Source organism: Pan troglodytes, chromosome 1 (assembly GCF_028858775.2).
Source record: "Pan troglodytes isolate AG18354 chromosome 1, NHGRI_mPanTro3-v2.0_pri, whole genome shotgun sequence".
NCBI lineage: Eukaryota > Metazoa > Chordata > Mammalia > Primates > Hominidae > Pan > Pan troglodytes.
The window spans coordinates 209,075,308-209,642,754 of NC_072398.2; the positions used below are offsets into that span (position 1 = coordinate 209,075,308).

At 50.2% G+C, this 567,447-nt stretch overlaps 8 protein-coding genes, 1 long non-coding RNA gene, 3 other non-coding genes and 2 pseudogenes across 83 annotated transcripts; 5 read left to right on the forward strand and 9 right to left on the reverse strand.

Moving 5' to 3' along the window:
* The first annotated feature begins 6,482 nt into the window (after positions 1 to 6,482).
* On the forward strand, positions 6,483 to 121,435 carry HSPG2 (heparan sulfate proteoglycan 2). Of its 5 annotated transcripts, none has more exons than XM_016955956.4 (98): positions 6,483 to 6,621; positions 47,452 to 47,587; positions 47,796 to 47,840; positions 53,078 to 53,187; positions 53,287 to 53,345; positions 53,631 to 53,791; positions 55,057 to 55,107; positions 55,708 to 55,836; positions 56,100 to 56,354; positions 56,440 to 56,559; positions 58,322 to 58,453; positions 58,616 to 58,760; positions 58,855 to 59,006; positions 59,096 to 59,245; positions 62,267 to 62,430; positions 62,934 to 63,113; positions 63,210 to 63,406; positions 63,515 to 63,662; positions 64,648 to 64,775; positions 65,104 to 65,190; positions 65,276 to 65,334; positions 65,514 to 65,581; positions 67,113 to 67,253; positions 67,360 to 67,536; positions 67,724 to 67,903; positions 68,019 to 68,137; positions 68,765 to 68,876; positions 69,038 to 69,151; positions 69,236 to 69,363; positions 69,758 to 69,844; positions 70,345 to 70,394; positions 70,678 to 70,772; positions 71,009 to 71,149; positions 71,392 to 71,583; positions 77,924 to 78,016; positions 78,368 to 78,445; positions 78,657 to 78,887; positions 79,518 to 79,631; positions 81,628 to 81,755; positions 81,900 to 81,986; positions 83,513 to 83,571; positions 83,746 to 83,913; positions 84,072 to 84,182; positions 86,363 to 86,463; positions 86,553 to 86,733; positions 87,837 to 87,962; positions 88,074 to 88,226; positions 88,303 to 88,445; positions 88,766 to 88,901; positions 88,984 to 89,138; positions 89,406 to 89,556; positions 90,659 to 90,810; positions 90,897 to 91,029; positions 91,496 to 91,641; positions 91,803 to 91,938; positions 92,032 to 92,183; positions 93,234 to 93,369; positions 93,540 to 93,691; positions 94,709 to 94,847; positions 94,946 to 95,097; positions 95,647 to 95,782; positions 95,900 to 96,051; positions 96,248 to 96,386; positions 97,144 to 97,295; positions 97,488 to 97,635; positions 99,441 to 99,592; positions 100,302 to 100,443; positions 100,819 to 100,970; positions 101,360 to 101,501; positions 101,598 to 101,738; positions 102,067 to 102,201; positions 102,455 to 102,639; positions 103,715 to 103,910; positions 104,182 to 104,361; positions 104,647 to 104,907; positions 106,723 to 106,927; positions 108,057 to 108,154; positions 108,749 to 109,015; positions 109,769 to 109,878; positions 110,080 to 110,227; positions 110,310 to 110,426; positions 111,088 to 111,199; positions 111,894 to 112,038; positions 112,128 to 112,227; positions 112,366 to 112,475; positions 112,600 to 112,708; positions 113,600 to 113,698; positions 114,087 to 114,308; positions 114,612 to 114,856; positions 115,265 to 115,436; positions 115,543 to 115,665; positions 115,776 to 115,832; positions 118,920 to 118,995; positions 119,084 to 119,162; positions 119,323 to 119,393; positions 119,495 to 119,578; positions 119,980 to 120,083; positions 120,211 to 121,435. In XM_016955956.4, the coding sequence occupies exons 1-98, from the start codon at positions 6,559 to 6,561 to the stop codon at positions 120,381 to 120,383; spliced, it is 13,227 nt and encodes a 4,408-aa protein (XP_016811445.3). In that variant the 5' UTR covers positions 6,483 to 6,558; the 3' UTR covers positions 120,384 to 121,435. The 5 variants fall into 5 exon arrangements, with proteins under 5 accessions (XP_016811445.3, XP_016811454.3, XP_016811459.3 ...); XM_016955965.4 differs by having other exon boundaries at positions 59,099 to 59,245; XM_016955970.4 differs by lacking the exon at positions 55,057 to 55,107.
* Positions 121,436 to 122,013: 578 nt separating this feature from the next.
* LDLRAD2 (low density lipoprotein receptor class A domain containing 2) lies at positions 122,014 to 130,854 on the reverse strand. Its single transcript, XM_016948930.4, has 4 exons — positions 130,705 to 130,854; positions 128,415 to 128,840; positions 127,177 to 127,308; positions 122,014 to 122,231 (listed from the first exon to the last, which is right to left on the reverse strand). The coding sequence occupies exons 1-4, from the start codon at positions 130,787 to 130,789 to the stop codon at positions 122,014 to 122,016; spliced, it is 861 nt and encodes a 286-aa protein (XP_016804419.1). The 5' UTR covers positions 130,790 to 130,854.
* A 30,876-nt stretch (positions 130,855 to 161,730) lies between these two features.
* On the forward strand, positions 161,731 to 269,311 carry USP48 (ubiquitin specific peptidase 48). 13 transcript variants are annotated; one of them, XM_063784922.1, is made up of 28 exons: positions 161,737 to 162,563; positions 187,562 to 187,682; positions 188,379 to 188,513; positions 188,640 to 188,796; positions 192,192 to 192,319; positions 192,664 to 192,788; positions 193,691 to 193,799; positions 197,035 to 197,168; positions 198,160 to 198,242; positions 208,635 to 208,814; positions 218,013 to 218,141; positions 219,124 to 219,273; positions 223,750 to 223,947; positions 226,076 to 226,190; positions 226,674 to 226,804; positions 232,397 to 232,465; positions 240,990 to 241,114; positions 241,269 to 241,391; positions 241,671 to 241,732; positions 242,024 to 242,134; positions 243,471 to 243,601; positions 244,247 to 244,353; positions 246,261 to 246,365; positions 252,651 to 252,806; positions 257,794 to 257,919; positions 260,664 to 260,712; positions 267,063 to 267,089; positions 268,463 to 268,676. In XM_063784922.1, exons 4-28 carry the CDS (start codon positions 188,766 to 188,768, stop codon positions 268,483 to 268,485), a joined length of 2,727 nt encoding a protein of 908 aa, XP_063640992.1. In that variant the 5' UTR covers positions 161,737 to 162,563; positions 187,562 to 187,682; positions 188,379 to 188,513; positions 188,640 to 188,765; the 3' UTR covers positions 268,486 to 268,676. The 13 variants fall into 13 exon arrangements, 11 of the variants coding, with proteins under 11 accessions (XP_009448531.1, XP_001163789.1, XP_063640990.1 ...); XM_063784923.1 differs by having other exon boundaries at positions 161,770 to 162,563; positions 218,016 to 218,141; XM_009450256.5 differs by lacking the exons at positions 188,379 to 188,513; positions 268,463 to 268,676 and adding an exon at positions 268,981 to 269,311 and having other exon boundaries at positions 161,731 to 162,563.
* On the reverse strand, positions 204,073 to 204,128 carry LOC112207103 (U7 small nuclear RNA; annotated as a pseudogene).
* A 9,217-nt stretch (positions 269,312 to 278,528) lies between the features above and the next one.
* Positions 278,529 to 351,824, forward strand: RAP1GAP (RAP1 GTPase activating protein). Of its 50 annotated transcripts, none has more exons than XR_010147791.1 (27): positions 278,569 to 278,672; positions 282,612 to 282,718; positions 298,144 to 298,179; positions 321,635 to 321,728; positions 327,981 to 328,016; positions 328,959 to 329,006; positions 330,073 to 330,111; positions 330,554 to 330,739; positions 333,954 to 334,057; positions 334,337 to 334,415; positions 334,814 to 334,867; positions 335,934 to 336,017; positions 336,227 to 336,327; positions 336,462 to 336,591; positions 337,768 to 337,923; positions 338,393 to 338,464; positions 339,097 to 339,183; positions 339,682 to 339,819; positions 341,854 to 341,985; positions 344,118 to 344,372; positions 345,117 to 345,226; positions 346,234 to 346,347; positions 348,430 to 348,553; positions 349,544 to 349,646; positions 349,953 to 350,087; positions 350,320 to 350,362; positions 350,781 to 351,824. XR_010147791.1 is itself a non-coding variant. In XM_063785020.1 (27 exons), the coding sequence occupies exons 5-26, from the start codon at positions 327,999 to 328,001 to the stop codon at positions 350,326 to 350,328; spliced, it is 2,247 nt and encodes a 748-aa protein (XP_063641090.1). In that variant the 5' UTR covers positions 278,569 to 278,672; positions 282,612 to 282,718; positions 298,144 to 298,179; positions 321,635 to 321,728; positions 327,981 to 327,998; the 3' UTR covers positions 350,329 to 350,362; positions 350,781 to 351,824. The 50 variants fall into 50 exon arrangements, 40 of the variants coding, with proteins under 40 accessions (XP_054519527.1, XP_054519629.1, XP_016811354.2 ...); XR_010147796.1 differs by having other exon boundaries at positions 344,118 to 344,195; XM_063785020.1 differs by having other exon boundaries at positions 349,984 to 350,087.
* Positions 351,825 to 369,600: 17,776 nt separating this feature from the next.
* Positions 369,601 to 439,376, reverse strand: ALPL (alkaline phosphatase, biomineralization associated). Of its 6 annotated transcripts, none has more exons than XM_016955828.4 (12): positions 439,249 to 439,376; positions 394,186 to 394,350; positions 387,703 to 387,822; positions 387,237 to 387,352; positions 385,155 to 385,329; positions 384,223 to 384,398; positions 380,186 to 380,329; positions 378,093 to 378,162; positions 374,674 to 374,808; positions 372,545 to 372,736; positions 371,361 to 371,480; positions 369,601 to 370,619 (listed from the first exon to the last, which is right to left on the reverse strand). In XM_016955828.4, the coding sequence occupies exons 2-12, from the start codon at positions 394,244 to 394,246 to the stop codon at positions 370,354 to 370,356; spliced, it is 1,575 nt and encodes a 524-aa protein (XP_016811317.1). In that variant the 5' UTR covers positions 394,247 to 394,350; positions 439,249 to 439,376; the 3' UTR covers positions 369,601 to 370,353. The 6 variants fall into 6 exon arrangements, with proteins under 6 accessions (XP_016811317.1, XP_016811347.1, XP_016811306.1 ...); XM_016955858.3 differs by lacking the exon at positions 439,249 to 439,376 and adding an exon at positions 438,843 to 439,000; XM_016955817.4 differs by lacking the exon at positions 439,249 to 439,376 and adding an exon at positions 396,961 to 397,119.
* Positions 439,377 to 463,541: 24,165 nt separating this feature from the next.
* Positions 463,542 to 508,499, reverse strand: NBPF3 (NBPF member 3). Of its 2 annotated transcripts, none has more exons than XM_063785118.1 (15): positions 507,947 to 508,499; positions 503,110 to 503,381; positions 479,496 to 479,705; positions 477,657 to 477,759; positions 476,608 to 476,822; positions 475,485 to 475,557; positions 474,815 to 475,020; positions 473,449 to 473,500; positions 470,104 to 470,267; positions 469,015 to 469,066; positions 468,210 to 468,382; positions 467,453 to 467,504; positions 466,666 to 466,838; positions 465,900 to 465,951; positions 463,542 to 465,296 (listed from the first exon to the last, which is right to left on the reverse strand). In XM_063785118.1, the coding sequence occupies exons 2-15, from the start codon at positions 503,240 to 503,242 to the stop codon at positions 465,053 to 465,055; spliced, it is 1,902 nt and encodes a 633-aa protein (XP_063641188.1). In that variant the 5' UTR covers positions 503,243 to 503,381; positions 507,947 to 508,499; the 3' UTR covers positions 463,542 to 465,052. The 2 variants fall into 2 exon arrangements, with proteins under 2 accessions (XP_063641188.1, XP_063641186.1); XM_063785116.1 differs by lacking the exons at positions 503,110 to 503,381; positions 507,947 to 508,499 and adding exons at positions 479,808 to 481,395; positions 482,231 to 482,300 and having other exon boundaries at positions 470,215 to 470,267.
* A 4,913-nt stretch (positions 508,500 to 513,412) lies between these two features.
* On the reverse strand, positions 513,413 to 527,868 carry LOC112208169 (rootletin-like; annotated as a pseudogene).
* Positions 527,869 to 542,281: 14,413 nt separating this feature from the next.
* LOC112207507 (U1 spliceosomal RNA) lies at positions 542,282 to 542,445 on the reverse strand. The gene has a single exon (XR_002941946.1). It is a non-coding gene; the product is annotated as a U1 spliceosomal RNA (small nuclear RNA).
* A 1,678-nt stretch (positions 542,446 to 544,123) lies between these two features.
* LOC107975178 (uncharacterized) lies at positions 544,124 to 545,612 on the forward strand. The gene is made up of 2 exons (XR_001718486.1): positions 544,124 to 544,472; positions 545,162 to 545,612. It is a non-coding gene; the product is annotated as an uncharacterized LOC107975178 (long non-coding RNA).
* Positions 545,613 to 550,645: 5,033 nt separating this feature from the next.
* LOC134809800 (uncharacterized) lies at positions 550,646 to 552,695 on the reverse strand. The gene is made up of 3 exons (XM_063808925.1): positions 552,546 to 552,695; positions 551,590 to 552,398; positions 550,646 to 551,009 (listed from the first exon to the last, which is right to left on the reverse strand). Exons 1-3 carry the CDS (start codon positions 552,693 to 552,695, stop codon positions 550,970 to 550,972), a joined length of 999 nt encoding a protein of 332 aa, XP_063664995.1. The 3' UTR covers positions 550,646 to 550,969.
* Positions 552,080 to 552,151, reverse strand: TRNAE-UUC (transfer RNA glutamic acid (anticodon UUC)). Its single transcript has one exon. It is a non-coding gene; the product is annotated as a tRNA-Glu (tRNA).
* A 3,164-nt stretch (positions 552,696 to 555,859) lies between the features above and the next one.
* Positions 555,860 to 556,726, forward strand: LOC129136541 (FAM231A/C-like protein). The gene has a single exon (XM_054663430.2). The coding sequence runs from the start codon at positions 555,860 to 555,862 to the stop codon at positions 556,367 to 556,369; it is 510 nt and encodes a 169-aa protein (XP_054519405.1). The 3' UTR covers positions 556,370 to 556,726.
* Positions 556,727 to 562,967: 6,241 nt separating this feature from the next.
* TRNAG-CCC (transfer RNA glycine (anticodon CCC)) lies at positions 562,968 to 563,038 on the reverse strand. The gene has a single exon. It is a non-coding gene; the product is annotated as a tRNA-Gly (tRNA).
* Between the last annotated feature and the right edge of the window lie 4,409 nt (positions 563,039 to 567,447).

Here is a 567,447-nt window from a genome sequence, read left to right on the forward strand (position 1 = left end):
AAAAAAAAAAGAAAGAAAGAAATATTGTGTGTAAAGGCAATGTCTTTTTTTGTTTGTTTGTTTGTTTGTTTTGAGACCGAGTTTCGCTCTTGTTGCCCAAGCTGGAGTGCAATGGCACGATCTCGGCTCACTGCAACCCCCGCCTCCCGGATTCAAGTGATTCTCTTTTCTCAGCCTCCCGAGCAACTGGGATTACAGGCGCCTGCCACCACACCCGGCTAATTTTTTGTATTTTTAGTAGAAATGGGGTTTCACCATGTTAGCCAGGCTGGTCTCGAATGCCTGACCTCAGGTGATCCGCCTGCCTCGGACTCCCAAAGTGCTGGAATTACAGGCATGAGCCATCGCAAAGGCAATGTCAATGCTTCAAAGTAGCTGGCCCAGGAATTGTTCATGGCACCATCCGTCACAAAGAGCTTGCACCAGAATATAAATCTATGTGCTGCTTCCAATATGGGACAAGAATGGCCAGGAAAAAAAAAATTTCAACTGAGCTAAACCGTCACTAAGCTGTACTTATTGAAACAGTTGATTTACACCTGGAGCAAGCTCTTTATCTCATCTCAGACTGGTAATAAACAGTTTGGGGGCTGGCACCACAGGCTCATTTTTAAGTAGCTCTGTTCCTTCCTGACACATAGAACGTGTTTATCTAAAAAATGTTCAGTGAGAAAGGCCGGGCACGGTGACTCACGCCTGTAATCTTAGCACTTTGGGAGGCTGAGGCAGGTGGATCACGTGGTCAAGAGATCGAGACTATCCTGGCTAACACGGTGAAACCCTGTCTCTACTAAAAATACAAAAAAATTAGCCGGGCTTGTTGGCGGGTGCCTGTAGTCCCAGCTACTCGGGAGGCTGAGGCAGGAGAATGGCGAATGGCATGAACCCGGGAAGCGAAGCCTGCAGTGAGCCAAGACCACGCCACTACACTCCAGCGTGGGAGACATAGCGAGACTCCGTCTAAAAAAAAAAAGTTCGGTGAGAAAAGCAAGACATGAAATCGTACATATGCATGGAAATATACACAGTGAGATCAAATGCATAATGTCTACACTGACGAGGGAACGGAAAGGAGCATTTATGGAGCTCTAACCATGAGCCTGGCAGAGAAGTCTTCTATAGCTGAAGTAGGGGCTAGTAGGCAGGAATGTGAGCGTGTGTACGGAGCCGTAAGAATTCCAGCCTGGCTGGAGGGGAGGGGTGGGAGTGGAGAGCCATGAGTGCAAATTCAAATTATAAAGACCATCTATGGTCAGCTCAGGAGCCAGGCTCTGGGGCAGCATTCGCAAAGTGTTACGAGAAACCCCAGCCCTATAAGATTTTAAAAGGATTTTCCATAAAAACCACTGGGTTCCGTTCTCAAAGAGGTTGAGGAAGGCTGGATTAAATACAGTTGCACAGGCGACTTCACTGGAGGCCTATTCAAAAACCTTCCTGCTTTGGTGTCCCTTGAGATGGTCAAAGTGTGGGAAAGAGTGCAGGGTACCCAAACTTCTTTGGCCAAAGAACCTCTTTTTCAAAGAGCATCTCAGATTGCAGGTGACCCATGAGACACAGTGTGGGAACCCTGCCTTGGGCCTGGGACCCCAGTCCAAGAAAGCAATTGATAATGATGAAGGGTAGTGGGGAAACATCAAGTTGGGGCAGGGGGTCAAATACAAGAGCTTTCAGAAGATTCACGTTTCTGCCTGAGCTGGGAGAAGCGCGCTTGTGCCTGGCCAGAGTTAAGAACAGCCCACAGGGAGGCAGAATGGGTGTGGTTGAGAATGGGAGTTTGTAGAATCAGACTGACATGGACATGAATCCTGGTTCTACCTCTTACTGACTGCATGACCTGGGCAAGCCACTTCATCCCCTGGGCCTCAGTTTTCCCAGCTGGAAAGGGAGGGGAATAATAAAATGTACTGCCTTGCCTGCTCCCCAGGGTTTATCTTTGTTCCAAGCACAAACCAGAACAGGGACATTTACACTGTGTGCCATGTTTGAACTAATGTCTTGTTCTTTCATTTAAGTAACAATTATCCAAATGCCAACTCTGTGCCACACACTGTGCTCTTCACAGGGGATATAATTGGGACCAAGACAGAAAACAAGACCTTCATGCCCTCTGCCTTCATTATGCCTCATAATATTAAATGATCTTCCAAATAATTACAATGGTCAAAAATGCTACAAGAAAAGCATGGCGGGGGGGCGCTGTGGGAAAGTGTGGTGGGGAACACGACCTCGCTTGGGAGGTCAGAGAAGATTTCTGTGGTCATGTGATGTTTGGACTCAATCTTAAGGGAGAGTAGAGTGAAGGGGGATGGGTGTTAACTGGGAAAAGCACTTAGGAGAGGGAACAGCATCTGCAAAGACTATGGTGGGGAAGGGCTGTGGCTGGATTGATGGGCAGGACTAGATCATGCCAGGCCTTGTGGGGTCCCCGCCCTCTCCATGGGAACTTTTGCTGCCTGCTTAGACCCCCCTCCTGCCTCCTCTTCCTCCTCTTCTTCAGTACTATCTTCTTGTTTTTTCTCCTCCATCTCAATTCTCTTTCACACCAATTTCTGACTCTTCATTTTCACCCAAGGACATATCGTTACTCTATTAGCATTTGTTTTCCCACATGGGCATAGAAACTCTCGTGGGTAGTGTTTAGTTTCACTATTGAATGAATGTAGGGCCACAGCTAGCCTTACAGTGCCTTCACTCATATCAGCAAAAAGTACCCATTCTGGGCCGGGTGCAGTGGCTCACGCCTGTAATCCCAGCACTTTGGGAGGCCGAGACGGGTGGATCACTTGAGGTCAGGAGTTCGAGACCAGCCTGGCCAACATGATGAAACCCTGTCTCTACTAAAAATACAAAAATTAGCCAGGTGCGGTGGCATGTGCCTGTAATCCCAGCTACTTGGGAGGCTGAGGCAGGAGAATTGCTTGAACCCGGGAGGCAGAGGTTGCAGTGAGTTGAGATCGTGCCACTGCACTCCAACCTGGGCAACAGAGCAAGATTCTGTCTCAAAAAGAAAAAAAAAGTACCCATTCTGGGCAGATGTAGCCCCACAACAGGGCCCATTACAGTTCCTATTTACCCACTTGGCCGCACACCTTTGTTCAGTGAACAACCTGCGCAACTGTCCACTGCAGCCCTGAATGAATGAATGAATGAATGGACAAAGGAATGTGATTAAGATGAATGATAAGCTCTCAGGCAGAGAAAAGATTTGGAATGGGAGTGGAAGCCAGAAGATGAGTCCTACTGAATTTGGAGGAGTGGACAGGTAAGCCACAAACTCCAGCTGCTGGTTCCAGAACCCCCAACACCTATTCTCAGAAGTCAAGCTGTTTGACTATTTCTGCCTATCCAAGCTGTTGTAGTCTCTCCGTGCCCAGGGAACCTTGTATGAGACTTGAGTTGTTTCTCTCCTCGAGTGTGACCAGCACCCTGAACTCTGTGTACATACAGTGAGATTATGGGCGCCTCCAAGGTTTTGCCAAGCCCAGAAGGCCTTGTGCCTGCTCCTCTTCTTAGCCATATGAGGAGATAGCCAGGCTCTAGACAAAGCAACTTGAGAGCATTTGCTAAAGATATCAAGGACTGCAAACTAAAACAGACCCAGGCAAATCCCTTAGTGGGAAGGAGAGGACGCAGAATAAATAGGTGGATGACCAATCATCCGCTGCTGGAGCCGCCCTGGAAGACTTTCTCAACATGCCGTATATTCCTGCTTTCTGCGTGTCAGCCCAGCTCCTTCCAGTCCCCAGTCGGCCTTACCATCTCTTTCCTCAACCCCTTTGAGGAAGCAAGACTTATAGCTCTGGGTTAGTCTTGACCAAACATCTACAAAGGGTTGCTTGTTTCCCTTTTTTTCCCCCTTTGCTCATGAGCAAATCATCCAAGAAGCCAAAGCTCTGGTACTTAAAGGGCCCGAGATAGGGAACAGACACTGAGGCAGCTCATGAAATGCGATTTGTCACGGATGCTGACAAATCCATGGACAGGCAAGGCCTTGGAAAAATCCTGCCACTAGGGCTGGCCACCTGCCAGCTCTGAAGTCAGTGGAGTTTTGAAGCCTTTCTCATCAGACAGGGAGTTTCCAAGCGCAAACCTGGTGTACTCTCCCCTCAAATGGGAGGTCCCTGGGGTGGCTGTGGAGGCTGCTCCTCTATCAGACCTCAGCTCCTCAAGGGCCAAGTCATGTCTCTCTCTTTAGATTGGGAGCACACCAGAAATGGTAATAAGAGAAATGGCTACCACTTATTTCATGCTTACCAAGTGTCTGAAATGGCTGTGTTTTTAAAAAGAAATATATTAATTCATCTTAATTCTCATAACAACACTAAGAGAGACGTCTTAACGTTATTCTCATTTTCTACATGCAGAGACTGAGACATGGAAGTTGAATAATGTGCTCAAGATTGCACGGCTAGGTGGTGGAGGCAGGATTCTCTATCAGACTGAGAACAATACCCGGACAGGGACGATTCTTCCCCACAACTCTATCAGATTAAGAGTTTACTGAGGGCCAAGATTGGGCGTCCCTCCTCTGTCCACCCCTATCTCCCTGTGCGGATCAGAGATAGACCTTATTCAGTGCTGTGCCTGGAGCCTGGGTTGGGGCCAGGCAGTTGGCCTGACTACCGTGGATGCAATTTCTGTTCTTTACAACTCTGAGCTGGTCCCACAGAAATATGCCCCACAGGGCATATTTTGGAGATATCTTTTGGAGATAGGGGATCTATCTGGCATGGGGGTCAGGATGCCAGTGTTTTTTCAATCCCCCAGATGCCTGGATGAGAGGCCCCAATGTGCTTGGGAGCCTGCGGACCCCTATCACAGGGAACATAGCTTCCGGAGCCAGGCCTGGTGCCGCCCAGTGAGCTGCGCATTTCCTTCTGTCCACAGCTCACCTCACTCCTGGCTGCAAACCCAGCCATGAGTTTCTGGAACCTAGCAACTCTCACAGGAAACAATGGAAACTTCAGTTTTATTCTCCTCCTCTATCATTACTCAAAAGGTTTTCCTCAAAGCTACACACACATAGTTTTCCTCTCCACCCATCAGCCTCGGGCTGCCCTGGAAATTTCAGGCAGAAGAGGGGAGCTGAAGAGTAGGCAGTGGAGAGGTCCGGGGGCTTGGTGCTGTTTGCTGCCTGCGGTTGGGTCAGAGACAGATCATGGGGCTGTGATTTCACCACCCACCCGAGCATCTGTGATGGGGCTTTGGCAGGGTCTGTCTGTCTGGGCCTGAGTGTGTGAGTTGGTGTGGTTCTGGCTCTGGGGCTGTGATTTATGTGACTCAAAGTTGGTGTGTGAGTGATTTACATGAAAAATGGTGCAGGTGGGGTGGGCAGCTCAGTTCAGTACCCAGTGCCCACTATGAGGCACTGTGATTAGTGGGTGAGAACAGGTAAAAGATACAGGCTGAGGCTGGGTGCGGTGGCTCACGCCTGTAATCCCATCACAAGGTCAGGAGTTCGAGACCAGCCTGGCCAACATGGTAAAAACCCCATCTCTACTAAAAATACAAAAATTAGCCAGGCGTGGTGGCACGCCTGTAATCCCAGCTATTCAGGAGGCTGAGGCCGGAGAATTGCTTGAACCCGGAGGCGGAGGTTGCAGTGAGCCAAGATCGCACCACCGCACTCCAGCCTGGGGACAGAGCGAGACTCCTTCTCAAAAAAAACAACAACAACAAAAAAAACAAGCTGGTAAGCATGCAGGCAATGATGTGGGCCTGTGTGTGAAATGTGCGTGCCTGCGAGGAATCTATGTGAAAAGGCGTCCTCCCGCTCCGTGACTTGTTGGGATGTATGCGTGAGTCTGTGTGACATGGGAACAAGCCTGTGAGGGGCTGAGTGTGGTGTGAGGGCTGTCCCCTGTGTCCCTGGTGGAGGTGAGAGTTTGGAAGCGAGTTAAGTGTGCGTGTGAGCCGGTGAGGATTGTTGGTACTTCAGAGTTGGGTCCAGAGTGTGAAAGTGTTCCCGGGTAGCGCACAAGTGTGTTCGTGCAGTAAAGTTATGGTGTGAAGGTGTTCTTGGGTGTGGAAGTTGGCGTGCACGTGTGGCGCGGAGCGGCAGCTGCGTGCGTGTGAGCGTGGGAAGGAGATCCCGGGATCTTCAAAAGCTGCGCGAGTGGAGTCGGCCGTGCGGGGCGTGCAGGGGCGTGGAAGTCGGCGGCGCGCGCGGGGAAGCGGGGGAGCCGGGGATCGGGGAGGCGAGAGCGCCTGGCCCGGCGGCCCCATCCCATGCCGGGGCCCGGGCCCCCGGTCCCCCGCCCCGTCCCATCCCATACTCCAGGCCGGGTTTGGCGGGGAGCCGGGCCGGGCCGCGGCCCGCGCGGAGGGGGCTGGGGGCCCAGACAAAGGCCTAGTGGGCTGCGCGGCCCGGGGGCGGTCCGTGGGCGGGGCCTGGCGCTCCGGGGAGGGGCGGTTCGGGGGCGGGGCCGGCGCCGCGGGGGCGGGGCGGGCGGGGAGGAAAGGGGGCGGTGGGGAGAGGGCCGCGCTGTCCCGAGCTGGCCGGCGAGCGGGCGGCTGCGGGCGGCGCGGAGCGAGCGAGAGAGCGGCGCGGGCCGGGCCATGGGGTGGCGGGCGGCGGGCGCGCTGCTGCTGGCGCTGCTGCTGCACGGGCGGCTGCTGGCGGTGAGTGTGCGGGGCAGAGGGGCGGGGGGCGGGGGGCGGAGGGGCTAGGGGCGCCCCGGTCCCGCTCGCCGCCTCCCGCCAACTTGGCTGGGGCGCCCAAGGCTGCGCGGCGGGGACTCTGGCCCGGGACGGCGGCGCCCGCCGGGGACCCCGGGCCGGCGCCACCCTGCGGCATGGGGCTAATCCAGGGGGGCCACCAGTCAGGACCCTTCGTGGGGCCGGGGGCGGGGCTGGCCCGCGTGGAAGCCCGTGGGTCTCTCGGCCACGTTGCCGAGTGCTGGAGTCTCGCTGGGCATGGTCCGGCCTACCATTCCTGGGGACCAGGAGGGGAAACTTTGAGCAGGGTGGGAACTTGGCAGGAGGAGGGAACCCTTCTGCGCCAGCTTGGCAGAACGGCCACTCAGTGGTGATGGGGACCCTATGAGTCTCGCTGAAACTTTACCACACCGTCTATAACCTTGGGGAGCTTGGACCCAGGTAGGCACAAGCAAAACTTTTGGGACAGAACTGAAGCTTGTGTGGAACACCCACGGGCCTTGGAGTCATACAGCCGAAGAGTTGAATCAATCCCTGCCTTTCACTGAGTAACTGTGTGACCTGGGGCAAGCTAGTTAACCTCTCTGAGGCCAGCCCCACGTGGGTCAAGGGAACTCAAAATGCACGGCCTCAAAATGCATAGCTGCAGGGCGTTTCTGGACTGCGTGGAATGAGCTGCAAAGTGCGTGGTGCGGGGATGCAGTGCACCCTTGGGGGACCCGAGTTCCCCAGCTTTCCTCTTCCCAGGTCTCCAAGAGGCAGGGAGAGGCCTGCCCTTGCAGTCTAGTCCCCTACTCTGAGCTTAGGTGGAGGAAAAGGGAATTCTACGGTCAGGAATCCCGAGGCTTAGAAGGCACTTGGCCAGCAGAGGCCCTGAGGACCTGAGTGAACTTGAGGAGGACTGGGTGGGGTCGGTGGGCAGGGAGCTAGTGGCAGATGTGGGTGGGGGCACATCTGGGGAGCCGAGCCTACCGTGGGGAGCCACAGAGCCACCCCCACTCTCTTCGAGGTGCTCCTAGGCAGTCCCCATACCTGCCTCCCTGTTCTCTGAGCCAAGAGAGGGACTTTTCTAACCAGGCTGGTGTTTACCCAGGAACTGCCTGCCTGGCCTCACCTTCCTGGCTTCATCGCACCTCTGCCCTCCTGAGTCACTCGTCAAGCCCCCACCCAGACCTGGCTCCTCACTGCTCTTGCCCCACCCACCCAGCACTTCTCCTCCCCCATCCCCACTCTGGGCAGCCTCCTCTGTCGTCCTCCTGTTTCAGCCTCTCACCCCGAAATATTCAGCAGGGCCATCCAGTAGCTCCCTAGTCTTGACCTGAACTTGCACTCCTGGCACTGACTTTTACTTTTCCCAACGCACCAACCTAGCACGTGGGATGTTTTCCGAGGCCCAACAGTCTTTCCTGACCTTCCCCCAGCTCTGCCCCCGATGAGGGGCTCCTCCATGCCCGGGTGCGGTAGGATGGCGGTGGGTGGAGTTGTTTGCTGTGTGCATGAGGAATTTCCACAGACATTCCTGGACCGTGGCAGATCATCTCATTCACTTGTTCATTCAACAGATCATCACTGAGCGACATTCCATGGCAGTCACTGGGAGTACAGAGGTTCATTCTTTGGGCAGATATTTGCCATGCACCTACTGTGTGCCAGTGAACCAGTGAACCTGGTGTGGTGCTAGGGGCTGGGGTGGTGTGGACCAGCAAGGACAGGCCCTGTCTGTGCCTTCCCAGCACTCACAGGCTGGTGGGCGGTAATTTAGACAAATAAACAGGCAGCTCCAATCCTGTGGGATTAGAGAGCCTTCTCAGCAACACATGGAGGGTCGCTGTCCCACCCCAGGCTGCTGGTGGTGGGCTGGAAAGAGCTTGGCCCCTGAAGTCTCTTTATAAAATTCTTTTTAAAAAGTTTTTCAGGCCAGGCGCGGTGGCTCATGCCTGTAATCCCAGCACTTCGGGAGGCCACGGTGGGCGGATCACGAGGTCAGGAGTTTGAGACCAGCCTGGCCAACATAGTGAAACCCCATCTGTACTGAAAATACAAAAATTAGACGGGTGTGGTGGCACATGCCTGTAATCCCAACTACTCGGGAGGCTGAGGCAGGAGAATCGCTTGAACCCAGGAGGCGGAGGTTGCAGTGAGCCGAGACCACACCATTGCACTCCAGCCTGGGTGACAGAGTGAGACTCCGCCTCAAAACAAACAAACAATAAAAAGTTTTTCGGGGCCAGGCGCGGTGGCACACGCCTGTAATCCCAGCACTTTGGGAGGCCAAGGCGAGCGGATCATGAGGTCAGGAGTTCAAGATCAGCCTGGCCAGCATAGTGAAACCCTGTCTCTACTAAAAATGCAAAAAGTTAGCCAGGCGTGGTGGCACGTGCCTGTAGTCCCAGCTACTCCGGAGGCTGAAGCAGGAGAATGGCGTTAACCTGGGAGGCGGAGCTTGCAGTGAGCCGAGATCGCGCCACTGCACTCCAGCCTGGGCGACAGAGCAAGACTCTGTCTCAAAAAAAAAAAAGAGGGCATCACACTTTGTTGCCCAGGCTGGTCTCAAACTCCTGGCCTCAAGCGATCCTCTCGCCTCGGTCTCCTAAAGTGTTGGGATGACAGGCATAAGCCATCATGCCTGGCCTGTCTCTGAAGTCTTACAGACCCAAGTATGAGTCTCCGGGCTGCGGTTTCTGGCTGTGTGATCTGGGGCGAGTTCCTCTCTCTGAGCCTTAGTTTCCAAATCTGTACAATGGGGTTGAGGAGTTTGTTGCAAGTCAAAAATGAGATCAATTCCTAGCCCAGGCTCCCAGCACACCTTGGACCCTCTTTGCCTGCTGCCCTTGCTCTCATCTGCCCTTCAGTTCAGTCCGGAGCCAGTGGCGTATGGGGAAGGGTTGGGCACAGCAGCAGGGTGAGATGGGCCTTAGGGAGCTCCAGGCTTCTCCGGGACGGGGGACAGGACCGCAGGAAGCTGGTCTGTGATTAAGTGTGGGTGTAATTTCAGCTGTTGGGAGGTGAGGAGGCTTGCTGGAGGAGGGGGCTGGGCCTGGGTGACTCGGCAGGCCTTGGCCTGCTGACCCCTTTAGGGCGGCCCTGCAGGGAACAGGCGTCTTGAGGGAGCCTCGGTGGTGATTAAGGTGTTTTCCAGGGCCGAGGAGGGAAGTCGCTGAGATACCTGTTTCCTGCCTCAGCTGGGTTTCCTCACTGGGGAGGCTGCCAGCTGAACTGCAGGAGCCTCCCCTTCCTGGCGGTCCCTCAGCCCTCCTCCACGCAGCCAGCTGCTCTGTCCCCTGACACTAGCCTACTCGTTCCATACCTGCAGCCGGCACAGGATGGGGTTTTGAGTGTGCCCTGGACATTCCCGGAGGGAAGGAGGGCAGGCTGCAGGTCTGTCTGCAGGGTGGAGGCCGGAAGGGGCAGAGATGGACCACCCCCCCATCCCTTAGGCCCATTTCCCCCTGTCTGGGGAGTTGTGGCCCCTGCCTGGCTTGGCCCGGGCCTGCTCTCAGGCTGAGCGCAGACAAGTTAGGATCTGTGGGTCTGAAGCCCTGCCCGGGAGACGGTGGAAAGAAGGTGGCAGGAGGTGACTGGGTTCAGGGCCTGGAAGACGGGTGAGCAAAGTGGAGAGGAAGGAGCTCTTGGGGTGCCAGGCTGGATGATGACACAGTAATACGGGTACTTCAGACTTACCCAGTACCCACTGTCTGCTCTGAGTTTCTCAGTGAATCCTCCCATTCACCTGTGTTTCCTGCTCACCACCTCCCTGCGGTGCTCAGAATTAGGTCCCAGCCCCTGACTTAATATAGCCTACGAGGCCCTGCAAGACCCGGCCTCCTGCCACCTGCTCCTCTCAAACTCCTCCAGCTATACCAGTCTTTGTTTCTTTTTCTTTTTCTTTTTTTTTTTTTTTTTTTTTTTGAGACAGGGTCTCACACCGTCACCCAGGCTGGAGTGCAGTGGCACAATCACAGCTCACCGCTGCCTCGACCTCCCACGCTCAGGTGATCCTCCCACCTCAGCCCCCTGAGTAGCTGGGACTACAGACACCCTCCTCTACACCTGGCTAATTTTTGTATTTTTTATAGAGACAGGGTTTTGCCATATTCCCCCAGGCAGGTCTCGAACTCCTGGGCTCAAATGATCCACCCCCTTCGGCCTCCCAAAGTGCTAGGATTATAGGCGTGAGCCACTGCACCCAGCCTTTTCTTTTCTAATGAATATAAAAATTTAAAACAAATAGAGATGGGATCTCGTTGTATTGCCCAGGCTGGTCCCAAACTCTTTAACTCAAGCTGTCCTCCCACCTCAGCCTTCTGAAGTGCTAGGATTATAGGCATGGGCCACCTCGCCTGACCAAGGCTTTGTTTCTTGAGCATGTGAAACACACTCCCACCTTAGGGTCTCTGCGTCTGCTGTTCCTTCTGCCTGGGACATTTGTCCCCGTAATATCCATATGACCCTCTCCCTCTCCTTCTGGTCCTTACCACTCTTCCCATAATGGCTGTCTCCTTAAACTGCTTTATTTTTGTTCTCGCAATTGTCTGGCCTGTATTTGTCTGTATTTGTTTATGTGTTTATCTGCCTCCTCCTGCTCAGTTTAAGTTCTAGGAGAGCAGGACCTCATTTGTTTTTGTTCACTGCTGTATGCTTAGCACCTGGCAGGTAGTAAGTGCTTAGTGAATACCTTTGTCGAATGTTTTAAGCTGTAGCTACTAGCCTGATCCCCATTCTCTAAGCAGAGGACATTGAGGCACTGAGAGGTTACGTAACTTGCCCAGTGACTTACATATCCACACACTCAGAGATGCTGCAAGCCAAGTTTTGAATCCAGACGAGGCTCTCCTAATCACGCCACGTACTGCCCCATGTGCTTGTCGTGGGCAGTCAGTAGATATTGCTACAACTTGTCACAGATGTTGATTAAGAACTCTGGTCCCAAGTAGTACAGGGGCTACCTCAGGCAAGGAATATCAGGGATTGGCTCGGGGACAGAACCTCTTAGGTTGGGTATGCCTCAGTGTCCGTGGGGTCTCCTAGGGGCGCCTGTGCCTGGAGGGGAAGCCTAGGAACTAAACTCTAGGGTGGTCATTTTTAGGTTTGTTAATTCATTAATGTTCTCATCAGATATTCCCCGGGACTCTACAGGCAGTTGAATTTATCCAGGGACTTTTAGGCCTGAGTGGGCCAGGCTGGCCCTGCCCAGTGTGGGAGGTCAGGGGCCCCTGCCCCTGCCATGCTGCTAGTGGGGGAAGGAGAAGAACACCCTCCTGGTTGTCCTGTGTGGAGCCTGCGCTGTTTTTTTCTGGCTGTTCCCTGGGGGCTCAAGGTTTAGGGTGAGTCTGCAGAGCTTCAAGGGCTGCCTGGCCTTGGGGTGAGAGGCTCAGGAGGGAGGGCAGGAGGGCCTGCCCAGGCTATGGAAAGATCTGGAGCAATGATTCAGAGGCCACTTGGAGGCCAGAGGTGTGGGCTCTGCACCCTCAGACTACTTGGGGTATATGGGAAGGGTTCCCAGCCCTGGCCTGTTTCCCCCCTCCCCTCCACCCAATCCAGTCCCAGCTATGAGGGGTCAGACTGGAGGAGGAAGTGAATATGACTCGGTTCCCCGGCAGCTTCCCAAGTATCTGCTGGGCCTACCTCTCCCCGTCCCAGGGCCTACCCTGGCCTTTTTCTCCTCTCGCTCCTGCTCCTGCCAAGAAGAGGGAGGCTGCGCCGAGGGTCCCAGCCCTGCTGGAATGTTGCTTCAGCCTGGGCCTTGGCCTCTTTGGCCCTGCCACCCCCTCCTGCTCCCGGGGCCAGCTGCCCCAGCGCCCAGAACTGGCTGACTGAAACCCAGAAGTATGTGTGGAACTCACTTCGCGGGGAGCCGCCGGCCTCACTGCCCAGCCTGGTGGCGTCAGGGCTGTGTCAATAGCAGCCTTGAGAGGGGTGTGGCTCGTGGCTGCTGGGGTGGCCGGGTCGGGGGTGCTGTCATGAAAGCCCTGAGAACAAGGTGGCTCTTTGAGGCCTGGGAATGTGAGGCCTTTGAGTCTTGCTGCCCCCAGAACCACCCTCCCTTCCCTTCCATGATGCTCATCTGTGCCAGGCCTGCAGGAACCTCAGAGCATCCCTGGAGGCATCTGTGACATCCTGAGATAGCCTTAGGACCAGCTCCTAGCTCCTGACCAGAGCCCATTCCCTGAGCCATGAAGGAGGGTGTCCTGTTGCTCTGGGTTTTAGGGGAGTGTCTGGTGCGCAAAGCCTTGCAGAGTGTGTTGAATGAATGAATGAACAAATGATGTATGTGATTAAGCATTTTTTAAAATTCATTTCACAAATATCTGTGGAGCATCTTCTATGTATCTGACTGTGTTCTAGATCTTTTTTTTTTTTTTTTTTGAGATGGAGTCTTGATCTGTTACCCAGGCTAGAGTGCAGTGGTATGATCTCGCCGCACTGCAACCTCTGCCCGCCAGGTTCAAGAGATTCTCCTGCCTTAGCCTCCCAAGTAGCTGGGATTACAGGAATGCGCCACCACGTCCAGCTAATTTTTGTATTTTTAGTAGAGATGGAGTTCCACCATGTTGGCCAGGTTGGTCTTGAACTCCTGACCTCAAGTGATCCACCCATCTTGGCCTCCCAAAGCGCTGGGATTACAGGCGTGAGCCACTGCACCCGCCCTGTTCTAGATCTTGAGGTTACCGCAGAGAATAAAAATGTCAGATTCCTTCCTCTCATGTCACTTGCGTTATAGCTAGTGCAGGAAGACAGACAATAAATGAAATACATCAGGTGGTGATAAGTGCTCAGAAGAAAAAATAAAACAGGGAAGAGGGCAGTGAGTGATGAGGTGGGGTAGGTAGGGTGGGGTGGTAGGAAAAGCCTCTGATAAGATAAATTTGAACTGAAGGAGACCTGAAGTAAGTGAGCGGGTGAGCCTCGCAGATATCAATGGAAAGGGCATTCCAGGCAGAGGGCACAGCTAGTGCAGAGGCCCAGAGGTGGGAGTGTCCTTGGCATGTCTGTGGAAAAGCAAGGAGGCCCGTGGGGCTGGAGCAGCATCAGTGAGGGGGAGCATGGTGGACGCAGCAGGCAGGGGGGTGGCAGAGGGTGATCAGCAGAGCTTTGGCCATGGGAAGGACCTTGGATTTGCGTCTGAGTGAATTGAGAAGTCACTGAAGGGGCCCGGTGTTCCATAGGATTGCTTTGGCTGCTGTGTGGAGAGGAGCACGGGGAGGGTCCAGAGCAAAGGCAAGGAGGCCGTGACCCAGGACAGACGATGGGAGCTCAAGCTAGGACCACGGAGGTGGGAGATGGTTGAATCCCCAGTACATTTTGAAGATGGGTCACCAGGATTTGCTAGTGGGTTGGATGTGGGGTGGGACAGAAAGAGAAGAGTCCGGGATGCCTCCACAGTCTTTGGCTTCAGCATCCCGAAGGATGGAGCTGCCACTACCTGAGATGGGAAAGCTCCAGGAGGAGTGGGCAGGAGGTGGAGTCCAGAATTCTCAGAACAGTTAATTTATTTGTGTCTTCTCTTACGATCTCTTGTTTGGACAATAAAAATTCTTAAAAAAAAAAAAACAAAACAAAACCGGCAGGTGGGCCAGGAGTGGTGGCTCACACCTGTAATCCCCACACTTTGGGAGACCAAGGTAGGAGGATCACTTGAGCCCAGGAGGTGGAGGTTGCAGTGAACCATGATCTTGCCACTGCGCTCCAGCCTGGGTGATAGAACGCGATCCTGTCTCTTAAAAAAAAAAAAAGAAAAAAGAATGGCAAGTGATGGAGGGGACAGCATGGGTGGGGGTTGGACTGGCTCACATGCCTGGCAGTCATCCCCCTACCCATCTCCAGCCAGGAGCTCCCCCGTCCCCACCCAAGCTGGGGCCTCTGCATTGGCTTATGGTGTAGGCGGAGGGGATCTTGCTGAGTGTTCATTTGTGGAGTTGCAGACTCTGCCTTAGAACTCCACAGCCGGAGCTCATGGCTTGTAGATTTATTCTTACCCCCTCATCTAGAGTGGAAGCTGCATGAGGGCAGGGACTTGGCTTTGTTCATTGCTGTTTGCCTGGTGCTAGGCAGATAGTAGGTGAACACATTAAAACTTCAAGTGAGGCTGGGCACAGTGGCTCACAACCTGTAATCCCAGCACTTTGGGAGGCCAAGGCGGGCGGATCACCTGAGGTTGGGAGTTCGAGACCAGCCTGACCACCATGGAGAAACCTCGTCTCTACTGAAAATAATAATAATAAAAAAATCAGCTAAGCATGGTGGCACATGCCTGTAATCCCAGCTACTCAGGGAGGCTGAGGCAGGAGAATCACTTGAACCCGGGAGGCGGAGGTTGTGGTGAGCTGAGATCGCGCCATTGCACTCCAGCCTGGGCAACAAGAACAAAACTCCATCTCAAAAAAAAAAATCAAGTGAATAAAGGATGGGCGCAGTGGCTCACGCCTGTAATCCCAGCACTTTGGGAGGCTGAGGTGAGCAGATACTTGAGGTCAGGAGTTCGAGACCAGCCTGGCCAAGATGGTGAAACCCCGTCTCTACTAAAAATACAAAAAAGTTAGCCGGGTGTGGTGGTGCATGACTGTAGTCTCAGCTACTCAGGAGGCTGAGGTAGGAGAATCGCTTGAACCTGGGAAGCGGAGGTTGCAGTGAGCTGAGATCATGCCATTGCACTCAAGCCTGGGCGTCATCGCGAGACTCTGTCTCAAAACTACAAACAAACAGACAAATTCAAGTGAGCAAATTAATGGCTTTGAGGAAGCCAGCAGGCCAAGAAGGCCCAGGCTCCTTGCTGAGATTGGAAAGGGGCGTGCTCTGGCCCCTGCACTTGGGAGCTGCCTGCCCAGCCATGCTCTCTGCAGGGCCCCAGAAGATGTGGGACAAGCTGGGATGTCCACTCTGCCCTTTTTGACTTGTCTGTGTCCTCATTGGTCTCAGAGCCACTTCCCTGGGCACTGTGGTCAAGGGAAAGATGTGGGCTCAAAAGGCCCTGCCTTCAAGTCTTGGCCCAGCCCTGACTGGCTCTGTGACCTTGGGCAAGTTGCTTTACCTCTCTGAGCCTCAGTCAAATGTGAAATGGGGAGGCCTGCTTCCTGGTGGTTATGAAGTAACCAGGTGGATGCACCTTGCTCAGTGCCTGGAATGTGGCAGGTATTTGACAATCCGTGGTGATTGCACTAAGTCTTGTTCCTGCTAAAGACAAGGCCGGTGGAATATCTGAGGCAGGGTTCCCAGGGCACAGCCGGGCACGCCTTCTCTATGACCCAGGTCCTGTACTGGGCTTGTTGAATGAATGGCTGTGTAAGGGGATTGTCCATTCCCTGGGCCTCTTTCGCAGTCTCAGAGCTCCGGGTGTAACTGCCTCTGATCTGTCACTGCCCCTCCTTCCCCTACCGAGGCCGCAGCTGTAGGACAGAGTCCATCCTTCCACCCTGATTGCTCCTTCCTGGACTGGGAGAAGGAGGGGGGCACACCCCAGGGTGTGGCCTGGGAAAGGCTGGAGTCTTTGGACGCCTTGTCCCCTTCCCAGATGTGTGCAGTTGGTGGGCTCTGAGCAACAGGAGGTGTGGCCAAGGGCTCCCATGGGTGCAGAAAGGATGTTCATGCATCCTGAGGGTAGTGACAGTGGGGGGGTGGGGGATGTCCTGGGACCCCATCCTAGCCCTGTCCCCCCCTGGCCTACACTGGAGGAGGCAGGACCTTGCCTGGGGAGCTCTGGGCCAACCTGCAGTTGGTCCTTACTTGGTGGGATGTGGGGCTGCTCGACTCTAAATCTGGCTCCCGTGGCCTCAGAGAAACAGCAGGACTCAGGAGAGAGAGACACACAGGCCTGGGGATCTCACCCCACCCCACCCTATGCTTTGGGCTTGGGCTGTTGGGTAGAGATGTGTCCCCCCCCCCCCCATCAGGCGGGTCACACCTAGGTGTTTTGTAACATTTGGCCTCTTTCCACATCTTTTTCCCATCCCAGTCGGTGGGGAAGGGGAGGCCTGGCTGGGGCCTGAGCCTGGGGAGGACTTCAGAGGTGGCCTCGGGTCACTCCACAGATGCTTCTCCACGGGTGGGGCTGGGATTCCTAGCTGCCTCTGGCCCCTTCCCAGCCCACCTCCGGGTCCCTGCCACCACCTCCCCACTCCCTGCGCCTGCCCATGGCTCTCTCCCAGGAAGCCGGCTCCGGCCCCCACCTCCTGGTCCTGGCCTCCCCGTCCTAACTAACCCCAGCTGACTCAACCCTCTCCTTGTTTGGCGTTTCCAATTTTCAAATAGTTGGGAACTGGGATCATGCCTCTTCTTGGATCCCTTACTGGGCTGGATGGATTGAAATTCTGGCCTGATAAATCCCAGCCCTAGTGGCCTCTACTCTATCATTTTCTTTCTCTTTCTTTTTTTTTTTTTTTTTTTTTTTGAGACTGAGTCTCACTCTGTCTCCCAGCCTGAAGTGTAGTGGTGCGATCTCGGCTCACTGCAACCTCTGCCTCTCGGATTCAATAGCGATTCTTTTGCCTCAGCCTCCCTGGTAGCAGGGATTATGGATTACAGGCATGCACTACCACGCCTGGCTAATTTTTGTATTTTTAGTAGAGACAGGCTTTCACCATCTTGGCCAGGCTGGTCTCGAACTTCTGACCTCAGGTGATCCACATGCCTCAGCCTCCCAAAGTGCTGGGATTGCAGGTGTGAGCCACCACGCCCAGCAGCCTCTATCACTTTCACGGCTCTTCACCCTTTCCTGCCTTTTGCCTTGCTATGACCCTTAGGCCAGAGGAACAGAAACCCAGGAGTTTCCTGGGGACAGACCAGTCTCTTCCCTGTCCTGGGACCTGCAGGTTCTCCTCCCCAGTGGCCTCAGTCACATAGGTCACCAGTCAACGTTCCCCGAGTGCTGACACCTTCTCATTAAAACTGCCACCCTCTTTAGAGCCAGGCCTCCCACTGGGCTCTTGCCAGGCATTATCACATATAATACTCACAGCAGTCTTTTGAAGTTGGCATTATATCTCCATTTTGCAGGGCGGGAAACTGAGGCATCAGGAGGGGGAGTTGGGGGCCAGATTCTCACTTGTAATCCCAGCACTTTGGGAGGCCTAGGAGGGCAGATTGCTTGAGGCTAGGAGTTCGAGAGCAGCCTGGACAACATGGTAAAACCCCATCTCTACTGAAAATACAAAAATTAGCTGGGCGTGGTGGCTCATGCCTGTAGTGCCAGCTTCTTGGGAGGCTAAGGCAGGAGAATCGCTTCAACCCGGGAGGCGGAGGCTGCAGTGAGCCAAGACTGTCTCAAAAAAAAAATAAAAATAAAAAAATAGAGGGAATGGCTGGCCCTTCATCCATCCAGTACGTGCCACACCTGGGAATGGAGCCCAGGTTGTCAGACTCCCAAGTCATCATTGTTTTCCCCAGTGGGTCCTGTTTTGTCCAGACAGAGGAAGTCTGGGAGGGCTGTGTGGAGAAGGTGGGTCCAGGCTGGCCTTGGCAGAGGGTTATGGGAGGCTGCATGTCTGCCACATGGGCTTTGCCAGTTCCTGCTTCACAGACTCGGGTGTCTTTTTACCCTTTGGCTTCCATTTCAACCCAGTGATAATGTTCCCCAGAGAGATGGATGTGACCTTCCCTGTGACTGAGACCCCTGGGAACCCTGATTCTTCTCAGTCAGGTCCCAAGCTCCCTGTGGGGCCTGCAGGTTTTGCCCTGTTGGGAGTTCAGTGAGTTTTGCTGAGCGGGGCCTGCTCTGAGCCAGCCCTATGTCCCCCTCATACTGGGGGCTTGGGTGAAATACAAGGCAGAGAAGCACATGGCTCAGCTGCGAGATGAAATCTACATCCAGGTCCCGCGTTGTGTTGTTTCAACAGCCCTGTGCGGTGGAAGCTTCAAGAATCCTTCCATCCATCCCTCTGTCCACTCATTTGTTCACATATTCAGCTAGTGCTGCCTGAGGACCTGCTGTGCGCCTGACATCGCACTCATTGTTTGATCTGTGTTATCAATCCCCCTGTACATCTGGGGATATGCCTCCATTTCCCAGATGAGAAGTAGCTCAGAGAGCAGGGAATAGTCAGGCGCAGAGGAAGGTAGAGGCTGCCTTCAGCGTCACCAGACCTCCTGGAAGAAATTGGAGGCATGGTCCCTACTCTCCGGATGCCTTGGATCTTGTTGGAGAGGCAGGACTCGTAAGCTATAAGTGCCCAACAGAACTCAAAGTCCAGACAATAGCAGAGTGTCAGGGGAAGGAAAAGACTGATTGGGCATGAGTTATCTGGAAAGACTTTCTAGAGGAAATGGGGCTTAAAGAGCAAGTCTGATTTGGCCGGTAGAGGAGGAAAGCATTGTGGCAGGGGTCCAGGAGTTGTCCCCATTGTCCCTGGACTCACATTGTCCACATTGTTGTTGCATGTGCAAGAGCAGGAAGACACTCGCTTGCTGCCAGAGTCGTTAAAGTTGGGAAAGAATAAGAGGAAGTCCCCAAGATAGCTGAGGTGACATTCATTGCTGGTCAGACCAGGGAGGCAAGAGGTTAAGGCCTGGGCCTCCACTTGGTCACCAGTCGGCTACCATCTCTCCTCCCCGGGCCTCAGTTTTCCTACTCACAAGATGGGCTCCTTTCTTGTTTGTTGGCCGCCTTCCAAGCAGAAGAAAGGGACCCTGAGTTCTTGGAGAAAACTGCTCACTACCCCCCAAAAGTTGGTGGTGTTCCATTCTCGGGGCCTGAGGGTGGTAGGCACCTCAAGGAGCCCACCACATCACCAATCCCATGTCTTCCTTCATTGACGCTATTGATTCCTTCCCCTGACACTGTTATTTTCTGGACTTTGAGTTGTGTTGGGCACTTATAGCTTACGAGTCCTGCCTCTCCAACAAGATCCAAGGCATCCGGAGAGTAGGGACCATGCCTCCAATTTCTTTCAGGATGTCTGGTGACGCTGAAGGCAGCTTCCACCTTCCTCTGCGCCGGGCTATTCCCTGCTCCATGAGCTACTTCTCATCTGGGAAATGGAGGCATAACCCCAGCTCCCAAGTGCCAGGCTCTGGGCTAGGGAAGCAGATGAAGGAGATGGCCCCTGTGCCCTAGACCTTGAAGCCTGTCCTGTCTTCTTGTGTAGCCCCAGAATCTCTCCTGCCGTGCTCTGTCCATGTCAGTTCACCTCTGCTCTTGGGTACCTGCTGCTAAGCTGACATCAGGGGCATTCATTGTAAATGTCTGTTTAGAAAGTGTGACTAGGAGTCACAAGATTCCTAAACTCTTATGTGATCCCAAGCCATTGAACTTCTTTGAGCTTAATTTTCCCCAGAAGCAAAATGGGACCGTTCATTCATTCGGCAAACATTCTCGGAGTGACAGCGGTATGCGAGGCCTTGTGTTGGATCTAAACACCAACCGTGGGCTTATGGAGCTTGTGGTCTGATAGGGGAGAGAGGCTGAGTGGTGGGCCAGTTGGTAAAGGAGTAGGGAGAAGGAGGCTACATTCAAGGAAGACACTCGAGGACTATAGCAGGATTTCAGGGCCACCAGACCTCTGGGAGATCTCTTGAGTCTTTGTGACTTGGTCTCAGCACTCATTTGTGAGTCTGTTTCCCTTGCAGCGAGCCTGTGGGAGGAGAGGACCTGGGAGCCAGCTCCCCTGGGTGAGGGCAGGGGGAGGGCCCACAGCAGCAAAGAGAAGGGCAGGCCGATTTTATCGTGAGTCTCAGATGAGCTCATGGATGTGCAAAATAGCGAGGGCTATTTATGTTGAGTCTGGTTATTTTATTTTATTTTTTTTTGAGACAGAGTCTTGCTCTGTCGCCCAGGCTGGAGTGCAATGGCATGATCTCGGCTCACTGCAACCTCCGCCTCCTGGTTCAAGCGATTCTCCTGCCTCAGCCTCCCGAGTAGCTGGGATTACAGGCGCCCGCCATTACGCCCAGCTAATTTTTGTATTTTTAGTAGAGACGGGGTTTCACCATGTTAGTCAGGCTGGTCTCGAACTTCTGACCTCAGGTGATCCGCCTCCCTTGGCCTCCCAAAGTGCTGGGATTACAGGTTTGAGCCACCGTGCCTGGCTGAGTCTGGTTATTTTCATTTAGGAGAAATGGAAGCTGCCAACAGAGCCCAGGTTTGGGGTTCCTTGGCATTGAGTGGGTTAAATGAGGGGCGCAGTCTTGGGGTGCCTGCTTTTTACTTTCCTCCCTCTTTTTTCCCTCCCCGCCTTCTGGGGTAGGGGTGGGGGCGGGATGGGGGAAACATCAGCTCAAGCCTGGATTCCACTTGAGGAAATGGGAGGAAAGGGTTAATAAAGTCAGTCTGGCTTCCCACCTCCCTGGTAGGGGTCGAGGAGGGGGGACTGGGATGGCTAGGGCAGGAATGTGTGATAAGATCAAAGCTTTCAGCCGGCCTGGGCCCCACCTCTGGTTTCACCTGAACAATTGAAGGGAATTCTCTAGCTGGGAGGACTGTGGCCTCCTAGGCAGGGGGGTTTTAGGCAGGGCCACCTTCCTCCAAGAGGCTCCACCTTACGTTGGCTTCAGGTGCTTCCTCCTTCCCCCCACACCTCCACCTCATCTCCCAGAAGACCCACCTTGTGCCCTGACAGGTACTAGAAGCCCCAAGAGCCACCTTTACTTCGTACTTCAAATGGTGGGGGGATGCACCCTCTCTAGCAACAGGACTCTCTCCTGCTCCCTCCACTGCCCTCTCATAGTTTGGGTTTCTAAGCCCAGGACACTTGGTTTTAGAAAGACCAGGAGGACCCTGGCTAAGGAGCTGAAAGGCTTCACACGGCCCAGAAAAGAGCCCAGAGCCGCCTTGCTGTGGCTGTTAGCTCCCGTCCATCAATTCCGCACCGTTTCATTCTGCAGGTTGCACTTTGGGACGATGTCATAGGCAGGAGGCATAGCCCTGAGGCCTATCCTAGCTTCATCACTGATTGCTGTGTGACCCTGGGCGGGTGAGTTCGCCTCTCTGAGCCTCCTCTGTCAGGTGGGAATGGCAATTCCTACACTGCAGGGTTTTGGTGAAGATTAGAGATCATATAAATAGCCTACAGCCGGAATGGGCAGTTGATAAATAACGGGAACTATTATTTTGTGATTTTATCTTTCCTCCTTCGAGAGAGCCCCTGGTACTTGGTCCTAGATAAACCTCTGGGTCTCAGTTCTATTGTGTCGTCCCCCTGCAACCCCACCTGCCACCTCACCCCCGCTATGGGAAGGCCCTAAGTCCCAGAGTCCATCCTCTCCTCCAACACTCTTTTCTTACGGGATCTTCATAATGTTGGGAGGGGAGCAAGGTGGGAAGGAGTGTGAGTGCAGGGGGCCGAAGGCTCTGTAAATGCTCTCAGGGACCTTCCCTAGGGATAGCAGGTTGAGCCTTCCTGGACAGCTGGTGGTCCAAGCTTTCCCTCTCCACTGCCAGAGGCCTCACCAGGCCAGCTGGGCTTACAGAAGTGGCCCCAGGACGCACTCAGTAGGGAGGAGCGGATGCTGGGGGGTGCCGCAGCCCGGGCTTCTGCCTGCTTTCCACGCTGGCTCTGCCCTGGTTAATGATTACTCTGAGTGAGCAGGAGAGCAGCAGAGGGGACCCTCCCATCCCCTTAACCACTGGTTGCACCCGAGGTATGTCAGTAGTCCGGTGTTCCCTGCTTTAATGTGGCAGCCTGCTCTGGGCTATGCGGGGCAGGGAAGCAGGGGCTTGGAGTCACATATTGACAGGTAGCTTGTGCACCTGGGGTCCCGGAGACAGTCTTAGGGCCCACAGGGTCTAGGTGCAATGTGAACTCTGGTATAGTAACAGGCCCTGTGGTTTGGTGGCAGCTGTATGAACAGATCCTGCAATAATACACAAGGCAAGGAAGCCGCTTCTAGCACAGAAAATCCTGCACTCCTCCTCTCCCAGGCTCAGACCCTGCACAGGAGTCCTGATGATTAGGGCTTTGGGGCAGCTGAGCTTGGCTTCCAACCCCCAACTCTGCCAGTTCTGGGCTGTATGACCTTGGGCAAGTCACTTTACCTTTCTGAGTGGCTGCTTTCCTATCTGAAAGAAGAGAATGCTAATTCCTACTTTGCAATGGCAGCGAGCCACTGGGAGGGAGGTATTTAGTTCACAATTAATACCTGGGGAATGGCAGCAATTGTTATATTACTGTTATAGTTTTTGTTATTAGGAGAAAGGGAAATTGAATCTTCGTCTTGGGTAACCAGGGTGACAATGGCCGTTGGGGATGAGCTGGAAGATCTGCCCGGGGGAGGAGGCATAGGCAGATCCCAGACACATGTTTGAAGAGGGCATGTAGGAAAGGGCTGGAAGGATGAAGAGAACAGGGGCTTAGCAGAGATCTCAGCCACGCTAGGCCCACCTCAGACCTCTCAGCCTGGATTCCTCCCTGGGCTGGGTCCTGCTGCTGGTGAAGTCCAGGAGTGGGGGAGGAGGGAGAACTGTTTTATTTTGATAACATTAGGGCATTTTCCCCTACTGGCAGCTGCTATTTTGAGAGCCCCGGAGAGCAGGGGCTATGGTTAAATTAGGTAATGTTGCTCCAACAGGAATGTGTGAAGCAGGCAGGCTGAGGTTGCAGAGAGAGTACGGTCAGTTCACTCCATATAACATTAAACTGCAGCCTGGAAAAGAGCAGCTTGGACCACTTTATAAGGCGATGTGGGGGGAACCACTGGAAGCTGCTGCTATTGGAGTGAAAGTGATGGCCCAGCGCCTCTTTTTAGGGAGCCTGGGCCTCTGCCCGGAGGCCTGGCTGACCCAGCAAGGAGCCGGTGACTGGCCTGAGGGGCAGAGCTGGGGTGTCTTCAGCTCCACGCCTGTGGCTGCTACTCGAGGCGGGTGGGGTTTAGGGTGGCGTGATGCATGAGAAGGATGACTTGGCAGACTTGGCCTTGAATCCTGCCTCTGCCTCTTTCTAGCCTTCTGTGCTTGGGCAAACCCCTCAACCTCAGTGGACCTCAGTATTAGCAGCAGTGGAAAAACAGTTCCAGCCATGCACAGTGGCTCACGCCTGTAATCCCAGCACTTTGGGAGGCCAAGGCTGGCGGATCACTTGAGGCCAGGAGTTCGAGACCAGCCTGGCCAACATGGTGAAACCTCATCTCTGCTAAAAATATGAAAATTAGCTGGGTGTGGTGGTGCATGCCTGTAATCCCAGCTACCTGGGAGGCTGAAGCAGTAGAATCGCTTGAACCCGGGAGGCGGCAGTTGCAATGAGCCAAGATTGTGCCACTGCACTCCAGCCTGGGCAACAGAGCGAGACTCTGTCTCAAAAAAGAAAAAACAGTTCCAGTCCCTTAGGAGAATTTCTTATAGATCAAATCACAAGAAACAAAGGCATAGCTCACTTTTACGGAGGGCCTACTGTGTGCAGTAATCCCTTTATGTTCTTATAACTCCGAGGATGGTCTAGGCACTAGCAGCCCGGGCCTCAACTGGGAGCTTGTCAGAAATGCAGAGTTTCAGGCCCCCTTGGACCTACTGACTCAGAATCCGCTTGCCGACAAGATCTCCAAGTGACTCATGTGCTCGTTAAAGCTGGAGAAGGGCTGCTTTCCGTCTGCTGTCTCATTTCATCCTGAAAACCACCCCTGGAGAGATGACTGCCATAGAAACTCCATCAATGCTCATACTCTTCCCAGATTCTTCCCTTCTTCCCTTTCTTTGGTCCAGGTGGGGGTTCAGTGAAGAATAGGGTGTCAAAGCCCCTGACAGGACTGAAGAAAGTTGAGAGTATTACTTGCTTTTGAGACTTTTTTTTTTTTTTTTTTTGAGACAGAGTCTTGCTCTGTCACCCAGGCTGGAGTGCAGTGGCACCATCTTGGCTCACTGCAACCTCTGCCTCCTGAGTTCAAGCGATTCTCCTGCCTCAGCCTCCCAAGTAGCTGGGATTACAGGTGCACACCACCACACCCAGCTAATTTTTGTATTTTTAGTAGAGACGGGGTTTCACCATGTGAAACATGAGGCCAGGCTGGTCTCAAACTCCCGACCTCAAGTGATCCGCCAGCCTTGGTTGCTCAAAGTGCTGGGATTACAGGCCTGAGCCACTGCGCCCAGCCCCTTTGAGACTTAATCAGACTCTCTTGTCTCCATTCACCTGCAGGCTCGGCACAGCTGGACAAAGGTCATTTCCCCAAAGTCATTCCATGCTGCCTGCCTTTGGGGAAAGATGGGGGCAGGAAAGCGGTTCTCTACTGACATGGCCTGTAGGGCAGGCAGCAGCAGCCACTGCCCTATAGATCAGAGGAGAAGGGGAGGAGCCCAGTGGGGAGGGGAATCAGAGAGGGGCGGCCCTGGACTTAGTTAGGGTTCTCCCACCTATCACTGGTACATCTGGGATTGAGACGGTCTCGGAGCAAATATTTGGAGAACGCTGACTATGTGCCCAGCCCTGGGGAAGTATCCTCAATTTCCCCTAATTCTGTAGACCCTTTATTATTCAGAAATAAAGCTCCACAACTGTTAATACAATTTATTTAGTACGTAGCATGTGCCACACACTATACTGAGCACTTGAGTTGCATTAGCTCTTTGATCTATTTAATTTCACCATCACTTCCCTCCTCTATAAAATGAGGGTGGTAATAATAATACCGATCTTGTGGGGCTGTTGTGAAGATAACTCAGTGTTTGTCAAGTATATGGCACATAGTATTAAATAAATATAGTAAGTACAAATAATCTCCCAATAAGGCAAGTACTATTATTGTCCCACCCCTCCTTTTTTTTTTTTTTATTCCCACAGAGTCTCACTTTGTTGCCCATGCTGGAGTGCAGTGGCGCCATCTTGGCTCACTGCAACCTCTGCCTTCCAGGTTCAAGTGATTGTCCTGCCTCAGCCTCCCAAGAAGCTGGGACTACAGATGTGTGCCACCACACCCTGCTAATTTTTGTATTTTTAGTAGAGACAGGGTTTTACTATGTTGGCCAGGCTGGTCTCGAACTCCTGACCTCAGGTGATCCGCCTGCCTCGGCCTCCCAAAGTGCTGAGATTACAGACGTGAGCAACTGCACACGGCCTGTTGTCCCATTTTACAGAGGTACAAATTGAAGTTCAGTGCAGGGAAGGGTCTGGACTCCTCTGCTGGGATCACAGGAGACTCGGGAAGAGCCATAAGAAATTGAGTCCTCAAACTTATAAGCCAATATTATAATTCAGTTCAACATAGTAAGTATTTGTTTATTATCCCCTAGCTGCTGGACATTAGGAAGTATCTAAAGGTTGAATATATACATATGTTTAAAAGATGAAAAAAAAAACTTGGTGTCTGCCCCCAAGGAGCTTTGGTTCCAGCAGGAGAGAAGAGACAGTAACTCAAGTGATGATAATTAAGACTGAATCTCTAGTGTTCTGAGGTAGAAATTAAGTCCACATATTTGTAGGGAGAAGGATGTCTTTATAGGGGTTCCAAAAAGTCTTTAGAGTGGAGGTGGTGATTGAGTGGGCCTTGAAGGATGGATGAATAGATTAGCTCGAAGGGCATGGGAACAGCATTCCAAGAAGAGGGAACCACATGACTAAAGGCCTAGAGGCAGGCAAATGTGCCCTGTGTTACCCTGAGTGGGTGTCGTCCAGTTCTTAGGAGCCTCAGGGAGCTGATGGGTGGAGAAGTCCAAGCCCAGCTTTTTTGCCATTGAAGATTCTCAGTGTTCTTAAAGACATGGCTTCTCGACCAACTGGGACTATTCTATCCCCATTCTGCCCTGTCTTTTATTTTTATTGATTGATTGATTGATTGATTTACTTTTGAGACAGGGTCTTGCTCTGTCACCCAGGCTGGAATGCAGTGGCACGATCATGGCCCACTGCAGCCTCAACCTCCTGGGCTCAAGTGATCCTCCCATCTCAGCCTCCCGAGTAGCTGGGACCACAGGCACACACCACCACACTTGGCTGATTTTTGTATTTTTCATAGAGATGGGGTCTCGCCATGTTGCTGAGTCTGGTCCCAAACTTCTTGGGCTCAAGAAATCCACCTGTCTCAGCCTCCCGAAGAGCTAGGATTACAGGCATGCGCCACCGCGCCCAGCCATTCTGCCCTTTCTTAGTGTGAAAAAATCAAAGACCTTTGTAAACAGGCGGTCAGAACTTCTGGTCAGCGTGTGATAACTGGTGTAGCTGACAGAATTCAGGCCAAAAGCAGACAGACTTGATGTCTTGATTAACGAGGCAGCCTTATCACCACACATGTTCGATTTCCGTTAGCCGTTTCCAGCCTTGACAATAACCATGGGTGGGGAGCCCTGTGGCAGGGCCAGGCCTGGTTCCGATTTTGCCTCTGCAGCCTACAGCTGTGCAGCCTTGGCAAACCTCAGTTTCCTCCTTTGTAAAATGGAGATAGCTCCATCTCCAGCCTTGGCCTAAGGATCAATGATGGTATAATCTGCACTGTCTGATATGGTAACTGCTAGTCACACGTGACTATTTAATGCAAAATTTTAAATTAAATAAAGTTTTAAATAAAAATTCAGTTTCTTTTTTTTTTTTTTGAGATGGAGTCTCGCACTGTCGCCTGGGCTGGAGTGCAATGGCGCAATCTCGGCTCACTGCAACCTCTGCCTCCCGGGTTCACGCAATTCTCCTGCCTCAGCCTCTGGAGTAGCGGGGATTACAGGCACACACCACCACACTGGCAATTTTTTGTGTGTTATTTATTTATTTATTTATATTTTTTTTAAGACAGAGTCTCGCTCTGTTGCCCAGGCCAGAGTGCAGTGACATAATCTCGGTTCACCGCGAGCTTTGCCTCCAGGATTCATGCCATTCTCCTGCCTCCTCCTCCCGAGTATCTGGCACTACAGGTGCACGCCACCACGCCTGACTAATTGTGTTTTTGTATTACTAATAGAGACGGGGTTTCACCGTGTTAGCCAGGATGGTCTCGATCTCCTGACCTCATGATCCACCCGCCTCGGTCTCCCAAAGTGCTGGGATTACAGGCGTGAGCCACCGCACCCAACCAAATTTTTTGTATTTTTAGTAGAGATGGAGTTTCACTATGTTGGCCAGACTGGTCTCCAACTCCTGACCTCATGATCTGCCCGCCTCGGCCTCCCAAAGTGCTGGGATTACAGGCGTGAGTCACCGTGCCAGGCCTTTTTTTTTTTTTTTTTCTTTTCTTTTTTGAGATGGAGTCTTGCTCTGTCACCCAGGCTGGCATGCAGTGGTGTGATCTTGGCTTACTGCAACCTCTGCCTCCCAGGTTCAAGCAATTCTCCTGCCTCAGCCTCCCGAGTAGCTGGAATTACAGGCACACACCACCACGCCCAGCTAATTTTTTTTATTTTTAGTAGAGATGTGGTTTTACCATGTTGGCCAGGCTGGTCTCGAACTCCTGACCTCAGGTGATCCGCCCACCTCGGCCTCCCAAAGTGCTGGGATTATAGGCGTGAGCCACCATGCCTGGCAAAAAATTCAGTTTCTTGATGGTACTAGCCTCATTTGAAGCGCTTAGTAGCTATCTTATTGGATGAGTGCAGGCACGCAACATTTCCATTGCACCAGAAAGTTCTGTCGGAAGCACTGTGTATGTTAAGTGCTGGGTATTGCTGGAAGGAGTTGCTGTGGTCATTATCCCTGGTTCCCTGTCCCATATTGGAACCGTTCCAGCTCTCATTGGTTCTTCTTGCTGCTCCTCTCTCTGCTGGGCCCTTCCTGCTTTCTTCTCGGCAGCCTCTCACTCTCCCTTTGCCTGACCACACCCATAATGTGAAAAACTCCATGACTTGCCTTCATCCAGCTCCTCTGCCCCTGTTATTTTCCCACGTGCTCCCTGCAGCCTGTCTGCATATCTGCCCTTTCAGCTGCTGGCATCTGGAATCTCCATGTCCAGGCTCCGAAATTCCCACTACCCATTCCCAGTGGGAGAAGGGGAGGAGGCCTCCCCTGACAGTCCCTAGTCCCCAGCTCCCAGCAGAGGTGCCGGCTGCCTGGGCCCCTTAGCGGGGTGGAGATGATGGTTTGTTGTGACGGGGGCAGTGGGCAGCCTGCCCGCTCTAACGCGCCCGTATCAGGGCGCCAAGCGTGCTGTTTGCACTTGGCTGGGCCTCACGATCTGGCCTGGTGCCCGTGAGGGCTGGCCCGCTGGCACCCTTGGTAACAAAGGCCAATCATGGACCCTCCGCCCGGTCAGGAACATAAGGAGCCGGTCCTGGGCTGGGCCCTGGGGGTGAGGGACGTCTGACACCCAGAACCAGAGTGCAGGACAGAGGCTGTGGCTGTGGCTGGGCTCTGGGTGCTGAGTGGGACAAGGCCCAGGCAGGCATAGGCAGGATGTGAGCTTTTGGGGGTCAGGCAGGTGGTTGCTCTGGGCGGTTCAGGTGGGCAGGGTCTGCACCTGGCATTCACACCTGCCCGGGGAAGAGCTTTGGCCTGAGATGCCAGAGAAGCTCAAGGTCACCTCCCAGCACCATCCTTTCTCCTCCCCTTCCTTTTGGGGAGGGGAAAATCATCTGCGAAGTGGCTGGAACAGGCATCTCTAGCCCATGAGTGACAAGGACATTGAGGCCCTGCAAGGAGCTGCAGCTGGTCTGAGATCACATGGCCAATCCCTGGAAGAATCAGAGCTTGGACTCAGACGCCTGCACTTTTCTACCTTTCTGCTCCTCCCCATGGGAGTTCTGAAGCGAGTCGTCCCTGGACACCTGGCTATGGAGGGTCAGATCCTGGCCCTGCCAGATTCTCCTCCGGGGGATAGAGACAATTACACCTAGCTCTCAGGGCAGTCATGGGGGTTAGATAACCGGCCTCCTGGCTGTTTCCAAAACATTCTGAGGCTCCTCCTGCCTCTGGGGTCTTTATAGATGCTGCTCCTGGTGCCTGGGTGCTCTTCCTCTAAGTATGCACCTGACTTGCTCTGTCAGCATCACCCTCCATACCCGGGGAAATAGCAACCCTCAACAGGCCACTCCCCGTCCCCTCACCCTGCTGTATTTCCTTTTCAGCACTCTCACCATTTGACATGTATATTTGGGGTATTAATTTATGGTCCATCAGTCTCCAAGTAGAAGGTCAGCACCAGCAAGGGCAGAGAACATTGTGTGGCTCATAGTACCTGCTCCTATAACGATTACTGTTTTTTCCCCCTTCTCTTTCTAATACTTCCCAATACCTAATAGACACTGTTTACTGGGCCCTCTCTACACACCAGATCCTGGGCTAAATGACTCACAGCTTAGCGCCACAAATTTCACAGGTTCCTGTCACAGGCTGCTGTCACTTTCGTATTAGAATTGAGGGCGGAAGGCACTGCAGTGCCTTACCCAGAGCCACCCAGCTGGCAAGCGGCAGAGCCATGCCTCTGGCTGGGTTAGTCCCACCCAGAACTCACACTGTACTGCCTCTTGTGTTGGGTTTATGAGATCAGAGCCTTCATCCAAACTGGGGACTCAGAATCCACGTATGATGGGATTGGATGGATCAGATTTGGGGGTAGCTCTCAATCTTTTGGGGGTTCCCCTTCTAGCCTTCTCCTCCTTCCCTGTGCCCAGCACACATTTCCTAGGATGGCTCCTTCCCTGGGATTGGTCAGTTAGTTACAGCCGGGCTCACTGCCCCAGAATGACAGGTACCCTTTGGCTGGGGGGACCCAGCAGCTAACCTAAGGCCTGGGGGTGGGGCAGGGAGCAGAGAGTGGGTCCAGGTTCCTGGCTGTCCCTGGGCTGTCTGAGGGCAGGTGGACAGGATGTTCCCTGGGGCAGCAGACATTCCTGGTCGAAGGTGACAGGCAGCGGGGAGATTTACCATTTCCGGTAACCCGAGTCCCTGGGATGTCGCGTTCTCTTTGCCAAGGACACGGCATCCCTCCCTTGCCAGCCCTTCCTGCCATTTCCTAGGCTGGGCCTGTCTGACTGGGGCTTGAAGACAGGCTGGAGGGACCAGCTCTGGGTGCCAGAGGTTGAGACTGAGGGCTCTGGCCCTGATTAGCACCCCCACAAAGACCTAGCCCATTGCCACCCTCCCAGAGGCCTCATCTGTGTAGCCCCTTATCCTGGCCTTTGAGAATCCTTGCCCCAAGGAGAGGAGGAGGAGGTGGCTTAGTGAAAGGTAAATGACCCTTTGTTAGGAACCAAGAGGCTGGGTCCTGGATCTGCCTCTGCCAATCGAGTTGCTAGGAGGCTCCCCTCTCTTCTCACGGCTGCCCAAAAGCACCATTCTTAACACTCTGTATACATAATCCAGCTTTTTTTTTTTTTTTTGAGCTAGAGCCTCACTCTTTCGCCCAGGCTGGAGTGCAGTGGCGCAATCTCAGCTCACTGCAACCTCCGCCTCCCGGGTTCAAGTGATTCTCCTGCCTCAGCTCCCCAGGTAGCTGAGATTATAGGCACGTGCCACCACGCTCTGCTAATTTTTATATTTTTAGTGGAGATGAGGTTTCACCGTGTTGGCCAGGCTGGTATCAAACTCCTGATCTTAAGTAATCCGCCTGCCTCGGCCTCCCAAATTGCTGGGGTTACAGACGCAAGCCACTGTGCCCAGCAATAATTATTAATCCAACATTATGGGGGTATGGGAGGCACGAAAATGAGGCTCAAAGTGATAAAGTTCCCCAGCAGCCGGAAGTGTCAGAGATGGGATTGAACGCAGGCCCTCCAAGTCTGGTTGGTTCCCCATAACATGCTCACTTCCCTTCTTTGGGATTTGGTTTCCCCATCTGATAAGTGAGGGTGTTGGGCTAGGTGATCCCTCCCAGCTTGGACAGTACAGGATCCAGGAATGCATTGGAACCTTTTGCAGGCAGGTTTCTCTTGTGTCTCATTCTCCCCGGGGGTCTTTGGAGAGCTCACTCACTTGGTGTGTGAGCTCTGGGGTGGATAGGACTGAGAGAGAAGGAAGAAGTGGTACTTACACCTCATAAGTGCCTGATACTAGCACTTAGGTTGTCCTGTTGAATTCTCACAGCAGCCTTGTGAGGGGGTCATTTTTATTCCCATTTTACAGATGAAGACACAGAGGCTCAGAGAGGTCAAGTGATTTGCCCAGGGCCACACAGCTAGGAAACTGCCAGGCTAAAGTGTCCAGTCAACAGTTAACAGTGGTATGGGGTGGCATGTGCCCAACACACATTTCCTAGGATGGCTTTGACTTATTAATAAAATATGATAGATATAGTAGTCATCCCAAAAAACTATCAACGTGTCTCAGAGATTTGAATACCTCTGCATCCAAACTTCACCTCCCAGGCTGCCTCTGACACTCAGAAGTAGCCCAGAAATCCTTTATTCAGTGGTTTCTTGATTTCTGCTTTGGAAAATATGGTCAGTTGTAATTATGGGTATGTGAGAGTTCAGAGGAGAGAGAGCTGCGTGGGCTGGAGCGGGCTGGAAAGGCTTGGCACCGAACTGGGAGTGGAGCTGGGCTGGCCGGCAGCTGAGGGGGCTGAGATGGGCTGGGGTGGGCCAAGCTCACAGCCTCCAGGGACATTTCCTGAAGGGCCTGCAGTGGGGCTGTGCACCAGGGAAATTGCAAGCCTCTTCAGGACTCCCTCCCTCCCGGCCCTGCACCTCCCCACGGGGGCCCTGGAGCAGGCCAGGCTCCAGTTAAGGCATGTTCAGCCCCAGACCTTTGCTCCGGCCTCTCCACCCAGGCTTCCCAGGGAACTGGGTAAAGGGCTGTGCTATGGGACAGCGAGGCCAGGCACCCTGAGGCTTGAGCAGTTGAGAGCATGAGGACTAAGATGACCCCAGCCAGCCCGCCCACCCCCTCCACACCCCCACTCCCTGCCTGCTCTGGGGCCCTTGGCCCTGAGGCCTCAGCAGCTGTCAGCAGGGAAGGGTGACAGAGGAGGGCCAGAGGTGACTTCCCAGCCTGCCCATTCTCCCCCTGCTTGGGCCAGGCCCAGAGCTCTCCCCAGCTGTTGTCAGCAGCTGTGGAGCTTTGTTCTGGGGCCAGCTCTGGGTAGCCCCCTCCTCCCAGTACATCTTCCCACCATCCTTCACAGCTGCTGCCCCTGGGGAGGGGCTGGGGCTAGTGTGGGAGACAGAGTCACATCCTTTGGTTCCTTTGATCCTACCAACGACCTGAAGAAGAGGAATTCATGCCCTTGTTTTTATGGAAGAGAAAACTGATTCAGAGAGGCCAAGCAACTTGCTTGAAGTCACACAGCTTAGTGGCTGACTTCAGGCTCCTGGCTCCCCACCCAGTGCTCTCCGACTGCCTTTCTTCAATGTGCATTTGGCGCAGGATGCCAGGGGCTTCAGGGCTCCTGGGCTTGACTCCCAGCTTGGCCATTTGAGACCTCAGGCGAGCTGCTTAACCACCTGGACTGGAACTCCCGTTTTCTTGCTTGTGAAATAAGATAATGGTACCGACCTCTTGGGACTGTTGAGCAAATTAAATCAGATAATTAACATCAGGTACTTAGCATAAGGCTTGATGTGTTCTTTGTGCTCAAGCTGAGAGCTGGCAACGTTACCATCGAGGGTATTAACCACCTGTGTGCCTGGCATTCTGGGTGGTTGTATGGAGGCTACAGACACATTCCATAAATATTTGTATCAGTCAGTAAATATTTATTTGGCACCTACTGTGTGCCAGGTGCTAGAAAAAGGGCAGCGACAAAACAGACCAATTCCCGTTCCTGCTTATATTCTGTTTCATAAAGTGGCTGGAGAGACACTACTCATCCTAACCATGGAAGCCTCTGGAGTGCTTTCACACACTGGGATTCACATCCACATTTTGCAGATGAGAAAACTGGGACCCAGAGAAGATCGATGGCAGAGTTGAGCCAGGACCCAGCTTTTCTGAGGGTCTCAGGCAGTGCTGCTGAGCGCAGGAGGCAGCCCTGTGGGCTTCCTGGAGGAGGCATTTTGTGCTGAATCTTACAGGGCCTCAGGGCCTGGCAGGGGAGGTGGGGAACAGTACAGGATGCAGCCACCACAGTCTGGGCAGGAACAATTTCAGGAAGGTCTTACGGAGGGCAAGGCCTTTTGTTCCCCAGGGAGGAGGCCCAGTCAGAGCTTTAAATACCCCGTGCAGCCCAGAATAGCCCCCATTGTGTTGGTCTGCAGCTGGGGGACCCAGGGAGGAACCAACATCGCCATGGAGGATCCTGAGGGGGCTGATTCTGGCAGATTCTGGAGGTGGGGCGGGGAGGTCTTCAGGCACTTCCCTATATGGTGCGGTGGCATTTCTGTGGAAGGCTTTTCTAGTCTGGCTCAGGCAGGAAGGCCTGCTTTGTGGGAAGGGTGGAGCAGCAGCTCAAATTCTGCGTGAGCAACGTGCAGCTGAGGGGGGAGCCTGGTGGGTGGGGGACTCCCAGGGACGGCTCTGTGCCTGACTGAAGGTGCCTCTTTGTGCACCAGAGGTATGTGTGCATTGGCCCACTGGGCCCTCCTGTAGGTGGGCCTAGCCCAGGCCCTTGCCAGGGCCTCTTGGCACCCTCTCCTGCTCTAGCTATTTTGGGCACTGGCTGTGTTCGGGTTTGGGGAGTGATGGGTAATCCTGCCTAGACCAAGGCTGCTGGGGTGAGGTTGGTGGGGTACTGCCTGGACTGCCATTCCAGCTCCCTGAATCTTTGATCACTGTAGCCTCTGCCCCTGGCTTCAGCTTCAAAGGGTCATGGTCAGCAGACTCTGAGGGGATGCCAGCCCCACTGATGAGGCAGAGAAGGGTGCCAGACAAGCCTGTCCCTTGGGACATTCCCTGCTCTCAGTATCAGGGATAGTTGTGCTTTTTCTAAGCAACTGTTTTGTTTTTACATTGTGAGACATGGAATCTAGGGACTGGTCAGGTTTCCTTCTTCCCATTGGCTGCTGGCAAGCTCAGGGCCACATGAGTTGTCCCTTTCCTAGATCTCTGGGATTCAGCATGTGCTCTCTGTCTGCTTGCCCCACTCCAGGCTCCATCTGCCTGCCCTGCCTGAGTTTTTCTTACATATCTTTAGTTAATATTCTCTTAGCTGTTAAGTGTGCATCTTTGTAAGCTGTCTGCAGCCTTTTTGTAACAGGGCAAGAGGGGAGGTATAAATGAATGATGAGGATGATGGTGATGATGACCCTTTGCTCAGCGGGTCTCTGCAGCCTGACTCCTTCTGGCTCTGTCCTGACGTTGTTTTTGTTTTTGTTTTTTGAGATGGAGTCTCACTCTGTCGCCCAGGCTGGAGTGCAATGGCGCCATCTTGGCTCACTGCAACCTCCACCTCCCGGGTTCAAGCGATTCTCCTGCCTCAGCCTCCCAAGTAGCTGGGATTACAGGCATGTGCCACCATGCCCGGCTAATTTTTGTATTTTTTAGTAGAGACGGGGTTTCACCATGTTGGTCAGGCTGGTCTCGAACTCCTGACCACCAGTCCCAAAGTGCTGGAATTATAGGCGTGAGCCACCGCACCCAGCCTGTCCTGACTTTGTAATCCCCTCCTTTAGCCCTGTTCCTTTTGCAGGTGGGACACAGCCTAGAATTTTAGAATCCTAATGTTTTAGAGTGTCAGTGCTCTAAAATATCAAAACCAGAGGAAGCTTTGGGATCGTTTAAGTTGATGGCTTTCAAACTCATTAAGCAGTGAGACCCTTATTTTAATCAAAATAACAAAGATAATCACAGCACTTTTTTTTTTTTAACAGCCCAGAGGTCTTTTTTTTTTTTAATACCTATTATGCCGTGAATTCATAGAGAATAGGTTCCAGCAGCTCAGGCTCCTTCCCATTGGTTCTCACAAAGTGTGCTTCGCTGGGTGGAGCAGGCTGGCGCTTTAGTTGAACCCAGGTGCCTTTCTCTTTGGCTTCTCTCTTTTTCTGATCATTCTCCTTCACGCGTTTCGGGAAGCTATCTCGGCTCTCAGAGTGCTTAATGTGCTCAATACGCACATTAATTCTCTTGGCAAGAATCTTGCCCTTAACTTGTTTGTTTACAACAATGCTAGCAGCATGCTGGATAACACTGTAGACTCTTCCAGTTTTGCCATGGTAACACTTGTGGGGCATTCCTTTTTGAACACTACCCATTCCCTTGATGTCTACAATATCACCTTTCTTATAGATTCGTATATACATGGCCAAAGGAACAACTCCATGTTTTCTAAAAGGCCTGGAGAACATCTATTGGGTGCCTCTCCTCTTTCCCTTTGTGTTCGTCATTTTGGCGAATTACTGGAAGATGGCGGTTCCGGCCGAAAGGCAGCAAACACTTATAGAACATTCACCATGTGCTGTGTTATTTGTAGCATTTTACATCTGTATTTAACCCTCACAACAGCCGTATGAGATAGATATTATTACTATGAATGATCGTGCCCATTTTACAGATGAGGAAACGGAGGCACAGAGAGGAGAAATGACTTGCTCATGGCCTCACAGCTAACCAAGGGCTGAACCGGATATTTATGTAGAAGGTGAGAACATAGAAAGGAAAGAGGTGGATTTGTAGCCGGGCACAGTGGCTCATGCCTGTAATCCCAGCACTTTAGGAGGCCGAGGCAGGAGGATCGCTTGAAACCAGGAGTTCGAGACCAGCCTGGGCAACATAGCGAGACCTCATCTCTACAAAAAATAAATTAGCCAGATGTAGTGATGTACACCTATACTCCCAGCTACTTGGAAGGCTGAGGCAGGAGGATATCTTGAGCCTAGGAGGCTCTGAGGAGGCCCACTGCACTCCAGCCTGGGCAACAGAGCAGAACCCTGTTAAAAAAAAATTGGATGTGTTTTGATGAAAGTGAGTGTTTGGGAAGGGGCCCAAACTCTAACGGTGCCCCGCTTCCACCTCACTCCTGTCCAGAGTGGCCCTGAGGCTGCTGAGGGTGGACTGGAGAGCCATGACCCAGAGCTGCTTCGTCATCGGACAGAGGGGAGTCTGGGGCCCAGAGAAGGGAAGGGATCAGCGAGCAGAGCTGGTTGGGAGCCCTGTTCTCAGTCACAGCCCTGAAGAGCACCAGCACCCCCTCGCCTGCATGGTCCCCGGCCCTGGGAGTGAGCCCCTGCCCCGGTCTCTGCACTCAGCAGCTGAACGAAGCTCTCTTTCTCTCTGGGGCACAGGTACCTCCAGACTTTCTGGAGGGTCCCAGCGGACCAGGAATGACTGGGTGCTGGGCCACCTTCTCTTTCACCTCCGACAGGAGTCACCCCCTGAGTGAGCAGATTGATGGCCAGGGAGGGAAGGCTCAGGCTGTGTCTGGATTTCTCAGGTGACAGGTGTCAATCACCCTGAGGAGAGAGAACACACCCCTCCTACTACCAGCTAGCCTGCCGCCAGCCCGCTTTTCCTTCCATGGGGCCTTGCGGCTTTTCTTATCTTCAAGAGCCTCCTTTACAGAGCCCCTGGGTACTGGGGAGCATATCTTACATCTAAAATCTTACTTAAGGCTAACTTGAGGGAAAGGCGGAATGGTTGGGGTGGTGTTCCCAAAGTGTGTTCTGTGGAACCCTAGTCTAGTGAGCCTGCATAAATAAAGGGTTCCAAGTTAAGCAACTTGGGAAACACTAAATAGTTGCACGTGACCCCCCCAACCCCCCAGTCCCATCATGTTGCTTCAGTCATTTAGGACTTAGGGAGGCAGCTCAGCTTTGTGTAACCAGCCTTTCCCAGATGTGTTTGTCTCCCCCGCGCCTATTCCCATCCGAGAGTTTCTGTGTCCAGGAAAGGACATGAAGAAAGCAGACATGGGGCGCTTCAGGACGAGGACCCCTTACTCTGATTTCCAGCTCTGCTGTCCACAGGCCTATCTCAGCCATGGGCCTGGCCCTGCCTGCCCCTTCCTCTTCTTCCATACAGCAGATGAGGAAAGCCCGGCCTGGGGGCAGGGGGAGCCGACCTCCTTGGCCACAGCTGCCGGGCCGTTCCAGCCTGTTTTTTCCTGTTGCCGATGCCCACGGGAACAAGCGCTGAGTACAGTCACTGAGGCCTGGCTGTCTGGCTGTGTTGCGCAAGGCCCTGGAGCCAGAGTTCTGGCCCCTGCTCGCCTCCGAGGCCCCCACCCACCCCTCCGGGATGCTCTTCAGTGACTATGGGCAGCCTCTTGTCACCCCAGAGATGGGCTTCCCAGCAGGAAAGTCCCAGGCATCATCGGCGGGACCAGGTGGTATGAAGTTCCTTCCAGGTGTGGAGCCAGGGGTCTTAGGTTCAAGTCTTGGTTCTTCCAACCCTGTGACTATGGGCAAGTTAGCTCTCTGAGCCTCAGGCTCCTCACTTATAAACCCCATTAATTAATTAACTAATTAATTGTTTTTAGAGACAGGGTCTCACTCTTTTATCCAGACTGGAGTACAGTGGTGCAATCATAGCTCACTGCAGCTTCGAGCTCCTGGCTCAAGCAGTCCTCCTGCCTCAGCCTCCTAAGTAGCTGGGACTACAGGTGTGCACCACCACAACGGACTGATTTTTAATTTTTTTGTAGAGACAGAGTCTCACTATGTTGTCCAGGCTGGTCTTGAACGCCTGGCCTCAAGTAATCCTCCTGTCTCAGCCTTCATTAATTAATTCAACAATTTATTTTTTTAGATGGATTTTCACTCTTATTGCCCAGGCTGGAGTGCAATGGCACAGTCTTGGCTCACTGCAACCTCTGCCTCCTGGGTTCAAGTGATTCTCCTGCCTCAGCCTCCCAAGTAGCTGGGATTACAGGCGCCTGCCACCACACCAGGCTAAGTTTTGTATTTTTAGTAGAGACGGGGTTTCACCATGTTGGCCAGGCTGGTCTCGAACTCCTGACCTCAGGTGATCCACCCGCCTCGGCCTCCCAATGTGCTGGGATTATAGGCGTGAGGCACCGACCATGCGCGGCTGAAAGGTGACATTTGAGCAAAAACTGGAAGAAGTGGAGCGAGTGATGGAATCTGTGGGGACAGTGTCCCAGGCAGGGGGCTTGGTGTGTTTGACGACTATTGAGGGGATGCATGTGGCTATTTTAGAAGGCAGGGAGTTGGGGGAGCACAGTAGCAAAAGAGGTTGGAGCGTGGTGTGTGTGTGTGTGTGTGTGTGTGGGTGTGGGTGGGTGTGTGTGTAGACAGATTACATAGAACCTGGTTGGCCATGATTGTGTGTGTGTGTGTGTGTGTGTGTAGACAGATTACATAGAACCTGGTTGGCCATGATAAGGGCTTTTCCTCTCACCCGTTGGTGAGTCAGGAGTCGTGAGAAGGCCTAACCCGACAGGTTCAGGAAGCGGCCGTCATTGTTAGTGGTGTCTCATGGCAACATAACTTTGTGGAACATTCCGCCCATCCTTCCATAGTCCTGGCACTGTGCAAGGGGCATCATTCATGAAATCTGTGGGCAGTGACCCAGGAGGGTATGGGCAGGTCCAACCAGGTTGGTGTGCCCTTGAAGCCCCACAGACCTGCCAGGGCAGCAGGGCAGCTGGGAGCCGGAGAACCTGAGAACCAAGCCAGGCTGCATGCAGGAGGCTGGCACGTGAACGCTGCAGGTGCTGCCGGCAGCCGTGGTGCCTGGCAGATGGTGTTCAACCCCCAGGGACCTTCTTGCTGGGCAGCCCAGTCCAGAAGCTGTTCCCGCTTAGGCCACCCCCACCGCCTTGGCCACACCTGGCACATGGGTGAGGCAAGGGCATTTCCCGGTGGCTTCCTGGTTCCCTGTAAGCTGGCAGGCAGCTCATTCAGCCACCAGGGGAGACCTAATCTTGGGGTGTCTGTGGGGGACGGAGGAGAGTGCAGGGACTCTGGGGGTACGGGGAGACTTGGCCTCTGTGACTAGCACCAGGTCAGCAGCACAACTGAGGGGCGGCACTTTTAAATGGAAAAGCCCACTCGTGCCGCCCTTTGACTCCTCTGCCACTCGCACGCGTGTCCTGCTGCACCAGGCTTCCTCCCACCCCGCGAACGTGCCGTGCCCTCTCCAGCCCTGGCCTCAGCGTGTGCCCTTCCCTCCACCTGGTCCGCACTCTTCCCCTTCTCTGCTTTGCTTAGGTGAAGTCATCTCTCAGGCCCAGCTGAGTTAGCATTTCTTCTGGAAATCTTCCCCAGCCTCCCAGCCACCTCCCTAAGTGAGGGGACCCTCCCCTGGGCTCTGCCGGCCCCTGTCCTTCCCCTTCAGCACTCTCTTCGCACGGTGTTGCCAGCACGTGGTTCCGTGGCCTGTGTCCCCCAGGAACATGGAGTTCTGTGTCCATTTCACATTTTGTCCCCCGGGCCCAGCACATAGTAGGTACCCAGTAAGTCGAGGTTGAAGTGACTTGAATTGAACCAAATGGGACAGATCTGATCGATTCTACTTTTTTTAAGGATGAGGAAGCTGAAGCCCCCCAGCTAGAATATGGCCAGGGTGGCCCGGACTTGGAGGTGTCTGACAGCACAGCCTGCTCTGCCCCACCGGCTGGTGGTCAAGTGTTCTCGCCAGTCCCCTGCCTGGTCAGTGCCAGACCGGGTTGGGTGCCCACCCCTAGCTATGTCATAGGAGCCTCCAAGGCAGAGACCACATGGGGCCTGCCTGGAGAAGGGCCAGGCAGATTCAGAGATTGGGACTGTGCCTCTCAAAGAGGTCACCGCCTCATTCCACATGCCTCTCCCAGTAGCCCCAGGAAGGAGGCAAAGCAGGGACCTTTTTTTGCTTCCATTTTATTTATTTTTATTTTTTTTTTATTTATTTATTTTTTGAGATGGAGTTTTGCTCTTGTTGCCCAGGCTGGAGTGCAGTGTCGCAATCTTGGCTCACTGCAACCTCTGCCTTCTGGGTTCAAGCGATTCTCCTGCCTCAGCCTCCAGGGTAGCTGGGATTACAGGCGCACGCCACCACGCCCAGATAATTTTTGTATTTTTGGTAGAGATGGGGTTTCACCATGTTGGCCAGGCTAGTCTCGAACTCCTGACCTCAGGTGATCCGCCTGCCTCTGCCTCCCAAAGTGCAGGGACTACAGGCGTGAGCCACCGTGCCCGGCCTTTTGCTCCCATTTCATAGCGGAGAGAACTAAGTCTTGGAGGGATTGTTCTGCAGGAACAGGGGTGTCTTGGAACGGATTTCAGGGCCCGTGTGACCTAGTCCCCTCTTTCCCTTGGGATGAAGTGTTATGGCCTCTGTCGTATTAATGGGAACTGAGGACTAGAGGTAATTCTGGCACTTTCAAGCTGTGTAATCTTGGGCAAGTCTCCTTCTGAAGTTAGCTTTCTTCTGTCAGGTGAGTTAATTTCCACCTCAGGGCTGTTGGGCAGGTTCACTCATTTGGTTTGTCCGTGAGTCTGCAGATTTATTAGTACCTACTGTGTGTTTTCTGTTGTGGAGTTGCAACAATGCTCAAAACAGATCAAAGTCACTGCCTTCCGCATGTTGTTCACATGGACTGAGATGGTGGGTGTGGATGCCCAGTGCATACAGTAGAGACTCACTAAAGTTAGCTAAAAGGTAAAGGAGGCAGGGGCTTGTCCAAGGCAACGTGGTGAGTGCGGGGCTAAGCTGGGACTAGAAACTCCAGACCCCAGCTTCCCGCCCTCTGGGCCTCCGCTGAAGGCCCTGACCTGCCCCAGCGCTCCCGAGAAGCCCCGGATGGAATGCAGCTTTTCCAGGTTGCAGGCCTTGATATGAGCTTACAGAGGGCAAGGGGTCAGAGGTCAGAAGCAGGGCCCTGCTGGCAACTGTGCCTCTGAGCTAGCCAAATACAGAAGCATGAACCCAGCAGAGGGGAGTCCTGGTTTCAGACTCCATTCCCATTGCCTTTGCTGTGTGACCTGGAGCAGGTAACTGTACCTCTCTGAGCCTGGTTTCCTTATCTATCAAATCAGTGTGCCTCCAGTGTCTCCCTCATGAGGTTGTGGTGGATCTGAGTGACGTAAGTCTTGTGAAGACCTTAGCTCAGCCCCTGGCACAAAGAAGCCCTGGATGCGTGTTGGACCCTCTCCTTGTTTGGGGGCGTCCGTATTCCTCCTGGCTGACTGGCTGGTGAAGTTCCTGCCACCTTGGGGGCCCCTGTGTGAGAAGCTGGCAGGCCTCCCGAGTGGCACGGGCAGCACAAGCATGCCAGAGGAGGCTGTGGCCACCTCCCTTCCGGCCCGGCGCCCCTCTCAGACTGCCAGGGGATTAAAGGCCTTTTGGCCTTTGTGTCAGGCTCTGCGCCCCTGGCAGTTTGTACAACAAAGTGCTGCCCCGACAGATTCCTTCCTGTGTGCTGTCTGTCGCCTGTGGACAGGGCACTGGGTGGTCTGGGGGTGGGGCAGGGCACCTTGATCCTGTATCTGGGGCCTGGGTTGCAGCCGAGTAGGGGAAGCACTTGTTTTGGGGTTACCTAGGAGCCTGCATCCTGGCAGAGGGGGATGGGGACCTTGTCTGGGTTCATGTCCCTCCCCAGAGATCTGGGGACCATGGGTCACATTGTCTGCTGGTTCCTTGGCAGTGGGCAGGGGAAGGGGCACTGAGGCAGAGCCTGTGGTGACCGTGGCAGGGAGGCAGGTGGGCAGGCAGGAGCTCTTTTGTCCCCCCGCCCCCGCACTGTCTCTGGATTTTGATGGGGTGAGCTCACTCCATCCCCACATGCCTGGAGCCTGGCCCTGGGCAGCTGCAGCCGCCCTGGGGACTGTGCAGTGCTCAGACCTTCCTGCCTAGCTGCGGGGGCAGTCGGGGGCTCAGTCCCAGGCTTGGGCTACAAGGAGGGTGGGGTGGACTGGCTGCTGAAGGCATGTGAACAATGTGTCTGGAGAAGCCCAAAGCCCTGGGTTGGTCCCAGAGTCAGCCTCTGAGCAGGCAGACAACTTTGAGCCATAGGACCCAATTCTATTGCCCACCCCTTGCTAGGGTCCCGCCCACTCAGTCAGGCTCCTCCCTTCATCCCAGATCTGGAGGCGACCCCAGGCCTGAGCCCACACCTCACACTCCGCATGCATCACCCCTCAACCACACCTACCCCTCACCCCTACCATGCACCCCCTGCATGGTACTAATCCTAATGCTTATTAAGCACTTACTGTATAAGTAATTCTAGTGCTTATTAAGCACTTACTGTATAAGTAAACGCCTCACTAAGTGCCTTACCTGCTTGATCCCATTTACCCAGCCGATCCTCTCTGAGCCTCAGTTTCTTCATCCAGAAAATGGAAATAATAATAACACAAGCTCACAGTTTCTTGACCGAAAGCCTCAGAGTCAGATGTGTTCTGGAATTCAGAATTTTTCAAGTTTGAGAAGGTGACATAGAGCATGTGCCCAGCCGACATGTGACATCCCCATTGGAGTCTGGGGGTCACACCCCATGATCAAACAACAGTAATATTGCTACAGTGAAACACAGGACTCTTCCCTCTGAGTGGAGTGAACACACTCTGAATAGCTTCATGTCAGTTCAGTTCGGGGCTTGGCACCCAATGCGCTTGCTATAAACTTTTTTTTTTAACAGAGTCTTGCTCTGTCACCCAGGCTGGAGTACAGTGGTGCAATCTCGGTTCACTGCAACCTCCGCCTCCTGGGTTCAAGCAATTCTCCTACCTCAGCCTCCCGAGTAGTTGGGACTATAGGCATGCACCACCACGCTGGGCTAATTTTTGTATTTTTAGTAGAGATGGGGTTTCACCCTGTTGGCCAGGCTGGTCTCGAACTTCTGGCCTCAAGTGATCTGTACCTGCTCTCCATATCTGTACCTCTCCCGCCTTCTCTCCATTCTGTGCCCCACTCCTGTGGTTTTCTCCTCCGTTCTTAGTCCTTTCCTAGGCAGCCTTGTCTGCCTCTTTATCCTCACCCAGGCCAGGAGAGGAGGATCCAGCCTGCATTCATTGTCCCTAATGACACAACTTGGACCTGGAGTTCCATGTGACCCTTGTTCTCACCAGGAGGGCCTGGACATAGCCCACCTCTGGGATTGGGTGCCTCCCAGAAGCCCTCGCCTAGTCCTGCCAGTGTTCAAGGAATGCCTGCCCACTGGGGGTCACCCTGCCTGCATCCCAGCCCCAAGCAATTGTTCTCAGCCTGTTAGAACAATTCTCTGGCCTGGGCCCGGTTGAGTCAGCTGCCTGCACACCGCCAAACCAGGAACTGCAGGGTCTGGAAAATCCCCCTCTCTGCTTAGCTCCTTCCTCTCTGGCCGAGGTCTGACCCCTAGACCCCTCCTCTCCAGCTGCCCGTCCGGCTCCAACACATGCCTAAAGTGCTGGGTTCCTCTGGGAGGAAGCCGGGCTCCCTCACCGCCGGAGACGGGCTGGAGGGCAGGAAACCTGGGTTCTATTTCTGCCTCTGACCTTGGAGCTGCTAATGGCCCTCCTTGGGACCTGAGGCACATGCTGCACAGTCCCAGGCCACTGCCAGCTCAGGCATCCCATGGGGCCATTCTGAGAGCTGGTCAGGTTGGGGACAGGTACTGGCCAACCCTGGGCTCCCTGGTGTTGCTCTCTGCTTAGGCCTCATGGCCAGCCCAGAGGTCCAGCCCTGCCTCATTTCCTGGTGAGCAGAAGGCTTGGGGTGGGATGCCAGCTCCTCACCTGTGGTCTGGGCAGACACGTCTCCCGGGGCTCACTGGGGAAGGGGAGCATTCATACCTCCTCAGCCTCCTCCAAGGGTCACTGTCAACTCAGGTGATACTAGGCTGAGGAAATGCATTGCAAAGTGGCATGCAGTGTGGCTGAGAGGCTTTGCAAGAGTGACTCCCAGTGATCTCGTATCTGCCTCATTGCACACCCCTGGTCACAGAGGTGATATAGCACAGTGGTAGCTGCTTAGGTATTGGAGCCCGACCACCAGGGTTCAAATCTCAGCCCTGCCACATGCCAGTTTCCACAGGTAACCTGACTTTCTCTGCTCTCTTTGCCCCCCTTCTCAGTGGAGCCCCATAAGACCTATAACCTGGTTTAGGAGTGCCTGGTGCATAGTAAGTGCTCAATAAATGTTAGCTGTTATTATTCTTCAAGCAGATCCTGGACTTTCCCTTTCTGGGTCCAAGGTCCTTCTATGGTCAAGTCTCAAGTTCCTTTTGGCTCTTTCTGGGAGCCTCTTTCCTGTCTGGTTCCATCTCCTCTCCCAGATGTGAAATACAGCTGCTGGAACCTTTTGATCTTCAGCTTTTTACAAATGAAGTCTCTGCTCTTGCTGACTTATTCCTTGCTATGGGCCCTTATCTGACCCTGGATCCTCAGACCCTAGGGTGGGGGCTGCTAGCAACAGCAGACTGGCAGATGGAGGGACCCGTGCTCTGGAGTCCTCTGGTGGAGTGTGGGGCACTTCTGTCCAAGTCCCGACGTGCTCTGGCCTCTCTTTCCCCTCTCCCTGCAGATGTGTGTTCCTGGCTTTCTTTCCATGTTGAATCTCACTTTGCTATTTCCTGTCTGGTCCCAAGGCCACCCCCGCCGCCACCCGCTGACCAGCTCCCTGCTCCCTGGGAAAAGCTCTGGACCTTGCTCATCATTCACCGCTAGGTTTTCCTTTCCAGACGGCTGTGTCTAGGAGATGCTGGGAGTCGCAGTGCTCCAGGCATGCCCTCCATAACCTTGGTTGCAATGAGAGGGGGATTGGCATTGACAGAGCCCCCCACCAGGTTGAGGGGACCCCTCAAATCTCCTCTAACCAGAGTCAGTGCCCCTGCACCAGCCCCAGCCTCATACCCACGTTGGGTCAGTCAGGCCTGCTCCAGCCAGTGGGAACACTGCCCTGTACCCCACCCAGGGAAGGAGGCAGAGCGCCTGGTAGGGGCTGGTCTTATGGTTCTAACCAGCGACTGTGGGAATCCCCTGGACATGCACAACTAAGACCACCCTCCTGGGATGGAAAAACCTGACTCACTGTCTCTGAGAAGGAGCCCAGGAATCTGCATTTCTCACCAGCTCCTGGACGTTCTAAAGCACACTCCTGAATGTGCATCCCACGGGCACAGCCTAGAAGTCCACAGGCCAGCACTCAGGAGGACAGGGAGAGGGCAGGGAGAGGAGAAGGAACAGGAGGCAACATTTGCCGCTGGATTGTTGGGGGTAAGGGTTTTAGGCCAAAGCAGGAATAAGATGTGGACAACTCAGACCTTCCCCAAGGTCTGAGAGCACCGCAAACACAAAGATGAACAAATGGCACCCAGCCACTCCCCCATCCAGGGAGCTCACAGCCTAGGACAGGAGATGCTTATAGATAGCACAGAGGTAGGTAGTGCCTCCCCAAAGCAAGTCATCTTCACAGAGTGACTGGAATTCATAGGTGATGACGTTTTTGTCCGTTCATTTATTCATTCATTCAAGTATTTATTGAGCACAGGGTGCAGAAAAGGTGGAGATGAATTCATCACAGCCCTTGCCTTCAAGGTGCTTCCATTCCAACGGAGGTACAGACAATAACCTTGTGAGCCCAGGAGGGCCCAGAACCAGACTGGGGTTGAGGTCACTGTGAACAGCAAGGAGTCGGGACAAAGAGAGTTTCTTTCTAGTCATCCTTATTTAGGCATAAATACACACAACAAAATATACCCATTTTCAGGGTACAGTCAGTAATGAGATATGTATGCCCAGGGAACCATCACCCCAGAAGTGTCTCTTGTGCCCCCTTCCCAGTCACCCCCAGCCTGCCCTTGGTCCCAAGTGACTACTGATCTTTCTGTCACTATGGATTAGACTTTCACCCCTAAGGGTTCATATAAATGGAATCGTATAGTTTGTAGTCTTGTGTGTCTGGCTTCTTTCAGATCCACACCTATCAATCAGTTGTTTGATCCTCCTTACTCCTGAGTAGGTGGAGGAGGTGGTATTTAAGTTGATTTTGGAGGATGCATTGGAGTTCGCCTGAGAAACAAAGAGAGGAAGGGCATTCCAGCAGAGGGCCCGGCGTGAGAGATATGGACTGTGGGAGCAGTAGGGGTGGGGAGGGAAGGGGGCCTGGCTGGCTCTTTGTTTTTTTCTCCTCCTTGGCCTTTGCTCTGGCTTGGACCTCACTACCTTGTCTAGCCCTTGTGGGTTTGGTTTTCAAAAGCGAGACCATTTCCTTCTGGCTTAAGGCCAGGGCAGGGCCTGAGGCCCTCATGCCAGGCCATTGCCAGTCTGTGCATACTTGTGCTTGTGGAATCTGGGGTCCAGCCATCGTGAATCTGCACACTTGTGGGCCACGGGGTTCCCTTGGGCTCCCCTGGGTTTGTTTTCCTCTAAGTTATTTGGTAAAACTGCTTTGGAATCATCCGGATCTTGTCTAGGGGGAAGAGGCACTCATTGCCCGGACCCACACCTGAGAAGGCAGGTGTTATGGCTGCTGGGGCCCTTCTGCTCCGGCCCACATAGTTTGCAGGCCCCAAGGTGGAGCTTATCCTGGGCTCGGCAGCAGCCTGAGGTCACGTGGAGTTGACACCATGCCTGTCCCCATTCAGCCCAGATACTGAGCTCCGCCTCTGCGCTGCTGGGCCCAGGGATGAGCCTGTCAGTGTGGCTGCATGTGCCAAAGCTAATTCTCCAACACAGTGGAATGTGTTCCCTGCAGCCTGGAGACGGGCAGGCCAGAGTGAGGCAGGAAGAGGAGCCAAATGGCCTGGGGAGGAGCTGCCTGGGGAGGCAACGGCTTTGAGCAGCTCGCCCTCGACTTCTGCCTGTGTCCCCACCCATGCTGACCCTGGCCAGCCTTCCACCTGCCTGTGCCCCCCATCTGCGCTGCCCGAGGCCACCCCTTTACCCGCCCGCATCCCCCCATCCACTCACTCATGTCCTGGGTGTCCCTTGCCTTCTCCAAAGGAAAAGGAGTCTTTACTTACCAAAGTGATTTACATTTTATTGTCTGCTTTATTTGAGGATTCATTCGGAAATAGCAGGGTTGGGCTCTGAAGCCTCCAGGGGCTAATGGGACTTGGGGAAACTGAATCAAAAGGGTTCAGCCCCAGCCTGGCTCACTGAGCCATACTAAGTCAAATTTAACCACTAAGGGGCCTGAAGGTGGGATTCTGGGTCCCCCTGGAAGTGAGGGGAAGGACCGTGGGGCTCAGTGGGAGCTGGAGAGAGTGACTCAATCAGCTCTCGTTTGCTTACAGGTGACCCATGGGCTGAGGGCATACGATGGCTTGTCTCTGCCTGAGGACATAGAGACCGTCACAGCAAGCCAAATGCGCTGGACACATTCGTACCTTTCTGATGATGAGGACATGCTGGCTGACAGCATCTCAGGAGGTGAGCCAAGGATCCAAGGCTGGGAGCAGAGGGGTGGGGGGTGAGACTGTGCTTCTTCCCACTGGCATGGGGGAGGAGGGTGACCGACCATTCCGAGCTTTCTCAACCCTGTCCCACTGTATACTAGGTGCCCAGAACAGTGCCTGACACCCAGTAGGTACTCAACAAATACTTGTTGTTGCTGATTACATCTCTTTTTTGCTTATAGACGACCTGGGCAGTGGGGACCTGGGCAGCGGGGACTTCCAGATGGGTAAGTTGCTGCAGGCCTCCTGCAGGTCTCCCTCCTGTCCCCCAGGGAAGCCCCAGAGCCAGTCTCCTGGGCTGAGGGTTCCTTGGGCCTGCCCTGGGGTACAAAGCAAGAAGAAGTGGGTGTGATCTCTTAACCTGCTGAGTGACAGTTGTGCAGACTGATTGGCAGGTCCCTGCAAGGCTGGTGTGGCCAGGTCCTGTGCTTGCCCATGCCACAGGCACAGGTATCAGGGCACTGGGCAGGTAAAGCCCAGTTCTGCTGAGGACTGACAGCCAGTCAGCTGTTTCACATTCAAAGCAAAGTTCTCACCTCCCAGGGCAGCTCAGCTGTTGAGTCCTTCCCCAGAGCCCTCCTGGGGGCACAGAGCTGGGGATCCCAGGCAAAGACAAGTGGAACAGAGGGGCTCTGTGGAATCGGGCATTCAGGCAGGCAACAGGGCACGCAGAGCACAGATCGAGCCTGACGCTAGGCTTGGGAGAGAACCCTGCCTTAAGGTGGGTCATCGGCTGGGAAGCAAGGGTTCCTAGCTTAGGGAGGCAAGGCTAGGCTCTTGGAGGGAGGAGAGTCAGCCCCCACCCTGGTCAGACTGGCCCAGCACTGGGATGGGGACTTATAGTCCCTGCTTCCTTCCACTCTGGGATACTGGGTGGAGAAGGGCCTACCCCAGGACAAGGCCCTGTGGCTCTTTATGGTTCCTACTGCCCTCTCTGGAAGGCAGCTCCTGGGACAATCTGTGACCAGGGCCAAGGATGGAGCAGGTGCTCAGGTCAGACCAACTACTGGGCCATCCCGTGGCATCCAGGGCTGCCTTCACCCTAGGCAGGCCTTGGCCAAATCTGGCCTGGGCCTACTTCAGGGGTGGAGTCACCTCCCTTTAGCTGACGTATCAGGGGCCTTCAAATGCCAGTGGGTAGCATCCTAACTGGGTCAGTGTAGACAGGAGGGTAGGTCACTGGGTAACCTGGTCCTGACTGTGACCTCCCAGAGCCTGGACTTGGGGCTCCGCCTGAAGGTTTTCCATGTGTAGGTCTCCACGAGGCTGCAGGATGCCTGGGAGCTGGGTGGGGCTTGGGAGAGGGAGTGTCAGGTGGGCCCCAGGCACACATGGCACGTCCCATCCTGGAATGGCCTATGCTAATGTGTCCCTGGAGCTGCCTCTGGCCAAGCCAGGCTTGCCTCTGAGTCCACCCTGTCCATTCATGAACCATCTCCAGCCCCTCCCCGGGGGCTGCCCACTGCAGCAGCTCTGCCCCAGCTGGGCAGTCCTGGCCAGCCCACCTGCCCTCCCTGAGAAGCAGCTGTGAGGGCAGACGAGGCCAGAGGGGGAAGAGGTGGGGAACAGGGCACAGCAGCTGTAGGGGGCCCAAGACCAGGGTAGGTGCCTTTACTCGCAAGTGGGAACAGGTGGGGCCTCAGACCCTCCAGGCCAAACCCTGGCTCCTGCCAGCTGCCCTTGGGGCAGGTCCAGGCAGCTGGGCTGAATGCCAGTCAGGGAGGCAGCCGGTGTGCCTCCCTGATCCTGGGGTCCCAGGGTGCCCACTCAGACTTGACCAAGGGCAGTCCCCCACTGCGCCCATGAGCCAGAGCCATCCTGCCTGTCATGGGGCCATGCCTAGCCTCTGGCCCAGTCCCAGACCCTGGACTCCAGCCCCTGAGATGGCTCTTCCCCTCCTCCCCCTGGGCATGGCTGTAGCCATGTAGCCAGCTACCCTGGCTCAGCTCCAGCCCCCTGTGTGTCAAGACCCGTCCTTGATAGCCTCCCCTCCCTAGGGCCCCTTCCCACCTCTCCTCCCCCAGTTTCTTTCCATCTTCTGACCTGTCTCTTTCTGTCTTCCTCCATGCCCGTGTGTCCTGCTCTGACCCTTGTCGGCATGTCTGTGTGTGTCCCCTGTCCTCCCTGCCCTGGGCCCTCTTCCCCACTCCTTGAGTGTCTGTCTCTGCGCCTCCTCCCTCTGCCTCATCCTGTTCTTCTCCCTCTCTCTGGCTCACCATCTCTGCTTCTGTCGCCCTCTGTCTTTCCCTCTCTCCCCCCTGCCTGTTCTTTTTTTTTTCTTTTTCCCTCTGCCTTTTTCTTTACCTTTGTCTTACCTTTTCTCTCTCATTCTCCCCCGCCCCACTTTCTTTATCTCTCTCTCTGTCTTTCTGTCTCTTTGTGTCTCCCTCTCTCTTGCAATGTCTCTGCCTCTCTCTCTGCTTCTCTCCATCTCATCTCCCTCGCTGTCAATGTCCCTTCTTGCCTCCTTCTCTGTCTCTACTCTGCAGGCTCAGGGCCGCCCCTGGGCCGCCCGCCCGTGGCTGGCATGATGGTCTCGGAGCCTGATGAGGAGTCCCCTCTCAGTAAGTGACCCAGGCCCTGGCCAGGTGGGAGCGCTGCTCTCCCTCTGCCTCCCTCCCCATCCTCTCTCCCCACTCTTCCTTTTCTCTCCTTTCTCCCTGTTCTCTTCCTCCCCAACCTGCACTTTGCTGCGAGTCACACAAGAGGCTCAGAGGCACCTCCCTGCAGAGTCCAGGGGCCAGACCAGCCACTGCCCCTGCCCAGGGCACAGCCAGGCCCACCCTGGGCCCACAGATCTAAACACAGTGGGCTGGAACCCTGGCGGGCGTTCTTCCCCATGGGGTGTTGACGGGCAGAGATGGGTGCAGCAGCCCTGCAAGGACCAGGCCCTGCATTCCAGAGGCCACTTGTGTCCACCCCAGCGCAGGCCAATCCTGGGCCCACCCGAGGGACCCACAGGGACCCAGGGCTGGAGTTCGGGGGCCTGGGTGTGTTGCAGAGAGTTCTGTTGAGCAGGGATGGGAATCAGGAGTTGGTGAGTAGCCTGCTCCGGGGCCAGGGCTAGTCAGGTGTGCAGCCCCCACTTCTACCCTGAGTGCAGGGCAGCTGTCTCCCTCTCCCGGCCTCTGGCTCCAAGGGAACTCACCAGATAGGGTGAGAGGAGGGAGAGGACTGGCCAGAGAGCACCCCTATTCCAAGGCAGCCTCGCCCCTGCTGGCTGCACCAGTGTCCTTGGCTCTGGAGGCTGGTTCTTTTTTCCTTTTCTTTTCTTTTTTTTTTTTTTTTTTTTTGAGATGGAGTCTCACTCTGTCACCCAGGCTGGAAGGCAGTACAGTGGCACAATCTCGGCTCACTGCAACCTCTGCCTCCCTGATTCAAGCAATCCTCCTGCCTCAGCCTCCCGAGTAGCTGGGATTACAGGCATGCACTACCACGCCTGGTTAATTTTTGTATTTTCACCATGTTGGCCAGCCTGGTCTCGAACTCCCGACCTCAAGTGATCTGCCGGCCTTGGCCTCCCAAAGTGCTGGGATTACAGGCGTGAGCCACTGCGCCCAGCCCGGGGGCTGGTTCTTGAAATAGAGGTGGCCTCACCTTCTGCCCCAATGCTCAGGCACCAGCTGCAGGGTGGGAGACGGGAGGTGTTCGCCCGGACCTGCCCTTGGTCTCGAAGAACAAAGCGGGGTGGGGTCAGGCTGAAGGGCCTGTGCCCTTCCCAGGCCCTAGTAGAAAGGGGCTTTGTGGAGCTCCAGTCCCCTTCCCCAGGAGCGGGCACATTCCTGGGCAGAGGCCCGGCCTCCTCGCCCGCGCTGGGCCGTGGGGCTGAGGCCAGGGGCTTGGGTGGGGGGACTCTCAATGGGCCTCTGTGCTGGCTCACAAGGGGCCTCTGTGGCTGAGCCATGGCCCCCACACTCCAGCCCACAGAGCCCCGCCCACCCGGCACCCAGGAGCCTAGCCCAGCGGTTCAGGGCAGGCAGCGCCAGGGCTTTCTTCACCTGAGCCACAGAGCAAGAATGTCCTGTGCACCTGCGGGCCTGATGGACAGAGTAAAGCGGGAGGAGGATGGGCCTGGCAGTAGCACAGACAGTGCCACTCCCTGCTCTGCCACCTACACACCGGATTTCAGATTTTTGGATTAGGGATGCTTGGCTTGTATATGACTCATTTGTCACTCTTATTCATTCATATCTATCACATACATGAATTCACAAATATTGTGAAACGTAATGAGCATAAAATGTCTCATATATAGTAGGTGCTTAAGAAATGATAGATGTACTTTGGGAGGCCAAAGTGAGAGGATTGCTTGAGCCCAGGAGTTTGAGACCAGCCTGGGCAACATAGCAAGACCCCATCTCTATCAAAAGTCAAAAAATTAGCTGGGCATGGTGGCATGCACCTGTAATCCCAGCTACTCAGGAGGCTGCAGTGGGAGGATAGCTTGAGCCTTAGAGTTTGAGGCTGCAGTGAGCTGTGATTTTGCTACCGCACTCCAGCGTGGGTGACAGAGCAAGACCCTGCCTAAAAAAAAAAAAAGAAACAACAGATGCATGTGTATGTTCACACCAGTCTGAGACGAATTTATTCAGCCATCACTTTCAAGGAACCCGCTGTGTACCAGGCACTCGGCAGGCACTGGGGATGCGGGCGTGAATGAAATCCCAGGTTCCCCTCCATCAAGCCTAGAGTCTGGTGGTGGAGAGAGGACCACAGCAGCTTCGATTCTTGGGCGGTTTGCTGTGTGCCAGGCGCTGCATCTGAGTACAAGGGCCTGGTGCATGTGAGCACAATGTCATGCACTCCTCGCAGCAACCCAGGTGGTGCATGCAGTCAATATCCCCATTAGGAAACAGAAACTCAGAGCCGAGGTCAGTGCCTGAGGCATGGCTGACCTTAGAACTCACAATTGTTACTGTGATGTGAAACCTGGCAGAATCTATGCAGTACACGGTGGAAGGTGCTCTGCTAGGGAAAGCAGGGCACTGTGGGAGCCCAGGGGAGCGGTCTCTACCCCAGCCAGGGCAGATCAGGAAGATCAGGAGACAATGGCTGAGCCAAGTCCTGAGAAATGAGTAGGAACTGGCCGAGGAAGGCTGGCAGAGCCTTTCCCAGTCACACGCAGGTAATCCCTGTGCCAAGCCAACTCCCTCTGGGAGCCACCCCTTCTTGTCCAGCCTTCCTCTGAACTGCGGGGGTCTCCTCTTTTGCACTAGCACTTGGTTTCTGGATCAGGCCATTTCCCCTGTTAGTTAAAGCCCCTCAGTCAAGTTGGGGCCTTGGCATTGACCCCTGAGCATGTATACCTACAGGCAGTCCTGGGTGTGGCTGTGGGCACACAGGTGTCAGCCTCGAGGGAGGCCTCCGGGGGCCATCCCCCCAACTCTGCCTGAATGGTCCAACTGCCTAAGGCCACTAGATGCCAGGTTGGGGCTCGCAAAATGATCCTCCTTCGATTTTCCAGTTTATTTCCGAGCCCTGGTGAATTTCACTCGCTCCATCGAGTACAGCCCTCAGCTGGAGGATGCAGGCTCCAGAGAGTTCCGAGAGGTGTCCGAGGCTGTGGTAGACACGGTGAGGTGAAGGGGGTTTGGGAAGCTCGCGGGTGTGGCGGGGCAGGACCGAGGATGGGGTGAAGGCCTCTGGGGCTGATGGCACTGTGTCCCTCCCCAGCTGGAGTCGGAGTACTTGAAAATTCCCGGAGACCAGGTTGTCAGTGTGGTGTTCATCAAGTGAGAAGGGGCCCCCTGGGGGCTGCTGGGGGACTTGAGCGGGTAACCTGGAGGGGGCTGATGAGGATGGGAAGGAAGCCTGGCACCGCGGAAAGGCCTATGGGATGAGTCGCTGTGGGTGGAAATTCAGGAATTGGTGGGGGGATCATTGGGACCTTTAGTTGCCCTTCTTTGAGTACAGGCTGTCCCAGAACAGGGCCTGAGCATCGGGGCGGGAGCCTCATGGAGGAGCTGAGAACACAGGCGTCTCGCTGACCCTCCTCCCCTGCCTATCTCCATCCCCAGGGAGCTGGATGGCTGGGTTTTTGTGGAGCTGGATGTGGGCTCGGAAGGGAATGCGGATGGGGCTCAGATTCAGGAGGTGCTGCTCAGGGTCATCTCCAGCGGCTCCATGGCCTCCTACATCACCTCTCCCCAGGGATTCCAGTTCCGACGCCTGGGCACAGGTGAGCCTATCCTGGTGTCTGGGATCGCCTCCTCCAGACTCGTGGGGTCCCCTTTCAGTGTCTCCGCCATAGGCTCCCAACTTGGGCTTGCACACCACTAGAAACAGGGAGCTCACTACTCCTGAGTCTGCCCCATCGATCTTTACACAATCTTGGCTTGGTAGAGCACAGACCGTTTCCTCTAGCACATACCCATTAGACCTGAGTTCTGCTCCTCCCTTCTAGACCTCTGCACATTGACAATAGGTAATCAGGCCTTTATTTATCCTGTACTTCCAAGTCCAAAACACATTAGTACTTAATAATAATGAGCAACTGTTTACTGAGCACTGACTGCCTTTATTTCCAGCCTCCGGGTCAGTCTTCACAGCAATTCCTATGAAGGAGATGTTATTCCTCCTGTTTCAGAGACGAGGGAACTGAGGCCCAGAAAGGAAAATCTAAATTTGTCCAGAATCAGATGGGCAGATAGTGAAAAGGCGAGGATTTCAAACAAACTCGGTGTCTGTGAAAGTCTTGCCAGAACCTGTGATGACAGAAGCAGGAGAAACTGAGGCACAGAGAGACTAGGAAACTGGTCCAAAGCCACACAGCTGTTAGGTGCAGAATCCTGGCCTTTGTACTCTGGGTCAGCCCAGATTTCCTTCTACTGTGCCTTTGGTCTCCTGTTTTAACCTCCTGAGTCTCTTTTTTTTCTCTAGACCGAACAGCCCTAGTTCATCCCTCACAGGTGTGGTTCTCGGCCCTGTCTCCATCTCAGTTCCCTGTCTCTGGGAAGACCCTGACTCAGTGGAACTCAGAATGGAACAAACTCCATCCCCTACTATGGTGTAGCCCAATTAGGAAAAGACAGTGAAACCATCACCTCCCTTGTTCCACACCTCAATTAAAGCCAAGCGTGGTGGTGCGCGCCTGTAGTCCTAGCTACTCAGGAGGCTGAGGCAGGAGGATCACTGGAGCCCAGGAGTTTGAGGCTGCAGTGAGCTAGGATCATGCCACTGCACCCCAGCCTGGGCGACAGAGCAAAACCCTGCCTCTAAAACAAAACAAACAAACAAAAACCCTTAATTATTGCACCCAGAGATCAAGCTTGCTCTTCTGCATCATCAGGCCCAGGTCTAAAGACTGCTGGGGGTCCAGCCCTCCTCTCTCACTTTTCAATAAGTCCTCCTGGCTAGGGATGGTGGAATGGCCTGGCCCAGCCCTGCAGCCCTCAGCTCCCGGCTCCCAGGTGGAACAGCCACTGACCACATCTTCCTTTCCAGCACAGACCCCCCCACCCCCGCCGGCCGCTGTGGCGGTCGCAGTGACACCAGGTGAGAGTGTAAGCCAGGCCGAGGCCCAGCCAGGTTCCTAGAGAAGTTAAGGTTGGAGAGGAGGCCGGGTGCGGGGGCTCACGCCTGTAACCCCAGCACTTTGGGAGGCCAAGACGGGAGGATTGCTTGAGGCAAAGAGTTCGAGACCAGCTTGGGCAACGTAGCAAGACCCTGTCTCTAAAAAAATAAAAAAGAAGAGAGAAAAAAAATTTTTAAAGGATGGAGAGGAAAGAAGGATGTGGGCAAGATGGCTGGCTGGGCACAGCCCAAGACAGCTGGGCACTCCCTTCTCCCCTCCTTCTTTGTCCTCACTGGGCCAGGCTGTGGCCTGCATGTGTGTGGTGTGGTGGTTGCATGCGTGTGGCATGTCAACTGTGTGTGGGGTCTGTGTTAGAGATGGGGGAGGCCACTGCTGCATGTCCCATGCCCCACGTGTGCTGTGGATGTGTCTAGTATGTGCTGCTTGCCCTCGTTGTGCCTGCCAGAAACCGAGCTGCCTGACACAGGGCCCTGAAGCCCACTCCAGCCACACAGCACCTACAGCTTCCCGCACTTCCCTCCTGCCGCCTCTGACTCCAGTCTGCTTCCTTCCACCTGCAGTGCCCCAGTTCCCAAGAGCCTGCACAGAGGCCGAGTTTGCCTGCCACAGCTACAATGAGTGTGTGGCCCTGGAGTATCGCTGTGACCGGCGGCCCGACTGCAGGGACATGTCTGATGAGCTCAATTGTGGTGAGGGGATGTCCGGGGCCACGAGTGGTTTAGGTGCCAGGGGAGGGCCAGGGTCCTACACCTGGGTCTTGGAGCCCATCAAGGACTATGAGGGTTTGGTGCAGGCAGAGGATGGGGGCATAGGAAGGGTGACGACAGAGCCAGGCAGGGGGTGGCAGGAAGTGGTGTTGGGGAGTACAGGGTGGGCCTGGGGAGGGTTGGGGACAAGGAGCAGGTGAGGAGCCATCTGCTTCTGCCAAATGCCAAGCGGAATCTATCCACAGAGGAGCCAGTCCTGGGCATCAGCCCCACATTCTCTCTCCTCGTGGAGACGACACCTTTACCGCCCCAGCCAGAGACAACCATCATGCGACAGCCACCAGTCACCCACGCTCCTCAGCCCCTGCTTCCCGGTTCCGTCAGGCCCCTGCCCTGTGGGCCCCAGGAGGCCGCATGCCGCAGTGGGCACTGCATCCGCAGAGACTACCTCTGCGACGGACAGGAGGACTGCGAGGACGGCAGCGATGAGCTAGACTGTGGTGCGCACCGGCAGGGGTGCAGGTGGGTGAGGGGAGCAGGAAGCTGGCCCGGGAGGATGCTGCTGACCCCTGCCCGGTCTCCTAGGCCCCCCGCCACCCTGTGAGCCCAACGAGTTCCCCTGCGGGAATGGACATTGTGCCCTCAAGCTGTGGCGCTGCGATGGTGACTTTGACTGTGAGGACCGAACTGATGAAGCCAACTGCCGTGAGTATCCGAGGGTCCAGCTGAGGCCCCCCTGCCCTGCCCAGGCCGCTTGCTCCTGCCCCGCCTTCCACTCCTGCCCCGCCCCTACCCTGCCCCTCCGCTTTCCCCCCTCCCCAGTCCCCCAAGCCTGTTTGTTTGCTCTCCCTGGCTGAGTGCGGAAGGCCCTGGAGACACACCCCAAGGTTTATCTCTAACCAGAGCCGTAAGGCCCCTTGGCCCTGAGCTGGCCTTTGGTGAAGCTGTGTGGTTAGCCTGCCTGTGGTTTGTGTCTCGTCATTTCTTTCCTTTATTTTTGTTACCATGAAGCTTCTCTTTGTTTTGTATGTGGGTCGGATGAATGGCTAGGACGGTTCTATGTGCCAAAGTCCCTTGGTGATGGGTCCTTGGTGTATGTATGCAAGTCAGAGCCTTACCCATCCATCTGTCCAACTCCCCAGCCACCCATGCACCCACCTATACACCCATTATCCATCCACCCAGCCCTTCATCCATCTATCCACCCATCCATCTGTCATCCTTCTTCCCTCCCATCCATCCTTCCAGCCTCCCACTTCCCCACCCTTGTGGTATCCATCTTTTCCAGTCGTGGACATTACGGGCATCCTGACAGTTAAATAGGAGGGGGAGGCTGGAGAGGCAGCGACCACATCAGGTGGTATCCTGTATGTCCTGTCCCGCGAGAAGCCTGATGCTTGTTAGTGCAAGATTAAGGATAATCTTCAGGCTCTTCTCTGTGGTCCTGGGTGGTGTGTCTGGGCACGTGTCCATGTTCCTGCTATGAGCTTGTCCAGCTTCTCCTTGCCTTCCTTCCCCTGCCCACTCCACAGCAAGCCCTGGGGAGAGGCTGCATCATGCCACAGACTGGCGGAGTTTGAGAACGCCTTTCTGTGGCTCTAAGCTTGCCTGATAGCACCAGCCCCTTGGGAGAGATAAAGTAATTGGGGGCTTTAGTTGGAAGGCCCTTCTCAGGGGCCTCTCCTGGGGAAGTCAAAGGAAGGACAGGTCCTTGTGGACAGCACAGAAACAGAGAACATGAAAGCTGAATGGCCTCATGGGCTCCTGAGAGTGTGGGGAACAGAAGCGCCTGAGCTGCACCCACGGCTACCTCCTGGTCTCCTCTCACACCTGCTCTGTGGATGCGCGGCTTCCGCTCCTACATGGCTGTGACTTCTCTGTCCCTGTCTGTGTCTCTCTCAAGCTCCATCTCCCTGAGGAAGAACATTGGTCACCAGCCACTAGAGTGGCCTAGCAGGGCCCAGCCCTTGTCCCGGGCCACTTCCAGCCTCTGGCCACTCCATAGAGGGCCTGTCAGTGGGAGCACAGACCGTCGAGCCCCTCAGGGGACCACACTGTGCCAGGCGTTCTGGTAGAGAAGGGTGGGCGGGGCATTGCTGGCGCCCAGAGATGTCAGCCCCACTGGTTGTGCCTTTGACATGGGTCTTGTCCATGTGAGCAAGATAGCGCTTCTGTGCCTCTGAGCGTGGCTGGGTGACGCTGTGGTTGTGACAGTGATGTGCCAGCCATAACTGGCATGGGGAATGCAGGTGGAGTGAGGGGTGGGGGCCGGGTAATGTGATGAGTGGTTCGATGACAGCTGGTGGCCACATCATGCTGGCTGTGAGTTGGACAGTGTTGTGCAGCAGGGGCTAGGCATGGCGAGGGCCACTGTGGGTTATGTGGGCAAGATGAGAGAGTGGCCCTGGGGATGCCCAGGGAGGATGGACGGGGTGGGCTATTGGGAACCACCTGGCTTTGTCCCCAGCCACCAAGCGTCCTGAGGAAGTGTGCGGGCCCACACAGTTCCGATGCGTCTCTACCAACATGTGCATCCCAGCCAGCTTCCACTGTGACGAGGAGAGTGACTGTCCTGACCGGAGTGACGAGTTTGGCTGCAGTGAGCAGGGAGCTGGGGTCGAGATGCGGGCCCTGGGCTGGGTTCTAGGGGTTCTGTCCACAGCCTCAGCCTCCACTCTTCTCCCTCCTAGCCCCTCGGAGCCCTCCTTCCGCTCCTCCTTCCTTTGCCCCCGACCCCTCACTCCTGCCCTGGTCTCCTCAGTGCCCCCCCAGGTGGTGACACCTCCCCGGGAGTCCATCCAGGCTTCCCGGGGCCAGACAGTGACCTTCACCTGCGTGGCCATTGGCGTCCCCACCCCCATCATCAATTGGAGGCTCAACTGGGGCCACATCCCCTCTCATCCCAGGTGCGGCTCTGGGCCCAGGTGGTGGGGTGGGAATGAGGGGCAGCTGGTCCAGAGCCCTAGGCCAGATCCCACCACTTGTCTTGGGGCTTACCAGGGTGACAGTGACCAGCGAGGGTGGCCGTGGCACACTGATCATCCGTGATGTGAAGGAGTCAGACCAGGGTGCCTACACCTGTGAGGCCATGAACGCCCGGGGCATGGTGTTTGGCATTCCTGACGGTGTCCTTGAGCTCGTCCCACAACGAGGTACTGCCGGAGGGCAGGTGTCACCGGGTGTGGGGGCGGAGCTGGGCTGCCCACCACAGCCGGCTGCAGCCCCCGCCCATGCCGCCCAGCAGGCCCCTGCCCTGACGGCCACTTCTACCTGGAGCACAGCGCCGCCTGCCTGCCCTGCTTCTGCTTTGGCATCACCAGCGTGTGCCAGAGCACCCGCCGCTTCCGGGACCAGATCAGGCTGCGCTTTGACCAACCCGATGACTTCAAGGGTGCGTTGGCGGGCGGGTGAGCGCTGCGGGAGGTGGGAGGTGGGTACCTCTGTACCCAGTGGGCACAGAGGATAGATGCGGACAGAGGGGGCCAGGTTTCGGGAAGGAATGTGAGTCGCTGAAGAAACACTGAGCCCTGTCAAAAAAGCATTTCGGGGGGAAAACCAAGATGTTTAGGAAGAGCCAAATCCCCCCTTGCTACCTACCTGCTTCAGGTTACGGCAAGGACGGGCCCTGGAGCCAGCTTCCTGCTTCAGATCCTGACGTGGACGCTGTCCACCTGTGTCCTGGGTCAAGTTACCCACTATCTCGTGTCTGTTTCGTCATCTGTAAAGTCGGGGGGGGGGGTGGAATAATAACTGCCTCCTAGGGGTTGGTAAGGACTTAGTGGAGTCACGTATGTAAGGCTCTCAGAATTGTGCTCAGCGCATTTTCAGCACCCAGGAGGTATTTGCTAATGTCACAGTCATTGTCCTCATTCTGAGAGACAGAGGTGCCAGTGTACCCAGATTATAGGAGCCCAGGCTTTGGCATCTCCTTGGCCTGAGGGTGGCCTCCAGCTACACCACTTACTGCCGCTGTGTCTTTGGGCAAGTCTCTTGGCTTCCCTGGTCCTATTTTCCCAAAGATAGAGGCAGGCAGCTGGACTCAGTTCTTTCTGGCACTGAGAGGCAGAATGGCAGGATGGCTGAGGGCATGAGCCCAGGCACTGCCTGGACTGGGGCTCAGGTCCCAGCTCTGTCGTTTCCCACCTGGCATCAAGCAGCCCTCACCCTGCTGAGTCTCACTTCTTCGTTGCAGAGGATTAAATGCATGTAGAGAGTTAGCTCCAAAGCACTCAACACATTTTATGCCCTTTTGTTGGTTGAGGAACCTAAAAATGACTTGTATAAAACTTAGTTACCTGGCCAGGCATGGTGGCTTATGCCTGTAATCCAAGTACTTTGGGAGGCTGGGGAGGGAGGATTGCTTGTGGCCAGGAGTTCAAGACCAGCCTGGGTAACATAGAGAGACCCCATCTCTACAAATAATTAAAAACAAAAAATCTAGCCAGGCGTGGTGGCTTGCACCTGTAGTCCCAGCTACTTGAGAGGCTGAGGCAGGAGGATCGGTTGAGCCTAGGAGGTTGAGGCTGCAGTGAGCTATGATCACACCATTGCACTCCAGCCTGGACAACAGAGTGAGACCCCATCCCTAAAAACAAAACAAAACTTAGTTACTTCCCAAAGTTGTCCCCCAGTATATTTACAATGCTAATGGCCGTGGCCACCATTTGGTGAGCAGGCAGTTGGCCCTGTGGCTTGACGTGACAGTCAACGAACTGCCAATAACCCTTGCAAGGTCAGGGCTGATTTCACAGTTTTAAGATGAGAGCCCCAGGGCTCTGAGAGGTTGTGGGGCTTCCCTGGGTTCACACAGCAGTTTAGAGGGGGAGCTGAACCCAGGGCTGTCTGATTGGAATCTGGGTGGTCCAGGGGAGGGAGTGGTGGGAATTCCAGGGTGAGCAGGTGGCCTGTGTGTGGATGGTGACCAGGAGGGAGGAGGCCTGAAGACATCCCTGGAAGGCAGGGAGGAAAGAGGATTGAGTAACCTAGACCCAGGGCTGTGCTCGGTCATTCTGCGGGTGAGGAGCTGGATTCCCCTGTGGTTGCAGGGGGTTAATTCAGGATGAGGGGGAGAAGCTATTGGCAGACAGATGTGGACTCTGTGTAAGGAAGAACGTGCTAAGAGTCAAAGTTGTCCAGAGCCGGGAGGGACGGCCTTTGGAGGTTGTACGCTCTCCATCCATGACGGCTGCACCATCCAATGTGGCAGTCACTGGCCATGTGTGGCTCTTTAAGTTGAAATACAATGATTCATTCCTGAGCAGCACTAGACATGTCTCCAGTGCTCAGTGGCCACATGTTGCTGGTACCATTACTTTTAATGGCAAAACCAAACCAGCAATTACTTTTTCACCAACCTAACAGCTACCGTAATGAAGAGTGTAGGTACAGGATATTTTCACTCCACCGAAAGTTCTCTAGGATGGAGCTGTCCTAGAGATCTGGGAGGATGCTGTCAAGGGAATTCCCATGTAGGGTGACTCTGTGTGTGTGTGTGTGTGTGTGTGTGTGTGTGTGTGTGTGTGTACATAGGAGAGGGTTGGACTGGATGACCCGTCATAACAACAGCAACAATAAGAGCTAGCCATTTTATATCAATGTGCTCATTTTAGCTTATACCTCTAGGAGGCAGGCTACTTTAAGCACCATCTTACAGATAAGGAAACTGAGGCCCTTGCCCAGGCTTACAACACACCTGGACTTGGTCTCCTGTTCCTCAGCCCTGTGTAGCTCTCCTGCCTGCAGGGTTGTTCCAGCCCTGAAAGTCTGTGGGTCTCTTAGCAAGAAAGGCCCTGAGAAGTCTGGCTGCAAAGAATCCCCTTGTCCTTTCTTTACCCTGTGGTTCCCAAATGGTTCCCAGCTATCATTCCATGGCATTGACTTTCCCAGAGCATGCTTTGAGAAATGCTGCTCCAGTATTTGGGAAGGAGGAAAAAAACTGCATTTTCTTTTTCTTTTTCTTTTTTTTTTTTTTTGAGACAGAGTCTTGCTCTGTCGCCCAGGCTGGAGTACACTGGTGTGATCTCAGCTCGCTGCAGCCTCCGCCTCCCGGGTTCAAGTGATTCTGCTGTCTCAGCCTCCTGAATAGCTGGGACTACAGGCGTGCACCACCATGCCTGTCTAATTTTTTTATTTTTAGTAGAGACGAGGTTTCACCATGTTGGGAAGGCTGGTCATGAACTCCTGGCCTCAAGCGATCTGCCCACCTCAGCCTCTCAAAGTGCTGGCATTATAGGCGTGAGCCACCACACCCGGCCAAAAACTGCATTTTCTTCACTTTGGAAGAGAGATCAAAGTTTTCTCAAAATCAAATTTCCACTAGAACTTTCCCACCTTTCTGGATTGCTGCCCCTCAAGATGGGTGTATCAGGCAGGCCCAGGCTGCAGCCCTCAGCCTCCCCCTTGCCACCCACAGGCGTGAATGTGACAATGCCTGCGCAGCCCGGCATGCCACCCCTCTCCTCCACGCAGCTGCAGATCGACCCATCCCTGCACGAGTTCCAGCTAGTCGACCTGTCCCGCCGCTTCCTCGTCCACGACTCCTTCTGGGCTCTGCCTGAACAGTTCCTGGGCAACAAGGTGAGGGGCCTGGGCTGCCACCCTGGGTGGGGAAAGAATTCCTATGGGCTCTGCTCCCTCTGCAGTTGGTGGACAACAAGGCAGACTTGGAGGGAAAGGTGTTACCATGCCCCAATGCAGCCCCCTGTGGCAGCGGCTCATCCATTCAGGGCAGGACCTCTCCCCGGCACTGTTGGCTTGGGAAGAAGAGCTGGCCTCCCCTCCTCCCAGGAGCCCTCCCTGACCGCTCCCCCACGCCTGGGCTGGGTTCTGTGCCTCCACACTGGCTTCCCTGGATACCCTGTGCACTGCATGATTCCACACCCTGCCATGGACCAAACACCCTAGAGTCAGGGCCTGAGTCTCGCCCATCTCGGTTTCCCTGTGCCTAGCTCAGTGCCTGGCACACAGTAAGTCTCAGGTAGGCAGAGTGAGGGAGGAGCTGGAAGACTATAGGCACCTCATAGGCACGAGGTGTCAAGTGTGACCACAGCTGCCCGTGCTGATCCACCCTGTTGTGCCAGGTGGACTCCTATGGCGGCTCCCTGCGTTACAACGTGCGCTACGAGTTGGCCCGTGGCATGCTGGAGCCAGTGCAGCGGCCGGACGTGGTCCTCGTGGGTGCCGGGTACCGCCTCCTCTCCCGAGGCCACACACCCACCCAACCTGGTGCTCTGAACCAGCGCCAGGTCCAGTTCTCTGAGGTGGGTGGCGCCTGAGCCCTTAGGGCTGGGAGCAAAGGGGGATTTAGGCTGGGTAGGCGCTGATGTGTGACCCCTGCCACCTTCACCCATACCCAGGAGCACTGGGTCCATGAGTCTGGCCGGCCAGTGCAGCGCGTGGAGCTGCTGCAGGTGCTGCAGAGCCTGGAGGCCGTGCTCATCCAGACCGTGTACAACACCAAGATGGCCAGTGTGGGACTTAGCGACATCGCCATGGATACCACCGTCACCCATGCCACCAGCCATGGCCGTGCCCACAGTGTGGAGGAGTGCAGGTGCCTGAGCCGGCAGGGCTGGGAACCACAGAGACCCTGGCAAGGATAGAGGAGAAACGGCAGGGCCTCACCGTCCTTGCAGCGACTCTTTTGGTCCTGTCCCCACAGATGCCCCATTGGCTATTCTGGCTTGTCCTGCGAGAGCTGTGATGCCCACTTCACTCGGGTGCCTGGTGGGCCCTACCTGGGCACCTGCTCTGGTTGCAATTGCAATGGCCATGCCAGCTCCTGTGACCCTGTGTATGGCCACTGCCTGGTGAGTAGTGCCAGCAGACACTTGAACACTAAAATAGGAGAAGGGACAAGGCGTGAGACTCCCTGTGTTCATGAGCTCAGCACAAGCCTCCAGAATGACTGTCATGACTGCCAGATGAACTATCATGACCTCTGGATGCAATAACAGAAATATAGGTCAGGCACGGTGGCTCATGCCTGTAATCCCAGCACTTTGGGAAGCCTAGATGGGTGGATCACTTGAGGTCAGGAGTTTGAGACCAGCCTGGCCAACATGGTGAAACCCCATTTCTACTAAAAATACAAAAATTAGCCAGGCGTGGTGGCATACGCCTGTAATCCCAGCTACTCAGGAGGCTGAGGCAGGAAAATCGCTTGAACCCGGGAGGTGGAGGTTACAGTAGGCCAAGACCGTGCCACTGCACTCCAGCCTGGGCAACAGAGCAAGACTCAGTCTCAGAAAAAAAAAACAACCCAGAGATATAGCATCCAGACAAGGGAGGTGTTGGCCCTCCTCTCCACCCTCATCAGACTAATCCTGGAGAGTGCCAAATGAAGAAGCATGGCCTGCAGAGGGCAACTCTAGGGGGAAGAGCCCTTGGGGTGGTACCTTATTTCTTAGGAATAGTGCCGAGAGCTGGGATTGTGGAGCTGACAGAAGAAAAGGCTCAAGCAGGGCAGCATTGTCATCTCCAAATCCCTGCAAAGGTGTCAGGTAGAAGAAACAGACTCTGGAGAGCAGAACTGGCCAGTGGGTGCAGATTGGAAGAGGGTGGCAGGTTTAGGTCAACAAAAAGCAGGCATTTGGAACCATCTATGGGACAGGCTGCCGTGTAAGATGATGAGCTCTCCATCATCTATAAGTGGTTGCAGTTGATGCTCCCCTGTCTGCAAAGCTGTGCCTCCAGCGTGATGGGGAGGCTGAGCTAGACAGCCTCCAAGGTCCCCCACAGCATCTGGCCCAGTTCTGCTCTAGAAGTTGAGCCATACCCTCCTCCTTCTTCTAGAATTGCCAGCACAACACAGAGGGGCCACAGTGCAACAAGTGCAAGGCTGGCTTCTTTGGGGACGCCATGAAGGCCACGGCCACTGCCTGCCGGCCCTGCCCTTGCCCATACATCGATGCCTCCCGCAGGTCAGCCCCAGCTCAGGGTCGGGGGGTTTGGCCGGGGACAGTGCAACAGGCCAGAGAATATTCTGGGCAGGGAGGCGGGAGACTTGGATTCAGATCTCTACCTGATCACTAAGTTATCCCATGCTCCTTGGCCTCTCTAGGCCTCTGTTTCCTTTTCTGTATAATGGGCCCCCTGACTTCCTACAGTTGCTGTGAGGCTGCCGGGCAGGGAGATGGCGTCATGCCTCATGGCACACTGTGTCTGTGTAGACAGCAGTCATTTCCCAGGGTGGGAGGAGAAAGCCTGACCCCAGCCCTGCCCCATGCCCTGTCCACTTGATACCTACAGATTCTCAGACACTTGCTTCCTGGACACGGATGGCCAAGCCACATGTGACGCCTGTGCCCCAGGCTACACTGGCCGCCGCTGTGAGAGGTGAGGGAGAGCCTTGGGGGCTGCAGGAAGGGGGCTCCTGGGTGGGGTCATGGAAGTGCTGATGGCGGCCCCCTCTCTCCCCTAGCTGTGCCCCCGGATACGAGGGCAACCCCATCCAGCCCGGCGGGAAGTGCAGGCCCGTCAGTGAGTATGGCTGCCACCATCCCCTGACACCCACCTCCCAACCCAACCTGGGCTGCACACCAGGCACCCTCCCTCCCTGCCCCAGCTCATGAACCTTGGGGAGCCACTGTTCCTCTATCTGCCTGGACCACGTATATCCCATTCCCACCTGCCCTGCCAACACTCGTTTTGTGTCCCAGACCAGGAGATTGTGCGCTGTGACGAGCGTGGCAGCATGGGGACCTCCGGGGAGGCCTGCCGCTGTAAGGTACGCATGCCATCTGCCACCCACCCAGGGGCCTTGGGCCCAGCACCACAGCTGGGAGGAGGAAGAAGGAAGCTCCGTCGTCTCCATAGATCCTTGGCCAGTGGGTGGTAACCCAGTCAGAGGCTGGTGGACCTGGCCGACCGGCCTTCCGTACCAGGACAGGTGGCCTGGCGTTGGGAAGGAGCACTGGTTAGGGAGTCAGGTGACCACAGTTCAAGTCCCAGTCATTCTTTATGCAGCCTTTGTATCTGCATTGTACCTTTGCTTTTGCCATACTTTGTCCATTGTCACATTGATACAATGATATAGATATTAGTGTCCCCAATTTGTGAATGAGGAAATGGAGGCTCAGAGAAGGGAGGTCACTTACGTTAAGAATGGGAGCATTGGCCGGGCGCAGTGGCTCACGCCTGTAATCCCAGCACTTTGGGAGGCTGAGGTGGGTGGATCACTTGAGGTCAGGAGTTCAAGACCAGCCTGGCCAACATGGTGAAACCCCATCTCTACTAAAAATACGAAAATTAGCCAGGCGTGGTGGCGGGCGCCTATAATCCCAGCTACTCAGGAGGCTGAGGCAGGAGAATCACTTGAACCTGGGAAGCAGGGTTGCAGTGAGCTGAGACCGCACCACTGTACTCCATTGTGGGCAACAAGACTGAAACTCCGTCTCAAAAAAAAAAAAAAAAAAATGTGAGTATCAAGTGTCGGTGTAAAAAAGAATGGATGGATTCTGGAGTCAGGCACTCCTGGTCTTAAATCCCAGAGTGTATGGGCAAGCTGAGTAACTTTGTGCAAGTCATTTCACATCCCTGAGCCTCTGTTTCCTCATGTGAAGGATGAAGGTATCACCTACCTCTCAAGGTCCTTAGGGGAGTTAAATGAGGTGATGTCCAATGGAAAGCAGAACAGTGCGTGAAACACTCCATAAATAGAAGCAGAAATTATTTCAATCAAGTCGCTGTATTTCAAGTCTAAATTTATTGGTGAACCCCCTGGCAGCCAAAGAGAAAAGGGAAAAATGCTTGCCTAAGTGCTTGTTAAGTGGGAATTACTATTCAGATGGCAATGACGCCTCATACATGTGCTCTTTCTTTTCTTTTCTTTTTTTTTTTTTTTTTTTTTTTTGAGATGGAGTCTCGCTCCCATCGCGTAGGCTGGAGTGCAGTGGTGCGATCTCGGCTCACTGCAACCTCCACCTCCCGGATTCAAACAATTCTCCTTCCTCAGCCTCCTGAGTAGCTGGGATTACAGCTGTGTGCCACCACGCCAGGCTAATTTTTGTATTTTTAATAGAGACGGGGTTTTGCCATGTTGGCCAGGCTCATCTTGAACTCCTGACCTGAGGTGATCCACCCGCCTTGGCCTCCCAAAGTGCTGGGATTACAGGCGTGAGCCACCGCGCCCAGCCACATGTGCTCTTTCAGTGGCTCCCCTGGGTCTTGGGTTCTTATCTGGACTGAGGGTGGATTCGGCCAGGCTCCAGGCAGCCTCTCCCGTGGGCTGTCCTTCAGCTCCAACTCTGTGCCTGCAGAACAATGTGGTGGGGCGCTTGTGCAATGAATGTGCTGACGGCTCTTTCCACCTGAGTACCCGAAACCCCGATGGCTGCCTCAAGTGCTTCTGCATGGGTGTCAGTCGCCACTGCACCAGCTCTTCATGGAGCCGTGCCCAGGTACCTCTGCAAGGTGGGCGGGCAGGACCGCCAAGCCCTGGGCCGGATGGACCAAGCGCCAGTCCCAGGCCACAGCCCCCATCCCAGCCCTTTCTCCTCCTCCCAGGTGCATGGGGCCTCTGAGGAGCCTGGTCACTTCAGCCTGACCAACGCCGCAAGCACCCACACCACCAACGAGGGCATCTTCTCCCCCACGCCCGGGGAACTGGGATTCTCCTCCTTCCACAGACTCTTATCTGGACCCTACTTCTGGAGCCTCCCTTCACGCTTCCTGGGGGACAAGGTGGGTAGTGGGTGGAAAGGCAAAGGAAACTCCAGGCAGCAGGAACAGCGCAGGCAAAGGCTTGGAGGCAGGAGGGTCGTGGTGCCTTGGGAGAATAGTGAGATACACTGCATGGAAAAGGTGGCTGGAGCAGTGACAGGGCCCGAATTCAGGCCTCCGCTAAGCTCCTGTCTAACCCTGGTCCCAGGTGACCTCCTATGGAGGAGAGCTGCGCTTCACAGTGACCCAGCGGTCCCAGCCGGGCTCCACACCCCTGCACGGGCAGCCGTTGGTGGTGCTGCAAGGTAACAACATCATCCTAGAGCACCATGTGGCCCAGGAGCCCAGCCCCGGCCAGCCCAGCACCTTCACTGTGCCTTTCCGGGAGGTGAGCAATACTGTCCCCTGGGGGTAGGGGTGCGGGCAGGCCCTTGCTCCTGCCTCTCCGGCATTCAATACTCCAGGACATCAGGGGCTGAGCACATGTGTCCTTTCCTTGGCAGCAAGCATGGCAGCGGCCCGATGGGCAGCCAGCCACACGGGAGCACCTGCTGATGGCACTGGCAGGCATCGACACCCTCCTGATCCGAGCATCCTACGCCCAGCAGCCCGCTGAGAGCAGGTGTCTGGAGCTGGGGCAGGAGGACCAGCATGGGCTTGGGGAGGGGGCTCCATCTAAGCGGTGCAGTACGGCACAGCCACTTACAGACTGTGTGACCCTTTTGTGCCTCACTTTCTCTGTCTGTAAAACGGAGAGTCTTAACAATGTCTCCCATACAGGCTGGTCTGGGGCTAGGCTCCCTAGAAAGAAGCCTGAGACGGGGATTGGGGTGCATGTGATTCACAAGGAGAGGGATGCAGGAGGGGGGAGGGGCCATGCAGGGATGTGGTTTCAGGTCAAGTCTAGCCCCAGCCTCAGCCCACAGGGAGCTCTGGAGAGTCATTCGCCGGAGAGTGATCGTTCTTTCAGGCCCGTGGGCTCTTGTAGCCTGTATCAGCCTGTCATTGGGGACCCCAGGGGAACGGGGTGGTATAACCTCTCCAGGTGAGGAAGGGTGATGATTTGGAGTAAGTTGCAGGTAACAGCTGTTTGCCACGGTCCTCGCAGCCCCTGGAGATCTGGACAGGGCCCCAGCAGCACTGTGACAGGGCTGTCGGGAGGACTAATAAGACCCTGCCAGTGGAGGACTCCAGGCGTGCCTGGCACAGAGCCAGCACTCCTATTCATGCTGGGTCTTGTCACGCCCAGGGTCTCTGGCATCAGCATGGACGTGGCTGTGCCCGAGGAAACCGGCCAGGACCCTGCGCTGGAAGTGGAACAGTGCTCCTGCCCACCCGGGTACCGTGGGCCGTCCTGCCAGGTGAGTCCTGGGCCCCACGCCAGCCCAGCCAGCCCCCTCCATGGTGCTTCCCGCTCCTTCTCCATGAGCCCTCCACACCTCCCCAGCCCTGGCCATCCAGTGCCCCTACCTGAATGGGCCGTGTTCGGAAGGCCCTCCCACTGCCATCTTTCTGCCCCCAGGACTGTGACACAGGCTACACACGCACGCCCAGTGGCCTCTACCTGGGTACCTGCGAACGCTGCAGCTGCCATGGCCACTCAGAGGCCTGCGAGCCCGAAACAGGTGCCTGCCAGGTGAGTCCCGCCCTCCTTCCGCCCACCCCTCAGCAATCTGTGGCCTCTGGAGGCCCAGCCTCAACTCACATCCTGCTCCTCCAGGACTGCCAGCATCACACAGAGGGCCCTCGGTGTGAGCAGTGCCAGCCAGGATACTACGGGGACGCCCAGCGGGGGACACCACAGGACTGCCAGCTGTGCCCCTGCTACGGAGACCCTGCTGCCGGCCAGTGCGTCCAGTCCCTGCCTGCACCTGCCCTTCCCTGAAATGTCTACCACCCCCTCCCACACCCCCTTCGTCCAGGGCCCTTCTGAGAGGCAGTGGTTAAATCCTGGCCTTACTGCCTCCTCAGTGTCACTTGGTGTGAGATACACTTCACTTTCAGGGCCTCAGCTGCCTCATCTGTGAAATGGGATAGTTCACCCTCCTCAGCCCCTTGTGTGAGAGTTGAATGAGGCTATGCATGTGGAACTCTTAGCACAGTGCCAGGCATGCAGTGGCACTCAGGACATATGAGTTCACATGCCTGTTCTTCCCCTCCCCTCTCCCCTGGTCCTGAAGGAGGATCGGGGGAGAGGAAGGAGCCACTGCGTTCCTGACTAGAAATCTGCCCCCACACTCAGGGCTGCCCACACTTGTTTTCTGGACACAGACGGCCACCCCACCTGTGATGCGTGCTCCCCAGGCCACAGTGGGCGTCACTGTGAGAGGTGAGGCAGGGGGTGGAGAGGGTGGGGGGATGCGCACAGGGGGTGTCCCTGGAATCCTCAGGCAGGGCCCAGCCCTCCCAACCCAGAGGAATCAGGGATGCCTCTCACTCTTAACCTTGCACAGGCCCCAGAAGACAGTCAGCTCCCCTCCTCGGGAGACTCAACCTCTAGCCCAGAATTCAAGACCCTCAGACACACATTCTAGCCTGCGGTTCACCTTCAGCCCCCTGGCCCCCTGCCCCAGCCAGGCCAGAGTCTTCCCACAAAACCCCTGCTTCTTTCTGAAACTCCTGGGTTCCTGACTGCCCCAATTCACTGGCTGTGTGGTCCAGGGCGCGTCCCTGCTCTTCTCTGCCCAGTTTCCCCGTAACATGGGCGAGTCAGGCTCTTCGTTTCTTCCAGTGCATGAGGCCATTGAATTCAATATGGGGCCCCCAGCCCAGCCCTGGGGTTCTGCTTCCCTTCATCCAAAATTCATCAAAGGCTTTTTCTCTCTGCAGGTGCGCCCCTGGCTACTATGGCAACCCCAGCCAGGGCCAGCCATGCCAGAGTGAGTAGGATTGGGGAGGTCATTGGTGTCGGGTTACCCAGAGTCCCTAGGGCGGAGCTAGGACAGAAGCCTTTACTCCCTTTTGGCTTTGCCTGTCCGAGCCTGTTTCTTCATCTGTAAAATGGGGATAGGAGCAGGCCCCACCACCTCCAAGGGCTGTTGTGAGAGTGTTGAGTGCTCACATCAGAAATCAGAGCTCCCGCTCAGTGGTGAGCAGAGTGGAGGGAAGAGGGGTGCTGGGTGGCGGGTTTGGGGCTCCAGCCATGGCTTTCTTCCACCTCAGGAGACAGCCAGGTGCCAGGGCCCATAGGCTGCAACTGTGACCCCCAAGGCAGCGTCAGCAGCCAGTGTGATGCTGCTGGTCAGTGCCAGTGCAAGGTCAGTCCGAATCCCCATCCCTGCGGGGCCTGCTCTGCCCCGCTGCCCAGACCCTGCGGGGAAATCAGGCAGCATCTGGTGGAAGCCAAGACCTGGGCATGGGGGGCAGGGCATGGGGGACAGGGCAGGGGCTGCCCGGGGCTGCTGGAAGTGGCCAGAGAGGCTGGCCTCAGGCTGCTGGGGGTGCAGGAGACCCACTGAGTCCCCTGCCTGCCTCCTTCCATCTGTCTACCCAGGCCCAGGTGGAAGGCCTCACTTGCAGCCACTGTCGGCCCCACCACTTCCACCTGAGTGCCAGCAACCCAGACGGCTGCCTGCCCTGCTTCTGTATGGGCATCACCCAGCAGTGCGCCAGCTCCACCTACACACGCCACCTGGTGAGAGCCTGTGCTGCCCAGCCCCAGGCGGAGTTGCCACCTGCTGTCTGTTACTGTCCATCTGAGCACTGAGCCCAGCGACCCTCATCCCCGCCTCAGTACCCTCACATGCCCCCATTATTTCTCTCGCAGCCCTGATCTCAACAGGACCCCATTCCGCACCTTAACACCCTCCTGTGCCCCATCCCCCACCAAGGCACCCCGGTGCTCAGGCTGACGCCCCCTCCTTTTTCCCCTGCCAGATCTCCACCCACTTTGCCCCTGGGGACTTCCAAGGCTTTGCCCTGGTGAACCCACAGCGAAACAGCCGCCTGACAGGAGAATTCACTGTGAAGCCCGTGCCCGAGGGTGCCCAGCTCTCTTTTGGCAACTTTGCCCAACTCGGCCATGAGTCCTTCTACTGGCAGCTGCCGGAGACATACCAGGGAGACAAGGTGGGCCCCAGCCCGGCACCAGGGTCAGCCGTGACTCAGACATGAGTTCACCTCTGCGCCGTCTCTCAGCAGGCAGGCACCTGCCACCTGCATGGCCATATCGTGGTTAGGCACGTGGCTTTTGCAGTCCCATAGACATCGGTCTGAACCCCAGCTCTGCCGCTTGCCAGCCAGACACCATTTGATAAACCTCAACTTCATGGTGGCTGAGGGGATTGGAGATCGTGCCTGGCACATAATAAGTGCTCAGCTGTTCATGACTTTTAGCTTTCATGCAGTTATTCTACAAACAGATCTGGGAGAGGCCGGGAAATATAAAGACAAGTGAGACACAGTTTCAGTGTCATTCACGTGCCCGCTCCGACTTCAGTCATCCACACTGCTGGCTGTGTGCTTGTGTTGGACACAGTAATTCTCATGATAGGTCATGTGTGTTGAGCTCTCACTATGTGCTAGGCAGCATCCTTTACAAATCACAAATCACAACTGTGTGAGCCAGGTCCTGCTACTGCCCCATTTCATAAATAAGGCAAGAGGGGCTCGGTAACTTACCCAAAGCCCCGCAGCTGGGAGGTGGGAATGCTGGGATCCAAACCCAGGTCAGAGGCTGCCCTTCAGATGCTCTGCCAAAGGCCAGAGCCCACACCTGTAATTCCAGCACTTTGGAAGGCTGAGGCAGGAGGACCACTTGAGCTCAGGAGTTTGAGACCAGCCTGGGCAATGTGACGAAACCCCGTCTCTACAAAAAGTACAAAAAATTAGCTGGGCGTGTTGGTGCATGCCTGTAGTCCCAGCTACTTAGGGAGGCTGAGGTGGGAGGATCGCTGGTACCCAGGATGGGGAGGTTGCAGTGAGCCATAATTGCACCATTGCACTCCAGCCTGGGTGACAGAGTAAGACCCTGTCTCAAAAATAAAAAATAAAAAAACAAATACTCTGCCAGTCAGAGGTGAACCTGTCTTTGCTACTCCAGAACAGGGTCTGGTGGAAAGGTGGTGATGATGGTGGTGGCGATGGTGTGATAGTGTTGTGGGGGGCAGGGGCTCAGGGGTGGGCTCTGGGACAGCCTGCCCAAATGTGTTCTTGAGCAGCACAGGCATCCGGTGGCACCCATGCTCTGGGGTTGGGGTTGCCCTATCCCTGTTCGTTGGACACAGCCAGGTACTCCAGGCTTCTCCTGGGGCTGGCTGCCTTCTGGTCCCTTCTCCCCTCTCCCTTCTGGGGTTCACTATCTCCTGGCCTCCCTGCTGCCCTGTCCTGCAATTCTCAGACCTATCTCTGTCTCCTGTCCTGGCATTTCTCTGCGCCCCACAGGGGGAGGTGTACTTTGCGCGGATGCGCCGGGCTCACCAGGTAGGCCCAGGACGTGCGCGGTGTGAAGCTGGTGTGGTGGGGCGTGGTGCCTTCTCGGGTGCTCCCAGCCCTGCGTGGGGAGATGCGCAGTGCCCAAGGCATTGGGGGTCTGCATGAACCCAGGCAGTGTCCCATGACCCCAGGGTTGGAGCCAGGAGGGTATGTGCCTCACCTTGCCTCACCTGCTGTGTGGTCTGGTCCTGGTGCCAACTGTCTGAAGTCAGAATGGCAACTGAGGTAGCAAAGAGACTAACCCGATGCTAATCCACATGACTGTATCTAGCCCCCCGGGTTCCCCTGGCCTTGCCTCTCAAGCAACCACCATTAACCCTCTGTGTGCATGTGGGCGGCCTGGAGTTAACCCTTGGGTGCCAGCCTGGAGAGGGGTGCATGCATCTTTCTTCCTAATTAGTGTGGGCCTTTCTGACTACCATGTCCGTGGGTAGAGGACCCTGCCCATGGCTCTAGCTCCAGGACTTTGGGAGGTCTTAGCTCGCCTGCTCCCTCCATTTCATTAGAACCGCACATCCCTCTCAGAGGAGCAGTTGCGGGCAGCCGTGACAGCTGGGAGGATCCCAGAGCCCCCAGAGGGCAGGGACTGGGCACAGTGGGCATCACAGGTAACTGAGGACCTGGCTAGGACAGGTTATACCTAGGGCCACAGGGAGGAGACCAGAGAGCTGAGTCCAGGCAGGCACCTGAGCGAAGACTCCAGCTTTCCTGGGCCGTTTCCCCTATGCCAGGCCAGGCCCCAGCCTGATGCCTGGTCTGCTCTGGTGTCTCCCCTGGGAAACATTCCAGAACCATGAATGGCTTGGGCTGTTGCCAGGGCACACAAAGAGAGTCAGGCCGAGGAGCAACAACCCCGTCCAGATGCCCCTGGGGCTGCCTCCAGCACTTCTGCCCCTCCCTTGCTGGGCACCCTTTGTAGGGCTTCTCCCATCAGTCACGGCCCATAGGCAGCCAAACCCATCCCGGGATATCCCCGCCTAGCTCAGGAGGAACAAGAGGGCAGTGGGTACAAGGGCCAGAGTGCCAGGTATCAGCACTTGTGAGCAGACAGTGCAGAGCGGGTGGCTGGCTGGGCCCGCGGGGATGTGAAGCCTCACGGACGTCCTTTCTGTCCCTCTCTGCTCCCTTCTGCCACTCTTCGGCTCCTGGTCCCCCAGGTGGACGAGGCTCAGAGACGGATGGATGCTGAGATCTGGCAGCTCCTGTCCAGCTTTGCTGCCCAACCCCAACCCCCTCCCCAGGGGCTCTCTCCTCATCCCCAGCCTGCAGCTGCTCTGCGGGCAGCACCTCCTTCTTCTTCCTCCTCCTCCTCCTCCTCTTCCTCAGCTTCTCTGTCTTTCTCACCAGGCTCTCAGGTATGTGCCAAGGTGCCCATCAAGGGATCCCCACCCACCATGCTTTCTAGACTTCAGTCATTTCTGAACCAACTTCACCAATTTCTGTGAACTACTTGGACTATTATTTCTTTCCAATTTTCTCTTAAATCAATCATGTACCAACTCAGGCTGGTTACTCTCTTTCAAATACACATGAAAGGAGCCACCCCACTGAAATTGTTTACTAATGTGCTGTGTAAACGTTGGTCCACAAAAGAGACCCACCAGATGGGAGGAGAAGCCGACCCAGGCCACGCCCAGAGAGAGCAGCTGGGGACCTGGGCCGGGATTGGGAAGAAAGTCGTCCAAAGAGCAAGGCCAGGACCCGCACTGTCGGGTGGGAGTGGGGGGCTCTGTCTCTCTGCCCTGCCACCAGGCCTCCCTCCCATGACGGTCCACCCCTGCCGGAACCACCTCCGCCCTCCCACCCCCACCCCCGCTCCCCTCGGCTCTCACCACCTGCCCTTCCCTCCTAGTTCTCTCTCTCCTACGAAGGCTTCTCTCTGCTTCCTGGAAGCCTCTATTACTGGCAGCTGCCCCGGGCCTTCCTGGGGGACAAGGTAACAAGTATTTGGGGGGATTATAGGGGTGTCATAGAATCCTAAAATATCAGAGGGCCCTTTGTCAAAGCCCTTTATGACACAAATGGGGAGACCGAGGCTCACGGTGGGTAGAGACTTGCCTGGGGTCTCATGTTCAGGTCAGAGCACAGCTGAGACTGAACTCAGCTCTGCCCCTGTCCTTCAGCGGGCCCTGACCCCTGACCCCTGGCCCCTGACCCCTGTCAGAGGAGCTGTCTCGCCTGGGAGGGTTTCTCTAGTGCCTTTTCTCTGGGCTTCCTTGACCTTGTGTCTAGATGCTGGCCTAGTTTTTGGTACTTCTCTCAGTCATTCAAGAAGCATTAATTATTTACTGTGTGCTGCGTCGTGTACAGGCAGAGTGGGCCCTGGCCTCCCAGAGCTCCCTGTCCATCCGATTATCATTCCTGTCACCATCAGTATCATTATTATTATCATCATGAGTGCTGGCATTGGCCTTAGATGAGTATCAATATTGCCTCTATTTTGTTCCAACAATTTCAAGTACCTCTTGAGAGTACACATAGCAGGCTGGGCGTGGTGGCTCACACCTGTAATCCCAGCACTTTGGGAGACTGGGGCAGGCGAACACCTGAGGTCAGGAGTTCGAGACCAGCCTGGCCAACATGGTGAAACCCTGTCTCTACTAAAATAACAAAAATTAGCTGGGCGTGGTGGCGGGCGCCTGTACTCTCAGCTACTTAGGAGACTGAGGCTGTAGAATTGCTTGAACCCGGGAGGCGGAGGTTGCAGTGAGCCTAGATCATGCCACTTCACTCCAGCCTGGGCAGCAGAGCAAGACTCCGTCTCAAAGAAAAAAAAAATTCAGCTTCCTGGCTGGGTGCGGTGGCTCATGCCTATAATCGCAGCACTTTGGGAGACTGGGGCAGACAGAACACCTGAGGACAGGAGTTTGAGACCAGCCTGGCCAACATGGGGAAACCCTGTCTCTACTAAAAATACAAAAACTAGCCGGGTGTGTTGGCAGGCACCTGTAATCCCACTGCTTGGGAGGCTGAAGGGGGAGAATCACTTGAACCTGGGAGGCAGAGATTACAGTGAGCTGAGATTGCACCACTGTACTCCAGCTGGGCAACAAGAGTGAAACTCCATCTCAAAAAACAAACAAAAAAAAGAATAGGCATGACATGTCACAAGGTACATTCAGAGAATTGAGGCAGGGAGGTTGAGGGGTGAGGATAAGAAGCAATCTGCTGGAGCCGAGGGTGGAGCTGGAGTACTGCAGGGTTATCGAGCATGATATGCATTCCCAAACTGTGTGGAGTACATCACCATTTGTGTCCTATATTACTTAATCCTCATGATACCCTTCAAAGTGGGTATTACTTTTACTTCCATTTCCATATGAGGAAAGTAGGGCTCAGAGAGGTGAAGCGACTTGTCCAAGGCTGTATAGCCAGTAGAGCTAGAGTTTGAACCCAGGTCATTCAGACTGTAGAGTCTGCCGTTTTAATCACTATGCTGGATCTGGGTACAATGGCTCACACCTATAATCCCAGCACTTTGGGAGACTGAGGCTGAAAAATCACTTCAGGCCAGGAGTTGAGACCAGCTTAAGCAACATAGCGAAATGCTGTCTCTAAAAAAATAAATCGGCCGGGCATGGTGGCTCATGCCTGTAATCCCAGCATTTTGGGAGGCTGAGGCAGGACGATCACTTGAGTCCAGGAGTTTGAGACCAGCCTGAGCAACATAGGGAGACCCCATCTCTATTTAAAAAAAAAAAAAAAAGTGTCTGAGCAACATAGGGTGACCCCATCTGTATTTAAAAAAAAAAAAAGGTGAAAAAAATAAATAAAAAATTTTTAAAAATCACTGTGCTGTACACACCTGCATTCAAAGCAAGCAGGAAACCAGTTATTTTATGGTTATTTGGTTACACTTCAAAATTCCTTACCATGCCTTGAGCTCATGGAGAATATCTCTGTAGCCATGTAGCCCGGGGCTGTGTGTGTAATCAGCAGGTGTTTGATAAATGCTGGTTAGCTGAGTGAACACACAAATGAACAAAGAGGTAGGCTTGATGCAGTTTGGTATTGAGATGAATGTCTGCCCTGGTGGCAGAGGAGAGAAAGCAAAGTCCTGTAGGACAGAGCTGGGGAGCCTCAGCTGTCCACGTGAAGGTCCTCTGCAGCAAAAGTAAGGACTCTCCAGTCATGAGCAACACAGTGCCCAAGTCCAGTGGGCTTGTCTGCAACAAAGAATCTATCAGCTCATGCAACTGCAGAGTCTAAGCATGTATGGTGTCAGGCATGGCCTTATCCAGGGGCTCATTAGGGCTTTATCTTGGTTCTCCAGCTTCTCATCTGAACTGCAGAAGGGACTTTCTCTGGCCTGGTAGAAAGAGCATAAGTGCACGGGTTACTTGTCTATCCCTGATGGGGTGGCAAAGGGCAGTGGTAGGTTATGCAGATTGGCCAGGCCTGGCTCATGTCTCCACTATAGAGGAGGAGGGGATCAGGGCCCTCAGACCACATGGTCTGCATGTGCGGAGAGAGTTGTTCTTTATAGAAAACCACGGTTTAGTTTCTAGAAAGCAGGAACTGGATTCTGGGCAAACAAAAACCACCTGCCTAGGAAGCAAGGCCTCTGAGGGGCTGCCCTCAGCCCCACCCCCATGGCTGAGAACTTTTGAAGCTTCCACAGCCTCCCCATGGTGGTCACTGTCATTACACTTGTCTGCTTTATGGGAAATTCCTGTGAATGAAAGCAGACCTGGAGTTTGTTCGCCGGCACCGTCAGGCAATGGGGGATAGAGAACCTTGCAGAGCAAAGAGGTTGCTCAGCATCATCACCACCATGTCTGGGGCTACAGAGGAACTGAGAAATGTCCTGTTTCCCAGGCAACCATGCACCCTGGCCTCTTGGTTTGGGCAGGGAGGGGGTGGGGGAGTGTGGCACAGGTGCAAAAAGGCCGCCAGATGCTCCATCCCTCACCTATATGGTCCAACGCTCACACCCCAAGGTCAGCCTGTGACCTCTGGGCTTGCCTCTTTGCAGGTGGCGGCCTACGGTGGGAAGTTGCGATACACCCTCTCCTACACAGCAGGCCCACAGGGCAGCCCGCTCTCTGACCCCGATGTGCAGATCACGGTGAGCATTTGGACACCACGCTGGGTGGGCAGAAGGGCAGGATGGAAGCCAGGGGCACCCTCGGCATTTGTCCTTTGTCCTTTCCATCCAGCACTCAGTTTCCTGGCACAGGCTGGGGGAGTTAGGCCCATGCCCCCACATCCCTGCCTGGTTGGACACTACCCAAGCAGAGGATCCTGCTGCTGGGAGAAGGGGGCAGTGGGCATGTGCCTGACTCCTTTGGGCGCATGAGCTTGGGAGAGCAGAGAGGTGGGAGGCTGGGGGTTACAGAGAATCTAGGACTGGTGGAGGACACCCTGGCACCCCAGGGACCCCTCGGCTCCCCTTCCAATCCTGCTGGTGTCTTTCCAGGGCAACAACATCATGCTAGTAGCCTCCCAGCCAGCGCTGCAGGGCCCCGAGAGGAGCTACGAGATCGTGTTCCGAGAGGTGAGGGGCACCTGGCCACGCTGTGTCTAACCCCTCCCCACCCTCCACCCTGACTCAGAGCCTGGCTTTGATACCCACCCTGCCTTTCGCTCCCCAACCTTCACCTGGCAGCCCTCAGTCAGCGCCTGTAAGGCAGGAGTTGGGGAGTGGTAACTGTAGGAGCAGCCCACAAAGCCCACTGCCCCCGCCCACGTTGCCACCCCCAACCCAGGAATTCTGGCGCCGGCCCGATGGGCAGCCGGCCACACGCGAGCACCTCCTGATGGCACTGGCCGACCTGGATGAGCTCCTGATCCGGGCCACGTTCTCCTCCGTGCCGCTGGCGGCCAGCATCAGCGCAGTCAGCCTGGAGGTCGCCCAGCCGGGGCCCTCAAACGGACCCCGCGCCCTTGAGGTGGAGGAGTGCCGCTGCCCGCCAGGCTACATAGGTCTGTCCTGCCAGGTGAGTGTGTGGCCAGCTCCACCACCTCTGCACAGGCACAGAGGCATCAGCAAGCAAATCAGCCGGCGTCGCCGCAGCCTTGATTACCATCATAACTATAATGACCCCTGCATCTGGCCCCTGCATGTATTCCTCCCGACAGCCCTGAGTTACATATCATTATCCCCTTTAACAGGTAAAAAAAATAGAGGTGCTGAGGGGTGAGTGTGTCCCAAGGGCACACAGCTAATGTGTGGCAGAAACTAATTTGAACCTGGGTCTGATTGACTCCAAAGCCTAGCATGTCCTAACCACTGGGCAGGGCAGCCTCAAGTTTGGGCCACACTCTCCGGGGGTTAAAACCCAGTTCATGCCCTTGAGGGGGCCCACCAGAGACAGGGAGCCAATTCAGAAACACAGATTACTCCGGCCCAAAGCACAGTATAGAGATGCCTCCCAGAGGTGAACAGTGTGGACTGGGAGAGGGCCGTGGGTGGGAGGACAGACTGAGCAGAAGTGGGGAAGGAGGGGCGCCAGCCTGTGATGTTCCAGGGTCACCCCTGGGAGGACGCTGGAGGGAGGGGTTCTGGGTCTGCTGGCTGTGGGTGGGGCACGTGGGGAACAGAGGCCAACCTTCCTCTCTGCCCCTAGGACTGTGCCCCCGGCTACACGCGCACCGGGAGTGGGCTCTACCTCGGCCACTGCGAGCTATGTGAATGCAATGGCCACTCAGACCTGTGCCACCCAGAGACTGGGGCCTGCTCGGTGAGTTGCAAGCGAGGCCAGGACAGGGGGTCAGCTCAGCTGGGCCTGGGTGGGGGACCAGGGCTGGACAAGGCAGGCATCAATCCAGGGGATCGGGGTCATGGGGCATGGCCTGTGGTTCAAAGCACCTGGGTCAGCAGGCCAGGTCACCGGGGATGGTGGGGTGGCCAGAGCTATGGAATAACATCCTTCTGTGTAAAGAAAACTTTGGTTCTTTACTATTTTTTTCTTTTTCTTAAAAAAAATTTTTTTATCTAATACAGATGGGGGTCTCACTTTGTTGCTCAGAAGGTCTTAAACTCCTGAGCTCAAGCAACCCACCCGCCTCGGCCTCCCAGAGTGCTGGGATTACAGGCGTGAGCCACCACGCCTGGCCTTTTTACTTTTTTTTTTTTTTTGAGACAGGGTCTCAGTCTCGTTCTGCCTCCTGGGTTCAAGTGAATCTCATGCCTCAGCCTCCCGAGTAGCTGGGACTACAGACATGAGCCACTGTGCCTGGGCTCATTACGTATATTTTTTATACCTTGACTTTTCAGAGTAGCATGTATATAGCCCCCCAGGGTATGCAGTGAAGGGGCAGGTGGTTGACAGCCATAACCTAAACTTGGAGCAAGGAACACCCTATTGTTGATACCACAAACGTGAATCTCTTTGGAGGAGAATCTGTAACCCACATGTTTTTATGAGGATGCACGTATTTTCTTTTTCTTTTCTTTTTCTTTTTTTTTTCGAGACAGTCTCGCTCTGTCGCCCAGGCTGGAGTGCAGTGGCGCCATCTCGGCTCACTGCAACCTCCACCTCCTGGGTTCACGCCATTCTCCTGCCTCAGCCTCCCGAGTAGCTGGGACTACAGGCGCCCGCTACCACACCCGGCTAATTTTTTTGTGTTTTTAGTAGAGGTGGGGTTTCACCTGTGTCAGCCAGGATGGTCTCGATCTCCTGACCTTGTGACCCACCCGCCTTGGCCTCCCAAAGTGCTGGGATTACAGGTGTGAGCCACCATGCCCAGCCTCTTTTTTTTTTTTTTTTTTTTTTTGAGATGGAGTCTCGCTTTTGTCACCCAGGCTGGAGTGCAATGGCACAATCTCGGCTCACTGCAAGCTCCGCCTCCTGGGTTCACGCCATTCTCCTGCCTCAGCCTCCGGAGTAGCTGGGATTACAGGCACCTGCCACCATGCCTGGCGAATTTTTGTATTTTTAGTAGAGATGGGATTTCACCATGTTGGCAGGCTGGTCTCAAACTCCTGATCTCAGGTGATCCACCCACCTCGGCCTCCCAAAGTGCTGAGATTACAGGCGTGAGCCACTGTGCCCGGCTGACAATACACATTTTTAATGCTCTGCCCCCAAATACCTGAGTGTATACCTTTCCTTTGCTATCACAGGTACTTAGGGAGAAAATAGAATTAGCATCACCCTTTTTGACAGCTATTTGGATGGATGTACTTTTTAATTTATCCAATTCCCTATTCATGGATGTTTAGGTTTGTTTCTAGCTTTTTTTGCTTTTTTTTTTTTTTTTTTTTTTGAGATGGAGTCTCGCTCTGTTGCCCAGGCTGGAGTGCAGTGGTGCAATCTCGGCTCACTCCAACCTCCACCTCCTGGATTCAAGCAACTCTCCTGCCTCAGCCTCCTGAGTAGCTGGGACTACAGACGCACACCACCATACCCAGCTAATTTTTGTATTTGTTAGTAGAGATGGGGTTTCACCGTGTCGGCCAGTTGGCCTTGAACTCCTGACCTCAGGTGATCCACCCGCCTCGGCCTCCCAGAGTGCTGGGATTACAGGCATGAGTCACTGTGCCCAGCCCATTTTGCTTTTTATAAACACCACGGAGATGACTGTCCTTGTAATGAAATCTTTGTGCCCTTCCGTGATTCTTTCTTTAAGATGAGTTCACAAACTTGGAATTTCTAGATCAAGGGATTGCAACCCTGAAAGGCTTCTGGTAAATTTGGCCTAATGGCTGGTGCCTGCCCTCCTTGTGCCCTGCAGCAATGCCAGCACAACGCCGCAGGGGAGTTCTGCGAGCTTTGTGCCCCTGGCTACTACGGAGATGCCACAGCCGGGACGCCTGAGGACTGCCAGCCTTGTGCCTGCCCACTGACCAACCCAGAGAACATGTGGGTACCCTAGCTCAAGGCCCAAGGACACACTTCCACTGGGGAATGAGTGGAAGGCGTTGCACTGGCTTTTGGGGCAGAAGTGAAGGGAGCAAGATGGAGATTGGGCTTCCCATGACCTGACCTTTGCCTCCCCGATCCCAGGTTTTCCCGCACCTGTGAGAGCCTGGGAGCCGGCGGGTACCGCTGCACGGCCTGCGAACCCGGCTACACCGGCCAGTACTGTGAGCAGTAAGTTTGTAAACAGAAGTAGGGGGAGGGTGGAGGACAAATGGTGGACTCCCAAGTGAGAGCCTTAAAGGGTGTTGCTCAGAAAAGTCTCTTCTAGGATTATGCTCCTTCCCTGCCTCAAACACTTCTAAGACACCTCATTGCTCTTGGGACAAGCCCACCCTCCTTAGGCAGCTTTACTGTAGCAGTCTCATCCCACTTCTGACACCCAACTCTGTACTTTAGCTGGGCTTAACTTTTTAAATGCTTTTTCTTTTTTTTTTTTTTTTTAAAACTGAGACAGGGTCTCACTGTGTTGCCCAGGCTGGTCTTAAACTCCTGGGCTCAAGCAGTCCTCCTGCCTCAGTGCTGGCATTACAGGCGTGAGCCACCATGCCCAGCCACTTTTTGAATTATTGATGTTCAGGCCTTGCTTATGCTGTTCCCTCTGCATGGAACAGTCTTCACCCCAAACCACCCGTTCCTGGCTAACTTCCCCTTAGCCTTCAGACCCAGCTTCATTCACTCATTCAGCAAATTTTTATCAAGCAGCTCCTGTGTACCACGCCGTGTGCTGAGGTGTTGGAGATAATGGAGTGAACAGAACAGATTCCACCCCAGCCCTTACGGAGTCTGCCACCTAATAAGAGATCAGCCCTAATGGGAGATAAGACAGGGAAAAAGTAATTGTGCAAATGTGTATTTACAAACCATGATAAGTTATCTGAAAGAAAAGTACAGCCTGCTCTGAGGTAATTCGAGAAGTCCCATCCTCTTGGAAGCCTCCCTGGCTCTCCAGGCTGGGCCAGTGCCCTCCTCTGCACCCACACAGCCCTGATATGCTTCCTGCACTCTCATTTCCATGTAGAATTTCCATGTTGGGTTCCCAACTAGTAAGTCCCACAGACCAGGGACTTCATCACATTCATTGTTGTATTTCCAACACCTATAGCACATACCTGGCATTCAGTCATTGCTTAATGGACGTTTGCTGGCCAGGCGTGGTGGCTCATGCCTATAATCCCAGCACTTTGGAAGGCTGAGGTGGGCGGATCATGAGGTCAGGAGATTGAGACCATCCTGACTAGCACATCCTGCCTCTACTAAAAATACAAAAAATTAGCTGGGTGTGGTGGCGCACACCTGCAGTCCCAGCTAATCGGGAGGCTGAGGCAGGAGAATGGTGTGAACCCCGGAGGCGGAGCTGGCAGTGAGCCGAGATCGCACCACTGCACTCGAGCCTGGGTGACAGAGCGAGAATCTGTCTCAAAAAAAAAAAAAAAAAGGACGTTTGCTGAATGAATTTCTCTGGAGAATAGAGACCTTACCTCTCTCATCACCCAACCTGCTAACACTCCCTTACACTCCCCTTTCTCAGTTCACCAGCACCCTGCGTTGGGGCCTGTCTGGTCCCCAAAGTGCTTCCAGAGCTCCGAGCCTCCTCACCTGACATTGGGCGGCCTGCTGAGCTTCTGGCTCCCCAAGTCCACCATGAGGCACTGGGGCCCTTGAGGCCTGACATTGCCGGCCCTTGTTCCCCCTTACAGGTGTGGCCCAGGTTACGTGGGTAACCCCAGTGTGCAAGGGGGCCGGTGCCTGCCAGAGAGTAAGTGGGACCATGGCCCAGGATGGGGACGATGGGCAAGGCAGGGAGCCCTGGGAATTTGGGGGATACTGGGTCTGGGGACAGGGCTGAGGGTGGGGTACCCCAGCTTTTGGGAGAGCAGAGATATTGAAGACAATGCTGAAAGGCCCCTCCTGTCCCGGCCCCCACCCCCAGCAAACCAAGCCCCACTGGTGGTTGAGGTCCATCCTGCTCGAAGCATAGTGCCCCAAGGTGGCTCCCACTCCCTGCGGTGCCAGGTCAGTGGGAGCCCACCCCACTACTTCTATTGGTCCCGTGAGGATGGGCGGCCTGTGCCCAGCGGCACCCAGCAGCGACATCAAGGTACCCATGGCCCTAGGCTCCTCAGCCCCAAGAGCCATCCCAGTGGGAGGGGAGGCAGGGGCCTGTCCCTGCCCTAGTGGGATGCTGTCCTTGCGCATGGGGCTGGATGTGAGAAAGAGTGTATCTGCACCAACAAGCTCTTGTCTCCTCCCCACCAGGCTCCGAGCTCCACTTCCCCAGCGTCCAGCCCTCGGATGCTGGGGTCTACATTTGCACCTGCCGTAATCTCCACCAATCCAATACCAGCCGGGCAGAGCTGCTGGTCACTGGTGAGTCCCTACACCCCCTGTAACCAAGACTGCCTGTCCTGGGCTGGGCTGCAGGCTGCAGATTCAGGCAGATGGTGCATTCACCTGCTGGGAGGGGGCAGTGGTTGCCCGGACAAGGTCAGCGGCCATGGAGATGAGGAGAGGTGGCAGATTCAAGACTCATTTTAGAGGTAGGATCGGCAGGACTTGACTGGTCAGTGAGGGCAAAAGAAAAGGGTGGGCCGGGCACGGTGGGTCACGCCTACAATCCCAACACTTTGGGAGGCCAAGGTGGGCAGATCATGAGGTCAGGAGTTCGAGACCAGCCTGGCCAACATGGTAAAACCCTGTCTCTAGTACAAATGAAAAAATTAGCTGGGCATGGTGATACACACCTATAATCCCAGCTACTCGGGAGAACTGAGGCAGGAGAATTGCTTGAACCCGGGAGGTGGAGGTTGCAGTGAGCCCAGATTGTGCCACTGCACTCCAGCCTGGGCAACAGAGCAAGACTCTGTCTTAAAAAAATAATAATAATAATGCACCTCAGAGTCACCCTGCCCTGGCGTCCAGGGAAAAGTGAGACAGGGATGGGAGGGCGTCCATAAAGGCTGTGTCATCAAGCAGATTGCCACCGTGAGCAGTTGTTGCTTAGTACAACCGAGGAAGCTTTTAAAGGGAGCCAGTGTAAAACACGCACCTCAAAGTCACCCTGCACTGGGGTCCAAGGAGCTGCAGTATGTCTAGGCCAGCTCCTGTCAGTCATTGACTGAGACCTATTCTGGGAGCATCAAGTCCCCTGCACATCTGTCCCACCCATGGGTGTGCACTGTGGGCTCCAGTGGCCTGAGAAAGCCCTCAATGCAAAGAAGTGCAGTGGCTGGCAGAAGTCAGGCAGGTGGGCACGGGGGGTGGGAAGCGTGGCTAGGCCACCAGCAGCACAGGCTACAAACAGATCAGAGAGAATCGCAAGTTTGTTTTGGACGTGTTAGAGTCTGAGACGTTTGGGAAGATATCTCATTGAGTCCACCAGGCAGGCATTTGGGTATGTGAGTCTGAACTCCGGTAAGAGGCCCCAGCCAGAGAAATGAGTCTGGTTGCTGTTGGCACAGGGATGGTGTTCAAAGCTATGGGACAGGATGAAGTCACCTAGGGAGAGTGTGGCCCGAGGACAGGGCCCCAGCCCAGAGTCCCGAGGAGCTCCAGTGTGAACATGTCAAATGGAAGAGGAAGGGCAGGAAGAGCCTGAGAGAGTGCAGCCATGAGGCAGGAAGAGACAGGGGGCATCATGGGAATCAGAGGGAAAAGGGCTTTCAGGGCAGCCTCCCTGCTGGGAAGTCACATAAGGGCAGAGAAATAGCCCTTGGAGGTCATGCTTTGACAAGAGCGGTTTTCAGTGGAGAGAAGGGATAGAAACCAGATTGGAAGGAGGCGACGCATGGGTGGGAAGGCAGCGAGTGTGGACAGCTCCTGCAAGAGTCTTGGCTCTGAAGGGAGGCCAGGAAGTGGGTCATTGACTGCGAGAGCATGAGGTCAAGGGGGAGTTTTCGGAAATGGGAAATCCTAGAATGCACTCTGGACTGAAGTGATTGCATGAGAAGGAGGAGACGCTGATGTCGTGAGAGCAGAAGAAGCCCCGGGGAGGGGTGGCACTCAGGCGCAGCAGTGGGATGGGGTGAGGGCAGGAGAAGGGGCCTGTCCTTCAGGGACCAGTATCTAGAGAGCTGGTAGATTTGAGAGGCTGGGAAAACTCCTGACTTGTCGTTTCTATTTTCTCCATAAGTGTGTGTCAGCGCCACTAGCTAAGAAAGTGGAAGGGTGGTTGGAGAGGCTGGAGGAGATGGGAGGAGGTGTGAAATAGTTGTTTTTGGGGGATAGAAACTCAAACCAGACGGAGAAACCCAGCTGGAGTGAGGTGTGATGTGTCAGGAGCTCATTGTGGTCTGTGATCAGGAACTGGAGCCAAGTGGACCCATGGTGTGATGTTCCCCAACCACATCCTGTGGCCACTCTGTGCTGGCAAGTAGGGTGGGGATGGTGGGGTTCAGCCAGAATGGGGGAGGGAGGTGCCAGGGGGTAGAATGAGAGCTAGGCTGGACCAGGAAGGAAGTGATGCCTAGAGGTTATGGAGAAAGACAAAGTGGCCACAGGACCGGGGCCTAGCCAGCACCGGCTCACAGGGGGGCTTCCCGTCCCTGCAGAGGCTCCAAGCAAGCCCATCACAGTGACAGTGGAGGAGCAGCGGAGCCAGAGCGTGCGCCCCGGAGCTGACGTCACCTTCATCTGCACAGCCAAAAGCAAGGTGTGCAGGTCAGGGAGTGGGGATGGAGGAAGTCTGTCTTCTGGGGTCTCTGAGCCCCACCCATGACCCCCTTTCGCCTTGCCCTGCAGTCCCCAGCCTATACCCTGGTGTGGACCCGCCTGCACAACGGGAAACTGCCCACCCGAGCCATGGATTTCAATGGCATCCTGACCATTCGCAACGTCCAGCTGAGTGATGCAGGCACCTACATGTGCACCGGCTCCAACATGTTTGCCATGGACCAGGGCACAGCCACTCTACATGTGCAGGGTACACCTCCCATCTATACCTGATTCTCCCACCCTAGCTCTCCCCCATTCCCACCAGCATTAGCACAGCATTTCTTCATTCTGCTGATCATTTCTGAGCACCTGCTGCATGCCTGGTCCTGGTCTAGGCTCTGCAGAAGCAGGGGAGAGAAGCATGTACAGTATGTCAGTCCTCCTGAAGTACACGTTCTAGGCAGGGAGACCATAAGCATGGGAATAAATGAACAAGCAAGATAACTACACATGGCGATGAGTGCCAGGCTAGGAATGACGAGAAAGCAAGAAACAAGGTGGGAGAAGGCCAGGAGCAGTGGCTCACACCTGTAAGCCCAGCACTTTGGGAGGCTGAGGCAGGTGGATCACTTGAGGTCAGGAGTTCCAGACCAGCCTGGCCAACATGGTGAAACCCTGTCTCTACTAAAAATACAAAAACTAGCTGGATGTGGTGGCAGGTGCCTATAATCCCAGCTACTCAGGAGGCTGAGGCAGGAGAATCGCTTGAACCCAGGAGGCTTAGGTTGCAGTGAGCCGAGATCGCGCCACTGCACTCCAGCCTGGGTGACAGAGCAAGAATCCATCTCAGAAAAATAAATAAAATAAAACAAGGTGGGAGAGGCAAGGGCTACTCTAGATAGGGCAGTCAGGGAGGGCCTCTCTGAGGAGGTGACACCTAAGCTGAGACCTGAAGGAAAGGTAGGCATTGAGCAAGTTAGAGAGTTGGCAGAGTGTTCTTGGCAGAGGGAGCAGCACATGGCAAGGCCCTGAGGCAGGAGCACGTTGCTATGTTTGAGGAACAGCAGAGACCACGTGGCTGGGGCTGTGGGAGGGAGGATGGGTGTGGGCAGACGGGAGAGCATGGAGTATGTGGTGGATCAGGGTAGGAATTTTGGATTTTATTCTAAAAGCAACAGGGAGTCATGGACAGGTCTCAAGGTGGGAGGTCACAAGGTCCTGTTGACATTTCCCAAGCTCCCTCTGGCTCCTGTGTGCACAGATGGCCGTGGAGGGCTAGCCTGGAAGCAGAGAGAGTAGGCAGCAGGACTGTTGTGTGAGTCAGACGACACTCCCCACCCTGAGTGCATGTTCCTTTTCCTCCCTCGTCAGCCGCAGGCACCTTTTCCGCCCCCGTGGTCTCCATCCATCCGCCACAGCTCACAGTGCAGCCCGGGCAACTGGCGGAGTTCCGCTGCAGCGCCACAGGGAGCCCCACGCCCACCCTCGAGTGGACAGGTGAGGCCCTGATGGGAATGACATTCAGGGCCTAACTCTCCTGGGTGTGGGAGGGGAGGGGCAGGACTCTGAGCAGGCTTGGTGGGTGCTGACCCCACGTCTACTCGTCAGGGGGCCCCGGCGGCCAGCTCCCTGCGAAGGCACAAATCCACGGCGGCATCCTGCGCCTGCCAGCCGTCGAGCCCACGGATCAGGCCCAGTACTTGTGCCGAGCCCACAGCAGCGCTGGGCAGCAGGTGGCCAGGGCTGTGCTCCACGTGCATGGTGAGAGGCCGGGCTCAGGGTGGGGGCCGGGAGTGTGCTCAGCCCAGGGCGTGTTCTCACAGGACTCTGTCTGCAGGGGGCGGTGGGCCCAGAGTCCAAGTGAGCCCAGAGAGGACCCAGGTCCACAAAGGCCGCACCGTCAGGCTGTACTGCAGGGCTGCAGGCGTGCCTAGCGCCACCATCACCTGGAGGAAGGAAGGGGGCAGCCTCCCACCACAGGTGAGGAGATGGGCCCACCCAGGAGGAGGAGGCCCACAGGCTCTGCAGAGAGTCCCAGCCACCTTCTCTCCCCCTTCACGCCCCACCCCACCTCCTCCTCTGTGGCTCCCTTCACCTCCAAGATGGTGGTCTCCTGCCCCTGCATCCCAGCAGGGAGCCCCTGCAGTCCTCTTGGCTGCCTGGCGTTTGTCCTCCTTCATGCCCCACTGGGCCCTAATATTGGCCCTGCACCTGCCTCTCCCTTTTATGCCCTATCTGTCCCCCTGGCCAGCTGTTGTCCAGCTGCCTCTGGGGCAGCTGACCCATCTCACCCATGGCAGGCCCGGTCAGAGCGCACAGACATCGCGACACTGCTCATCCCAGCCATCACGACTGCTGACGCCGGCTTCTACCTCTGCGTGGCCACCAGCCCCGCAGGCACTGCCCAGGCCCGGATCCAAGTGGTTGTCCTTTCAGGTGCGGACTCTCTGGGAACGGAGGGATGGGGAGGGCAAGCCAGGGCTCCCCTGGGTCCTGCTGACCCCTACTCTGGCCCCAGCCTCAGATGCCAGCCCACCGCCGGTCAAGATTGAGTCCTCATCGCCTTCTGTGACAGAAGGGCAAACACTCGACCTCAACTGTGTGGTGGCAGGGTCAGCCCATGCCCAGGTCACCTGGTACAGGCGAGGGGGTAGCCTGCCTCCCCACACCCAGGTATGTGGGCCCTGAGCCTATGGCAGGGGACCCAGGGTGCAGGGGCTGTGGCGGAGGCAGGGCCTGTACGCTGGGTGGGGGAGGCAGCACACTGCCCCACATGTTCCACCAGCAGAAGCCAGGCCTCATGTCCCTCCCTGCCAGTTTCTAGCATGGGATGGCTCAGAGCAGAGCCAGTGAGAGTTTGAATGAATTACTGAGGCTGAGGGAGTGGTGACAATAGCCCCCGTCCCTGTCCTCACGTACCTCTGGCTCCTCCTGGCCCAGGTCCACGGCTCCCGTCTGCGGCTCCCCCAGGTCTCACCAGCTGATTCTGGAGAATATGTGTGCCGTGTGGAGAATGGATCGGGCCCCAAGGAGGCCTCCATTACTGTGTCTGTCCTCCACGGCACCCATTCTGGCCCCAGCTACACCCCAGGTGAGGAGCCAGGTGTGGCTGGGCCGGGGCTGAGCCCTAGGAGCTCCCAAGGAAGATGCCTGTGGCTTCTTCAGTGGGACCAGGACAGGGGGGCATTCCAGGCAGGCTTTGACCCTTCAGTGCCTGCTCAGAGAGAGGAGGAGGTTGAGTGGACAGGAGGGAGGTTAAGGCTGGTCCAGCTTACCTGGGCTCCCTATGAGTGACTGTTTCAGAATTTGTCAGGAAGCAGCAGAGTGTCTGGGTTGAACACTAAGCTGGGAGTCGGCTGACCTGGTTCAAATCCCAGATCTGCCCCTTAGCAACCTTGAACTAGCTTTTAACTTTTGGGGCCTCAGATTCATCTATGAAATGGAGCAGTACCGCCCACCTGCTTGGTCATGGTGTGGTTTTTTTATTATTTTATTTTATTTTATTTTATTTTTTTGAGAGGGAGTCTCGCTGTGTCACCCAGGCTGGCGTGCAGTGGCGCGTGATCTCGGCTCACTGCAAGCTCCGCCTTCCGGGTTCACACCATTCTCCTGCCTCAGCCTTCTGAGTAGCTAGGACTACAGGCACACCCACCACCAGGCCGGCTAATTTTTTGTATTTTTTTTAGTAGAGATGGGGTTTCACCGTGTTAGCCAGGATGGTCTCGATCTCCTGACCTCGTGATCTGACTGTCTCGGCCTCCCAAAGTGCTGGGATTATAGGCATGAGCCACCACGCCTGGCCAGTCATGGTGTGGTTTAAATGAGACAGTGTCTATGGAAAGTACTTGTGAGCACACGGAAGACGTCCTGTAGAAGGGAGGCGTCTCACTGTCATCCGCATCCTTGGGCGCAGCCTGGGTAGTAAAGCTTGCTAGTTCCCTATGGGCCAGAGGAGCTCATCATCAAGAAGTCATGGGTGGGTCAATGGGCCTCCAGCTTGTGGTTAGAGGCTGGGGAGGGAAGAAGCCATATTCGGCTGGCCATGTGGAGGCAGAAGGGTGTGGCCCTAGTCCCAGAAAGGCCACCTGTTGGCCGTCCCCACTAGGGCCTGGTCACAGCCCAGAGCCTTCTGCCCCAGGGCTGCAGGTTACAGCCCAAGAGTTCAGGCCTCTGAGCAGCCGCTCTGTGTCCAGTGCCCGGCAGCACCCAGCCCATCCGCATCGAGCCCTCCTCCTCACACGTGGCTGAAGGGCAGACCCTGGATCTGAACTGCGTGGTGCCTGGGCAGGCCCACGCCCAGGTCACGTGGCACAAGCGTGGGGGCAGCCTCCCCGCCCGGCACCAGGTATGGCAGCCCCCCGGGACCACCTTGCTGGAGGGGCTGGATGGGACTGTTCCAACCCCCTCCCAACCCACCCCATTTGCACACAGACCCACGGCTCGCTGCTGCGGCTGCACCAGGTGACCCCGGCCGACTCAGGCGAGTATGTGTGCCGTGTGGTGGGCACCTCCGGCCCCCTAGAGGCCTCAGTCCTGGTCACCATCGAAGCCTCTGTCATCCCTGGTGAGTGACTCCCAGTGACATGGAAAGCTGGAGGAGGCAGAGAGGCCTCCAGGGTGGTGAGACCCAAGGTACCCCTGTTGCTGACGGGGCAGAAGGCCCACACTGGAGCTGGCTGCAGGGCCCTGCCCAGGCCGACTCCACCTGTCAGAGTAACCACCACCTTCCCATCACACTTCGCTTTGGCCACATGACCCCTCAGGCGTCCCCTCCCACCTCCTCTTCTTCTCTCCAATTCATCTCTGCCCTCATCTCTCTCACTTCCTCACTCCCCTCTGCAAGGCGTGGCCCATGCCCTGGTCCTCCCATCAGGGTTGCTGAGCTGAGGGCATCAAGTCCAGGCCCCCAGATGCCTGAAAAGCTGGATCTGGCCTTGAAACCCTGGGCTGAGCTAGCTGCAGGGTGGGCAACCCCTGCCCTCTCATCTCAGGAGCATCTACAACTCTCACTCCCATCCCCACTGCTGCAGGACCCGTCCCACCTGTCAGGATCGAGTCTTCATCCTCCACAGTGGCTGAGGGGCAGACCCTGGATCTGAGCTGTGTGGTGGCAGGGCAGGCCCATGCCCAGGTCACATGGTACAAGCGTGGGGGCAGCCTCCCTGCCCGTCACCAGGTACAGGGCACCAAGAATGTGGGACGGGGCCATGGACAGTGGGTTGCAGGATCCTGGCCCCTAGGCTGAGGGGCTGGCACTTCCTAGATCGGGGGGACAGGGGTGGGGCATCTGCTGGCCTCCGGTAAGCCCCCCTCACACCTCTGCCCACGGCTGCCCAGGTTCGTGGCTCCCGCCTGTACATCTTCCAGGCCTCACCTGCCGATGCGGGACAGTACGTCTGCCGGGCCAGCAACGGCATGGAGGCCTCCATCACGGTCACAGTAACTGGGACCCAGGGGGCCAACTTAGCCTACCGTGAGTGGGGCCACCAAGCTGGGCTGGGATGCAGAGAACAGGCTGGAGTGGCTTCAGAGAACAGGAGTGACCGGTGACCATCTTATCCCTCAGCTGCCGGCAGCACTCAGCCCATCCGCATTGAGCCCTCCTCCTCACAAGTGGCCGAAGGGCAGACCCTGGATCTGAACTGCGTGGTGCCCGGGCAGTCCCATGCCCAGGTCACATGGCACAAGCGTGGGGGCAGCCTCCCTGTCCGGCACCAGGTATGGGACTGGAGGACAGACAGGCCAAGAAGAGGAAGCGGGTCCCTGGGTGGCAGAGGTTATTGGGGGAGGGCTAGAGGCTCCCCTGAGATCAGGAAGCCCTGGACCCCATTGCACAGATGTATAGTGCAGTGGTTAGAAACCAGAATCTAGGACTGACTAACCTGGGTGTGAATTCTGGCTCCACCACTTAGCTTGTGACCTCGGACAAGTTACTTAACCTCTCTGTGCTATAATTTCAGGGCTTATAAAATGGTAATAATGGTACATACCAGCCGGGCGTGGTGGCTTACGCCTGTAATCCCAGCACTTTGGGAAGCCGAGGTGGGCGAATCGCCTGAGGTCGGGAGTTTGAGACCAGCCTGGCCAGTATGGTGAAACCCCATCTCTATTAAAAATATAAAAATTAGCCGGGCGTGGTGGCAGGCGCCTGTAATCCCAGCTACTCGGGAAGCTGAGGCAGGAGAATCGCTTGAACCCGGGAGGCGGAGGTTGCAGTGAGCCAAGATCACGCCATTGCACTCCAGCCTGGGCAACAGAGCGAGACTCAGTCTCAAAAAAAAAAAAAAAAAAAGTACCTTACAGAATTATCTTAAAGATTAAAATATATGCAAAATCCTCAGAGCTTAGGCTCACAGAAAGTACTGTAAGCTGTTAATATTTTACTATAATGCCATTAGCTATTGTTGTTACCATATTTTGTAGAATTTAGGATACCACTGATTGCAAGATCCGCTATGATTTTATGTACCTCTAAGAAAAATCTTCCATTTGTAAGGTTATTCATTGTAGATGCATCTTGATTTTGGAGACATTGAAATGTGTGTCTAGAATTGATGGGATGTGGTGTGAGTGTGTACCCAGCTCACTGGGGCTCCTCTGGTCTACCACCCCGCTCCTGGACAAGAGTCCTCCTTCCCCATGTGAAGGACAGGGAAACTGATCCAGAGCTGATGGCCAGGCCTTGGGGGTCAGAGTGAGGCAGGGTTGCAGGTTATAGGAACAGGGGTCTCCTGAGGGCTCCCTCTGACTCACCCCCATTCTGGCCAGACCCACGGCTCCCTGCTGAGACTCTACCAAGTGTCCCCCGCCGACTCAGGCGAGTACGTGTGCCGAGTGTTGGGCAGCTCCGTGCCTCTAGAGGCCTCTGTCCTCGTCACCATTGAGCCTGCGGGCTCGGTGCCTGGTGAGTAGCTCTCAGGGAGGGCAGGGCTGGGGACCCAGGGTGGGAGGCTCCCCACTCTTGCAACGGCAGGATCAGGAGGCCAAGCCGCAGACTGCACCTGCCTTGAGACCAGAAGCCCCATCTCATCTCACCTCCTAGCCGGCTATTGACCCTTTGCCCTCTGTCCCCAGCACTTGGGGTCACCCCCACAGTCCGGATCGAGTCATCATCTTCGCATGTGGCTGAAGGGCAGACCCTGGATCTGAACTGCCTCGTTGCTGGTCAGGCCCATGCCCAGGTTACATGGCACAAGCGTGGGGGCAGCCTCCCGGCCCGGCACCAGGTAGGAGGCAGGAGCTAAGGAAGCCTAAAGGACCCTGTAGCTGCAGTACAAGAGCATAGGCTTGACCGGGCGCGGTGGCTCACGCCTGTAATCCCAGCACTTTGGGAGGCCAAGGCGGGAAGATCACGAGGTCAGGAGTTTGAGACCAGCCTGACCAACATAATGAAACCCCATCTCTACTAAAAATCCACAAATTAGCCGGGCGTGGTGGTGCGCGCCTGTAATCCCAGCTACTCAGGAGGCTGAGGCAGGAGAATCGCTTGAACCCGGGAGGCGGAGGTTGCAGTGAGCCAAGATCGTGCCGTTGCACTCCAGCCTGGGCGACAGAGCAAGACTCCGTCTCAAAAAAAAAAAAAAAAAAAAAACCATAGGCTTTGAACTCAGGCATGTTCGAGTTCAGACACTGTTCCACTACTTGCATGCTGTGTGACTTTAGGCCAGTCACTTGTCACTTGATTCCCTGACCCTCAGTGTCCTATGATTTTATGTACCTCTAAGAAAAAGCTTCCATTTGTAGTTATTCATTGTAGATGCATCTTGATTTTGGAGACACTGAAATGTGTGTCTAGAATTGATGGGATGTGGTGTGAGTGTGTACCCAGCTCACTGGGGCTCCTCTGGTCGACCACCCCGCTCCTGGACAAGAGTCCCCCTTCCCCATGTGAAGGACAGGGACAGTGATCCAGAGCTGAGGGACAGGTCTTGGGGGTCAGAGTGAGGGGCCAAATGGGCTCATGCTGCCTACCTCATCTCCCCTGTAGCATGTCAACAAACACTGGTCCCCACTTTTCTCTGGTGCTAAGTCTCAGTCGTCCCTGGCATGGGTGAGGTGGGACGCTAGACCCAGTCCTGACACTGGGGCGGGAGATAGGAAGGGAGAAGGTGGTTTTCCCTGGAAGAGTTTCCATCGAGTTCCAGCTGGCTGGGCTGGGAGTGGCACCAGGGAAGGGAACAGGAGCTTGGCGTGAGCCGCAGTGCCCAGCTCTGAGCCTGCCTCCTCCCTCCTGACCCTCCCAGGTGCATGGCTCGAGGCTACGCCTGCTCCAGGTGACCCCAGCTGATTCAGGGGAGTACGTGTGCCGTGTGGTCGGCAGCTCAGGTACCCAGGAAGCCTCAGTCCTTGTCACCATCCAGCAGCGCCTTAGTGGCTCCCACTGTGAGTGTCTCGGGGGTCATGCAAATGGTGGAGGGCTGGGGGACCCCGACTGCACCCTCAGCAGCTCCCACACCCTGCCTTACATCTCACCCTCCCAGCCCAGGGTGTGGCGTACCCCGTCCGCATCGAGTCCTCCTCAGCCTCCCTGGCCAATGGACACACCCTGGACCTCAACTGCCTGGTTGCCAGCCAGGCTCCCCACACCATCACCTGGTATAAGCGTGGAGGCAGCTTACCCAGCCGGCACCAGGTACAGGGCCAGCAGGTGGGGAGGGCAAAAGCAGGGCACACCAGCCCCCAATGGGAAGAGGGGGGACTCTCAGCACCTCACTCTGTGCTCATTCAGTCATTCAACATACATTGAGTATCCTTGCTGGATGGGTCCTAGACCGGTGCTGAGAATACAGAAATAAGGCTCCCTGACCTCAGGGAGATCCACTTCTGCACCAAATCTCACTGAAAAGCTGCTCCGGGCCATGTCCTGTGCCTGACACTGAAGATTCCAGATGGAATGAGACAGTTGCCTGCTCTCAGGCAGCTCGCAGGCTGTGGGAGCCCCAGCAGGATACTGTGTCAACACTCCGGAGGGCCTTAACAGGCTTTCTGGAGGGGTGACAAAAGGCTAGACGTCCACCCTAGCCCAGAGACAGGCCACATGCCATGCTGGGAGCTTCATGAAGGCCACTGAGGAGGCAAGGCAGGGAGGCCCCCAGAGTCCAGGGGCAGCGGCAGCAGTGCCCAAGATGTGGAGGAGCTGCCCACACCTACTGCCACACCTCCTGCCACCTGCTTCCTGCAGATCGTGGGCTCCCGGCTGCGGATCCCTCAGGTGACTCCGGCAGACTCGGGCGAGTACGTGTGTCACGTCAGTAACGGTGCAGGCTCCCGGGAGACCTCGCTCATCGTCACCATCCAGGGCAGCGGTTCCTCCCACGGTGAGAGCAGAGAGGGCAGGGGGTCCAGACAAGTGGCGCAGAGGGTGGCAGAGAGGTCCCCGGTGCCATCACTGTTATCTCACTCTGGCTGCGTGGTCCACACCCCTCTGTCCCCAGTGCCCAGCGTCTCCCCACCAATCAGGATCGAGTCCTCTTCCCCCACGGTGGTGGAAGGGCAGACCTTGGATCTGAACTGCGTGGTCGCCAGGCAGCCCCAGGCTATCATCACATGGTACAAGCGTGGGGGCAGCCTTCCCTCCCGACACCAGGTACAGAGTGGAGCCACGGCAGCGGGGGTGGAACCTGGGTCTCCTGGGGTGAGCAGAGCAGGCTCCCTGTCTCATGGATTGGGCCCTGGGTAGACCGATAGCAGCCTCAACAGGCTGAGCAGGAAGGCCTGAGCCAGCTGGTGACCCCAGGGTCCCTCCACTCCCTCTCCCTCTCCTTCCCCATCCACACGCCCAGACCCATGGCTCCCACCTGCGGTTGCACCAAATGTCTGTGGCTGACTCGGGCGAGTATGTGTGCCGGGCCAACAACAACATCGATGCCCTGGAGGCCTCCATTGTCGTCTCCGTCTCCCCTAGCGCTGGCAGCCCCTCCGGTGAGTCTGCCTAGGAAAGGGACGAGGGATGCAGGCAACAGTGTTCCCTGGGGAGAAGGAACTTTCAGGTCAGAGTCCTCAGACCTGGTGGTACTCAGGCAAGAGCCAGCGGAAAGATGCGTGGGTTCAGTGGCTACGGCTACCCCATTTCTAACATTTCAAGTTCTCAATAGCCACATGTGGCTTGCAGCCACTGACTTGGCCTGTGCAGATAAAAAGCATTTCCATCATCACAGGAAGTTTATGAATTTTGTGAGGGTTAAGTGAGTTAGTGCATGTAATGTGCTTAGAGCGTGCCTGGCATGCCAGAAGTGCTTTATAAGTGTTAACTATTATTATCATTTTTTTTTTTTTTTTGAGAGGGAGTCTCGCTCTGTCACCCAGGCTGGAGTGCAGTGGCGCGATCTCAACTCACTGCAACTTCCGCCTTCCAGGTTCAAGCGATTCTCCTGTCTCAGCTTCCCGAGTAGCTGGGACTACAGGCACATGCCACCGTGCCCGGCTAATTTTTGTATTTTTAGTAGAGACAGGATTTCACCATATTGGTCAGGCTAGTCTCAAACTCCTGACCTCAGGTCATCCACCCACCTCGGCCTCCCAAAGTGCTGGGATTACAGGCATGAGCCACCATGCCCGGCCAAGTGTTAACTATTAGTGTTACTCTGGGGGGTGAGATTTTCTATGGCAGAGGGTCCCACCAACCCTGTTCCCAAATCTGACAACGGCTGTGCCGACTCACTGATCTCTGTTCCCCCAGCTCCTGGCAGTTCCATGCCCATCAGAATTGAGTCATCATCCTCACACGTGGCTGAAGGGCAGACCCTGGATCTGAACTGCGTGGTCCCCGGGCAGGCCCATGCCCAGGTCACTTGGCACAAGCGTGGGGGCAGCCTCCCCAGTCACCATCAGGTATGCAGCTGGCAGGAAATGGTGGGAGGGCCGCTGGATGTGGGGGCCCTGGCTAGCTTTGCCAAGAGGGAGACCTAGGAGCCCCCGTGGGGTGCAGTACCCACCTGTGTCAGAGGTTAGACCCTGGCCTCAGGCCTTCAACAGTTCCAGACTGGCACCTGACTCTGTTCCTCTGTCCTGTCCCCTATTCAGACCCACGGCTCACGGCTGCGGCTGCACCAGGTGTCCCCGGCCGACTCGGGTGAATACGTGTGCCGGGTGATGGGCAGCTCTGGCCCCCTGGAGGCCTCAGTCCTGGTCACCATCGAAGCCTCTGGCTCAAGTGCTGTCCACGTCCCCGGTGAGGGTCCCTGCAGTGGGACGGGAAGGCCGGGGGAGGGAGGAAGGGACAGAGACCAGGGGGCAGAACTGGCAGAAGGAAACACTTTCTGGCACTTGGCGAGAACTGCCGCTCTGATTCCAGACTTCACCTCCTGCCACCCGCACGGTCCCAGGACCAAGGAGCCGGCTCAAGTGGAGTGGCTCCTGTCCCTCTCTACGGCTTGCGAGCACAGGCTTTGGAGTCTGGCATCTGTGCATGAGTCCCAGCTCCTCTGGCCACACTTGGAGATGTTGCACAAGGGACCTCAGCTTTCCACGTGTCACTGTCCCTTATCTGTAAAGAAGGGGTAGTAGTGCTCTTGTACTCTACTATCTAATTATAGAGTTCCCAAAAGCCTGGGACTGCACCTCTGCGAGTACTGGAGGGTGATTTACACATCTTTATTAGAGCCGGTGTGGTAGCTCACACCTGAATCCCAGCACTTTGGGAGGCCGAGGTGGGCAGATTGCCTGAGCTCATGAGTTCGAGACCAGTCTGGGTAACATGGTGAAACCCCATCTCTACTAAAAACACAAAAAATTACCTGAGCGTGGTGGCGTGTACTGTTAGTCCTAACTACTTGAGAGGCTGAAGCACAAGAATCACTTGAACCCAGGAGGCAGAGGTTGCAGTGAGCCGAGATTGCACCACTGCACTCCAGCCTGGGCAACAAAGTGAGACTCTGTCTCCAAAAATAAATAAATAAATAAATAAACATCTTTATTAGTACTGGTGGCATATAAGGGACAAAAAAACACATCAAGCCTGTCATTTCTTGGAAATCTTTGCTTACGATGGGGCTAAGTAGTTAAGGTTTTTTTTGTTTTGTTTTGTTTTGTTTTGAGACGGAGTCTTGCTCTGTCGCCCAGGCTGGAGTGCAGTGGCATGACCTCGGCTCACTGCAATCTCCACCTCTGGGGTTCAAGCGATTCTCCTGCCTCAGCCTCCTGAGTAGCTGGGATTACAGGTGTGCTCCACCACACCCAGCTAATTTTTGTATTTTTAGTAGAGACGGGGTTTCACCATGTTGATCAGGCTGGTCTCGAACTCCTGACCTCATGATCCGCCCGGCCCGGCCTCCCAAAGTGCTGGGATTACAGGCTTGAGCCACCGCGCCCAGTGTGTAGTTAAGGCTTTTTTAAAGTGAATCAGTTGAAAGGAAAATGTCCAGTAATTAATAGCACAGGGGGCACATGCTATGCAGAAATCATGATAAGGGGACACGGATTGCTAAGTAGTAAACATGATCCAGCACTTCTTAGGTGTTGGACCCTATCATATTTACACATATTAGTTCCTTTTATCCTCACAACAGCCGTTTGAGGTAGATGGCATTGTTCTCTCCCTTTTACAGATGGGGAAACTGAGACTCAGGTGAAGTTGTTTTCCAAAGGTCATACAAGTAATCAATGGCAGAGCTGGGATTTGAACCCAGGCAGTCTGGCCCCAGAGTCTGAGTTTTTAGCCACATTCTATCTGAGTTTGCCAAACATTAGTGGTCTAGTGGTCTGTGTGGAAGTGTCTAGACCTCAGCCCTGGCCCCACTGGTGCTGGGAGTATGGGAGGAGGAGGAGATGGTGGGGCCATTGCCTGGGGGCGGGGCTGGGGGAATGAGAAGTGCCTCCACCCCCCAGGCTAGCCCAGCTGCTCCAGGCCTCAATGGAATGGGAAGAGAAAGAAGCCATCTCCCAAATGGCCTCTGGTCCTAACATCTGGGCCCCAGGGGAAGGGCTGAGGGCATCAGGGTGGCATCTCAGCTCACTGACCTCTCCCCTGTGCCCCAGCCCCAGGTGAAGCCCCACCCATCCGCATCGAGACCTCCTCCTCCCGAGTGGCCGAAGGGCAGACCCTGGATCTGAAGTGCGTGGTGCCCGGGCAGGCCCACGCCCAGGTCACGTGGCACAAGCGTGGAGGAAACCTCCCTGCCCGGCACCAGGTAAAGGAGCTGGAGAAGGATGCATGCATCCTCCACACCTGCAGCGGTCCTGCCTGAATCCAGCGTTGAAGGGAAAGTGGCCTCAGCAACTGGGGCTTGTGGGAAATGGCAGCAGGAGGTCAATGGAATCAGAAAGTTGAGAGCGGGCTAGGCACAGCAGGGCCATCACCAGCCCCACAGCACCTTGGTGCAAAATAGAAAAGGACATCTCTGGCTGGGCGCGGTGGCTCATGTCTATAATCCCAGCACTTTGGGAGGCCGAGGCAGGTGGATCACTTGAGGTCAGGAGTTCAAAGCCAGCCTGGCCAACATGGCGAAACGAAAACTACAAAAATTAGCCAGGCATGGTGGCAGATACCTGTAATCCCAGCTACTCAGGAGGCTGAGGCAGGAGAATCACTTGAACCCAGGAGGCAGAGGTTGCAGTGAGCTGAGATTGCACCACTGCACTCCAGCCTGGATGACAGAGCGAGACACTGTCTCAAAAAAGAAAGAAAAGGACACCTGTTACTCAAGGCTCTTGACTTCCTCCTGCCGGAAAAACCATCATAATAAACATGCCCTCCACAATGCAGACTGTCAAAGGGGTCGCCTCCAACAGGATGCACCTACATATCTGTGCATAGCAGTCCCAGGGTGTGGGTACCAGAGGCCTGGGCATCTGAAGGCTCCCAGCTCACCCTCCCCGCTCTCACCCCACCTTGGCCAGGTCCACGGCCCACTGCTGAGGCTGAACCAGGTGTCCCCGGCTGACTCTGGCGAGTACTCGTGCCAAGTGACCGGAAGCTCAGGCACCCTGGAGGCATCTGTCCTGGTCACAATTGAGCCCTCCAGCCCAGGACCCATTCCTGGTGAGTGATAGGGAGCAGTGGGCGATGCCGGAGCACAGGCGCGGGGCCCCTTCCCAGCTCTGCTCCTCTCCTCTCTCCCAGCTGGGCACTTATTGTTGCCTGCAGGCGGGGTTTCCTACCACGGAGGATCAAGCCAACCCAGGTGTTCCCAAGTCTGACAATGGTCCCGTCCCCTCAACGAGGGGGACCCCAGCCCTGAGTTTCAGGAGGACCCTTGAGTCCCCAGGGAAAGGAGACCCTTCTTAGGTTATATCAGCCACTCTCAAGCCACCACGCCCCCAGGACCAACTGGAGCTGGTCTTCACTGCCACCACCTTCAGCCCCTGCCTTGATCCCCGGAGCCTGGCCTCTCTCACCCACCCCCTGTGCCCACAGCTCCAGGACTGGCCCAGCCCATCTACATCGAGGCCTCCTCTTCATACGTGACTGAAGGGCAGACTCTGGATCTCAACTGTGTGGTGCCCGGGCAGGCCCATGCCCAGGTCACGTGGTACAAGCGCGGGGGCAGCCTCCCCGCCCGGCACCAGGTACAGGGGCCAGGATGGGGAGGATTCCAGGTCAGGCAAGGTTAGACCTGCAGTTGCTTTCTGTACCCAAACCTCATGCAAACACCAGCCTGCTTGGGGACCCCAGGGGATAAAATACGTTTGGGGGACGAGTTCACCAGCCTGCAAATCAGGAGACCTGGGTTTTTCTCTTGGCTCTGCAGCTGAATCCTTTCCTGGGCCTCAGTTTCCTCCACTGTAAAGTGAGTGGGTTGGACCTCTAGGATTCTGTGAATGAAGCTTCCACCAGCCCTACCAGCTGGGACCCTGAGCTTCCGAGAGAACTCTTGGGTACCGGCACAATTGGGCTTGGGGACATTCCTTGTCCTGGGGACTTTGCCCTGATAACTGTCCCCTCGCTGCTCTGACAGACCCATGGCTCCCAGCTGCGGCTCCACCACGTCTCCCCTGCCGACTCAGGCGAGTATGTGTGTCGTGCAGCCGGCGGCCCAGGCCCTGAGCAAGAAGCCTCCTTCACAGTCACCGTCCCGCCCAGTGAGGGGTCTTCCTACCGTGAGTATGGCAGATGCCATGGGCAAGGGGGGAAGGGAGGGCCCTGAAGCTAAGCCCACCCCTGCTGAGCCCAGCCCTCTGCCCCTTTGGCCCCAGGCCTTAGGAGCCCGGTCATCTCCATCGACCCGCCCAGCAGCACCGTGCAGCAGGGCCAGGATGCCAGCTTCAAGTGCCTCATCCATGATGGGGCAGCCCCCATCAGCCTCGAGTGGAAGACCCGGAACCAGGAGCTGGAGGGTGAGCCAGGCTGGTGGGCAGGTGGGCAAGCTGGGGGCAGGCATGTGGGTGCCGTCATCCCCACTGTGCAAGGGTGGGGCAGAAGTCTGGACGCCCCACATTCATGGTGTGGCCCTGAGTAAGGCCCTTCCCGTCTCTGTATGGCAAGAGCACTGGACCCAGGAGTTTCCAAGGCCTTTGTTACCTTCTGCTATCTGCGACTCCATGAGCTAGACACACCCAGGCCGGAGGGGTTGGGGAAGTGGGCCCAGGGGCACAGGCTGGCAGCACCAAGACACGAGAAGGACCAGGTCAATCCTCTCTCACCCTCCCCCATGCAACCTCACAGACAACGTCCACATCAGTCCCAATGGCTCCATCATCACCATCGTGGGCACCCGGCCCAGCAACCACGGTACCTACCGCTGCGTGGCCTCCAATGCCTACGGTGTGGCCCAGAGTGTGGTGAACCTCAGTGTGCACGGTGAGGGGACGTTGACCCTGTGGGGCTCTGCCCTGTTTCCAGCCCTGATTCTCAGCTCAGAGCCTCCAACTTTAAATCCTCCTTCCACCATTGACTCTGTCTTGGGCATTCTCCCTCTCTGAGCCTCAGTTTCCACCTCAGTGCAGTGGGGAGACAGGTGCCCACCCAGCAGTTACTAAGCTGGAGGCCATGGCAGTGTGGGTGAGCAGCAGAGCCCTGCCTGTGTGTCAGTGGTTGTCATTCCTCCGCACAGGGCCCCCTACAGTGTCCGTGCTCCCCGAGGGCCCCGTGTGGGTGAAAGTGGGAAAGGCTGTCACCCTGGAGTGTGTCAGTGCCGGGGAGCCCCGCTCCTCTGCTCGTTGGACCCGGATCAGCAGCACCCCTGCCAAGTTGGAGCAGCGGACATATGGGCTCATGGACAGCCACGCGGTGCTGCAGGTGAAGCTGGGGCTGCCTCTCTGGGTCTGAGGCCCAGTCCATGGCCCAGCCTTGAGCGGGTGCTTGGAGGAGATAGTAGTGGATGGGCAGGTGGTGATGAGTGGATGGAGAGAGGAAGGGAAGAATGGGATGGGATGGGTGGATGACGAATAGACTGGAAGATGAGAGGGAAGAGAGAAGGAAGGTAGGAGAAGGAAGAAAGAATGAGTGGGAGGGTGGGTCGAAGGCCAAGTGGATGGATGGACTAATGGGGTGTCATGAGGGTGAGCCCTCAAGCAACCAGATGGGACAGCTAAAAACCAAGGAAAGGGCCAGGCATGGTGGCACGTGCCTGTAATCCCAGCACTTTGAGAGGCTGAGGCAGGAAGATCACTTGAGCCCAAGAGTTTGAGAACAGCCTGGGAGGCCAAAGTGGGTGGATCACCTGAGGTCAGGAGTTCGAGACCACCCTGGCCAATATGGTGAAACCCCGTCTCTACTAAAAATACAAAATTAGGCTGGGTGCAGTGGCTCACACCTGTAATCCTAGCAATTTGGGAGGCTGAGGCGGGCGGATCACAAGGTCAGGAGATTGAGACCATCCTGGCTAACATGGTGAAACCCCGTCTCTACTAAAAATACAAAAAAATTAGCCAGGCGTGATGGCGGGTGCCTATAGTCCCAGCTACTCAGGAGGCTGAGGCAGGAGAATGATGTGAACCTGGGAGGTAGAGCTTTCAGTGAGCAGAGATCGTGCCACAGCACTGCAGCCTGGGTGACAGAGCGAGACCCTCAAAAAACAAACAAAATTAGCTGAGTGTGATGGCACATACCTGTAGTCCCAGCTATTCAGGAGGCTGAGGTGAGAGGATTGCTTGAGCCCAGGAGGCAGAGGTTGCAATGAGCCAGATGGTGCCACTGCACTCCAACCTGTGCAACAGAGTAAGACCCTGTCTCAAAAAATAAATATATAAATAAGTAAATAAATAAATACCAAGGCAGGGTAGAGGAAATAGGGAAGACCAAGCCAGAGCTGGGACTGACATCAGAGTCCCCACTGAGTCCCCACATAACCAGCCTCCTTGCTTTCTCCCAGATTTCATCAGCTAAACCATCAGATGCGGGCACTTATGTGTGCCTTGCTCAGAATGCACTAGGCACAGCACAGAAGCAGGTGGAGTTGATCGTGGACACGGGCGCCATGGCCCCAGGGGCCCCTCAGGTCCAAGCTGAAGAAGCTGAGCTGACTGTGGAGGCTGGACACACGGCCACCTTGCGCTGCTCAGCCACAGGTGTGGCCAAGGGCTGGCACATAGGGCTGGCAGGGCAGGGATGCCCTGGGGTCTGAAATGTAGACACATGTGATCTAGAGATGATGTCATGCCCAGGGGTGGGGAGTACGGGGAGACCGTGTTGCTAGCATCCCCAAGTGATGGCCGAGGAACCCAACTGGGGTCCCCATAGAGGGACAGGATCACCCAGGGCCCTTCCTCACCATGGCCACCCTCTGCGGGTCCCTGAGGTAGCCCAGTGACTTCTGTCATCTTCCACTCGACTCCACAGGCAGCCCCGCGCCCACCATCCACTGGTCCAAGCTGCGTTCCCCACTGCCCTGGCAGCACCGGCTGGAAGGTGACACACTCATCATACCCCGGGTAGCCCAGCAGGACTCGGGCCAGTACATCTGCAATGCCACTAGCCCTGCCGGGCACGCTGAGGCCACCATCATCCTGCACGTGGAGAGTAAGGCCTCATCCCTTCTTTGTCTGCACCAAATGGAGATCTGAGCCCCCCGACTAGGCTCCACCCCACACAGAACCCCAGGAACCCCATCCAGAGGTCTCCAGGCGCTGCAGGGTCCTGGAGCCTGCCCTGCCCGACACCCACACCCTGGCCTGGGACCTTTGCTTTCCTTATCCCCAGTCCTCTGGGCTCACCATTCAGCTTCCCTGGACACTGGATCCAACGACCTGCTGCCATTCTGACCTTTGCCCTCCCCCATCCTGACCTCTATGTCCCCCCACTCAGGCCCACCATATGCCACCACGGTCCCAGAGCACGCTTCGGTGCAGGCAGGGGAGACGGTGCAGCTCCAGTGCCTGGCTCACGGGACACCCCCACTCACCTTCCAGTGGAGCCGCGTGGGCAGCAGCCTTCCTGGGAGGGCGACCGCCAGGAACGAGCTGCTGCACTTTGAGCGTGCAGCCCCTGAGGACTCAGGCCGCTACCGCTGCCGGGTCACCAACAAGGTGGGCTCAGCCGAGGCCTTTGCCCAGCTGCTCGTCCAAGGTAAGCAGCCCCGGCTCAGCGTGGAAGGGGATCACCTTTCCTCCTGGCCCTTTGATGACCCAGCTAGGCAGACTCGGGTGGGAAGGCCTCCCTCCATAACCCCACCTGGAATGCCCTCATCTCCCCTACTCTCCAGGGCCCGAGGCAGGCTTGCCACCTCCAGGAAGCCCTCCATCATGTGTGCTCAGCTCCTCTGGCTCTCACGGCTGCTCCCCACCTTTGGCACAGCCCTGGCACTGCCAAAGGAAACCATTCTGTGTACATAAGCACCCCAGCCTGCCTCCCCTGCCAGGCAGTGAGAATGCTCAGGGCAGGGCCTGGACCCAGGCATCTCAGCAGCCCTGGGCTTAATTGAGGGCAACAAGGCCCAGGATGGGCTGGGTAAATGCCTGACAGGGACAACAGTGAATGAGTGACAGGAGCACCCACCCCAGCACGCCCAGGGCTTCAGTGGATCTTCAGAGAGCCCAGCATTTCCATGGCCTCCTGCATCAATGATACAAATGAGGGCTTTTGGGCCCCAAACTTAAAGCAGCACAGCATGTAGCCCACTGGTCAAGGGCCTGGACTGTGGACTCAGACCTGGGTTCAAAGCACAGCTTGGCCATTTGCTGGCTGTGCAACCTTGGCCAAGTCACTGAACCTTTTTGAGCCTCAGTTTCTTTCTTTTTTTTTTTTTTTTTTTTTGAGACAGAATCTCACTCTTTCACCCAGGCTGGAGTGCAGTGGCATGATCTCGGTTCACTGCAACCTCCATCTCCCGAGTTCAAGCCTTTCTCGTGCCTCAGCCTCCCGAGTAGCTGGCACTACAGGCACACGCCACCACGCTTGGCTAATTTTTGTGTTTTTAGTAGAGAAGGGGATTTGCCATGTTGGCCAGGCTGGTCTCGAACTCCTGACCTCATGTGATCCACCCACCTCAGCCTCCCAAAGTGCTGGGATTACCGGCGTGAGCCACTGCACTCGTCCTGAGCCTCAGTTTCTTTATCTGTAAAGTGGAGAGAACAATGCCAACCATGTAGGCTGAGTTGGAAAGGTACACAGAGGTAAACACAGATGTAAAACTGTGGCTTGCAGTAGGCACTTAGTAAATGGGGACAGTATGCATCAGCCCCCGCCTCCCATCTGTCCCCTGCATGTGTAGGTGTCTTTGCCATGGCCAAGTCCCTGGATTCTCTTATTTAAACTGCAGGCAGAATAGGCTTTGCTGTCCTTCCTTAAAATGTCTGAGTATGGCCGGGCGCGGTGGCTCACGCCTGTAATCCTAGCACCTTGGGAGGCCGAGGCAGGCAGATTGCCTGAGCTCAGGAGTTGGAGACCAGCCTGGGCAACATAGTGAAACCCCGTCTCTACTAAAATACAAAAAAAAAAAAAAATTAGCCAGGCATGGTGGCGCACCTGTAGTCTCAGCTACTCGGGAGGCTGAGGCAGGAGAATCGCTTGAACCCGGGAGGTGGACGTTGCAGTGAGCTGAGATCGTGCCACTGCACTCCAGCCTGGGAACAGAGCGAGACTCCGTCTCAAAAAAAGTCTTGAGTCCCTCCCACTCTTTTCGTGGCCTGCCCTCCCCACCCAGAAGCGAGGAGCTGTGGAAACAGAGCCCAGCACTCCACAGGCCCTTATCCATGTTGGTGGAATGGCAGCTGTGTGTGCAGATGAATGAATCTGCCACTGAATGGTCTTTTTTCCCTGGTCAGAGAGGCTATCAGGAGAACATTCCTTGAATGTTGGGCTGGGGGTTTCCTGGGTCCCTGGAGGGGCATCAGGGACATCACACACACATATACCTGCAGAACCTCATACATGTCCCCACAGGCCCTCCCAGCTCTCTCCCTGCCACCTCCATCCCAGCAGGGTCCACGCCCACCGTGCAGGTCACGCCTCAGCTAGAGACCAAGAGCATTGGGGCCAGCGTTGAGTTCCACTGTGCTGTGCCCAGCGACCGGGGTACCCAGCTCCGTTGGTTCAAGGAAGGGGGCCAGCTGCCTCCGGGTCACAGCGTGCAGGATGGGGTGCTCCGGTGAGTGGGGCCGGGGGCAGGACTGGACTTGGGCAGCATAGCCCAAGGCTCAACAGTGAGCAGAGTTAAAGCACCTGCCCCAGGGGGCGCAACATGAAGCACTGTCCTTGGACACATCACTTTACCTCTCTGATCCTCAGTGTTCTCAGCTGTACAGTGGGTTATATAAGACTGAATGAGGTCCAGGCACGGTGGCTCATGCCTGTAATCCCAGCACTTTGGGAGGCTGAGGCGGGCAGATCACCTGAGGTCAGGAGTTTGAGACCAGCCTGGCCAACATGGTGAAACCCTGCCTCTACTAAAAATACAAAAAATTAACTGGGTGTGGTGGTGGGCACCTGTAATCCCAACTACGCTGGCGGCTGAGGCAGGAGAATCACTTGAACCCAGGAGGCGGAAGTTGCAGTGAGCCGAGATCGCACCATTGCATTCCAGCCTGGGTGACAAGAGCAAAACTCCATCTCAGAAAGAAAAAAGACTGAAAGGAGATTGTCTGAAGCACTTGCACAGTGCTTGGTGCTTGGAAGGCCTTCAGTAAACAGTGGCCCATTCATATTTATTATTAGCGGAGGAAAGAGAACAGGCCCTGGGGCCAGAAATACACAAATGACCCTAGATCTCAGCTCTGCTACTTGATAACTGTGTAATCTTGAGCCCTAGACCATAAGGTCTTTGTCTAAAATGAGCGTGGTGCCCCCCAACCTGCCTGCCTACCTCTAGTGGTTATTGGGAAACTAGAATGCAACACTGCGTGCTGTTCTACATCAGTTTTTAATGCCCACACAATTGCAAAGCATTCTTTTTTTTTTTTTTTTTTTTTTTTGAGATGGAATCTTACTCTGTCACCCACGCTGGAGTGCAGTGGCGCAATCTCGGCTTACTGCAACCTCCGCCTCCCGGGTTCAAGCGTTTCTCGTGCCTCAGTCTCCCAAGTATCTGGGATTACAGGCGTGTGCCACCACGCCTGGCTAATTTTTGTATGTTTAGTAGAAACAGGGTTTCACCATGTTGGCCAGGCTGGTCTCAAGCTCCTGATCTCAAGTGATCCGCCTGCCTCAGCCAGCCCAATTGCCAAGCATTCTATCAGTTGTTTTCAACTCCCTGATGTCTTATTATTTTTTCTTTATAGAATCCAGAACTTGGACCAGAGCTGCCAAGGGACGTATATATGCCAGGCCCATGGACCTTGGGGGAAGGCCCAGGCCAGTGCCCAGCTGGTTGTCCAAGGTAGGAGGGTGGCTTCAGGCCTCTGCTAAGAGCAGGGAGCAGAGATGAGAAAGGCAGAGAGGCACAAGGCCCAGACCCTGTTCCCTAGGAATCCCCCCTAAATGTGTCAGAATAAAGAGAATTATTCTATTTTGCCTTGCTTATGTCTAGCATAGAGTAAAAGGGGCTTGATAAATATTTCAAGGGAGGGAAGAAGGATATGGATGGAGTGTGTGTGTGCTCAGATGAACCGATGAAGATTGAATCAGTGTGAACCGGGCATGGTGGAACGCACCTGTAGTCCCACCTACTCAGGAGGCTAAGCTGGGAGCATTGCTTGAGCACATGAATTCTAGGCTGTAGTGAGCCGTGATCACACCTGTGAATACAGCCAAGACCCTTTGTCTAAAAAAAAAAAGAAGTGGACACGTGAGTGAGTAAATGCATAAGACCTGACAAGTGAGTGTGTTTGTGAGTGAATGCATGAAAAAGTGAATGAGGAATGAATGAATGCTGGAGCTTCAGTGCTCACCTTTCCTTGGGCAGTCTATGGCCTCCCTCGGGCCAGGCCTGCAGTGACTGATCTCACTGGACCTCTGCCTCCCTCCTCCCCAGCCCTGCCCTCGGTGCTCATCAACATCCGGACCTCTGTGCAGACTGTGGTGGTTGGCCACGCGGTGGAGTTCGAATGCCTGGCACTGGGTGACCCCAAGCCTCAGGTGACATGGAGCAAAGTTGGAGGGCACCTGCGGCCAGGCATTGTGCAGAGCGGAGGTGTCGTCAGGATCGCCCACGTAGAGCTGGCTGATGCGGGACAGTATCGCTGCACTGCCACCAACGCAGCTGGCACCACACAATCCCACGTCCTGCTGCTTGTGCAAGGTGAAGGCCAGTGGGCGCTTTTGTTGGGGGACAGTGAGTGGGGCAGGGGCTTCTCCTGCTGCCATCTTCTGCCTGCCCGCTCTGCTCTTCCTTTCTGTTCACTTGGGACATTTTCCATTGTGTGTGTTTAAGGGGCAGGTTTCATAACAGGTGGCAGCAGCAGGGGATAAAAGTGAGATTCCCGCAGGGCAGCCTGGAATGTACAGGGAGAGAGCTAGGCCATAGAGCATCAAGAAGAAAAAAGAAACCTTGTCCTCATCTGCAGGGAGTGCCTGCTCTGCTGGGAGAGACCTGCAGCATAGTCTGAGGGCAGAGACATAACCCAGTCAACAAACAGACCTAATAGAGAGTAAAACAAGGACAACAGATGCAGGGCAGACACAAACACTGTGTGTTCTTTAAAGGCAATTCCTTTTTACCCCAAGCCCTGTGACTTGCCTCCAAACTTTCTTACCTATACTGCCCCTAGTGTGCACTTCTCAGGTCCCCAAAGGGCTGCACAATTTTTTGCCCAGGCATGTTGAAGAGGTCTCAGGCTGTGGAGTGAAATGGATCTGGCCCTGAATCCTGACTCTGCCCAACCAGGAGCAAACAGCCTCTTTTCCCCTCTGAGCCATAATTTCCTCATCTGTGAAATGGAATGTAGTGGCTTCCTTCAAGGGGTGGTGTGAAGATGAAATGAATCAGGGTGCAGGCTGGGCACATATCTGTGACTGTCATGTTGACGGCCTATGTCTCTTCCATGCCTCTCAGCCTTGCCCCAGATCTCAATGCCCCAAGAAGTCCGTGTGCCTGCTGGTTCTGCAGCTGTCTTCCCCTGCATAGCCTCAGGCTACCCCACTCCTGACATCAGCTGGAGCAAGGTAAGTGCTGGAGAGGGAACCAGCAGGCATGACTTGGGGGCTGGGAACAGATCTGAAGCGTCTCAGTGTCCCCAGGATGTGGCACAGGCTTGGCCAAGAGCAAACGCTCAATGTTGGAAGGTGGGCCTGAGGCACAGATGGGAGGTGGGCCCCTGGAGCCGTGGGCCAAGGCCAGGGCCCTCAGTGCTGGTGCATTTGCAGCTGGATGGCAGTCTGCCACCTGACAGCCGCCTGGAGAACAACATGCTGATGCTGCCCTCAGTCCAACCCCAGGACGCAGGTACCTACGTCTGCACCGCCACTAACCGCCAGGGCAAGGTCAAAGCCTTTGCCCACCTGCAGGTGCCAGGTAAGACACCACCCCTAAGAATTGGCAGTGCCCTGCCCACTCCCTGACTGGCAGGGTCTTCAGCTGTGCTCTCTGCTGGCAGAGCGGGTGGTGCCCTACTTCACGCAGACCCCCTACTCCTTCCTACCACTGCCCACCATCAAGGATGCCTACAGGAAGTTCGAGATCAAGATCACCTTCCGGCCCGACTCAGCCGATGGTGAGCAGGAGGGTTAATTTGCGGGGTGGGCTGGCCTGGGTTGAGGGACCTCGTGGAGTAACTGCCATCATGGCAGGAGCCCTGGCTGCCCCTCAGTCCTGCCCCAATCCCTCAGCCCTCCCTCTCCAGAAGCCCCCAGACCTCTGGGCCTCCACCCTGGTGTGCCTTCTCTTGTGCCTCCCGGCTTCTCCATCCCTGCCTCTGTGATATCTCCAGCCTCCTCGTGGCTCCTCTGCCACCGGGGCATCACCCCCAGTCCTCCTGTCCCAGCTTCCTTTCCCCATCTCTGCTCCTTCCTCCCTCCTCTGCCTCCATCTCACCCTTTCCTCCTCTCTTTCTCTCGTCTCTTACGGGTCTCTGACTTTCACTGTCCAGGCCTCCTTCTCTACTCGGGTGAGTCTCTGCCTCCCTCTCCCCCTTGAGGGAGACTCCAGTGTGTGTGAAGCAAATTCAGTTTCTTTCTAGGGGCGCTCAGTAAGGCCCTTGCGTTTGGGGCACCAGCCCTGAGATAGTGAGAAGGCCCTGGCTGTGTGAGGAGTGCCAGAGGGAGGGACAGGTCCCAAGAGTGGACAGGCTCAAGAGCTTGGGTGGTTTCTAGGGTGGGGGAGGACGGGGAGCCTGTGGCTGGAAGGGGGCCCCTTACACAGTGGTGCCCACCCAGGGATGCTGCTGTACAACGGGCAGAAGCGAGTCCCAGGGAGCCCCACCAACCTGGCCAACCGGCAGCCCGACTTCATCTCCTTCGGCCTCGTGGGGGGAAGGCCCGAGTTCCGGTGAGACCCCCAGCCTCCCCACCTACAGGGGGACTGGACACAGGGCTTTGGTCTGGCAAGTGCTACCCTGGGCTCCATTATACAAAGGAGATCTGGAGGAAGGAGAAAATGTGGCCGTTACCCTTGGTGACCACCCAATCTGCTAGAGTAGGAATAGTATGCCAGTCAGGTGGAGGAGGGTGCAACCTCAGACTTGGGACTGCTGCAGGCCAGGATTCATTCATTCATTCATTCATTCATGCATGCATCAGTTATTTGCTGACCACCCCATGTGTGCCAGGCACTGATACAGGTAAAACAAAACAGACCAAATTCTGGCTCTTGTGGGGAGAGGTGTAGTCTCACTGGGGAAGAATAAACAAGCCATAAACAGAGAAACAAGGTGATCACAGGGAGAGAGGAGTCCTCAGAGGAACAGGCAGGCCAGGTGCTAGGCTGCAGGGCGCTGAGCCTGGGGTCCCTGTGGGCTGCTCTGGGAAAGCTCCCAGCAAAAGGATGTGAGGAGAGAAGATCCAGGGGATGGGTCACGGGGAGGGACGACAAGACAGGGACAGGAACGGGAACAGCCCCAGGGCTGGGACTGCAGGAAGTGGTGACATCCCTCCTCTGGGGCCCCTCTACCCAACTGGGCCCCTAGCCCTTCTTACAAACCCCCTATCCACTCTCTCCTGCCCCGGCCTGCCCCACGGAGCAGGTTCGATGCAGGCTCAGGCATGGCCACCATCCGCCACCCCACACCACTGGCCCTGGGCCATTTCCACACCGTGACCCTGCTGCGCAGCCTCACCCAGGGCTCCCTGATTGTGGGTGACCTGGCCCCGGTCAACGGGACCTCCCAGGTGAGACCCAACCCCATACTGCTACTTCCAGCCCTCATCCCACCCTTGCCCAGCCTCTGTTGCCATTCCTGACTTCCCCACCTCCCCAGGGCAAGTTCCAGGGCCTGGACCTGAACGAGGAACTCTACCTGGGTGGCTACCCTGACTATGGTGCCATCCCCAAGGCGGGGCTGAGCAGTGGCTTCATAGGTGAGCCCCCTCCCCACCTCCAGCTGAGGCTGGGCCTTACCTGGCTGGCTGGAAGAGCCCTGGGGAGCCTGGGAGGGCACCTCAGGGTATGGGCTGGGACACCCTGCCCTGTGCTCATCCTGCCCACTCACCTCCCAGGCTGTGTGCGGGAGCTGCGCATCCAGGGCGAGGAGATCGTCTTCCATGATCTCAACCTCACGGCGCACGGCATCTCCCACTGCCCCACCTGTCGGGACCGGCCCTGCCAGGTGACCCCACACCCCACATACCACCTGGCTGCCGTGGCCTCCACCCCTAGCCATGGCTGGCCCCTGTGGGGATTATGGGGGGTACTGAATGTTCTCGGCCTTACTTCTGGGGGCTGCTTTGCAGAATGGCGGTCAGTGCCATGACTCTGAGAGCAGCAGCTACGTGTGCGTCTGCCCAGCTGGCTTCACCGGGAGCCGCTGTGAGCACTCGCAGGCCCTGCACTGCCATCCAGGTACGCACCCCGACCGCCAGTCGCTGTCGCCCCAGGGCCTGCCTCTTCCCTTTGCTGCCTCCCCATATCCACCACCATCTCAACCACTGGGGCACTTCCACACCCCCCACTCTCACCTGAGCAATCTCCACTCCTCCCACGTACCCATCCCCCATCTCTGCTACCCAAAGGCCCTCACCCCATCACTGCTGCTTCCCCTCCTCCAGCCCTGCTGACCAAATTCTTACCACTACCCCGCCACCCAGGCACTCCCCCACCCCCAGCCCCATCTTTTTTTTTTTTTTTTTTTTTTGAGACGAAGTTTCGCTCTTGTTGCCCAGGCTGGAGTGCAGGGGCACGATCTCAGCTCACTGCAACTTCCACCTCCCGGGTTCAAGCGATTCTCCTGCCTCAGCCTCCTGAGTAGCTGGGAATACAAGTGTCTGCCACCACCCCTGGCTAAATTTTTTGCATTTTTAGTAGAGGCGGGGTTTCACTACGTTGGCCATGGCTGGTCTTGAACTCCTGACCTCAGGTGATCCACCCGCCTCGGCCTCCCAAAGTGCTGGGATTACAGGCACGAGCCCCCACGCCCGGCCCCCAGTCCCATCTTATTGCCCAGGTGCCCACCCCATTACCTGCCACCAGGTGCTCCCCCTCCAACACTGTCCAGTCTCTGAAGAACCTGCAGACACACAGAGTCCCTCGACTGCTTCCCCTGCAGTCCTCCCTGTGGCCTCTTCTGGCTCCCGCCTTGCTCTGCTTAGTTCCCTCCTCCAAGGCCTCCCAGGAGGCTGGCCTGGCCCTCACTAGCCCAGCCCCCCGGGGTGTGATGGGCAGACCTCTGGCATCAGGACCCCCCTCCCTCCAGAGTCACCTCCATGTCTTTTCACTGGCCTATGTGCCCCCCAGAGGCCTGTGGGCCCGACGCCACCTGTGTGAACCGGCCTGACGGTCGAGGCTACACCTGCCGCTGCCACCTGGGCCGCTCGGGGTTGCGGTGTGAGGAAGGTGAGGGGAGCCAGGCCTGAGACCCCCAGGGTCCTAGTGTCAGCTGGGGAGGCTGGGTGGGGCACTCTGAGGCCATGATGGGCCCTACGGATGATAAAACGATTCCCAAGCCAGAGGATCTTGAAGTCACCTGGCCACATGTCTGCCCAGCCTGAGCCCCTTATTGAGTGAGGGCCCCCAAAGAGGACCCCTGTCATATTGGAGCTCCTCCCAGCCCCGTGTGCAAGGGCAGGGGGGCTCCTGTGCCACTGCAGCTGGTGCCAACTGGTCCTGAGCCTCTGGGCCTGGAAAGTGAGGCAGGCAAGGGTCCCAGAGGAAGGCAGAGTAGCTGGACCCCACCCGAGGGTCCAGGATCCCCACTGCCTCAGCTGAGCTGTGGCTGCTGCAGGTGTGACAGTGACCACCCCTTCGCTGTCGGGTGCTGGCTCCTACCTGGCACTGCCCGCCCTCACCAACACACACCACGAGCTACGCCTGGACGTGGAGTTCAAGCCACTCGCCCCTGACGGGGTCCTGCTGTTCAGCGGGGGGAAGAGCGGGCCTGTGGAGGACTTCGTGTCCCTGGCGATGGTGGGCGGCCACCTGGAGTTCCGCTATGAGTTAGGGTCAGGTAAGCACCCAGCACCAAATGCGGGGCTCTGCACACCAAGCCTTGTGCCCCCCTCGGCTCTCCAAGCCCCAGGGAGGCGTGGGAGGATAAATGCAGGGATCAGGGCAAGTCCCCTCTTCCTGTGCATTACGTCTCTGTGTCACTTGAGGCCAGTCCCTAGCCCTCTCTGAGCCATGGGCTCCTCATCTGGAATACAGAAGGCTGTAGGGCATTCCCCATCTGCTCAGGGCCCTGTTTGTGGTGGAGAGGGCAGGGAGCCCCGTGTGCCCCCATGTGCCCAACCCTGCCTGGCATCCTCCCCAGGGCTGGCCGTTCTGCGGAGCGCCGAGCCGCTGGCCCTAGGCCGCTGGCACCGCGTGTCTGCAGAGCGTCTCAACAAGGACGGCAGCCTGCGGGTGAATGGGGGACGCCCTGTGCTGCGCTCCTCGCCCGGCAAGAGCCAGGGCCTCAACCTGCACACCCTGCTCTACCTGGGGGGTGTGGAGCCTTCCGTGCCACTGTCCCCAGCCACCAACATGAGCGCTCACTTCCGCGGCTGTGTGGGCGAGGTAAGAGCAGCCTCCTCGGGACAAGCGGGAGGGGAGGGGTGCCAAGCCTTGTGTCCTCCTCGGCTCTCCAAGCACCTTGGCATTGGGCCCCTCCACCTGCAGCCACCCACGGGCCCTGGGCCAGGACACTGTACCTCTGAGCCTCAGTTTCCTCCTCTGTAAAATGGGCATGATCACACCTACTTTGAAAGGTTGGGCAGAGGATTGTCTGCACTGACGGATGAATGTTTCTAGCACACAGTAGGCACTCAACTCCTGTGCCTCCCTCCCCACACCGAGAATCCATGCTGCCACTCAGGGCCCAATGTGGGCTCCCAGCTCCCCTCTACTGCATTCTTCTCCCTGCTGGTACACCTGGGTCTCTGCCTCCCAGGCCCCTTTAGTCCCTCGGTGTCCCTGTCCCCACAGGTGTCAGTGAATGGCAAACGGCTGGACCTCACCTACAGTTTCCTAGGCAGCCAGGGCATCGGGCAATGCTATGACAGCTCCCCATGTGAGCGCCAGCCTTGCCAACATGGTGCCACGTGCATGCCCGCTGGCGAGTATGAGTTCCAGTGCCTGTGTCGAGATGGATTCAAAGGTGGGAAAGCCTGCCCAGGGCACCAGAGGGGAGGGGCACAAGTGGTCAGCGACACCTCCAGCCCATGCCCACCCACCCACCCACTCGCCTCTGCCCTGGCCCACAGGAGACCTGTGTGAGCACGAGGAGAACCCCTGCCAGCTCCGTGAACCCTGTCTGCATGGGGGCACCTGCCAGGGCACCCGCTGCCTCTGCCTCCCTGGCTTCTCTGGCCCACGCTGCCAACAAGGTACCCAGGCCTGGCTTCTCTCCACTTCATCTCTGTCTTGGGGCCCCGGAGCTCGACATAGTACCCACGGGTGTCTATGCCCACCAACTGGACCCTGCCCTTCTCCATAGGCTCTGGACATGGCATAGCAGAGTCCGACTGGCATCTTGAAGGCAGCGGGGGCAATGGTGAGTACTTGCCATGGCCTCCTCCCCAGCTTCAGCTCAGCTCACTCTTCCAGTTACCCCACACCCTCAATTCTGGCCTGCAAGCAGAACAGCTTTATATGAGGAGCTTGCTGGGCAGAGAGACAGAATGAAGACCACAGCCATGTGGAGCTAGGGCCTGCCCCACACTTACTGGCTGGGTGACCTTGGGCAGGCCTTTGAAACCACTCTGACCTCAGTTTCCTCCTCTGTATTCATGTATTCAGTCAACAAACTATTGTTGCCCATCCTTGCCCTGAGAGCAGTAAATATAAGATGCATAAAGCAAGACCCTCATTCCCAAGAATTCCACGGTCTACTGAAAAGCTAAGGAAACAGTGAAGAGTGAATGCTGATTGAATGTTTACGGACACTGTGCTAACCCCTTTACAGACACATCTCTTCTTATGTATCACTAATATAATAGGCGAGGCAGTGGTATAGTGGGTAAGAGTATAGACTTGGAGCCAGCCTGCTTGGGTTCAAATCCTAGCTCTCCCACTTACTAGCTGTGGAACTTTGGGTGAGTCGCTTAACCTCTCTGTGCCTCATATAAAATGGAGATGAGTAACATCTTTCCCTAAGGATTTGGATAAAATTTTATGTGAGAGTAAAATTACTTAGTGCATTTTTTTTTAAGGTGGAGTCTTGCTCTTTCACCCAGGCTGGAGTGCAGTGGCACAATCTCAGCTCACTGCAACCTCCGCCTCCCAGACTCAAGCGATTCTGCTGCCTCAGCTTCCTGAGTAGCTGGGATTACAGGTGCCTGCTACCACACCCCGCTAATTTTTGTATTTTTTGTAGGGATGGGGTTTCACCATGTTGGCCAGGCCTGTCTCTAACTCCTGACCTCAGGTGATCCGCCCCCCTTGGCTTCCTAAAGTGCTGGATTACAGGTGTAAGCCACCGTCCTAAAGTGCTGGATTACAGGCATAAGCCACCGCGCCCGGCCACTTAATGCATTTTAAATGCCTAGAACAATGTGTGGTACAGAGTCAGTACAGAATGTTAGCTGTTGTTAATATTATGTTCAGCTGGCCGGGCACACTGGCTCACGCCTGTAATCCCAGCGCTTTAGGAGGCTGAAGTGGGCAGATCACCTGAGGTTGGGAATTTGAGACCAGCCTGACCAACATGGAGAAACCCCATCTCTACTAAAAATACAAAATTAGCTGGGCGTGGTGGCACATGCCTATAATCCCAGCTACTCCGGAGGCTGAGGCAGGAGAATCGCTTGAACCTGGGAGGTGGAGGTTGCCATGAGCCAAGATTGCATGCACCATTGCACTCCAGCCTGGGCAACAAGAGCGAAACTCCCTCTCAAAAAAAAAAAAAAAAAATACTATATTCAGCTGGGTATGGTGACTCACCCCTATAATCCCAGCACTTTGGGAGGCTGTGGCGGGCAGATTGCTTGAGACCAGGAGTTCCAGACCAGCCTGGGCAACAAGGCGAAATCCTGTCTCTACAAAAAAATACAAAAAGTAGCTGGGCATGGTGGTGCTCATCTATGGTCCCAGCTACTCAGGAGACAGGCAGGAGGATTGCTTGAGCCCAGGAGTTCAAGATCAACCTGGGCAACACAGGGAGACCTCATCTCTACAAGAAATTTAAGAATTAGCTGGGTGTGGTGGCACATGGCTATGGTCCCAGCTGAGGCAGAAGGATCACTTGAGCCCAGGAGGTCGAGGCTGTAGTGAGCTACAATTGTGTCACTGCACTCTAGCCTGGGCAACAGACTGAGACCCTGTCTCAAAAAAATAAAAAATAAGGCTGGGTGCGGTGGCTCACACCTGTCATCCCAGCACTTTGGGAGGACAAGGTGGGTGGATCACCTGAGATCAGTTCGAGACCAGCATGGCCAACATGGCGAAACCCCATCTCTACTAAAAATACAAAAATTAGCCAGGTGTGGTGGTGCACACCTGTAGTCCCAGCTACTCGGGAGGCCAAGGCAGGAGAATTGCTTGAACCTGGGAGGCGGGGGTTGTAGTGAACCAAGATTGTGCCACTGCACTCCAGCCTGGGCCATGGAGCGAGACTCCATCTCAAAAATAAATAAATAAAATAAAAATTATCTATATATAATATTCATTCATAGGGTTGTTGTAAGGATTGAGTTAAATGCAATGGTGTCTGTAGCTGGATGGGACGGTCCCCGCACAGCCACATCATAGGTGTTAGGTAAATGTCAGCCGTTCTCCTCATCATTTGGTGGAGGGTAGCAGAGGGTCCCCTACTCTTGTCCCCTGCCAGAGCTACTGTGGCCAGTGCCGGCCTGTGGGATGGGTCATGAGCAGATAGGGCTGGGGGGGTGTGGAGCCACACACAGTATGGACATCCTGGGCCAGTCACTCGCCCAAGCCTGCCTGCTCTTCTGTAAGATGGAGAGAACACCAAGGCTCTGAACCGTTTATTGCCACAGTCCAAGGTGACCAACGGTCCCAGTAGCTCCGGACTGAGGGGTTTCTTGGGATGTGGGACTTTCAGGGCTAAAGCCAGACAGAATTTGGCAAGTAGAATGGCGGGTCACCCGACACGGATCCTGTTGACTACACAAAATAAAATAAAATAAAATACATTGATTTAAGGAAAGCAATTATGCTGAAGTAATCAAAACATGTTTTAAGTTTCCTGACTTGCTATATATGTGCTTCTTTATTAACACATCAAATAACAAGATCTGGTTATCTCAGTAGCTACCACAATTTCAAAGCAGCAATATGTGTAAATGATATTTTGAAATATTTGCAGCTACTGTCATGTGATAAGCAAATACTAGTAACAAAGTTGCAGGTCCTACCACTGCTACTTTGGTTTCTTGCCTACATCTCATTGAAAGAACTGCTCAATTTCAGTGAGAAGTGAGTGAAATTGAGGTGTAATGCTTTCCCATCCAAGGTCATAGGCTCCCTGAATTCTGTTGGCAGCCCCCGTGGGTCCCCAGGGACTGCAGGCTCGGAGCCCCCTAGTCCTGCATGTTGGCGTGGAGGTGGGGGTCAGGGGAACTGACGGGGGATTTTGATGCCTGATGCAGCAGGTATGGCACCACCCTCCTCTCTCCCACAGATGCCCCTGGGCAGTACGGAGCCTATTTCCACGATGATGGCTTCCTTGCCTTCCCTGGCCGTGTCTTCTCCAGGAGGTGAGACTGGCATTGGAAGGGCCCATGGGCCTAATGGGGAGGATGGGAATCTGGGACTTCTGTCCCTTCACCCGCTCTTCCTCCGCAGCCTGCCCGAGGTGCCCGAGACCATCGAGCTGGAGGTTCGGACCAGCACAGCCAGTGGCCTCCTGCTCTGGCAGGGTGTGGTGAGTGTGGGTATCCGGCTGGGCTCTTGGGGCTCCTGGGGCAGGAAGCTGGCTTCCTGGTGGCCGGAGTGGTGGGGGGAGGGGAAAGCAGAGCACCCTGGCCTCGGCAGCCTCTGCTCTCCAGGCGGGGGACCCCAGAGACCCTGTGCTTCCCTGGCAGGAGGTGGGAGAGGCCGGCCAAGGCAAGGACTTCATCAGCCTCGGGCTTCAAGATGGGCACCTTGTCTTCAGGTAGGTCCTGGCACCTGGCCCTTCCTCTCCCTTCCCTGGTCCCAGCACCCCACCCCCCGGTCCTGCCCCAGCTCATACTTCTTGGGCCTGGATGACTGCAGGTACCAGCTGGGTAGTGGGGAGGCCCGCCTGGTCTCTGAGGACCCCATCAATGACGGCGAGTGGCACCGGGTGACAGCACTGCGGTAAGGGACCCTGCCGGGCACTCGGGATGGGGCCCAGCGTTCTGGAGTGGGGCAGGACGCCCCCTACCATGGGCAGAGAGGCAGGTATTGAGCTCTGTGGAGACAGAACTTGAAGCCAGGGGAGGGGAGAACCCACCAGCCAGGGCTCGGGCTTCCATCTCGGACTGAACTCCGCTGGGGGCAGGCGAGTGCCCCAGGAGTGGGAGGAAACCTGGGTGCAGAAATGAGGAAGCTGTGTTTGTGGGGCCCGATCTCTCGTTCAGCGGGGGAAAGAAAGAGCTTGGGGAACAGGGACAGACTTCTGAGTCTGGAGTCTCGATACCAGAGGGAGGGGACTCTGTCGTGGGGCCGGGGAGGACCAGGGAGTTTGTGGAAAGGGGCCTGACCCAGTTCCACTGCAGGGAGGGCCGCAGAGGTTCCATCCAAGTCGACGGTGAGGAGCTGGTCAGCGGCCGGTCCCCAGGTCCCAACGTGGCAGTCAACGCCAAGGGCAGCGTCTACATCGGTAAGTCTGGGGCTCCTTCTCAGGGCAGGGGCAGGAACGGCACTCCCTTAGGGCTAGAGCTCGCCCAGCCTTCCTCGCCTCCTGGGCTGCTGGAGCCCACAGGCCCTGTCCTCTCACCTCCCGGCAGGCGGAGCCCCTGACGTGGCCACGCTGACCGGGGGCAGATTCTCCTCGGGCATCACAGGCTGTGTCAAGAACCTGGTGCTGCACTCGGCCCGACCCGGCGCCCCGCCCCCACAGCCCCTGGACCTGCAGCACCGCGCCCAGGCAGGGGCCAACACACGCCCCTGCCCCTCGTAGGCACCTGCCTGCCCCACACGGACTCCCGGGCCACGCCCCAGCCCGACAATGTCGAGTATATTATTATTAATATTATTATGAATTTTTGTAAGAAACCGAGGCGATGCCACGCTTTGCTGCTACCGCCCTGGGCTGGACTGGAGGTGGGCATGCCACCCTCACACACACAGCTGGGCAAAGCCACAAGGCTGGCCGGCAAGGCAGGTTGGATGGGAGTGGGCACCTCAGAAAGTCACCAGGACTTGGGGTCAGGAACAGTGGCTGGGTGGGCCCAGAACTGCCCCCACTGTCCCCCTACCCACCGATGGAGCCCCCAGATAGAGCTGGGTGGCCTGTTTCTGCAGCCCTTGGGCAGTTCTCACTCCTAGGAGAGCCAACCTCGGCTTGTGGGCTGGTGCCCCACAGCTACCTGAGACGGGCATCGCAGGAGTCTCTGCCACCCACTCAGGATTGGGAATTGTCTTTAGTGCCGGCTGTGGAGCAAAAGGCAGCTCACCCCTGGGCAGGCGGTCCCCATCCCCACCAGCTCGTTTTTCAGCACCCCCACCCACCTCCACCCAGCCCCTGGCACCTCCTCTGGCAGCCTCCCCCTCCTACCACGTCCTCCTGGCCTGCATTCCCACCCCCTCCTGCCAGCACACAGCCTGGGGTCCCTCCCTCAGGGGCTGTAAGGGAAGGCCCACCCCAACTCTTACCAGGAGCTGCTACAGGCAGAGCCCAGCACTGATAGGGCCCCGCCCACCCCAGGCCACATCCCCACCCATCTGGAAGTGAAGGCCCAGGGACTCCTCCAACAGACAACGGACGGATGCCGCTGGTGCTCAGGAAGAGCTAGTGCCTTAGGTGGGGGAAGGCAGGACTCACGACTGAGAGAGAGAGGAGGGGGATATGACCACCCTGCCCCATCTGCAGGAGCCTGAAGATCCAGCTCAAGTGCCATCCTGCCAGTGGCCCCCAGACTGTGGGGTTGGGACGCCTGGCCTCTGTGTCCTAGAAGGGACCCTCCTGTGGTCTTTGTCTTGATTTTTCTTAATAAACGGTGCTATCCCCGCCAGGGGCCTCCTGAGTCTTTGATGAGGGCTTCACTCAGTGGAGCCTGTGGATGGGGCAGAGCAGGGCAGGTGAGATCTGGGGGTGAAGCAAGCTGGCTTTGGATCAGCGAGGCCCCCAGGCCCCCAACCCTGTGAGGCAGGAATTGTCCTATTTTCTAGAGGGGCAGCTGAGTCTCAGAGGGTTAGGGGGCCTGTCCAACATCAGACAGAGAGCCAGGGGGTTAGAACCCAAAGAGTCTGACCCCAGAGCCTAGTGTCATTCCCGTGTGCCCAAAGCCCCTCTAGGGATGGCTTCCCTGATCCTATAAGGCTGGGCCACTCAACTGCAGCCCCCTGGGGAGACCTGGCTGGGACATGGGTAGCACGTGGTACAGGCTGTGCTGCAGTGGAGGCAGAGGCCACGGGCATCAGGTTGCCAGGCCAGCCAGCTGGGAGAGCAACAGCACCAGAGGAGGCCCACGAGGAGGCCAGCAGAGGCCAGGAGCATCGAGGTGGCCAGCGCCACCCCTCGGAGCTGGGAGCCTGTGGGAAGAGAAAGTCCACTCAGGCCTCGGCCTGGGTCCTCTGCCCCGTCTCCATCACCTAGAGAGGGACAGGTATGATTTTGGTGGGAAGAGTAGGAGCAAGGTGTAACCTTCCAAAGCTGCGTCTTGTCTCGTGGGGTCCCTGCCTGCTGGGGAACTCCTCTCAGCTGCAATCCAGAGGGATCCTGCAGACCCGAGAGCTGGGGAGGGAGTCGGGGGTCTGGAGGTATGGGCATCTGTACTTCCTGTCTGGCTGGGCACCGGAGAGGGACCTGCATGGGAAAGAACAGAACTAGCACACTGAGAACTGCCCTTTCTGGGACACTTGTGTGTTTCATTCAATCCTCACAAGACTTCCCTGAGTTTGTCACTCTGTGTTTCCATTTTACAGAGAGGTTGTCACTTGCCGAGTTCAATTAGCTGGAAGTGATAGGAGGACTTGAACTCACACGGTCTGGCTCCAGGGCCTAAGGTCTATGAGTGGAGCTACTTCCCAAGGAAGAGGGTGTACATGTACTGAGCATTGAGGCAGGGTCTCACTCTGTCGTCCAGGCTGGAGTCCAGTGGCGCAATCACCACTCACTGCAACTTCTGCCTCCCAGGCTCAAGTGATCCTCCTACCTCAGCCTCCCAAGTAGCTGGGACTACCAGCACGTGCCACCATGCCTGGCTAATTTTTCTATTTTTTGTAGAGACGGGATCTCACTATGTTGCCCAAGCTGGTCTCGACTCCTGAGCTCAAGCAATCCACCTGCCCCAGCCTCCCAAAATGCTGGGATTCCAGGCGTGAGCCACCATGCCCGGCCATGAGCATTTTCTGTGCATCAAGCACCACACTCTGTGCTGGGCCCATTACCTATGTATGCCACTCGCAGTTTACAACAACTCTGAAGGGTGAGGTTTATCCCCATTTCACAGATAAGGAAACTGAGGCATAGAGGTTCATTCTTCCATTCATTTGACTAGTATTTCTTGAGCATCTCCTATGCCCCCAGGCATGGCTCTAGCAACTGGGGGATACAACCATGAGCACATGACGAATATGTCTTCATGGCACTGGGAGTTTAGTGTGGGGAGAAACAAAACACATGAATAGAATTTATGTCTAAAGGAGATAGATGCTAGTGAGAAAAATTACGCATGTTGGTGGGGGCAGGGCTGCCGCTTTTCTTACTGTGGCAAAGCACATAACGTTTACCATTTAACCATGGTTAGGGGTACAGTTCAGTGGCATTAAATATATTCTGATAGAGTTTGGATCTGTGTTCCCACCCAAATCTCAGGTCAAATTGTAATTCCCAGTGTTGGAGGTGGGGCCTGGTAGGAAGTGATTAGATCATGGGGTGGATTTCTCATGAATAGTTTAGCACCATCCCTTTGGTGCTGTTCTCAAGATAGTGAGTTCTCTCAAGATCCGGTTGTTTAAAAGTGTGCAGTGCCTCCCCACTCACTCTCTCTTGCTCCTACTCTGGCTGTGCCTGCTCCCCTCGCCTTCTGCCAAGATTGTAAGTTTCTTGAGGCATCCCCAGAAGCTGAGCAGATGCCAGCATCATGCTTCCTGTACAGCCTGCAGAACTGTGAGACAATTAAACCTCTTTTCTTTATAAATTACCCAGTCTCAGGTGTTTTTTTATAGCAATGCGAGAATGGACTAATACGCATTCACATTGTGCAGCCATCACCGCCATCCATCTCCAGAACTTTGTATCTGCCCAAACTGAAACTCCATCAACTCCGTCAATTCCATTAACTCCATATCCTCCTTGTCCCCACCCCCCCAGCCCCTAGTGACCATGGCTCTACTTCCTGTCTCTGTGATTTTGACTATTCTAATATACATATGTATATGCTTATAAAGAAAATTTATAATTTTCTTATAAATTTATAAAGAAAGGTAATTTATAAAGGTAATTTATAAATTTATAAAGGTAATTTATAAAGAAAAGAGGTTTAATTGTCTCAGTTCTGCAGGCTGTACAGGAAGCATATCTAATATACATATTAGAATATAATATATTAAGTTACTAATAATATAATAACTTTTTTTTTTGAGACAGAGTTTCGCTCTTGTTGCTCAAGCTGGAGTGCAACGGTGCGATCTCGGCTCACCGCAACCTATGCCTCCCGGGTTCAAGTGATTCTCCTGCCTTAGCCTCCCAAGTAGCTGGGACTACAGGCATATGCCGCCACGCCCAGCTAATTTTGTATTTTTAGTACAGATGGGGTTTCTCCATGTTGGTCAGGTTGGTCTCGAACTCCCGACTACAGGTGATCCGCCCACCTTGGCCTCCCAAAGTGCTGGGATTACAGGCGTGAGCCACCGCACCTGGCCAGGGTTGCTATTTTTATATAAAGGAGTCAGGGAAGAACTTAAATAGAGACCCACCAGGAAGCAAAGGAACGAGCTTGCAATGCAGATCTCAGAAGAAAAGTCTTCTGGTAGAGGACACAGCTACTGCAAAGGCCAGAACAAAGCTGGAGTGTGGAGGGGAGGCGGGGCCAGGGAGGGGGTGGGGCAGGGAGGAGGCGGGGCCAGGGAGGGGTGGGGCGGGGAGGCGGGCCCAGGAAGGAAGAGGCGAGGCCAGGAAAGAAGGGGCAGGGCCAGATCGTGCAGGGCCTTTGAGCCCGGGGGAGGCTTTGCCTTTGCTGAATGTGATGAGGGTTTTGAGCAGGAGAGTGACATAACCTGATTTACTGTTTTAAAAGGTACCTCTGGCGGGGAAGCATAACTCCCCACTCAAGTGGGCTATACATAGTGACTTCCCAAGAATACAGTGGGGAAAGATGGGACCAAAAGTAACGGTGGAGAAACGAGGCAGACATCAGCCAGGCGGTCAAGGTCAGCGTCAACCACCGTCCAACACCAAACACCCAACACCAAAGTCATGTTTGGTGTGATGTGATGTGATGAAGATGGCATTTCACCTCTGTGAACTGTAACTCTAGTCTTTTCATGAGAAAAGTATCAAATAAATCCCAATAGTGGGGCATCCTACAAAATCCCTGAGCAGTACTCACAACTGTCAAGGTCATTAAAAACAAGGAAATCCTGAGAAACTGCCACAGCCAAGGGGAGCCTAAAGAGGCATGATGACTATTAATGAATGTAACATGAGTCTGGGTGCGGAGGCTCACGCCTGTAATCCCAGCACTTTGGGAGGCCAAGGCGGGTGGATCACTTGAGGTCAGGAGTTTGAGACCAGCCTGTCCAACATGGAGAAATCCCGTCTCTACTAAAAATACAAAAATTAGCTGAGCGTGGTGGTGTGCACCTGTAATCCCAGCTACACGGGAGGCTGAGGCAGGAGAATCGCTTGAACCAGGGAGGCAGAGGTTGCAGTGAGCCGAGATCACGCCACTGCAGTCTGTCTAGCCTAGGTGACAGAGCAAGACTCTATCTGAAAAAAAGTAATAAAATAAATAAATAAATAAATGTAACATGAGATGCTGAGTGGGATCCCGGGACAGAAAAAGGACATGAGGTAAAAACTAGGGAAAACTGAACAAACTGTGGACTTTAGTTAATAATATTACTTCATTAATTAAAACAAATGTCTCATACTAATGTAAAATGTCAGTAATAGCACCCAAACTGAGTGCTGGGTATATGAGAATTTTCTGTACTATCTTCTCAATTTTTTTGTAAATCTAAAACTGCCCTAAAAAATGAAGTTCATGCAATCCCAGCACTTTGGGAGGCCAAGGTGGGAAGATCTTGAGTCCAGGAGTTCGAGACTAGCCCTTGCAATACAGTGAGACCTCATCTCTACAGAAAACACAAAAATTAGCTGGGCATGGTGGTGCATGTGTGGTCCCAGCTACTCTGGGGGCTGAGGTGGGAGGATCACCTGAGCCCAGGAAGCAGAGGTTGCAGTGAGCCGAGATGGCGCCACTGCACTCCAGCCTGGATAACAGAATGAGAACCTATCTCAAAACAATAAATAAGTAAGTTCATTTGAAAAAAAGAAAAAGAAAAAGAAGGCTCCCCCAGGCTTCCTTCTTCCTGTGTTGTCAGAGGCAAAGGACAGAAGGAGGGAGACCAGTTCAGAAGTTATTAGAACAACCCAGACGAGAGCTGGTGGTGGCTCAGACCAGGTGATGGCAGAGCAGGTGTGAGAAGGGTCAGAGTCTGGAGAGCTTTCAAAGGAGTTGTCACTGGCTTGGTTATGGGTTATAGGCTATGGGTTAAGCGGGGAGTAAAAGATGACTCAGTGAGGCCTGGGCAGCTGGAATGTGAAGTCGCTGCTCAGCGAGAGGGAAGCAGGATGCAGGGAGGGCTGTGGACAAGGAGTCCAGTATGGGGCAAGTTAAGTTTGAGATTTCGCCTATACATCCACGCACAGATGCTGAGCAGGGAGGAGGTTATGTGGCTGAAGTTCAAAGACAAGTCCCACAGGTGATACGATATAAATGAGACCCACAAGGGAATGAGCCTGGATGGAGGACAAGGGGACATAGGACCTGGGTCTCATGGCACAAAGCATATAGCATCAGGGAAATGACCAGGAACCTGCAAAGAAGGCTGAGCGGGGGATGGGGAAGGTAAGTGTGTGGGGTTCTGGGAAACTGCATTTCACCCCTGTTCAACTGTACATGGCAGCCCTACCTCCATCCCACTCCTAATTGGGTGTGGTGGGCAGGTGGGACATCTCTAGATCCCCAGGAAGGTTATTCCTGGGTGATTTATTCTGGTCCCTTCCACCAACCCTAGCCCTCCTATCCCACTCCCCTGTCTACAGAGATCATTCCTGCTCATTTTACTCACTGGCTTTATGACCTTGGGCAAGTCACTTCTCTCTAGGCCTCAGTTTCCTGATCTGTAAAGTGTGGGAATCAGACTGGATTGATGGTTTTCAAAGTATGTCTTGAGGGTGACACTCAGGGCCCTCAGAGAGACATCAGGCAGCCAGGGCCCCAGGCCCACCATCCAGTTAAGCAGAGGATATCTCCTATGAATGTCTTGGGCCTCCATGCCAGGTCCCATTTAGCAAAAGTTTCCACCACTAAAGCATCATTTGGAATCCGCCGGATGAGATCATCTGCAGCATAGTTCTGGCCCTGACTGCTCTGCCCCTCCAGCCCTTGGCCTAAGCCGATTCCACACTTCCGCTTTCCTCTCTCCTGCCTCCCCATCGGGGCCCTGCCCTAGGGAAGGGGAGTTAGGGCCAGGCTTCCCTCCAGCTGTTCAGTAGGGCCCAGTCCACACCCCGCACTGACCTCTGCAGTCAGCTGGTGACCAGGAGCCCTGGTCACTGCCATCGCCACAGTTGTCCATGCCCCAGGGGTCACACACGAGGCTTGAGGGGATGCACCTGCCATTCTGGCAGCGGAAGTAGGCACCACAAGGTCCTGAGGCCAGAAGCAGAAGCCTGAGGTGAGGATTCTGGTCCAGCCCACGACACAGCAGGATGTGTGGCCCCATGGTGACAGTGTGGGGGTGTGGGCAGGAGAGAGCTGCCCTCATGCATGCAGATGAGAACATGGATGAGTGTTTCATGGGGAGGAGGGTGGAGGACGGCAGCTAACATGTACTGACTTCCTCTTCCGTGCCATGCACAGCCATAAATACTTCACATCCTGGCCCACTGAGGCCTCACAATACCCCTAAGGGGCAAGTACTGTTATTAATTTTATTATTTTTTAATTATTATATTTTTAAAATTATTTTTTGTTGTTGTTTTAGGCAGGTCTCTCTCTGTCACCCAGGCTGGTCTTGAATTCCTGAGCTCAAGTGATCCTCATGACTTGGCCTCCCAAAGTGCTGGGATTACAGGCGAAAGCCACAGCGCCCAGTTGGGCGAGTATTATTAATTTCAGTTCCAAGAGGCCCCTTTCCTGGCTTGAGTTGGTTTCTGCTGCCTACAGGCCTGGCGAGTCCTAAGCACACCCTTCTGCAAACATCGGAAGGGCTGACCCAGCGCAGAGCAGCCAGCATGTGGCATGAGAGCATGTGAGCTGTGTGTAAGTGTGCAAGGCGGTACTGTGTGCATATGAGGTGTGTGATGGTGAGTGTGCAGTGTGAGGCGTGTGCTGCAGTGAGAGGCATAAGTGTGGAGTGTGTGGGGGCGATGAGGTGCGTGGGTGGTGCGTATGTGACATGGGTGTGGATGTCAGAGTGTGAGGTGTGAATGTGTAGGAGTTGTGTGTGAATGTGTGTGGGGAGGAAGTTGTGTGTGTATGTGTGTGTGCACTGGGGCTGGTAGGACAGTCTGACGCACACATCCATGGTAGCCAGATTTATATGGTTGGCTCTTAGGATCCGGGAGGTCCCTTATTGTGACTCTGCCACTAGCCACCACCTTCTTCCCTCCCGTTGGACCCAGTCCCTGCCATCTTGTGCTTCGGGCACCCCCGCCATTCCCGTCGGCAGCGGCCCTCACCGGGGCCCCCACAGTGGCCCCAGTCCCGCATGGCCTCTGCAGAGGGTCCCGTCCCAGCCTTCAGCCCCAGCTCACCCAGAGGGAAAGAGGTGACTTCGCCCACGAAGTCCACGCGGGGCTGGCGGCCTCTCGTGACCAGGCGCAGGCCTAGAAAGGGTCCGGAGGATGCCACAGGCACCGGGATGGTCAGGCCGCACAGGGGGGACCCCAGGGGCCGGGGCGCCCCCGACGGGCCCTCGTAGAACTGCAGGTAGGAGCCGGGGGCGCACGGGTCGGCCGGGGCCGGGGAGGAGGTGTTGAGCGCCGGGGGCGCGGGGGTCAGGCTGTAGACCAGGAAGAAGCGGAACTGGAAGCGGATCCGGTCGCCGGGGTCCGCCGCCTGCACCCAGAGCCCGCAGTCGGTGTCCGGAGCCACGAAGTAGAACCTGCGCGATGCGGCGTGCGAGCGCAGCAGCAGCGCGTCCCCCTGCCACGTCTGCCCGCACAGTTCCGCCAGGTCGGCTGCAGCGGAAGGCACGGACCTGGAGCCGCGCGGCGCGACCCCGAACTCTACTCTGTCCCCTGCCCGCTGTGTGATCCCAAGCGAGTTACTCGCCCTCTCTGAGCCTCATTTTCCTCATCGGTAAAATGGGGATGATTAATCAATCTCAAAATGATTGTAAGGATTAAATGATTTAATTTAATTTAATTCAAATCTACAATCCCTTATTCGAAACCCTAAGATGCGGGGCCGAGCGCAGTGGCTCACGCCTGTAATCCCAGCACTTCGGAGGCCAAGGCGGGTGGATCACCTGAGGTCAGGAGTTCGAGACCAGCCTGGCCAACATGGTGAAACCCCATCTCTACTAAAATACAAAAGATTAGCCGGGCGTGGTGGCGCGCACCTGTAATCCCAACTACTCAAGAGGTTGAGGCTGAGAATCGCTTGAACTCTGGAGGCGGAGGTTGCAGTGAGCTGAGATCAAGCCACTGCACTCCAGCCTGGGTAACACAGCGAGACTCCGTCACCAAAAAAAAAAAAAAAAAAAAAAAAAGGGAGAGCTGTGTGATAAGGAGCCCCTTTTCTTCCTGCTTTTGAAAGCTGCTGACTGAGGATGAGGATGGGATGTCCAGAGCTGCAGCAGCCATTTTGCAAAGATGAGGTCAGAGCATTTCAGAGGAACAGTGACATTGTTGAGCCGTTGAGTTAACCATCTCTGGAATCACCTATGACCACTCTTAACTGAAATAGCAAATATCCTACCATTTAAGCCCCATTTAGTTTGTTATCTGTTACTTACAGCCCAAAATATCCTCACTGGTACAGGGTTGTTGTGAGGATTAAATGAGATGACGTGCAAGTACTCAAAGTAGCCCTGATTTCTGTAAGCACAGAGAGGAAAGAGGAGGTGGGTTTTCTGGTGCAAGATAGGGACCAGTGGGTACTTGAGGACCAGCCAGGATGTGGGTCTTTGAGGAAAAAATCCTTCATCAGAGCTCAGGATGTGGGAGCACTTTCCAATATTTGGTATTTGTCTGCTAAAGCCAGAGCCTACCCTGAAGGTACACAGGGCAGGCATGGAGTTTAGAGAGTAAGGGAATTGGGCACCCTTTTTTTTTTTTTTTTTTTTTTTTGAGACGGAGTCTCTCTCTGTTGCCAGGCTGGAGTGCAGTGGCGCAATCTCGGCTCACTGCAGCCTCCGACTCCCTGGTTCAAGCGATTCTCCTGCCTCAGCCTCCCAAGTAGCTGGGATTACAGGCACATGCCACCATGCCCAGCTAATTTTTGTATTTTTAGTAGAGATGTGGTTTCACCATGTTGGCCAGGATGGTCTTGATCTCGTGACCTCATGATCCGCCCACCTCGGCATCACAGAGTGCTGGGATTACAGGCGTGAGCCACTGCGCCCAGCCGGGAATTTGGCACCTTTTGTGGGCCAGGTATTATGAAGTGCCTTGCATGACTTATCTTATATGCCAATAATCATAGTCCCTTAAGGGGCAAGGGCCTATTATTTTCATTTTACTGCCAAAGAAATTCAGAGAGTTGAAACAATGATCTCAAAGGTACAAACATAAGAAGTGGCAGAGTGTGTAAATGCAGCTTCTCTGAATCCAAAGCCTACAGAGTTTTGCAAAGCAGGCCCTGAGGGCTGTCCTGCCCACTCCCAGACTCCTGCTTCTAGGTGACTGGCAGATCCAGCCTTCCAGAAGGCTTTGGGTTGGATTTGGGGATGCCAAGCAAGACCAGACACAGTTTCCCAGCCTCCCCCAAATCAAAAGGTCTCAGCCCAGCAGGATGAGTGCTGACTGGGGAAACATAGTCTCTAAGGATGGTGGGGGCCCAAGTCTTCTGGGTGCCCCAACCAAGCCCCCTGATACTTACCTGTCTCCAAAGCAGTTGCAGTCAGGGCGGCTGCCCCCAGCAAGAGCAACCTTTGGGGCAACTGCAGAAGACAACAAGCCTCCATCCAGGCTCTGCTGTGCCCAGCAACGGGGCAGACCCACAGAATCTTCAGCTTGGGGTCTCTGGGGATACTGGAGTATGGGGCCTGGTCAGGCCAGCAGGGAGGCTGGTGGGACACAAGGAGAAGGGGGAGGCAAGTCTTCACTATGATCTTAGTGCTTTGCCTTCCAGATCCTCCTCATTTGGTTCAGAACTGTGTCCAGGGGTTGCCATGGAGATTTGGAGCAAGGGCTAGAGCCTGGGGAGAGGAGGCAGGGAGGAGATCTGCTCCCCTTCTGCCAGACAGGAACCAGGAAACTCAGATCCGGTTCAGCCACAGGGCTTCTGGGAGGAGGACCCTCAGGAAGCCAGATCTGCTACCTTCCTAAATCAGCTGGCCCCTTAGGGACTGAGCTTGAGAGAGGTCCAGGACACCAAAGGAGCCTCTCTGAGGGCCTAGAGAGCAGCAGGCAGAGAAGGAGCACTGGACCAGGAGTCTGCTCTATTACTAACAAGCCATTCCTGCCTCAGGGCCTTTGCACTCATAGATCCCTCTGTCTGGAGTGTTGTCCCCCCATAGCAGTGCGCGGCTGACTTCTTCAGGTCATCAGGTTGTGGCTCACATGTTACCTCCACAGACCACACTCTCCTGACCACCTCTCCAACTAAATTAACACTCTCTCTCTTTGTCACTCAATCACATCTCAAATGTATCATTCCAGCACTGTCTGGAATTATTTTGCCTATTCATTTCTTCTTGTATATATTGTCCACTGGCCTCCACTAAAATTATATTCCATGAGTATCTTGTTTACCTCTGAACCCTTATGTCATTGCACAGTCACTGGCACAAGGCAGGCGCCCAGGAAATAATGAAAGAATAAGTGTGTGGCATTGAACAAATGACCCCTTTTTCTGGATTTTACTTTCCCATGTGTAAAATAAATACCCTGGACTAATTCAGACTTTTTCAAAACGTGTTATTAGTAGAACAATTTTTTTTCAAAAGGTATGTTACAAGGAACCTTTATCTATAAAACTGAAGCTTTTCAAGCCCTGGTATCCTTCTCTGGAAAATGGGATAATGATAATTCCAACCATATAGTTACATTGTAAGAATTAAGTAACTTGGCCTGGCTTGGTGGCTCATGCCTGTAATCCCAGCACTTTGGGAGGCAGAGGTGGGTGGATCACAAGGTCAGGAGTTCAAGGCCAGCCTGGCCAACATAGTGAAACCCCATCTCTACTAAAAATACAAAAAAAATTAGCCGGGCATGGTGGTGCATTCCTGTAGTCCCAGCTACTCGGGAGGCTGAGGCAGGAGAATCGCTTGAATCCGGGAGGTGGAGGTTGCAGTGAGCTGAGATTGTGCCACTGCACTCCAGCTTGAGCAACAGAGTGAGACTTCATCTCAAAAAAAAAAAAAAAAAAGAATTAAGTAACTTAATACAAGTGGGGTACTTGGAATAGTGTCTATCATGTAGTAAAGTAACCAATGTATTTCAGCTTGAATGATGATCATTAATGTCATCGTTATTATTTAAGCAGATGTTTCAAGTGTGGGGGAGGGGAGGAGCTAAGCAGCCCAAATTGGCAGTGCCTGAGACACCACCTCAAAATCCCAGGACTCCATGAGAAGGTTAAGACCTCTGGACCTGGCCGGGCACAGTGGCTCACACCTGTAATCCCATCACGTTGGGAGGCCAAGGCAGGCGATCACCTGAGGTTGGGAATTCGAGAGCAGCCTGGCCAGCATGGTGAAACCCCATCTCTACTATAAATACAAATATTAGCCGGGCGTTGTGGCACAGAGGCTGAGGCACAATAATCGCTTGAACCCAGGAGGCGGAGATTGCAGTGAGCTGAGATTGCACTACTGCACTCCAACCTGGGCGATAAAATAAAATAAAAAAAAAACCCAAAACAAACACCTCTGGACCTATTATTCCCTAACAGCTCTCCCTCCTGGAGCGGTCATTTGATGCAACCTTGATTTCCTACAGTGTATGATGTCCAAATCTGTACCTTGGGGAACTCCAAAAAGACTCAAATCTTCCCTCAGCAAGAATGAATTTATCATGAAGCCCACTGAAGCTTAAACTTCAGAACTCATCACCTGCATGGGATTATATGGTTTTTATTTTGTTTTGTTTTTGTTTTTGTTTTTGTTTTGAGACTGAGTCTTGCTCTGTCGCCCAGGCTGCAGTGCAGTGGCGCAATCTCAGTTTATTGCAAGCTCTGCCTCCCGGGTTCACGCCATTCTCCTGCCTCAGCCTCCCAAGTAGCTGGGATTACAGGCACCCGCCATCACGCCCGGCTAATTTTTTGTATTTTTAGTACAGATGGGGTTTCACCGTGTTAGCCAGACTGGTCTTGATCTCCTGACCTTGTGATCCACCCACCTCAGCCTCCCAAAGTGCTAGGATTACAGGCGTGAGCCACCGCGCCCGACCTTTTGTTTGTTTTTTTTTTTTTTTTGAGATGGAGTCTCACTCTGTTGCCCAGGCTGGAGTGCAGTGGCATGATCTCAGCTCACTGCAACCTCCCAGGCTGGAGTGCAGTGGCACGATATCAGCTCACTGCAACCTCTGCTTCCTGGGTTCAAGAGATTCTCCTGCCTCAGCTTCCCGAGTAGCTGGAACTACAGGTGTGTGCCACCACACCCAGCTAATTTTTTATTTTTAGTAGAGATGGGGGTTTCACCATGTTGGTCAGGCTGGTCTCGAACTCCTGACCTCAGGTGATCCGCCCACCTCGGCGTCCCAGAGTGCTGGGATTACCGGAGTGAGCCACCACGCCCGGCCGGGATTATATGTCTTCATAAAATTTGCAAAAGTAAGAATGGTTATAAACTTTCAGTTTTGCAAGATGAAAATGTTTTAGAGATCTGTTGCACAATACTGTGAAAATACTTAACACTACTGAACTGTACACTTAGAATGGCTAAGACTGGCCAGGTGCAAGGCTCACACCTTTAATCTCAACACTTTGGGAGCCTGAGGTGAGAGGATCGCTTGAAACCAGGAGTTCAAGACCAACCTGGGCCTGTAATCCCAGCACTTTGCCTGAGGTCAGGAGTTCGACAGCAGCCTGGCCAACATGGTGAAGCCCAATCTCTACAAAAAAATACAAAAAATTAGCCAGGCGTGGTGGCACACACCTGTAATCCCAGCTACTCGGCAGGCTGAGGCAGGAGAATCTCTTGAACCCAGGAGGCAGAAGTTGCAGTGAGCCGAGATCAAGCCACTGCACTCCAGCCTGGGCGACAGAGTGAGACTCCGTCTCAAAAACAAAAACAAAAAAGACCAACCTGGCAACATAGCGAAACTCTGTCTCTACAAAAAATTAAAGTTAAAATTAAAAAATTAGGTGGTGCCTACACTCTTAGCTATACTATAGCTCTCAGGAGGCTAAGGCAGAAGGATTACTTGAGCCCAGAAGCTTGAGGTTACAGTGAGCTATGATCATGACGCTGCACTCCAGCCTAGGCAACAGAGCTGATCCATCTCAGAAAAAATGGTTAAGATAGTAAGCTTTGTTATGTATTTTCTTGCCATAATTTTTTAAAATTTTGCAAACATGAGGGGTACATGTTCTCAGGACCTCTTGATACTGTGCCTCAAGCCAAATAAAATTTTTAAAAAATACAAATAGGGTTGGGAGTGGTGGCTTACGCCTGTAATCCCAGGACTTTGGGAGGCCAAGGTGAGTGGATCACCTGAGATCAGGAATTCAAAACCAGCCTGGCCAAACTGGTGAAAACCTATCTCTACTAAAAATACAAAAATTAGCTGGGCGTGGCCAGGCGCGGTGGCTCACGCCTGTAATCCCAGAACTTTGGGAAGCCGAGGCAGGTGGATTGCCTGAGGTCAGGAGTTCAAGACCAGCCTGACCAATATGGTGAAACCTCATCTCTACTAAAAATACAAAAATTAGCCGGGCGTGGTGGTGGGCGCCTGTAACCCCAGCTACTCGGGAGGCTGAGGCAGCAGAATTGCTTGAACCCGGGAGGCGGAGGTTGCAGTGAGCTGAGACTGGGCCATTGCACTCCCACCTGGGTGATATAGCGAGACTCTGTCTCAAAAACAATTAATTAATTAAATAAAAAATTAAAAAAATAAAAATAGGCCATGTGCAGTGGCTCACCCCTGTAAACCCAGCACTTTGGGAGGCCAAGACAGGCAGACCACCTGAGGTCAGGAGTTTGAGGCCAGCCTGGCCAACATGTTAAAACCCCATCTCTACTAAAAATACAAAAATTAGCAGGTGTGGTGGTATGTGCCTGGATTCCCAGCTACCTGGGAAGCTGAGGCAGGAGAATTGCTTGAATCCAGGAGGCGGAGGTTGCAGTGAGCTGAGGTTGTGCCATTGCACTCCAGCCTGGGCGACAGAGTGAGACTGTCTCAAAAAAGTAAAAATAAATAAATTAAAATAAAAATTTTGCAAACAGAAGATATTTTAACCACAGTTAGTTCAGACTTTTTTCTCTTTCCACTCCCAACCTCTCCTTCATCACACCTCGCTTCATATCAGGTGGCCACAGGTGTTTTGAAATCTGGCTAGGGAGAGGCTGATTTGGGTTTAGGGCTGGGGGTGAGTATATTTATGGGATTCTGGCCCCTTGCGGGTATAGTTATATTATTCCTAGGTGCCCCGGATGGCATTCAGGAATATTCCTAATGCCATTGTTCTGTCTCCCTGAGTGTTGTGATCTGAAGGTGCTGACTCAGAGAATATATGATGCCCAGCCCCAGGAGTACAAGGGCATTGTAAAAGAAATAAAATTTGAAATGCACGAAGTCAGAAATAGTGTGTGGAAAATCCTTCCAAATACACAGCTCACATGAGTAAGATATTTTATAGCAGTTGCTCCAAATTTAACAACAATCATTGAGTTAAATAATCTTACCAACAATGAATTACAAAACTGAATGAAAAAAATTCCTAAACTATCACTAATAAAAAACTAATTTTGGGCTGGGCGCAGTGGCTCACGCCTGTAATCCCAGTACTAGGAGAGGCCGAGGCGGGCGGATCATGAGGTCAGGAGATCGAGATCATCCTGGCTAACACGGTGAAACCCTGTCTCCACTAAAAATAAAAAAAATTCTCCAGGTGTGGTGGCGGGCGCCTGTAGTCCCAGCTACTCAGGAGGCTGAGGCAGGAGAATGGTGTGAGCCTGGAAGGCAGAGTTTGCAGTGAGCCAAGATCGCGCCACTGCACTCCAGCCTGGGCGACAGAGCGAGACTCCGTCTCAAAAAACAAAAACAAAAAAAAACAAAAACACAAAAAAAACTAATTTTGATCAATCATGGTAAAGGAAAGACTGAATTATCTTTCCAGTCCTGCTATAAAAATGTCCTGGCCAGGCGCGGTAGCTCACACCTATAATCCCAGCACTTTGGGAGGCCAAGGTGAGCGGATCACGAGGTCAGGAATTTGAAACCAGCCTGGCTAACATGATGAAACCCTGTCTCTACTAAAAATACAAAAAAATAGCTGGGTGTGGTGGCGGGCGCCTGTAATCCCAGCAACTCGGGAAGCTGAGGCAGGAGAATCGTTTGAACCCAGGAGACGGAAGCTGCAGTGAGCTGAGATCGCGCCATTGCACTCCAGCCTGGGCAACAGGGCAAGACTCCCTCTCAAAAACAAAAACAAAAACAAAAAAAATCCTACTGCCCAGGCACAGTGGTTCATGCTTGTAATCCCAGCACTTTGGGAGGTGGAAGTGGGAGGATCGCTTGAGGCTAGGAGTTCGGGACCAGCCTGGGCAACAGAGTGACCAAACCCCATCTCCACAAAAAACATAAAAATTAACCAAGCGTGGTGGCATGCATCTGTAGTCCCAGCTCCTTGGGAGGCTGCAGCAGGAAGATTGCTTGAGCCCAGGAGCTCAAGGCTGCAGTGAGCTATGATCGTTCCACTGCACTCCACCCTGGGCAACAGAGCAAGACTCCATCTAGCAAAAAAAAAAAAAAAAATAGAGAAAATACCATACAGTTGCTGTCACGTAAAGAATCAAAAAGTGTGCAGCCAAAAAAAAAAAAAAAAAGTAAGCAAAAAAGGCCAGGTGCTGAGGCTCACACCTGCAATCTCAGTGCTTTGGGAAGTTGAGGCGGGAGGATTGCTTGCGCCCAGGAGTTTGAGATCAGCCTGGGTAGCATTGTGAGACCCTGTCTCTATTTAAAAAAAAAAAAAAAAAGTATTATAGAAGAATGTTAAGAAGTTAATAAAAGTTTGTTATTATTTTGGATTTTATATTTTTTGTCTTATTTGTCCGTTTTTTACATTTCAAAACTTGTTGGGATTTTTTCTCATTCTAAATAAATATTCACTTTCAAACCTGATTTTTGTTTTTTGTTTTTTTTTTTTTTTGAGATGGAATCTCGCCCTGTTGCCCAGGCTGGAGTGTAGTGGCACAATCTCGGCTCACTGCAGCCTCTGCCTCCCAGGTTCAACGAATTTTCCTGTCTCAGCCTCCCGAGTAGCTGGGACTACAGGTGCACATCACCACACCCAGTTAATTTTTGTATTTTTTGTAGAGACGGGGTTTCACCATATTGGCCAGGCTGGTCTCGAACTCCTGACCTCAGGTGATCCACCCGTCTCAGCCTCCCAAAGTGTTGGGATTACAGGCATGAGCCAGCACATCTGGCCTCAAACCTGATTTTGTGTTAATAATTTCATATTTTAAAGAGGGCCCCCAAATTGTTTCTGCTTCAGGACCCACAAAATGTGGCCCTCCAGGACCTCAGAGACTGGTAGGGGCTTCAGATTAAACAAACAAACAAAAAACAAATCAATAAATAAATTGCAACCCTAACTATAACAGGAATGTGACATACCTCAGGAAGTCAGGAGAAGCTTCCCAGAGGAGATTTTTGAGTTGGGCCATGAAGGATGCATATGAGTTTCCGTGCAGAAACTACGCTAAATGCATTCCAAGCAGAGGACCCAGTATGTGTCATGGTCACAGAGGAGCTCATTCTGGGAACAGGTTGGTATGGCTAAATCCTGCTGCACAGAAAAGTGATAGAAACGACAACAATATTAATGACAATAGGCCAAGTGAGCCAAGATCATGCCACTGTACTCCAGCCTGGGCAATAGAGGGAGACTTTGTCTCAAAAACAAAACAAGGCCAGGCGCGGTGGCTCACGCCTATAATCCCAGCACTTTGGGAGGCCGAGGCGGGTGGATCACGAGGTCAGGAGTTCAAGACCAGCCTGGCCAAGATGGTGAAACCCCGTCTCTACTAAAAATACAAAAATTAGCCAGGTGTGGTGGTGGTTGCCTTTAATCCCAGCTACTCGGGAGGCTGAGGCAGAGAATTGCTTGAACCCGGGAGGTGGAGGTTGCAGTGAGCTGAGATCGCACCACTGTACCCCAACCTGGGCAACAGAGTGAGACTCTGTCTCAAAAACAAAAACAGTAACTTCCTGGCCCCTTGATCAGCCTCTGTGCTGAAATATTCCTACCTTTCATGACTAGGGACAAACACCTCGTACATCCTTTCGTATTTCTAGAGACTACTTCTGTTTTTTTTTTTTGGTTTTGTTTTGTTTTGTTTTGTTTTGTTTTGTTTTGTTTTTGAGATGGAGTCTCACTCTGTTAACCAGGCTGTAGTGCAGTGGTGCGATCTTAGCTCACTACAACCTCTGCCTCCCAAGATTGGCTGATCTTCCCACCTCAGCCTCCCAAGTAGCTGGAATTACAGGCACGTGCCACCTCACTCAGCCAGAGACTACTTCTTGAGTGATTACAGCATGCCAAGCACTGGCTTTAAGTTTGTCATATGCTCTATCACACATAATCTTCACTATACGTCACAATGACCCTGCAAAGAGGGCATTCTTTTGGAAACCTCATTTAAATGATAAGAAATCTGAGGTAAGGGGGTAGAGTCTTCCCCTGAGCCACACTTCCCAGCCGTATGACCCTTAGGCAAGTGACCTGATCGCTCTGTGCCTCAGGTTTTTAATCTACAAAATGGAGACGATACTGAAGTATCTTACTGGGAAGATTAAAATGGAAAAAAATACATATGCATTCATTTTTCAAATTTTACTAACCTCTGTTTTAAGCATTGAAGAAATTTCAGGGAACAAAATAAACAAAATTTCTGGGCCAGACATTGTGGCTCATGTCTATAATCCCAGCACTTTGGAAGGGCAAGGTAGGAGGACTGCTTAAACTCAGAAGTTCAAGGCTGCAGTGAGTGAGCTATGATTGTGCCACTGAACTCCAGCCTGAGTGACAGAGCGAGACCTTGAAAAAATAAAATAAAATTTTTCTAATGTTTTGGAACTTACATTCCAGTGGAGGATAAATGAGTAAGATGTTTGATATATGGAATAGTGATAAATACAAAGGAGAAAATACACAAAGCATGGCTGGCAGGCATGTTAGAGGGGTGTTGACATTTTGATAGGATAGCCAGGGAATGTCACACTGAGAGGGGCCTTTTGAGTAGAGACCAGAAAGAAACCAGGGGACCAGTCATGCAGTTATTTGGAGAAAGAACATTCTAGGCAGAGGCAATAGCAAGTGCAAAGGCCCTGAGGCAGGAATGTGCCTGGCACAAGCAAGACATGCCGAACGAAGGCAGAGATGCAAAGAGTGATAAAAGATGAGTCAGATAATGTCGAGCCCTAGAGGTCATTGTAAAGACTTAGGGTTTTTCCGCTGGGCGCGAGGGCTCATTCCTGTAATCCCAGCACTTTGGGAGGCCAAGGCAGGTGGATCACCTGAGGTCAGGAGTTCGAGACCAGCCTGGTCAACATGGTGAAACCCTGTCTCTACTAAAAATACAAAAATTAGCTGGGCGTGGTGGCATGCGCCTGTAGTCCCAGCTACTCAGGAGGCTGAGGCAGGAGAATCGCTTGAACCCGGGAGTCAGAGGTTGCAGTGAGTGGAGATTGCGCCACTGCACTCCAGCCTGGGTGAAAGAGCGAGACTCCATCTCAAAAAAAAAAAAAAAAAAGACTACCTTTTTCTCCAACTGAGATGAGAACTACTGGGTAAGGCCAGATGCTGCAGGACCAGATAGGAAGCTATTTGAGTAAGAAGTCTAGAGGTGATGATGGCCTGGACCAAGATAGCTAGAAGTGGTCAGATTCTGGACATACTTTGAAAGTATAGCCAATAGGATTTGCTGAAGGGTTGGACTTGGGGAGTGCAGGAAACAGAGGCACCAAGGATGGCACCCAGGGTTTCAACGTAGGAGGACGGTTGGAGCTGCATAACTGAGATGGCGGGGACTGAGAGCAGCAGGCTTGGGGAGGATGAGGAACTCAGTTTTGGACACATTCAGACTGAGATGACTGCCAGACATCCCGGGGGAGAGAGAGGACAATGGCAGTTGGATCTCCAAGTTTGCAGTTTGGGGTTGGGGGAGTGTGCACTGGGTGATACAATTTTGGGAGTGCTCTACACACGAATGTGATGTAATGCCACAGGCATGAGCAGAAGGGAGAGGGTCTTGGTGCTCTCCTAACCCTTCTCCTGTACCCGTGGTTCTGGAGCAAAATGCCCCCTAGGGGGCAGTCAAAGCAAATCAAAGAATGGGAACACAGCCCAGCATCCCAGAAGCAGCTCCCTGGAGGCTGCAGGATGCCTCCCAGTTTAGAGGCAGGGGAGGGTGGCAGCTCCACCAAGAAGCCAAGTTCTTAGCATCGCAGGACTGAGGCCTTGGTCTCTTCACTCTATGTTTTGGTCACCGTAGAGAAGGACAACTTCCCTGCTTGCCCAACACGCCCTTATCGTTCTATAGAATAGGACCTCAAGGCCAGGTGCGGTGGCTCACACCTGTAATCCAACACTTTGGGAGGCCGAGGCAGGCGGATCACATGAGGCTAGGAGTTCAAGACCAGCTTGACCAACATGACAAAAGCCCATCTCTACAAAAAATACAAAAATCAGCCCAGCGTGGTGGCGCACATCTGTCATCCCAGCTACTCGGGAGGCTGAGGCACAAGAATCACTGAGAGCGTGCCACTGCACTCCACTCTGGGTGACAGAGTGAGACTCTTGTCTTTAAAAAAAAAAAAAAAAAAAAAAAGGACCTTAAGCAAGATGGATTTATCTCTAAGAGGCTTAGATATAGGCTGATGCTTGTGCATTGAGGAGATCACATCTCATGTCACATTCTTTCATGCAACATTACATTTGAGGTGGGACACTGTGGCTCACACCTGTAATCCCAGCACTTGGGAGGCCGAGGGGGGCAGACCACCTGAGGTCAGGAGTTTCAGCAAAACCCCGTCTCTACCGAAAATACAAAAATTAGCTGGGCATGGTCGTGCGTGCCTGTAATCCCAGCTACTCGAGAGGCTGAGGCAGAAGAATGGCTTGAACCCGGGAGGCGGAGGTTGCAGTGAGCTGAGATCGCGCCACTGCACTCCAGCCTGGGTGACAGAGCGAGACTCCATCTCAAAAAAAAAAAAAACACACACACACACACACACACAAACTCATTACATTTGATAAGCTACTAGTAAATAACTATTCATTGACACCAATTCCAAGCCTGCTGCTTTGAATACTCTCATTCAAGAAAAGCTATAAGGCAAGTAAAATTATCACCATTTATATGTAGATGAGGAAACCAAAGTCCACAGAGGTGAGGTACTTGTTCCAGATAACCCAGGAAATGGCAGGCAGGGCTAGGACTGCCCACTTCGGTGTGGCACCAGACCCCATTCGTTTTCTATTATGTCATCCCACTTTGACCTTGAGTGCTAAAGAGTCTGGCCCTGCACTCAGAGCTGGGGGGGAATGATAAAAGGCATGCTCCTGCCTTTAAGCAGGTCAGTGCTTAGCAGACAAGCAAAACAAAACTACTCAGCATTATAAGAAACAAGGCTGGCTGGGCGCAATGGCTCATACCTGTAATCCCAGCACTTTGGAAGGTCGAGGCAGGTGGATCACTTGAGGTCAGGAGTTTGAGAACAGCCTGACCAACATGGTGAAACCCTGCCTCTACTAAAAACACAAAAAATTAGCCAGGCATGGTGGCTGGTGCCTGTAGTCCCAGCTACTAGGGAGGCCGAGGCAGGAGAATCACTTAAACCATGGAGGTGGAGGTTGCAGTGAGCCGAGATCGCACCACTGCACCCCAGCCTGGGCGACAGAGCAAGACTCCATCACAAAAAAAAAAAAAAAAAAACAGCCAAGGCTATGGGGACGTCGATGGGGGAATCCCAGCTTTCTGGAGCAGAGAAGCTGGAAAATAATAAACCAAATAAAATTAATCAATAATAATATTAATACTTAATAAAAACAATGATTATCAATATCGAGTACTTACTATTTGGTAAAGATTGTTTTCATGAGGCCGGGCACAGTGGCTCACGCCTGTAATCCCAGCACTTTGGGAGGCCAAGGCGGGTGGATCATGAGGTCAGGAGATCGAGACCATCCTGGCTAACATGATGAAACCCCGTCTCTACTAAAAAAATATGAAAAATTAGCCGGGCATAGTGGCGGGCACCTGTAGTTCCAGCTACTTGGGAGGCTGAGGCAGGAGAATGGCGTGAACCTGGGAGGCGGAGCTTGCACTGAGCTGAGATCGTGCCACTGCACTCAAGCCTGGGCGATAGAGCAAGACTCTGTCTCAAAAAAAGAAAAAAAAGATTGCTTTCATGTATTGGCATATATACATATGTGTGTGTGTGTGTGTGTGTGTGTGTGTATATATATATATATATATATATTTTTTTTTTTTTTTTTTTTTTTAGACAGAGTCTTACTCTGCTGCCCGGGCTGGAGTGCAGTGGCACGATCTCGGCTCACTGCAACCTCCACCTCCCAGGTTCAAGCAATTCTCCCTCAGTCTCCCAAGTAGCTGGGATTACAATCATGCACCACAATGCCTAGCTAATTTTTTTTTTGTATTTTTAGTAGAGATGGAGTTTCACCATGTTGGTCAGCTCTTTATATAGTTTTTGAGACAGGGTCTTGCTCTGTTGCCCAGGCTACATTGCTGTGACGCGATCACAGCTCACTGCAGCCTCTACTTCCTGGGTTCAGGTGATCCTCCCACCTCAGCCTTTCAAGTAACTGGGACAACAGGCATGCACCACCATGCCCGGCTAATTTTTTTGCATTTTTTGTAGAGATGGGGTTTCGCCACGTTGCCCAGACTGGCCTTGAACTCCTAGGCTCAAGCGATCCTCCCAATTTGGCCTCCCAAAGTGCTGGGATTATAGGCTTTAGGCACCTTGCCCGGACAGCTAATTTAAGCCGATTTATTCTTCACAGTAGTGCCATAAAGTGGGTACTCTTATCATCTCCATTTTGCAGAGGAAGAAGCTGAGGCACAAAGATGTTAAATGCAGAAATATTATGTAAGTAGGAAATGGGGAAGCAACAGTGTTCCAGGCAGAAGGAGAATCACACACAAAGCCTAGAAGGCCGGGGACAGCCTGGCTTTGCTGGCTTTTATGCAGCAACCGGAGAAAGTACCTTCTTCTGGCTACACTGGGCTCATATCCCACACACGCCAATCAAGTGTTAAGCTTCAGCCACAGTGGAAGGGACACAGCCAGGATTTGAACTCAGAGGCTGTCTCACTTCCAAATCCATGACAACCATGTCAAGTAAGTTTTCTCAATATTGAGTCACGTGGGGAGAGAGTTCTTCCCTTTCTGTTACCCATATTTTTCTGGTTTTTTGGGTTTTTTGAGACAGAGTCTCACTCTGTCACCCAGGCTGGAGTGCAGTGGCATGATCTTGGCTCACTGCAGCCTCCGCCTCCCAGGTTCAAGCGATTCTGCCTCCTCCGCCTCCCGAGTAGCTGCGATTGCAGGCGTGTGCCACCATGCCCTGCTATTTTTGTGTTTTTAGTAGAGATGGGGTTTCACCATGTTGGCCAGGCTGGTCTCAAACTCCTGGCTTCAAATGATCCGCCAGTCTTGGCCTCCCAAAGTGCTGGGATTACAGGTGTATGGCCACTACATGCCGGCCATATACTGACAGAGGTTGTTAATCCCCTCACAATACATAATTCAAGGATGAAATAATGAGATCACAGACATTTTTACTAGATTAGAAAAAGAAGGCATCATTAGGCAAACCTACGTCCCTACAAGTCACTAGTGTGGCCAGAAGGAAAATGAAAATTGACAACAGACAACAAAAAATACAAATATAACATGCAAAATAAAATAAATGTACAAAAAATGTAGTGAGCTCTTATCTAACACATTAGAAATCACAGAAAGGGGTCAGGTGCTGTAGCTTACGCACATAATCCCAACACTTTGGGAGGCCAAGGCAGGAGGATCACTTGAGCTCCAGTTTGAGATCAGTCTAGGCAACACGGTGAGACCCTGTCTCTACCAAAAAGGCTGGGTGCGGTGGCTCACGCCTGTAATCCCAGCACTTTGGGAGGCCGAGGCAGGCAGATCACCTGAGGTCAGGAGTTCGAGACCAGCCTGACCAACACGGTGAAACTCCGTCTCTACTAAAAATACACAAATTAGCCAGGCATGGTGGCACATGCCTGTAATCCTAGCTACTTGGGAGGCTGAGGCAGGAGAATCTCTTGAACCCAAGAGGCAGAGGTTGCAATGAGTCAAGATCGCAGCACTGCACTCCAGCCTAGGTGACAGATCGAGACTCTGTCTCAAAAAAAAAAAAAAAAAAGAAAAAGAAAAAGCTTCTATAATTAATGAGATTATTTGGCTATTAGAGAAAACTTATACTAAGCTGAATATTGTTTTACAATATATCAAGCCACCAGGAAAAAAATCCACAAATTTCCTTGAGGATCAGATATCCTTCAATGAACTGAATTGGGTAGCAAGACATTTTACCCTGAGCACCTATATTAATAATGTAAACAAAGATTTCAATGACTCATGAACATGCTGATTGGTCACTCTGAGTCAGATTTTGAAGGTTAGGCATGGGATCATTTCTTTGTCAGTCTACTGGACACAGAAATTTCTGATACAGAAAACTAGCCCCTGGCCACGTGCAGTGGCTCACACCTGTAATCCCAGCATTTTGGGAGGCCGAGGCAGGCGGATCACTTGAGGTCAAGAGTTCGACAACGGCCTGGCCAACATGGTGAAACGCCGTCTCTATTAAAAATACAAAAATTAGCTGGGCATGGTGGCAGTTGCCTGTAATCCAAGCTACTTAGGAGGCTGAGGCAGGAGAATCACTTGAACCGGAGAGGTGGAGGTTGCAGTGAGCCAAGACCACACCATTGCACTCCAGCCTGGGCAATAAGAGCAGAAATAAATAAATAAATAAATAAATAAATAAATAAAACTAGCCCCACAGAGAAAAAGGGCACTGGTGACATCCTTGCATTACAGGATGCAGAGGAACTATTGGTAGCCCCAAAATAAGAACAAAGCTACTCATCCTAACATGAGCTAGACTCAGTTCTGATCAGACAAAGGGAGTAGCCCAAGTATTACCCACCTAGAATGGAAATGGAACATAATAGAAAGGACAATGCAGGGTCCCAATGATACATCAAAGGTGCATGAGAGGCCAGGTGCGATGGCTCAGTTCTGTAATCCCGGCACTTTGAGATACTGAGGTGGGTGGATTGCTTGAACTCAGGAGTTTGAGACCAGCCTGGGCAACATGGTGAAAACTCATCTCTACAAAAAAAGAAAAAAATTAGTCCAGGCGCAGTGGCTCACGCTTGTAATTCTAGCACTTTGGGAGGCCGAAGTGGGCAGATCACGAGGTCAGGAGATCGAGACCATCCTGGCTAACACGGTGAAACCCTATCTCTACTAAAAATACAAAAAATTAGCCGGGCGTGGTGGCAGACGCCTGTAGTCCCAGCTATTCAGGAGGCTGAGGCAGGAGAATGGCGTGAACCTGGGAGGCGGAGCTGGCAGTGAGCCGAGATCACGCCACTGCACTCCAGTCTGGGCAACAGAGCGAGACTCCGTCTGAAAAAAGAAAAAAGAAAAAAATTAGCCGGGTGTGGTGGCATGCACCCGTAGTCCTAGCTACTCAAGAGGCTGAGGTGGGAGGATTGCTTGAGCCTGGGAGGCGGAGGTTGCAGTGAGCCGAGATTGCGCCATTGCACTTACACCTGGGGGACAGAGCCAGCAGACCCTGTCTCAAAAAAAAAAAAAAAAAAAAAAGTGCATGAGGACGTAGTGTCTTAGCTGTTGCTAGACTTGCTCTGTGAACAGAGAGAATAGGAAACACCTTGACCACCACCCCTAGAGACAGCAGCTTCCTCCTGTCTGAGCTGGCACTGGGGCACAGGTGATATGCGTGGTTCATGGATGTGAATGCCTCACTCATACCACAGTAATCAAGCAGAAAGCAGCAGCAGCCCTAAATTCATCACAGGTGACACCCTGGCAGGTGGAGGGCCAGAAAAGTCATCCCAGTATAATGAATTACAATCAATGAGGCCGGTCACGGTGGCTCACACATGTAATCCCAGCACTTTGGGAGGCAGAGGTGGGCAGATCACCTGAGGTCAGGAGTTCAAGACCAGCCTGGCCAACAAGGTGAAACCACTTCTCTACTAAAAATACAAAAATTAGATGGGTGTGGTGGCGGGCACCTGTAATCCCAGCTACTCAGGAGGCCAAGGCAGGAAAATCGCTTGAGCCTGGGAGGCAGAGGTTGCAATGAGCCGAGATCATGCCACTGCACTCCAGCCTGAGCAACAGAGGGAGACTCCGTCTCAAAAAAATATATTAAAAAAAAAAACAGTGCAATTGCCGATAAGTCATAACTTACAGAAGGAACATCCCAGTCTGATCCATGGGTGGTAGCTAAGGGCCTGATAATTTGGTGCTCAAAGTGGAAAATAATTGTCTAACAAACATTCAGTATGGAGAAAACCGGTAGGGGAGTATATACATCCAATTACACAGTCTCACATTCAAGAGACCATGTTTCAGACCCAGAAAAGTAAAACTTTCTGAAGCAAAATAAAATTAGAAGGTAGATAAATTGGCAGGGCTCGGTGGCTCATGCCTGTAATCCCAGCAGTTTGGAAGACCAAGGTGGGTGGATCACCTGAGGTCAGGAGTTCGAGACCAGCCTGACCAACATAGTGAAACCCCATCTCTACTAAAAATGCAAAAATTAGCCAGGCGTGGTGGCAGGCGCCTGTAATCCCAGCTACTTGGGGGTCTGAGTCAGGAGAATTGCTTAAAGCCAGGAGGCAGAGGTTGCAGTGAGCCAAGATCACACCATTGCACTCCAGCCTGGGCAACGAGAGCGAAACTCCTTTTCAAAAAAAAAAAAAAAAAAGAAGAAGAAAAGAAAAGAAAAAGGAAGTAGATAAATTAATCAGAGGTATAACATCAAAAATGTTCAATTGGCCAGGCTCAGTGGCTCACGCCTATAACCCCAACACTTTGGGAGGAGGAGGCAGGTGGATCACTTGAGGTCAGGAGTTTGAAACCAGCCTGGCCAACATGGCAAAACCTCGTCTCTACTAAAAATACAAAAATTAGCCAGGCACGTGCCTGTATTCTCAGCTACTTGGGAGGCTGAGGCATGAGAATCGTTTGAACCTGGGAGGCAGAGGTTGCAGTGAGCCGAGATGGTGTCACTGCACTCCAGCCTGGGCAACAGAGTGAGACTCCATCTCAAAACAAAAAAAAAGAGAGCAATGGTCCAGTTTCACATGAGAGGAAAGAAAGTGGGTCGGGCGCAGTGGCTCACACCTGTAATCCCAACACTTTGGGCGGCCGAGGCAGGTGGATCACTTGATTTCAGGAGTTCAAGACCAGCCTGAGCAACATGGAGAAACTCTGTCTCTATAAATAATATGAAAATAGGGCTGGGTGTGGTGGTTCACACCTGTAATCCCAGAACTTTGGGAGGCTGAGGCAGGCAGATCACGAGGTCAGGAGTTCGAGACCATCCTGGCTAACACAGTGAAACCTCATCTCTACTAAAAATAAAAAAAAAATTAGACGGGTGTGGTGGCGGGCACCTGTAGTCCCAGGTACTCGGGAGGCTGAGGCAGGAGAATGGCATGAACCCAGAAGTGGAGGGTGCAGTGAGGTGAGATCACACCACTGCACTCCAGCCTGGGGGACAGAGTGAGACTCTGTCTCAAAAAAAAAAAACCAAAACCAAAACCAAAAATTATCCAGGTGTGGTCGTGCACACCTGTAGTCCCAGCTACTCAGGAGACTGAGGCCAGAGGATCCCTTGAGCCCAGGAGGTTGAGACTACAGTGAGCCATGATTGCACCACTGCACTACAGCCTGGGCAACAGTGTGAGACCCTGTCTCAAAAGAAAAGGAAACAAAGCCGGATGACGCTTCAGATGGCCTGGCTGAGGTCAATGTAACTCAATCCAGGGATCCTAAATGGGGATATTGACCTTATCAGAGAGATGTCAGTAACAACAGAGAATCAGACATGGACCCTGTGGACCTCAGCCTATACGTAGAACTTCATCTCAGAGGCATCTACTAAGAGTAGATCCAACAGGAATTATAATGCCTTCCTAGAGGAAAACAAGTGAACTAAAAGACGGAGAAGACTTATAACATCATCATCATCAAAGAATGTGAAGACCATTAGGAAGAAGGGAAAATAGGCCAGGTGCAGTGGCTCAGGCCTGTAATCCCAGCACTTTGGGAGGCCGAGGCAGGCGGATCACTTGAGGCCAGGAGTTTGAGACCAGCCTGACCAACATGATGAAACCCTGTCTCTACTAAAAATACAAAAATTAGCTGGGCTTGGTGGCACGTGCCTGTAGTCCCAACCACTCAGGAGGCTGAGGCAGGAGAATCTCTTGAACCCAGGAGGTGGAAGTTGCAGTGAGCAGAGATCATGCCACTGCATTCCAGTCTGGGCGACAGAGTGAGACTCCATCTCAATAAAAGAAAAAAAGAAAGGAAGAAGAGAAAAGAGACAGACTTCAGAGAGGATATCACAAATGGTCATAGACACTGAGCACAGTGACCTGAACAGGTACATGGACAATTATAAAAAAGATGCACTGGAGGGAGTTATATCTCTTCCTGGGGTGGCAAGATTATGTGCCATGGGTATTTATAGGACTACGTTTTGGGTTTTTTTGAGACAGGGTCTCACTCTGTTACCCAGGCTGGAGTGTAGTGGTCCCATCACAGCTCACTGCAGCCTCGACCTCCTGGGCTCAATCGATCAGTAACAATCCATTAGAGTACCAGACACAGACCTTGTGTCCCTCCTGAGTGGCTGAGACTACAGGCACACACCATCGCACCCTGCTAATCTTTTTTATTTTTTATGTTGTAGAGATGAGGTTTCGGCATGTTGCCCAGGTTGGTCTCAAACTCTAGGGCTCAAGTGATGTGCCCACCTCAGTCTCCTAAAGTGCTAAGGCTGCAGGTATGAACCACCGCGCCCGGCCTATGAGATTCTTGATATGATCTCAGTGATTAGACACATCGAGACACTATCGCATACTTTATTTAATTATATATTTATTTATTTATTTATTTATTTTTGAGACAGAGTTTCGCTCTTGTTGCTCAGGCTGGAGGGCAATGGTACAATCTCGGCTCCCTGCAACCTCCACGTCCTGGGTTCAAGCGATTCTCCTGCCTCAGCCTCCTGAGTAGCTGGGATTACAGGCATGCACCACCATGTCCGGCTAATTTTGTATTTTTAGTAGAGACGGGGTTTTACCATGTTGGCCAGGCTGGTCTCGAACTCCTGACTTCAGGTGATCCGCCCGCCTCGGCCTCCCAAAGTGCTGGGATTACAGGTGTGAGCCACCACACCTGGCCTCTTTTAAAAAATGGACTGATATAAGCAAGGTGCGGTGGCTCACGCCTATAATCCCAGCACTTTGGGAGGCCGAGGCAGGTGGATCACCTGAGGTCAGGAGTTCCAGACCAACCTGGCCAATGTCGTGAAACCCCGTCTCTTCTAAAAATACAAAAATTAGCTGGGCATGGTGGTGGGCACTTGCAATCCCAGCTACTCGAGAGGCTGAGGAAGAAGGATCACTTGAACCTGGGAGGTGGAGGTTGCAGTGAGCCGAGATTGCACCATTGCAATCCATCTTGGATGACAGAGTAAGACTCCATCTCAAACATAAATAAATACATATATAAAATAAAAATTGACTGATATAAAAGAGGGCCCAGGACAAAGGCTAGAAAAACTCCAGCATTTGGAAAACCAGTATAGGAGGAAGCACCAAAGAAGGTTGAGAGTGATAGAGGCAGGAGGCAGATGAAAGCCTAGGCAGATAGGGGCGGGTCCCCATTGAAACCCCAACTCCAAGTCAAAGACAGTTAAAAGGCTGAAAGTCAAGCTATAAGTCACATCCACAGACTGGATTGAGAACCTGTCTTACTGTTTGGCATGGTTTCCTCTGATTGATCCGTACCCTTCACCTATTTCACATATACCTACCCTTCCCTAATTTGTTTTTTACCCTGTAATGCCCACTTTTGACTGGGGTCTTTTTTTTTTTTTTTTTTTTTCCAGACAGAGTCTCGATCTGTCACCCAGGCTGGAGTGCAGTGGCGTAATCTTGGCTCACTGCACCCTCCACCTCCTGGGTTCAAGCTATTCTCCTGCCTCAGACTCCCGAGTAGCTGGGATTACAGGGGCGTGCCACCATGCCTGGCTAATTTTTGTATCTTTAGTAGAGACAGGGTTTCACCATGTTGGTCAGGCTGGTCTCAAACTCCTGAATTTGTGATCTGCCCACCTCGGCCTCCCAAAGTGCTGAGATTACAGGTGTAAGCCATCACACCTGACTGACCAATGCCTTTGTTTTAACCTTTTTTTACATACTCACAAACCAATCAGCATGCACTCCCCTATTCTGAGCCCATAAAAGCCCTGGACTCAGCCATGCTCGGGGAGAAACCACCCCACTCCTGGTGGTTGATCACCCTCTTGTCCCCTCTCCACTGAGAGCTGTTTCATCACTCAGTAAAATTATTCTCCTCCCTCATCATCCTTCGCTTATCAGTGTATCCTCATTCTTCTTGGATGTGGGACAAGAGCTTGAAAACCATCAAACACAGGTACGAGCTATAACACAGTTGGGCTGGGGTTAGTCCTGTGCACAAACCCAAGCACAAGCCAGGTATGGTCCAGTGGGCCGAATGGATGGGACGCCTCCTGCAGCAGGCCCGGGGCCAAGCAAAGCCCAGGTAGGGACATCACCAGCCAGAGGTCTCTGACCAGCAAAAGTGGCTGAGAAAAATCCTGTGTCAGAAGGAGCAGCCACTGAAGGAGGTGGAGAATCAAGAGGGACAGTTTGAGGTGGCAGGAGTGGTCATCTGTGCTGGTGACTGCAGAGAGCTGAGGCCGGAAAGAAGACCACTGAATTTGGTAACATGGAAGTCATGGTAACCTTGATAAAGGAGCTGTAGAAGAGTGACAAGGTCATAGGCCAGACTAGAGTTGGTTGATGAGTACATAGCAGATGAGGAAGCCAAAAGGGTGTAGATCTGTGCCATCTACTAGGGTAGCCACTTGCCATACGTGGCTATTGAGCACTTGAAATGTGGCTCCTGTGAACTGAGATGAGCTGTAAGTGCAAAATACACATGAGAATTCCAAAACTTAGTGTGGAAAAAATAATGTAGAATATCTCATTAGTCTTTTTATAATACTGAAAAATATTGATTACATGTGGAAATGTAAATGTTCTGAATATACTAAAGATTTTTTTTTTTTTTTTTTGGAGACAAGGTCTCACTCTGTCACCCAGGCTGGAGTGCAGTGGTATGATCTTAGCTCGCTGCAACCTTTGCCTCCCAGGCTCAAGTGATCCTCCCACCTCAGCCTCACGAGTAGCTGGGACTACAGGTGCATGCCACCACAACCAGGTAACTTTTGTATTTCTTGTAGAGAGACAGGGTTTTGCCATGTTGCCTCGAACATTTCACTATGCTGGTCCGAAATCCTGGGCTCAAGCAATCTACCTGCCTTGGCCTCCCAAAGTGCTAGGATTACAGGCACGAGCCACCATGCCCAGCCAAGTTAAGGATATTATTTTTTCTTATTTTTATTTTTCGAGACGGAGTCTCACTCTGTCACCCAGGGTGGAGTGCAGTGGCACAATTTCAGCTCACCGCAACCTCTGCCACTCGGGTTCAAGCGATTCTTTTGCCTCAGCCTCCCGAGTAGCTGGGACTGCAGGCACGTGCCACCACGTCCAGCTAATGTAAAGATATTATTAAATTAATTTTACTTGTTTCTTTGGACTTTTTAAAAAGTAGTTAACTAGAAAAATAAAAATTGGCTGGTTTGCTTGAGCCCAGGACTTCAGGACCAATCTGGGAAACATGAAGAAACTTCCTTTCGTCAGCCATGGTGGCTCACACCTGTAATCCCAGAACTTTGGGAGGCCGAGGCGGGTGGATCACGAGATCAGGAGATCGAGACCATCCTGGCTAACACGGAGAAACCCCATCTCTACTAAAAATACAGAAAATTAGCCAGGCATGGTGGCAGGCTTCTGTAGTCCTAGCTACTCGGGAGACTGAGGCAGGAGAATGGCATGAACCCAGGAGGCAGAGCTTGCAGTGAGCCGAGATCACGCCACTGCACTCCAGCCTGGGCGACAGAGTGAGACTCCGTCTCAAAAAACAAAACAAAACAAAAACAAAAACAAAAAAACTTCCTCTCTACAAAAAAAAAAAAAAAAAATACAAAAATTAGTTGGGCATGGTGGTTTATGCTTGTAGTCCCAGCTAGTCAGGAGGCTGGGGTGGGAGGATTACCCGAGCCTGAAGAGGTTGAGGCTGCAGTGAGTCTCAAACTTCAAGGCTTAAGCAATCCTCCTGCCTCAGCCTGGGTGACATTCAAAGACCCTGTCTAAAAAAACAAATTGGCTAGGTGTGGTGGCTCATGCCTGTAATCCCAGTACTTTGGGAAGCCAAAGCATGAAGGTCGCTTGATCCCAAGAGTGGTAGACCAGCCTGGGCAATATAGTGAGACCTTATCTGTACAAAAAAATTTAAAAATTAGCCACATGTGATGGCAAATGCCTGTAGTCTCAGCTACTGGAGAGGCTGAGGTGGCCTTGAACCTGGGAGGTCGAGGTTGCAGTAAGTTGAGAACATACCACTGCACTCCAGCCTGGGTGAAAGATTGAGACCCTGTCTCAAAAAAGAAAAAAAAAAAAGGTCAGGTGTGGTGGCTCACACCTGTAATACCAGCACTTTGGGAGGCCGAGGTGGGCGGGTCACGAGGTAAGGGGTTCCAGACCAGCCTGGCGAACATGGTGAAACCCTATCTCTACTAAAATTACAAAAATTAGCCAGGTGTGGTGACACGTGCCTGCAATTCCAGCTACTAAGGAGGCTGAGGCAGGAGAATTGCTTGAACCCAGGAGGCGGAGGTTGCAGTGAGCCAAGATCGCACCACTGTACTCCGGCCTGGCTGACAGAGCAAGACTCTGTCTCAAAAAAGTAATAGTAAGAATAATAAATAAATAAATAAATAAAATTCACCATGAAAGGAGCCAAGAAATGAGGAGGAAGGTGGAGATTTCACATTGCTGATCAGGCTGGGCGTGGTGGCTCATGCCTGTAATCCTAGCACTTTGGGAGGCCAACGTGGGTGGATCACCTGAGGTCAGTAGTTCAAGACCAGCCTGGCCAATATGGTGAAACCCCGTCTCTACTAAAAATACAAAAATTAGCTGGGCATGGTGGTGTGCACCTGTAGTCCCAGCTACTCAGGAGGCTGAGACAGGAGAACTGCTTGAACCTGGGAGGTGGAGGTTGCAGTGAGCCGAGATCATGCCACTGAACTCCAGCCTGGGCGACAGAGCGAGACTCTGTCTCAAAAAACAAACAAACAAACAAAAACCATTGCTGATCATTTCCAGCTTCTTTTAGCTTTCCTCTCTAAGGTTCTGAGATAGTTCTTGTGATTCTCCTCATATCTAACAGTTGTTCCTTCTGAACCTTCTTCTTAGGTCTTCTTCCTGTTCCTGTTGTCAGAGGTTGTTCTGACCAGAATGACTCCATCTTGAATAGGGGCTAGACAGAATGAGGATGGGACCTGCTGGGCCGGAGTGCAGCGGCACAATCTCGGCTCACTGCAAGCTCTGCCTCCTGGGTTCACGCCATTCTCCTGCCTAAGCCTCCCGAGTAGCTAGGATTACAGGCACCCGCCACCACGCCTGGTCAATTTTTTTGTATTTTTAGTAGAGATAGGGTTTCACCATGTTAGCCAGGATGGTCTCGATCTCCTGACCTCGTGATCCGCCTGCCTCAGCCTCCCAAAGTGCTAGGATTACAGGCGTGAGCCACCATGCCCGGCCGACGTTAGGCATTCTCAGTCACAGGATGAGATAGGAGGCCAGCACGACTGGTATCACAAGACACAGTTCATAAAGACCTGCTGATAAAACACAGGATGTGGTAAGGAAGCTGGCCAAAACCCACTGAAACCAAGATGGTGATGAAGGTGGCCTCTGCTTGTCCTCACTGCTTATTACATGCTAATTATAATATATTAACATGCTAAAAGACACACCCACCAGCGCCATGATAGTTTACAAATGCCGTGGCAACATCTGAAAGTTACCCTCTAAGGTCTAAAAAGGGGAGGAACTCTCAGTTCTGGGAAATGCCCATTCCTTTCTCGGAAAACTCATGAATAATCCACCCCTTGTTTAGCATATAATCAAAAAGTAACTATCTCAAGTATACCCTGCTCTGTCCAAGTACACAGTTGCTCTGTCCAAGGAATATTCATTCTTTCGTATCTTTACTTCTCTAATAAACTTGCTTTCACTTTATTCTATGGACTCACCCCAAATTCTTTCTTGGAGCTTGCACGCACTCCAAGAACCCTTTCTTTCTTTCTTTCTTTTTTTCTTTTTTTTGAGACAGAGTCTCGCTCTGTTGCCCAGGCTGGAGTGGAATGGTGCAATCTTGGCTCACTGCAAACTCCACCTCCCAGGTTCAAGAGATTCTCCAGCCTCAGCCTCCCAAGTAGCTGGGATTACAGGTGCCCACCACCACACCCAGCTAATTTTTGTATTTTTAGTAGAGACGGGGTTTCCCCACGTTGGCCAGGCTGGTCTCAAACTCCTGACCTCAGTTGAGCCACCCGCCTCGGCCTCCCAAAGTGCTGGGATTACAGGCGTGAGCCACCGCACCCAGCCTTCTTTTTTTTTTTTTTTGAGATGGAGTCTCTCTCTTGTTGCCCAGGCTGGAGTGCAGTGGTGCTATCTCAGCTCATTGCAACCTCCACCTCCTGGGCTCAAGCAATTCTTCTGCCTCAGCCTCCCAAGTAGCTGGGATTACAGGTGCCCGCCATCACACCCAGCTAATTTTTGTATTTTTAGTAGAGACGGGGTTTTACCATGTTGACCAGGCTGGTCTTGAACTCCTGATCTCAGGCAATCCACCCACCTCAGCTCCCCAAAGTGCTGGGATTACAGGCGTGAGCCACCGCACCTGGCCTCACCTGGGTAATTTTTATAAACTTTTTTTTGTAGTGATGGAGTGTGTGCCTGTGGTACCACCTCAGCCTTCAGAGTAGTTGGGGACCACAGGCACACACCACCACACCTGGCAATTTTTTTTTTTTTTTTTTTTTGGTAGAGACAGGGTCTCACTATGTTGCTCAGATAGGTCTCAAACTCTTGTCCTCAAGCAAGCAATCCTCTAGCCTCAGCCTTCCAAAAGGCTGAGATTACAGGCATGAGCCACTGTGCTCAGCCCTTTGTCATTTATTCTAAATGATAGGAAATCTTTGGAGGTTTTTCAGGAATGACATGATTTACATGCCCAGAGCAGACTATGTAAGGGGGCAAGGGTGAAAACAGGAAGACCAGTATTGACGAAAAGAGTCAAACTCTGTAAAATATTTGAAGAGGTTTATTCTGAGCCAAATATGAGTGACCACAGCCTGTGACACCGACCCTCAGGAGCTCCTGAGAACATGTAGCCAAGGTGGTCGGGGTGCAGCTTGGTTTCATACATTTTTAGGGAGACATGAGACATCGATCAAATACATTTAAGATATACATCGGTTCAGTCCAGAAAGGCAGGACATCTAGAAGTGAGGGAGGGTGCAGGGGGTGCTTCCAGGTTATAGGTAAATTTTAAATGTTTCTGATTGGCAACTGGTTGAAAGAGTTATTATCAATAGAAAGGATAGTCTGGGTTATGATAAGAGCTTGTGGAGATCAAAGTTTTCTCATGCAGATGAGGCCTCCAGGTAGCAGGCTTCAAAGAAAATAGATTGTAAATGTTTCTTCAAGACTTAAGGTCTGTGTTGATGTTAAATGCTGGTCACTTTTCCCAAACCCCAAAAGGAAGGAGGGCATAATGAGGCATGGCTGAACCCCACTTCCTATCAAGGCCTGAACCAGTCTTTGAGGTTAACTTTTGAGTACCTTGGCCAAGGAGGGAGTCCATTTAGGTGGTTGGGACACTTGTGAATTTTTTTTTTTTTTTTAGACGGAGTTTCGCTCTTGTTGCCCAAACTGAAGTGCAGTGGCATGATCTCGGCTCACTGTAACCTCTGCCTCCTGGGTTCAAGCCATTCTCCTGCGTCAGCCTCCCGAGTAGCTGGGATTACAGGCATGTGCCACCACGCTCGGCTAATTTTTTTGTATTTTTAGTAGAAACGGGGTTTCATGATGTTAGCCATGGCTGGTCTCGAACTCCTGACCTCAGGTGATCCACCCGCTTCAGCCTCCCAAAGTGCTGGGATTACAGGTGTGAGCCACTGCGCCTGGCCGACACCTTTACATTTTATTTTTGGTTTACACCATTTGGGAAGCTTTTGCAGTAATCCGGGTGAGACCAGAGTGATAATGATAACAGAACAGTGATGGCACTCTACATATATTTTGTTTTCCTGTTTGTTTGAGACAGAGTCTTGCTCTGTCTCCCAGGCTGGAGTGCAGTGGCGCAATCTTGGCTCACTGCAACCTCCGCCTCCTGGGTTCAAGCTATTCTCCTGCCTCAGCCTCCCAAGCAGCTGGGACTACAGGCATGTGCCACCACATACAGCTAATTTTTTTTTTTTTTTTTTTTTTGTATTTTTAGTGGAGGCGGGTTTTCGCCATGTTGGCCAGGCTGGTCTTGAACTCCTGACCTCAAGTGATCTATAGATCACTCCACAAAAATACAAAAATTAGCCAGGCGTGGTGGTGTGCCTCAGCCTCCAAAAGTGCTGGGATTACAGGCATGAGCACTTAATCTGCCTGGCCTCTACATCTATTTTGAAGGCAAGCTGACAGGTTTTGCAGGACTGGATGGGGATGTAAGGGAAAGAGAGAAGTCGGCCTGCAAGATTTCTGGTAGGATGAAGTTGACACCTACCAAGATGGAAAGATTTCTGTCTTTTGGATGGAAGGATATGTGAGGAGAGGGGAGGTTGGGGTGGAATAGGAATACACTTTGGCCCTGTAACATGTGAGATATCTATTGCACACTGGAGACGCCAAGCAAGCAGCAGGATATATAAATCTAGTATTTTAGAAGTTAGGTCAGGTCTGGAGATGTGAATTTAGGAGTCATCCACACACAGCAGGAGGAGATGAGATTGTAAAAAGTAAAGTAGAGGTTCCTCTTCAAAGAGACTTTCCTCCCCATCTAATTAGGAATAAATAGTTACTTCTCAGCCCAGGCGTGGTGGCTCACGCCTGTAATACTAGCACTTTCGGAGGCTGAGGTGGGCGGATCACCTGAGGTCAGGAGTGCAAGACCAGCCTGACCAATGTGGAGAAATCCCGTCTCTACTAAAAAAATACAAAATTGGCCGGGCGTGGTGGCACATGCCTGTAATCCCAGCTACTCGGGTGGCTAAGGCAGGAGAATCGCCTGAACCCGGGAGGCAGAGGTTGTGGTGAGCGGAGATTGCGCCATCCAGCCTGGGCAACAAGAGTGAAACTCCGTCTCAAAATGTATTCAAAGACCTATGCTAACATTCTTAAATATCTGCTAGCCGTAATAAAGAAATCAATGTACTTTATGTTCTTAGCTCCCACAATTTAGCCTAAATATTTGCCCTGGCATGCTTACGCTGGTCCAAGCAAGCATGAGTCATAGCCTGTTCCTCTTCCTTATTTAAAGGTGTTTTTACTTTTCTCAGCATTCCACAGGTTACTTCCCTTGTTCGCCTCTGCCTCTGCTTTTTTTTTTTTCTTTTTTTTTTGAGACAGAATTTCACTCTTGTTGCCCAAGCTGGAGTGCAATGCATGATCTTGGCTCACCGCAACCTCCACCTCCCAGGTTCAAGCGATTCTCCTGCCTCAGCCTCCTGAGTAGCTAGGACTACAGGCGTGTGCCACCACGCCCAGCTAATTTTTTGTATTTTTTGTAGAGACGGGGTTTCACCATGTTGGCCAGGATGGTCTTGATCTCTTGACCTCATGATCTGCCTGCCTCGGCCTCCCAAAGTGCTGGGATTACAGGTGTGAGCCACCGTGCCCGGCCGCAAGTGCTACTTCTTTACGGCACTGGGGAACAAGCATTTCTAACAAGATCCCCCAGGGAGTAAACAAAGTTAAAGGAGAGGTCCAAAGGACTGAACCCTAGGCCACTCAAGTTTCCAGGTTAGAGGAGAAAGAAGCTGCAAAGGACACCGGAAGGGATGGCCAGCAGTAAAGAGAAAACCAGGAGAGTGTGGCACCCTGTGATTTAAGAGAAGAAAGTGTTTCTAAGAGGAAAGAGTGAATAACTGGGTCAATTGCTGCTAACAGGTCTAGTAAAATAAATAGAGTATGAGTTTACCACTGCATTTAACAAGGTGAAGGCCATTGGCGTTCTTCATACAAGCAGTTTTGGAGGTGATAGAGGCAAGAACCTGATTTGGGAGGTTTAAGGAGGAATAGGAAGAGAACTGGAGAAGAGTACAGAAAATGCTTTCCAGGAGTTTTGCTATAAAGGGAAAAAGAGAAATGGGACAGTAGCTGGAGGGGGATGTGGGAGTCAAGAGAGGGTTTGTTAAACTTCAGAGAAATTACAGCAAATTAGCACATTTGGGTTTTGTTTGTTTGTTTTTGAGACAGGGTCTCCCTCTGTCGCCCAGACTGGAGTGCAGTGGTGAGATCTCTGCTCACTGCAACCTCGACCTCCTGGGCTCAAGCAATCCCTCCACTTCAGCCTTCTGAGTAGCTGGGACTACAGGTGCCTACCACCACACCTGGCAAATTTTTGTATTTTTGTAGAGACAGGGTTTCACCATGTTGCCCAAGCTGGTCTCGAACTCCTGACCTCAGGTGATCTGTCCATCTCGGCCTCCCAAAGTGCTGGATTACAGGCGTGAGCCACCGTGCCTGGCCGAAATCATCTTCTTTCTAAATCTGTTCCTTCTTCTGGTGTTGCTATCTCATTTGGTAGAAATTCTATTTAATTATCCAATTTAGAAAACTGCCATATAGTAGTGTCTTCATGGTGAATGATAGTCACAATTTCATCATGTGCTAAGTGAAGCAAGGGATGACACAGGGAGCTGTGGATACTGAGGAAAGGGGTGTGACCAGACTTGAAGGTCAAATATCAGAAAGGTGAAGATATACCGGTCAGGTCAACATCATCAAGCTGTAGCAAGTCCTCATTCTGTCCAAGGCGTTTGAACCAGAGTGACTCTATCTTGAATGGGGGCTGGGTAAAATAAGGCTGAGACCTACTGGGCTGCATTCCCAGGAGGTGAAGACATTTTTTTTGCCTGAGTTTCCCACCGTCGCCTGGGATGGAGTGCAATGCCACGATCTTGGCTCACTGTAACCTCCGCCTCCTGGGTTCAAGCGATTGTCCTGCCTCAGCCTCCTGAGTAGCTGGGATTACAGGTGCCCGCCACCATGCCTGGCTAATTTTTGTATTTTTAGTAGACCCAGGGTTTCACTATGTTGGCCAGGCTCATCTCGAACTCCTGACCTCGTGATCCGCCCACCTTGGCCTCCTAAAGTGCTGGGATTACAGGCATGAGCCACCATGCCCGGCCTAAGGCATTCTTAGACACAGGATGAGATAGGAGGTCTACACAAGATACAGGTCATAAAGACATTGCTGATAAAACAGAATGCAGTAAAGAAGCTGGTTAAAACCCACCAAAACCAAGATGGCCATGAGACTGACCTCTGGTCGTCCTCACTGCTTATTATATGCTAATTATTATACGCTAATTATTATACATTAGCATGCTAAAAGACATGCCCACCAGTGCATGACAAGTTACAAATGCCATGGCAAAGTCAGGAAGTTACCCTATATGGTCTAAAAAGGGGACGAAGCCAGGCGCGGTAGCTCACACCTGTAATCCCAGCACTTTGAGAGGCCGAGGTGGGCGGATCACATGAAGTCCGGAGTTCCAGACCAGCCTGACCAACATAGTGAAACCCCGTCTCTACTAAAAAATACAAAAAAAATTAGCCGGGCGTGGTGGCAAAAGCCTGTAATCCTAGCTACTTGGGAGGTTGAGGCAGGAGAATCGCTTGAACCCGGGAGGCGGAGGTTGCAGTGAGCCCAGACCACACCATTGCACTCCAGCCTGGGCAACAAGAGCAAAACTCCGTCTCAGGAAAAAAAAAGTCTTCTCTGCCTCACTATACAAAATGCAAATCTCCATTATAGCACTCAACAGCTGTATATCTTCAGTGGGTACTTTGAATAAAGGTCTTCCTTTTTTTGTTTTTTTTGTTGTTGTTATTGTTTTTTTTTTTTTTTTTTTTTTTTGGAGACAGAGTCTCGCTCAGTCGCCCAGGCTGGAGGGCAGTGGCGCGATCTCCGCTCACTGTAAGCTCCGCCTCCTGGGTTCCTGCCCTTCTCCTGCCTCAGCCTCCAGAGTAGCTGGGACTACAGGCGCCCGCCACTACGCCCGGCTATTTTTTTTGTATTTTTAGTAGAGAGGGGGTTTCACCGTGTTAGCCAGGATGGTCTCGATCTCCTGATCTCGTGATCCGCCCGCCTTGGCCTCCCAAAGTGCTGGGATTACAGGCGTGAGCCACCGCGCCCGGCGGCAAGGTCTTCCTTTCAAGCCATAACTCTCACCTGTCCCTGTCTCAGAAATTGTGGCCCTCTCACGCCAAGCTTTTCTCTTCTGTGCCTTTGCTCCTTGTGGTTTCTTTTTTTCTGGAATGGTGTCTTTCTTCTATCCTGGATAAGTCCAACTCACCCGTTAAAGGCGGGCTTCGGAATTACTTCTGGGAAGCCTTTTCTCAAGTACCCCGAAGCCTCCCAAGACTGGGATGGGGATCTTTGTATTTCTACCGCTCACTCCCTATAACTCACTTCCAAGGGCAGGGACCACATCTTACTTTCTTCTGCCTTCAGCGAATTTTTTTGTTTTTTTTGAGACGGAGTTTTACTCTTGTTGCCCAGGCTGGAGTGCAATGGCGTGATCTCGGCTAACCACAACCTCCGCCTCCCGGGTTCAAGCGATTCTCCTGCCTCAGCCTCCCGAGTAGCTGGGATTACAGGCATGCGCGACCGCGCCTTGCTAATTTTGTATTTTTAGTAGAGACGGGGTTTCTCCATTTTGGTCAGGCTGGCCTCGAACTCCTGACCTCAGGTGATCCGCCCACCTCGGCCTCCCAAAGTGCTGGGATTGGATCCTTGAGCCACGGTGCTCGGCCCAGTGAATGTTTATCTAAAGAATTCAGCCTAAGGTTTTCCAGCAGGCAAGCAGCTGAGTCAGAAGTTAGCGCTTAGATTCTGGCAGAGCTCTAATTCAAATTCAAAATTCTTAAATATCCTCACTTTAGTAGAGTTCTTTACAGTTTGCAAAACAATTCTCATAAAGCTACTCTTTATGTCCTGGGGCAGGAGTCGCAGAAAGGAAATGTTTTAAACCAGGAGCTAGAGAGGAACTAGAAAATCCTGGCATAGAGGTAACAGTCTTGAGAAGGGAGCCAACAGCAAACATGACCTTGCTCACCAGAGAAACTCCACCCTGGCACCTCGGACCCCCGCCCGCACAGTCTGCGGCGCACTGAGCCCTCCCACCTCGAAGACTACAAATCCCAGCATGCCTCACAGTGAGTGGCAGGACGCAGGGCATGCCGGGACACGTAGTCCCACCCTAGCACGGGAAAAGGCCGGAAGGTCCCATGACGTCAGGAGGGCTCGGGAAAGGGGTTCGGAACCGGTCCAGGCTCAAGTTAAATCTCCCTCTAAAGAGCCAACACTGGTTTCTTTGGCGACTCGGTTTCTACTCTAAACAGGTCCCGCTCCACAGTCTGGGCGGGCCTTGTGTGCGTTGAGTAGCCTCTAGCGTGAAAACTTCATGGTTAAAAGGGAAGTACCGGAGGCAAGAAATAGCTTTCGAGGCACTGGTTTGTTAGAGTAGTGGTACGTAGTGCGCCGCCCTGAACGGGGGCTGAGACGCTGCTTTTCCAGAAGTGCCAGTGAGGACGTGGCAAGACCGCCTCGGACGTACGCTTCCTCTACCTCAGCCCGTCGGGTTAGGGGCGCGGGAGGCGCAGAGGCTGCTGGGAACGCGCATGCGCTCAGCGCGGCGGGGAGTCCACCTTTAACGTCCGCGGGCGCGGGGTGTGTCGGGTGTCGACGGCGGCGCTTTGCGGCCGGTCGTGCGGGTCCGGCGCGGGCGGGCGCGGCGGCAGTGGCGCGCACAGGTGATTGACTGGCCAGCTGCCTGAAGGAGCGCCAGGTCCTCCTTGCTGGCAGGTGGCGGAGCCCATTGGGGCGGCAGTGCAGACCGCGGCGGCGGCTGCGGCGGTCTGGCTCGGGAGGCGTTCCTGGGGCCAAGGCCATGGCCCCACGGCTGCAGCTGGAGAAGGCGGCCTGGCGCTGGGCGGAGACGGTGCGGCCCGAGGAGGTGTCGCAGGAGCACATCGAGACCGCTTACCGCATCTGGCTGGAGCCCTGCATTCGCGGCGTGTGCAGGTGAGGCCCGCGCACCGCGCCTCGCGGGCTCCTCGCGCCGGACCTTGGAAAGCCCGGGCGGGGTGGGGGAAAGGAAGACGCAGCCCTTTGCGTGCATTTGGGAGGCGCGGAGCCGAGCGAGGTGGAGTTTCCTCCTTTGCGCCGTCTGCGCGACCTGGGAAACGCTGGCTTCCCGGGCTGTGCGCGGAGGTGATGCTGGCCAAAGCACTTTAGGAAGGTTTGGGTTCCCATCCAGAAGATGGCGGTGGAGATGAAGGCAGGAGCTGAGAGCTTAGCAAGCGTTGATGGCTGGGGTATCTTGGCCACAGCACGGCTCTTTCGTTTGTGAAAAGGAACTTTTTGGAAGTGAGCTTCATCACAGTGTATCTTGTTGGTGTTGACACCGAAGGCCTGATCATCTTAGTATTATTTTTGTAGAGGGCAGCTTTAGAAAAAACTGTGGTCAGCCTACGTCATCGATACCCTGCACCCCCGTTGGCCTTCCCTCACTCGTTAATCTAGTATTTTTTTTTTAAGCCTTTCTTTGGTCGTTCTGGTTCGACACCACTTTACCGAGTACCAAGTTTAAGCTGTGATAGTGCTGTCCTTCACGTCTGCGCCGCCCTTGAACCTTGCCTTTCCTTAACCGCCTCCTATAGATTGAATCCTTAGGCTTTGCTCCTGTTTATTCCCTTTTTTCCACCTTGTAACGCAGGAACTGTAGTTTTTGTTTCAGAATGTTGTTGAAATTGACTTGGCCAAGCCGGGCATGCTCAGTAGCCGTGTTTCGGCAGGCATTTAGGAAATGCTTTCTGGAGTTTTTACATTCCGCTGGGGGATCCGGAAGGAATGGAAGTCATGGTCTCTGGCTTTGGAGCTTAAAGTCTAGTATGAGAAGTGAAATAAGTTAGGGAGTTTCTATAAAGCAAACGAATAAGTCCAAGCTCTGGGCGTCTGTCTCACAAGGAGGGTAAATCTGACTTTAACAGTAAGTTCTGGAATGTCTGAAGTCTATGTATAATAGAAATAATCAAGCTTCAGTCAGTTTCTCAACGTAATTAGTTTCCAGACTAACCAAATAATGTAAACTATTAATAGTTCTGGTGGTTTTTGAGACAGGGTCTCACTCTGTCACACAGGCTGGAGTGCAGTGTCACGAGCTCGGCTCACTGCAACCTCCGTTTCCCAGGCTCAAGCGATCCTCCCACCTCGGCCTCCGGAGTAGCTGGGATTAGAGGCACGGGCCACCACGCCCGACTCAGTTTTGTATTTTTAGTAGAGACGGGTTTTCGCCATGTTGGCCAGGCTGGTCTCGAGCTCTGGGCTCAAGCGATCTGCCCGCCTCTTCTGGGATTACAGGCGTCAGCCACCATGCTGGGCCAATTTCTGATATTTATTTATTTTTTGAGACGGTGTTTCGCTCTTATTGCCCAGGCTAGAGTGCAATGGCGTGATCTCGGCTCACTGCAACCTCTGCCTCCTTGGTTCAAGCGATTCTCCTGCCTCAGCCTCCTGAATAGCTGGGATTACAGGCATGCACCATGGTGCCCGGCTAATTTTTTTTTATTATTTTTATTTTTTGTATTTTTAGTAGAGACAGGGTTTCTCCATGTTGGTCAGGCTGGTCTCGAACTCCTGACCTCAGATAATTTGACCGCCTTGGCCTCCCAAAGTGCTGGCATTACAGGCGTGAGCCACTGCCCGCCAGGCCGATACTTTTTTTTTTTTCGAGACAGCGTCGTGAGACGCTGGATAAATTTAAAAAAATAAATTTTTAAAATAAAAATTTTAAAAGAAAAAAGAATAGGCCGGGTGCGGTGGCTCATGCCTGTAATCCCAGCACTTTGGGAGGCCGAGATGGGCGGATCACGAGGTCAGGAGTTCGAGACCAGCCTGGCCAGCATGGTGAAACCCCGTCTCTACTAAAAATACAAAAATTAGCCGGGGGTGGTGGCGGGCGCCTGTAATCCCAGCTACTGGGGTGGCTGAGGCAGGAGAACCCTGGAACCCGGGAGGTGGAGGTTGCGGTGAGCCGAGATCACGCCACTGCACTCCAGCTTGGGCAACAGGGCAAGACTCAGTCTCAAAAAAAAAAAAAAAAAATTATCTTGGCTCTGTATGCCCTGTATGTTCCGCCTCTAAATTTCCCTATTCCGGACATTTCATATAAATGGAATCCTAAAATACGTGGACTTTTGTGACTGATTTCCTTTACTTATGTATTTAAGGGTCATCCATGTTGTAGCATGTTTCAGCACTTCATTTCATTAAAAAAATACCTGGGAAATACATATGACAGTGTTTACCATTTTAAAGTGCACAGTTCGGTGGGTTTCAGTACCTTTATAGTGTTGTACAACCATCACCACTATCTGGTTCCAGAACTTTTCATTATCCTAAAAGGAAACTGAGCATCTGTTAGTCACTTCCCATTTTCCCCCCTCGCCCAGCCCCTGGCAACTGCTAATCTACTTTCTGTCTCTGGATTTCTCTATTAATATTTCATAGCAGTGGAATTATACAGTACGTGGCCATTTGTGTCTAGTTTCACTTAGCATAATGTTTCCAAGGGTTATCCCTGCTGCGCATGTGTTAGTACTTTATTCCTTACGGCTGAGTAGTATTCCATTTTATGGATAATACCACGTTTTATATATCTGTTCATCAGTTGAGGGACATTTTGATTATTTCCACCTTTTGGTTATTTTGAGTAGTACTTCTCTGAACATTTGCATACAAGTTTTGGTCTGAACATCTGATTTCAGTTCTTTACCTGGGAGTGGAATTACTGGGTCATACACAGTCAATTCTGTGTTTAACTTAACCGAACCGCGAAACTTCCACAGTGGTTGTACCGATTTACATTCCCACCAGTGATGTATGAGGGTTCAAATGCTTCATCATCCTCATAAACAGGTACTATTTTCTGTTTTTCTGGTTAGGCCCTCCTAGTTGGGTGTGAAGTGATGCATCTTTGTAGTTTTGATTTGCATTTTCCTAGTGACTAATGAGTTCAGCGTCTTTTCATGTGCTTGTTGCCTCTTTTCCTTTTATTGATCAATAATATGCCATCATATCTCTATATCTACCACATTTTTAATTTGCATTCATCTGCTGATAGACATTTGGGTCATTTCTACTTTTTGGTTATTATAATGTTGCTATGAACATTCGTGTAGTAGTTTTTGTGTGGGCATTTGTTTTTATTTCTCTTGGTTATAGAACAAGAAGTGGGATTGTTGGGTTGTGTGGTAACTTTTAACTTTTTATTATTATTATTATTATTTTGAGACGGAGTCTCTCTGTGTTGCCCAGGCTGGAGTGCAGTGGCGCCATCTCGGCTCACTGCAACCTCTGCCTCCTAGGTTCAAGCGATTCTTGTGCCTCAGCCTCTGAGTCACTGGGATTACAGGCGCCCACCACCACACCCGGCTAATTTTTTGTATTTTTTAGTAGAGACTGGGTTTCGCCAAGTTGGCCAGGCTGGTCTTGAACTCCTGATCTCAGGTGATCCACCTACCTCGGCCTCCCAAAGTGCTGGGATTACAGGCTTGAGCCACCGCACCCAGCTCTTTTAACTTTTATTTATTTATTTATTTTTAATGAGGTCTCACTCTGTAACCCAGACTGTATTGCAGTGCAATCATGGCTCACTGCAGCCTTGAACTCCTGGGCTCAAGCAATCCTCCCGCCTCAGCCTCCTGCCACTACAGGCACATGCCACAACAGGAGGCTAATTAAACAAAATTTTTTTGCTGGGCGTGGTGGCTCACGCCTGTAACCTCAGCACTGTGGGAGGCCGAGGCTGGCGGATCACGAGGTCAGGAGATCGAGACCATCCTGGCTAACGTGGTGAAACTCTGTCTCTACTAAAAATACAAAAAATTAGCCGGGCATGGTGGCAGATGCCTGTAGTCCCAGCTACTCGGGAGGCTGGGGCAGGAGAATGGCATGAACTCGGGAGGCAAAGGCAGGAGAATGGCATGAACCCGGGAGGCAGAGCTTGCAATGAGCTGAGATACGCCACTGCACTCCAGCCTGGGTGACAGAACGAGACTCTGTCTCCAAAAAAAAAAAAAAATTGTGGAAATGGAGTCCCACTTTGGTGCCCAAGCTGGTCTTGAACTCCTTGCTTCAAGTGATCCTCCTGCCTTGGCCCCCTGAAATGCTTGGATTGCATGAATGAAACTGTTTATGGCCTTTTTTTGGCTTTTTTTTTTTTTTTTTTTTTTAAGATGAGGGTCTTGCTATGTTGTGTAGGCTGTCCTTGAACTCCTGGGCTCAATCAATACTCCTGCCTCAGCTTCCCTGGTAGCTGGGACTGTAGGCACGAACCACCATGTCTGTGTTTAATATTTTGGGGAATTGTCAGGTTACTTTCCAGAGTGGCTGCGCTATTTTACATATTCACAAGCAGTATATGAGGATTCCAATTGCTCTACGTCCCTATACTTGTTACTGCCTTTTTTCTTTTAGCCATCCTAGTGGGTGCGAAGTGGTGTCTTATGTTTTGATTTGTGTTTCATTGATGACTAATCACGTTAAACATCTTTTTGTGTACTTATTGGCCATTCATATATCTTTTTTGAGAAATGTCTGTTTAAATCCTTTGCGTGCTTTTAAATTGAGTTGCCTTTTGTTATTGAGTTGTGATCTTTTTTTGGTCTTGTTTTTGTTTTGTTTTGTTTTTTCAGACAGAGTCTCGCTCTGTCACCCAGGCTGGAGTGCAGTGATGCCATCTCGGCTCACTGTAACCTCCGCCTCCCAGGTTCAAGCGATTCTCCTGCCTCAGCCTCCTGAGTAGCTGGGACTACAGGCACACCGCCACGCCTAGCTAATTTTTTTTTTTTTTTGGTATATTTAGTAGAGACGGGGTTTCACTATGCTGGCCAGGCTGGTCTCAAACTCCTGACCTTGTGATACGCCCACCTCAGCCTCCCAAAGTGCTAGGATTACAGGCGTGAGCCACTGCATCCAGCCAAGTTGTGTTCTTTATATATGCTGCATATAAGTCCCTTATTAAATATATGATTTGCAAATATTTTTTCTAATTTCTATGGCTTTTAATTTTATTGGTGGTATCATTTTCAGTACAAAAGCTTTTCATGTTGATGTAGTCCAATTTCTTCTTGTTCTCCGCCTTCTTATTCTTATCAATGAAGCAGGGTTCTTGCTTTGTTGCCCAACCTGGAGTGCAGTGGTGTGATTGTAGCTCACTGTAGCCTTAAACTCCTGGTCTCAAGTGATCTTTTTGCCTCAACATCCCCAGTAGGTACAACTGCAAGTTGTACTACCACACCCAGCTAATTTTTTTGGTATTTTTTGTAGAGTTGGGGTCTTACTATGTTACCCAGGCTGACCTTGAACCTTTAGCCTCAAGCAGTCCTGCTTCAGCTTCCCAGAGTACTGGGATTACAGGTGTGAACCACCTGGCTCCAACATTGTACTATTTTTTTTTGACGCTTTTGGTCTTGTAAGAATTCAACCTCACCCAAGGTTTGAGCAGTTTTAATTAATGAATTAGTTAATTTTATGAGACAAGGTCTGGCTCTGTTGCCCAGGCTGGAGTACAGTGGTGCAATCTTGGCTCAATGCAACCTCTGCCTCCCAGGGGCTCAAGCCATCCTCCTACTTCAGCATCCCGAGTAGCTGTGACTACAAGCATGCTCCACCACACTCGGCTAATTTTTGGTGTTTTTTTTTTTTTCAGATGGAGTCTGGCTCTGTTGTCCAGGCTGAGTGTAGTGGCGTAATCTTGGCTCACTGCAACCTCCGCCTCCCAGGTTCAAGCGATTCTCCTGCCTCAGCCTCCTGAGTAGCTGGGATTACAGGCATGCACCACCACACCTGGCTAATTTTTTTTTTTTTTCTTTGAGACAGAGTTTCACTCTTGTTGCCCAGGCTGGAGTGCAGCGGCGCAAACTCGGCTCACTGCAGCCTCCGCCTCCCAGGTTCAAGCAGTTCTCCTACCTCAGCCTCCCGAGTAGCTGGGATTGCAGGCACCACGCCCGGCTAATTTTTTAGTAGAGATGGGGTTTTGCCATATTGGCCAGGCTGGTCTCGAACTCCTGACCTCAAGTGATCCCCCCGCCTTGGCCTCCCAAAGTGCTGGGATTACAGGCGTGAGCCACTGTGCCTGGCCCTGTCAGCTTTTATTTAGATATCCAAAAAGCTCTCTTTCTACTCACTTTCTTCTTTTTTTTTTTTTGAGACAAGACACTATTCACTTTCTCCTTTTTTATAGAGACAGAGTCTTGTCACATTGCCCAGGCTGGTCTCAAACTCCTGGGCTCTAGCAGTCCTCCCTCCTCAGCCTCCTAAATTGCTGGGATTCCAGACATGAGCCTTTCTCCTTTTGTTTATTTCTTCTCTTTGCAAGAAGAGACTAAATAAATAAATAGTATCACCAATATGTATTTTTCATACTTTATGCAACAATTTGTTATGAGATACCAAAGCTAAAGAATGAGGTGTTTGACCATATTCAAAGACCACATGTGTCAGGACTGTTTACATTTCTGAAAGTACTTAGGGCAATCACAGGATGAAAGCAGTGTGTACTAAATCCTCTGTCCACAGAATTTTGCAAATATTATGTGTCTTGAGGGCAGACTTGTTTGTTAACAGTGAGGTTGGTGGTCAAGTAAGTTCCTGGAAGTAAAATTGTTGGGTAAGGGATGTGTGTTTTTCATTTTGATCCATGTTGCTAAATTGCCCCTCAGAATGAGGGTTTCTCTTTACATTTCCCTGTCAATGTGTAAGAGTATCTTACATATACATCATACCCTCACCAACATAATGTGTTAGTCACACTTTTTGATCTAAGTGCAAAGGGTTTCATATGTTTAATATGTATTTCTTTTGTTACAATTTCTTTTTGTTACAGTTAATCTTTTGATGTGAAATTTGTTTTGTTTTGTTTTTGAGACAGGGTCTTACTATGTTGCTTAGGCTGGTCTCAAACTCCTGGGCTCAAGGGATCTTCCTTCCTCAGCTTCCTGAATAGCTGGGATTACAAGTGCATGTCACCATGCCCAGCCTTGATATGAATTTTCAAAGACTGGATTTACTTATGCTTCCAGCCGTGTATAGGGAGTACAATGTCTGTTTTGTTCTCATTAGGGAAACATCATATGACTATTACCAAATTAAAACATTACAGAAATGTGTGAAGCACTCTAGAAAGCCAGTGTCATGCCACCTTACTTCAGTGGCTTTGTAGCTCTAGTCCCAAAACCCTAATGAGGGCCACGCACGGTGGCTCACGCCTGTAATCCCAACACTTTGTTAGGCCGAGGTGGGAGGATTACTTGAGGTCAGGAGCTTGAGACCAGTCTGGTCAACATGGCAAAAACCCATTTCTACTAAATTAGCTGGGCATGATGGCGGCATACACCTGTAATTCCAGCTACTCAGGAGGCTGAGGCGCGAGAATTGCTTGAACCCAGGAGGTGTAGGTGGCAGTGAGCCAAGATTGAGCCACTGCACTCCAACCTGGGTGACAGAGTGAGACTCTGTCTCAATAAAAACCAACCAACCAAACAAAATAACCCTAACGAGGACCCATAGTTCCAGCTACACTGGAGACTGAGGTGGGAGGATGGCTTAAGCTTGGGAGGTGGAGGTTGCAGTGAGCCAAGACCATGCCACTGCACTCCAGCTTGGGCGATAGAGCAAGACCCTGTCTCAAAGGAAAAAGAACAAAGGGGAGTCACAATACATACTTTGTTGCAACTTGTTTCTATTCATGCATGTAGAGCTGCCTTATTTATTTATTTATTTATTTATTTATTTATTTTTGAGAGAGTCTAGCTTTGTTGCCCAGGCTGGAGTGCAGTGCGTGAATTTGGCTCACTGCAACCTCCGCCTCCCAAGGTTCAAGTGATTCTTGGGCCTCAGCCTCCGGAGTAGCTGGGACAACAGGCATGGGCCACCATGCTTGGCTAATTTTTGTAGTTTAGTGGAGACAGGGTTTCACCATGTTGGCCAGGCTGGTCTCAAACTCCTAACTTCAGGTGATCTGCCCACCTCAGCCTCCTGAAGTGTTGAGATTGCAGGTGTGAGCCACCGCACCTGGCTATTCTTTTTTCCTTTGTTTGTTTTGAGACAGAATCTTGCTCTGTTGCCAGGCTGGAGTACAGTGGTGCAATCTTGTCTCACTGCAACCTCTGCCTCCCGGGTTCAAGCAATTCTCCTGCCTCAGCCTCCTGAGTAGCTGGGACTACAGGGGCGCCCCACCACACCTGGCTAATTTTTGTATTTTTAGTAGAGATATGGTTTCACTGTGTTGGCTAGGATGGTCTCGATCACCTGACCTCGCGATCTGCCCACCTTGGCCTCCCAAAGTGCTGGGATTACAGGCATGAGCCACTGCGACCGGTCCTATTCTTTCTTAAAAAATATTCTTATGTATGTTTATGGTATATAACATAGCATACATACAGATAGTAAAATGGGAACTGTAATGAAGCAGATTGACATCTATTATCTCACAGTTACAAATTTTGTGTGTGGCAAGAGAAGCTAAAATCTCATTTAGCAGGAGCCCCAAATACATACCTGCCTTATTATTATTATTATTATTATTATTATTATTATTATTTTGAGACAGAGTCTCGCTCTGTCACCCAGGCTGGAGTGCAGTGGCGTTATCTGCTCTCACTGCAACCTCCACCTTTTGGGTTCAAGGGATTCTCCTGCCTCAGCCTCCCGAGTAGCTGGGATTATAGGCGCATGCCACCATACCCACCTAATTATTGTATTTTTAGTAGAGCCACCACACCCAGCCAGTTACATAGTTTTTTAAAAATAGAGATGGGGTCTTGCTATGCTGCCCTGACTGGTCTTGAATTCCTGGCTTCAAGCAGTCCTTCCACCTTGCCCTCCCAAAGTGCCGGGATTACAGGTGTGAGCCACTGTGCCTAACCTGCATTATAATTTATTTAACCAGTTTCCTGTTGATGGACTTTGGGGTTTCCGGTTTTTGATAATACAACCCGTGCTGCCCTAGCCAGCCCTCTGCATCGATCTTGAGTGTTGAGTGAGTGTTTTCACTTAGGTTGCTAGATGAGAAATTGCTGAGGTAAAGGGACTGCTTAGAATTTTGATAGATGTCAAAAGTTCATACCATTTATCCTGGTCCTCTAGAGTGAGTGTGCCTATTACCTTATACAAAGCATTTCTATTCCCAGCTTCCATCTGATTAGCGAAAAATAGCATCTTATTTTCATTTGCCATTTTTTGCTGGTGACATTGAGCATCTTTTTAATTTTATTTTTTAGTTTTATAGAGATAGGATCTCATGTTTTGCCCAGGCCGGTCTTGAACTCCTGGGCCCAAGAAATCCTCAGCCTTGGCCTCCCAAAGTGCTGGGATTACAGGCGTGAGCCACTGCGTCCCTTCTCCTTTTTATATTTACTTGCCATTTGTATTTCTCCTGTGAATTGTGTGTTCTGGATTGTTGGTCATTTTCTTACTGATTTTCAAGAGCTTATTGAATATTTCTTTTTTTTTGAGACGGAGTCTCAGTCTGTCGCCCAGGCTGGAGTGCAATGGTGTGATCTCAGCTTGCTGCAACCTCTGCTTCCTGGGTTCAAGCGATTTTCCTGCCTCAGCCTCCCAAGTAGCTGAGACTACAGGTGCCTGCCACTATGCCTGGGTAATTTTTGTATTTTTGTAGAGAGGGGTTTCACTATGTTGGCCAGGCTGGTCTTGAACTCCTGACCATGTGATCCGCCTGCCTCAGCCTCCCAAAGTGCTGGATTACAGGCGTGAGCCATCACGCCCGGCCGAATATTTCTTTTTTCTTTCTTTTCTTTCTTTCTTTCTTGGTTTTTTTTTTGAGACAGAGTCTTGCTCTGTTTCCCAGGCTGGAGTGCTGTGGTGTGATCTCAGCTCACTGCAACCTTTGCCTCCCAAGTTCGAGCTATTCTTTTGCTTCAGCCTCCCAAGTAGCTGGGATTACAGGTCCGCGCCACCACTCCTGGCTAACGTTTGTATTTTCAGTAGAGACGGGGTTTCACCATGTTGGCTAGGCTGGTCTTGAATACCTGACCTCAGGTGATCCACCTGCCTTGGCCTCTCAAAGTGCTGGGATTATAGGCGTGAGCCACCACGCCTGGCCTAGTTTTTTTTTTTTTTTTGAGATGGAGCCTGGCTGTGTCACCCAGGCTGGAGTGCAGTGGCGCGATCTCGGCTCACTGCAAGCTCCACCTCCCAGGTTCACACCATTCTCCTGCCTCAGCCTCCCAAGTAGCTGGGACTACAGGCGCCCGCCACCACACCCAGCTAATTTTTTGTATTTTTAGTAGAGACGGGGTTTCACGGTGTTAGCCGGGATGGTCTCAATCTCCTGACCTCATGTTCTGCCCGCCTCGGCCTCCCAAAGTGCTGGGATTACAGGCATGACCCACCATGCCCGGCCCGGCCTAGTTTATTGAATATTTCTGTCGAAGATATTTTCCGTGGTATTTTTGGGCTTTGTGGGCTTTTTTTCCTTTTGGTACGTTAGTTTTTGATTTTTTATGTGGTAAAATTTATGAATGCTTTTTTTTATGGTTTCTGGATTTCCCAATTCTGAGGTTATAAAAATATTCATTCATGTTGTGTTTTAGTACTGATGGTTTACTTTTATGCAACCTTTATGTTTTTATAATTTAATTTGATTTATGGATTGAGGTAGGGATCCATCAATATTTTATTTTGCCTTTTACCAAATGGCTACTCAGTTGTCTTAAACCATTTATTGAACAATTCAGTCTTTTTCCTCACCAGTTAAAAAGCCACCTTTATTACATGGCAAATTCCTATATTTACTTGGGTTTATTTTTCAGTCCTTTTTTTTTTTTTTTGAGATGGAGTTTCGCTCTTGTTGCCCAGGCTGGAGTGCAATGGCGCAATCTCGGCTCACCACAACTTCCACCTCCTGGGTTCAAGCGATTCTCCTGTCTCATCCCCCTGAGTAGCTGGGATTACAGGCATGTGCCACCACGCCCGGCTAATTTTGTGTTTTTAGTAGAGACGGGGTTTCTCCGTGTTGGTCAGGCTGTTCTTGAACTGTCGACCTCAGGTGATCTGCCTGCCTTCGCCTCCCAAAGTGTTGGGATTATAGGTGTAAGCCACTGCGCCCAGCCTCTCAACCCTGTTTTTTTTGCCATTGATTAATTTCGTTGAATAACTCTGTAGTGATACCACAATTCTAATTATTTTATAGTATTTGAAAAATATCTGATAAGGCAAGACCTTAATTCCTTTTAGAATTTTTCTCATGGTTCTCATGAAAAATAAATAAATAATTTATAATTAACCATTATATTATAATTTATAATTATAAAATTATAAATTATAATTTATTAATAATTAATAATTATTATTTTTTTGAGATGGAGTCTTGCTCTGTCGCCCAGGCTAGATTGCAGTGGCATGATCTTTGCTCACTTCAGCCTCCATCTCCCGGGTTCAGGCGATTCTCCTGCCTCAGCCTCCCAAGTAGCTGGGACTACAGGTGTGCACCACCACTCCCGGCTACTTTTTGTATTTTTAGTAGAGATGGGGTTTCACCACGTTGGCCAGGTTGGTCTTGATTTCAAAAATTTACTTAAAAAATTATTTGTATTTTAGTTGTTTTTTGAGACAGTCTTGCTCTGTCACCTAGGCTGGAGTGCAGTGCCACGATCTTAGCTCACTGCATCCTCCACCTCTTGGGTTCAAGTGATTCTTGTGCCTCAGCCATCTTAGTAGCTTGGATGACAGGCATGCACCACCATGCCTGGCTAATTTTTTTGTATTTTTTAGTAGAGATGGGGTTTCACCATCTTGGCCAGGCTGGTCTTCAACTCCGGGCCTCAGGTGATCTGCCTGCCTCGGTGTCCCATAGTGCTGGGATTACAGGCGTGAGCCACTGTAGCCAGCTTGAAAATTTATTTTTTTACATACAGAAAAGCACACAAATCATAAGAATAACACTTGATTGGCCAGGTGCAGTGGCTCATGCCTGTAATCTCAGCACTTTGGGAGGCCGATGCAGGTGGATCACCTGAGGTCAGGAGTTTGAGACCAGTCTGGCCAATATGATGAAACCCTGTCTGTACTAAAAATACAAAAAATTAGCCGAGCATGGTGGTGCGCGCCTGTAGTCCCACTACTCAGAAGGCTGAGGCAGGAGAATCACTTGAACCTGGGAGGCGGAGGTTGCAGTGAGCTGAGATCATGCCTCTGCACTCCAGCCTGGGCAACAGAGTGAGTTCTGTCTCAAAAAAAAAAAAAAAAAAAAAAAAAAAGACACTTGATTGACTAATTATCACGAAAGAAATTTATCTGTCCCATATCTACCACCAAGATCAAAACATTACTAACACTTCAAGACACCCTTATCTTCCATTTTTCTACTACCAGTTACTTCTGCCTCTCTTCCTTGAAGGGAACCACTTACCCTTAACTTTGAATTGAGCAGATTATTTTGCCTATGTTGGACTTTATGTATATTCATACATTGTCATTCCTTCTGCTTCTGTTTTCTTTCACTCAACTTTATAAGATTAATTTATGTGTAAGCAGTAGTGTGTTCACTTCTAGTGCTGTACAATTTTTTTTTTTTTTTTTTTGGTGGAGGACAAGGTCTCAATATGTTGCCCAGGCCAGTCTGGAACTCCTGGGCTCAAGCAGTCTGCCCACCTCAGCCTCCCAAAGTGCTGGGATTATAAGCATGAGCCAATGGGACCAACAGTGCTGTACATTATTTCAGTGTGTGAGTATATACTATATATTATATTCCTTTCTACTAGTGATGGTCATTTTGATTTTTCCATGTATTTGGTCATTATGAATAAAGCTGCAGTGAACATTCTGCATATATATTTTAGTGTCCTTTTTTTTCTTTTCTTTTTGATACAGGATTTCACTTCATCACCCAGGCTGGAGTACATGGTGTGATCACAGTTCACTGCTGCCTTGGCCTCTGGGGTCTGTCTAAGTGGTCCTTCCACTTCAGCTTCCCCAGTAGCTGAGACTGCAGACACTCACCACCATGTTTGGCTAATTCAAAAATTTTTTGTAGGCCCGGCGCAGTGGCTTACGCCTTTAATCCCAGCATTTTGGGAGGCTGAGGTAGGTGGACACTTGAGGCCAGGAGTTCGAGACCAGCCTGGGGAACATGGTGAAAACCCATCTGTACAAATATACAAAAATTAGCCAGACGTGGTGGTGCATGCCTGTAATCCCAGCTACTTGGGAAGCTGAGGTGGGAGAATTGCTTGAACCCAGGAGGCGGAGGTTGCAGTGAGCTGAAATCTTGGCACTGTACTCTAGCCTGGGTGACAGCGAGACCCTGCCTCAAAAAAAAAAAAATTGTTTCTGCTCCCCTCCCTCCTCCCACCCTCCACCCCCAAGTAAGACCCCAATGTCTATTGTTCTCTTCTTTGTGTTCATAAGTTCTCTTTGTGTTCAGAAGTTCTCATCATGTAGCTCCCATAAGATAAAGATTTATCTTCCCCAGGGTCCTAAATATTCTCCTGTGTTATTTTCTATAAGTTGTATTGCTTTATCTTTCATGCTTAGGTCTACAGTCAACCTGGAATTGATTATTCTCATCAGTTGGGAAGTAAGATCATGGAATAATTTGACGTTACTTGATCTCTATGACTTTAGCAAAGTAGCAGAGGATTGAATGACTGCTAATCATGAACATGTCTGATGTTAGCAAAAGCAACAACTCAAAGCAAAAGGGAGACATACATGGGGAAAACAAACACAAATACTTAAAATTATACATGACGAGACTGTGTGTGTGTTTTAAAAAATGATATTGGGCCAAGTGCAGTGGCTTACGCTAGTAACCCCAGCAGTTTGGGAGGCAAAGACGGGAGGATCACTTGAGGCCAGGAAGACCAGGCTGCAGTGAGCTATGATTTTACTGCTGCACTACAGCCTGGGCAACAGAGCAAGACCCTGCCTCAAAACACAAACCAAAACCAGAACGATACTGTTTTATTACTACTAGCAGGAGTGGCCTACATGGGTGGTGGGTATGCTGGGCTTAGGGTGTATGGGAGCCATGAGGAGAAGATGGTGACTGAGATCCTAGAAGGAAAGGGGGGGTGGGGCTTGAAGGCAAGACCCAAGGCAAGACCCTCCTTAGATTTGCTTCTGGGAATAGGTAGCCATGATAAAACAGTCATGGCTTATGATGAACTAGGGCCATGCTGCCAATAAGATTAAGAAATTTTTCAGTCTGAGATGAGGGAAACAAAAAAGATTAAGCAATTCTTGGAAATCTAACTGCCTGTCACAGTTGAGGTCTAGTTTCTTCATCATGTGGTCAAGGACTCCAGCGTCCTTGTGGTTCTGTGTGAGGGCAGCCAGTTCTGTATTCATGAAACTGAGGGGCTCCCCTCTTGGAGAGTTTGCGGTTATGACATCCTTTCCAGCATCCTCCTGGAAAATAGCAATCAGGGACTTGATGCACTGCTCAGTCTCTGTAGGGCTGGAGAATTTTTCCATGTTGGAGTTGAGTGAGGTACCTGCTGAGACTTTTCTATTTTGCAAACTCTTTTTTTTTTTTTTTTGAGACGGAGTCTTGTTCTGTTGCCCAGGCTAGAGTGCAGTGGTGCAATCTCAGCTCACTGCAACTTCTGCCTCCCAGCTTCACGAGCCTTTCTCCTGCCTCAGCCTCCTGAGTAGCTGGGACTACAGGTACCCGCCACCATGCCCGGGTAATTTTTTATATTTTTAGTAGAGACGGGGTTTCACCATGTTAGCCAGGATGGTGTCGATCTCCTGACCTTGTGATCCACCCGCCTCGGCCTCCCAAAGTGCTGGGATTACAGGCGTGAGCCACAATGCCTGACTTGTTTTTAGATTTGCTTATTTCTTGCATGTCTAATTTATGAGACCTTGATACAGTAATGCCATGAGGCATTACATGAAAATCACTGTAAAGTTTTTAGTAACTAGAACCTAGAATTTATATTATCATGGTTCTCCTTTATTTTCACTTTCAGGAAAATCTGTACTTTAGTGTTTTAAGTAAACTAGTTTCCTTCTTCAATGATTTTTCAAAAAATTTTTCTTTAAAAACAACTTATTTGTAAGCGGGCAACATAGTGAGTCCCTGTCTCTAGAAAAAAAAAAAAAGCTCTCTAAAAAGTCCTGGCCAGTCGCGGTGGCTCATGCCTGTAATCCCAGCACTTTGGGAGGCCAAGGTGGGCAGGTCACGAGGTCAGGAGATCGAGACCAGCCTGGCCAACATAGTGAAACTCCATCTCTACTAAAAATACAAAAATTAGCCGGGCATGGTGACGCACACCTGTAGTCCCAGCTACTCAGGAGGCTGAGGCAGGAGAATCGCTTGAAACCAGGAGGTGGAGGTTGCAGTGAGCTGAGATTGAGCCACTGCACCACTGCACTCTAGCCTGGGCAACAGAGCGAGACACCGTCTCAAAAAATAAAAATAAAAATAAAAAAGGTCCCAGGCACAGTGGCTCATGCCTATAATCCCAGCACTTTAGGAGGCTGAGGTGGGTGGATCACTTGAGTCAAGGAATTCTAGCCCAGCTTGCGCAATGAGGCTAAACCCCATCTCTACAAATGATACAAAAAAGCCGGGTGTGGTGGCGTATGCCTGTGGTCCCAGCTATTTGGAAGGCTGAGGTGGGAAGATCACCTGAGCCTGGGAGTAGAGTATTATACACCCTGAGTGCCCAGGAGGCCATGGATTTTGTTTGTTGTTGTTGTTTTTTGTGTTTTTTGTTTTTTTGAGGCAGAGTCTTGCTCTGTCACCCAGGCTGGAGTACAATGGCATGATCTTGGCTCACTGCAACCTCCACCTCCTGGGTTCAGGCGATTCTCCTGCCTCAGCCTCCCAAGTAGCTGGGTTTATAGATGCCCGCCACCACGCCGGCTAATTTTTGTATTTGTAGTAGAGACGGGGTTTTGCCATGTTGGCTAGGCTGATCTGGAACTCCTGACCTCAAGTTATCCACTTGACTCAGCTTCCCAAAGTGCTGGGTTACAGGCATGAGTCTCAGGAGGCTCGGGCAGGAGAATGTCTTGAACCCGTTAGGTAGAGGTTGCAGTGCACTCCAGCCTGGGCAACAGAACGAGACTCCATCTCATAAATAAATAAATAAAAACTAAGAAACTAAGAGGTGATGAGGAAGAAGCAGAACCTCTGTAAATGACCATTTGGAGTGAAATCCCTACCCCCTTTCCCATTCAAAGGATGACTCTTTGAACTGCATAGCAACTGTGAAATCTTTGATTATAAATTTTCCACTCATCGTGTGTACTCTTAAATGACAGATCATTGGAGATCTATCAAAACAGAACTGAAAGTGTATCTCCTATCTATAGTCAATATATTATAGAAGGAACTTAGTCATTCATACCCTTTGATACCTAGCCTACTACTTTTCTACTCCCTGAACACAATTTTTGACTTGTGGAACATTGGTTTTTTTTTTGCTGTGTCACCTAGGCTAGGGTGCAGTGCCATGATCTCAGCTCACTGCAACCTCCGCCTCCCGGGTTCAAGTGATTCTCATGACAGCCTCTGGAGTAGCTGGGATTACAAGCATTCGCCACCACACCCAGCTAATTTTTATATTCTTAGTAGAAGTTTAGTAGGGTTTTGCCACGTTGGCCAGGCTGGTCTTGAACTTCTAGCCTCAAGTGATCCTCCCGCCTCGGCCTTTCAGAGTGCTGGTACTACGGGTGTGAGCCACCACATCCAGCCTGGAAAATCTTTTTGTTACAATTTTGGGCATCATTCCAGATTTCTCCTTTCCTTTCTTGCCTATCACATCTTATTAGTCCCCAGTTCTATTGATTTCTTCCCATCAATATGCTTGAACTTCCTCCATTCCTATTCCCACTGAATTGCCTTTTTTTTTTTTTTTTTTGGAGATGGAGTCTCACTTTGTTGCCCAGGCTGGAATGCCGTGGGATCTCGGCTAACTGCAACCTTGGCTTCCTAGTTTCAAACTATTCTCCTGTCTCAGGTGATCCACTCACCTCAGCCTTCCAAAGGGCTAGGATTACGGGTATGAGCCACCACACCTGGCCTAAATTAGCTTTTTAAGACCTCATCTTCCACTAGAAAAATTGTTAGTTATGTCTCACACCTTGTTTAGCTTCGGAACGTCTCATGCCTTGTTCAGCTTCGGGCTGTCCCCCCCCTTTTTTTTTTTTTGACAGAGTCTCGGTCTGTCACCCAGACTTGAGTGCAGTGGCGTGATCTCGGCTCACTGCAACCTCCACCTCCAGGGTTCAAGCAAGTCTTCTGCCTCAGTCTCTGGAGTAGGTGGGACTACAGGCGCGTGCCACCATGCCTGGCACATTTTTGAATTTTTAGTAGAGAACGGGGTTTCACCATATTAGCCAGGCTGGTCTCGAACTCCTGACCTCAAGTGATCCGCCTGCCTCGACCTCCCAAAATGCTGGGATTACAGGCATGAGCTACCACACCCGGCCCAGTCTGTCCTGTTTACTGCTGCCAAAGTGTGTCCCTGGCCTAAAATCACAGCAGATGTCTGCTTAGCACGTCATAACCAAACCTTTTGGAACCTATCCTCTGCCTAACACGTTGGTGTTCTCATACAGAGCAGTCTTGGAACAAAGTACCCATTAGGGTTATCTGAATTCCTTATCGTACTATGGCATTGCCATTGTGCTGTTATTACTCAAGTTTGGTGGACCTGTGCCCAGAAGTAGAATTATTGAAACAAAAACATTGGTGTCATTTAACATTTTTGAGATGTTTTCTTTAGTTATTTTTCCTGCAGGGTTATATGATATTTTGATTTATAAGAAATATATGCTTAGTCTTTGTACTACTTATGGCACAGCTCCTAAAACCTTTGGAATCTCTGAAGTGACTAAGTGTCTTTTTGTATGCTAATGAAATGACTGGTGGCTGGGAGCTCTTGGTAGCCTCCAGACAGGGGCTGGTTGCCAGGAGAACCAACCACTTGATGAGAGGTTTAGAACTTTTTAGTCTGACCTCTGGGAGGGGAGAGGAGCTAAAGGTTGTTGATCTCCAGTGGCCAGTGATTCAATCAGTCATGCCTATGTAATCAAGTCTTTTTTTTTTTTTTTTTGAGACGGAGTGCCACTCTGTCGCCCAGGCTGGTGTGCGGTGGCACAATCACGATCTCGGCTCACTGCAACCTCCGCCTCCCAGGTTCAAGCAGTTCTCTGCCTCAGCCTCCAGAGTAGCTGGGATTACAAGCACCTGCCACCATACCTGGCTAAGTTTTGTATTTTTAGTAGAGTCAGGGTTTCACCATCTTGGCCAGGTTGGTCTTGAACTCCTGACCTCATAATCCACCAGCCTCGGCCTCCCACTGCGCCCAGGCTTTTTTTTTTTTTTTTTTTTTGGAGACAAGGTCTCTCTCTGATGCCCAGGCTGGAGTGCAGTGGCGTGATCTCAGCTCACTGCAGCCTCTGCCTCCCGGGTTCAAGCAATTCTCTTGTCTCAGCTTCCTGAGCAGCTGGGACTACAGGCATATGCCACCACACCTGACTAATTTTTTGTATTTTTAGTAAAGATGGGTTTTCGCCATGTTGGCCTGGCTGGTGTCAAATTCCTGGCCTCAAGCCTGCCTCAGCCTTGCAAATTGCTGGGACTACAGGTGTGAACCACTGCTCCCGGACACTGTCTCATATTTTGTGAAACACTCAACCTCCTTGATCTGTTTTGATAGTTGATAGACACAGGTACACATAACTGTTTTTCTACGGTAAGGAAATTGGCACACACATGATGATAAATGATCCTTGATACCTGGGGCCTACTCCTAAGGAGGGATAAAATGGAGTTAGGGGCATTGGAGAATGACGAATGGGAGAGGCTACAGCCCTCTGTGGTTGGCATTCTGCTGTGCTGCTAAGGCTGGCTTTAGAAGTAACAGCTTATAATTAGAACTGTGATTTGTGTCTGCCTGTCCATCTGTCCTCCCTCCCTCCCTCCCTACCTACCTCCCTCCCTTCCTTCCTCCCTTCCTTTTCTTGAAACAGAGTTTCTCTCTAGTTACCAGGGTTGGAGTGCAATGGCATGATCTCGGCTCACCGCACCCTCTGCCTCCTGGGTTCAAGCGATTCTCCTGCCTCAGCCTCCTGAGTAGCTGGAATTACAGGCATGTGCCACCATGCCTGGCTAATTTTTTGTATTTTTAGTAGAGACGAGGTTTCTCCATGTCGTCCAGGCTGGTCTCGAACTCCCGACCTCAGGTGATCTGCCCGCCTTGGCCTCCCAAAGTGTTGGGATTATAGGCGTGAACCACTGCGCCCGGCCGTTATTTGTGTTTGTTAAGTAGATTCTTTACCTCTCCAAGTAAGAGAATAAACACAACCCCGCCCCCCCATATTGGGCTATGTATGAAAGGCTTAGCAACAATTTAGAAGTTTAGAAAGCCCAAGCCCTTTTAATGCAAAGCACCGCCATTGGCTTTTTGGTTCCCACCTGAAGTGTGGCCATAGAGGCTCGGAAGCCATAGGTTTGGCCTGGGGTGGTAGTCTATCACAGGTCACCTGCACTTGGCATTCTGCTGTGATGGTGTTCTAGCCGACTGAAGACGTATTCAGTGATACCTAGCAAGCAATTAATTTAAGAAAATTTAAAAAGAACAATGCCAGTGTTGTGGGGCCTAATAATACAGATTGCTCCCAGCTTCTCATAGTAGCTTTTGAAAGTCTTATTGTGGTAATATTTAGGCCATAGGTTGTGTTTGCCTTTTGATGCCAGCTTTAGAACCAGTTGAGTATGCATGATTTTTGGGTGGGGACACGGAGAGCCTACCTTTTGTTCATTGTCTGAATTATTTTGCTATCAGGAACTGGAGACTAAAATCTGAACAGATCCAGTGGAACTATTTTCTGAGAATGATGTCTGTGTTTGACACATGGGAGTATCTGTTTCCCCAGCCAGGTCGTGTGAATTTTTTTTTTTTTTTTTTGAGATGAAGTCTGGCTCTGTTGCCCAGGCTGGAGTGCAGTGGCGCGATCTTGGCTCACTGCAACCTCCGCCTCCTGGGTTCAAGCAATTCTCCTGCCTCAGCCTCCTGAGTAGCCGGGATTACAGGCGCCTGCCACCACGCCCAGCTAATTTTTGTATTTTTAGTAGAGATGGGGTTTCACCATGTTGGTCAGGCTGGTCTCAAACCCCTGACCTCGTGATCCACCCGCCTCTGCCTCCCAAAGTGCTGGGATTACAGGCGTGAGCCACCGTGCCTGGCCCGTGTGAAAAATTTTTACCACCCACTTGTCCAAGAGGGGGGAGTGAACAAACAAGACTTGATATTACACCTTTGAAAAGCAGAGTTGAAAGAATTGACAAAATAAGTGCCTACTTTGTTTTAGAGGTATGTTTTCACCATGGTTACTGACACTATTTTTTCCTATCTGCCAAAGACCTTTGGGAGAGTCCATTGCCACTAGCTGTAATTTTCTTTCAAAAGAACCTTCCTAGTATATCCTTGTCACTGTTCCCAGGAAAGATTTTATGTTACTTTTCTCAGTCTCAGAATCAGTTTTGTTTCTTCTTTTTTTTTTTTTTGAGACGAGTCTCGCTCTGTTGCCCAGCCTGGCTGGAATGCAGTGGTGCGATCACAGCTCACTGCAAACCCTGCCCTCCTGGTTCAAGCGGTTCTCTCACTTCAGCCTCCCAAGTAGCTGGGATTACAGGCACACGCCACCACGCTTGGCACAGTTTTGTATTTTTAGTAGAGACGGGGTTTTGCCATGTTGGCCAGGCTGGTCTTGAACTCCTGGCCTCAAGTGATCTGCCCTCCTCAGTCTCCCAAAGTGCTGGGATTACAGGCAGGAGCCACTGCACCCGGCCAGTTTTGTTTCTTTAACTCTCTTATAGTAGACCTTTCCCATTAGAGATGAGTTATAAGCACTAAAACAAAACCCTAGCTTCTTCTCCCCACAGTGGATGGGTTCTACTTTATTTCATTAATAAGCTTTTTTCCCTCCTAGCTTTGATATAAGCTGACAAAACTGTTCTTAAATTGGTCGAACTTGTTTTCATTTTTATTTTTTCAAAAGTTTTAAAATAGAGACAGGGTCTCACTTTGTTGGCCAGGCTGTAGTGTAGTGGCTGTTCACAGGTGCAATCATAGTTCATTGCAGCCTCCAACTCCTAGGCTTAGGCCATCTTCTGCCTGAGCCTTCTGAAGAGCTGGCACTATAAGCGTGTGCCACCACACCCAGCTTCATTTTTATGTTTTAGAAGACAGTATGTTTAAACTGAACATTAAAACAATTATTTACTTATTTTTGGAATACGTAACACATTTTATTGTTCAAAGTCTGAAAGGTATAAAAAGTGATGGAGTCAGCCTGGGCAACATGGCAAGACCCTGTTTTTACAAAAAAAAAAAAATTAAAAAATTATCCAAGTATGGTGGCATGCACCTCCCAGCTACTCCAGAGGCTGAGGCTGGAGGATTACTTGAGTCCAGGATGTAGAGGCTGCAGTGAGCCATGAACATGCCACTTCAGTGTGGGAGTCTCAAAAAAAAAAAAAAGGAAGTTCAGAGTGTTGTTTACTTCTGACTTATAGCTGGCAAGTACAGAGATAATCTTCGCCGATAAGGTTGTTTCCAGTTTATAGTGTACTCTTCTATCTAAACAAACAGGTATGTTTACCCCATTTGTAAATAAAAAACATGGCAACATGATATGCAGTGTTTTGTACCTTCCTTTTTTTTTTTTTCTTTTGAGACAAAGTTTCCACTTGTTGCCCAGGCTGGAGTGCGATGGCGTGATCTTGGCTCACCACAACCTTCACCCCGCCGGGCTCAAGCAATTCTCCTGCCTCAGCCTCCCAGCTAGCTGGGATTAACAGGCATACGCCACCATGCCCGGCTAATTTTGTATTTTTAGTAGAGACAGGGTTTCTCCATGTTGGTCAGGCTGGTCTCGAAATCCCGAGCTCAGGTGATCCGCCTGCCTCAGCCTCCCAAAGTGCTGGGATTACAGGCGTGAGCCACTGTGCCTGGCCCACCTTCCTTTTTTCAACTAATGACATAGTTATATATCACAACATTAAAAGCTTTTCCTACCTTTTTTTAAATTTATTTTTATTTTTATTTTTTTTTGAGATAGAGTTTTGTTCTTGTTGCCCAGGCTGGAGTGCAGTGGCACGATCTTGGCTCACTGCACCCTCCCGCCTTCCAGTTTCAAGTGATTTCTCCTGCCTCAGCCTCCCGGGTAGCTGGGATTACAGGCGCCCGCCACCACGCCTGGCGAATTTTTGTATTTTTAGTAGAGATGGGGTTTTACCATGTTGGCCAGGCTGGTCTCGAACTCCTGACTTTGTCATCCGCCCACCTGGGCCTCCAAAAATGCTGGGATTACAGGCGTGAGCCACTGTGCCCGGCCTACCTTTTTATTTTTTGACAGCAGTAGTTTTTATTGTTTGGTTATATTGTAATTTATTTTGTTACTTCCATATAAATTTCCAGTCTTTTACTGTTATCAGTAATCCTTTAGTGGATATCCTACAGAAATCTGCAGAACTTTGTCCTGTAATGTTCCTTTATAGCAAAAGAAAACCTAAGCTTATGTTACATTCAGTTGTGCCTCTTCGGTTTCCTTTAATCTGGAACAGTTAGTGAATCTTTCTTTGTATTTCATGACACTGACTTATTTTGTATAAAGTCCCTTGAGTTGGTTTGGTCTGATGTTTCCTCATGATTCAATTAAGGCCATGCATCTTTGGCCAGAACATCACAGAAGTGATTCTGTGTTGTGCATTATACCGGAAGGTGTGTGGTGTCAATTAGATTCATTACTGGGTGTGTTAAATTTAAGCATTTGGTTAAGGTGGTGTCTGTCAAGTTTCTCCACTGAAAGTTATTATCTTTCCCTTTGTAATTAACTTTTTCTGAGATACTTTGAGACATTGTAAATATTGTTATTTCTCCAACTTGCCTACATTAGCATCCGTGATGATCCTTGCCTGATTCCTTTCTGAATCTGATGTATGCCAAATGGAGATTTTTAATTCTGTCATTCCTTCCACTTTGATAGTTGGTTTTCTTCTAAAAGGAAGAGATTTTTCTTCCATCCATCTCACCATGAAATGATGGATTCTTGCTTTATTCAGTAGGTTATAATCCTATTACTCATTTTGTTGCTAAATTTTGTTGCCAAATTTGACCAGTGGGACCTCCCCTTCCAGCCAACTCTTGTGCTCTTTTAACATGTCTCCATCACTCTTTCAGTACATCATTTTAGGGCACAGTAAGATGTAGGTTCGTTTTCTAATTTCACTGCCCTGGCCTTGGAATCAGCCATTTATTTCTCCAAGGAGCACTGGATTCTTTTAGTGGGTAATATTTAGAAGTCAGGATCTGTGTTTCAGAATTATTAACCCATGTCTCTATGGAAAAGAAGCCTACTAGTTAGAGTTGGCTGTTTGTTCCTTTTGTCTTTAGCCAGAGGGTACTACTAAATGAGCTTGATAACTGTTTAAGTTACTTTGGTCAGTCACACCCCCTCCCTCTCCCTCCCCCACTCCTGCCTTCCCTTCAGTCTGGATCTTTTATTTAGTTGAAATATGTTTTCTCTGTTTTGAATTTAGGGTTCCTGTCATCCTTGTTAATTCCTTTTTTTTTTTTTTTGAGACCGAGTCTCGCTCTGTTGCCCAGGCTGGAGTGCAGTGGCGCAATCTCGGCTCACTGCAACCTCCGCCTCCTGGGTTCAAGCAGTTCTCCTGCATCAGCCTCTAGTCTTCAGCCTGTAGCTGGAGTTACAGACGTGTACCACCACACCTGGCTAATTTTTGTATTTCTAGTAGAGACAGGGTTTCACCATGTTGGCCAGGCTGGTCTCAAAACTCCTAACCTCAAGTGATCCTCCTGCCTTGGCCTCCCAAAGGGCTAGGATTACAGGCGTGAGCCACCACGCCTAGCCAGTTGATTTATTTTTGTTTGTGTGCATGCGTGAATTAGTGTGAGAAACAGTCACATGGTCCCAAATTGTGCATTATATGAAAAGGTACATTTCCTTTTCATTCATTCATTCATTCATTCATTTATTCATTTATTTTTTCCAAGACAGAGTCTTGCTCTGTCGCCCAGGCCAGAGTGCAGTGGTGTAATCTCGGCTCCCTGCAACCTCCGTGTCCTGGGTTCAAGGGATTCTTCTGCCACAACCTCCCAAGTAGCTGGGATTACAGGCCCGCACCGCCACGCCCGGCTAATTTTTGTATTTTTAGTAGAGACAGGGTTTCAGGCTGGCCTCGAACTCCTGACCTTGTTATCCACCTGCCTCAGCCTCCCAAAGTGCTGGGATTGCAGGTGTGAGCCACTGTGTCCGGCCGAAAAGGTACATTTTCCTTTAACCTTATTCCCACTCATGCTCTGTAGGTAACCAATTTCATTAGTCTCTTGTTTTTCCTTTCTGTATTTCTTTTTGTCCAAAATGAGCAGAAATATGTACATGTATATTTTCCTTATATATTTCTTACACATAACAGTATACTAGAGATACTCCTTTGCATTTTGCTTTTTTTACTTAATAATGTGTCCTGGATTTATAAATTACTTTATATCTGTTCATAGATATCTTTTTCATGCTCTGTGTGTGTGTGTGTGTGTGTGTGTGTGTGTTTTACAGTTGCATAGTACTCTGCCATATAGATGTACCATATTGTCTATTTTTGGGCATTTGGGTGGCTTCCAATATTTTGCAATTAACAGACAGTGCTGTAATGAATAACCTTATGAGTGAGATTTTGCATTGTTGGAGGTATAGCCTAAGGAACAGTAAATCCTCAGAAATGAGATTGCTAGGTCTAAAGGTAGTTGTCTATGTAGTTTTGTTAGCGACTGCATTTCTACCAGCAGTATATGCATGCTTGCTTCTCCACACCCTCACAAACTGAGTGTCTTATACTTTCTCAGTTTTGCTAATTTATAGATGAGAAGTGGTATCTCATTGTAGTTTTAATTTGTTTGTCTTTCATGAAACTATGGTCTTTTAAAAATTAAAGGTTTTTTTTTTTTTCCCCTTAGACGAAACTGCAAAGGAAATCCGAATTGCTTGGTTGGTATTGGTGAGCATATTTGGTTAGGAGAAATAGATGAAAATAGTTTTCATAACATCGATGATCCCAACTGTGAGAGGAGAAAAAAGGTAAACCATCATTTTTTAAGCGATTGCTATATGCTGTTTTTTGTTTTTGTTTTTGCTTTTGTTTTGGGCCGTGATCAGAAAACTACTGATTTCAGGTAACCTGTGCAGCTTTAAGATAAGCAGTAGAACTTAAGACTCTAAGCCACTTGAATTGGAACACTTCTTAATGATATGCTTTAAAACAGGCAGCTGCGTAATTCAGTAAGCCTTTAAATAATAGTTTTAGTTTGAATGCTGATTCTATGTTTGCTTTAACATTGCATGTTTTATTTCGAAATCTTAACACCTCTTTAAAGGAGATGGTAATTCAAGGGAACAAACTCATGATGATAGCACTTTGCTTTCTAGGGCTTGTATTTTATATATAATTTTGCTTTTTAAAAATATACATTAAATTTTCTAGACATAAATCTTAGCATTCACGAAATATCCAAGTTTGTTATATATACATATTTTAATAAAATAATAATTCTTTGTAAGGTCAGGAATTCCCAACCTTATCTTTGGAAAAAGTTGCAGCCAGTTCCCTCTACCACCCCCAATCTTTAAAATCTCTAGAATATAAAGGAAGTTTTCTGCATAAGTTTTACTTTGTCATTCTGCTGAATGCTGGCAGTTTAGAAATACAGAAAACATAAAACCTATATACGCTTGTTCAAAACCGATCTTTTCTAGAATCCACTGTTCTAATTTTAGATTTAAGTGGCTGGAGAAGACGATATGCTAGAGATGAGCAGTGATGCCGTCCGAAGTCTTTTTCCCTCCTGTGGTCAACCCAAAATGGGGCTTTCATGAAAATTATGCCCCACCTCCAGCCAAGAGAAACTTAAGGTGGCTATACCATGTTGGTTGTGACGGTCTTACACATTTTTAATCTGAAAATTTAAGAATAATGCTTAGAAATTGGTTGTTTAAAGGAAAATGGGTTTTATAATTATGAATTTTGTATTTTTGTAGAACTCATTTGTGGGCCTGACTAACCTTGGAGCCACTTGTTATGTCAACACATTTCTTCAAGTGTGGTTTCTCAACTTGGAGCTTCGGCAGGCACTCTACTTATGTCCAAGCACTTGTAGTGACTACATGCTGGGAGACGGCATCCAAGAAGAAAAAGGTGGGTGGAAAGGGGTGGGGGAGAGCTCTCTTCCTGAACATTTTTTTAAACTTTTTTTTTTTTTTTTTTTGAGTCTTCCTCTGTTTCCCAAGCCAGAGTGAAGTGGCGCCATCTCGGCTCACTGCAACGTCTGCCTCCTGGGCTGAAGCGATTCTCCTGCCTCAGCCTCTCGAGAAGCTGGGATTACAGGCACCCGCCACCACGCCTGGCTAATTTTTGTATTTTTAGTAGAGACAGGGTTTCACTATGTTGGCCAGGCTAGTCTCGAACTCCTGACCTCAAGTGATGTGGCTACAGGTGTGAGCCACTGTGTCTAGCCTAAACTTATTTTATTATTATTATTATTATTATTATTATTTTAAGACAGTTTCACTCTTGTTGCCCAGGCTCTAGTGCAGTGGCACAATCTCGGTTCACCACAACCTCCGCCTCTCAGGTTCAAGCGATTCTCCTGCCTCAGCCTCCCGAGTAGCTGGGATTACAGGCGTGCACCACCACGCCCGGCTAATTTTGTATTTTTAGTAGAGACGGGGTTTCTCCATGCTGGTCAGGCTGGTCTTGAACTCCTGACCTCAGGTGATCCACCCGCCTCGGCTTCCCAGAGTGTTGGGATTACAGGTGTGAGCCACTGTGCCTGGCCTAAACTTATTTTTTTTATAGAGACAGGGTCTTGCTCTTTTGCCCAGGCTGGTCTTGAGCTTCTGGCCTTAAGCAGTCCTCCTGTCTCGGTCTCCAAAAGTGCTGGATTACAGGCATGAACCATGGTGCCAGGCCTTGAATAGCTTTTACCAGCCTGCAAAACCTTTGCACCCCAAGGAGTAATATTTTATCTTTATTTTACAGATGATATATTGACTTGCTGAAAGCCACAATTGGTAGTAAGGATACAAATATTAAGAGTCTGATTAGAAGACAGAAGCTACACAATAATTTGAACAGAAAAGGTTTTTTTTATTGTTTGTTTGTTTTTTGAGACAAGATCTCACTTTTTCGCCCAGGCTGGTGCGAGCACGGCTCACTGTAGCCTCAACCTCCCAGGCTCAAGCAATCCTCCTGCCAGAGCCCCCCCGAGTAGTTGGAACTACAGGCATGCACCACCACCTCTTGCTAATTTTTGTATTTTTTTTGGAGACAGCGTTTTACCATGTTGCCCAGGCTGGTCTCAAACTCCTGGGTTCAATCGATCCACCTTCCTTGGTTTCCCAGAGTGCTGGGATTACAGGCATGAGCCACAGCACCTGGCCTTGAATAGCTTTTACTGGCCTGCAATGCTTTTGCAGGCCAAGGAGTAATATTTTATCTTTATTTTGAAGATGATATATTGACTTGCTGAAAGCCATAGTTGGTAGTAACGAGATAAATATAGTCCAGTTAGAAGACAGAAGCTACAGAATAATTTGAAAAGGGAAAGTTGAGAATTAATAACAGAATTAATTAGAGAAATGAGGAATTGATTAATAAGAGTTAAAGATTAAAGAGGATTTTAAAGAATACAAGGACAGCAGATACAGGGAACAACCTGTATCCCTGGGGCTGAAAGAGAACATCCAACGGATAGTCTGTCACTCCCATGGCCCAGGCTTGAGATCCAGACCTCTTTGGACACTGCTGGGATGCACTGGGTGGCTGAAAAGGTGCTGAGATGCCTCCCTGGGAATCCCTACTGGAAACTGTCCATGAGAAGGTGCTGGGCCCTGGAACCCCCTACAGAGTCACCTGAGAGAGTGTCCGGGAGGCCATTCACAGGGTGGTCATTCGAGAGGAAATGCCTCACTGGAGGCACTGTACTGTGAAGCTATCAGAAGAGGTGCTGGGTAAGCTGCTGACTACTGTTAGGGGCAGGAACCTGGAGCCCTGGAGTAAGCTGACCTGCAGCAGGCTGGTGAGAGAGGCACAACCAAACCCTGCAGTGCCCTTCACTGAGAAGCCTTACCTTCTTGATAACTGGCAAAGGAGAAGTATTTGCAGAGCCCATCTCTCATCACTGAGCAGGCAAAGAAGGGTGGATTTGGAGCTGAGAAGCAATAAGTTAATAACTTAAAGAAGATAAGACTTCTGTCTTCTGGGCTCTCAATATCCATGCTTTCTGCTTCCATTCCCTGCACTAGCTCATTAAAACTTTCAACTCTAAAATTCTAGGGTTTTGTATTCTTCACTTAAGTGTGAATTGCTGTGCTTGAGATCCCAAGTCCACATTAACTGGACTTTAAAAAATCATGACTAGACACTGTAGTCATGATTGCTGTTGTTGCTTTAATACAGGTAGGCTCTTGCCTTTGGGGAGTGTATATGGACAGTCCTGGCTGCCTCATGACTTCCACAAAACATGGTTGCTAATTCTATTTCTTTTTTTTGTTTCCTCCCAGATGGAGTCTCACTCTGTTGCCCAGGCTGGAGTGCAGTGGTACAATCTTGGCTAACTGCAACCTCCGCCTGTTGGGTTCAAGTGATTCTCCTGCCTCAGCCTCCCGAGTAGCTGGGATTACAGGCGTGTACTACCATGCCCTGCTAATTTTTGTATTTTTAGTAGAGACGGGGTTTCGCCATGTTGGCCAGGCTGGTCTGGAACTCCCGACCTTGTGATCCGCCAGCCATGGCCTCCCAAAATGCTGGGATTACAGGCGTGAACCACTGCTTCCAGCCTTGAGCCACTGCGCCAGCCCTGTCTTTTAAAGTTTTTTTTTTTTTTTTTTTTTTAAAGAGTCTCGCTCTGTCATCCAGGCTGGAGTGCAGTGGCATGATCTCTGCTCACCACAACCTCCACCTCCTGGGTTCAAGCTATTCTTGAACCCCAGCCTCCCGAGTAGCAGGGATTACAGGTGCTTGCCACCACACCCAGCTACTTTTTGTATTTTTAGTAGAGACAGGGTTTTACCATGTTGGCCAGGCTGGTCTTGAACTCCTGACCTCAGATTATTCGCCCGCCTCTGCCTCCCAAAGTGCGGGGATTACCAGTGTGAGCCACCGTGCCCAGCCTTGTTTTTTGTTTTTGAGACAGTCTCACTTTGTTGGCGATCTCAGCTCACTGCAGCCTCTTCCTCCCGGGCTCAATAGATGCTCGTGTCTCAGCCTCCCAAGTAGCTGGGATTACACGTGTGCACCACCACACCCGGCTAATATTTGTATTTTTTTTAGTGGAGACGGGGTTTCTCCATGTTGGCCAGGCTTGTCTCAAGCTTCTGATCTCAAGTGATTTGCCTGCTTTGGCCTCCCAAAGTGCTGGGGTTACAGGCATGTGCTCAGCCTATTTCTTTTAAAGTTTTAAAATGATAATAAAGTATTAATCTAGTTTGGATGTAGGGGTGTTTATGTTCTCATGTGAAGAGGAAGTACCATTTTTTGAAAAGAAAAGTAGCACCTTAAAAAGCCCCAAATCTGTATTTTTGTTTTAATAGATTATGAGCCTCAAACAATTTGTGAGCATCTCCAGTACTTGTTTGCCTTGTTGCAAAACAGTAATAGGCGATACATTGATCCATCAGGATTTGTTAAAGCCTTGGGCCTGGACACTGGACAACAGCAGGTAAGAACTGAAATTTTTTTTTTTTTTTTTTTAATATTCAGAGGTACCCAAACATCCTAAGCATGTTTATAAAGGGAGATGAAGTAGAATGCTTTTTAAAAATTAAATTTTTTCTATTTTGAATGAAAACCTTTATTTACTGTCCAATAGTTTACACATTATACTTGATTCCATTTATGGAAATTCATATGGGGGCACAAACTGATTGAACATAGCTGTAGCCCCTGTTTGAAAATGCTAAGTTGAAAGTATAGGTAGTTTCTGGAATGTTGAATGTATTACTATTTGTAGTAGAAGTTGAAAAGCAAGATATGATTTTTCTTTTCATTAACCTAAACTTGTAGGATGCTCAAGAATTTTCAAAGCTCTTTATGTCTCTATTGGAAGATACTTTGTCTAAACAAAAGAATCCAGATGTGCGCAATATTGTTCAACAGCAGTTCTGTGGAGAATATGCCTATGTAACTGTGTAAGTCTGTTTCAACTTTTTCATGGTACTTTTTATTCTAAGACAGTTGCTCATGTGTTAACTATTTTTCAGTGCAGTTCCAGGTTGTAGCTTTAGTGGGTTATCATGGGACCTGAAATATTTATAGTAATACATTTCCATGGGAACATATAAACAAGTGAGTTGGTAATTGCAGTTGCACCCATCCAGGTGTTAGGAACGGTGTCTGGGTGAGCTCTTGCAGTCTGCTCTTGCTTTATGGCTGTGTGGTGTGAGCTAAAGAGTAAGATTGGAACTGGCTAGAATACTAAAAGTAAATGTAAAATGCCTGTTAAAAAATTTTGCATGAGTACAATATACAACATTTGGGTGATGGTTACATTAAAACCTAGACCTCACCACAGTGCGATATATTCATGTAACAAAACTGCACTTCTACCTCTTAACATTTATTTTAAGAAAGTTTCCCAACGAATGTTTAGCTTCACCAGGCACTTTGTTTTTATTTCTTTTTTTTTTTTTTTTTTTTGAGATGGACTCTTGCTCTAGGATGAGTGCAGTGGCGTGATCTTGGCTCACTGCAACCTCCGCCTCCCAGGTTCAAGCGATTCTCCTGCCTCAGCCTCCTGAGTAGCTGAGATTACAGGCACGCGCCACCACATCCGGCTGATTTTTGTATTTTTAGTAGAGATAGGGTTTCACCATGTTGGTCAGGCTGGTCTCGAATTCCTGACCTTGTGATCCACTCGCCTTGGTCTCCCAAAATGCTGGGATTATACTTCATTTTTAGTGTACATAATTTCTGTGAAAGAGAACAAATGAAAGTTATAAATGCTTTTTTCCATCTTTCTAGGATGTAATACAATATAACTTTGTTGCTTTTCACACTCTGATCTGAATTTTGTCGTTCTGTTTTATTATAGTTGCAACCAGTGTGGCAGAGAGTCTAAGCTTTTGTCAAAATTTTATGAGCTGGAGTTAAATATCCAAGGCCACAAACAGTTAACGGATTGTATCTCGGAATTTTTGAAGGTATTCAAATTTTGGTGTATGTATTGTTCCTGCCCATTAACAGTTAAATGCTATTCTGAATGCTATTCTGTTTTGATTTAGTGGCTAGAGCTTTTATTGTGTCAGCTTTTTCTATATAAGAAGCGTCTGTAATGATCCAGAAGACACTTTATGAAGTACCAAAGCAGCCTGTGTCTTAAAAATAATTTTGCTTATTTCAAGTTATTTTATATGTAAAGTTATGTATGTGTGAGAAGATATTATTCTGTGATTGTGGGTAGTGGGGTATTGAAAGAACTCTATGCTGAGTTATCATAAAGGTAATTTACCTTGTTGTCTAATGAAAACTAGAATGTGCTAAATACGAAACTTTTTTACATTGATATGGTCATTCTGCTTTCTGTATATTTAGATTCATGTGGAGATAATTCAGTGATTCCTTTCTGTTCTGAGTGGAAAACTGCTAAGAGGAACCCTTTGTTGTCAAGCATGAATGTATACATAGCATAATAGACAAGCTTATTATCTAGCTAGCTAGCTAGCTGTCTTCAGATATTTTTTGTGCCTTCTTACTTCCTCAGCTTATCCATGGGCATGCCTGAAGTAGTCATTGAATTCATTTCGCTGAATTTTTTTTTTTTTTTTGAGATGGAGTTTCCCTCTTGTTGCCCAGGCTGGAATGCAATGGCACAATCTTGGCTCATTGCAACCTCCGCCTCCCGGATTCAAGTGATTCTCCTGCCTCAGCCTCCTGAGTAGCTGGGATTATAGGCGCGGGCCACCATAACCTGGCTAATTTTTTTTTTTGTACTTTTAGTAGAAACAGGGTTTTACCATGTCGGTCAGGCTGGTCTCAAACTCCCAACCTCAGGTGATCCGCCTGCCTTGGCCTCCCAAAGTGCTGGGATTACACACGTGAACCACCGCGCCTGGCCAGTGAATATTTGTTGAGTGCTTACTGTGTCAGGCAGTGTTTCAGCTGTTGGGGATTAGCCTTTATGGAGCCTACAAAGTATTGGTGTAGGCACAAGGGAGGGACAGTAAAATAAAGTGAGAATATATAGTTTGTCAACTATAATAAGGGCTGTGGAGAAGAAGAAAGCAGGGAATGTGGCGCTGGGCAATGTGCTGGGGAGTAGGCTGGAGTCGGTGGAGTTTGAAATAAAGTGATTGAAGGTGAAGGGGTGAGCCCTGTTAGAAACAAGGAGAAGAGTGTTCTGGGTAGATGAAATAGCAAGTGCAGAGCCCAAAATGAGAATGTGTCTTGCCTGGTGGATTGAGGAACAGCCTGGGTGGGGGGCGGTTAGTGTGGCCGAAGTGAGTAAATGATAGAAGATAAAGTCGTGGAGGTGACACAAGGGCCATATCAGAGAGGGCCTAGTAAACCTTTGTCAGAAGTTTGACTTTTACTCTGTGTGAGGTTGAGATGGCATCAGGGTCATATGCGTAGGAGTGGTACAGTCTGTTTTAAGGGATAACTGTGGGTGCTGAGAATAGGCTGAAGATGGATTGAGGGCAGATGGGAGTGCATGGTGGCTTGGACCACGGGGTAACTGAAGAGGTGATAAGGACCATTTGGCTTTTAGATATATTTTCTAAGAGCAGATAAAATTTGCAGGCCAGGGCCAGATGTGGTGGCTCATGTCTATAATCCCAGCACTTTATGAGACTGAGACAGTAGGATCATTTGAGAACAGTAGTTTGAAACCAGCCTAGGCAACATAGTGATAGATTGTCTTTGCAAAAAATAAAAAAATTAACCAGGCTTGGTGTTGAACAGCCATAATCCCAGCTACTCAGGAGGCTGAGGCTGGAGAATTGCCTGAGCTCAGGAGTTTGAGGCTGTAGTTAGCTATGATTGGACCACTGCACCCCAGCCTTGGTGACAGAGCAAGACCCTGTCTGTAAAAATAAAATAATGAAAAAAAAATTTTTTTTTAATTTGCAGACTGGATGTGAAGAGTAAGAGTAAGAGGGGAGTCAAGGATTACTAAGGTTTTTGGCCTGATTCCAACTGAAAGAATGGAGTTGCTCTAACTGAGATAGGGAGGACCTGGGAGGAGCAGGGTTGAGAGGAATTAGGAGTTTGGCTTTGAGCATGTTACGTTTGGGAGGTATAGTTCCAGGAAGAAGTCGTGGCTGGATAAAATCCCCAAGGGAGTGGGAGAGAGACAAGGACTGAGGCCTGGGACATTCAAATGTTAGGGATCAGGGAGGTAGGAGCAGCTGGCACAGGAGTCTCTGGAGGAATGCCAGTGAATTAGGAGGAAAGTCAGTGAGTGTGGTATCCTGGAAGCCAAGTGAAGAGATGATGGTACCAGTATTGCATTACTTACAATATGGTAAGTACAATATGGTACAAAAGCTTGAGCTCAGGAGTTTGAGTCTTCAGTTAGCTATGATTGGCTGCAATTAGCTTTATAGAAATATAAAGGCAAATTTTAAAAAGAAACCACTATCAGCTAAAATGTTTGATTTTTCTACACGTCTCTTTTTAGCTTTGTCTCATGAATATGTTTCAGTAATTTTAAACAAATATGTATATAATTTTGTATTCTGGTGCCCATATATCGTTTTTACACTACCCTCCCCCCTCCTGTTTTTTTCTTCATTTTTTTGAGACAGAGTCTCGCTTTGTTTCCAGGCTGGAGTGCAGAGGTGTGATCTCAGCTTACTGCAAGCTCCACCTCCCGGGTTCAAGTGATTCTTGTGTCTCAGCCTCCCGAGTAGTTGGGACCACAGGTGTGTACCACCATGCCTGGCTAATTTTTGTATTTTTAGTAGAGAGGGGGTTTCACCAGGGCAGCCAGGCTGGTCTCGAATTCCTGGCCTCAAGTGATCCACCCACCTCGGCCTCCCAAAGTGTTGGGATTACAGGCATGAGCCATGTTGCCCAGCCTTTTTGCTGTCTTTAAATGAATGTTGCATCAAAATACATGTGACATTTCTTTTTAAAACTTACTTTAGAATTCCCAGAAGTGGGATTACCAGGACAAAGAACCTAAAACAAGTATTTTTAATATCATACATTTGGGAAATAGGCACATCAGTTTTAAATATCAGTGAATTCAAATTGATAATGTCACTGCTGAACAGTTCCCATTACTTTTGTGTGTCCATTATTTATAGTAGCTGTTTTTAAGTAGCTTAAGTGAGAGCTATTAACTGAAATGAAATTATACTTTACATCAAGAGTTTTATCACTTGTTTTAAACGCATCTTCTTTTTAAAATTAATATGTCTTATTCTTGATCAGGAAGAAAAATTAGAAGGAGACAATCGCTATTTTTGCGAGAACTGTCAAAGCAAACAGAATGCAACAAGAAAGATTCGACTTCTTAGCCTTCCTTGCACTCTGAACTTGCAGCTAATGCGTTTTGTCTTTGACAGGTAAATGTGTGCAAATATTAGTGTTTGTTGTTCATTGTGGTCTACTATGTACAGACTTTACCATAGATGAGATGATAAAATGATTGTAGTTTGAAACTCTAGATTTGAGGATGAAAGTTTATAGATGGAGGCTGTCATTTTGAAATGTCGATATTTCATGATTTTATCATAAAAAATTTTAAAGAAGCCAACCATATATAAATGAAAACTAGAAAAGTAAAAAATCCTTACTTTTTTTATTCTAAGAAAGTATTAAAAACTGCAAGGGCCGGGTGCGGTGGCTCACGCCTGTAATCCCAGCACTTTGGGAGGCTGAGGCAGGTGGATCACCTGAGGTCAGGAGTTCGAGATCAGCCGGGCCAACATGGTGAAACCCCGTCTCTACTAAAAATACAAAAATTAGCCGGGCGTGGTGGCAGGCGCCTGTAATCCCAGCTACTGGGGAGGCTGAGGCAGGAGAATCACTTGAACCCAGGAGGCGGAGGTTGCAGTCAGCCGAGATTGCACCATTGTACTCCAGCCTGGGCAACAAGAGTGAAACTCTGTCTTGGAAAAAAAAAAAAAGAAAGAAAAACTGCAAGTAATTGAATTACCCTGACCTTCTGTATTATCCGATATTTTAAATAGAATAAATTTTGTACTCATTACACCCCCGCCATGGGAATGTATTTTTCATTTTATAATTAAAATCAAGGCAATGTTTGCACATGTGCATGTCTTCTGTAAAGCAGGATAATCTGTTTTGTGATTAAGTTGAAACTTCTGGAAAATAAGCTGTGTTTGGAATCAGCACTTTGCATTCACATTTTTTAACCTCATATTTGTCCAGCTATAAAACAATATTCTGTTTACTTCTAATTGTACATGTTTTGGAGGAAGATTGTGAAGTGAAAGCTAGCTACTGTTGAGTTTATTAAAATAGCTAATAGAGCTTATATATTGTATTATGATTGTTTTAAATGTAAATATAATCAGCTTTCCTCTTGGTTAGGCAAACTGGACATAAGAAAAAGCTGAATACCTACATTGGCTTCTCGGAAATTTTGGATATGGAGCCTTATGTGGAACATAAAGGTAATATTTTTACTGAGGAGTAAACATTATAATGCTCAGAGACTCTAACTTGTGATCGGCTTGTGATTAATATAGAATAGCAGTCAATTGCCAATTTTTGTTTGCTAATCTCTCTCTGGGAACCTCTGTCTGGGAACAAAGAGTTTTTTAGGAGAGCCAAGATGTTAATTCCATTTTGTGTGAGTAAGCACATAGCAAAGATGAGGTGGTTCATCGATATGTACAGAATTAAGGGTATAAAAATAATTTGTAAAAAATGAAAAAGGTATTTTACTGTTTCAGAACCCGCACTTGCCACCTTAGTTTCAATACTATTATTTATCATTTCTCAAAACTAACAGTCTCCAAGCTGCCTCTATTCACTTTTTTAAAAACGTTGTCCCAGAAACATTAAGTGGCATAATTCCAGTATTTATGCTTTCATTTTTCATATCTGCAACTACTGATATGCCCTAGGATGCTATCATTGTTTTAACAAGAAATAAGTACTGCTTTTTTCTTTTGGTAGTCTTCATCCTACCAAACAGGTTGAGTCTTACTAGAGAAAGGACTGTTTTACTTCCCTTTAAGGTTGATTGTAGTACTTATAAAATATTATGTATGTATGTATGTATTTTTGAGACGGAGTCTTGCTCTGTTGCCTAGGCTGGAGTGCAGTGACACGATCTCAGCTCACTGCAACCTCAGCCTCCCTTGTAGCTGGGAGGCTACAAGGGAGCCCAGCTAATTTTTGCACTTTAGGGTTTTGCCGTGTTGGCCAAGCTGGTCTCAAACTCCTGGCCCCAAGTGGGACACCTGCCTTGACCTCCCTAAGTGCTGGGATTACAGGCGTGAGCCACTGCCCCCAACCTGAAATTTTTAATGTAGAAATTATTTTATAAACTCTATCTCTTTCCAAAAAAATAAAAAATTTCTAGAGGCAGCTTACAATGGAAGCAAGCTGTAAAAACCTTTAAGAGACATTTCTGGAGGCAGCTTACAATGGAAGCAAGCTGTAAAAACCTTTAAGAGACATGATTGGGAAAGTTGGGGAGGAATGTGCTAAATAAATATGTAAGCTTTCAAATGTATGATACTCTTCAGTACTGTACTTTAAAATTTGTACCTCTGTGGAACAAGGAAACTGTTTTCAACTTCAGTTTTGGACTTCAATGTTAGATTATTAAATTTTGTTGAATAAATAAACTTAGCTATAGTTCACTTTATGTAGTAGTTTGCTTCCTGCCTCCTTTGTTCGGGCAATTGAAATTGAGGAAAATCTAATGGGTTAGTGGCTTCCCAGTCCAGAAACTTAGGAGATGTGAAATGAGCACTTTGCTTGACTTGACTGGATGAGTTTGAATTGTTACTATTACTACTAAGTTTATTATGTATTTGCCTAGTTTATGCTATAAAGAAAATATTTATCAAAAGGACGTGTTAGATCAAAACCTGTAGAAATACTTAATTTTGGTATGTTGGTTTACTAAATATAGTGTTTTTTATTTTTTATTAATTTGTTTTTGAGACAGGGTCTGGCTCTGTCGCCCAGGCTAAATTGCATTGATGTGATCACGGCTCATCACGGACTCAGCCTCCTGGGCTCAAGCTGGAACTACAGGCATATTCCACCAGGCCCAGCTAATTTTTAGTTATTTTTTTTTAGAGACGGGGTCTTGAACTCCTGGGCTCTAGTGATCCTCCTACTTCAGCCTCCCGAAAGTGCTGGGATTACTGGCATGAGCCACCATGTTTGTCTCCTTAATTTTTAAATAAATAAATAAATATTATCTACTCATTTTAGAATTGTTAGGACTGGTAAAAGCAATCTAGTGGTTTATAGTTATAGGCTTGTCTTTTACACACTGTCGTAATGCTTGCTGTACCTTATATAGGTAGAAGACTAAAAACAATTAACTTTTGTTAATTGCATAGGATTTATTCTAGATAATTTGGGAAATTCAGAAAGCATAAAGAAAAGAAATACAAACCATGTGTAATTTTGTCATCCAGATAATTAGTATTTATATTTTCCCGTACCCACACATAACCACACAAATCTGTACACACATATCCATGCAAAGCTCAAAAGATGGATCTAAAACAAGATCTATTGTTAAAAGGAGAATCCACCTGTTTCTTTAAATGGTGAGCCTGCAGATATGCAGACATCTTTAGAATGAGGGATCCTCATTTTTGAACATTAGCCCCTGACTCTCAAACTCAAGTCTTGCCATATTCCTTGGGGACTTTAAAGCTTAGCTTTTTTTGTTTGTTTGTTTGTTTGTTTTTTAGAGATAGAGTTTCATTCTGTTGCCCAGGCTGGAGTGCAGTGGCATGATCTCGGCTCACTGCACCCTCCATCTCCTGGGTTCAAGCAATTCTCCTGCCTCAGCTTTCCGAGTAGCTGGGATTACAGGCGCCTGCCACCATGCCTGGCTAATTTTTTGTATTTTTGGTAGAGACGGGGTTTCACTGTGTTGACCAGGCTGGTCTTGAACTCCTGACCTCAAGTGATCTGCCCGCCTTGTCCTCCCAAAGTGCTGGAATTACAGGCGTGACCCACCGCACCTGGCCTAAAAACTATGTTAATTCTGAAGTTTTTTTCTTTTTCTGTTTTTTTTTTTTTTGAGACAGAGTTTTGCGTCGCCCAGGCTGGAGTGCAGTGGTGCGATCTCGACTCACTGCAGCCTCCACCTCCTGGGTTCAAGCAATTCTCTCTGCCTCAGTCTCTCGAGTAGCTGGGACTACAGACGCATGCCATCGTACCTGGCTAATTTTTGTATCTTTAGTAGAGATGGGATTTCGCCATATTGGCCAGGCTGGTCTCAAGAACTCCCAACCTCAGGTGATCTGCCCACCTCGGCCTCCCAAAGTGGTGGGATTACAGGTGTGAGCCACCACGCCTGGCCTTAATTTTAAAATTGATTAGTTCAATGAATTGATGAATATAAATCCAGGTTATCTGCAAGAATGGTAATGTCAACATTTTTAATGCTGTCTATTGGTAATAAAGTTACAGCTACTGCTGATACCTGTGGATTATTGTCTTCATTAATGATATAGGGAATACTATTAAGATTCCTTTGTAGACGCTCCTTCCAGCTGACCCAGTAGCAACTTCTTTTTTTTAGTGATCTTGCCTTCCACTCTCGCTCAGCCCTTACTCAGTGCCTTACCTTGCCTTGTCCTTCTATAGTTGAAGTTTCATGTATCTCAGCATATTTTAGTTTTTTCTTTTTAAATTTTGAAATATATCATATTCCTAAAAGTTCAAAACACAAAAATGCATGGCTTAGTGAATTATGAATTATGTGTACTCCCCAGATCAAGAAAGAAAAATATTTCTGGTACCCCGGAAGCCTCCTTTTGTGCCCCTCCCAGTTGCACAGTTAAAACCACCTTCCTCCCCTTAAGTGTAACCACTTATCTGACTTTCATGTGGAACGCTTCTTTTATTTTTTTTCTTCTTTAGCATTTTACTATATAAGCATGCATCCTTAAACATAGCTTAGTTTACTCTTTTTTCTCCTGGGATATTGCCAGCCACAGCGTAACCCATAATTAAATCTTACTCTGCTGCCCCTGCTTCTTCACCTGGGTTATTGAAGGTAGTGGGAGAAGAACCCCACTGGTGATGCCCCCAGATCCTGCTGAGTCCGTGATAGTTAACAACCTTATCATACTTTGTTCCTCCCAGACCCTGCAATGTCTTTGGACATTTTTGTGTTTTCAGCTGAGGTTTCATCCATTGGACACTCTTGTGTTTCTGAGAACTAGGTCCCGCTGAGGTTGCTGGGACCCAATGTGCTCCCATACTCTGGAGGCTGACACATTTCTAGAGAATCCTGGGCTTTGGTTCCTCTTCAGCCTCCTTTCCTTTTCTCTTCCCCTCTTCCTTACCCACAGCCTGCAAAATGAGGTGCTTTTGATCAATTAGGGTCAATAGAGCCACAAAAAGAAATATATCACCTTTCTCAGTTATTGATATATTTAAAATGAGTTGTCATCAGTATTTGTTCATAAATGTATTAAAGGTATCCAGAATATTAAAAAAATTTTTTTAAACCACTTTAAACATTAAAAACACCCAGTTTTTATAATCCATTACTGACCATGTTGGAATATTGTTCAGGCTGATCTCTCTACCCGAGCTGGTTATAGCAGTGTTGTTTTGTTGCTTCTGTTCATGGTTGTCTTTGACTGCATGCTGGTTATTGCACATAGAGAATTATTTATGGGGATTCCCCTAGGGCTGGGATACATGCCATCTCCTCCACAAAGCCCTTTAGGTTTATTTCTGTCAGGCATTTGGGGCCTCTACTGGTTAGGTATGATTACAGAGTTCAAGGCTTGAGGTTCCCTGGCTTACACAGACTGGAAGAACCTGGTATGGGCAATCTAAGACCATCACATCTCCCTCCTTTTTATTTCTACTGCTCTGTTCAGGACTCAGGAGTTTTCTTTTTCTTTTCTTTTTCTTTTCTTTTCTTTTTTTTTTTTGAGATAGAGTCTCGCTCTGTCACCCAGGCTGGAGTGCAGTGCCGCGATCTTGGCTCACCGCAACCTCCGCCTCCCGGGTTCAGGTGATTCTCATGCCTTAGCCTCTCGGGTAGCTGGGATTACAAGTGTGCACCACCACGTTTGGCTAATTTTGGTATTTTTAGTAGAGACAAGGTTTCACCATGTTGGCCAGGCTGGTCTCAAACTCCTGACCTCAGGTGATCCACCTGTCTCAGCCTCCAAAAGTGCTGGGATTACAGGCATGAATGAGCCACTGTGCCCAGCCAGGAGTTCTCTTTATGGTTCCCTGAGGTTAGGAAGATAGGCTTTTTCTGGCTCACCTTTAACATGAAGTAACGGGGAGAGTGCAGTGCAGTAGAAAGAACAGTGGAGGGTGATTCCAAGTAAACCCTAAAATTGGAGTATGAAAATGCCCCCTAGGGTAGCCTGGGCCAGCTGATACTAATAATTAACTAGAAATTATAACATGTATTCTTAACTCTCTAGATAACGTCTTTACCCTCAATGATCTCAAAACATTAAGCAATCGACACTCTCCTAAATTATTTTAAGATGGTCTTGCTCTGTCACCGAGGCTGGAGTGCAGTGTAGCACGATCACGGCTCACTGCAGCCTTGACCTCCCAGACTCAAGCGATCCTCCCACCTCAGCCTCCTGAGTAGCTGGGACCACAGGTGTATAGTACCATGCCTGGTTAATTTTTTAAGTTTTTATAGACTGGGTCTCTCTGTGTTGCCCAGGCTGGTTTCGGACTTACGGCCTTAAGCAATCCTCTTGCCTCGGCTCACAAAGTCCTGGGATTACAGGCGTGAACCACCACACCTGGCCTATTTTTCATATGTATTTTAGTTCTACCTTTTTTAAAAAAGAAACTTACAGACTATCTTATATAGGAATCTTGGTGTTTAGTTTACCCACCTCCTTTGTTTATCATTCTTTGCATTCTAGACTTTCCATCTGGAAGAGTTTTAAAATATTGAATTAGAGCTTACAAAATTCTTTTAGTAAGGGTCTGTGGGTGAAGGATTCTTTTCACATATTATTGTCTGAAAGTGTCTATTTTGTCCTTGCGAAATTCATTTTCTCTAAGCATGGGTGGTTACTTTCACTCATTGAAGATATCATTGAAGAAGATAGCATTCTGTTGCCTTGGGGCATCCGTTGTTGATGTTGAAAAGTTGGTTGCAGTCTAATTCTTGTCTCTACAAGAGGCCTGTTTTGTTTTGTCTAATTTTAAGACCTCTTCTTTGGTTTTGGTATCTTGCAGTGTCACTGTGACCAATTTTGGTTTGGTTTCTTTTTCAATTTTGATTCTTTAAAAATCTTTTCTGGTTTTCTAGTAGGAAAACCTGCTAGACAAATTCTAAAAGAGCTGTAACACTTGGTTTGATTTTTAATTGATTTATTATTCTCACCTAGGGCTTCTGAAAATTTTCCAACTATTACCTCTGAATGCTTTTTCTCTTCTCCCTTTCCTTCTGGAATGCCAGTTAGATATGTGTTAGATTTTCTTACTCTATGTTGCATGTCGCCCAACTCTTCATTGATTTGTCCTGCATTCTGCATAATTTCTTCAGCTCCACCTTGTACTTTATTCGTTCTCTGTTCAGGTCAACCTGATCTGAGGTTAAACCATTTATAGAGTTTTGACTGTCGGTGACTGTGATTTTCATTTCTCGGAGTTTGATTTGGTTCTTCGTCATTTGATTTTCATTTTCTATAATCTCTATTCCTCTTAATTTCATCATTTATTTCTTTAAACATACTTAAAATTTTATTTATGTATTTGCTATTTCCACTGACTGAGGTGAAAATCTTCACCAGTTTGATTTTGTTGCTGTTTGCTGCCTTGCAGTTAGAGTGACTTGTCATGTGACATGTGTGTGTTTTGATGGTACTCATTCCTTAGGATTGTCACTCGTCCCAGGACCACATCAAACAAAACTCCTGGCTTGGGGTTTTTCTGACTTCATAGGTAGTGTGAAATCATAGTAAAGAAATCTTTTTGAGGGCTAGCTTCTTATGAAGTTGTAATGGAGATTTCCTTTTGGTTTTTGATTTTTACCCCTAGGTCCCAAAATATAAGTATAAGGCAGATAATTTTCTCTTACCATTTCCTGTGGAGAGCACATTCATTTTGATAATCTTCTAAACCAAAGAATTCTAGTTTCAAAGAAAATGTGGTATATATACACAATGGAATACTATTCAGCCTTAAATGGAAAGGATACTCTATCATGTGTGATCACATGGATGAATCTGGAGGACATTGTGCTATGTGAAACAAGCCGGGCTCAGAAAGACAAATACTGGCCTGGGCGCAGTGGCTCATGCCTGTAATCCCAGCACTTTGGGAGGCCAAGGCGGGTGGATCACCTGAGTTTGGGAGTTCGAGACCAGCCTGACCAACATGGAGAAACGCCGTCTCTACTAAAAATACAAAATTAGCCAGGCATGGTGGTGCATGCCAGTAATCCCAGCTACTTGGGAAGCTGAGGCAAGGGAATCACTTGAACCTGGGAGGTGGAGGTTGCAGTGAGCCCAGACAGCGCCATTGCACTCCAGCCTGGGCAACAAGAGCAAAACTCCATCTCAAAAAAAAGACAAATACTGCATGATCTCATCGATACTATGTATAGAATCTAAAAAAGTCAAACACGTACAAACAGAGAAGAAAATGGTGGTTACCAGAACCCAGGGAGTGGAGGTGGTGGATGGCAGAGGCGATGAGGAATGGGGAGGTGATGTTCAAAGAGTACAAAGCTTTGGTTCAACAGGACGAGTAAGTTTTGGAGCTTTATTGCATAGCATGGTGACTACAGTTAATAATGCGTTGTGCATTTTGAAGTAGCTAAAATAACAGATTTTAAGTGTTCTCACCACAGAAAATGGATACATTAGCTTGATTTAATCATTCCATGACGTAAACATATCAAACATCATATTGTACCCATAAATATATGCAAATATTATTTGCCTTTTTTTTTTTTTGAGACGGAGTCTTGCCTTGTTTTCCAGGCCGGAGTGCAATGGCATGATCTCGGCTCACTGCAACCTCCGCCTCCCAGGTTCAAGCAGTTTTCCTGCCTCAGCTTCCCGAGTAGCTGGGATTACAGGCACTCAATACCATGCTTGACTAATTTTTGTATTTTTAGTAGAGAGGGGGTTTCACCATGCTGGCCAGGCTAGTCTCAAACTCCTGACCTCAGGTGATCTGCCTGCCTCAGCCTCACAAAGTGCTGGGATTTAGGTGTGAGCCACTGCGCCCAGCCTGTTGGTCAATTAAAAAAAAACCTTAGTTTCCTGGTGGGAGTCCCCTGTTAGACTCCTCACCTTTTATGAACCTTAGCTGTTGTCTCTGATCCCGTAAGCCCTTTGAGATACGGAAAAACAGAGTTCAAGTCGATCATAGTGTTCCCCTAACACTCACAGAGGGAAACTCTGTTGTCCTTACTACATGGCTTATTGCCTTCACATGGTATTGGGCTTCTGATAATTCTTATTTTCTTGACAGTGCATTTAGAAAGATTTAAAAATATTTTTATCTTACCCAGTATCTTCAGTGTTTTCAGCTGGGGTGAGTTCAGTGGGTTTTGGCCCAGGTATTAATCTGCATTACTGTTTCCCCAACTATGCTTCAAGAATGCAGGGACTCTGTTCCTTTAGTTAATTAACTGCTGTATCCTTCATGCCTGAAACCGTGTCCAGTATGTTTATTGTTTGTCTAATGAGTGATTGGCTATACTCTGCTGTGATGTACTCTTTTGCATTTTTAAGGAAATTATAGCAATGAAATAGTCAAATTCTAGCCTGGGCAAGACAATGAGACCCTGTCTATAAAAAAAAAAGTGGGCCGGGCGTGGTGGCTCACACCTGTAATCCCAGCACTTTGGGAGGCCGAGGCAGGTGGACCACTTCAGGCCTGCAGTTTGAGACCAGCTTGGCCAACGTGGTGAAACCCCATCTCTACTAAAAATACAAAAACTTAGCCAGGCATGATGTTAGGTGCCTGTAATCTCAGCTACTTGGGAGGTTGAGGCAAGAGAATCGCATGACCCCAGGGGGGCGGAGGTTGCAGTGGGCCGAGATCACACCATTGCACTCCGGCCTGGGCAACAAGAGTGAAACTCCATCTCAAAAAAAAAAAAAAAAAAAAAAAAAAGGCCAGGCGTGGTGGCTTATGCCTGTAATCCCAGCACTTTGGGCGGCCGAGGCAGATGGATCTACCTGAGGTCAGGAGTTCAAGACCAGCCTGGCCAACATGGTGAAACCCCGTCTCTACTAAAAATACAAAAATTAGCCGGGTGTGGTGGTGTGTGCCTGTAACCCCAGCTGCTTGGGAGGCTGGGGCAGGAGAATCACTTGAACCCAGGAAGCAGAGGTTGCAGTGAGCCGAGATCATGCCATTGCACTCCAGCCTGGGCAACATGAGCAAAACTCCATCTCAAAATAAATAAATAAAAATGTACACCTGTCATCCCAGCTGCTCCTGGAGGTTGAGGTGGGAGGATTGTTTAAGCCCAGGAGGTTGAAGCTGCAGTGAGCTATGATTGTGCCACTGCACCCTAGTCTGGTGACAGAACAAGACCCTGTCTCAGGAAAAAAAAAAAAAAAATTGTCAAAGATCTGTGCAAAGATTTGTACTGTAAAGATAATTATTATTGCTTATAAAGGCCCTCAAACATTACCAGTTTAAATAAGTGTTCATTAATGTGGGTGTGGTTAGGCATATTATGGTAATTATATATAGTCATTATAAGTAATTTTTAGAAGAATAATGATGTGAAAAGATATTATTTGTTGGAAAAAAACTGTAGGTTTCAGTATTAATTGTGGTTATGTGGGTTTATTAATGAATTGTTTTGTTTTCCAGTAAATAACAGAACATGTATAGTGGAAGTGATCTTTTCTAACACATTTTCCCCATAATTGCTTTAAGTTGAGGATCTTTACAAGATGTTTCTCAAACTTTAAGACATTTTAGTTCACTTTGAAATGTAAATGTTCATTTATTGTCAATATTTTGATGTATGTATAAAGCCTTTTCTTTTTGAATACCGTGTAAAATATAGGCTATGATTTGTAGATTTTATTTAATTAAAATAGCATAGGAACTTAAAATACGAAGAAATCTGAGTGCAGTATCATTCTAGATTTTTTAAGTTTTCATCCCTATATTTTCCAACTGTTTGGCCTACACCTGTTTTTATTTTTATTTTTTTCCAGCTTTAATGAGGTAGACTTGGCAAATGAAACTTTGATCTGAAGGTGCTAATGTGATGATACATGTGTCTGTGAAATGATGACCACAATTGTGAGTCTGCATGTGTCATCTCAACGCGCTGGGTGTTAGATCTCCAGATCAAAGTTTGTGCCCTTGGACAAATGCCTACACCTGTTTTGAGAGCAAATTTTCATGACTTGCCGTCAGTTTTTGCCAAAGCATTTATCTTCTCTTCTATAAACAATAGCCTTTTCATTTGACATTCGTGTCTCCCTGGTTTGTATAAGTTTTAAGTTTCGTAACACACAGAGAGTATGAACAGCCGATTCTTGGGAAGCGTGTGGCCTCGCTAGTGTGTGCTGAAGAGCACGGTGTGTAGTAGAGTAGCTTATATTCCCTGAGTGCCCAGGAGGCCGTAGTTTTTCATCTGTGTATTTTGCAGAGGCTTGGAGAATTAATACAGTGTGCTGTTCAGAGTGTGTTTAAGAGAGTGTTAAGGGAGTGTAATTATACATTATTTTGTAAAACTAATTTGTAAAAATTTTAGGTGACATGTTTTTAGTTATACCACATGTATAAAGATTCGTAATCATTACAATTCAGGCTCAGGATATAAGAAATAACTGTTATCCAACGTTTCTTTTACTTTCTCCCTTTCTCTCCAGGTGGGTCCTACGTGTATGAACTCAGCGCAGTCCTCATACACAGAGGAGTGAGTGCTTATTCTGGCCACTACATTGCCCACGTGAAAGATCCACAGTCTGGTGAATGGTATAAGTTTAATGATGAAGACATAGAAAAGATGGAGGGGAAGAAATTACAACTAGGGATTGAGGAAGATCTAGGTAAAACCTTTAAGTTGTGAGTGCCCTTTTAAAATATAAATTTATTTTACTAGAAATATTTGTGATAAATTATTATGGCTCAAGATTGTTATGTTACAGACTATCAAGGATATTTGCATTTCTTAAACACATGTAAAATCACTGAACATCTTGTATTAGCAATGCTTGTTTTTCGAGTCCGGGTCTTACTCTCTTGGCCCAGGCTGGAATGCAGTGGTACAGTCATGGCTGACTGCAGCCTAAACCTGCTAGGCTCAAGTGATCTTCCCGCCTCAGCCTTCCCTTCCTAGTAGCTGGGCCTACAGATATGTGCCACCACACCTGACAAAATTTTTTTTGTCAGGTAAAAATTTTGTCAAAATTTTTTTCAGTAAGACAGAGTCTTACTCTGTCACTAAGGCTGGAGTGCAGTAACACCATCTTGGCTCACTGCAACCTCTGCCTCCTGGGTTCAAGCAGTTCTCGTGCCTCAGCCTCCTGAGTAGCTGGGATTACAGGCATGTGCCACAATGCTCAGCTAATTCTTCCTTTTCCTTCTCTTTCCTTTTTTTTTTTTTTTTCCGCTCTTGTTGCCTTCTTGTCCAGGCTGGAGTGCAATGGCGAGATTTCGGCTTACTGTAAACTCTACCTTTCAAGTTCAAGTAATTCTCCTGCCTCAGCCTCCGAAGTAGCTGGGATTACAGGCATGTGTCACCACGGCTGGCTGATTTTGTATTTTTAGTAGAGACAAGGTTTCACAATGTTGGTCAGACTGGTCTCGAACTCCTGACCTCAGGTGATCCACCTGCCTTGGCCCCCCAAGGTGCTGGGATTACAGGCGTAAGCCACTGCACCTGGCCTTAATTTTTTCTATTTTTAATAGAGACAGGGTTTCACTGTGTTGGCCAGGCTGGTCTTGAGTTCCTGGCCTCCAGTGATCTGCCCGCCTTGACCTCCCAAAGTGCTGGGATTACAGGTGTGAACCATCATGCCCGGCCAACCTGGCAAAAATGTTTAAAACAATTTTTTTGTGGAGACGGGGTCTTACCTGGTTGCCCAGGCTAGTTTCGAACTCCTGCGTTTAACAGTCCTCCTGCCTTGGCCTCCCAAAGTGTTGGGATTACAAGGCATGAGCTACCACGCCCAGGTAGCAATGCTTGCTTTTTAAAATCTTAGTTAAAAAAATTTACAATTATTTTGTTCCAGAGATGGTTTTCATAATGTCATGTTTTCAGTAAAGCTTGAAGGCAAATGATCAGTTTTTAATTACCAGGTTTATTTAAGTGGGTAGGGGAGGATCATGGGTATTAAGTTAGTGATGATGAATAGTAGATTTAATGTAGTAGGATTTGTAATTATTTTCCTTGGGTCAGGAAATTTATTTTGGGGAACTAATTCTAGCAGGTAAACTTTGTTTCTCCTTCCTTTAAGTATCTTACCCAAATCCTTGAGCAGTGTTTCTGTGGAAAATGAGCTCGTTGCTACTGTGTAGTAGTGAGGTCTGCCGTAAAGACTACTTCTTAAAATAGTATCCTAGTATGTACTTTCATCACCTCAGTTGTCTTGGGCCTAAGTACCCATTTATTTTCCAAAGGAATGGACAGTTTTTCTAGTTGGAGCCATCTCCTGAGCTCCATCTCCTGAGCTGTTTATCACTTTCTTCCCATTGTCTGTCAGACAGGTATAGGCAATTGTCCAAGGGCACAGACTTTGTTCTGGAAATCTAACACACAGCACAGTGAGATGACACATGCAGACTCACAAGTGTGGTCATATCATTTCACAAGAAAGTGCTAGACAGCTTTGGATGAGGTTCAGACTATGGTATCTGAATTGGAGAAAAGAAATGGGAGTAAGTGTGTGTCTCCTGCCACTCTTCTTTCTTAATAGGTCAGAGACATTTATTCAAGGTGTCCAGTAGGCAGGAACATAGCAGTTGAGATTTGCTTTCGAGGCATATGCATCATCTCTACAGATAATCGTTTGTTAACTCCATTCGTGTAGCTTGAAGAAGTCATTCTTTCACTTTTAAATTTTATTTTCTTTCCTTTTATTTATATATTTTTTTGAGACAGAGTCTTGCTCTGTTGCCCAGGCTGGAGTACAGTGGCATGAACATGGCTCACTGCAGCCTCGAACTCCTGGACTCAAATAATCCTCCTGCCTCAGCTTCCCAAGTAACTGAGACCACAGGTGTGATCCACCACACCTGGCTAATTTTGTAATTTGTTACAGAGACAGAGTCTCCGTGGGTTGCCCAGGTTGCTTTTGAATTCCTGCCCTTAGACGATCCTTGCACTTGGCCTCCCAAAAGTGTTGGCATTACAGACATGAGCTTCCGTGCCCAACCTGTTTTCTACTTTTAAATAACATTTCTGTGTTTATAGAACTTCAGCAATCTCGCTCCCATTTTACCTAAGTAAAACTCAAATTCTTAACATTTGCTTATACCGTGTATGTTTTCATTATGACATTCTTACTAGGAATAAAATTGAGATAGCACATTAACTGGGTTGAGCGAGGTGGCTTACATCTATAATCCCAACACTTTAGGAGGCTGAGGTAGGAGGATGCTTGAGCCCAGGAGATCAAGGCTTCAGTGAGCCATGATTGCACCACTGCACTCCAGCCTGGGCTACGGAGTGAGACCTTGTCTGAAAAAAAAGGAAAAAAAAAAAGAACTTTAAATTGTGAAAAATTATGTCTTGGTTTTATTTGACTGTTTTTTACTGGGTTTTTTAAAAACCTATCTACATTCTAGGATTAAAAGCATTGTTAAGGCTGTCTTATATATGGGTAGTCCTAGATTTTAAAACAGTTCAAGAAAATACTTAACACCCATTGGTATCTCATTCCAGTGTTTTCATAACTCATTATTTTATGCAGCATATATTTTAGCTTTCATCTTTTAAATCAAAAATAGAAAATATTTTTAAATTTCATTAGACATTCATTATTATGTTGTATCCTGAAGTTTTATGAATCATTTTATATTCCATCTTATACAAAATCATTAACATCTTAAATCTTGGGTACTCTTTTTTTTGTTTTGAGACAGAGTCTTCCTCTGTCGGCCAGGCTGGAGTGCAATGGCGCGATCTCGGCTCACTACAACTTCCACCTCCCAGGTTCAAACGATTCTCCTGCTTCAGCCTCCTGAGTAACTAGGATTACAGGCACATGCCACCACGCCTGACCAATTTTTTGTATTTTTAGTAGAGACGGGGTTTCACCATGTTGGCCAGGCTGGTTTCAAACTCCTGACCTCAAGTGATCCGCCTGCCTCGGCCTCCCAAAGTGCTAGGATTACAGGCGTGAGCCACCACGCCCAGCCTTGGGTACTCTTAATTAGGAATGGATGACTAACCTCCTCTTACCTGTGCATGTTCCTGGTATTTTAATTCCCTGTGACAGTACAGTGATCTTCCAACCTTTTTTGTTCAGGTGTTGTCTGTAAGAATGTTTAACATCCAAGCATAGGTGCAAGGGAAAACAAAAAAAGTTGAACAACTTTTTTTTTCTTTGCACATTTTAAAATCTAACAAATTTCATCATAAATTTTAAGTAGCTCCAAATGCTATAATTTATGACATAATGAATACTGAAACTTAAATTGTGACATCACTCTTTTAAGAATGTCCAGATTATATTAAATACCATAGAGGTTTTATATCCACCAGCATCCTTTTCAAGGATAACTGAACAGGTCTTGTTTTTTTATAGTAGGCATTTTTAACAATTCTATTTTCTTCTGTACTACTATTTCCATTATGTTTACCCTACAGAATTTTTTTTGTTTGTTTGTTTGTTTTTTTTTGTTTTTTTGTTTTTTTTTCTTTTTTATTGATCATTCTTGGGTGTTTCTCGCAGAGGGGGATTTGGCAGGGTCACAGGACAATAGTGGAGGGAAGGTCAGCAGATAAACAAGTGAACAAAGTTCTCTGGTTTTCCTAGGCAGAGGACCCTGCGGCCTTCCGCAGTGTTTGTGTCCCTGGGTACTTGAGATTAAGGAGTGGTGATGACTCTTAACGAACATGCTGCCTTCAAGCATCTGTTTAACAAAGCACATCTTGCACCGCCCTTAATCCATTCAACCCTGAGTGGATACAGCACATGTTTCAGAGAGCACAGGGTTGGGGGTAAGGTCACAGATCAACAGGATCCCAAGGCAGAAGAATTTTTCTTAGTACAGAACAAAATGAAAAGTCTCCCATGTCTACCGCTTTCTACACAGACACAGCAACCATCCGATTTCTCAATCTTTTCCCCACCTTTCCCCCCTTTCTATTCCACAAAACCGCCATTGTCTTCATGGCCTGTTCTCAATGAGCTGTTGAGTACACCTCCCAGATGGGGTGGTGGCTGGGCAGAGGAGCTCCTCACTTCCCAGTAGGGGCGGCCGGGCAGAAGCGCCCCTCACCTCCCGGACGGGGCGGCTGGCCGGGCGGGGGGCTGACCCCCCCCCCCCCCTCCCGGACGGGGCGGCTGGCCGGGCGGGGGGCTGACCCCCCACCTCCCTCCCGGACAGGGCGGCTGGCCGGGCAGAGGGGCTCCTCACTTCCCAGTAGGGGCGGCTGGGCAGAGGCGCCCCTCACTTCCCCGACGGGGCGGCTGGCCTGGCGGGGGGCTGACCCCCCCACCTCCCTCCCGGAGGGGGCGGCTGGCCGGGCAGAGGGGCTCCTCACTTCCCGGTAGGGGCGGCCGGGCAGAGGCGCCCCTCACCTCCCGGACAGGGCGGCTGGCCGGGCGGGGGGCTGACCCCCCACCTCCCTCCCGGACGGGGCGGCTGGCTGGGCGGGGGGCTGACCCCCCCACCTCCCTCCCGGATGGGGCGGCTGGCCGGGCGGGGGGCTGACCCCCCACCTCCCTCCCGGACGGGGCGGCTGGCCGGGCGGGGGGCTGACCCCCCCACCTCCCTCCCGGACGGGGCGGCTGGCCGGGCAGAGGGGCTCCTCACTTCCCAGAAGGGGCGGCCGGTCAGAGGCGCCCCTCACCTCCCGGATGGGGCGGCTGGCCAGGCCGGGGGCTGACCCCCCCACCTCCCTCCCAGACAGAGCGGCTGGCCGGGCAGAGGGGCTCCTCACTTCCCAGTAGGGGCGGCCGGGCAGAGGCGCCCCCCCCCACCTCCTGGACAGGGCGGCTGGCCAGGCAGGGGGCTGACCCCCCCACCTCCCTCCCGGATGGGGCGGCTGGCCGGGAGGGGGACTGACCCCCCCACCTCCCTCCCGGATGGGGCGGCTGGCCTGGCAGAGGGGCTCCTCACTTCCCAGTAGGGGCGGCCGGGCAGAGGCACCCCTCGTCTCCCGGACGGGGCGGCTGGCCAGGCGGGGGGCTGACCCCCCCACCTCCCTCCCGGACGAGGCGGCTGGCCGGGCAGAGGGGCTCCTCACTTCCCGGTAGGGGCAGCCGGGCAGAGGTGCCCCTCACCTCCCGGACGGGGCGGCTGGCCGGGCGGGGGGCTGACCCCCCCACCTCCCTCCCAGACGAGGAGGGAGGACACTCCTCACTTCTCAGACGGGGTGGCTGCCGGGCGGAGGGGCTCCTCACTTCTCAGACGGGGCGGTTGCCAGGCAGGGGGTCTCCTCACTTCTCAGACAGGGCGGCCGGGCAGAGACACTCCTCACATCCCGGACGGGGCAGCAGGGCAGAGGTGCTCCCCACATCTCAGACGATGGGCGGCCGGGCAGAGACGCTCCTCACTTCCCAGATGTGATGGCGGCCGGGAAGAGGCGCTCCTCACTTCCTAGATGGGATGGCGGCCGGGCAGAGACGCTCCTCACTTTCCAGACTGGGCAGCCAGGCAGAGGGGCTCCTCACATCCCAGACGATGGGCAGTCAGGCGGAGACGCTCCTCACTTCCCAGACGGGGTGGCTGCCAGGCAGAGGCTGCAATCTCGGCACTTAGGGAGGCCAAGGCAGGCGGCTGGGAGGTGGTTGTAGCGAGCCGAGATCACGCCACTGCACTCCAGCCTGGGCGCCATTGAGCACTGAGTTAATGAGACTCCGTCTGCAATCCCGGCACCTCGGGAGGCCGAGGCTGGCGGATCACTCGCGGTTAGGAGCTGGAGACCAGCCCAGCCGACACATCGAAACCCCGTCTCCACCAAAAAAATACGAAAACCAGTCAGGCGTGGCGGCGCACGCCTGCAATCACAGGCGCTCGGCAGGCTGAGGCAGGAGAATCGGGCAGGGAGGTTGCAGTGAGCTGAGATGGCAGCAGTACCGTCCAGCTTCGGCTCGGCATCAGAGGGAGACCGTGGAAAGAGGGGAGAGGGGAGAGGGGAGAGGGGAGAGGGAGCTCTATCTACCACACAGTCCTTCTCCGAGACCAATTTCTTGGGTGCTCTTGTTGTTACTGCCTACAGAATTTTATTCTAATGGAATATAGTAAGTTTTTTGTGACTGTAAAGCTCTAAATAGTTAAAAAGTACTTCTGGATAGAGTGCTGTTTTAAAAATTATGAATATTACTACATAATTGATAAAACTCATGAAAGTATGTTATAAATTTTATTAAACAGTAAAATTTTACTGTAAATGTACTTTTTTTGTAAATATATCTCAATGTGATAGATGAGACCTTTTTCTGTCACTGGCTGAGAGGTTATATCTTTCTTTTGTGACGTGGGAGTCAACTGATTGTGAAAAGAGAGGTAGAAACCATCGTGGGACCTCAGTGTTGAGGCAGATCCATTTTAGAAAAGCACGTGGTGAATTGAGGATCTGGTAACTGGATTTCCTTAGAACTGCCCATAACCTCTTTTTTTGTTTTTGAGACAGAGTCTCACTGTGTCACCCAGGCTGGAGTGCAGTGGTGCTATCTTGGCCCACCACAATCTCCGCCTTCTGGGTTCAAGCAGTTCTCCTTCCTCAGCCTCCCAAGTAGCTAGGATTAGAGATGCGCGTCACCATGCCTGGCTAATTATTTGTATTTTTAATAGAGATGGGGTTTCACCACGTTGGCCAGACTGGTTTCGAATTCCTGATCTCAAATGATCCGCCGCTATAATCCCTTACCTCTCGGAAAGTTACCTGGAACGCTGAAACCCAATTTGAAAATAGTTTTCATGTGCTATAGTTGCCATCTGAAACACTTCATGTTTTCCAGTTGCTGTTTACGTCATAGAGATTAGTGGCTAATGTTTCTGGTTGTTAGCATTTCATTCCTTTTGTTTTTTCTTTTTTGAGACTGAGTCTCACTGTCACCCAGGCTGCAGTGCAGTGGCGTGATCTTGGCTCACTGCAACCTCTGCCTCCTGGGTTCAACTGATTCTGCTGCATCAGCCTCCTGAGTAGCTGGGATTACAGATCCCTGGCTAATTTTTATAGTTTTAGTAGATACGGGCTTTTACTGTGTTGGCCAGGCTGGCCTCGAACTCCTGACCTCAGGTGATCTACCTGCCTCGGCCTCCCAAAGTGCTGGGATTACAGGCATGAGCCACCGCACCTGGCCCATTTCATTTCATTTTTAAAAATTATGCTATTTTAGGCTGGGTGGGGTGGCTCACTCCTGTAATCCCAGCACTTTGGGAGGCCGAGGAGGGAGGATCACCTGAGGTCAGGAGTTTGAGACCAGCCTGGCCAATGTGGTAAATCCTCATCTCCACTAAAAATGCAAAAATTAGCCTGGCGTGGTGACACACGCCTGTAATCCTAGCTAATGGGGAGGCTAAGGCAGGAGAATCACTTGAACCCGGGAGGCAGAGATTGCAGTACACTGAGATCGTGCCATTCCACTCCAGCCTGGGAGACGAGTGAAATTCTGTCTCAAAAAAAGAAAAGAAAATATGCTATTTTATTTATTTGGGCAATTAAGTCTAGATTTATTTGTATTATTTTGACTAAATTGAAGAAAATCTGTTTACTAAAATGATTACTGAGCTAATTTTTATTTTTCAAACTGTACATATACATTTTATATATACTTTTATTAAAAAACACATTAAAACAAATACTTGTGTACCAAGCAATCATTGAGAATAAAAATATTTCATCCAGGTGCAGTGGCTCACGCCTGTAATCCTAACACTTTGGGAGGCTGAGGCGGGCAGATTGTGAGGTCAGTAGATCGAGACCATCCTGGCCAACATGGCAAAATCCTCTCTCTACTAAAAATACAAAAATTAGCTGGGTGTGGTGACACGTGCCTTTAATCCCAGCTACTTGAGAGGCTGAGGCATGAGAATCGCTTGAACCCAGGAGTTAGAGGTTGCAGTGAGCCAAGATCGCGCCACTGCACTCTAGCCTGCCGACAGAGCAAGACTCTTGTCTCAAAAAAAAAAAAGAATAAAAATATTTCCAGTAGAGTTGAAGTCCCATATTCCCTTTAGTGATTGCATCAGTCTTGATTTTTATTTATTTATTTTTTTGAGGCAGAGTTTCACTCTGTCCCCCAGGCAGGAGTGCAGTGGCACACTGCAACCTCTGCCTGCTGGGTTCAAGTCATTCTCCTGCCTCAGGCTTCCGAATAGCTGGGATTACAGGCATGTGCCAACATGCCCGACTAATTTTTGTGTTTTTAGACAGATGGGTTTTCACCATGTTGGCCAGGTGTGAGCCACCGCACCTGGCCTGTTTTTATTTTTTAATTTAATTTAATTTAACTTTTTCTTTTTCATGAGACAGAGTCTTGCTCTGTCACCCAGGCTGGAGTGTGATCTCGGCTCCCTGCAACCTCTGCCTCCTGGGTTCAATCGATTCACTTGTGTCAGCCTCCCAAGTAGGTGGACTGCAGGTGCGCACCACCACGCCTGCTTAATTTTTGTATTATTAGTAGAGACAGGGCTTCTCCATGTTTTGGCCAGGCTGGTCTTGAACTTCTGGCTTCAAGTGATCTGCCCATCTTGGCCTCCTAGAGTGCTATGATTACAAGCATGAGCCACTGTGCCCGGCTTCAGTTAATTTTTATAATTTAAGACTAACATAAAAATCAGCTTATGGCAATAGTGATTTTTTTTGTTGTTGTTCTAGGTTTGTTCCCCAGAAAAATGTATTTTCTTTTTACCTTTAAAAAATAGAATGTGGCAGGCAATAGTGGTAGTAAACTTTTTTAAATATTAAAGCTAAAGAGCCTGCCAAATTTCTATGGCCTTTGAATGTTTTAGATTGGTGTTAATGTGTCTTGGGTGTATATTTTGGAAATTGTTTTCTATAGCCCCGCTAAAGAATAAACAAACTCTAGGCACTTAAGTTAAGGTACCTTTTGATTTCTCTATCTCAGCAGAACCTTCTAAGTCTCAGACACGTAAACCCAAGTGTGGCAAAGGAACTCATTGCTCTCGAAATGCATATATGTTGGTTTATAGACTGCAAACTCAAGAAAAGCCCAACACTACTGTTCAAGTTCCAGGTAAAGCAGTTTTCCAGGATTATAGCAGGCAAATGTTTTAGAATGCCATACTCAAAGATTAATGATAAGTAATGGATTGCTTTTAGTTACTATGATAAATTGATTCCATAAGGTGAATGTTGGTGAAAGTAAATATTAATTGCAAATTTACTTTTAAGAAAGGAGCTTCTGAAATAAAGCAATGCAATTATTAAAAAATCAGAAAGTAATCAAAACATGTATTTAAAGTATAATTTGGTTTTATTTTGTTCAGTTTATAGAGTATTTGTGAATTTTATTCAATTATCTATAGATATTCTAGACTTCATAATATAAAAGGTAGAGTTGTTGCTGCCCTGAAGACAGTCTGAGTCTGAATCATTTTACTCAGCACTTTTCTAAGCTTGGTGGCATCATCTATTCTTTCCTTTTTTTTTTTTTTTTGAGGCGGAGTCTCATTCTTTCGCCCAGGCTGGAGTGCAGTGGTGCAGTCTCAGCTCACTGCAACCTCTGCCTCCTGGGTTTAAGCAGTTCTGTGCCTCAGCCTCCCGAGTAGCTGGGATTACAGGTGCGTGCCACCACGCCTAGCTAATTTTTGTGTTTTTAGTAGAGATGGGGTTTCACCATCTTGGCCAGGCTGGTCTTGAACTCTTGACCTCACGATCCACCCGCCTCAGCCTTCCAAAGTGCTGGGATTACAGGTATGAGCCACTGCGCCCGCCTGGCGTCATCTATTCTAAAGTGATTTTGAGCCATTCGATTGTTCTGGGAGGCTGATGATGTCATGGAGAGCTAGGTGGGGGGAATCAACTTAGGATTATTCCAGTGGCTGTCTTCACTTTTACTTCTGCCTTCAGTTTGGAGGTTTCTAGCAGACAGGGAGACCATAGTTGGAATTTCTGCCAATGTTTTAATCAGTATTTGATATGATTTAGAGATTAGCATGGTTCACTATATTTGAAAACAAGAATAAAGTTGTTTTTTGTCTTTCTGTTTTGAATAGCCTTTCTTCAAGAGCTGGTAGATCGGGATAATTCCAAATTTGAGGAGTGGTGTATTGAAATGGCTGAGATGCGTAAGCAAAGTGTGGATAAAGGAAAAGCAAAACACGAAGAGGTTAAGGAGCTGTACCAAAGGTTACCTGCTGGAGCTGGTCTGTAAGATATTCTGGGACAGCACTGTTGCCATTAAGTGCCTTGTTTTTTTATGTTCACAAATGTATATGAAGAAACTTTCTCAAACTTACTCTTTCTAATAACCCACTAAAGCCAGCTTAAACACTCTAAAAGTACTTTGTAAACCAACAGTAACTTGATGTGTAGCATTCCATATTATTTCATTACGTTGTACTCCTAAAAATGGGAAGCTGTTAATAAATTATAACATTTAGGTCAGCACTCTGCATCCATGAGTATTGTAGATATTTATATTTTGTGAGATATTAACTTGTTTAAGAAAAATCCGATTGGATTACTATGGAAAAAGCAACTTGCCTGTTCTGTTTCTTTGCATACTTTGTGACCTAACAGTTTTAACAGACATTCTATTATATGAATACAGTTTTTTTGATACTATTAGATTAACTTGAAGTTTAATACCAAATATTATGCTAAGAGTAGAAAAGCTTTCTGCTGACCCCTGATTTCTTAGAAATATCCCACATAATCCAGCTTATCCCTTTTCTGTATATGTTTATTCAGGTTTACCTGATGTCTCAAAATGAAACCAAATTAAGCCTTTTTAAAGGCTGATGTGCCATTTGTATTAAGTTATCTTTGTCATTTTAAAGACATGAATTCCCCAAGCCTAATTCCTACTTAAGGAAGAGAGACAATTTAGTCCTTACTTTAGAAAATAAATACTTAAGCATAATTGTACTTGTGGTTTGTCTTTTTAATATCTTAATTTTCCATTACTAGTATAACTTTAAGCAAAATGTAAACAAAAATTGCCAAGTCTATAAGAATATATTTTAACTAAATTTTAATTCAATTCTGACCCTTCTTTGTAATCTGTTACTTTAACTCTGTCCAAGGGTTGGGATTATCCTAAATAATTAAACTGACCTTAATGTAACTGGAAATGATTTGGAAATGAACCCATGATTCAGATCTCTAAATTTATAGGTCTTTGTTCAAAGGTGTCGGGACCTAGAAATCTATTTTCCAAACTTTATTCACGGTTTCCTGTGTCCACTGGGCAAGAGAAAGGGACTTAATTGGGTCTAAAGTGAAATACTCATTTGAACCACTCTTTAGAACTATAGAGTTCAAAGATGTTATGTGTCAAGTTAGCACTGTGCTTCCTTTGGCTGTTTTCATTCAGCATATAGGAACCTTATGTTCTTAGAATATGCTTATGTTCTTAGAATATTTCTCTGTGTTATTTATACTTTTACCAATTATGAGCTATATAATTCTTTTCCATTTGCAGTAAACTTATATTGTAGACAGTCCACGCTGTAAAATTATGTAGAATCTCAAAGTTAATGAGCATGGTTTTGTGCTGGCAAGAGAAGTCTTTTGTTATGCATTTTCTAAATCTTATTTTTGTGTGTGAACATATTTAAAAAAACAAAGATCACTTACCCTAAAATCTGAGCCTCAGTAGGAACGTGCTTTTGGCCCTTTTTATTTCCATTGAAATATACTTAAATTATCTCTAGGTAAAGTGTTTTCAGATGTTTTTGATGCTGTGATTGTTCTAGACTTTATAACTTTCCAAAGAAAATGTGTCATGTTCAAAATCCAGGTTTTTTTTTTTCTTTTTAAAGAACTTTGAACCAAAATGTATATTTCCCTGTGGTAAATATTTTAATATTTTGCTTTCCTCATCAAATGCTGAGGTTTCATATAGTCTGGTATCTCCAGCTTGATAATGGGAGAGTTCTCCCTCATTTGGAGTTGATTATGTCCATGGCCTTTGGAAAGCAATGCTTGTAGTTTACTGAATCACAAATACTAGGGAATATATTTGAGGGGCCTACTTAGAGTCTTTTTCTAGTGCAGAAACATCTGTAGTGTAAAAACTTTGCCACAAACAGAATCTGCCTTAACTATGAGACTTGTGCTCCACTTGTATTCTCAGGCAAGCTCTTGGCAGAGTCAGTGCAACTCTTTATGATGATAGAGACTGAAAATGGAAAGAAAGACAGACTTCTGTGACCATAGTCACTCTTCCTTCATGGAGCCCACAGCGCACTAAAGTGAAATCTGGAGAATTTGCTGTTAGTAGTAAGCATGGTATTAGATTAGAATTATAGGCCTGTTCTCTGCTTTCTGTCTTCCTCCTCTTACTATAAAACCGTACATAGTTTTTCTAATCATTGTATCTTAACATTAAATTTATATTGAACAATTCAAAAACCAAAACAACAAGCTTTCCTTGGAAGTTTTCTGTGAGATTGGAAAATGTTGTCTTGCCTTTGAGCCACCTTGTTGCTGGACAGTCAGGGCCACAGTCACCCTAGGCTTTGAATTCCTGCAGACATCCCCTGGCAAGGAGGGCTTTGTGCATTTTGAGCTTTCCTAGATTCCTTTCATTGTGAGGGCCAGGATTCTTAGGGTGTTTTCTTTCAGTTAGCAATAACAGATACTGCTGTCTGTCCACTCCTCCCCAGCTGCTGGGGAAACTAGGATGCCTAGTGACTTATTCTTGAATGTTGCTCTTTATCACAATCCTGTTTTTTCTCCTTTGATAGCCTTCATATTGCTTACCATTTTAATCTAATTGACTGTCCTTGGGAAAAGATTAGAGTATGCTAAGACTTTTATCTTGCTTTCAGAAAGGGATCATTTATCTTTGCATTCCCCAGATACCCAGTGTACTCTATCCCTGGCAGATTAAGCTTGATAAATGGCAAATAAAGTCAGGAGGCATTTTGAATGTAATTAGCCATAACATGATATACTGTAAAGTGCTGCAGCTGTGTTACATATACTGCATCTTAAAGTCTCCTCTTTTTTTTTTTTTTTGAGATGGAATTTCACTCTTGTTGCCCAGGCTAGAGTGCACTGGTGCAATGTCAGCTCACCACAACCTCCGTGTCCCGGGTTCAAGTGATTCTCCTGCCTCAGCCTCCCGAATAGCTGGGATTACAGTCGTGTGCCGCCATGCCAGCTAATTTTTTGTATTTTTAGTACAGACAGGGTTTCTCCCTGTTGGTCAGGCTGGTCTCAAACTCTGGACCTCAGGTGATCTGCCCGCCTCGGCCTCCCAAAGTGCTAGGATTACAGGCGTGAGCCACCGTGCCCAGCCAAGGTCTCCTCTTTTATATATTAAGTTTACGTAAATGTATAATTAACTTTTCCATATCTCTTTTCTTCCAAAAAGCTCAAAATGCTTCACATAGCTTATCTTTTATACTCAACAACATTCCCATGAGGTAGGTAGAAGGCAGGTATTATTACCTTCATTTTACAAATAAAAGACTGGAAACATAGAAAGTTTAAGTGACTTGTTCAGGTTCATTTTCTTGGTAGCAGAACTTGGATTAGACCGTGACCTCGACTCACAGTCCTGTGCTCTTCCTCAGGAGCCACATTCGACTTGACCAGTTAGAAGGCTCTTAGTTGATGATGTACAGTGCCAAATTTTGTTTTCATAAAAATTGAGATGGTTTACTGTAAAATTAAAATGGGAGTTAGTTTTCTAGACATGTAACTCTCTGGGGAGTATAAAACTGGTCACAATGGGCTTTGCGTTGAAGTATCTGTCCCTCAGATCTCATCAGAAGGAGTATATAATACAAAAATATAAATTCAACCTCTGTATGTTTTCTTCTATGTTTTATGCTGGGACTCACTGGAGATCTTTGTAAGTAATCAAAGCTGGCCCTTTATCTTTGATTTTGGCTTTTAGGGAATTCTAGGGATTTCCTTTCCCCAAATTAAAACTCATTTTGAGGTGTTTGGTTTTGTCTTTTAATTTTTGCAACTTCAAAATTGATGACTCAGTTCTAGTGTACTTTATCCTCGAACTTGTTTAAAATAGGTTACTTTCTTGAAATAAATAATAATATAATGAATAGATCATGACTTGGATTTGGGTGGGGGAATTAAATACCTTTTCAAAATTGCCATCAGTGTCATCTTGGATGAAGAAAGTTCAGTGGTTAAAAGCGTCTTCTGAAGTGTGGTCGTAGTTGGTGAGGTTTATTTCAGTTTGGCTTCTCATTTTAATTTTCAGATGTATATCACTTATATGTGAAAAGTACTGACAAAAATAATTTATGAAATAAACACAGTAGGGCATGAGGTTGTGTTATTTGTGAGGCAGCAATGGAGCATGACTTGTAGTCAACAAACATGGGTGTCCTGATCAAAGCTCTGCTGTGCTATTTGGCAAGACTATGTGGATGCCTCTTGTAGAATGTGGTTAATAATACCAGCCTATTTCATAGGGCACTGTGCAGACTCAGCATTATGGTGCACAGCTCCTTGAACTCATAGGAGTGGCACTTAACTGGAGCTTTGTGTCGTACTCATCAAACATCTTCCCCCAGACAATGATTCTTCTGATTCTGCTAACTCTGGACAGAGTTTGCATTGTCTTTTGAGAAAAATGAATGTATCACTTAGTCAAAAAACTGTAAAAATACATAGACTCTTTCCGATGCTTGCTTTCTCAGAGCCCTATGAGTTTGTCTCTCTGGAATGGCTGCAAAAGTGGTTGGATGAATCAACACCTACCAAACCTATTGATAATCACGCTTGCCTGTGTTCCCATGACAAGCTTCACCCGGATAAAATATCAATTATGAAGAGGATATCTGAATATGCAGCTGACATTTTCTATAGTAGATATGGAGGAGGTCCAAGACTAACTGGTAATTCAAGATGTCCTCTCTGTTTAAAAAAGAGCAGCTCATTAAATCTTCATCTTACGGTCTTTATGAGTGTGGCTTATGATGATTTGACCCAAACTATGCTAGACCAAATATTCCTTACACTTTGCACAAAGGATTTGCTAAATAAAGTAGAAGTTAAGCAACTGATGCTATTCATAGAGGGTTGGTTGGGGTTTTTTGGTTTGTTTCTTTTAACCCCTCTCAAAGCAGACAAAATAGGACCCTTTTGAGAAAACTGTCTGGTAGTAGTTTGTTACTCTGTGTAATACTGTTTAAGGTACTTGAGCCCTTGTCTGGTTAATTGCAAGTTTGTGCCTCCATGTTATGGTGAGTTTTTTTTTTTTTTTTTTTTGAGACGGAGTCTCACTCTGTTACCCAGGCTGGAGTGCAGTGGCTCAATCTCGACTCACTGCAACCTCCGCCTCCTGGGTTCAAGTGATTCTCGAGCCTCCCGAGTAGCTGAGATTACAGGTGCGCACCACCATGCCCGGCTAATTTTTGTATTTTTAGTAGAGACAGGGTTTCACTGTGTTGCCCACTCTGGTCTCAAACTCCTGGGCTCAAGTGATCCACTCAACCTCGCCCTCCCAAAGTGCTGGGATTACAGGCAAGAGCCACCGCACCCGCCCGGCTATGGTGACTTCTAACAGTGTGTGAGCTGTAGATGGTTACTTAGTTTATGAATGGAAGCTACTTGATTCTACCTTAAATGTAGAGCTATATATGACCACATAGTACCCACGGTTTATTTTGTTTTGGCTGCCTTTCTGTTCTGCCTCCTTGAAACATTTTTCTTTTTACATGAGTAGCTGCCAACACAATCCTCCCTCCAATTTTCAGATGAGGCTGTAGGAAATTACATGACACCTCCCTCCCCAATACACTTTTTCTGTAATTAAGTGCTGTTTTCTAATGGTATACAACTTATTGCATAAAACTTGATATTTAACTACATGCTGCAGGCCTTCTGTTAAACACGACTGGAGTTTTGCTTCCTAAATTTCTGGGAATTTTTGTTTTTGTTTTTTTGAGACAGTGTCTCACTCTGTTGCCCAGGCTGGAGTGCAGTGGTGCAATCACAGCTCACTGCAGCTTCAACCTCCTCAGGCTCCCGTCTCAGTCTTCCAAGTAGCTGGAACCACAGACATGCACCACCATGCCTGGTTAAGTTTTGTATTTTTTGTAGAGATGGTGTTTCATCATGTTGCCCAGGCTGGTCTCGAACTCCTAGGCTCAAGTGATTGACCTGCCTGGGCCTCCCAAAGTGCTGGGATTACAAGAATGGGCCACCATATCTGGCCTGTTTTTTTTTTTTTTTTTTTTTTTTTTCCTGAGACAGAGTCTTATTCTGTTGCCCCAGCTGGAGTACAGTGGTGGAATCATAGTGCACTACAGCCTAGAACTTCTAGGCTTCAGCAGTCCTCCCACCTCAGCTTCCCAAGTAGCTAGGACTACAGGCACACATCACCATGCCTTGCTAATTTTTACATTTTTTGTAGAGACAGGGTCTCACTATGTTGCCCAGGCTGGTCTCAAACTCCTGTCCTCAAGCTACCCTCCCTGCCTGGCTTCCCAGAGCTCTTGGTGGTATGAGCCACTATACCTGCCACTGTTCTTAATTCACAATGAATAAACCATGCAATAGGAAGAGCGTTCACATTTTAGATGATTCCTAAAACTTCTTTGTGTTTTAAACCAGGCCCTTCATTTTGCTTTTCCTTTTAGTGTGCTTTGAAGATCACTTTCACATGAAGATCATTATTTATAATTATCAGCTATATTTAACCCCCCCCACCTTAGAACCTCAGTTATTTGATTATCATCTTGTAAAGATTGCATGTAAACCTTGTCAGATACTGTATTTAGATACTTTTAATGTAATACAACATTTTGTCTCTCATTGTTCTTTATGCAGATAACAGTATTGCCGTCTTGGTTTCTAATTGTCTTAGTAAAATAATTTAGGGTATATACCAATTTGCCTTATTGCCAACATTTGTGACTTTGGTTTAGAATGTGTCTGTGTTTGTGAAGTGCTGAAAACATTTTCCTAACAGGAAGTCTGTTTGAATGAAATATATTTCCTTTCATTCTTTCTTGCCTGTAGTGAAAGCCCTGTGTAAGGAATGTGTAGTAGAACGTTGTCGCATATTGCGTCTGAAGAACCAACTAAATGAAGATTATAAAACTGTTAATAATCTGCTGAAAGCAGCAGTAAAGGGGTATGTTGCACAGTGTACATTGTTTATGATAAACTAAGAAGTTTTCAAGAGGTCATAACCAAGCATCTCGTTGTTTATTAAAAATAGGAAGTTGGGATTTTTAGAAGAAGGGTGATAAAGTGGATGGTAGAGCCAGATCAAAAGTAAATTTTGCAATGACTGCCCCTGTGGCAACGATAAAGAAAACTGCTGAGTCAGATAGCCTTTGCCACTGTATTCCATCCTACCATTTGATTGGTGTGGTTGGCTTGAAGGTAGGAAAAGCAGGATAATATTTAGAATGGAAACAAAATATTAGATCCCTGCAGTTCAATAGTGAACAGAGAAAGTGACCGAAATTAGGAAGTGGGTTAAAATCAATTACATGTACAGTAGCTGATGTTGAGTGTTTGTAATTTACTTTAGTTGTTTTTACAGGCAAAGAAGGGAGGACAGTGTTTGGAAATATTACTTGTATGATTTAACATTCTCTCTGTTCCACAGCAACGATGGATTTTGGGTGGGGAAGTCTTCCTTGCGGAGTTGGCGCCAGCTAGCTCTTGAACAGCTGGATGAGCAAGATGGTGATGCAGAACAAAGCAACGGAAAGATGAACGGTAGCACCTTAAATAAAGGTAACACTTTAAATCTATGTGTAGATCATTGTGAAACTATACCATGAAAATGTAAGTGGGCCAGGCACGGTGGCTCATTCGTGTAGTCCCAGCTACTTGGGAGGCTCAGACGGGCAGATCACTTGAGCCCAGCGGTTGTGCCAGCCCCACTGCACTCCAGTCTGGGTAACAGAGTGAGACCCTGTTTCCCTAAAAAACAATTTTAGGCTGGGTGCGGTGGTTCATGCCTATAATCCCAGCACTTTAGGAGGCCGAGGCAGGTTGATCACTTGAGGTCAGTTGTTCAAGACCAGCCTGAGCAACATGGTGAAACCCCGTCTCTACTAAAAATACAAAAATAATTAGCCAGGAGTGGTGTTGCACACCTGTGGTCCCAGCTACTCGGGAGGCTGAGGCAATAGAATCGATTGAACCCAGGAGTTGTAGGTTACCATGACCCAAGATTGCGCCACTACACTGCAGCTTGGGCGGCAGAGCGAGACTCTGTCTCTTAAAAAAAAAAAAAAGAAAAAGAAAAACCCAAAAAATGAGCAAAATTGGTTTCATACCCATCCATGTAATTTTAAAGACAACTTTTATTAAACTACAAGCTCTCACAAGTAGCTCAGAGCAAATAAAAGATTTTTAAGCTATTGAAATTCAGCAAGGACTCAGCAACTCACATGTGAAATTTTCCTTTATAACCTATCATGCTTCGGGCTCAAGCTCTCTCTAGTTAATCACATGCAAAATTAATATTAATTCTGTTCTAGGCTAAGAGTTTAAAGAAAGGTTAAGTCTACTGCAAATTGGCATAATATATTGTATGCTCAGTACATTTTGGTTTTGGATTATCTGCCACACTGCCTTTGTCAAGTAAATGAGCTTGTACTTCTTTATCTTTCATCAAATAGAGGGGGCAGCTTTTAAATAGCTTTTTGCTTGTAAATTCTTCTGAGTTTCCTATGCTTTCAAATCAGAAATTATGTTGTTGTAAAGCAAACACTAAATTTAATTTTATAATCAGTGGTTCATAAGATGTCAAGGAAATTTATTACTTTAATGTTCTTGACCTTTATTAAAATATTCTGTATTTTCTGCATTCAAGCATTTCATATCATTTGTATCATTATTTTTTATTTTTTAAGTTTTTATTTTATTTATTTATTTATTTGAGATGGAGTTTTGCTCTTTTTGCTCAGGCTGGAGTGCAGTGACGCAGTCTCGGCTCCCTGCAATCTCCGCCTCACTGCAACCTCTGCCTCCTGGGTTCAAGCGGCTCTCCTGCCTCAGCCTCCCAAGTAGCTGGGATTACAGGTGCACACCACCACGCCCAGCTAATTTTGTATGTTTAGAAGAGACAGGGTTTCACCATGTTGGCCAGGCTGGTCTTGAACTCGTGACCTCCCAAAAGTGTTGGGATTACAGGCGTGAGCCACCGTGCCTGACGAGTTTTTATTTCTTTTAAATTCTAGAGATAAGGCCTCACTATGTTGCCCAGGCTAGTCTCCCAACTCCTGTGCTCAAGCGATCCTCCCACCTTGGCTTCCCAAAGTGCTGGGATTATAGGTGTGAGCCACTGAGCCTCGCCCATTTCTGTCACTTTATATTATATTTATTTTATTTGGTATTGATCTTCCTATCTCACTACCTTACTTTTTGGGAAAACCAACCCAGTATTAGTTTTAAACTCTTTGAGCTGTGATTAACATTTTCAAACTTGAAGAGTTTTTACTTTTTTTTTCTTTTTTGAGACTTTTTTTTTTTTACTTTTTTGAGATGGAATATCACTCTGTCCCCCAGGCTGGAGTGCAGTGGCGTGATCTTGGCTCACTGCAACCTCTGCCCCCACGCCCCCCGCCCCCCGCCCCTCCTCCCAGTTCAAGTGATTTTCCTGCCTCAGCCTCCCAAGTAGCTGGGATTACACATGTGCCACCATGCCCGGCTAATTTTTGTATTTTAGTGGAGATGGGGTTTCACCATGTTGGCCAGCTGGTCTTGAACTCCTGAGCTCAAGTGATCTGCCCACCTTGGCCTCCCAAAGTGCTAGGATTACAGGTGTGAGCTACTGCACCCAGCTGAGTTTTTACTTTTGATTAAAATGTTTTATTGTGCTATATAATTCATGAACTTAACATCAATTTGAGTTCTAGTATCCTGTCATTTGAAAAACCATACTATAATTTTAATGATAACATGTGACTTAGTGTTAAATATTTATTTACTGCTTTTTAAAACCTCTTTAATTTGGGAGGCCGAGGTGGGCAGATCACAAGGTCACGAGTTCGAGATCAGCCTGACCAACATGGTGAAACCCCTTCTCTACTAAAAATACAAAAATTATCCAGGCGTGGTGGCATGCACCTGTAATCCCAGCTACTCAGGAGGCTGAGGCAGGAGATCATCTGAATCCGGGAGGAGGAGGTTGCAGTGAGCTGAGATGGCGCCACTGCATTCCAGCCTGGGCGACAGAGCACGACACCGTCTCAAAAAAAAAAAAAGAAAAAGGCCTCTTTATATATCAGTGTCCCTTCATTTTTAGTAAAATTGGATGCCATAATAGAAAGTGCCTTCATGTTGGCATAGCTTAAAACTATTTTTCATGTTGCTTTCAGAGTAATATGTCTCTATTCTCCTTCCCCCATTAAAACATTTCAAAAGCTTCAAGCAGCACAAATGTGACAAAGTAGAACTTCAAAGCCTTCCCACCAGATACAATCACTGTAAATAGTGGCTTTTTATAATACAGCTCATATGGGCACAGTTGTACATCTCTCCCTGTCAAAACATACAGCCCTTTTTATTGATTAATTGCATTTTGTTTTGTGGATCCATTATGTTTATCTGATTCTATTTTAATTTTTTACATGACTATGTACACACAGATGTGGTGAGGGTCCTTTTGTGTCCTGTACTTACATCATTACAGAATTTTCCGATTATTTCTGAGAAATAAGTTCCTAGAAATTGCTGGATCAGAGAATTATAAATACTTACAATTGCCACATACTGACACATATTGGTAAATTTTCTTCAATATATGCATATTAGGGGGTTCATTTTTGCATGCTTTTGTCAACATAAAGAATACATCCGTCACATCAGTTTTGTTTTGTTTTGTTTTGTTTTTGAGATGGAGTCTCCCTCTGTTGCCCAGTCTGGAGTGCAGTGGTGTGATCTCGGCTCACTCCAACCTCTACCTCCCGGGCTCAGCCTCCTGAGTAGCTGGGATTACAGGCATGCACCAGCACAGTGGGCTAATTTTTGTATTTTTAGCAGAGAGAGGTTTTTGCCATGTTGACCAGGCTGATCTTGAACTCCAGACCTTAATCTGCCCACCTCAGCCCTCCAAAGTGCTGGAATTACAGGCATGAGCCACCGTGCCCGGCAGTCACATCAGTTTTTATCAGCCTGATATAGGAAGTTAGACTTAGCAGTGTTGAGGCTTAACGTTTTCCAAAATGTCATTGAGGTTGACCATCTTCTTAGGCTTGAGAAGTTATTTGTGTGTGTGACAGAGAGAAAAAGAGGAGACAGAATTAACTGGTTGTATCCTTCCTTTGCCCATTTTTTTACTTGATTTTTGTGGGGTTTTTTTGTTTGGTTGGTTGGGTTTTTTTTGTTTTGTTTTGTTTTGTTTTTGTTTGTTTTGTTTTGTTTTTTTAGACAGGATCTCTCTCTTTCACCCTGGCTGGAGAGCAGTGACGCAATTGCAACTCAATGCAGCCTCCACCTCATGGGCTCAAACAGTCCTCTCACCTCAGCCTCCTGAGTAGCTGGGACCCCAGGTGCGTGCCACCACGCCCAGATAATTTTTGTACTTTTTGTAGAGATGGGGTTTCGCCATGTTGCTCAGGCTGGTCTTGAACTCCTGGGCTCATGTGATCTGCCTGCCTTTGTCTTCTCAAAGTGCTAGGATTACAAGCGTGAGCCACTGTGCCTGGCCTCTACTTCAGTTTTTGAATGATTAGTAGATATTTTTTGTATGTATTAATTGTAGTAAAAATGTGTGAAGTTCTTAACCTGGAAAACCCATGGATAATTTTTTTTTTTTGGAGACGGAGTCTCGCTCTGTCGTGCAGTGGCGCCATCTGGGCTCACCACAAGCTCCGCCTCCCGGGTTCCCGCCATTCTCCTGCCTCAGCCTCCTGAGTAGCTGGGACTACAGGGGCCTGCCACCATGCCTGGCTAATTTTTTGTATTTTTAGTAGAGACGAGGTTTCACTGTGTTAGCCAGGATGGTCTCGATCTCCTGATCTCGTGATCCACCCGCCTCGGCCTCCCAAAGTGCTGGTATTACAGGCGTGAGCCACTGCGCCTGGCCCCCATGGATAATGATTTTAATCATACTTAAGGATTCTTCATTTGATCCTGTTCCCAGTATATACAACTATAAATTGATAGTGACACAGTGTAAAAAAGTAAGAAAAGCAGATACTGGAAGAGAAATGTTAACAGCAAAAGCCAAGTTTTTATTATATAGTGGTCCACCCTTATGCAAGGTTTTGCTTTTCATGGTTTCAGTTAACCTGCAGTGAACTGCAGTCTGAAAATATTACATGGAAACTTCCAGAAGTAAACAATTCATAAGTTTTAAATTTCACACTGTTCTGAGTAGCATGATGATATTATATCTCATACCCTCCTGCTTCATCCTGCCTGCGACATGAGTTTTCCCTGTGTCCAGCTTATCTGTGCTATACATGCTACTGACTGGTCACCTAGCAACCCTCTTGGTGCTCAGATTGACTGTAGGAGTGCCTGTGTTCAAGTTACCCTTATTTTACTTAATAATGATCTCAAAGTGGAAGAGTGGTAATGTTGGCAATTCAGGTATGTCAAAAAGAAGCCACAAAGTGCTTCCTTTAAGTGGAACGGTGGAAGTAAGTTCTTGATTTAAATAAGGAAAGAAAAAAAATCGTATGCTGACGTTACTAAGATCTATAGGAACAAATCTGTCTGTGAAATTAAGAAGGAAAAAAATTCATGCTAGTTTTGCTGTCACACTACAAACTGTAAGTTATGGCCACAGTGTGAGTTAAGATGGAAAAGGCATTAAACTTGTGGGTGGAAGACATGAACAGAAATGTGCCAATGGATGTTTATCGAGTTCGGTGGTAGGTTTTAGGCATCCATTGAGGGTCTTAGAACATACGCCCTGACTGATCAGCGGGGAGTACTCTGTTTGATGATAAAGGTTAAGTCCTTATTTAATTTGCCTTTAATGCTTTGTGTTCACCCCCAAAAAGTGTAGGTAGGTGAAAATGACATGCCATGACATGACATGTAGATGATTAACTTGGTTTATGACACAGTATTCTCGATACTTTGACTAGAATTAATAGAAGAATTCCATTTTTTGAATTTAAAAAGGCACATTTTCTTGCATAACCTAAATCTTTAAAAGTTAACTGTCATTGAGATGTTCCTCTTTCCTTTTAAGGGAAAGAAATATAACACTTTTTAGCAGAACTGTGTAGGAATCACATGGGTCTAATTTTCAGAGTTTTAAAGTTTTCTTTGTTCCAAATTGTGCAGAGTAGTATATCTGCTACTCTCAACTTTAAGTACACAATAACCACAGCAGATATCATTTGTATTTCTTTTGATTAGATGAATCAAAGGAAGAAAGAAAAGAAGAGGAGGAATTAAATTTTAATGAAGATATTCTGTGTCCACATGGTAAGCTAGAAGCATAAATGAATTCTGTTTTATTATCCTTTTTTTTACTTTTAGCTTCTACTGCCTGGCTTTCATGCCAGTATCTCTCACATCTTACCTGGGAAAAATTTTTTTTAATAGAATTTCCCCATATTTAGAGGAAATCATTGGAAAAGAAACTTCTTGTCACTTGTTCCATTGAAGTGCTTTTGAATTTGAAGTATTGAATTTCAGTTGTTTCCCATGACTGTCATTGTCCAAGTTAAACACTTTGAGAATAGTGCTCGTATGTTTCTTCTTCTTCATCTTGTTAGGGCTATCTATGGTTTTTTATTTATTTTTTTATCTGTGCAACAAGATCTCTGACTGTCACTGTCCTAGCTTAGTGCAGCATCAACATCCTGGGCTCAAGTGTTCCTCCTGCCTTGGCCTCCTGAGTAGCTGGGACCATAGGCATGCGCCATCACACCCAGCTAATTTTTAAATTTGCCTCCCACCTTGGCCTTCCATAGTGGTGGGATTATAGGCACGAGCCACTGGGCTCGGCTTGGTTTAGTTTCTTGTTTGTGTATTGACCAGCTGCTGTGTACTATGTGCTAGATAATTTTTTAAAAAGCTAAATTCTAAATCCTTATTTAATCCTATGTATTGGTTCATGTATTTCTTTACTTGGTCTTGGTGAATGCTTACTTCTAATAAGTAGCTTTTACAAGATGATCGTGCAAGGGATTCATCATATATTAGGCATAATTTTCTATTCTAATAGCACCGTGAAAGTCAAGCAGGTGTCTGTTTCTCAAAGCTTTCTACTTCATAAGTTCCCCTTCCCACCTCCAAAGAGTCTGAGCACTGAGTGCTGTAGCTTGCACCTATAATCCCAGCTACTAGGAAGGCTCAGGTAGGAGGATCGCTTGAGCCCACGATTTTGAGACCAGTCTGGGCAACACAGCAAGACCCTGTCTCTAAAAAAATATTAAGTGGGTTTGGTGGTATGTGCCTGCAGTTTCAGTTTCTCAGGAGGGTGAGAGGATCACTTGACCCAGGAGTTTGAGGCTAGAGTGAGCTATGATCACGACGCTGCACTCCAGCCTGGACGACCGTGCGATACCCCATCTCTTTAAAATAAAATCAATAGGACAATAAATTTGACACAGAAAAGTTGGCTTGTCAGTGGTTCATTTTGTTAACCCATGTTCATGCGTTTCTTGTTATGTGGTAATTTATTGCTAATATTTAGGACTCCTGTTGATCCTAATGAATTCGTAACTGTAGTTCTTGTTTCATCAGTTCACTGTGAACCAGTGGATGATGTCTCACTCTTATCCCTGATGCACATTGGCACTTTTATATGAAGTGCCCTTGATGATACTAGTGATGGTGGTTGCCACTAGAGTAGTACTAGCATTCTGGATTATCTCACTGCACTTTAGCTTGCGAGGTGAGTGGCATTCCCATTTACAGGCCACACAACTAGGAAGGGGCCATCCTGGGGTGTGTGTTTGGGTCTTGGTCTCTGTGAGTCCCAAGTTCCTCTGTTCTTTCCATCGTATCACCCTATGTGTCTACTGGTTGGTCTTTTACACTACAGGTGCACAGCAGGAGAAGATGAGTTGACCTCGTGAGTGCTGAATAGCACGAGGAAATAAACAGGGGAAGGAAGTTTGGGTGAATAGCCAAAAGGAGGTGTATTTTTCCAGTGATGCTCTCATATCACCTTTTCTAACCTTCACAGCATAGATGTGGACATAGGATTGGTGCCTCCATATTGAGAGTTGAAGCATCTGTGGCAAAATACTGTGTCATGCTTGGTGCTACCACTTGAAACAGTGCTGGAACTTAGATTGCCCTCGTGCTCCTTAGCTCACTGACCTTTGCTCTGCCTTCCCACCTCTTATCATGTCATTTCAGTACTGACAGTTTTGAATACAAAGCATGGCAAAGCCGAATGTTGTTTCAGGACACATACTCCACTCCCCAGCCTATCAGAAATTGTACATAAGAGGCCAGGCACGGTGGCTTCACACCTGTAATCCCAGCACTTTGGGAAGCCAAGGTGGGAGGATCACTTGAGTCCAAGAGTTTGAGACTAGCCTCGGCATCATGGCAAGACCCCATCTCTACAGAAAGATCAAGAAATTAGCCAGGGGTGGTGATGGTGTGCATCAGTTTTCCCAGCTACATGAAAGGCTACATTGAGAGGGTTACCTGAGCCCAGGAGGTCGAGGCTGCAGTGAGCCATATTCACGTGCCACTGTACTCCAGCCTGGGCGACCAAGCAAGACCTTGTCTCAAAACAAAACAAAAAAGAAAGAGAGAGTGAGAAAGAGAAAGAAAGAAAGGAAGGGAGGGAGGGAGGGAATGAGAAGGGAGTGAGGGAGGGAGGAAGAAATTGTATACAAGGGTTATTTTTTTAGGCTGTTATCTTGATCTGTAACTCTAGTGTTTTGATGCCATACTTTGTTCTCTAATATTTTAAAGGATAGTATGACTGGGTGTGGTGGCTCACGCCTGTAATCCTAGCACTTTGGGAGGCTGAGGCAGGCGGATCAGTTGAGGTCAGGAGTTTGAGACCAGCCTGGCCAACATGGTGAAACCCCATCTCTACAAAAATACAAAAATTAGCTGGATGTCATGGTGGACGCCTGTAATCCTACCTACTCGGAAGGCTGACCCAGGAGAATTGCTTGAACCCAGGAGGTGGAGGTTGCAGTGAGCCAAGATGGCACCCCCGCATTCTAGCCTAGGCAACAGAGCAAGACCCTGTCTCAAAAAAAAAAAAAAAAAAGGATAGTTTTCTACCTTTGTTTTTGTGTTACGTTATCTGTCAGCATACCATGCGTCCAGGGTAAAATGTTTCTGGTATAGGATACCCAGCCTTACTTAGAAATCCACTTTACTCATTAAGTTTCTGTTAAAACCGCTTTCTGGAGGTGTGCTGATGATGTTGGTAGGAGGAGGATTATAGTGGGCAATTATTGAATGTTTACCATTTGCCTGTAGTTTTCCACATTTATAAATATTAACTCATTTTACCTATTTTGTTTTGTTTTTTTTTGAGATGGCGTCTCACTGTGTCGCCCAGGCTGGAGCGCAATGGTGCAGTCTCAGCTCACTACAACCTCCACCTTCCGGGTTTAAGTGATTCTCCTGCCTCAGCTTCCCAAGTATCTGGAACTATAGGCATGTGCCACCAGTCCCAGTTAATTTTTGTATTTTTAGTAGATATGGGGTTTTGCCATGTTGGCCAGACTGGTCTTGAATTCCTGACCTCAGTTGATCTGCCTGTCTTGGCCTCCCAAAGTGCTGGGATTACAGGCGTCAGCCACCATGCCCATCCAACTCATTTAATCTTATAACAACTCTGTGCTATCAGTATATTATCACATCCATTCTACTGATGAGTAAGTAAACTGAGGCACAGAGAGGCAAGAGTCACCTGTCTAGGATCACCATACTGAATGGATAGTTTTGCCTAGGTATTTAGTTGTCTGTTGGAAATATTTTTTCCGTGAAAATTTAAGAGACTTTTGTGGTAGTGCTCTGGTGGACGTACCATTCAGAAGTCCAAAGCCATTGTTTCTTGGTAATTTTTCTCCACTTCAGTTTCTGGTAGGCTTGTAAGATCTTTGTCCCCAATGTTGTACGGGTTCATTTATTATGCTAGGCACTCTGTGGAAGCCAGGTGTGTTTTGGAGGGGCTTGGTGACTGAGCTTCACTAGTTCGGAGCCCCAGCTGGCTTGTTTCACTGGGAAATTCCCAATGGCGCTGTCTGCTATTGGGCCACTAAGGTTTTTCCATAAGTATCTTTCATTTGCCTGCCTGGAAAATTCAGACCTGCTGTCGCTCTTCGGAAGCTGTAGAAAGAAGAGGACTTAGGAGTCCCTGCATTCAAGAGTGGAAAGGTTTAATTATCCCTGTCTCAGCTTGTCACTTCATTTGTCTCTGTGTTTTGTGTCCCCTGTTCAGGGGCCTTAGGTTTTGTTGTCCTAGAATAAGCATCTAGTCTTTTGTGGCTAGAGGGGGCAGTGATCTCAAGGGCAGAGAAGGGGACTGAGCATCTAACTACATACTTCTTAAATAGACTTTCCATCCCTTCTCTCATTTTTTGTAAATCCCTACCTTTACTTCATGAGGACCCAGTTTTTGGGTCTGTGGGACAGTACTGCAGTGTAGCAAATCTGGTTACTTCTTGACTTTTGCCAACTTAGAGTTAATTTTTATTGTGTCTCATTAACCTTCTTTTAAACCTTTATAATTTTTATCCCTGTTGTTGCCTCTGTTGTCTTCATCATTATAACTGTATGTCTTTTTTATATATATATAAATAATTCCTTTGGTGTGGTGGTTCACATCTATAACCTCAGCACTTCAAGAGGCTGAGGCATTTGAGAGCAGCCTGGGCAACATAGTGAGACCCCACCTCTATTTAAAAAATAAAATAAAAATTAGGCAAAGTGGCACACGGCTGTAGTCCTAGATGCCCAGGAAACTGAGGCACAGGAGCATTGCTTGAGCCCAGGAGACTGTGGTTACAGTGAGCTATGATCACGCCACTGCACTCCAGCCTGGGTGACAGAGTGAGATCCTGTCTCTAAAAATAAAAGTTTTTTTTTTTTTAATTCTTTATTGTGATTTGATGATGTTTCATGAGGCACTTAAAGTAAATGCAGTTTTAAACATCATTTTAACCTGGAAAGTCCTTGATTTAAATTTTCATATTTTTATAACAAAACCCCTATATATTTCTAACGTGTTGTATGTATTTAATGTATCACAGGTTTTGTGTGAATTAGTCATTGGATTATATTCCATTGGAAGATTTACTATCCTAGAGTTCAGTATTTGTTGCAGATATTATATAACAAGCTTTATAATACAGATATTATATATATCAAGCTTTCTTACCCATTTTACTTTTTATTCCTTTAAGTGAATAACCTTCCTATAGCTTACCTTGTTTATTACACCTAGTTTGCTTAGACGATGGGCTGTGTTTTGTTTTGTTATTTTGAAAGTACTTCTTGAGATGTCCTGAGGCCCAAAGTATTATATACAGTTTGAACTAGATTGAGGGTGAGGGGTTGAGGGTCATTTATCCAGTATCTAAATTCATTGTTAACTAGATTTCTCTTTTTACCAAAGAATCTTTGAGTTTTAGATATTCTAGTTATGTTTACTGAATTGAATCTCTCTTCACTGCTTTGATCTTGTTTTGGGAGGTATTGCTCATAGAATGGATTTAGTTGATTGGCTTTCTCTTAAAATTTAAGAAATAACATGTTTCATTGCAGGATACAAGTTTAATTTCTAACAATTTATGTGTCCCAGTGAAAAGAGCAACCCAAATTTATTTAACTATTTTGAGGTCATAGACAATATTCAAGTATATTTACTTCATTATCATTCATTACATTAATTTAATTAATTGTATTAATATTCATAGTTAATATTAATGATATATTAACAACTACTATGGTAGTAATTATTAGAATAATAGGAAATTATATTTAGAAGCTCAGCTAACAAGTAGAGTGAAGGACTATATATTTTTATTACCAACTAGACTACAGTAAAATGACTATTTAATATTATTCTGATCTCAGAAATGAATTTGGGTTGTTCTTTCCTTGTCATATGAAAAACACTCATCCCACGTAAAAGCCAGTCACTACCTAAAAGTACCCCCACATCAGAATGAAGCCGTGCACCCACAGTGTCTGTGGTCTCCTCTGCTCATTTAATAGTAAAGTTTGCGTGTGCATTCCCATTATTGTTTCCTCATAACCACATGGGGTTATACCACACACAAAGAAGCTCTCTTTTTTTTTTTTTTTTAAAGCATAAAAGGGAAACCATTTAAATATTGTAGTTGCCGTGGAGTTCTTTCCAAATCAGGTCATGGAAATCTACCTTAATCTTTTTTATGGTTACATTGTATTTCACATAAGGACTTACTAAGTTAAGGTTTGATAATCCAATTAACCTTTTTCTTTCATTTTTAAAAATAAATTCCCTAATTGTGTCTGAGGATGGGCACGTTAGAATAAGTTTTCATAGACTCACGGGAAATTTAAATTAACAGCCCACCCAGAAGGAAAATACATGTTTACATTCTGACCCCATTTCTCTGGTAACAAGTTTATTAAAGCAAAATAATCTTTTGGAGATTATTCAAAGATCCAGAAGAGGTGAGGGGTAGAAGTTAAGTTGCATTCTGAGGTATTATAAATTATAGGGACCAGGCATAGTGGCTCATGCTTATAATCCCAGCATTTCTGGAGGCTGAGGTAGGAGGGTTGCTTAAAACCAGAAGTTCGAGAGACTCCCTCTCTACAAAACAAAATATTAGGCGGGCATGGTGGCTCATGCCTGTTAGCCAAACTACTCAGGAGGCTAAGGCAGGAGGATCGCTTGAGCCCAGGAGGTCGAGGCAGCAGTGAGCTATGATCGTGCCACTGTACTCCAGCCCAGGGGACAGAATGAGACTCTGTTTTCTTTTCTTTTCTTTTCTTTCTTTTTTTTTTTTTTTTTTTTTTTTGAGACGGAGTCTTCCTCTGTCACCCAGGCTGGATTACAATGGTGCGATCTTGGCTCACTGCAACCTCTGCCTCCCGGGTTCAAGTGATTCTCCTGCCTCAGCCTCCCATGTAGCTGCAATTACAGGTGCACACCACCACTCCCGGCCAATTTGTTTTGTATTTTTAGTAGAGACAGGGTTTCACCATTTTGGTCAGGCTGGTCTTGAACTCCTGACCTTGTGATCCACTCACCTCAGCCTCCTAAAGTGCTGGGATTACAGGCGTGAGCCACTGCCCCCGGCCTGTTTTCTATTAAATAAATAAATAAATTTTAAAATATATTATGGGGTTTGAATGAGCTATAGACCTGGGTTTGTTTGTTTGTTTGTTTGTTTTTGTTTTTTGAGACAGAGTCTTGCTCCTTGCCCAGGCTGGAGTGGAATGGCACAATCTTGGCTCACTGCAACCTCTGCCTCTTGCATTCAAACGATTCTTCTGCCTCAGCCTCCTGAGTAGCTGAGATTACAGGTGCCTGCCACACACCTGGCTAATTTTTGTATCTTGAGTAGAGACGGGGTTTCGCCATGTTGGCCAGGCTGGTTTCAAACTCCTGACCTCGTGATCCGCTCTCCTCAGCCTCCCAAAGTGCTGGGCTTACAAGTGTGAACCACCAAGCCCAGCCTCAGACCTAGTTTTGTTTTGTTTGTTTTGTTTTGTGTTGTTTTGTTTTTTTGAGATGGCGTCTCTCTCTGTTGCCCAGGCCAGAGTGCAATGGTGGTTATCTTGGCTCACTGCCACCTCTGCCTCCTAGGCTCAAGCAGTCCTCTTGCCTCAGCCTCTGGAGTAGCTGGGACTACAGGCAAGCACCACCATACCTGGCTGATGTTGGTATTTTTAGTAGACGCAGGGTTTCATCATGTTGGCCAGGCTGGTCTCAAACTCCTGACAAGTGATCCACCTGCTTCAGCCTCCGAAAGTGCTGGGATTACAGGAGCAAGCCACTGTGCCTGGCCTATAGACCTGGTTTCGTATCCCAGCTTTATTACTCACTAGCTGTACTCTGCCTGGTTATATTCATCTTTCTAAATTCATTTATTATGGAAAGTGTAGTATGTATTTAGAAAGCTCATGGCTTTATTACTCTTAATAAATCTGTAGGTACCTTGCCAATGGGTGCAGAAACAAACATATGACTTTAGAAATTTAAAGATAGTTTTCTGGGTAATGACCGATATGGGTAGATAAGTGAAGTTCACTAACTTATTGCTTGGGAACAGCTGAAACAATAGTAAGTATAACCACAAGTAGAGCCAGAGGAGAAAGGTCCTGGCAAGGTGGCGGTGACTAGTATTATTTTTTTATGTCTTCTGGGATTTTTGAAGATTGAAGGGGATCTTCAAAATAAATTGCAAATAGCAAACAAGTTGGTGCTTGACTGGAGATGGTTTTCAGATTGAACAGTAGATTGCTTTATCTTCTGTTTGAATTGATAACTTTGAATTGATAACTTAAGGCAGTGGTCTTGTGATGGCTGGACACAGCTTACAAAATATTATTTTAATGCAGTGTGATTTCAAGATTAGTCAAATGGGAGGCAATAAAGTCTGCAGGAAATGATAACCTTTGAGTGTGGGAGTAGATGTAATTTTGTTAAGCAGCACTTGCCATGGCACAGAGGTCCCAGGACTCCTGGAATCCCATTTTTGACTACTTCCTTCCTTGCAAGGAGAAAGAAAATGCACGGTTTTAGCTTTGTACGTTTGTTTTTATCTCATGATTTTTTTTTCAACCACAGACCTAGATTAAGGACATAAAATTGAGGTTAATGGCTACCTCCTTTAGAATTAAAATGAAATCGGAAATTCAGAAGTTTTTGAAAACAAGAAAAGAGAGCTAGAAATACCAAACTTTAGCAAAGCAAGAAAAGCGCACCTGTGGATTTTTCTTAAGTTTAAGAAATAGGAAATAGATAATGACTTTTTTTCAGCTGTTTTTTTTTTTTCCAAATATATTTTTTTAAACTCAGGTGAGTTATGCATATCTGAAAATGAAAGAAGGCTTGTTTCTAAAGAGGCTTGGAGCAAACTGCAGCAGTACTTTCCAAAGGCTCCTGAGTTTCCAAGTTACAAAGAGTGCTGTTCACAGTGCAAGGTACTGAACGCTACTGACATCTGGGGAAATGGCATGCCACCTCCCTGGGTTGACTTCCCAGGGGAATTAACACTGTACTTCTGACGGGGGTGTAGGGAGGAGGCAGGTCATGTGCTGTCAGCAGGAGACAGTTGATTGCTTCATTCTCTTTCAGATTTTAGAAAGAGAAGGGGAAGAAAATGAAGCCTTACATAAGATGATTGCAAACGAGCAAAAGACTTCTCTCCCAAATTTGTTCCAGGATAAAAACAGACCGTGTCTCAGTAACTGGCCAGAGGTATAATGATTCCCACAAAAGAAAGAATGCATCTTTTCTTTTTAAAGCCCTTGCCAAATTCCCAGTGAGCTATTTCAGAACAACCCAGAACTTCTCATATTCTCATTTGTTTAGTTATCTAACCAGGGGATTTACTCCAGCCTGCTATTTTTTGGTAGAGGACTGTGTTTTCATTTTATTTATAAAACTTGAATAAGGACAACCAAAGTATATTATAAGGAATTTGTGTTAAGCAGGCGGTGAATTGACGGATACTGTTTTGTGATTTTTGTGTTCTAGGATACGGATGTCCTCTACATCGTGTCTCAGTTCTTTGTAGAAGAGTGGCGGAAATTTGTTAGGTAGAAACAAAATATGTTTTATTTCCTTTATTGTTATTATGATTTGGTTGACTCTGGTATTTTTTAAGATATCGTGGATTCTGTTTGTTGTACCCTTCCTTCATGGTTACTTTCACCAGCATACACTGAAAGCTTTCTTTTCTATTAAGTTAAATGAATAAGCCTAAGAAACACATTGAAATACTAATATTTTCTTAAATATATCTCTGATTTTGAAATAATTATTTTAAAATCTTCTCTTTCGTCATGCAGTAATTAGGTATATTTCTCCTCCTTGTCTCATTTGAGTAGAAAGCCTACAAGATGCAGCCCTGTGTCATCAGTTGGGAACAGTGCTCTTTTGTGTCCCCACGGGGGCCTCATGTTTACATTTGCTTCCATGACCAAAGAAGATTCTAAACTGTGAGTTCCTTCTCTTCATGTGATTTTTTTTTCTTCTTTTCTCTTTTTGATGATTAATAAAATATGTTTAGGAAATTTCTCATCTGACATAGTCTGTTTTAAGAATTTAGTCCTTTGCTGAATTGTGGGGTTTTTTTTCCCCTTTTAAAAGAGAAGAAGACTGCTTCTCCAGGAAAGACAAGAGGCTGCCCGAGGCTATTTGTCTTTTTGCTCATTCCTTGTCCCTCTTGGAGACAACACAGCCACCCTTTCTCTTCCCCTGCTGCTGGTGACCAGTGCTGAGACCTCTTTTCCAGAATCACAGAATCAACATGGTCTTGGTTATAGGTTTTGTTCTGCCATGGCCAGGCTTCAGACAATTAAAGGAGGAGGCTAGCAGGGTGGCAGAGCAAAGCCACTGCACTGGTCATCTGGAATTCTAGGGTCTTAGAACCCAAATTTTATTCCATGCTTTAAGTACTTCCAGAAGTGTTCATCTGTGAATTTCTCCCCTGATTTTACCAAAAATCGTTATATACGAGAAGGTAGAATGCTTCCAACATTGTCAGAAAATCAGGAAAAGGAAATTGGAACACATAAATAAAAATGCCCTTGGGGTTAAGCTAGAGTTTTATTATTCATAGTTCAGTACTTTAACATCGTTTAAGGGAGTTCAAAGTTTATATATTCTCTACATTTTCTCCCTCCTCTTTCTCTCCCTCCCTCTCTGCGTCCCGCCTTCCCTGTTGCTCTCTCACTCTCGCTGTGCATCTCTCTTCTCTTTCCTCCCTCCCTTTCTTCCTGTCGTTGTTATTGCAAATGTCAGACTTCCAGGAAAATACACCAGTAAGCAAATGTGTGTTACCATTCAGTTTAAAAGTTAAATGGTTCAAATATGATTAAAGGCCCCACAGTGCTTATCCTTCTGTTGCTACTTCTCTTTCTCCCACCCTTCCTCTCACACTAACCACTGTACTGAATTTAGAGTTTATCTGTCTCAGAAAGTATTCTGTAAAAAAAAAAAAAATGCACGCACATAATGTCTTGCATATTTAAAACTTTTTATATAAATGGCACCATACTGTATTTATACTTCTGCAACTAACTTATTTTACTCAGTTATGTTTTTGAGATCTAACCATGTTGATTCATGTAATTTCAGTCCATTTAGTTTTGCTGCTGTGGTAACATTCCTTTGTATGAAAAACTATTCTTTGTTGATGATACGTATCTTTTCTCTCTAATTCCTTTGGATTAAATGTTAGTGTTAATGGTTTTGATTTAGCAGACTAATGGATTATGTTAATTCTCTTAATTTCCATGTGTCTTAAGGCATGTTGTGTTTTTTTTTGCACAGTATAGCTCTCATATGGCCCAGTGAGTGGCAAATGATACAAAAGCTCTTTGTTGTGGATCATGTAATTAAAATCACGAGAATTGAAATGGGAGATGTAAACCCTTCAGAAACACAGTATATTTCTGAGCCCAGTAAGTTTTCATATTGCTTTCGGTTTCTATAGTTAAGAGCTGACATTTTAAGAAGAAAGGGTGTGTCAGTGTTGTCTGCTTAAAGTTAAAGATCATGCGGCGGTCCCAACTCCCTAGGTGGAAACTCTCATTATAATCATCCCATTATTTGTGCGTTTATTTATGGACAGTAAATGGATTTCCTTATCATTTGCATGTAATAGAATATAATGGTTAGTAGAAAATATTATTAAGAGTTTGGGCCAGCACACTAGCTCATACCTATAATCCTAATACTTTGAGAGACTAGGATGGAAGGATTGCTTAAGGCCAGGAGTTTCAGACCAGCCTGAGCAACATGACAAGACCTTCTCTCTACAAAATAATAAAAATGTAGCACATATCTGTAGTCTTGAGCTACTCGCTGAGAGGCTGAATCAGGAGCATGGCTTGAGCCCAGAAGCTTGAGGCTACAGTGAGCTATGTTCATACCACTGTACCCCAGCCTGGGTGACACAGCAAAACCTTGTCTCAAAAAAAGAAAATGTTACTAAGAGTTTAATGAATATTCACTAGTAACTTTGACATATGTTTTTAGATCTTTGATTCTTTAACAATGATTCCTCAGCCACTTCTGTTTTCCCTTTTTTTTTTTTTCCCCCAAAGAACTCTGTCCAGAATGCAGAGAAGGCTTATTGTGTCAGCAGCAGAGGGACCTGCGTGAATACACTCAAGCCACCATCTATGTCCATAAAGTTGTGGATAACAAAAAGGTACTGGTCCCTCTTGTGGCGATGACTAGTAATGATCAAGCGTGCTCTTTGGCTTGATTTGCTGTTGTATTTGCACTGAGGGTCTGCCTAGGACTGCATTTTTGTTCCTTCAGAGCTGTTTGGCATCAGAATTGAAATTGGACAATAATTGAAAATGAACAGTTATGTGATTGTATGAGAATTTAGTTTGTTATTAATTGATGCATAGATATTTACTGAATGTCAGCTGTGTTCCAGGAATGGTCCAGGTGCTGGGGATACAGTGATAAAGAAGGCAGGTATAATACCTTCTCTCAAAATTATAGGCACCTAGTGAGGAAGATCAGGAATAAAGTATAAATTCATATGATTTCACACAGAAATGATTGTTTTGAAGGAACTTTAGCAGGGTCAAGTGGAGGTTAGTGTGAGACAGGGAGTAGACAGGAGAGGCGTCTTGGAGAAGTTGTTTTTACCCAAGCCCTCACTGTCAGGGATGCAGCCTGGGAAGTGTTTTCCAGACAAAGGAAACAAAGGTCAAAAGGATAAGCCTAATGTGCTTATGCAACAGAGTGAAAACCATTGCACCTAGAACAGTGCTGTCCAATAGAGCTTCCTGTGGTGATAGACAGGTTCTAGGTTCTGTATCTGTGCTGCGCACTGCAGTAGTCACTGGCCATGTGTGGCTGTGGAGCATTCGATGTGGCTAGCGTGACTGAGGAATTTAGTTTTAGTTGATTTAAAATTAAATAGCTACATGTGGCTAATGGCTACCCTAGTGGCTATTGCTGGTCTAGAATGAAATTTATTCCAAGAAGGGATCATGATATGGAATGAACGACCATACACTATCAGGTTTTATACATCATACCAAGGATTTGGGTTTATTCCCAGTGTAGATATAAGCCCCTGGAGAGTTTCAAGCAAGGTCATGATATGATCTGATTTATAGTTTAAAAAAAATCACCCTGGCTATAGTGTTTGGAATTGCTGTGAGGGCATAACAGAAATAAGAGAGGTCAGTTAGAGCCTCTTCCATTGACCTGCAAGGATAGGTGAAATTGATTGGATATGTTTGGGAAGTGGAGGTGTTAATACTTGCTTGGATTGGATTTCCAAGCATTTTTATTATATTAGGGATGGCTCTTGGGTAGATCCTGACCCATATCTCTAGATATCTTATTAATTTATTTAATTCCATGCTTTCTGGGATTAAAGACAAAATGGAATACATTTTATTTGATGCTTGTTTCCAAACACATTTTTTAGAAGGGTAACTTATAATTATGCCCTGGAGGCCAAGGGTTCTGCTTTACAAGCTAAATAAACGAAGGCCTTCATTTCCTAATTTGCCGAGAAAATGAAGTTAATGAGTATAAATGTCTCTGTTTCTCCCTGTAAAATTTTCTTAAATCTTTTGTTCTCTGGTATAAAATATCCAATTTAGATGTAGTTTCATTATTCAGTTTAATAAGAGTATTTCATAGTGTTCTGCAAGAGAGCGCTTCTTCCATCTTTCATTTTCTCAATTCTTAAAGAGCATGTGACTCCTGCCACTTGAATAGTTTGAGAACTTGAAAAGGCTTGGCAATCAGTGTGCTCAGGAAGGTGTCAAGCACCTTCGAACTTCTGCAAAATGACATCATTGTACAAGACTGATAATAATAACTGCTCTGCAGAGACCTCTTAAATGTATGGTGAGCACATTAAATACTACAAGAATAAGTCATAGGGTAAAAAACTAACATGTTAAAAGAGCATAGAAAACCGTGAAGGCTTGATTCTTGATCCACTCTCCAGTCTATAATCCCACCATGATAAAGGTGTTCCTCGTCTTGATAAAGGTTGCCGGTCCCAGCCCCCACATCCTCCATAGCCTGCCTTCCTAGGGTCTGACCTACTTCTCTTTGTTGTCCTGGCACATTCAGGTGATGAAGGATTCGGCTCCGGAACTGAATGTGAGTAGTTCTGAAACAGAGGAGGACAAGGAAGAAGCTAAACCAGATGGAGAAAAAGATCCAGATTTTAATCAAGTATGTGTTGAAGCTGCTTTTCATTGTTATACTTTCTGCTGTTCTTATAGAGCAGCCACTCGAAGCCCCTGGCCATGTCTCTGTACCCTATATGGGATATTGGTTCTTTTTTTTCTTTTTCTTTTTTTTTTTTGAGATGGAGTCTCGCACTGTTGCCTGTGCTGGAGTGCAATGGCACTATCTCAGCTCACCACAATGTCCGCCTCCTGGGTTTAAACGATTCTCCTGCCCCAGCCTCCTAAGTAGCTGGGGTTATAGGCGCCCACCACCACACCCGGCTAATTTTTTATATTTTTAGTAGAGACGGGGTTTCACTGTGTTGGCCAGGCTGGTCTCGAACTCCTGACCTCATGATCCGCCCACCGCAGCCTCCCAAAGTGCTGAGATTACAGGCAGGAGCCACTGCACCCGGCCTTTTTTTTTTTTTTTTTTTTTTTTTTGAGATGGATCCTAGCCTTGTCACCCAAGCTGGAGTACAGTGGCACAATCTCGGCTCGCTGCAACCTCCACCTCCCAGGTTCAAGTGATTCTCCTGCCTCAGCCTCCCAAGTAGCTGGGATTACAGGCATGCGCCACCACTCCTGGCTAATTTTTTGTATCTTTAATGGAGACGGGGTTTCACCTAGGCTGGTCTTGAACTCCTGACGTCATGATCCTCCCGCCTTGGCCTTCCAAAGTGCTGGGATTATAGGCGTGAGCCACCGCATCCGGCCCATAAATTGTCTTTTGAGAACAGGAAATCGTGGGAATATGGTTGATGTAGGTGGAGATAAGTTTCAGCTTCTCAAAAAGTCAGACCCCCACATTGGAGGATATTTTGTACTTTAAACTCATGGATTTTCTACTCAAAGTTTTATTTTTAACAGATGAGATGTTTGTTTTCTTTCTTTACTACTAAAATAGTGTAGTGAAATTATGGATGGTGTTCTCCCTGAAAGAATGAAAGTGTTACAATAGCCATCTGCAATATCTGTGACAGGGCAGAGGTATCTGGGCTTGTTGGCCTGTCTGCATGTTGATACTGTTACTTCATTTTTAACATTGATTGAGAGAGTCTGAAAAGCCGTCTTGATTTGAATGTTGGTGTGCCCAAAATAAATGTTACTTGTGGTTTCCCAACTGGTGTAAAGGGATGTCAGCATTTGTTTTCCGTGGCTTATTGGCGCTCATAAAATAACCTCAAAACACCTGTGAAGAAGCAAAATCATGCAGTTTGTGACAGTGATCAGCCACTCTTTAAGTTGTCCTTCCCAGTCTGTATTTCAGTCAGTCAACACTGGAGGGCCCTTTGCTTCAGTGCTAACCAAATCTGTACACTTGATGAGAATGCAGGTTTTCAGTTTAAAGGGGATATTTTTCTATAGTAAGTGATGCCCTTATTAAACTCTGTGTGCATATATACATCTTGTGCTCCTTGGCATAAGGAACAGGGTAAAGAAGGGCAGCAAAGTCATGTCTGCAAACGCTTGTGGAGACATATTAGTTGACTCAGTACTAATATGTCTCCACAAGTGTTTGCAGACATGACTTTGCTGCCGCCCTTTACCCTGTTGTCAACTCTGTTTTCATGTCCCCGTCTCTGTGGCGGGGACATCTCTGTGGTCTATACAAGCCATCTTTCGAGCCACATTTGTGCAAACTCGATTGTGTGCTTTTCAGTTGATATATTAAAAGTGTGTGTGTGTGTGGCCAGGCACAGTGGCTCACGCCTGTAATTCCAGCATTTTGGAAGGCCGAGGCGGGTGGATCACTTGAGGTTAAGAGTTCGACACCAGCCTGGCCAACATAGTGAAACCCGTCTCTACTAAAAATACAAAAAAAATTAGCCGGGCGTGGTGGCGGGCACCTGTAGTCCCAGCTACTCAGGAGGCTGAGGCAGAAGAATGGCATGAACCCAGGAGGCAGAACTTGCAGTGAGCTGAGATCACGCCACTGCACTCCAGCCTGGGTGACAGAGCGAGACTCTGTCTCAAAAATAAATAAATAAATAAAAATACAAAAATTAGGCCAGGCACGGTGGCTCATGCCTGTAATTCCAGCACTTTGGGAGGCTGAGGCGGGCAGATCACGAGGTCAGGAGATTGAGACCATCCTGGCTAACACAGTGAAACCCTGTCTCTACTAAAAATACAAAAAATTAGCCGGGCGTGGTGGCGGGCACCTGTAGTCCCAGCTACTCGAGAGGCTGAGGCAGGAGAATGGCATGAACCCAGGAGGCGGAGCTTGCAGTGAGCCGTGATCTTGCCACTGCACTCCAGCCTGGGCGACAGAGCAAGACTCAGCCTCAAAAAAAAAACAAACCAAAAATTAGGTGTGGTGGTGTGGGCCTGTAATCTCAGGTACTGGGGAGGCTGAGGTATGAGAATCGCTTCAACCTGGGAGGTGGAGGTTGCAGTGAGCCGAGATTGCATCACTGCACTCCAGCTTGGGCGACAGAGCAAGACTCTGTGCATGTACATGCATTTGGGTGTATGGGTGTACATATCCATCCCGATTCAGGACTCCATTCTCTTTTGTCTGTTTGGCTGGCAGTACCGTATGTTTTAGTTATTATCACTTGGTAGTATGGCTTAATAATCAGTTGGGAATCAAATTTTTTTATTTTGAGACCAAGTATTGCTCTGTCGTCCAGGCTGGAGTGCAGTGGTGCCATCTCGGCTCACTGCAAGCTCCACCTCCGAGGTTCAAGCCATTCTCCTGCCTCAGGCTCCCCAGTAACGGGGACTACAGGCGCCCGCCACCACGCCCAGCTAATTTTTTGTATTTTTTAGTAGAGACGGGGTTTCACCGTGATATCCAGGATGGGGGAATCAAATCTTTTATTGCCTGCTGTCACTAATTCTCTGTTCTCTGGTTAACTTTGTAAATTAGTTTGTTAAACTTGACACAATGTTCTTACTGTCTTTAGTTTGTTATTTTAAGCTTTGCTTTTCACCCTAAGAGTTATTTAGGAAAACCATCTACATTTTCAAGTGATTTAGATTTTAGAAAGCTAACTTTTTTTTGGTGGTCTAGTTTTATTCATTGTGGTCATGACCACAGCAATTTTTTCAAAGTGTATGTGGAATCACTCTCCTTAGTTGTGGATGACAACAGATTTCACGTTTATAAATATGATAGAGAATGTTGGGGAACATTGCTTTTTATACTGTAATTATTTTTTATACTTTATAATTTTCTTCTGTCTTCCTTTTCCTTCTTTGGATATTGTAATACTCTAAAATGTTTTACATTTTGCTTTCTCACAAAAAATTTTTGGCTCACAAAAAATCTCAAGTGTAACCTTCCTCTTTGGAAAAGAATAGATAGTCCCTGAAAAATGTTCAGCATTTTCAAAATGTCACCCTCCTCATCACATATCTCAGTACAAAGATAGCTTCTGTAATTGCTGCTTTAAATCCCTGTAATAAAAAATGATGCATTTCTGCTTGTCCTTAGTGGAGATAAACAAATCCCCTTTCCTCTTTTCTCTAAGCTAGATCAACCCAACTCCTTTGACTTCATCTAAAAATTTAGGTTAATAATATACTCGGTATTGGGTATCACTTAGGTAATTGAAAGCCTTCTAAAACCAGTGGGCTGGGTTTGTTTGTCAGTTAAGTTGGATTTAAATTCTCCAGATTAAGAAAGAAATAATTCCAGGAAAAGCCTTTAGATCCATTTAAAATCAGAGTTATTAAAAAATCTGTCTTGCTTGATGCTCAGGGTTTTGGTTTTTGGTTGTGTTTTGTACTTCTAGAATAAAATTATATGTTGATGTAGTTATTTTTCTTTATATTCCTGATTGTAGAATTTGGGTTCAATTTGACCTTTTCTTTTCTTTTTTTTTTTTTTTTGAGACGGAGTCTTGCCCTGTTGCCCAGGCTGGAGTGCAGTGGTGCAATCTCAGCTCACTGCAAGCTCTGCCTCCCGGGTTCATGCCATTCTCCTGCCTCAGCCTCCCAAGTAGCTGGGACTACAGGCGCCCACCACCACGCCCGGCTAATTTTTTGTATTTTTAGTAGAGACAGGGTTTCACCGTGTTAGCCAGGATGGTCTCAATCTCCTGACCTTGTGATCCGCCCACCTTGGCCTCCCAAAGTGCTGGGATTACAGGCATGAGCCACCACGCCAGGCCTGACCTTTTCTTTCAACAGTCGAGACTGAGAAAAATGTTTCATCGGGTTTCATTTTTTTTTTTTTCTTTTTAACTCACATGTGCACTTAACTTTTTCTTGTGAATCTTAGAATCACTCAGTTGCCTATGTAGATTCAGGGCTAGAGCTAAACTATCCTCAGGCAGTGTCTCGCCAGTGGTCGGCACCCTGAACAAATGCTCTTCTGTGTTTGGGTCTTGATCACCTTCTGCTTTGTAAACTGTGGAGCCCATGAGTAATGAGTATGTGGCATCTGTGTCTATAATGACCGCTAAACCACTTTGCTTATACACGGCTGACACTCAGTGACAACTGTGGAAACCAGAGCCAGGGCCTTGAGGTTACCTCATCCAGATTTAATTAAACCAGGGGAAAAGATTTTCTTAAAAATCCTGCTTCTTTTATTCCCTGGCCTGGTTAGCAGAAGAATCTCCCCTGCGCCTCTCACTCACACCCCCCCCATCCCCCACCGCCCCCACCGGCCACCACCACCACCTTTGGTACAAAAAGCAAAAGAATCTTGATCATTAACCTCTGATCATTAACCTCTTGATGAGGGATTTATAGGAGTACTGTAGAGGACATTTGGTCCTCATCTATTATTTTTTTCTTGACTGGTACCGCATGTATCATGCACACCCAGGGGCATCCTTTTTACAGCACCTTTAGGTAGTCATGGCCATCATGACATTTCCCCTCTAAAAATAAAGACCGTGTCCTACCTAATACTAATAATGTGCTCATAAATAAGAAAACTAACGAAAACTCCCTAATGTCCTCTAATACCCATACTCAGATATGTCTTGAACAGTTTTTTCCTCTCAAATCAGTATGTAATCAGGATATGTGTTGTTTGTATCACTTTAGACTTAGAATTTGGAACAGTTACTCTGTCTCCGCACCCGCTTTCTTTCCCTTCTTCTTCTCTTTTTGAGACAGAGTTTCGCTCTTGTTGCCCAGGCTGGAGTGCAGTGGCGCAATCTCGGCTCACCGCAGCCTCCGCCTCCCAGGTTCAAGCAGTTCTCCTGCCTTGGCCCCCTAGTAGCTGGGATTACAGGCATGAGCCACCATGCCCGGCTAATTTTGCATTTTTAGTAGAGACGGGGGTTTCTCCATTTTAGTCAGGCTGGTCTCGAACTCCTGACCTCAGGTGATCTGCCCACCTCGGCCTCCCAGAGTGTTGGGATTACAGGCGTGAGCCACCATGCCAGGCTCTTTGCCTTCTTGACATTGAACTTGGACCAGTTTGATTTCTTTTAGATTGTTCCATGTTCTGTATTTGGCTGATTGCTTCTTTATGTTACTTATTTTAATTTATTTATATATCCCCTGTATTCCAATTTCTGTAAATTGAAAGGTGGGCGTAAATGTTTGATTACATTCCGGTATAACATTTTTGCAAGAATATTTTATGAGTGAGTCTGTATATTTTGCCATTATGACAAGTGATAAAGTCTTGTTTTTAGTCAAACTAAGTTTGATTTTTTTTTATTAATGTTCCATATTTTATTTTTAAATTCACAACAGTTTATACTTAGTTTCCATGTCATTCTCAAGAAGAGAAGAAAATGTTTAAAATTCAGGTTGTTCATGAACTAAGTTTTGTAATCCTGAAGATTTTCAGTTTATTATGTTTTTCTGATGTAAGGTCTTTTTTATAAAAGAGACAGAGTCTCACTCTGTCAGCAGACTGGAGTCCAGTGGTGCGATTGTAGCTCACTGCAGCCTGGAACCACTGGGCTCAAATGATCCTCCTGCCTCAGCCTCCAAGTAGCTGGGACTACAGGCTCATGCCACCACGCCTGGCTAATTTTTGGTTGAGATGGGTCTTAATATGTTGCCTAGGCTGGTCTTGAACTCCTGGGATTATAGGTGTGAGCCCCCTCAGCAAACCTTAAATGTCTCTTGTAACAAACATTTAAACTGCTTACATGCACTTAGAGGTGTGTATTACTCATTATTTTCTTTTATCAATTTTATGTGAGCCTGCTAAGAAAGTCTCGTTAGTTTCTACTCATTGTTTACATTGAATTTCAAATAGTTAAGGGACCAATAAGGAAACAGCTTTTGTTTACCTGAAAAACTTCATGAGCAAGGGTCACATTGTGGTTAATTTCAGTGCTTTCTTCATTTCCAATCTTCATTATAGAGCAATGGTGGAACAAAGCGGCAAAAGATATCCCATCAAAATTATATAGCCTATCAAAAGCAAGTTATTCGCCGAAGTATGCGACATAGAAAAGTTCGTGGTGAGAAAGCACTTCTCGTTTCTGCTAATCAGACGTTAAAAGAATTGAAAATTCAGGTGAGGGAAACATTTGTTCAAGTTTGCTCTGGACTTAAAAGGGCCTTTATGAATTCCTGCTTTCCACCTGTATTTACATATATGTATGTATCTGTGTTTTTTTCCAAAAGACTTAAAGTTTTCAAAATAGCCAAAAATCTTTTTGTGAAGATGAAAGTGAATTTTGGGTTCTGGAAACTTGGGCTGGTTCTGCAATAGCTTTCCAATAATGAGAAACGCTGGGAACCACTTAATTTGTCACATGTCGAGGTTGTGCCAGGATAACTGTTCTCTCACTTTATTGTGCTGTATGCTTTTCTTTGACCACTTAATAGGTATTGGAGGCTGTTACCAGGAACTGCTGTGAAATTTAATGGGAGATAAAAGGCAGCTTATTATTAGCGATTAGTGATTGCTTATTCACTAGGCTGTCACAGTATTTTTGGTGGCAGATAAATCTATTTGATAGATAGAGGGTTTTTTTTTGTTTTGTTTTGTTTTTTTGGTGAGACAGAGCCTCACTCTGTCACCCAGGCTGGAGTGCAGTGGTGCCATCTTGGCTCACTGCAACCTCCGCCTACCGGGTTCAAGCAGTTCTCTGCCTCAGCCTCCTGAGTAGCTGGGATTACAGGTGCGTGCCACCACACCCAGCTAATTTTTGTATTTTTAGTAGAGACGGTTTCACCATCTTGGCCAGGCTGGTCTTGAACTCCTTACCTCGTTTTCCACCCGCCTCAGCCTCCCAAAGTGCTGAGATTACAGGCGTGAGCCACCGCGCCCGGCCTTGATAGAGTTTTAAAATTATCTTTACCTTTCTTTATACAGTGATGTTTTCCAAATTGTTATATAGATTTATTTTAGATATGTCCTCTCCATCCCCCTCAAAGCATGCATTGCTTTACAAATCAGTTCCACGGCTGTAGTGCAGGCATTATGAAATGGTTTCATGATACTGTTATTTCTTGGTATCAATACTGAAGTACTATAAATAAGCATTCCAGTGGTAAATCTCAAACCCTAGGCAGAAGGAACTGATAAATTCAAGATGTCCATAAAAAATTCTGGCCCCTAATCTGTTTCAGTCACTGATAGATATCCAAAAAGTTGACCAAAGTTCCTCCTTTGCTACTTTTATGTGGCATAGTTTACTGGTTACACATTTTTCTTGTTGCTGATATTTATCATTGTAATTGACGCAAAAGTACAGGCCTTCCTTTGAGGGTGTTATGTATTCCAGATTGTCCTGACAACAGTATTTCCCTTGGTTGAACCCATGGCTCTGAAAATAAGTGTGTTGGCATAATATCTTTACTCTGTTATTGTACCTTTTCTATCTAAGAAACCTTGTTTCTATCACTGGCTTTCTGCCTGTCATTGGGAAACCTCGAACATTCAAACCTTTAAATTACAGAAAGAGCCCCTGTGCATAAAGACATTTTTTAAAGCCTGTGCTGCTTTTATTATGGACTACAATTTTTGAAGAATAAACCAGAAGTCAGCAGAAATAACCCTTCCATCTGAGAGCATGTACCTGCCCAAATGAGCTGCTAGAAGATGGCAGCTGTTCACACAGCCCCCAGAGGTGCTCTTCCTGAATGGCTCTCTCATCTCCCACTCTTGCTTCAGGGACCACTGCGGGCCAAACAGAGTCAAAGAAAAGGCAGTAGAAGGTCTTTCCCCTCACTACATAGCGGTGGGAGCTTGTGAAGCTTCAACTAGATGTGAGCCTATTTGCCTGGCAGTGTGGATAGCATCAGAGTTTGTAAGGTTTGCTTGAAACATTACAAAGCTTGCTGTGTCTAATCAGTAATTCATCCACCTTTGATCCCATGAGGTTAATGAAGTACAATTTGTTCATCTCCTTTCTCAAAAGATGTGCAGTGTTTAGTTGTATTATTTCATTTTCCCAAAGATAGATCTTTAGTGGGTGGGTGGTATTGCCTGCCTGAGAAAGTAGAATATTTTGGCACAGAAGTGAAATGGCTGGCAGCTGAGGCGATCTCTTCTGTATTTTCTTTTTTCAGCCCCACACAGCATCGCAAGCAGAGGAGAGCCACTCCCTGATAGCAACAGGGTTTTCATGGTTCCTGTTAAGCTCCATAGACCAGGAGTGCCACATCTACTTGTTAAGCAGACCTCTATCATGTTCTTTATACTGAAGCATTCTCCTAGCACTTAGAGTTTAAGGATTATTTTACCGTAGGCCTCCCTGCCTTGGTTGGCCTGTTCCATCCTCTCTCTAGAAGCATGTGTTCATCTTTCATATTGACCCTTCTGTGAAACCTGTCTTGGCCCCTTTCATGGAACTGACTGTCCCCCTGTGCTCGCTAGATCCTGCACATACCTTCTGCTACCATCCTCACAACTTTGTTTTGACCTCACTCCTGGAAACCCCTCTAGGGCGGGATTATTCACTTTTATATTATCAACACCTAGAACAGTACTTGACACACGGTAGCTTCTTATTAAATGCTTCATTAGTTGATGACAGCATTAGTTGATCTCAATGTCCTTGTCCGTTCTCAGAATATAATGTGTGAACGTCAGCCCCTTAGTTGTGGCACTTGTGTCTAGAGGTATTTGCTATTTGTCCAGTTTCATAGGGTAGTACAAAAACACTTAGCATTTAGGGGTATGAACAAGCATTTTTACAGTCCAGCAGCTGTGACATTATCCATGTTAAGTTAGCATCACACACATCCACCGTAGCTCTGCTCGATCTTCATGGTTCCGGAACATTTGCTGGTGTAGGGCTGGATATGTCTCTGCTTGATGTTTGCATGCTGAGCTGGCTTGGATAGAACTGTCCTGTCAGTACTCCTGCTTATTGCTTCATGAAGACCATTGATGATGCCAGTGCACTTTTCATTGCTAGCCACAGATCTCTGGCTAGTCCATCCCTGCCTGCTTTTCAGGCGCTGATGTTCTTTTGAAAAATCCAGGTAAGATTCTGTCCCAGCAGTTAGGAAGGAGGCCAGTGCTGTTATCCTTGTTCTTATTTGTCTTTGATGCGATTATTAAAATCACTTTTCTGGTCCCCATCACACTGGCCTGTCAAGCTCTTGGGCCCTGTTACACACACAGTTCAAGGTTGATTTGTGAGGCTCGTTTTGTCTTTCCACATCCAAAGAATAGAGTGCAGGAAAGGGCAGAATGGTTTTCCCATGACATCATGGGTGTTGGTGTAATATAAGATACATGTAATAGCATGCATTTTATGGGTAAGTTAAAAAGCATACTAATATGAATATTCTTGAACTTGTCTACCGAGTTAAGAATTAAAACAGTGTCATTGAAGGTTACCTGTGTTTGCCTGTCTGAGCCCAACTTCTTCTTGCCCTCCAGAGGTAAACATGACCCAGAAATGATAAAATTTAAAAAACAAACCTTTCTGAATTTGTAAAAACATTTAAATATTATGTATACCAGTATTTTGGAATGTATGTATGATTTATTTTTGAGACAGTGTCTTGCTCTTTCGCCCAGACTGGAGTGCAGTGGCGCAATCTCGGCTTACTGCAACTTCTGCTTCCTGGGTTCAAGTGATTCTCCTCCCTCAGCCTCCCAAGTAGCTAAGATCACAGGCGCATGGCACTATTCCCAGCTAAATTTTTGTATTTTTAGTAGAGATAGGGTTTTGCCATGATGGCCAGGCTGGTCTCGAACTCCTGACCTCAGGTGATCCACCTGCCTCAGCCTCTCAAAGTGCTGGTATTACAAGCATGAGCCACCGCACTCATCTGGAAAGTATTTATTTATTTATTTATTTATTTATTTATTTTGGAGATGGGAGTTTCGCTCTTGTTGTATAGGCTGGAGTGCAATGGCGTGGTCTCAGCTCACCACAACCTCCATCTCCTGGGTTCAAGCAATTCTCTGGCCTCAGCCTCCCGAGTAGCTGAGATTACAGGCATGTGCCACCACACTCAGCTAATTTTGTATTTTTAGTGGAGACAGGGTTTCACCATGTTGGTCAGGCTGGTCTCGAACTCCTGACGTGAGGTGATCCGTCCACCTCGGCCTCCCCAAGGTGTTGGGATTACAGGCGAGAGCCACTGCACCCGGCTGTATTTAATTTTTAACACTTGGCCAGAACTGGGGTGGGGCATATGGTCCCTACCCTTCAGAAATTCATATTTTGCTTCCTAGAGACAAAACTCAGTCTAAGAATATGTGACAGTTCCAAAGGCTGAATTACATACCCCAGGCCATTTGCTAAAGGAATAAGAACAAAAGAGAGAATTTAAAGATGGTTTTAAGAAAGAATTTTGGGCCAGATGCAGTGGCTCATGCCTGTAATCTCTGCACTTCGGGAGGCTAAGCTGGGAGGATTGCTTGAGTCTAAGAGTTCGAGACCAGCCTGGGCAACATAGCAAGACCTCATGTCTACAAAAATAAAAAATAAAAAATCAGCCAGACATGGTAGCACACATCTGTAGTCTCAGCCACTCAGAAGCCTTAGGTGGGAGGATCCCTTGAGCCTGGGAGTTCAAGGCTGCAATGAGCCATGATCGCGCCACTGCACTCCAGCCTGGGTGACAGAGTGAGACCCTGTCTCAACAACAACAACAAAAAAAAAAAAAAAGAAAAAGAAAAGAAAGAATTTGGACTTGACTTTTTGATGAAAGGATATGGGGCCTGGGAAAGATGAGGTGACAGTGATGACCTTGCCCAAGCCTCAGAGTAGCCATCAGCCCAGCCCCACTTTTTATTTATTTTATTTCCCCACACCTCCAACCTTGGGAAGCTGGTAAGGTAAGGAACAAACGCATCTATATGTGTAATTGTTTCCTAATACTCTACCAGACCTCTTAAGGATGTTTCCGGATATATAGGGACGATAGCCTCAGTAGGAGTATAACAAGTAGGCTGACTGTAAGCAATAGTGGTTTTGTACTCTGAAGCCTTTTTTTTTTTTTTTTAAGAATCCATGCATAATTTATTTAAATAGGGTATAAGTCTTAGTATTTTGCATTATACGGACTTTGTCTCTTTTATATTGGCACAGATCATGCATGCATTTTCAGTTGCTCCTTTTGACCAGAATTTGTCAATTGATGGAAAGATTTTAAGTGATGACTGTGCCACCCTAGGCACCCTTGGCGTCATTCCTGAATCTGTCATTTTATTGAAGGTAAGTAAACAGCTCCTTAGCTGAAGAACTCAAGGTTTTACATGTTACATAACTATGTGTAAACTGTGTGAAATGGTGGTTAAAGGATGCCTTGGGTCTTTAGCAGAGGGTAGTGATAAATGACTGCTGTGGGTTTTTGCAGCTCAGCCCAGCTCTGGCTGAGCCCCAGGAGACTTAGAGGAGGTCAGGACATCATCATATCTTGTTCTTGTGTGTTATAGTAGGTGATGTTACGCCACAGCATCAGCAACTGCTGGTACCCTGAGAAGGTGAAAGTGAAGGCTTTCCTTGGCCTTTCCTGGATCACCTAGATCAGTTTCTATGCCTTTGTGGGATCAGGGTACATCATTACTTTCCTGTTCCCTGGTAGGGCAGGGAAGTGGTATAAATCCCACTCACCCAACTGCTAAGCTCCACGCCTGATTTTTCCCGTTTGATTTTCTGTCACAAGGGCCCCCATTATTCTCCAGATACAGATCTAGTTTTCATTCCCCTCAGACTGGGAGGAAGGGAGTGATATTGGGTTGTGGCCCTCTGAGCACTGAGGATTGACTGTCATTCCAAAGGGGCAAGCTGAGTGATCTGGTCTCAGGTCACAAAGTTTCTGTGGTGTCCCCTCCCCAACGCCCTCCAACCCCCCGCCCCCCGCTTTTTTTTTTTTTTCCTTTTTTTGGACTAGATGGATCTGTTCTTAAAACCACACTAATGATACTGATGTCTGCAACTTAATTTGAAATGCTGCCCCCACACAAAAAAAAAAGCAAAAAATGGGTAGAAGATAGACTTGTGACCAATGCAAATAGTAACTTATTTTATACTTTAAAATCTATCTCTGCTGAGATTTTCATAGTTTTTCTTAGTTAAAAGTAGATTCAGCCTCCTCTGTAACCTTTTCCCTAACTTCCGGTTCAGCAGAATTACTTAACCATACATCATAGTATTAAAGTATCTCCTCTTTTCCTTTTGGTTCAAAAGTACTAGCCAGCCAAGCTAGGAAACAAGAGTAAAACACAAGGTTCTGTCACAACAGTCAAAATACACGACTTAATGGGATTCTGTCCAAGGCATGGAAATTGGTTTTGGATTTAGTAGATGTAGAAAGTAGGGGCTTCTTCTTCTTTTTTTTTTTTTTTTTTTTTTTGAGATGGAGTCTCGCTGTGTTGCCCAGGCTGGAGTGCAGTGGCACAATCTCGGCTCACTGCAACCTCCACCTCCCAGATTCAAGCAGTTCTCTTGCCGCGGCCTCCCGAGTATCTGGGATTACAGGCGTGTGCCACCACACCCGACCAATTTTTTGTATTTTTAGTAGAGACAGGGTTTCACCGTGTTGGCCAAGCTGGTCTCAAACTCCTGACCTCAGGTGATCTGCCCGCCTCACCTCCCAAAGTGCTGGGATTACAGGTGTGAGCCACTGCGCCAGGCCTCAGTGACTTTTCTTTGACAGTGTCTTAGAAGCCCCTACTTTCACTGGGCGCAGTGGCTCACCCCTGTAATCCTAACACTTTGGGAGGTTGAGGTGGGTGGATCACGAGGTCAGGAGTTCAAGACCAGCGTGGCCAGCATGGTGAAACCCCATCTCTACTAAATATACAAGAAAATTGGCCAAGCGTGGTGGTGGGCACCTGTGATCCCAGCTACTCGGGAGGCTGAGACAGGAGAATGGCGTGAACTCGGGAGGTGGAAGTTGCAGTGAGCCGAGATTGCGCCACTGCACTCCAGCCTGGGCAACAGAGGGAGACTCTGTCTCAAAAAGAAAGAAAGAAAAGTCATTGAACCAGCCTCATTTGCCCAATTCTACCCTCCCTAAGGGCCTAACTTAGTCGCTTCCCATTGCCTCTTTTGTTTCTTCTTGGCCAAAAGAATCCCTACTGTGCCGAATACCACCACATCATGTGGTAGAATCATTGTTCAGGTTTTTTATTTTGAACTGTGAAATGTATGCTTTTCAAACCTTGGAGCCCCCGTTCTGGTGTGATAAAGTTAGGCCCTGGAATGATGAGGCAGACCCATATCTACCCCATCCATGCACACACACCCCTCATCCCACCACCTAACCCCTCCCTCTGTTTAACACTCTGCATTTCCTGGAAGTATAGGTTCTGTGAAATGGTTTTGAAAACACATTGAGTTGCTAGATCCTAATGATCCTGTCTAAAGTCCTAAAACAGCCTGTATTGTTGAACGGTTTGTACTTCACATGGGCAGCTAGAGTCTGTACTGGTCATTGGCTTCATTATCCTTGCAGCTAACCTTATCATAAGCTCAGACATCATAAGCTTCCTCCTAAAAAGGAAATGGGTATCTTGTTCTTGCTGGTGAAGTGGGACAAAAGTATAATTTTAACCTAATTGGTATTCTGAGAGGACCAGTATAACTTTTTATTTGTACCCCTCACTGCCACTACGAGTATCTTAGCTCACATTGGTTTAATCAGTCTTTAGTAACCCCAGGGTGTCTAAACATTTCCATGTCTAAAGGTGTCTTTAAGAATGGGAAAATAGTCCCCCCTGCCTTTCCTCTTCACACACACAGTATACCATTTCTGCAGTGTTGACTCTAGACCCATAGCCAGCAGGGCATCTGCTGTTAAACCTGGACACTGCTGGCTGTGGCTGAAACTGAGTTATCTACTGGACAGTGTGTTTGTGTCTTATAGCAATATCAGTAGTTGAATCATGGGCCATACTTCAAATTTCAGACTCCCTCTCCCTTGTGGTTTTGAATTGTCTTCATTTGTTTTCTAGGCTGATGAACCAATTGCAGATTATGCTGCAATGGATGATGTCATGCAAGGTAAAGATGAATTTGTTTTAGGAATCTGCTGATTAGGTTTTAGACGGAGGTGGGATTTTAGATAATGAAGCTTTAGTGTACAATGCTTTTACTTTGAACCTTGAAAAAAGCTTCCACATATTGTTACAGTAGAATACATTGTCTTAAAAGATCATAGAAAGGAGGGAAAGATATCTACAAAAACTTGGAAAGCTAACCTGAGGAAACTGAAATAAATGTGAGCTCTGCCTGTGGAGGAGGTCAACAAGAAGCAAAACTAAGTCAGATTGCAGTGCCCCAGACAGGCACACACAAATTAGAGGCCTAGGTACCTCTGAAGGTGGGAATGAATTGTGAGCCTAAAAACAAGATAACATGATACTTGTTTGGAAAACTGTATAAGAAGCAGTTAGACAACTCTCTACCTTTCACATCCTTGTCACTTCCCCATCTCCACCTGGACCTCAGATGGGCACCTAGAATTACGTGTTTCCACACTTGGAAAAATTAAACTAGAAAGGTGGGAACGAAGCCTATACCAAATAGGAGACCATCTCTTAGCCCTTTGCTCAAATTCGGGCAGCCCATTACTTACCCTCCCCCAGGTGGGAAGGGATTTCTCTCCAGGGAAACTAGTCAAGAAAATAACCAGTGGATGTAAAAAGTCTGGTTCTGTATGATCAAGTGAGATTTCTCCCAGGGATGCAAGGATGGTTCAACATATGCAAACCAATACATCACATCAGCAGAATGAAGGACAAAAATCATATGATCATCTTAATAGACAAAGAAAAAGCATTTGATAAAATTCAACATCCCTTCGTGGTAAAAACTCTCAAAAAATTAAGTACAGAAGGAACATACCTCAATATAATAAAGGCCATATGTGAGAAACCCACAGCTGACATCATACCTAATGGCGAAAAGCTTAAAGCCTTTCCTCTAAGAACTGGAATAGACAAGGACGGCCATTTTCACCACTCTTACTCAACATAGTATTGGAAGTCCTAGCAAGAGCAATTAGGCAAGATAAATAAGTAAAAAGCATGCAAAATTGGAAAAGAGGAAGTCAAATGGTCCCTCTTTGCAGATGACATGCTTTTTTTTTAGAGTCTCTGTTGCCCAGACTGGAGTGCAGTGGCACCATCTCAGCTCACTGCAGCCACCACTCCTGGGTTCAAGCAATTCTTGTGCCTCAGACTCCTGAGTAGCTGGGACTACAGGCATGTGCCATGACACCCAGCTAATTTTTGTATTTTTACTAGAGATGAGGATTTCCCATATTGGCCAGGCTGGTCCCGAACTCCTGGCCCGCTGTGATCTGGCCACCTGGGCCTCCCAAAATGCTAGGATTACAGGCATGAGCCACCATGCCAGGCTGACATGATCTTATATATGTAGAAAACCCTAAAGATGCCACCAAAACACTCTTAAACAACTGATAAACATTCAGTAAAATTGCAGGATACAAAAATCAGTGTACAAAGTGAGTTTCTGTAGTGTAGTGATTATCATGTTCACCTAACAAAAATCAACATACAAAAATTAGCAGCATTACTATACACCAATAAGAACTAGCTGAAAAAGAAATCAAGAAAGCGGCTGGGCGCAGTGGCTCATGCCTGTAATCCCAGCACTTTGGGAGGGTGAGGCAAGTGGAGCAGTTGAAGTCAGGAGTTTGTGACCAGCCTGGCCAACATGGCGAAACCCCATCTCTACTAAAATTACAAAAATTAACCAGGCATAGTAGCGCATGCCTGTAATCCCACTTACTAGGGAGGCTGAGGCAGGAGAATTGCTTGAACCCAGTGGATGCAGTGAGCCAAGATCGCAGCACTGCACTCTCTAGCCTGGATGACAGACTCCATCTCAAAAAAAAAAAAAGAAAAGAAAGCAATTCCAATAATAATAGCTACAAAAAAAAAATAAGATTAAATACTTAGGAATAAATTTAACCAAGAAGGTGAAAGACCTCTACAAGGAAAACTACAAAACACTAATGTAAGAAATTGAAAGACGCAAACAAATGGAAAGACATCCTGTGCTCATGGATCAGAAGAATTAATATTGTTAAAATGACCATATTACCCAAAATAACCTGCAGATTAAATGCAATTCCTATCAAAATACCAATGACATTCCTCACAGAAATAGAAAAACACAATCCTAAAATTCATATGGAACCATAAAAGACCCTGAATAGCCAAATCAATCCTCAGCAAAAAGAACAAAGCTGGAGGCATCATGCTACCTGGTTTCAAAATATACTACAAAGCTATGGTAACCTAAACAGCATGGTATTGGTATAAAACATAGGACAATGGAACAGAATAAAGAGCCCAAAAATAAATTCACGTATTTACAGCCAACTAATTTATGACAAAGGCACCAAGAACATACACTGGGGAAAGGGCACCCTCTTCACTAGATTTTGCTGGGAAAACTGGATATCGATATGCAGAAAAATGAGACTAGACCTCTGTCTCTCACTATATATTAAAATCAACTCAAAATGGATTAAAGACTTAAATGTAAGACTTGAAACTATGAAATTGCTAGAATTCAATATGGGGGAAATGCTGTCAAACATTGGTCTAGACAGAGATTTTAGCTGAGACCTCAAAGCACAGGGAACAAAACCAAAAATAACCAAATGGACTATATTAAACTAAAAAGCTTCTGCACAGCAAGGGAAATAATCTGCGAGTTGAAGAGACAACCTGTAGAATGGGAGAAAATATAATCTCATTAAACAGTAGGCAACGGACCTGAACAGACATTTCTCAAAAGAAGACAAACATGGCCAATAGGTGTATGAAAGATGCTCAGCATCACTAATCATCAGGGAAATGCAAATCAAAATCACAGTGAGATACCATCGTATCAGTTAGCATGGCTATTATCAAAAAGACAATAACATGTAACTAGGATGCAGAGAAAAGGGAACTCTTATACGGACTTTTGGTGGGAATGTAAATTAGTACAGCCATTATGGAAAACAGTATGGAAGTTTCTCAGAAAACTAAAAATATAACTACCATATGATCCAGCAATCCCACTAGTGGTATTTATCCAAAGGAAAAGAAATCAGTGTATCGAAAGGATATTTGCACTCTCATGTTTATTGCAGCACTGTTCACAACAGCCAAGGTATGGAATCAACCTACATGTCCATCAGTAGATGCCTTGATATGTTATATTTATATGTAGACATACAATGGGATACTATTATTCAGCCATTAAAAAAATGAAATCCTGTCATTTGCAGCAACATGGGTGGAACTGGAGGACATTATGTTAAGTGAAATAAGCCAGGCTCAGAAAGACAATACTGTATTTTCTCACTTATACGTAGGAGCTAAAAAAGCTGATCTTTTGGCTGTAGAATGGTAGTTATGAGTGGATGGGAAAGGGGCCATATGAAGGGAGGTTGGTTAATGGGTACAAACATACAATTTGATAGAATAAGTTCTGGTATTCAGTAGTACAGTAGGGTGATATGTTGTATATTTCAAAAGAGCTAGAAGAAAAGATAATGCAATGTTCCCAACACAAAGAAATGATAGGCCGGGCGCAGTGGATCACTTGAACCCAAGAGTTCAGGGCCAACCTGGGCAACATAGTGAGACCCTGTCTCTACTACAAATTTTAAAAAAAAGAGCCAGGCATGGTGGCTCGCACCTGTGGTCTCAGATACTTGGGAGGCTGAGGTGGGTGGATTGCTTGAGCCCGGGAGTTGGAGGCTGCAGTGAGCTGTCATCATGCCACTACACTCAAGCCTGGGTGACAGATCGAGACCCTGTCTCAAAAAAGAAGAAATAATAAATATTCAAGGTGATGGAGATAACTAAATACCCTGATGTGATCATTATACACTGTATGCATGTATCAAAATATAAGCTGTTCCCCATAAATATGTACAAATATTATGTTTGGTTTTTATTTTTTATTTTTTTGAGATGGAGTCTCAAAAGGCTGAAGTGCAGTATGGCTCACTGCAACCTCCGCCTCTGGGCTTCAAGTGATTCTCCTGGCTCAGCCTCCTGAGTAGTAGCTGGGACTATAGGCATGCAACACCATGCCTGGCTAACTTTTGTATTTTTGGTAGAGACGGGGTTTCACTATATTCGCCAGGCTGGTCTCAAATTCCTGTCGTCAGGTGATCTGCCCATCTCGGCCTCCCGAAGTGTTTGGATTACAGATGTGAGCTATTGCACCTGGCCTTGTTTGTATTTTTTTTTAAGCTGGTTCATGTCCCAGGCACCCTTTAGTCAATCCCACCAGTGCCCACTGAACAGAGCTTTCAGACATCTTTTTTTTTTTTTTCTGAGATGGAGTCTCACAGTTGCCCAAGCTGGAGTGCAGTGGCATGATCTTGGCTCACTACAATCTCCCCGTCCTGGGTTCAAGCGATTCTTCTGCCTCAGCCTCCCAAGTAGCTGGGACTACAGGCACCTGCCACCATGCCCAGCTAATTTTTGTATTTTTAGTAGGGACAGAGTTTCACTATGTTGTCCAGGCTGCTCTGGAACTCGTGACCTCATGATCCGCCTGCCTCGGCCTCCCAGTGTGCTGAGATTACAGGCGTGAGCCACTGCGCCTGGCCCAGCAATCTTTTTAGTACCTCATACTTAAGTAGATATGAGCAGTCAGATAGTTGAGGAATGAGAGCCTGGGACCAAGATATGTCGAGGAAATAGCATAGGAAGCATAAGAAAGCTGGAAAATAACCTATAAATAATGGCAAAAAAAAAAGCAAACAATAGGAAGAGGAACTATATAAAAGGAACATTTGGAGCATAGAAGAGAGTTCATGGAAATGTAAAAAATGATGGTACCCTGGGTTTGATATAGTAAGTAAAAAACTAAGGGTAAGAGGGTCATGAAAGCATCTAGAAGTAGGAGGGAAAGCCAGTCAAATTCACAAGATGAAGTCAGGAAGACGAGATAATAGAGCAGTGCCTGCAAGATCCTGAGGGAAAGCGAGTTCCAATCTATAAGTCTGTAACCCTCACACCTGATGGCCCCTTGAACATATTCAGGGCCTCAAAAGATTGATCTGTCATGCACCATCTGCCATGATACTGTGTGAGGATGTGTTCTTCTTCTTAAACATTAAATCAAGAAAGAATCAACAGTGGACCCAGTAAATAGCAGATCAGCCTAGGATAAGATGCCCTAGAAGATGGTGAAGGGAAGTCTCAGAACTACTGTTCTTCAGCAGGCAGCGAAGACACCTGATCCATATTGGAGTGGTGGGATGCGAGCTTCAGGAAGGGATGCCACAAGGAAAAGTGGAAGGGATGATGACTGTCTTCAAGAGGTTACAGGTCTTTAAGAATTTACACGTGAATTGGAGATAAATACAGAGAAAATGAAACACATCAGTAATTCAGTAGTTACCAAGCCCAGAAAGACCAAGTCATACCATGTAGTAAATATAACCAAGGTGCACCAAGGCATTCAACTGTGACTAGTATTAATGGCGTAAAAAGTAATGCCAGTGCTGGAGACTGGCTTAACAACAACAAACACCACTTCATCAGGAGGATGGGTCAGGGGCAGGTGCTATGTAAGTGGTAAAACAGCTGTTTGTATCCTTCACTGAAGAATTTATTAGATTTTTATCTAAAATTATGAAGTAGGCCAGGCACGATGGCCCACTCCTGTAATCCCATCACTTTGGGAGGCTGTGGCGGGCGGATCACTTGAGGTCAAGAGTTCGAGACGAGCCTGGCCAACGTGGTGAAACCCTGTCTCTACTACAAATACAAAAATTAGCCAAGTGTGGTGGTGGGTGCCTGTAATCCCAGCTACTTGGGAAGCTGAGGCAGGAGAATTGCTTGAACCCAGGAAGCAGAGATTGCAGTGAGCCGAGATCATGCCACTGCACTCCATTCTGGGTGACAGAGCTGGACTCCCTCTCAAAAAAAAAAAGTAAATAAAATTATGAAAAGCATGTTATTTAGAAATAGGCTAAATACCAGAAGAAGCTGCTGTGTGAGTCAAAAGTGACTCCTTCCAGAACTTGGGAATGGGAGGAGGAAGGGGAGAGAGACAGCTCCGGAGGAGTCAGTTACATGGCTTCCTCCCAGGCCACTCCTAGAGTCGTGCACTAGGTGTGCCCTAGTTACAAACCTTGTCCTGTCAGTATTTGACTTTTTAAATGATGCATACGTATTGCTTTGATAAAAACAGAAACAAAGATTGTTCTGAAATTAATAACATCCGTAACTTCAAAGATGATTATTACAGGTGACAAAGGTAATCAAAAGTTATTTTAAACTTTTGTCTTTAAGCATTGAAATGATATTACTGTCTGTCACGACAATCTTTTCAATTTGGAATTATTCTTTTTTTCTTTTTTTCAGTTTGTATGCCAGAAGAAGGGTTTAAAGGTAAGTTACATTTGTCATGTTTTGTTCATGAATGTCAGAGTCATCGTGTAATTTTCTGTTAAAGCGAAGGCTATAATTTGATTTTAAATTTTAATCCAATCTGAGTCTCATGACTGAAATTAATTTTAGTTAAATGCATTTCTTACTCAAGCTTCTTCATTATCTTTTTCAACACTCAGGCCTCAGATGGGGCCTCAGCTGGGGCTTTTGTGTTAGAACTGTTTCTTGCCAGATGTCCATTTGGCCTTCCCTTTCTCATTTTATGGGAGGTTGGGAAATTAGCTAGTGGCATTTCAAGATTTATTTTTAACCTTTTCCCAGTTCTTCCTATCAAGTCCCCTCCTAGAGCAAAACAGTTTGTGTGTAACTATTAAGAATTAGTGGCACAAGAATTTGTCAGGTTTTATCAAGTCCAGTGAAAAGATTTAATTAATCACTTAGCATTAAGGCATTTGTTGGATTATTACTTCAAGAGGAGACACGGTGGTGCTTGTACTACATCTGGGCCATGTAGTTGTGCACACCGATAATATTCAAGAAGTTATCAAATACAGACCTCTGACGTTTTCGGATTTTCCTGTTGCTGTCTTGATTCTTTGCTGGCCACTCCAGAAGCCCCTGGCAGGTTGTGATTTTCTAAGGAATGACTTTGAATCACATACCAGGTATTCCTTGCTAAAGCAAATGAGAGACAAATCTACTGGCCGAAATAAAGTCTTCCTCTTGCTGCAGCTGTGTTGTCTGCATGTTACCATTACAAAGGGACTCCTGATGGGGTCAGAACAAAGCAAAAAATGTCTTTATGAAAAATGGTCATTGGCCGGGCACGGTGGCTCACGCCTGTAATCCCAGCACTTTGGGAGGTTGAGACGGGTGGGTCACTTGAGGTCAGGAGTTCGAGACCAGTCTGGCCAACATGGTGAAACCCCATCTCTACTAAAAATACAAAAATTAGCCGGGCATGGTGGCGTGCGCCTGTAATCTCAGCTACTTGGGAGGCTGAGGCAGGAGAATTGCTTGAACCTGGGAGATAAGGTTGCAGTGAGCCAGGATTGCACCACTGCACTCCAACCTGGGCAACAAGAGTGAAACTCTCAGAAAAGAAGAATGGTCATTAAATGAAAGAATCAATAAAATCTGGTTAGTTTGTGTGAAGATACACTTAGGAAGCACATGGCTTTCAACAAAAATGTGATTTAGCGGAGGGCCTGGAGTCTGCTGGTATTTTGTCTTATCCTCCCACACCAAGGTGCTGCTGTGTTCATTTATTAAATTTGATGCTCCCTGTTGATGATGTGTTCTTGGTAAATGGAATCCATGAACTTTTAATCTGTAGTTCACAACTATCCCTCCACGTGTGTTTCTTTTCCCAGGTACTGGTCTTCTTGGACATTAATCTTTGAATACTTGCTGACTGCTAAGAAATGACCAGAGGGGAAGAGGAGTTTGACATGTTAGGGCATTAAAGCAAAGGTGGATTTAAGAATTAAACCATTACATGCCCCTTCCAAAAGGCAGAAATCCATTCAAACGTGACTGTCCCAAATGCCTTATGTCAAATAAAGCAGATTGCACTGATAGACATCAGACTTGAAGGAAATGTTTCCAATTTTATATTTAAGGGGGGTGGTGGGTGGGAGGGGGCAAGTAAAGATGGAACAAGTTTAGTAGCAGTAATAGTAAATCATGTTTACATATGAGATTTATAGTCGTGGGAGGGGAATAAAGTTCTGTTATATTTCCTTGCTCGAGTTTCATACCAGATGCGTTGGTCCATAAAGGATTGTATCAAGTAGATGGGACAACATTCTGCTCTGAACGAAAAGTAATTTTAGAGACATAACCTGCTTACCAATGCCTGTCTTTGATTCATATTCTACTTTCAATAAAGCATGAAAGTGAAGAACTTGTCCTAAGTGTGGAAACGTGTCTTCAGATTTAGACTCTTCTCCATGTCAGCTGCAGCGCCACCCGCCTTACACCTGCCCGGCCGTCTGTCTCTTGGTATTGGGTAAAGGAGGGGGCACCTGCATGTCTCCTTCAATGAGCAAGGAATTATGTCTCATGTTTTGACTTCAGAGGCTTTTTGCTTTGGTGCATTTCAGAAAGGATGGAGAACATTTATTATGTGTGAAAGCATCCTCTTCCGGTTTTGCTGTTATTCAAAAGTGGGAAATGTACCTGGCACGTTTGAAAATAAAAAATCTGACTACCTATCAGAAGAGTAAATCAGACTGAAGTACATTTGGGTAACACAAAGTTTCTATAAAATTTGTTCTTCCTGTCCTCCATGTCACTGTTTCTTGGACCTCAGTTCTCTTTTTGAAAGCATTATTCCAAAATGCCCTGAGAGGGTCTCTTAGATCATTGTTTAAAGAAGGAAAAAAGTATATGGATGTGCTGTCCATCCAACTCAGGATTATCATTCTTAGCAACACGTAACCGAAGCAATATTCTTAAGAATATTGAAGGGGTTTTTTTAATTGAACTTAAGACTGGAGTTTTTCCTTTGAAAAAAAAAAAAAAAAAGTTTTCTCTGTTGAGTCCGTATGTGTAAGTTTGTGGCTGAGATGCTAGCTTAGGCATCTCTCTTGTTAACACTTTTCTTGGCCTTGGGTTTGTGCAAGGCTTTTTCCCCCTTTCATGAAAATGTGAACTCAGATCATGGGTGGGGAAGGCAGATTTTGATTTGAGACCCGATAACCTTGGCAGCATCCCTTTTGAATAGCTCCTTTTGTCAGAGTAATTACGGCCATTTGGTAAAATTCTAACTTCGTGTTTGTGTTTCCCCTCTGTGTTTCTAATGTCTTCAGTCTGTGCCCCCTGAGGAGGCAGGGGGTCTCTAATGAGCCTATCTATGGGGGAAGGTGAGAGCTGCACACAGCCCCCTGAGAAACCATCCTAGGAGCGGAACCAAGGGACCAGCTGTTCTGGCCTTGAGGTTGGCACAGGGGAAGGACTTGAAGTTGAGCTGATGGATCCTGATTTTTAGATCTCATTGTTTTATTAGCTCCAAAGAAATGAATGCAGGAGCCTAAAACTAATAACACAAACTTCTTCTTTCCCAAGGTAAAGACTTTTATAAAAGTTTGCACAATGCTTGATTGAAGCCACTTCCTTTTCCTTACAAAGAAGCTTGTTGGCCAGAGAAGGTTCTTTTTGGGGATTGACATAAACATGTTAGCAGCCCCCAGAAATCTGATATATTTTCCCCAATTTGCTGTTGATAACAGTTTTGAAATTTGTTACTTGGGTATTTTTTCCTCCTGCAATGCTACGAAATAACAGCCTTTTGTAAATCTTTCAGGCTGGTGGTACCTGCTCTGAGTACTGGCTTCTTTATTATCTCTGTCCAGGGGTGGGGTGGGCACCGAGTGAGCAGGTGATGCTGCAAGAGTCTGCCCTTGGCTCAGGGTCATCTTCCTCCTGCTCTGACAACTTGCCTTGTTCTGCCAGCACTGCTGAAAGTAACTGCAGCCCAGCGGCTCCAGTGACACTGTGAAGCTTTATTACCAAGGCAGGAGCTCAGGCCCTAGACCCGCTGAATCGGAATCTGCATCCACAGGCCACTCCTGTACTCTTTGAAACCCTGGGCTGGGGCCTCTCCCACCCATAGTAGGCAGAGTTGCAAAGAAACGTATGCTTGTATTGAATGGTTTTGCATTGCCACCCTTCTCACTTGGTACAGGGAAAAACAGGTAAAGGGTATGACCTAAAGCCCAATTCTCGTTTTGTCTGTAATTATGAATAGATGGAGTCCATTTGCCTTCTGGACTGTGAAAAGTTCAGAGACTCTTTGTGTTGGGGTTCTAATGCCGTGCATGTGTACTTTTTTATATTAGATCAGTCTCCTGTATAAGATATTATGAAGCTTGGGTCTTTTCCCTTGATATTTCTGACCATTCTTTAATCTGAAACGAATGTGTTCAGCATACTACACTGGTACAGATTGTCACCACGAACTGAAATATAGGCTGCATTTGGGTGTCTTCATTTCCTGGGGAGTAAGTATCTTTCTGTGTATTTATGAACTCTATTGTTTAGAATTACTGTTACCTTCCTGCCAAATTAAAAAGATATGAGTGTCCCTTTATTTCTGTGGGATCATAATCCATAGTGAATTTTTTGGTTATTTTAAATGTGCTTTTGGTTGGTCTATGTGGTCATAGATCTGTTCATCAGACTCTGGTTAATATTGGAATCTAATGCTCAGGTTGAATAACCTGTTTTAAAAACCCAAGGGATGATTTATCTCTGTCTAAACAAACCGCTGAAGCGAAATGAGCAAGAAAGCCTGTCTTTCCTGTTACCGAATCATGGGGCAGAATCATATCCTTTCTCTTGGGTACTTTAGTCCTCAGCTCATTCAATGTTAACAGGGGACTGCGAACAGAGTGCATGCAGATTAAAAGCCAGCGTTTTCATTTTAAGAAGATTTTCCCAGCCTGAGAAACATAGTGAGACTTCATCTCTATAAAAAAGCAAAAATTAGCCAGGTATGCCGGTGGTCCCAGCTACTCTGGAGGCTGAGGCAGGATAATTGCTTGACCCCAGGAGGTCGAGGCTGCGGTGAGCTGTGATCACACCACTGCACTCAGCTTGGGCGACAGAGTGAGACCTTGTCACAAAAAAAAAATGTGCATGTCTGTGATAACGCCCCATACTCCCACCCCCACCCCAGAGTACAGGGTTTTGTCAACAACATTTCTAATTCTGAAAGCTGGCATCACCACCCCAACCCAAAACACACACACACACACACACACACACACACACCCATCTCCTAGACATTCTATAGGCAGAAATACTGGCTGGGGATTTATCAACATTATTCGAACCCTCTATTTTTCATTAAAGTACAAATTATAAACATTTGTAAAATGGTAGGTAGCACTTTGTTGATTTCCCTGAGCAACATTTCTGTGTCAGGTAGTGTGTGCCAGGTAGACAGTCTCATTGGCAGACAAAACCACTTCTCCATCCCATATATCTCAAACCTTGGATTTTTTTTTTTTTTTTTTTTTCCCATTCTGGCTGTTAATTGGGCTAAGGAGTCTGCTAGCTATCCAGATAGCACATAAACATACAGGCAAGTGTTGAAAGTGTGGAGTTGTAGAAGTTGAGCCACCTGTGTTACAGATAATTTCACCATTTACCTTGTAACCAAGAAAAGTGACTTAATCTTGCTTTACCTTAATTTCTTCATCTCTCAAAATAGCAGTATTTGCTATTTTTGTTTACTATACTCAGAGGATTAAACAGTAATAAATATTATTGAGGTAAAAGGCTTTGTATTTTTCTTTGCATTTAGAAAAACTGTTGCCTTTCTGAGGAAATGCTGTTGGAATCTCTTCTGCAAGTCTTCAAAAAGAGGCCTTGTAACCACCTAGCAAAGCTACCTGGAGCATCTTCTCTGAGAACTTTAGAAACTACCTTTTACTTCAAGCCCTTCCAACTAAAATGATAACTAGACAGGTGTTCGACCATCCTGTCACATAAATCTTTTCTCCTGGCCCATAAGAATAATGAAGCCAATGGCCAAACTGCAAGCCTTCTCAATTCGGTGTTTTTTTTGCAGGGTCATGTCGAAAGGTATTTGAAACACGCTTAGAATGCATGTTGAAGATTTATGTCTCGGTGATGGGCAGTTTCTGCCCCAAAGGGGCAGCTTCAGTTGTTTTGATTGTCATTGCTAAGAACATCAGGAACAGATGTCTCGAGCTGCCGAGGCATGGCTCTGCGGGCACTGGGAAGCAAAGCCATGCGGAGGCCTGTGGCTGGTGCTCAGAGGTCACTTCCTGGTCTGAGAATTGCGTTTTTCATTATTTACCTGGTGATACTTAGTGAATAATATCGTTCAAGGGTAGAGTACACGAAACAGGTATTTCTTACGTCTCCCCTCCACCAACAAATGACAGAACCAGTTATCAAATAAATACAAGATACTAACCATGTGACATTTCTGCATATGGTAAGGTTTAATATCTCTTTGAGCCTCACTAGATTTTAGGAAGGAGGAGGTTGCAGAATTGTGGCTTGCCAGGAGTTGTATGACCTCTTCAAAGTGACAGTAGTTTAACTTTGTTTTATTTTATTTTAATTTTTGAGACTGAGTCTTGTTCTCTCACCCAGGCTGGAGTCCGGTGGCACAATCTCGGCTCACTGCAATCTCCGCCTCCTAGGTCCAAGCGATTCTTGTGCCTCAGCCTCCCGAGTAGCTGGGATTACAGGTGCCTGCCACCACGCCCTGCTAGTTTTTTTTTGTTTGTTTTGTTGTTGTTGTTGTTGTTGTTGTTTTTTTGAGGTGAAGTCTTGCTTTGTCACCAGGCTGGAGTGCAGTGCTGTGATCTTGGCTCACTGCAACCTCCGCCTCCAGGGTTCAAGCGATTCTCCTTCCTCAGCCTCCCAAGTAGCTGGGACTACAGGCACGTGCCACCACGCCCAGCTAATTTTTGTATTTTTAGTAAAGACGGGATTTCACCATGTAGGCCAGGATGGTGTTGATCTCTTGACCTTGTGATCCGCCCGCCTCGGCCTTCCAAAGTGCTGGGATTACAGGCATGAGCCACCGCGCCCAGCATTTTTGTATTTTTAGTAGAGATGGGGTTTCACCATGTTGACCAGGCTGGTCTCGAACTCCTGATCTCAAGTGATCTGCCCACCTTGGCCTCCCAATGTGCTGGGATTACAGGCATGAACCACCGCTCCTGGCCTGGTTTGACTTTAGAATTGGGACCTGCACCAGCTTGTAGTGGATTGGGCCTCTGCTGTGTCTCACCCAGCAGAGACCAGACCAAGGTTGCTGCAGAAGGGGATCCTACTGCGGAATGGGCTGCATCCCACAAACAAAACACGGGTGGCAGGCTGGTCCTTCTCATTCCATGAGCTTTCACGCTTGTCATTCATGAGGCTGTGAATTCCCCCTCAAGTTAGCCCTAAGAGCTTGTCCAACATAATTGCTGTATTGATCTCAAATAGAGGGCATCATCTGTTTCTCCCCAACATGCTTAAAAAAAAAAGGGAAAAAAAACCCTGCTTTCAAGGACTTGGAGGGCCTTTGAAGTGAAATTGCTCTCGGACAGGGAGGGAGGCAGCCTTATAACAGCAGCTGGAATGGCTGCTTGAATTCCAAATCTGCGTTAGTGCTGCCAGGCGAGGCAGGCCCTCAGCCACAGGAAGTGGGGCACGCACTCCAGGGAGGCCAGGAGGCCGACGCAGCCACTGCCTGGGTTGGATTGTTGCCTGCTGGCACACTGGCCTCTGCACAATTCTATCTGGGTTTTCCTTTCCCTGGTGCTCTGGTGTTTTGTAACCAAGGGAATGCTAAACTGCAACCAGTTCCTTTTATGATCCTGGACAAGTCTGTTCCCCTTTGAGCCTCGGCGTTCTCTCTGAAAGGAAGTGGGATGTGTAGAAGTTGTCAAACATGAACTCTGTGGAAGTAGATAGTGGGGCCTCCTCCCACACCCACCTACTCCCTTGAGGAAGCTCCAGGCAGTACATTTGGAAAGCTACCAAACAGGACTACCTCTCAGGACTTCTCTTGTTTTATTAGTCTCTGAGCTGCCTCTTTGGTTGGTTTATCTGGAGTTTTTGTAGCATCTTCTCACTCATCCACAGCATGTCACTTGTTCTCTGGATGAAGGAGGCTCCAAGTCATGCTAGACTGTGGAGTTCTGGAACTAGAGTATACTGTTTATTTCCTGTACTGGAAGCCAGAGTTAGGGCCAGGCTGGATTTTATGTCTGCACCTAAAACCATTCCGTCCCCCACAAATCAACCAACCTAATTAGTGCTAGACTGTTGTAGCTCCCTGAGAGCAGGGCTCTGGCCATCTTACCACTGTATTCCCACAGCGGCCCGCATGATACATCCTCAGTAAGGAAAAATGAATGACTACTTCGGAATCTGTTAGAAGTTTTCCCGTGGCCCCTTGGGGGAGAGCTCTTTTTACTACTTTGGTTTGACCAGTACTGTCCCCACCTTCAGGCTTTTCTTCTTTGTCCTCAAAACAGGGACTTCCTAACTATTCATGATCCAAAGACCTCTAACCCCAGGGGTAGTCTCTGTCATGTCTGCTGCACCAGGTTGGCAGCCTCCCACCCAGACGGGGGCCGCTGGCCCTTCCCTGATGCGTGTGCCCTGGCGCCGACTGCCACTCTTCATCCTGCCTTCCTGTGGTTAGAGTGGAACTGTCCTCTGCTCCAAGCCGCCCCTGAAGCCCACCCTCCTTGCCGGCCTTTCCTAGACCTTACCTGCGGCTCTGTGGACAGCACACCTTGAGGACTTGCTGCTTTGGGGTTTTCTTCCCCTACTTGCTCTGGTGGGCAGTTCCTATCTCAGTTTTTCTCCCATTTGATCTGACTGGGAAGGAGTGGGCGGGCAGAGATGGGGAGTTATTTCCAAGAGGCATCATTCCCATTTTAGGACTCTTCCCCCCTCCCTCACCTGCAGTCTCATGCATTATTTGGAGTTTACCGTGGTGCCACCCATGTTTTCGTTCTCCAGCCTTTTTGGATGCCAGATTTTTAAAGCCAGCTTTCATTTCTCAGTGATCGGGAGCACAGAGATGGTGGCTGGGTCGCAATGTATTAAGTGTCTGAGACAAGGCTTGTGCCCAGAGGCAGCCATGCGTGAGTGGTCAGTCCTGAGTGGTTTGGATTGAAATAGGACAGGGAAAGCAAAGCTCCGGGGCCTTTGTCCAATCTTCCCCCTCAGTAGCTAGGCTCCATGCCAAGCTCTGTGCCCAGCCCCCTACGGCACGTGCTGCCTCCTCGCCAGGGGCCCTGACAGTCTCAGAATGGTGCCCCCCAGGACACATGGGAGATTATAAGCCTCTTGCATTGAGGGAGGTTTTCTGTGAAGGGGAAAATGCTGTAATTGAAAAGCTCCTTGATTATAAAGAAGAAATAGAGACGCCTGGCATAGAAGAGACTTCGTTCTTTGGTCTGCTCAGCCAGGGTCGGGGACATTCAGTACCCCCAGGCTAATAGGCTCTTGAGCTCTTAAGGACCTTGGAGTCTGCAGGTCCAGACTCCAGAAGGTTATGGGACCATGAAGAGGTCACACAGCTGTACCCCTTGGCTTGCTGCATTTCTGCATCTCCGGTGCCTCTATCTGCCCCCTCCCTCCAGCTCAGGTGGGACACCTTTGTCTCCACTCAGCACTCTGGGATGTACCATCAGCAATGCCTGGCCAGAATTGAGGGTCTCTGTCTTAAAGCATGGAGGAGAAAGGGGCCCTTTTGGAACAGGAGTTAGGGAAGCAAGAAGCATGAAGATTGTGCTCAGAATTGAATTCAGGGAGCGATGCATAAAAAAGCGAGAGGATGGGTAGAGATATGGTGCTTAAAAGGATCCTGGAATCCATGTACTTCTGAGATCTGTGAGCCCCGCCCCTGCTGAAGATGAGCCAGCCCCAGTACATGCTGCCCTTGAAGGTCTATAGGCATTCTGCTGGCATTTCCTAAATAGGATGTATTTCACCAAGCATCTCCCAGGACCAGAGCCCTGCAGGACATACCTGTCTAGGGCAGTTGCTATGCCCCACAGTCCCTTCCCCATCATCCCCAGAAGCGCCTCGGCCAGCCTCATTCAACTTCTTGCCTTTTTATTACAGTGTTTGAGCCAACTATATAGTCCTGGTGTATTCCTAGGCAGGAGATCAAAGGGCCCCCCGGGTCGGGTGGTCTGTGAGTGAGCACGTGATACTTCAGGAGTCTTCCTCCTGCCCTGACAACTTGCCTTGTACTACCAGTGCTGCTCAGGATGTCTGCAGCCACAAAGCTTCATTATGAATGCAGGAGCTCAGGCTCCAGGCCCACTGAATCTGAATCTGAGTCTACAGACCGCTCCTGCACTCTTAGAAGTTTGAGAAACCCCCCTGGGCTGGGGTCTCTTTCCCACATACAGCTAGGGAAGCTTGCTGGAGGGAGAAATCGACACAGAGGACTGAAAAGAACAAGTGCCTGATCTACCTTCCCCTCTGCCCTTTCACAGGTGGGTGGATGCGTGGGAAGAGGGTGGGGCATTTCCTGCTGTTCCCCCTTACTCACCTTTTCTCCACGGGGATTAGAGTCTTGACCGGGAAACATGGCCCTGGTCCCCAGCCCCTATGGGACTGAAAACCCGGAGGCTTGCATGTCTCAGATCCTCCAGAGGCTGATGTAAGGGTTGCTGAAAACCTCGGATCTTTTCTTTTGTGAAATGCAGCCCATGTGGCCGGGAAAATAGTGGGAGCTGGAAGTAACAGTTGTGGTTTTAAGCACACAGTAGATGCTCAAGAAATATATTGAGTATGTCTTGGACTTTCCCCTCCCTAAATATTATCTGTCAAGTGGGCCTATTGGACTTGTTGACCTTGGAGGGCCCTGTCGGCTTGACCCACCAATGCGAAATGGTTGAGAAAGAGGTCTGTCTTTGTACCTTTTGCAGCCTGTTTTCCCAGTTCTTAGAACATTGGGGTGAGATCCAGAGATCTCAGAGATCCCCCTGGAACACGAGGGTTCTGTGACGAGTTCATGACCTTGGAGCCACCAACCATACCCCTCACCCGTTGTCCCCAGTTCTGGCCTTGCAGACCCACTGCGTGTTTCTTTGCTTCATGTGGGCTGTTCCCCGGGGAGGGAGCTCAGTGGAGAACAGAAAGAGGTGTGGGTGAGGGCTCCCCCTTGGTGGGGAGTGGGGCACAGGAGCCTCAGGCTCTGTTGACCATCAAAGAAGGGACTCGAGGGGGCAGGCCGCTCACTTGCTGTGGACCTTGGGCAAGTCTCTAACTCTCCCTGGGCCTTGGAAGTCAGGCTGAGGTGATCTCTGCCGCCCCCTCCCTGCCTGGGTTTTCACTCTTGTTCTGATCCCACTCTCTTCCGGGTGCCTCCCTTCCACTTCTCCGTAGCCTGTGGCTCCCCTCCCCACACCCGCCCTGGGCCCGGGTTAGGCTGGGGCGGGGGCGAGCTGCCCAGTCCAGAGACAAAGTCCGAGAGCCGCGAATGGGCTGGCGAGGGTCAACCGCGTGGCCTCTGCCAGGAAGCGCACCGAGCGAGCGCCCGGGTGAGGAGGGCGTCAGCCAGGGCGCAGCAGCTTTCTCGCCCAGCGAAGCCTGTGCGCCTTCCTCCCGCGCCTGCAGACAAGCGGAGCCCATGGGGGCCGTGGGCCCCACCTATCCCGACGTCTCCGCTTGATCCAGAAGTTGTCCCAGTCCCCTTGGAGCATGAGCTGTTGCCTGGACAGCTGGGCTGTTGCCCAGGTTCTGCCACTGTCTAGCTGTGTAACCTTGAGCCAGTCCCTGCCCCTCTCTGGTCCTCAGTTTCCCCACCTGTAAAATGGGGGCACCGAGAACCCTCCTCCAGGACCTGCGGCGGGGCGGGGCGGCAGGGCGGGGGCCTCCCCGCCGCTCCCGCGCCCGCGGCTTGGGCTCCGCAGTGAGTGGGGAGCGGCGCCGGGGAAGGAGCGCTCCGCGGTCATGTGACGTCCCCCTCCCCGAACTGCGGCGGCGGCGAGCGCCGGCCGCGTCTGAGCAGAGCTGCAGCGGCGGCCGCGGGCACCAGAGTGCCGAGCCCAGGACGCCCCCGGCCCAGGCCCGTGGGTGAGTGCGCCCCGCCAGGGCTGCGGCCCTGGAAAGGGGAAGGGGACAGAGGTGTCCAGACTCCCGTCGGCCCGCAGTGAAGACCCCGCGCGGGCGGGCGGGGACGGAGGGTGGGGGCGAACGCGTGGGGGACCCGGGTCTCCAGGGGCGAGGGGTGGGCGCAGCTGGGCTCGCGCAGCCCGGTCTTGACAGCAGCTGGAGAAGTCGGGGGAGGCCTGGACTGAGCCGGCTGAACCCCCAGCCTGCGGGACTTGGTCCAGGCCGCGGCCAGGGGGCTTTGGTCCCACCCCCCTGGGTGGGTGGGGAGTCCAGTTTTCCGCCCACCTCGAGGTGGGGGCGCCTGGGATTTAGAGGAGGGACTGTGGGAAGTGGGCGCGTTTCCTCCATCCCTGGGGAGGGGCCCAAGCCCTAGCGCCCCCCAGAGGGGGGCGCTCCTGTCCTCAGAGGAGGGAAGTGGGGGCCTCAGATCAACGACCCTGAGCGGGGAGGGCGGTGATGTCCTTGCATCCCCAGAGACAGGACGCATTCCCCTGTCCCTGACCCCCGCGGCAGAGCGGGGCACACGCGTCACGAAGTTGGGCGCCCCCTCGTCGCCTCCCCTGGCTCGGCAGGATCTGAGGACTCGGTGGAAATTCACGGGGCGGTTTCCGTGCCCTGCAGGGTTTGGTGCCAGCTGCGGGGCGCCTGGGCTTGGGGAAGAAACCTTGTGTACACACACCTGCACACACACACAGTCTCCGGAGGTGAGCGGCCCCCTCCCTACCATAACAGACCCCAGCCTGTGCATGCCCTCGGAGTCCTTGTTGGGGTCATAGCACAGGCCTGGTGGTGGGGTCAGGAAGAACATCCACTGCTCTCAGGGCTCATTGGCCTCTGTCCCGGGGCTCCATTCCCCTCCCTGCCAAGTCAGAGGTCAGGCCCCTGGGGCGGCAGGCAGGAAGGACACTGAGGGAAGGGGCACTGAGGCAGGAGGGGCACTGAGGGAAGCTGGCCAGGTGGAAGTAGGAGAGAAAGGCAATGGGGGTGAGATGGTACCACTTCCTCCCCATATGAGGCTCTCAGGAGGCTCCTGGCCCCGCCTGCACAGGTAGTGGTCCCTGCTTCCTGAGGGTGTTTGGGGGAAAACGCTATGGTTGGGGCACTGGGGAAGGTTGCCTCGCAGATGAAACAGAACATTGGCCAAAGGTGTCCCTGAATGGGCTTCTGGACTGGCACAGGGCCCTGAGGGCTGTGGCTGAGTGGGGAGGTAGTGGTCAGGTCCAGCTGGCCATGGGGGCCCCCCATTCCCTTCTCCATGACCTCAGCCTCACTCTGAGAGCCCCCAGCAGCTGGAAGGTCTGGCAAGGGGTGCGTGTTCCTTGATGGCCTTGGGAAGGGTTCCAGGGTAATGATTAATCCTCAGGTGGCACGAGCAATTTCCCCCTTCACAGCAATATTTCAGGGCAGGGGCTGAAGCCGCCATTGCACAGGTGAGGAAACTGAGGCTCGGAGAGGCTAAATGAACTGCCTGAGGTCACCTAGTCACCTTCAGTGAGGTCTAGAATCGTGGTACTCTGACTCTTGATGGGAGCAGATCACAGCGGTGGAGTGGAGGAAGGGTAAACGCCGTGGTGGAGTGGTCCATGTGGACCTGCTCCCCTTTGCTGCCAGGAGGGGAGGGTGCCTGTGGCTGGAAGCTGGGTCATGTTGAGGAGAGGGTCCAGAGTCCTAGGCTTGCCTTGCCACCCCTTCCCATGGAGGGAGGGTTGTCCCATGGAGCACCATAATGGTGCTTTCACCCTGGGACCTTCCCAGCTTCCTTGGGCAAAGCCCTCTCCTCTTCTCTTCTTCCCAAGGTGCCTGCCTGGCAGGGGTCTCAGGAGGCCCCTCTCCTGGCTCTAACTACCCTCCACCCTTAGGAGACAAGAAGGATTCTTCCTTTGGCCTCTTGGAGGGCAGCAGGGAGAGAGGTCTCTGCCACTTAGGCCTCAGGCTCCCACAGCAGGGCCTCCACCTCCCTCTCACCTGGCCCTGCCCCTGCCCTGCTGTCAAGTTCTGGGGCCAAGAGGCCCTTTGAGGACTCCTCGGGCAGATCTGTCCTCCATGCTGCCATCTGTCTGCAGAGGCCTTTGTCCTGGCTGTCAGAGGCTGCTGAGCAGCTGCACGTGCTGTGCAAACAACCGAGACCTGAGCACGGCCAGACACAAACGCAAATACAGTTAGACTGACAGATACCCTGAGACCCAGACACAGGAACACACGGGCACACCCAGGCCAAGACCCCTGCCCCCGACTCTGCCTGACACACAAACACTGAGAGTCACACCATCCAGATGCTGGCATGTGTGTACACACAGAGAGACGGAGGTTGTCAGCAAGGAGAAGAGCCTCTTCAGAAGCCCTCGTCTTCTGTCGTCTGCCTCCATTATCTCCTCCAGGGTGCACACATGGTACACGCGCATGCAGGAAGAACACGAGGATGCCCTACGCCCTTAAAAATGAACCTGGCAGACACGCACATGCACCCACCCACACCCAGGCCATCATGGGTGCACACACGCATGAATTACATCAGCTTCCTGCGTGTGGGATGTGAATGCTTCATCACCCGGGGTGGGAGTGGAGGCCCCCGACCGTCCCCAGCAAAGCCTCCCCTTCCTCCCTCTTTTCTGATTCATGTGGACCCAGCTTGACTGGCCCCAAGAATCCTGGGAAACTGCCTGGTGCTTCCCACTCAGTGGACCCTCCTCTCCTGCCTCCCCTCTGTGTACACACCCAGCGGGTTGCCACGGGAGCCTCTCCCCAGGCTGCTCCTTTGCTGTCTCTGAAGGTGTTGTTCTGCAGGTCCTTCCCAAGACACGACAGGCCCCAGCGCAGGCTCCAAGCGGCTCTGGGGTTCCCTTTCCTTTCCACTTTTGCTAGAGGCATTACCAGGCCCCAGTTTCTGCTTTGTCCTCCCAGCAAGGCTGGGGGCCAGCTGGTGTGAAGGGAAGGGAGCCCTCAGCACTCTCTGCTCACCTCCTTGCATGCCAGGACATCTGCCAGGCTGGCCCTGGCACCCTGTGCCTCTGAGAGACTGGCGCTATGGAGAGGTGCTTCTGTGGGCTTAGATGAGGCCTCCAGGGCAGACATGCTAGATGGGGAGCCGTGAGGGGCTCCCAGCTCCACCACGCTGCCTCGGCACTCACACCAAGCCTGCCAGAGTGCTGATTCCCTGTCCAAGCCTGGCCCTGCCTCTTGCTGGCTGTGTGGCCCGGACAAGTCATTTTCCCTCTCTGGGCCCAGCTCCAGCTCTGGGAGGCAGCTCAGCCTGGCTGGGGGATGAGGAAAGTCAGAGGTGTGAGGTGGCAGCCCTGTGCCAATAAGGAAAGGAAGTTGGGCTCTGGTGGCAGTGGGGGCCCATGGGGCCCCAGGCTGAGGACTTCCTGCAGAGTGCAGCCTCTGGATCCACACTAGGGCCAAGCAGAGGTCGCCAGTCTCAGGGCTTCTTGGGGTGGCCACCCTGGGGTCAGCCCAGGAGGAGGGTACCCAAGGGCAGTGGGCTGCAGCTATGTTGCTCACATTTGTGGACATCTTATGCCTCAAAATGTGCTCTATATTTAGGGCTAAAGACCAGCACTGTCAGGCAGGTGGTGACTCAGAGAGGAAGAAGGGAAAAGAGGCAGAGGAGTGCTGGTGGGGAGACACCCCAAAACAGAAAGGTCCCACTGGGATTCCAGCCTTTCCTACTGCAAGAAAGGAAGCAAAACATGATACTCCTGCTTTGCACCAGCACAACGGGAGCAGCCTCGTGTGCCTACTCACTAAGCATTTAATGAGCATGTAGTGGATCCCAGGGACTGTGACAGGCACTGGGGCACAGAGATGAGCTGGGTCCTGCGGTCACTGCCACAGCCCGGTGCTATGTGTCACATGAGGAGGTGAGGCTCAAAGAGAGAAAGTGACTTGCCCACTCTACAGGTTAATACCTCTGCCAACCGAGGCCACCCTCCCTCGGACCCCCATTCGGAGGAAGCAGACCCAAGTTCGAATTCTGACATTGCCACTGAGCAGCCGTACAACTTCTGGTGAGTTCCTCTCTCCCTCTGAGTCTGTTTCTTGATCTAGGAAGTGGGAATCATAGCACCTGCCTGATGAGTATGTTTCAAGGGATAAGAAGGTGAATGCAAGCAAACACTGAGGGCAGTGCCCAGCTTATCCTAGGCATTCTGCTGGGTCTAAAAGGACATAGATTGGGAGTCCTCAGAATGCCAAATCCAGTCTCTGCTGTGTGACTTTGGAAAAATCACCTGCCTTCTCTGTGCCTCATTTCTTTCTCCCTAGAACGGGAATGACGAGCTTTTATTTGCCTGCCTCCCTGGGGATGTTGTTTGCGAGGCCAGACATACTGGCTGGGAACTGCTTTGAAAAATATAAAGCTGCACTCAGAGAAACACAGAGAGACACACTGAAGGAAAAGCAAACACAGACAAATCTGGAGAAAAATCTTTTCTAAAAACATCAAATACTTCTCTACAGCCAGAAAAAAAAAATAATAAGCCTTTTCTTCAGTGTTTTGAGAGTAGTGAGAATTTTTTCCGTAACTTCGCATTTCCAAGGTAGTTGGCATGGCTATCACCAGGTGAGCTGGGTAAGTTTCCTCCTTGAGGAGTCCTTGCCTGGCACATATTAGGTGTTCAGTAAGTGATAATGTTAGTAGTAGAATTACCAGTTGCACAGCAAGAGGAGAAGTGGAGGCGCTCCTGGAGGCGAGACCAGCTACGGTGTGGGCAAGGGCGGGGGGTGGCAATGTGGACACTGGGTTGGATTCATGGAAGGTGTGGGTAGGGACAAATCGGGGTCAGTCTATTAAGGGCCTTGAATGGCAGGCCGAGGAGTCTGCATTTCCCCCAAATCAATGCGGGATACACGGGAGGGGCAGGCTGAGCCCACTAGCCTGGAATGAGGAACCACCTGGCATAGTTCTCTGCCCTGCCACTGCTGTGTAAGGATGGCCCCCTCGCCTGTTTCCCTGGACCTCATTTTCTCCCAGTGTGCAAAGGAGAGGATTCCAGCCTCTTCCATCCCAGGGGCAGGCAAGAGGATCAAGGCACCAAGCCACCCGGGATCTAGGTTGCTATGAGAGCTGGAGAGCCGGGGGCTGTCATTGGTTCAGGAAGTCAGGAACCTTGTGTTCCGCTTCTGGCCCCACCCCACTAGCTGGGTGAGCTCAGGCAAGCCGCCCGGCCTCTTTGAGCCTCCCTTTCCATCTGTGGAATGGGAGGATGTAGTTTCTGTCTTTGCAGTACAGCTCCCATGAGTTGAAGCTGGTGACTGTGTTGTGTGAGCCTCAAGTGTGTTGTTGTATCTCTGGGGGAATTGCAGTATTTCTTGAAACTACAGTACCTGTTCCTCAGACTCCCCTGAGACGGTGGATCTGCTGGCAAGGCTGGGGTTTGGGGGCAGTGGGTGAGGATCAGATGCCTGAGCCACCTCAGAGGCTGTGATCTTCTCAAGGCCACGGGAGCCATGTGTCTGCCGCAGCCAGGCTGTGGGGGCAGCAGAGGGAAGGTGGAGGTGGGGCAGTTGGGTCCAGCCCTCTGCTTGGCTCCTGAACTCTGGGCCCCAGTTCTGCGAGGGAAAGCCACCCCAGTACCCTGCTCAGAGGACAGCCCTCTCCAAGGCCCCACTCCTTGACTCAGGGCTCGAGGGGTAGGGTGGAGGTGGCTGATGGAGGGTGACCTTGGGAACTTCTTCCTGCCTGCAAGCTCGGTGCCAGAACTGCCAGGGCAGCCCTGATTCTTCTTGCTCAAAAGTTGGCAGCGTCAGGGACCCTCGAGAGGCTGCCAGGACAAGGCCTGAGCTGATGTCACCATCACCAGCCTCTTGCGTCTTCCCCTGTGTTGGAGGTCCAGAGAGAGGCCATCCACCTGCTGGCAGACTGCTGTAGGCACTGTGCCCACCCGGGCAGCAGGCTCAGGATGCCATGGGACTGAAGACTCTAGCCTTGCCTCATTCACCACTTGCCTTTCACTTGAGGTGTGGGAGCTCTGCCAGGGATAGAGGGTTGCCCTTACAGCCCCTCTCCCAGGGCTCCCTGCCTCTAGAAACAGGACTGGGCAGAGCCGCTGGGACAAAGACCTCACCTGTCCAAGTCCCCAAAGCCCACAGCCCTCCCTGGCTGGAGAGGTGTGGGCTCTGTAGTCCTCCGAAGGGCAGAGAAGCCTGGGTCCTGCCCAAACTCTACAATGCTGGGCCCACCCAATGGCAGTCAGGGCGGGAAGTGGGCAGCTAGCTCAGGAATTCTAGGAAGATTCTGGATGGGGGGAGGCATGATGGGGCCTGAGCAATTGGATGCAGGTGGGGGCATTCATTGAGCACTTGCAGTGTGCTGGGCCCTATGTAAGCACTTTTCATGGATCTATCTCATTTAATCCTCTTAGCAACCCTCAAGGGCTCAGAGAGGTTAAATAGCCTGCCCCAGGTCACCCAGCTGGTGAGTGGCTGGGGCTGAGATTTGAATTGAGGGTTGTGTGACTCTACTTTTAGCCATTTCTGTGTACTGCATGCAGAATGAGAAGGGGTTGGGGAGGGCGCCATACAGAATCTGTGCTCTGGGTAATGGGAGCAATTCTGGGCAGGGGCAGGAGCAGGGGTGGGGCTGAGACTTGGAGGCTCACACCTGCAGGACTTGGCCCTGAAGCTTCCAGGCCCTAAAGCTTCCAGCTCCCCCTCCCCATGGCCTATCCCCGGGGCCCAGTGCCCCAGGCTGGCTTGGGGGAAAAGGATGAATGGGGACAACTTTTCAGGGGTTCCTGTGGACACACAGTCCCACAGACCCTGACTTCTCCTGGCCCCCTACGTCTGTGTAAATTCCCAGCTTGGAAACCCAAGAAATCCCCAGCTTCAGAGCTGGGAAGGAGCCCACAGAGATCAGCTGGTCCAACCCCCTCGTTTTACAGATAGTAATTATCATGATTATGCCTGATGGGAGCAATTCACAAAGGACTTTCACATCTGGGTTGCTGCTGAGTGTGCCGGAGCCCTTGGGGCCAGCAAGATTCATCCACATTTTGTGGGTGAGGAAACTGAGGTTCATAGAGGCAAGGAGATGGACCTAGGGGCACGCAGTTGACCTTGGTACAGGTCTCTTCCTTCTGAGACCCAGCACCTATGTGACGTGGCTCTGGGGCTGCACCCTGCATTGGAGTGGGGCTGGTCCTGAGAGGTCTGTATGGGGCCAGGGCAGGTATCAGATGAGGTTCTGAGATTCCCAGTGATGCCTGCCTCCTCCCTGTCATGGGAACACCACGCCCTTCAGTGGCGTGGTCTGGAAGAGACAGACTGGTGGGCAGAGCTGTTTCCAAGAGACTTCTCTGCCCACCATGCACATGGGGGCTATGCTGCCCCAGAAAATCAGATTGAGAAGGGCCCTTGGAGGGGCCTCATTATTCAGAGAAGAAAACTGGGGAGCTGCCCACAGTCACACTGTGAGCCATTGGTGGCACTAGGCTTAGAACACAGATTTCCTGGCTCAGCTCACAGCTGTCCTTGCACATGTCCAGTAATAGTACTAAAGACAGTCTCCATTTATTGTGTGCCTACTGTGTGCCAGGGGTGAGCAGTTTACACTGAATCCTAAGAACAATCCTATGCGGTAAGTACTTTTATTATCATTGCCATCCTCTTTTACAGATGAAGAAGCTGAGGCTTTGAGAGGTTATGAAAATGGACCAAAGTCACAAGCCAGGAAGTGGCAGAGCAGGAATTTAAGCACAGGTCCATGTGATTCCAAACCCATACTGATGACAGGCCTTATATATATTATGATAGGACTAAAGTTGACTTTCTGTTTCTTTATGTTCATAGTCAACGTAGGCCATCATTCATTCATTGAACATTTATGGAGTGCTCACTAAAACAAGGAGACTATAGAGCTGATCAGGGTTGAGGGTCAGAGATTAGGTCATGAGGCAGGGAGTCTCAGACACTGCTAAGCTCTCTGCCTCCACCAAGAATGGCTGCGTCTCCCTCCTTTTTTTTTTTTTTTTTTTTTTTTTGAGACAGAGTCTTGCTCTGTTGCCCAGACTGGAGTGCAGTGGTGCGATCTCAGCTCAGTGCAACCTCGGCCTCCTGGATTCAAGCGATTCTTGTGCCTCAGCCTGCTGAGTAGCCAGGACTACAGGCATGCACCACCACGCCCAGCTAATTTTTGTATTTTTACTAGAGATGGAGTTTTGCCATATTGGCCAGGCTGTTCTCGAACTCCTGACCTCAGGCGATCCACCTGCCTCAGTCTCTCAAAGTGCTGGGATTATTACAAGCATGAGCCACCGCACCCCAGCCATCTCCCTCCTCCTCCTGTCCCCAGCTCAGCTCGACTACATTTGCAGCCTCTTCCTCTGCTTCTCCTGCCCACCTGATTTACCCTTGGGGTAAATGAAGGCATGACTCAGCTAGGGCTCCTGGGCTTTGTGTATCCCAAAGAAGACCCTACTGGCAACAGTGTTAACAGCCACCACCGTGCAAGCCGTTCGTGAGCACAAGGCACCATGCTAAGGTGTCTGTGTGCATCACCTTGTTTAACACGCCATCACCCTGTGAGCTAAGAGCTAGTATCATCTCCATTTTCCAGATTGGAAACTAAGGCTGACGGTCACAGCTCAAGACTGAGTCGGGGCTGGGTGCAGTGGCTCTTCCCTGTAATCCTGGCACTTTGGGAGGCTGAGGCGGGAGGACTACTTGAGGTTGGGAGTTGAAGACCAGCCTGGCCAAAATGGTGAAACCCCATCTCTACTAAAAATACAAAAGTCAGCCGGGCATGGTGGCGGGTGCCTGTAGTCCCGGCTACTCAGGAGGCTGAAGCGAGAGAATCGCTTGAACCCTGGAGGCAGAGGTTGCAGTGAGCCAAGATCGTGCCATTGCACTCCAGCCTGGGTGACAGAGCGAGACTGTCTCAATAAATAAATAAATAAATAAATAAATAGCTGAGTTGGAACCCACTCTGTCCAGCCCTCTTGAGCCTGTGCCCTTCCTCACTGGTTCACACTGCCCTGCTCTGTATCCAGGCTGTGTAGTTATGCATTTAGAGCCCTGGTTCCTGGAAGGCAGGGCTTCAGCCAAGCAACGGGTTATTAAGCACCTACTGTGTGTCTTGGGGAGGTGCTTTGTGAGGCTAAAGCTTGTGAGGATGGGGAGATTGGGTTCCTCTGTGAGAGATCTTGAGGCTCCATGCCCGCATCCTACCCCAGAAGGCATTCAAGCCCGAGGATACCAGGACAGAGCAGCCAGGGCAGGGCAGTGTGTACTGTTGGAAGGACTTTTTTCCTGGCAGGAGCGTCCCTCACAGTGACTCAGAGCAGTGTGAAGACCTCGGAGAGGTTTTGTAGCCATAACCGCATCCACTGATCCTTAGGCAAGCCACTCGGCCTCTGGGACCTTGGCTTCCTGATCTGTGAAATGGGGAAGATAATTGTACCTAATTTACAGGGTGGGTTTAAGGACTGGATGAAAGCACTTGGCACAGGGCCTCGGGAACTAGAAGGGGCTGTGCCACTGAGCCGCAGCGCACGGGTGATAGGGACTGAGGTCCCGAAGAACTCGGAAGAGCTGGATCTGCTCTGTTTGCACACCTCAATTTCCCCCGTCAGCCATGGCAGACATGTAACTCTTGCAAGATCAGCCTCACGGGGCTGTTGTCAGGATCACAGAGATCCCGGAACGCGTAGGTGCGGCCCCGTGATCTGCGCACCGAGAGAACGGGTCCCGCGGGAGGGGGCGGCGAGAGCACAGTGGGCGGGCGCAGGTGCGCCCTTGTGAGCTGGGAGACGTGCGGCGGCGCCTGGCGCCGGGGAGAGGGCGAGGATGGGCGCTGGGGCCGCCTCCATGTAAGGGAGGGGTGAGGAAGTGCGGGGGGTGGCGAGCGCGCGGCCGGTGACTGGGGGCGCTGTCCCGGCGGCTCCGGGTCCCCACCCTTCTCTGAGATGCTCCCGGGGCGCTGTCCCTGGTCCTGGAGCCCGGGCGGCCGTCGCCTGCAGTTCTTATGACGGCCAGTTGGTGGCGCCCGAGACCGCGGCGGACTCCCGGACCCATTAGAGGACACGTTTTAAAAAGCGTTCTTCGGCCGGGCGCGGTGGCTCACGCCTGTTATCCCAACACTTTGGGAGGCTAAGGCGGGCGCATCACCTGAGGTGGGGAGTTCGAGGCCAGCCTGACCAACATGGAAAAACCCCGACTCTACTAAAAATACAAAAATTAGCTGGGCCTGATGGTGCATGCCTGTAATCCCAGCTACTGAGGTGGAGGTTGCGGTGAGCCGAGATCGCGCCATTGCACTCCAGCCTGGGCGACAAGGGCAAAACTCTGTCTCAAAAAAAAAAAAAAAAAAAAAGCGTTCTTCATTTTCCTGTCATGATATTCCTAGGAAATAAGCCTGCCTACACACCTGACTTCAAAAACCAACTATATACTGGCATAAGAGATGAAAAAGGCCCTCCACCTCCCTACATGAATGCTGTGGCATGACCACACCACAAGAGCCAAAGAAGTAACCAGCCTTGGGCACCTATTTATTAAAAATATACCCTTAGATTTAAAAAAATTAAAATTATTGTAATAGAGATGGAGTCTTGCTTTGTTACCAGGCCGGTCTCGAACTTCTGGGCTTAAGCAGTCCTCTCACCTCAGCCTCTCAAGGTGCTGGGATTACAGGTGTGAACCACCTTGCCCAGCCTACCCTTAGATTTTTTGTTTTTGTTTTTGTTTTTTGAGACAGAGTCTCAAAAACTCCAGGCTAGAGTGTAGTGCTGTGATCTTAGCTCACTGCAACCTCCGCCTTCTGGGTTCATGCAATTCTCCTGTCTCAGCCTCCTGAGTAGCTGAGACTACAGGCGCATGCCACCACACCTGGCTAATTTTTGTATTTTTAGTAGAGACAGGGTTTCACCATATTGGTCAGGCTGGTCGCGAACTCCTGGCCTCAGGTGATCTACCCGCCTCAGCCTCCCAAAGTGCTGGGATTACAGATGTGAGCCACTGAGCCCGGCCTACCCTTAGATTTAAGAGCAGAAAGTCATGTCGCTGTACCTGACCTCTAGTTCAGAATGACTTCGGTAGCTGCACCTTTGAAAAATGTATTATGGATTAAAGCCACACCAAAAAATATTCATTTGTAAACCAGAGTTAGGTTCTAGGATGGGTTACCCGGGCTTTTTACCCACTTGAATATCTAGGAGGATATCTGATGAACAACAAATCTCCTGAAGTGGGACTCTCACCAGCGTAGCTTTCCTGTCCCCCACCCACTGAATGACAGTGGCGACCCCGTCATTTCTGAGGACTGAAACCACCCTGGTGCCCTCTGGGGGGCAGAGCCACCCTTGTTGAGAGCCACTGCCTCAATGAGGGCCTTGTCGGGGTGGAGAGGGGCTCTCAGAGTCCCAGACTGGTTGGCCTCCTGGGAGGGTGGTATCATAAGGAACTGTTGGGAAACTCTCTCCCCCCATTATAGATGAACCAGCAGAGGCCAGAAGTGGGAAGGCACTTGTGATGAGAAATGGTGGGTTGCCAGCAGAGCTGGGGCCACAGGCAGGTCTCCCCAGGTCAGGACTCCGCCAGCCCCGCTTCCTGAGGGGAGCTCTGGGCCTCAAGCAGTCTCCCAGCTTTGTCCAACTGCCCCGAAAATGGGCTGGGAGGGCCACGCCCATAGCAGTGGAGGTAGGAGAGGGGGGCTGGCCGGCTAGACACCAGCCTGTAATACATGAGAGGTGTCTTGGCCTCCACTCTGCAATCCTGGAGATGCAGCAATTGCACCCTTCTCTGACCCCCAAAGAGCCATTCTGTCTCCTACCTTTGTTTCTTCCCAGTAGTTAGCTGGATGCTCCATGCGTGTTTGTGAGGTGTGTACACAACTGTCTGTGTATATTGTATGAACATAAATAATGTGATTTGAGTAAGGATGTGTGGGCCTGAGATTCCTGTGCCTGTATGTGCTGTCATCAGTGTGTATTTACATGCATGTACAAATGCAGTCGGAGTCAGTAGGTGCATGTGCACTGATGGGGGACCTAAGGGTGGGAGCTGGAGTCGACCTTTGCATGTGCACGTACTTGTGGGTTTGCAGCATGGGGGCTGATGTTCATGTGAGCCTGTCTGCATGCATTTGATCTTGATGTGATCTCTACAGGCATGAGTTAGATGACTCTTTGCATGTGCATGGCACGGTACTAGGCCAAGTGCATGTGTGACCTGGGAAAGTTTGTATGCAGGTGTGCACACAGGTCTACCAGAGACCTTGTCTGTCTTGTTCAGACTCTATCGCCAGTGTCTGAATAGTGTCAGCCACACAGTGGGTGCTCAATACAGTGTCAGCCACACAGTGGGTGCTCAATACTGAATGAATGGGGGAAGGAATGAAAGACCGTACACCTGGGTGCTGCCTCCAGAAGGGCTTTGCTTCCAGGGCCTTTCAAGCCACATGATCTGCATGGAGATGAGAAACACATCCTCAGGGGTAGGGCCTGAGTGGGGGCAGGTATTCTAGCCAGGCCAGATTTTCCTGGTCCCTGATGGGGTCCCCTTAAGTAGGCAGGGGTTTCAGAAACCCATTGAATAGAGCAGGAGTCTCAGAGCCAGGGCAGAGGCTGGCTCAGTAACCTCACTGGCCAGCTGCCTAGGGAAGGGCTGTGAGCCAAGTCACACCCACTCTTCCCTCCCTTCCCAGGGGCTGGGGAACCCCCAGGAGACTCTTTTTCCAGAAGCTTCCTGGGATTGGGTTGGTGTGGCTTGGCTAGAAAGGCCACAGGCAAAGTAAGGATAATGATACTTTCAGAGCTAGCAGAATTCTCTCAAGGCAAATGTATCTTTCCGTTGTTAGGTCTTTTTTTTTTTTTTTTAGATGGAGTCTTGCTATGTCACCCAGGCTGCAGTGCAGTGGTGTGATCTTTGCTCACTGCAACTTCTGCCTCCTGGGTTCAAGTGATTCTCCTGCCTCAGCCTCCTGAGTAGCTGGGTGCCACCACGCCCAGCTAATTTTTGTATTTTTAGTAGAGACGGGGTTTCACCATGTTGATCAGGCTGATCTCGAACTCCTGACCTCATGATCCACCTGCCTCAGCCTCCCAAAATGCTGGGATCACAGGCGTGAGCCACCGCGCCCAGCCCACTGTTAGGTCTTTAACCCAGCAAAGTGAGAGTAGGGGTTTAACATATGAGCAAACTGAGGCCCAGCGAGGAAAACTGATTAATGCAAAGCCACACAAGAGGCTGCCTGGGCCAGGGCAGGAAGCCCAGATGCCTCCTCTCCTGCCCAAGAGGCCTGGGGCAGATATCCTGAATGAGTATGACTCGGGGAGGGGAGGAGGCTATTGGAGGCCCTGGCAAGTGTTGGCTCCACCAGCCCCACTTAGAGCCCAGACCTGAGATCTTCCCGGGGTTTGCTCCTCCCTCTCCCCTTCCATTTCCCTGGAAAGGGGGAGCTGGAGGTAGGTAGGTGGAACACCCAGAGTTCAACAAGAGGTGAACTTGGAAAGGCAGCTCTGCAACCCTCCACCCGGTGCTCTTCTCTCTTCCTCTACAGTCTGGCAGCTGTGTGAACAACTTGGGTACAAATCTAGGAGGCCCAGAGGGGAGGCTTCCTCTCAGAGGGAGGGCCTGGACCCTGGAAAGCAGCCTGGCACTGTTTTCTAGGTAAGAGGCTGGAGGCCAAGGAAGAAGGGGGCTCAAACTCCTTCAACGATGGCAGTGACTTCCCAGTGCCAGTCAGCAAGCACCCCGTGCTGACTGCGGAGCAGTGATGTCCCTGTCACAGTGGGCCAGTGAGGCCAGTGTCATGGGATGTTACTAATGTGTTTGACATCACACAGCTAGGAAGCATCAGAGCCTGGTCCAGCCCTGGTCCCTGTCACACTGCCTCTGTGTGTGTGTGTCAGTCCTGGAGGCTGTTCCACATGCCCACACACAGATCTTCCCCAGTCTGTCCCATAGCTGCATGGCACCGCATAGCATACATGGACCATAATTTATCAAATTTCCTCTGGGTGGCCATTTAGTTTTAGAATTCTTACTAATAAATCTTTGCTAGCCCTACAAAAATGGCAACTTCATATAGTTTAGCCTAATAAAAATGATGCTGCTACAACAATTTTTTTCCTTTTCTTCTTCTTTTTTTTTCAGACAGAGTCTTGCTTTGTCACCCAGGGTGGAATGCAGTGGCCTGATGTTGGCTCACTGCAACCTCCACCTCCTGGGTTCAAGCAATTCTCCTGTCTCAGCCTCCCAAGTAGCTGGGACTACAGGTGCCAACCACCATGCCCGGCTGATTTTTGTGTTTTAGTAGAGATGGGGCTTCACCATGTTGGCCAGGCTGGTCTTGAACTCCTGACTTCAAGTGATCTATCCGACTTGGCCTCCCAGAGTGCTGGGATTACAGGTGTGAGCCACCGTGCCTAGCCTTTCTTTTTCTTTTTTCTTTTCTTTTTAAGACAGGGTCTTGCTCTGTCACCCAGGCTGGAGTGCAGTGGTGCAGTCAGGGCTCACTGCAGCCTCAACCTCCCAGCCTTGAGCAATCCTCCCACCTCAGCCTCTCAAATCACTGGGACTACATATGTGCACCATTACACCTGGCTAATTTTTAGAGTTTTTGTAGAGACAGGTCTCACTATGTTGCCTAAGCTGTTCTCCAACTCCTACTCTCAAGTGATCCTCCCTATTCAGCCTCCCAAAGTGCTGGGATTACAGATGTGAGCCACCGTGCTCAGCCAGCAAATGTTTTACTTAACAAACACATGTTAAGTGACAAATACTCTACTATTCTCAGTGCTTTATCATTAGTAACTTATTTAATCCTTGGCAAAACCCTTTGAAGTAGGTACGGTTATTTTCATCATAAATCCCATCTTGCAGATGAAAAAACTGAGGCTCAGAAAGCTTAAGTAACTTGACCAAGGTCACACAGGTGACAAGCGGGAGAGCTGAGATTTTAGCCTTCAACGGTAAGGATATAAGCACAAATGTCCATTGTCCTTGCCATTCATCTACAGGCTCACATGCTATGATGCAGAAGATAAATTCTTGGAAGTGGTCTTGCAGGTTAACAGGATGCATTTAAATTCAGCTGTCACCAAAGGACCAGGAGCTGGTCAGGGACTGTCCTGCTGCAACCCTGGCCAGGGGAACGTGACCCCCACTAACCACCCCCACTCCCACCCCCACCCCCATCCCTTGCCAATGAGGCAGCTGCAGCTGGTCAGAGCAGAGAGGCTGGAGCCCACACTGGGCTCTTTGTCTTCGGTGGGAACCCTTCAGCCCCCATGGCCCCTCTCAAGGGCCCACTGTCCCAGTACCAGTGGGGCCTCCCGGGGGCCAGGCCTGGCTGGGAAACTTGCCACGTTGGCGGCCCCTTGGCTACTCTGCCAACTGGGCATGCAGAAACCACTCAGGAATCATTCCCACTGAAAAGACTGGCGAGGTATAGGTCCATGTTGAAGGGGATGCAGCAGCCCAGATGTGGCTGGAGTCCAGGCCCCAGCCCAAGCACTGTGCACATCCTCATAGCCCAGGCCTAGCTCTTCAGTCCTCTGCCCCAACCGCCTCCCACCTCTCTGAGAGCCCCTGCTGCTGCTGCTGCTGCTACTACTTAGGAAGGAGGGAGGGAGGAAGGGAGGGAGGGAGGTTGTTGCTGCTACTACTTAGGAAGGAGGGACGGAGGGAGGGAGGAAGGAAGGAAGGAAGGAAGGAAGGAAGGAAGGAAGGAAGGAAGTTCGTTCCTCCCTTCTCAGGCAAACTTCAGTGCTCTCAGGACCCACCCCTCAGGAGCCTGCCCTGGTGTGATTCCTCCCCCCAGGAATCTGCAGCACTGCCCAGAGCAGAAGGGGCCCAGTCCAGGCTCCAGAGCACCTTGCAAGGGGAAGCCAGACCCTCCTCTGAGGACTGAAAACCAAGGGACATAGTTCTAGGAATGAGGAAATAATGTTTGCCCTGTCCAGGCTCTGAACCCTGCAAGGGGCTCTTGAGGGCTCCTGCACCCACCAGAATGTGCAGAGAAGAGGTCCCAGGTGGGAGCCGAGAGGGGGCTGAGGGCAGATCCCCAAGAGAGAAGTAATTGGTGTGAGAGAGCATCTCAATTTCTTCGTGTCTAAAATGGGGAAACTGCAGCGCCACTTACCCTGCCTAGGTGAGACAAACCGTAGACCCTGGTACCCAGACTCGTCATTTCCCAGGGGATGCTGGAGCTCACCAAGCCCAGGCCCGGGTCCCAGGTGGAACAGCTCCTGAAAGGCGTCTGCAGAATCCCTGCTGCCCTGTCCTTGTGCCCTTGGTCATCCTTCCTCCCTCATCCCCGGCTGCATCTGTGCCCTGCAGTTTGTTTAAACAGAAAATCCCATAGCAAACCTTGAGACTGTGGGGGCCTCCTTGGGTGCAGGGCCTGGGGGAAGGATCTCTCCCTCAATGGGGGGAAGACTGGGTGTTGGGCTGGAGGGCAGTGTGCTCTGGGGTCAGGGCTAGTGACCCGGTGTCTGCTGACACAGCTCCACTTGGGTGGGGGAAACAGCTTACTCTGAGGAAGAGCACTGGACTGTGAGCTCTGGGCGAGCTGGGTGCAGAAGAGCAACTTGGAGTGTTTAGTGAGCGAATGAGTACCTGCTGCAGAACTCAGAGCCCAGTTCCCTCTAAAGGTTGGGACCTGGACTGCATGACTTTTCAAGAGGGGAGTGGAGGGGGGCGTCTCCACTCCTCCCCTTTGCTCTTCCTCCTCACCAGGGCAAAGGGGAAGGGGACTCCTGGGAGAAGGGGAGACAGGTGGGCAAGGAGGGGCTATTGGAGGCTCTGTTCATTCAGTCATTCGTTCGCGGGAAGGGTAGAACGCTGTCCCCCTGCAGAACTCTTGTACCCGGCATTTATTAAGCATCAGCTGTACGCCAGGGCCTGGGCCGAGCGCTTTACGTGCGTGAACTCATTTCGTCATCCCCAGGTCCTAGGAGGCCGGCGGGAGGAATCCCACTTTACAGATGAGAAAGTCGAGGGACAGGGAGGGGCGGGACATGCCCGCCGTGCAGACCCAGGCTTCTGGGAGGGAGCTCCCAGCTTGTGATGATGGGGACGGATCCGCCGAGGAGCGCGGCGGCTCGAGGGGGCGGGAGGAGCGCGTCCCCCCAACAGAGGGTCTGCGGCCTGGACGAGGGGCGGCGGCCGGGAAGGGGGTAGGGGAGGGGCTGCCCCGGGCCCCGCAATCCCCGCCCGGCTGGGCCCGGCTCGGAAAGTCCCGCGAAGCCCCCGCCCGGCCGGCCCAGGGCGGCGCGAACAAGCGGCCCTTTCTGCGCCGGCGGCCCCCGGCAGCTGGACCGCGGCCCGCTGGGGCGCGGACGTATCCGAGCTGGGGCGGGGGCGGGGGCGGGGCGGCCGCGTTGCCAAGGTGACCCGGGCGCGGGAAGGCGGCTCCGGCTCGCGCGGGCCGGGCCGGGCGGCGGCGGCGGCACCATGAGCGGCCGGAAGCGCAGCTTCACCTTCGGGGCCTACGGCGGGTAGGGCGCGGCGCGGCGCGGGGCGGGGCGGGGCGGGGCGCGTGCGCGCGTGTGCGTGTGCACGCGTGGGGGGGAGCCCGTGCGGGGTGTGCTCGCGTTCGGGCGGGTGGGCCTGGGCTGTGACTGCTGTGGGGGCTGAGCGTTTGACCTCAGTGCGCGCATGGCTGTCGTGCTGTGGCGCCTGTGTGTGTGTGTTTCTGTTTATGTGTCTGTGTGTGTTCCCATTGCGTGTCCATGTGCATGTGTGGGGAGGTGAGTGCAGGGTGGACATTGCTGTGTTTGTGTCTAAGCACATGATAGTGGCGCTTATGCATGTGACTGGGGCTGCGGGGCTACTCCGCCTGTGTGTGTGCGCGTGTGTGTGCATGCGTGTGTGCGCAACTGCTCACATGTATAGGTATGTGGGAGTACGGGCAGGCAGGTCAGGGGGAGGTTCTGCTGGACCTCCCACTTTGCCTTTGCAGCTGTTGGGCCCCTCAATGATGCTCTGGATAAAGGGACTCTAGAAGCCCTTAGCAGGCCCTGCCCACCCTGGGCACCAGGCTGCCCTCCTTCCTGCATCCTGGCTCTCAGGAACCTCCTCCTCCCTGGGCCACTGGCTGCCTGGGCTTGGAGGCCTGGAGGAGGTCAGAGTGGCAGCAGGTTCATCTTGGGGTCAAGGGGTGCAGAGGTGGGATGGGGATTTATGCCTGTTGCAGAGATTTGGCAAATTGGAGGGAAGATGGGTTAGACAGAGTGGGCTCAGAGCCCCTGCCCAGCCAGACAAGCGGCTCCATGACCTTCACCAGGCCCTACCTCCCAGTGGTCATAGGGACCCATGGGACCCACCTTGGGGTGTGGAGCGCTGGGGCTTCTGTGTGGGCATGGTCAGTGTTCTCTGAGCTATGGGGATTGTGTCCAAGCTGCCTTCCCCTTGTGGACGCTCAACTTCTGAGGTGACCCCAGCAGAGGGTGGGGTGGGGTGGGAGGCCAGAGGCTACCCTTCCATATGGGGTCTTGCTAGCTGTCAGGTGATGAGAGGAGCCTGGGCTAGGCCCTCAGTTTCCTGGCCAGCCAACACAGGGGCAGCTCACAGGCTGGGTCCTGTTCTATGACCTTGGGCAAGTCCTGGCTTCTCTGACCTCACTGTCTGCAGAGTCGGCCTTCCCCATCAGCTGTCCCTGGGAGCCCCCAGCCCTGCCCTGCCGAGGACGTCCTCTCGCTGGCAGAGTTGGGCTGGGCTCCCTCCTCATCCCCTTCTTACCTCTGGGCAGGAGGCGAGTTGTTTGTTGTTCCAACAGCTGCTCAGCCCCTGCCCCCAGCGGCACCAAGGTGCCCTCGGAGGGCAGTAGGAGAATCGGGGCGGGGCGGGAGTGCTACCCACACATGCGTCCTGGGGCTGGATCTGGGTGAATTTGGGGGAGACAAAGTCTGGGGTACCCCTGAAGTCTTAGGGAGCAGGGTATGTGTGTTGGGGTGAGGGTGGGGGGAAGCTCCTCCTAGATCTCCTCCCAGATTCGCAGACATTTGCTTCCTGGGTGGATATGAGTGAACAGCTTCAGGACTGAGGCAGGCTACGGGCCTTGGGGGTGATGTTCTTTCTGCCCACCATAAACCATAGATATCCAGCAAACTTCCATCCTGCCTAGAAAGGCTCTAAGCTAGCCCCAGCCGCACCCCTACATCCTTGCCATGATCCAAGCTGCTGTAGTCACTGTCCTACTCCACCTGTCCCCCCACCCCTGCTAACACCCCACAGCCCTGCCCCCTACCCCACTGCCCCCAGTCCTGCCTCTTTTCCTGGCTCTTTAACCCCTATGCCTTCCCATGTCCCTAATCTGACAGTCAGGCGACTGCAGCCTAAGGGTGATAGTGACTGCATCAGGCATCCTTAGAAACAGGACCTTCTCCAGCCCCTCTGGGAGGGTGGTGCAGTGCAGGTGGGTGTGATATGCTGGGCCAAGCTGGTGAGAAGGGATGTCCCCTCACCTATGGCCCCTCTTGTTGCGTTTCAGGGTGGACAAGTCCTTCACTTCTCGCCGGAGTGTGTGGTGAGTACTGGGGACTCTCAGGAGGGCCTGGGTTTCCTTGGCTGGTCCCTGCAGATACCCCCAATCCATTCCTACCCCTGCGATGCCAGGCCAGACCTTACCAAGCTTCCAACCATCCTCTCAGGGCAAGGGGGTGGGCAGACCCTCTTACTGTCCCCAGAGTACTTTTTTAGAGGGCCTTGGAGGCAGGCAAAGCAGGTTTACATCTTCACTCTGCCACTGCCTGTGTGAACTTCAGCAATTCCTTAATGTCTCTGAACCTCAATTTTCTCATCTGTGAAGTGGGGATTAAAATGCCTATTCATAGGGTGTAAGGTAAAAAGAACAAAAACAAAAACTGGCCCTGGCATATTTTAGGCCCTTTTTGCTTAAATGCTTCCTTCCTTTTTTTTCTTCTCTATTTCTTCCCACCTCAGGGTGGCCCCTCGCTGGGCTGGGGTTCCCTTAGCCTTTACTGACCCCCAAATCCTCTAGTTACTCCCCCTGACAGCCCTCAGAACCCCTTCCTCCCATATTTCCTGTGTCTGGGGCTGCCCTCTCTTTGGAGGAGGAGGGAACGAGGCAACTGTATGTGCAGCTTCTCAACACCAAGAGGCAATGGGTGGAGGTTCAGCCTCACCTCGGGATACACCGTGGCACCCTGATGCCCCAGCAGGCAGGTGCCTCCGGGCTTCCCTGGCATCAGCATCACGTGGGCCTGACTGGCTGCTCCTGCTGCTGCTTCACCTCCAGCAGGAGAGCCCCCCGACGGCTCTGGCTGCTGCTTCCTGCCCCTGCTCAGGGCTGTCTGGGGTCCGTGGGTCCTGCAGTACCCCCCCAGCTGCTGGGCGACTCCCATCTGGCACCATCGTCCCCGCAGAGCCCTCCTGGGAAGCCAGGCCTGGGGTGGGAGGCACACAGGGTGCCTCAGCTAAGCTCCCAGCCTGCCTTTCTATTTCCCTTTGATGCTCCCCATGCAACCTCACGCTGCTTCCTCTCCCTTTCTGGGCATCATCTCCTGCTGCTGTGCCTAGTCCATTTGAGCCCCTCCTTCTGCAAGATGGTGTGCTATGCTCAGAGCAGGGGTAGACTGAGGGGGGATAAAAGCAGAGGTGAGGAAGATGCCATCCTTTCCTTCAGGGAGTTCAGTAATAACACCACTGACAACTGCCACTTGTTGGGCACCTGCTATGCACTGGGTACTGTAGTAGACGCCTGACATGTGTTATCTCATGTAAGTCTGACCACACCTCAGAGTTAGGGACTATTATCGCTAATTACAGATGAGAACAATGAAGCCCGGAGTGGGGAAATGAGTTGCCCAAGGTCACACAAGCAGTTGGGATTTGAACCTTGATCTTCCAGACTCTGTGCAGAGCCCAAAACCTTGCCTACTCTGTCCCAGGGCCACCAGGCCACAGGGAGGGTCTGAACGAAGGATGCGCTTGAGGGAAGACTCAGAGACGGGCCACCCAGAAGGCCCACCCCAGGGAGCCCTAAGCCAAGAGTTAGAGACGAGGGCCCAGGACTGATTGTAACTGGCCAGCTGTGTGACTTTGGGCGAGTCCCATCCCCTCTCTGGGCTTCAGTTGACCCGTCTATCAAGTAAAGATCGGCCATTCCCCAGGACACGCCCCATTACCCAAAATGCCTTGCCCGTGCTCGCCTAGCTGGAGCCGCTGTCCAAGGTGCTAACCCTAGGCCCTCCCTTCCCAGCTGCCAAAGGCCATCGCTTAACTCCAGCCCATGCGTCAGTGGTGGCCATTTTGACCATTAATCATGATCTCCTGGCATTCAAGGGCTGTCTCCACCTCCTTTTCTAGTTTGGGGCTTGCTTCTCCCGTGCTCTGTGTTTCTGATCAACGGGAACATGGCCCAGTCAGCATCACCTCCCCTTGATGTCCCTCCACTTCCATTTCCACAGGCCCTCGCCACACCTCCAGCCCACCTTTGTCACCATTTGTTGGGTGTTTTCTTTCTTGATCCCCACACCCCCATTCCCTCTTTAGAATGCCTCCTCTGCTGCTACAGAGCATGCATTCGTGAATGTTCCTGGGGTAGGGGAAAGAGCATGGCAGGTGTGGACTTGAGTCTGACAGGTGTGGACTTGAATCTGCCTCTGCCACATTCTAGTTGTGTGACTTTGGCAAGTCATTTTCTCTCTCTGGGCTGCACTTGCTGCTCAACATGTGCTTGTTGAATAGGGCATTTCCGGGAGTTGACTTCAGGTGAGCTGCATGTGTTCACATAACCCTGCAGTGCAAAGCAGGCTCTGAACTCCTTGAAAGGAGAGGTGCTTGGTCGCTTTTTGTTTTTTTGGAGACAGGGTCTCACTCTGTCGCCCAGGCTGTAGTGTAGTTGTGCAATCTCGGCTCACTGCAACCTCCACCTCCTGGCTTCAAGTGAATCTCTTGCCTCAGCCTCCTGAGTAGTTGGGACCGCAGGTGCATGCCATCACTCCTGGGTAATTATTTTTGTATTTTTAGTAGAGACAAGGTCTCACCATGTTGGCCAGTCAGGTCTCGAACTCCTGAGCTCAAGTGATCCTCCCATCTCGGCCTCCCATTGAGTCACATTTGAGCTCAACTTAGCCCCCACTTTCTCCCATAAAGGCCAGGCTGTACTTTTCTCATGTCTCTGTCCTCCACATGGTCTTGTGCAACTACCATGCCCATAAATGCTTAATGCTTGTGGAATTGAATTGAGTGTGTTCAGGGAGGGGAATAAGTAAAACCTTGTCAGTAGGCTGGGAAGGCTTCCTAGAGGAGGTGATTTTCCCCCACCCCTTTACAAAACAGGATTAAGAGGTTAGGACTTGGATTAAAGGAGCAGTGAGTCCTGGTAGAGGCCAGATGTGATCATGGCTGAGTTCCCCTACACATCCCTAACCCCTCTCAGCAGGTTGTCTGCAGTGGAGGACCTCAGAGTAGGTGTGCAGATGCAAGAGGAAGGAGGCCCAGTGTGAGGGTTGGGAGCCAGTGGGACAGTGGGTGACTGATTATGCAGCCCTAAGGGACCCAGATATCCTAGAATGGGGGCTGGACATTTAAAGTGTATTCAAATGGATGGTGGGAGGTAGAGCGGTGTCAGGGTAGAGGAATGGTCAAGTGGACTTGTGCAAGGTAGGAGGGTTCTGAAAATACCTCTGGGAAGAGGAGAGTCAACTTTGGCCTTAAAACTAGGAGCCTGGGAGGTGGAGGCAGAACCCAGAAAGGATTAAGAGCTGACAGCATGCCAGGCATTTTACTCTGAAGGTCTCATTAAATCATGGCATCAGTCCTGCAATTTGGCCTGTTGTTGCCAGTTTAGAGGCCAAAACCAGGACTGAGAGTGGTGGAGGCTCTGGCTCAAAGTCACAGCTGGTGAAGGCTGGATTTGAATCCAGCTCTTCTGCTGAGGAAGGGACCTAGGTCAGAGACAGTGAAGCTGCAGAAATGGGGAAGGTCTTGGTTATGAGTTAAGGGAGGAGCGGGGAGTGATGTAGCCCTGAATGCCACCCAAACGGGAGTCACTGCTCAGTCCATGTGTCCTGCTGGGAAGGCCCATCTGGGTGCTGAGATGTTTCCTCTTGACAGAATTGGTACCAGTCTCTCCCATATATGGAGCACTTCCTGTATCCCAGGCCCTGGGCCCAGCACTTCCCCTGAATCATTTCATTCCATCCTGACACCAGCCTTACAGATGACTGTTTGTCCCTTACTACTGTCCATCCCCATTTTACAGATGAGGGAACTGACGCTCAGAGAGGGTAAGTGGTGGCCCAGGGGCATGCAGTCAGTGAGGGGTGAACCAAGACTGACAGTAATGCCACTCTGAGCCCATGCCTTTAGCCCTCGATCTCCTGGATGCTGCTTGTGCTGAGTGGTGGGCTGGGGTGGGTGGCCCTGTCCTCAGGTGGCCCCTTATGGCAGTCACTGAGCCAGAGGCCCTGGGGCCTGTGTGCTGCTGCAGGAAGCACAAGGCTGGCCTCATTAGTGGCTCTGAAATGCCAAGCAGGCACAGCCCGCTGGGCCTCCTCATCTATTATGCATCTGGTGGGCAGGCCCCCGACGGGCAGCTGGCAGTGTATGGGATGGGGGAGCTAGCAGCTGCTTCCTGAGCCCATGGCCGCCACTATACCTCTGGGCAGGGATCTCCCAAGGCAAATGCCAAGGCCTCCTGCCTCATCCCCTTGGCCAAGCCAGGGTGAGGGGGTTCTACTGGGGACAGGGGCATGGATGCTAGTCCCCAGCTCATTAGCCTGGCTATCCTAGCAGCCACTTCTCTTTATTTTATTTTATTTTATTTTTATTTTTATTTTTATTTTTATTTTTTGAGACAGGGTCTCACTCTGTCACCCGTGCTGGAGTGCAGTGGGGCAATCTCAGCTCACTACAGCCTCGACCTCCTGGGCTCAAGCGATCCTCCTCCCTCAGCCTCCCAAAGTGCTAGGATTACAAGCGTGAGCCACCATGCCCAGCCCCTGGCAGCCACTTCTAAGAGAGGCTGAGACTTCGATTGAGCTGGGGGTCATTTGGGACCAGAGTGGGCAGAGGTGGGCTGAAATAGAATCTTAGATGCCCAAGCTCCTGGCTGTACAGAGCCTCAGAGCGATAGAGCTGTGGTCATTTGTTCATTATTTATTCATCCAGCCACAGTAACCACTGAACACGTACTGTAGGCCAGGCATGGTTTTAGTTACTGCAGATTCAGCAGAAAATGAGACAGGCCTAGCCGCTATACTCAGAGAGCTTGGTTTGGGCAGTACTTCACCTCACTGAGCCTGGATTTCCTCAACTGTAAAATTGGGAATGGCGGAGGCAGACTATAAGTAAATAGACAAGGAAACAACCTCTGATGGGTACACTGAATTTCTTTCTTTCTTTCTTTTCTTTTTTTTTTTTTTTTTTGAGACAGGGTCTCACTCTGTTACCCAGGCTGGGGTGCAGTGGCGCTATCTTGGTTCACTGCAACCTCCACCTCCCTGGTTCAAGCAATTCTCTGCCTCAGCCTCCTGAGTAGCTGGGATTACAGGCGCCCGCCACCATGCCCGGCTAATTTTTTTGTGTATTTTTAGTAGAGATGGGGTTTCACCATCTTGGCCAGGCTGGTTTCGAGCTCCTGACCTTGTGATCCTCCTGCCTTGGCCTCCCAAAGTGCTGGGATAATAGACATGAGCCACCGCGCCTGGCCAGGTCCACTGAATTTCAAAGCAAGGCTACATGCTAACAAGAGCTGGTCCTTGCCGAGAGCTGAGCGCGTGCCAGGCTGTGTTTCAGAGCACTTTGCCCATGTTCATGGGTTTGATCTTCACAACAGCCCTGTGAGGCAAGACCGTTATGAACCCTGGTTTAGGGCTGGGGAGGCTGAGGCAAAGAGAGGTTAAGTAACCTGTTCAAGGTCCCTTGGCAAAGCTGAGATTGGAGCTTAAGTAGCCAGGCTCCAGTTTGCCTGTCACCCTGTGCTGTATGGCTGGAAAATGAAGGAGTCCTGGAAAGCCTTTCTGAAGAGGGGGTGTTTGAACCAAAACCTGAAGGATGAGAGGAGCTGGCCATGGGGGAGCTGGCAGGGTGTCCAGACAGAGGGAGCAGTAGGTGCAAAGGCTCTGAGGCAGGGATGAGCCTAGTGCCAGAGAGATGCCCTGCTTCCAGGAAGGATCTTCTATAGCTTCAGGAGACAAGAGAAAAATCCCCTCTACATGCGTTGTGGCTCTGGGACTGCCACTGTTTGGCTGTGTGATCTTGAGAAGTGGGTCCCCATCTCACTTGTGCACAACTCTGCTATCCCACGTCTATCCTCAGCATCATGAAGAGAGGACTCTTGCCGCCCTGAGGTCCCTGGTCTGGTTGGCCCTGTGTGCCCCTATCTCCTGGTGATGCTCAAACTCTGGTCTATTTGTCTGAGATGCATGGGAATATTTGAGTTCTGTTAGGCAGACCTGAGTTCAAATACCCAGTTCAACTTCCACTTACTTGCTGTGTGGCCTTACCCCAACTACTCTGCCTCTCTGAACCTCAGATTGTCCATAACAATGGAAACAGTATTGCTTCGAATGAAATGAGTGCAGAGTGTATGCGCAGGGGGATGTTCTCCCTTCTAACTAAGCATTTGCATTTTGAGAGGAAAGACTCATTCATCCAAAGAGAGATTCTCTAGTGATAGAATTTTAGGCACTGTCGTGGCCACAGGGGGTGAGTAGATGGCTAAGGAGGGGATTTTCTTTTTTTCTTTTTTCTTTTTTTTTTTTTTTTTTTTTTTGAGACGGAGTCTTGCTGTCTCGCCCAGGCTGGAGTGCAGTGGCACGATCTTGGCTCACTGCAACCTCCACCTGCCAGGTTCAAGCATTCTCCTGCCTCAGCCTCCTGAGTAGCTGGGATTACAGGTGCGTGCCACCATGCCCAGCTAATTTTTGTATTTTTAGTAGAGATGGGGTTTCACCATGTTGGTCAGGCTGGTCTCGAACTCCTGACCTCATGATCCGCCCGTCTCGGCCTCCCAAGGTGCTAGGATTACAGGCGTGAGCCACCACACCCAGCCTTGGAGGGGATTTTCTGATAGCCCAGATCCTGGAAAGGCCTTCTGAGTTCAGGATCTTCCCCAAAATTCATTCATTCAGCAAACTAATTCAACAAGCATTTAGTGTGGGGACACCCTCCTAGGGCCAAACCCTGTGCTGGGCGTTGGGGACATGGTGGTGGAGAAAATAGATGAGGCCACTTCTTCTGGGTTCAGAGTCTAGAGAGGGTCATAAGGAAAGAGGTGGTTTGATGGGAATGACATGTGCTGACTAGGGAGATGTGAGGGTTGCTGAGATCTCAGAGAAGGGACTCCTGCCCACATCTGGGAATCAAGGAGGGCTTCCTGGAGGAGGTGACTCAAAAGTCGAAGTGGGCCAAGTGGCTGTGTGTGTGTGTGTGTGTGTGTGTGTGTGTGTGTGTAGTGGGGAAGGGAGGTGCACTGTACGAGAATGTTCCAGGGACAGGAGGTGGCAGGTCAGCAATGTGGAGGAGAAAAGTGTGTGGTGGCACATGCTGGATTCAAGACTGAGTTGGGCCTGACAGGTAAAGGGAAGAGAGACAGCCACCAGATCATGTCCCTGCAGGCCCTGCTGGGACTTCTGTGGGCTACGCTGGAAGGCTCTGAACCCCCCAGCCACCATGGGAAGAGGCCTGCTAGGGTGCCAGTCGCCCATCCTCCTCCCTGCTCCAAGGAGCTGCTGTGTGAGACTGAGTCAGTCCGCAGCTCAGGGAGGCCCTGACTGTGCTCTTAGTGCAGGGCTGTGGAAGCCCTGGAGCCAGAGTCTGGGCTGGGACCGCAGATGCTGTCTTGGCCACCAGCTGGCTGGGTGACTTCTCTGGATCTCAGTTTCCTCACCTGTAACATGAGGGCAATAAAAGTACTACCTGGAAGATTGGTGGGGGGATTAAATGAGATAATGGGTGCCAAGGCCTGAAACCAGGGCCTGGCACAGAGCACGTATTCCGTCGATGCCAGCTATTGCGGTTACTGCCATCATCACGGTCATGGTTACCTGCTGCGCCTGCAGTGGGTGCGGAATTGCGCTTGGTGTGTAGACTCTGTCCTCTGGAAGCTTGCTGCCTGCCAGGGGGTGACCTGCCTGCCTACACGTGACTGTACACCCCAGCCATGGGCACTGGCCTTAGGCACTGGCCCTGAGAACACTGGCTTTGGAGTCTGATGGGCCTGGTGCCAGGTCCTGGCCAGTGACCTTGAGGAGTCCGTCACCTTGCTGAGCCTTGGCTCATTCCTTTGTGCAGTGGGGGTGTTCATGGCCCCTGCCTCACGGTGAGTGAGAGGCAGTGAGGAGGTGCTTTTAAAGGGCCGGCCAGTGTAACAACGCAGCTGTTTCTGACCCCATGCTGCAGGAGGGAAGAAACACGTGCCTCGGACCCAAGTGACCTAGAGAAACATCACCCTCCCTCTCGGAGGCTCATTTTCATACCTATGAAATGGGAAGGTTGGCTGTGATACACTCTGATGTGCTGGGGTTCTAGTGGAGTTAGCTTGTCCCTAAGTTTGACCTGGTCCAGCTGTTTGCTGTGTGACATTGGGCTAGACTTAACCTCTCTGAACCTCAGTTTCCATGCCTGCAAACGGGCAATGTTCACCTCCTGGGATCTTTCAGGGCTTCCATTAGCCACTCGTTAATTCAACAAATACTTACGGAGTTCCTACCACATGTCAGGTACTAGTCTAAGAACTGGGGATGCAGCAGTGAACCTGACAGACACGGTCCCTGCTTCATGCACGTTATCCTCCAGTGCAGGAGACAGACAGCTAAGGTAGCTTCAGATGGGTAATGTGTAGTACGGATGGGGTGGGTGCAAGGCCTGGCTTTGCCAAGGGTATCAGGGAGGGGCCTCTCTGAGGCCTGAATGGGAAGGAGCTGGCTGTGGGAAGAGTAGTCCAGGCAGAGGGCAGAGAAAGTGTAAAGGATTGGGGGCAGGAATAGGACTCCTTCCCCCGCCCCAAAGCTGGAACATTCCAGATCATCTCCTGGCAACAGGTGGAGGTGGCTGAGAAGGCAGAGAGGCTGGAAGCCCACTTCTTTCAGATCAGGAACTGCTCCCCAGTCAGGTGTGGTGGCTCATGCCTGTAATCCTAGCACTCTGGGGAGGCCGAGGTGGGTGGATCACCAGAGGTCAGGAGTTTGAGACCAGCCTGGCCAACATGGTGAAAACCTATCTTTACTAAAAATACAAAAAAAAAATTAGCTGGGCGTAGTGGTGCATGCCTGTGATCCCAGCTACTCAGGAGACTGAGGCAGGAGAATCGCTTGAACCCAGGAGGTGGAGATTACCATGAGCCGAGATCACACCACCGCACTCCAGCCTGGCCAACAGAGCAAGACTCCATCCCACACACACACAAAAAATAACTGCTGCCCACAAGACAGGCCCGGTGGGGTGGTGGGGAGTGTGGGCAGCCATGGAAGACCAGGCTTGGCTTGAGTCTCAAGTGAGCTGGGCTGTGCAGGCAGGAGGCTGGTCTCCAACCTGTAGGAGCAGGCAGGGGTGGAGCTCACTGCAGGACAGAGTCAGGCCTCCAGCCTGGAGCCCACCTGACTGGACCTACCTGGCACAAAGACCCTGGACCTATTTTAGTCGGGGGTAAGGGAACTGGTGCTTGTTCTCCCCTCACCCCAGCCAGCCTGGGCACTGGCCCCAGGTTGCCTTGGCCTTTCCCAGCCCAGCTGCCTGCAGGCTGAGGAAAGGTTCTTTGAGATGACCCATTACATGTACACACACACATATTTCCCTACTCACACTCATAGACTTGGCCCTTGTAGAGACAGCTTCATCATGAACATAGAGGCACAGACATACACATTCATTCATGCAGCAGATCAGACCCAAACAGACCCAGGCATGACCTGAAGAAACCCCATTTCTAGCAGGAGAGACTGACAGTGGCTTAATGGTCACACCATGAAATGTGCAAACGCAACAGGTAAATCCATGAAGGCCCAAGACAGGCTTCTGGGAAAGCTGGCCAGGTTGGGAGCAGCTTCTCCTGGTCTGGGGAGGGGGCTCTGGAAGACTGAATACAGACATAGCACCTGAAATGTGATCCAGGCGGACGGGAAGGGGGTAACAGGCAGGGGGCACAGCGTGTGCAGTGGCCTGGAGGTGGGAAGGAGCACCTCGGGTTTGAGGAGCGGAAAGGAGTCTAGAGAAGGAGGAAAGAAGCCCTGGATGAGGCCAGAGACAGTGGGCGGGTGGGAGGGGGGCCGGGGATGGGGAGCAGACACGCAGGGCCTCGTGGGCCACGTGAGGCGGGCGTCTGGATCCTGCTTGCGGCGGGAAGCCATTGGGGCCTTCTAGGCAGGTGGGTGGTGTGATCAGATCCAAACATGCGACACAAGCGCTTTCCCTCCCACACCCATTCACGCTCCTGCCGGGGCCTCCCATCTCCATTCTCACCCACAGAGTCACACACACCCTCTCGCACCACCAGGCAGAGCTGCGGAACACCCGGTGCCGACTCCCAGGAAAAGTGTCAGACGCTGCCCCGCCCACCGGCTGAGTCTGTGCGGCAGGGCCCTGTGGTCCAGCCAGGGTGGATCCTTGCTCACTCCACATCCGCACAGATGTGCCTGTGCCCCCCGCCTGCCCCCACAGGAGTGAGGTCATAACTCTTCTCTACACGTGCAAGGTGGCTTCTAGCTTAGGACGTACTTTCACGTGCATTCTCTCATTTAATGCTCTCAGCAGCCCTGCAGGGAGAAATTCTCAACACCATTTTATAGCCGAGGAAACAGAGGCTGAGAGAGGTGAAGGGACTCTCCCTAGGCCACACAGCTAGAGCTTGGCACAGGCAGGATTTGAACTCAGTTCCGTTTGACTTCCAGGTCTTGTTCTCTGGCCCATCCAGACTCAGACACACTCAGGTGTGATTGTCACCTTTCCAGGCTGTCACTGAGAAGGTGACAAGTGACCTTCAATGCCAAATCCATCCACAAACAGGTTGATCAACACAGAAAGTTATTTAGAGCTCCAGGGAAGGGCCTGGGCTAGCACGTGCCCACCTGCCTGGTGACCCTGAGGCTTCTGGGGGTAGTGCCAGGAGTGGGGCTGGGCACCTGCCAGCCTGGGGCAGCTCAGGGCATGGAGCCCGCGCTAGGAGCAGAGCCTACATTTGCATTTACAAATGAGGTAGACAGCCCTGTCCCCACACATGCTAACCCGGCTGGCCTGGCTTGCAGGACGTGACAGCTGAAGTCCCAGGGCACATCCCTGGGCCCAGCTGCCTGGGCCGCTTCTGTGCTGCCTCTGCTCTTCCCTGACCCTCGGAGCAGGTTGTCTAATGCCTAATGTAGGGGAAAGAGTGTGGGCTTGGGAGCCAGCCAGAATGGGGGTGCAACCCAGCTCTGTGACGCCTGGCTCAGGGACATTGGTCATGGTGTTTAGTCTCTTTTCGTGTCAGCTTCTCCCCCTTGGAATAAAGGGTGAGTCATACCTCCCTGTCAAGGTGATGGAAAAGGGTAAAGCAGTCAGGTGCTCAGGGAGCTGAGTCATAGTGAGTGCTCAGCTCTCTAAAATCTTTAATTTTTTTCTGATTACACAAATACTAAGTGTTCATTATAAACATCCAAACCGTGCAGAAAAGTATTTGCCACAGAAAGCAGAAGTTCCTAGTGGTCCTGCTTCTCAGAGATAAGCCATGTAAACTTTCTTTTTGTTTTTGTTTTTGTTTAAAGAGAGAGAGGATGGACAGACAGACACAGCCCAACTGGGCTTCATCCCACTCAAAATTCTGAGGGCTTTTGGGCCTCAGGGTCCCGTATGCAGCAAGCCCCTTTTCTCTCTCTTTTTTTTTTTTTTTTTGAGACAGAGTCTTGCTCTGTCGCCCAGGCTGGAGTGCAGTGGTGCAATCTTGGTTCACTGCAACCTCTGCCTCCTGGGTTCAAGCGATTCTCCTGCCTCAGCCTCTTGAGTAGCTGGGATTACAAGCATGCGCTACCATGTCCGGCTAATTTTATATTTTTAATAGAGATGGGGTTTCACCATGTTGGTCAGGCTGGTCTGAAACTCCTGACCTCAAGTGATCCACCTGACTTGGCCTCCCAAAGTGCTGAGATTATAGGTGTGAGCCACCACGCCCGGCCTTTTTTTCTTTTCTTTTTTTTCTTTAATAGGATCTTGCTCTGTTACTCAGGCTGAAGTACAGTGGTGCAATGTTGGCCCACTGAAGCCTCAACCTCTCAGGCTCAATCAGTCTTCCCACCTCAGCCTCCTGAGTAGCTGGGACTACAGGCATGCACCACCATACCCGGCTAATTTTTGTTTTTTTTTTTTTTTTTTTTTGGTAGAGATGGGGTTTTGCTATGTTGCCCAGGATGGTCTTGAACTCCTGGCTCCAAGAGATCCGCCTGCCTTGGCCTCCCAAAGTGCTAGGATTACAGGCGTGAACCACCACTCCCGGCCAGCCATGTAAACTTTGACATGTAATTTTAAATTTTTACAAATGAGATTTTTGTTGTGTGCAGCCCGCTTTATTCACTTAACAATATGCCTCAAACCCCCTTTTGCATCAAGACTAAAGACCTTCTTTGTCATTGCTGTATAGTATTCCATGGTTTGATATATTTAACTAATCTCCTTGTAATGGACATTGAAGTGGCGTCCAGATGTTTGCGGTTGCAAACCCTGCTTCATGACTTTTTTGTTCATATATCTTTATGCATTTGTGTTATATTTCTGGAGAATAAATGCCTAGAAATGGGGTTGCTGGACCAAAGAATATGCACATTTTAACATCCATTGCCTCTGCCCTCAGTTACAGGGATCCTAGAGTCATCAAGAGGCAAAGAATTCCAGATGTGGGGCTGGATGCAGTGGCTCACTCCTGTAATCCCAGCACTTTGGGAGGCTGAGGCAGGTGGATCACTTGGATCCAGGAGTTCAGACCAGCCTGGGCAACATGGTGAAACCCTGTCTCTACAAAAAAAAAAAATTAGCCGGATGTGGTGGCATGCACCTGTGGTCCCAGCTACTTGGGAGGCTGAGGTGGGAGGCTTGCTGGAGCCCAGGAGGCAGAAGTTGGAATGAGCTGAGATCTCACCACTGCACTCCACCCTGGGCGACAAAGTGAGACCCTGCCCCCCACCACCACCAAAAAAAAAAAACAAGAAAAAAAAGAATTTCAAATGTGGGAGGCACCTTGAGGTCCTCTAGTCAAACCCCCCACCGCTCCTCCCGTTCCCACACCTTCAGATCTCCCTGGCTGCACCTCTGAGAAGCTCACTCTGCCTTTGCTTGATGCAGAGCTCGGTACCTTACATGGCAGGTTGCTCAGGTTGCTTTCCCTTCCTCCCTCCCTCCCTTCCCTCCTTCCTTCCTTCTTTCCTTCCTTCCTTTTCCCTCCTCCTCCTCCTCCTCCTTCTTCTTCTTCCTTTCTCTCTCTTTCTTTCTTTCTATTTGAGATGGAATTTTGCTCTTGTTGCCCAGGCTGGAGTGCAATGGCATGATCTCGGCTCACTGCAACCTCCATCTCCCGGGTTCAAGTGATTCTCCTGCCTCAGCCTCCCGGGTAGCTGGGATTACAGGCGTGCGCCACCACACCCAGCTAATTTTTGTATTTTTAGTAGGGATGGGGTTTCTCCACGTTGGTCAGGCTGGTCTCAAACTCCCGACCTCAGGTGATCCGCCTGCCTCAGCCTCCCAGAGTGCTGGGATTATAGGCATGAGCCACCATGCCCTGCCTAGGTTGCTTTACTCTTGGGCAGCTGTGTTTGTCCCATCGTTTCTACCTTCTCACAACTTCCACCTAGGAGTCTTGTCTCAGTCCTCAGGCACCTACAAAGGAAGGAAGAAAGGAAGGAAGAGAAGGGAAGGCCAAGAAATGCTCATGGTGAATGTTAAGCACTTTACACCAATGAACTCATTTAACCCTCAGAGGTCAGCACTGCTATCCCCATTTTATAGATGAGGAAGCTGAGGTTCATAATGGGTAAGTAACTTGTCCAAGGTCACACAGCTGTTATGTGGCAGAGTTAGGATTCGCACTCAAGGATCTGGCTCCAGAGCCCACACTGATGCTACACTGCCTCTCCAGGCAGGAGCCTGTAATTTATTGAGCACCTACTGTGTCCTCAGCTCTAGGCTAGTCAGGTTGTCCATATAATACCTAATTTATTCCACACAACAACCCTGCAAAGTTGGTGTTACTCTCCCATTTTGTAGCTGAGGAAACTGAGGCTCAGAGAAGAGAAGCGACTTAGAGGAGTCTAAGGTCCTCTCCACTGGGAAAGCCCTCCTCCAGGGTTCTGCTTCCAACCAATCCTTGGTGGACTCAGTTTCCAGTTTCTCATCCTCCCATTCGTCCTCTGTAGGATGAGAGAGCTGGCCTGAGACCCAGTTTTTAGTAGAGAAACTGAGGCTTGGAGAGGTTATGGTGACTTAATCCTGCACACACTGTGATCTGGGGACAGAGCTAGGGCTTCCCCATGTCACCTTTGGTTAGGAGATGGTGACCTTGTCTATCCCCGTGGGGGTTTCACCTTGGCCTGGGCGGTCACCCCGCCTGGGGAGTTGTGAGGGGCAGGGACGTCTGCTCACCAGACTGGCCTGGAGCCTATGAGGCAGCAACCCCAGCCCCAGCTAGGGTTGGTGCAGAGCGGGAGGAAAGGATTCAGCAAGGCCTCAGTGCTGGGGGACTCACTGTCTAGGCAGTGAAGCCAGAGGCTCCTCAGGAACAGTCCAGGCAGGTATCTTTGGGGCTCTGCTTTGGGACTGGGGAGGCCTGGTTCACCCCACTCTGATCCCAGCACCCAGCACCATTGTCCACTCCAGAGCAGACCTCAGGACATGTGTTCTGAATGAATGACTGAGCAGAGGAATGAAGGGCAGATGGGGGAGTGGGTAGATGACCGAGTGGGTGAGTGAGCGAAGGAATGCCTGGAGCTCAGAGAAGGGAGACCCCCTGGGCTGCGGAGGCTGGGGAGGGACAATGAGGTCAATGTAGGGAGTGAGGAGAGACAGAAAGCATAGGCGGCTGTAATACCATGTATAGGCTGACGGGTGCTGGGAAGGTCACCCTGGCCCAGACTTGCCCATCAGTGGGAGCTGTGTCCTGTGTGGACGTGGGCAAGGGGCAGAGCAGCTGGGGCTGAGCTTCGGGGTGGAAGCTTGGAAGTCACCATCTCCATCCAGGCTCCAGTTTTCTTCCAGGCAGAATGGAGATTAGCATTACTGCTCTGTGTTCCTCAGGAGGCTGTTGAGAGGGTTGATGGCAAAGGCAGTTTGTAAACTGGAAAGTGCCAGGCTGGGGAAGCAGATGATGTTGTTGCCCGGCAGGAAGTGGCCCTGCGGCCGGGTCATCTCAGAGTCACTCCTCCTCCTTACCCCAGTGCAGGGGAGGAGTCAGTCCACACTGAAGTCCACGGTGGGGTGGGAAGGGTCAGGTTTTGGCCACAGTGGGGCTCAGGCCACCTGAGCAAGGGAGACAGATGCTGGATAGACAGCAGGTAAATGGGTGGCCTGGTTCCCAGATGCTGTGCCCTGGGCAGGGACCGGTCCCGTGACCACCTCTCTAGGCTGCCAACCTGTTATTTGTTCAGGAGGCCTCTGCCTGGCCCAGCTCCGGGATCCGGGTGTCTCGGCATGCAGCCAGCATGGGGCGAGGGTGGCAGCCCCATGTGCCACCTTCCTGCCCATCCCTCTGCCCAGCTTGGGGCCTGAGTCTCCCACCCACACCCCCAGGGGGACCCTGCCAGCTCTGTCACTTGGTAGCTGTTGAGGCCCTTGGCCCATCATAAACCTCACTAAGCCTCTGCCTCCTTATCTCTGAAATGGGTGAAGATAGCATCCTGAGGTCAGGGTTGTTGTCATAAGGATTGAATGACATCACAGTGCCCTCATGGCAAACAGTCACCCTGCCGCTCCTCTACCCCATCGCCACGCTCCCTCTAGAGTCCTAGGAGAGGTCAACGGTGCCCAGGGAAAGGGGACACAGGAGCCTCCCGTGCCTCTGCCTGTCTGCTTAGGCTCCCAGTGGGCTGGAGAAGAGGGGGCCAGCCTCTCCAGACCTAGCTTTGGAAACCTGCTCAACTGGCTGCCCCGGCCACCTTTCCTGGCACTTTGGCAGGGACAGGGGCAAGCCAAGGGGAGGGCAGTGCCGGCTGGTTGAGCTCAGAAAACAATGGGCTTCTGTGGCCCCCCCCCCCCCGGGAGGGGGAAGTTCTGGGGCAGCCACTTGGTTCTGGTTTCAGGAGATTCGAGTCCCCTCAGACCCGATGCCCAGGGCTAGGAGACCCGGCTCTGGCAGCCCCCCAGCCCTCATCCAAAGGAGCCTCTCTCAGGGTTGCCCTCCACAGCCCTCTTCTCACTGGGAGGTCTGTGCCCTTGTCCTCATCCTCCACCCCACATGGGTGGTAGAACTTGGTAGAACCAGGTTGATCTCCTGGAAACCAGGAAGACCCCAGGGAACTGGACCCAGGCCTTCCCCTCCTGACTTCTGATGACCAGTGCTGGACTGGCCGGAACCCCTCAGGCCCCTGTTCCAGGCTGCTGCCCCCAACAAATTCTTCTCTGCCCTGTGTTCATTGGCTCCCTGAACCCCTCCCCCGCCCTTCCAGACCACTCCCTCTTTCCGTGTCCGGTTTCCCAGCCTGTGTGCAGTGGGTGGCTGTCCTCAGGGTGGGCTCCTCCTGCTCTTGCTCCAGGCACTGTCACCTGTCCAGATCCCCATTCCCCTGCTCCCGGTCCCAGCCTTCTTGCCTTGATGGTCCTGTACCACCTGCCCTGGCCACCAGAGTTTCACCTGGTTAAGTTGAATTTCAAAGCATCAATGGTTCACTAGGCAGAAAAGCAGGAGAAGGCACCCCCAGCAGAGGGGGGGTGCCTGTGAACAGTGTGGCTGGTTAGGAAAGCTGCCTGCAGCCTGGGGAGGTTAGGACAGAGCCAGGACAGGCGGCTGGGGCAGGACAGGAAAGGGGAGGTATGAGGTTGAGGCTGGAGAGAGTCAGCAGGGGCTGGACCCACTGGGAGACCACCATCCAGGGCAGCTATCTCCGGGGGGCCAAAGGGCCAAGCCCACCACCCAGGACAGCCCCACCACACTTCTGGTGCCCTGAAAGGGTTGGGCTCTCCAGGAGAGTGGCCAGTAATAATAATTACAAGCACTTTATAGCAACTCTATGAGGTGGGTACATTATCTCTCATTTTGCAGATGAGAGAAAAAGACAGGACCCTCTCACCACCCCTCCAGCTGGTTAACAGTTGAGAGTCACCCCAGGAAGGCATCTGGCCACCTGTGCTTGGTCTCCCCCTCTGCCCAACCATTCCTGAGTCTGACCCTGATGTTTTGTTGGTCTGTTTCCATTGTATAGATGGGGTCTTGCTCTGTTGCCAGGGCTGGAATGCAGTGGTACCATCATGGCTCACTGTAGCCTGGAACTACTGGCTCAAGTGATCCTCCCACCTCAGCCTCCTGAGTGCCTGAGACTATAGGTGTGAGCCACTGCAGTGGGCTGGTTTTTTAATTTTTTTGTAAAGATGAGGGCTCACTTTGCTGCCCAGGCTGGTCTCGAACCCCTGGCTTCAAGTGTTCCTCCCACCTCAGCCTACCAACGTGCTGGGATTACAGGCATGAACCACTGAGCCTGGGCTGACCCTGCTGTTTTGCAGAGTATGGAACTCCCTTGAGATCTGCCCACCCTGGACTGGTGGAAGGCCTGTGTTCTTATCCCTGATCTGCTGCTCAAGGCCTTACTGGCTGACTTTGAGGTCGTGTTTTCACCTCTCCAAGCCTCAGTTTGCCCTGCTGGGAATTGGGGATCCTAGTGACTGCCTTATCTCCACTCCAGTTCTGGTGAGAGTCCCAGGAGTGAGCAGATAAAGAAGGCTTTTGAAAAGTACAAAGAGCTGCACTCACGATGGTGCGATTATTATTGTTACCTCGATGCAGAGATAAGGGAAGGGGAGGAGGTGCAGTGACAGTTGCCAAGAAACCGGGGAGCTGTCAGCAGCGGCTTCCGGCCAGGCCCATCCCACTTAGGAGCTGGGCCCTTCCCCCACACCCTTGCTTCACCCTTTCCCTGGAAAAGATGGGTGCTCTCCCCGAGAGGGAGAGTAGCCGCCACACAGACACAGGGGCTGAAGGTGACCCCGGAATGTGCCTGGCCCAGACTCCAGGTTGGCTTCAGCTTTCCATGTGACCTTGGGCGGGTCACCTCCTCTCTGGCTGCTCCCATTTCATGTGTCAGAGGAGGCAGCGTGCAGGTGTCCAGGCCAGACAGAGCAGAGCCGGAGCTGGGCCTAGGGAAGGCGCTTGGCGGTGGCTTCAGGAGCCAGGGCCGTGATGGGAGGTCACTGGGGCAGGAGGCCAGGTGATGGGACTGAGGGCCTGGGCTGAGGGCAGTGGGATGCACGCTGTGGAAGGGACACTGGACTGGAGTCACACCTCAGCCCTGCCCTTTCCCGTTGTGCGACCTGGGGCTTGTCACTGAACCTCTCTGAGCCTCAGTTTTCTCATCTGGAAAAAAGGTTTATATCTCATCTGGATTTCTTTTTTGTTTTTTGTTTTTGTTTTTGTTTTTTGAGACAGAGTTTTGCTCTTGTTGCCCAGGCTGGAGTGCAATGGCGCAATCTCGGCTCACTGCAACCTCCGCCTCCTGGGTTCAAGCGATTCTCCTGCCTCAGCCTCCCAAGTAGCTAGGATTACAGGCGCGTGGCACTACTCTCAGCTAATTTTTGTATTTTTAGCGGAGATGGGGTTTCGCCATGTAGGCCAGGTTGGTCTCAAACTCCTGGCCTCAGGCGATCCACCCGCCTCAGCCTCCCAAAGTGCTGGGATTACAGGCGTGAGCCACCGTGCCCAGCCTCATCTGGATTTTTAATAAGTTGCTGTGGCTCTGGAATGAGACAATGCCAGTGTAAGCTCCAGGGTGCTGCACAGATGTGACCACGGTCATGGCAGGGGGAAGGAGGAGAGGGGAGAGCGCCCCGTGTCCCGGCATGCTCTGGGCTCCCCGCAGCTGCTGCCGCCCAGGAGGAATGCAAAGCATTTTAAGCTGAGCCAGGCCAGGGGGTTGGATGGTTTTTGGAGACGTGGGGAAGGGATAGAGACCAGGGGGACATCCGTGATGTGAACTGAATGGAGAAGACCAGGAGGAGACCAGGGTGGGACAGGAGAGAGAAGGGGAGGGACAGAGAGGTTCGGGTTCGTGAAGTGGGAGGAAGCGACCACATTGTGGGTGGTCTGCAGAGGCCAGAGGAAGAAGGGGATTGGAGGGGTGCTGGGAAAGGTGGGGCAGAGATGGGCGAGCTGGTGAGGAAGGCTGAGCAGGAAAGGACGTGAAGCAGAGAAGGGCAGAGGGCTGGTGAGGAGGGAAGAGGCTTTCATTCATTGCTTCAAAAGTATTTATTGGGGCCAGGTGCAGTGGCTTATGCCTGTAATCCTAGTGCTTTGGGAGGCCAAGGTGGGAGGCTTATTTGAGGCCAGGAGTTCCAGACCAGCCTGGGCAACACAGCAAGACACCCATCTCAACAACAACAACAAAAAATTTATTTTTAATTAGCCGAGCACACACCTGTAGTCCCAGCTACTAGGAGGCCGAGGGGGAAGGATCACTTGAGCCCAGCAGTTCAAGGCTGCAGTGAGCCATGATCATGCCACTGCACTCCAGCTTGGGTGACAGAGCAAGCCCCCATTTCTTAACAACAACAAAAGGTCAGGGGCAGTGGTTCATCCCTGTGATCGCAGCACTTTGGGAGGCTGAGGTGGGAGGATCTCTTGAGCCCGGAAGTTCCAGACCAGCCTGGGTAACATAGGGAGACCTCATCTCTACTAAAATTAGCTGGGCATGGTGGTGCCTGTAGTCCCAGCAACTTGGGAGGCTGAGGAGGGAGGATGGCTTGAGCCTAGGAGTTTAAGGCTGCAGTGAGCTTTGATCACGCCACTGCACACCAGCCTGGGCAGCAAGAGCAAGATCCTGTCTCAAAAAACAAAAAAAAAAAAGGGAAAAAGAAAAAAGTATTTATTGAGCAACTACTATTTACTAAGTGTCAGTGGTATAGTGTTAAGGGCACTGCAACCAGATGTTGGGGGAGGTCAAATCTTCAGACTTTCATTTACTGTGTGTGACCTTGGACAAGTTACTTAATCTCTCTGTGTCTTAGTTCCCTCCTTTGAAAAATGCAAATTAAATGAGTTAATACAATAAAGTAGAGCAGAGCCTGCACATAGTAAGCTCTGTATCAGCTGTGTCGGCCGTTGCTGTTGTTACTATTACCTTTCCAACTTGACTTGAGGTGCTGGATCGTGTTCCTGAGCTGGAAGTTGTAAGACTCTGTGGGGAGGTCCACAGGATTGGACATACATGTTATAAAGTTCAGATCTTGGGCTCTGAAGTCAACAAACCTGTGTCCAAATGCCTGCCCTGCCTCATTGCCTGTGTGAGCTTGGGCAAGTTAACGCACCTTTCTGAGCTTCGTGTGGAAAGCAGGAGGTTTCTGAACATCTGCCTCATTGGGGAACTGTGAGGATTAAATTAGATTATGCAAGACGCCCGGCAGGACGTGGCTTTGTCATTCCTGTCCCTCTTCTACCCCTTCAGGTCTGGGGATGGATGGGCAGGCAGTGCCCAGAGCCTCCAGTTTCCTTCTCTGTCCCCATCCTGGAGCCCCTCCCTTCCCCTGCCCCTTACGGCCTCAGCAGTGGCTTTTTAGGTGGAGTTGCCTTCGGGGGACAGGACTGTGGCCAGCCAGGAACTGGAGAGCCAAGGGCCCTGGGATGGGGTCCCAGGTGCAAGCCAGAGCACCCTGGCCTTCAGAGGCCGCTCTGGTTCTGCACCCACATGAGCAATCCTGAGTGAAATGGACACCTACACATGGGGAGACTGAGGCAGAGAGGGTTCTGGAAGGGGGTTTGTCAGGGACTGCTGCATGGCTATCATATGAGCCTAGGAGAAGACAGGAGGGCACCGCTGGACTAGCCTGATCACAAGCAACAGCCACCACTGGGCAGCCACGGCCGCACCCAGCACTCCAGCTTTACCGGGCTTCTACCCCAGGACTTCCTGACCCCCAGGCAGCCTCTGCCCTCCACCCCACTGCAGGATCCCTACTTCCTCTAGGGCATGTACTTTAAATTCCAGCTCCATCCCCCATTCGCTAGGGGAAGTGGCTTCACCTCTCTGAGCTTCAGCTTCTCCATCTGTGAAAATGGAGAGAAATAACACCAACCTTCCTGCACAGTAGTTGGGGGAGAGTATATGCTTGACGCAGTCCCAGTCACATAGTAGGTCTCACTAAAGAGTCCCCATGGGAGCCTCAGTGGAATTGCCTGGAAGCCACCCTCCCTCCCTTCCTCCCTTCCCCCCTCCTTTTTTTTTTTTCTGAGGTGGAGTCTCCCTCTGGAGCCCAGGCTGGAGTGCAGTGGTGTGATCTCAGCTCACTGCAAACTCTGCCTCCCAGGTTCAAGCAATTCTCCTGCCTCAGCCTCCCAAGTAGCTGGGGTTATAGGTGCCCACCACTGTGCCCAGCTAATTTTTGTATTTTTTTTATTTGAGATGGAGTCTCAGTCTGTCGCCAGGCTGGAGTGCAGTGGCGCAATTTCACCTCACTGCAACCTCCGCCTCCCGGGTTCAAGCGATTCTCCTGCCTCAGCCTCCCAAGTAGCTGGGGTTATAGGTGCCCACCACTGCTCCCAGCTAATTTTTGTATTTTTTAATTTGAGACGGAGTCTTGCTCTGTCGCCAGGCTGGAGTGCAGTGGCACAATCTCAGCTCACTGCAACTTCCACCTCCTGGGTTCAAGCGATTCTCCTGCCTCAGCCTCCCGAGTAGCTGGGACTATAGGCGTGCACCACCATGCCCAGTTAATTTTTGTATTTTTAGTAGAGACGGGGTTTCACCATGTTGGCCAGGATGTTCTCGGGATCTCTTGACCTCATGATCTGCCCACCTCGGCCTCCCAAAGTGCTGGGATTACAGGCGTGAGCCACCACGCCCAGCCTGTATTTTTTTTTTTTTTTTTTTTTTAGTAGAGATGGGGTTTCACCATATTGGCCATGGTTGGCCAGGCTGGTCTTGAACTGCTGACCTCAGGTGATCTGCCCGCCTTGGCCTCCCAAAGTGCTGGGATTACAGGTGTGAGCCATCACGCCCAGCCTGCCGGTAACTATTTCTATGGACCTCTCTTTAGTCCCCACCCTCCCACTCCAGACTCTCCCCATGTCAGTGTACCCTGCAATATGCAGGAACCTGTGCGTAGGGACGTTCCTTTGCTCACAACCCTTCAGTGACTCCCAACCTTCATTCATTCATTCAGTCATTCAACAAATAGTGAAACTTGGGGAGCCAGAGTTTACCATGAACAAATGATATGAAAGTTTTCATTGAGTGAATTCCCATGAGCTGCCCAGGCTCTGCGATGAATGTTTTTGGAAACTGAGGCTGAGAGAGGCTGTGTCACTAACCCAAGCTCACCTAGCCAGTCAGTGTCTGAGACTATCTCCCCCACACTGATGCCACAGGCTTGAAATGCCACTGCCACCATATCTGTCCTTTTGGGTCAAGCATTGCCCAGCGCAGACCCCTCTTGTAAGATGCCATCACTCCTGGGAGGTGGAGAGGCCTCCAGTGCATAAGTGGGGCTGTGGATGGTTCCTCTGGGCCATTTCTCCTGCTGGAGTAGCTGGGCTGAGTGGAATTAGAAGGGAGGCTCAGACTGGGCGCAGTGGCTCACACCTGTAATCTCAGCACTTTGGGAGGCCGAGGTGGGCAGATCACCTGAGGTCGGGAGTTCAAGACCAGCCTGACCAACATGGAGAAACCCCGTCTCTACTAAAAATACAAAATTAGCCAGGCATGGTGGCGCATGCCTGCAATCCTAGCTATTCAGGAGGCTGAGGCAGGAGAATCGCTCGAACTCGGGAGACAGAGGTTGCAGTGAGCCGAGATCAAGCCATTTGCACGCCAGCCTGGGGAATAAGAGCGAAACTCTGTCATAAAAAAAAAAAAAAAGAAGAAGAAGGGAGGCTCACAGCTTTCTCAGTCTTCTTCCTGGGCCAGACTTTTTCGGGTCCTTCCCCTCTTGGGGTGTGGCAGCCCCGGCTCTGCCTGACTCAAGCCTGCTGTAGGCCACCAGCGATCATCTGAGTCACCCTCGAGGGACCAGCCTCTCTTGATGGGACCTGAGCAGAGGTGCAGCCACGTCAGGGTGGCCCTAGGCAGCAGCGGAAGCCAGGCCTGCTTGCCCAGCCCCAGGATCCCGGGAACCACTGGGCATTTCCTCTCCCTGCCCCAGAGGTGGCCTCAGCAGGCTTTTTAGGGTGATAGGAGCTGACTTCACCCTCGCCAGACCTGCTTTCTTTCCTCAGGGAAGGGTGTGGTGTGGGCAGAGAGTCCGGGCTTAGAGTCAGGCAGGTCTCATGCAGATGCTAGCTTTGCTGCCGGCCAGCCGTGTGACCTCTGTGCACAGCTGGGTCCTGTCCGTAAAGTGGGAATACCAGTGTGGTGAGGAGGCCATGCCCTCGGGCCTGGAACGAGGGCTCAGCACAGGGCCTGGCATGTAGTAGGCCCAATGAGTGTCAGTTATGGTCACTGTCATTCGTAATAGTGGTAGCCCTGGTAGCCTCTCAATGCCAAGGCAGCTACTCCCAGAGGCTCAGGGAGGGGTCCATTGTAGAGGCGGGGGCACCCTGCTTAGTCCAGAAAGCTCACCCTCCACAGCAACCCTCAGTGCCCCTGCCTCAGTCTACTCATCTTCAGAGTAGGTCACTGCTTGGCTGGAGGCCTAATGGAGAGCTTGGGGAGAGACCCTGTCCACGTCTCTGATCTCCGGGGAAGGAAAGCCTGTGTGGCAGCCCTGCTAATGAAGCCCCTCCTCTCCCTCCTCTTGGGGAACCCATGACCCTCTCCTCCATGAAGTCTATCCTCCCTCACATCCCCCAGCTCTGAGAGTGACTCTCCCAGAGTTCCCAAATTTCCTGGCTTGGGGCTCTCCCTGACCTCAGACTCTTTCTCTTCCAGGAGGAGTGATGGGCAGAACCAGCACTTCCCTCAGGCACTAGACCTATCACGAGTGAACTTAGTTCCCTCCTATACTCCTTCACTCTACCCTAAGGTAAGTGTCCCCCTCCATACCTACGGCCCCTGGTCTGCCCCCTACCTCCGACACATGCCCAGGGCTGGGAAAGGCCCAAGAATGACTTTTGGGCAAAGGTAAAATATTCAGGCAGATGCTGATGGGGTTTAGCTCCTAAGGGGTTGCCACTCCTGAGCCCGGGGTGAGGCTGGTGCAGTCACAAACGTTGAACCTAGGTCTGTAGACTGTGGCAGGGAGGGGCTTAGGGCGAATCTAAGCAAAACAGCTGGGAATAAACCAGCCCCCCAGCTATCTTCATCATCTCCACAATCAACGTCACCATCAGTCTCCTTATCTGTAAACCAGGTGCAATGAGAGGACCCACTTCACAGGGTCATTGTGAAGACTGCTGCAAAGTACAGACAGGGCGGCCCAGGCACAGCATCCGGCACAGAGCAAGAGCCCTGTCAACGAGCCTCTATCATTATCGTTAAAATCAAACGTTTGCCCAGTACCTGCTTCATGCCAAGCCTTGTGCTGGGTGCCAAGGGACCAGAAACCAATCTGATACAGATCCTGCTCTCAAGGAGCCACAGTCCAGTAAAGCAATAGATAACTGAACAATGTATGCAGGACATCAAATAGCAGAAATAACCTCTAATATTTATTGAGACTTACTGTGTACTAAGAGAGTACTTAATGCTTTATTTGCAGTATTTCATCTCATCCTTGGACTATGTGATAGCTACTATAATCAGTCCCATTTTGCAGATGAGAAAATTGAGGCTCAGAGAGGTTCAGTCACTTGCCCAAAGTCACTCAGGTTGGATGTGGTGGGGCCACGACCGGATGCAAGCTGTCTGACCAGAGGGCCTGGTGTTAGGGCCTCTCTGATGCAGGGGTGATAAGCTCTCACTTTTGCAGCACTTTTTGCAGTTTCTAAAGCACACCCACAGACATCATGCCACCTGGTCCTTTTAGTAAACCTTGGGTAGTAGGCATTATCTAGTTGAGGATGCAGGAGATCAGAGAAGTAAAGTGGTCTTCCCAAGGTCACACAGCCAGAAAATAGCAGAGGCAAAATCCACCAGGCTCCTCCCTGAGAGCTCTGGCCTGGAATAAAGGCCACGTACCTTGCCTAGGCTGGGAGGGCAGATGGCCAAGGAATGGTGTCCATATGTGGGGCCACCACCTTCATGGGGGTCCCACGTGGGGCTGCTGGGAGCAGCAGCAGGAGATTCCTGAGACTGACTCCTGTTTTCTCTGTCTGGGCAACAGCCCAAGACTGGGGCATGTGGATCCGGGGCTTGGCAGGAAGGGAGAGACTCAATGGCAGCCCTCACTTGACAGCTGGGTTCATGAATGAAGCTCCCAGTCCCTCTTCCCCTGAGCATCTCAGGAGGAGCCCTGGGTTCTCACCAAGGGCTGTATGCCCTCGGACCACAGCTTCCCCTCCCTGGGCCTCAGTCTTCCCATCAGGAGATGAGAGAGAGAGCAGCCCATAGCCCTGGGCCCTGCGTGCTAGACAGCCTGGGGTTGACCTTCTCGGATTATTGAAAAGCTGCCTCCCCTCGGGCTTCCTGGCTTCCACCCAGTCTGGCTAGAAGCCTCCGTTTGTGCCAACACAGCTCAGACAGCGGGCTCTGAACCTTCCCTTCCCGACAGCCCACCCCCACCTCAGAATCAAGAGTCTGTGGACCATCCTCCTTTGACAGGAGAGGAAACCAGGGGCTAGAGAGACTGAATGATTCATCTGGGGTCTCCAGCAAGCCAGTGCTGGGCTGAGGGAACACAGGCCTGTGACATATTCTCCATTCCCCTCCCCTGGTGCCCCTAGCTCTGTGCACATTTATAACATGGATGGCATCCATCTGAAGGGCAGGTGACCTTCCTCTGCCAGTGGGCAAATCCCTGCCCATCTCTGGGCCTCAGTTTCCTCATCTGTAAAACAGAGGTGACAGTTTCTTCTCTACCTGCCTTGCCAGCTTGCAATTGGGTGAAAGTACTTTGGAAAGTAGAAATTAGGAAGCTGAGCTCTTATCAGCGTCATTACATTCCCAGGGCTGGACAGGGCACCCAGAAGGGACATTCTCCTCCCTTCAGGCCCCACATTTGTACAGGCATCGAGCTACCCAGGACCCTCCTTCCCTCCTCCCTACAGGGGTTTCTCCACTCGGGGATTCAGAAACCTGCACACACGTACATACACAGCCTACCCACACCTACATATGGGGACAGAGTCACAGACACAAAACACACAGCCACAGCCACCGGTCTGTAAATATATTCAGAGACTTGCACATGCATGAGATACACATGTACAAACACAAATTCCCATACCAAGGCATTCCCATACACACAGAAAGACAGTATGCCCACATATATACAGCCACATCCGGTCGTGGAGTCTCACACGCACGCACACATGGCTGCACGCATATGTGCACACACCTTCCATGCCACCTGGCACACAGCCATCTCCAGTGCTGTGAGCAGGTCTCGCCTCCCCCGGGGGCAGTGTGGGAATGGATGTTTCTCTGGCTGGATTTCGATGGGTGCCCGGAAGCGTTCAGGCCTGGAAGTGGCTGCATAAATCAATATTTGCTGTTGTTAATTATTAAAACCAAAGCTACACCGTGTCTGGAACACACATCTCCAGAGTTCCTGCTGGCTCTCCAGGCCCAAACCTGATTCAAGGCCAGGTCTAGGGGGAAAGGGAGGGCACAGTGCTTTCCTTCCAGGAGCCCTTAGTTCTGGGGCTGGAGGGTGGTGGGCAGCCACTGGCAGCTCTTTCAGGAAGCTGAACAGAGGTATGGCTCTGAGCTGGTGGGCAGCCCTGCCCCCGCAACATCCAAAGCAGCTGTGTCTGCTTGGCCACAGTTCAGGAAGCATTTGCTGTGTTCCCAACATCTGTCTGGAGGAAGTGGTAGCAAGGCCCTGTCCCTGTCCCTGCTGTACAGTGGCTATACCAGGCCAGGGACACACTGCAGAGCCAGCTGGAAGGGCCTACAGAGTCCTTATATTTTAAAGATGGGGAAACTGAGGTCCAGAGAGGAGGCAGGGACTCACTCAAGGCCACTCAGCAAGTTGTAGCTAGAATCCACATGTCCCCAAATCTACCTGGGTCCTTTCCTCCATACCACGGGCCTGGCAGCCCCTCCCTAGGTGCTGTGGCCATCTCCCCCAGGATCTGGGGCAGCTAGGGCGGGGGAAGGGACGGAGCAGGCCAGCCACTGTGAGGCATGGGAGGCAGGATGGAGGAGAGGAGGAGGAAAAGGGACAGACCCCAAAGAGTAGCACCAGGCCTTTCTCTGGATTCCACTTTGACTTCTTCCTGACTGTGTGGTCTCGGGCAAGCTATTTCACCTCTTGGAACCGGCTTCTCATCTGTATAATGGAGATGACATTTGTACCTCCTGGGCTGTGACGAGATTACGACACATGCGAAGGGCCCAGCATTAAGTAGGTGCTCAAGAAAAGCCCTCTGTCTGCAAGGTAACCCAACCCTGTCCTTGATGCCGAGGCGGGGTACCCAGAGCCTGGGAAGATGGAGAAAGTGAGGTGGGGGCGCGCTGGGGAGAACCGAGTGGGGGGCCCCCTCGGGGAGCCCGACGCACCGAAAGCTTCTAGCGCTCGGGCCGGAACGCGCAGGCGCGGTGTCCCGGGGCCGCGGGCCGGGCCGCCCGGGGGGCGTGGCTTCAGCGCCCCCGCCCCGCCCCGCGCCGTGCCGCCCGTACCTGGCGCCCCGCCCCCTCCGGGCCCCGCCGTGGGGCGAACCCATCGCAGGCAGCGCCGCCGCCAGGAGCCGGGAGCGCGGAGCTCAGCGCTGCGGGGCCCGGACCCGGGCGCGCGCGGGCCAGGAGCCGGCTGGGCCAGCTGAAGTGCCGCCCGGGCGGGGGCCGGGCCGGGCCGCGCTCGGGATGGCACAGCCGCGGCCCGCGGTGCCACCCGGCCGTCCGCGGAGGGGCTCGCTGCCCGCGGGGGCCAGCTGGCAGGTGAGGACCCGGGCGGGGCGGCATGGCGGAGGGACCCCGGGGCTGAGTCACCCCGACTGCTGGGGAGCCCGGCCGGCTCTGCCCCAGCCAGGGCGGGCGGGCAAGGCTCCGTCATGGTGGGCGTGTGAGCTTCTGGGCTGACACCGGCCACGGGGCGCACCCCTACCCTGGGGTCCCGGACCCTGGGGCTCTTGCTGTGGCCTCCCGGGTGGCACTGTGGCTCTGGGCTGCAGCGGCAGGGTGTGTGTGGGTGCGTGCTACCGTCGGGACCACTTTACCCTGCCCCTGCCCCGTTTGGGGGGCTCTGAATGCTCCAGGGCCACTTTGTGGTGGTGCTTTCATGTGGGGCACCCCCCATCTGGACCCCATCTCTCAGAGCCCTCGCATGTGTCAGGGCGTCTGCTGCTCCCTCTGAGGCTGTAGCTGTGGGTGTTGCTTGTTGCTGTGTGTACACTCTGGGTGACAGGACCATGTGTCAGTGTTTATGTGACTGATTCCCAATGCAACAAGGTGTATTAGAGTGTTCCTGGCTACGTTTGGTCACCCTGAGTGGGGTGTCTTAATGGGGGACATTAATGCACCCATCATCAGTGTGACTCTTTGGGGTCATGCCCAGCTGAGGTTGTGTGGCTGACCTGGGCACAGAAGCCAAAGTTGCTGTCATACAGTGTGTTGTGTTGACAGGCATGTTTGTCTGCCTGGACTTCAGGTGTGTGTCTGTGGTTTCTGCAGTAACTGCCTGCGGAATTGTCTCTTTCAAATGCAGAGGTGTTGGGTGTGACCATAGGTGACCATGGGTCAAGGTGTCCTATGGACTCCTGTGGTGGGTTTTACAAGGTGGGCCTTGCCTCTATGGGCAGGCCTCACAGTGTGCACATTTATATAGGCTTGTATCTTGTGACCCTTCCCAGGGCTCTGTGTGTGTGTGCAGGTGAGGGCTGTGTGAGGTTCAGACCGTGGCCCTCATCCTTGGGGATTAGCTACCCCGGCAGTTGCTGGATACCTTTTGAGTCTCATTTACTGTTGTTATGTGACCCTGCCGGGGCAGGCAGGGCTTGTAGCCAGATGCAGGGCTGCATCTGGGTCTCCCTGGACACACCTGCCCGCCTCTGTGGCTGCGTGTTGTCATGCCTCTTGTTCTCACACGAGAGTGGTTTGTGGTGTTACCATAGCTTTGTGTGCAGTTACTGGTGTGCAGACCTGCACAGGTGTGGGTTTGCATTTGTGTGTGTATCTCTCCTGGTACTTGGACCTGCATGTGTTTGAGTGGGTGTGCTCCTGTGTAACTCAGAATGCCAATGTGTATATTTGTGTGTTAGTATATAGCTCTAAGAATCACTGTGCGCAGTCCCCATCATATGTGTTTGTGTGTGTTGTTTTCTTGGTATACGAAACATATACGTGGTGCAGTGGGACTTTAAATATTGGTGTGCAGGCTTCTGTGTGTGTGAGCAGGAGGGGAGGGAGAAAGATGGAGAGAGAGAGAGAGAGTGTGTGCGTGCTTCCTGGTGTACAACTCCATAGCACATGTGTCAGCAGGAGCCGCCTGAGCTGAGCCTTGGAGGGGCAGGGGGAGGGTCACCATCCTGGAGGCTCTGGGGGCTTCCCAGGCCCAGCCCCCAGCCGGGCCAGCCGGCAGGGATGCCGCCTTCCAGGAAGGCTCGCAGGGAGTTGGCGCTGGAGAGGCCAGGGCTGCCAAGCGCAGCTGGCAGACACCGGATTAACTCTGCGTGTGCCCTGGCTCACCCGGGAGAGGGTAGCTCGAGCGTGCGAGGGTTCAGGTGGCTCATGCACAGGTGCTGGGCCGCTGGGCATCCCAGTGTCCTCTCCCCTGAAGCACCCCCAGCTCACTCCCCTTGGAGAGGGGTGGGCTGTCTGAGCAGTGGGCTGTGGCCTGAGCCTGGTTGACTGAGCCTTGCCCCCTTCCGGGAGAGGTGGGGAGAAGCATAGACCCCTCCTGGGGATCCAGGACGGGCTCATCTCTGCAGCTGGGACTTGGGGACGATCTGTCCCTCCCCAAGGGTAGCAGCCCGTCAGGGAGCAGGACTGAGTGGGTGGGTGGCTCTGGCCCTGGGCTCTAGGCTCTGGGTTCACCTCACTTGGCAGTCGGCCAGACCCTGTGGGTCTCCCACACAGAACCCCCTCCCACGATGCTCCCGTCACTCCCGCTTGCTACTCAGACAGGTGCCTCGGTCACTGATCAGAGCTGGTGGGACCCGGAGGGCCGGGGCGGGTGGAGACTCCTCTGGGGCTTGGCGGGATCAGCTGACCTCGCTCTCCCATGCCTCTGTTGCAGAACACAGATCTATTTGAGATGATTGAGAAGATGCAGGTGAGGATGGCTCTGTGGCCTGTTCTGGGGAGCCACAGAGCTGGCTGGGCTGGGGCTGGGGGGCCCTTGCTGCATCTCCAGCCCTTCACCTCTCTGAGGACAGGCCACGCCAGTAGAAGATGGTGGCTATTGGTTGTCCAGGGTCCTCTGTCTGGAGGTCAGGGTAGAGGATGCCCAACCCCCTCTCTGATGCCGGAGTCCATCTAGGCTCCCAGCTCCCATCCCTGTGTGGAACTGCAACAGGGCTGGGGTCAGTTCATCAACCCACCCCACAGACACACACTGCCTCACACCCAGTGAGAGACACCGCAGGCTTTGTGGTGGGGGGCCCAGGTGGAATGGAACTGGAGGAGGGGACAGATGCTGGGGGCCTGTCAGCCAGAGACTGTGCTGCAGGAGTGGGAGGTATTACCCCTCCACCCTCCACCCCACAGCCCCGTCTGCGTTTCACATAGGTATGCATGGGAGGTGGGCCGGGGGTGCTGGGATGGGAGTGCCTTGAATACCCTCTGATCTTCGATGCCTCCTGTTTCTCTTTCTGTCTCTCTCTCCAATGCCTCCTATTTCTCTGTCTTTCTGTCTCGTCTCTGCCTCTCCCTCCCCCTCTCTCCCTCAACACATATCTGTGTAGATAACAGCCCCCCCACCCGCCAGCTCACACACCGGCATGTGCACCTCCCCTGCCCCCACTCCCAGTGGCACGTGCGTTCCCGCAGAGTCCCCAGCCCTCCCTGAGGCTGCCAGCCTCCAGCCCCGGTCACTACCGGGACAGCCAGCCCTTCAGACAGGCCCAGGGCCCCCAGCCAGCTAGCACCCTGCCCTGGGAGTACCCCTACCTTCGCGGGCCGCCTCCTAGGGCTTTCCCCTTGCACGCCTTGGGGAGGGGAGGCAGCGCCTGGCGGCAGGCCTGGGAGGGTGTAACAGTGCTGCCTTCTCTTACAGGGAAGCAGGATGGATGAACAACGCTGCTCCTTCCCGCCGCCCCTCAAAGTAGGTGGGCCTGGCAGTCTGCCTCCCTCTCTAGGGGGTGGAGGGGGTCCGGGAAGTGCTGCCACCACTACCCATCAAGCAGGAAATCCATCCCCTTTCAGCAAGTAGTCTTACAGTGTGCCAGGTGCGGTGGGGGGGGAGGCACAGCTTCGAGCAGGGTAGACCCAGCCCCTGCCCTCTAGGAGTTCTGTGATGGGGAGAACCCCTCTCTTGCTAGAGGGCTGGGGCCTCTATTCTAGCTCCTCCTCTCGGTCTTCACTGCTGCAGACTCCCCCTGCCTCTCCAGGCGTCCCCACCCCAAACTCAAAGCCCTCCTCTCTCAAAGACAGCTGCTGCCAAATGTTTTCCCTGAAACCAGTGATGACCAGCAGTTGCAGGAAGACTCCAACTCAGGCCCTAGGAGACTTATGAGCTCCTGCTCCATGAAGCTGCTGTCTGGATGGGGAGGGAGTGATAGGGAGGCAGGCCTGGGTGCCCCCCAGCCACTGGTGAGGAGACTGACCGGAGGCAGGGGACTCAGCGAGATGAGGGGGAGGCTCTTGTTTTTGACCCACTTTTCTTAGCATGTGGTTCTTGGTGAGTTGAGATCCCAGAGACCCTAGAAGACCAGGCCTGGTGGAGTGGGCCCAGGGCTACAGGGTGAGGGTTAGAGGAGGGTGCATGGGCAGTAAGCCTGATGCTCTCTTTGGGGCAGAGGCCCTCACACCAGCAGCCTCGGTGCCACCTGGGAGCCTATGAGGAATGTACATTCTCAGACCCCGCCCAGACCGCTGCATCCAAAGCTCTAGGGTGGGGTGCAGCAATCCGTGTTAACAAGCCCTCCAGGCAGTCCAGCGGTTTCTTCTGGGGAGGCAGTGAGCCCTCCTTTCTCCAGGCAAGGAGAGCCCCAGAAGATGCCAGCACTCGGCACGCTAAGCCTGCCTCAGCCCCTGCCCATCTGTAAGAGGTGATGAGGCCAGAGCCCCATCCGCACTCTCAGCCCTGAGGCTGGCCAAGCAGAGGCCAGCTCTGGGGGCACTGGAGGATGGACAGATGGAGAGACCCTTGCCCTGTTTGTGTTTTGCAGACAGAGGAGGACTACATTCCGTACCCGAGCGTGCACGAGGTACTCAGCTAGACCCCCGCGCCCACCCTTACTCAAGCCCAGGAGGCACTTACGCAGGGCTTCTGGATACCAGGTCCTCCTCCTTAGGAGCCTGACCTGCAGGCCTTGCTGCGGGCTGGAGACTTAATTTGCAGGCCCAAGGCCTCAGAGCCCATTTGAACCCTTAGGCCTTCTGAGCCAAATGTTCCAGCCTCCTGGGCCAAGGTCATGCTCCAGCTCTACCTGCCCCCACACCCCCTGTTAGAGACTTGGGTCTCGGCGCTGTCTGGGTCTGGCTGAGGGAAAGGGCTGGAGCAGAACCCTGGGGCCCACACAGGCTCTGGCCTGTCCCCTCATACCCCTTAGCCACGACAGAAGCGGCTCCAGGTCTGAGTTGGGAGGGTGTCCTGGGGCGCCCAGTGGGGTACAGTGTGGGGTGGCTCTCAGCTGAGTCCCTCTTCAGGTCTTGGGGCGAGAAGGACCCTTCCCCCTCATCCTGCTGCCCCAGTTTGGGGGCTACTGGATTGAGGGCACCAACCACGAAATCACCAGCATCCCCGAGACAGAGCCACTGCAGTCGCCCACAACCAAGGTGAAGCTCGAGTGCAACCCCACAGCCCGCATCTACCGGAAGCACTTTCTCGGCAAGGTGAGTGGCCGGCTGGTGCAGCGGGGCTGGCTGGGGTGGGTCACAGTTCAGCCCCATTCGAGGTGGGCCTGGGAGGGAGCAGAACCCACGGGCCAGGGCTGGGTGACAGTCCTAGAGCCCTGAGTGAATGTGCTCCCACCACACACACTCCCAGTCCCCAGGGAACATGCATGGCAGAATCACTTGTTCATTCAACATTGATTGCAAAGGCAGCATTATGGCGTGGTGGTTCATGGCAGAGACTCTACCAGGGCTTGAATCCTGGCTCTGCCACCCACTACACAGGACATCGGGCAAATCGCTTAACTTCTCTGTGCCTCATTTCCTAATCTGTGAAAATGGTGGTTGGTGGTAATGATACCCACCTCCTGAGGTTGCTGTGAGGCTTCAGTGAGCTGATATCTGTAAGGTCTTTACAGTGGTGTCTGGGACAAAGTAAGTGCTCAGTCAGGGGTGGCAAATAATGAGCACTAGCTGTGTGCCTGGCCCTGTTCTAGGCACCAGGTATACAGCAGCCAACACAATAGACCCAGGCCCTCCCTTTGGGCAGCTTGGAGTTAGGAGAACAGTAATGTCATGGGTTGATGCAGCCCCAGCCCCACCACCAGCACAGAGCAGGGACCCTGCCCAGCAACAACTTGTCAAAGTGTTGTGGGAGCCAAGGGGAGGTCCCATGCCGGGAATGTGTGTGTCAGGTTGCAGGCCGGGTGCTGTCTCTTCGTCAGCATAGAGCCAAAATGGAGAAGTGTGTCGTGGGCTCTGGAGCCTCGTGGCACGTGTGGGAATCTTGGCTCTTCCATTAACTGTTTGTGTGACCTTGGGCAAGTTATTTAACTTTCCTCATCGGTGAAAACAGGGATAATAAAAGTACACGCAAAGCTTCTAGAACCACACCTGGCACATGGTAAATACTCAGTTAATGTTAGCTGTTTTCATGTCTTCATAATTACTTGGTGATATCAGGATTATTCTGTTTTTGCAGAAGAGGAAACCGAAGCTCAGATAGGTAAATGATTTAGTCAAGGTCACACGATGACTAAGCCTGGGAATTGAACCAGCTTTGGCTGACCTTCCATTAAGGTGCATGGGAGAGATCATGCTCCTAGTCATTGTATATATGTGTGTGTGTGTGTGTGTGTGTGTGTGTGTGTGTGTGTGTGTGTGTGTTGGGAAGAGGAGGTGACTCCTTGGGGGTTGGGAAGATGTGTGACCTCAGTCTGGGCCCGGCCATTGGCCTAACTCTGGGAGACACCGGTGCTAACCAATGGAGTTAGGGGAGGATCCATTGTGACTGGGACTAAACCAGCAAGCCCAGGTTCAGGAGCCTTTGCCTGGGAACAAACCCAGAACCCAGCATGGAATTCCACTTCCCAGCTGAGCCCTAGAGGTGGAGCGAGACCTGCATCCTAGGCACCTGCTGTCCAGAGGTTCCCAGCTGGGTCTGGCAGGTGGTAGGATCTGAGGGTACTGTATATGCCAAACACATGGTTGGCACTCAGAAAAGTTTGTTGAAAGAGTGACAAGTGACAGATGAAGGTAGGAACAGATGAAGGTAGTGGACCTCGAGTGCAGCAGGCTCTGAAGAAGTGCAGACTGGAGGGTCAGAAGAGGCGGCTGGGCGCTGTGGCTTATACCTGTAATCCCAGCACTTTGGGAGGCCGAGGTGGGCAGATCACTTGAGGTCAGAAGTTCAAGACCAGCCTGAGCAACATGGCAGAACCCCATCTCTAACAAAAATACAAAAATTAGCCAGGTGTGGTGCTGGGCGCCTGTAATCCCAGCTACTCGGGAGGCTGAGGCAGGAGAATCGCTTGAACCTGGGAGGTGGAGATTGCAGTGAGCTGAGATGGTGCCACTGTACTCCAGCCTGGGCGACAGAGCAAGACTCCATCTCAAAAAAAAAAGAAGAGGCTTCATGTCCAGGATCAGATTAGCAGTAATGAGGGAGAAGCCCCAGGGCTGGCAGAATGGCAGGGCCCCTTCCTGACTCCAGGTGGGGTAATGGGGGAAGCAGCCAGGTGCTCAGGCACTGGGCCCTATCCTGGCAGAGAGGGGAGGTTAGGATGACTTTGGGCGTTGACTTCCTGGGACCCTGAGCCCGCTCTCCCACTGTGTCCCGGGGGCTCCTCTGGGCTTGGGGGTGTCCAAGGAAACTCCCCACTCTCTGGACTTCCCTGCCAGGGGCCTCCTTATCAAGTGCCTGCCACTCCCTCTCTGCTGGATGATGTCAAGCATTTGGGGGTTTCTGCCACTCTGTGCCCAGGCAGAGCTGGGGGACTCTGCCCCAGGTCCATTGAGAATGCCCCTGAGCTGCAGATTCGTGGGGCACATTCACTGGCCCCTGCCTCTATCTGCTCCTGGCCTCTGAGCACAGGTGTTCATGTTTGAACAGGATTTACTTCTAGGATGATTCCTGGGGTGGGTGTGGCCGGGCAGCCAGCTCCACTCCCAGAACTTGGGCTAGGGCTGGGGCTGAGGTTGGCAGGGGGAGCCCGGGGCCAGGCTGGGTGGTGTCTCCCTGAACTTCCAGCCCTCGGCTTTGGGACTTCCCCACCCGGAGGTGCCAGCCCTGGGCTCCTCTCTGGGGGTGCCATCCCTGCCTCAGCCACCCCTGATACTCCCCAGGGTGTCTTCCCAACCCTGTGCCCTCTCCTCCAGGTGAGACAGGAGGGTGGAAACCTGCCTGGCCAGCCACCCTGTGTGTTGTGAGATGTTTCGCTTCCTGTTTCTCACGGGCCCTGGCTTCAGGGGCCACAGAGTCACAGGTTGGGCAATCAGCTTTTGCTCATTGAGCACCTGCTGGGTGCCCAGCCCTGAGAAGGACCAGGGCTGAAGACAGGCATGCAGGTCCGAATATGGTCCAGACTCGATGAACACCCAGAGATCCGGCGTTACTACCCACCTTCACTGAACTGAGCCAAGCACTTCATCCCTTTCAGTCCTGGCTGCCACCAAAGTACAGGGTTCCCTCCTATTTGGCAGACTAGGAAAGTGAGGCACAGAGAGGCCAAGTGACCTCCTCAGGCTGCCCAGCTGGTCAGTGGCAGAGTGGGGCTTTGAGTGCAGGTCTGTCTGATGTGGGGTCTGCTATCAGCCGTGACACCTGCTATCGGCGAAGGACCTGCATCTGGGAGTGGGTTGGCTTTCTGGCCTCGTTTCCAAAAGCCCCATGCTCAGCCTCACCCACTCCCCTGGCCCCCACCTCCCACTGCAGGAGCATTTCAATTACTACTCACTGGACACTGCCCTCGGCCACCTTGTCTTCTCACTCAAGTACGATGTCATCGGGGACCAAGAGCACCTGCGGCTGCTGCTCAGGTGAGGGTGGTGGGGGAGTCCCGAAATGGCAGGAAGGGCTGAGGTCTTACAATCTCAGAGCCCATCTCATTTGACCCACTCTCTTCATCAAGGCCCATAGAGGGGCAGGGATTTGCTTGAGGTTGCACAGCAAGTTAGTACCCGAGTCAGCCTGACACCCATCATCACCTCTGGTCCTCGCTGTGGTCCACCCCCTTCTGGCCTTACTTTGTGGGGGGTGGTGTTCCCATTTTCCTGTCCTGCTGCCCAGGCCTTCATCGTGTGACTTTCTCTTCTCAGGACCAAGTGCCGGACATACCATGATGTCATCCCCATCTCCTGCCTCACCGAGTTCCCTAATGTTGTCCAGATGGCAAAGGTGAGGTCTCTGCTCCCCTGAGCTTCCCGGGCTGGCTCCGCAGATGGGCACCTGTGGGGCTTCAGCTTGCCTTGGCGCGTCCCCTTCAGCTGTAGGCCCTAGCCCTGGCCTGCCGCCCTATCCTGAGGCTGTCTCTCACTTGTTCCCATCGTGTCTTGGGCTGCCACGTGTTCTCCTAGGCCCCCGTCCCCTGCCTGTGTGCTTTTGGTTTTCTCTATAGCACCTTCAGATCTCAGGGGACCTCCGTTCCCTGAGCAACAGTGAACCCCGAGTCCTGCTTTAGCCTTGGCCATTCCCAGCATGGCTCCTCCCCAGACCTTGACCAGGGAGGCCCAGGCAGCCCCATCCTCTCCTCCCTGGCCCCACACCTCACACCCCTCCCTTATCTCCTCCTGCAGTTGGTGTGTGAAGACGTCAACGTGGATCGGTTCTATCCTGTGCTCTACCCCAAGGTATGGCTGGATCTGGGCACAGCTCACTGAGGGTGGGTGAGTAACTGGAAGACTGAGCATTTATTAAGCACCTTCTGTGTGCCAGATACTTTCCCAAGGTTCTCTCATTTAATCCTCACAATAACCCTGTGAAGTCCACAATTTGCAGAAGAGGAGCCACCGAAAGGGCCTGTGCCTTCCCCCAGGGTGCACAGCAGATAGGAGGGCCTGCGTTTAAGCCTCGGTTTGTCTGCCTTCGAGGCTGGCCTCACATCTGGAACCTCTGTGATGTTTGGGGACCCTCCTGAGAGCAAGCTGTGCCATAGTCCTCCCCTGGAACGGGTGTCTTTTCTACCGGCCTTGCCTTTTTATCCCAGAGGAGACCTATAGAGAGAGAATAGCCCTGGCACTTCCTGCTCGGATGCTGGGAGCTGGGCTCTAGGCACTGTGACAGTGTGGGGATAGGGGCACGGGCTTCTGCCTTGGATGAGCCAGGGGCACCTCCTGGAAGAGGACAGACAGGTAAACCCTTGGGTCCCTGACTGAATTCTGGAGCAGTGTGAGGTGGTGTGGTCCAGGAAAGGTATCCTGAAGGGGCTTCAGAAATCAGGGCCCCCCTCCTGCTTATGGGAGAGGAAACTGAGGCCTAAGGTGAGGAGGAGAACTTGCTCAATGCCCACAGCAAATTGGTGGGACGTGTCCTGTTCTGGGAGGATGATGTGGGTTTACAGAGGAGCCGAGGAGTGAGTTGGGAGTTAGAGTGGAGTAGGGGTGGGCTTGGCATGGCAGGACCGGGGCTCACAGCAAAACTCAGGAGCGATGAACTTAAGCTTTGGAATCCAACAGACCTGGGGTCAAATCCCAAGCCTGCATGTGCTTGCAAGCCATTGACCCTAGGTGAGTCACTTAAGGTCTCTGAACCTGAGTTTCAGAGGGGACAGCTGGACTGTCTCCCTCCCAGGCTTGTTCTGAGAATCACATGACGTGACGTGTGTAGAGCGCCTGGCTCAGTGCTTGGCACGGGGGAAGAGCACGTCGAATGGCAGCTTGCACACGCAGCCTCTTCACCCGGCGTCCTCTCCTGCAGGCTTCCCGGCTCATCGTCACCTTTGACGAGCATGTCATCAGCAATAACTTCAAGTTTGGCGTCATTTATCAGAAGCTTGGGCAGGTGTGCTCACCTCCTCCCTGCCGCCCCTCCCCACCTGGCCCCATATCTGGAGCCTCACACCTTTTCCAGGGCAGCACACCGGCCAAGGGACTCAGGAGCCCAGGGGCTGCCAGAGGTCCTCCCTCCGGCCCTCTCTGGGTCCAAGTAGGGACAGAAGGCAGGGCCTTCTCAGGAACTCCAGCTCAATGACCTTGGCCCCTCATCCCCAGACCTCCGAGGAAGAACTCTTCAGCACCAATGAGGAAAGTCCCGCCTTCGTGGAGTTCCTTGAATTTCTTGGCCAGAAGGTCAAACTGCAGGACTTTAAGGGGTGAGTATTAGGGTGGGCTGAGCAGAGTGTAATCTGACTTGTGCTCCTGGGCAGGGAGGGAGCCCCTGTCCTGGCCCCATGGAGGCCTGGCCGGGGCTGGAGACTGAGGCGTGGCCTGGGGGGCCCGGGGGCAGGTTCCGAGGAGGCCTGGACGTGACCCACGGGCAGACGGGGACCGAATCTGTGTACTGCAACTTCCGCAACAAGGAGATCATGTTTCACGTGTCCACCAAGCTGCCATACACAGAAGGGGACGCCCAGCAGGTAGCCTGGGCACCCCCACCTGCCTCCCGTCTTCCACCTGTCCTCCCCCTCCACCTGTCTGTTCAGCCTCCATCACGCCAGGCTCAGCGCTGGGCCCTGGGATGGAGATGGAAATGATCAGCGCCCCCACTTGTGGGCTCTCGTTGGGTCAGGGGAGACAGAAAGCCTTGGTTTCTACAGTCAGAATGGCACCCACTTCCTAGGTGAGCATAAATGCGTGGGTGCATAGAGGGACTAGAACAGTGCCTAGTACATTGCAAGAGTTCAGCAGATCTGAGCTGGTGTTTTATGGGGAGTGGAGAGCATCATGGGGTCATGTGGGGACATGTAGTCTTGGCAGAGGTGGGAGTCAGGAAAAGCTTTCAAGAGAAAGTGACTTTCAGTCTGTGAAGGAGCTGGGAGAAGGAAGGGAAATGTTCCAGGTGGCAAGAACAGCTTCTGCAAAGGCCTGGACTCGAGGACATGCAAGGCATGTGCCAGGAACTGAACTCAGAAGCGTGTCCCCTTGTCCTGAGCCTCCTACAGGGCTATCTGCCTTCCCAGTCAGGTCCCCAGCCCAGGGGGATAAAAGGAAATGTGAGAAAAATGGAAATAGCTATTCCTTATTTTCAGTGTCTTTAACTTTCGTTTACTAAGGGTCTGTGTTCATTTTAGCAACATGAATGTATACCAAGTTGAGCTTGTTTATTCAATTGGGGGCCATGTTTGGGGCATTGAGATAGGAGAAGGGCTGAGAGGTAGGGTCTGGGGACCAAGAGACCTGGGCTCGAGTCCCCAAGCTCATTATAGCTCATTATAGCACCTTCCAAGTCACTTCTCTCGGCCTTGATATCATCATCTGCCACAGCATCCCAAGAAAACTAAAATAATTTTTCTTGGTAATTTCAATAGATATCCAGGTACAAGTGGGTTTTGGTTACATGGATGAATTGAATAGTGGTGAGGTCTGGGATATTAGTGTACCCTCATCACCTAAAGAGTGTACGTTGTTCCAAACAGGCCATTTTTCAACTAAAATAGTTTTAAGACAAGTTTTTTTGCTACATTATTTTGGGGAAAGCAAATCCTTAGATGTGCCCTCTGACTACCCCAAACCCTCCTAAACCCCCGTGGGCACCCCTCTCCCCCGTGGGCCCCCTCTGGCCAGACCATGAAGGCCCGTGGCTTTGTGCTCAGTTGCAGCGGAAGCGGCACATCGGGAACGACATCGTGGCTGTGGTCTTCCAGGATGAGAACACTCCTTTCGTGCCCGACATGATCGCGTCCAACTTCCTGCATGCCTACGTAGTGGTGCAGGCTGAGGGCGGGGGCCCTGATGGCCCCCTCTACAAGGTGGGCGCTCTTGGAGCCTCCCAGGGGCGTCAGCAAGGGCCCTGGCTGCAGCTCTGCCCTCCCTGGGATGCCCCTCTGAGCCTCGCTTTTTCCAGCTATAACGGGGGGACCATGGAAGGCTTCAATGGTGCACTGTTCACACCACACCCCCTGTCTTCCCCAAAGCTCACCCCCTCAGAGAGGACAGTTTCCCTCCTCTGCCTCCTGGCCTGGTATCACTGTCCACCTCCCGTAGCCTCCTCTGCCTTCACCATCCTGATGATTCCTAAGGCCCCACCCATCTCCACCACTAAAATTCAGGGCAAAAGATAGAGGGCAGAAATCTCTGGAAGAAAGATTCATCCAGCCCACAGTCACTGGGTCTCCCCGACCAAGGGGCAGTCCAGGGAGGCAAAGTAGGGGTTTCTGGCTGGGTGGGGCAGAGCAGACCCCAGGCTCCACAGGAACGGACAGCTGCCCTCCCTTCCAGGTCTCTGTCACTGCAAGAGATGATGTGCCCTTCTTTGGACCCCCCCTCCCGGACCCCGCTGTGTTCAGGAAGGTGAGGGGCACCCCCCCAGTCATGGGCAGAGCAGGACAAATGGGTGGGGGCCTGGGGGGTGCATACACATTCTGCCTTATGAGGTCCCAAAGTCTCGTATGCCAGGGCAGCTGGGCTCCCCTAACTGCAACCGGGGCCTGGCTTTTCCGTTCATCTTGAAAACACCTTTTTTTTTTTTCACAAGGTCACAGGATAAACTACACAATTGTTTTACACTTTCCATAGTAGACTGGCCTTTCGTCATTTCTGTTCTCTTTCTGACAGTTCCAGTCTCTTCTTTCTTCTAAAATGTTTGGGGAGGGGCACACTTCAAGCCTGGGCTTCAGCTCTGTACAAAGCGTGTTCTGCTACCCTAGACTGAAGCAGTAGGTTGAGACCCCAACCCAGACCCTAACATCTGTGGAGTTTGCTCTCCCGAGGGCGTGGGCAGCCATGAAGGGCACTGGGGCCCCTTGAAGGTACCTGGGGAGCTAAGCCCAGGGAGATACCCTTTTGGGAGTGAAGAGGGTGACCCCAGGCCCCAGCAGAGCATGGTTCAGGAGCTGCAGCCTCTGCCTCATTGGGGTTCCGACCCTTGTTTATGTGTCATCTCAACTTCCCTTTCTTATCTCCTCCACACTGGGGGTTTCCAGGGGCCTGAGTTCCAGGAATTTTTGCTGACAAAGCTGATCAATGCTGAATATGCCTGCTACAAGGCAGAGAAGTTTGCCAAACTGGAGGTGAGGATGGGCTGTGAGGGCTGGGTGACCCTCTTCTCACCTTCCAACCTATAACTTCAGCCCTGTCCCTGGGAAGGGAAAAGCCATGTTCAGACCTTGGCCTTAGCGGGGACACCTGGGGCTGGATGGATTGATGGACGAGTAGGAGGTCGGGGAGAGGAAGCCGGAGGGATACTGAGGATTTCCCAGGAGATGCTGGGAGGCGGTTAGGCTGACAGGGACGCCTTGGGACCTGTCAGGTGGGGGGTGGACCTGGGGGGTGGGGACATGAAGCCAGATCTTGAAGGGGCTTTGAGGGGCCCTTCATATGAGGGTCCCTGGGGGATGCTTGAGCTGTGGAGTGGCCTGGGGGAAGGCGGTGCAGGAGCCTTCCGCCCTCCCCACTCCCCACTCATTCAGAGAAGGTGGCCCGTGCCTCAGAAGGTGGCCAGGATTTGAACTGTGGGCCGAAGGGCTGATCCTTGGGGTCCCTCCTGACGGCCTGGGCCTGGCCCACAGGAGCGGACGCGGGCCGCCCTCCTGGAGACGCTCTATGAGGAACTACACATCCACAGCCAGTCCATGATGGGCTTGGGCGGCGACGAGGACAAGATGGAGAATGGCAGTGGGGGCGGCGGCTTCTTTGAGTCTTTCAAGGTGAAGGGCCCCAGGTCTAACTGGCCGGGGAGCAGGGATGTGGCTAGGGCGGAATCCCAGGCTGAGGCTGATAGACTGATGGACACGGCGTGGGGGTGGAGTCTGGCAGAAGGGGCGTGGCTGAGGGGGTGGAGTCCCGGACTGGGGGATTGACACAGCATGGGGAGTGCGGCAAGAGGCCGTTCGCACTGGAGTCTGAGAGGGGGCGTAGCTGGGGCGAAGTCCCAGACGGGCTGATTGACATGGTGTGGAGGTGTGGCTAGAGGCCGCTCGCCTGCGTGTAGAGTCTGGGATGGGACGTGGCTGGGGGTGGAGTCAGGGGCCGGGGCTAATGGACATGGCGTGGGGGTGTGGCTAGAGGAGGCTCTAGTCTGGGATGAGGGCGGGGCTCGAAGTGGACTTGGGCTTTAGAATGGGCTTACACTTGGGGACATAGTCTGCCTTGGGTAGAGTTTGAAGGAGCAGCATGTAAGGTGGGGCCCTGGCTTGGGGAGGAGTAACTGTTGGAGGTGGGGCCTAGGTGGGGAATTCACCTGGGAATTCTGCTGAAGGGTGGAGGATTCTGGGAGACAGCAAGGGCTGCTGGTACAAGGGCTGCTGGTACAAAGGCTGCTAGGTCAGCAGGAAGAGAAGAGAGGAAGAGGCTCTGTCTTGACTGAGGGAAAGAAATAGAGTTCTCAGAAGAGGTGTGTGAACCATGATCATTGGAGAGGGACTTGGCCTGTGTGACCTACCCTGCCTGTCTCTGGTTTAGCTTAGCATTAAGAGCACGGACACTTCAAATTTCAGCTCTGTTACTTACCAGCTTGGGCATTCTGTGAGCATCAGTTTCTTTATCTGTTGAGTAGAGTAATGGCAACTTGCCTCATACAGTTATTGTTATCTGTAAAAGAGTTAGGTTAGTGCAATACAAGTTTAAAAGCAAAATGCAAAACCTTGCCTGTCTGCCTCAGCAACTGTTGTCTGAAATGAGAAGTGTGGGGAGTGGAGTAGTTCCTGGACAGGGTCTGGACTCACTCAGGCCACAGGGCCCCAGGTGGTAGCCTTTTTGCCACCATCTCCTCCACCCACAGGAGGATAACTGCCCATCCTCCAGCTTCCCGGCCGGCTGGGCACACCTCACCCTCAACCCAGGGCAGGTCACACAGCTGGAGCTATGGGTTGGAATAAGGGAATTAGCCCAGCTGCCCAGGCCTGCCCAGGAACTGAGGTAAACAGATCATCTTTGAGAAAGAGGCTTGGGGACTGGAGACAGGACAGGTGGGGTCAATATGGATCTAGGGTGTCTCCTTTGAGGAGGGCTCCGATGGTCCCACATCTGGTAGGTGCTGGACGGTGGACCTAGATTAGGTCAAAGAATTTCTCAGAAGCAGCGGAGTCCAGAGTTGAGGGCATGGGTCCTGGCATGCCGGGCTCACCCCTGCCTCAGTTCCATCGTGTGTGAAATGGGCATGATTGCTAGTCCCCATCTTGCAGGGGGATCCAGTAACAGAGTGATTGTAAAGCGCTGGTCCCATAGCAAGCATTTGGTATAGATTGGTCTGAAAAAAACAAGGAAAGAGGGTGGGAGGGAAGAAAAGAAAGAAGGCAGGAGAGCTCTAAGAGGCCCTAACAGGAATGAAACTCAGGTGTCAAGAGGGCTCTCTGTGCACACTTTTGGCCATGACCCAGTGTCTTCTGCAGTCCTTACGCAGCCACATGAGGACACTCAGCACAGAGCAGCCTGTGTGTCCCAGAGAGTGAGAGAAGTGAAGTGGTGTCCTCAAGGCCACCCGGCAAGTTGGTGGCAGAGCCAATACCTGAGCTACCCTTAGGCCCCATATGTACCTGCTTCTCATGTGACGCACAGGGAAATTGAGGCCTGGCCCCACCTCCCTCTGTTGCCCTGCTGGCCACATGCCCAGGGGAAGGGATTTCCAGGGCTCACCCAGAGTGGCATTGCTGGGGAGAGACCAGATGCCTGGGCTCCTGGGTTTCCCCAAGGGGACGGCCCTTAGGAATCCTGTGCCTCCTCCACTGCCACCCCCTTCACAGCGGGTCATCCGGAGCCGCAGCCAGTCCATGGATGCCATGGGGCTGAGCAACAAGAAGCCCAACACTGTGTCCACCAGCCACAGCGGGAGCTTCGCGCCCAACAACCCCGACCTGGCCAAGGCGGCTGGAATAGTGAGTGCCCTCCCCCTCCCCAGGCCCCTGCCCCTCCCTGGGGGGCCCTCAGCTCTCCTCTGCCTCCTGAGGCCTGACTCCAACTCTCTCTGTTGCCCTGCTGCCCACATGCCCATCCTAGGCTCTGGATTTGGTCTAGCCACTACTTTCCATGGGAGGGGGATGAAGTGCCCAGGCCAGGACACTGCGGTGCTGACAGCTTGCAGCCTGCAGCCCCTTCCCAAGCTCCTTGGCCCTCCCCTCCTCCTGGCCCTTTATGCATTGAGGTGTGACTTTCTGCAGGTCAGCCCTGGGACAGCCTCTGTGTCTCATTCCTTATTGAGTATCTATCTGTTTGCTGGGGACTGGGCTGCTGTGTGGGCACCTACTGTCAAGCCTTGGGTTTCTGGGAGCACCTACTGTGTGTTGGGCTGTGGGCACCCACTGTGTGTCAGGCTGTGGGTACCCACTGTGTGTCAGGCTGTGGGTACCCACTGTGTGTCAGGCCCTGGGCTGCTGTGTGGACATGCACTCTGTGAGCATCTACTGTGGGCCTGGCCCTGAGTACCCGTGAGCACCCACTGTGTGTCAGGTCCTGGGCTGCTGTGTGGGCATCAACTCTGTGAGCGCCTACTGTGTGCGCAGCCCTGGGCTGCTGTGTGAGAACCTACTGTGTGTCAGAAAATGGACTGCTATGTGAGCACATCGTGTGTGATAAGCCCTAGATGTCAGTGAACACCTACTGTGTGTCAGGAAGTGAGCTGTTGTGTGGGTACTTTCTCTGTGAGCACCTCCTACTGTGTGTCCACAGCAGCCAGGGCCTCTGTGGTGTGGCTGCCTATTGTGTGTCGGGAATCTGGCTTCTGTGTGAGCATCTCCAGAGGGAGCACCTCCTGTGTGATCACTGACTGTTGTCCAGGTTCTGGGATTCTGCTGCTCACACTCAGGAGTGCTGGGCACATGGATGAATACGGCCTATGGCTGTGGGCCTCACTGCTGTCCACTGCCTAGTGGCCACCCCAGGACACTGCACCCACTGCTGTGCTCCCCACCCATCCATCCAGCCACCCATCCATCCACCCACCCATCCATCCATCCACCCACCCATCCACCCATCTAGCTATCCACCCACCCACCCATCCACCCACCTACCCATCTACCCATCCACCCACCCACCCACTCATCCATCCACCCACCCATCCACCCACCCATCCACCCATCCATCTCTATCCATCCCTCCATCTCCATCCATCCATCCACCCACCCACCGATCCATCCATCCATCCATCCTTTATTGACTGTCTACTGCATGCCAAGCCCTGCGCTCAGTGCTGTGAGGCTATGTCACGTGGCAGGAGGGAATTCCCCGACCTCTGCTGTCCAGCAGTCACCAAGCACACTGTCATGCGAGGAGCAGGCCCAACCTCCCCCAACCCAGTTTTATCAACCACTCCCTTCCTCTCCACCAGAGTGACCCAGCCTCCTGTGGGTGGCCGAGAGGGGCCCCAGGGACAGGACCAGGCCAGCAGCACCCACCATGGCAGTAACCGGACCCATTTCTGTTTTGTTTTTGCACAACTCTCCCTCTCTCTGTGTTTCCTCTCATTCTACTCTCTCTCCTTGTTTTTTTGTTCCCTCCTCCCTTCCCTTTCCCTGTCCTGTGGCCTCTCTGCCCTTTGGCTCTCTGTTTCTCCTTCCTTCTTGCACCTGTCTTTTTTGCTCCCTCTCCTCCTTCCCTTCTCCGCTCTTCTCACCCTCGCTTTTTCCTTTCGGCCTTCCCCTGGCTTCCTTCTCTGTCTCTGACCCTCCCTGGGCCTGTCTCTGTGTCCTTGCGTCCCTGTCTCTCTGGATTTCCCTCTGTGCCCATCTGGTGTGCCCTCGCTGGCTCACGCGTGTCCCTGTCTCCGGGTAACTGTCTGTCTGTCCATCTCTCCCCTGTCTCCCTTGTCCTCTGTCTCTCCTTGTGCTTCTCGCCTTCCCTTCCCCGGCCCTATCTCTCCCATTGCCTCCTGCACCATTCTCTTCCTTTTTCTGTCTGTCTTCCTCCTTTCCCTGCCTCTCCTCCTCTCTGTGTCTCCCTCCCACCATCTCTCTCGCTCTCTGACTCTCTCTCTGTCTCTCTCTCTCTGCCCCCGCCCTCTGCTGCTTGCCAGTCATTGCTTATTCCTGGGAAAAGTGCGAGTAGATTCGGACGCCGGGGCAGTGCCATAGGCATAGGAACCGTGGAAGAGGTTGTCGTCCGCGGGGCCGCCGGCTCTGGAGGCTGCCTGCACGCGCTGTTCTCTGCTCGCTCTCAGGACGGAGGCCATATTGGGGACGTTGCCCCTCTGCCCCCGGGACAGGCCCCAGGGCGTGCGGGATGGAGTGGCGGCAGCTCCGATGGCACTCAGCACCTGCTTTGGGGCCTGGTACCTGTGCCAGAGCCAGTGCCCCTCACCAGGGGCTTCTGGCCCTGCCTTGGCCCCTGGGACCCTGGCCCAGTCCCTGCCAGGATCCGGTACCCAAAGGCCCTACACCCAGCCGCACGTCCCCCAATATCGCCGGTCTGCATGGAGCGCCATCCCTCTCCTCTGCCCTGACTCCTCCTCCCCGCCACGAAGTGACCTGGGGTCCTACCCCTTCCTGCCTCCAGAGAAGCTGGGGGCGGGCTTCTGGGGCCTGGGGCATCCCAGCACAGTGTGTGGGAAGCTGGGGGAGTCTTCCAGCTGCTGGGCCAGAACCTCCCCCAGCCAATTTGGAGGTTCCGGGGAGGGGCCCTAGCTGGCACGGGGTGGGACTTGGGTTGCTACACTGCCCTCTGACCACTGCCCTTAGGCTGCAGATCCCACAGAGCCCTGGGGGACGGGGAGCAGTAGCCATTCTGAGGACTTGGCCTCCTCCCACCCTAGCCCCCTCAGGACACTGTCCTAATCCTGGGCCAGTATTGACGTGCAGTCCTGCCGTGTGAGCTCGGGAGAGCCCCTTGCCCTCCTGGGGACTGTTTCCCTTTCGTAAACTGGGAGGCTGTCTCTGGGGATGGATATCTTCTCTCGTTCTTTCTTGCTCATCAACTCTGCTTCAGGGCCTGGGGCAGCAGGGTCCCCAGAGGGGATGTGGGGGGGGCCCTGGGGCTCCCAGGTAAGGTGGCACTGAGTTGGGGCCTCTCCCCACAGTCACTGATTGTCCCTGGGAAGAGTCCCACGAGGAAGAAGTCGGGCCCGTTCGGCTCCCGCCGCAGCAGCGCCATTGGCATCGAGAACATACAGGAGGTGCAGGAGAAGAGGTGGGTGAGTGGGGGACAGTGCCCCATTCCCCTGCACCCCCATCCCTGAGCCCCATTCGGTGGCAAAGCAAAGCAGGCAGAAGGGAGTGCCCGCCCCTCTGCCTCTCCATCCCCACTAGTGACAGCTGTGTGGTCAAGTCCCTGCTGCATGTCGGGCACCAGGGCCAGCACGTCACCTAACGTGCCACATGCAGATCAAGAAGCGGTAGGTCAGAGGGGTCAAGGGGCTTGCCCAGGTCACACAGCCAGTGATGGGCAGAGCTAGGATCTGAGCCCTGATCTGTCTAGGGCCAGCATCCGTGCTCTTCCCACGGCCCCAGCGCATGTGGGAGGGCCTAGTGCTGGTTTTCAGGGTGGCCACAGATGGGCCTGGGGGGGTCCATGAGTGTGGGCAGCATGAGGGCAGTGAGCCCAGGCCAGCAGCAGGGCTGCCCCCGGACATCAGAGGCTAGCTCCCGGCTGCCTCCCCAGTACTAACCATGTGTGACCTTGGGCGAGTCACTGACCTCCTCTGAGCCTTACTGTCCCAACCTGGAAAAGGGACAAGAACACAACCCATGGCATGGGGCTGCTGTGGGGACTCAGGGCACTGCGTGTGAGGCCAGGGCCAGGTCCCCTGAGAGGGCTCCAGGAGGGGAGTGGGCATTGTCCTTGCTGCTGCCAGAGCTCCGTGTGCTGTGAGTCCTGGGTTCAGGTCTTGGCACTGCCACGTCCTAGCTGTGCGTCCCTGGGCAGGTTCCTTATCCATAATGGGACAGCTATACCTGCTCTTGTGGAGAGGACCTGGGAGGAGTCCCATCCTGTCCCGTATAGCCCCATCAGTGCCAACCCCATCACTGGCCAGGCTAGCCAGGGAGCCCACAAGACTGCTCCAGGGCTGGCCCTGAGTATAGGGGCGTGGATATGAGGCAGGAGGCACCGTGACTCCCCTCACCGCCTGGGCCTCACGCTACCCCTGATGCCAGGCCTGGTGCTGAATCCCCCCGCTGCCCCCGTGTGCCCCGCAGGGAGAGCCCTCCAGCTGGTCAGAAGACCCCAGACAGCGGGCACGTCTCACAGGAGCCCAAGTCGGAGAACTCATCCACTCAGAGCTCCCCAGAGATGCCCACGACCAAGAACAGGTTGGGGCTCAGGGCACGTGGGGCTTGGGGGCTTGGGAGTGGTGAACCGTCCTTCCCCTCCCCTGCCTGGGCCCGGGACAGCACAGGAGCCTTGACTGTGCCACAGCAGGGTGTCAGGGGGACCTGGGCATTCTCTGGAGCCCTCCTTTGACATACACCCAGCGAGCACTTTGTGCACGCCCAGCCCCGCGCCCGGCTCTGGAGCACAGAGGTGCCCTGCGCATAGGTCCCCGCCTCACGGCCGCAGGTCCATCAGAACGCGGCCTCATAAGCTGTTGCCGGATCATGGTGATAGGAGGAACCCGAAGCAGGGTTAGGGGGATGAAGAAGGACTGGGGGCAGAGGTGTTTTAGATGGGTCCTCAGGGGAGACACCTCCATGGGGTGACATTTGAATTGGGAACTGAACCAGCCCTGCTAGGACTGGCATGGCAGAGGAGCTCGGCCAGTGCAGAGGCCTGGGGCACACTCCAGGGACAGAAAGAAGGGTGGCTGGGAGTGGTGACGTATGCCTGGAGTCCACCTACCTGGGAGGCTGAAGCAGGAGGAGGATTTTAGCCCAGGAGTTGGAGGCTGCAGTGAGCTATGATCATGCCTGTGAATAGCCACTGCACTCTAGCCTGGACATCATAGCGAGACTCCATCACTTAAAAAAAAAAAAGAGTATCTGAGGGGCTGGGCCTGGACAGACATTGTGACATTGTGCTGGGTGGTGGCGGGAAGGAGGTTGGAGAGGTGGGCAGACGCTGGCTTATAGCTTAGCAAGCTGTACAAGAGCTTTGACTTTTTTTTTTTTTTTTTTTTTTTTTTTTTGAGACAGAGTCTTGCTCTGTCTCCCAGGCTGGAGTGCAGTGGCACGATCTCGGCTCACTGCAAGCTCCACCTCCCGGGTTCACGCCATTCTCCTGCCTCAGCCCCCCAAGTAGCTGGGACTACAGGTGCCCGCCACCATGCCCATCTAATTTTTGTATTTTTAGTAGATACGGGGTTTCACCGTGTTAGCCAGGATGGTCTTGATCTCCTGACCTCGTGATCCGCCCGCCTCAGCCTCCCAAAGTGCTGGGATTACAGGCGTGAGCCACCGCGCCCAGCCTAAGAGCTTTGACTTTTATCCTAAGTGTGACAGGGAACCTTGGGAGGATTTTAATTACGAGGGCAATGCTTTAAGAAGCTGACTGCGGTTGCTGTACAGAGAAGAGGCTGGAGTGGGGTGGGATGGAAGCAGAGAGGCCAGTGAGGAAACTGTCCCTGCATTTGGTGTCCATTGGCTGAGCTGCCTCTGTGTTGGGCTCTGTGGGAATCAAGAGGACTCAGCCCAGGCTAAAGAGCCGGGTAGGTGAACAGAGAGGCAGGAAAGGGTGGCAGGGACCGGGGAGACGCAGTATGCAGGAGCCAGAGTGGGGAGGGTCATTCTCACCTTGGGAGGAGGAATCAGGGAAGGACTCCAGGAGCGAGAGCCCTAGGCTGATTTTTTAAAGGCACATTTGCTTTTCGGGATTTGAGAGGACTGAGACTCCAGGCAGGAGGCACGGAGGCCCTGAGCATGAAAACCTTGTGGGGTTAAGAGAGTAGACTGTGGAGTTGCCTAGACCTCAACCCCTGCCCTCCTACCTGTGCTGAGTGACCCTGGGCTGTGTGCCTGTCCCCTCTGTGCCTGGTGTCGTCTCATCTGGAAGATGGGCATAATAATCATAGCGATAAGATAATTCGGGTAAAGGCACGTAGAGCAGTGCCCGGCGCAGAGTGAACGTGCACCCGATGATGTTAGTGTCGCTAACCGCTGCTGTTTTTGAACACCCCGCCAAGGATATTGTGCTTTACCTGGGGAAATGGGAGGCCAGGAGAGGGTTTTGAGCAGGGGAGGGACATGGTCAGATTTATGGATTAGGAAGGACAGTGGGGGTAGGAGGAGGCTGCAGGGGGAGTCTGGGGGGCTCAGAGGCCCAAGGATCTGTAAGGGGTCCTCAAAGGTGCTTGGCTGCTACCAGCTGGGCCTCCCGGGTTGGGGAGGGCAAGGGAGTGAGGGCCTGGCCCAGGAGGGGCTCGGGGTGGACACCGGCTAATGGGGCACTGTCTGTGGCAGAGCGGAGACCGCAGCGCAGAGAGCAGAGGCGCTCAAGGACTTCTCCCGCTCCTCGTCCAGTGCCAGCAGCTTCGCCAGCGTGGTGGAGGAGACGGAGGGTGTGGACGGAGAGGACACAGGCCTGGTGAGAGGCTCAGGGGGTCAGGGGCCCCACAGGAGCTTGGAAGGGGGCTCTTTGGTCCCTGGAGATGCCCTGAGTAGAACCACGAGCCTGGGCATGGCTGAGATGTGATCAGGGGACCCGGCCCAAAGGAGCAGTGCAGACGAACCCTCCCCTGCTCAGAAGCTTTCCACGGCTCCCCAGCACTGTCCACAGGAAGCTCAGTCTCTGGAGCTCTTGGAGATCTGGTCACTCCCTTCCTCTCTAGTCTCCTCTCTTACCACTTCAGACATTCTGTACTCCGTTGCAGTCCCCCAAGCCTCCCAGGCTCACTGCACCCCTGGCCCTTTGCACATGTGCCATCTCTTCTGTCTGGAACACTCTTCCTGCCGCCTCCTCCTTTCTTTGCCAGGCTGGGTCTGACTCATCCTTTTTGACTGAGTCTCACACACCTCCTCCTGAAAGCCTTCCCTGATTTCCTAATCTCGGGGTAGGTTAGGAAGCCCCTTTACGTTCTCACAGTCCTCGGGCTTTGCCCGGAACACCCTTTATCATTCTTCATTCTGCAAACCATCAGTGGGCCCCTGTTCCTTGCCAAGCGCTGCCCCAGATACAACAGATGCAGCTGGGAACAGCGCAGACCCAGGCCCTGCCCGCTGGGGCACAGAGTCTAGAATTGCAATGGTCTCTTCACAGCCTGCCTTGCCTCCCAGATATCAGGCTCCTGAGGGCAGGGCCCATGCCTGATTTATGTCAGTGGCAAGCCCTGGAGAACATCAGTGAATGTTTGTTGAGTGAGTGAGTGGCAGTGGGTGGCGTGTGCCTGGGTCTGTGCCTGCCCTGACTCTGCCCTCCTGTGGTCTCCCTGGGGCAGACATGGCTAGGCCCGTCCTCCTCGCAGGGGGTGCGGGTGGGGGGTTGTGGAATGCAGTGAGGGAGAGGGGCTGGGAGGGAGCCCTAGCCAGTGCCAAGGGCATGGGCTAACCTCCCTCCCTCTTTCCACCCCCTCCCCAGGAAAGCGTGTCGTCCTCAGGAACACCCCACAAGCGGGACTCCTTCATCTATAGCACGTGGCTGGAGGACAGTGTCAGCACCACTAGTGGGGGCAGCTCCCCAGGTACCAGGACAGGGCAGCTTCCCCACAAAGCAGGGCTACCTTGGGGTAGGAGGGGGACAGGGCTGGGCACCAGTTCCCATGCCCCATGCAGTGGGTACGTGATGTGACTGCCCCTGACTTGGAGGACAGCAGGCAGGTCATTGTCCAGCCTAGGGTGGCTGAGTGGATTGGAGGGCTGGTTTCTTCCGGAAGGGTCTCGGAGGATAATGGGGGATGGCAAGGAAGAAAGTTAAGGGTGGGGTTGGAGCGCACTGGTGCCGACCGCCCACCTATGCCCCCGTCTCCCTGGTGCCTCCCCGCGGCCAGTGAGGTGGCTCCCTCCTGCCCCCCTCCCCAGGCCCCTCTCGATCACCCCACCCAGACGCCGGCAAGTTGGGGGACCCTGCGTGTCCCGAGATCAAGATCCAGCTGGAAGCATCTGAGCAGCACATGCCCCAGCTGGTACGTGCAGCCTCCTGGGGCTGGTGCTGAGGGAGCCCCACCCGGGAGGGGATGAGCTGGCGGGGAGGCTGGGAGCTGAGGCTGGACCAAGAGGTCCCCCTAGGCCCCCCTAGGCCAGGAGGGGTGGGGCTTGCCCGGCCTGGACACAGCCAGTGACTTTGTGTACCTGTGTCTCCCGCCCCGTTGCTTCTCCCGTCTTGCCACCTGCCTCACCACCACTGTCTGTCTGCAGGGCTGTTAGCCGGGCCACCCCCTCTGAAGGTGAAACTGAGCAGGTTAGACCCAGCCCCTCAGCTTGTGTTTGGTGGGAGAGGGTGGGGGTGTGTAGAGGGCTGAGCTGATTCCTTCCTGTTCTGTCACCTCTCTGGGGTGGGAGCTATGTATCTGGGTTTGAGCCCCCTGGTCCTCAGTTGCTGGGTGACTTGGGCAGGCCACGGCCCCTCCCCGTGACCTCTGCCCTTGCATTGTTGGAGGATTTGATGGGAGTGTGAAAGGGACTTGGCAGTTGCCAGGTGGGGAGAAGTTTCAGGGGTTCCCAATGGGATGGAAAGACCTGGAGCCTGGAATTCCAAGGGTGGGCCCCTCCCAGGGTGGGGTTCTCTGAGGCAGGGACTTGGCAGAGTTGGGGCACACTGGTGCCAGCCACCCACCATGCCATGTTTCATGGTGTCTCCATCCCCCTTTGCCCTGCAGATGAGGCCACAGAAGCACAAGGGGAAGGTGCCGTGTCAAGCCCAGGCAGACGAGACCTCTGCCCTGAAGACCAACACCAGCCCGTGGGCTGCCCCCTGCCTCCCTACCCTCCCCATGGCCCACCCATCTGGGCTGTCTCTGCAGGGCAGAGCTGTCCAGACCTGGGATCAGGGAAGCTGCTGGCATCGTCCTCACCCCCAGCCTGGGGGTCTGGGCTGGGGCAGGGATTGCTCAGTGGAAGCAGGACTGGGGGTCTGGCTTGCCCCCTCCCTAGGCCTCCATCACCCCTGAGCATCCCTCTGGACTCAGAGGGAACAAGGTGGGAGAGAGAGTTTGAGACAGCTCCATGTGGAGAGCTTAGCCCCTGGAGGCAGCACAAGGAAGATGTGATATGTGGGGGAGTGAGCACTGGGTTGGGAGCCGGGTCCTGGTTTCCAATTTGGGTTCTGCTGTGTGACTCTGGGCAAGTCACTCTCCCTCTCTGGGCATGTCTGCTACAAATGGACAAGATTATTTCAGAGGTCAGTGAAGACTGTGATTACATGCACCTGCCCTAGAAGGTGGGATTTTCTTCCCAGGGACCTCCCATCACCCTACCCTGCCTCTTGAGGTCCCTGGAGCCCCAGATGGGCTGAGGGGCAGGGAGCTGGCTGTGCCCAGTATGCCTCCTGGACCCTCCAGTTCTGCCACAGGTCTGCCGATGCCCTGTCCACTGCCTACACATGACAGACAAGTAACCCCCTCATGGGGGATGGGGACCTACCTGGCTCCTCAGCCAGCACCCAGCTTAACCCCTGCCATCCCATGCTGGGCCCTCCAGGCCAAGAGTCTCAGCTGGCCGAGAGTCCAGGCCTTGCCTCCCCCGACCGCCATGGAGGGGGCAGCCCGGCACAGCTGCTGGGAGCCCTTGTGTGTCTGGTCACACTTTTTAGGCGCCACGCCAAAGGCCAGCCTCCTGGACCCAATACCCATTTTGGAAGCCCCTGTGGCCGTGTGGATGTCGGTAACAGTTGTATAAAATAAATTCTATTTATCGCTATTGTACCCAGAGTTGGGCCTGGCTTTGTGTGAACCGTGGCCAGATTGACCCCAGACAGATGTCCAGGGATGTCAAGGTGGCAGGGAGCAAGCCTGTCCCCATCAGAGCTGCTGGGCCTGGGGACACCTCCAAAGCTAAGCCACCAGCTCTGTGAGCACCGCCCGTGGTTTCCTCCCCGGGGTACTGTCCTTCCCTGCATCCTGGGCCCCTTCCCCACTGCAGGAAGAACATGGCTGTGCTGTCAGGCAGACCTAGGTTTGAGTCCTGGGACCGTCTCTTGTTAGCTGGGTGGGTGGCATTGAGAAACTTACTAGCTTCCGTGAGCCTCAGTGTTTCCTTTTGTAAAATAGGAGTGGTAGTGTTTCTCCCAAGGGTTTGTTGTGAGGATTCAATGAGCTGGTGCGTATCAAACATACAGCACAGTGTCTGGCACACATTAGGTGCTCAATTAATTACTTCCTTCTCCCTGTTCTCATATTCAGTGAATCCCCTGATATGGCCACAAGGGGGCGCCAAGGGATCACTTACAGGACCCGATGGGGCCCCAGGAGATGGGGATGAGTCCAAGTCCCTCTACCAGGATCTCACAGCTGGGACAGTAGGACGAAGGGTGATGAGGGGCAGCCGGGGACAGGAGAGGTGCGCACAAGCAGGGCCTGGGGAGAGAGGCGTCAGGGAAAGTCCCTGGAGTTGCTCCCCGTTCCTGAGAAGGCCTAGGGAGGAGGGACCCTGCAGGAGGGGGTCTCGAGTAAAGGGCGGGGAGGCAGAGCACCCCTGGAACCAGGAAGGTGGCAGCCAGCTCTGAATGGTGGGAAGGTGACAATGGAGGGGACAGGGAGATGGGCAGGGATGAGGCCAGAGGCAATGTGGCCTTGAACTCCCGACGGAGAGGCCAGGGCTCTGCGCCAAGGGCAGGGGGAGCCCCAGGCAGGAGCAGTAGTTGCTGGTGGAGGCTGCACCAGTGGAGGGAGGAGGGGACCAACGAGGTTGTTGCTGGGGTAAGAGGGTGGCCAGGAGGATGCTGAGAAGGACACCAGATGGGCCTGAGCAGGGGGACCAAGCGCCTGATGGGCTGTGGGACTAAGGGGGGAATCGGGAGGCTCCCGGGGGTACAGGCTGGGTGTTGGTTGAATGAGGGGACTCCTCCCTCTGGGGCAGGACCACAGAGGAGAGCAGGTCTGCGGGGTGGGTTTGGGGACATTTGGGAGTAGGCACCAAATTGGGCCCCGAAGGGATGAGCCGTGCCTTGGCCTCCCTGACAGCTTGGCAGTGCCCCCTATCCCCTGCTGGCCCTGCCCCCTTCCCAGGATGATGCTGAAGGAACCCCAGGGGGTTGTCCAGGGAGTGCCACACTTTTCCCGACAGGGCCCTTCTGTGACCCTCTGATGCCTCAGGCCACCCATGGGTGGTGACTCACACCCAAACCCCAGCCCCACCCAACTCGGTTTGGCTCTAGGCTGCTCTGGGCCCAGTGAGTCCCCTGTGAACTGCCCACCCATCAGCCTCACCCCTGCTCCCTATCCCTCCGCCACAGTCCTCTGCCCTCTCTCCTCCTGCCCCACCTCCACAGGGCCGGCATCACAGTTCAGCACCACGGTTAAGAGCTTCTTCACAGTCAGCTCTGAGCTGCTTCGCCTCCTCGCGCTATGACCATGCAGACATGATTTTGGCTCCCTGGGCCTCAGTTTCCTCATCTGTGCAGTGGGGGTGCTAACAGCCCTGCCCTCGCTGGCACCCTGGCATGAGGATTAAATGAGGTGACACCTCATAAAGTTCTCGGTGCAGCCCCAGCACATGGTGGGCTCAAAGAAGAGAGTGTGCATACCGCAGGAAGGGATCAATGACGTCTGTAATTCAGAACACGTGGGGTCCGCTCAGTGCGTGGAGGACGCCCACCTGCCACTGGGCCCGGCACAGGTGCCTAGATGTGAGGCTTTGGGAATGGACGGCGTCAGGTGCTTCCCTGGGCCTCAGCTTGCCAGGTTTACCTGGGGTGACGATGCTCCCATAACAGAGCTGGGGGAGGTCTCCGGCTTGTCTCCCTGTACTTAGCAATGCACCCCCACTCCACTCTATCCCGCAGCTGAGACAGAGCAGCAGGGGCTGCTGTGGCAGAGCAGGTGGGCAGCTTGGTGGGCAGAACCTGCCTTTGCCCCATCCCTGTCCAGCTGGTGCCAGGCCGTCTGCGGGAAGGAAGGCCTTGGGGCTGGGTTTCACCCTACCGCATCCCTCCAAGCTCCGAGGTGGGGTCAGGGGAGGCTGGCAACGGATCGGGCCTCTGGGATCAAAGTGTCCGGTGCTATTTCTCTTGTGCCCGCGCCAGCTCTGTGCTCACCCTGGGCTGTGAGGTGAGAGGGCGAGCCGGGACACTCTGACTCGAGGCTGGAATTAGAACTTGGGCGGGGGGTACCAGGCTCCGGGAAGCACTGGACTCTGCTTAGAAATTACTCTGGTAGTGGAAACAGCAGCCGGGGGGTTCCTCCAGACACAGGAGGGAAGAGGCCTCCCGTGGAGGGACCTGGGTGCCTGGAAGACGTGCCCTCCCCCATCTCCCCTACCTCACAGTAGGGGCCTCCTGTCTCCAGGAGTCTGTTTCCTTACCTGGAGAATGAGGACAAGGCCCCTACCTATTGCTCTGAAGAGGCTGTCTTGGCCTCTAAGGTACCTGGGATGGCTGCTGGCACAGAACCCGTGCCCAATACAAGGGGGTCCTCCCCTACCCACCCCCAGCTGGGGTGTTCTTGGACCTCCATGGCCAACCCTGGGGCAACTTTGCCAAGGAGATGACCGCAGGCCTGGGCCGGCCGTGCCAGGGGACTGGGAGCTGGACGTTCTCTGCTGCTCAGGCCACAGGGGGTGCTCAGCCAGGGACCCTGGAATGTGGAGGTCCCTCCCTTCTTCCCTGCTCCCGCCCTGCCAAGGGGATGGAGCCTCCTGAAATAACCAGATCTGGTTAGCGAGGCTAATTTTAAAAGCCACTCTGGCTGCCCCATAGGCCGTTCTGGGAAGCCATGAATGTCCCTGTGTTTGCCCCTGGGAGGCAGGGCGAGGGGAGAGCCCTGGGGCTGAGGCCGGCCTCTGAATGGACTCCCACCCCTGCCTCCCGGGGCCGGCCAGTCTGGGGCCCAACGTTGGGGCTCAGGGACCCCACCTCTCCTCCACCCCAATCCACTCAGGCAAATCCTAGTGGGCTTTCAGGACCCTCCACCCCCTTCACTGGTCTCCTGAAGCAGCTCTGGGCAGGGATCCGGAAGCTCTCTGTCTCCCTCTCAGCTGTCTCCCCCTCTGTCTCCAGTGCTCAGTCTCTGTGTCCCTTTATCTCTGTGTCTCTGCCTGTCTCTGTCTCTGAGACTCGTGGTCCCTCTCTGCAGCTGTGGCTCTCTCCCCCCTCTCTCCCTGGACCCATCACGCAGGAGGCGGGATGCAGTGTTCCTAAGGGTCCATACGCTGGGATCTGTGCACTGGGTGGTGGGCGGCTGTGCCCACCTAGGAGCTGGGGTTTCAGGTGCGGCCCAGCAAGGGAGGGAACTAGTCCTGGGGACCAACAGGAGCTATAACTGGGCAGGCAGGAGCCAAGTCCAGACACGACCTGGGCCATCTGGCCAGGCCCACTTCCAGCAGGAGGAAAGAGCTCCAGGTCTAGGGTTGCCAGATTTAGCAAATAGAAACCCACGGTGCCCAGTTAAATTTGAATTTCAGATAAACAAGGAAGAATTTTTAGTTTAAGTATACCTTGTGCGATATTTGGGACATACTTATACTAAAAAATTATTCTTTGTTTGTCTGAGATTCAAATTTAACTGAGCGTCCTGTATTTTATCTGGCAACCGTCTCCAGGGAGGCTCTTGGAGTGAAGGGAGAGGTTTCTCAGGAAAGGCAGGTTGCATAGGCCAGTCTGATGGCAGTGTCACAACCATGCCCTGGAGAAATCCCAGTCTGATGAGGGAGGCACAGCTACAGACCACCAGGAGTTGGTGTGGGGACAGTCCTTGGGAACGTGGTAGGGAGTCACGTGACACACAGTCTTCTTAATGGAACCAGAGACATCAGAAGGAAGGGTCTGTGTGTGCATGAATGGCTAAGCCCAGCACCTTGCACACAGTAGGGGCTCCATAAATATTTGCTGAATGAATGAAGAATCCGGGGAATGGAGGGGGATGCGCAGCCAGCAGGGGGCTCTAGCACCCTACTGCCCAAGCTCCTAGGAACCAAGTGTGTGCCACCCCCAACCCAGGGACTCCCCAATATGAGCTGCAAAGGGGACGGGAGGGGGCAGAGTGGGTAAAGAGAAGAGATCAGCTTTTCCCCTATTTTGGCCCCTCCCCAGACCCCAATCCTATGTGGGAATTCAGCCCTGGGCAAGGGTGCAGGTGGCGGTGGGGACTAGGGCAGGTGATCTACCCTTGTGGCATTTGGGGGATGGCTGGGATGAAGGTGGGGGGGGGCGCAGGCCAGAGGGCACTGCTCAGTGACGCTGCTGTTTCTCAGGGGCCTCCCGTGTGCAGTGCCCTGTGCCCTAGCGGGGCGTTGGACAAGCCAGGGGACCCCTGGAACCCGGGAAGTGAGGGGTCCTTGTTTCTGGGCAGGTGAGACTTGGGCCTTTGTCTGTGGCCCATTAATCTCAGGGGTCTCCCTGGAGGTGGCGGGGGAAGGCAACTAGGGAGAGACCTGTGGCCCTTTCATGCCTCCCCAGGGGCAGAATTCCTTAAACAGCCTTTTTATTTGTTCACTCATTCATTCACTTGCTAACAGGCTCGCTTACTCACTCATTGTTGCCATTCACTGAGATGACCCCCCGACCGCCCCCTGAACTCTGCCCCCTGCTCAGGATCTCAGGCACTTGTCCAATCCCAGCAGGAACATACCACTGGCTCCTGGCATGACACTGGGCAAGTCATTGACCCTTCGGAGCCTTGGTTTCCCCAGCCCTGCAATGGGGCTACACTAGCATCTCCCTGGCAGGATTATTGCGAGAATGCGTGAGATGTTGCCTGCCCCCCGGGAGCACTTCCAAAGGGAGCCACGGCTGCTGCTGGCACCATTATCATTATTATTATTATTATTAATCATTGCAAGGCCCCCATGGGTTGGGCAGGGAGCAGCCGCCTGGCTCCATGTCCAGGTCATGCCGAGGCTGTTCTGGGAAGCGCCCGCTTCCCCTTGGGGCGTCAATCATCTCAGTTCCCAGCCCTCCTTTTCAAGGGGTGTCAGCGTTTTGGCTTCTAGATGCAGCATGAAATCCTGTAGAGAAAAGTGAGAGGTGGGGATGGAGCCGAAGCCTCGCCCCCTCTTCACCTGCAGTGTGAATTCCGGGCCTTGGTTTCCCCAGTCGTGCAGCCGGGGGCTGGGCTGGGCATCCTGCCAGAGCCCAGAAGGGGCCTCTCCATGTGTCATCCTGTTAGAAACGGTTTAGCTCCGAGCCTATAATCACATCTACCCGGGGAGGAACTAACACAGCGTTTCTTTAAATCGGGCTCTAATTGCGGCTTTTAGTGGAGTCACATGCACCCCATCCCCCAGCCGGTCTGAATTAGGGCGGCTGTCCCAGCCTGCCCTGCCAAGTACAGGAATCCCCCAGGATTGCTGTGGCTCCCACTGAGCCAGCGGTGGATGAGTCCAGGGCTGCTGTTTCTCAGGGGCCTCCCGTGTGCAGTGCCCTGTGCTGGGCGCTTCCGTCTGGGGAACTCCCTGTCGTTTCACCACCTGAGGATCAGGCACTTCTGGGACCTGCTTGCCACCAGGCCTCCCTTCTATTCACCCAGAAGTGGGGAGCAAGGCCTGGAGAGTGGGGTGTTGGCGGGCAAGGCCAGAGGCCGTGCCCCTCCTTGGGGGCGTGGTGGGGGAGCCTGCGGTTTCCCTGTTTGTTCTGGAGATCCCAGCCGCTTCCCCGAGGAGACAGCTGACGGTTCCCAGGCCACAGCCCCTCAGGCGGGGCTAGACCACGGCTGGCCAGCCTGGGAGCACTGCCCGCCAGCCACCCGGGCTCCGCCAGGCCCTGGCGCTGGGTGGTCTGGGCAAGGGCCGGGGGGGCCTTGGTCCTGGCCACAGGACAGGAACCGTGACCAGAGCCAGGCATGGGGCTGCCCTGCCAGGGACCTAGAGGGGTCCTGAAGGCCGCGGCGGGGCCGGGCCAGGGGCAGAGGCCAGCATGGGCAAACACTGCCTTGGGGGAGACCCAGGAGGGGAAGACTCCAGGCCCCAGGTCCATCTACGGGAGGACCTCCAGAGGGACACTCACCCCCTTCAGGAATGTCCCAGTTGGAAGGTTTCAACCCAGCCATTGAGTTGGCTCAGACAGGAGTCCACCTTAGAGGCTGGCAGAAGAGTCAGGGTTGGCAGACAGAAGACCTAGACCCCAGCCCTGCCTTCCTTCAGACCTCAGTTTCCCCATCTGTACAATGGGCAGGGGACACAACCTCGTGCTTGACATGGGCTCTTCCAGCTGACCAGGCTGTGGATGGGAGGTGGGCAGCCCAGGCTGGAAGGATCTCAGTCATTCCCACATTCATTCTCAGGGACTTTTTATTTATTATTTGTTTTTGAGATAGTGTCCCACTCTGGCGCCAAGACCAGAGCACAGTGGCACGATCATAGCTCACTGTAGCCTTCAATTCCTGGGCTCAAGCAATCTTCCCATCTCACCACCACACCCGGGACTAGAAATGGGGCCTCATTTTGTTGCTGAGGCTGGTCTCGAACTCCTGGGCTCAAGTGATCCTCCTGCCTTAGCCTCCCAAGGTGCTGGGATTACAGGCATGAACCACCACATCTGGCCTGACCAACAGGATTTTGATCAGGATTACATTCACTTTACTTCTGTCTTTGGTTTTGTTTTTTCCTCAGGGGCTTCTCCTGGCCCCACCCCTGAGTCCTGCCGCACCCCCTGTACCTTGGATGAAGCCCTCTCTGTTCCCAGCTGTCCGGGAAAGAGCCCCTGTGGGTTTCAGAGCCTAGCAGACCCCAGTTCAAATCCTGACCACTGGCTCTCTGTAACCTTGGGCAAGTCACTTGCTCTCTCCAGCCCATAACTATAAATACCATCCTGACCCTCATCTTTCTATTTCCTCCCTTGAACTCCAGACTCTCTTCCTCCTACCTACCCAGCCAGCGTCTCCACTCCAAGGTCCAGTGGGCACCTCCAGCCCAATGTGATCCAAACCCAACTGTCTATTTTCTCCCCACTTCTGGTTCCCCATATCTGTAAACAGCACCTCCATCAACCCAGGTGCCCAGCCCCGATTCCCCTGTTCCCTCCCCTCCCGACGTGCAGTCCACCAGGGAGCTCTGCTGGCCCTCCCTCCCAGCATGTCTGGGATCCAACTCCTTCCCGCCACCACCACACTTAGCCTGGTCCAAGCCACCACCACCTCCAACCCAGACAGAGAAAGCTCCAGACTGAGCTCTGGGCTCAGCTCCTGGAGCTCCCCAGCCTCCTCTGCTCCCCAGCCACTCGAGTAATCAAAGCACAAGCCGGTCACTTGTCTCCCCTGCTTCTTTTTTTTTTTTTTTTTTTTGAGACGGAGTCTCGCTCTCGCTCTGTCGCCCAGGCTGGAGTGCAATGGCGTGATCTCAGCTCACTGCAACCTCCATCTCCCGGCTCCAAGCAATTCTCCTGCCTCAGCCTCCTGAGTAGCTGGGATTACAGGCACGCACCACCACACCCGGCTAATTTTTGTATTTTTAGTAGAGACGGGGTTTCATCATATTGGTCAGGCTGGTCTCGAACTCCTGACCTCATGATTCACCTGCCTCGGCCTCCCAAAGTGCTGGGATTACAGGCGTGAGCCACCGCGCCCAGCTGTCTCCCCTGCTTCTAACCCTCCAGTGGCTTCCTCTCTGCGACCAGAAGAAAATGCCAGCTCTTTTCATGCCACATCCCATAATGCAGCCTCTGTCCCACTCACTGATCCCCGTTTCTCTGGGTTCCAGCCACATCACCTTATTTCTGGTCCTCATTTCTGCCCCAGGTGGTTGCACTTGATCTATTGCCTGCCTGCAGCCGTTGTTCCTCCAGGTCTTTGCAAGGCATTGTCCTTGCAGATGTCACTCCCTCAGACAGGCCTTCCCTGACCACCAGCTACAGCAGTGCCCCAGTCACTCTCTGGCTCTTGGTTTTCCTATCTGTAAAATGGGGCCGGCACCGGTGTTGTTAAGAGGGTGGGAAGAGACCGTTGGGACTGGGGGCTGAAGTGCCAGAGTCAGACAGGCACCGGGTACCTGTGAGTCCCTCCTTCTCACAGGCCGGACCCAGGGTCAGAAGGCTGTGAGAACCCTTTGCTGGAGATGGAAGCTGGGCTCCTCTGCCCATTTTACTGTGCGGCTGCAACTTGGTGCTGACCCTTCCTGGGCCGCCTTCCTCCCTGGACCATAGCGAGCCCATTCCAGGCTGAGCTTTGTCTGGGAACCTGTGGAAAGAGGCCTTTGCCCCAGGAGACTCTTCGACAGTGGAGGGCTCAGAGCACAAAGGGCCCATCTGGCACCAAAACTCTCCCTGATGCTGGGTGTCATGACGGCACCTGTCACAACCTGAGAGGAGGCAGCAGCTAGCCAGGCCTTGGCCCAGGGCTCTGGGAGGCAAAGAGGGGCAATGATCACACCTCAAGACCTCCAGACCCTGCCCCAGGCCCCTTCTCTCACCCTGACCCAGCACTCTGCCCCTTCACTGCCATTTTTCCCCAACCAGGTGACCTGAGTGGGCTGGAGGCCGATGACACACCTGCAGGCAGCGTGGTCAAGCCCGGGCTGACTTGGGGATCCAGAAACCCTGGAGCTGCCCCCTGGCATGGGTGGGTGGAAGCTGCTGGGCACTCCCCACAGGTCAAGGGCACAGCCATGGGTGCCCTGTTTACAGGCCAGGAGGACAGAATTCCCAGCCACTGAACCCCCACCTCCACCGCCACCCCCACACCTCAACACTTGCAGTTAGATTCCTGAGTCGTCCTCGTTACTCCTCCCCACCCACGGCCTCCGAGCCCTCCCCGCACCCTGCCTGCCCACACCACAGCACATGGGAGGCGGCGGCTTCAAGATCAAGGAGTCAGCAGATGAGGGCACTGGACTCCAGCCAGTGGGTGGCAGTGACCAGCCAGGCCCCGACCCTAGGACCAGAGAATCGGCACGTGGTGACTCACCCCTAGACGTTGGGCCCTCCTCTCCGCCTGCAGTCACAGCACAGGAAACTTAGACTCCAGGAGGAGACACGACGTGGGTGCAGCTGGGAACGGGGAAAACCCGGCCTGAAGTCCAGCCCTGCCCGACGCCAGAGGATGCAACGGGTGATTAAAATCCTGTACTCTGCAGCCACACTGCATGGCTAGAGTCCTGGCTCCAGCCCTTGTTAGTGGTGTATCTTCCCATAAGTTTAATCATTTCTGCTTCCGTTTCTTCATCTGTAAAATGGGGAAAATCACAGTCCCTGCCCTCCAGGGCTGGTTGCGGGGAAGATGAGTTAATGTGTGCTGTGAGGCACGTGAGAACAGCGCCTGGTCAGCAGGGAACGCCGTAGAAATGTCCACTCTTGTGCCCACAGCTATGTTCCCACCGCCTCAGTGATTCTAAGCCTCGGTTCCAGTGGCAGGAGGGAGAGGTGACACTGGAGGACCGAGTCCGGCCCGTCCCCTGCTTGGCTGGGGATGCCACGTGTGCCCACCCCATCTCAAGGTTCACACAGACTGCTGAGAAGCCAGAAAAGGCCCTGGCGCTGTGATCAAGGCAGAGTCCCTGCGAGGCTCAGAGGAAGCCACATAGGCACTTGGGAGCCCAAATCCTCTTCTGAGAACTTAATCCCCACCCGCCTTCCCCAGAGACGGGCTCTGGCTGGATCCTGGTGGGAGGTCTTCGGTTCAGCCACGGGGCTAATTACAAACGCTGCTGTCTCATCAACCCCCATGGTCACTTTTGGGCTTCTGGGGGGCCCAGGGAACCCATGGTTCTGTGGCTCATGGGGCTGGGGTTGGTTTCCTTGGAGAGATTAGAGCCCCAGAGACAAGGAGAAGAACATGAGCTGGGAGCCAGGGAGACCTGGGTTCCACTTTCGGCTGTCACCTACAAGCCATGGGCCCAGGAGCAGGTCACTATATCCTGCCGAGCCTCGATTTTCCCATCTGTGAAATGGAGGGTGCCCACTTCAGAGGATGGGGAGATATAGAACATGTACCCCCAAGGTGACAACTTCACTGCTAGGTCACAGCACTCAGTAGGGTATGTGGCACACAGTAGGCACCTTACTGCCTCCTGCTCTCCACCCCAGACCGTTAGATTTGCTCATAATCCTTTTATTCACCTACTGGGCCGGCTTCCTTCTTGACAAACAGGAGCTGGGATTCACAGGGTCAAATTTGGGGCTTGTCCCTCCCCTCTCCATTTCCACAGCTCCAGTTTCTCCTGCCTGGTCTATTATAGCAGTCTCTGGGCAGGTCTCCTGGCCTCCAGTTTCTCTGCTTGAAGCGCCCTTGAAACTGATGGCCAGGATGATAGTTATTTATTTGAGACAGAGTCTCTGTCTGTTACCCAGGCTGGAGTGCAGTGGCGTGATCTCGGCTCACTGCTAGCTCCGCCTCCCGGGTTCAAGAAATTCTCCTGCCTCAGCCTCCCATACCTGGCTAATTTTTGTATTTTAATAGAGACGGTGTTTCACCATGTTGGCCAGGCTGGTCTTGAACTCCTGACCTCAGGTGATCCACCTGCCTCAGCCTCCCAAAGTGCTGGGATTACAGGCGTGAGCTACCACGCCCAGCCAGGATGATCTTTCAAAAACAATGCTGACTCCCTAGCTCCAGAGCCTTCCATGCCTCCCCGGGATCTTCACGGTCAACCCCAGCTTCTCCAAATGGCATTTGAGGCCCTTCTGCCCATCTCTCCCCACAGCGTTTCCCTCTGAATTCCCCTCAGTAGCCTCACGCCCTGGGTCCTCCTCCCTTTGTTAAGACTCAGCTTACTCACTGCCCTCTGTTCCCTGTGCACCCGCCCTCACTGTGTTCCCTTCCTGTCCCCACAGCTCCTGGCTTCGACACACACTGGGATGGTCTCTGTAAGTCTCTGTCATGAGATATGAACTTGAGGACAGCCTTGGACTTGTCCACGGCTGGGCAAGATTGCGGCACGGGGCGTGGTACTCAATAAGGCAGGGGCCACAGGCTGTCTCTACCATGACCAGACAGGTGACATACATCTGAAGGCCCAGTGTCAGAATACAAGGCACGCTGGGGTCTGTGGCATCCAGAATAGTGTAGTTCCCTGACAGCTTGTCGCTCAGCTCCAACTGACCATTGCCCTGCAGAAATGTGGGGTCCGCTGCTAGCTGGATCTCCCTTTTTTTTTTTTTTTTTTTTTGTATTTTTAGTAGAGACAGGGTTTCACCATGTTAGCCAGGATGGTCTCGATCTCCTGACCTCGTGATCCACCCGCCTCGGCCTCCCAAAGTGCTGGGATTACAGGCGTGAGCCACTGTGCTCAGCCTCCCTTTTTTTTTTTAAGCCAGAATCCCAGATCTTATAGAGAATTTCCCAATTTTTTTTTTTTTTGAGACAGGGTTACACTGTCACCCAGGCTGGAGTACAGTGGCATGATCTCGGCTCACTGCACCCTCCTCCTTCTGGGCTCAAGTGATCCTCCCACCTCAGTCTCCTGAGTGCAGGGACTACAGGCTTGCGCCACCATGCCCAGCTAATTGTTTATTTTTGGGTAGAGACGAGGTCTCACTATGTTGCCAGGCTGGTCTCCAACTCCTAGGCTCAAGCGATCCACCCACCTGGGCCTCCCAAAGTGCTGGGATTACAGGTCTGAGCTACTGTGCCTGGTCCTCAGTGTTTTAAAACACGGCACCCGTGCTCAGCAATGGCTGGGGAGTGTGTGAGTTGGAGGATGTCTCCAGCCTGAGCCAAGTTGACCATCCCAGTCTCCCACGCCTCTGCCTTCCTACAGAGCAGAGGTTTTCAACTGATGTAGGGGTGATTCTGCCCCCAGGATGAGAACCTGCTGTGTTGGTGTTGGTGGCAGCGGTAGCCCAAGCGAAGACGGCATTTCCTAGCTTTCCTCGCATCCAGGAAGGATCACAGGACCGGTTCTTGCCAATGCACTAAGGGCGGAAGTGATGTATGTCACTTCCAGGATGAAGTGGTTAAAAAGCAGGCGTGGTTCCCACCATCAGGGTGCTGGCCAGATAGGAAGGACATCCAGAACTTACAGGGGGTGGCAGAGCCACCCCTGGAAAGATCCTGGGTCCCAGCCACCTGAGCAGGGGCGCCGATGTTGGAGGTAAGAATACATCCTCAGGTGTCAAGTTATTGAGCTTTCTGAATTTACCTTTAACAGAAGGCAGGGTTATCCCAGTGAATACAAGAGGGCATGTCAGCTCATCTTTGTTCCTCCTCCAGGAGAAGGCATCTGAGGGCAGAAGAAATCCCTGTGCTGTGGGTCTGGACTGTCATCCTTAGGGTCTAGGTCCATGGCCACCGGCCCTAGTTGTGAATGGAGCTGGGACCTATGCCTGAACCCCGGCTCCAATTAGGACTCAGGGCCCACAGCAGTTAAAATATAAGGTGATGAGTGACCCAGGGCCCAGCCTGAGAGTGGGGAGACCCTGAAGCCATGGGTGCCTGAGCACCTCAATCTCTGCTTCTTGAAGGACACGTCATCCCACAGCCTGGAGTGTGGGCAGGAGGAACTCCTGGCTCCTAATGGGGTCCTCAGTCCTCACTACGTGCTGGGCATCGCTAGGCACAGGGCGTCAGAGAAGCTGAATCCCTTGCCCAAGTTCGTAGAACTGAGAAAGTGATGGAGCAGAGATGTGGACCTCCATCTCTCGGACTCACAGCCTGCGCTTTCTACCCCAGCAGTGTATCCCAAAGTTCAACAGAAGCTGTTGGTTTGTGTCCTTTGAGCAGTTGATGTTCCAGCACCAGGCCTGGAGGCTTTCTCTCAGACCTTCATGGGGAAGGTCAGGAGTGCCAGTGTTAATTTCCCCAGGAGCAGCCCTCGGCCAATGAGAGGTGAGAGTTGAAGAATAAATACCGCTGCTCCCTCGCCCCTTGGGTGAGATATCTCTGAAGTGTCGCTCCCACACCATCTCCCAGAGGTCCTTCGTGGGGTTGAGCCCTGGCCAGCCTCAGTGGCAACCTGTTTAAAAACACATCTTTCTCAACATCCTTCCCTTTCCTGTCTTGCTTCCTCATTCCCCGATTTGTGCAGCTTTCTGGGTTCTTCTAATAAACAAACTGCTTGTGCTGAGTTCTGTCTCAGGTTCTGTCTCCGTGGAAACCCAATGCAAGATAACAAAGTGTGGTTTGTCAGACAACCCACAGGGAGAAAATCTTCACAATCTATACATCCAACAAAGGATAAATACACAGAATCTACAAGGAACTCAAACAAATTAGCAATAAAAAAACAAACGGCCAGGCGTGGTGGCTCACGCCTATAATCCCAGCACTTTGGGAGGCCAAGGTGGGCAGATCACAAGGTCAGGAGATCGAGACCATCCTGGCTAACACAGTGAAATCCTGTCTCTACTAAAAATACAAAAAATTAGCTGGGCGTGGTGGCGGGCGCCTGTAGTCCCAGCTACTCTGGAGGCTGAGGCAGGAGAATGGTGTGAACCCAGGAGGTGGAGCTTGCAGTGAGCTGAGATCGCGCCACTGCACTCCAGCCTGGGTGATAGAGCAAGACTCCGTCTCAAAAAAAATAAAATCCCGTCAAAAAGTGGGCTAAGGACATGAATAGACAATTCTCAAAAGAAGATACACAAATGGCCAACAGACATATGAAAAAATGCTCAACATCACTAATGATCAGGGAAATGCAAATCAAGGTGATATCACAATGCGATACCACCTTACTCCCGCAAGAATGGCCATAATCAAAAAATCAAAAAAATAATAGATGTTGCATGGATGCAGTGAACAGGGAACACTTCTACACTGCTGTTGGGAATGTAAACTAGTACAACCACTATGGAAGACAGTGTGGAGATTCCTTAAAGAACTAAAAGTAGAACTACCATTTGATCCAGCAATCCTGCTACTGGGTATCTACCCAGAGGAAAAGAAGTCATTCAACGGAAAAGATTCTTGCACACGCATGTTTATGGCAGCACAATTCGCAATTACAAAAATATGGAACCAGTCCAAATCTCCATCAATCAATGAGTGGATAAAGAAACTGTGGTGTATGTGTATATACTGTGTGTATGTGTGTATACATGTATATGTGTATGTGTATATATATATATGAATATGATGGAATACTACTCATTCAGAAGGAATGAATTAATGGCATTTGCAGCAATGGGATTAGAGACTACTATTCTAAGTGAAGTAACTCAGGAATGGAAAATCAAACATCGTATGTTCTCACTCATAATTGGGAGCTAAGCTATGAGGATGCAAAGGCATAGAAATGATACAATGGACTTTGGGGACTCTGGGGGAAAGGGTGGCAAGGGAATGAGAGATAAAAGGTTACAAATTAGATTCAGTGTATACTGCTCAGGTGATGGATACACCAAAATCTCACAACTCACCACTAAAGAACTTACTAATGTAACCAAACACCACCTGTTCCCCCAAAACCTATGGAAATAAAAACAAAACAAAACAAAGTGTGGTTTGCACACCCTGGAGACATGTAAATTGACTTCAGGTGGTACTGGGAACATTTAAAAACTGACTGCTTAAATGTCAATTTAAAGGAGTGTTTAGGAAATAATAGTATACGGCCAGGCACGGTGGCTCACGCCTGTAATCCCAGCACTTTGGGAGGCCGAGGTGGGTGGATCATGAGGTCAGGAGATCGAGACCATCCTGGCTAACACGGTGAAACCCCGTCTCTACTAAAAATACAAAAAATTAGCCGGGCATGGTGGTGGTGCCTGTGGTCCCAGCTACTTGGGAGGCTGAGGCAGGAGAATGGCATGAACCCGGGAGGCAGAGCTTGCAGTGAGCCGAGATCACGCCACTGCAGTCCAGCCTGGGCGAAAGAGCGAGACTCTGTCTCAAAAAAAAAAGAAAGGAAATAATAGTATGGATACGGCAACAATTGTGAAGGTGGTGTGAAAATAACACCTGGAAAACACTGCATTGTACAGTTCAAGATGAGGCGTTTCCTCTTGGTCCTGGCCAGAATGTATGCATATAGTTTCTTTTCTTTTTCTGTGTATTATTTTTTGAGACAGGGTCTCACTTTGTTGCCCAGGCTGGAGTGCAGTGGCACCATCTCGACTCATTGTGACCCGTCTCCCAGGCTCAAGTGATCCTCCCCCTCTGCCCTCCAAGTAGCTGGGACTATAGGTGCCTGCCACCATGCCCCCATAATTATTGTATTTTTCATAAAGATGGGTTTTGCCATGTTGCTCAGGCTGGTCTCAAACTCTTGGGCTCAAGGGATCCTCCGGCCTCAGCCTCCCAAAGTAGTTTGATTACAGGTGTGAGCTACCACTCCTGGCAGTTTCTTTTCTTTTCTTTTTTTTTGAGACGGAGTCTCGCTCTGTCACCCAGGCTGGAGTGAGTGCAGTGGCACGACCTTGGCTCACTGCAAGCTCCACCTCCCAGGTTCACGCCATTCTCCTGCCTCAGCCTCCCGAGTAGCTGGGACTACAGGCGCCTGCTACCAAGCCCGGCTAATTTTTTTTGTATTTTTAGTAGAGACGGGGTTTCACAGTGTTATCCAGGATGGTCTCGATCTCCTGACCTTGTGATCCACCCGCCTCAGCCTCCCAAAGTGCTGGGATTACAGGCATGAGCCACCGCGCCCAGCCCTGTTTATTTTCTTTTTAACTAGAGACAAGGTCTTGCTCCTTCACCCAGCCTGGAGTGCAGTGGCATGATCATAGCTCACTGCAGCCTCTAACTCCTGGGCTCTAGTGATCCTCCCGCCTCAGCCTCCCAAGTAGCTAGATTACAGGCACATGTCACCATACCTGGCTATTTTTTTTATTTTTTGTAGAGACAGGGTCTCGCTATGTTGCCCAGGTTGGTATTGAACTCCTGCCCTCAAGCAATCCTCCCACCTCAGCTTTTCGAAGTGCTGGGATTACAGGTATGCACTGTTGTGCCTGGCCTATAGTTTCATCTTTTATCCCAGCGTCAGCTTGGCTGTGCTTCCCTTTTTTTGTCAGGACTGCTAGGAAGCTCAGAGACAAATCTGCTTAGTTTGCATTTTCAATCCTGAAGAAGTCCACTTCTGACATACGGTTTCTCATCTTCCTGAGTTTATATTTAACTGGTGTATGTCATGAGTCATTAGTATTGTCTGCCTCAGGACCTAGTTGACAGGAGGTTTGAAGTGTGTTATAACCAAATTTAAGTACAGGAGCTTTGGAATAGGACACACCTGGCTTCAAATACCAGCTCCACAGCTTGGGGGCATTTGGGCAATCACCTCACTTCCCAAACCTTCGGGGTCCTCACCTATACATGTGGATGATGGGGGCCTATTTCCTAATGAGGATTAAATGCAATGAATCCACATAAAGCGTCAAGCACAGACCTGGCATGTTGTAAATGATCAGTGTTAATTGTCATGATTGTTATCCTTATTAAAGGAATTTTCATTTCAATGAAGCAAGAGGAGCAAACTTGGACAAGTCTGTATCCCAACAAGGTCGGCTGCAGGCCTGAGTGTAGTACCAAGGTGTGAATATCAGAAATGGAAAGATCACAGTTGCTAAGCTGGGCTGACGCTCTGTGAGGGCAAGGAGCCCTCTGTCTGTTCAGCCTTCTGTCTGTCATGTTCACCACTAAATTCTTTTTTTTTTTTTTTTTCTGAGATGGAATTTCACTCTTGTTGCCCAGGCTGGAGTGCAATGGCACAATCTCGGCTCACCACAACCTCTGCCTCCCAGGTTCAATCGATTCTCCTGCCTCAGCCTCCCGAGTAGCTGGGATTACAGGCACACCTAATTTTGTATTTTTAGTAGAGACGGGGTTTCTCCATGTTGCCCAGGCTGGTCTCGAACTCCCAACCTCAGATGATCCACCCGCCTCAGCTTCCCGAAGTTCTGGGATTACAGGCATGAGCCACAGCACCCGGCCAACAATTCTTAAGACTTAATACCATGCCTAGCACGTAGTCTGTATTTGTTGAATGAATGAAATGGGCCAAGGTATGTAGTGCTGTTTGTGGGTATCATGCAGCCGGGCTGCCACTGGGCCCCTGAAGTCCTCCTTGCTGTGGGTTTCTGGGCACACAGGCACTCCTCTTTTATCTTGTTTTTTTTTTTTTTTTTTTTTGGTTTGGTTTTGTTTTGTTTTTCTGAGACGGAGTCTCACTCCATCACTCAGGCTGGAGTGCAGTGGCGCTGTCTTGGCTCACTACAACCTCTGCTTCTTGGGTTCAAGCGATTCTCCTGCCTCAGTGTCCAGAGGAGCTGGGACTACAGGCGTGCGCGCCACCATGCCTGGCTAATTCCTGTATTTTTTGTAGAGACAGGGTTTCACCATGTTGGCCAGGATGGTCTTGAACTGCTGACCTCAAATGATCCACCTGCCCCAGCCTCCCAAAGTGCTGGGATTACAGGTGTGAGCCATTGCACCCAGCCTCCTCTTTAATCCTCACAACAACCCAGAAGGGGGTTGTCTCCCATTTCACAGACAAGAAAACGGAGACACAAACCTACGTGTCCAAAGTGGCACAGGTAGGGAGTGTGAAGCCCCCAGGACAGCAGAAGGCCTTTCCACCCTGTCCAACCCACCTGTACCCTGGGCCCTGAGGCCAGTTCTTCCCAGAGAAATAAGCTTCTTTCAGTCTTTTTCTCCCTGACCACAAAGACTCAGCTCTGTCCTCAGAAATATTTGGAAAGTTTTATTTAAATGTTTTGTGTTCCCTTTTAACCACCACCAAAAAGAGAAAAAAAATTTTTTTTTGCCGTTCCAAACAGGAGAGTCGCTTCAGAGAGGAGCTGGCGTGTGTGTTCAGAACCCAGGAGTGTGAGCCCTGCCAGGTGGCTCTTCCCGGCCTGGGCCACGCTGGGTAGGATGGCCACCCAGGCACCGGCTTCCTGGGACCCTGGTGGCCTTGGAGTGAGTGAGTGAGCAAGGCCTTGTCCTGAGGAGAAAGACCTCAACTCCCCTGAAGGAGGGCTGGGCCTGGGGACAGGGACATGAGCGTGGTAGGGCCTGGGGGGTTCCAGAGGTAAGGAGATGGGAGTGGGAGGGTCAGGAGATGAGACTGGGAGGGTCAGATCCAGAATGTTCCATGGAGGCTTCAGGGCCTCTGGGTCTGGAGAAATACGTTTGCTAGAAAAATAAGAGGCTTTGAGAATTTCTGCAGTCTGTACTCTCTGCCTGCCCAAGAGAAATCTACCCTGTTGGCCAAAGGGCAGCGGGGAGGGAGCAAAGGCTGGAGGCCAGAAGTGGGTTTGGCCCTTGGGGAAGATTCCAGAGGGGAGCGAGGTGGGCGGCAGACTTTGGTTTCCTGGGTCCCCTTTCTTGCAGTTGCAGAGGCTGAGGAGGCCCCCACCTCCCTGCCCCTTGAGGGGTGGGCTGCCGTGTGGGAAGTTGGCATCTGTCACGGGCTTGTGGGTGCCCGGGCCCTGGGCCCTCAGAACAGGACGCTCAGGGGGAAGAGGGCCAGCGCGAGCAGCAGGGGGCCTGCAGCAAGGCTGCCTGCCGAGCTGGCAGGAGCACAGTGGTCGAGGTTGGCCCCGATGCAGGCTGCATACGCCATCACGTGGGGGATGTAGTTCTGCTCGTGGACGCCGTGCAGCAGGTGCGCCATGGGGCCCTTGGAGAAGACGGCCACGTCCTCCCCGCCGTGGGTCTCGTGGCGCAGGGGCACAGCAGACTGCGCCTGGTAGTTGTTGTGAGCTGTGGGCCAGGGGAAACACCTGCTGAGAGCCTGCCAGGGGCCTGGCGCTGCGCACGCAGCTTTTCCATCTCCCTTCCAGGCTGGCTTGAATGCTCCCATTTCACAGAAGAGGAAAAGGAGGCTCACTGTGGGAAAGTCATTTTGCCTAAGGTCACAGGATTTGAACCTGAGCCCGTTCTGACACAGGAGTCTGCATTCTCAACCCCCAACAGAGAAAATTAACCTCATTTGGGCTGCTTGGATTAGCAGGGAGAGTTGAGGGGGAGACTCTTACCATTGCTGCATCTTTAGACCCCCTAGAACCATTGGGAGTATCAAGAACGAATGAATGATATGGGATGGGATGAACTAACTGCAAAGTCTCGTATACTGGAATATTATAGGGCCAAGAAAAATGAGTATAAAATATTGAGCACCTACTTGTGCCAGGCACTATGCTAAGCTCATCAGACCCATTTGGTCCTTCAGACAACCGTCAAAGGTAGAACCCTTTTAGAGAGGAAACTGAAGCAGAGAAAGGTGAAGTCACATGCCCAAAGTCTCAGAGCTGCTAGATTGTAGAAGGCGATTCAAACTGAGGTTGTTTGAATCAAACAACCTGGGACTCAACAATCAAACTGGGACTCAAGTCCCAGTCATTCTGAGACCCCTGACCTTGACCACAAGCTGACACCCTATTCCCAAGCCCATCCCCGAGGGGTGCCCTGTCCCCTCCCAGCCCTGGGTCCTGGAGGTCTCACCATAGTCCACCATGGAGACATTCTCTCGTTCACCGCCCACCACCTTGTAGCCAGGCCCATTGCCGTACAGGATGGCAGTGAAGGGCTTCTTGTCTGTGTCACTCAGCATGGGGGCCAGACCTGCACAGGGAGGGGGTGTTCAGGGGTCATGCTGGGGCCCCAGGAGTACAGTCCCCAGCCCCCAGATTAGGCTCCTTGGTGGCTTGGTAACCCCTGGGATCTTCTTTGAAGGGCCCTGCAATGCCTCCAAGAAGCCACCTTCTAAACCTTATTATTTCCAACTAACCATTCCCCAGTTTTCATTGTACCCATGTCCCTCCCATTCATCCATCCACCCATCCATCCATCCATCCACCCATCCATCATCCATCCATCCATCCATCCACCCATCCATCATCCATCCATCCATCCATCCACCCATCCATCATCCATCCATCCATCCACCCATCCACCCATCCATCATCCATCCATCCATCCATCCATCCATCCACCCATCCATCCATCCACCCATCCATCATCCATCATCCATCCATCCATCCATCCACCCATCCATCCATCCACCCATCCATCATCCATCCATCCATCCACCCACCCATCCATCCATTCATCCATCATCCATCCATCCATCCATCCATCCACCCAACCATCCACCCATCCATCCACCCATCCATCCATCCATCCATCATCCATCCATCCACCATCCATCCATCCACCCATCCATCATCCATCCATCCATCCACCCACCCATCCATCCATCCATTCATCCATCATCCATCCATCCATCCATCCATCCACCCATCCATCCATCCATTCATCCATCCATCATCCATCCATCCATCCATCATCCATCCATCCATCCATCCATCCACCCATCCATCCATCCATCCATCATCCATCCATCATCCAGCCAGCCATCCTCTCTCATTCATCTATCCACGTTCTCGCCCAGCCATGGTCAATGTGGCCATCCATCCACCCACCTGCCTGTCTACCTGACCACCACTCAACTCACTCCCCTGCCTCACCCTGCATTTTCTCCCCATCCCCAGTAACTCTTCCTCCCCACCCAGTTGTCATTGAGTCCCCACCATGCTCTGGGCTTGCTGGCTCTCCCACCCACTCCTGCTCCCAGGTGGGTAGACAGGAGACCCCAGGAGTGTCCACCCCAAAGAAGGCCCACCTACCAAAGATAGAGTTGCCACGGGGGGTGTATCCACCAAATGTGAAGACGTGGGAATGGTCCGCAGTGACCACGGTCAGAGTGTCTTCCGAGGAGGTCAGGCTGCCTGCCTGCCCGATGGCCCGGTCCATCTCCACCGCCTCATGCAGGGCCTGCTTGGCTTTTCCTTCATGGTGCCCGTGGTCAATTCTGCCTCCTTGGGACACCAAGGCAAAGGGCTCGGGTGAGGGAGGAGGGGAGGAAGATCTGCTCCCCAGCCCCACAACACTGCTGCTGGATTAACCTTTGTTAGCTAGGGAAGGACAGGAACCTTCGCCGGGCACCACTCTGAGCTAGCACCACAGCCTAGGCATTTGACGCAGCCATTCAACCTGACGGAGGCCAGAGAGGGACAGCCCCGGTGCCAAAGGCACATGCATGGGGGCTGCAAAGTCCAGATGTGTAATCAAATTCACCAGGCCGGGAAGCTGTACTCCTCCCACCGCCCCTCCCAGCACTGTCTCCAGCTGCTTGAAGGAGGCACTGAAGCCTTTGGGAGGTAGGGAAGGGGGCACGCTGGAATCCCTACAATGTGCCAGGCACGACACACCCATGTCTCTTTTCCCCTGAACAGCAATGCTGGGCAGAGAGGAATATGATCAGTCCTGTTTACAGATGGAGCAACTGAGGCCTAGTGTGGGGAAGCCCACGGTGGGATTTGCCAGGATGTGAATTCAGGTGTGACTCGTCCTAACCCCGTTTTTCATCTCTACCTCAAATCATCCCCTCTAAAAAGAAAGCACAGAGCTCCCAGAGGCAGTGAAAGTCCCCAGTGCCTGGGCAGTGCCTGTGGCGGTTCCACAAAGCCCTGCCGAAGCCTGAACCCCCGCAGCCTCCGCCCCCGCTTCCCACCTCCGGGTGAGTGCAGGGGCCTGGCTGGAGGCTTGGCCCAGCAGCCGAGGGCTCTGTGACCTTAAAGGAACACCTCCCTCGCTAACAGGAGGGCGCTGCCTGGTGGACACTCCCAGCTTGGAGGGTCCTGGGCGCCAGGCAGCCCTCTGTTCCCACCAGTCTGAGCCTCGCGGTGGCCCGGCAGGCTGGCAGGGCGTGTCCTCCCTTTGTTGTGGCTCTGGGAGCAGCTGGCCTGGGCGGCCCATCCTGGCCTTGCTCACAAAGGAAACCGCTCCCGAGGGAGCCCGTGCTCGCCACCGCTGGTTTCTGGCTGGCTCCTTGGCGTCAGAGGCCTGTTCGGGGCCAGGCCAAGACCGCTGTGCTCGAGTGGGAACCCCGGGGTTTGGCAAGAAAGCAGCCAAGCTGGGCTGGCGGACGCTCACCTCTGGAAGGCGGAGGCGCTGAGCATGTATGTATGCGTGGGGAGCATATGTGCAAACATGTTCACGTGTGTGCATGTGTGTGTGTGTATACATACCGATGTCAGCAAGGCAACATGAGGAACTGCGGTGGGCAAGGGCTGTTAGCACTGGAAGGTTTCTGGAATCTTTATCACTTCCTCACACTTCCTATTGTTCCCGCCTTAACTATTGTGTAGCCATAATAAGGCTAATAATAGAAACACGGTTTATTCTTTACTGGGCCCCGTTCCAAGTACTTTATGTCTCTGAACACAATGGAGGCGAATCACTCTCCAGGAGACAGATGCTATTTTTGGCTTCACATAACAGAAGTGCACAGGTAGAGGTCACACCGCCAGCAGATGGCAGCGCCAGGCCAAGAATTCAGGTCTGTCTGCAAGGCCCCTGGCCGGCGCTGAAAGAGCCTGGGAACATCAGCACACAGCGTGGGAAAGCCGGGGCCTGCGGATTTGCTTTTCTGGGCAGTGAGGCTGAGGGGCTGCTTGCCCCTCCAGGGCCAGGTCTCCAAGAAAGACTACCAAAGGGGAGAAATCTGCCTCCTCTCCCAGGAAGCCTTCCTGGATTGCTGAACCTAACTTGCATCTCCCTGCCCAAAGGAGAGCAGCTTGCTGGGCTGGGAGCGTCTACAGCGCCACCCGTCTCCTTCCACAAACCATTCTCCTAAAGGGACCTCTCCCTTCACCCCCAAACCAGTCAGTTCCCTTTAAGAGCTGGACTTCTCCATCCTGACACCAGGGCCGTGTTTCCAGCAGCCCCCTCTCAGCAGACCCGGGGCCCCTACCTTCCACCAGCAAGAAGAAGCCTTTGGGGTTCTTCCGCAGGATCTGGATGGCCACCACCACCATCTCGGAGAGTGACGGGTCCGTCACGTTGTTCCTGTTCAGCTCGTACTGCATGTCCCCTGGCTCGAAGAGACCTGAGGAGGACGCCAGGAGGATGTGGATGCTGAGAGGCTGTGACCCGGCTAGGAGGACTCCAAGGAAGCTGGGGTGTCTCAGGGAATGCAGGCTCCCCACAGCCAGCTTGGGGTAGAGTATGGTGGCTGGGAGGATCCTTATCTGGGTGATTTTTGTGGGTCCAGAATTAGGCCCCCAATTCCTTTTTTTTCTTTTTTCTTTTTCTTTTTTTTTTTTGAGACAGAGTCTCACTCTGTTGTCCAGGCTGGAGTGCAGTGGTGCGATCTCGGCTCCCTGCAACCTCTGCCTCCCGGATTCAAGTGATTCTCCTGCCTCAGCCTCCTGAATAGCTGGGACTACAGACATGCATCACCACACCCAGCTAATTTTTGTTGTATTTTAAGTAGAGACAGGGTTTCACCATGTTAGCCAGGCTGGTCTCGAACTCCTGACCTCAGGTCATCCGCCCACCTCGGCCTCCCAAAGTGTTGGGATTACAGGCGTGAGCCTCCGCACCCAGCCCCAATTCCTTTCATTTTCATTCCCACCACTATGGCGCGGCGGGATCACCACGCCCGTTTCACAGATGAGGAGCACTGAGGCCCAGAGGTGTTCCATAACTTGCTATTGTCAGCTGAGAAGTGGCAGATCTGGGGTTCAAATCCATCAGTCAGTCTGCCTCCAGCCTGCAGGGCTCAGCACACAGCACTGTGGCCCCAAGGCAGAGGGTCACAGCCTGGACTCGATGGGGCCGCTAGAGTGTGTGTGCATTTACATGTTGGATTTGAAGGGCACGGTGGCCTGTGCAGCGAAACAGCAGAAGGTTTGGAATCATTGTCCCTCCTGCTCACTGGGCTCCGTTTTCTCACTTGTGACATAAGGAGAATGATCCATTCCTTGCCCATGGCACAAAGTTCCATGTGTCCCATGCTGGTGCTTCTGATTCTGGTGTCCTTCCAATTCTGGTGTCCTTCCAGAACACCCTGCCCCTCTGTGAGTGGGTACACAGCCGAACAATAGCTCCCATGCACACAGGGTTCACTTGGTGCCACATGCTGTTAGCGCTTTGGAAGGAGGCAAAAGCCAGCCTCCAAGATGGTGCCCAATAACCCCTGCCCCCTGGAATTCACGTGCTTGTGTGGTCTCCTCCCACACTAGCCTTTGTATGCCATAGAATGCCACCGAAATGATGGTGTGTGATTTCGAAGGCTGGGGCATAAAATGTTGTAGCTTCTGTTTATATACTCTTGGATCTCTGTGGGAAGCCAGCCACCATATAATTAGGACACTCAAGCTGCTCTATAGAGAGCAATGTGCCAAGGAACTGAGGCCTCCTGCCAACAGCCAAGACCAACTCGCCAGCCATGTGAGTGAACCATCCTGGAAGCACCAGCCCCAGTCAAGCCTTCAGATGACTGTGACCTCATGGGAGACCCAGCTAAGCTGTCCCCAGATTCCTGACCCAAAGAAATTGAGTGAGGCAATAAATGTTTACTCTTGTTTTAAACTGTTAAGTTTTGTTTTGTGACAGGGTCTCACTCTGTTGCCCAAACTGGTGCAGTGGCATGATCATAGCTCACTGCAGCCTCAAACTCTTGGGCTCAAGCAAGCCTCCCACGTCAGCTTCCTGAGTGGCTGGCACCACCACACCTGACTAATGTTTTCTTTCTTTCTTTCTTTTTTTTAAGATAGGGTCTTGCTCTGTCACCCAGGCTGGAGTGCAGTGGCATAATCAACAACTCACTGCAGCCTCGACCTCCTGGGCTCAGGTGGATCCTCCTACCTTAGCCTCCTGAGTAGCTGGGACTAAAGGTGTGCGCCACCACACCTGGCCAGTTTTTTTAAAATTTTTGTAGAATTGAGGTCTCGCTATGTTTCCCAGGCTGGTCTCAAACTCCTGGGCTCAAGTGGTCAACCTGCCTTGGCCTCCCAAAGTGCTAGGATTACAGGCGCGAGCCATTGCACCTGGCCTAAGTTTTTTTGTGTTTGTTCTTTGTTTTTTGTTTTTAGACGGAGTCTTGCTCTGTCACCCAGGCTGGAGTGCAGTGGTGCGATCTTGGCTCACTGTAACCTCCGCCTCCCGGGTTCATACCATTCTCCTGCCTCAGCCTCCTGAGTAGCTGGGACTACAGGTGCCCGCCACCACACCAGGCTAATTTTTTGTATTTTTAGTAGAGACGGGGTTTCACCTCGTTAGCCAGGATGGTCTCGATCTCCTGACCTTGTGCTCCGCCCACCTCGGCCTCCCAAAGTGCTGGGATTACAGGCATGAGCCACCGCACCCGGCCTGCACCTGGCCTAAGTTTTGAGATAATTTGTTATACAGCAACAGATAACTTATACAACACAAGTTCATGTCATGCTCATGACAACCCAGGGGTTGTCGCCAGCCCCATCACTATCTCCATTTTATGGGAGCATCATTATCCCTACTTTATAGAAGAGGAAACTGAGGCAGAAAGAGGAGAAATCACTTGCCCAAGGTCACACAGCTTAGAGGTGGTAGAGCTGGATTTGAACCCAGCACTCTGGCTCTAAGATCCATGAGCAAAACCAGCATGATACACGGGTGCATGCACAGCCCATGTGGTACTGGGTGTGTGCCATGTGACCCAGGCAAGCAAGAGGCTGTGTGCATGTGTCTGGAGGACCCACCAGGCGCACAGCTCTGAGCCCATAACCTCTAATGACACCCAGGACGCGGAGCTGTGTTCCTTGGGAAATGTCTGCAGGAGATTTTGCCACCACTTGCTTGGCACTACAGACAGCTGGAAAAGAAAACCCAGATAGCTGCATGGTGGTGCTCAGGGCAGCATCCCACCAGACCTGAAGCTGCCCCTGGGCCCTCACCACCTGCTCCCCACTGCCTGGGGAGGAGGGCAATCGTCAGGATGGGCAGAGATAACTTGGCTGGCTTCTGCCCTGGCCATGCACACAGTAGAGCTGACTCCAGGTCCCAGGCTCCATAGCCCAAGAGCTGTTAAGTCCCAGTTCCCAGCCAGGGCTCAAACTTGCCTGGGCCGTACCGCTGTCAGTTGTGCCGCATGCCGCGGGCCACTCCCCTCTCTGAGCTTCAGTTTCTTCTTGTGCCCAATGAGGCTAATCCCCCTGCACAGCCAGCAGATTTCAGGCCTAATTCCAGGAACCAGAACCCCCTTCCTTGCCTCTCCCAGGTCCTGAAGCCCAAGAGCAGAGGCCCCTAAGTGGGCATCAGGCTAGGGCCTTGTCCCCAGGTGCTGGCCACACGCAGCTCCGGCCACCAGGCTCCGAGCCATGCATCCTCCACTCCACCCCCTCCACTTACCCAATAGGTAGTCCACATTGTGGGGGTCAAGGGTCAGGAGTTCCGTGCGGTTCCAGATGAAGTGGGAGTGCTAGGAGGAAGGGCTGTGTCAGCACATGCCGGGGGCTAGGGAGAGTCGGAAGGACTGACCCCAGCAGCTATCAGAGTCTGAGGCCTTTACTTGTTTCCTTCCCTCACTTAAAAATCTCTCCCTGAGGACCCACCATCCCTGACCTCAAGAAATGATGAATCAATAGCCCATTATAATGTATAATGCAAGGGGATGAGAATTCTGATAGAGCCCAGGGAGGCCGTGAGCCCAGACACAGGACCAGGGAGGGCTTCCTGGTGGAGGTGATGTTCTAATGGGTCCCTGGAGGACAAGTGGGAATTGAACAGCCTAGGGTCAGGAAGGCTATTCCAGGGAGGAGGGATCATGGGGCAAAGAAGAGCCAGGCACAGGTCTCCAGGGGCCTTGAGTGCTGACAGGTGTGGGCTGTTTTCTGGAGGCTGTGGAGGGCCAGGGAGGAAGCAAAGCCCCAGCTCTGCTTTGGGGACCCCATCTGGGAGGGGAGATAAAGGCGTGGCTCTTTCCCCAGGGAATAAAGTCCACAGAAAGAAGCCAGCTAGGCCAGGCCTGGAGAGGGCACCATGTGGGCCTGGACCAGGGGTCCCAGCACTGCCAAGGATCTGCTGTGTGCCCTTAGAAGACCCCCTGCCTTCTCTTAGCAATGACAGTGGGATCAGTGGCTTTTCAAGCCTCAGGGGCTGTTGTGGGGAGGAGGGCAGAGAGGCTCAGAAAGTGGGGCTCTGCAACCCCCCCAGCCCCTGCTTCCTGGAGGTGGCTCTCCTGTGCTCTCTCCCTCCAGGGTTGTTCCTGTTATTCCCTCTTTACAGATGAGGGCACCGAGGCACACAGACCACGTAGCCACTGAATGGTAAAGGTGAAACTGACTCTGAAACCCACTCTTAAGGCATGATTTTCTAGGGATGTGGGGCCTACACGGGACCTGATACCCAATGTGGCCAGGCTCGGGGCCATGGTGTAGACGCTCTCTCCCCGTCTTAGAGGTCTAGACCGAGCTCCTGGGTAAGCACCCTGCCTGGGCAAGGAGGGTGAAGCTCTGGCCCCATGTGCCACTTAGAGAAACTGAGGCTGGTGTCTCTCTGGCTTGAGCTTGGAGGGGGCTCTGGCCCAGCCTGAGCTGACTCAGAAGGGATGGAAAGGGTTCAAAGCCACTCAGTTCCACACCCCCACCAACCCCACGGGGGCCCTTCCCTAGTCCCTACCCCCACCTCGTTCTTGGCCCAGCCTCATCCCACGAGGCCTCCCCAGGGGCCAGTCCTGGAACTTGCAGAAACCCAACCCCAGAGTGACATCAAAGTGGCTGCCAGGCTACTCCCCACTGTCTTCAGCCCTGACCACAGTCATTTCCAGACCCCAGCTGCCCCAGGCCTGCAGGCCAGCAGCTCAGATTTAAAGGGCCAGAGGCCACTCCAAGGAGCTGGAGCTTGGGGTCCTTCCAGAGGTCCCTCCAGCCTCCCTTCCCCAATCTATTCCATCCCCCAGCCAAGGGGGACTCACTGTGGAGGGCTTCTCCGCTCCCTCCATGGCTTGCACACTGGGGCCAACCATGTCCTCCCCTGATCCATCCAGCGCTGCCTCCTCCCTCCGTCCTCCTACTTGCCCAGAGCTTCTTGGCCCCTCCCTGTCGTCTGTCCTCCAAGGGCGCCTGCAGAGCCAGGTGTCCCCCATGCAGGCACACAGCGTTCCATGTTTCCTTGGCCATCTGGCTCAGCCTCTGTGCCTCACGCATGCCCCGCCAGGTGCCTACATACAATAGGTGCTCAGGGTGACTGAATGTCCACACAGGTTATTCCCTGGCCCAGCCTCCTCCTCACCGTCCGCCTCTCTCTGGTGTCCCCTCCAAGGGAAGGAAATGATTAGTCACCGACTATCTACCGCTTGTATATCTCTTAGGCCATTTGAGCCCATGGAGGAAAGATTTCCGATGCCCTTTCTACAGAGGACAACAGAGCTTCAGAGCGGGGGTCACACAGCCTCTCCCCATCACAGGCCACCTCTGCAGCCACACGGCCCCAGCACAGGCTACCTTGTGTCTCGGTTTGAAGCTCTTCCAGGTGTCAACGAGGTCCAGGCCGTCCAGCCTCGTGCCCCTGGCTTTCTCGTCACTCTCATACTCCACATCAGTTTTATTCTTGGGGTACATGTATTTCCGGCCACCCCCCATGATCACCTAAAAGAGACAGGAACCATCACTTCTGCAGGGTTCCAAGATGCCCAAAAGCCCCAGTGACCTCAGCTTGGAACCTGGACTCCTGGAGTCCCTGGAGATGGTGTGGACACTTTCCCAGCCTGGTGAGCCAGGCCTCAGTCATCTCTGGGCCTTACTTGTCCAGCGTGGGGAGATGAAATCACGAGTCTATTGGGACGGTGGTTTGGCGCTTCTAGGGATATTGGAGGAGCTGATAACTTACCTTACTTGGCTTCCCGGAATCCACAGAACTCCCACTTGAATAAGAATCAGACCATTTACAGAGCGTTCCCCGTGTGTCAGGCACTAAGCATTTAAGATACATTCTGACTCAACTTCATACCAAGGCTGCAATAAACCCTGGTCACCTGTTTTCCAACTAAAAAAATGGGCACAGAAATTGGTTTTTTCCCCCGAAGGCCACAGAGCCAGGAAGTGGCAGCATCAGGATTCAAACCCAGGGCTTTTCCGGCTATGGCACTAGGGCCCTGCTGTATTCATGCAGCTGAGGGCAGGGACTCCCAGAGCCTCCTCTCCCACGGTGGAAGGCTGAATGTGTGCAGGGAGAGGCTCCAGCCAGGGAGGTCTTTGGGGCAGCCCACAGCTGGGAGCCAGCCCACCGCAGCCTGGGCAAACAGCGGGGCCGGGCCTCACGGCTCTGTAGTCACCACCAGGCTAATTTTACCCACCAGCTGGTGTGTGCGGGCAGACGGACGCGGGACTGTTTGTTTTCCTTGGGAGTCCATGTTTGAAGTTCTGACTATTTTTAAAATAGGGCCAAGAGCATAACAGCAGCCGCCTGCGGTGACCACCACACTAGTGTTTTCTTGTCACCGCGGGCGCCAGCCCGGGCCACTGCCCCTGGCTGACACCTTGGGAGTGCAGAGCCTGCCTGACACTGGCCCCAGATCCACCATTCCAGGCCTGCATCTCATAGGTCCCTTGCTCTATCCTCCACTCTGTCTCCCACCTTAGAACCTAGGTTTTGTGGAATGCACAGGGGGCCAGGAACACAGGATGGCAGGAGAGGTGGGAAAGGTGCCCCAGGACCAGCCTGGGTCCAGGCCATGGTCATGGCCGTGAGCTTTGAAGTCAGACTTGGGTTTGAACCCTGACTCTATCGCCTACTGACCAAGGGCCTGCCACCTAAACTCTGTGAGCCCAGTTTTCCTATCCATAAAATGTGACTGGCCAGGCGCGGTGGCTCATGCCTGTAATCCCAGCACTTTGGGAGGCTGAGGCGGGAGGATCGCTTGATGCCAGGAGTTTGAGACCAGCCTGGACAACATGGCAAGACTCTGTCTATACAAATACAATTTGTTTCGAAACTTAGCCGGGCATGGTGGTACAGGCTTGTGCTCCTAGCTATTCAAGGGACTGAGCCAGGAGGAGCACTTGAGCCCAGGAGGCTGAGACTGAAGTGAGCCATGATCACGCCACTGCACTCCAGCCTGGGCAACAGAGCGAGACCCTGTCTCAAAAATAAAATAAAATAGGCCGGGTGCGATGGCTCACGCCTATAATCCCAGCACTTTGGGAGGCCAAAACGGGCGGATCACCTGAGGTCCAGAGTTTGAGACCAGCCTGGCCAACATGGCGAAACCCCGCCTCTACTAAAAATTAAAAAAAAAAAATTAGCCGGGCGTGGTGATGTGCGCCTATAATCCCAGCTACTCAGGAGGCTGAGGCAGGACAATCGCTTGAACCCGGGAGGTGAAGGTTGCAGTGAGCCAAGATCGCACCACTGCACTCCAGCCTTAGAGACAGAGTGAGACTCCGTCTCAAAATAATAATAATAAATAAAATGCAACTAACATCCATCCACAGACCCATCACAGGAGGAAAGGCAGTCACCCAGGGAAGTCCCCAGCACCCAGGGGGTGGCTGCCACTGGAAGGCATTTCTATTGCCAGAAGGAGTGGGGAGACAAGTGGTTCAGAGAGGCAGAGTCCTTGCTCTCAGCTGCAGCCAGGAGCTCAGGGGGCAGGGTGGGCTGGGAGGAGAAGAAGGAGAAGGGGACCCCAGGTCACGGGTCCCTTGCCCCCCCACCCCACAACTGTTCCCACAGAACCTGACCTCTTGGCATCTTCAGAGTGGAAAACGAAGCCCCCAATCTTCCTGCAGGGAGCCTCATCGTTTCCAGCCCGGCAGCGACTTCACACGGGCTCATTAAACTCCCAAATAACAGACTTGCTGTTTGGCTTTGGGGTTTGGGTTTGTGTCTTTCTTTCTTTCTTTCTCTTCTTTCTTTTTTTTTTTTAAGCAACAGTATTTATTTTCAGGGTGGACACCAGGATTTTTGTTTCATGTACAGTCTGGGGACTGGGAGGCTTTTGGGGGGGGGGTGGTGACGGAGAGGCAGGTGGGGCTGGGAGAGAAAGGAAGAGGAGGAAAGAAAGGGATCCTCACACAGGTCCTCCCTCCTCACTCACTCCCTGGCTTGTGCCCCTTGATGTGGCCCCTGTGGCCCCCCCTCCTCATCTCCCACCCCCTCACCTGAAACATCTTCCCTCCCCTCGAATTTCCTTCAAGTTCCTGTCCCCTGCTCAGGCTGTCCCTGACAAACCCCTCTGAGGAGCAGTCCCCATGTAATTATACCCTGTGCCTGTACAACAAATGTTCTCACATCCATGACCTCATCACGGCCTCCCACGGCCCTGGGAGCAAGCAAGTGTGGCTCTCTGTTCCTGCTGCACAGGTGGGGAAACTGAGGCATAGGGAGGGGAAGGAACTCGCCCCAGGCCACATGTCGGGTGAAGGCAAGCCAGGATGAGTGGCTTGGCCTCAGATGTCTGCTCACTGAAAGGGGCCAACAGCACTGTGTGTCCTGAAAGCGGGTACTTAATCCACCATGCTGGGAAAAGGGCAGACGTGGGTCTCTACTGTAGAGGGGCCAAGTGGCCCCCAGAAATTTGTGGGGGGCAGTGCATGGAGGGCTGAAGGCAGATGAGTTTGTCTGGTGGTGGAGAGAAAGAGGTGAGGCGTAGCTGGGCCGGGGGGCTTTCTCTGCCCCTCACCGAATCCCCATTCCAGGCTCAAGGGGCAGAAGTCCCCAGATCGCCTCAGCAGTCCCCCACAGTAGGCAACAAAAGCCTGAAGAGGAACGAGCCGGGCATTCTCACTTAAGAACAGAGAGTAAGCGTCACATGGATGACTTCTGTCTCCATGAGTCAGCTCGGTTTGTTGAAGTGTGTTTCAGGGCAAGGACATGTGGCTCCTGCATAAGTGCCACCACCTTCTGGGCACTCGCTAGGCCTCGGGTCCTGTGCTGAGCTCCACAGGGATTATCTTAATCAGTTCTTGGTGTAAGCTTATGAGGCAGGTACAGTTCACAAAGGAGTTGTGAAAGGGAAGCCTCAGAGAGGTTAAGTAACTGACCCAAGGTCACACAGCTAGCAACACGCAGGGCAAGGTCTGGAACTCGGAAGTTTAAACACGAGAGCTGGCACTAGCCAACCACTGTACACACCACCTCTTTGCCGGGCATGCTGGTGGTTGAGTGTACAGATATGCACCCATCTGTGACCATGTGAATACGCAGGGCAGGCAGACGACACTTGGCCATCACCACCTCCCTGTGTAGTGGGGGGCAGAGGTGGGCACAGCACCAGGTTTCAATTTATGGAATCATCCCTGGATGCCTGGTTCTTGGGGTGTGGTGGCGGTCACATGAGGGTTCACCCCGCAGCCCCACCGCAGAGAAATCCCACAGTGCCTGCCTGCCCAACCGCAAATCCCCTAATGGGCTGGGAGCCTCCCAGGTGTGTGGGGAGCCAGGCCAGGCTGCTTTCTCCGGGCCAGCCTGGGCCTGAGGCCTCCTGCCCACCAGAGGCCCCGCCTCACCCCGTCCCTGCCCGGCTGCCCCGAGCACTCACGTCAATGTCCCTGATATTATGCATGAGCTGGTAGGCGATGTCCTTGCAGCCCTGGCTCAAGGCCTCAGGGGGCATCTCGTTGTCTGAGTACCAGTCCCGGTCAGCCGAGTGGGCGTAGGCGGCGCTGGGGGTGGCATGGTTCACTCTCGTGGTGGTCACAATGCCCACAGATTTCCCTGGGGTGCAGGAGGGGCGGGTTTGGCTTTATCCACAGATCGGGGTGTCCCAGAGGCCTCCTCGCTCCCCTCCCCCTCCCCGCTAAAGACAGGCCCCCGCTTCAGTTCTGAGGATTGCCCGGGTCTCAGTCTCCCCATCCACAGCAGTAGGTGTCTGGCAGTGGCTTCCAAGTAGCCGAGCAGCCAGAACACTGCCTCTGGAACCCTCTCCCCTCACCCCGAAGGCCCTTGAGATGTGAGCACCTGGGCTGGAGTCCTCCCCTTCATCAAGGCGCCCACAGGACCCCTGAGGGATCTCAAGTGGACTGTGGCTCTGTCACCTGTATGTTGGCCTTGTCACCTGTGTTTTGGCCTTGGCCCCTGACTAAAGCTTCTGGGGGCACGGGCTGGGCCTCCCAATTCTGAGGAGGGAAGGGGCGTGGCCATGGACTGCACCCCACAGGCTAGCCCTGGGCTGACTTCTCCCTCCTCACACCAACCCTATGAGGGGGCTACGTTCCCACCCGTTTTATAGTCAAATGAAGAATCGACTCAGAGAAATGAACTGGGACCAGAACCCACCACTGAGTGAACCCCGAACCCTCAGCTTCCCCTGTCACGGAAGGAATCCCATGGATATTACAGACTCCCAGCACATCAGAGCTGGGAGCCCCACAGAGAAGCCTTTTCTGACCCCTTCCCATGACACAGTCAGAAAGACTGAGGCCCGGACAGGCCACGAAGCTGGTCCTGCTCCCCACTGCTCCCCCGACTCACCAGCATCCTTGGCCCAGTGCAGGATGGAGGTGACCTCGTTCCCCTGGGTGGTGTTGCACCGGGAACGCTCAGTGGCTGCGCTTACCCCCACGGTGCCCTCATTGGCCTTCACCCCACACAGGTAGGCGGTGGCGGTGCCGGCGCTGTCAGGGACCTGGGCATTGGTGTTGTACGTCTGCAGGTGGGAGAGGAGGATCAGGAGATGGCCAGGCCTTCGCCCCTATGGCACCCACCCCGCCTACACTCACACCACGGGGACTGGGGCGTGAGGAACCAGAGAGGACCCCATAGCCTTGACCAGGCCCACTGCCCACTGAAGCCCCCCACAGCCACAGGACTACCTAGCTGCCTGCTTCCTGCCATCATTCCCTGCACCCTGGCAGCACTGGCGCAGGACCTTCGCTCTCCAAAGTACAGAGAAGTGTCTGGCGGAAGAGTGGGGCTCAGGTGGGGTCAGCGGAGGCCTCTCTCTGGGCCTGGGGCTGCAGAAGCCAGGGAGGGGTTGGGGAGCAGGGGAGTCCTGGAGAAGGGAGAGGGAGGGGCCTTCTTGAAGGAGTGGGGGGTCTGGGGATACGGTAGTGAAAGTGAGGGGGAAGGGGACTGGGGAAGGGAAGGGTGGGGCCAAGACCAGCGCTGACTTCTCTGCCACCTGCCCTGCGGCCACCATCACAGGGTTGCCCTACATCCGGATGTTTAGCAGAGACCCCAAAACTATTTGCCTGTCTCCCTTCCCCACCAGCCTGAGAGCACCTTGAAGGCACAGAAGGCACCATAGTCCCCACTACTCCCCCAAAAGTGAGCCTGGGGCCTGACCCAGGGTCTGGAGGTTATTACATAACACCACTATCACCACCACCAATAGCAATAGCTACCCGGCAGTGCACACTGCCTTGAACAACCTAGGTCAGTCCAGGCACACCTCATTTTAGTGTACTCCACAGACACTGTGTTTGTTACAAATTGAAGATCTGTGGCAACCCTGTGTCAAGCAAGTCCATCAGCATCATTTTTTCCAAAAACATGAGCTCACTTCATTAGTGTTTTTTAGCAATAGCATATTTTTAAATTAAGGTATATACATTTTTTTAGACATAATGCTATCCCACACTTAAAAGACTACTGTAGGGTGCAAACATAACTTTAATATGCACTGGGAAACCAAAAAATGTGTGACTTGCTTCATTGCAATATTTGCTTTATTACAGTGGCCTGGAACCAAACCCGAAGTATAGGTGAGGTATGCCTATAGTCTAATTAACTTCATGAACTGCCTTGGGAAAGAATGAATGAACTGGAACTTCATGCAAAAGTGTATACACGCCAGGCACGGTGGCTCACGCCTGTAATCCTAGCACTTTGGGAGGCCAAGGTGGGCAGATCACCTGGGGTCAGGAGTTCGAGACCAGCCTGGCCAACAGGGTGAAACCTTGTCTCTACTAAAAATAAAAAAATTAGCCGGGCATGGTGGCGCGTGCCTGTAATCCCAGCTACTTGGGAGGCTGAGGCAGAAGAATCACTTGAACTCGGGAGGCAGAGGTTGCAGTGAGCTGATGTCATGCTACTGTACTCCAGCCTGGAAGACAGAGTAAGACTCTGTCTCAAAAAAAAAAAAAAAAAAAAAAAAAAAAAAGCATATATAGGCCGTGCATGGTGGCTCACACCTGTAATCCCAAGACTGGGAGGCCAAGGCTGGAGGATCGCTTAAGCCCGAGAATTAGAGACCTTGAGGGGGTCTCTAATTATCCAGATGTGGTGGTGCACACCTGTAGTCCCAGCTACTCAGGAGGCTAATGTGGGAGGATGGCTTGAGCCCAGGAGTTGGAGGCTGCAGTGAGCTATGGCTGCACCACTGCACTGCAGCCTGGGCAACAGAGCAAGACCCTCTCTCTAAACACACACACGCAAGCAGGTACAGTGATGCTATGGTGTCAGAAGTCAGGGTGGTGGCTGCTCCAGGTGGGGAGTGGGCTTGGGCATGGAGGGGGTCAGGGGGTCAGGGGACCTCTGGCTGCTGTCATGTTCAGATGCTCGACCTGGATACTGGTTATACAGACCTGAACTGGGCTTGGGGATGGGGCTCACCTTGGAGAGGGCCACGAAGGGGAACTTGTCCATCTCCAGCCTGGTCTCCTCCCCAGGGTTGTGGTGGAGCTGACCCTTGAGGATGCGGGCAGCCGTCACTGTGGAGACGCCCATCCCTGCAGTGGGGAGTGGGGGGCTCAGTCTCTCGTGCTCCTGCCTCTCCAATCAGCCTGCTTGGGTACCCAGAAGCTCTGTAGTTCGGTACCAAGGCAGGCTCGGGCAGTTGGCACTGGGCGTGGCTCTGTAAATGTCAGTGAGCAGCCCCTCTCTCCCTTCACCCCCAGATCCTCAGGGGGCTGCCTGGCAGAGCAGGCCTCTTGAATCCACAGCCTGGCCCCTCATCCTTTTAAACACCCTTCCTCCAGAGCCCTAGCCCCTTCAACACAGCCCCCTTCAACTCAGCCTGGCTCCCAGGCTCCTAGCTAGGTGTCCTGTCCCACCCCTCCCACAGGCCCCTGGGCCTCACCATCTCCCAGGAACATGATGACATTCTTAGCCACGTTGGTGTTGAGCTTCTGAAGCTTCAGGGCATATTTCAGGGTCTCTTGCGCTTGGTCTCGCCAGTACTTGGGGTCTTTCTCTTTCTCTAAACAGAGAGAGAGGCAGTTACTTGGTGGGGTAAGGATAGCCTCCTATCCCCAGACGTACAGATCCCCCCACTTCTGATTGCTCAGGCTGGAATGCCTGAACTTGGAGGTGGGTGCAATAGTTGCCCACCCAGACAACACACCTGTGATTTATAAATATGCGCCATCCAGATCCTCCAGAAAAGCCTGTGGACCCTGGGGTCTTCTCCTCACATCTCAGAATGAAGAAACCAAGGCTCAGAGACAACGAGCAACTTGCCTAAGGCCACACAGCACAGGCAGACACTGGCAGGGCTGGGCTTCGCTCCAAAGCCCATGCTCATTCCTTCTACCCAGTAGGGAGATGAGCTGCTAAGGCAGCAAATGAATTGTGCTAGCACAATTAAGAGAGTAATGTTTAACCTATTCAACAAACTCCTTCCAGCAGAAGGGGTCCCCTGATATAGCCAGCCATCAATTATCAACTCTGCTTAGCTTATTCATTAAAGTAGGCTCAGCAGGAACCTGACTTGGTGGCAGAGTTAATAGCAGTGCTGGAAAGCGAAGCTTGCCTTTTGCTTAATGTGTCAAATTTAAAGGAGCCAGGTGATCTCACTCTTGTTAGGATTAGTTATCAAGGACGACATTCTGCATCTCTCATCGCCCCCTCCATCCCTCTTGGCTGATAGTGACTTCTGGCTGGAGCTTTATGGTTTTGAGATAAAATGAGAACTAAGAACACTTCTTTCTCTCTCCCTCTTTCTCATGTGTGTGTGTGTCCAGCAACCAATCCACAGCTTTAGTGCCAGACAGACCTCAATTAAAACCCCAGCTGCCGGGCATGGTGGCTCATGCCTGTAATCCCAGCACTTTGGAAGGCCGAGGCAGGCAGATCACCTGAGCTCAGGAGTTCACGACCAGCTTGGGCAACACGGTGATACCCCGTCTCTACTGAAATACGAAAAATTAGTTGGGTGTGGCAGTGTGCACCTGTAGTCCCAGCTACTCAGGAGGCTGAGGCAGGAGAACTGCTTGAACCCGGGAGGCAGAGGTTGCAGTGAGCTGAGATCATACCACTGCACTCCAGCCTGGGTGACAGAGCGAGACTCCGTCTCAAAAACAAACAAACAAAAAACCCCCAGCTGCTCCAAGTACTAGCTCTGTCACCTCCCTGAGCCTCAGTCTCTTCCCCTGTTAAATGACATTGCTGGCATCATCCCCTCAGGGTCGCTCTAAGGACTGGGCCGGATAAGGCAAGTGACACACCTGACCCACAGGAGAGGCTCAAAAGTTGCCTCCCATCCCCATTATCCCGTCTCCAGGGCTGGACCAGGATCCTGGCTATGGGAGCTGGAGTCCCTCCCAGAGTCTGCGGGGCTCCCCTCTGTCCCAGGGCCCTATCAGATCTGCTCAGAAGCCTAGAGAGGAGGCTCCCTAGCGGTTTCCTCTTTCAAGGCCTCCCACTGCACAGAACGGGAGGAGAGATCAGGAGTGGGAGGGTCTTGTCCAAGGCCGTGTAGCATGTTCGTGGGCTGGGGACACAATTCTCATCTTTTGGCCCAGCTCCGACGCGTGCCTGGCTCTCGGAGTGGCCGTGGGTGAAGAACAGCCCTCCTTCCTCACACACGCACTGGCTCTGGGCGAGATGCCAGGGACCCCCCACACAGCTTCTCTTGTTCCTCTCAACTGCCTTGGCAGGTGGGCACCAGTGTCTCCTCCACATTAGGAAATGGAGAGCCTGAGATTAGGGCCCCAAGTGGGAGAACCGGAAACTCACGCGTCGCCGTGGCTCTGCCCCAGCCTAGCATAGGCGCAGAGCACAGGCGAGGAGACGCCAGGGTGCTGCAGTGCAGCTCTAGCCTTGGACCCAAGCACACCCCACGCCCCTCCCCAAGAGGCCTCCCCTTACGTCACCACCACCCCAATCCCTCAGCCCACTGCCCTCATCCCCACAGCCCCAGGTCCACCCTCTCTCTTCTGGAAGTGTCTGCTGAGGGCATCAATTTCAGACGTCCCCACGCAGTCCCCACTGGGAATTGGGAGCACCTTGGCCCTTCTGCCCGACAGGGTGCCTTTGGACAAGAGTTTCTGCCCCAGGAAATGGGACACCCATAGCTATCCACAGGCAGTTCTAGGATGACATGAGATAAAGTCTGGGCAAGGCCGGGGCCAAAGGTTTTCCTCCGAGGTCCCCCAGGCCCAGGCTGGTTCCAGCCTCCCTCCTGCCTTCCTCAAAACACACCACAGTGCTGTTGGTCATACAGCCTCTTTGGCCAGTTGGGTGCCACTGGGTGGTGAAGACCTTCTACCCACCCTGACCCGCTACAACCTGTACCTGACTTAACAGCTTGGAGGTCCCGGGGCTGGGCTGACATCAGCCCGCCCCACACCTGTTGCCCTTGTTCAGCCCAGGCTCTGCCACCGGGTCCCCTGCTCCGTCGAGTGCTTGTTCTCTCTAGACTGGAGTCCCACAAGGGCAGAGTCCTTGTCTTTTTCACCAGAGCCACCCAGGCCCTGTCCCTGAGAAGGGTTTGGAGTCTGGTTTAAGCAACGATGGCTCTGGACAACTGGATTCCAAGAGGCTATTGTTTTTGGAGACTACTAAATGATATGTGCTAATGCTCACGATAGAATGCCGGGGAAGGGGCACTGATCGGTACATACTATATGATTCCATTTATATGAGGCTCAAAACAGGCAAAGCGAGTCTCTGGTGGCCAATGTAAGCCTGGGCATCTCCTCTGGCTTTGGGAGGGGGTTGGCACAGGGAAGCCCACCGATGCCGCACAACCAGAAATGTTCTGTCTTGATCTGGGTGGTGGTTACATGGGTATAAATATATGTCAAATTTTTTTCAGGCTATGTATTTAAGATCAGTGCCCTTTTCTGTAAGTTATACCTAATTGAAGAAAAAAAAGAAGGCTGAAGAAGTGGCTCATCCTGTAATCCCAGCACTTTTGGAGGCCATGGTGGGAGGACTGCTTGAAGCCAGGAGTTTGAGGCTACAGTAAGCCATGATTGTGCCACTGCACTCCAGCCTGGCAACAGCAGATACAAAAAGTTGAACTGCTGAACGCTTGAAGATTTTTCATGTTGTCACTTTTTCACCTTTTCCCTTTTCATCCATTAGTTCATCTTTCACCCAGGTGGGCTGTAAGTGCTGAGAAGGCAGGGACCCCGTCCCAGAGTGACCTTGGTCCCCCAGGGATGCAACTGGCACCACGAGGTCTCAGACGCAGCAATGGCCTGAGAGCTCAGCAGCTCAGGCTCAGTGCCCCACTGCACCCCATCTCCTCATCTGCTGAAATACAGCCGTCCTAAGAGAAGAGACCAACATTCACTGAGCATCCACTCCTTGCCAGACACTGTGACTATCCCATGTGATTCCCATGATGACCCTAAGCGGGAGGAACTCATCCCCACTGGACAGATGGAGACACTGGAGTGCGGGGAAGGCAAGTGGGGACTTCTAGCCACATAATGGACTGAGCCGAGGAAGGCTCTCTTCTCCAGCTCCAGATACAGAAATGCTGGGGAAAAAAAAATAGCACATAGCTTGAAAAAGGAAGAAAAGGGGGAAGGAAAATCCTCAGGAGGCAGCATTGATGAGGGAATCTAAAACCAGAGGGGCCCACAGGAGCTGATGCAGAGAGGAACACCTGCGATGGCAAGCCAGGTACAGGTTCAGGCTGAAGCTGGTTTCTTTTCTTTTTTGAGATGGAGTCTTGCTCTGTTGCCCAGGCTGAAGTACAGTGGCGCAATCTCAGCTTACTGCAACCTCCGCCTCCTAGGTTCAAGTGATTCTCCTGCCTCAGCTTCCCAAGTAGCTGGCATTACAGGAGTGCGCCACCATGCCCAGCTAATTTATATATTTTTAGTACAGAGGGGTTTTTGCCATGTTGGATAGGCTGGTCTCAAACTCCTGACCTCAAGTGATCCACCTACCTCGGCCTCCCAAAGTGCTGGGATTACAGGCGTGAGCCACCATTCCCGGCCAGAAGCTGGTTTCTTTTTATGAGACAGAGTCTCACTCTGTCACCCAGGCTGGAGTGGTTTGATTATAGCTCATCATAATCTTGAAATCCTGGGCTCAAGTGATTCTCCCACCTTAGCCTCCCAAGTAGCTAGGACTACAAGCATGCAGCACTATGCCCAGCTAATTGTTTGTTTGTTTGTTTTTAAAGATGGAGGTCTCACTATGTTGCCCAGGCTGTCCTCAAACTCCTGGACTCAAGCGATCCTCCCACCTCAGCCTCCCAATGCACTGGGATTACAGGCGTGAGCCACCATACCAGGCCTGCTAAAGCCACCACACCAGGTCTGCTGAAGCTGTTTTAAGGTACACATTTTGCCTTGGAGCTATGGAAGGGATAGAGAAAGACAGTCATTCATAAGAAATGTGAATTCAAGTCCAAATCTGAGCCAGGTCTAAGTGGGGATCCGAATTTATAGTATAAGAATTGTAAACCAAGAAATCAACATAAAAACTGGCCTAGAATTAGTTGAACCCCTAGTGTCCTGAAAACACCATGCCATGCTGTGGAAACACTTCCGCGTGAATCTCCAACAGAAAAACAAAAAACTCGGCCGGGTGCGGTGGCTCACGCCTGTAATCCCAGCACTTTAGGAGGCCAAGGCAGGCGGATCACCTGAGGTCAGGAGATCGAGACCATCCTGGCTAACATGGTGAAACCCCGTCTCTACTAAAAGTACAAAAAAATTAGCTGCGCATGGTGGCGGGCACCTGTAGTCCCAGCTACTTGGGAGGCTGAGGCAGGAGAATGGCGTGAACCTGGGAGGTGGAGCTTGCAGTGAGCCGAGATTGCGCCACTGCACTCCAGCCTGGGAGACAGAGCGAGACACTGTCTCAAAAAAAAGAAAAACAAAAAACTCCTGTTGAAGATGAGTTCACTAGTGAGAACTACAAATGACAAGAAAAAGGCTGGGCACAGTGGCTCACACCTGTAATCCCAGCACTTTGGGAGGCCAAGGCAGGTGGATCACTTGAGGTCAGGAGTTCGAGATCAGCCTGGCCAACATGATGAAACCCCGTCTCTAATAAAAATACAAAAATTACCCGGGTGTTGCGGTGCACGCCTGTAATCCCAGCTACTCGGGAGGCTGAGGCAGGAGGATCACTTGAACCTGGGTGGCGAAGGTTGCAGTGAGCTGAGATCACGTCACTGCACTCCATCCTGGGCAACAGAGTGAGATTCTGTTTCTGTCTCAAAAAGAAAGTGTCAGGCGTCTGAGCCCAAGCTAAACCATCATATCCCCTGTGACCTGCACATATACATCCAGACGGCCTGAAGTAACTGAAGAATCACAAAAGAAGTGAAATTTAAGTGGCCTGTTCCTACCTTAACTGATGACATTCCACCACAAAAGAAGTGAAAATGGCTGGTCCTTGCCTTAACTGACGACATTACCTTGTGAAATTCCTTCTCCTGGCTCATCCTGGCTCAAAAAGCTCCCCCACTGAGCACCTTGTGACCCCCACTCCTGCCCACCAGAGACCCCCTTTGACTGTAATTTTTCCTTTACCTACCCCTATCTTATAAAACGGCCCCACCCATATCTCCCTTGGCTGACTCTCTTTTCGGACTTAGCCCGCCTGCACCCAGGTGAAATAAGCAGCCTTGTTGCTCACTCAAAGCCTGTTTGGTGGTCTCTTCACTCGGATGTGAGAGAAAAGAAAGGAAAGAAAGGAAAGAAAAAGAAAAGAAAGAAAGAAAGACAGGCCAGGCGCAGTGGCTCACGCCTGTAATCCCAGCACTTTGGGAGGCCGAGGCAGGCGGATCACGAGGTCAGGAGATCGAGACCATCCTGGCTAACACGGTGAAACCCCGTCTCTACTAAAAATACAAAAAATTAGCCTGGCGCGGTGGCGGGCACCTGTAGTCCCAGCTACTCGGGAGGCTGAGGCAGGAGAATGGCGTGAACCCAGGAGGCAGAGCTTGCAGTGAGCCAAGATGGCGCCACTGCACTCTAGCTTGGGCAACAGAGCGAAACCCTGTCTCAAAAAAAAAAAAAAATTAAGAAAGAATATATATAATATATATGAAATATATATATATGGAAAATATATATTTCCTTGTATATATATATTTCATATATATGTGTATGTGTGTGCGTGTATATATATGGGAAATATATATATATATGGGCATATATATATATATATGGGAATATATATATATGGGAAAAGAGTGACCTATTCAACTAACACATGCAAGTAGCAGGGCTGAGGTTTCCTGCTCTGAACACTGTTTTCAGCTCTTAAATACTTTGGATGGTTCTGGGACCTTAAAACGTAGACACTGCCCTCATCATACCCCATCTGCACCACCTTTTTATGCCTCCACCTGTGTCCCCAAGCATACCTGGCACTAAGGAGTTGGTAAGGCAGGTGCCAATGGCCAGTACTAAGAATGGTGAAATCATGGTGCACCCCAAGACCTGCTTTATCCCTGGAGCCCAGAGATGCGATCGACGTGGGTGGGAGGGGGTGGGCTGGCAGTGGTCAGATGTTAACTGATGTTCCAATCCTAGAAATTAAAAAAAGAGAAAAAGAGGCATGTGGGGCACAGCTCTAGAGATCCTTTTTCACTCACTTATTCATTCCTTGATTCATTCAACAAGTATTCGGTGAGCACCTATTACAGACCAGGCATGGGGCTCGACATTGGGATGCCAAACCCAGCTGGTCCCTGTCTCAGGAAGCTTAACCACACAAACAGCTGTGTCAGTGTCAATGAGTTCCATGCTGCAAAGCGGTTCCGTCCCATTTCCTAAGTGAATTTCCACTTTCAATTCATCTGAAGCCCCCTACCTCCCAGAGTCCAATCTTTTGGTGCAGTGTTTCTCAAACTGTAAGGAGAGCAAGCATCTGAATCCCCCAAGGGCTTGTTACAACAGATTCCCGGCCCACCCGTGAGGCTCCGATTGTATTTCTAATAAGCTCCCAGGAGAAGCTGCTGCTTTGCAGACCACACCTTGAGAAGCCCTGTTCTACAGCACTCGGTCTTCAGCCTTTTAATTACCTGTGTCCCAGGAACATCAGGGACAAAACAGAGTGCACCCCTTCTTTCAGGACCCCTACATTTGCTACATTCTATTCTAGAGCTTGTCGTTTATGGTAAGAGATATAAAAATGGTAGGAGTCACATACGTGAAAAAACTGGCTGGTAAGTGTGGCCATTTCTGGGTGGTGACATCACAGACAACTGATTTTTCTTTTCCATTGTCTTTTCTGCATTTCCAAAATTTTCTTTTGTGCTGAGATACAGTATTATCTTTATAATTTTAAATATATATATATATATATTTAAAGTCGGATGTAATTGAAGAGTTTAGGTGGAAAAAAAAAAACTGGAAGGAAATCCACCAAAACATTAACTGTGGTTTTCTCTGGGTGGTAGGACTATGAATGATTATTTCCTCTTTTTTTTATTTTTTTGAATTTTCCAAGTAGCCTAAAACAAGCATGTATTAATGGCATAAGAATGTTTTTACACTGTGGTCTTCCTGTTAAATCACAAAGAACAACCCCATTGGCAGCTGAGAAATGTACTAACCCTGTTGCACATGAGTTACAAGACAAAGAATTTTAAGTGGCAAGAGTTTCACTGGGAAATGTTATTGCTTCAGCCAAAACCAAGATATGACACCATTTGTTGTGGGAAACAGCAGTAATACACACTCTACCGTTAGAAAAGTGTTGTGACAGATAAGACACCACTCTAGTCCAATTATTATAAGTAAAAACAAAATAAAACATTCTTAAAAAGTTGTTTAAAGAAAAAAAGCCAGGCATGGTGGTACATGCCCGTAATCCCAGCTACTTGGGAAGCTGAGGCTGGACGAAGTTCGCTTGAGGCCTGGAGTTGGAGACCAGCCTGGGCAACACAGCGAGACCCTGTCTCTCAGAAAAATTTTTGTATTTTAATTTTTTAAAATTTTCTTTTCTTTTTAAAAATTCTGCTCTTTGCAGCTCCAGCTCAAAGGAAAAAGATTTTTTCTTTTTTTTTTTTTTTTGAGACAAAGTTTTGTTCTTGTTGCCCAGGCTGGAGTGCAATGGCACAACCTCGGCTCACTGCAACCTCCGCCCCCCGGGTTCAAGCAATTCTCCTGCCTCGGCCTCCCGAGTGGCTGGGATTACAGGCTTGCGCCACCATGCCCGGCCAATTTTGTATTTTTAGTAGAGATGGGGTTTCTCCATGTTGGTCAGGCTGGTCTCGAACTCCCGACCTCAGGTGATCTGCCCACCTTGGCCTCCCAAAGTGCTGGGATTACGGGTGTGAGCGGCCGTGCCCATCCAAGATTTTTTTTTTAATTTAAAAATAGAGAAAAAGAAAACGAGAAAAGGAGGGAGGGGAGGGGAGGGGAGGGGAGGGGAGGGGAGGGAAGGGAAGGGAAGGGAAGGGAAGGGAAGGGAAGGGAAGGGAAGGGAAGGGAAGGGAAGGGAAGGGAAGGGAAGGGAAGGGAAGGGAAGGGAGAAAAAGAAACCACTACCACCAGAAGAAGGGATCTTGATTCAACCTTAAAAACACGCAAATGGCCGGGCGTGGTGGCTCACGCCTGTAATCCCAGCACTTTGGGAGGCCGAGGCGGGCGGATCACCAGGTCAGGAGATCGAGACCATCCTGGCTAACACAGTGAAACCCTGTCTCTACTAAAAATACAAAAAATTAGCCTGGAGAGGTAGCGGGCGCCTGTAGTCCCAGCTACTCAGGAGGCTGAGGCAGGAGAATGGCGTGAACCCGGGGGGGGCGGAGCCTGCAGTGAGCCGAGATCGCGCCACTGCACTCCAGCCTGGGCGACAGCGAGACTGTGTCTCAAAAAAAAAAAAAAAAAAAAAAAAAAACACGCAAGCTGCACTCCAGTGCCAGAAGTGACGGCTCTGGGGTAGGGGCTGGGGGTGGCGGCGCAGAGTGGAAATTAAAAGGCAATATCCCACATCTAACATCTAACAACACTTAACTGTGAGTGGTAGAATTTGGAATTTCAGATGATTCCTACATTTTTTTTTTTTTGTTCTACTTTACGGTTTCCAGATATTTATATAGCAAATCCTAAAATCAGAAAAATGTTATTAACTGAATACGAAATACTAATTCATTAAACTATTATTTAAAATCACTTAAAAACGAAGTCACCTCTTTCAGGAAGGCTCCAGGATGGTCACTCACTCATTCCAATATAACACCACTGAGCTTCATGCCACCTCAAACATCGCATGTACCTCTCTTTTTGAAGGTAATATAGTTCTTTCCTGGGCCATCTCAGCTGCCACACCGGGAGTTTCTAAGTGTGAGGACTTTGTCTTGTTTGTCTCTGCCCTCCTAGTGCTTGGCATAGTAAATATTTACATCAGTTGAAAGCCAGTGCCCTAAGGAAGGTTGTGGGGGGAAGGGAAGAGCCATCCAAAATTATCTTCTCTGTGTGTGCAGGAAAGTCCAAGAGTTCGTGAAGATGTTTAACTACCGGAAGGTCCGCTCGCCGTTGGTGGAGTGCAGACAGGCACAGCGCATGGGAAAACCGGCAGGATCTACCGAAGCTGATCATCCTACCTGTACCCTGGGACCCGTTTCTCTCCAGCAGAATGTGCACATCAGCCCTGTTTATAATGGCTTCAAAACTGCCTCCATCTACGGCAGGCTGGATAATACATTGTGTGTGTTCACAACACAGAAAGCACCACAGACAGCAAGGAGAATGGATGATCCACAACTCCTCACAACAACATGAATGAATCCCACAAGGTAAGCTTGAGCAAAGGAAGCTAAACCCAAGAGCACTTACAGTGTGATTCCAATGACAGAAAGTATAAAAACTAACCCAGGGCGTTGGGAGACAGAACGGAGGCTCCACGTGGAGGGTATGGAAACGGGAAGGGGCTGCTGGGGTGCTGGTGCGGTTCGGTTTATGATTGATCTGGGTGGGTGGGTGCTGGTTACACGGTGGGTTCAGCTGTCAATGTATGATACACACATTTTTGTCTACGCGCATTTTATTTCAATAAAATAACTACTACTCTTTGGGAGCTTATATGAACAATCTATAAAGGATACTGACAAAATGAAAGCAAGTCTATGTGCTGCACTCCATAGTTCATAAAGAATTTCACCATGATGTTTCACTAATCAACTATGCAGTGGACAGAAAAGGACCTATCATATCCTTTTACAGATGAGAAAACCAAGGCTCTGGACGGAGACTTGCCCAAGGTTACTGACAGGAAGTTGCAGAGCAGAAACCTGACCACAGGGCTCCTGATTCCGGAATTAGCAGTCAGGTCACCCCCTCCAGAGGGAGGGATTTCTGTTGCCCCCAAGTGTAAAATGAGGGTTCTGACGTTTGACACATGGATAGATTCATGTAACCACCACCGCCACCATCAGGACCCAGAACAGCTCTGCCACCCCAAAAATCTCCCTTGCGTTCTTTATAGTTACACAATCCCCCCATCCCTAAACCTGGCGATCCCTGATCTGTCCTCCACCACTGTGTTTTTGATAGGTATGGTATTAAATCCACAGATCAATGTGGGAGGGTTTACGTCTATACCACATGGAGTTGCCCAGTCATGAAGACACCACGTCTCTCCACTCATTCAGTCAGAGTTCTTCGGTTTTATCAGCACTCTGTAGTCTTCAGTCTGTAGATCTTGGATATGTTTTCTTAGATTTATACCTACGGGTTCCATCGTGTAATGGTTAGCATTCTGGACTGTGAATCCAGATTTATACCTAAGAATTTTGCTTTTTGGGGAACTATTGTAAATGGCAATGTTTCTGAGCCATATACTACCGAGCCAAGTGCGATGGCTCACACCTGTAATCCCAGCACTTTGAGAGGCTGAGGCGGGTGGATCACTTAAGGTCAGGTGGTTGAGACCAGCCTGGCCAACATGGTGAAACTCTCTCTACTAAAAATACAAAAATTAGCCGGGCGTGGTGGTGTGCACCTGTAGTCCCAGCTACCTGAGAAGCTGAGGCAGGAGAATCACTTGAACCCGGGAAGCAGAGTTTGCAGTGAGCTGAGATCGCACCACTGCAGTCCAGCCTGGGCAACAGAGTGAGACTCCATCTCAAAAAAAAAAAGAAAAAGAAAAAAGCATTCAGCCTTTCGGCGTTTGGGGTGGTCTTTTGAGGCGTGAGGTGGAGACAATCAGGAACTTGTTTTTGGACATGTTGAGTTGGAGATGTCTTTTAGAAGTGGAGACACTAAGGAGGCAGCTGAATATTTGACTCTGGCATTTGAAAAAGAAGTCTGGGTTAGAGTATAAATTTGGGAATCATAGGCACAGGGGTGGCAGTTAACACCCTAATCAAACTTGACGTGCTCACCTAGGGAGAGGGAATGGGGTCACAGAAAACAATGTGACAGAAGCCCTCAGCAAACCAGGCATTGAAAAGAATTTCCTTCATCTGATAAAGGCTTTATGCCAAGAACCTGCAGAAACCATCATACTCGCTGGAGAAAGCTTTGGCGAACTCCTTTTAACACTGGCTTATGATGGTGAGGAGCCGGGGCAGTCTCGTCCACAACTAGGGAAATGAATTAGTAAGGAGTGGTGGAGGCAATGTCTGCGTGGCAGTGGTATTAAAACTAGACGTCAAAACAGCAGCGTGGTGGAGTCTAAAGGCAGAGGACTGAGTGATGAATGTAAAGAATCAAACGCAGTGTATGTAAGTGCAAACCACCCCCACGGACAGAATGCTGTGTAACGTACAAGGACACTTACAACTCCAAGGCCATATTAAGTACATTAGCATAGGGACTTCGGTGAGCTGTGGGAATGGCAGTGGGGAGGCAGGGAGTGGGGACAAAGGAAAAAACGAATAAATAAAACAAGAACTGAGAGCTTATTTGGGTATGTCATATGCTAAGTGAGATAACGCATCCCACTCTCTCTGCACCAAGGGTCCAAGACAGGTGAGCGAATAAAGAAAAATAAAAGTGTAGTGACCCGGGAGCGCTGAAAGGCTCATCCAGCCCCACATGATTATTCTTCCGGTTATTGGTTTGTCTCTCCTCCCTGCTAGCCTGAAGCTCTGTGAGCGTAAAGACCATCATCTTACCCATCTCTGCATCCCGAGCCCTTGCACATGGTAGCAGTTCCCTAAGTGCCACCAGTTCAGGCTGGGATGCTCTGAATTTTGGCCCCAGGGATAGGCATTGAGATAGGCTTGGCCTGGAGGCAGGTGCCTTCTCCCATAGCCTCCGCTCAGGACAAGGAGGGGGTGGGGACCTGGGAAAGCCTTCAGAACCCAGAGCCTCCCTGCTGGCCCCACCCCTCGGACCCCTCCCCCGCGCAGAGGCTCCTGGCTGCTCTGTGGCAGCCCTGGAAGCGGAGGGGCCCAGTTTGGGGCTGCAGGGGCCCCGGCTGCCCACCACCCTCTGCCAATGTCTGCCAGCTTAAAATGGGGCCTCCGGGTGTGTGTCAGCCCCATTGCCACCCCCTCCCTCCCTTCTCTGCCAGGCTCCCGGCTCCTCCGTAGCCTGATTACGCATGGCCAGTGCAGAAGCCCCGGCTAGGCTGTGGCGCCAGAGGAGCAGCTACTTGGCAGTTCAGTGCAGGGGGCTGAGGAGCCAGGCAGGCCTTAGCTCTGAGGACTGATTCAGCAACCCAGGCAGAGGGCCCGGGAGCATCCTGGAGTGGGGCAAAAAGCCAGCCTTGGGCTGGGTCTCAGAAGATCTGGGGCAAATGATAGAAGAATGGGACAAACATGTCACTACCATTTCTTAGGCCCTCATGTTCCACTCAGCCCCATGCTGTTTACATCCCTGATCTCACAATATGGATGAAGAGCCCCCGTTTTGTAGCTTAGGAAACCCAGCAGAGGGTTTGGCTAGTCTTCGACTATGCGCCATTTAAGCCCAGGCTGACGCCAGGGCTTAACCTCTCCGGGCCTTGGTTTCCCCACCATGAAGAGAAACAGAAATGAGTGCCCCGCTTGCTCCATCTCACGAGAACAAATGGAAGCTGAACGAGCTTAGGATGGGGAATTTGGCGGGATGCAGGGGGAGTCAGGCCAGCTGAGTTCCCCTACCTGAGCGGCCTGGCCAGGCGGCAAGTGAAGAAACAAAGGAGGCCCAGGGTCAGCCCCAGGAGGAGGAGGCTGAGGGCCACCGTGAGGACCACATCCAGGATGGGGGACAGGAGGGCCATCTTGGGGCAAAGGGGGCCCCTGGGAGCAGCCACCATGCCCTGCACACACTCGGTCACACTAGCTCCAAAGCCCTGGGTCAGTGGCCGTGACCCGCTTTATCCCTGGGTTAATCTTTGTGGATTAGTCAGGAGGGATGAAACGGAGTGCTGGGGTGGGAGGGGGAGCAGGCTACGAAGCTCCTCTCTCCCATTTGAGCCCCAGGGGAGGGCCTGATGCTTGTTCATTCAACTTTGTTCATTCATTCCTCACTCCCAAACACCTACAGAGCACCTGCTGAGTATCTCTGTGCTAGGTTCTATGGAAACAGTCGGGAACGGGACAGAGTTTCTGTCAGCTTGGAGGTAACTGACCAGCCAGTGTGGACAAAGCACCTACTGTATGCTAGACATTGAGCCAGGTGCCCTGTGGGGTAAAAACACAGAAGGGAACCCCTTGGCTAGTAACACAGTAGGTTTTCCCCTAACAGCAGCAGCTGTTCCAGCCCATCTATGGGCCTAGAAATCTGAGTTGGTGCTTACCCCAGCCAGAGGGATGCACCCATGCTCAGAAGAAGACGAACTGCTCTTATTGAGCACCAACTGTGTACCAGGCCCCATCTGGGCTACGGACTAGTATCCCCATTTGCAGAGAAAGAGAGGCTCAGAGGTGCAATGGTGGAGTTGGGATTTAAGCCCAAATCTGGGGGTCTCCACGGCCCGTACCTCAGAACTGAGATAGCAGCAGCCTACGGAGGCTTTAGTGAAGCCCTGCCAGGCGCTGGCCTAAAGCCAGCAGTCACCCAGGAGGCAGCACACACAGGCTGGAGGTGGACGAGCTGTTGCCAGCACGGAGGGGCCTTTTCTGCTTCCAAAATTGTCTCCCCAACCCAGATCCAGTCTCTCCCAAAACATCCTATGAAGTCAGGAGAGTGGTTATGATTCCCATCTCACAGATTCAGAAACGGCCCAGAGAGGTCAAGCCACTTGGCACATGCACAGCTGTGCACCATTAGACCAGGCCTTTTCTGATCACACTTCCTGTCTCCTGGTACACCTCAGATCCCATGGTCCAAAATACCCAAGGTCAGGAGGAGACACTTTTACCCTCTTGGTGCCAAGGAAAGTCCCCTCTTCTTGACCCCAGAAAGGCCACTGACCTCACCATAACAGGAAAACTAATCTCGTTACTCCATTATGCCCTTTTCTTTCTCAACATTCCCGTAACTCAAATTGCGTCAGATCCTCACAACATCCTAGTGATACTGGCAGGGTGGGGATTATTAGCCCTATTGATAAAAGAAAAACTTCAGCTGAATTAAATTTAAAAGAATTGCCTGCAATCCCAGCACTTTGGGAGGCTGAGGTGGGTGGATCACGAGGTCAGGAAATCGAGACCATCCTGGCCAACATGATGAAACCCCGTGTCTACTAAAAATACAAAAATTAGCTGGGCATGGTGGTGTGTGCCTATAATCCCAGCTACTCGGGAGGCTGAGGCAGGATAATCGCTTGAACTAGAGAGTTAGAGGTTGCAGTGAGCTGAGATCGCGCCACTGCACTCCAGCCTGGCAACAGAGCGAGACTCTGTCTCAAAATAAAATAAAATAAAATATAAAAAAATAAATTTAAAAGAGTTTAATTGAGCAATGAACGATCTGCAAATTAGGCAGCCTCCTGAGCCGGAGTAGGAACCAGTGCAGCCACTTAGTAGAAGAAGATTTATGAACAGAAAAGGAAAGTGAGGTGCAGTCAGATTGGTTACAGCTTAGCACTTGTCATTTGAACACGGTTTGAACAGTTGGCGACATTTGATTGGCTAAAACTTGGTAATTGGTGGCTGGGCATGGTGGCTCACTCCTGTAATCCCAGCACTTTGGGAGGCTGAGGAGGGTGGATCACCTGAGGTCAGGAGTTCGAGACCGGCCTGGCCAACATGGTGAAACCCTGTCTCTACTAAAAATACAAAAATTAGCTGGGCATGGTGGCAGGCGCCTGTAATCCTAGCTACTTGGGTGGCTGAGGCAGGAGAATCGCTTGAACCCGGGTGGCGGAGGTTGTAGTGAGCTGAGATTACAATGCTGTACTCCAGCCTGGGCGACAGAGTGAGACTCTGTCTTAAAAAAAACAAAAAAACAAACAAAAAAACAAACAAAAAAAACCCCCAAAACTTGGTGATTGGCACAAGTGTAGGCTATAGTCTGTTTACACCTCTATTTCTTATAGTTTACAATGTAGAGAAACCGCTAGGCTGAACTTAAAATATGTAAGAAGGCAGCATTAGGCTAGATTTGATTTAATAATTCCCTTCTTTAGTTATTTTTTAAATTTTGAGACATTGACCAAAACGAGTCACTGATGTCACTATCACCATTGTAAATGTACTTAATTGGTCTCGAAACCCACTGCGAAACAGTAGGACAGTGGGTTTTGTAAGGTGGGAATAAAGACTTTAGGTTATTTTTTTTAAGGGTTAGAGGGTATTTTTTTTAATGTTGGAATGTCCTGTTTACAAGAAAAAAAAAAAAAAAAAAACCAAAACCTGGTTTTAGCATTTATGTGTTCTTTTTAAAGTTTTAGTTTGATGATATCACATTTAGCACAAGTGACTCTATTTAGGTTTCGTCTGGTCTGTTGGGGCCTAGTGTATGCGTTTAGTCCAAAACAACAGCCTCTCATAATTTTGTTTTTGTTTTGAGACAGTTTCACTTTGTCGCCCAGGCTGGCATGCAGTGGCACGGTCTTAGCTCACTGCAACCTCCGCCTTCCAGGTTCAAGCAATTCTTGTGCCTCAGCCTCCTGAGTAGCTGGGACTACAGGCGCATGCCACCATGCCCAGCTGATTTTTTGTATTTTTAGTAGAGACGGGGTTTCACCATGTTGCCCAGGCTATTCTTGAACTCCTGAGCTCAGGCAATCCACATGCCTCGGCCTCCCAAAGTGCTAGGATTACAGGTGTGAGCTACCACGCCCAGCTCATAATTTTGTTTTAAAATTCCCCCTTTTTGGTCAGGTTCTCACTTAGGTGAGAGTGTGACCCAAACTTAGGGCCTTAGCACCACTCTCAGTCACCACATTTTGAAACCAAGGCCTAGCAATGAAGTCACTGGGTGAGCTGTCACACAGCCAGCAAATCTGATCCAAGCCCAAGCTCCACCACTTCCCAGGTGTGTGTTGCTGGGTCAGTCCCTGCACCTCCGAAACTGTTTCCTTTGGCGTCTAACATTGGTTTCCCATTCAAGAACTACGGTGCACCAGGTGCTGACTGTGACACACCTGACCTGCTGTGTCCTCATTAACAACCCTGAGAGTGAGACAGAGCTGTCCCCCTTTACAGGTGAGAAAATGGAGGTCCACTTGGCCATGGAGAAGAGGTCACATCGATGGCAGGTACTGGGCCAGGCCCTGCACAGGCCTCCACGTGGGACCTACCCAGGGACACCCCTGTGCCAAGCTCTCTCCACCTCAGCTCAGCCGGGGGCCTTCCCCATCCAAGCCCACCCAGCTCCCAGGCCTGCTCCAAGGACACCCTCCAAGGCTCTACCAAGCAGCCTAATAAACTGATGTGCCTCCAGGGAGCATCAGCTGGTATGCCCCAGCTTGTACCTGGCAGGACTCACAGGGTCAGGTATTTGCCCTTAGGGAGCCCCCGGTCTAGAGCACACAGCCCCAGACTGTCCGGGCTGGGAAGGTCTTTTGTGATTTCCCAAATGCCCCGAACCACAAAAATCACTTGAGGTGCTTATGGAAAAAGTCTTATTCCCAAGTGGTTACCTTGGGAGGAGGATTGACTAGGCGGTGCATGAAGGAACTTCCTGGGGCAATGGAAATGTTCTGTTGCATTTTTTTCAGATGGAGTTTCACTCTTGTCGCCAAGGCTGTAGTGCAATGGCGTGATCTCGGCTCATGGCAACCTCCACCTCCCAGGTTCAAGTGATTCTCATGCCTCAGGCTCCCGAGTAGCTGGGATTACAGTGTTTCTGCCCGGCCGGTCTTTATCATGACCTGAGAGGTAGTTAAACGTGTGTATATTTGTGAAAAGTTGTCGAGGGGCTAATCGTCCCTACCCTGTCTATATCGTGCGGTTTTTGGGGAGGAGCTGATGAGATTTCAATAAAGGGAGTGTTGGGGAAAAAAAGGGTTTAGTGGAGGGATGCGACTATATGCAAGTTTAAAAGGACAGATTAGAAAGACATAACAGCCCCCTAAATAAATTCCTACTTCTCCTATTCCAGACCTACTCGGTCAGAATCTCCCAGGTCAGGGCCTGGGAAGCTGTTTTTTTATTTTTTGTTTTGAGACAGGGTCTCACTCTGTCACCCAGGCTGGAGTGCAGTGGCACGATCATAGTTCACTGCAGCCTTAAGCGATCCTCCTGCCTCAGCCTCCCAAGTAGCTGGGACTACAGGCACACATTACCACATTTGGTTAATGTTTACATTTTTAAAATAGAGATGAGGTCTCACTATGTTGCCCAGGCTAGTCTCGAACTCCTGGGTTCAAGTGATCCTCCTGCCTCAGCCTCCCAAAATGCTTGGATTACAGGTATAAGCCGCTGTGCCCAGCTGGAAGCTGTATTTTTTTGGTGGGGGGATTGGGGGGATGGAGTCTTGCTCTGTCACCCAAGCTGGAGTGCAGTAGCGCAATCTCGGCTCACTGCAACCTCCGCCTTCAGAGTTCAAGCGATTCTCATGCCTTAGCCTCCCTAGTAGCTGGGATTGCAGGCCCACCACCATGCCCGGCTAATTTTTGTTTTTAGTAGAGACAGGGTTTCACCATGTTGGCCAGGCTGATCTTGAATTCCTGGCCTCATGTGATCCGCCCGCCTCGGCCTCCCAAAGCACCGGGATTACAGGCGTGAGCCACTGCGCCTGGCTGGAAGCTATATTTTTAACAAGTCATTTTCTGAGCAGATTCATTTGGGAAACTTTGTCTTAGAGATCATCCCATTGTCCAAATGGGAAGACTGAGGCCTAAAGAGGAGGAAAGCCTTGCCCGGTGAGAGGAACCACTATAAGCAGACCCTGCATCTCTCAGCTGCTCCCCACCAGAGGCACACAAAGGGAACTGAGTCAGCTTGGAGCCAGCATCCCCTAGCCTGTCAGCTGGGCCTTCTGGGCTCTTCCAAGGAGCTGTGGCTAGAGAGGAGTGCTGAGTCGCCCTTGTGTCCCTGGTGGGCATGAGGAATGAGGCAGGGGCTGGGGGGCACCTGCATAGCTGCCTAGGGAGGGAGCCCTGCTGAAGACCAGCCCAGTAACATTTCAGCTGCAGAGTCATAGGGAAGGGACATGGAATTCCCTCTCTGCCAAGCCCAGCATCTCTGGCAAGCCTTGCTGGCCAGGACTGTATTCATTACTGGAGGAAGTTATTTATGGCTGTCATGAAGAGCTGGATGAAGTGCTTGCGCAGGAATGTGTGGTGGTTTCAGAGTGGGCTGCAGGTCAGATCCAAGGAAGGACTTCCCTAGAGGGCAGTGGGCCAGTGCTGGGGATTATAGTAAGGCTCAGACTTCTAGCCATTGACGGCACCCCATCCTGGCAGGAAACAGACGTGGAAGTACCCCAGAGGCCTGGTGCCAAGCCACTACATCTTTAGGGCTTTGGTGAGAACCCAGCTGTCCCCTGAGCGCTCCCAGCCTCAACACCTCTGCACTCTGTGCTTCCCAGACTAGAATGTCCCATGCTGTCCAACCAATGAATCCCTCCCCCCGCCCTCTCCCTACCCTACCCCAGCCCAGACAGCAGTTTCGGCTCCTCCCCAAGCTCCCAGAACCCAGTGCCATGAAGCCCTTGGTGAAATTAATCAGAGCCTTAGAGAATCATAGGTTGTCACCCTCTCACCATGGTGAGCTCCTAGGGAGCTGGAATCCTGCTCTGCTGATGGCAGCAGCCCCGTGGCTGGCAGAGGCCGGCACAGGCCGGGTGGCCAGGGAATGTCGCTAGGTGGAAGGGTGATGGGGTCAGAGGGTGGGTGGCTGAAGAGACAGCTCAGCAGCAGTGAAGATGGATGCTGGAGCCAGGCTGCCTGGATTCTGATCCTGCCTCTGCCCCTCACCAGCTGGGCAGCTCAGGGCAGGTGACCTCACCCCTCCACACCTAATAGAAGCCACTGCGTTGTTGTAAGGATGCCTTCATACACACAAGGGTGTAAAACGGAGGCTGGGATGTGGTAGGTGCTGAGTGAATGTCAGTCAGGAGCTAGGGTTATGGGGAGGGGGAGCAAATGAGGTGGATGGACTGCGGGGCAGAGATGGGCAAGTGGGGCAGATGAGGGGCTGGAGCAGAGAACGGATGGACCCTTCCCCGCCCACTCGGTCAAGCCACCATGTGCTTTGGGATTTCCCAGAGACCTGTTCACCTGGATGGCTGCAGACAGTCCTTCCAGCTCTGAGACTCTAGAACCCAGAAGCTCACCTGCCTGCTGAGTACTTTCCCTTCGAGGGGCGTGTTCTTAAGCGGCAGAGGTCCTATTCTTACAGTCAAAGGGCTCCCATCTCCAGAGAGAACCAGATCTCTCTCTCCCTCACACACTCACTTGGGAAGAAAGGAGTAACCTGCCAGGTAGCCTGACACTTCCTTTCCATCTTGAAGGGGAGAGAGAGAAAGTCTAGGACAGGGTATGGGCCAGAAGTGTCCGTGCGGGTGGGTCGAGCACCAGGCTGGAAGGATGATGGGGTTGAGATGAGCAGAGAGAAAGGGAGGACACTCCCAACAGGACCTGAGTGTTTAAAGGCAAGGAGGCAGGAATGTGCGGAGTTTGGGGTTCAGGGAGAAAGGCACAAGCAGGCGGCTTGCATTCAGGACAGAGGGGCAGCCTGGACCCACCACAAAGGGCTCTGCTCCCCAAGCACGGCCTGGTGGAGAGCAGGCCCTCTGCATGCCTCATCTCACTACATGCCCCATTGCCAGCCCCATTTTACAGGCGAGGAGGGTGAGGCTCTGACTGTCACTTACTCAAGGCCACACAGCAGAGCTGGAATCAGAAACCCTGAGGGTCTGGGTTCAGAGAAGCCAAAGCTTCTCTGGGGGTCCCTGAGGCTCCAGGACGGTCACGATGCCCCAAACCAACTCTGTGGGCAGAGGACTGAAGCCAGAGGACTGGTGGCAGGAGAGACAGCAGCAGGGAGGCGCAGTAGGGAGATCGCAGGGGAGGGAGATGGCAGGGCCCAGAGACACCATGCCTGGGGCCTGCAGTGCCCAGGCAGGGGTCGGGGGCGGAGCATGGCTGCTTTGCAGGCACACAGCCTTCTGCCATGCCATGGAAAGGACATGTTCTGCCCCAGGCCACCTCACTCTGTGCCAAGCCTAGATGCCAAGTACAGAAAGCGGTGGGGGAGGGTGGCGCACGCACTGCATCTGCGGTGTTCGCCAACCACCTCCTCCAGCACTTCCCTCAGCCCTCTGCAGGGGGAGCCTCCCTGGTACTAGGAGACATGGCCGGCCCATCCTTGCTCTCACAAACAACAAGAAAAGGAAGGCACAGGCCGGGCGCGGTGGCTCAAGCCTGTAATCCCAGCACTTTGGGAGGCAGAGGTGGGCAGATCACGAGGTCAGGAGATCGAGACCATCCTGACTAACACGGTGAAACCCTGTCTCTACTAAAAATATACAAAAAATTAGCCGGGCTGGGTGGCAGGCACCTGTAGTCCCAGCTACTCGGGAGGCTGAGGCAGGAGAACGGCGTGAACCCGGTAGGTGGAGCTTGCAGTGAGCCGTGATCGTGCCACTGCACTCCAGCCTGGGTGACAGAGTGAGACTCCATCTCAAAAAAAAAAAAAAAGAAAAAGAAAAAGAAAAGGAAGACACAGAGAGGGTACACAACCTCCCCAGTGTCACACAGCACATCAGGGGCAGGGATAGGTCTCCCCACTAACCAGCTGAGGATTTGGGGGGCAATTACTGGAAAGGGAAGGCAGTGTTCAAGGCGCAGCGTGGATGCCAATGTCTTGGACTTCCGTACATTAGTGATTTGCGGCAACTGATGAAAATATTTCAAACTGAGACTATTTTAGAAAAATCCTATTTTACATATTTTGTCATTGTATTCATAAGATTAATAATAACAAACCTTTTCATAGACCTTATTATGTGCCAGGCATTGTTCTAAACACTTTACCTTTATTAACTCACTTGATCCCCACAACAACCTTCAAGGTAAGCACTATTATTATCCCCATTTTACAGATGACAAAACAGAAGCACAGAGAGGTTAAGAAGCATGCCCAAGGTCACACAGCCAGTAAGTGAGCGAGCCAGAATTCAACCTTACTTGGGGATGTTTCTGTCTCCCAGGACTAAGCATAAACTCCTCAAACAGGAGGCAAGACTGGAAACAAACCACCATTTGCCCTCTCTGCAATATGTACATTACACAGACACATTATACTTTTGCAGATGAAGGGATTGCGTGCAGCTGCTATTTGATTCACACTCACTACACTCTGTTCCCAAATGTTATTTCATTGTATCTGCACCACGGTTCCCAGTGGGAGGGCTTCCTATAATCATAACTTTACAGGAGAGGTGAGGTGACTTGCCGGAGGTCACACAGCAAGAGAATGTCACATCTAGGGTACAAGTCTCTTCTGATCTTTGCACAGTATCTTGTAGCCAGCCCTGCAGTGGAACTCACTTGGGGCTTGCAGTGGCAGGGAGGGGAGGATCCCAGATTCAAGACCTGGCTCTGCCCCTGGCCAGGTGGGCGCACCCTGGCCACCCCCACCCATAATCCCCTCCTTCAGCTCATCCTCAAGACAGGGCATTGGCCAATCCCGGCTCTCCCCACTCCCCTCCCCCTAGCAGAGGATGTGTCCATTGTGCAGATGGCCCCACGCAGGCCCTGTGAGAGGAGGCTGAGGAGGCGCCGGGCTGTGGGAAAAGGGACAATGAACTTGTAGCTTGCTGGGCAGCGGCCAGCACAAGCCGAATCCCTGGGTGGCGGGCGCAGAGGGCTCAGATCAGAGGAGGAAGGACGCGGGTGTTCCCAGAGACAGTGCTCAGGGCAGCTGGGCTCCAGATAACAGCGTTCCTCGCATTCCCAGAGGACGCTCCAGCCGGCCACAGAAGGCTCCGGTGGCTTTTGCGTTTGATCTCTGCGGTGACCTTGGGACATAGTAGGGCAGGGCTGACGCCGAGAGCCCCAGACAGGAAACTGGGGCCTATGGAGGTGAGGTCCCACCCAAGGGCACGCAGCTCAGCAGGCCCCCATTGACCTTGGGCACACCACCTCACCCGTCAAATGGGGACCATCCTGGTGAGAGCCTACGTCACTGGAGGAACAAGAATTCAGTGAGACAATAAACAAGGAGAGAAAGACCCAGGGCCTGGTACGCATTAAACAATAGGTGTTAGCCAGAAGTAACAGTGATCACGAGTGTGCCGGGCACTGCTCTAAGCGCTTTACACGCAAAGCCATCTGGTCCTCACACCAACGCCCTCATTGCTCCCAGTGTACAGAAAAGTCAAGGAACTGGGCCAAGGTCAAATAGCTACTAACAGGACCCAAAGAGGAAGAGGGAGAAACTCTATGGAGCAACTACTACGTGCCGGGGCTTTTCACCCAGTCTTCGAATTCCAGTGAAGTGCAAATGATCAGCTCCGGCTCAGGAGGAAAAACCAAGGCTCAGAACAGGAGGGAGGTTCAGGGTCACAAAGCAACCACGTGGGAGGGCTGGGATTCAGGCCAGGCCCGTCCAGCTCCATGTCCAGTGTACGTGCCACCCCCATCTCAGTCACATGCCAGGACAACCTCGGTCACCAATGGCAGAGCTCGTGCCTCAGCCATCCCAGGCACAGGGAGCCCTGCCTCAGTGGGGCTGCATGAGCTCACTCTGCTGGGGTGTAGGGGGATGGCGGTGGGGGGGTGGTTCTGGCAATGAGAGCTGCAGGAAGCCATGCCTGGCTGCTGCCCTGTGGCTGGTCCTCATGTCATGCTGCTCTCTCAGCTCCCCGTGTGCTTTCCCGTGATCGCAGCTTCCTGGGGGCCTCTTGTATCTAGACAGAGTGCCCGCTCCACAAAGGGAGGGGCTTCAGTCACGTTGGCCTCTCCCTCCTGGGTCAGCTCCTCTGGGCTTATAATTTTGCACAGAGAGGCTGAGATCAGTGGGGGCAGCCCAGGGTTACAAGTCAGAGTCCTCGCTGAATATTCAAGGGCTGTTTCCTTGGCTGTAGAGCAGGGATAATAAACTCCATTCTGCCTCCAGTATCAGCGTCTTAGAAGGGAAGGAACCTGGCCGGGCACGGTGGCTCACGCCTTTAATCCCAGCATTTTGGGAGGCCGAGGCGGGCGGATCACAAGGTCAGGAGATCAAGACCATCCTGGCTAACACAGTGAAACCCTGTCTCTACTAAAAATACAAAAAATTAGCCAGGCGTGGTGGTGGGCGCCTATAATCCCAGCTACTCAGGAGGCTAAGGCAGGAGAATCGCTTGAACCTGGGAGGTGGAGGTTGTAGTGAGCCAAGATCACGCCACTGCACTCCAGCCTGGGTGACAGAGCGAGACTCCGTCTCAAAAAAAAAAAAAAAAAAAAAAAAAAAAAAAAAAAAAAAAAGAAGGGAAGGAACCTTGCAAATCAAAAGGTACAATGCAGAAGTTTCTACGGCTCTCCACTGCACTCCCTCTGGTGAGTGGAGTGGACATCTACTGTCATTTTTGGCCACCCAGAGTCTGTTTCCCCTTCCTAACAATACCACCAAGTTTCCTTGGGAAGTGACCCTCCCCCTTTCAGCCTGGTTTGGGTGGGACTGATCCCGCCTCCAGCTCCAGGTGGACCCTGACTGGCTCCAGCTGGAAGACTCTCTCTGCCTGCTGGGTTATGAGGGTGTGAAGTGGTGGGGAAGGGCACTTTGTATAGCCTGAAGAGGAAGCAACCTCTCAGAGATGGACTAGAGAAAGGTAGAGACCTTGAGTCTTTGATAGCATCACTTGGGCTCCTAGATGCAGCCATGCCTGAAGCCTTCCTCTGAACATCCTGGCTACATGAGCCAATTAATTTCCCCATTGTGCATCTTGGCTTTTCTGTTACTTGGAACACAGAGTCTGACCTCAGAACTGCAGCTTAGCCAGTTTTTCTCAGCCCTTTAGATTGTGAGCAACCAAATCAAGTCATTCATATTCTGCCAGCTGTTTCTGCCAGAGGAAAAATCTTGCAAACAAGCTAAAGCTGACAAGTTTCAAGTATGTGGTAATGTAAGAGTCCAACTTCCTACAAGTCACTTTCTACTTGGAATCTATAAACTTCTAGAATTACAGAAAGTTTTGGGGCTGGACTTGCCTAATAGCCCTGCAGGACTCAGATCCTCACTTTCTGACAGGTTGTTGTCCATTGAGGTTTACAACCCTTTGACCACCAGGTTCCATGCATCTATTGTGTGCCAGCCCTGTGACAGGACTTGCAGGTACAAGCTCTGCCTTCCAGGCCCTTCAGTTTGGTAATGACTGGTTATAATTCACCTTTCTAGTAGGTTTTACACAAAAGGCCTCAGAGGGAGAATACCACTACACCCATTTCAGAGGAGAAAGTAGAGACTCAGCAAGGTGAAGTGACTTGCCCTAGGTCCCTCTGCTAAACAGGGGCAGGGCCAAGCCATGTCTCCAGATCTGCCTGGGCCCAGTGCTACTGCTTTTTCTCCTAGTCATTGGAGTGGAGTGGGCTGAGGCTATCATTTCTTTGAGAGAGTTTGTTCCACTCAGGAGCAGTCAGAGTGGTTTAAAAAGCTAAAGAAAACGAGAAAGCTAAGTGTCATGAGCTTCCTGTCTGCCTGAAGGTCTTGACTTCTTCAGAAGCCCCAGTATTTGGCCCATCCAGCTTCACTCTCCTTTCTTTTTTTTTGAGACAGGGTCTTGCTCTGTCATTCAGGCTGAAGTGCAGTGACACGATCATAGCTCACTGCAGCCTCAACCTCCCGAGCTCAAACGATCCTCTTGCCTCAGCAAGAGACCAAGTAGCTGGGACCACCGGCGCACAGCACCATGTTCGGCTGGTTATTTTATTTTTAGTAGAGACAAGGTCTCGCTATGTTGCCCAGACTCTCAACCTCCTAAGCTCCAGCAATCCTCCTGCCTCAGCCTCCCAAAGTGCTGGGACTCCTGGGTGAGGCCCCACACCCAGCCAAACTTTCCTCTCCTATATGGCTCGCTGCTTGCAGGCTGTGGCCAGAGAGGAAACCAGCACCACCCTGAAATCCAGACCCCAAATGCTTTCATGGGAGACCTCGTCACTCCAAGTGAGCTGTCCCAGCCTCTCTCAGGCGTCTGCCCTATGTCTCTAAGATCCAGCTGACCTTGACTAAACACCTTCTATGCCTAGGGCTTTCCCTACATGTTATTCAACCAACATTCGCTGGAACACTCTTTATTGAGCAGCCACAATATGCCAGGGGCTGTTCTAGGTGCTGAACATAACAGCCCAAATCCCTGTCAGCGTGGCAGGCAGACAACAAGGAAGTAAGTAAAAGCAATAGAACGCCAGGTGGCGGTAAGTACAGCGGGGAAAAAGAAGGCAGGGAGGAGGACAGGGAGGTTTGCAGTTTTAAATAGAAAGATCAGAGAAGGTCTCACCAAGAAATCATTTCACTGTGGCCTTGCAATGATCCCACACAGGCCAGAACGTGATTCCCAAATCACAGATAAGGAGGGATAGGGTTTCAGGATAACTCTCAAGTCCACGCATGTCAATACAACCAGCGCAACTGGATTCTTGCCCAGGGCCTCCCGTCTCCCTCGTGCCCTCTCCCCTAACTCTACCAAGGGGTACTAGCAGCCCTTTTGCAGAGGAAGAAACTGAAACCACAAACCCAGACCCTCAAGAGTGCACCAGGGTGAGGGACAGCGGTGGGGGGCTAGAGTTCAGCCCCAGAGCTGCCCTCTGGACCTATCTCTTGGCAAAGCCCACATCCACTACCCTAGGCTTCAGTCTCCAGCTTCAGCTCTGGGTTTGTTGAAACTCAATCCTCCTCTTCGCTGACTCCGTGTCCTCCCAGAATCCTCCTCCCTTTCCCAGAGCCCCTGTGGCTCTCTATCTCAGGTCTTTTGAGCCCCAAATTGTCCAACCCACCTTTGTTCTGCCTCCTCAATTAACTTCTGGCTTATCACTAAGCCCACATTTGCATGAAACTACAAAAGGCATCTTGCATATGGCCAAGGGCGGACAGTCAGAATATACATGTAGGGTCCAGGTGTGGTGGCTGACACGTGTAATCCCAGCACTTTGGGAGGCCAAGGCAGGAGGACTGCTTGAGCCCAGGATTTCAAGACCAGCCTGGGGAACATGGCGAAATCCTGTCTCTACAAAAATTAGCCAGGCATGGTGGCACACACCTGTAGGCCCAGCCACTCAGGAGGCTGAGACTGGAGGATCGCTTCAGCCCAGGAGGTCTAGGCTGCAGTGATCCGAGATTGCGCCACTGCACTCCAGCCTAGGAGACTTCTCACTGTGCTTTCCCATCTGCCTGTATTTGGTAATCTCCCAAGTCCCAGTCTAATCTTCTTCTTCTTCTTTTTTTTTTTTTTTTTTTGAGACAAGAGTTTTACTTTTGTCACCCAGGCCAGAGTGAAATGGCGCGATCTCGGCTCACTGCAAACTCCACCTCCAAGGTTCAGGCGATTCTCCTGCCTCAGCCTCCCGAGTAGCCAGGATTACAGGCGCCCACCACCACACCTGGCTAATTTTTGTATTATTAGTAGAGATGGGCGGTTTCACCATGTTGGCCAGGCTGATCTCGAACTCCTGACCTCAGGTAATCCACCCACCTCAGCCTCCCAAAGTGCTGGGATTACAGGCGTGAGCCACCGTGCCCAGACCCAGTCTAATCTTCTGAATAGTGTGGCGTGGTGGAAAGACCTTGGTCTTGTGGGAAGTGGACCTGGGGTTAAGTCCTGGCTGTGTAGCTTTGAAAGCAACTTTGGGGCTTCAGGTTCCTTATCCATAAAACAAGGTTGGTCATCCTCACCTTGCAGGGTTGTTTTACAGATAAAATGCAGTGGAGAGCATCCGTTAAAAGTTAAAATTCAACAGAGAGTGTATTTGGAAAGCAGAGCCCGGCAGATAATCATCAAGAATCTACCAAACTGAAAGGAGATGTCTGTATAGTGGTGAAACAACTGTCACCAGCAGAATGACAGCTGCATTCACTGTGCTCCTACACTTTGAGGTAGGTACTCTTAGTATCATTCACATTTTATGAAGAGGAAAAAAGCACAGAAAGGTTAAGTAACTTGCCTGAGGTCACACAGCAGACCTGCAGCAGAGCTGCTCAATTCTGAGCCCAAATTGTCCAACTCCAAACTACAAGCTCTTAACCCATATGTTAGGGTAAGTAAACGGTGGCTTTCCATGTTGAAAGAACTGCTCCATGATACATAGCGTTAAGTGCTGACCCAGGAGGGGCTGGTGGGCAGCCCCACTCCAAAGCTTGTGCTCCCCACCACGGTATCACAACAAACTGAAAGGGACTCTAGGAATACTCTAACCCAACACCTTCATCTTTTTCTCCAAGAGAAGCCTGAGGTCCAGAGAGGTAGCATGACCTGCCCAAAGTCACACAGCCAATTAGTTGAAGAATCAGGACAGGCACCCTGGTGTCCTGACTCCAGAACCCTATGCCATCACTGAGTGTCACCTTGACCATGAGGCATGGTCAGGGGAGGAGTCTTGAGGATGTGCTGAAGTGTTTCAGCAGAAGTGGAGGGAAGGAAGTCTAAGCTGCTGGAACAGCCCATGCCGAGGTCCAGAGGCCGTGAACGTCTTTCCTGGAGAACAGGGAGCTGTAAGGTACACGCAGAGGTTTGGGTGGGGCAGAGAATGAGGCTGCTTTCTCATATTGAATATTTGCTTTCAGCTCTTTTATTTTTTACACTCTCTCATTCTACTTTATGTTGCTAATGTTTTTCCTTATTTCTCTTGTTTCCTTATTTCTCATGTTTCTGATGTTTATTTAAAATATTGGTCTTGGGCTGGGCACAGTAGCGCACGCCTGTAATCCCAGCACTTTAGGAGGCTGAGGCAGGCGGATCACATGAGGTCAGGAGTTCGAGATCAGCCTGGCCAACATGGTGAAACCCCATCTCTACAAAAATACAAAAATTAGCAGGGCATGATGGCAGGTTCCTGTAATCCCAGCTACTCGGGAGGCTCAGGTGGGAGAATCGCTTGAACCCGGGAGGCAGAGGTTGCAGCAAGCTGAGATCACACCATTGCACTCCAGCCTGGGTGACAAAGCAAGACTCCATTTCAAAAAATAAAAAATTTAAAAAAAAATCTTGGTCTTTTTATTCTAATACCACTGACTCCGGGTTGTCTCTAATCAGTTTATGGTTTTACTTTTGAATTCATTGTGCTCTGGCTGGTGGTGGGACAGGGGATCGGGGAATCCACATGCTCCTTGCCCCAACAGAGAGAGAAGACATATGGCTCCTGGGTCCTCCTTCTCAACATCAATCCCAAGTAATGACAGAACAAAATACCACTAAGCCTAGGCAACAATGGGGAAACAGAATCTCCTGGGAGATGGAAGAGAGTTTAAACTGGTGTGTGTAGAGTGGCGGGGAGGGGTTGCTGCAGCCAGGAGAAAAGGCAGGGCATGGTCTTTAGGGTGGAGAGAATGTTACAGAAAAGAAAACAGGTTTGAGTTCTCCTCTTGCCTCTCTGTTCCAAGCCCAGGCCCCTATACACACACCCACTGTCCTGGAACAACTAAGGTCAGAGCTGAGTGCGGGGTTGGAGTTCAGCCCCACAGCCACCCTCTGGACCTGCCTCCTGGCAAAGCCCACATCTGCTACGCTAGACCTCAGTCTCCAGCTTCAGCTCTGGGCTTGTTGAAACTCCATCCTCCTCTCTGCTGACTCCGTGTCCTCCCAGAATCCTCCTCCCTTTCCCAGAGCCCCTTTGGCTCTCTATCCCAGGACCTGTGAGCCCCAAATTGTCCAACCCACCTTTGTTCTGCCCCTCAATTAACTTATGGCTTATCACTAAGCCCACATTTGCATGAAACCCACAAAAAGTATCTTGCATAAAGCAGCCCAGGCGGACGGCACAAGTGTCTACTGAGATAAAGTCAAAGCATGGGCTGGGCCATAATTCCAGCACTTTGGGAGCCAAGGCAGGAGGACCGCTTGAGCCCAGGACCTTGAGACAGCCTGGGCAACAAAGTGAGACCCTGTCTCTTACAAAAAAATCAAAAAATTGGCCGGGTGCCATGGCTCACACCTGTAATCCCGCACTTTGGGAGGCCAAGGCGGGTGGATCACTTGAGGCCAGGAGTTCGAGACCAGCCTGGCCAACATGGTAAAACCCCATCTCATCTCTACTAAAAATACAAAAATTAGCCAGGTGTGGTGGTGGGTGCCTGTAATCCCAGCTACTCGGGAGGCTGAGGCACGAGAATTGCTTGAACCTGAGAGACAGAGGTTGAGCCAAGATTGCACCACTGCACTCCAGCCTGGGTGACAGAGCAAGACTCTGTCTCCAAAAATAAATAAATAAATAAATAAATGATCTGGATGTGGTGGTGCATGCCTGTGGTCCCAGCTACTTAGGAGACTGAGGCGGGAGGTGTGCTTGAACCCAGGATGTCGAGGCTCCAGTGAGCCATGTTCGTGCCACTGCTCTCCAGTCTGGGTAACAGGGTGAGACCATGTCTCAAAAAAAAAAAAAAAAAAAATTCAAAGCTTGCCAGCAAACAATGTGGAACTGCAGGAATTGGGAGGGGACCGACAGTCACTACAGGGGGCCTCTACAGTCACTCCACCAGCCCTTCCTTTCCAGACCCCAGTCTGAAGAATTCTGACCTAGGCATATAGCCCCTTCTCCTCACTGTTTCTCCCTGGGGTCTGAAAGAGAGGCCCAATCCTGTGGAGTGAGTCACTGGGGGAGGGAGAATGGTGATGTCAAACCTAGTGAGAAACCAAGTGGTTCTGATGTCCAGGGATTCCCGTCCTGGCAATGTCGTCTCCTTGGACTCATTGGAACTGGGCGACTAGGGTCAGCCTTAGACTCTTACCAAAGACACAGCACCAAACAGAATAGCTGAAATCCCCCACGGAGTAAGCTCACAAGTTAAAGAACAGAGTATCCAAGGAGCACAATGACTTCAAAAGAAACCCAAACTGATTAGAGATACCGCTGGAATCAGCCGTATTAGATCAGATTTACTGAGAATTTAAAATAAGCAAAAATCGTAATTGCCTAGGTTTAGTGATGTTTTGCTTTTCAGTATTTGGGACTGATTTGAGAGGGAGGATCCAGGAGCCAGACGTTTTCCCTCGCTGCTAGTTTTAAGGGCAAGAAGTGCATGGCTCCCCGAATCCCACCCCACGCCACTACCAGCCATAGCACAATGAATTCTAAAGAAAAACCATTAACAGGACCAGATGCGGTGGCTCACACCTGTAATCCCAGCACTCTAGGAAGCCAAGGTGGGTGGATTACTTGAGCCCAAGAGTTTGAGACCAGCCTGGGCAACACAATGAAACTCCATCTCTACAAAAAATACAAAAAAAATTAGCTGGCCGTGGTGGTGCACACCTATAGTCCCAGTCACTCAGGAGGCTGAAGTGGGAGGATCACTTGAGCTCGGGAGGTCGAGGCTGCAGTGAGCAGAGATCACGCCACTGCACTCCAGCCTGGGCAACAGAGGAGACCCTGTCTCAAAAAAATGAAACAAAATGAAACAAACAAAAAGTCTCCATAAACTGTGAGAAACATGCAAAAGAAATGAGCAAAGATGTTAGCAAAACAGAAAGAGGAATGGTTAAAAGACCCCAGTGGAAACACTCTATGTGAAAAACCAGTTGAAATAACAAACACATAAGTGGAATAAATTACAGAGTGGATCCAGCTGCTGAACGATGGAGGCGAGAGCTAAGTTATTAGCTTGAGGACGCTTCCAGGAGGAAGCAGGGAAGGATTAAGAAACAGAAAATTGGCCAGGCTTGGTGGCTCATGACTGGAATTCCAACACTTTGGAAGGTCCAGGAAACATGGCAAGAACCTCATCTCTACAAAAAAAATTATTTTTTAATTAGCCAAGTGTGGTGTGCACCTGTGGTCCCTGCTATTTGGGAGGCTGGGGTGGGAGCATTGCTTAAGGCCAGGGGGTTGAGACTGAAGTAAGCCATGTTCATGCCACTGCACTCCAGCCTGGGTGACAAAGTAAGACCCTGTCTCAGAAAAAAAAAAAGAAACAGAACATTGAAAGAAAAGTTAAAAGAACATTAACCCCAATCTTACTGCATTAATTTGAGATTAACCATAAACCTAATTGTAAGTCAGAATCACAAAGCTTCTAGAAGAAAATATAAAAGGATATCTTCATGACTTTGGGGTAGGCAAAGAATACTGACTCCATAATATTTTCTTTTTTTTTTTTTGAGATGGAGTCTCGCTCTTGTCACCCAGGCTGGAGTGCAGTGGCGTAATCTTGGCCCACTGCAACCTCCACCTCCTGGGTTCAAGCAATTCTCTGCCTCAGCCTCCCGAGTAGGTGGGATTACGGGTGCCCACCACCACACCCAGCTAATTTTTGTACTTTTAGTAGAGATGGGGTTTCGCCATGTTGACCAGGCTGGTCTCGAACTCCTGACCTCAGGTGATCCTCCCACCTCGGCCTCCCAAAGTGCTGGGATTATAGGTGTGAGCCACGACGCCCGGCCCTGACTCCATAATATTTTCATGACTTTGGGTTAGGCAAAGAATACTAATTCCATAAAAGAAAAAAAAGGTAAATTGGACTTCATCAAAATTGAAAACCTCTTGTTATCAAAAGATATCATTAAGAAACTGAATAGGTCGGCCGGGAGCGGAGGCTCACGCCTGTAATCCCAGCACTTTGGGAGGTCGAGGTGGGTGGATCACAAGGTCAGGAGTCCGAGACCAGTCTGGCCAATATGGTGAAATCTCATCTCTACTAAAAATACAAAAAAAAATTAGGCAGGCATGGTGGCACATGCCCGTAATCCCAGCTACTTGGGAGGCTGAGGCAGAAGAATTGCTTGAATCCAGGAGGCAGAGGTTGCGGTGAGCCGAGATCGCGCCACTGCACTCCAGCCTGGGTGACAGAGCGAGATTCCGCCTCAAAAAAAAAAAAAAAAGAAACTGAATAGGTCAGGCATGTAATCTCATGCCTGAATAGGTCACTCCTGTAAATCTCAGCACCTTGGGAGGCCACGGCAGGAGGATCATTTAAGCCCAGGAGTTCGAGACCAGCCTGGGCAACATAAGGAAACCCCATCTCTACAAAAAATACAAAAATTACCTGGGCGTGGTGTTGTGCACCTGCAGTCCCAGCTACTTAGGGGGCTGAGGTGGGAGGATCACTTTATTTGGGGAGGTTGAGGCTGTATGAGCAGTGATTGTGCCACTATACTCCAGCCTGGGCGACAGAGCAAGACTGTCTCAAAAAAAACAAAAAAACAAACAAACAAAAACCACGTACATACAATGAAAACATCCTAAAGGTTTAGCAAAAAACAGAACACTTACAAATGGAATAAATGTCGAATTGACCAAACTACAGAAGGAAAAAAAGATTGAGCTGGGAATTTTCTATCCAGCTAAACAGCCATTCAAATGTTAAAGGCTGGCCGGGCATGGTGGTCATGCCTATAATCCTAGCACTTTGGGAGGCCGAGGTGAACGGATCACTTCAGGTCGGGAGTTTGAGACCAGCCTAGCCAACAAGGTAAAACCTTTTCCCTACTGAAAATACAAAAATTAGCCAGGTGTGGTGGCAGGTGCCACTAATCCCAGCTATTCAGGAAGCTGAGGCAGGAGAATCGCCTAAACCCAGGAGGCAGAGCTTGTGGTGAGCCAAGATCACACCACCACACTTGAGCCTGAGCAACAGAGCCAAAACTCCACCTCAAAAAAAAAAAAAAAAGTTAAAGGCTAATAAAAGTTACAGCATCAAGGGCTCAGGTTTGTACAAAAAGACAGCCCCTTGCCCCCTCCAAAAAAAGAATCAAATAATTTTAAAGGAATGATTTAATTAGGAGCAAATTCCACAGATTGTATTCAAGATATCTGAAGACTGAGCAAATAATTTAGTAAAGTTTAGTTTTTCAAAACAAATTCAAGTTCAAAGAAAAGAACAAGAACGGCCGGGCGTGGTGGCTCACACCTGTAATCCCAGCACTTTGGGTGGCTGAGGCAGGCAGATCACCTGAGGTCGGGAGTTCGAGACCAGCCTGACCAACACGGAGAAACCCCGTCTCTACTAAAAATACGAAATTAGCTGGGTGTGGTGGTGCATGCCTGTAATCCCAGCTACTCGGGAGGCTGAGGCAGGAGAATCGTTGAACCTAGGAGATCGAGGTTGTGGAGAGCTGAGATCGCACCATTGCACTCCAGCCTGGGCAACAAGAGTGAAACTCCATCTCAAGAAAGAAAAGAAAAGAAAAGAAAAGAAAAGAACAAGAATAACATAGATCTGTAACTCAGAATTAGACAATTTTTAAAAAATCTAGACAATTTTCATGTGACATCATGGGGGCTGAGGGGAGCATGTCAGTGAAGGGTGTGGAAACTGAAGAGAGGCAGGGGAGCAAGGGACATGAGAAAATGCTAATCTTGTCTTTGTAGGGAAAAGCCACAGATAATTTTTTAAAGTGATAAAACAGAAAAAGCAGAACAAATTGAAATAAAAATGTAGGATGGTAGAAACAAAACACATAAACACACTTTCTTTTCAGGAACATGCAAACATTTAAATAATTCATCACCTACCAGGCCAAAAAGTAAGTCTCACAGTTCAAATAATAAGTTTTCACATAGACCACATCCTGTGACCATCAATCAAGTGAGAAGCTAAGCGTTTACAAGTATAAATCATTACCCCTACACTTAGAAATGAAAAAAAATCCCTAAAAATTTCAAGGATCAAAGAAAAGTCATAGTAGAAATTTAAAATTACTTAGAACTGAATGATTAAAAACACCACATATCAAAAATTATATAATGCAGCAAAAAAGGTTAAAAATTAATAAAGTAGGCCGGGCGCGGTAGCTCCCACCTGCAATCCCAGCACTTTGGGAGGCCGAGGCAGGCAGATCACCTGAGGTCAGGAGTTTGAGACCAGCCTGGCCAACATGGTGAAACCCCATCTCTACTAAAAATACAAAAATTAGCCAGGTATAGTGGTGCATGCCTGTAGTCCCAGCTACTCCAGAGGCTGACGCAGGAGAATAGCTTGAACCTGGGAGGCGGAGGTTGCAGTGAGCCGAGATGGCGCTATGGCACTCCAGCCTGGGAGACAGAGACTCCATCTCAAAAAAAATAAATAAATGAAATCTGCTGTCTCCAGAAATCCTTTGTGGCCATTCTGCCCAAGGCTTAGCTAGGTGGCCTCTGATGCTTTCCCTCATCCTCTACCACCTAGGGCTCTGTGGGGGGGTCTGCTTACAAGACCATTTCTGTACACACTCTTTTTGTTCGTTTGTTTGAGACAGAGTTTTGCTCTTGTTGCCCAGGCTGGAGTGCAATGGTGCCATCTCGGCTCACTGCCACCTCTGCCTCCCAGGTTCAAGCAATTCTCCTGCCTCAGCCTCCGGAGTAGCTGGGATTACAGGCACGCGCCACCATGCCCGGCTAATTTTTGTATTTTTAGTAGAGACGAGGTTTCACCATGTTGGTCAGGCTGGTCTCGAACTCCTGACCTCAGGTGATCCACTGGCCTTGGCCTCCCAAAATGCTGGGACTACAGGCGTGAGCCGCGGAGCCCAGCCTACACACACTCTTTGAAGGCAAAAACCAGGGCAGATCCATCTGTGATTCCAGCACCTAACCCTGGGCCTCACAGGCAGTTGGGCTAATGAGATGTTTTTTGAATCAGTGAATGTCCTCCCGCACCTGTCTTTCCCCTTCTTGACTGGCTTCCTCCTCTCTCCACCCTGACAAGTGCCAAGACGCCAGCACCCAGGTGAGCACGCCAGGAGAGGCCACTCCATCAGGAATTTCCTGAGCAGGGGCAGCCTTTTTCTTCCTCCACTCAGCTTTCTCCAGGTAGACGGGACAAAGCCCAAGACAAGCGCTGCCTCCATCACAGGAATAGTCTGGGGCCTGGCCCAGCCAAGTCTATGGGCCATGCATTTTTCCTGTATTTTACCCTCGGTGGCTGGAGCGTGTGGCGGGATGAGGAGGTTGGCAGGCTTGCCTCAGTGCCCCAACTAGGGGCCTTGCCCAGCTGAGCTCCGTTTGGCCAGAGGCCAGCTGGGAAACACTTGATTATTCAAATCATGTGGCCGCCCAAGAGGAAAGCATCCGTTTCCTCCAAGAGGGGGAAGTGGGGCAGGCAGGCCAGCCCAGGGATTTGGGTGTTGAAAAGGGAAATTTCAGAACAAAGTTCTCACACAAACCAGCACTCTGAGATTCACTGCCCCAGGAAGACTCTGGAAGCCTCAGATAGAAACTCAGGAGGGTCAGGCTCGAGGCCAGAGCCCTGGAGTGAGGCCTGGACCAATCCCCCACTTACGTTTCTGAGTTAGCAGAGGCCTCAGCCAGGCTAATTGCTCTGGCCTCCCCCTGACCCTGGTCCTGGAGACACCAGGACTGCCCCGCCATGCCCCTTCGCCTGTCCTTCCCTTCCCCCAGGAATCGCGCAGGGGATAGATAAACTCCGCACTCCTAAGCTCAGGGAGCTGGAGCCTCGGAGCCTCCCAGCAAGTGTCACACAGTCTGTTGCTGCTATTTGCTCAAATCCTGCCTTGCTCCCCCTCCCCAGATCTGGCTCCAAAAGAACTAGCAGGTTCAAGAAGAGTGTACCCATCTGACATGCAGAGAATTATCTAGTACTCATTAAGTGAGACCGGACTCTGGAGCAAGGCTGCCCGGGTTCCAATTCTGGATTAACCCATGTATGAGCTATAGGACCTTGGGTGATCCCTTCCCTTCCTTTGTGCTTCTATTCATTTTTTTTCTTATATTTTTTATTTTTAGAGATGGGATCTTGCTATGTTGCCCAGGCTGGAGTGCGGTGGCTATTCACAGGAGCAATGATATCTCACTGCAGCCTTGAACTCCTTGGCTCAAGCAATCCTCCTGCCTCAGTCTCCCAAGTAGCTAGGACACAGGCATGTGCCACCACTCCCAGCCTGTGCTTCCATTCTTTACCTGTAAAAGCAGAGATTTGGGCCGGGCGCAGTGGCTCACGCCTGTAATTCCAGCACTTTGGGAGGCTGAGGCGGGTGGATCACGAGGTCAGGAGTTTGAGACCAGCCTGAGCAACATGGTGAAACTCCGTCTCTACTAAAAATACAAAAATTAGCCAGGTGTGGTGGCACGCGCCTGTAATCCCAGCTACTCAGTAGGCTGAGGCAGGAGAATTGCTTGAACCCGGGAGGTGGAGGTGGCAGTGAGCCGAGATCACGCCACTGCACTCCAGCCTGGGCGACAGAGCGAGACTCCATGTCAAAAAAAAAAAAAAAGCAGAGATTTGAGTATCTACCCTTTGGGGAGGTTAGATTCAGGAAATGACAACTCTTGCTATTATCAGTGAACAAATTAAGGTTTCATAAAAGAGCTAGGCCTGGATCTCTGGACCAGACAACCCCATGGCAGACACATCCCCCCTCACCAGAGCCAAGCCCTGGGTCCAAATCCCAGCTCAACCACCCACTAGCTCCGCGAGCTGCTGGGTGGTAAGTTGCTACCTCCCTGAGCCTCCTTCTGCCCCAGAGCTGTTGCAGGTCTCCCCATGTTGGAGGGTGGTTGTCCCTGTTATTGCTTGTCCTGGGCAGTACCCGGGGATTAGGGGGCTGACACATGCTGGGCTGCCCCAGGCAGGGGTGAGGTGACAGATCAGTTTCCTTTCCTGAATACCGGTCTGGGCCCAGCCTCAGGGTGTGACATAGGGGAGGCCCCTGAGGAGATGGCGATACTCCCCTCCGCCCCACGGATCATATAGCGCCAGCATGCACCCTGGCACAGGCCTGCTGCCAGTGGCCAACCTGGAGCAGAGGTACCAGGAACTACCCAGCAGGAAGCTTCACGAGTCTTTACAGAAGGAGGCAGGACAGCAAGATGCCACAGCCTGAGTGCTGGTGTTCACAACCCAGAGCTATCATTTACTAGCCATTTACTGGACAAATGAGCTTATTCCCCATTTTTGTTTTTGTTTTTTGTTTCTGAGATGGAGTCTCGCTCTGTCGCCCAGTCTGGAGTACAGTGGCGCAATCTCAGCTCGCTGCAACCTCCGCCTCCCGGGTTCAAGTGATTCTCCTGTCTCATCCTCCTGAGTACCTGTAATCCTGAGGGATTACAGGCACCTGCCACCACATCTGGCTATAATGTTTTGTATTTTTAGTAAAGATAGGGTTTCATCATGTTGGCCATGCTGGTCTCAAACTCCTGACCTCAGGTGATCCACCCACCTCGGCCTCCCAAAGTGCTGGGATTACAGGCAGGGGCCACTGCGCCCAGCCCAAATGAGCTTATTTCTGAGCCTGGCTCCCCATCCGTGAGTGGGGACAATGACAATAATATCTACCTCCTAGGGCTGATATGAGGATTAAATGATTAATGTATCTGACTTGCTTGAACAGTGCCTGCCACTCAGTTAATATGAGCTGTTACTGTTACAATGATTTATGACCGCTGTCATTTCTTCTCTAAAGTCCCCCAGCACCGAGTTTCCTCCAGCAGATTCGGGGCTCCCTCCTGCCAGCTTCTGCTCAGATCATGATTGGCGCCTATCCCACAGATGGTGATCAGAAGACCTATTGTGTGCCCGACACTGGACGAGGCATTTTATAGTCAGGGACAACATGACCGCTTGACTCACCTACTACTGTTCCCGTTGGTTCTGAGCCTAGGATCTGGGGCGTGAGGTGTGTGTTATGGGAGGAGGCTGGTAGGGGAGGTGGTTCCCATATTATGTTATTTGGAACACACATGTCCTGGGAGATATTAAAATATTTGCACGTGACACCAACCAGGTGACCTAGGAGACATGAACTTAATCTCCTGAGCCTCAGGTGCAAGGATAAATGAAAAAATACATGTGAGCTGCTTAGAACACAGCCTGGTTCATGATATATTTTAAACAAACCTGGCCGGGTGCAGTGGCTCACGCCTGTAATCCCAGCACTTTGGGAGGCCGAGGCGGGCGGATCATGAAGTCAGGAGATGGAGACCATCCTGGCTAACATGGTGAAACCCTGTCTCTACTAAAAAATACAACAAAAATTAGCTGGGCGTGGTGGTGTGTGCCTGTAGTCCCAGCTACTGGGGAGGTTGAGGCAGGAGAATGGCGTGAACCCGGGAGGTGGAGCTTGTAGTGAGCCGAGATTGCGCCACTGCACTCCAGCCTGGGCGACAGAGCGAGACTCTGTCTCAAAAAAAAAAAAAAAAACATATCGACATATGTGTTGGTTACTCCTCTGAGTACCTCTCACAGAGTCGACACATGAAACTGAGGCACAGAGGTCACGCAAGTGACCTTTCACTTAGGGACTCCCAGTCTCTAAGAAATATTAACTCTCTGCGAGTATTCATTCATTCAACAAATATGTATTAAGTGCCTACTATGCACCAGGAAGCATGGTACATGCAGATTCAGCAAATTTACAGCTATGACTATTATTATTATTAAAGAAATTAAGGCTGTTTGGGATTGGGGGTACATCTGTGAACAAAATGGACAAAGACATTGGCCAGAGGTATGACACTGGGCACCTCATACCTGAGTAAGACTAAAGGCCTGAACTGCCAACAGGAAAACTGGACCCAGAGACACTGGCTTGTCCTGCTGCCAATCACTAACCATTTACGAGCTGGTGGCATTCGTGCAAGGACACCAGTGAAGGTCTGGGGAGGGTGGCCGGGCTTCGCATTGAGTGGCTCAAGGGTCACACCCAGTGGGGCATCCCTCCCAGGCTTCCCCATGGTAACCAAGCCAGGCCAGCTGTGGAAACCCTTGCCGAGTGGGGCAGCCTTTCATGAACTCAAAAGTCATTAAATGGGCTGTTGTAATCCCAGCACTTTGGGAGGCCAAGGCAAGTGGATCACCTGAGGTCAGGAGTTTGAGACCAGCCTGGCCAACATGATGAAACCCTGTCTCTCCTAAAAATACAAAAATTAGCCAGGTGTGGTGTCGGGCGCCTGTAATCCCAGCTACTCAGGAGGCCAAGGCAGGAGAATTGCTTGAACCCGGGAGGCGCAGGTTGCAGTGAGCCGAGATCGCGCCGTTGTACTACAGCCTGGGCGACAGAGCAGACTCAGTCTCAAAAAAAAAAAAAAAAAAGTCATTAAACGCTTGCTGAAAGCAGGCATCTTATTAGGCATGGGAATTCACAAGTGACTCAGATGGGGCTCCTACCCTCCAGGAACTGAAACTCAGAGCCAGATGCTATATAGATGATCAGATTACAAAGGGTTCAAGATATCCAAAGCAAGCTCTAGAAAAACAGCTGTGATGCCAACTGGCAACACAAGCAGGGAGAGGTCGCTGCAGGGGAGGGGATGGCAGGTACGAAGGCAAAGATGAGAGAGAATGGAGACACAGCTGGGGAAAGACCTTCAGCCTGGGATCCTGACCTGAGTTTGAGGCCTGGTTTTACCATCAATTTTACCTCAGGCAAGTTGCTTGCCTCCCCAAGCCTCAGTCTCCCACTTTGCAAAATGATGTTAATACTTTATTGGGTTGCTTTGATGGTTTGGTGAGTTCATGAATAAGAAATGGCTTTCGGCCGGGCACCGTGGCTCCCAGCACTTTGGAAGGCTAAGGTGGGCGGATCACAAGGTCAGGAGATCGAGAACATCCTGGCTAACACGGTGAAACCCCGTGTCTACTATAAATACAAAAAACTAGCCGGGCGTGGTGGCACACGCCTGTAGTCCCAGCTACTCCAGAGGCTGAGGCAGGAGAATCACTTGAACCTGGGAGGCTGCAGTGAGTCAAGATCAAGCCACTGCACTCCATCCTGGGCGACAGAGCGAGACTCCGTCTCAAAAAAAAAAAAAAAGAAAAGAAAAAAGAAATGGCTTTAAAAACTGAAAAATATGCCAGGCCCCGTGGCTCACCGCCTGTTAATCCCAACATTTTGGGAAGCTGAGGTGGGAGGATTGCCTGAGCCCAGGAGTTCAAGACCAGCCTCATCAACATAAGCAAGACCTCATCTCACAAAATAAAAAATAAAAAAAAATTAGCTGGGCATGGTGGCACAAGCCTGCAGTTCCAGCTACTCGGGAGGCTGAGGCAGGAGATCACTTGAGCCCAGGAAGTCAAGGCTGCAGTCAACTATGATCGTGCCTGAACTCCAGCCTGGGTGACAGGGCAAGACCTTGTCTCAAAAAACAAACAAACAACAACAACAACAAAAAACCTGAAAAATAGAATAAGTGCCTGGAAACTGAGGTTGGCAGTGTTAAAGTGACTTGTCCAAGGTCAATGGCTGATTAAAACAGGATAGGGTGTATCTGGGTGGGATGCAGGGGGCAGCACAACCCCTGCCTCTGCTGAGCCACCACTCCTACATTCCCAGCACTGACCTCAGGTTCCCCTAGGCAATTTGTTCTAGAAGGCCTAGGGAACAGGTGGGGTACCTAATTCCTTGGTGCAGGGTTTACCGTTTATTCGCTGTGTGGTCCTGGGCCCACCACCCTCCCTCCCTGAGCCTCAATCTTCTTTTTGTTTTCTTGAAATGCAGTCTCACTCTGTCACCCAGGTTGGAGTGCAGTGGCACGATCTCTGCTCACTGCAACCTCCGCCTCCCGGATTCAAGTGATTCTCATGCCTCAGCCTCCCACATAGCTGGAATTACAGGCATACACCACCACGCCCAGCTAGTTTTTGTATTCTTAGTACAGATAGGGTTTCACCATGTTGGCCAGGCTGTTCTTGAACTCCTGACCTTAAGTGATCTGCCCGCCTTGGCCTCCCAAAGTGCTGGGATTACATGCGTGAGCCCTTGTGCCCAGCCTCTGAGCTTCAGTTTTCTCCCTTTTAAAAAGAGATGCCCTTTGCTGTGCTGCGCATGTGTAAACGTGGAAGGCTCTGCCGATGGTAAAGCACTTTCCACAGGCAAAGACGTATCGCACTCATCAATGAGAAATGATCATGGTAAGCTGAGAGAAAGACGCAGAGCCCGCGGGCCCCGCACTGAGCCTGCGGTGGAGGAAAGCAGGAGGAACTAAGCTAGACTGTACCAGGGCCCGCCCCAGGTGTGGGGTAGGAACATTTTATGAGGCACACAGCTGTGCCCATGTTCAGTCCCAAGAGAGAGGCAGGTTTCTGGGCCTCATCACTGCCTAGGCTTAAAGTAAGAGTGACGAGAAAGAGGCCAGTTTCAGCCTTTGTGAGCAAAGTGCTTTGGCGAGGCAGGGGTCTCCCTCAGCAAGGCTGGGCTACACTACAGCCCCTTTCCCTGTGTCCCATTGGATCTGAGCTGAGTAGCGCTTGTTGCATTACAAAGAAAAAGACTTGTGCAGGAAATAGGGTAGAGGACAGGCTCTCTAGTCAGATGCAACTTGATCTGTGGCAAAACCAAGTGGGGTCTTTCAGCTTCAGTGTGTTAGCATCTCAACACCTGGGATGGAGTTTGTGGGCGGGTCGGTTTTGCCACACTGTAGGGCCCAGGTGGTCCCACTGTCACAGTGAAGCCAAGTTCTAGCCCAAGTCTGGCAGAGCAGTCAGGCAGCTAGTTTTCAGGGGAGAATAAAGGGGTGGGACGGGGGACTTCAGTGGCCTATTACGGAGCCCTCTCCCCAAACCAAATTCATAGCTGAGAGCTTGGGGATGGTACAGTTACAATTTAAAGTAATTGTCTAAATTCTGTATTTGGGTATTAATGTTTAAATGGTAATCTGACAACAGTTTATAAAGTGATGTTCTGAATACTATAAAAAAAAGAAAGAGCTCAGTTTCAGGTCCTCCTAGAAAGAGTTAGGCTGCCCCCTCCCCATCCTTTGTAATAATATCCATCGTAGTAATAAGAGTTATTTATTCGGGGTTCGACAGATATGAATTCAAATCGTAGCTCCGACACTTACCAGCTGGGCAAACCCAGGCAAATTACTCTGAGTCATTCTCCTCACCTGAAAAATGGGCTGGTATAAGGATTAAATGTGTAAATGTATACAAAGCATTTCGCAGAGTGGCTTGGTGCGTAACAAGTGGTCCGTCAGTGTCGAGAACTCTTATTACTACTATGGATGTTATTACAAAGGGTGGAGAGGGGCAGGCCTAACTCTTTCCAGGAGGACCTGAAACCAGCCTCTTTCTCGTCACTCTTACTTTAAGCCTAGACAGTGATGAGGCCCAGAAACCTGCCTCTCCCTTGGGACTGAACATGGGCACAGCTCTGTGCCTCATAAAAGGTTCCTACCCCACACCTGGGGCGGGCCCTGGTACAGTCTAGCTAAGTTCCTCCAAAGACAAGGAAAAGAAGACCAAGGAGCACCGTGACACTGAACTGGGTGCCACCTGGGCCTATCCCTTCCCTACCCCCACCCACACAATGACCAAATCTAATCTGGTTCTGGGATGTCCTTTTATCTTGTGTGCCAACTCTATATTAGTTGCTAATGGCTGTCTGGAGCACTGTACTTAGAAGGAATCTGGGAAGGAAAGCAAGCAGTGGTTGACTAGTGATGTCTGATGTGGGTGCAGGGCAGGAGAGAGGAAGGAGACATGCTGGCTATTCGCCATCCACAAATCGAAAAATCCTAAGGCCTTGCCTCATTCAAATAAACCATGCGTGGTAGGGAGGGTAGCCAGAAGCTAAGAAAGGGAAAGGGACTTGGCGAAGGTCACACAGCTTGAAATGGCAGGGCTGGGATTCAAACCCAGGCCCCTCTGGGTTTCTCAGGATGCTTCCTTCTAGGCTTGTCATTTCCTATGAGGGGGTGAACAGGCTAAGAAACACTGTCTGGGAGAACAGACGCTGGTGCCCCTCCAGGTGTGTCTATGTTCTGTCTCCTCCCCCTGGGGCCTCCCACCCCCATGTCATTTGCAAACACTCACTGAAAAACAAATGTGTACCACAAGGTGCCCTGAGAGCTCTTCTCCAAACATGCAAATTTGAATCCAGATGCCAATCTGATTGGGCAACCCTGGATTTGAGTCTCACCTGTACTTTCCAAACTTTGAGAACATTACTCAATCTCTCTGAGCTTCCGTTTCCTTGTTTGCAAAATGGAAAGAATTATGAGCTCAATACAATAAGGACATTCAAAGTGATTAGCTCAGTTTCTGACACAGAGTAAGCCCTTAAATGTTCATTACAGACTGTCCCCAACTTACACTTAAGATTTTTTTCATTACGATGATGCAAAAGCTACAGTGTTCAGTGGAAACCACACCTCGAGTACCCAACCAGCCATTCTGTTTTTCACATTCAATACAGTATAGCCAAGAAATTGACATGAGATAGTCAACACTTTATTATGAAATAGGCCTCGTGTTAGATGATTTGCCCAACTGTAGGCTAATGTAACTGTTCTGAACACATTTAGGGTAAGTCAGGCTAAGCTACCATGTTTGACAGGTTAGGCGTTATATCCATTTTCTACTTATGATATTTTTCAACTTACAATTCCAGGACAAAAACCTTTGGTAAATCAAGGAGCATCTGTATAAGGATTAGGTCATGGGGAAAAGCAAAAAAACAGCATTTTCACACACAAAAAAATCACTTAGGTGATTAAGGGCTTGGACAAGCTGTTGAGAGGAACCCTGCTTATCTCTGACATCTTGATAGGCTAACAGACCTAGAATATGAATTTCTATATTGGGTGGTTTTAAGATAAATAGGGAACTGACTCTTCTAGGAAGATGGGTTATGTCATTTGCATTACGGAGAAAGCAGTAGCCTTGAATGGATGGATGGGTCACCACAGGGAACAAACATGTCTACTTCTCACTTCCCAGCTGGGGGAGTTTGTATTTCTGTTTCCTCATCTGTAATGTGGGGATAATAGCACCTGCCACCCAGCGCTGCTGTAGGACCAAATGGTAATTACAGGCAAGGCACTGAGCACCATGCCTAGTACGTGCATGTCGGGCTCATAGTCTATGGACTTTTAGTTAGCAGTGGCATGGCAGGGACCAGCGGAATGAAGCAGAGAAAGAACAGGAGCTACAGAAGAGCTCAGAAGGAGTGGAGGAGGGGAAATGGGCCTCAGATGAGACATTTTCTCACCAGAATGGCGGCAGACGGGTCAGTTAGTAACTCCTGTATGCTGAGAGACAGGTAAGTCAAGGTGGAGACAGGTGGAGACAGGTGGAGGGGGATGAGATCCTCCAAAAGGCCAGGCTGGCCAGATGCAGTGGCTCACACCTGTAATCCCAGCACTTTGGGAGGATGAGGTGGGAGGATCACTTGAGCCCAGGAGTTCGAAACCAGCCTGGGCAACATTGCAAGACCTCATCTCTACAAGTAATAAAAAAAATTAGCGGGGCGTGGTGGCGAATGCCTGTGGTCCCAGCTACTTGGGAGGTTGGGGTGGGAGGATTGCTTGAGTCCAGGCAGTCAAGGCTGCACTGTAGTGAGCCATGATCGTGCCACTGCACTCCAGCCTGGGCAACAGAGCCACTAGACCCTGTCTCAAAAAACAACAACAACAAAACAAACAAACAAAACAGACAAACAAACAAAAAAACAAGCCTGAGACACTTCAGTGACAGCCAGCAAGAGGCCTGAGAACGTCAGCCTGAGAGCTAAGTGGTACCCACCCTGTGGCTTTACTGACCTAGTAAAGGTGCACTAAAGAAGGCAAGAGGTTGACCCAACAAAAAGTCACTGGGGCCGGGTGTGGTGGCCCATGCCTGTAATCCCAGCACTTTGCGAGGCCGAGGAGGGTGGATCACCTGAGGTCAGGAGTTCAAGACCACCCTGGCAAAACCATGTCTCTACTAAAAATACAAAAATTAGCTGGGTGTGGTGGCATGTGCCTGTAATCCCAGCTACACGGGAGGCTGAGGCAGGGAATCTCTGGAACCCGGGAGGCGGAGGTTGTAGTGAGCCAAGATCGCGCCACTGCACTCCAGCCTGGGGAACAGAGCGAGACTCAGTCTAAAAAAAGGGTCACCTGGTAGATCTTTTTAAAGGGTGCACTTGTGGGCCAGGCACAATGGTTCATGCCTATAATCTCAGCACTTTCGGGGGCCAAAGTGGGTAGACTTCTTGAACCCAGGCTGAGCAACATAGCAGGGCCCCATCTCTGCAAAAATAAAATAAAGGTCACACTTCTGGTTTTTCCAGTAAAAGCAATTTGCTTCGGCCACCTAAAAACTTTTTTAAAGAACATAAAATATTTGCTGAGCTCTGCCCAGCAGTTTGCAGACCTGGCCAGGTAAAGTTCATGCACCTGAATGACAAACTGAGCTCTGGAAGGATGAAGAAGCATCTCTGAAACAAGCTGGAGTGGAGGAGGAGGGGGTGGCTTAGAAAGTCTGGAGGGTCAGGGCCTCACTACAGGGTCTCCACGGCCTTATTTCCAGAAATGACCTTCCAGCCTGTCCTCTCCTCCCTTCCCTGGGTCAAAGCAGAGAGGCATAGAGACCTAGGGGAGGAGTAATCCTAAGGTGTCTGCCCTCTGAGCCTCAGTCTCCTTAACTGCAAAATGCTGGAGGGTAGCGGGTAGGTGAGTATCAAAGGTAATGTGCGAAAGTGCCTGGTACCCAATGGTGCTCACAAAATGCCACTTCCCACATAGGGCACATTTCTGAAGTCGTCTGCAGGTGTAAGGACCAGGGGATGTGAGGTTAGTATCAGCAATCGACAATCAATCAGTCTCCCTTGTCCATCTCATAACCCCTAGAGCAGTTGATTCGTGGAGACCTAGAATCTCACATCACAGCAGCTGCCTCCAGAGCCCCCCGCATGTAACCATCAGGCTTCACAGCCTCCTGTGCTACCCTCTGGCTCAGACATGGCGATTCTAAGATGCTTGCTGCAGCCACCATGGTACCTGCCTGTCATCACCAGGCCCTGGCTCCCAGCAAAGGGGGTGGAACAGAGAGCTGTGGGTTCAGAGTGCAAGATCGTGTTTCCTGTCTGAGAAGTGCTTATGCACTGATGCACAGGGCTGTTAGGGAGCACAGGGTGAAGTGGCGCACCAATGCACAGGGCTCTTGGGGAGCAAGGGGTAAGGTGGAAGCTGTCAAGGGAGTCTCTTCCCTGCAGGGGCTGTGCAATCTTTAGAATGAAGTACCCAGCGATGCCTGTCCCCAGCTAGACCCTGGGCTCAACTCGCTGAGCCTTGACAGGTAGATGCTCTATCACCCCCAAACCTCCAGAGCCCTCAGACTCTTCCTGAGGACCACCGAAGCAGGAAGAAAGCTCCTTCGCCTAGCTGACATGTTTTGTAGATGTTGCCAGGCTATGGAAGAGGGGCTAGTGTCCACGTGTCCCATATTCTCACCCTGAGCCCCCTGAGGGCTGGCCCAAGCCCCACACAATCATCCAAGTGGAATTTGAGCCCCTCTTACATGGCCTCACCGCATCTAGCCCAGAAACCGCAAGCTCAGAAGGTAGGTAGGTAATGTCAGGGAGGCAGGTGGGCAAGTGTGAGGCAGTGGGGCGTGGTGGAGACTGTGGTAAAGTGGATGGAGCAGCTGCTAATCAGCTCCAGCCACTGTGGCCAGGCAGGGACATAGCCCCATATGGCCACATCTTCTGATCTTTCAAGAGAAGCCAGAAATCCTTATCTTTATATAAAATGAAATTGCCTGGTTTAAAAACACCAGCAACTAAATTAAAGTTGTTTAATCACCGCAAAAGTCAACAATCCCCCACCCCCTGCAGCCTTAGGAAGGCAGTTTGTGACGGATCTCCCATAACCCAGTACACAGCAGGCTATAAATATCTGAGGACCAGTTGAATACATTCGACCCATTCCAAGTCTTAGGGAAGTCTCATCTCTCCACTCCTACTCCTCAGATATATTGGTTTACAGATGAAGAATCTGAGACTCAGAGAGGGGAAGTGACTTGCCCAAGGTCACAGAGGTATTCAAGGACTTCAGCTCAGCTCTCCTGAGCTTAATATCTTTTACCACCAACCCACATCCTCTGCATCCTCCCTTAAACAATGCTTTTCAAAAAACAGATATGCTAAGAATATACTGTAGAAATGAAACACATGAAATTCAGGAGAGTGGTTGCCTTTGGAAAGATCATGTAGCTTAAGGCCAGGAGACTGAATTCCCAGTCCACTCTGCCCTAAGCAATTGTGTGACCCTGGGCAAGCCTCTTCTCCTCTCTGGGCCTCAGTCTCCCTGGTGCGCCAAGAGCCCAGTTGACCGAGCCAGCTTCTAAAGGCCTTCCAACTGAAATTCTGGGGATCTATGTCTCCTCTCTGGCCAGTACTCTGTGGCCTCAGATGAATACAAAATAGTAATAATAATAATAATAGAGAGGGCGAGTCCACACCAGCCAGGAAAGAACACTACAATTTTTTGTGAAACCTGACTCCTGGTTACTGGAATTCAGAAAGAACGATGGTAATACTTGAGCAGCTTAACCACCATCCTACAATTAAACAAAAGCACATCTGGTTTAACTTCGTCCTCATCTCCTCCCTAACCCCCTACTCTCATCTCAAATTTTACCCCTTAATTTGAGAAGTCAAATTCAATGCAAACAATTGATTTCATGCCACAGTGAGGCTGAGAATTTAAGCATGGAAAACTTTAAGCATAGAGTTTTTCTGGGAGCAATTAACGAAGTGTTGGCCGGGGGGTTGGGAGCTGGTACAAGGAGGCAGAAAAATACGGAGACTATGTTCTTCAGACACTGAGCATCATATCTTGATGTTGGGGGCCTCCTATGAGCTTGACACCCAGAGAGGTAAAGTGACTTGCCTCAGGTCACACAGCTGGCGATTGGAATCCAAGACACCAGCCCCCAAACCAGTGTTTTCCCTGCTGTGTAGGCTTTTGTGACCTAAATGTGGACTTCCCTCAGGCCCTCAGGATCACCTGGTAGGGATAAAGTTAACTGCTTTTGAAATTGCTCCACAGGAAATACGAATGTCTTAATAACATCAATGCTGGTTCAGCCCAAAGTTGGAAAACCATTTATGATCTTGCGACCCTGCAAAGTATATAATGTTAACCCATATTGCAGATGAGAAAACTGAGGCTTCGAAAGGGAAGGTGACTTGTCCAGGGTCGCATGGCAGTGCTGGGAATGAACCTCCAGTCTACTGCCCCTAACTGCCCTCTGAAAGTGAGGACATCTCCAGAAGAAAAAAAACAAATCTAACATACCACAAAGCCCAGCTCCAGCCTGCCAAGGACGACGACATGGTGCTGGGAAGCCAAGTCAGCATTCCTGTGGCCACATGGAGATTTCTGAGTGCTGGTTCTCAGCCCAGCTTGCTCACTCTCCCAGCAATGTTCTCTCAGAGCTCTGGGTTTTGTATTAAAAAGCCAAGTCAGACTGATTTCAAGGTGAGAACTCGGGCTCTGCTACTGGATCCTACTCCCTGGATTAAAAGGCCTCATATGCCCAGAGATGGGTACAGCATGGAGATTTCTAGATTTGGAATTCTAGATATGCAGGCTCCAGCCCCAGCTCCCCAGGTAGCATCTGTGTGCCTCTGGGCAACTCACTTCCCCTTTCCAAGATCATATCCAGCTTGCAGGGAATGTTGGGTATGTAAGTCATGGGACAGAACAGGGCTGAGTTTGGTCCTGAGCTAGGACACGGTGAGGCACAAGAACAGGCAGAGGGCAGGAAGCGCTGCAGAGATGATGGCTCCAGGGCTGATCTCATCACGGAGCTTTGCGCTCCCAGCCCAGGCTGTGTTTAGGATGGCGACAGAAGGTGGCATCTGAGTGTGAGCAAAGAGGGCACCATGCCACCCCACATGTGTAGCCCGACAGGATGGGAAGGGCCTGGGCAGAAGTGGGTAACAGGTTCAGAGGCAGGGTAGGCACATAACCCAACTTCCAGTCTCCGCATTGCATTTTCTGCTGAGAAGAGAGCTGAGGATAGCCAGGATTTTCTTAAGCACAGGTACCAGCTTAAACCCTTCGCAAGCATTCATCATATCTAGACCTCACCATTGGTAGGCATTATTGATCTCCACAGCTTATGGGAGGAGGCCGAGGCACAGAGAGGGAACAGAACTGATCCCAGGTCCCACAGCAAGGCTGCCTTTGCTAAAGTGAGGGCCAAAGGTTGGCCAATCCATTTTACAGGTGATTGCATCTTAATCTCCTTCCTTATGAATAGCTTGATTTCAAGTCTACACTGTGAATTCTGACAGTTTCAAAGCCTGAAAGAATTTTGTTATGCAAACATCCAATCCAGAAGAGGGCTTTTGGCTGATTTACTGTGGCATTCCCGGCACCTAGAACAGAGCTTGGCACACGGCAGATGCTTAAGTATTTGCTGAATGAAGATAGCATCTTGTTCTGGCCTCAGTTCAGTCTTATTCCTCACAATAGTCCCGAAAGGGGAATACACCCCTTTTTACAAATGGGCACATGGACCGGGATCATCACTCAGCCTAGTCTTCACCAGTTGGGATGTTGAGAAGCTGTGTCCAGGGGCCTCTTCTGAGGGAATTCACAGGTATTCAGTTAAAGAAAGAAAAAGGTGACACAGGAACAAGATGCATGGGGCCAGGGAGTGGGATGGCTGGGGCAGGACAGCGTGGGGACACCCACAGGTGGGGAGGACTAAACAGTTGGAAAGAGCAAGACTGGAGAGTGGAGGAAGAGCGGGCTGAGCCCAGGAGGAGCCGGAAGACAAAACCAAGGCTCAGCCCCCTATCTCTTAGGCAACACAGTGGGAGCAGGACGCTAGGGCTGCAGAGTTTGGAGTCTGGATTCAAACCCTGGTCCCACCACTTACTTAAATTGTCTAAGCCTCAGTTTCCCCATTTGTAAAATGAAATGATGTACATGAGATGTCAGAGCAGGTCCCTCTACGCACGGTAGGCCTTCAAAAACCAGTTGCAGTATCTACACTGAGGCTGGGACCCAACCCCTGCCTCCCTGGGCAGCTGGGCCCACCTGAGCGGTCTGACTTTTTCCCAGGGCCCAAAGCCCTTCCTGGCCCAAGAATCGCCCCCTCTTTTGATCTCAAGGATTTTCACCCTCCACCCAGAGGCCTTTGTAAAGGCCCCGCCTTCGACCCCATTATGTGTTGAAAAAGAGTCATAAGGCACAATGGGAAGTGGGGGAGGCTTTCCTCGGCCTCCTGCCTTTCTGCTGAGACCTGCGTTTAACCCTTTCTTACCAAGACTGGGCAGGGAAGCAGCCCTGGGAGGCCCACCTCGCAAAGCCCAAAGGGGGCGGCAGGCTCCTTCGGCTTCGCGGGCTCCAGAGCTTTGCCCCACAGCTGCGGTGCCCACAGTGGGTGCCCACACTTTGACACCCACGCGGATGTCCTCTGTCTCCTCCCGCCACGCCCCCCATTCCAAGCGCCTCCTGCCCTCTCCTCCTCCCAAACCAAACTGCTTTAGACCCCACCGGGTCAGGTGGGACGCCTGGGAGGGCGCCAGGCCACGAGGCCTGGGGGTTGGCAGCCCAGGTCTCTAGAGCTACGGCTAAGGAGGCACCAGGAGGGGCTCAGTCACGGGGCACCAAGGGCAGGTGCCCAGACAGAGCGCAGGGTCCCAGGCAGCGGCTCGGGAGGTAGGAGACCCTGGGACTGCAGGGCGGTCCCGAGCGCGGTCCCCTGAGTTCGCCGGCTCCGCGGGCGCCACGTCCAATCTCCTGTCCCGCCCAGAGCGCGCGCCGGGAGCTTGGGATGCGCGGGAGGACAGGGGCAGGACCAATTGCAGGGCGTCCCGAATGGGCTGCTGTGGGCGGCGTGGCGCTGGAGACCCCGGCCCTGCCATTAAAGTTCAACCACGGGGCCAGCGGAGGATGCAGAAGGGGATGGACCACGTCCGCTGGGGCCCTGGGGAACCAGGGCGCGGGGCAGCGTCGAATCCTTACCTGCGCAAAGCACTGGCGAGGGTCCGTCCAGGCACAAGCGCGTGGGAGCACGGAGCCAGGATAGCGGGCGCGGAGTGGCGGGAGCGCAACGCGGCCCGGGCCACCACCCCCGCCGCCTTATAAAGGCGGCCGCGGGGCCCGAGTGAGGCCCGGGCAGCCCGCCCCCTCCCCCGCCCCCGGCCCCAACCCCTCCCCAGCCCGGGCCCGGCCCCGCCCCCGGCCCGAGCCCCGCGCCCCGCGGGCCGGTCGTGCCACGAGGCCAGGGCGCCCCCTGCCGGGAGCGGAGCTAGGAACGGGCTGGGGTGACGCGGCCCTGGCGTCCCTCGCCCGCCCCGCACTCTCGGTCTCTCTGCCTCCGGGCTGCCCCAGCCCAGCCCTTCCTCTCTCAGGGAGCCTGGGCTCTGACCTGCTCCTTGCGCGCGTCTCCTGTTTTGTCTTTACCGTCGGCATCTTCCTTCTGCGTCTCTTGGTGGGAGTCTTTGTCTCCACCCGTCTCTTTGTCTGCCTTCCTCTCTGGCGTCTGTCTCTGTGTCTGTCAACATATCTGGCTTTCTCTGGGTCTCTGTCTTTATCCGTCTCTGCCCACGTGTCCCTGTCTCTCTGTCTCTGTCCACGTGCACCTCTGACTCTCCACCCCCACCCCCGCTTCCCTGCCCGTGGGCTGCCTCCCTGGCTACCGCAAGAAGCAGCAGAAGGGGACCTCGGAGGGGTGGCATCTGGAGGGAAACCACCCCCTAGACAGGGGCCCTTCCCTCTTTCTTTCTTTAGAGACGTAAAGGGCCCGCAGGTATCCGGCTATGTCCCAGCCAGAGCCCCAGGACATGCTCCCTGGATGCCAGAGGAGGGGCAGGCACTTCCCAGGCAGTTGAGTCAGACAGCTCGAGTTCAAAACTCTGCTCTGGTGACCTTGGCCAAGTCACTTGACCTATGTGGACCAGCCTGCCCCTCTTTAACAGGCAGACACCATCTCCCCTGGCCTCTCGCTGGTGCGAGAGTCATATGAGAGTGCTTGAAAACTACAGAGGAAACGCTAAAATCCCGGATAGATGGGAGCCAGGGACAGAGGCTGGGTGCTACAGGCCCTGCTCCCGCTCCTGGGGAACCAGCTCTGATGGAATAACCACTCCCTTTCCTCTGAGCACTGAATTCTCTGGTCAACTTCGCAGTGAGAAGTCCGCAGGCTCTGTTTGAATGCCTCCAGCGACAGAGCTCACTGACTCCTAACAGGAGGGTCTTCTCAGTGGCCCTTGGGAAAATGTCTGCCCAGAGAACCAATTTTAGCCAGGTCAGGCAACCTCTCTTCCACTCACTCCATGCCAGTCTCAGGGCCAGGCACTGTGCATGCATTAACTTCCAAAAGCTCCGTTTTCCAGAGGAGAAAACTGAGGCCCAGAGAGATCATGTGACTTCTCAGTAAGGTTGGAGCCAGAACTGGGGCCTGGTGCCAGAAACCAAGAATGTCTTTGTATTTATTTTTGTTTCTTTTGTATTTTTGGTTGATACTGTTTATTTAGAGGCGTGACATAGGTTCCCTTTTCAGATAAGTTTATGTTTTTTAAAAGTGAGTCAAAATATTGAGTAAATACTATTTATTTATGTATTTCATGGGTTGGGTGATACGGCAAAAATCATGGAGGTAGCAAATGAATGGAGTTTAGGAAATGCCATCCTCTGTAAGAAATTGCAGGTGAAAGCACCCAGCACTGGGCCTAAAACATGGGAGGGGCTCAATACTTGCTCACAAATGCCAAGGAAGGGTTTAAGGATTCCAGGAGACTTAAGATGGTATCATCATCAGTGAGCCAGGGGCAAGTCCCCAGGCATGGAAAATCTGCCTGTTGCTTGGACAGAGGCTGGGAGGCAGAGCCAGAGGGAACTGGAGGCACCCATTGCACCTATCATGGGGCCAGCACCCCTGACTTTTTTTTTTTTTTTTTTTTTTTTTTGAGACAGGGTCCCACTCTATTGCCTAGGCTGGAATGCAGTAGCATGATGTCAGCTCACTGCAGCCTCGACCTCCCGGGCTCAAGTGATCTTCCCACCTCAGCCTCCCCAGCAGCCAGGACTACAGGTGTGCACCACCACGCCCGGCTAATTTTTGTATTTTTTTGTAAAGAACAGGGTTTTGCTATGTTGCTCAGGCTGGTCTCGAACTCCTGAGCTCAAGCGATCCCCCTGCCTCCTTATCCCAAAGTGATGGGATTACAGGCATGAGCCACCACACCCGACCCTATCCCTGACTTCTGATCTCCCCAAAGCTATGAGGGACGGGCACTTCTGGTTGAGCCACATGGCCAGCATTAGGTCCCCTGTGTCTATGATTTGCCCTCAAGTCCCTCCACCTCGGGATTTCAGGGATTGGTTATCAGCAGCAGGGACTATACTGCTTGGCCAGCCCTGCCACCTTCCACCCTCAAACCCTCTTACTCTGTTCCTGGGCTGGGTCCCTCAAGGAGAATTCAACTGAGATGGGGCATCCAGCAGCCCTTGCCTCCCCTGCTCCCCGGGTGCCCCTCCTCCTGGCTCTGTCACACAGCGGAAAGGAGTCCTGGACCTCGAACCAGGAGACTCCAGTCCATCCTCCAGCTCTGCCCTGGCTTGCTGGGGAGCTGAGCAAGTCACTTTTCCCATCGAGGTTCAGATTCCTTCTGGCCTTTTGAACTGGACAATCTCTAAGTGCAACCCAGATGCCACGATTTCAGGACCACTCAGCTGGTGGCAACAGCTCATTACATTCGATTTCTCTCCATCATTGTCCCTGGGGCACCACTTCCTTGTTGAAAACTAAGCATATTGGATTTAACCTCCAAGCTCCCTGTGCCTAAGAGCTAATGATGTCTTTTGAGTCTCACAGCAGTATCATAAGGTGGGCAGGGCAGGTGTTTACAATCCCCACTATAGATGGGGTACGCCAAGGCCAGAGATAGTAGTTACTTACAGGTCAGGGTCAGAGCTGGGTTTGGTTACCAGGTTTACTATTCCCAGTCCAGGGCTTTTTCCATTCATCCATTTATTCCGTATCTGTTAAGTGCATGCCATGAGCCTGTGCCGCAAGCTAGACCTTCAAGTTCACTAGGCAGGCCAGGCATGGTGGCTCACGCCTGTAATCCCAGCACTTTGGGAGGCCAAGATGGGAGGGTCTCTTGTGTCCAGGAGTTAGAGGCTGCAGTGAGCTATGATCACACCACTGCACTCCAGCCTGGCCGACAGAGTGAGACTTTGTCTTGGGAAAAAAAAATTTAAGAGGTTCACCAGGCATTAGAATTAGAAGCTAAGTTAGGCCAGGCGTGGTGGCTCATGCCTGTAATCCCAGCACTTTGGGAGGCTGAGGCAGGTGGATCACCTGAGGTCCGGAGTTTGAGACCAGCCTGGCCAACACGGTGAAACCCCATCTCTACTGAAAACATAAAAATTAGCCCAGCAAGGTGGCGCACACCTGTAGTCCCAGCTACTTGGGAGGCTGAGGCACGAGAATCGCTTGAACCCTGGAGGCAGAGGTTGCAGTGAGCTGAGATCACGCCACTACACTCCAGCCTGGGTGACAGAGTGAGACTCTGTCTCAAAAAAAGAAAGGAAAAGAAAAATTAGAAGCTAAGTTAGAGATGAGGCCAGAAGCCCAAGAGCATAGGGTAGGGTGGGGCAGGGGGACAGCCAGGACCTCAGTAGACCAAGATAAAGGAGAAAGAAAGGAGAGAGACAGAGAAAACAAAACTCTGAGGTCTGTTCGTGGAGAGGCAGTGAGGAGTCAGCTGTGGCCTAGGGCTGGAGAAAATAATCCCTGAAATCTATTTAAAGGCAAGGGGGCCTGGAAACCTTGGTCTGTTTTGATGCTTGGACTAAAGGGGTCATTTTATCTCAAGCCCAGGCCTGAGCACAAGTTCAGCCATTTGATTCCCAGTGCCACCTACAGCCCCACCTTTAACTCAGTTAAAAAATGAACCAAAAGGCATGAGGTGGAAGAGACTACAACAGCCGAAGCAGCATCATTAAACCGACAATGCTGCCGTGGCCAGGGCAATTGGACGCTAATAAAAGTAGGGACTTTTATTCTCTCTTCACGGATGAGGAAACTGAAGCATATATGAGCTATTGTTGCTGGGGACTCCCTGTGTGTCTGCAGCCTGATGGAAAGATCTTTATAGGTGAGATTTAACTTGCTCCTCCCTGCAACACCAAAGCACCATCACTGTTGTCATCGTCACCTTTCCAGTGAGCAGGCTGTTATCCCAGGCAGACTTGGCAACCTTATTCATTCAACAAATGTTTATTGGATGCCTGCTCTGCACCAGGCACCCTTCTAGGAACTGGACATACCAGTGAACAAAACAGAATGTTTATCCTCATGGAACTGACACTTTAGTTGGGAAGGTAGATAATAAACAACAAACATTAATAAGTAAGTTAGTAAGATAACAGGGGCCGGGCACAGTGGCGCACGCCTGTAATCCCAGTACTTTGGGAGGCCAAGGTGGGCAGATCACTTGAGGTCAGGAGTTCGAGACCAGCCTGGCCAACATAGAGAAACCCCGTATCTACTAAAAATACCAAAAAAAAAAAAAAAATTAGCTGGGGTTGGTGGTGCACACCTCTATTCTCAGCTACTCAGGAGGCTGAGGTGGGAGAATCTCTTGAACCTGGGAGGCAGAGGTTGCAGTGAGCCGAGATGGTGCCACTACACTCCAGCCTGGGCAACAGAGGGAGACTCTGTCTCTAAATAAATAAATAAATAGGCCGGGCGAGGGGGTTCACGCCTGTAATCCCAGCACTTTTGGAGACCGAGGCGGGCGGATCACGAGGTCAAGAGATCCAGATCATCCTGGCTAACATGGTGAAACCCCGTCTCTACTAAAAATACAAAAAAATTAGCTGGGCATGGTGGCGTGCCCCTGTAGTCCCAGCTACTCGGGAGTCTGAGGCAGGAGAATTGCTTGAACTCAGGAGGTGGAGGTTGCAGTGAGCTGAGATTGTGCCACTGCACTCCAGCCTGGGCAACAGAGCGAGACTCTGTTGTCTTAAAAGTAAACAAATAAATAAATAAATAAATTTAAAAAGACAATAGGAGTATGGATAAGGAGTTGGAGCAGACAAGGGGGACAGGAGCACCAAAGCGGAGCAGACTGTGGCATTAAATAGGGTGTTCAATGGAGGGAAGCTGAGGGGATTGAAGATGAGGGAAGTAGGGGCTGAGGTGAAGACCACCCAGATAGCCAGGGAAGAAGGAGGGATGGAACCCGGGCCGCCTGTGTCTGATGCCTGGGCTCCTGAGCAGTGTGTGACATGCCCCCCCAGGACCAGTTCTGACCCTCAAGCCTTCCCCCAGTCCCGGGCTTGTTCCTCTAATCCTGCCCCAGCTCCTGACCTCATCCTATCTTGACTCCAGTCTTTGCTCCAGCCTCATCTTTTCTATCTCAGTCAGTCTCCTGTTCCAATCCACCGTGTCCCTTCACACCCACAGCTCCATCCCCAGGCCCCAGGTCCCTCCTAGCAGTCAGCTCTGAGCTCAGTACCCTAACAGCCGGCCAGCCCCTGGCCCGGGTTGTCTTCCAGCTCCAGCTGCCCTTAAAGGAAGTCCTCCTAACAAAGGCCTGCGGAGCCTGCCCTGTGAGAAAACCCCATTGTCCGGTGGCAAACAGTGTCCTCATTTTGTCTCTTATTTCTAAAGGGACTTGTGAAGAAGTGCCAAGCTCAGAGAGAGCATGTTGCTTCCTATTCTCAGCCCTGGAGAAGGCAGCAAGCCAAGAGGAAGGGTCAAGGCAATGTGCTGGGGGCTGGATTCCAGAGGCCAAAACAGATTCAGGCAGGCCCCAGCCTTAGCAGTCCATGGTATTTTCCAGAACGGAGGCAGGAAAGAAGCTATCCCTGCCAGGTGTAGTGGCACATGCATGTAATTCGAGCTACTCAGGAGGCTGATGATGTGAGAGTATTGCTTTTGTTCCCAGGAGTTTGAGACCAGCCTGGGCAACATAGTGAGACCCCATTTCAAAAAAAAACAAACAAAAAAAGCCCTCGCCCTCCCCCTCCCTCTCCCCACGGTCTCCCTCTCCCTCTCTTTCCACGGTCACCCTCTGATGCCGAGCCGAAGCTGGACTGTACTGCTGCCATCTCGGCTCACTGCAACCTCCCTGCCTGATTCTCCCGCCTCAGCCTGCCGAGTGCCTGCGATTGCAGGCGCGCGCCGCCACGCCTGACTGGTTTTCGTATTTTTTTGGTGGAGACGGGGTTTCGCTGTGTTGGCCGGGCTGGTCTCCAGCTCCCAACCGCGAGTGATCCGGCAGCCTCGGCCTCCTGAGGTGCTGGGATTGCAGACGGAGTCTCGTTCACTCAGTGCTCAATGGTGCCCAGGCTGGAGTGCAGTGGCGTGATCTCGGCTCCCTACAACCTCCACCTCCCAGCCGCCTGCCTTGGCCTCCCAAAGTGCCGAGATTGTAGCCTCAGCCCGACCGCCACCCCGTCTGGGAAGTGAGGAGCGTCTCTGCCTGGCTGCCCATCGTCTGGGATGTGAGGAGCCCCTCTGCCCGGCTGCCCAGTCTGGGAAGTGAGGAGCGTCTCTGCCCGGCCGCCATCCCGTCTAGGAAGTGAGGAGCGTCTCTGCCCGGCCGCCCATCGTCTGAGATGTGGGGAGCGCCTCTGCCCCGCCCTGACCCCGTCTGGGAGGTGAGGAGCGTCTCTGCCCAGCCGCCCCGTCTGAGAAGTGAGGAGACCCTCCGCCCGGCAGCCTCCCCGTCCGGGAGGGAGGTGGGGGGGTCAGCCCCCGCCAGGCCAGCCGCCGTCCGGGAGGGAGGTGGGGGTTCAGCCCCCGCCCGGCCAGCCGCCCCGTCCGAGAGGGAGATGGGGGGCGCCTCTGCCTGGCCACCCCTTCTGGGAAGTGAGGAGCCCCTCTGCCCGGCCACCACCCTGTCTGGGAGGTGTACCCAACAGCTCATTGAGAACGGGCCATGATGACGATGGCGGTTTTGTGGAATAGAAAAGGGGGAAAGGTGGGGAAAAGATAGAGAAATCAGATTGTTGCTGTGTCTGTGTAGAAAGAAGTAGACATGGGAGACTTCATTTTGTTCTGTACTGGGAGGGGTTCTTCTGCCTTGGGATGCTGTTGATCTGTGACCTTGCCCCCAGCCCTGTGCTCTCTGGGGCATGTGCGGTGTCCACTCAGGGTTAAATGGATTAAGGGCGGTGCAAGATGTGCTTTGTTAAACAGATGCTTGAAGGCAGCATGCTCGTTAAGAGTCATCACCACTCCCTAATCTCAAGTACCCAGGGACACAAACACTGCGGAAGGCCGCAGGGTCCTCTGCCTAGGAAAACCAGAGAACTTTGTTCACTTGTTTATCTGCTGACCTTCCCTCCACTATTGTCCTATGACCCTGCCAAATCCCCCTCTGCGAGAAACACCCAAGAATGATCAATTAAAAAAAAAAAAAAAGTATGGATAACACAATCCTAAAACGAAGGGCAGTCCTCCCAATTAACCAATTAACGTAGATAAAAGACTCATTACACTGACCTTCATTGAAAAAATGGCTATCATGAAATGACACTATTTGAGGACAAGCATTTGGGAAGAACTGGTACCAGTGTAAACAGATTTCCAAGGACAAACACCCAGGGAATGCACATCTTTAAGTGCTCATCAGAGAAGAAGAGTCTACCAAAGAGACTTAAAAGCAGTAAATGGAGAAGTAGAAAGTAAATCTAGGGAAGTATGACATCCTAAAGCCAGAAAAATGTTTCAAGAAGCATGCAGTCAACAATTCAGATGTCACTGAAAGCCAACAGACATATTAACAGAGAGTCTGCTGATATCCTAAGTAAGAATAGTTTTATACTAAAATAATATGATGTGAAGACTTCACTTCTGGGCTGACTCAGGCAATACAACAAATTTTGTTGAGACTTCTAAATTCAGATCAATAAGTATTTGCTGAGCACTTAGTGTGCCCTGAACTATTTAACAAAGCCCCTGAGCAGTTCAAAGATTAGTGACATATTTCCTGTCCTCAAGAAACTTGTAGTCTCAGGAGAGAGATAAGAAAGTAACTCCATGAGCTTGTCCTTAAGGTACTTCATATAAATGAAATCACACAATGTTTGCCCTTTTGAAATTGATTCATAATAGATATGCATATTTTGGGGTAAAAACAAAACAAAACAAAAAAAACAGAAAAGAAGCCATCCTTAGTAAGTAGGACAAAAGCTTGGCTACACCCAGGACGTCAGAGAGATCTCCTTCACCTCTGACACAGGGCTTTCATCAACTCTGATAAAATCTTCTTAAAGATTCATCCATCTTCCTGCCTGTACCTCAGCCTGCCTGTCCATCTCCTTGTCTTCTTCTTCTTTTTTTTTGTTTTTTATTTTTTAAGACCCAGTCTCGCTCTGTCTCCCAGGCTGGAATGCAGTGGTGTGATCTCGGCTCACTGCAACCTCTGCCTCCTGGTGATTCTCCTGTCTCAGCCTCCGGAGTAGCTGGGATTACAGGTGCGCACCACCATGCCCAGCTAATTTTTGTATTTTTAGTAGAGATGGGGTTTTGCCATGTTGACCAGGCTGGTCTCGAACTCCTGACTTCAAGAGATCCACCCACCTTGGCCTCCCAAAGTGCTGGATTACAGGCATGAGCCACTGAGCCCAGCCATCATCTCCCTGTCTTCTGTGGATACAGCTGATATAAGCCTTGGAGATGCTTCCCCTGGGATGCTGTACCATTTTAGCATCCCGCTTCCTGTTAGACGCAAATTCAGGGACCTAAGGAGGCTTTAGGGCCTGGGCAATGGCAGGCTGGTGTTGGCCACATTGGGGATTCTTTTAGCAATATTCTTTTTTTGTTTGTTTGTTTGTTTTTGAGATGGAGTCTCGCTCTGTAGCCTGGGCTGGAGTGCAGTGGCATGATCTCAGCTCACTGCAACCTCTGCCTCCAGGTTCAAGCAATTCTCCTGCCTCCTTCTCCCGGTAGCTAGGATTACAGGTGCATGCCACCACGTCCAGGTAATTTTTTTTTTTTTTGTATTTTTAGTAGAGACAGTGTTTCACCATGTTGGCCAGGCTGGTCTCAAACTCCTGACCTCAAGTGATCTGCCTGCCTCGGCCTCCCAAAATGCTGGGACTACAGGTATGACCCACCACACCAAGCCAACAATATTTTTAAAGGCTTACTCTTTGTTCTGTCTATTTGCTTCCACTGAAATGCACGGACAAGTAGCCCAACCCAGAGACCTTCGACGTCTCTGTGTCCAGAACACAACCTGGAAGTACGTATCTCCTGACAACTGACCTTGAGCTCTATGCTTTCCTCCAGGCCTTGTTTTAATGGATGACCTCTATCTTGGCAGGTTAAAGCCATGGACAGGGGCAGAGAGGTACCAGTAATTGGCCTCTTGTTTACCGTCTACATCCCAGCAAGAACATGAGAAGAGGAGCTGGGTCTGCTTGTCAAACAAAGAATACTTAACAGGCTGTGTTTAGGGGGGGCCTGAAGATTCTTCAGTTTTATCTCCTGCTCTCTCCTACCTCCTGGCCTCCCCTTACACTAAACATGGCTTGAAGTAGAGAATTAAGCTTTTTGGCTGGACTCCTGGACTCTCCATCAACTTGAATGGCAGGACTCAAGTCCAAAGGGCCTCTCTTAGCAAAGCTGTAGTTCTTCCCTCTGTTCTTTCAAGCAGCCCTGTTTCAAAAGAAGTATATTTCTTTCTTGTAGGAATTTACTAAAAACCACAAGAAGTGGCCAGCCAAACGTTTCAAAATGCTAAAATTTTCCCACAAGTCTCCTAAAGAAGTAGCCTTATGTAGGCACATGGTTTAAATTCCAAGATTCAGCAGGCTGTGGAGTAACCAATTCTTTAATTACCAACTATTTGAGAGTTGCCACCTTCCCAGCCAAGAGCCTCGGGTCCAGGTCTCCTGCACCTACCTTGTCAGCTCTACAAGTCCCACAGTGCAGGGCCTGTTACTTGCAACATCCCACTTCTGGTACCAGTTTCATCACCAGTTAGAAAGCTCCAAGTAACAGAAAATACAACTTCTCAAACTGGTTTTGAAAATAATGGAATGTATGGGCTCACTAAAATGAAAAGTGTATAACCAGAGGCAGGGCACGATGGCTCATGCCTGTAATCCTAGCACTTTGGGAGGCCAAGGCAGGAGGATGGCTTGAGCCCAGGACTTGGAGACCAGCCTGGGCAATGTGGCAAAATCCCATCTCTACAAAAAAACAAACACTACAACAACAACAACAAAACCCCACAAAAAGTAGTTGAGCATTAAGGCACGTACCTGTAGTCCCAGCTACTTTGGAGGCTGAGGTGGGAGGATGGCTTGAGCTGGTGGTGGAGGGGATATGGGGGTGTCGAGGCTGCAGCGGGTAGTGATCACACCACTGCATTCCAGCCTGGATGACAGAGTGAGATCCTGTCTCAAAAAAAAAAAAAAAAAAAAAAAAAAGTCTACATCCAGAGCGTCTTCCCAGTGGTTCAGTGATACAATCAGGACCTTGCTTTTCTGTCTTTCCATTCTCAGCTCCTCTTCCTCCCTCTTGGGCCCATTCTCACCCAAGCAGAGGTTCCCAGGTGATATATGGAAGTCACTGTTAATATATTAAAAAAAAAAAAAGAAGAAGAAAAAAAGAAAGAAAAGAAAGAAAGAAAGAAAATCTATTTCCCCAAACAAACACAAGTCTTGGAATTGCATCTCCTGGACCCAGCCTCCACGATGAGCTCCCTAAGCCTGTCACAACAGTGATTGATTTAAGCCAATCCAGGCCCACCCTTGGAGATGGAGTGGAGTTCAACCCACCCAATCTGCCCTGAAAAGAGAAGAGGGGAGTGGGTGCTGGAGAGGCAACTCACAAATGTCCCACACACAATGGCTTTAGGATTTAGGCAAGCACTTGAAGTAAATAATAATAAAAATATTGTATATGTGTAAAGTCCAATATATTTTAAAATATATAAATCATCTAGGTTCATGCTAGAAAGTGTAAATGCAAAAAGTCAAGTAAACTAAAATGCCTGGTAGTCTTATCACACAGAGATATCCCATTTAACACCTTGGTTTTTATCTTTCCAAATCTAATTTTTAAAAAAACCTTAAAAGGATAGGCGCGTAGGATGATACATATTGAGAGTCCCTGCTTTTCTCCCATCATACGCCAACATTTTCCTAATCCTGTCCAAGTTTTTAAGCCCTTTGGATGCATTATCTCATTTACTCCTCTGGGTAGGGGTTATTATGATCCCCGTTCAACAGAGAATGAAAACGGAGGCTTGGAGGCTAAACCAAGATCAGGCACCCAGCATGTGGCTCCCAGCCTAGGCCCCTAACCACGGGGCCTCACAGTCTGTCAGGGGAGAGAGAGGGCATGCCCACAGGCCCTTCTGGAAGGTGAGAGTGACTGTGTGGCACACCTCCAGGACAGTCTAGTCTCCTTGACAGCCTCCTTCTACGTGGTCCCAGGTGTTTCTGGGCACTCAGAGTAAGGAAGACCAGTGGGTTTAATGTTTATCACCTCAAAGTGCAGTGTCAGGAATCCCAGGGATTCTGGACTCTTCACCTACCTCCAGGGGGCGGGAGTGGTTAGGGCAGCGGGGGACAGAGGGCAAACGTCCCTCCTCAGATTTCAACTCCTCCAGTTTTCTGTGTGCGTGCAGGGCTAGAGTGAGCGCGTGATGGGGTGGGCTCCGAAGGCCTGAGCCCTCATCTCCTAGCAGTTGCAAATGAAAAGGTCTATAGTGATGGACTCTGGCCCAGGCTCTGAAGTCAGACTACCTGGGCCCAAATCTGGCTCCAGTAGCTGCTTGACCTTGAGCAAGTGAGCCTCTCCGTGCCTCAGTTCTTCATCTGTGAAATGGGAATGTTAACAACTTCCACAGAGGGTTGTTGGGAAGTTTATGTAAAATAATACCTGTAAGTCCCTTGGAAGAGATATACCTGCTCTTACGAGCATTATTTTATTGGATATCTATATTAATGAAAAATTTAGTTGCAGGTAATGGAAAACCTCTCCACTGGCATAACCAAAGAGAATAGTTTATTAAAAGGGGGGTTCGTCCATGACAGCCAAGGGCAGGAAGGCAGCCAGTACTCCAGAAGAGACTGGAAGCAGAGATTTGATCAGTTACCAGTCCAACCCATTTCCTATCTCTGAGTTTCTTCTCTCTGTGCCTGCTTTGTTCTTCTCTACTTGTAGACCCATTTTCTCCTCCTCCTTGTTGTTGCAGCAGGACCTTGCCTCCCCAGGGCTCCCCAAGCAAGTGCATTGCAATCCCAGTGCCCAGGAGACACAATTGGATTGGCCCAGCTGGGTCCTCTCCTGGTCCAATCAACCATGGATGGGGGCTGAATCATGCGATGCCAACATGGCAGCTCCCAAAGACATTGGATTGGCCCAGCTTGGTCCACTCCTGGTCCAATCAACCATGGATAGGGGCGGGATCATGCAGTGCCAACATGGCAGCTCCCAAAGACATTGGATTGGCCCAGCTTGGTCCACTCCTGGTCTAGTCAACCATGGATAGGGGCGGGATCATGCAGTGCCAACATGGCAGCTCCCAAAGAAGAGGGGACTGGCCTGTGAATGGGATGAGACACCCCCAATCCCCCGCCCCCAGATGATGAAATTCAGTTATCCTACTTCCCTCTGCCACAAACTACTTTTGCTCCTTGGTTCTACAACTAAGAGGACACACGCTGCTCTGGTTTGAATGTCCCCTCCAAGATTAAGGTTGACAATCCTGCATGTGGCAGTATTGAGGGGTGGTGCCTTTAAGAAGTGCTCATAAGGGGCTCTGCTCTCGTGAACAGATTAATCCATTTATGGATTAATGAGTTATCATACAAGTGGAACTGATGTCTTTATAAGAAGAAGAAGATGAATTCAGATGTAGTTGTCAGCTCCTGTAGTCTCAGCTACTTGGGAGGCTGAGGCAGAAGGATCTCTAGAGCCCAGGAGTTTGAGGCTACAGTGAGCTATGATCACACCACTGCACTCCAACTTGGGTGACAGAGCGAGACTCTGTCTCTTAAAGAAGAGAAGAGGAAAGAGAGACTTGAACTAGCATGCTCAGCCCCCTCGCCGTGTGATACCCTGCACTGCCTCAGGATTCCACCAGCAAGAAGGCCCTTACCAGATGCAACCCCGTGACCTTGCACTTCTCAGCCTCCATAACTGTAAGGTATAAATTATTTTTCCTTATAAATTACTCAGCTTCAGATATTCTATTACAAGCAACAAAAAACAAACTTAGACCCACCTAGAGGGCCTGCTTGCAGGTTCCCTGATGCTGGGGAAGCTACCACAACACCTGTTGCACTAAGCAGCCATCCCAGGACACCACACACACACATACACACACACATACACACACACACACACACACACACACTCCTCTAGCCACAGCTGACTAGATGGGGTTCAGCCAATCCCTGGTCTTGTCTCCTGATTCAAAAGGAGGAGCTGAGCCAATCAGATTCACAATCAGAATCTGAACTAAGAAAGTCAGGGAAGGGCAGTTGTTGGCCATGAGGGATGAAAGATCAGATTCTCCTGGGTCTTGAGGGTCAAGGTTAGCTGGTGGAATCTGAGGAGCTGAGAGAGGAGAAGAGAGCAGTTACTGAGAGAGAAACTGAGGTAAGAGACACCTGCAGCCCAAGACACCAGGCAAATAGCTTCAGTCTCTGACTTTCCAGTTCCCACTTCCAGTACGGGAGAAGCCTGACCGAATGGAGCTTTCCTAAGCCAATGGAGATCCCCGGAATTTCCAGTCATAGTCTCACAATTTCCCCCATCCAAATGTTAGTTTCGTGTTGCTAAAAAATGTTCTACCCCAAAAATTCACTTCCTTATTTCTCTGTAACATAAGCCACAATCATCCAACTTTTTTATTTCTCCATGGAGAGAAGACACAACCCACCCACCCCCATACCTCTCCTGCTTCAAGCCCTGTGGGCATGTGGGCGGGCATGTGCCCATGTGTGCGCCTGCAGCGTGCACAGAATCATCTCCATTTAAGGATGGTTCACACTCAAATATTCTCCGTGTCCCAGTATCACCTGACCTCCCCCTAGGAGAGAGGGGACAGAAAGCAACTTGCTCAACATGGTCTGTAGAGACAACCATTATGGCCACCAGCTCCAGAGTGTGGGCACTGCATCCCTGAGGGCAGAAGGGGACATTCCCCAGAATTGGGCAGGCAGAAGGGAGCTCTCTCCAGGCCTCAGAGCTGGGCTGGTCACGGCACGTCAAAATATTTCCTCCAAAGGAGTACCAATCTTAGTGCTTCTGTACTTGCTTAGATAGAGGCTGCTCATAGACCAAGCAGCCATTTGCATGAACAGAGGTGGGTCAGAATCCACCACAGGTACCCCCTCCCCAGCTCTTTCCACCCCACGGTCTCTGCACCATGCCTAAGTAGCTCAACCAGACCTGGTTCCAACCTCTTCTCTGCTCCAGCAAACTTACAACAAAGTTCTATTCTGATTCAATGAAGATTTTTTCATCCGTAATTAAATGACACATGCACACACACTCCGGCCCTCCTTTGTGTGAGCCACTAGTAACACTGAACTCTTACTTCCTTATTTGTAAAATGACAAGGTTGAAGGAGGCATGGTCTGGGGCCCAGACCTGCTCTGCCAGTCTAGGAATGTGTCTTTCATTGCTACTGTGTGTCATGACAATGGATGAGATACTTTTTTTTTTTTTTTTTTTGAGATGGAATCTTGCTTTGTCACCCAGGCTGGAGGGCAGAGGCGCAATCTTGGCTCACTGCAACCTCCACCTCCTGGGTTTAAGCAATTCTCCTGCCTCAGCCTCCTGAGTAGCTGGGACTACAGGCACGTGCCACCATGCCAGGCTAATTTTTGTATTTTTAGTAGAGACAGGGTTTCACCATATTGGCCAGGCCGGTCTCGAACTCCTGACCTCAGGTGATCCGTCCGTCTTGGCCTCCCAAAGTGCTGGGATTACAGATGTGAGCCAGCATGCCCAGCCGATGAGAGACTACTTTGTTCCCTATTATTGGGCCATTTTCTGCACCTGTGAGGGCAGTCACTGTTTCCTGATCTCCCAGTATCCCCAGTGCAGGGGGTCTGTGGGGAGAAAACTCTGATGATTATTGCCTGCCTGGGAATCTACCTGGTGCCAAAGAGACGGGACAGGCTCCTGACTGACTGGCTAACAGACCAGCAGGGGACTGACAGCAGAGTGATCCTGCAGTTGATACGTTCACACTCTGAGCCTGGGTACAGCGGCAGCCCCTGAGCTGGGCCAGGTCATAGCCCCACCCTTCCTTAGGAACCAGTGTTTACTATAAAAAGTGAGGGCAGGAAAGTGGGAGAACCCCCAAATCTATACAAAACCCAAGAACAAAAGTCCATTCAACCATCTTATGCAAAATTTTGCATTCAGTAAGTTAGCAATCCCGAAGTATAAACTACTTTCAATGTTGGCATACATGTTAGGGTTTGTGGGTGAGTGTCGTTGACATTTCTAATTACATAGAAGAGGTGGGTGATGGGGTCTCACCATGCTCTGGGAGTCTAAGGTCTCAAGCGGACCTTGGTGCTGGGAGTTGAGTCTTCAACAATGGAACTGGTGGCCCCAAGTCCTCACCTCTCTCTCTTTCTCTTTCTCTCTCTCTCTCTCTCTGGGTAGAAGACCTTTTCTGTTTTACCACTGCCCCTTGAATTATCTTAAAACTTAGTTTCGGCGGGGTGCAGTGGCTCACACCTGTAATCTTAGCACTTTGGGAGACCGAGGCAGGTGGATCATGAGGTCAGAAATTTGAGACCAGCCTGACCAATATGGTGAAACCCCGTATCTACTAAAAATACAAAAATTAGCTGGGCATGGTGGCACGCGCCTGTAATCCCAGCTACTTGGGAGGCTGAGGCAGGAGAATCACTTGAACCCAGGAGGTGGAGGTTGCAGTGAGTTGAGATCAAACCATTGCACTCCAGCCTGGGTGACAGAGCGAGACTCTGTCTCAAAAAAACAAAACAAAACAAAACAAAACTTTAGTTTCGAAACAATGTTCAGCTCACCCAGTGTTAACTGAATCCAAGTGCTTTTGTTTATGTTAATTTTTTTCCCAGGGAGTGGAGTTGGTGGAGGGAGGGAAGCATCCTCATGGAAAACAATACCAAACTTGTTCATGGCTCTCCTATCCCAAGGAGGTCTTTTACCAGTTGATCCTGGGCCAAAACAAAAGTCCTCGAATCTTTAGCATATTTTGGAAATACGTGGGACAGGGATTCCACAGGATACTTGTGAGTCGCTGGTGCTAGCTGGGGGCAGAGTGTTCCCCTTCTAGAGAGTTCTCTCAAATTCTAGATAGCTGCTTACCTCTTTCTTAGTTGTTGGCACGTCCAAAGGTCACCACTTGTACTATTACTTAGTGGGTATACTTCTTCAATTGGATGCACCTTTTCTCCTCTTCCCCTTCCCTTCCCCTTCCATTCCCTTCTCTTCTCTTTTTGAGATGGAGTCTTGTTCTGTTGCCCAGGCTGAAGTGCAGTGGCACAATCACAGCTCACTGCAGCCTTGACCTCCCAGGCTCAAGCCGATCTCCTGCCTCAGCCTCCTAAGTAGCTGAGACTACAGGTGTGCACCACCACACCTAGCTAATTTTTTTTTTTTTCTTGTAGAGATAGGGTGTCACTATATTGCCCAGGCTAGTCTCAAACTCCTGGGCTCAAGCAATCCTCCTGCCTCAGCCTCCCAAAATGCTGGGATTACAGAAGTGAGCTGCAGCATCCAGCCACCTTTTCTTTTTTTAACTGCAATAGATTTATTTTATAATTAAATCGCCATTATAAATGGAAAACCAATCTCGTTTGCCTGCCACAGACTTTTAGCCAGTGGTAGGGAAGTGTTGAAGATGTAGTGGCTCTGATAGATGGAAACAAAACTGAAAAAGGAAAACCTTCCTAATCTGTGGTTGGGGTTATTTAAGACCACGTCGGATTACCACCCTGGAGAGTTTTCTACTCTGGGCAAGGAGTAGAGCTTCTATGAGGCTGTGAGCTCCCTGGGGACAAGAGATGGATCTAACCTCTGTTCCCTGCAAAGCACTAGCAGAATGTCTTCCACATGTTAAGTGCTCAGTAAACCTTTCCTGCAGCCAGGTGTCCTATACACAATGGCAGCCTGCTGTGGACACAGCCACCCAGGGACCAACAGGCTCTCTTGGGCCACGACCGGTGAGGTTTAGGGAGCCTGTGGATAGAAGTGTCGCAGGCAGAACCTCACTGATGTGAACTGCTACTGGGTCCTAGGGTCCTAACAGCAGGGATGGGAGATGGCGAAGGGCCTCACTGGCATCACTCTCATCAACCTAGAGGGCTCTGGAGAGGAAGGCAAGGCAGACCTCTTCTCTGGAAGAAAACCGCTGCTGTTGAAACTCGCAGTTCTAAACAATAATCTGTTGCCACTTCTCCCAGGGGCCCTACTCAGCCTTTGCTCTCCCCTATTTTCAGCATTCAATGCTAATTACCCTCTGGGGCAGGTTGCCAAGTATTTGAATGAAATGTAATCACTTCCCCCTGCTTGGGAATTTTGTCTCCTCCCCACTCTCAAGGGGTGCAGCAGGGAGGTGCTTAGGAAATTGAAATTGAACTCTGCCAGTTACACCAGCATCAATTTTACTTTTCCAAATTTCTGAACCCTGGGGAGCTTCAGAACCAACCTTGACCTCTTTGACCCAATACTTAGTTCTTGTCCTGCCTGCAGCAGAAAGGGTTCGAGCTGAGGAGTTGGACAGACAGGAGTAGGAACCTCACCCCTGTCACTTGCTGCCTGTGTCCACTCGACCAAAAGTATTCCCCTCTGAACCTCAGTTTCCTTATCTATAAAAATGGGAATGTGACTCATGCCTGTAATCCCGGCATGCTGGGAAGCCAAGATAGGAGGATTGCTTGAGGTCAGGAGTTCAAGACCAGCCCAGGCAACATAGTGAGACTCCCATCTCTACAAAAAGTCAAAAAACTTAGCTGGGCATGGTGGTGAGCACTTGTAGTCCCAGTTACTCAGCAGGCTGATGTGGGAGGGGGATCGCTGGAGCCCGGGAGGTCGAGACTGCAGTGAGCTATTGGCGCAGGATTTTTCTTGCTCCCTTTGTCAGGCTCACAGCAGGAGATGCCCAGTCAACTTGGCCCGCTGGGCTGTGCCTGAAGGCAAGCTTCCAGTGTGGATCCTGTGGCCCCTGCGACTGTGCACTCAGTCCCAGGAGGGAGGGGGTGTGTGAGTAAGTGATTGTGGGGTCTGGCTGGCTGTTCTGAGCGCTAAGCCTCAACACAGGAGCAGGCTCCATGCAAGGCTGGTGGCTGGACCAGGCGTGTTGCCCAGAAGGGAACACAGTGGTGCCCAGGCAGGGGTGTTTTCAACCCCAAAGCCCCAGAGGGGGTGTTACAGTGTGCTAATTAGCTCTCAGTTCCACCATCTGCAGCCTGATGGACAGCAGTGTGTTAGCAGCTCAGTCAGCTCCTTGCCCTGCTCTGGCCCAGGGCTCCAGGACTGGCTCAGCCTCACCACTGCTTCTGTCAGATGGAGCAGCTGCCCTCCACCAGCAGAGGGCAGAGGGCCACAGTGCCACAGCCTTCTGGGTACTCACATTCGGTAGGTCCCTAGCTCTTGTCCCTCGTCCAAGAAAAATGAAGTCATGCCGACGATTGAAGGGTGATGAGGGCTGAGAATGTTATTGAGCTACAAAACAGCTCTCGGAGGAAAGGGGATGGGTAGGTGGTGTCTCACCCAAAGTCAGGTCATCTCCCTCAGTGTGGCTGAGTCTGCGATTTTTACAGGCATAGGATCGGGGAGGGGCAGGCTGTAAGTAGTATTGAAAAAGGCAACATTTGATTGGTTAAAGAGCATTATTCAGAAAGAGCCAGTCAGTAAAGAGTAGGCAAACAGGAACAGAAGTTCTCACTCCTCTGGAACCAGCAGTCCAGCTGTTTTTGGCTTGAAGCTGGGGTTTCACCGGGGACCCGCCCCTATCTACCTAGGCATTTGTCTGCCTCCTGCTGCTATCAATATGATCGCACCACTGCACTCCAGCCTGGGTGACAGAACAAGACCCTGTCTCTAAAAAAATAAAAATAAAAAGTAAATGGAAATTAATTTACTCTTAAATCAATCTAGTAATTAAACCTTCAGAATAGGTGTAAAGACTAGCATTGTCCCTGTCATGCAGTAGGTTTTCTTTTTCTTTTTTTTTTTTGAGACAGAGTCTTACTCTGTCACCCAGGCTAGAGTGCAGTGTCCTGATCTTAGCTCAGTGCAACCTCCACCTCTGAGATTCAAGTGATTCTTGTGCCTCAGCCTCCCAAGTAGCTGGGATTACAGGCGTGTGTCACCATGCCCAGCTAATTTTTTTTGTATTTTTAGTTGATACGGGGTTTCACCATTTTGACCAGGCTGGTCTCGAGCTCCTGAACTCAAGTGATCTGCCCACCTTAGCCTCCCAAAGTATTGGGATTACAGGCATGAGCCACTGTGCCCAGCCATAGGTTTTCAAAAACATTCGCCCTCTCTTTTTTTGTCCTAGCACCTGGGCTTTCCAGGTAGGGGAAGGGGTTACTATTCTTTTTTTTTTTTTTTTTTTTTGAGACGGAGTCTCGCTCTATTGCCCAGACTGGAGTGCAGTGGCACGATCTCGGCTCACTGCAAGCTCCACCTCCTGGGTTCACGCCATTCTCCTGCCTCAGCCTCCCGAGTAGCTGGGATTGCAGGCACCCACCACCATGCCCGGCTAATTTTTTGTATTTTTAGCAGAGACGGGGTTTCACCATGTTAGCCAGGATGGTCTCGATCTCCTGAACTCGTGATCTGCCTGCCTCGGCCTCCCAGAGTGCTGGGATTACAGGCGTGAGCCACCGCACCCGGCCAGGGGTTACTATTCTTGATTGACCCCGAAATCTGAGGTAGCCAAGAGGTGGGTGAGAAGGAGTGGGCAGAGTAGTCGCCCCAACGGCCCCTAGGCTTCAGGTGCTGGGCCAGCCTCAGCAGAGTGTCATGGGCCATTGAGCGCCTACTGTGTGCCACATACCACGTGCTGTTAGTGGGGCAGCTGCTGCCCAGGATATTTTTGTGCTCCCAGGAAATGGTTTCTTGGCTCCATTCTTGCTAGCTCTGTCTTCCATATGAGGTGCGAAGTTTTCTTCCAGAATGCCCAGACGTGGATGATCCCAGACCTTCAGCAACAGAGCATTTCTTACCACCACCCCCGTTCCCCGGCTGGAAGTCCCAGAGCAGCAGGTGTTCACAACAGCATCATTGCCACCACCCCCGGCCCCCTCGAACTCTCTGGCCATGTTCAGTCTTTTTACCTCACAGAACCTTGGCTTTTTCAACTCAAGAGGAGGATAATGGTACCCAACTCCTCTCCAGCCCTCAGTCCTTCTCCAACTGTAACTCCTCACACCTGAGACTTGGTCCTCCTCCTTGTCCCTTCCTCCCTGTGTCCAGACCATCTCCAAGTCCTGTGAGTTTTACCAATGATCCCTAAATATTTCCAAAATCTGACCATCTCCTCGTCTCCATCACTACCATCCTGGTCCAGGCAACTAGTTCCTCCCCAGGATGGCTGCAAGGCGTCCCCGTGGTCTCAGGAAGTGACACTGCTTTCTCTTCCCAGGGCAGGTCTGATCACGTCACACCCCTAACCACACCCCTGCTGAAAAACCACCCACAGCGCCTCCTTGCTGTTGTGTGACCTGATTTCCAACTAGGGTTGGCTGGGCCCTGCAAAGCTTGGTCCTTACCAGCTTCAGCCACATCTTGCTTCTTGCTGTAGCTACCTGAGCCTTTTAGTTCTTTGAATGCACCATACTCTCTCCTGCCACAGGACATTTGCACACCCTGTCTCATCTTCCTGGAGAGCCCTGCTCTACTCTTTAAAAGTTTTGCCTCATTCTATCCTGTTTCCTTTGTTCTCTGATAAAGGTTCACCTCCTCCTGGATGCCATGCCTTTCCTGATCAGCAGCCCTGAGAGAGTCAGAACCCCCATTATACCCTCTAAGGGCACTGGGTACTTCCGTTTTGTTTTTTGTTTGTTTGTTCATTTTGTATACTTTATTTTTTTGAGACAGTGTCTTGCTCTGTTGCCCAGGCTGGAGTGCAGTGGTGTGCTCACAGCAGCTTCAACCTCTTGGGCTCAAGAAATCCTCCCACCTCAGCTTCCTGAGTAGCTGGGACCACAGGCATGTGCCACCATGCCTGGATAATTTTTTTTTTTTTTTTTTTTTTGAGGCGCAGTCTCGCTCTGTCGCCCAGGTTGGAGTGCAATGGCGCTATCTCGGCTCACTGCAAGCTCCGCCTCCCGGGTTCACACCATTCTCCTGCTTCAGCCTCCCGAGTAGCTGGGGCTACAGGCGTCCGCCACTACACCCAGCTAATTTTCTTTTGTATTTTTAGTAGAGATGGGGTTTCACCGTGTTAGCCAGGATGGTCTCGATCTCCTGACCTCGTGATCCACCCGTCTCAGCCTCCCAAAGTGCTGGGATTATAGGCATGAGCCACTGCGCCCGGCCTGGATAATTTTTTAATTTTTGTAGAGACAGGGTCTCCCTATGTTGCCCAGGCTGATCTCAAACTCCTGGGTTTAAGTGGTCCTCCCACCTCGGCCTCCCAAAGTGCTGGGATTACAGGCACGAGCCACAGGGCCTGCCTAACAAATTCTTATTGAGTATCTACTGTATGTCAGATGCTTAGCTCACAAGAAACAATATGAGTAAAAATAGCCACAGGCCAGGTGTGGGTGGCTCATGCCTATAATCCCAGCACTTTGGGAGGCTCAGGTGGGAGGATCACTTGAACTCAGGAGTTTGAGACCAGCCTGGGCAACATAGGGGGACCCTGTCTCTACAAAAAAAAAAAAAAAAAAAAAAATTGGGCATGGTGGCACATGCCTGTGGTCCCAGCAACTCAGAAGGCTGAGGGAAGATCACTTGAGCCTGGGAGGTCGAGGCTGCAGTGAGCCATGATTGTGCCACTGCACTCCAGCCTGAGCGACAGAGTGAGACCCTGCCTCAAAAAAAAAAAAAAAAAGAATTTGTTGCATAAATGATTGAATGAAGATTATTTTGAGTATCAAATAAAGAGAAAGAGGGAAATGGGGAGGGAATCAATGTTTGGTGAGTTCTCACATGCTTGAGATATGTTGTGCTAATTTTTACAAATGACCCATTTTACATGTGGAAAAAAACTGAAATTCAGAGATGTTAGGTAACCTGTCCATAGTACACAGCTAATAAGGTAAAATTAGGATAAGAGCAGAGTCTGGGCTGGGTGCAGTGGCTCACACCTATAATCCCAACATTTTCGGAGGCCGAGGCAGGCGGATCACTTGAAGTCAGGAGTTTGAGACCAGCCTGGCCAACATGGTGAAACCCCATCTCTACTAAAAATACAAAAAAAAGTACCCGGATGCGGTAGCACATGCCTGTAATCCCAGCTACTCGGGAGGCTGAGGCTGGAGAATCGCTTGGACCTGGGAGACGGAGGTTGCAGTGAACTGAGATCGCGCCATTGCACTCCAGCATGGCGACAGAGCGAGACTCCGTCTCGGGGGGAAGAAAAGGCAGGGTCTGTTTAGCTCCAGCACTCACCATATCCCCCTTTCTCCAGTCTACCTCCATTTAAAAAGGTGAAGGGGATATGTTTTGCAAATTCTAAAGTTGTAGATGAATCAATCATCCCCAGAACTACTTACCACAATAATAAAAGATGTTGAGGGGAAAGGGGAGGGAATGGAAGGAGAAACTTTTGGGGCAATGGAAATGTCCTATATCAACATATAGAGATGATGGTAGAAGAGTATATATTTAGTGCAAGTCATTGAAATGTACACCTAAGATCTATGAATTTCACTGTGTGCAAAGTTTCTCCTTTGAAAATTTTCCCTTTCAAAAACAGCTATACAAGGCATTATTGGTACAACTGGGGAAATTTGAATATATCTACATTGGATAATATTATTGTATTAGTGCTAAATTCTTGGATGTCAAATTCTTGGATGTTACAGAGAGTGTTTCGCATATGATTAACATCGGGATGGGCAGACTAAGTGAAGCAGATTGCCCCCCTTAACGGGGGTGGGACTCATACAATCAATCAAAGGCCAGGAGAGAATTAAGAGGCCTAACAGGAAACAAATGCTTTCCTGGGTATCCATCCAGCTTTCCTTCCATCTTGGGAATTTCAGCCTCCATAATCTCAGAAGCAAATTCACATATGTATACACACACACATATACATTTCATAGGTATGTGGCTAAGATTGTATTTTTAAAAGTTCAGCCATGAGATGATTGGTGAAGCCAGCCAATGAATAAAGGTGTGTTCTGTTATATGACTCGGTCTTCTTTTGTACATGATTGAAGTTCTGCATTTGAAGTAGGAGGATAGGAGAGAGCAAGTCCACCTAGGATGATACAGCTGAATTTCTCAACAGACACTTCAAAGCCCTAGGGGTTAACTTAGAGAGTCAAAAATCCCACCCATAACCCTGCCCCTAAAAGCCAGGGCTAGGGAACACTGTGGCCCTCAGGTGATTTTCTTTCACTGGGTCTGCAAGCCACACAAGGGCAGAGGGAGCAGGAAACACTATGCAAATCGAGGCCAGGACAGCAGGGAGGGCCTGTTCATGACAGAACACAGGTAAAACTATCCTCAGAAAGAGCATGTGGAGAAACACAGATCATGCCTGAGACCTGGTGGATTAGAGCACTGGCTACTGGGGAATTGAAAGGAAAGGGCTTCACCATGCAGAGGACCAGAGGTGCCAGTCTTGGAAATGCAGAATTGCTGGGAGATGGGGAGGCATGGACAAAGGAAGCATCCTCTGGAGACTCATGGTGAAGAGAACAAATGAAGTAACTGGCAGAAATTATAGGTCCTGGTAGAACAAAATAGAATCCCACAACGAGAACATACACCATGTATGTCCCGCAAGGAAGACAATAGCTCCTAAAAATGCAAGAAAAATCATTTTGGGCAAACACCTTATATCCAGTAATGCGATCCATGTATCAAGACCATGAGGAAGACTATTAAACATGCTAAACTCAGCGAGACCTGATTCCCTCATGAGGACTCTGTTAGGATGAGTACCACTCAGCAAGTGATGACTGTGACATTCACTTTTGAACAGCTCATGAGCATTAATATATTTAATTGTGGATCTAAACCAAAAACCAAGGTGTGGGCAAGATGACAACCACAGAATGTCACTGGTATATGTTTAGGTTCAAATACCATTATGAGAAGTGGCAGGTAAAGGAGGTAGGAAAAAGAAAACACATCATGTAACTGACTGTCATATGGAAATATTTGATGTTGAAAGTCATAATTTAAAGTGTATAAACCAAATATTAGAAGTGTGTCTAGTTCAAAGGGGGGAAAACTATGAAACATTTTTAGTCAGTATCAAACATGAGCTACACAACCCTTCCTAAATGCCAGAGGCACACACAGACACACACACACACACACACACACTCTCTCACAAAGAATATAAATATCTAGAACCAAGAAATGGAGTAAATGCATTCTGCTACATATGGTAAACATAGCCTACAAGGTGGAAGAGATTAGAAAATAAACAGGGAAATGAAAATGTTTTTATTAATTCGCATCAGTACCCACCAAAACCAATCAGCATAACAAAAGATTATAACACTGAATGTAAAAAACAATCCAACAGTCCAGAGTGATAGGCAAAAGTTTTTAATTGTATAGATTAAAATAACTTTGGACAAAAATTAAAACTCAGGCAGAGAATGTTTTTTTTTTCAACAACACACACTAGCAAAAACAAAGGCACAGTAAACATTGAGGCAGAAAGTTTCCAGCGTAGAGATATGAATATAATAATAGACACAGGCAGGGATGATTAATAAATGATAAAATGTTTAGAGGATGGTCACTGGAATACAGGACATTTCTACTTTTAAAAACCACTCTCCCAAATACTTCATCATAAGTAAGGTGTCTCTAAAAGGGACAGATCTCCTAGACCCCTCCTTAACTAACCAGTCCTGATATCATGATAATGCTGATGGACAAACTAGACCTTCTCTGCCCACAGATGGGCTGAGGTTGGAAACTCACAGTATCGACTCTGTAGTGTTCTTGATGAAACGTTTAGGCTGAATTTAATCATGAAGACATTTTCAGACAACTTCAGAATGTAGACCATTGAGCCAGACAGCTGACCTGTCCTCTACAAATAAGTCCATGTCACCACAATCAATGACAACAACAAAAAGATGAGGAAATATTTGGGGTTCAAAATAACTAAAGAAATGTAGCTACATTATCATTTACTTCTTCTGAACCCAAAATATCTCTCCTCCTTTTTGTTGTGTGATTCGTGGTGACGTGGACTGTGTGAAGGAGACAGGTCAGTTGTCCTGCTCAGTGTTCTACATTCTGCAGTTGTCTGGTGATTACCTCCTATGAAACTCAGGCTAAGCATTTTCTGCAAGAACATGGCATTGTTCATATTCTGCACCGGCAGAGTCCCGGGTGACATGCTGTCTCTTGCCAGCGGCTCCTGACTCCTGTTCTTTACAGGATGGAATTGAAAGGAGCAGGGCTAAGGCCTCCCAATGCTGTTTGTCCGTCTAGCTGTGGTCTTCCTAAGTATTGATATCAATTGGAGGCTGAAGGACTATGGCTTCTCTACTCAAAGGAGCCTAGTGGGTTAACAACTGTCAAGAGCAGTCAGTGGTTCTGAAATACAATCCTCAGCCAAGGATCCCTCCTGTGTTACAGATGGATCAGCTAAAACAAACCAACACTGAAGATACAAAGAATGAGGTTAGGTTCATTGAAACCAGGGTAACACCTTTGGATGAGCTAAACACAAAGATGACACTGACCTTGAGCAGGTATAGAAGCTCAGAGACATGCCTGCAAAATGAAACCCCTGAGGAACTTTGTAGCTACCCAGAGATATCTGGTTCAAATTAGAATGTCTGGCAAATCACTCCCAGCATGTGCTACATAGTCGTGTGAACGTGTCACACCTAACTTGGGTCCAATGTCTTCAGACTGAGCACAGGTGGCCAGTGGCATGGTCTGAGAATAGGAATAGAGCCATGCCCACTTTCCCATCCTATGACTGGGCTTCCAAATGGAACTATAGTTTCATTCAAACCTACATGTGCCTATAGGTCCTGCCTGCAGCAATGACATCTCTCAGCTTAGTAAGGGCTGCTTAGTGTGGGAATATGACTCCCATATGGAAGGCCAGGTGGTGCCTTATCACTGTCAAAGTAAAAAACCTATTGTCCACGTCAAGGGCCAAGCTGATGTCCTGTTCCTCAAATGAGTAAAAGGCACTTCTGTACTGCTGGAATGAGTCAGGTAGTTGAAAGTAAGTTGAAGTAGTCGAATAACATCTATCCAGTGAGTCCTGCAAGACTTCAGGCTCTTCTGCTTCCATCAGCACCTCGTTGAGCCTGGAAAAGGAGACAAAACTAAAGAAGCAGCCAGGGAAAATCAGACACCACAGAGCCCCAACTAGATTTCATGGGTAGCATTAGGAAGTGGTCGAAAAAGGAAAAGGATAGGTCCATTAATGAGGTAAAAAAATTATTGCCTTTATGTTGGGATAGAACAGGGCCAAGTAGAAAACAATGAAAGAGAAAGACAGAGAGTGAGAGAGAGAGACAGAGAGAGAAAGTGAGCTCAGTGAATTGGCCAGGTGACACATTGATGAGGGAGTAAAAGGACACTGTGAGTTAGTGCTCTCAGGACACACAGCAAACAGTGATCATGAGAAGAGTGAGCTCAATAGTTTTCCATCAAGTGTGCTTAAAATTCCATGCAGTTGCCATAAGGGTACAACTTCTGAGGTATGGTCAACCTATGGTGCATTAGTAAATGATAAGGGGAGGAAGAAATGAAAACCTAAACGTCTACTGCAATGAAAACCAACAGCAATGTCAGCAGGAGTCATTCAGCCTTCATTGAAAACATGAAATCAAATGCACTGTTTTCCCTGGATCTGTCGTCTCCAGGTGTTAACACAGAATTAAGCGACCACAGTTGCTGAAAGTTACCTGGGGCATGGTGGGTTTTGATCTTCTTCCCCTTCTTGGTACTTTTCAATTTCTGCAATAAACTCAGACACGGACAGACACATTAAGCTGATTCCCCTACACACATAACATTCCACTGTCTAATCCTCACACAGGGACCTCAGGCTCCTCAGCATAAGAATAGGACACTGTGAGAGATATATTTCAGGAGGCCTGAAGGATGGTCATGATAGAGATTCCTTGGTTTTTGTCCCAGAAACTAAGGGTAAAATGTCCCTATTCTGGTAGATCATTATCCCAATATCATTTGTCCCAAGTTTGTGCAAACGGTTATGCCATATCTTTCCAATCAATTTAAAGCAAATGCCCTCAAACGATTTCTAGGAGAAAAACTGCAATATTCAGCCCTGTCTCATCAAATACTCAGATTGTTCATGGTTGTGAGGACTTTAGACACTGAAATTAGAGTGAGAAAGGAAATCTACAAACCCTTGAGTCAAAATCATAGTTCTCTGAATTTGTCCCATCTGCCCAGGTCCAATGCCTTGAGAGTAGAATCACAGTGCCACAGGCATGGCCTGAGACTAGGAAGAGAGCCACGCTCACTGACCCATCCCATGTCTGGGCTTCCAGTTAGAACTAGAGTTTCGTTCAACCTATATGTGCCTATAGGTCCTCAGTGCAGCAATGACATCTCTCAGCTCAGTAACAGCCTCTTAGAGCAGGAATATGATCTCTATACGGAAAACTCAGTGGATCCTTATCACCTTCATAGAAAGGTACTCACCATCCACGTCAAGAGAAAAGCCAACGTGTTCTTCCTCCAATGAGTGAAAGCAACTTCCGTAGGGCTGGCATGAATCAGGCAGTTCTGGATAACTGAAAGGAGTCGAATACCATCTATCCAGTGAGTCCTGCAAGTCCTCAGGCTCTACTACCTCCGGCAGCTCTCTGCTGAGCCTGGAAAAGTAGAAAAAGTAAAGAATAAGCCAGGGGAAATCACACCACAGAGCCCCAACTAGATTTCATGGGTAGCATTAGGAAGTGGTTAAAAAAGAAAAAGGATACATCCATTAATGAGGTAACAAATTATTGCCCTCAGTTGGGATGGCACAGGGCCAAACAGAAAAGAATGAAAGAGAAAGACAGAGAGACAGAGAGACAGAGGCAGAGAGAGAGAGAGCGAGCGCTCACTGAATTGTCCAGGTGACACACTGAGGAGGGAGTAACAGGACACTCTGAGTTAGTGCCCTCAGGACACACAGCATACAGTGATCATGAAAAGACTGTGCTCAATAATTTTCCATAAAATGTGCTCAAGTTTCCATGCAGTCACCATGAGGATACAGCTTTTGAAGTCTGGTCCACCTACAGTAGGTTAGTAAGTGATAAGGGGAGGAAGAAACGGAAACCTAAATATCTACTGCAATGAAAACCAACAGCAATGTCAGTAGGAATAATTCAGGCTTGGTTGAAAACACGTAATCGATAATGTCGGCCTGCTCTGCTTTCCCTGAACCAGGAGTCACCAGGTGTCAACACAGAATTAGCTGTTGACAATTGCTCAAACTTACCTGGGGCATGGTGGGCCTTGGTCTTCTTCCTCTTCTTGGTCCTTTTTAATTCCTGCAATAAATTCAGACAGGGACAGACAAGATAAGCCAATTCACCTACACCCATAACAGTCCACTGTCTAATCCCCACACAGGGACCTCAGGCTCCTCAGCATGAGAACAGGACAATGTGAGAGATATACTTCAGGAGGCCTCAAAGCCGGTCATGATAGAGATTCTTTGGTTTGCATCTCAGAACCAAGGGTGAAATGTCCCTATTCTGGTAGATCGTTATCCCAAAATCATTTATCCCAAGTTTGTGCAAACAGTTATGCCTTACTGCTCCCATCAATTCAAAGAAAATGCCCCAGATGATTTCTAGGAGGAAAACTGCAGTATTCAGCCCTGTCTCATCAAATGCCCAGCTCATTCATGGTTGCAAGACACTGAAATTTGAATGAAGGAGGAAATCTACAAACCCTTGAGTCCAAATCAGAGTTCTGTGAATTTTTTACATCTGCCTGGGTCCAATGTGCTGAGAGTGGGCTCAGGTTGCCACAGGCATGGCTGGAGACTAGGAATAGAGCCTTGCTCACTGACCCATTTCATGTCTGGGCTTCCAACTGAAACTACAATTTCATTACAACCTCTATGCGCCCACGGGTCCTGCCTGCGGCAATGACATCTCTCGGGTCAATAAGGGCCACTTGGAACAGGAATATCACCCATATCTGGAGGACCAGGTGGAGTCTTATCACCTTCATAGTAAGGTACTCACTGTCCACGTCAAGAGCCAAGCCAAGGTGTTGTTCCTGCAATGAGTAAAAGTCACTTCTGTAGGGCTGGCATAAGTCAGGCAGTTCCAGGTACGCAAAAGGAGTTGAATAAAATCTATCCAGTGAGTCCTGCAAGACTTCAGGCTCTTTCTCATCCAGCAGCTCCCTGCTGAGCCTGGAAAAGTAGGAAAAGTAAAGAATAAGCCAGGGGGAATCAGAAACCACACAGCCCCAGCTAGATTTCATGGGTAACATAAGGAACTGTTTGAAAAGAAAAAGGACAGATCTATTAATGAGGTAACAAATTATTGCCTTCATGTTGGGACGGACCAGGGCCAGGTAGAAAAGGATGAAAGAGAAAGACATACACACACACACACACACACACACAGAGATTGAGAGAGAGAGAGAGACATAGTGAGCTCAGTGAATTGGCCAGGTGACACACTGATGAGAGAGTCAAAGAACACTCTATATTTGTGCCTTCAGGACACACAATGAACAGTGATCATGAAAAGAGTGGGCTCAATAATTTTGCATAAAATGTGCTCAAGCTTCCCTGCAGTCACCATGAGAATACAGTTTTTGAAGTATGGTCAACCTTCACTAGGTTAGTAAATGAGAAGGATAGGAAGAAATGGAAACCTAAACATTTACTGTAATGAGAACCAAAAGCAATGTTAGTAGACATAATTCAGACTTGTCTGACAAGATGAAATCATTATTTTCAGCATGTACTGTTTTCCCCGGACTTGGCATCTCCAGGTGTCAACATCAAATTAACTGTCCATAATTTCTCAGACTCACCTGGGACTTGTGGCCTCTTGGTCCTCCTTTTTCACTTGATCACACCAATGTCCTGCAAATAAATTCACACAGGGCCTCTTACATGAAGCAGTTCTTCCTTGCACACGGAAACATTCCTCTGTCCAATCCTAACACAGGGACATCAGTCTTCTCAGTGTGAGAACAGGAGACTTTGAGAGAAATATACCAGGAGGCCTGAGGGCAAGTCTTGAGAGAAGTGACTTGGTTCCTTTCATGAGCTTTGGGCAAAATGCCCCTGTTTTGGAATGTGATCTTCCCAGTGTGCTCTGTCCTAGGTTTGCGTACACAAATGAGCAATGTTTTTCCCAATAGATTTGAGGCAAATCGTTCTAACGCCTCATAGGAGAGATACTGCAATATTCAGGCTTCTCTCATCAAATACCCAGATTTGATAGTTTATGAGACTGTGGACACTGAGATTTGATGGAGGGGTGCAATGTACCAGCTCTTGAGTCAAAGTGACACTTGGTTCTACACAGAAGCATCAGCTATCATGGCTTTTGTGGGTGAAAAGTCAGCCATTTATCTAGAAAACATACCAGCAAGATGATGGACAGATGAGCTACGACAAGCCAACTTAGAAGACACAGAAAGGGGGAAAAATTCAGTGAAACCTGGGTCACATCTTCCACGGAGAGGTAGACAAGGGTGACACTGGCCTTGGGCAGGTAAAGCACTGCACAGACATGCTTTGGGAACAAAACTCATAAAGAACTTTGTAGCTGGCAAGAGACATTTAACTCAGGTGAGCTGATCTGACAGACAACTGGACATGTGCTACACAGCTTGGTGTGAGTTTGCCACGCCCGCCTTGTGTTCAATGTCCTGACAGTCAGTCCAGGGTGGCACAGGCATGGCCTGAGACTAGGAAGAGAGCAAAGCTCACTGATCCACCCCACGCCTGTGCTTCAGACTCGATTCCAGAGTGATTGAAATCTACATTGATATATAGGTTCCACCCACAGTGATGGCAACTCTCAGCCCAACCAGGGGCACAAGGCCCAAAGATTATGGGGTCTACCTGGGACATGAACTGGAGCTTTATCACCTTCACAATGGAGTACTCACTGCCTATGTCAAGAGCCAAGCCGACTTGCTGTTGCTCTACTGAGTGAAAGGTGCTCCTGTCAGACTGGTATGAGGCAGACATGTCAGCAGGAATTGAGAGAGTCCAGTCACCTTCATCCCAGGACTCCTGGGGGGCTTCCTCCTCTTCAGACTCCTGCAGATTCCTGATGAGCCAGGCAGGACAGGGATGACAGAAGATATAACCAACAGAGATTAGACAACAAAACCTTCCAGATGATCTGATGGCAGACAGAATGGAGTGCTCACAGAAACCAAAGGCATTTTTCCTTCAAGAGAAATAAAACTATCCTTCTAAATGCAGGCTGGAGGGTGACTGCTCTGAGGACCGAACAAAAATGGGCAGCACGTGCTCAGTACATTTGCCACAGATCAGCCAATGCAGGGCACCCAGACTCTCCTGTAAACTACCATCATGACTTGCAGCACAGAGAACTAACACAGGGCTTCAACTACTTCGTCTAAATTGGGATGAATTTTACATGCAGCATTCAAGTGAACAGAGCTCTTGAGGCAGTGCAGACACAGATCTTGTGTATTAAGGGTCCCCTTTTTACAATATTTTGATATAATATGTTTATTTTTTCAATTTCTTTGCTTACACAAATACTAGCAAACACACTAACAAAAAATAAGCAGAAAGCATTTATACATTCTCTCCCTGGATTTAAACACATGGGAGAGAACAGGTGACACCAAGAAATCCCTGTTTGAAGGTCTGGAGTGGAACTCCAGCAAACTCCATCAGACCTGCAGCTGAGGGACCTCACTGTTAAAAGGAAAACTAACAAACAGAAAGGAATCAACGTCAACAAAAGGACATCCACACCAAAACCCCATCTGTAGGTCACCAGCATCAAAGACCAAAGGTAGATAAAACCACGAAGATGTGGACAAACTGGAGCAGAAAAGCTGAAAATTCTAAAAACCAGAGCGCCCCATTCTCCTCCAAAGGATCACAGCTCCTCACCAGCAATGGAACAAAGCAGGACGGAGAATAACTTTGATGAGCTGACAGAAGTAGGCTTCAGAAGTCGGTAATAACAAACTTCTCCGAGCTAAAGGAGGATGTGCAAACCCATCACAAGGAAGCTAAAAACCTTGAACAAAGATTGGACGAATGGCTAACTAGAATAAACAATGTAGAGGAGACCTGAAATGACCTGATGGAGCTGAAAACCATGGCACGAGAACTACGTGACACATGCACAAGCTTCAGTAGCCGATTCGATCAAGTGGAAGAAAGGGTATTTAGTGATTGAAGATCAAATTAATGAAATGAAGTGAGAAGAGCAGTTTAGAGAAAAAAGAGTAAAAAGAAATGAACAAAGCCTCCAATAAATATGGGACTATGTGAAAAGACCAAATCTACATTTGATTGGTGTACCTGAAAGTGACGGGGAGAATGGAACCAAGTTGGAAAACACTCTTCAGGATATTATCCAGGAGAACTTCCCCAACCTAGCAAAGCAGGCCAACATTCAAATTCAGGAAATACAGAGAACACCACAAAGATACTCTTCGAGAAGAGCAACTCCAAGACACATAATTGTCAGATTCACCAAGGTTGAAAGAAGGAAAAAATGTTAGGGGCAGCCAGAGAGAATGGTCGAGTTACCCACTAAGGGAAGCCCACCAGACTAACAGTGGATCTCTCTGCAGAAACCCTACAAGCCAGAAGAGAGTGGGGGCCAATATTCGACATTCATAAGCAAAAGAATTTTCAACCCAGAATTTCATACTCAGCCAAACTAAGCTTCAAAAGTGAAGGAGAAATAAAATCCTTTACAGACAAGCAAATGCTGAGAGATTTTGTCACCACCAGGCCTGCCTTGCAAGAGCTCCTGAAGGAAGCACTAAACATGGAAAGGAACAACCAGTACCAGCCAGCCACTGCAAAAACGTGCCAAATTGTAAAGACCATCGATGCTAGGAAGAAAGTGCATCAACTAACAGGCAAAATAACCAGCTCACATCATCATGACAGGATCAAATTCACACATAACAATAGTAACCTGAAATGTAAATAGGCTAAATGCCCCAATAAAAAGATACAGACTGGCAAATTGGATAAGGAGTCAAGATCCATCAGTGTGCTGTTGCAGGAGACCCATCTCACATGCAGAGACACACATAGGCTCAAAATAAAGGGATGCAGGAAGATCTACCAAGCAAATGGAGAGCAAAAAAAAGCAGGGGTTGCAATCCTAGTCTTTGATAAAACAGACTTTAAACCAAGAAAGATCAAAAGAGACAAAGAAGGCCATTACATAATCGCAAAGGGATCAATTCAACATGAAAAGCTAACTATCCTAAATGTACATATATCCAATACAGGAGCACCCAGATTCATAAAGCAAGTCCTGAGAGACCTAAAAAGAGACTTAGACTCCCATACAATAATCATGGGGGACTTTAACACCCCACTGTCAATATTTGACAGATCAATGAGACAGAAGGTTCACAAGGATATCCAGGACTTGAACTCAGCTCTGCACCAAGCAGACCTAATAGACATCTACGAACTCTCCACCCCTAACCAACAGAATATTCATTCTTCTCAGCATCACATCACACTTATTCCAAAATTGGCCATATAGTTGGAGGTAAAGCACTCCTCAGCAAATGTAAAAGAACAGAAATCACAACAAACTGTCTCTCAGACCACAGTGCTATCAAATTAGAGCTCAGGATTAAGAAACTCACTCAAAACTGCACAACTACATGGAAACTGAACAACCTGCTCCTGAATGACTACTGGGTAAATAACAAAATGAAGGCAGAAATTAAGATGTTCTTTGAAACCAATGAGAACAAAGACACAACATACCAGAATCTCTGGGACACATTTAAAGCAATGTGGAGAGGGAAATTTCTAGCACTAAATGCCCACAAGGAAAGGAAAGATCTAAAATCAATACCTTAACATCACAATTAAAAGAACTAGAGAAGCAAGAGCAAACAAATTCAAAAGCTAGCAGAAGGCAAGAAATAACTAAGATCAGAGCAGAACTGAAGGAGATAGAGACACAAAAAACCCTTCAAAAAAATCAGTGAATCCAGGAGCTGGTTTTTTGAAAAGATCAACAAGAAATCCCTGTTTGGCTAGTTCACCTGGCTCATCTGATTCCAAGTTCCTATCTTGAGAGGACTATGAAATTAAAACCAACACAAGGGCCACAAATAATGTACAACATTGTTAATAAGGACAACTTGTAGATGGGTGAATGGAATAAAAAGATCTATTCATTGCTTCCTCATTTTCTCTAAATCTACAAACTCCAGCTGCCACTATTGAATTAACAGCCCACAATTCCATGGCATTACCTGGGAGACACTGGCCCTTTTTCTTCCTCTTGCTCATGATCACTTTCATTTTCTGGAAATAAATTCAGAGAAGCAGGTCACATTAAGCAATTCACACTTCACATATGACCAAATCAGTGTCCAGTCATAGGACAAGGACATAACTATTCTCAGTGCAAGAATATGGATTCTGACAGGAGCACTCTAGGGTGCCCTAGATTAACTCTGGTGAGAAATAGATGACCCTGCTTTCCAGACCCACAGGCCAAAATTTCCCTCTATGGGTAGACCATAATGCCATATTCCCTGCCTGAGTCTATGCAAAGTTAAACAAAAATTTCCCCCCAAAATCGCCAATAATTGGTCAAACAATTTTCTAGGAGTGTTGTTGCAATACTGACTTATATCACCAGGTAACATGGACATTAAATGTTTAGAGGGATCTACACATGAAACTCGACTGATAGATAAATTCTAACAACTCTTGCATTAAAAAGAATCTGTGATTTGGGAGGTCAAGGAAGGTGAATCATTTGAGGTCATGAGTTCAAGACCAGCCTGGCCAACATGGGGGAACCCCGTCTCTAATAAAAATACAAAAATTAGGCAGATGTGGTGCTGAGCACCTGTGGTACCAGTGACTCAGGAGGCTGAGGCAGGAGAACCACTTCAACCTGGGAGGTGGAAGTTGCAGCAAGCCAAAATGGAGCCACTGCACTCCAGCCTGGGTGACAGAGCCAGACTCCATCACAAAAAAAAAAAAAAAAAAAAGAAAGAAAGAGAAGAAAAAGAAAGAGAGAATCTATGATGCTACAAAACGTTGCATCAGCCATTGCATTGATGGGGTGGAGAACCAGGGTCCAGCCTTGCTTTATGGAACTATATCAGCAAAGTAAAAAAGAAAAGTTTCTGTCCTGATTTCAAGGTGACTGTGCAGCTAACCAAGCAGACTTAAAGGAGATCAAGATTAAAGCTGAGAGCAGTGAAGCCTGGGGAACAATATTTCCAAACACAAAGGCAAGGCTGCCAGTCGCCTTAAAAAGGCAGAAAAATTTCATGGACATTGTTCAGGGACAGACGACTTAATCACAGGTGACAAGAGATACTGAATCAAAGGTACGAGGCCTCACAGATACTTCCTGTGTACCTCCTGCACTCAGGTGACTATGAGATTGTCACACTTGTCTGGGGTCCAGTAACTTGACACTGGGGACTGTGAGACAAAGGCATGACATGAGCTGAGAAGGACAGAAAATCTCCCTGATATCTCTGTTAAGAATCCCATAATAGATTTTATTAAAACCAATCTGTGTGTATAGAGCCTGTCTTCAGAGTTTATATTCCTCAGCATAGGAAAAGGTGTGAGACACAGGAAAATAGAGGCTACCTGGGATAATGCATACAGCATCCAACCATTCATCATGGGAGGATGAGTCAATGAGAGTTGAGTCGACTTGGTCTTCCTCAAATGTGATTCTGGTGTTCCCGTAAGGCTGGTTGGACTCACAAGGGTGGTGGCTATTTGAACAAGTGATGGCACACTCCTCCAGTGAGTCCTCAGGGACTTCCTTTTCTTCAGCCTTCTGCACCTCCCTGATGAGCCAGGTGGGATAGAGATGACAGAAGACTAAACACAGAGGGATTGGACACCAGGGAGTGCTAGCTGGTTTTGACAGGAGGCATTAAGAGAGTGGTCCAAGAAAGCAAATAGGAGGATCCCTTTAAGAGGGAACAGGCAATCCTCTTCTCTCTGCAACAGAGCATGGCAGCCATGGGAGCCAGAGAGGAAGAGAGCAACTGGTGTTCATTGCACTGGACAGATAGGAGCCGAGGAGGATGAAGACTCAGCTATCCCTGTATGGTACAGACATGACACCCACCACACACAGAGAAACACAACAGCTGCCACACCCTGTGTCCAAGCTGGCTTGAGTTTCTCATACTGTGGCCAAGGGAATGCAGGCTTTCGGCCCATCATAGATGCCAGAGAGGGTGTGCCTCCTAGACCTTTTTCATATGTTAACACCCATTACTTGCTCCCGATTATTCAGTGTTACCTGGGGGCATATAATTCCTGTACTTTCTCAGCCTCCTCAACTTTAACATCTTCATCCTCATCTTCATCATTTTCTGTAAATACAGAAGTGTTCGTTCAGATATTTCCCACTTCACACTCTGCAAGCACAGTCAGCCCAATGTGCACACAGACATGAACATCTAGGCATGGTCACTGTTCAACTGAAAGCTCTCATGTTTTATCGTTAACAAAATGCCCTGGCATGGTTTCCCGATCCATCAGGCAATGCATTTCTGATCTGGAGGGCCACCATCAAGATGTGGCCAAATACTGAAAAGAGCTTTTGCTCCCCATATCATGGAGGCTTCTACAGCCTCTCTATGAACTTTGGCAGCTGTCTCCCCCATCTGGCTACAGGTCTGATTCCCAGGCACAGGCTTGGTGTCCTGTCACAGTTCACATTTCAAACCTAATTCTTTCTCTTAGGAGAGGACAAACTTGCCCTACAGTCCTCTATGCATCAGGAGACTGCACAGGCCCTCCATGTGGTTTCTGCCCTGTTATTCAGGGACATTCTCTCCACGGGGAGTGCTCCAGTCTCAAGCACTTCCTACCACCAAATGCCCCCACATCAAGTGCCTTCTCCAACACCACACGGCGAGGGGCTTTATCTCATTTTGAAAAGCAGTCCTAAGTGTTCCCACATTTGGATGCTTCAGACCCTTGCAACAGACAATTTTCCTGCCTTTGCAGATGGAGACAGAGAAACTCAGGAAGGATAAATCACTCACTCACCGACAGTTACTAAGAACATTGCCAAAGAGACAACCTGGGAACCTGCCTTCTGAGTCCAGAGCTCTTTTCACTCTAACAAGCGCCCACCCGTCACAGCCTCCTTCCTCTCCTTCAAAACTAGAAACGTGCTGCTTCTTGCTCCAAAGACCACCTTCCATCAAGGGAGGAGAGACATTTGCAATACTGTGACCTCCAACCCAATCGGTTTCCCACCTCTGCTCTTACCCAGGAAGTCCTGGTAATGTCACGGCCACATATGTTTAGTGGGAAAAAACACCACCGATACAAATGTCATTGTGAAAGTATGGAGGTCTGGAGTCTCTCACAAGCCTGGGATTTTGGGTCATCAGGGCCTATGGCCACCTTACCTGGGCTGAGCTTTTGGATGAGGTGCTGTGCCAGCCTACATCCCTCAGCCAGCTGTTCTCGAAGGTCCCGTCCCTGGGAGTTGTCCGGCTCATCCGGAGTGAGGAGGGCCTGGAGATGCTGATTCAATGAGCGGGAGGCATCTCTCCCTTCCCGTAACTTCTCCCTTAACTGGGTCAGCTCTCGTTCCTGAGAGTGAACCAGGACTTTATATTGCCTAAGGTGAGATAGTAGAGAAAATTTAACAGTGGAAAGGGATGAGTGATCGGTTCTAGTATTTTGCAACACAGATTTCTGAGACAATGTCCTCAAGGAGACCTCCAAGCAGAAGGTCAGCACGTGTTTAAAGAAATGTCTGTGCCCAAGAGAAAGAATAAAAAATGGTTCACAGGCTTCCTCTGTATGAGAGAGGGCTCCTGGAAGACCCTCCACGATGTTCCATTCATCTTTCTCTTCTCTCAACAAAAGTAGGTGTCTTCCTCATTCAGTTTCAAAAAGACATCCATCCTTTCAGTTCCTCACTCTGGCCATGGACATTTCCACGTGCATATACACATAGTGCATCTTGCAGCGACTAGATACAAAGCCATGGACAGAAATGAGGCCAGGTGCAGATGGGGCCAATTGAAAAGATGAAAGAAAAGAATGACAGGCTCGAGAAGGTAACATTGAGTGAAAGCATGAGAAGCCGCAGTCAGTCAGGAGCTGATTCTGACTAAGGGTGAGTGGGGTGGTGATGGCACATCATTTTGAGTATGCCGAATGCTGCTCGGTGGTTCCCACTCCTTCGGTTAATTTTGTGTTATGCGCATTTCACCTCAACAATTACTTGTTTGAAAAACAGAAAATAAGGCTCTGAGAAACAACTGCAACCCATAACTTATTATTATCCTTGTTCTCTGCTTGATAAATCTTTGTGTGTCGTGAGCCTGCCATGGCAATTCCTGCCCTTCCCCTGACCCAGTTCAGCTCTTAGTTCTCCCTGCCGAGCTGCTGTACTTCAGAGATTTACACACCTGCCCACCTGCCTGACCCCAGGGGGCCCACTCACCTGAGCTCCTCAGCTTGCCCGAGCTCCTCTGCAAGCTTCTCTTCTGTGAACAGCCGCTCATCCCTCAGCATAGCTTTTATGAGGTCTTTGCAGTCTTCATAGTCTGAGAAAAGACACACACGCCTGCCTCAGTGAAAGGCTGGACATGCTGCTCTGGTCACTGCCTACAGGGCAGGAGTCAGGTCCATCCCAAGGACAAAACTGTCCCCACTGCCAGGCTCTACGTAGGGATTTCCACATCTTTACTCTTCAGTCTCCCGACTTACTGGCAGCTGATCCTCCAAAATTTAGAGACAAAGAGAAACTCAGGGCACATCAAGGAAGTTGACAAGATGATTAAACCACAATGAAGTGGAGTCAGAATTCACAGCCCCTGAGGTCTGACTGTGAATGCGGGGCCACTTTCCCAAGCCTTGCAGCCTCTCCTCTAAAGCACTGCACTGGGGCATGAAGTAGTGATTTCTTGTACAGTCGGGAAGGCCCCTAGGACTATGGGACTGATGGTTTCCCTTTTACTGGGAATTTCAAGGACAAATATGTCAAAGATCTTAAACATCTTTGATTTTTACATCATATCTTTAGATGTGATTTTAAGAATCACATCTGAAGCATAAAGGATGAGACATAAGACCATAAGGCCATGAAGGAAATCTGCCCAAATACTAAGGTTTGTGTTAATTTAGAAACAGTAGAATGAAGAACTAACAGAGAGTGTTCACTCTGTGCCAATAAAAGTTCTAGGAGATTGACAAGAAACAGCTCATGTAATTCATTGCAGCAATTTACAGAGGTAGGTATTTCTGTAGTACCCTATGTACAGATGAGGAAACTGAGGGACAGACAAGACAAGCAACTTGGATGGAGCCCAGGAGACAGGCCCAGAGTCCCTGCTCTGCACACTGCACTGCTACTTCCACACATTCTCGGGTGCGATCTTTCTTCCTGTTTAGGAACAAGAGCCTGTGCCCCAGGAAGCAGGACTTCCCTCTCACCGGGTACTCTCTGCTTTTCTTTCAATGAGTCTTGCCCTGTCGCCCAGGCTGGAGTGCAATGGCGTGTTCTTGGCTCACTGCAACCTCTGCCTCCTGGGTGCAAAGGATTCTCCTGCCTCAGCCTCCCGAGTAGCTGGGATTACAGGCGCCCGCCACCACGCCCAGCCAATGTTTGTATTTTTAGAAGAGATGGGGTTTCTCCATGTTGCCCAGGCCGGTCTCAAACTCCTGACCTCGTGATCCGCTCGCCTCAGCCTCCCAAAGTGCTGGGATTACAGGAGTGAGCCACCGTGCATGGCCCCTACTCCCTGCTCTTGATGCTGTCACTTACAGATACCACAGGTTCTATTAGGAGCAGACTCCTCTTGAAGCCCCTCAGAGCGGGTACTGTGTACTATCACCAAGTTTTCCTCAGGGTCCCCAGAACAGAGCTTTTCCTATTGGGCCTCAACAGAAGCTTGAACACAATAAGGGTTCACTAGTCCCACACATTTAGAACAACAGACTAGATGTTATTTGTCTGCCGGATCTTATATGGTACAGAGAGGATTCTTGAAAACATGATTTAGCCTCTTGGAGAAAACAGGTCGTTCTGTGCCTGTGTCCCAAATGAATAACTGCGAGTTTAACTCTAGGCCCACCCCCACCTGACTGCAAACATGGAAACTTGCTAAATACTTTGGTACCTCTGACTTCCAAATTTAACAAAATGTGAAAATGCCCATTTCTATTTTCCTAGAAGTATGGGAGGGTTGAACTTATTTTTGATGGAGAGAGCATTTAGTTTCTCAGTGAGAAGACAGGACATCATTCATCACTTTTGTGATGGTGAGCCTATAGAACTTACCATAATTATTCTGCCGGTTGGCCAGGAAGTAGGCCACTTGAGTTACAAGACATTTCTGTTTGAGGTTTCTGAACTGCTGTTTGTTCTCTGCCAGCTGGGGGCGCGATTTCTTGTTGATTTCTAGAATGTTCATCTCTGACTTCTGACTGGACCAAGGGCCGGCAGATACCACCATGCTGACGTTTGTGGCAGAAGAGGTGGGGCCAGGGACTGGGGAGAAGACACCCAAACACACGATGGGTTAAAAACTGGTGAAATCAAATAGGTTTAATCAGGACTGAGGGATGTCAGTAACTGAAATTCTTAACTTACTGTTGAGAAAAATGTGATCAGTCCCCGCAGCACTTTAGGATCCTTAACGACAAAAACAATGTTCGAGGTGCCTGAACTCAGAGCTGAAGGCACTGCCAATAGCTCAGTCTCCGACAAGAGTGAGGCCAGTGTGCCAGGTAACGGTCTGCAGTTGCAATAACAGAATTAGAAGGTGGGGGTGTCATGGAATCTTAGGAGCCCTGCATTCCAATTGCCCAGGCTTTGCTGAAACACAGGCACCCTCGTCTCACCTGAGGGTCACCACCAATGGGGATCATTCCTCTAAAATTCACTCTTAGTACTCGTGTACCCTTGTGACAATGCCACAGACCCATCTCTTTCCCAATACATCTAAGCACATTCCTCATTGTTTATCGCTTGTCTGTACAACATCATCCAGGCAGAACCAGTTTCCCAACAGGTTATATTTTCTTAACGGTAGTCATGAAGTCACCCCACCTGCTCTAAGTTAAAACAGATCTTAAGGCTTTTCCACAAGTGTAAGATATCAAACTTTTAGCCTGCCCTGATTTCCTCTGGGTCTTCTGCAGTTTTGTCTGTATCCACTAGAAAGTGAATGAATAATTCATTTGTAAAAAATGTTGTCTTTCCTGTCTCAGTATTCTTCTTGCTGATTCCCATTGTTATGTTGATTTCTTTTTTCTCACTGGGGCACCATCTTTGCTTTTCATTACACTCTAGACCAGTTTGACATCCCTATGTCCAGAGCTCTTCCTCTATGTGGGTTGATTTGGTTTTTGATGTCACTGAGCGCTACATTTTATACTTGTCACTTATGGATGTCATTCTAGTGTCACAAGAGCTCTTTTCAAGGTATCAAGTGACCAAAATCATTTATATAGAGATCTCCTGAAAACATGTGTGACCATCTATCTTGGGAAGTTTCATAAACCTGATGCTATTTTGTTGTTTCCATTTTGTTTTCCCATATACTGAAAAGAACAGGGCCATGAGCGGTTCTTATGGAATGTGGTTTGATATCTATTTCATTGGGTTGGACTAACACCATTGATTTTTGGTTTCATTCCACTAACAGAACATGGCAAGATCAAGGTTATGGTCACGGTTGGTTCGTGATCCTCAGTGTTGCAGTAGAAGGTGAGTTTGAGATGAGAGGAATGAGTAGGAAAGAGTGATCCCCTGAACCACCTCTTCACTTTCTCAGCTTTCATCCCCACCTAGGTTTTGTGAGCCTGGAACTTGGGAGACTGTTCTGTAGCCCAGGTCTCCTAAGATTGGCTGCTGGACTTGCCTGAGTTGAGGGTGCAGTGAGTGTGATCCTGGGCTGCCCAGCATTCATGTGGTAGTGAAGGAAGGAGGACTGGATCAATCCCATTTCAAAGCATGTCTCTCTGCACTCCACGCTGTCCTCCAATGACACTGTAAGGAAACCGCTTTAAGACGTATCAATGGCTTTAAGTAAATGTATTTTCTGGCATCTGGGAGACCTGACATTCTGTGTCATAATGAAAATCTGTCATGTTTCTTTATTTTAAAAAATGATAAAACTGCAGGTTCACAGAGTTACGTGGCTTACTTGAGGTCACACAGGGATGAGTTTTCAGCACTGCCAATAAAAGCAATCACAGTAATTATTCAGTAATTATTCATAGGATCCACATAATTCAGTAAATATTCACATAATTACTAGTTGTTCATTGACCAATTCGTACAAGGCATTTTGCTCAAAACTGTGCTTATATTTGGACATTGTATCTTCATCATAATCCTGTGGTAATGCTATTATCCGTAAGTAACAGGTAAGAAACCTGAAGAGGAGGGATAGCAAATCATGTATTTGGACATATTTTCATTTTTTTTTTTGGTTTTTGTGATGCTGGAAGAATGACCAGAATGAGTCATAGGAAGAGTATACATTCCTGTAGTATTGTCCAGGACAGAGGTGTGACCTCCTAGAGTACTGGGACCAAAATTCCCAAGTGTCTGCAACCTTGCTTTAACAGTATGGGAGATAACCTCTATCACCTGGAATTCCCCTGGAACTCTGGAATATACAAGAGAAGTATGAGACTTGGGTCTTCCCTTGGCTGTGTTTAATTCACTCTTCTATGGAATACCAATGATTCTCACTAAGACTTTGGCCTTTTCATAAGCACAATGTGCATTTTATGGAGAAGATTTTACACTTTGCTCTATTTAGAAAGAATAAATATGAGCAGTGGTTTAGGTTTTATGCCCTGGACTTAATATATTTCTGATTCCTGTTTTGAGATTAAATTCTCATGTAAATAGAAAAATACTTATTATTTCTCATAAGGCCAAGTGTGTTATTAGTTTGAGTTTTTGAAGATGAAGCACAAACTTTTGATTTTATCTTTGTCTGTCTCTGTCAGCGCCACTCGTTGTCTCTCAGTATGACCTGGACTTGCCCCTGCACTTACCCTTGTCCTGCTGAACCATCTCCATGCACTGTCCGATTCCATCAGTGATTCGGGCTCCTCCCAAGGCTCCCTGAAAAGGGCACAGAGATCAGGACGTTAGGCACATTCCGGACACAAAGGCAACCCATACTGTAGAGTGGGCAGCTGTGTTTCCACTTCCCTAATATTCCAGTGATGTCCTAAAAAATAAAACTGAAAGGAACACTTTCCCTTCTTAGGGGTCTGTTCTTCATGCCTCAGTGCCTCTGATCTAGTGAACACAACTGTCCTGAATGTGAAAGAACTTGCTAAATTTCTAGTTTCTTGTTAGGTGGCTAAAATACATTTATAAGACTTCCTTACTTACCCATGACTGCTGAAGTTTGAATTCTTAGCAGTACGATTCTTTTTCTTGTAAGGTCAGCAGCTTAGGAAAGACTGGCCATCTTCCTGTGCAAAAAGAGGCAAACTTCATTTCTACTCAAAGCATGCTTGAATTTGGAATTAGGGCTTCCACTCTTCCGAAGTTGGAGTGTCACTGTGACAGGCATGTGTCCCGAAGGGCTCGTGTCTCTGCTATACTCAAAGTTTAAATGGAGCCCAGCAAGCCAGATGTCCTTTACTTCTAGGTTCCCTCAACAGTTTCTCCTCTGCTTCAGAGACTGCATTGAAAATATTCTTGTTCTGCTGTTGTGTTTTGGCTTTGGAATGATGTGATGCAGCTCAATGGGTCCCACCCCCAAGTTGATCAAAGTAAGAAACAGCTGGAAAAGTCAGTGCAAATACAAGTTCATTGTCCTCCTTGCAGGGATTCTGATTCAGAGGGCTCAGGTGGGGCCTGGAATGTGTTTGTTAACATGACTCAGATGTGCAGTCAATTTGGGGACTCACTGACAGCATTGACCTTACAGTTTATGGGATGATTCTTTCTGTTTTGCTGATGAAGAAACGGAGGCACACAGAGTCTGTAACTTGCCCAAGTTCCCCTTGTTGTAAGTCCTGGAGCCAGATCTCAGGTGGACCAGTGCTTCTCTCCCCTATACCTCATTTCTGAAAAAAGGAAATCTTCTGGAATTTAACTTCTTTCATCTAACACATTTCCTCACAACATGCAGCCAGCATCATATTTTGGCCACTTACTATTAAAGTGAGATGCTTTTTTTTTTTTTTTTTTTTTTTTTTTTTTGAGACAGGGTCTTATTCTGTCACCCAGGCTGGAGTGCACTGGTGATTATAGATCACGGCAACCTTGAACTTCTGGGCTCAAGCGATCCTCCTGCCTCAGCTTTCCAAGTAGTTGGAACTCTAGGCACACATCACCATTTCTGGCTAATTTTTTATTTTTCATAGAGACAAGGTCTTGCTATGTTGCTCAGGCTGGTTTTGAACTTCTGGCCTCAAGCGATCCTCCCACCTAGGCCTCCAAAAGTGCTGGGATTACAGAAGTTAGCCACTGAACCTGGCCCTGAAATGCTTTTACTTTCTTTCTTTTTTTTTTTAATGAAAATACTGGACATGGAGATGTGGAAAGACACCTTGCTTTATTACTTTTGTTGTTATTATAAATTCTACAGTAGAATTTATACATCACAAAATTCACCATTTTTAAGCATACATTTCAGTGTCTTTTACCATATTCCAAAACTTTCACAACCATCACCACTACATAATTCCAGAATATTTTCATAATGCCAAAAAGCATGCCTGTACCTATGGGCAGACACTCTCCAATTGCCCCCTTCTTGCGCTCTCTGACAACCACTAATCTACCTTCTCTATATATTGATGTACTTGTTCTGGGCACTTCCTCTATATGGAATAACAAAGTGTGGTATTTTCTATCTGCTTCTTAGAATATTGTTCTCAAGTTTCATCCTTTCTAGCCTGCATCAGTACTTCAACTTTTTATGGCCAAATAATATTCCACTATATGGTTATACCACATTTTGTTTATTCATCAACTGATGGTGGTTTAAGATGTTTCCACTTTTTAACTATTATGAATAATGCTGCTGTGAACAGCTTTCTACAGGTTTTTGAGTGAACACCTGTTTTTCATTTTCTTGGTTATAAACCTAGGAGTGCAATTGCTGCATCATATGTCACTTTATGTTTAACTTTTTTTATGTTTAACTTTTTGAGGAACTCACACACTGTTTACTAACTTCAGTAGCTACATCATTTTAGATTCCCAATAGTACTATATGAGAATTCGATATTCTCCATCACTTTTGAAACATGTGTTGTCTTTATTTTTTTCTTAAGTCATACTGCTGGGTGTGAAGTGGTATCTCATTTTGGTTTAAATTTACATTTCCTAATGATGAAAAACATTGAACATCTTTGCATGTGCTTCTTGGCCATTTGAGTGTTTCCTTTAGAGAAACCTCTACTCACAGCTTTTTTCCCCATTGTTAAATGTGGTTATCGTTTATTGCTCAGTTACATGAATTCCTTATATACTCTAGGTACTAGACCTGTGTCAAACATATAATTTGGAAATAGTTCTCCCATTATGTGGATTATCTTTTTACTTCCTTGACAGTGTCCTTTGAAGCATATAAGTTTTTTATTTTAATGAAGTCCATTTATCTATTTTTCGGTTGTTTGTGCCTACTTAAAAAATGTCTAATCCAAAGTCACAAAGATTTGTACCTATGTTTCCTTCAAGACATCGTCTTTTGAATGAGAACTTTCCTGGGTTTTAGAGGAGGGTGGACATTGTTTATTTATGCCTCCTGTCCATTACCGATGTTTCTCCTGATTCTTATTCATATGCTCACCACCCCTCCATGGAGCATCCATGGCCTGTGACAGAGCTCTGGGGACTGATATCCTTCCACTGACTTTGGCACTGGTGAGAGCCCTGGTCATGTGATTCAGCTTGGCCTTAACCCGACCCAGTTGCACATATTCCTCAGGCCCTTTAGAGTTGAAGTCGAGACCTCTCTGAGAACGCTTGCCAGCCCATGCTGTTCTAAGGCTGGAGCAAACTTCCTCCATCTATTCCAGACAGAGGGGACTGCAGGGGTTGGACTCACTCAAGATACCTCTGGTGTTAGAAAGAAGACCTGTTTCAGGGTTTGGGGAAGATTGCTCAATATGAACTAGGTCCTCTCTAATTATTTTTACTGTATGTGTGACTTCTTTCTAGAAACAAGGGAAGAATATTTATGTTAGAATATTTTGTCTATTCTTTGTCAATTGTTGTTTATCTACAATTTTAACATGGATAAAGGAGAGTTCAGTGTCAATATATTCTTAGCAACTAATTATGGCTCATGTCCACCGCCATGCGATCATATTTAAATCTGTCAACTATCCTGTTACTTAGGTATTATCCTGTTCCTGATGAGAAAACAAACTCAGAAAGATTGCAAAATTTCCCTAGGTCACAAAACTAGTGAGGAGAGGAATAAGAATTAGAAACCAGTTCCTTTTGGCCTTCAAAGCTAACCTCATACCATTAGATCAAACTGATTCACATACTTTTGCTGGAATTAGTCTCAGAGTTGTGGTTCTCACTTGATTTTCCCAAGGAAACAGTATGTCACTTGAATATCATTTCAAACTTTGAAATTTAAAACTCTTTTTATTATACTTTTTTGTCTTTGTTCTATTCCATTGCTTTTGGTTTCTTCTCAATGGATCCCTCTTATTTCTAGGCTAAATATTTATTATCTACTTTCCATCAATTTTCAATTTTTGAGTGTTTGTTATCTCTCTGTTGTACACTAACAGTTCTTCGCTGAGGTAAAATTTGCATAGAGTATACTGCAAAAAACCTAAAGGCACAGCTTAATAAATTTTAATATAATTATAATTGTAAAGTAACACCCAGTTAAAGACAGAGAACATTTTCCCCCATGCCACAAAGTTCTGATGTGGTCCTTGCCAGTCAATACTCATTCCCCAAATGAAGAATATATTCTGAATGTTGTCACTGCCTTAGCCCCTTTGTGTTGCTGGAAAGGAATACCGGCGGCTGCGTAATTTATCAAGACAAGAGGTGCCTTTTGCTCATAGTTCTGCAGGCTGTACAAGAAGCATGGCTCCCGCATCTGCTCCTAATGAGGGCCTGAGGCTGCTTCCACTTGCAGCAGAAGGTGAAAAGGAACCAGGGTGTGCAGAGATCATATGGCGAGAGAGGAAGCAAAAGAGAGCAAGGAAAGGTGAGAGGCGCTTTTTAATAACCAGCTCCTACAGGAACTGAGAGAGTGAGAATTCACTCACTACCTTCTCCCAGGGTGGGGATTCATCTATTCATGAGGGATCCACTCCCATGACCCAAACACCTCCCATTTACTCCCACCTCCGACACTGGGGACCACATTTGAACATGTGATTTGGAGGGGACCAATATTTAAACTTAGCAGCCACCATAGATTCATTTTGCTTGATCATGTGCTTCATAAAAATGGAATCATTTTGGCTGGGCCTGGTGGCTCATGCCTGTAATCCCAAGACTTTGCAAGGCTGAGGTGGGCAGATCACCTGAGGTCAGGCGTTCAAGACCAGCCTGGCCAACATGGTAAAACCCTGCCTCTACTGAAAATACAAAAAATTAGCCAGGCATGGTGGCAGGTGCCTGTAATCCCAGCTACTTGGAAGGCTGAGGCAGGGAAAATTTTTTGAACCTGGGAGGCAGAGCCGAGATCGTGCCACTGCACTCCAGACTGGGGGACAGAGTGAGACTCCATCTCAAAAAAATTTAAAAAAGGAATCATTTAGTACTTCCTCTTGTTTTGACTTCTCCTACTCAGGTGCTTATATATGCCACTAATTTGTTTGACTGTGTTTTTCCCTTGTTTCATTTTGTTTTGGCCAAGTAATATCCTATTGTTTGTATGATTATCACACAATTTGATATCCATTTTTCTGACGGGAGACAGGTTTACTTGTTGGCTACTGTGCATAACTATGAATATTCTCATACAATTATTTCTGTGAAGGGACATACTTATTTTCCTGGGTCTCTATAGCTACGGATGGAGTTGCTTGGTGAATGGGAAGAAAATGGACACACAGCTTTGCAAAGTCATTGTATTATTTTACATTTCTATGAAAGATGTAGGCCATTTCCAGTTGCTCTACATTCCCAGACACTTAATATTTTCAGTCTTTTAAATTATAGCCATTCTACTAGGTGGGTAGTGATATCCTGTTTTGGTTTTCTCATGCCTAATGTTCAGTAAGATATCTTCTTATGGAAAATATCTTCTCAAAATTTTATGTTCATTGAAACACTGGTGTGTTTGTCATTTTCTTGTAACCTATAGGAGTTCTTTATATATTTTGAATGCATCCATTTATATATACACATTTTTTGCTATATTATATAGCAAATAATTATTTGCTATTCCTGGTCTACAGATAGCTTTTAAGTTGTTAAACAACAACATAATAAGCAGAAGGTTTTTAAAAATGAAGGGCAATTTGCTTGATTTCTTATTGTGGTGAGTGTTACAGTATCTAGTCTAAGAAACATTTTCCTGTGTCAAGTCCACGAAATTAGTTCCTATTTTTCCTTTACAAGGTTTCTAATTTTAACTTTCACATCTTAAGTTAATTTCAGTGTATGATGAAGAGTGGTTAATATTAATTTTTTAAAACAACAAATATTATTTCACTCAAAATCGTTTTACTTAAAAGTCTTCCATTTCCCCAATGAAGAGCATTGGTGTCTTTGTTTTTAAAACATTTAGAAGTACCGGCGTGAGCACGTTCTCACTCATGGATGGGAATTGAACAATGAGAACACTTGGACACAGGGCGGGGAACATCACACACCACGGCCTGTCCCTGGGGTTGGGGGGCTGGGGGAGGGATAGCATTAGGAGAAATACCGAATGTAAATGACGAGTTAATGGGTGCAGCAAACCAACATGGCACATGTACACCTAAGTAACAAACCTGCACGTTGTGCACATGTACCCTAGAACTTAAAGTATAATAAATATATATATATATGGCGGTGCGAGGGCCACTGCACAGCCAGCAGAACCGTGGTGAGGACGGCAGTGCCTGCACGCAGCTCTCCGCCTCCCCTGCCTGCCAGCCCAGGCGGCCCCAGCAGCAGCGACCAGAGGAGCCCCCGCAGCCGCACAATGGCCAGGTGGACGCCTCTATCTACAGCCTCGTGGCGGATGGGACCTGTTAGGTTCGCGGCCATCGTGAGCAACAAGGATTCACCCTCCATCTGGGCCGCCGTCCCAGGGAAAAACCTTCGTGAACATCACGCCAGCTAAGGTTGGTGTCCTGGTTGGCAAAGACTGGTCAAGCTTTTTCGTGAATGGGCTGACACTGCGGGGCCAGAAATGTACTGTGGTCCCGGACTCACTGCTGCAGGATGGGGAATTGACCGTGCATCTTCAAACGAAGAGCATCGGTGGAGCCCCCACCTTCAATGTCACTGTCACCATGATTGCCAAGACGCTGGGCCTGCTGATGAGCAAAGAAGCTGTCCATGGCAGTTTCATCAACAAGAAATGTTATGAAATGGCCTCCCACCTTCAGCGTTCCCAGTACTGACCTCCTTTGTTCCTTCCCCTCAACCGTTCCCCACAGCTTTGCCCCCCTTTCCTTCTCATACACACATATGCCATTTTAATTTTGGGGGACATTACCCCACACCCCTATTGCTGCCAAAACCACATGGGCTGGGGGCCAGGGATAGATGGACAGACACCTTCCTCTACCCATAGCCCTCCTGTGTGTTCTTGGAAAACGTTTTGGAGGGATTTTTTATGAATAAAAAAGATTCTACTACTAAAATAAATAACTACATATGTGGTCATATTGTTTGAATCTGTATTCTTTTACTTTGATATGTTTATGAATACTTACACCAGTACTACCATTTTAAATTACTGCAGCTTTAAAATCAGGTTTGAAGTCTAGCAGAGTAAGTCCTTCAACTTACTGCTTCTTCAAGACCGACTTGCCTATTCTAGGTTCTTGGATTTTCAAATATATTTTGAAATTAGCTTTTACATTTCTCTAAAATCTCCTACTAGAAATATTAATCAGAATTCTGTTGAGGTAATATGCTAACAAAATTGAATCTTCCAATCAATGAACATGATATATATTTCTCTATTTAGTCTTCTTTAATTTTTCTCACCAATTGCTTTTACGGGCCTTGTACCTGCTTCATTGCATGTATTCTTATGCATGTAATGATTCTGACTATTAATCTCTATTATGTTTTACTGAATTTCATTTTCTAGCTGCTAATTGCTAGTATGGAGAAATTAAGATGATGAAATCAATGTTATACAGGCATCATTTAGGTACAACAGACTGCACCACTTTAAAATGTGTAATTCAATGCATGTTTACAAATGTACACATTAATGGAACTGCTGCCACAACCAAGATAGAGGAATTTCCCTACGCCCCAAAGTTTCTTGTACCCCTTTGCAGTTCATCAGTCTTTCAGCCCTCGGCCTCAAGGAGCCGCTGTCACTTCAGGTCTGTTTCCATTTTTAACCATTTTCTATAAATGAAATTATACCCGTATTCTTTTGTGTCTGCCTTCTTTCATGCATCAACATAATTTAAAAATCCATCCATATGAGTATTTGCATCAATGGTTAATGCCTTGTAATTGCTGAGTAGTATTCCTTTGTGTGGCTATACCGTGTTTGTTCATACTTTCACTTGTTATTGGACATTTCTATCATTCCACGTTTGGGCTATTATGAAGAAACTATCATGAGCATCCATACGTGGCAGGCCAGGTCTCACTAACACAGGCCTCCCTAACAACTGTTTCAGTACCGACTGAGTGGTTCAGTTAAATATTAAGAGGAAAAAAAAAAAAAAAAAAGCCCATGCCCTTATTACAAAGGCTGGAATGTAACCAAAGCCCACCAAGAGCTTTGCCTGGGCTTTTCCTGGGCCTTAAAGCATGACAAAATAACGAAGACATTCTTAACAGGAGTCATTTAGTATTAAACAAATTTTATTGGGGGTCTGAAGAAACTCCCCAGGCCTCCACAAACAAGTTTATTGGAGGTCTGAAGGAACTCTCCAAACCTCTGTGATTTAGCAGGAGACAAGATAAGGGTGCCCAGCACCTAGACCCATTTAGATTAAGTGAATTTACTGAGGCTCCAGAGGAAGGTCTTCAGGACTCAGACCTTAGTTATAGATTAGAAGAAGTTAATCACTTCTGTATTTAGATGAATGCACACTTCCACATTCACATATAGCTTAGAAGGTATATAAGCTCAGGAAAACTTTGTAATTTTGACTTGGTCTGGTGATAATTTCCAGGCCTTTTCCCTGTAATCAGTTGCAGAAGTAAAAACTCTCTTCCTCCCCAGTTCATCTGCATCTCGTTACTGGGCCACAAGAAATAGCAGTCCACCCCTCAGTCTGGTCTGGAAATACACATACAGATCATGTGCACACATAGTGTGTACATTCCTAGGAATGGAAGACTGTCCATCTGATCTGCATATGTTTAACCTTGAAGAAATTGTTAGATTTTCAAAGGAGTCCTACCATTTTTCATTCCTACAAGTATAAGACTTCCAAGTGCTTTATATCCTCACCAACATGTGCTATTTTCAGCCTCTTTAATTTTAGCCATTCTCTTGGATATGTACTGCTATCTCGTTGTATTGATTGATCTCCCTGATGACTAAACAGTAGAGCATCTTTTCCTATGCTAATTGACCATTTATGTATCTTCTTTACTGAAGTATCTATTCAAGTCTTTTGAGAAACTGTTTCATTGTGCTGTTTATCTTATTAGACATATATACACACACATATATATACACATGCATATATATACATACATATATATATACATACATATATATATATATACACACACACACACACTCTAAAAACCCTTTGTTGGAAATAAATATGATATCTCCTATATTGTGGTTTCTTTTTATGTTCTCTTAATATTCCCTGTTTGGAGATAACGATAATCTTCAAAAAGGTGAATATACACACCCACACCCACACCCACACACACACACACACACACACACGTGAGCCACCAGACCCAGCCTGTTGAATTTATTTATAAGCACATGTATTTAGATGTTACTTGAAATGAAATTGTATTTTTATTTCATTTTCCAAATGCTCATTGCTAATACACAGAAATACAAAAGACTACTTCTATTGAGCTTATATTCTGCAACATTACCAAACTCACTAATTAGTTTTGGCAGATTTTTGCAGATTTCTAGGATTATTAACATACACAGTCATTATCTGTGAATAAAGAGCCTCAATTCTTTCTTTTCAATCTTTTCAATACTTTTTTCTTACTTTATTGCACTGATTTAGATCTCTAATATAATGCTGAATTGAAAGAATAACAACAGATATTCTACTTTTTTATCTGATTTAATAGAAAAGCATTCAATCCCATGCCATTTAATATAATGTTACCTGTGAGTTTTTTTCAAATCTACCCTTAATAGAGTTGGAAGTGTTGCCTTCTCTTCTTATCACGCTGAGTTTTCTGGGGTTTGTTTTTATAAATCATGAAAAAAGTTTTCAATTTTGCCAAATGCTTTTACTGTGTATGACAAGGTAACCATACGGTTTTTCTCTTTTGCCCTGATAATATATAACATTACATTTTTTAAAATATAAAAAAGATTTCTGGAATCAAGCTAGGACAGTTTTTTTAATTATAAACTTTTAACAAATATATTGAAATATAACTTACATGCAATTGAGATGCATGAAAGTGTATAATCATTAAAGTATATAATTAAAGTGTATAATTTTAGGAGTTTGAGCACAGTATACACGAGTCAAAGAGAAAGGACAGAAAATACTAAGGATGGCTCAGCATATGTGGTCTATCTTGGTGAATGCTCTATGTGAGTTTGAGGAGAGTTATTTGTTAGCTGTTCTTAGATGTATTTTGCTTAAATGTCGTCTTGGCTAACTTGTGTCATTGATTGTGTGAATTAATTTTGCTCTAGTGGGCGTAAAATTACTGCCTGATCGATCACTTTGGACTTATGTGGACTGGTTTATGTTTTATTACAACGGATTCATGGAAAGCCCACAGAATTTCCCAAGACCCTCTAATTTGGCAGGACTCAATCACCAAACCACCCCTTTGTGGATTTTGTCAGGGTTTGGCTTTAGGCTTTACCAGGTTGGTGAACAATAGGCCTTATTGAAAAGTGTGACACTTATTCCTAAAGCACATCCATTCTAGTGTCTCAGTTGGATACCTGGGTGCTAATGAGGTGTGCATGAGTTCTTCCCACCATGGATGGCAGAAACTCCATCATACATTCCCGAACCCTCCTCCACCTCAAGTACCTCTGGTCCAAACTCAATTTTATAGCAGCCACCCCTCTGTTAAATCTGTTAGTCTTTTCCTTGTGCAGGTACAGTCCAGTCCTTGATAAGTATGCACATGGAACCCCACATAGACTTTGAGAGCTGCACCTTTGATCAGCTGTCTCCTCATTGGTGCCCTGCCCTGCAGATTGCAGTTGCTTCAATGGTCTTGAACTCTGATCTCTGCCTTCTCAGCTCAGTGGGCTGCCCTGCCCTGAGTGGACTCTAGCTCACTATGCAGCTGCTGAGAAATTCTCCCCAAAGAACTAGGAAATCATGGGGCTTCCCCCTTAAGTTTTCTGTTGTACTGCCTGTCGTACACTGCTGAAAACAATTTTACGGTTGTTTATGGAGGCAGGGTTAGTCTGATATGATTTATTCTAACAGACAGAAGCAGAAATCTGTTATACTCTTTTAATTACTGTGTCTTTATAATATTATGGTAGACAGAATCCTAAGATGACCCCCAGTGATCTTTGCTCTTATATAATCACTTCTTCCTGAGTGTAGACAAAGCCACTGAGGAGATGTCACTCCTGCGATTGTGTTACAATTTATGGCAAAAACAAGTTAACAGATGTAATCGAGATCCCAAATCGGTCAATTTTAAGATAGACAGATTATCTGATGAGCTTGACCTAGTGAAGGTGAGTTCCTTGGAGGGACCGAGGACTTCCTGGAGAGATGTGAAGTGCAGGAGGGTTTCCATGCAGGGCGAGCCTCCTCTGCTGGCTGGAGGAAGCATGCAGTGGGAACATGGGAGGCCTCTAGGAGCAGCGAGAGGCCCCTGGCTGACAGCCAGCAAGAAAACAGAGATCTCAGTCCTACGGTCACAAGGAACTGAACTCAGCTGACAACCTGAGGAAACTTGAGAGGAAGTTCTTCCCCAGAACCTCCAGAAAGAAACCCAGCCTAATTTCAGCCTGTGAGGCCCTGAGAAGAAGACCCAGCGAATCCAGGCCTGAACTTCTGATCTGTGGACACTGCAAGAAAATAAATCATTCTTATTTTACGCCGCTAATGCTTTCAGTAATTTAGTATGCAGCAATAGAAAATTAATACAAATAAAATGAAGGCTTTGGAGTGGGGACAAGAAGGAAAGGGTGGGAGAGGGATGCCTGTATGCTGATATGGTTGACGCCTGTATGGTTGAATTGGGTCTACCATTCCTCATCTAATTAGCTATGGTCTATTACGGTGCATAGCTACACACAAATATTGGTACTACGTTCAATTCAGAGGAACAAGATATTGCATTCTTGAGAGTAGACAAGAACACCCTGAATTTGGGGTCACTGTATCATAAGTCATGTTATCAGGTCTCTCTAGGAAGGCTTAGAGGAAGATTTCCAGGATACACTTGTGACAACATTGAAGGCTTCTTTCTTCCCCAAAGGGACCCGATCTCCCCTCAGTCAAGAAGCTCCAAGTCTCTGAACTGGATGCCAGGTTATAAATTCCCCCTATACTGACTCCATCAGGCTTCTGTCCTCAGAACTATTGAGTTTATCAGTAAAAGATAGACTCATGGGAGTCTAGGCATTTATTCTCTTATTTGACATAAATCAGTTAATGTGCAGGAACAAAACAGACTTTGAAGAAAGAAAGTCACAGTTGCCACAGGAAAACACCTTCAACATCCTCATGAGTCATCATGGGTGTTCTGCTGGGAGGACTTGATAGGAGGCTTTCCTCCTCATGGGCTAGTGCAGATCCAGGGGAAATGTCATCAAGTCCTCCATTCGGAGGGTAGCAGCTGGGGCTGCTGATTCGTTAGGCCTCCTGCAGCTGGAGATGCAAGTAGTGCAGTTTCATGGCCACCACAGGTGCCCTTAGTTTAGCATTCTTCAGAGCCAGAATCCAACAAGCCACAGAAGCTCTGAGTATTTCCCTTTCCTCAGTCACCCACATAAATGGCTTCAGGGCCTTCTGGGGAAGGCCTGGAGGAAGATTTACAGCATACACTGGTGGCAGCATTGAAGGCTTCACTCTTCCTCAAGGGATCCAATCTTCCCTCACTCAAGAAGCTCCAGGTATCTGAACTGGATGCCAGGTCATAAATTCCCACTATGGTGACTCGATCGGGTCTCTGTCCTCAGAACTAGAGCTTTTCTAATTATTACTAAGTTGATTTCTTAGTAGATTTCCCATCCATTACATTCCCAAACACCTCACAATGATTCGAATGATTAGTAACCACCACATATCCCTGCCTCTCAAGGAAATCCCTCCCGCCTTATCTCTAGATGGCCAAGTCCCATGGCCTGTCCTCTACTCTTCCAGAACCCTGTTGTTCTCACTGACAGTGGGGAGGTCAAATCCATGCAGCATCTCCCGCCATGACCTCCAGCATGCAGAGGATGGGCGCCACAGGACCTTTACACGCATGCCGCTGTTCCCCTCACCTGTGCATTTCTTAACGCCTTGGTGAGGAGAATGTCTCTGGATCTTCCTTGATGGGAGCTAAAGGAACAAAGGTAATAATGCTATGGGACCCACTGAGAACTGGGGCTGTGGAAGAGTGGCCACTGAAGTAATAGACAGATGCAGCTATTGCCAGATACTCAGTGCCAGAGCAGGGAGAGACAGGGAAGAAATACGGACCTCATCTTCCTCTCACTTCCAGGCTCCATCAGGTGCCCTCCATTGCTAAACCTAACTAGAAGTGTGCATGCAGGGGAGCCAGGGATGCATTCTAGAAGGGACGAGCCCCGAGTGGCATGAGACAGGATGGAAATGAGCGGACAGTGGATCTGTGGGAAGAAGGAGGGGATGTCATGGGGAAACAAAAGGAGAATACTAGCTAATAACGCTAGGTGACACTAATATTCCAAAGTCTGTGCCCATATTCAGAAAAGAAAATTCAGCATAAAGCACTAACCCAGGAGTCAAGATATTGTACTTTCAACTGTGGTTCCAACAGCTGTATTATAAAGGGCCAGTTTATTTCATGCCTTCCTAATTTGACCTAAAGTGCCAGGTGGCATTGGGCCTGGCACAGCCTTGCTCAATTATGTGTTGCAGATTATACAGAGACTGCCAGGCTGAGGGAAGATGCAAGAGAATAGAAGAGATGCTCTCAGGGAACAAGAGACCACATGGTCCCAGAGTCAGGGGCAGCATCAGCCACTGTCAGCTGCTCATTTTCCCAGACAGAGCCCGCAAGCCTCAGCCATGCTTTGCTTCTGCAAGACGCTTCTTCACCTTTTCAATAAACCTGCCTGAATTTAAGCTGACGGGGGTTTAATTCTCCTTCATCATAAATGAAATTCTTCACCGCAACCATCTCCAATGAATTTTGGGCACAGCAGGCAGGCCCATTTCTGCTTCTGTTCCACTATCTCCCCTGTAGGTTGAAAAGGAGGAGGTACTGAATTACCTCCAAATGTTCCTCTGGCTCTGATATTCTGTTATTCTGGTTCCTTTTCAGCTACTTTGTTTTTGGTAGCGTGTATCCTAAGGCATCCAGTTGAACAACCTTTGTCTACTGTGTCCAGGCATTCCTGGTGGTATTTCAGATAAGACACTCTTAGGTTGCTGAACTCACAACCACTGAACCAATTCTATGACCATCTGTTTCATGGCCACATGTTTGCTCATTTTATATGTATATAAAGGGAGGGGACAGACAGCAAACTTGCATGTTATAAATTATATCATCTTAAAAAGGAAACAAGGCAACACTTTGCAATAAAACCTTAAGATGCATGAAATTTAAGCCTAATGCAATAAAGAATGCCCATTAAATTTTTATCTAAAGAATGTTTCGAAAATTGTTGTACAAGGACATCATCATTTAAAGTGATATGAAGAAACCTTCTCAGCTAGCATATGGGCTAGATTAGAGAGAGAAATAAACAACCCATCTCTGCCCTGGAAAAACTACTGGTGGCATCTTTCAAAAAAGCTCTCTGTGTTTGAGTATGCACCTTGATCCATAGGCTCACATTTGATCCCAGCTGGCGGCTGCTTCATGGCATTAACATTGGATTCCCAACTAGTAAATCTTACCAAGATCTGAGTTTTTGCAGATATAATATTATTTTATTTGACCATCCTTATCTACAAGGGCTACCAAGAAGGAACCAAGAATTTATTTACCTCCCCAAGGGAAAAGGTTTTACCAATGAGACACTTTCTCACCATGACCCCAGGACCCCCTATGCCCTGTTCACTTGAGTGCCCTTTGTGGCCTGACAGAAGCTCATGCTGGTCACAGGATTCCTTATATGATTAACCTCCTTCCTGAATCCCAACTTCATGGTGGTGGTGATGACAGGTGTCCTGTATCCCATGTTCATGTCCCTGAAGTCATCAGCCTGTCTCCAGTTAGAAAAAATTACATGTATATAGACAGGCCTCTTTGGAAGGAGCAAAAGCTTTCTCACCTTCGTACATTAATGCATGGAATGTACAATAGTATAAACACTTTGGGGAAAATATCTGGCATATTCTTACAGAACCAAACAACTGCCTATTCTATGACTCAGTAATTCCTAAGCATTTATCCAAGAGAAACTAAAACATATGTCCAGAAAATGATTTATACAAGAATGTTCATAGCAGTTTTATTCATAATACAAAAAACTGGAAACATTCAAGTATCTGTCAATACAAGAATGGATCAATAAACTGTGATACATTCATTCCATGGAATGGCTAAAGGAACAAACTGTTGACACATAAAACAACATGGATGAATCTCAAAAACATTTTGAGTGCAACAGAAGCCATATGCAAAAGAGTGTGAGAAAAAAGATAAATAATAATGGTTTCAAGAAATGCAGAGCAGGGAGCCCAGAGGCAAAGACCCATAGGACGGCGGGCCGGTCCCAGGCTGTCGATCCTAATTAAGAAACTTCTGCTGGATTTTGCCCAGCTCCATTTCCAAACTATTTTGGGTCAGTGACTTCTTTATCCCTTCCATGTTCCCTCATTTTGAACTAGAATCACTGTAGCTGTTATTCTATGTCTGTCCCATCATTTCACGTTAGGGGCAGATAAGCTGTTCAGTTTCACAGGTCGACGGAGGTAAGGGAATTATGTCAAAGACCTGTACTTTGTGGACACCCTCAGAAGCCTCATCCACACCTGGTGTGGATGTTTTAGATGGAATTTTAAACTTTTGATCTGATGTGATCTACATGACATTTTTCATGTTGAACTAATGCTTTAAATGACATGAAATTTGGGAACCTTAGGGGAGACGGTGAATGCATTTTGCAGTTGGGGGAATGTGAGTGTCCTACTGTGGTAGGTGGAATTTCTGAAATGGTCCCCACATATGTCACACCCTTGTCTCTAAAGCCTGTTAAGGTGATGAGACACCATTCCTGTGATTATGATGTTATATGCCAGTTATAAGACTTTGAGCTGGTGAGGTTACCTGCATGAACTGGATCTAATCACACCACTCCATACATGACAGAGCTTTCTGTGGCTGGTTGGAGAAGATGAAGCCACAGAAGGCAGGAGCTTGAGAAGGACTCCATGAGTTGTTATTGGTTGATGATGGAAAAGACAGGTAAGGAGGAAAGCAGGTTGCCTCTGGAGTCAGAGTGTCTCCTGGCTGACAGTCAGCAAAGACAAAGGGCCCTCAGTCCCCCACAAACAAGAATAGGAACTCTTTCAATATCTGTAGTGAACTTGGAAAAATAGCTTGAGCTCTAGAAAAAAAACACAGCCAGCCCATTTCTGGATTTTAGCCTCACATGACTCTGGATCAGAGAACCCAGCCGCTTCATTCCAGACTTCTGTGGTTTCAAACCACTGGTTTGTGGTAATGTGATAATTGGCAGCAAGAGAAAACTAGTACAGGTGCCTGTCTCTCCTCTTGAATTTCAATTTCAGATACATGGATGCTAATCCCTCTAAGAGAAAAAATCAATCAATCCATCAATCAATCAATCAATGAAAGAACTACAGTAAAAATATTGCCCTCAACTTTATGTGGCTGTTTCAGAGCCCTTGCCACCTGAAGAAGACAATGAGGGGTATTTCAGGCATGCGAGGAGTGTGGCTTTACTGTTATCAATCACATTTCTGCAAGAATAAAAATGGTTCAGGTCGGGCCGTGGTTCATGTCTGTAATCCTAGCACTTTGGGAGGCTAAGGCAGGTGGATCACTTGAGGTCAAGAGTTAGAGACCTACCTGGCCAACATGGAGAAACCATGTCTCTACTAAAAATACAAAAATTAGCCAGGCGTGGTGGCAGGTGCCTGTAATCGCAGCTACTCAGGAGGCTGAGGCAGGAGAATCACTTGAACTCAGGAGGTGGAGGTTGCAGTGAGCTAGATCACGCCATTACATTCCAGCCTGAGGAACAGAGCAAAATCTCCATCTCAAAAAATAAATAAATAAATAAATAAAGATGGTTCATTACTTAACTCCACATATTATTATGTGAAAATGTATCATCTCGATTTTCATAGCAGATTTTTAAAAATTCATTTTCTTGTGCTCACCAGACAAGGTTTGGTAGCAAATACCAGTCACCAGCACAGATGAACCAATTCAAGGAGAGCCATAAACAAGACTACTGTTATGTTCCCCAAAAAACATCCCTAGAATGCACTCTCTTCTCTGCTTGTCACAAAACAAACACAATAGTCCACTATATAAAGTCCCAAACACATGAAAATGTAAATATAAAGAAGTCTGCTTTCCAAATATTTATTCTATTCAGACCCAGTCATGGGGACCAGGGATTAGGAAATGACTACAAAGAGGTTCAAGGGAATTTGGGGAAGCGATAAAATGTGCTAAAGTAGAACTCTGCTGATGGCTGCACAATTCTATATATCACCTTAAGTCATTGAGTTGTACGTGGACAATGGCTGACTTTTATAACAAGTAATTCTTTAAATGAACTTTTGGGTTTCTATTCCAACATGGAAAGAGCTAGGCAGTCATCACTTGTCCTCACAGCTAGAAAAAAGCTGAACAAACTGAAAGTCAACCCTTCTAGGGTGGACCAGAGAATTGAGGTCACAGGGAAAACGGCCACCCTAAAAATGAGAAAGACAGGCTAACACACAAGGAGTCAGAGCTCACAGGGAAGAGAAGCTACTGGGGACAGCAAGTGGGAGGAGCACTTAAATGGTATTGACAGATTACTAGAAGCTGAGGGTGGCCTGGCTAGAGCATTAAAAACTCCTTGAAAACCAGACTAAGGGGGAATCTCACACGTTTCCAAGTTTTACTACAATGGTCTCAACCAGGTTCTCATGATGAAGTTCAGAAAACCCCCCTGACGTCTGGCACTATCAACTTCAGGACTTACATTAAGCTACAGTAACCCAAATAGTGTGAAGTTGGTGAAAAGAGAAAACACACACAAATAGATTCATGGAAAAGAATACAGAGCCCAGAAACAGGCCTACATACAGTCCACTGATCTTCCATGAAGGTTTAGAGACAATTTAAAACAGCAAAGACAGCCTTTCCAACTAGTGGTGCTAGAACAGCTGGACAAACACATGCAAAAAAATAATAATAATAAATCCAGGTATGCATGTTATACCCTTTATAAGATGCAAAACCATAAGAATCCTAGGAGATAACATAAGAGAAAATCTTGGGGATCTTGGGTTGGATGATGGCTTCTTAGACACAAAACCAAAAGCACAATCTACTAATGAAAAAAATTAAGTTGAGCCTCATTAAAATTAAAAACTTCTGCTCTGTGAAAGACACTGTCAAGAGAATGGAAAAAGCAAGTCACAGACCGGCAGAAAATATTTACAAAATAATCTGATGGAAAAACTGCTGTCCAAAATATATGAAGAATTCTGAGAACTAAACAACACAAAGAAAAAAAAATAGGTGAAAGATCTGAACACCTCATTAATAAGATATACAGATGGCAAATGTGCATATGAAAAAGACACTCAAAATCATTTGTCGTTAGGGAATTGCATATTAAAACAACAATGAGATATCACTGTATTAGAATGGCTAAAATTCAAAAAGGTGAACACACCAAATGCTGTCAAAGATGAGGAGCAACCAGAACTTTCCATCGCTAGTGGAAATCAAAAGGGTACTGTCACTTTGGAAAACAAGTTCACTCAAAATCCTGCACAGAAGTACTTACAGCAATTTTATTCATCATTGCCAAAACTTGGAAGTACCCAAGATGTCTTTCACCAAGTGAATGAATAAAGAAACTGTTGTAGCCATACAACGAAATATGATTCACTGATTTTAAAAAACAAGTTATCAAGCCATGAAAAGACATGGAGGAACTTAAAGTACATAATGCTAGAAAGAAGCCAGTCTGGAAACCCACATCCTGTACCATTCCAACTCTAGGACATTCTTGGAAAGTCAAAAAGATAGAAGCAGTAAAATGATGAGTGGTTGTCAGGGGTGGAGGAGAGGAGGACGCATGAAATGGTGACGCACAGGGAATTTTCAGCAGTGAAACTATTTCGCATGACGCTGTATTGGGGATTTAGGACATTATGTAATTGCCAAAACCCATAATCTGTGAAACTCAAAGAATGAACTCTAATGTAAACTATGGACTTTAGTGGATAATGATGTATCAACAGTGGTTCATCAATTGTAACCAATGGACCACACTCATAAAACATACTAATAGGAGAAATTGTGTGGAGGACAGGGGAGCCTAGGAGAACCCTCTGTACTATCCACTCAAGTTTTCCACAAACCTAGAACTGTTCTAAAAAAAATTCTATTAATTTGTTTTAATTAGGATGCAGCAGCCCCATATCAAGGTTTTGGTGGCATCCTGTAACTGTGTGGTTAGTACTTGGCATTGAAGTGCACCAACCTGGAGTCAGAGCAGTTGGAGATTTCAAGGCCTGTGCCATTTACCTCTAACCCTGGGGTGCCCCTGGAATACAGATAGCAGATCGGTTAAGGAGAAGCAGCCTCAGCAATCTAGACAGTGCAGGTTTCTGGTAAGGACAGGTAGAAACCATCTGGGTGGGCAGAACTTGGTGAAGACTAGAAACCACTGAGACTCAGCAGCTGCCCCAGTGGCACCCACAAATCAAAGGAGGGGGCTGGGAAGAGCTAAGGGCTACTGGATGAGCTCTCTGCCTGCAAGACAGAAGCAGATCTGGAGATTTTGGTAAATAATGTAGGTTTCAGTACAGTGTGATCTCTTCAAAAAAGTAGAGAGAACAAAAAGGAAAGAAAAAGAGCATGAGAGAGAAAGGAAAAGAAGAAAGGAAGAAAGGAAAGAAGGGAGGGAGGGAAGGAGGAAGAAAGGGAGGGAGGGTGGGTGGGAGGGAGGCAGGGAAAGAATAAAGAGAAAGAGAGTTGGAGGGAAGTAGGGAAGGAAGGAAGGAAGGAAGGAAGGAAATGAACAAATTTACATGAAGATGAGAACAGTGGGGAAACTTACACCACCAATATTTTCCATTAACAGGAACACGCTAACCAGTTATTAGAGAAAGATGCACTACTGTAAAACCACATACTGTTTCCATGGGGTACAACCCCTTCCTCCTCCTCTGAAATTCACACATTCTGTCTCTGGCCCACTGTTGCCAGAGACACTGAGTCTTGTCTTTGGATAAGTTCTGGTGCTCACAAGAATGAGATAAGACAATGCATCCCAGAACACCAGGCCACGAACTTCCCTGTTGCTCCTTGTCCACTCCAGAAGCTACCCAGCTGCAGCTGGGGACCTCAGCCCCTGGGTCTGATGTCATCCATTTGTCTTTCTCACTGGACTTCTCTCCTTGCACTGGCTCCTACTCCCCCAGGACCTGTGGGCGACCACATGAGAAGAACACAAACGGGCCATGCCCCTTTCTTTCTCCCCCTCTCAATGCCTGCAGTGGTGGGTTCCGTGGGGTACTGACCTGAGATTTACTCATTGTGGGGCCTCTAGCCCAGAGCAGGGCCTGGTACCTAATAGTCACCCCATGAATGCTCAGTGAAAGAAGGTGTCCACCACAAGGTCCTGGGAAACCAAGAATTCCACTGTGGCCCATAAATTCTAAGTCCTACAGGATTCTGGAATGGGAGATGGGAAAGGCCTTCAAAAGTGGCCACTTTTAACCCATTATACTGGCAACTGAGCCATGTTTCCCCATCCTGGACACATCCAGAGGGCACTGCCTAAAACCAGACACATCTCCCCACCCAGGACAGTGTAGGGGCCTTAGCCTGGGGGATGCAGGTGGACAGGGAAGGGGGTGGGCCACCAAAGCTGAAGAGCAGAAAACAGGTGAAAGGGGACAGTAGGGTGGAAACAGAGAGAAATGGGGGCAGAGAATGGGGGGTGAGAGGGGAAGAGCGAGGAGAGGGATGCAGATCTAGCTAGTAAGGAAAAGTCCTGGAGAGAACACTGTCCTCTCCTGAAGTAAAATCACTTCTACCTGACCACGGCACTGCAGGCCATGGGCGGCACAGGCTGTGGATATTTGTTCATTCATTTAACAAATATGTATTTAATATCTGTTTCATGCCAGGCAAGGCCCTGCAATGTTTAGGGACCTTGACATCTTCCCTTCACATCTGAGTTATAATAGAAAGAGGACTCTCTGACCCCACCGAGCTGGCAATGCCTTGGGATTTTTACCTGTTGGATCTGGCAGCTCTTGATGTCGGCCCACACCATGTGAGGCTGCTCTTGGTGCACCCAATGGGGAAGTTTCTACATCAGGGCCTCGGAGAGTCCACTGGAAGCCCTGGACAGTGGGAGTCAGTGGCATCCCCAGTGTGGAGGCCAAGAGCACACAGCACTGAAGCTCCAGACGCCCTCAGGAGGACGGCAAGGGACAATTGGCTGGTGAGAGCCTGGGTCACCAGGAACCTTCGCCTGGGTCTAAACAGGATTTGCCTTCAGATTGCCTGTGAGATAAAAGAGAGAAATCAAGGTTAACATTGAGATTTGGGGCTTCGGCAACTTCAAGGATGGAGCTGCCATTTACGGAGACTGGGAAGACCCAGGGAAGAGCAGGTTGAAAGGTGGTGGGAACTAGAGGTGGCTGGGTTTCTGTCATATGTAATCAACAGTCCTGACCAGCCTGGGCAACATAGTAAGACCCCGTCTCGGAAAATAAAAAATGAAAAATAAGCTGAGCATGGTGGTGCACACTTGTAGTCCCAGCTACTCAGGAGGCTGAGACAGGAGGATTCCTTGAGCCTTCAGTTAGCAGTTAATGAGCTATGATGGCACCACTGTACTCCAGTCTGGGGGGAAAAAAATAAACAGTCCTGACTAAATACTAGAGTAGCCAGGGAAGTTTTCACAAAGTAAGTAATATTTGAGGCAGATCTTAGTGAACAAGAATTCCATTATTTCTGTTAGGGAATTAAGAGAGTGTGGGTGTCGTTAGTTAATGCTTATTGAAGTATCTTTGGAATCTCATCTACTGGTCTAGCTGGTCTATCTGTACACGTATATTGTATATGCTGTCTCACTGAGCTTTTGCTAGGTTATGCTACGGTAACAAAAGCCCCAAAATCTTAGCAGCTACACATACGAAGGTTTATTTTTCATCGACATGTCCTTTTATGGCAGGTTGACTGTGACTCTACTCTATACAAGCTATTTTATTTGTTAGATGGTGAAAACTGTGATACTCGGAGATTGTTGAATATGGTATTAGTATGTTCATTCATTCATTCATTTAAGAAATATTTATTCAATATCTGTTTCATGCCAGGCAAGGTCAAGTACTGAGAATACACTGGTGAATCAAAGAGACAAAATCTCTAATTGCCAGGAGCTTATATTGAAAATCAGATTAAACACATACAAAATCATCATAATAACAACAATGAATACTATATTCATAAATAATAGCTGTAAGAGATTTTAGTAAATCTTTTAAATTAGAAAAATATAAAAATTATTAAAACTAAAATGGCCAGGTGTGATGGCTCATGCCTGTGATCCCAACACTTTGGGATGCCAAGGTGGGAGGTTCATTTCAGCCCAGGAGTTTGAAACCAGTCTGGGCACTACAGGAAAACCCTGTCTACAAAAAGGAGAAAATTAGCCGGGCATAGTGGTGCATGCCTGTAGACCCAGCTACTAAGGAGGCTGAGGTGGGAGGAGTGCTTGAGCCTGAGAGATCAAGGCTGCAGAGAGCCATGATCATACCACTGCACTCCAGCCTGGGCGACAGAGCGAGACACTGTCTCAAGAAAAAAAAAAAAATTATTTGATGTAGTCCTAAAACTATTATGTAGAACAGTATTGTTTATATCACATCACGTGAGCCCTTTAAATGGCTTAACACTTATTTAGGTATGATCCATAAAGCTTTTCTGGTAATTAAGTATACCTAAGAACAATTAAGTATAAAAGAGTTACTGCCTTGACAGGAAGATTGTAAAAATTTTAAAAAGACAAATAAATAAAAGAGTCAAAACTGTAGCTCTGTGAGGCTCAAATAACATCTAATTCAAGTCACAATGAACACCTAGCAATCATTCTGAACACCATATAATTCACTTAATACGTTTTGCCTGAACACCCAACACATCTGAATTACCAACACCCATATGTAGCCAAGAAACTGGTAATCATTTATAAATTATCACCTATGACTCCATCTGCTCTACGCACTTATTTTTTAAATTTTATTCACTTATTTATTATTTTTATTTTTTGTAGAGATGGAATCTCACTATGTTACCCAGGTTGGTCCAGAAACAGAAACAGACCCACACTAATTTCATAAATCAGATGACCATACAGTCATTCGATTTATGAAAAAAAGTGCCACATGGTGCGGAAGGAAAAGGATGGTCTTTTCAATAAATGGTGCTGGATTGAGCAGACACATCCATGTAGTAAAAAGTGAATCACAGCCAGGTGGGGTGGCTCACACCTGTAATTCCAGCACTCTGGGAGGCTGAAGCGGGCAGATTACTTGAGCCCAGGAGTTCGAGACCAACCTGGGAAACATGTTGAATCCCCATCTCTACAAAAAATATGAAAATTAGCCAGGCATGGTGGCACATGCCTATAGTCGCAGCTACTCAGGAGGCTGAGGTGGGAGGATCACTTGAGCCAGGAGATGGAGGTTGAGTGAGCTGAGATCCTGCCACCACACTCTAGCCTGGGCAATAGACTGAGGCCCTGTCTGAAAAAAAAAATGCAAAAACTAAAATAAAATCGTTATAAGGTTAACACAGAAAAATGTGTTCATACTCTTAGGTTAGGCATTGATTTCTTAAACAGGACACAAAAAGCAGTAACCATAAAGGAAAAGATTGATAAAGTATAATTTAATTAAAATTAAGAATCTCAGGCCGGGTGCAGTGGCTCATGCCTGTAATCCCAACCCTTTGGGAGGCCGAGGCAGGTGTATCACTTGAGCCTAGGAATTCCACACCAGCCTATGCAACGTGGCAAAACCCATCTCTACTAAAAATACAGAAAACAGCTGAGTGTGGTGGTACTGCCCTGTAGGTCCCAGCTACTTGGGGGCTGAGGCAGGGGGATCACCTGAGCCTTGTGAGGTCAAGGTTGCGGTGAGCTGTGATTGTGCCACTGCACTCCAGCCTGGGCAATGGAGTGAGATCCTGTCTCAAAAAGAAAAAAAAAAACAGAATCTCCCTTCATGAAAAAACACCATAAAAGAGTGAAAACGCAAGCTACAGATTGAAAAAAGGGAAATGCAATACATATAAATCCTAGAAAGGAGGCATATCCAGAATAAAGTATTACAAATCAACAGGAAAACAAGCATATCAATGAAAACTGGATAAAAAGATTTAACAGGCACGTCACAAAAGAGGACATATAAATGGCAATAAAAGATACTCAATCTCAATGAAACCACACTGATATATTACTGCACCCCTACTAGAATGGCAAAATAATTTTTAACTGACAGGTATCAGCGAGGATGTGGGGTAACCAGCATATCCCTGCTAAATGGTACAACTACTTTGGGAAAATGTTCAACAATATGTAATACTAAAGTTTTATCATTCATATACCTCTAAAACCAACAATGCCACCCCTACAAATATACCCCAGACTAGTAATGTTCAATTTCTTGGTCTGTGGTGGTTCACTTGGTAAAAATTCATTACTTTTTTTTTTTTCTTTTTTTTTTTTTGAGACAGGGTCTCACTCTGCCATCCAGGTCGGAGTGCACTGCCATGATCACGGCTCACTGCAATCTCAACCTCCCGGGCTCTGGTGATCCTCCCAACTCAGCCTACCGGGTAGCTGGGACTACAGGCACACACCACCACACACAGCTAACTTTTGTATTTTTAGTAGAGAAAGGGTTTTGCCACATTGCCCAGGCTGGTCTGGAAATCCTGGGCTCAAGTGATCTATCCACCTTGGCGTCCCAAAGTGCTGGGATTACAGGTGTGATCTACTGCGCCCGGGCCACCTGCACATGTAAAATTGTGAACTTCTCTATACTTCAGTAACTTTTCCAAGATTTCTTTGACGCAAAGTTCTCAGAAATCTTAAAGCTAGCATTTCAGAATACAAAAAAATAGCTTCTGGTTCATTAGTGAAATTTTACTAATAGAATTTAAAAACAAAAAGCCACGAACGCATATCAGCTCAGAACAAAGATTAAACACTACCAGCAGATCTTTTCTTTAACTTCCTGAAGCACTGGGATTCATTCTTTTGGCAAAGAAAGGATGAATAACACTGTAACCCAAGGAAAAGATACCACTGCCAGAAAAGACTTCTTTTCGAAAGCAGTTCTAGCAGCAAAAGATAGGAGGAAAGCAAGGAAGCCAGGCCAAACGTCTTGGTTAACTCTCCGCTGAAAGGACGCCACATGAGATGACCTAAGAAGCCACCCAGCCAGCCAGACACAGGGAAATCACAGCAACTCTTGGGAGTGCAAACAGCAACCCCACAATCCAATCTACCCAAAATCCTGCGGTTCATTTGAGGCTTGCCCCGCTAGTCAGGAGGTGATTCAGTGATGGCTACAAACGCTGCTCACGTGCATCCTGGACCTGGCACACCTGGCTTGCCCATCACCAGCCTGGAGACACCGCCAGGAGCAGACGCCCGGAGGCCAGTAAAGACCCCAACTTTGCAAGTCGGGGGCGCAAGCGCGCTCGCCTCTCAGGTCCGCAGAAGGAACGGATTTCTGGCCTGGAGAGTGGGGTGCAGGGTCAGTGTCCTCTACAGGATATAGGAGGACGTGCCCCCGAAGCTGCTGCGTCCCTCCACCCCCTGGGATGCCACAGAACACCCGCCAGCGAGTTTCTTCCCCAGCGCCCACGAGAGTTGCGCTGCGGGCGGCAGCGGCAGGCGAAGAATCCAGCGCCGGGAACTCAGGCCCCGGCGGTGCACGACCCCCCACCCGCCCCCGCGCTCGCGCAACAAAATTTGCGACGGCCGCGCCTCTACCCAGCTGTGCGCCCGCGGGTCCCGGATTCACCGCCCGCCCAGCCTGGCGCGGCGCCCTCACCTCAGAAACGCGGGTGGACTTCGCGTACCTTCCCATTCAGAGGGCAGCCGGCAGCCGCGCCACCACGCCTCGGCCCAGCTCCTGGCGCCGCAGATCGCCCGTCCCGCGTTCCCAAAAGCACCGCGCTTGCTCAGAAGCTCAGGCAGCCTCGCGACCCTCACCTACGCCTCCCAGTACCGCCGCTGTCTCAACCGCCACCCAGCCCCTCGCCTGCGCCTGCGCCTGCGGCCCATTGGCTCCTCAGGGTCCCGATGGGCGTGTCAGGATAACCCAAGGCGCAGGCGCGGCGGGGCCTTAAAGGGACCCTGCGGCCTCCTCTGCACAATGGTTTCGAGCAGGTTAGGGGCCGCGCAGGCCGAGAAAAGGAGTAACCCAGGGGAAGGACCGAGTGCAGCGGGAACGGGGAAATCCCTCTCTCCCCTCCGCCTGTCTTTCAAAGCACCAGCCCTCGACCCTCCAAATCGCTGGTTTCCCCGGCCACTTGAACAGCCCCTGGTTGAAGAGGCAGGAGACACACCCCCTCGGGGGCTGGAGCGACCCCGCGCTTAGGACTGCAGGCCTCGCGCTGCCGTACCGCCCCCGAGTCTGACTTCCAGGCACGGGCACGCGGTGCAGTCGGGCAGGCTTCAGAAGAGCCCCCAGCTCTCCCAGAGATGGCCTTAGGTCACTCGCAAAAACAATAACCAACGTGTCAATGGCACTGGTAGTTATTTTCTAATTTAAATTTATAACAGATTTTGCAGATGGGCTTCCACTGAAATAAGCCTTTGAGAAAAAGAAAAACTTTTTTTCCCAACAGGATTAGAATACCAAGAAATAGGAAGTAAAGCCATGCCGTCCACCCAGCTAAAAACTTTGAAAACTTGATATTTTATCTAAGGCAAATGTTTGCATAACTTTTGGTCATGCCATTATTTAAAGTCAATTTCAATTAACAATTTCATTGCAACTGAATCTATCTTGTATAAGAAAACTAAGATACATCCCTGATAATCTACCTCTCCCCTCCTATACTCCATCCGTCAGCAAATCCTACTGGTTTTTACCTTCCAAATTTTCCTTGAATCTGTCCTCTTCTATCTCCTCCATCACCACCCTAGTCTAGGCTACCTTCACCTGGGGAGTGAGGGTCGAGGGACGACTGACCTAGTCTTCTTGTGGTTTACCCATATCCCCTTTATCGCCTCTCTAATCTCAACACAACAGGCAGAGTGGCTTTTCCAAAATATAATGTGACCGTGTCGCTTCCCAGCCTAAAGCATACCTTCCCATTCTCTTAGACAAAACCTAACTAACCAAGCCCCGAATGGCCAGGTGCCTTGCCCACTTCTTCATCTCTTCTCACTACTCAGACCAATTCCATTCTGCTCTCTCTGCTCCAGCCAAACTGGCCTCTTTTATTCCCTATTTACCAGCTTCCTGGCCTCCACAGAGCTTTTGCTCATGCTTTGCTCTGTGCCTGGAAGGTTCTTCTAACCCCTATTCTTCTGAGAACAGCTGTAGTCTCCACCTCTGAAAAGCACCTTCTGACCTCCCTATGGTGGTCCCTTACTCCTATCACATTGCATGAAACTGTAATCGGGTGGTTATTTTGGTGAATTTTTTACTATCGGCTACATAAGCCCAGGATTTGGTTTTGTTTGGCTCGTGATTTGTATTTCCACATTTGTTAAATACATATTTGTTCATAAATGTGAATGATGGATGCTAGAAGTTGAAGTAAATTTGGCATAAAGTCAGAGAAAGATAAAATGTCACAATCTGACAGTTGGAGTCAGAATGTAGAAACTTCAGTTATATTAAAACTGATTTTATATCGTTTTAGGCTGAGTTGTCTTAGGATGCTTTGGGTAACCTTTAAAACTGAGTTTTCAAAGAGCTTGTATAAACATCTGAATTAATAATGATAAGCCATGGGGTGGCCCACATAAAACTAATAACATTGGTTGCTTCAAGAGAGGAAGACTGAGCCAGGCACAGTGGCTCATACCTGTAATCCAAGCACTTTGGGAGGCCAAGGCCCGCAGATCATTTGAGCTCAGGAGTTTGAGACTAACCTGGGCAACTTGGTGAGACCCTGTCTCTACATAAAATACAAGCAAAATTAGCCAGGCGTGGTGGCGGGCACCTGTAGTCCCAGCTATTTGGGAGGCTGAGGTGGGAGGATTGCTTGAGCTCAGAAGGTTGAAGCTGCAGTGAGCCATGATCATGCCACTGCACTCCAGCCTGGATGACAGAGCAAGATCTTGTCTCAGAGAGAGAGAGAGAGAAATGAAGACTGGTGACTGGTGGCTACTGGTGGGAAGGAGATTTTTACTAAATGCCCAAAAGGTTTAAAATTGTAACTTTTTTATTTTAAAGTCTGTGAAGATAAATGACACAAAAGAGCACATACCTTCCCATTTATTTGAAATTCTAGAAAGGGGAAAATTAATCTGTGGTGAAAAAATCTTAACAGTGGTTCCCTCTGGCAGGGGATTGACTGGGAAGTCACATGAGAGAAATTTCCGGGTGGTAAAAATGGTCTCTGTCTTGATAGGGATATGAGTTATATAAGTGTATTCATTTGTCAAAAAACATACAGTTAACATTTCAATGAATGTAAATTTTACCTTAAAAACTATACGAATAAATGCAAATTTAAAATCTACTAGCTAACACCTAGTTGAGTACTCAGTGTCTATGGGCATTGGCCGAGGCTATACATACACGATTTTGTTTAGTCCTCATACCGTCCTCATGGGGTAGGTATTATTATCATAACCCCCTTGCATATGAAGAAGCCAAAATGCAGTAAATACCAAATAACTTGCCTCGATTTATACCCCTGGAAAATGGGGGAAGAGCTTTAAACACCATCAGTCAAGTGCCAGAAGTTGTTAAACATTAGACTCTATAGCACTTCTCTGAAATTATAGTATTTTTGGTATATGTGTATATATATATATCTCATCTACTAGATCAAGAGCTTCACAATGATTGAAATCATAGTTTGTCTTTTTGTTTGAGGTTTATGTTTTTATTTTACTTCATTATTTTAAAGACTGAGTCTCGGCCGGGCACGGTGGCTCATGCCTGTAATCCCAACACTTTGGGAGGCCAAGGTGGGTGGATCACTTGAGGTCAGGAGTTCGAGACCAGCCTGGCCAACATGGTGAAACCCCATCTCTACTAAAAATACAAAATTAGCCAGGTGTGGTGGCACGCGCCTGTAATCCCAGTTACTCAGGAGGCTAAGGCAGAATCGCTTGAACCTGGGAGGTGGAGGTTGCAGTGAGCCAAAATTGTGCCACTGCACTCCAGCCTGGGTGACAGAGTGAGACTCCATCTCAGAAAAAAAAAAAAAAGACTGAGTCTCACTATGCTGCCCAGGCTGGACTTGGACTCCTTAATTCAAGCCATCCTCCTGCCTAGGCTTCACCTGGGACTACAGGCCCAATATTTTTGTCTTAAGTTTCTAAGCAGTCCCAAGACTTTGCACAGTAGCTGTTCAATGTATTTTGAGTGAATGATTAAAAACAAGCTTGATGTCGACTTTATTGGTACAATTTATATTTACATACGTAATATTTATATGCTTTTATATATTTATGTGTGCATGTATATAATTGGTACTAACTTAGCACTGCTGTGCCTAAGTGCCTGAGATGCATCTCAAATGAATAGGCCTGAGGAGAGAAGCTTGTGTCATTAGCTCTGACCCTGCAGCACTAATCCTGGTTTACCCCTTTCTTTCAGTCTCCCTGAGCACAATTTATTTGCTGAAAGGCCACATCTCACTATGGAGTGAGGATCAAGAAGTAAAGGTCTGAAAGAGAGAAGCTGCGGGGCTGGGGAGACTGTTGGTCGGAGAGGCGTCGGGGGCCCAAGGAAAAGGGAGGATGGTGGGGAGGAATCGGCGTAGAGATGAGAGGAGCAGCAGAGACAGAGTCTCACGCAGAGGTGTGCCCAGACACCCTGAACCAAGTTACTTAACCTCGTCAACCACCGTGGCACCCGTGGGGTCCGTGGGCCCGTCGGTCTTCCAGGAGGGATTCTGTGTCCCTGTTATTGTGTGTCAACATGTGTTAGCCTGATATTTATATTTTTAATGAGAGAAAACGAACTCCGGAATTTGCGAACTGTTTTTTCGGTTTTGCTTTATACCTCTTGGACACTCCTTCCGAAGGATTGGGTCTCAAGGGCGTTGGGGTGTGACTATGGTAGACAGGGGTGATTAATTTTCATCCAAAACTCTTTGGCGGATTCCCCTGCTCTCCGATTCTCCAGTCTAACAGTAGTTTAAAACAGAAGATCAGCAACATTTGGAGAGTTTTTTTCTTTGCATTTTAATGATAAACCTGATTTATTCAATTCCAAAACTTTTCTTATTCTGAGGTTGTCTTTCTATATTTTGAGTATAAAACAATGGCCATACTATGTTGGAACCACCAAGGTTCTTCTCTTCACTTGTTGATTTGTAATGTCTCTTTATAATCTGAGAATTTCCTGAGTAAACTGGAACTGTTATACATAATTCCTTGTTTTTCAACATTCTTTGTAAACAGGAATCAGGATTGGGGATGGGGAGGGAGGGAGGAGTAGGAGTCCTGATTTGTGGAACAGAAAATCATGGATTACTTATGTGATGGAGCAAAGGGTTTAAAAACTCTTAGCATCCCCAGATTTCCCCTTTTACTGTTTGCTGAAGAAAATTCTGTCTTTGACTCCCTTCCTTACCCTCTCCGGGCCTGTGAGAAGCTTCCTCCCTTTTCAGTTTATTTCCTCCTCTGCTCCCCGACCCACCCCCCACAGCCCCTTCCTCTTTTTCAGTGAAGCCGCTGGAGGAAAGTCGGGTTTGGGAGAAGACCCACACAGGCAAGGACAGCAGGAGAACACTGACATAGTTACACTCTTGTCACCAGCACTTTTATTAAGACGTGAAAAGACAAAGACAACAGAGAAGAGCAGAGAATAATATCTCTGTTTCAGCTATTCCAGGATGTTATGCCAATTATCCAGAGTCCTTGATCTGATGTAGTAAAGAGCTAGGGACATTTTCCCTGAAGGCTTTGATTGCTGGCAAAATCTCATTAAACGTGTATACATTCATAGGTTGGCCATAGGATGGATAAAAGAAGAGCCTCTGGCCTACATCTGCCACGATACATGTGCAAAAATGCTCTCTGCAGCATTATTGTTTATTGTAAAATAGCAGAACGAATTTATTATTCAATAATTATAAAATGGTCAAATGTATGTGACTATATTTGGACAATGAAAAATGCAGCCGTTAAAAACAGACAATACTGATGATTCAGATGATGTTACTGATGAAAATAATAACAGATGACAATTATTGAGCATTTATGGCATTCTTACATGCATTACCTTATTTAAAGTTCAGAACTACCAAGGAAAAGAGTAACTTGTGGCAGGCGTGAGAGGTTCCGAGGCACAAAAGGAAGATAGGCATTCAAGGAACACCAGGATAGAAGACCCAGAGTAGGAGAAGAGAGAGGAAGAGGAGTCCGCCAGATGGGATGCTGGAAACCGCGGGATAGCTCGGTGGAGAGAGGGCGCTCCTGCTCCGCAAGCCTCCCTACGATGGCAGGCCTACCCGGTCCTGCTCCTGCCGGCTCTGGGCATCTCGTTTCTGCCGCTCCATCTCCAGGGAGATGGTGGCCAGGCTGTGCCGTGTACCCATCAACTTCTCTGACAGCGCCATCTTCTCAGACTCCTTCAGAGACAAGGCCTGGGCAGAGGCAGGGGACAAAGGGCTTGGGGGATGGGCTGGTCCTGGGGGCATGCTCAGGCTTCTTGCTGCCTAGGAAATGTGCCCACTGGGGGCTTAGAGGCCTGAGTGTGCCACTGCAGGTGGACCCAGGGCAGACATGCAGCCCTGGAAAAGGGCACAACGGCAGTCACAAGAATCCTGGACGTGGATACCACTCATAGAGCTCACTAACCCACCACAGCACCCTGACTGCAGAGTCTTTCTTTCTACCCATCTTACAGATGAGGAAACTGAGGCTCAAGGAGGTAAAGCGACTCGCCCAGGTACACAGCTGGTGAGGAGAGGAGATGGGCACAGTCTGCCCTGTCTCCGTTACATTATAGGAAAGTTAGGGATTTGTTATTTGGGGGGACAGGTCAGCTGATGCCTGTGGGCATCGTGGGGACTGCTCAGAAGGCAGCCAGGAGGATTCATGCCCAGCGTGGGGTGGGACGAGGCATGGGAGAATACGGAACAGCTTTCCTGGTGTCACGACTGTCACTGTCACTCAGTAAGTGCTCACTGTGTGCCAGGCATGGAGCACAGCAAAGCCTCACGAACCCCCTTCTAATCCTCCCGTCCTGCAGGTAAGGAAACTGAGGCCCCCAAGAGGGCAGTGGCCTGCCCCAGGGCTCCTAGCTGCCAAGTGGCAGAGCAGGGCCCGGCCCCAGAACTGGAGCAGCTCAGAGAGCAGCAGAGGCCACGCCAGGGCTCACGAACCTGCTGCTTCTCGCTCTTGGCCAGGAGGAGGCCCTCGTCATGCTCCTGCTGCAGGGCAGCAATCTCCTCACTCAGCTGTTCCTTCTCAGCCTTCAGCCGGGCCAGCAGCTCCTCCTGCTCACGCTGCAGCTGACTCTGCAGCTGGGCCCGCTCGGCCTCCAGCTCCCGCCATGCTGCCTCCTAGGGGGCCAGGACCGGACGCGTGTGACACACCAGGAGGGGCCCAGGCAGACCCCCCAAAACATCAGGGCAGCAAGAGCCATCTGCCCCCCATACCCTCAGAGACAGGGAGGGTGACCAGGTAAATACAAGGGAGTGATAAGGGCTATGACGGGGACACGCCAGGGCCGTGAAAGTGCCAAGGAGCAGCAGTGGGCTGGCCTGGAGGTCCGAACATGATCCCCTGAGGAGGGACAAGTAACTGTCAGCCAGGTAAGGAGAGAAAAGACCACCCCAGGCCAAGAGCACAGTCCCTGGAAAGGACTACAGGATGCAGGGTGCAGAGGGAAACAGGGCGCGGTGAGTCACAGTGCCAGAGCCCCAGGCAGTGGCTGGGCCAGGACAGGCCGTGTGGGCCATGGGGATTCTAAGGAGAGTGAGGGGAGTGGGAGAGAGGACTCGAGCCAAGGTGACAAGGAGCAATCTGATTTTTAGCTTAGGGGATGTTCCGACAGCTGTGGAAGAGGGATTGGGGTTGGGATGGAGGGGAGTTAGGACTGGCTGTGAGGAATGAAGGGGGTCAGGGGTTGCCAGAGGAGCTGGAGAGAAGAACACAGATTTGGGGACATTAATGAGGCCAAGCCAGGCAATGCAAAGGGCAAGAAGAGCAAGGGGGAGGTCACAGTTCAGATCCCTGGGGACTGGACAGGCGGGCAGGCAGAGCCCACAGGCAAATAGCAGCCCACCCGGGGAGCCCGAGGGCAGGTGCCTGCCTCAGCAGTTGCCCCTAGCAACTCTGTGAGAAGCAGACAGAGCTGCCACTTCTTTTTTTTTTTTTTTTTAGACGGAGTCTCGCTCTGTCACCCAGGCTGGAGTGCAGTGGCGTGATTTTGGCTCACTGCAACCTCTGCCTCCCAGGTTGAAGCGATTCTTCTGCCTTACCCTCCCAAGTATCTGGGACTACAGGCGCGTGCCACCATGCCCAGCTAATTTTTTGTGATTTTAGGAGAGATACGGTTTCACTGTGTTAGCTAGGATGGTCTCGATCTCCTGACCTCGTGATCCGCCCACCTCCGCCTCCCAAAGTGCTGGGATTACAGGCATGAGTCAGCACGCCCGGCCAAGCCACCCCTTCTTTAAGAGCTTCACCATAGCTCATGCCTGGAATCCCAGCACTTTCGGAAAGAGCTTTACCGCCCCCTGATGGAGAAGCGTGATAACCACCACCCAAGGCCATGGGGACTGCAGGGTGAGTGGCATGCCCTGGAGCCATGTAGTCATAGCCTGCACCTCTGTCAGAGGCAGCCCTGTCTAGGATTTGGTGGCTGAGGGCCCCTGTCCTGAGGGCCACTCTGGAGAGCATGCCAGTGCCAGCAATCATAACTCATGGAGCATTTGCTAAGTACCAGTCACTATGTTAAGCCCTCTATGCAGATGGTCTCAGCTCATCCTCAATACCTTCCACTATCCTATCCCTATTTCTACAGGTGGGGAAATGAAGGCACAGACACCTTGGGTAGCATCACCAGTAAGCAGCCAAGATTAGATTCAAACCCAGGCAATATAACCCCAGAGTCAGTGTTCTAGTAACTTCCCTGGCCCCTTGCCTTTCTACATGCTCAGGTCTGCGTGGCCCTTCATATGGAAACTTCTTAGCAAATGAAAGTGCTTTCCTGCTGTACATTAGGTCAGCATTTCCCAAATGTGGTTGTGGACCCTCTGCATCAGGATTACCAGGGCTGGACCAGATTTGGGACCTGGGTATCTGCATGTCTAATAAGGACCACAACCTCCCCACCACCCCTCCAGTCCTCCCAGCTGTCCCCAGGGCCTCCACAACAGAGAGGAAGTCCCATTTCACAGATGTAGAGACTGAGGCAGAGCAAGAACGATGATGAAACACTGGCTCAGAGTCCTGCCCACCCCTCCCCAGCTGCCTGAACCTTTTCACGCTGGAGTCACTGTAAGTCCTCCTCGTGGGCTGCCCGCTGCTCCCGCAGAGAGGCCTGGGCCTCCCGCTCAGCCTGCACCAGCTTCTGGGCCATCAGCTCCTTGTCTAGACTGGCTTTCTCCTGCGTAGCTATTATTTGCTGCCGCAGGCCCGCCAACTCCCCTGCACGAGAGGAATGGGGGAAAGGGCAGGGTTGGGTTGAAACTTTTCCTTGGGCCAGCAGACTTAGGCCAGTTGAGCCATATGGGCAAAATCCCAGAGGCAGAGGGCCTGCCTGGCATCCAGTTTGGGTCCTCTTGAAGAAGTGGCTTGCCCTCTCTGGGCCTCAGTTTCCCTATCTGCTACATGGGCCCACTGGCCCTGACCCCTTTCCTGCCTACCTAGAATGGCATTAAAGGCATAAAATGACTGATGAGAAGGCCTCCCAAATGGGATGGATGTCAAACATATAACAACCCTAGACCAGGTGCCATGGCTCACTCATGTAATCCCAGCACTTTGGGAAGCTGGGGCAGGTGGATCACCTTAGGTAAGGAGTTCAAGACCAGCCTGGCCAACATGGTGAAACCCTGTCTCTACTAAAAATACAACAATTAGCTGGGCGTGGTGGCGGACGTATGTAGTCCTAGCTACTTGGGAGGCTGAGGCAGGAGAATCGCTTGAACCCAAGAGGCAGAAGTTGCAGTGAGCTCAGATCGCACCACTGCACTCCAACCTGGGCGACAAGAGTGAGACTCTGTCTCAAAAAATCAAACAGGCTGGGCGCGGTGGCTCATGCCTGTAATCCCAGCACTTTGGGAGGCCGAAGCGGGCAGATCACCTGAGGTCGAGAGTTCGAGACCAGCTTGACCACCATGGTGAAACCCCGTCTCTACTAAAAATACAAAATTAGCCAGGCATGGTGGCGCATGCCTGTAATCCCAGCTACTTGGGAGGCTGAGGCAGGAGAATCGCTTGAACCTGGGAGGCAGAGGTTGAGGTGAGCCAAAATCGCGCCATTGCACTCCAGCCTGGGCAACAAGAGTGAAACTCCATCTCAAAACAAACAAACAAAAACAAACAAACAAACAAAAACCCTATTACTGACTCAGCACTTACTATGCGTCAAGCACCCAGCTAAGTATTTTAGACATAACCTCATTTTGTCTTCATAACACGCCTATGTAGTTTATCCTCATCCCCATTTAACAGATGATGAAATGGAGGCTCAGAGGAGATCAGCAGCAACTTCCCACAGCTGCACAGCTACACATAAAGCATCTCCTTTAATGACTGACATGAACATACCTGTCAAGCGTTAACTATCAGCATTAATGGAAACGACTACAGGGAATGGAAATGGTATAGCCATCATCTAAAAACCATCTCCCGGGTTGGAAACCCACCAGCATTTCCCTTCCTGGTTCTGTCTGGCTCAGGTGTACATGGACAGGAAAATTAATTTCCATGACCCAAGTAGGTGCTTAGTTAATGTTAGATGAGCAGAAAGAAGCCCTGAGTTCAGAGACTGGATGGGGAACGGTGCAGGGAAGTGGGGCTCGGATTCTGGAGCCAAGAGAGTCATCTGAAAACCACAGAGAACTCAGACTAACAGGCCTGATGACCGATGAACAGCAGTTACTGTTGACTCAGCCAGGCACCCTGCCACGGCCTTACACGCTTTTCCCACGTCATCCTGGCAACAGGCTTAGAAGGTGGGCATTGCCACCTCCAATCATCAGCTGAGGAATCTGCAGCCCAGAGAGGAAAGGGGCTTGCTCAAGGGAAGGTGAGATCTAAGTGGTGGCACAGGACTGGAACCCAGGCCAGCCAGACTCCTACTCCAGTGCTCCCAACTTCTGTGAGACTACAGACATTGGGAGGTTGCAGTCTGGGCTGGAACCTGGTGTTCCCCCCAAGTCCCCAGCCACTCGTACCAGTCAGGGTCTCCTTGGCCAGCAGCAGGGCCTGCCCCTCGGCTTCCAGCTGCTCCCGGCGGGCCTCAAGCTGGGCCAGCTGCCATTGCACCTCAAACAGGCTGCCCTCCAGGGCTTCCTTCTCCAAGCTGCAGCACATACAGTCCGTGAGGCCCTGGGACTCAGCCTCCCTGGCCCCAGGAAACTGTGGATCCCAGGGAGTGGCCAGGCATGGGCCAAGTGCCAATCTACCTGCCTGGCCAGGCCCACACTCCCTGGGGAAGCCTGAGCCACAGCTAGGACGAGTTGGCAAGCCAGACTCCTTAGTAACTGCCCCTGGGGGCCCGTGCCTGGGTGAGGCTGGTCATGGTGTGGCCCCAGGAGGACCGCCCAGGGCGGGTTGGGCAGAGCCCAAGGCCTTACTGCAGGTGTGTGGCCTCCTCTGACACGGTCCTGCCTTCACGCTCCGCAGGCCGCCAGCTGCACAGCCAGGCCAGCGCGCTCCTTGGCTAGCGCCTCCTTTTCTTGGGCCACTCGCCCCAGCGTCTCCACCTGCCACCGGGCCTCCCACCGGGCCTGCTCCAGCTCCTGCTCCCGCCTGCTCAGCTGCCAAGAGAGCTGGCTCCCACCCAGAGACTGAGCAGCACTCCCAGCATCCCCCAGCTTGTTCATCGTGCAGCACCCCAACTCTGGGCCTAACCCAGTCCTGGCAGAAGGCCTGGGTTCGAGCCCAGGGTCTGCCCTGATGTGCTATATGTACTTGGGCAAGTCATGACCTTCTCTAGATCTGCAATGCACGTGTGTACAAAAACCAGGGCCCGGCCGGACACGGTGGCTCACGCCTATAATCCCAGCACTTTGGCAGGTGGATCACTTGAGGTCAAGAGTTCAAGACCAGCCTGGCCAACGTGGTGAAACCCTGTCTCTACTAAAAATACAAAAATTAGCCGGGCATGGTGGTGCACGCCTGTAGTCCCTGCTACTTGGGACGCTGAGGCAGGCGAACAGCTTAAACCGCGGAGGCAGAGGTTGCAGTGAGCCCAGATCATGCCACTGCACTCCAGCCTGGGCAACAGAGCAAGACTGTCAAAAAAAAAAAAAAAAAGAAAAGAAAAGAAAAGAAAAGAAAAATGAGGGTCCTCACTCAGCTTTGGAAGTAACAGAACCCTTGTATTACTCTAAGCAGAGAAGCTGAATATATAAACCAGACCCAAATGCAGCTGCTCAGCAGGCCTCAAGGTGGAGACTTGCACCCTGCTTCCTGCACCCCCTACCCCATCCTCTAGAGGCACCTCCCAGAAACCCAGGCCCTCCAGGATGGACCTTGCATGAAGGTCCCTGGATCCCTGAAACATTAAGGTCTCTTCCAGATGTGATGTTCCCAAAAGTCTAAGATTCCAATTCTAAAAAGTCTCCACCTATTATTAATCTGTAGCATTATTATTATTATTATTGAGACGGAGTCTTGCTCTGTTGCCCAGGCTGCAGTGCAGTGGCACGATCTTGGCTCACTGCAACCTCTGCCTCCTGGGTTCAAGCAATTCTCCTGCCTCAGCCTCCTGAGTAGCTGCGACTACAGGCGCGTGCCACCACACCCGGCTAATTTTTTGTAGAGATAGGGTTTCACCGTGTTAGCCAGGATGGTCTTGATCTCCGTACCTCAGGTGATCCACCCGCCTCGGCTTCCCCAACTGCTGGGATTACAGGCGTGAGCCACTGCGCCCGGCTAGCCCCACGTTATAAATGGGGCAACTGAGGTATGGGAGGTTGGGCAGCTTGTCCAAGGTCCCCAGCTAGGAGAAGTGGGACTGGATTTAACCCAGAAGCAGGCTCCAGTGCCTGTGACTTAACCCAGGACTGGATGCAGGGGGCTGCGAGCCCGGCCTGCCCCACATGCTCTCCAGACCACCCCACACACAGTTTGGCCCACCTGTGCTAGCTGCTCCTGCAGCCAGTTGAGCTCATGGTGCAGTGTGGGGAGCTGTTGCTCCAGCGCCTCCTGGGCCTGCTCCGCCACTCATAGGGAGCCCTCCAGGCCCTGCCGTGCCACCTCCTGCTCCAACCACAGCTCCTCCAGCCACTCCTGCTCTGCCGGCGCCACTGTGGCCTCCTGCTCCGCCTGCCGCTGCCGGCCCTGCAGGGTGGCCTTTTCTTCCTCCAGCTGTGGGCCGGAAAGGAGTGGGGCCTCATGAGCAGGGCGTCCCTCCCAGGACCAGGACGCCTCCTCCACCCACCCACCAGCCACGATAGCCCAGGGGAGGCTCCCAGGGAATGAGGGACAGTGCCCTTGGGTGTGTGGGACACTGGGGAGGGGGAGATGAGGAGGGCCCATGGAGCGTCGGTGCTTTGACGCCTAGAGAGGATAGACAGACAGACGGAGATAGACAGAGAACCAGAGACAGAAAGGGAGGCAGGGGCCAAGACAAGTGCAGGGCCGGGCCCAGGGTGCCTCACTGAGTGGGGAGGACGGGTGGGCAAGGTAGGTGGGCCTGCAGGTGCACAGTGTACCTGGGTGACAAGGCAGTTCAGATCCAACTTGTCCTGAGCAAGGCTCTCGTTGAGGGCGCTCAGCTTGGACAGGGAGTCCTGCAGGGAGGCCTCCTCTGCCCTCAGCTTGGTCACGGAGAGCTCGAGCTCCATGCGGCCAGCCTCAGCCTGCAGGGTCAGGCCCCAAGAGATGAGGAAAGGCAGAAAGGTCGGGAGGAGGTGAGGAGAGACAAGAAGAGACCCAGAGAGATGGACCCTCGGAGACAGGGGAGGGGAGACAAGGAGGGGACACGGCGTGAGATAGAAAAAAAAATCACCGCAGAAAGCCTGCTGCTTATGGAGCCATTTAAAAGCCATGCACCGCAAAGCTGTGCAAAAATGGCTCAAGCTGCAGGGCAGGGCCAGAGTTCAGAGGATCCCCTGAGTAGGGTCTAGGGATAGCACTGCTCAGAGCCCAGGCTGCAGCGGACAGCGCAGGCCCCCCCGCCAAGGACCCTCTGCGCTGTGGCCACAACTCTCAGACTCCAGGAGCTGAATCTCAGGATGACCCTGAGCTATAGGCACTGCCCCCAGGAGCATCCAGAAGAGCAGGGATACGGCCATAAAGAGAGGTCAGTCCACTTATGGCTGGGACCAGAGGTCCAGAGGTCTGTGGCCTGTGACAAAGATCAGCCTGTATCCAGAAGGAAGGGGTCAGTCTGTGACCAGGCTCAGAGGTCTGCCTGACACTGGGACCAGTCTGTGCCAGAGTGACAAGGCTTGGGGCTGGGGGTCAGAGGTAGGTTTGTGGTTGTGCAGCAGACAGGGACCCACCTTGGTCAGCGCCTCGGCTACCTCGGTCTTCTCGGCCTGCAGCATGTCCCGTTGCAGCGTGGCGCGGCTCAGCGCCTCCCTCACCTCCACCAGCTCCTTGGCCAGGACTGAGCGCTTCCCTTCCAGCTGCTCTAGTTGTCTATGGCTGTGGGACAAAGGGTGGGTGGGTGGCCCATGTCACTTTCCTGCCCCGAACCTCCTGTAGCCAGCAAGATGCTGGGCCGGGGACCAGGCCTGAGGCAGGAGTTTGGAGAGAAACAGCCTGAGCCACAGGGCAACCAAGCCCACTACCGCTTAGCTCCATGACCCTGGGCCTCCGTTTTCACATCTGCAAAATGAGGTAACACTTGCCTCGTGACATTGTTTGTTTTTTTGAGACAGAGTCTTGCTCTGTCGCCCAGTCTGGAGTGCAGTGGTGCGATCCTGGCTGACTGCAACCTCTGCCTCCCAGGTTCAAGCAATTCTCCTGCCTCAGCCTCCCTAGTAGCTGGGATTACAGGTGCTCACCACCACACCTGACTAATTTTTGTAGTTTTAGTAGAGACGGGGTTTCCCCATGTTGGTCAGGCTGGTCTTGAACTCCTGACCTCAGGCGATTCGCCTGCCTCGGCCTCCCAAAGTGCTGGGATTACGGCGTGAGCCACCGTGCCCAGCCTGTTTTAAGGATACAAACTTCACATGTGCTTAAAATAGTGCCTGACACATCTCCCCAAGGACCTTCAGAAACAAGAATAACATGCTCCACCACAGTCTACTAAACATCATCATCGATCACGTCCCTGAGAGGTAAGCAGCGCAGTGGTGAAGAGGTTAACTCTGAAGGCAGAATGTCTGGGTTCAAATCCTGGCTCTTCTGCTAACTGTGTGACCTGGGGCAAGTGACATGGCTTCTCTGTGCCTCAGTTTACCATCCACAAAATGGAGATAACAGCTTCTATGTCACAGAGTTATCATGGAGTTAAATGAGAGAACTGAATTGCTTAAAATGGTATCAGGCACTTATTGAAATTAGTAAGGATATTATTATTCTTCTAACTAAATTTTTAAAATACTACTACTAATATTACTACTGTTATTTTAATTATTCTTGTTATTATCATCCAAGTTCTACCTTTTAACTAGTTCTCTGACTCCAGGTAAGTGACTATACCTCCCTGAGCCCCAGTTTCCTGAAATGGGTCTGGTTAGAAAACCCGACATCAGAGGGGTCCAGACGGTAGGAGGCCCAGGACCCAGTGGGTGTCACCTAACCCCAAGGGGGGCACTGTCAGGGGACCCGAGGCACATTTGAAGGGTCCTGGCAGGGAGGTGAGATGCTGCTCACCTGCGCTCAAGCTCCCGGCGAACCCGTGCGCCATTCTGCACCGCCTCTTCCTGCTCTTCCTCCAGCCGGTCCCGCTGGCGCCGCAGCTCCTCCTGGGCAGCCTGCAGCTTCTCCCGCTCCTGCGGCAGCTCCTCGGCCTGCTGCTGGGCCACCTGCAGGCTGTGGGCCAGGTTGCTCTTCTCCCTTCAGGACAAGGGGAGGGGGAGCAGAGGGGATGCTGGGGCTGCTCTCTGCAGGGAAGGTGGCTGGCTGCTCCTCTAGCCATGAGCTACATCCTCCCGTCTTCCAAGGCACCTGCCTCCAGGAAGCCTTCCCTGACCCTGCCCATAGCAGACTCATTTCACTCACACACTCCAGCAGAAGAACCTGGCTTTCCTTCTCCCCAGCCCGCCCACTTGGAGTGGATGGAGGTGCTGGCGTGATCTCTAAGCACTCTACCACGTAGAAGAGGCCAGGCTAGGCTCCTGGGACACACGGGCAATTGTGCCACCAGTTCTGCTAGGCCATGTGACCAGGAAATGTCCCCTAGAACACCCCATGCCCCTCAATTCTGGGAAGCCTGATAGAGCTGAGTCTGCAGATCCCACAGCTTCCTGCTACACAGGCACATGGTGGCCACGGCAGGGGAGGGAGGAGAAGGGAACAACTAGGACCCCAAAGACTTGCTGTGAGCTGCCACTTTCCCCACTGGTGGTAGGTGCAAAAAAACTTCAAGACGTGATTTTTTTTTTTTTTTTTTGAGATGGAGTCTCGCTCTGTTGCCCAGGCTGGAGTGCAGTGGCACGATCTCTCCTCACTGCAAGCTCCGCCTTCTGGGTTCACGCCATTCTCTTGCCTCAGCCTCCCGAGTATCTGGGAATACAGGCGCCCGCCACCACGCCTGGCTAATTTTTTTTTTTTTTTTTTTTTTTTGAGACGGAGTCTCGCTTTGTCACGCAGGCTGGAGTGCAGTGGTGCCATCTCGGCTTACTGCAACCTCTGCCTCCCGAGTTCATGCCATTCTCCTGCCTCAGCCTCCCGAGTAGCTGGAACTACAGGCACTCGCCACGATGCCCGGCTAATTTTTTATATTTTTAGTACAGACGGGGTTTCACCGTGTTAGCCAGGTTGGTCTCAATCTCCTGACCTCGTGATCCACCCGTCTCGGCCTCTCAAAGTGTTGGGATTACAGGCGTGAGCCACCGCGTCCAGCAATTTTTTTGTTTTTACACACAGTCTCACTCTTGCCTAGGCTGGAGTACAGTGACACAATCTCACTGCACTCCACACAGCTTGCTGCAATCTCCACCTCCAGAGTTCAAGCGATTCTCCTGCCTCAGCCTCCCGAGTAGCTGGGATTGCAAGCGCCTATCACCACTCCCAGCTAATTTTTGCATTTTTATTTAGAAGTGGGGTTTCACCATGTTGGCCAGGCTGGTCTCAAATTCCTGACCTCAAGTGATCTGCACGCCTCGGCCTCCCAAAGTGCTGGGATTACAGGTGTTAGCCACTGTGCCTGGGCAATTTTTTTTATTTTTAGTAGAGATGGGGTTTCGCCATGTTGGCCAGTGCCTGCGGGACAAGACCGACGGCGCCATGCAGGTGTTCCTCTAGGGCCCGCAGCTCACTCTCGCTGTCGCTAAGCTGCTTCCGCAGGGTGCCCAGCAGGTCCTGGCTTGCCTCATAGCGCCCACGCATGTTCTGGGGCGTGGGGATCACAGAGTCTATCGGGGGTCCTTTGAGGCCTCCAGAGCCCACCTACTCTCTTCTGGTTCCAGGGATACACACTAGCCTACGCTAGGCGGGGTCCAGGGCCTGGACCTGCCCTGGGGCAGGATAGGGGCCTAGGCCTGAGAGCCAGGCTTCCACTCCCCTCCTATGTGCCCTCACCACCCTCATCTCCCTGGGGTCCCGGACAACTCCTATCAAAGCCCCCTGGATGCCAGACAAAACCCCAGGCACACTCGTCTCCTGGGTTCTGATCCCACCCCCAGGTCTCCCAGGCTCCTCCCCCTTGCATCCTGGTTCCACTCTCAAGACTCCTCCCTACCCTGGCTCTGCTCCTAGTTTCCAAGCTCTCATCCTAGGCTGTGATTTCCCTTGCTAGACCTTTTCCCAGGGTCCTGGCTCTGTATGACCAGGGACCTGTCTGCCTCTCTACCAGGACCCTAACACTGCCGCAGCCTCCTCCCTCCACCGGCTGCCCAAGCACCCACCCCCAGCTGCCCAAGCACCCACCCCCAGCTGCCCAAGCACCCCCACTTCTGGGCTGGCTTCACCGCAGAGCCCTCGGCCACCTCCTTGGGGGTCCTGACACCCTCAGAAACTATTTCTCAGGGCTCTGGCTGCACCCCAGGGCGCTGACTCCTCCCCCAGACACGCCCCCGCCCCGCCCCCACCTGGAGGGCGCGAGCCCCTCCCCCTGGGCCTCTGGCTGCGCCCAGAAAACTCAAGCCCCTTCCTACCTGGACCTTCAACTGGCACTTTTGCAGGGCAGAGAGAATCAGGGCAAGCGAGCGTGGAGTCGTCTGAGCAGACCGGGGAGGGGCCTCGGCGGGGCGAACGGCCTCGGCCCGGCGAGGAGCGCCGCGGTGGAGACGGGGTCCGCTGGCCCGAGAGCCCCCGCAGGCTGCGGTCGGACGCTGTTGGACGCAGGCTGCCGCTCTCAGCGTCAGGCAGGACGGCCTGAGGGTAAGGGAGGGAAGCAGGAGGCCGCAGAGTTAGGAACCTCGGGGTTAGCTGGCAAAAGCGACCAGGGGAGGCTGGGGGCCGCCTCATCCCAAATGCTCCCGCTTACAAGAAGCCTTCCTGATTTCACCTCCTCCACTAGCTCAGTCCTCAGCTCGCCGCTGAGGCATCCCATTTATCGCGAAGACATCATTTGGCATTGCTCACAGGTGGGCTCCAAAAGGGCCGTGCCTCCCCTCTGAGACTGGGGGCTCCCCAGGGCAGAGGCCGGGTGAGCTAGCAGGGGTGCTGAGCAGCTACAGCCTGGGTCCCAGGGCCCCACCCATCTGCAGTTCAATCCGAAGCCACCGAAAGGCAGGCGAGGCGGGGGAGCCCAGGACTGCCTGGCAGGGCCCTGTCTTCCCGCCTTTCTGGGCTCACACCTGTGCCAGGTCCCTTAGGCTCTGCTGTAGCCCCTCTCCGTCCTCTGTTTCCAGGGCCGCCTGCTCCTGTAGCCGCAGGGATTCCTGGAGTGCGGTGAGGGAGACAAAGGGTGGTCGGGGTTCTGTCTTATCTGAAACCTCCCCTTTCCCTCCCTCCCTGGCCCACCACTGATCAGGTGGCCTCTGAAGCCATGTCCATAGGCCAGCCACCTGGTAGACCCCACAGCAGGCCCGAGGCCCTCACTGAACAGACCAGGCCCAGAGAAGAGCTGTGTTCTGCCCCAGGTCACACAGTCGATTGGAGGAGAGCTGGACCTAGAACCCAGGCCAGGCCCCACACAGAGGGGTGACCAAACCAGGCTGTACCCTGGGGGAGTGAGTGTCCCACTGGTGGGGGTGGGCAGTTGGGATTCCAAAGGCAGCATCTGGACCTGGAGAGCGTGGATGGGAGTTCAAGTCCCAACTCTCCTGCTTACTGGCTCTGAGACTGGACAAGCATTTCCCCTCTTGGGCCTCAGTTTCCCCATCCGTGTCATTAGGATTACCCTACAGGGCTGCTGGGAGGAAGAAATGGGATGGAGGAAGTGAGTGTGCTTCACACAAAGCCTGCACACCTGTGTGGGCTGAACCTGAGTGTGAGTGGGATGCTGGGGGCAGCCCAGGCAGCCCAGCCCTAAGCCTGTGTCCATGGATCTGGCCGGTACCCCATCCCACCCTGCCCCATCTCAGGGGCAGCTGAAGCTCACCAGGGCCTCAAGCTTCTCGATGAGGTCCTTGTCAACCTGATCCTTCTCCAGATTCTGCTTCTGAAGACGCTTCACTGCCAGGCTCAGCTCTGTCACTCTGGAGTTGGGGGAGCAACAGAGGTGAATACGGGACCACCCCAGCCTCTCAAATCCACTAGCTCTGTGTCCATCATGCTTCTCCAAACCCGAGGCAGGGACCCTAACATCCACCTCCCTGGCTGTGTGACCTTAAACAAGTTGCGGCTCCTCTCCAGACCTCACACTTCTCATCTGTGAAATGGGAATGAGGTTCCCACCAGCTTTATCTCATGGGAAAGCACTGGAGGACTTGTCCAGGTGGCAGGAGTAAGGGGCACAAGTTGTTTTTTTGTTGTTTTCTTTTGAGACAGAGTTTCGCTGTGTCATCCAGGCCGGAATACAGTGATGTGATCTTGGCTCACTGCAACCTCCCCATCCTGGGTTCAAGCGATTCTCTTGTCTCAGCCTCCCTCATAGCTGGGATTAGAGGCACACACCACCACACCCGGCTAAGTTTTATATTTTTAGTAGAGACAGGGTTTCGCCTGTTGGGCAGGCTGGTCTTGAGCTCCTGACCTCAGATAATCTCCCACCTTGGCCTCCCAAAGTGCTGGGATTACAGGTGTGAGCCACCGCACCCGGCCACAAGTTCTGTCATAGGAGGCTAAGCTGTTTATGATAAACACTGGGCAACTGCCTTCGGAACCTCAGTGGGGTGCCTGGGAAGACTGGCTGAGCTCACAGAGGAAGGCCCTGCTCCTAGTGAACAGATGCTCCCTTCTCCCCAACTCTCCAGTTTTACCTTCTGCAGTGACGCCTGCCTCGTGCAGCACCCACCAGGGACCCTCCTGGCACTGAGTTCAGCCTTGTCCAGGTCGCTTTGCATCTGCTGCCGGGACAGGTCCTTCTCATGGAGCACCTTGTCCCGCAGCTGCTCCTCCAGCTGGGCCTGCAGCAGGGCCTGCTTCTCCAGGGCTGGCTCGACCGGGCTCTCTGCCAGCCGCAGGCCTGTGCTCATTCCCAGGCCAGCCTCCTGGACAGCTCCGCTCCCAGCTGCAGCAGGTCCCTTGGGAAGAGAGCACAGGATGGGGATGGGATGGGGCTCACTCCCAACTACAAATTAAAACTAGTCTGGGGCTGGGTATGGTGGCCCACACCTATAATCCCAGCACTTTGGGAGGCCGAGGCGGGCAGATCACCTGAGGTCAGGAGTTCGAGACCAGCCTGGCCAACATGGTGAAACCCCATCTCTACCAAAAATACAAAAAATTAGCCAGGTGTGGTGGCGCACTCCTGTATTCCCAGCTACTTGGGAGGCTGAGGCAGGAGAATTGCTTGAACCTAGGAGGAGGAGGTTGCAGTAAGCTGAGATCATGCCACTGCACTCCAGTCTGGGCGACACAGCCAGACTGCGTCTCAAAAAAATAAATAAATAAAATAAAAATAAAACTACACTGGGCTGGGTGCGGTGGCATGCACCTGCAGTCCCAGCTATGTGGGAAGCTGAGGCAGGATTGCTTGAGCCCAGGAATTTGAGGCCAGCATGGGAAACATAGTGAGACTCCATCTCAAAAACTAAAGAGGAAGGAAAAAAAAAAACAACCCTACCCTGGGATGCCATTTGTCCACTATCAGATTGGGGAAAAAAAAAAAAAAAGGGACACATAATACACAAAGAGAGGCTCTGGGGCAACAGGCCCTCCCCTACACAGCTGGTGGGAGGGTGAGTACAATCACAATGGAGGGCACTGAGGGAGATCTTCGAAAACTATGCATGCATAGAACCTTCCCCACCGGCTACTCCTCTAAGAATGGATCCTACAGATATACCCCAGCACAGAGGAGATGGCTTGTGGACAAGGAGGTTCACTGCAGCATTGCTCATGTAAGATATCCTGGTGACAACCTAAATGTCTATCAAAAGGGGACTGCTACTAAGTACACAATGGTACATCCTTTAAGTGGAAAACTGTGGCCAAGAAAAACCAGTGGAGAAGTTCTTCCAGGCCTGATCCAGAGCCACCTCCCAGTTATAACTAGTAGGTGAAGAAAGCATCTTCAAGGACTGTGAAGATGAAATTTTACCAGGCATATATACAAAAAAGAGTGTGTGTGTGTGTGTGTGTGATCTGATTTGCCCATATAAAATAACCCTGGAAGGTCACTTAAGAAACTGATAGGCCAGGCACGGTGGCTCATGCCTGTAATCCCAGCACTGTGGGAGGCCGAGGCGGGAGGGTCACCTGAGGTCAGGAGTTCAAGACCAGCCTGGCCAATATGGCGAAATCCCGCCTCTATTAAAAATACAAAAATTAGCCGGGTGTGGTGGCTCATTCCTGTAATCCCAGCTACGTGGGAGGCGGAGGTGGGAGAATCGCTTGAACCCGGGAGGCAGAGGTTGCAGTGAGTCAAGATCGTGCCACTGCACTGCAGCCTGGAAGACACAGCGAGACTCCATCTCAAAAAAAAAAAGAAAAAGAAAAAACAAAAAGAAACTGACAATGCTTCTCATGGTAACTTGGTGGCCAAAAAAAAAAAAAAAAGAAAGAAAATAATTGTATATATAAAAAGAAAAAGAAGCTGATAATGCTGCTTGCCTCCAAGGAAGGAATGGGAATATCTGGGGTCAGAGGTTGGAGGGAGCCATTTTACTGTGTACCCTTTCGAAATGTGAATAGGTGACTTAATCAAAAGTAAAATATAAAAATTTGCAAGGCTACTTACAAAATTTTTTTTTGTTTTTGTTTCTTTTTCAGATGGAGTGTCACTCTGTTGGCCAGGCTGGAGTGCACTGGTTTGACCTCGGCTCACTGCAACGTCCGCCTCTCCGGTTCAAGCGATTCTCCTGCCTCAGCCTCCTGAGTAACTGGAATTACAGATGTACGTCACAACACCCAGCTAATTTTTGTATTTTTAGAAGAGACGGGGATTCACCATGCTGGCCAGGTTGGTCTTGAACTCCTGACCTCAGGTGATCCACCCGCCTCAGCCTCCCAAAGTGCTGGGATTACAGGCATGAGCCACGACGCCTGGCCTTAAAATACATTAAAACTTATTTGTATTTTAAAAAATTAAAATGTATTTTAAGGCCAGGCGTGGTGGCCCATTTCTTGAGACATAGCAAGACCCTGTCTCAAAAAAAAAAAAAAAAAAAAAAATTAGCTGGGTGTAGTGGTGAACACTTATAGTCCCAGCTATTTGGGAGGCTGAGGTGGGAGGATCACTTGAGCCTGGGAGGTCAAGCCTAACATGAGTTGTGATTGTGCCACTGCACTCCAGCCTGGGCGACAGAGAGAGACTGTCTCAAAAAAAAAAAAGTATTTTAAGTCCATAATACAGGTTAAATCCTTTCCTTTCCTTTCCTGAATGAACTGTACCACTGGTTATCCAATAGTAAGGAGGGAAAGTGCCTCATTATAGAATTCTAATTAATATACACAGGAGTGACTAAATGAGAAGCTCACAGTTTTGCAGCCTTTGATGAGTGGGTTGGATCTTGAAAAGAGAGACAGCTGGCATAGGGACATCCTGGTGGAAGAACACATTCTACTTATGGAGTCTTGATCAAACGAAAAAGCAAGCAGAAGAGCCTGAATCTGACCTAGCTTTAGATCCAACATCCAATTTACAGGAAATACATGGGATAAAGAAATGTGTTAATTGACACCATAAGGATGCAACCAGCAAAATCCAGACCATGAGAATCTCCAAGGACAACTAGCCCAGTTTCCTGAACAAATAAGTTAAAAGGGACTTCAAAGACAAAGCAGGGGCCGGGCACAGTGGCTCACTCTTGTAATCCCAGCACTTTGGGAGACCAAGGTAGGTGGATCACCTGAGGTCAAGACCAGCCTGGCCAACATGGTGAAGCCCCCATGTCTACTAAAAATACAAAAGTTAGCTGGGCGTGGTGGCGCACTCCTGTAATCCCAGCTACTCAAGAGGCTGAAGCCATAGAATCGCTGAACCCAGGAGGCAGAGGTTGTAGTGAGCCAAGATCCTGCCACTGCACTCCAGCCTGGGCAACAAAGCGAGACTCCATCTCAAACAAACAAACAAACAAAACAAAGCAACCATTCGCACTTTGTGAATGTCTATGGATCCGGATTCAAACAAATTGTAAAGAAAAAACTAAAGCAAGACTATCTGTGACTTTTTATTTATTTATTTATTTTGAGACAGAGTTTCACTCTGTCACCCAGGCTGGAGTGCAGTGGTGTGATCTCGACTCACTGAAACCTCTGCCTCCTGGGTTCAAGCGAGTCTGGTGCCTCAGCCTCCCCAGTAGCTGGGATTACAGGCATGTGTCACCACACCTGGATAATTTTTGTATTTTTAGTAGAGATGGGGGTTTCACCATGTTGGCCAGGCTGGTCCCGAACTCCAGACCTCAGATGATCTGCCGGCCTTGGCCTCCCGAAGTACTGGGATTATAGGCGTGAGCCACTGCACCTGGCCTATCTGTGGCATTTATGAGACATATGGAAAATTTAGACGCTGGCTATTTGATGATATTAAGAAAAGATTATTAAACCAGGTGTAGTTTCTCATGCCTGTAATCCCAGCAGCTTGGGAGGCCAAGGCAGGAGGATCACTTGGGCACAGGAGTTCAAGACCAGTCTGGGCAACAAAGTGAGAACTCGACTCTACAAGAAATAAAAAAAATCAGCAAGCTTGGTGGCATGGACCCATGGTCCCAACTGCACAGGACCTGAGGTAGGAGGATTGCTTCAGAGCAGGAGGCCGAGGCTGTAGTGAGCCATAAAGAAAAGAAAAGATTACTAACTAAAAGTAAGTCCTTGAAATCAGCCAGATGACACTAAATCCCATCCATTCCCCTGAGCTCACAGGGGGGCTGCCTAGACTCCAGAAAAAAGGCTGTGCCTAGTCCTAGACTCTGGCATGCAGGAGGTCAGAAGGCTGAATTCTCCACTAAACTCAAAAGTATAACCAGTCCAGGCCTGGTGTGGTGGCCCATGCCTGTAATCCCAGCACTTTGGGAGGCCGAGGCGGGCAGATCACCTGAGGTCAGGGGTTCGAGACCAGCCTGGCCACATGGTGAAACCCCATCCCTACTAAAAATACAAAAATTAGCTGGGTGTGGTGGCGCATTCGTATAATCCCAGCTACTCGGGAGGCAGAGGCAGGAGAATCGCTTGAACCTTGGTGGGGCAGAGGTTGTAGTAAGCCGAGATCGTGTCATTGTACTTCAGCCCGGGCAACAAGAGTAAGACTCTGTCTCAAAAAAAAAAAAAGTATGTGGCCAGGTGCAGTGGCTCACGCCTGTAATCCCAGCACTTTGGGAGGCTGAGGCGGGCAGATCATGAGGTCAGTAGTTCAAGACCAGCCTGGCCAACATGGTGAAATCGCGACTCTACTAAAAATACAAAAAGTAGCTGGGTGTGGTGGCATGTGCCTGTAATACCAGCTACTTGGGAGGCGGAGGCAGGAGAATTGCTTGAACCTGGGAGGCGGAGGTTGCAGTGAGCCATGATCGCACCACTGCACTCTAGTCTGGGTGACAGAGCAAAACTCCATCTCGAAAAAAAAAAAAAAAAAAGTAGCCCTCTCTAAGTCTTAACTCCTTCATCTGTAAAAACAGAATAATGACTTATGTTAGAGATGCTGTGAAGAGCCCAGGGAATAACAAGTGCTGTCTGCATACCACATAACCTGTCCGCTCTCAAAGGTGGCTGGGCTGATGATGTCTGGAAGAAGAAGGCTGGGAGAAATGCTGGTTCCCAAAGTGGTCAGTACCAAGGCCACCTAGTCCAACCCTTGCCCCTAGGCCTGTGGTTCCTTTGGGGCAGATTCCAGTCTCGCCACCACCCAGCCAGGGGAGTCTATGTTGAATGGGACATGTCCTGGAAGTATGAAAGGCTCAGCCCTCTGAGCTGCTGGATGGCTCTGTCCTGTACCCACCAGTCCATAAATGGTCAGCAGAGCACATGGCCCACCTACCCGAGCCAAAGGAGTTGGGAAAAATCTGTCTGGGTGGCCCCCTCATCCTCTCAACACACAGGCCTAGAGGGAAAAGGGTACTGTCTAATGCCAGTCAGTGCTGTCCTGAGCTCAGCTGCTAAGAATAGCAGGGAGTGAGGTGGTGGTAACCAGCAGGACTCAGGCAGAACAGAGGCCCATTACACACCTGGCTGCCCACAGGCTGCCACCACCTGCTCTTCCACCTTTCATGCCAGTTCCTACCCTACTCATCCACACAGACAGAAAGCTCTGGAAGGGGATGAAGGTGGCACAAAGCACCCTGACAAAGTAGCCACTACCCAGGCTCAGGGATCACATATTCCCCCAGTGTAAGCCACTCCCAGCCCTGAGCTGTAGGAGCAGAGATGCACAAAGGCCCCTCCCCACTGCTGCTCTGTCCCAGGCCAAGGCCAGGTGGTGGCTATGCAGTCGGGGTGCTCAGCTAGTAGCATAGAAGGCTAAAGCCAACCCCATCTCTGAATACCCCAGTGGACCAAGGATAAAGGAGCCTTTCTCAAAAGCAGTTACAGGCCAAGCATGGTGGCTCACACCTGTAGTCTCAGCACTTTGGGAGGCTGAGGTGGGAGAATCACTTGAGCCCAGGGGTTCGAGACCAGCCTGGCCAACGTGATGAAATCCCGTCTCTACTAAAAATCGAAAAATTAGCCGGGTGTGGTGGCATGCACCTGTAATCCCAGTTACTCAGGAGGCTGAGGCAGGAGAATCACTTGAACCTGGGAGGCAGAGGTTGAAGTGAGCCGAGATCGCACCACTGCACTCCACCCTGGGCGACAGAGCAAGACTCCATCTTTTATTTATTTATTTACTTATTTATTTATTTATTCATTTATTTGTCTCATGGGCTGAGCGAGGGGACCCCGGCTGGTGGAGGGACAGCTGCGCCCTGCAGGCCGCTGCGTCCGGGCAGGCCCCGGCCTCTTGTCGTGCCCCCGGCCCGCGACAACCCGGGCAGGATGGGCAGCAGGACGCGGCGGGGCATCTGCGGAGCCCGTCGGGAACGCTCTCTTGGCCTCCGGTGCCGGGCAGCGGTGGGTGCAGCACCCACAGTGCCCCCAGCGCCCCCAGCCCTGGGACGTGGCTCCAGCCCGCCCCCAGGCAGGCGGCCTCCTTCGCCGGGAGCACGTCGCCTGGGCAACATGGAGACACTTCAACTCTTAAAAAAACAAAACAGCCACCACAACAACAAAAACAAGAACAGAAATTAGCCGGCTGCGGTGACTCGTGCCTCTGCTACTCCAGAGGCTGAGGTGGGAGGATCGATTCAACCAAGATGCCACCAGATACAGTGAGACTGTCTCTCAGAGAATAAGTCAAACAAAAAAAGAGGCTGTGTAAGAGGTGACTCTTGGGACAGTGGAAAAACACTAAGGTTTTCAAGTGGTGTTAAAAGCCATTAGGCCTTGGGGACCATTGAGCAATCTACAAAGCACGGAAGCCTAGATCCCTGAGCTCTGCCTGCCAAGTACCACCACAGCTAACATGGGAGACCTCCCCCACAGAGACTGAAATTTGCCTCCCGAGGAAACAAGTGACTACAGACATCTGTCCCAGGACAGTAAACAAGAAAACAAGGTCTCACAAAAACAAAAACAGCTGACCACAGCATACAATCACTGAGACCGAGCCTGCGACTATAGGCGAAAAAAAAAATGCTGTCCATTATTCATACCATGAAAGACCAAGGGAAAGTGCGAACGCAGTCCCCCACTACTGTTGTGGGAATCAGGAGAACAGAGAGACCAATGGGTGGAACAGGAGGATTTATTGACTGCACTGAGGCCCAGCAGATTAAAATCCAAAGGCTGAGCCCCGAACAAAGACAGGGCTTGACTTCATACACACTTCTGAAAGGGGGTTGGCTAGTTTGAATGGCGCAGCGGGAATTTGATGGCATGAAACTCGGGGGCAGGCAAGAGGGCTTATAGAAGCAGAAGAAAGGCAGCTAATCAAACTGTCGCAGGTCTTGCAATGCAAGTATAGCTGGTGACCTTGCAGCTGCACTGAAGGGAAATCGGGAACTTAACAAAAGTTGAATAATTAGAAATGGAAAGGGGGAAAGAGAAGGTAGTAAAGGCATTTGTTGTTTTTTTCTCTTATCTTTGCTAGGGGCTGACTGTGTTGAGAGAGTCTCCGGAATTCATTCCTCGGGGCTCTGACTTTTCAGATCGTGTTACCGAGGATCTGCTAGGGCTCTATCTATGGCAGGTCTTGGAGTCAGCCAAGTACAGGAAAACTTGTCTTTTCCTTTTAACTTCTGCCTTATTACTACAAGTTGTGCAGCACACCATGCCTGGTTTTCATCAGCAATGTTTCCTGAGGTTACAGAAAGATTTCTAATCCTGGGAGGAAACACTCCCTTGAAGCAAAAGTGTTCTCGCCCAAAAAATGCAAGGAGCTATCTTCTTGATAGCCAGGCAGATAATTCTCAGGTTTTGCCCCACAGAATCTCTATCTAAAATAGAGCAATGGTCATGCCTAGTGAAAAGTTTGAGGGAACTCGCCCAATGTTGGGTTTCTTCAGAACCATATATATAGATATAACCAAATATCCTAAAAGACACTGCCCTTCATCATTCCATGCCGTTAGACATTTACAGGACCATGGATGGTGATCTCCTCCAGACAAAAATAAATGCTGGTGCAGAACAGGTAAGTGTATTATAATTTGAGTACATCAGCTTTTGGGCATTTTAAACCATGGGTCAGACATGTTAGAGCAAGAGGCCAGGTTGATAGCAAGAGGGAGTGTTTTTCTTTTAATTTGCCAATAGCAAAGTGATGTTTGCCACTGTCATTTCAGAGTGAGGTGGCAATTTGTTGTTGTTTGGTTTTGTGGGTTTTTGTTTGTTTGTTTGTTTTTGAGACAAGGTCTCACTGTCACCCAGGCTGGAGTGCAGTGGCATGATCAGGGTTTACTCCTGCCTTGACCTCATGAATTCAAGCAAACCTCCTTACTAATCCTCCTGAGTAGCTGGGACTACAGGCACGTGACCCCACACCCTGGGGTGTGAACTGGGATTTGATGTTTTCAGTTGGCTCTCTAATGGAATAGGTTCCCTTACTCTTCTAGAATCAGATTGTCTTCATGATTATCATTCTTGTGTACATTATATTTCTACTACCCTGCTGTTTTTTTTTTCTATTTTTCTTTTTTCTTTTTATTTTTTTCTTTGTGAGACAGAGTCTCGCTCTGTCTCCCAGGCTGTATTGCAGTGGCAGGATCTCATCTCACTGCAACCTCCACTTCCTGGGTTCAAGCAATTCTTTTGCTTCAGCCTCCTGAGTAGCCACCTGGCTAATTTTTGTATTTTTAGTGGAGACAGGGTTTCACCATGTTGGCAGGCTGGTCTTGAACTCCTGACCTCAAGTGATTCACCCGCCTCAGCCTCCCAAAGTGCTGGGATTACAGGCATGAACTACCACACCTGGCTCTCAAACCATTTTAGTTAAGCAAAGACAGATTTGTCTGGCTTTTTAGTACAATGCTGAATTATCCTCCAATCTATATTTTTAGGAAGGACCTGGGGAATGGCAACTTGGAGATATTTGGTGAAAATGTGAACCTTTCATGTTCTGCTTCAGTCCCTTTTTGAAAATCCTTCCAATTTACCTTTTGCAACCAGTTAGTGGCCTTCCCTTCTTCACCAGCATGTGAATTAATTGATAAAGATCAGAATATTTGGGCTCAAAGGTTTCAACAGTTAAGTCAAATTTTCTGCCAAAGCCTACAGGATCTTGGAGCCTGCTTTAGAAACAGAAGAGTGAAATGTATTTAAGTTTAGATCAGGGAAGTCCTTTATAATATTCTTAATTCACGTTTTGGTGAAGTGGTATACACAACGGTAGGCTCCCCTCTTCCTGTGGGTTTGGGTTTTACCTTGAAAGGGGCTGTCAGAACAGAAGTTTCAGGGAAGGCACCAGATCCCTGGGGACTTTCCTTAGGTGAGGTGATGGAAGAAGAGGCAAGGCAGGACAGGAAGGCTCAGGTAAGAAAGACTATGCAGGTGCAGGGGCAGGAGGAGAAGGAGCAGTTGGAGGTGAAAGAGACAAAGCCTCCTCAATATTTCTCAAATCAGAAAACATGACAGTCTACCTCCTTCAGCTTACTTCCTCAATGGAGGCAATTTTCTCAGTTCTTTTAGAAATTTTAGAAATTTAGACATTTCTAGGTCTCATTGGAATTAAGTCTCCTATTTAATTTGTCTGGTTCGAAAACCAAATTTCTCTCTCTCTCTCTTTTTTTTTTTTTTTTTTGAGACAGGGTCACCCAGACTGGAGTGCAGTGGTGTGATCTCCGCTTACTGCACTCACCGCTTGCTGCTTGACAGCCAATAAGTCGAGGGTTGAGGTGTAGGGACAGGGAAGGTGACTTTATTCCAGAGAGCCACCAAACTGAACAGATGGTGAACTAATATCCTAAAGAACCATCTTAAATTAATACGATTTTCAGGCTCCTTGTACGTTAGGGAAGGGAGGAAGAAGGAGGCGCTTGAGGTGAAGAGGTCTGACAATGACAGACATGGGCTGCAGTGAGAGCCCAAGGGGATGGTGAAAATTCTTCATCCTTTGTCAGGTCACACTGCTCTTATAAATCTTCAGCATAACACTGTTACTTGTGTATACAACCTCTCTATCTTCTGAGGAGTTAGTTTGGGGAAGGGATTATTATCATCTGTGCTTTAAAGTTAAACTGTAAGCTAAATCCCTCCCATAGATAGCTTGGCCTATGTGCAGAAATAAGAAAAAGCAGTTAGCCTGGAAGATGTCACCACAGGGTAGGAAGGGTTAGGAGCAAAATGCAGTCAGTCATGCTAGGCCTCCTTTTCATTGCCATATATTTAATGTATTTGAACACATAATTTTAATTTTTTATACTTTATTTTTATTTATTTATTTGTTTTTTGAGACAGAGTCTCACTCTGTTGCCCCCCACCCAGGCTGGAGGGCAATGGCGTGATCTTGGCTCACTGCGACCTCTGCCTCCTGAGTTCAAGCAATTCTCCTGCCTCAGCCTTCTGAGTAGCTGGGATTACAGGAGCCCCCCACCATGCCCGGCTAATTTTTGTATTTTTAGTAGAGACAGGGTTTCACCATGTTGGCCAGGCTGGTCTCAAACTCCTGACCTCGGGCTCCCAAAGTGCTGGGACTACAGGCATGAGCCACCATGCCCAGCCTAACCAAGATTATTAAACCATTCTAATTTGTCAAAAGAGTCACACTGATTTTTAAAAAATAATGTAATGGGCCAGGTGCAGTGGCTCATGCCTGTAACCCCAGCACTTTGGGAAGCCATAGCAGGAGGATCATGAGGTCAGGAGTTCAAGACCAGCCTGACCAACATGGTGAAACCCCGTGTCTACTAAAAATACAAAAATTAGTCAGGTGTGGTGGTGTGCGCCTGTAATCCCAGCTACTCAGGAGGCTGAGACAGGAGAATTGCTTGAACCTGGGAAGCAGAGGTTGCAGTGAGCCGAGATTGCACCACTGCACTCTAGCTTAGGTGACAGAGTGAGACTACATCTCAAAATAAATAAATAAATAAATAAAATAATAATGTAATGAACTTTTTCATGTCTTTATATAATAAATATTACATTATTTAAATTGTTCAAAAGCATCAAAGATTCCTCTCTGCTATCAATTTCATTTCATTTATTTTATTGTACCAAACTACCAGGACCATTAATTTAATCTACAGCTAAATCTATCATTTTTTCATGTTAGAAATTCAACAAGAAAATTTTTCCCTAATGAAACCTCACATTTCGAGCATAAGGAGCCTGGGCGAGGTGGCTCACACCTGTAATCCCAGCACTTTGGGAGGCCGAGACAGGTGCATCACTTGAGGTCAGGAGTTTGAGACTAGCCTGGCAAACATGATGAAACCCTGTCTCTACTAAACATATAAAAATTAGCTGGCGTGGTGGCGTGCGTTTGTAATCCCAGCTACTCTGGAGGCTGAGGCAGGGAAATAGCTTCAACCTGGGAGGCAGAGCTTGCAGTGAGCTGAGATGGCACCACTGCACTCTAGCCTGGGCTACAGAGCAAGACTCTGTCTCAAAAATAAATAAATAGATAAATAAGCATAAGTAGTAAAACAATAACATAAATTTAAAAATAAGGCACAGGGTCTTGCTCTGTTATCCAGGCTAGAGTGCAGCGGGGCAATCATAGCTGACCAACTTGGAACTTCTGGGCTCAGGCAATCCTCCTGGCTCAGCTTGCCTTGTATTTTTTTAGAGACGAGGTCTTGCCCTGTTCCCCAGGCTGGTCTCCAACTGCTGGCCTAAAGCAATCCTTCCGCCTCAGCCTGTTGAGTTGCTGGGAGTACAGGTGCAAGACATGCAGCCTAGCATTGTAGTAAAACAATTTTCAACAAATTCTTAATTTTCTTTCTTTTTCTTTTTCTTTTTTTTTTTTTTTTTGAGTTGGGAGTCTCACTCTGTCACCCAGGCTGGAGGGCAGTGGCACAATCATAGCTCACTGCAGCCTGAGATTACAGTCATGCATTATCATGCCCGGCCAACTTTAGAAAATTAGCTAATACTTAAAAATTTGTAGAGACGGGGGTTTCACTATGTTGCCCAGGCTGGTCTCCAACTCTTAAAGTGCTGGGACTGTAGCTATGAGCCACCATACCTGGCTTAATTTTCTTATTTTAATTTTATATAAGTGATTATTATTGTTCCTAAGATAATTGGGGCAGTGACTCCTTTACAATTGTAGAGATCTAATTTGTCTATTCACTTCACTGAAAGAGTATGCCAATTTGTTTCATGAGAAAATATCCTATATTTATAAAGCAGGAAAATTCCTTCCACCAAACTAGGGTGCATTCTAAAGAAACGAATTGTGCTAAGTAACATCACTTAAAGTGAAAACAGAGGCAATGGTATCTATTAACAATGTTTATCAGTGAAGGAAATAAACTGAAAATATGAACATCATTAGATCCTTGGAGGGCCTTCATTGCTGAAAATCTCAGTAATATTGTGATACTCTTTTGAGTCCGGCAGGACATTCTCTTTCCAGGGCATGTAACAGCGGGTGAATAATTTCTTTTCATTCATTTCCATTAAGGGCTGAACTTCCTTAATGTTCTGGAGATTATTAAATTTGATTTGTATAGTTGTGAAAAGTACTCATATTGCTGATTCCATTGCTTATATGTGATCATATAAATCTGTTCTCTTTTTGTAGTGTGGTTTAAACTTAATCCTTAAAGGGCACGTATTTGAATTTTTCAGCTGGCTAGAAACCTGAATATACCAATCAAATAAAACTGCTCCTTACATGCTACAGATTTAGTTTTCTTCTTGTACTAAGATGTCTTTTAGATACAGTAAATTCGTTAAAGCCAAGAGCCCCTAGGAAACGAAGTTGGGTGGGAGGGGGGACATTGAGTAGTAAGATCACTCTTGTAATAGAGATGCCACTCTTGCAGATATTGACAACAATTGGGCCTATAAAATTTTTACCAAACATTGGAAAGACAAGATCTGAACAACTTATCATTGCTGCAGTCTCAAATATCAGGAAATACCATTATTCTCAGGACAATAAATAGACAATAAAGAAGACTCACAGACCAGATTAGCTGTCATGTATCACCAAACAGGGACTGGATCCTTGTCAACACGACCCAACAGAGATTGTCCCCAGAAATTCACTTCATAACCTCAAAACCAAAAACCCACACTGATGGCAAAAAATAATGATGCAAAGAATGAGAGAGAAAGAGAGAGAGAGAGAGAGAGAGAGAGACCTGTCCTATAGCCATACTCAGTGGGTAAAAGCCAAAGAGCTCAATTTCTGCTCATGATACTTAATAGAACATAGGGAACATGAGCCAATAGCTCAATGGGTTCAGATCTGCACCAAGTGCCTGTTGGACGCAGGATTCTACTGTCTCCAATAATATGTCTCAGATGCACTAATTTTTTTTCTTTTTTTGAGACAGAGTCTTACTCTGTTGCCCAGGCTGGGGTGCAATGGCACCATCTCGGCTCACTGTAACCTCCACCTCCCCGGTTCAAGCGATTCTCCTGCCTCAGCCTCCCGAGTAGTTGGGATTACAGACACACACCACTGCGCCCGGCAGTTACTATTATTATTATTATTATTATTATTATTATTGTGCGTGCGTATGTGTTTTTAGTAGAGACGGAGTTTTGCCATGTTGGTCAGGCTGGTCTTGAACTCCTGACCTCAGCTGATCAAAAGTAGGTGAGGTCAGAAAACATACCCTGGGAGAGGCTGGCACAATGCCCAGAACCGCCATCGCTAGGCCTGGGGTTTTCCCCTGTAGTGGAATACTAGTATTCATGTAGTGCAGGGACAAAACCAATTAGATAGTTCTGGGAGTTAAACAGAGATGATTTTCAGTGCTATTTGAGAAGGGGTATTAAGGAATTTGCCAGGGCACTGACGCGTGTCAGGTGTAAACCTCAGGTTGAGAGAGAGCTAAGTATTTTCTGTCCATGAAGGTGATAAGCGAGGGCCTGAAGAAAGAGGGACTGGGGAGGACACTGGCACCAGAAATAGGAAAGGGCTTCTTGGGGGTGGGAAGGATGGGTCAGGGTGCTATCTAGAAAGTTGCCTGGCAATGGATGTAGGATGTGGGAGTGAGACATCAAACATGAAGCAGTCGCTTAAAGTCTGAAGAAAGACTAGATATATAAACGGCAGGAGATAGTAGGGAAACTGGACCGGCTCCTCATAAAACTTCCCGCCTTCTATCTCCGGGAGGATCGCAGGGCATTTCCGCCAAGACAGGTGAGACTGCGGTTCTGACGTGCGGGCCTCCATGAATATGCGCGAGGGCACCTGGGGGCCGGCAGAGCCTTCCCCTACGCAAAGTAAGCGTGTTATGTCTACAACCCAACGGGGACACTGAGAGCCCCAAAGGCCCTGCTTTCTTCCCAGAGAACAGCGCCCATCTGCGTAGTTTCTACCTGGCTCTATGAGGTGAGAACACACTCCCCGCTAGCACAGAAATCCTACAAACTCCTGTGGGGGCTGCGCTTCGAAGCAGAGGCTGTGTAAGAGATGACTGGGGGGTAGGGAAAAACACGAAGATTTTCACACAGGGTGAGAAGAGAACCCAAGAGACTGGAGACCACGGACCAATCCCTGCCAAAAGCAGCCAGGGTAGAAAGGTAGGAGCTGAGCGGACTTCACGATAGTTAACTTGTGTTACAAAGCCGATGCGGCTGATGCTCGCTTTTTCTCCTGTGGCGGGCACGCGACATGTTACTTCCTATTTCCCAGCTCTCCACTGTAGGATTAACACTTAAAACGCCAACCAAGACACAAACCAATACAAAAAAATATGTGACCCTTGGCGCACAGTCCATTTTTGAAACTTCAGAAAGCCAGGGGAAAGCGCGAACGCAGTCCCCCACTACCACAAATTATGCAGTCGAGTTTCCCACATTTGGGGAAATCGCAGGGGTCAGCACATCCGGAGTGCAATGGATAAGCCTCGCCCTGGGAAAACCACCTTCGTGATCATGGTATCTCCCCTGCCAGGTAAGTATGAGAGCTTGTGGCTCTGCCCCGACACAGCCTCATACGCCTCACTCTTTACACACACGGTCACTTGCCCCGCGCACTCCCGAGCCCTTTCCAGCCCTGACACACAGCTGGGATTCTCACTTCCGATCAGCGGTCCTGAATCCGCTCCCAGGGCACGGGAACTCCTTCGTGGCGAAGGAGCAAGTGGCGAAGCAGCAGCCTCTGCGCTGCCTCATCTACATAGAAGTCGCCCTATCCGTGATGTCACCGACAGTGCCTTGCCCAGTCCCCGTCTGCCTTTCTGCCACTCAACCGACCAATCTGCTGCCAGAGCCGCCAAGGAGAAGTGACGTCTGCCTCTCCCTTTTTCCCTCCCGCCCCTGCGTCTGTTCTCTCCCAAAGAAGCTGGTCCTTAGCCTGTGTTAAGGAGCAACCTTTCGGTGGCCAGATGGAGCCGAGCCATCCTTCTTCAAATAATGGCTTTTAATTCGCAGACTAGAATGTTTCGGATTACAAAAGAAACCGGTTCTCTTCACATCCTTATCCTTGTGATGCAGCATTCCGCTTGCAATTGGAAGCCGTTTAATATCAGAGAGAAACCATATTTATGAAAGTAAAGAGGCTGCTCAGATGACTGCAAACCAGCCTTCCTTACTGGTTTTATCACTGGTAATGTTATAAAGACAGTTGTCCAGTTTCATGAATCTTGTAGGTTTTTTTTTTTTTGATGTTGTTGTTTTTTTTCAAAAATCCGTATTGTAGAAAAATATGCTGTCCCAGAAGAGATGATTGGACACTCTCAAGCGTGGTGCCGGACTTTGTCATCTCTTGCACAGCCATCTCCACACCTTAGTGCTTACCTCATGTTAGTTTTTTATATTCTGCAAAGACGAAACCAAAATAATCCAAATTTGACACAAATACCTGGGCTACATCTTATTTGAGATGTTTAACAAATGTCTGGATCATCTTTTCTTATATATTACGCAGGAAACACTGTGAAGTAAGCAAAGTTGGAATGCCCAAGTCAAAGACCATTTGAATATTTACAAGTAGATTTCAGACAGGAATACTACAGGGTGGTCACAGGATAACAAATTCTAGGCAGCAGATTTACATGACTTGAGGCTGTGGGCTGTTAAGACGCTGAAAAACCAGGGTGTGGACCAAGCTGGCTAAGGCTGAGTGGACCCAACGTGGTGCTGGATTTGATGGAGGTTTTACCTAGGCCCTCATTATATGCTCATTAACATACTAAATCACACACCCGCCAGTGCCATGACAGTTCTGAGACCAGTGTTTGATGTAAAAATGGCACCACAGTTCCAAGAAATCTCCACCTTTACCCAGGAATTTTCGTGAATATTCCAATTCTTGGTTAAAGAAACCCATCAAGATGAAACCCCAGAACCCATTATTCTCTCTTGGGTATGCCCGAGCTCCCCTTTCTTGAGTGTGTACTTTTTGCTTTGAAATAAAGCTCTTCTTTCACTATTTGCTGACTCATCTTTGACTTTGTTCTCACGATGGTGTCAACAGCCTGGACACCACGGCTGGGGTCGAGATCCCACCAGTGTCCAGGGACCTCCCCCAGCCCACCAGTATCAGATTCCATTCCATTGCTCAAATCACAAAACATCGAGTGGAGAGTTCTCCTTGGAGACGACAAAGTAAAGATTCTGTGGCATGGTGGCCAGTTAGGCCACTGGAAGCATGGCAAAATATTGAAAATGAGGGATTAGGTGACAGTGTAGTAACTGCTGAATACTAAATACTTGATCCAGGCCCCATTCCCTGGAGATTGACAGGGAGACACATTGTCCAGGTAGTAGTGGAGAAATGCTTTCTGGGTATCTGACCAGCCTTTGTGGAAAGAACTGGCACCATCCTGCAGATGTAACCACCTGATGGGTTCTTCCTGACCAATGTACACACAAACTCAATTCATGGAGACCATGGCACTGCAGGAAAGAGTTTCATTGACACAGGCCAGCCACGACATGTGGGAGACAGAGTTATTACTCAAACCAATCTCACTGAAGGCTTGGAGGTAAGGGGTTTTTCAAAGATAGTTTGTTGGGGAGGGGGCTAGGGCTTGCGCGGTGCTGATCGTTGGGGATGAAATCACAGGGGCATGGAAAATGGCCCTCCTGCATGGAGTCAGCTTCTGGGTGGGGGCTAAGGGACTGGTTGATTTTTGGGCCAGATGGTGCCTTCCAGCAGTCAGAAATGCAAAAGCCTGAAAAGACATCTCAAGAGGCCAATCTTAGGTTCTACAATAGTGATGTTCTTCACAGCAGTAATTGGGGAAGCTGCCAATCTTGTGACTTCTGGAATAATGGCTGGTAATTATTTAACGAGGCATACATCTTAGCAGAAATCAGGCCCCTTTCATCCTTCTAACTTGGTGGCCTTTCATTCATTTTACAGGGGTAATTTAGTTTTGGGGAAGGTTATCATTTAAAGCAGCCTTTTTGGCTGTCCTCAACCTTTTTGTCACCAGGGACTGGTTTCATGGAAGACAATTTTTCCATGGAAGGGGGTGGTGGATGTTTTCCAGATGAAACTGTTCCACCTCAGGTCATCAGGCATCAGTTACAGTCTCATAAGGAGTGCGCAATCTGGATCACTCACATGAGCTGTATCACCACTCAGCTCTCACTCCAGCCTCAGGTATCAGCAAGACCTCACCAAAGATTACTGTTTAATTGTCTGTGTGTGTGTTTTTGTTTGTTTCAGGTAACAACTAATGTTGGAACTATGAAAAGCTCTTCTCTACTTTTAACAAAGCTTAGTCACAAACAGTTCCCCAGTTGATGAGAAAAACTAAAACAACAGAACAATTGAAAGTCCGAATCTGCAAGTTCATCTCTGAGAACCGAATCTTACAGCCACTCCAGATTTGTACTCCAAATGGATAGTTTGATTGTAGAAATCACATCCCTTCAGTCTGCCAATGTGATAACTGCCCAAGAGAAAGTGATGCCTACATTCATAGATAATCCCCTTTCCCCCATCCTATATATAACTGGAGTCAACAGCAGCTGGAGGAAAATGGCAAGAACTTGGCATCAAGATTAGGTTAGAATAACACTGCTGTAGACAGTTTATCAGCTCTTCAGCATATGTCCATTTTCCTTGAAGGATGAGCCTTTAGAAACCTCTGACAATAAAGTTTATTTTACATCCATTCCCTTGCCTATGATTTTTTCATACAAATCACAATTATAAAACTTTCTTGCTCCAGCTAAAAGCAGGAAACTCAATCATGAATGTGTTCACTAAATATATACCACAGAATGATAGCAACCAGTCTGAATGCATCACTTGATTCCAAAATTAAATGTTAGCCCTCAGTGGTGCAACTACATGTATCTCCAACTCTGGAAGCCACAGCAACATATTCCTGTTTCCTTGCAGGGAAACAGATCTATAAGCAGGGCGGCAGTCTCACACATGTACATTCCTGGGAAACTCAAGGAAACAATGATAGTGACGCAGGGCAGGCAAGCCCCCAAACTGAAAGAGTTTTGCTAATGTCGCCATTGGCTTTCTATGTTATTTGAAGACTGAGATCTCCATGAGGAATGAAGATAGGTAATGCCTAAGGCTGAGGCATGACCTCACTGGGTCACCTTAGCTGTGAAGTGAGGTCAGTTGTCACCTTGCAAACCTTTTGGTAATCCAAATCTTGGAATGATTTCTTTAAGAATTTAGACACTTCCAGTACTTTTCCTGTCCTTGTGGGGAAAGCTATCCACCTGTTGAAAGTGTCTATAAATACTAGCAAATCTTGTAGTTCCCTGTAAGGTGGCATCTCTGTTAAGTCTGTCTGCCAGTCTTCACCATGGTATGTTCCTTGGTGTTGTACAGGTTTAAGCAGGGATCGGGGTATGGGGTGGCTTCCTGAGTGGTAACCCTTTTGATAGTTTAGAACAGTCCCTTCCCCAAGAATATTTAGGAAACTAATTTGAATGGAAAATCCCGTCCCAAATGTGAGGAATCATGAAAATGTTTAATTATTTCCCATCTGTCAGCCTCAGGAATAGAGTTTGTTCTTTTCTAGCAACCATCCAGAGGGTCTCCCTGGAAGCCTTTTACTCAGTCCCTTTAATTTCCTTAGGGGTATAGTATGATGTCACTGGCACGGATGCAGTACCTGGTAGTAGCGCAGCAGCTTGAAATACCAGGGTTTCCTTAGCTGTGGCCTTAGCTGCTCTTTCCACCAGGGAATTTCCTCTAATAATAAAAGTGTCTCCCTTCTGGTGTCCCCTGCAGTGAGTAATTGTTATTTCTTTTGGAGTTGGACAGCATCTAAAAGTTCCAAGATCTGAGTAAAGTTGTATGGGGCATCCCTTGGCTTTTGATAGTCCCCTTTCCTTCCCTATGGCTGCATGAGCATGGAGCACCAGGAACCCACATTTAGAGTCGTCAGTCAACACATTGACTCTTGAGGGTTTTGGTTTTCTTCTTCTTTTTTTGAAACGGAGTCTTGCTGTGTCGCCCAGGCTGGAGTGCAGTGGCATGATCTCAGCTCACTGCAATCTCAGCTCACTGCAAACTCGGGGATTCTCATGTCCCAGCCTCCCAAGTAGCTAGGATTACAGGTGCCCCCCACCACACCCGGCTAATTTTTGTATTTTTAGTAGAGACGGGGTTTCGCCATGTTGGCTAGGCCGGTCTCGAACTCCCAACCTCAGGTGATCCACCCACCTTGGCCTCCCAAAGTGCTGGGATTACAGGGGTGAGCCACCGTGCCCAGCTTAAGTCTTTTCATGGTTGGAAGGCCCTAATTAGAGCAGCTAATTTCTGCTTTTGGAGCAGAAGTCTGAGAAGGTAAACCCTTGGCCTCAATGATTTCTTGTTGGCTAAGCTTCCTTTCTTACTCCCTCATGAATATAGCTATTTCCATCTCTAAACCACTCAACATTTGGGTTAGACAAGAGCTTGTCTTCAAGGTTGGGCCTTCTAGAGTAGAGCTCTTCCGTGGTTTCCACACAGCAGTCAATGAATTGGGGATCTGTTTCTTGAGACGTGAGGTGCAGCAACAGAGTAGCAGGGTTTAAAAATCAGCATACTTTCAGGGTAACATCTGGGGTGTCAAGCAGAAGGGTCTGATATTTAAGTAACTGGCCCCCTGTTAGCCATTGGTGTACTTTTGCCTCTAGGACCCTCTGTACTGTACTTCATGGGGTGGCAGGGGGTGGGGGTGGGGTGGTATGGCATCTAATTGTTGTCCCAAGGTAAACTTAGTGGTTTCTTCTAACAATAGAGTGATGGTAGCCACAGATCTCAAGCTTCCTGGTCACCCAGCTGCCACCTGGTCTAGCTGTTTAGAGAAATAAGCCACTGGTCCAAAGTCATTCCTCAGTCTTTGAGTTAGAAAATCCAAAGCTGTCCCTTGATATTCATCCACATAGAGGGTGAAAGGTTTTTCTAAGTCCGAGAGTCCTGAGGCAAGGGATGTCCCTGGCTTTTCTTTTAAGGCTAAGAATGCCTTTTGACATGTTCCAAGCTCCGACTCCTGGGTTCACACCATTCTCCCACCTCAGCCTCCTGAGTAGCTGGGACTACAGGCGCCCACAACCACAGCCAGCTAATTTTTTGTATTCTTAGTAGAGACGGGGTTTCACTGTGTTAGCCAGGATGGTCTGGATCTCCTGACCTCCTGATCCACCCGCCTCGGCCTCCCAAATTGCTGGGATTACAGACGTGAGCCACCGCACCCGGCCAACAATTTTTTTTTTTTTCTTTAATGAACAGAGCATCAGTGAATGATAGTGCAAGTTTAAGACACCTAATAGACAAGTTAAAGGAGTCCTCCAGGCAGAAGGAAACTGACACGGGATGAAAATCTGGATGAAAAAAAAAAAAGACACTAGAAATGACATCTACAAAGGCAAATATGTAATTTTAACATCTGACTGTTTAGCCGGGCACGATGGCTCACGCCTGGAATCCCGGCACTTTGGGAGGCCGAGGAAGGCGGATCACTTGAGGTCAGGAGTTCGAGACCAGCCTGGCCAATATGGTGAACCTTCCTCTCTACGACAAATTCAAAAATTAGTCAGATGTGGTGGCCCAAGCCTGTAATCTCTGCTACTCAGGAGTCTGAGTCAGAAGAATGACTCGAATCCGGAAAGCAGAGGTTGCGGTAAGCCAAGACTGTGCCACTGCCCTCCAGCCTGTCCGATAGAGTAAGACTCGTCTTAAAAACACCACCACCAACAACAACAAAAAAACAAAAACAAACAAACAAAAACACATCTGACTCTTGAAACAAAAGTAATAGAGATGGATTGTAAGGTTTATAACAGGTGTAAAGTAAAATGCATGACACTAGCATAAAGGCAGGGAGAGGAGTCATGTGAAGAGGTATGATTCCACTTGAAGGCAGACTGTGATGGGTTAATTTTTGTGGAAAGCAAGGCAGAATTTTTGAAGTTTGTTTCTTCAAATACTTTGTTTCCCATATATACAAGCTAGTTTGTGCTGCAGAGATCTTATTTTCTAGGAGGCTCGGAGGGGGACCTTCTGCTGTCTGTCCTCATGGGATGCACAAGACACAAGGGAACAGTCTTTCACTTTTAAATACAGTGATAGGTCTGAGGAGATAGATACAGCTGCAATTTTTTTTTTTTTTAAATGAGATGGGATTCTCACTGGTCTTGAACTTCTGAGCTCAGTGGAGGCTTCCCCTACGTCGGCCTATCAAAGTGTTGGGATTAATAGGCGTGAGGCACTGCACCCGGCCACAGCCACCACCATTTAAAATCACGTCCTTGGGTGGTCTCGAACCACCAACCTTATGGTTAACAGCCGAACGCGCTAACCGACTGCGCCACAGAGACAACGTCAATTGTCTACTTTCATGTCTATATACATTAAGCAATCACAAAACCCTAGGGGTTGCCATTCGCTTTCGGCGGGACAACTGTGCAGACTACAAAGCTTCGGAAAACCGGAGAGGCTGAGTCGACTAATCGTCTTGCTGCACGTTAGAAACGCGTGCATTGCGTGACTCTGAAGCCAGAAGGGCGGCCGAATGGCCTTCACCCTGCGTTCACCCTCGCCTGCTTCAGAAGCCAGTGCCTCTGGAAATGCCTGGATCTGCGACCCCAGCCTGAGCCAAGTGGGGCCCAAGGGAAGCTGAACTCCCCGACGGCTCTCACGGTAGCTCTTTCTGTTTTTTTGCGCCGCCTTCAGGCAGTCATCTGCTCCGCTTGCTCTCCCTTCACTCAACTCGGCTTCAGTAGATGGGGTCGGTGGGGCGGGAGCGGGAAAGAGGCAGGGGAGTCAAAAGGGAAAACGTGAAAAGGAGGAGGGAGAAGCAGGGGAGACCAGGACTAGCCAATGGGACAGCCCAGGATGCCCGTGCAGAGGGCACCGGCTGGATGCAGAGAAGATGGGACAAGTATCAGAATGGAGAGGGGGAAATGGGGAGAAGATGTGAGAGAAAATCACAAGAACCTGTAGCTGCCCAAGAATAAAGAAGTAAAAATCGCATAATGTTTTTACATTAATAAAAATAAAATCGGGGGACCAGGGGCAGTGGCTCACGCCTGTAATCCCAGCACTTTGGGAGGCCGAGGTGGGTGGATCACTCACTTGAAGTCAGGAGTTCGAGACCAGCCGGGCCAACATGGTGAAAGCCCGTCTCTACTACAAATACAAAAATTAGCTGGGCGTGGTGGCGCACGCTTGTAGTCTCAGCTACTCAGGAGGCTGAGACAGGAGAATCGCTTGAACCTAAGAGGCGGAGGTAGCAGTGAGCCGAGATCGTGCCACTGCCCTCCAGCCTGGGCGACAAAGCGAAATTCTGTCTCTCAAAAAAATATATAAATAAATAATAGAGGGGTGGGGAAGCAAAACGATGGGCAGTAGGTGTGGGGCGCCTTGGGATTCTCTAGTGGTTGGTAGTCTGCATTGTGCCTGCAGCAACCTCTGTTCTAATCCGAATCCTGGTACAGTCAGACTCTATCTTGGACCCACTGGGGCGAACCCACGTGTCTTTTGGTTTGCTTTTGATTCCTGCAGCAGCTGCGGCCTTTATCTGCAGCCAGAAAGCCGGAAAGCAGGGTTTACCGCTGGCCCCACAGCGCCATATTGTCTGGGGAAAAGAAGGAAACCCAAGAGTACACAAACAACGGCCCAAAGAGAAACCTTCCAAGTGCTCTATGCCTCACCGTTTAGCAGAAAATATCAAGCAACTCTCAACCTAGCTGGTCTGTAGCTTCCACGAATGAAATAATATATTTATTGCAGTCTTGCTGGTTGAGATATTTCAAATATTTGGTGGAGCTTTTAATGAGAGAGAGAGACACTCTCGAGTGTGGAAGAAAAAATGAGGGGATGTGAAGATGAAGCGACTTTAGGACAGAAAAAAAAGAGACAAGCCATGTAAACGTTTTCGGGTGGGCGTGAGGCGATGTCAGTCTTGAACCCCGTTATGTCAGGTAAAGAGCGCAGCCTCTTCTAGCACAAACACCGTTTCCCACATGGAGGAAATCACAGGAATCAGCAATTCTAGAGTGCGATGAAGAAGCTTCACTCTGGGAGAACCCCCTTCGTGACCACGGTCTCTCCCCTGCCAGGTAAAGTGGAAATGAGCACATGGCCTGCAGGGACAGCACACCCTCCTCGCCCTGGCCGGTCGCTCAGAGTCACCACCCTCCCCACTGCCGCCCCTCGCCATTCTTCCAAACCACTCTCCACCAAAGATTCCACCGACAGTCACCCCACAAGACAACCCAGGCCGCCTCTCAGCAGCGGCTCCCGCCCCGCAGCCACCGCGCCCTCTCACCCCCCCGCGGTTCTGCCCGCCGCCTCTGCCGAGTCTGCGCACTTCACCTCCCTGGCTCCCGCTCTCCCCTGAGCTTACAGTGGACTCGGGGTTCTTCCGAACCCCTCTTGGGAGTACTGAATGGAAAAGGGGGAGCGTGCGCAAGTGCTTGGTAGAGTGTAGACATCGTGGGATTTGACTGTGGTACCATCGCTTCGACGTCCTAGTGCTGATTTTTCCACCTGCCTTCTGCTTAGGGCACCGGCAGCAGTTTTCCATCTGTGCCTACTCCACCTGCTGTCCTTGTTGGGTCAGCGAACATCGCCTCCCTCTACCGCTCAATCAGCAAACGGGACCGCCCTCGAGGACCTCACCCGCCGCTTACCACCCTAACAAATTCACGGGCATCGCCTCCGGTCGCCTCTTCCCAAGGCCTAAGGAGCGCCTTCGCTGGCAACGGAGGTGAGGAGGCTCCGCTGACTGGCTGGTGCCCGTGTCCGGGTCTGCCACAAACGCCAAGACTTGGCTTGGCCTCTCTCTTAGTTGTTCGCAGCTCAGCCCGATAGGCGCCTCCGGGGTGGCGACGGGAAAGAGTGTGGGCTTATTGGGTGCAGCTCCATGGGGGCTGGCATCTCTGCCCGGCTGTGTACACCGGAGCGAGACGCTCCGTCGCTCTCTAAAGCTGCTCCCGCGGATGACGGACACGGAGATAAATAGGAACGGTGTGTCGTGAGAGGTGGTCCACCAGGACTTGCCCTCCTTCGCCCGGCTTTGCCCCTCCCTGCGGAGACTGTTCTGCTTCTGGCCCTTGGAGCAGGCCGGCTGACAGCGTAGTGAAGGAAGATTCCTGCGGGAGGGCGGCCAGTGTAAAACAATTCCCTGACCGGGAATCGAACCCGGGCCGCGGCGGTGAAAGCGCCGAATCCTAGCCACTAGACCGCCAGGGACACACAGGAGGGAGCTTTCTCTCCCTTCTTCCGTCAGAAGCGACAGCTTCCCTGAGCTCTGGGAGGACTTGGGCCTTGTGAGGGTCGCTCTTTGCTCCTGGAGTCTCTCACAAGGCCATTCCCTCCCTGCTTTCTTCAAAAAAAGAGCCTGCAGGCGACACACCGAGGGCTCCGCGAGGGACACCAAGGCCACGAGTCCCGAGTCCTGGAGCGAGTTGCAGCGACCCGGCCGCAGCTCACCACTGGACTAGAGATGCGCCTTTGCGAGGCGGCAGCAAGTGTCCAGCCGGTCGTGGGTCGCCGGGTCCGGAGCCGCGCACCAGGTTGCCAGGAGGAGGCGGGAGCGCGGAGGCGCCCGGGGTGAGACGGGGGCACCCTCTGCATCATAAAGGACCCAGACGCCAGCACCCTCAACGTCATAAGGAATCCGACGGATGCGGAAACCGAGACGGGCTGGATGGGAAACTCTTTCCAGGAAGGCTCCGGGGCCCTCAGCTGGTCTCCGACCTTCCCCTGCAACCTGTGACACCTGCCATATTCCCATCTTAGGCGATGGCAACGCCACCCTTCCGTTTGCTCCGGGCAAAACTTCGAGAGTTCCCTCTGACGCTGGAGATTTTTCCTCAGATCCAAGAGCCAACTGGTCATCAATTCGTGATTTCCCATCGGCTAAGTGCGTGGGCATGGAGCTACACGCGAGTCTCTCCACCTCTGCGGAATGGCTACTTCGGGGTAGGGGAGGGGCCCTCCCGTGGATTGTAAGGTGTTTAGCAGCAGCCGTCGCCTCCGCTGACTAGATACATGCCAGGGGGTTAACATTCTCCCTCCCCGCTTCCCCCATTCGTGACCTAGTGTCCCAGCGGGGATGGGAGAGGCGTGTAAGGGCGAAGTTGCCCCCTCTTGAGAACCATTGATGCGCGTTGTCCTGCTCTGACCTTGCGCAGAGGACTCTCCAGATGAAGGCTGAGGGGTCGATCCAGCTTGAGACCCCCTCGCTCCCCCGCACAGTCGGAGCTTAGGATTGGAGGTTTTTAACATCTCTACGTCATGAGATTCGAAACCTTTAGGTCTTTTCTTCCGTTCTGTCCTCCAAATCGGCCTCTTCCGAGCCTGTTGACCAGGGCCAGCCAGGCAGAGGGCTGGGTTCGCTCAACGAGGCTCCTCTTGGCCCTCCTGGAGCTTCAGGCCTCTTTCGGTTGCAGAGAAGCTTTATGGGCCACTTCCTTCGGCATCCCCGGGGGCAGGTGCGCGGTGCCCCTGGAAGAAGAGGGTTTGACCGCGGTTCTCGACCCCCAGCGCCCAACTTCCACCTCGGTGCGCGCGCTCTTCCAGGCTCCTGCTGGTCCCACTCGCCGGAGTTAGGTGTCAGGTCAGCCTGAGTTCCCGAGACGCCCAGGCCCGGAAGGACACGTAGGGGAAACCAGCTGCTCACTTTGGTCTTGTCCGCAACGGACCCCTTTCTGCCGGGAAAGAAAGGCGGCGAGTCCTGTCCTGTTGGGTAGGTGGAAGAGAGATCAAAGGGAAGACAAGAAAAATCCTGGGAGGTTTCCGGATCTAAAGTTACCATGAAGTCGACCTAACCTCCTCTGGAGGTCCTCCCAGTCCTCCCGTGGCTGGCGATGGTGAATCGAGTTTCCGTCTCCAGTTTCCCAAGGCGGACAAAGCCGACACAATGGGCCTGTCCACTATCTTCTTTCATATACACAAAATGTCAGCTCTTCCTGTTTCTGACTGGCAATATGCCGCCTGATGACCAGCTTAGCAAATTAGAGACCCTGCACGGGACTTCATCTCTGTCTTAGTTCGGGCTTCTATAACAATGTACCATAAACTGGGTGGCTGATTCACAACAGAAATTGATTTCTCACAGTTCTGGAGGTTGGAAGTCCGAGATCAAGGTGCCGACGTGGTAGGGTTATGGTGAGGACCTTTGGTCTGGTTGTAGACTGCCACCTTCTCATTGTATCCTCAGGGGGCAGAAAGAGGGCGAGAGAGCTCCCCAGGGTCCCTTTTATAAGGGCATTAGTCCCATTCAGACTAATGGGACTAAATCCAGACTCTGTGCTGAGTGTTGTGGATTTTTTGCATGTTCATCCTCCCCGCAGGCAACTGGAGATGTATTGTCCCCAGAGGGTACAATAGAGAATCTTCCGTCACAAGTCAGCAACCAGCATATGTGAGTGACAGCATGTGTCCCACTCAGAAATGAGAGTGTATTAGTCCGTTTTCATGCTGCTGACAAATACATCACAGAGTCCAGGACCAAAAAGAGGTTTAATTGGACTTACATTTCCATATGACTGGGGAGGCCTCAGAATCATGGCGGGAGGCAAAAGGCACTTCTTACAAGGCAGCAGCAAGAGAAAATGAGGAAGAAGCCAAAGCAGAAACCCCTGAGAAACCCAGCAGATAGTGAGACTTACTCGCTATCAGGAGAATAGCACAGGAAAGACCCGCCCCCATGATTCAATTACCTCCTCCTAAGTCCCTCCCACAACACATGGGAATTCTGGGAGATACAATTCAAGTTGAGATTTGGGTGAGGGCACGGCCAAACCATATCAGAAAGGGATGAAGTGACAGCATATCCTGATGTGTGTGATGGTTTCATGAGTTATTATCTATTTCAAAATTTATTGCAATGTGTGGAAAAGAACAAGGACTTGTACTATCTGACTTTAAGGTTTACTATAAGCTATTAGACACAAGGCATCAGGAGTGACAAACGGATAAACAGCCTGAGTTAGAAGACCTGAAATTGATCCACAGCTATACGGTCAATAAATGGGTTTTCAATAAAAGCAGTTCAATAAAAGAAAATAAATCATTTCAATTAATGAACTTCTATATGGATGTGGGGAGACCAACAATGTTATTCTCCCTCACACTACACACAAAAGTAATTTCAGCCGCATTACACACCAAAACTTAAAAGTTAAAGATATAAAGCATTTCAAGGATACTTTGTGACTTGTTGGCAGGCAAAGATTAGCCTACCAACAAGCAGGACACAGAAAAAATACATATATAAGAAAGACATGATAAATGAGACTTCATCAACATTAGCCACACCTTCTCATCAAAAGATACCACTAAGAAAGCAAAAAGGCAAGCAAGCCACAGACAGAGAGAAAATAGCCACAAAACGTATCTGACCTCCACACCCTGCAGTTATAATTATAGTGGTCTGGTACACTGCACCCAGTTTCTGCTGGATGGAGTATTTTCTGGGTGTCTCTAATGAGTAAGAGAGGGCCCCATGGGATATTCCTTCAGTTCCCAGATGAACAGTGGGAAAGACTCCACATTGACCATCCTCGGGGGCCTGAAAACCCAGGTCCTCAAGGAGGGTAGAGTATACCTGGACCCTGACCCAGACCCCTGGATGGGCTGTGCCAAGAGACCCAGCAAGGGAAGGGATTTCCTCCTGCCTCAGGTTCTCTGTTCTTCTGTGGTTAGACCACCTGAACCCAACTCCCTCCCCCAGCACTAGAGATGGGCTTTTCCAAGGGCTGGGGATCTTGCTGTCCTGAGGACAGCTGAGCAAGGGGGTCGAGGAGGAGCTTGGGTTGTGGAGGAGAGGAAACCGGGTAAGATGCGTGAAACAGTTGGCTATACCAGGCACAGAGAGGACCCGCTGGGACCCAAGAGCCTGCATGTGAAGCCAGGCCTTGGGCCACCTTGTCTGTCAAGGGGGTGCCTACTTCCATGGTGTCTTCAAAGGGACTGTGGAAAGAGAGGCCTTCAGCCCACACCTCTGAATGCTTTTCCACCACAGCATGCCCTGTGGCCTTTATCCTGCTGGTGTGGAACAGTCAGACCCCTGCAGGGCTGCAGAGCCTCTGTACTGGGCGGCATCCCGGCCTGAGTGCCAGAGCTCAGAGGGCAGGCCCCCGAGCAAGCAGAGAGGAGGGCACCTTTTGGACAGAACGTGTGGGACAAGAGCGATGGCTCATCCGTTCAGGTTCCTCACAAAATGAGAGTCAGGAAGATCAGGGCGCCGGCCTGATTTCCCAGGCAGGGCTGAAAGCAGACAACCGGAGGGAGAGCAGCACCTGGGCCAATGAGGTAGAAGACAGAAGACCACAGTGTACTCCTGCCCTCAACCTCACCCCCTCCCACCCACATCCTCCACACTCCCTGACCACCTTCCTCAGAAGTGTAATAGGAATCCAGATTCCCCCTGGCCTGGTTGCTGCAGGAGGCACAGTAGCCTGATGGAGCCTGAGGCAGGTGTGGGAAGATGTGGATTGTCTAACTGGAGGTTGGGAGTCCAGGGTGTAGAAGCAGCTTGGAGTGCAGGATTTGGTGGTACGTGTGTGGCAGTAGGCAAAAGAAAGAGACAACTGGCCGGGCGCGGTGGCTCACGCCTGTAATCCCAACACTTTGGGAGACCGAGGCGGGCGGATCACGAGGTCAGATGAAGACCACGGTAAAACCCCGTCTCTACTAAAAATACAAAAAAGTAGCCGGGCGTGATGGCGGGTGCCTGTAGTCCCAGCTACTGGGGAGGCAGAGGCAGGAGAATGGCGTGAACCCGGGAGGCGGAGCTTGCAGTGATCTGAGATCGCGCCACTGCACTCCAGCCTGGGTGACAGAGCAAGACTCTGACTCAAAAAAAAAAAAAAAGAAAAAGAAAAAAAGAAAAGAAAAGAAAGAGACAACTGAGCCACTTGAAATACCATGAGAATTCAAATTTAGAAAATCCCGGGGAACTATGCATGCAGGCACTCACCAGATCCACAAAACAGCTGCTGCATAACTGCATGTTGCAAGCAAGCCCTAAATTGCTGATTTTGAAACAGCCTGATGGGTTCACAAAGACAATTTCTGAATAGTCTTAAGAGCAGAGGTGCACTAAAGCCACTGTGCCCTGCAGGCCCGGATCCCAGTAAGTTCTTTAAGGAGTAAGTCTTACTTCCATTTATGGAAGATTTTTGGAGTTGTCCTTGGTCACCCCCAGGAATGTTTTGGTTAGGAGTAGAATTTTAGATGTCATCAATTTAAAAATTAAAACTAAAACGCTGGAACTCATAGAGAGATAAAATTAAGAGAATACATTCACTATCCTGAGTAGAAAGATTTCTTATAGAACATAACAGCCTTTAAAAATAAAGAAAAAATATGGCAAAATTTCATCAAATTAAATGCTTTGAGAACTAAAATTAAAATCCAAAGCCACCCAACCAACTGGACAGACTGCTTCTTGGCCAAGGAGACCCCAGAGAAGTCTTAAATACTGAGTTCCTGCCCAGTATTTGGAATCTCAGACACCTCTCCTTATACTCTCTCCCTTTGTGGTTTAGACACAACTGACCAGCATTATTGTTAAAATAGAGATCCTAAGACTGACAGAACAGACTCCTTGCAGTAGTAAGATACGGTATGATAAATGAGACCTAAGGCCACGCCAGGCAAGGTGGAGTCATGCGCCCCTCGACTTAAAGAATAAACTATGTTCTAATTGCCGCAGGTTTTTTTCTTCTTCCTTTTTTTCTCTGGCTAAACAAGCACTGGCCTTGAGATAAGCAATGCTGAAGCACTTGCAGCTCACCCATTACCATAAACTGACTGAGCCCTCCCTACACAAGCCATAACTATAGCTTTGATTGGACAAGAGACTGATTTCAGTAACTTTCCCTTGATAAGAGAGCACTGGCTGTGGACTGGTTCTGGACAGTTTACAGAGGCTGTGCACTTGACTGCCTTTGTGTCCCTGCTTCCCCTTTTGAAGCATAGGGCCTAATTATAATGTATTTAAATGTTGTCTCCACTCCAAAGTGAACATGGGTTGCATGTAACAGGCATGTTTACTCAGCATGCATGCAGCAGGATCCCTTCATGAATATTCAGAGCTCCTCCTGTTCCCTGTTGAATATGTATATGTGGCCCACCACATCAACATAAATCCCTGTTCCCCCCTCCCCTCCCTGGAAACGTACTTTTCAGGTTTCAGCAAGAGGGTATGCCTCCCTGTCTGTCGGAATGGCCACCTTGCAGGCTGTAACCATTTATAAAAAATAAAATCTCCCTTCTAAATTTATAAATTGTGTGATTTTTCAGTTGACAGCTTTCAGTCAGACTTTTCACTGACTGGGAAAATTCATTTGCAATATATTTATTTTAAAAATGACTCCTCAGGATACAAAATTCTTGTGCAAAAATCACAAGCATTCTTATGCACCAATAACAGACAAACAGAGAGCCAAATCATGAGTGAACTCCCATTCACAATTGCTTCAAAGAGAATAAAATACCTAGGAATCCAACTTACAAGGGATGTGAAGGACCTCTTCAAGGAGAACTACAAAACACTGCTCAACAAAATAAAAGAGGATACAAACAAATGGAAGAACATTCCACGCTCATGGGTAGGAAGAATCACTATCGGGAAAATGGTCATACTGCCCAAGGTAATTTATAGATTCCATGCCATCCCCATCAAGCTACCAATGACTTTCTTCACAGAATTGGAAAAAACTACTTTAAAGTTCATATGGAACCAAAAAAGAGCCCGCATTGCCATGTCAATCCTAAGCCAAAAGAACAAAGCTGGAGGCATCACGCTACCTGACTTCAAACTATACTACAAGGCTACAGTAACCAAAACAGCATGGTACTGGTACCAAAACAGAGATATAGACCAATGGAGGAGAACAGAGCCCTCAGAAATAATGCCACACATCTACAACTATCTGATCTTTGACAAACCTGACAAAAACAAGAAATGGGGAAAGGATTCCCTATTTAATAAATGGTGCTGGGAAAACTGGCTAGCCATATGTTGAAAGCTGAAACTGGATCCTTTCCTTACACCTTATACAAAAATTAATTCAAGATGGATTAAAGACTTAAATGTCAGACCTAAAACCATAAAAAGCCTAGAAGAAAACCTAGGCAATACCATTCAGGACATAGGCATGGGCAAGTACTTCATGTCTAAAACACCGAAAGCAATGGCAACAAAAGCCAAAATTGACAAATGGGATCTAATTAAACTTAAGGGCTTCTGCACAGCAAAAGAAACTGTCATTAGAGTGAACAGGCAACCTACAGAATGGGAGAAAATTTTTGCAATCTACTCATCTGTAGTTTCATCAGAATCTACAAAGAACTCAAACAAACTTATAAGAAAAGAACAAACAACCCCATCAACAAGTGGGCAAAGGATATGAACAGACACTTCTCAAAAGAAGACATTTATGCAGCCAAAAGATACATGAAAAAATCCTCATCATCAGTGGCCATCAGGGAAATGCAAATCAAAACCACAGTGAGATACCATCTCACACCTGTTAGAATGGTGATCATTAAAAAGTCAGGAAGCAACAGGTGTTGGGGAGGATGTGGAGAAATAGGAACACTTTTACACTGTTGGTGGGACTGTAAACTAGTTCAACCATTGTGGAAGTCAGTATGGTGATTCCTCAGGGATCTAGAACTAGAAATACCATTTGACCCAGCCATCCCATTACTGGGTATATACCCAAAGGATTATAAATCATGCTGCTATAAAGACACATGCACACGTATGTTTATTGCGGCACTATTCACAATAGCATAGACTTGGAACCAACCCAATGTCCCACAATGATAGACTGGATTAAGAAAATGTGGCACATATACACCATGGAATACTATGCAGCCATAAAAAATGATGAGTTCATGTCCTTTGTAGGGACAGGGATGAAGCTGGAAACCATCATTCTCAGCAAACTATCGCAAGGACAAAAAACCAAACACCGCATGTTCTCACTCATAGGTGGGAATTGAACAATGAGAACACTTGGACACAGGAAGGGGAACATCACACACCGGGGACTGTTGTGGGGTGGGGGGAGGGGGAGGGATAGCATCAGGAGATATACCTAATGTAAATGACGAGTTAATGGGTGCAGCACACCAACATGGCACATGTATACATATGTAACAAACCTGCACGTTGTGCACATGTACCTTAAAACTTAAAGTATAATTTTAAAAAAGTCAAAACAAGACTCAATTCTTGAATATATAAGAGAACTTTTGTAAGTCAGTAATATAGAGCTAAGCCAAATAAAATAGGGCAAAATATTCAAATAGGCCTTTGCAAAGGAGAGTTTCTTATATGCTGGAAGCCATAAGAAAATATGCTTCATAGGATTGCTCATTAGGCAAATACAAATTAATTCCACACTGAGATAGCACTAACCACTCACCAGTGTATGGCTACTTTTTTTTTTTTTTTTTCTGAGACAGGGTCTCATTCTGTCACCCAAGCTGGAGTGCAATGGTGCGATCTTGACTCACTGCAACATCCCCCTCCGGAGTAGCTGGGACTACAGGTGCATGCCACCATGCCCGGCTAATTTTTGTATTTTGAGTAGAGACAGGGTTTTGCCATGTTGGCCAGCCTGGTCTGAGAGCATAGCTACATTTAACAAAGTTAGTACATCAAATGCTGACAAGAATTTGGTGCCACTTCAACTGTCATCGCTGGCAAAAAAAACATTCTAGAAGACTGGCAATTTATACTGATGTTAAACTTATACTTAGGTCATGACCCAGCAATTGAAGGACTTCCATGAATCTCAAGTGCACACAAAGACTGTTATAAGAATATTCAGCACAAGAAATCAATAACCCCAAAATTGAGAAGTGATCTATGAAACTACATGGATATATCTCATGAGTATAATGAATGTAACTGGAGAAAAAAGGCCAGACACAAAACATATGTACATTCATTCATGTGAACTTTAAGAACAGGCAATTGTAACCTATGGGAATAGACATCAGAATAGTGATTAACTAAGAGGACACAGGGTGGGAATCACCTGGACAGGGGCTCTAACAGGCCTTTCTCAGATGATGGCAATTTTCTATAACTTGAGCTGGGTGGTGATAACATTGATCAAAACTAAACAAATTGCACTAAAGATTTGTGCACTTTATGTGAACTGTAGTTTCCTTACTGTTCTCATTGCTTGAACCTCGGAGACACAGGTTGCAGTGAGCCGAGACTGAGCCACGGCACTCCAGCCTAGGTGACAGAACAAGACTACATCTCAAAAACAATAATAATAGTAATAATTAACTATTCTCATAAAAATTAACGCATGGGGAATGGAGGCAAGCTGGTGCAGACCATGACAGCTAGTTTAGATTTTATTGTAAACTCATTAAAAACTCGTTCTCGTTTTGTGTTTTTAAAAAATTCCACTGATACAGCCGTTTTCTCTACCGAAAAAGACTATAACCGCATTATTTCATCAGTGGAAGCTACAGACAAAGGGCCCTTGAGAGGCGGCATCTTCACCTACGGGAATGTTTCCTGCTCAATTGTGAGACAAAGAGCATGTCCAAGTTTTCCTATCGGCCAGGCCGCCCCTTAGTTTCTGCGCTGTGGGCTAAACTCCAGAAGCTGGCGCCCTTCAGGGCCAGAGGTTTCCTGTGCTCTCTGGAGGCTGCTAGGATTAAAGGCAAAGAAAACGACAGGTCTATTAGCCACAATCGCAGGATAGAAAACACTGCTGTGACTCAGATTAGAACCGAGGTTGTGGCAACCACAACTACAAGTATTAACCACTACACGACCACAAAGCCTGCTGACAACCATTGCACTTCTTCTATTTTTTAATGTAAAAACACTCACACTATTTTATCTGCTTTATTCTTGGACGCCGCCGATTTTCGTGCTTTTCTCTCTTTCATGCGCTTCTCCGTTTCTCTCCCCATTCTGCTACATAATTTTAAAAAAATCTCATCTCCCAGGATCCACCGACTGCCTCTACAACAAGCCTCCTGGGAGGTTTCTTTGTCCCATTGACATCTCTGCCTTCTTTCGCTGCTTTTTTTTTTTTTTTTTTTTTTTTTTTTTTTGACGGAGTCTCGCTCTGTCGCCCAGGTGGAGTGCAGTAGCGCAATCTTGGCTCACTGCAACCTCTGCCTCCTGGGTTCAAGCGATTCTCCTGCCTCAGCCTCCCAAGTAGCTGGAATAGCAGGTGCATGCCACCACATTCGGCTAATTTTTGTATTTTTAGTAGAGACGGGATTTTTCCATGTTAGCCAGGCTGGTCTTGAACTCTTGACCTCAAGCGATCCATCCGCCTCGGCCTCACACAGTGCTGGGATTACAGGCGTGAGCCAACGTGCCCGGCCAAATTTCAGGCCAACACCTGTTGACACACATTGCCAGACACACGGAATCCCTCGCAGAACACCGATGGGCCCACAAAGCACGCGGAGGCCGCGGCCGCTGACGATGTGAGCAAATTCGGTTCACGGTGTCTGGGGTACAGCCCTGAGGGTCCACTGGCCACCTCTGCGCAAGGACCAGTCCCCGCCGCTCCCCTCATCTCCACGCAGATTCTTCCCCACACACCTTCCCTTTCTTTGGGCCGCTGAAACCTCTTGGACCTCTGACGTGACTGTCCTGCCCGCAGCTTCTCTCCTTCCAAGAGCGTCATTTCTTGATCCTCTCTACAGTGGCTCAGCAGTAAGCCCAAGGTCCAGCACGTGAATCAGGAACCCGATGATTCTTCGGGTTTGCAGGGATCCGCCCCGTGAATAGACGAAAGTAACAGGTACCAATATCAAAACTGCAGTGACTCACCGGAAACACTTCGTGCTTGCCACTTTGCTAAGCTGTTTGAGTCCAACAATTGCATGGGTCCTGGGTTAGTGTCCTGAATGTCTCTTGCCGCTACTCTCGTGAGTAATGTTGTCACTTTACCTTGTGGTGGCCAAGCCCCTAAATGCACTATTAGGTTATGCAGTATAATTTTGCAGCGTAAAAGACGGGTAAAGGGCCATAATGAAGTGAAAAAGTCCCTGCTGCATTGGCCGGGAATTGAACCCGGGTCTCCCGCGTGGGAGGCGAGAATTCTACCACTGAACCACCAATGCCTCTCCACGGCTTGGGCCTGGAGGATAAGAGAAAAGAGTATCCAAAAAGACTTAGAAACTTCCAACCGCCTTTTTCAAGTGTCGACTAAAAGCTAACAAAGACATCCAGACCAAATGTTTTTATAGGAAACTTTTACTAGACAAAGTTATAAATATCAAAATAGCTCATTTGGTGGATCAAACTCTTAACTCTGAAAAAGGTCTTTCTACCTGCATTATAAACCCCTATAATAAAACATCAGAAATTCATTCATGTTTCTTTTTTCTAATCTTAAATCTTCCATTGGCAATCTCAAACTGCTGCCTTAGAGGTTCTGAGAAGGTAACCTAACTGGTAGTTTAGGTAAATAAAGTTCAAATCCAGGGAGGAAATAAGAAGCAGAAGCAGAATTAGAAGAAAGAGGAAATAAAAGGACAGAACCAAAGTAGAGATAATGAAGAAACAAAGGTTGGTCCACTAAGTTAGTCTTTTGTCGCTGGTTTTTTTGGCAAAAGAGTAATGATCGGTCTCGTAATCATTATAATACTATTATTTGTCTGCTTGAAGATGTATAAAGCATTTGAAGGAAATGTGATGTGAAAAGATTAAGAACCCTTGCCGTCAATGTTTCATTGTTTGGGAGAATCCCATTTCCTAAGTTAATATGCTTTGATGTATTAGCTATGAAAGGAGTAGACTAGTTTAAGGAAATATTGACGGTCAAAATATTAACATATTAGTCTTTTGATGAAGTTCAAATAGTAGAGAGATTTCTTTCCTCAATTTTCAATGGAGACATTCAACTGAAGAGACAAATCCAGAGTTTTCCCCACATGTTGGGTCTGGGAGTCATTATGACTTTTTCAAAGACAGGAGCTGTGACATGGAATCATGCTTCTTCTCTAGCTGAGAAGCCAAGCTAGGTCCAGGCTGCGTCATAAACTTGAGCCCACCAAGGAAATCACCCTTCACATTGACCTCGCAGAGCTTTGGCTGTTCTCTGTTCTTTGCCCAACACCCAAGACACACACCAGCTCTGGCCAACAAACCTTAACATATGATCTATATCAACCAGAGCTACATTTATTCCCAAATCTCCTTCTAAAATACAAACCTGTACTTTCTACTCTCAACTTCTAAATTTACAAAGGCCTCATATGCATCTCAGAGTCACAGATGCTAAAACTTAACCGGTTTTCTGAGGATTATTTGGGGGAAGGGGTATGCATTCAAAATCTTTTGTATGTAAATAATTCGTGTGGTTTCAGATTATTGACTCTACGAGTTCCAGATGCAGATTTAGAACCTTTTAAAAAAATATTTTGTTTTTGTCTCGCAAATCAGCCAGATCTGCAACTTATCAGAGTAAAGCGAAGCCAAGCGGGACACTTAGGAAATGCACTAAGATGTCATCCACTTTCAGTGTCAGCCTGTGAAAATTCAGGCGACAGAAGAGAATGAAGAGAATCTTAAGGAATTAAGCAAGGCCTCTTGCTGGCAGACCAGTGGAAACTGTAGCCTGGTCAACAATCTGTCTAGATTGAGGAGGTCTAAAGTGTAGCCACAGGTTCAAGTACTTTTCTGTTTGTTTCCCAACCTCGATTAAACTCACTAAATTTAGGGACAAAAAGAAAAACCAAAAAACCATGTTTCCCTCCAGTCTCAAGCCAAGGGTCTTTCACATGTGAGGCAAACATGATAACCACTATACTACAGAAACTGCACATACACTGGAAAAGGCAAAACATAATCATGAAAATCTTAGGTCAGCCATTTCTATTATCGTTTCCAAAGTAAGAAATTCAACTGCATTTTGAAATTCGACTGAAAAAAGCCCAATAAGCACCAGCCATCAAGAAGACTATGGCTCCCAATAGGCCCAGGCTTAGCGTTCCGCGCCTACCCTCAACACGAAGACCACGGGGACCCACACCCGGGCTTCGGGCTCCCGCATCCTCCCCCGGGTATCCAGTTCCAGAACTAAGCGCCGTGTGCGGGATCCTTCCGGCTGACACTCTTGGCTCCCAGAAGCTGCAGAAGCCGGCGGGCTTTGAGTTTCCGAGCCCCGGGCGCCCCGTGCCTCGCAGGAGTGTGGACGCCGCCTCGGGGCCTTTTCCCCGGCGCCAGCTGTCAGAGCTCTTGGCTCTTCGCGTCCTCCCAGGAACCGTAGGACCCTCCTTGCCCTCCCTTCCGCAGGCCGAGGGGCGCGAGCTGCGGGCTCTTTCCTCACGGACCCTTTGGCCTCAGCGCCTCGACGTCTTTCTCCCAAAGGGCATCCTTCACTGCTGCTGTCTCTTAGTCTGCCCCACTCAATTTAAGTAATAGTTAATCACACTTCCAAATTTCAGCAGGTACCGTAGCAAAAGCTGTGTCTCAGGGCACTTGGCTGTTTGAAAATATGGGCACATCAACTCAGGCCAAGCCACCGAGTACAAAACCCTGGAAGACCCGGGGGCAGCCCACTTAGATTTCACGATCGCTCCTCTCTCCCTCGTCGGTCTTCTGATTCTTCTTGAAGGGCAGTTTCATTTTACCCTTTACAAAACTGAAACGTCTTATATGTGCTTTTTGTAATTTTTCTGTTCAATAAGGTTTTGGAGTGCGGATTTTAACCTAAGAGGGACAAAGAGATAAAGGCGGTTTTCACAGAAAGCGTCTCGATGGATTTTCACGTTCACCTGGCAGCAGATGGCCAACAGGCAGAAAGAGTCTCTTTTTGCTTGAAGACATTAAAATCAATCTCTCTCTCCCCCCCTTTCCTCTCTCTCTCTATGCCAAAAATTAGCTTCTTGGGAGGCCGAGGCAGGAGAATCGCTTGAACCCGGGAGGCAGAGGTCGCAGTGAGCCGAGATCGCGCCACTGCACTCCAGCCTGGACGACAGAGCAAGAGTGTCTCAAAAGTTTGGAGAAGAAGGTGCCATTTTCCCTAGTTGCTTTTCTTATTGCAGTGGTGACCGCATTGCCTTCAAACCTGAAGTCCGAGTGCTTCCACCCTGGGGAATATGCAGACCGCTGGGTCACTGGACGCCAGGCCGCAGTGCTGGCCTAGTTCTGCTTTTGGCTTTCAATGCAGTCGGCGGAGGCGACTGGACCTCACCAGCGACTGGAGGGCCGAGCTCCCAAAGAGGCCTACTTCATGATAGCCTTGAATCAGGAAATTTCATGAAATCCCACCCCTCTACTGCCCCCATTCCCATATTCTATCTCCTGCCCATATTCTATCTCCTCCCCTGCCCACTCTGAGAGGATTCGCCGCCTTTCTGTCGCGTCTGGACCCTTTGGAGTCCCACATGGACAAGACAAAAGGGGCACTGCCTTTTCCTACAGGAGCGGGAGGAGCCCTCACGGCGGAGGAAACACAGGCTCACAGAGCGCATCCCCACACACCTGAGCCCTGCCGGGTTCCAGAAAACCCAACAAAGCATTCTCTGAAGCTTCTCTTGGATATGTACCCAGAAATAGGGTTCCTGGATCATAGGGTAGATTCTATTTTTAGTTTTTTGAGGAAACTCCATACTGTTTTCCACACCAGCTGTACTAATTTACATACCTATTCACAATGTGTGTGTTCCCTTTTCTCTGCATTATGTCTAACACATCATTCACCTTTTTGATAAATGCCACTCTAACAGGTGTGAGATGATATTCATTATGGTTTTAATTTGCATTTCCCTAATGATTAATGATGCTGAGCATTTGAGAAAAGCTAATTTTTAATGCCTTAATGTTGAGAACTGACAACATTGTTGTGAAAGATAGGAAGCAATAAGGTAAAAACAAAACAATGTCATTCAAACAGGATATCAGATTTGCACATAGGCCTTTGTGGGGCAAATGGGAACCCAGCGCACAAAAAGTTGAATTATATGGAAGCAATATCACAAATGAGTTAGGAAATGTGAAAAAAATAACCAATAAGAGAGATATAATTAAAAATAGACCTAATGGATTCACACTATCACTACAAATACTGGAAGCCCGGGGGTTTCATTTGGGGGAAAGAAATATTTGCTTTCATACATGATCAAAACTAATGAAAAAGCTAGATCCTGAGTTACTTTTCAGGCCTTTACGTTTAAAACTTAAAGTTAGCCAAAGAAAGTCCCCTTTGAGATGGAAATATGAAAATCCGAATTAGCCTGGGGAAAAATCAGACCCCTAGGCACTGTTTGATTTTCTCACTTTGAAGTGGGAAATTAGATCAGATGTACCTTAAGATTTTTCTGGTGTTAACACTCATGGTTCATAATTTTTTCTTTTTAAAGAAAATAGGTATATTGAAACCAATAGACCAAGATAATATATATTCAGAAGGCACCTTAATAATGGGTAAACTTCATGAAAGTTAGACATTATTTTTAAGCAGAAGGAACCCTTAAGGCCCAGAAAAGAATAATGCTGTGCCCACACTCAAGACTAATGGCAAAGT

Coding starts and splice junctions, on each gene's coding strand:
- HSPG2 (XM_016955956.4), top strand. CDS start 6,559: ATGGGGTGGCGGGCGGCGGGCGCGCTGCTGCTGGCGCTGCTGCTGCAC. Junction 67,537..67,723: donor CACGCTTCCTGGGGGACAAG/GTGGGTAGTGGG, acceptor CCCTGGTCCCAG/GTGACCTCCTATGGAGGAGA. Junction 81,756..81,899: donor CTGACCAACCCAGAGAACAT/GTGGGTACCCTA, acceptor CCCCGATCCCAG/GTTTTCCCGCACCTGTGAGA.
- LDLRAD2 (XM_016948930.4), bottom strand. CDS start 130,789: ATGGAGGCTTGTTGTCTTCTGCAGTTGCCCCAAAGGTTGCTCTTGCTG. Junction 127,309..128,414: donor AGTCACCTCTTTCCCTCTGG/GTGAGCTGGGGC, acceptor TTCTGGCCTCAG/GACCTTGTGGTGCCTACTTC. Junction 122,232..127,176: donor GTCACCAGCTGACTGCAGAG/GTCAGTGCGGGG, acceptor TTTCCCATGCAG/GTCCCTCTCCGGTGCCCAGC.
- USP48 (XM_001163789.7), top strand. CDS start 162,430: ATGGCCCCACGGCTGCAGCTGGAGAAGGCGGCCTGGCGCTGGGCGGAG. Junction 187,683..188,639: donor ACTGTGAGAGGAGAAAAAAG/GTAAACCATCAT, acceptor GTATTTTTGTAG/AACTCATTTGTGGGCCTGAC. Junction 242,135..243,470: donor ACCAAAGAAGATTCTAAACT/GTGAGTTCCTTC, acceptor TTTTTTGCACAG/TATAGCTCTCATATGGCCCA.
- RAP1GAP (XM_054663646.2), top strand. Junction 334,868..335,933: donor ATCCTGTGCTCTACCCCAAG/GTATGGCTGGAT, acceptor CCTCTCCTGCAG/GCTTCCCGGCTCATCGTCAC. Junction 345,227..346,233: donor CAGGAGGTGCAGGAGAAGAG/GTGGGTGAGTGG, acceptor TGTGCCCCGCAG/GGAGAGCCCTCCAGCTGGTC.
- ALPL (XM_016955828.4), bottom strand. CDS start 394,246: ATGATTTCACCATTCTTAGTACTGGCCATTGGCACCTGCCTTACCAAC. Junction 371,481..372,544: donor CCGTGGCAACTCTATCTTTG/GTAGGTGGGCCT, acceptor CTCCCTGTGCAG/GTCTGGCCCCCATGCTGAGT. Junction 370,620..371,360: donor TGTCTCCATGGTGGACTATG/GTGAGACCTCCA, acceptor CCTGGCCCACAG/CTCACAACAACTACCAGGCG.
- NBPF3 (XM_063785118.1), bottom strand. CDS start 503,242: ATGCCACTGACTCCCACTGTCCAGGGCTTCCAGTGGACTCTCCGAGGC. Junction 479,706..503,109: donor AGAGCTGCCAGATCCAACAG/GTAAAAATCCCA, acceptor TCTTCTCCCCAG/TCCCTGGCCCCACCTCTTCT. Junction 473,501..474,814: donor TGCTGTATGCATTATCCCAG/GTAGCCTCTATT, acceptor ATTTATTTCCAG/AAAATGAAAGTGATCATGAG.
- LOC134809800 (XM_063808925.1), bottom strand. CDS start 552,695: ATGGGAATATGGCAGGTGTCACAGGTTGCAGGGGAAGGTCGGAGACCA. Junction 552,399..552,545: donor TTGAGGGTGCTGGCGTCTGG/GTCCTTTATGAT, acceptor GCGCATCTCTAG/TCCAGTGGTGAGCTGCGGCC. Junction 551,010..551,589: donor CCCGTGAATTTGTTAGGGTG/GTAAGCGGCGGG, acceptor TTTACCTGGCAG/GGGAGAGACCGTGGTCACGA.
- LOC129136541 (XM_054663430.2), top strand. CDS start 555,860: ATGGTGTCTTCAAAGGGACTGTGGAAAGAGAGGCCTTCAGCCCACACC.